Source organism: Vulpes lagopus, chromosome 8, assembly GCF_018345385.1.
Source record: "Vulpes lagopus strain Blue_001 chromosome 8, ASM1834538v1, whole genome shotgun sequence".
Lineage (NCBI taxonomy): Eukaryota > Metazoa > Chordata > Mammalia > Carnivora > Canidae > Vulpes > Vulpes lagopus.
In genome coordinates, this window is record NC_054831.1 from 62,120,102 (window position 1) to 62,696,817 (window position 576,716).

The 576,716-nt window shown below is 40.7% G+C and overlaps 2 protein-coding genes and 2 long non-coding RNA genes across 11 annotated transcripts; 1 reads left to right on the plus strand and 3 right to left on the minus strand.

Annotated features, from left to right (window-relative positions):
• Window positions 1-25,180: 25,180 nt before the first annotated feature.
• On the minus strand, window positions 25,181-369,584 carry NEBL (nebulette). 8 transcript variants are annotated; one of them, XM_041764975.1, is made up of 28 exons: window positions 132,992-133,216; window positions 132,829-132,900; window positions 125,925-126,029; window positions 124,179-124,289; window positions 118,226-118,336; window positions 109,058-109,159; window positions 107,994-108,095; window positions 96,808-96,921; window positions 95,101-95,202; window positions 91,015-91,119; window positions 89,215-89,322; window positions 83,900-84,010; window positions 81,061-81,171; window positions 78,838-78,948; window positions 74,659-74,769; window positions 74,382-74,492; window positions 70,478-70,582; window positions 68,488-68,580; window positions 65,460-65,552; window positions 62,554-62,646; window positions 60,627-60,719; window positions 59,197-59,289; window positions 57,850-57,954; window positions 56,781-56,952; window positions 54,371-54,463; window positions 52,921-53,070; window positions 32,196-32,302; window positions 25,181-30,556 (listed from the first exon to the last, which is right to left on the minus strand). In XM_041764975.1, the coding sequence occupies exons 1-28, from the start codon at window positions 133,070-133,072 to the stop codon at window positions 30,380-30,382; spliced, it is 3,042 nt and encodes a 1,013-aa protein (XP_041620909.1). In that variant the 5' UTR covers window positions 133,073-133,216; the 3' UTR covers window positions 25,181-30,379. The 8 variants fall into 8 exon arrangements, with proteins under 8 accessions (XP_041620909.1, XP_041620911.1, XP_041620912.1 ...); XM_041764977.1 differs by lacking the exon at window positions 95,101-95,202; XM_041764978.1 differs by lacking the exon at window positions 78,838-78,948.
• On the minus strand, window positions 135,145-185,486 carry LOC121496571. The gene is made up of 4 exons (XR_005989270.1): window positions 183,719-185,486; window positions 179,141-179,292; window positions 151,488-151,676; window positions 135,145-135,271 (listed from the first exon to the last, which is right to left on the minus strand). It is a non-coding gene; the product is annotated as an uncharacterized LOC121496571 (long non-coding RNA).
• Window positions 341,402-343,006, minus strand: LOC121496572. Its single transcript, XR_005989271.1, has 3 exons — window positions 342,581-343,006; window positions 342,031-342,108; window positions 341,402-341,439 (listed from the first exon to the last, which is right to left on the minus strand). It is a non-coding gene; the product is annotated as an uncharacterized LOC121496572 (long non-coding RNA).
• A 146,375-nt stretch (window positions 369,585-515,959) lies between the features above and the next one.
• Window positions 515,960-516,483, plus strand: LOC121498056 (60S ribosomal protein L21-like). The gene has a single exon (XM_041768002.1). The coding sequence runs from the start codon at window positions 515,979-515,981 to the stop codon at window positions 516,459-516,461; it is 483 nt and encodes a 160-aa protein (XP_041623936.1). The 5' UTR covers window positions 515,960-515,978; the 3' UTR covers window positions 516,462-516,483.
• The last annotated feature ends 60,233 nt before the right edge of the window (window positions 516,484-576,716 follow it).

The window sequence follows — 576,716 nt, forward strand, 5'->3', positions numbered from 1 at the left end:
CCTCCCCACTTACCGTGCATGACTGTCTTGTGATAAGATAGAATCAGGCAGGCAGCCTGGGTGGCTCAGGGGTTTAGAGCTGCCTTCGACCCAGAGCGTAACCCTGGAGACCCGGGATCGAATCCCACGTTGGGCTCCCTGCGTGGGGCCTACTTCTCCCTCTGCCTGTGTCTCTGCCTCTCTCTCTCTGTGTGTCTCTCATGAATAAATAAATAAAATCTTTAAAAAAAAAAAAAAAAAAGGATAGAATCAGGCTAGATGTACGTGTTGCAGCCTTATTCAGAGTCCTCACACAGTTGCTAAAAGGTGTGGTTTCTCTCTTTTCCTTGCCCACAACGCTACCATAGGGTTTGGGTTTTGATGTTACTGAGGTTCAGTTACATTTCTTATTTCTCTCACTCAGACACCTACGATGCCACCAGAATATTTAAAACATGGGCTTCTATTATCACCACCCCTTATCATCAAGCCACAATCAGGCACCAGTCTTGGGCTGGTTCTTCAAGCTTTCCTCCTCCCGACAGCCACCAAACTGCTTGCAGCCACGATCACATCAAAGCTGAAAAGAATGAAGACGAGTTTTTCTGGAGTCGGAACCTCTACAGGGAAGATCCCGGCTGTGTGGAGTACGCATTTCTTAGACATCAAGTCATACTGAAGGAAACATTCCTTATGAATCACGGGTAGAGAATTACTACAAAATGTACTTCCATATTATGTTGCTTTTTGGAAAAATCAAATGTGACAGCCTAATTGAAATGCAATATTTAATAACAGTAATATTAAGCTCCATAGGGTAACTTTTATCCATTGATTTTAGAGATTTCTTTCCCTCACCAACCACCCCCACATGAGACGTCTCCACTGCATCTGATAATGAGATTCACATAAAAGATTCTAATCGGAGGATATGAGGATGTGGCATTGTTTCTCATGCCTCAGCAGTAAACCTCAGTGTAAACATCAACCCTCCAGTAATTCTTGCTCCCTGAAAAACATGAAGCTGGCAATAAATCTATAGGCAAAGGCCAGATCTACATTAGCAAACTGAAGCAGAGAATTAGAGCAATTATTTAAATAATTTATCATGAGCCTGGGGTAGGTAGCTGAATTGCTTAAATGAATATTTCAGGGGGAAAATGCATTTTTGGTAAAAGAACTTTGAAGACTCTCTTGGCTCATTGCACATAGAACAGGAAAATCATTATAATGATGAAGCCTATGTGTATATGGAAGGTAACCCCTGCTGGAGCTTTGCTTTGAAAATGCAAAACTATTCAAATATGTGACTTAGAATTTTTGGCATTGGGCTCAAAACAAAACAAAACCTAAAAAAACAAAACGGAGGGGGACCAAACAATGATTTGGTTACTTGGGATTCGGTCCTTTCCATCATTTTTTCTTGGATTCCACAATGTACTGGCTCAAAGAAACTTTCCTTATAATTTCCTTCCCTGCACTCATCTCTAGGTGAACCCAAGGTCAACACTTATCCCGACTTCAGGAGAGAGAGGGAATTTGAAAGATTCCCAAGATGGCATGATCCTCTGCATTCTTCAGGGCTAACAGATCTCAGAAGGAAGGTTTTCACTGATCTAACTTTGTCTAACTCTATTCCTATATCCCTGTCACACAGGAGCCTTGGTGTCATGCCCTCTAAGCTGGCCAGGAGGGTGCGGTGGGGAAACAAGCTCCCTTTCCCAGCCAGGGGCACTTCAGAGCCTTGCAATGAAATCTGTGGCTCAAGAACCAGCAGCATTGGCATCAGCCTGGAGACTGCTAGAAACACTGAGTCCTAGGCCCCACCCAGATGTGCTGATTCAGAATCTGAACCAGCTCCCCAGAGGATTACCGTTTGGTAAGCATTGATGACACAGTGGGCCCAGGGGGACATGGGCGGACAATCTGAGGACACTGACAAAGGTAGAAGAAAGAGGAGAATGATGAGAGAGGGCTGCAAAGTGCAGAGCCCAGAGGCCTGAGAAAAAGCAAAAGCGATGTGAACAAACTAAGTCATCGAGTCATGAACCAGGGCCTCGGGCTCGATCTGAGGATCCCAGCTCGTCAGCCCCCGGGGGCCGCAGGTGTTACGGCCACAGAGTGCTCAGGGCCCTGGCTGCCAGTCCTCACCTTCAGAGGAAGCCCTGCAGCCCTCTTGATGGCTTCCCTCCCCTAAGGCAGGCGCTGCATGGCGAGGACACCAGTCCCCTGGAATCCACCAGGAACTGGGGTGGTGGCCAAGGGCATGGTGAGGGTGAGATGAGCATGCTCCACTAGAAATGTGCTCACCTGAGTCACGCGGGACAGAAACGTGCTATTTCCGCAGCACATATTGGGTTAGCTTTTATTTGAACATGTTCTGGCTACCAGTAATTTAATTATTTTATTGACTGATTTTTGCAGAGCTTGCATCCTGAGGCTCCTTTTTTTTTCTTTTAAAGAGAACGCTCCCTTCAGAATAAATGTATAGATTCCACATGTGGCTGAAACCAATTTCCTCTTGGTTTGTCCTCAGAAAAGATGGAAAGCAGCTGGCCGGCTTCCTCCACGCGTCCTTAAAGAGCATGACTGAGTCACAGGAATGCCCTCATGCCCAAGCGGAAGAACTCCAAGCCCACCCTGCCCTCGCAGCACCCTCAACAGTGGCCCTTTACTGAGCGCCAGCTACGCAGGAAGCACCGTGCCATTGGCTCTGGATCCCACAATAGATCCAAGTCCCCACGGGGTTCTGGTCGCACCTCCAAACAGCCCTTCATTCAACTTCTCTTTTTCCTCAGTTTGACCCACTCTTTAAAAAGGTGACAAGACTACTGGACACAATAGTTACGTTAAGGATCAAACGAGAGCACCCTCATGGGAGAGATCCACTGATGTAAGGGGGCGTTATTGCTGTGGAGATTTTGTTTTCATCTAGAACCTCTTCAGGCCCTCTACAGAAACTCCCATGCAGGTGCCAGAAGTAGGGCTGGTACCTGTGTTGAAAAGTAGGGGGTCTGGGATCCCTGGTGGCGCAGCGGTTTGGCGCCTGCCTTTGGCCCAGGGCGCGATCCTGGAGACCCAGGATCGAATCCCATGTCAGGCTCCCGGTACATGGAGCCTGCTTCTCCCTCTGCCTGTGTCTCTGCCTCTCTCTCTCTCTCTCTCTCTCTCTGTGTGTGTGTGTGACTATCATAAATAAATAAAAATTTAAAAAAAAAAAAAACCTATGGAGTCATTCCTTAAAAAAAAAAAAAAAGAAAAGAAAAGTAGGGGGTCTGACTTGGGAGCTCTTCCGGTGGCTACATCTGGCCAACAGAGCTACAACAGGTGCTGCTACCAAACCCCACTTCTCCCGGCTTGTCTACACAGAACCAGCTCTCCCACGTGGGGCTTTCCCTCCCTACATGAACTACACCCTCTTGCTCATTACTAAACTTGTCAAACTTCATAGATAATTCCAGTTCTGTCCTTCACACTGTCAGCCATGCACCCTCCAATTGGAGCTGTCAGCAAGTCATCCCCAGAGCCACCCCCAGAGCCAACTCTGTCGGTCACTCCCTTTAGCCACCCAGAGCAAGACTTCAATTTATTTGAACATCAAACGTCTTGGTGGAGTCTGACTACACTTTAATATAACTAATCAATAAGTCATATGCTCCAGGATAAAATTCTAGATTCCAGACAACCAATCTGGTGACCCAGATTCAACATAATGTCTCTGAAACAGCACCTTCCTCTCCATGGGGTCTTTGCCTGGTCTTTCCCCTACAATATGATTTAGTCCTGACAGCCGCTTTGTTAAGATAAATATTAATAACCCAATTCCATATTTAAGGAAACAGGGGGTCCCAAGCTGAATGGCTTGTCCCTAGTCACAGAGTTTCTTGGAAAAACTGAAGTTCCAATACAGGATTCCCACTTGCAAATCCAGTTGGCTTCCCACAATGTCACAGTTACCATCAGAAAAGACGTGGAAGAAATGTTTGCAGTGCTCTTCATGGAAAGCCTTGCCTCTATCATATCCAGGAGCTTTGTAAAAGCATCTTGAGAGGCTTCAAGAGGAATGTCATTTGCTTGATTTAGCCAAATATCTATTTTCCTGTCACTACTTACTTCATGAGGGTGCAAAACACAGGAAGTCCTGACTGGAGAGCTTTAGAATGTTCATTTAAAATGACTAAGTGTTATTTCATGTTTGGCAGGGACTAGTACATTTTGTCAGCCCGAAAGAATTTTTGGCCAATAGGTTTTATTCGGATCCACAGTTGTTAACTATTAGAGATGTCTGAAAAAAACATTTAGGTCAGGCCAGTTGAAATGTGTCACCGATGGCTGGGGTCAATCGAAACTGAGACTCTCCAGTTCTACAATGCCACCAGTGTCCAAAAGTAAAGGAGCATTTAATTCTCTCTGACCCCTCAGGACACAGATTTTTGATTGTGAGTTAAACTTTTCTGTTCTAAAGATGAGCTGTGTGGACCATACCATTCTGGTTTAGATTCTCCATCCTGTTGAAGGATTTATCATTTGCAAGAGAAAGCCAAATATAAATTTCATTCAACTATTGGCAACAAAGACCAGAAATAACAGTGAGTTTTTCATTTCTTCTTCACATAAAGAAATCTGGAGGCAGGCAATTTAGGGTTCATGTGGCAGTTTTCCCACGTCATGACAACCCAAGATCCTTCTATCTTTCTACCAACCTTCACCCATGGCTTCCATTATTAATATGGTTTCTTGGTCCTTTGTGGCTGCTGAGGCCTCAGTCAGTATTTCCACATTCTGAGGAAGCAGGGAGAAGGAAGAAAAAGGACCAAACAGCTGTTTGTAGCTTCCCTAAGAAGCCTTCTCAGAAGTTCCATATAAAGCTTCCTTGCTTCAAGAGAAGCCAACGTTCTATCTTCTAGTTCCCAGCCTGTAAAGACTGGAGTTTCTTACTGCAGAAGAAAGAATGGATGGATACTGAGTAGTGAACGAAAAGTCTCTACCAGTTGCCAAGAGATAAAAGGCTCACTGTCCTTCTGGAACCTTCTTTGTGTGTACTACAATCATGGATTCATAAAGTTTTAGAAAGATCAACTAGTCCAACATCTGCATTTTAATGAAGGGCCAGACAAGCCCTTAGATTTGGCTAAGACAGTGGAGGTAGTGGGGTTTAGAGCCTGGATTAGAAATTCAGGCATTCCAAACTGAAGTGGGTTTGACCCCACCATACTTCCTTACCAGGCTGGGCCTTACAACTCTCTGAGTTGTTTCAAGTGTCTACACATAGTGTTCCTTTCTCCCCTTCCTATTGATAAACAAGGCAGCGAAGTCAAGCAGAGAGAGATCAAATACTGGCTTTATTATTGATAAGGTGGTCAGGCATTGGTGTTACAGGGCTATCAACTAAAAGAGCTTTCTTTTGTTTTTCCATCAGCCATGCTCGCCCACCATGTTCATCTGCTCTCACACAACACCACATACTGGGTGGCTCAAACAACCAACATTTATATCTTACAGTTCTGGATGTTGGTAGTCAGAGATCAGGGTGCCAGCATGGTTCAGGTTCTTGATGAGGACTGTCTTCCTGGTTTTGTCTTTTATGGTCTTCCCTTGGTGTGAGCACACAGAGAGAAATCTCGTGTTTCTTCCTCTTTTTATAAGGGCCTTCATCCCATCATGGAGGCTACATCCCCCTATCTTACTTAACACTAATCATCTCTCAAAGGCCCCCACCTCCAAATTCCATCACAATGGGGATTAAAGTTTCAACATATGAATACATACATATACGTTCACAAACACACACAAATGTTCAGTCCAGAGCACCCATAGCACCCATCAGCTAACGAGTAACACCGACTGTCTCAGACTTCTATCACAAGGCAGCCTCTCAGGTGAGGACAGGGTGAGCATATGGAAGGTGCCAGAACTCATGGCCCCTGCGGGAAAACTGATTCTGACAAGAAAGGCCTGAGCCAAGCACTCCCTGTTCCTTCTCCCAGTGAAAGAAATCTCCCCTTTGCCCCTGCAGAGTCCAAGAGAGGGTGGAAGGAAATCTCAGAAGTGGTCCTCCAATACATTCCTCCAAATGGAACTTCCTTCACCTGAGACCAGAGATAAAGGATGTACCCCACAATACCTGTAATCTCCTTCACGTTTCCTCCCAGAAGATTCTACACAACTCCATGAGTGTGGCCTCACTGACTTCTTAAGACACTGCCTCTGAGGTTGGGTACAAAGGAATCTAGAAAGAAAGGCACAAAAGGTTAAGGGACTTGTTCAGAGTCACACAGCAAGTTGGGACAAAGCTGAGGCCTTGGTCCACATATCCAGCCCCACCTTCTGGAAACTTCTATCTTCTTGGCTACCTGTCCATAGAAACTCTTGGTCTGTGAAAACAACTGTACACTCCCCAGACCATCTGAAGCATTCAGAACAGCTCCTGGAGCTTTTGCTGCATGTAGATCAGTGCACCTAGCACTGAGCCAAAATCTCTGAGGGTAAGGGATAGTCAAGTTTTATGAAACCAGTCCACGGCCTGGAGAATGGACCCAACCATTCAAGAAACATTTTTAATCACCTTCTAGGTGCCTGCCTATTACTGGAATAAAGTGATAGAAAACATCCTAGCTAAAAGTCTAGTGGGGAAGCAGACAAGAAGGCAGACAAAAGCCTCCAGTGTGACAAGTGCAATGACAGACGTTTGCAAGGGTGCTAGCTAGGGGAGGGACAGATTTTCAGAGCAGAAAGCGTGCAGGGGTGGAAGAGCACGGCTCCCTCTGGTAACTGCAAGTCACTGAGGAGGGCTGAAGCACAAGATACGAGAGTGCAGTGGGAGGGATGGAAGGAAAAGAACTTTCTTAAGGACACAAGGCCGGTGGACAACACATCTATTTAAGCTAAGTATGAAGGGTCCCTCAGGGTGATGAGGACACCACAGGAGTCCCCAGGGGCATTGGTCACTTGAATAAGAATAACCCTAGAAGCCATCCATTGGTTTCAAAAATCATCCTTTTGAATATCCTTCCAGCAGTTCCAGCTCCTGTGGTAAAGCATTGCTGCCAACACCAACACATGCCCACTGATAGGACTTATTCCCGACCACGCAGTGGCCTTTTATGTGGACGGAGATATGCACTGAGGAATATAGCTGACGCCTACCTTCGGAGGGACTCTTCTATTTGTGCTTTCAATGTCTTCACTTACACTTTGTAGCTCTGACTCCCTTCTGAAGTTCACCAGGTTGAAGTTGGAAGTAAGTTCAAACAGACTTGGCACTCCCCAGAGCAGGCAACTCAGCAGCTGGAACTGGAAACAGTGGCACCTCCTTCCTAGTCTCCTCTCCAGATTTCAAGTCCTCTAAAGGACTTTCTATAGTTCAAAAACTTGAAGCCACTAACCCTTTGTTTTCAAAGCTGTATTTCCCAGGACCTCTGAGAAGAAGCAAGACACCTGTCATCCTGTGGCACGCAGCCCTTCCTCTCCCCTGACCCTCCGCCCTCGTCAGCAGCATCCCTCATGCACCCTGCCTCAAGACACCTTCACAGACCCAGGGACTCCCTGGGAGTCAGAGGAAACCACCACCCATCTCTGCGCTGGTTGGCGAGCCCTTCCAGTGTGCAGCTCCCCAGCTCTCTCCTGAGCCCCTGGAGTTCCTGGCTAAGTGCCAGCCCTGGCTCCTCAGGAGGGCCCCACAGCAGGGCCCCACAGCAGAGCCTTAGGTAATCCAGCTGCAATCCCTGCACAAGAGATGGAACCACAGGATCCCCCTCACCAAAGCCTCCCAAGCCCTAGTCAGAGGCACACTTCATCTAAAAATAGCAAATGCAGCACAATTAATCATTCCCCCCATAATGTGTGTTTCAGGTCCTCTTGCTCCCTTGAGTGTTTTCTCCTGGACGTTTCCCAGTTTGCCAATCTAAGAAAATCTAAAATTGAAGAATATAATATAATTATCTATTACTAGAGGACAGAATTATAAGGGCTTTTCTCTCTCTCTCTCTCTCTCTCTCTCTCTCTCTCTCTTTATTTCTTTCTTCTTTCTTGTTGCTTAGGTTTGGCTTTTGGTTTTTGGGTTTTTTTTTGGAGGGGGTGGTTGGTAGGAGAGACATGGAAGACAGAACATTTAGTGATGGTTTACAATGTCCTGTGCATTTCATGTCTATTACATCTTCTAATCTTTATGTAGCAAGTAAGAGGGAGGCCAGAGGGCCAGTAAGAGAGAATGTTGATTTCTCTCTTGCAGAAAAAGTAACAAAGGACACAATAGAAAAGCAATATTCAGGCCTGGGGGCCGGGGGGGGGGGGGGGGGGGGGGGGGGGGGGGGGGGTCTCCTTGGGCTTCTTAGGATGGACCGCCTTCCAGCTCAGGGTTCTGCTGTCCCTAGTGGGTCGCCCTTACTCTGTGATTGGAGAGAGCATTCCTTCCAGGTAGCAGTATGGAGGAAGAAAAGAAAATAGAGAAAGGCCAAAGAGAAAGTGCCAATGGTCAGAATGTTGTCACATAACCAAGTCTAACTGGGAAATTTATTCTTCTGTTTGATGGCCAACATTTATTTCATTTTTCATTCTGTGAGGCAGGGAGAATAGGTATTTAAGGGCCACCAGCAATGTCTACTACACCTTACAACAGCTCCATTATCAAACTCATTGAACAAATGGGGAAACTGAGGCTTGAAATGTTTAAGTACCTTGCCTAAGATCACACATCTAGAAAGTGCTGTCGCCACTACCTAAGTTGGAAAATTTTATACCAAAGACTATTTTTTCTATATGTTCTAATAAGAAAGGAATGACATTTATATCAAAAGTTGTCAGATTTTCCAATAGTTGCATCCCTTGATTTTCAGTATGCTGGTGAGCTAAAGTATGTCACCTTTCTCTCACGTTTCTCTTGCTACTGCCACAAGCTTAATTCAAACCATGTCACGTGATTATTGCCACAGCCTGCTGATTAGATTCTCTACTGTTGTCCCTTTCCAATTTATTCTCCACACAGCAGGAAAGGCAAGCTTTTAAAAACTCAAGTTTAGGGATCCCTGGGTGGCGCAGCGGTTTGGCTCCTGCCTTTGGCCCAGGGCGTGATCCTGGAGACCCGGGATCGAATCCCACATCGGGCTCCCGGTGCATGGAGCCTGCTTCTCCCTCTGCCTGTGTCTCTGCCTCTCTTTCTCTCTCTGTGACCATCATAAATTAAAAAAAAAAAAAAAAAAAAAAAATTTCTAAAAACTCAAGTTTAATAAGTCTTTTAAAACTTCTCACTGCTCTTTGGATAAAGACCAACACTATTAATGAGGCTCCCAGACCTTGGATGGTCTCCCCACCTACCTCGCCAGCTTCCTTTCTAGTGGTTCTCCTTCCTTCTAGGTACTACTCTGGACTCTTGTGGACACTCTGATTCCTCTTACTTTGAGGACTTAAATCATGCTCTTCCCCCTGTCTTGAGTCTCTTCCCCTTTATCTCTGTTTCCTTAGCATTTTAGCTCTCAACTCAGGGAAGCCCTCCTTCATACCCCACTCTAGATCTGGCCCTTCTAGTGTATGCTCTCAAAGCATCCTGTGATTATCTTTCTGGACTTTCAACATGGTTTGTAACTACATATTTTTAAATGTAATTTATGTATTTATGTATATACATTTTTATGTTATTTATTACTATTTTTTCTGTTAGTCTGTAAGATTTCAAGAAATAGATATTCCCTCACCATGGCATCTCTAGCGTCTAGCAAAAAAAAAAAGTTTGTTGAAGGGAAAAATGTTCAATTTATAACTTCCAATTTTAATAGTTAATTTTAAGTGAAATGGGAACACCACATTGCCTATTCATTTGTTCAAAATATTTAATGAGCATCCACTATGCTCTAAGCATTTTTCTAAGCTTTAAGAATAACTCAATGAACAAGACAAACTATGTTCCTGCCTTCACAGAGATTACATTCTTTTGGAACACTTCCCAATTCATTTTATGAAGTGAGTATTATCCTGATACCAAGACCAGAAAAAGCACAGTAAAAGAAAACTATAGACTGTAGACTATGAATATAAAGGCAAATTTAAAAAAATACATTAGCAGATAGAATATTTGTACATGACAACTAAGTCTGATTTATAGGAAACCAGCTCAATACACATCAATAGGTATAGAAAAAGCATGACAAAATTCAACACCCTTTCATAATTTAAAACACTCAGAAAAATAAGCATAAAGGGGAATGTGTTCAACCTGAGAAAAAGCATCTATAAAAAAACTAAAGTTAACATTATACTTAATGGGAAAAGACCAAATGCTTCTCTATAAGATCAGATTCTAATTCAACATAGTGATGGAAGTTCTGGTTGATGTAAAAAAGGCAAGAAAAGGAAACAAGCCAAACAGATTGGGAAAAATGACATAGACCTCTACCTATAGCCAGCATTTAAAAAAGAAAAATTGGAAGAAAAAATTGGAGAAAATCCTCAAGATCTAAGAACTAACTTAAATTTGACATCCAAAGCATGATCCACAAAATTAAAAATTTGATAAGTTGAACTTTATCAAAGTTAAAAACTCTTTTTTCTATGAAAGATCTTTTAAGAGAATTAAAAGATAAGCTACTGACTTGGATAAAATATATGCAAACCACATATCTCACAAAAAGCTAGAGTTTGGGTTTGTGTTAATTCTCAAAACACAGGGATCCCTGAGTGGCGCAGCGGTTTGGCGCCTGCCTTTGGCCCAGGGCGTGATCCTGGAGACCCGGGATCGAATCCCACATCGGGCTCCCAGTGCATGGAGCCTGCTTCTCCCTCTGCCTGTGCCTCTGCCTCTCTCTCTCTCTCTCTCTCTGTGACTATCATAAATAAATAAAAAATTTAAAAAAAAAAAAAAAGGAAAAAAAATTCTCAAAACACAGCAGGGAAAAAAATCTAAAAAAAGAGCAAAATCATACACAGACATTTCACAAAAGAAAAAAACCAGTGACAAATAAACACATGAAATCATGTTCAACACCATAAATCCTTAGAAAAATGCAAATTTAAACTATGATGAGATATCGCTATACATCTATTCAACACCATAAATCCTTAGAAAAATGCAAACTTAAACTATGATGAGATATCGCTATACATCTATCAAAATGTCTAAAATTAAAAAAAAAAAGCAACACCACCAAATTGTGGTAAGGATGGAAAGAAACTAGATCCTGGTGGGAATGTGATATGGTACTGCCATTCTGGAAAAGTTTTGATAATGTCTTAAAGACAAACCTGCAAGGATCCTATGACTCAGCAGTTGCAGTTTTGGAGATTTATTCCAGAGAAATGAAATATTACATTGACAGAAAAACCTATATATAATTCTCGTAGTAGCTGTATTTATGACAGCCACAACCTGAAAACAACCCACAAGTCCTTCAATGGGGGGAATGGATTTTCAAATGTACCCCCCTGCAAAGGTGAGTGGCTGGCAGGGTTTACAGATGGAGACCACAGGGCTGTGAGGCAACACATGAGGACTCCCTGGGGTATGGAAATGGTCCATATCTTGATTTTTATCAATGTCAGTATCCTAGCTAGGATCTCTGACTATAATAGTTATAATAGTTGAGGAAAACTGAGTAAGGCAAACATAGCCTCTCTCTGTACTATTTCTTAGAAATGAATTTAAATCTCAAATGACCTCAAAATTAAATGCGTACTGAAAAATGATTTTAAAAAAAGTTTACATCCCTGGTGCACCTGGGTGACTCAGTCAGTGAAGCATCTGACTCTTGATTTCAGCTCAGGTCATGATCTCAGAGTCGTGTGATTGAGCCCTTGTGTAGGGCTCTGTGCTCAAGCTTGGGGCCTGCTTAAGATTCTCTCTCTCTCCCTCTCCCTCTACCCTGTACCCCCTTCCCTCTCTAAAATTAAAAAAAAAAAAATTTTATCCAAGTCAATAGCTCTTTTTCTGTTTCATGTTTCTCTGTGTGTTTTCCCATTGTACTAGGCCTAGCAATCCTTCCTTATTCCAACATTACCAAATATTCACTATATTTTCTTCCTTTTAATAGTTAAAATGTTTACATTTTTATTCTGACATTTATTTGGTATGTGATACAAAAAAGCTCTAACTTGATTTTTTCAACACAATTTTTTGTTAATGACTCCATCCATTTTTCACTGGTTATTGTGTTTCCATTATCAGGCACGAACTTCCAGCATACGCTGGGAACAGTTTTCTTAACCATTCTTACTGTTTACTCTTCCTGGATGCACATAGTGTCTTTTTGTCGAGTCCAAAAAAGAAACTCTTCATTATTTTTTTAGGATCTATTAAACTTATAATTAATTATGGAAGAATTAACATATTTACAGTGTTTAGTCTTCCCATTCAGGAATGGGGTTCTCCATTTATTCATATTCTTTTATATCGCTCAGTGAAGTTCTATATTTTTCTTAAGTCCATTTATTTCTTGCTAGAATTGTTCCTAGGTTTTGATGCTCTTGCAACAAGAGTCTGTTCCCGTGCAGCTGCTGTAGGTGTTCAGTCTTCTAGTTTTATAGGATCCATGTTTCTAAGGCAGAGACTAAACAGAGGAGAAAAGAAGGAGTTTTTCCACTTACATGTAGGCAATTAGTCATAGATTAGTAATTGCCTTTTTCATCAGCCTTGAATTTAGTAAAAACTCTTCTTGATATTATTACTAATGTGGTAGGCAGTCCTCACTCCTTTTTTCTCATCTCATATGCATTCATAGGTACTCTAGTAAGAATTTGTGAAAAGACAACATTAGCACTCAATAAATGTCATTGTGTACTGAATTTTTTGGTCTTCCCTTCTAAGCACAGAGTTTTCAAACAGGTCCTGGCCATCCAAAGTACTTTCATACTAGGTGTATTTTGCCCTATTTTCTCTAGTGAGAAACATTTGCCAAATGTTGTCCTAAAACCAGGGAACACTAGATCTATGTCATTCTCTGATCTCATAGCTCAGTAAAATGCTTTCACAAAAGGAGATGAAATGAGTTTGGCATGATTTGTCCCCGGTGACTCCATGTCTTCTAGCCGTCAACACATTCCTTTCAAAGTGCTCATAAGACAGCTGCTTAAACTGCATTCTAGAATTTGACCAAACATTGACCAAAGTTATTAGTCTGTAGTTTCTGTGGCCCATCCCTCTTCAAAATTTGTGACATTTACATGTCATCAATTTTCTGGCTCCTCTTTTGTCGTACATGATTTTTTAAAGATTACCAGAGGTGACTCCCTGATTACATATTTGAATTCCTCCAGCACCCTGGGAGCACAGGAGTTGGCTGTACCTGAAGGCATGAACTCATGACATGAATTAAGGCTTGCCCTCCATATCTGCTCATTTTGAGCTGCATTTCCTTTATACATAGATGGTTCTATGCTGTTAGAATTCTGTAACTCAAAAGAAACAGCAGCTGTGGGATGTTCTTGTCCTTGCCGGGAATATTGTTTTAAACCAGCACAGAAAACAAAGCGCTTCCTGACTTGTAAGCAACAACGAATTCCAGATTCATGGTGGCACGCTTTACTCTCTGATCTGGATGCTTTTCCTGGTTTTTCCATTTCAGGGCCATGTCACCTGTCTGTTTCCTCTCACTGAAAACCCCCATGCACTGTGCCCAATATGAATATCCAAGCTGACACGTCTGGACTTAGATCTTGTCCCTAATGCTTGAATTGGAATTGGCATTGAGACTTTAGGACGGACACCCCTGCTGTGCTGTTTCTGGATGAACCAGGCTACAGCCAGTTCTTGAGTCTTTACACCAGTCCACCTTGAGGCCTGCCCTGCTCTTGCTGCCCATGTAGGTTCCACTGTGTTTCTCATCATGAAGTCCCATACACTGTGCACCAGTGTCTTGAGCATCTTCTCCCCAGCTCCATTGGTATCATGTGCTGCAGCACAAACTACCGACCTCGTGGGCAGACACCTGATCTCAGAGGACATACTGTGTCTCATGAGGTGCTTAAACCATTCCCAGCCCCCACCTCCTCCCTGATCAATTCAATTCTTGTCAGAAGCCGCTATATAGCTTCTTTGCACCCACCGTGAACTGGATCTTGCCATATATAGATAATTAATAAATTTTTATTGAAATGATGTATCTACATTCACTTTAGAGATGGCTCTGTAAGTTTTGTAGCTACCCATTTTCACTAAGCAGATGTGTCCTCCCAACCACAATGTCATCTTTGTAGAAGCCCAGGAGATTCATTACAGCTCCATTCCTGTCCCCCACACAACCACACAAGCTCCATTCCTGTTCCCACAGCTCTTTCTGTCCCCCACACAACCACACAAGTCCCTTAGACTAGATGTAATGCAGGCCTGGAGCATTAGGCATTCTCGGGATCTCTTGGCTCAGGATAACGTGTCCTAGTGTCAGGATCTGCTTGACTCCCAGGATGGAATCCACTCGGAGAAACCAAACCAGTGCTCTGGCAGGAGACCCTAGATATTCCAAAATATTTACCTACTGCCAGTCCAAAGGATGACAACCATAGGTGCCAGAATTAAACCATAATTCCAGGATCTATGTGAAAAGATAGTAGCTAAGCCATTTCTTTCCTTCTCCACACGATTACTAAGCTCTGATGCACAGGACACAGGTTTCATCCCAACATCTATGCTTCCATAGGGACCAGAACATTCCTGAGTAATGAGTATCTCTATTCATTCTCCCCCCTCACCCTCAGATCAGTACGTGATTCTTAAGACATCACCATCACTGTAGGAACTATAGCTCATTAGTAGCATGTTAATTAAATTATTACTTGTCAACTTCTATTTGCCAGTAAGAATTTAAGTGGTATAAAAAATTAACTTGTTTCTAAATAAATAATTTTATTACTTCTATATAATAAGAGGTTTATGAAAGACAATTTCCTATCATACTGATTATTCATATAGTCAATTTTAGCCTAATACATTGTAGCAAAAGGTATTCAGAAACAGTGCACAGCTGCCCTCTTGTGTCACTTTCATATAATTAAATCTATTAATGCTTAACTACCAATGACTCCATCAGCCATGCATTTTTAAAGATCACCAGGTACCACTACTCTTCTACTTCTGATATTAATATCAGAAATTATAATTTACAAAACATAATATATAAAAATATGCCAGATCTATGAAATTAATTAAAAGTTATTGGCATAACTATCTAAATATTTTAAAAGTTAATGTAATTTATTCTCTCCAGGTCCTTTCCTATCTTACATACCCAGAAGTCTTTTTTTTCATACCCAGAAGTCTTAACATGCTTTTGTATCATCTCCTTATACTCAATTAGTGCTCATTTAATACTGTTCTTACTGAGTGCATGGATTTGCACTAATTCTTTACTACCAGCTACTCAACAGCCCCAAATAAGATGAAATGGAAGTGAGTCCTCTTTTATAGCAGGATGGGCGCCCTTCACAGAGGGCCATCTGGGGTCTCTGTTGCCATTTATTAAGCACTGACCATGAGAATATGCTTTAAAGGAAGACTTAGCTCCATTGCACAAAGAAACACGAGCACAGAAGTTTGGTAATGCCTACCAAAAATTCAAAGGTGGGCCCATTCTTCAGACTATAACTCTGTCGACCAAGACAATTGCTCTTTTCCTTGGCGTCCTTCCATCAGAATAAACCATCTCCACAAGTTCATGGTCAGCCAGCTGTTCAGCATCCTGGAAACAATCTGATTAAAGTGAGAGGAAGCTCGGACAAGGAAGACAAGGTTATCATCAGTGTTGATACAAATGGTTGCTCTGTGGTCTTTATTAAGTTGTTTTTTTCTTATTAAGTACTATATGGTTCTAGCTCTGTATGAAATTTTGCTATATTAGGAAAGGATGGGTAAAAAAAATTGTAAGCAAGACATAATGTTCTGGGGAAATTAGAAACAATACTTCAGCGCTGGTCAACACTGATTTGGTGACTGCACAAATACTCATGCAGAGAGAGGACCCAGTAATGAATGATGCAACCAGTTGTGCAACCTCAGTCCCCCACCTCCTGGTAGCTCCCACCATCTGGAGCTCCAAGAAGAAATTACAACAAATAGAGAGGAAGAAGATGTGGTGAAGAAAATGTAAGCTGTGGTGCAACAGCCTGTGACCAGAATAAGGTGTACATGAAGGTAAAGAGGGGAGGCTGGGGAGGGGGCTGTGAAGGTGGGGAAAGGATGAAGAATGTAGGACAGGGAGACTGCACCTCCATGTTGGGTTAATATATTAACCAGACTCCTCTGGTACAGCAGATGGTGGAAAATGAAACTGATCCCACTGCATTGATGCCAACCTGATAGAGAGGAGGAGAGATACCTTTAGGTGCGATGTCTGGAAACCATCCCTCTATAGCGTGTAATTCAACAGTGGTGAGGGGCACCTGGGTGGCTCAATGGTTGAGCATCTGCCTTTGGTTCAGGTTGTGATCTTGGCGTCCTGGGGCCCTGTGGTCCTGGGATCAAGTCCCACTTCAGGCTCCCCTCAGGGAGCTGCTTCTCTCTCTCTCTATGTCTCTGCCTCTCTCTGTGTCTCTAATGAATAAATAAATAAAGCCTTTAAAAAAAATTAACAGCCATGGTTCAGGGTGTGTAGCCATAGATTGCTTGGCTCAAGATCACTGCCAAGGGTTAGAGTCAGAGGGGAGACCCAGCGCACAGCCTCACTGCAGAGCCCGGCCACCTGACACAGTGTGGCCTGACAAGACAACCACAAGAGCTAAAATCACAGGCTGCTGTCTCAACTCCACAACTAACTCACTGTGTGACTTCTGGCCAAGCACCTTACACTTGTGGTTCCTGGTTTCTTCATCTTTCTAATGCCTTCAGTAAGCACTCAAGACAGTCCTTCCTTTACTAAAGCTGTCTAAGCCCAATCCCTTCCAAGCTACACCTGATTATGTCTGGCTGCCCCCAGTAAAATTTTCATTTCATTTCATTCATGTTAGACTGCTCGGGGTCCCCCCAAAATCCATTATGTCATAGTTCTAATTCCCAGAACCTCAGATTGTGACTGTGTTGGAGCTGGGGAAGAAGTAATTAGGTTATAAAATGAGAAAATAAGGATGGGCCCTAATCTCGAACAACTGGTATCCTTATAAGAAAAGGAAATTGAGATGTACCTCAGTGGCTCAGTGGTTGAGAATCTGCCTTTGACTCAAGGTGTGATCCCAGGATCCGGGATCGAGTCTCACATCGGGCTCCTCTGTTTATGTCTCTGCCTCTCTCTGTGTGTCTCTCATGAAGAAATAAAATCTAAGAGAGAGAGAGAGAGAGGAAACTGGGACACAGACAGGTACAGAGGGAAGACCTTGTGAAGACCCAGAGAGAGGGTCATTGGTAAGCCAAGAAGAGAAGCCTCAGAACAAACCAATCTGCTTACATCAGGATATTGGACTTCTAGGCTCCAGAACCATGAGAAAACTAATCGCTATTGCATAAGCCTCAAGTCTGTGGTATTTTGTTGTGGCCAGGCCGACCAAACTGACACAATTCCATACTCGTGGTCCACCTCCTTTTACACATGGACCTGTCTCTGCACTTTCCTTTCTGTATATACTTCCTCTGACTTAGCAATCTCAGATACATATGGATACTTTCTCCAGTCACCCTGCCCCCTTCTCTCCTATAAAATTCCTTCTCCCTCTCTCTCTTTCTCTTCTCTCTGTCTCTGGCCTGTGTCCTCTTGGCAAGGTTTTTAAAGGGTACTCAAAAAATTAAGACAAACAATAGCATCCTCTGTCAGAAAGGGCTTGTTGAAACAGACAAACAGACTGTTGTTCGGAATATAAATTACCAGAAACTTTCTGGGGAATAACACCAAAAGTTAAAACAAACAAAAAAACAACAACAACAAAAAAAAAAACCCCACCCAATTCTGAATATCCCAGGCAGTGAAATAGAAGGCCAGCAGTTAAGAAAATGTGCTATCTTACTCACAGTCACAGACACGATAAGATATAAAAGACAACAGTCTATTAATGGTAGGTAACTAAACTGGTAAACCTTGCTGCCTGACAAATAAGCAATATTTATTAAAAGCCTTAAAATTACAGGTTCCTTCTGTGCCAGCCATTTCATTTTGAGCAATTTCACTAAAGGAAATAACAACATGAAAATATTCTCTGTGTCATTTTAAAAGGGAAATAACCTCAATGTCCAGTAAGAAGGTTAAATAAATAACAATTCTTCCATTTGATAGAATAGTTTCAAACACGTATTTAATGATAAAAAAAAATTCATTATACAATATTAAATAGGGGAGAATACATAAAACTGTCTATAAGACTACTATTGTTAAAAATTTATGCATATGCATAAATAAATACTTTACAAGGATATGCATGAACACCAGTAATTTTGGAGCATGAGTCTGCAGGTCACTTTTTGTTCTCTGTACTCTTCTGAGTGGTTTCCAGTTGGGATGAATTTACTCTTTTAGTAGAGAACCAATACATTCTTTAGAAAACAGGAGACAGAAGGGATGGGATAGAAAGGAAAGAAAAGGAAGGAGTAAACAAGAGTGCACACAACTAGTAAGGGGGGGATATGTCACAATGAACCCCAAGTTCATCTTACTGGGGTAGGTCTGAACCCCATGGTCATCTCAAGGGGCACACACATTAGGTATTTTTAAAAATGTTGAAATGGCATTTAAAAACCAACTGGGGGATGCCTGGGTGGCTCAGCAGTTGGGTGCCTGCCTTTGGCTCAGGTCGTGATCCTGGGATTCGGGATCAAGTCCTGCATTGGGCTTCCTGCATGGAGCCTGCTTCTTTCTCTGCCTGTGTCTCTGCCTCTCTCCCTCTCAGTCTGTGTCTCTCATGAATAAATAAATAAATCTTAAAATAAATAAATAAATAAATAAATAAAATAAAAACCAACTGGGTAGGGACGCCTGGATGGCTCAGTGGTTGAACGTCTGCCTTTTGCTCAGGGCGTGATCTTGGAGTCCCGGGATTGAGTCCCACATGGGGCTCCCTGCATGGAGCCTGCTTTTCCCTCTGCCTATATCTTTGCCTCTCTCTTTGTGACTCTCATGAATAAATAAATAAAAATCATTTTTAAAAATTTAAAAATAATTATAAATAATAAAAAAACTAAAAACCCAACTGGGTAGAAATCCTCAGACAGTCTACCCCAACTGTAAGAGGCTTGCGTGTAGACCAGATGGCAGCTGCATTGGCCCTAGTCCTAGAGAGCAGGGAAGGCGGGCAGTGGAACAGAGAGCACACACCAGGACTCTGAAGACCCTGTTCCCCTTTTATCTTCCTTGGCAGCTGCAGAGTCTTCAAGGAAATGAGATACTGACTCCCCAGTCCGTGACATAGGAATCTGGACCCCATCAACACTTCCGCTACTCCAAGTGTCCTCGCCATAGGTTAGGGTGATCAAAGTCGGCCCCTGCCTGGGAGCAAGCTCCTCAAGGCTCACAGCTGGGCCCCAGAGCCCTTACTGGGACATTAAAGAAGCATGAAGGACAACTGCAGATATGCCTTCATTCCCCTGCTCCCCATTTTGAAGAGATGGCGAGTACCTCAAGAAAAGCAGTGTGTGATGGGAGGGGCCCGGGGACAGAAGACAGAGGTGCTGCCTTTTCATCCGCTCTCCAAACCACCTGCCATTTGGTTTTGATGGTCATCGATTTTCTCAGGGCCTGGTCTTCCAGTCTTCAAGATACAATAGTCATGCTGTGTCTTCCTAATGGTTGCGGGTCTGACTAAAAGTCTCTGCTCCCCTGAAAAATCCATGAGTCTCAGAGGACTTTGCATAGAAGGTGAAACACTCTGGTCAGAATCAACCACTTCAGGAATATGAGGCTACTCAAGTTCAATAGAGCGCAGATCTACTTGCTCCCCTCAGGGTGAACACAACTTTCTTAAGACTAAAACAAAAACAAAACAAACAAAAAACCCCAACCTGTAAAAGCTGGGGCATCACACAATCCTAAATTCAAAGAATGGATCCCAACCTGTGCTCATGTGAAGTCAATTTGCAGTATCTTCCAGATGCGTTCTTTCCGAAAAGAAGGGTAAGCCACACAACTGAGTGCAGCATTATTTTGTGGAGATCACAGCAAAGGCATGAATAGGTAAATAAAGCCAGCACAGGGAGATTCTACTTCCTGTCACTGAAATAATTTTGAAAGATCCAACTTCAGTTGAAGCTAAAACTTTGAGCTTTTTCATCCAACTGAGACCATTGGGAGCTTCATGTCTGCTTGTCCCTCACCAATTTCCATCCTTCCCTTTCTGCCAGTGATGTTCCTTACTGCTCCGCAAGTTCTCACTCACCTGACACGGTCATCGTTGTCACTAGGACTTCTTTCTGCTGACAAGTCCATCCACCCTAATCAATCATAATCTAGATCTTTGATCTGTGTGTAAATGTAATAAAAATGAATCTGTCAAATCCTTAAGGGTTATTTTATATTATTAAACTGCTATTTTACAGTCTCGATCATAATCAAGTGACTTATCTCAAGACCAGAATCCCGATTCCAAGTTCTGAAAATATTTCAATGCCCTTCAAACATGAAACTTTTCAATGATACTAAGAGGCTGGCACAACATAATTATTGTTCTCATACCATAAACCTTTTTTTATTTGCCTGCTTTGAAAATAAAATCATCATTGGAACCATCCTCTCCCCCACTTTCCAGGATATAAATCACAGAAAATGGAAAAATTTCCCTGTGCCTGTCCCTTGTTCCTTAGTGAGAGGATGGCTGCAGGCAGATAGGAGCCACACATCGCCAGATCCACTGGAGCTGGTGCTCAGCCACAGCCAGAAGGAGCCTTCGCAGGTGGGTCACATGGAACAAGTCTGTCCCATTGGGTTTTCAGGCACCTCTTCTCCCAAACCCACTAAATTAATGTAGACCAGTAGGAATATGACTTGTAAACAAAAGAAACCATGTCTCATTACAATACAAATATGACACTGTAGTTGGCTCATCTGAACTCCTATTTTGGTGGGGAAGAAAAGGCAATATAACCAAAGGATGTAGAGATCCAGAAATCACTTGGCGGCACTGCCTTGAAAGTCAAAACGTGAAAGATGTACATGAAGCCAGGAGGTATTTGTGTATATCAAGGGGTGTTCCCACAACAAGCATTTTATTAGGCATGGATTAAGGGGACCAAATACATCCAAAACATTAGCAATCGTTCATTTAAATGGGTCAAAGGTCCCCAAGATAAAGTGTGCAAACACACTGTCAGACTTTTAAAGGAGGCAGATGTTCGACATTCTTGCTACAATTCCATACGCACAGCTATGATTTACCTCAGAGCAAGGACTTATTATAAATGATTACCAACAACTTTCTTGCATTGCCAGTGATTTTTCCCTGTATTGCCTGGTTAATGTAGCAAATCTAACTCCCATCACATATTAGATGGAAATGACAACTCCCAAATCTGTGAAATCTAAAATGGGAGAGAAAAAAAGCCCAGCATTTTAATCAATGTCTGTGGCAGACTGTATGAAAATAAACTCCAGTAAACACACGCTTTCCAAAAATATTCAAGGAGGAAGTAAAGACACAGGAAAGCCTATGTAAAAACCAGTTATCCAAAAAAAGGAAGTGAAGTATTCCACATCTGTAAAACTCTGTGTATATAATTAACTCTTTGCAACTGGCTGAATTTTTTTTTAATTGGAGGAAAAAAATCTTAATTCAAATAACTAAAGGGCAGCCCCATGTGCATAAATTCAGGCACAGTGCATATTGAATTTTGTCCATACAACACTTAACTTTGTTAAAATTACAAAAACCCGCCATTGCTACTTAAAATTCGGCAGGCAGAGGGCTGTAACATTTCTAGTGCTAGCTGCTGGTGATGAACTATTCCCAGGTGTCTAACGCTTGGATGGACAGAGACTATTGTCAGTGAAGCTTCTAGAGTCCAATTGACACCCTGGCTCCTTGGAAAGCCTCCTGCCTCCTCCTGGCATGTCCACCCCTCACCCCTGCCCTGCTGCAGGAACTGGGGGCCACTCCCCTTTCACAGCATCCCTCACCCTGCAATTGGGCAACTAATTACTAAGTATACACAAGGATATGCAAGTGTATAAATGTGTAACCTTAGCTGCCTAATGCCAATCTCTTGGACCAGTATGTAAACTTTATGAGGAAAGTTCTATGTCCTCTTCCTTGAATCCCATAAACACTAAATAACTAGATGTTAAATACACAAATCATCTGACACAAGAGCTCTCAGTGGGTACAGCCGGCAGAAGTAGGTATTTCTGTTAGGTGAACGTGATAACTACTATACTACGAAAACCCACCGTGAATAGGGTATTTCTGAAAGTTCTGTAAAACCAATTTCCCTTTCCTCCTTGGAACACCAGTGCCAATGTCGCTCTCTGAGGTGGCCCCAGCCACTCCGGACTTTGCTAAACAGAGAAATCAATGCGAATATTCCTCTAAACCTCCAATCCCTTCTTTGTTCATGCACATTGGCTGCAGTTAAATGTGTTTGATGATTATGGGTACCCTTCATAGGGTAACAACTTCCAACTAAAGGGATTTTTCACTAGGATATCTAGAGGATAATATATCATAAAAGAAAACGAAGGAAAATTACTTAAGACATCCTAGGAACGTCTGAGCTGTAATAATGTAATTGGCATTTCAGTTACTTCTGCCATTTAGTGTTTCACTGGGAGGACATCATACGAATCTTTTTGTCATTTATGAAATTCATTCCTTGTCAAAATAAGAGGAGACGGTCTCACAGGGGCTGCAGGACCAAGCCTCCAGCATCTGACGTGGTGTGTGGACACCTCTTCAGCAGCAAGGGTTGGGCTCCTGAATGGTAGGTGCCATCCATGAACAAGAATCAAGTTTCTTTCTTCCCATCTCTTCATGGCTCTACCATATGACATATGCCACTACTGACCAACTATCTTTTTATTCCTTCTACTCTGAATATCTTTCCCCCATTTTGTGGCTTTTCATACTCATGATATCTGCTTACCCAAAGCTTGGGCTTACTCTCTTGACTTCCTTCTCTGTGTCTTTGAGCTTTGAATAATACAGCCAATGAACCGGCTTGCTCTATATCATGACCTCAGGTACTTCAGAGAGATGAGGACAGCATAGTCACACCATCCCTGTTGGGTCAAGTTCTTGCATAGCCCCCCATCCAGGCCTCCCAGGCAGCCTGTTAATCTGTCACCTAGAACTAGTCAGCTATGACCACAGTGGGGAGACCACGCAAGATCATAAAAACTAATTTGAGCCAGTGTGGTCTTGGATGTCAGCCCTCTGAAAAGTAGCAGTAAAGGGGCTAGCCCAGTCTAAGAACCAGAAACTAGTTCATTTAAAAAGTAATCTAATAACTGAATTTGGATGCAAGAAAATTCCTAATGCTGTTAAGTGGAATAACAAGAGTTCCAATTTTGCATTTCTATACTATTCTCTTTCATGTTTGCTACACACACACACACACACACAAAAGCAGGTGGGTGGCACAGTCTGTCAAGTGACCAATCGTGGTTTTAGCTCGTATGGTGATTTCAGGGTCATGTGATTGAGTCCTGCCTTGGGCTCTGAGCTCAGTAGAGAGTCGGCTTGAGATTCTCTTTACCTCTGTGCACCCCCCTCCCCCAGTGTCTCTCAAATAAATAAATCTTTTTTTAAGAAAGTAGAAAGGTGGCAAGGATCAAATGCCATGGTATATTTTTTTTTAATTTTTATTCATTTATGATAGTCAGAGAGACAGAGAGAGAGGCAGAGACACAGGCAGAGGGAGAAGCAGGCTCCATGCACCGGGAGCCCGACGTGGGATTCGATCCCGGGTCTCCAGGATCGCGCCCTGAGCCAAAGGCAAGCGCCAAACCACTGCGCCACCCAGGGATCCCAAATGCCATGGTATAAATACAAAAACAGTAACTGGGTCCTTTGTTCTAATATTGACTTTGTCCCCTTTAACTCTATTTTCTCATTCTGTTTTTCATAACTCTGCTGCTCCCAAATACAAATATAATAGACAAAGCCCTGAGACTTTTGCTTAGAAGGCAGAAAGTAGCTGAAGTTCACACTTGGCTGTATCCAGTTTTTTGCCACCACAAAACTCTTGTTCAGTCTCCCTGTGTAGGATAAGCAGATTACATAAAGGAAGAAACAAAACTTTCCTTCTATCTACTTTTTAATTTATTATGTAGGAGTATTTTTATAAAAAGTTATTTTGGTAGACTTCAGGTGGTCATGGGGGTCTCAATTACTTATAACAGAGACCTCACAATTTTTAAGTTAACAAAATTATAAACATGATATATTCTAAATCCAAATTATTTTAGTTCAGGGAAAAAAAAAATCCTGCAAAGTTATTCATTACTGTGTGGCTTGGGTTCCGAGGAGGAAGTTTATTATGATGGAGGGAAAAAAAATCTTGGAGAGACAAAAAGAGAGCAACTTCTTCAAATAAATAAATAAATAAATAAATAAATAAATAAATAAATAAGCAAGCTGTTTTGTAATTTGAGATATCATCAGTATATTGATGATGAATATCATGCAAATACTCATTTTGTACTTTTAGAATACGAAAAACAGAAAGATTCAGATCAGGAAGATATGTTTATTCTCTAAGTGTTCTAAATGTGTCATCCATATTGTTTATCAGTTTATAATTGGGTGGATTTCTGCACCATCAAAAGAGGCTCTTTTACAGAATAATATACTAAGGCTAAGATCCTAGTCTCAACAGATTTATAGTAGGGTCAAAATAGGGACTTACTTTTTCCAACTATAGGAAAATAGGAGGAAAAAGGCAATTATGTTATATGATAAATGAGCTGTTCTTAGCTGCAAAATCAGAGCATCTCCCCATTTCATGTACTCAATTTCTGCATTTTCTATTCTTTGCTCCAAGCTGTTTCTTTCTTACTAATACAAGAAAATTAAAATTCTATTGAGAATATATGAGGAATTTAATATTGAAAGAAGTGAATTACAATGCTGTGTTATTATAGTACTTTGATATAAAATCAGAAAGATACTGAGCTTGAAAAAGCATAATATTGTTATCATTTAAAAACTAAGTTTATCGTGGGGACGAAGACACATTTTGGATGACTCACTAATGGAAGTGCACTGAAGCCAGCATGTGCCTACAATGTTGACTTAATATAAGTTGTCATGATAAACCTCATGCCCGGCATGATCAATGACCCAAGCTCCAAGAAACCAAGGTGAGAACCAAGAAGTAGAACCATTTTGTTATATCCTGCATTTATTTAAGCAAACCAAATGTGTAGAGATAGGAAAATTAGAGCGTTATAATGTTTTACAAATACAGAAAGAAGACACAGAATAATAATACCCTGAAGAGAGTGCATCTGAACACAGTTCTATCATAGGAAAACACTTGCAGTGACCACATTGAAGCCACAGCCGACACATCCACCTGTCATTCTTGTTCCAACATCGTTCAAGTAGATTTAATAGATAAATCAGCGATTTGTTTTTAAACAAATAATAATAATACTAATGATTATAGTAGCCTTGAAGGGTCTGTGAGTGACTATACTATACATACATGATGCTAGGCTTAATGTTTATTTCAATGCCGCTGTACATTATGCAGGGGGAAATAATGTCTTATTACACAATTACTGTGACATCCACTAAAATGTGAACTAGTTTGCATAGGTTAGTCCTTTGGGCAGCACGATGTTGCTCTAGTCCACCAAGGCTTAAAGATTCACAGTGTAGAGGAAAAAAAACATGAATTAAAGCATTTCTACTAAAATATATTTTAATAGCTGGTGTTAATTTGCATAACAAAAGCCAAATTATATTAATAACCTGTATCATTCTATAAGCCCCTTCATCTTAAAAACATTAAGTATTTCCATTATAACTATACGCTCTCAAAGTTAGTACAATCTTGGAAATTGATCATCAACCACAATTCGACATTTTTGAAGCAAACAGAAGCCAAGCTGTGCAATGATCCAGTTTTGTATTTTTATCACAGGTCAGAGGCCAACATTGCCACACCACACCTGTGACACACTTGGTGCTGCTTCTAAATGCTCAGCCATTCATTGTGTGGACACTGAAGAATGGCACTAGGATGCAATTTTCTCTTTTTCCTTCAAAGTCAATCATTCTTAACAGCAACTGGATTACAAAGAAGCAGATACTATGCCAACTGGATGCCATGTATCAAATGCAAAAGCATATGGAATTTCATGAATATACAGAAGTAATATGGACAACTGGGGAAAAATCTGCCCTAGGGATCCTTCCAGGCTGGTGGAGTCCAGTAGCCTAAGCATCATGAAATGATGGCCATAGAAACATCATAAAATATCTTTATATATATTTTTTTATCATCAATAGTTGACAGTCAGTTGCCTGGAAAGAACCCTAGTGGGCATGGAATACTTCAAAAAGAGACTTTCCTTTTAGCATTCTTAACTTACTTTACATAGCTTCTTACTTAGCTAAAGCTTTCCCGCCTCCGTGTCTCATTACCCAAAACACCCATGCTCCAGCCACTTTCAGATTATCAGAAGTGAATAGCTAAGGTATAATGAAAACTTATGAAGTGAATTTTATCTTGTGTAATGAATTCAGCCTCATAATATAATTCTTCTATCTTACAATAGGTATTTTAAGTCTCAAACCTAAAGTTCATGTTTATCCATCCTGACTATATATAAATCCACAAAGAACTTTCTAGAAATGGATGGGAAAGGTCAGTATTTTCTATAGTTCTCAACCTTTGGAGGTAAAATACAATCAGCTACCACTTCTCGTATCCATCAGGAGCATCTCAATTCCCCCGCCACAAAAATACTAATCATGTACAATAAAATATTACTATAGAATACACAAGAAGCTTGCTGGCTCGGTTTTCCTTCCAAGACCATAAAGGATAAACAAGGGTAATCAAAAGGCACCTTTCTTTTTAATATATCTATATTATAATTTTGGTATAAACTATATCCACTTTATATAAGGATGTGTTATTAAAGGATCACACACATTTTATCATTTCATTAAAAACATTTCACTGGAGGTGGACAACACCTGAAAAACAGATGCACCTCTTGAACTTCACTGTTTTAGAAAAGTCTGTTTCCCCACCTCCCAGACTGTTGTCAAGCTCAACAGGCGAGAGGACAAGGAAAGAAAGACTGTGGCCAACCTGCCAAAACTGCATCCTCATCACCTTGAGGCAGTGAACCTAATAGTGAGAGAGAGGCTCGTCCAATCTCATCCATGTTCATACTAGATGCCCCTAGAAACTGCGCTTGCAAATTCCTGTGTGGTCTCTGGTGGTGGGAAAGCCTGAGAAGAGGTTGGGGCTGCATGGGGATCTGACAACCTGATAACTATTTCAAACTGAGCTATGCTGTGGATGTATGGACAAGAACAAGAAGACGTGAAGAGTTCATTTTGCCACAGGTTAGAAATAGAAAGCTTTCCTAGAGAACGAGAATTAGTAAAAACAGTTGACTACAAAAACTTACAACAAAAGTCATATATCTATTCTGTTTCTCTGCTATTCTCAAGAGAGAGATGATCCATGTACAGTTTTGGTTTCGGAATCTTGTAAAAGCATATCAAACTGTTCCTTGTGCTTTTATCAGTCTGGAGAATGCATCACATTCAGAAAATCACGTGCATGTTGTCTGTGCTTGGACATTTCACAGTCTTTAACTTGATTTTTAAAAGACATGTTTTTAAACTCTTCTTTAGCCATCAATGTTATGTATGAGATACCTGTCGCCAAATTGGGGGGGGGGTGCAAAGTGGGAAAATTGTTCAAGAACGTCGTTTTGAAAAATGACACTGTAAAAATAGCACTTTGGTATTATACATATATGTTTCCTATATTTCTGCTGAGATGCTAGAATACCCTGACAAGCTTTAGTGGCAACGCTACCCAGTTGTGGTGGGTGTCAGGAGCACACGACATCTTATTCTCCTGCAGTCTTTACCGTAAAATAATTACTCTCTAGTTAAATTCTAAGCAGACCTGAATTCCTAGAGGCTGGAAGCAGAATCATCTCACTATGCAAACATTATGTGAAGCTTAACATTTTAGGATTATTCCCCCAATAATTATTGACTTCTACATTCCAGGAATCTGATTTTGAAATTAGTGGATAAGAAAGACAAGGGAGCAACAAGCTGCTACTTTATGGTACTTTTCCCGATTAAAAACATCATTTCAAATCTGTTTCCTCTGGGCCTCCCATAAATGTGCTATTTCTCAAAAAATTGTACCTGTCCTACATTTAGTCTGCAAATTTAATCAACAACTACAGCTTTTCATAGTCACAAGAAGGGGTCTGAGTGAAACATAAATATTTACTTAGAGATATAATAAAATTGAGCAAGTTTATTGCCCCCACTTTTAATGCACAGAAGGTTTTTTTTTGCAAGAAGGTCATAAATTCATCTTGTCTTTGTTGGTTTGTGTACAAGACATCAAAACAGATATGGGGTTAATTTAATCCTGACTGGCCATTTCGCTATGAGAAAATCAGTCCAGCTGGGTATGTAGGGATCTGTCAAATCCCCTCAGAAAACTCTCTAGTTTTTTACCTGAATTTTCTCTTCTCTTTTTATGTGAGTGTCCTGTAGATGCAGCTTGAGTATAATAAAGCTTATTTGCTCTTTTAGACAGATAAAATGAAACTCCAGATTTTCAAAAGTATGTGCTAACTTTTCATAAGTGTAAATGAATGAGCATTTGTTTTTGAACTCCTGAACACTTCCATAAAAGGTATTTTACAAGATGTTTTGTTCATTTCTTTGCATATATTATATAAGGGATATATCCCCAAGGTCTATACATTTTATCACATTTTTGTAACTTTGCTTTTACAGCTTCATCACTCTAGAGTCAGGCCCTACATGAATACTACCAGAATACTGGTAGCAGGTCCAAATACATCAGAAAAACACAGAGTCACTTCGATGATGGATGTTAATTCTCCAGTGATCCTGACTATGGACTACAGGCCAGTCTTCACCACCCGTCAGCAAGGGCTGCAGCATGGCTGTAAATCCAGGCAGAGCCTGCAAGGTCTCGTATTTGAAATTCAAGATAGGACAACAACTTCTTTTTGCGTGAACAACCTCTTGGGCCTAGACTTAAAATCTCTGCTGGCATCTTCATCTTCCCCCACCCTGCATATGGTTTAGAAAGTAAGAACCAGAAGAAAGGAAAAGAAGTCTTTTCGTTAACTAGTTTCAGTGGCTAGATTTCCATTCCTGGATGTGAATAACATTTTCTTAAATAAAAAACCCAATCGTCTCCATGTGGAGTGGGTGACATTTTGTTCACTGGTTGTCTCTCCTACACTTTGTAGTCACTGGCTCCTAGTAAGTTTTCTTTACTTTTGAGTCAACAGCGGCATTAAGGTAATGAAAGCTGCTCAGTAAACACCTAAGTCACTTAATTGCTAGAGTAGACGTCTATTTCCTAAAGGTGTGAATCCTTCGAAACTAGAGTGCAAGGCAGCAGGAGAATCTCAAGCAACTTTTCAAAATATGGTTTTCTGATGAGCTGGCGACTAGAGCTCTGAAAGGGTTGTTAGGTTATCAGCCGCACTTTTTGCTCTATTAACAGAGATGGATGGGCAGTGCAGCTGCCTATGTTACAGAAGCTTGAACCTACGTGACATGCAACAGGGTAAAAGCTCTTAGGGAAATAATAGAGATGACCTGAAACTTTGCCCTTTGCCATGTAGCTGTGACGTTATTTGGTCCTGACATTCTATGGAGTCAAGCGTAGACTTGGGCCCACAGAATATAAATGGAGAAGAGGATACGCCTTGGTACAAATGAGAAATAAATAGACCCAAGTCAGTCTAGGGAACAAGGAAATGTCTTTGTTCGGGAGAAGTTTCTAGGTCCTGAAGGCCAGCAGGCAATATGATTTTAACCAAACTGTCATTCTGCCACTCTTGACGTTTATTACATTAGGGCAATTTTCACTTGAATTGGAAATTCCCTAATGACTCAAAAGCTAAATGGTTTTTAAAGTATTGGCTGTGTTACTGAATTAAGAGAACTGGCTTCTGGTGATTCCAAAGTGACAGCTAAGAAGTTTCACAGACTTGTTACATTTAAGGGACGATCAACATCTCTATGAAAGGCTACAAAAATACATTTCCCAGAAGTGTGCCATAGCCAATCCAAGGAAACCATTAACCCGTTTAGCAGCACCGGGCCCCGGACCTAAGGATTTTGTTTACAGGAACTCCTGAAAATGCTGCTGTGCTGAGCCCAGAAGCCATTCTTTCTTCCTGCTGTGTGTGTCTCATTGTCAAAGGAAAGATAGATTATTGTAAAATAACTGCCAAGTTGTCTTAAAAGTATCTTCTATCTTTTAAAAAGGTTGGGTTTAGTATACATTAGAATAAAGCTCAAAGACAAGGAGAAAGACTTAATTAACAAACTCAATGTAATTCGCCGGGAGCATCCCTGTTTTGCCAGTTCTCTGCACTGTGCCGTACATCCAGCCGTCGTCGATAGGCTGCACGTTGACAATGTAGTCGCCGTCCCGGAAGGAGACCTCGTCTTCGTCCTGGGCGCTGTAATCGTACATGGCTCGGTAGGTCCTCTGAAAAGGAAAGGGGGGGAGAGTCACACAGTGGATACAAAATATTTTACAACCACAAACGCCCATCATGACAAACCAGCTCACAGATGACAAACTAACTGTGAGGAATGTTCCCCAGTGGACTTATTTCTGGAGATCTGCAAACCAGAACTGACCATCTATGCCAGCAGCGTCCTCTTAAGACTAGCAAAAAGGCTAGTGTTTGGGGGCCCAGGATAAGGATCTAGGAAGCCTCTAGATACAATGACTAGCCCATCAAAAAGTAAACTCTGAAGCAGTAAAACCAATTTCCTTCAGCTTCTGATAACCCCAGAGACCTTAGATTATGTAGATTCTCCCCTTATTCCACACTCCTCAGAGAACAAAAACTGCCCTAGGGGCAGAAAGAGCCAAGTCAGTGTCAGGTCACTACCCCAGGCCCCAGGCAGAGGAAATGAATTTTCCCTAAATAGTACAAAGAATTTTTGCTTCCTCTTAAAAATATATCTTAAAAAAAGAAAACTAGCAAATAGACTTATTTTGCAGGTTTCTGAATCACAGGGACAGACATTTAGTATGTAAATGTTCTGAATATTGAGGTATACATAACGAAATCCTTGTTATAATAAGGAAATTATTCACTTCCTGACTTCAAACTATGTTACAAGCTTTAGTAATCAAAACACTATGGTATTGACATAAAAACATAGATCAATGAAAACAGAACAGAGACCTCAGCAATAAACCCATGCAGATTTGGTCAATTAGTATATGAGGAAGGAGCCAAGAATACAGAGTGGGGAAAGGACAGTCCCTTCAATAAGTGGTGCTGGGAAAAGTGGACAGCCACATGCAAAAGAATGAAACTGGACCACTTTCTTACACCACATACAAAAATTAACCCAAAATACATTAAAGACTTGAATGTTAGATCTAAAAAAATAAAACTTCTAGAAAAAACAAAAACCATCGGCAGTAAGCTCCTTGACACTGGTCTTGGAAACGATCACTTGGATTTGACACCAAAAGCAAAAATAACCACATCAAACTGAAAAGTTTCTGTGCAGCAAAGGAAACCATTAACAAAATGAACCTGCCAAATGGAAGGAGGTATTTGCACATCACATGTCAGACAAAGTGTTTATAGACAGGATGTAAATTGAGTTTTACCATACTTGTCTTTATTAAAGACCAAGAATTTTGCTAATATTAACATCAGACAATCTCAAAATTAAGTGAATTCATGGGCTGAGGAAACTAGATGAGGCAAAAAGAACTTTAGAGAGCTTAAAGATAACTTCCAACTGCTTAGAAGGACTGCTCATTTCTCAGTGCTCAGGCTAACGTATTTGTCCTTTATAGACTTGAAGGAAGATCACAGTTGGCTAAGACCAATCATGAAATAACAACAAGGATATTGTTCTGGGAGAGTCTTTGTATGTTTTACTGTTTACATGTTTCCACAGCGTGCCTTCATTTCTCAGTGGTTTACCTCCATAAACTTTTCGTTTTCTTTGAAAGGATACAAAGATCCACGTTGTCATTTATCCTTCATGTGAAAATGGACACTATTCAATGCAACTGTATTCCACTTGGATTTCTCTTCTGGAGATAAAATGGGAAGAGCAGGGAAGAAGAAACACTTCAAATTGATACTTACTAGATTTGGTGAGTGCTGCATTGACCTCATGGATGAGAGGCTGGTCTGGTGCATGTACCCATAGCCTTGGGAATGGCTTTGCTGGTAGGCTCCGGGAAGGACAGGGGCTGCACATGAGCATAGACACACAAAGATTCCTCAAAACGAGCCTCAAAATAGCCCTCCTGAGCCCTCAAAGGACTTCATGCTCTGCTACCCTCTTCTGAAACAAAATGCCATGTTCAGTGTCATGTGAAACTTAGATAGTGATGTTATAAGTGGTCTCTTGGTTAGTATAAATTTCAGCATTTAATGACATATATAGGCAATCAGTTTAACATGCAGTTAAAATATATTAGAAATATTTGTATTACTCTACTGCAGAGGCTCTGTTCAAATGACACAAGTACAAAACAAAAATTTCCCATAACCTTTTAACAAAATCACACTTCTACTTGGCTATGTAATCCCCTTAGACATTTTCCAAAATGAAAGCAAGAAATTTTTTAAAAATTTAATTGGATTGTCAAACCAATGACAAAGTATACATGTTTTTACCAAATACTTATATAACAGATGCTCTCAATATTTCAAGACATCCAGCTGAATAATACCTTTACAAAAATGACAAATATAGCATATGGTTAACACCATATGTTTGTTTAGCAGTTAATAATGAGTCTATACCCTTAAAAGAAGATTTTATTTAGAATATATAAATTGCCAATTTTATCTTGGTTGTTAAGTCAAGACTAAGTCATCTGAATATGTTACAAAAGCCTAGCAAACCAAACCACATAATTTCATAAATGTCTTTCTACATAAAAAAAAGAAATAAAATTGTATCGTAATAGCATTCACTCACTTTTTTGCTGTTCTCACCATTAATTAGGACATTCAAATGACAAAGTTCCTGTTTTGAAGAACACTGAATTCTAGAGAAACCAACATAGAAACTAGATAAAAAAAAAAAAAAAAAAAACCCTACAAAATCAGTAGATGTATGCTTGAGTGAGTGTTTCTCCCTATGTATATTTAAGTACTTATAACCAGAAGCATGGGGCTGGCTATGAATGAGAGGATTTTAGTAATATGCCCTTCATTGTGTTTTGAATAGTCATATAATAATTAGTAAAACGTATATGATATAATTGCTAAAAAAAAATCCATAATAGGTTGCCAGTTTTGTTCAATCAGATTGAGTATGTAATTAATCTAGGTTTCATTTATTTAGGACAGTTTTTATAATAAAAGAATAAAGCATATATAATTCTTGGGTACTGTGAATAATTAGTATTTTATAAGTGGTATGCTCGTTCTAATGATATATGAGAACACCAAGTTTTAAAGACGTTTAATCATCAGAAAACTACAAATCATAAATGTGTTCTTCAAGTAATAATGATATTCGGTTGAGTGAGAATTTTTTAAAAGTTCTTGAATTAATTCATATTTCAATGTTGTTACAGTCGTGTTTATTTAATGTCTTAGATTCAGCATCAAAGAGAAATAGACAAGACTTTTACTTGGATTGTAGTACATTTTAAAGTTATCAAAGCATTAAATATCAAATACTTCAGAAAATAGCACTTTTTAACATTATCAACCCAATTTAAATATTTAATGTCAAGAGACGTCAGGAATATTGTCAAAATTCACTCATGAAGAAAAAATAATGAAATCCCTAAAAATATCTAAGCTCACTTAATTAGCTGAGGAAAAGAGCCTTTTCTGTGTGTTGGGAGCATGGACCATTCACTTCTCCCCCCCTCCATTCTCATCAAATATTGACTGAGTGAGTTAATGTGTGCACAGGCCTTACTACATTGCCTGTCGCTTAGTAAGGCTCCATAAATTTTAACAACTATCACTGTCCACTATGCTCAAGGCATGCCAGGGATCAAAGAAGAGGGGTGACAAAAACAATTGCCCTCCTCGAGCAATAATGGCCCTGGACATCTGCCCTTTACCCAGCTGAAGAAATGGCTCTGAATACTTAGGGCATTTCCAGTTAAATATGTAAGTCAAGGACATCAATTGCGCACCCCAGACTGGCAGCCCTGAACTGGTTTTCTTCAGCCATGTACACAACTCATTGCTTCATTAACTATTATTTTATTTGTAAACAATTCATTTCTTCATTAATTATTATTTTAATCTATTTGTAAATTCTAATGTTAAATTTAAAGACCCCACACATGGGCACCTGGGTGGCTCAGTGGTTGAGCATCTGCCTTTGGCTCAGGTCATGATCCCAGGGTCCTGGGATCAAGTCCCACATCGGGCTTCTCGCAGGGAGCCTGCTTTTCCCTCTACCAATGTCTCTGCCTCTCTGTGTCTCTCATGAAAAAATAATTTAAAAATCTTAAAAAAAAAAAAAAGCCTACACACCTACCTAAAATTAAAAAAAAAAATTGAATCCTTTGTTACACCAACAAACCGTGACCTTCACATTTTGATATACAGTTAAGCATGGCTGTCTTAAAATATTTTGTTGAAAAACTACCAGGAAAAGACAATGAAAACTATTTTTAGACATGCTCTCTCATATGCTGTGATGCATTTACATGTACATAGTCTGTAGGTCATAATCCCAGGACTGACAATTCGAGAATGTTGTTGAACAGCATTCTCTAACTGTGGCCTTCAGAAACCAAGTATATTCACACCTGTTTAAGTGCTCAAATCTGACCTTCAAAGAGAACTTGTAGCTATTGTCAAATACAGCAGGAAAAAAAAAAGTGATGTATTTGCCCTAAATCAGTGTAGGTTGGAGAGAGAGCAGGGGAGAGTTTAGAAGGAGGAACCTTGGGATAAATATAATCTATCTTGTTCTTATGGTTTCTTTTCATGCCTTTATTGATTATTTCCATTTCTCTCTCCAGCTGCATTACCTAATGCAAGTTCCTTCAGGGCTATCAAACCTTGTTATCTACCTTATACCTGATATAATAAAAGAGTTTTTAGGAAGCTCTTATTAGAGCTATGAAAAACATAACTGAGAGCCCAGAGGACTCATCTTACTAAAAGCAAATGCCAATTTGAAAAAGAGGCACAGACATTGCTTTTTTATTATTGTTCTGCTACATGATTTCTTTGTTAAGGTAAAATAAGCATAGGAAATTTAAAACAATGGCTTTGGAAATTGGGTTTATTAAGAATTTGGGAGAAAGATTGTTATTCCATGTGAGTATGACATTTCTTCCACAAAAATAGAGAACTCAGAAGGCTTTGCAAAAGGAAGACGTTAAGCTAATTTTGCAACAAACAAGGACTTCTTATCAGAGAAAAACACAGTGTCCCTCTTCCTTGAACCAGTGGTCAGATTCTACCAGCACTGATACAGATGGATGATGGTTCCAAGATGGTCTTCCAATACAAGAGTCTTGAGATTGAGAGTTTTTTATTGCAATAGCATAAAAGTCATAAAACAATAGCTTTCAGGGCACCTGAGTGGCTCAGTTAGTTAAGCTCAGGTTTCAGCTCACGTCATGATCTCGTGGTCATGAGATAGAACCCCATGCCGAGGCTCCATCCTGAGCTTGGAGCCTATTTGAGATTCTTCTCGCTTTCCTCTCCCTTGGTGCTCCTGATACCTGTTTGCACATGCTCGCTCACTTTCTTTCCAAAAAAAGTTTTAAAAATTGAAAAAAAAAAATAGCTTTCATTACCCTAAGGCAACAATAAAACACACAAGTGTGACTCAATTTTCATTTCACATTGGTAAGCTATATTGACCAGAGATGTGGAAACTCACTAAAGCCCTGAGGATTTCAGGCTCTCCCATTGTATTTACAAAACCAAAGTCTCTCTTTTAGTGCATCATAAAGTTTTCCCACGAACAGTCAATACTGATATTTTCTATGTAATGCTCTCCTTTCAATGGAAGGAGATAAAACCAAGACAGAGAAGTATGTAGACATGAAGATCATAAAACAGAAGGTGAAAATGGAAGAAGAAACATTTTTTGGAGGCTTCATAAATCTGAAACTGGAAAAATAAGGAAATATGTGTACACTTGCATGGTAGAGGTTATGAACTAAAGTTATGCACCCCCAATAATAAAAGGAGAAAAATAATCAAAAAGAAGCCAGCCCACCATGGGAGGTGCCCTTTTATGTAAAAGAGGAGGAGGATTATGGAAGTGTCTTTGGTATGCATGGCGCTTTCCATGTTGCCAGGTAGTTGTCAGAAAAACTCTCTAAAATAGGTATCAATCCCACATTAGAGAAGAAAATATAGAGGCTGGAAGGTTAAGCAGGAAGGCAGCAGAACAATGGCCTCTGCATAGTAACACCACGATAAAGATCTGATAGCCTGAAAGATGAGGTGGAGGCTTTGAAACTCTTGCAATGAGAATAACATAATAGTAAATAGCCAAGTGCAAAAATAAAAATAAAAGTTGTCTTATTGATGTCTTAGCCCATTAGGGTTGGTATAAAAAAATACCATAGACTGGGTGGCTTAAACAACAAATTATTTCTTGCTCTTCTGGAGACTAGGAAGTCCAAGGTCAAGATGCTGGCAGATTCAGTGTCTGATAAGGATCCCTTTCCTGGTTCATTGATACACTGCTTCCTTTTCCTGAGTCCTTAAATGGCAGCCAGGGATGAGGGAGCTCTCTAGGATGTCTCTTATAAGGGCACTAAATCCACCCTCTTGACCCTCACCTCACAAAGGCCACACAATCCCAATACCATTACACTGGGGGTTAGGAATTTGACATGTGAATTTGAGAGGGACACAAGCATTCAGTCTGTAACAATTGGCTAACTATAAATGCAATACAGAGAAAATAATTTGGGAGTTTCTCTCATAGGCTTACTTAAAAAAAAAATTACCCTTCAGAAGCTTTCCAATAAAGAATATACGATGCAATGACATTACTGTCATATTTTCTTAAGAGTTGACTACAGTTTTATCAGCTAATGTGTGTCAAAGAACTTAATGAGTTGTGGGGTTCTTTTGTTTTTTGTTTTTTTAGGACAAAAAAAATATCAATTTGGACAATCACAGGTGAATTGCTAAAAATGAATGAAGATATGACTATAATTGAGAAAGTATGAAGAGACACCAGTTTTGAGGTAAATATTAAATAACAAGCCAAACCCTTAATCTCATCTAGGCCACGAGCAAGGTGGTTGAACTCATCGGTCATAAAATAGGTCCATGATGTGGACCATTTTTGTTCAAATAATGGGGTGCCACCAAGGGTTCCAGTTCAGAGCCTCAAGTCCTCGTGGCACATATTCTCTCTCCACAAGCCCCAAGTGAGTGCTAAATCCACACTTATGCTGAATCTAGCAGCAAGAGGATTTTTTTTTAATCTGATAGAATTCTGAGCACTACAGAAAATTCTCCTTCTCCGCAGCAGACAGAAACAAGCCAGATTGCCTCCAGGTTTTAGTTTGTTGGTTTTTAATTATAAGCTGTGAAGAGACAAGTGCCTAAGAAACTGGCTTGCTGCATAATAAACTATGAATAAACAGACTTTAACATAAAAATGAGATAATCTACAGTTGAGTTGAAACCACCAAGTTTTAAAGACATGCATAATCATCACTGCGATATAAAACAAGGGTTCAAACTTTGGAAATCATATGTAAAAATAAAAGCAATAATTACTACTTCATGTGTTAAATTTCCAGCTCTGGCAGGGGCCAGAATGTAGGGGAAGGAAATGGGAAATGAGACAGAGGGAGAGTCAGTTACTTGGTGAGTTTTCACTGTGGTTGCATATGGAACTCGCCTGGGATCTTTTAAAACCATGTCATGTCCAGGTGCCCCAGATCAATTAAATCAGAATCTCCAGGGTGGCAGCAGAAGGCACTGAACATTGGTGTCTTATTAGTTAAGGCTTCCAAGTGATTTAAATGGGCCTCCACGGTGAAGAACCACTGAGCTACAACCATCAGCTTCCATCTTCCCAACCCAACACAAATTTAGAGGTTCATGTGACCCTATGCATATGCCATTCCCAAATTCCCTCTCTCCCCCTGAAAAGGATTGAATATTTGTGTTCCCCGCCTCTAAAATCCATATGCTGAAATCCAAACCCCCAGGCTGATGTATTGGGAGGTGTGGCCTTGGGAGGTGATTAGGTCATGAGAGTGGAGCTTTATGAATGGAATTAGTGCCCTCCTGGTAGCTAGCTAGGTCTCTTTCCATCATGTGGGGACACAAGAGAGCGTTCTGCAACCTGGGAAGAGGACCCTCACCAGACGGTGCTGGCATCCTGATCTCCAACTTCCAGCTTCCAGAACTGTGAGAAACAAATTTCTGTTGTTTGTAAGCTATCCAGTCTATGGTATTGTTACAGCTGCAGGAATGAGCTAAAACACCTATCTCCCCCATGACTTGTTGTAGTTGTGGAGGTAAAGGTTTAAGCCCAGCCTCAAGAAGCACCCAGGGATTGTGGGAGGAAATCTGAGCAATAAGAAGCTGACAGAGAGTAATTCAACTGCTAACATGCAGCACTTATGGTAAGGGAGGCACCAGGAGGAACCCCCAGGAATGGCAAACCAGGGAGCCCAACCCCACTTCCTGGGGGCTGACCAGAACAGGACTGGGTTACCTTCTCAGAGGGAAGGGAGGTGGGGCATGCAGCCAAAATAAATGTCTTTACAGATTCAAAAATTATCCCTCAAGCCAAGGCTAGGTCCCTACCAATTTTTTCCTTCTAGACTCCAGTGCCATCTTTGTTTTAATTTTCTATTCTTAGATAAGTGTTATCACTCAAAGGTATTACAAACCTCCTTTTGGAAAATTCAATACGTGTGAAAATCTTTAATTACCTGGGTATGTTTCCCTGTGAAACTTGATGGGGGGGAAGATGTTATCATAGGGCTCTGCTTCCCAAGGAATATAAAAATATGCATATAATAAAATTTGAATAAATGAAATGCTTACAAGTAAGAAGACTGCTTCGGTTTGCTCAGGACTCCCTCAGTTGCAGCAGAGAAAGTTCTCCCCAGGAACCTCCTTGGTCTCAGGCCAATCGGCATGGCTCGTCCCCCTACTTACAACGTGCCAGTCCTGTGCGTGTGCATGTCACATGCATCAGCTGGTGAAATCGTCACCACTTTACAGATGGCAAAGTGCCCATTTTACAGATGGAGAATCTGAGGGTTATAGAGATTCAGTAACTTGGTACAGAATATCAGAGGCATGTGGAGTTCGTATTTAAATGCCAACGGTTTGACTCTAGAACCCAAATGCTTGACTATATGACACCAAAATGATATGGAAGAAATGACAAGACAGCATAAGATCAATTTGCAAATAAACACTGTGAAATCAGAAATGTGAAAGAGGGTTCTGTGGTCTGGAGAGCAGAGTAGCTTCTAGCACTGAGGGCTTAATGTAAAGCTGGAAGACCTGCAGTTGACCGTGCACCTGCGACGGGCAAATGGGAGTGAGAGGAAGGGAAAGGCCAGAGAAAAAGAGGTTTAATGCATGGAGAGATGTGTGGATCAGTTTTTTTCTGCTCACAGGGGTGACTCGTGCTCTCACTGACTTCTCTGTAGTACCCTTCTGTGGGGTCTAAATGCCACAAGAAGTTCAGGTGAATTGTGGCTGATGAAGTGTGCTAGGACATCTCTGGAAGAAATTACAATGAGAATAATTATAATTATTGAGAATGAAGAGAATCATTCACTTTTGGAAAAGCCAGCTCAAATCATAGAGAATAGCATTGTTTCTGAAGTAATGGCTTTCACATTTCTTTTAAGGGTCATTTTGGCATCTGGTAAGTCTCTGGACTATGTGTGTGTGTGTGTGTGTATGTGTGATCTTTGTTTCTTCTTTTCTTTGTCACTAGTAACCTATTTTACCCAGGGCAATTGTCACTCAGTCACCTTATCCTGTATGAATAGTTTCAAGTCCGTGTTCAAGCCACATTTCCTAATAAGACGTCAACCACTCTCCAACTGAGCAAGGGAGACCCCCATCATGAAGCCACCTGATGATCTGCAAAATCCTTCTGTAGGACACTGCTTGCAAAATGTGACTTCCCCAAGTCAGCATCAGAAGAGTGACAAGCTCTACAGACATGCTAAGAATATAGTTGCAAATATAATTAAGTCCAGAACAGTGTTTAACCATTTCCTCTCTAAATTTAAATAATAGATTTATAGGGATCCCTGGGTGGTGCAGCGGTTTAGCGCCTGCCTTTGGCCCAGGGCGCGATCCTGGAGACCCGGGATCGAATCCCACGTCGGGCTCCTGGTGCATGGAGCCTGCTTCTCCCTCTGCCTGTGTCTCTGCCTCTCTTTCTCTCTCTGTGTGACTATCATAAATAAATAAAAATTAAAAAAAATAGATTTATAATGTTGCTTTATTCAAATATAAATTGGAAATTTAAAGATTCGTAATTACCTATTAACTGTAAAAGGAAACGTCTACATTATGTACTTTTTAAAATTATGCATATATAAAATTAAACTGACCATTTCATTTACATATTTGGCTTAGTTGCCCCAAGTAAGAATTTCTAAAATACTGTTTTGGGGCTCTGCTGTTCCTAAGTATTGAAAAAAAGAAGACAAAATTCGTTATTTTTTAAAGTATCAGCCAGTTAAACTTAGTCTTATGAGCCCAGAGAAGTAGTATGTTTTGATTTCAAAGTTAACTGGTTTTCATCTAGAAAAAATAAGTCCGTGAATGTTCTCTGGCAGAACTGAACCAAGACATACTGTGGTTTGAACAGAACTAGAGAGATTTAGAGTTAAGAATATCTACTATTTTGCCTCAGAATAATCTAGCCAATTTACTCTTACACTGAGATTTAAATATCAACTTGTATATTATTTTTCTCAGATTTGTTTCTCATTTTTAGCTACCTGATCCAGAATAAACTCCTCAACTTGGAACTGTAACACAAAACCACAGATATAAGCAGGATTGTCACTGAAGAAAAAGGAAATAATTTTCTCCCCAAATTACAGAGTCTTTAATAATGTTCTCATGGCACAAAATCCATGAGGTGTATATCTGTATCTACCTATGCACATGCATGCCATATCTAAAATAAAGCAAAAAAATGAAAATAATGGGGGGAAGCCCCCATGGCTCAGAGGTTTAGCGCCGCCTTCGGCCCAGGGCATGATCCTGGAGACCTGGGATCAAGTCCTGCGTCGGGCTCCCTGCGTGGAGCCTGCTTCTCCCTCTGCCTGTGTCTCTGCCTCTCTCTCTGTGTCTCATGAATAAATAAAATCTTTTAAAAAAATGAAAATAAAGGAATGCACAGTTTGGAGATGTGTATGTGTGTGTGTGTGTCATTTTTGGACAAGAAATATGTAATGTGAGGCAGTTCTTTGATAAGATGAAAGCAATAAAGAACCTAAGGGGAACAGGGACATGAGGATGCTGTTTCCACTTAGGTAAACCATAGCACTGAATCTAGCTTTTGGACACAAATTATGCCATGACTTAAAAGTTAGTTCATAGCAAATCCCAATTTTCCTCAGTGAACATTCCCACCAATATTGTGTAAGTCAATCCCATGCAGAAAGATTCATTATTCAAGTACAATGAAAGACTCATTATGCTATCATAGAGGATATTTTAGAAATACTTATTGGATAAATATACATAACATTTTTTGTCATGTAGGGAGATGAACAGGTCATTGGTTAAAGACTCATAGACAGGATCTAGGTAAGAGTCTGACAGACTAGTAAATCAGTTCAGTACACATGCATCGGGGAAATCTTACGATAAAGATCAAAAACCAGAATGTCTGAAAAAAATGTGGCATGGGCAGATCAGAAATATGTTTGGAACAAGATTAGGTCCTAGGGATCTGGGCCACAATATCTGGCCACAAGAGGAGAATCACACAACAAAGAGCTCCGGAAACAGAAGATAATGACCAAACAAAATGCAGAAACTCAATACATCCCCCAGCTGCATCAGCCTGTGGAAATTTTAAGTAGTTCCTATAAAAATCAGGATCCAATCCCCATGACCTACTAGCCTGAGGCTTGGGGCAGGAGGATGTGGGGCACCTGGATGAAATAGGAAGTTGGGGAGAGCAAGGAAATTCATGACTACAAAGGTAACATTATGATGTTTTATATCTAAGACAGACATGTAAATATGTATGTATACTTGGTCTATTATCCAATTTGGACATAAAATCTGATCCATAAATACCAAAACTGACTGTTTCCATTTTCATTACTAATGTTCAACAAGATGGAAAATCTACTCTCTCCCTCTCCATGTGCATCACTTTACCTTACAAAGCTCTTTCAAAGTTTTCCCCCTCAACGCATATGCCACATCTATCTCCTTCCCACTGATCAAATCTTCTCTTTTCCCCAATCAACTCTGCTTCGCAGGAAATATATTTTTAATGTTTTATTGTTTGCTACTCGAAGTGTCAGATGTTTCTCCTTCATACACATATGGAACCCTTTGATTTAATTTTGGCATATCAATGAAAGACACATGTGCATCTTGGAACAAATGCTAGTCATTAGTATTTGATCCTTTTCCCAACTTCACACTCAGAAAAGGAAACTTGCGACGTTTCTTTCATTCTCAGTCTAATGATATCAGGAATATGAGTTTCTCTAAGGACTTCAAGTTCAATCAGAATCCTGAACCTTTCCCTTGGGAGTGCAACAGACCTAACTAAAGGTTTCTAACAGTGTGTGCTTTTTTTAACAGGTGAAGAGTACTAGCTAGATGGCCAAAGATGATCATGTAATCCCCAACACTAAAATTTTACATTATAAAGAACTCGTTTATTTTCCTATAGTCTAGTTTCATCACAGAAATTTATCTGGGAAATTTATCACAGAATTGTCTCAACATCAATTCTTTAAATCTTACTACACTTAAGAGCAGGCACTAAAACATCATTTTTTGATGAATATTGTACGTTCTCAAATTCAGATTGGAAACAACACTCAAATACAGCAGGAAAATAATACAACTGAAAGTTTCTTGTTGTAGGTATTTTCTTTGCAGAAGTTGGCCTGTAAAGGAGGTCAATTTTTTTCAGAGGGTTGCAATTGCCAATCAGTAATCAGAAAACAGAAGTAGTGACTCCAATAGAAATACTGGCACATTTATATTAAATGAAGGTGAAGAGTTCAAAATCAGGAATGTATTTTCTTGTTGGTTGTCCCGATTATCTAATTTTAAAACTATGCTCACCATTAAAACCAGTAATGCTGAATTTGGATCAGAATGCCATCTGTAAATCATAAAACATAAATCCTCCACGGGCAAAGAGAATTAACAGAAAAAATAATGCAAAGGATTACTGAGCAAAGAATTGTGATTCTATGGACACTATTCATATTAAAGATTTCAAAACACTGCTGTTGGATGCATATCCATCACTTTCAAAATATATTAATAGTTTATTATTGTGCCTGCATTTGATATTTCTGTTCTCAATTTAATGGCAAATTGAAATTTTAATGATGGCTGTCATCCCTTGGAACTGAGGGCACATTCTGTGGTCTTCACTATGTCTAGGAATGTGATGACTTGTCCTTGCACTTTGTCTCCTTCCATTCACCATTTCTTTGTGGAGCATTTGTGACAACATGGATGAACCTAGAGGACTAAGTAAAATAAGCCAATGATAGAAGGACAAATACTGCATGATTCTACTAATACGAGGTATCTCAAATAGTCAGACTCACAGAGCAGAGAACAGAATGGCAGTTGCCAAGGACAGGAGAAGAAAATGGGAAATTGTTGCTCAGTGGGTATAAAGCTTCAATTTGCATAATTGAATGAGTTCTAAGAGATCTGCTGTACAACATAGTACCTATAGATAACAATGCAGTACTATGTACTGTAAAATATGTTAAGAGAATAGCTCTCCTGGTAAGTGTTCTTAATACACACACACACACACACACACACACACAAAAGGAAAGTTTTAAAGGTGGTAGATATGTTTTGTACCTTGCCTGTAGTGATGGTATCATGGGTATATACATATGTCCAAACTCATCAAAACTTAGACATTAACTAGTACATATTTTGCATATCAACTATACTTCAATAAAGCTTTAAAAAGAGTTATAGAGGAAAATAGGCAGGATAAGGAGATAGAGAGTTATGGGTGTATGTGGGCTGGAGCTTTCTAGGTAGAGTGGTCAAGGAAAGCATTTCTGATTAGTTGAGATTTAATCAGAGACCTGAAGAAAGAGAGGCAAGCCACAAAGCACTGGGGAGTATTCCAGGCAAAGGGATCCGTGATTGCAAGGAGCCCACGGTGAGAGAATACCTAATGTGCTAAAACAGCCTGGAGGTCCATGTGGCTGCAGCAGACAGTCTGATAGAAGATAAAACTGGAGATATGCCCAAGCACCAGACCATGTAACACCTGTAGTCCGTGGATCTTGGTTTTTAATCAGAATGTGAGTGGAACCATTAGAGAATTCTGAGTAAGCAAGTAATGAGATCTGAAGCAAGTTTTTAAAGGATCACTGACAGCTTGTCAGAGGCCAGATGAAGGGGGCAAGAGTGGGATGACAAAGACCAGGAGCCCATTTCTGAGATCTCGAAGAGATGGGATGGGATTTTCTCAAGGTTCACTGGAACTGGTGAGGAGTGGCTGGACTTAGGACAGATCTGCAGTGAATGGGGCCAACAGGCTTACTGATGGATTGAAAGTGAGGAATGAGAGGAAAAAAGGTGATAAGGATGTCACCGGTTTTGTTGGCATTTGTTCTGAATGATTGTGTCACCAACTGAGATAATGAACAAAGACAAGAACAGATGTTTGTTTGGGAAGACAGGAGAAAAAGACACTGGTTCCAAACGTGAGATTTGAGATGCCTATTAAACATCCAGCGGTGGGCTATTCCGCCTGGAGTCTGGAAGTCGTGAGAATAGGAAGGTGCGGGATCCCTGGGTGGCGCAGCGGTTTGGCGCCTGCCTTTGGCCCAGGGCGCGATCCTGGAGACCCGGGATCGAATCCCACGTCGGGCTCCCGGTGCATGGAGCCCGCTTCTCCCTCTGCCTGTGTCTCTGCCTCTCTCTCTCTCTCTGTGACTATCATAAATAAATTAAAAAAAAAAAAAAAAAAGAATAGGAAGGTGCTATGATTTTGGTGTTTCTGCTCTTCTATATCAGTGATGAATGTCAACAATAAGAGACATCGTGATGTTTGAAATAAAAATCCATAATGCTGTCTCTACAGCATGAACCCCTCTACAAGACTGTGCAGAAGTGATGCCCATGGCATCAGTTCTCTTGGCAGAATGTAAATCATCCAATGCAGGCTAGATCCTTAGACAAGCTCCCAGAGTGGATTAAACTTCCAAGTCAGAGACTCAATTACCTCCTAGTCTGGGGAATTGGCCCTCTACCTAGCCTCTAAATCTCCTGCAGGACAGAACCCAAGCAGAGGGCCCAGAAATGATACTTAGTTTTACCCTGTGGCTGAAGTGACTGCGGCTCGGCCCTCCCCACACTTGGGTCTGGTCTTTAGCCCATCTCCGGGACACACGGCCCCTGTGCTGAAGATGTGCCAGAGGACACCAAGTTTCCAATGTGCTCTGTTCTCTCATATGCTACTTTTCTACCGAAAACACTCCTTTCCCATTTCCCCACCTGGCTGATTCTAACTCTGGGTGTCACTCCATCACAAAGCCTCCTTGAGCGCAATGGGTTCATTCATCTGCCTCTCACACCAGAGTATGAGTTCTTCAAGGACAATAACTATATCTTTATTTTCTTTATTTCTAGCATCTCGCACATATAGGAGATGAATGCTTGGTGAATGAACAGATGGAGTTACAGCTGCCTTTAAAGCACCCTTAGGTTTTGAATGAATGGCTGGAGTCATGGGTGCCTTTAAAACACCCATAGCGGGAGGCCTGGGTGGCTCAGCAGTTTAGCACCTGCCTTCAGCCCAGGTGTGATCCTGGAGTCCCAGGATCGAGTCCCACATCAGGCTCCTGGCATGGAGCCTGCTTCTCCCTCTGCCTGTGTCTCTGCCTCTCTCTCTCTCTCTCTCTCTCTCTCTCTCTCTCTCTCATGAATAAATAAATAAAATATTTTTAAAAATAAAAAAATAAAACACCCATAGGTTTAGGGCAATTGGCTCCCTAACTGGTGCACTGCCCTCTTGGTACACCTAAAGACAATCTACTAAGAGTTCCAGGAGGTACTGAAGCATCTCTTGCAACCTAACCCTCAACAGCAGGGAAATAACCCAATAGTAAATGGCCTCTCTCTGGGACTTAGCACATTTCTCCATATAAAATCCTAATCTAGTGATCCCTGGTTGGCGCAGCGGTTTGGCGCCTGCCTTTGGCCCAGGGCGCGATCCTGGAGACCCGGGATCGAATCCACGTCGGGCTCCAGGTGCATGGAGCCTGCTTCTCCCTCTGCCTGTGTCTCTGCCTCTCTCTTTCTCTCTCTCTCTCTCTCTCTCTCTCTGTGTGTGTGTGTGACTATCATAAATAATAAATAAAAAAAATTAAAATCCTAATCTAAATCTTTAAAAAAAATCAACAAAATTTGGAGGGAAAAAAATGACATTTCTAAAGGACAGGAGCTGCAATGCTATCAGCATAGGTCCTGCTTGGGCTGTCACAGAATTCAGAAACTTGTTTTCCACCAGTTAAGGCAGGACTAGGTCATTCCAGTATGATTCTTTCACAACAAAATGGAAACGTTCACAACGTTGGAAAACCTAAAGTGTCTATTTTTTAAAAGTGCATCTGCTTTTCCTTCCCCATTACACTCTCAAACCCTCCTATGCTCCAGAAGGATGCAGAAACACAAAATACCTGAAGCCGAATGGAATGCAAGTTCACATTAAGAAGAGTAAATGCTGGCTAAGATTGCAAACACACAGAAATACTAGAGACACAGGCTACTGTGAGTTAGGGGAAACCAAAGAAATACAAAGTCATATCAGAAAGCAAAGAGATGTTGCAGCCAAGTGAACTGAAGACAAAACACAAAGATCAAAGAAAACCTCGCAGTGAAATAAGCAGAAACCATAAGGAGTATTGCCACTCAAGGAACTGTGTGTCAAATGAAAAGAAGTTAACCTAATCTGATACCAAAAGGCAATAATGATAATTTCAAATAATACTATTCAAGAATCAAAACAAAATTAGATCAAGTTTAAATAAAAGCCTCCTTTATTGAATCAAAGTAACACAGTAGAGATGTAAAATGAAAATCCTTTGGTAACTTAATACCTAGGAAAGTAGACTGAAAAGTAAGAAAGCCCAAAATAATCACATAAGAAAACGAAAATATTCAGCAATCAAAGCAAGATGGGAAAATATCCTGAGAAACACATAACGAAAACAATGATAAAAAAACTGAAAGGAGAGGGCCTCTATGCTAATGTTCATGAAAACCAAATGTGAATGATGAAAACAGGATACTTTTACCTCAAGGAAACAGCCAATTGTTTAACCCTTTGTCCCAAGAATCAGAATTTCCCCTGACTCATAAGAAGGACTCCAAAATTATGACTCTCCTAACTGTCCAGCCACTTAATTCACAAAGTAGAATGGATCACATTTAGAGTAGAAACAGAGTCTCATACCTAGAGAAGGGGGGGGGGGGGGGGTTATATACCTTTATAGCACTTAGCTTAGGAAATGTAAAATATCTTAGAAAGCTTTTTGTTCTAGATCCTTCTTGTTACAGATGAGGACATTTTGCCTAATAATATTAGATGACCTCCAGGGAATGCATACCATGTGACAGAGAGCTAGGGTGAAGTCCAAAGTCTTGTCCTGTGGCACAACACTGTGTCAACTGCCATGCAGCTTGGCCACACAAACCCCCTAGACAGCAGGGAGATAACCCAATACTAAAGGGTGTCTCTCTGGGACTTAGCACATTTCATCATATAAAATCCTAATCTAGATCTTTAAAAAAAAAATCAACAAAATCTGAAGGAAAAAATGGCATTTTTAAATACTTACATTCTCTTTTTTCTTCATCTTACCACTAACCAGGATTGTTTTAGAATTCTTTTCAATTTCTAGAATGGTATTTAAACTAATACATATGATTTACTAAAGACACTAAAGGTTTTCATCAAATAGTCATCAAGACCATAAAAGTTTCTAACTTCTATGGAGTCAATCAGCACCTCCTTACCAGGGCCCAGCATAGTACACATTTCAAAGGGGACCCTAAATTTCAAAGCACTGGGAAGTCATGGATACTACTCCTAACCTTGTCCGTCAGGAAAACAAAACAAAGCAAAACACTGGGAATGTTTCCATTTTAGGTCTTTTCTTTTCTTTTTTTTTTTTCAGCTATGCTTTAATGTCCCTGAAACATATCGAAACACCATCAAAACAAAAATGGAAGAATTTCCTTGAAAACCTTCCACGAAAGACTTTCATTTAAAAAAATAATTATACTATACATTTTTATATATATGCAGCTCTAGTTTTTAAGATATTAGTTTGTTGTACATCTGAAACTCATACCATGTTATATGTCAATCATACTTCAATTTTTTTAAAATGAGCAGAAAAAAGTATTTATTTGGCCATTTCGTGCATTCACCAAATATTTGCTGGAGCATTTATTCTAAGGGTTGGAGATAGAGTGGTGAATAAAAGAGCCAATATCTCTGCTCTTGTAGGGCTTCTATTCCAGCGAGGCAGGGATAGACGAACAAATAAACAAATAGATGTATAGTATCTCAGGTGATGTCAAGTGCTAATGGAGGAAAAAAAGGAGGGTAAAGGATCAGACAGTAAAGGAAAGAAAGGGTGCTCCTTTATCTCTGGTCATTTGAGAGGGTCTCTGATAAAATGATACCTGAGCAGAATCATGAAGAAAAGTGGGACTAGGCAAAAGCAAATACAGGGACGAGAAGGAATGTTCTCGGTTGGGAGGCAGTGAAGTACAAAGGCCCAGAGGGGGAGCTTGCTTGGAAGGTCTGAGTAAAGCAGGGAATCTGGACAAAGAACAGGAGGAAACGAGCTTCGGGTAGCAGCCAAGGCCCAGAGCAGTTGAGGGCTTGGTAGGCAATGGTGAGGATTTGGGTTATATTCAGAATAAAATGGTAGCAGAAGAATGCCATGATCCAACTCATGTTTCAGAAAGATCCTTCTGGCTGCCAGGTGAAGAGTAGAGCAGGGCAGAGGGTCGGCGGTGTGGGGTGGCAAGAGCAGAAGCAGGAAACCAGTCTTACTTCTACTGGAGGCTACTGTGATGACCCAGGGCAGAGGGACAACCAAGTGATCAGATTCTGGATACATTTTTCCTGGTAGAGCTAACAAGATTTGCTAATGGGCTAGAGGTGGGTGTGAGTGGAGGACAGGAGCTGAGGATAACCCCACAGAATTGGACCTTACCCCCTGTACAGCTGCAGGTGCCACTTAGCAAACTGGGAACCTGAGAAAGAATGGTTTGTTTTGGAGGGGGGTGAGCATATTGTTTTGCACATATTAGGTTTGGTATGTCACTCGTCATCTGAATGCAGACATAAGGTGCCAAATGATAGAATGTACCTTGCTTCCCTTAAAATAAATAGAATTAGGAGCATATTGCCATACATTCCAAAATGTTTTCAAATCAATGCAGATATCCTGTGAGTACACCATCTCTTCGATGTACATTATATCACCTACTGACATATCTTTACTTTTGCTTTATATCTATTTTCCAAAATAGGGAATGTCACTAAAAGCAGAGCATCTTGGCCCTATGACAGGGGGCTGAAGATGGCAAGGCATTTTTTAAAGATTTTATTTATTTATTTATTTGAGAGGTATGGGGAGAGAAAGAGAGGGCACCAGAGCTAAGGGAGAGAGAAGCAGACTCCCCATCTAGCAGGGAGCCTGACATGAGGCTCCATCCCAGGAAGCCAGGATTATGACCTGAGCCAAAGGCAGAAACCAACTGAGCCACTCAGGTGCCCTATGACAAGGCATTTTTAAAAGCATTTTATAAGACATTATTTAAGCTACTGAGACACCCCTTCCTGCCAGAAATCTTCCCACCCCCACCCTGCCACCTTCCATGGAGTCTGAAAAAATGTAATTATTCCTTCCCAACTATGTGTTATCCTTACTCATGTTCTGGCATAATGTAAGAATATTTATGTATACCATCTTTCAATGGAGATGTTTTTTCATTCAGTTTGGCATAGCATAGTGTCCTTTTGTTAGAAATAATTAGAAAAATGAAGGAGTGGCTTGGGAAGAGAAGAAAGAAACTGACACAGTGGGTTTTCTCAGTGCAGTCCTGGCCATGGAGAATGGAGACAGTGGGCAGGTGCAGGGGAACTAGACACATCTGGGGGAGCGGGTCTGGATTCTCCTTCTCTTCTACGCAGGTTCACCCCGGACCTCATCAATGCCTCCCACAGCAGTCTCCTGTGTAGCCTTCCCTCTGAACTCAGATTGCCTACTGGACACTGACACACTATCTCACTGCTCTAGAACAGAGATATTCTTCTCCCAAAGCCTCCTTGGCCTAATTAACATCTTTTAGCATTGGCATTTCAGCTCAAATCTTCCTTCCCTGGGAAGGCTTCTCTGACATCAAGGCCAGATGGAGTTCCTCTGTTATACATATCTTGTAGCCCTCATGCTCTCCCGTCATAGCATGTACTCTGTTCTTAATTATATATTAGTTGGGTCAGTATCTGTTTAATGTCAAGGTCCCCCACCAAACTCAGCCCCTTAGAGCAGATGTACATCTCTTTCACTCACTGCTCTATGCATTGCCAGATCCCGGCTCTTTGGCTGGTGTACAAAGAACACTCAATAAACATTTGGTGAGTAAATGAATGAATGCTGTGTTGGGTGTACAGACACAAAGTAGAAGGGTCATTGCTGAAGCAAATCTCTAATGTACACTGCGTCAAATCCAAAATGCTGGACTGAGTAAAGTTGATGAAGATGGATTGAAATGTAGTCTTGTATTTGCTTTGGGTTTTGTTCATCTCATCAAGCACTGACATTCTTCTGTACCTCCAGGACCACAGAGGACGCTGAAGGGAGAAATCAATAACCCCAAATCCAAAATCAAAATTCAAGTCACTGAACCCTTTGTTAGAGAATCAGACACAGGAAGGGGAGATTGTCCATGTCCAGAGAAAGGAGATCTTTAAAAACTTTCTAGTAAGGTGGGATCTTAAAAAGAAAAAAAAAAAGTAAACTCATTGTAACAATATAAAAGTGGCTGGCAGGGGCTGGGTGGAGGAGGGTGGGAGGTTAGAAAGCAGTACAAACTGAGCTATAAGATGAATAAGCTCTGGGGCACCTGTGTGGCTCAGTTAGTTAAGTGTCTGCCTTCCGCTCAGGTCATGATCCCCGGGTCCTGGGATGGAGCCCTGCATTGGGCTTCTGCTCAACACAAAGTCAGCTTCTCCCTCTCCCTCTCCTTTTGCCCCCTACTTGTGCTTGTATGCTCTCTCACGCTCTCTCGTGCTCTCTCTCTTTCTCTCATGCTCTATCAAACAAAATCTTTAACAAAAAAAAAAAAAAAGATCAATAAGCTCTGAAGATCTAACGTACAACGTGGTGACGATGGTTGATAGCACTGTATTGCCTAGTTGAAATTTGCTAGTAGAACTTTAATGTTCTCTCACATGCAAATAAAAGATAACCATGTGAGGTGATGGATGTGCTAATTAACTAGATGGGGGGAGTCCCTTCACAACTACCCCTATATCAGATCATCCCTACAAACACTTCAGATAGCTTACGGTTTTTATATGTCAATTGTACCTCAGTAAAGCTGAAATGTAAAAGAAAAAAAACAAAAACCTTTCTATGAAGCAAAGGCCAGCCTAAATGTATAATTTAAGATATACAGAATGTAACTGATTTTTAACCTCATAAGTGCTTCATTCAAACAAATGAAAAAAACAATCACACAAATGCAAGAGCTTTCGTGGTGTCATCTGGTCTTCTTCAATCACTTTACTTTCTCCCCAGCCACCCCAACCCCACCCCCCTTGTTAGGTTGCTCAACAACAAAATTTCCTGCCTTAGGGATTTATTTCAGCAATATGACCTCTGTAGTTGAAAAGCAAATTCAGGACTCTATCAGTTCTTTGAGCTTCCGGCCCTTCACCCCACTGCCCATGGCACTAAAATGCAGCCATATCGGTAGTCTTAAAATTTAATAACATCTTTAGCAGTAAGAGTAGTTTAACATCCAAAACAATTTCAACTAGAAGGTCTAGACCTCATCCACCAGCGTAGATGCAGAAACAGAAGAAAGGATGACTACATAAAATATAGGGAAGATTATTAACAAGCAACAGTATTTTCCATATTTTTTAAAGTCTATATTATCAAGTATTACATCCAATTTCTTTTAGGCAAGATCTATCTCTTTCTGCAAACGTATATCAATATTGAAATGCACATAAATTCAGAGCAACCCCTCTAATCCACTTAAATATAACTCTAAGATTGGTTTTCCTTAATGGAAATCAGACACAAACTCCATAGAACTCAAATGTCCACTCTGGCTGTGTCCATCACAAGCAACTGTAAAACACACTAACGTAGCTGAGGTCCCAAGACCCTTTTGTCATTAAAGAGCCACTGGCGGTGAAAACAGTGAAATAAGACAGAAAAAACAAACATGCAGGAATGCAAATTAGTAGTTGAAAAGAACTCAACTTTCTAAACTTAACTTAAAATTTCCAAATACACCCAGGTTATGTGTTTGTGCAAAGGTGAAGAATGTTAGATGCACTTATGACACATTTACAAAAATGAATTATTGTTCTTGGAGACTGGTTAATGTTCACTACCTCCTTCATCCGACGGTCTGGTTACCTCACTGCAGCATGAAAAGCTAGGGTACATCTCAGATATTTCTGATTTGTCATCTCCCAGACCTGTACCAAAAGTACTGCTTGAGTGAGATCGAGAACGGTGTCTCCTATAGTGACTCGCCTTTTCTATATTGGAGGGAAAATATTCAGATTTGTGATTAAGTGACTTGAAGAACAAAAAAAAAGAAAGAAAGAAAGAAAGAAAAATTGCTGAAAAGCTTAACAAGGAAGAAAAACAGTTTCTTACTAAATAAAAATCCCAAAGCTCAACTATTTTAAGTTCTAGTCGCCTACGACCAAACTTCAGCATACATTGAATCAACTATATAAATGTTGAACGATCATTTATTCTCATTTCAAGTCTAGATTTTAAAGGAGAAATAGGGGATGGGAAATTGACAAGAACTAAGAAAACACCAGCAAACTAAAATATTTCTATTAAACATAACTTCTGGTTAGACATAATTGTTTTCCAGAATCCCCAAGCATACAGCCATTTGCCGCCTTTTCTTTGTCTTCAGAAAATTTAATGACAACTTGGCTGATTATGTGGATCAAACTGACTACAAAAGTATTACAGTCCCTACTTTGCCTTGGGCTTTCGATTTCATTAATGTCAGTAATTAAATGTAGAGTATAAATCAGGGGCTAGAGTCAGACCCAAAGGATATGATACATCTATTTATATTGTTTAAAATAATTTCATAACCGTCAAAGCTTCAGTTTGTTAAACACTATCTGAAAGTCTGAAATGTCAAACCATGCTATCACTGTACCCAAATACCCAAACCATTCAGGTTTTGCTTTTAATTAGAAACGTGTGGTCTAAATTAAAAGTCAAATAACCTTGCTCTATACACTATAAATTTTGCATTATACAAACACTCAGAGATAAATTTTAAGGGTGCCTAAAAGTCTATCTTATTTTAACAGGCTCATGATGCTATATAAAAAACCTCCCCACTGTTTTATATATAATTCTTAACTTCTACCTTTAAAATGTTGGAACAGTGTTTTCCATGAAACAAATCTTCTTAATGTCTCAGCATTTTAGTGCAGTCCAAATAACTGCATTTGAAAGCCCAGAAAACCTATAAAGTCACATTTATTAATGCAAAGCAGACATCAGAAAGCTCTGGACACCTTTCTAAGTGAATCTAGAACAAACAAATTTAGGATATATTAAAAAGCCCTTTTGCAAGGTTTGTTTTCATAAGCGATTAATAGTATTTTAAAGCTATGTTGCTTTAACAGAGCCTTTTTTGTTGTTGTTGGGTTTTTGTTGTTGTTGTTGTTGTTGTTTTCAAATCTTCAACTTCAAAATTTACATTACACATTTGGTGCCATGAGCCTCTACCGCTCAGACTAGCTTCACTTTCAGGACAAAACCATGTAAATGAAGAGTAACTCAAAATGTAAGCAGTACCAGAGAGCATATGGAGACTTCTAGACTGAATATTGTCTTCCAGGGGATCAAGGTCGAAGACAGAACCAGGGTCTGTACGCCAAACTTTGAGGTCTTTTACCAGAAGGAAGAAATCAAGAAATCAAGAATGAATTTTAAAAAGTCAGCATCAAGGTCAAGCGCAAGTCTGGAAAAAGATGCATGTAATAAGCAAACACGTAATAGGTAAACCCATCCCACTGCAGACTTCAGAGGAGAACAAGGGACAGTCACATTCATGAGGATTTGGTAAGAAAACTTTGTGAGCAAACTTAAACTACCTGGTTTATTCTTCATTGACCTTCCATCTAGAGCCTGTGACTCATCACCCAACACACCAGGCAACTCCCTGCATCCCCGAACCCCCAAAACATGTGCTCGCCACAGGCTGAAAGAGGTGACATGTTTGCTTTAAATTCCTGATCAAAGACACGTGAGTAAATCATAGGAAGTGACCTAGAGGGCTTTGCCTGAGGAAACAAAGAACAAAAACTTCTCTCCCCAAAATAAGTGTTTGAAATGTAGATAGGTGGCAAGCCTCACTTTCACTGGGAGCCCATGAGCGCAAGCTAACCTACACAAGACAAGTTTATTGGAAAAGTGCAATAAAGCACGGCACTGAGCAAGAACGGTGAGGAATGGAAAGCCGAGCAAAGAGCAGTTTCCTGCACTCAAAAGGGACCAGAGAGGAGTTCACTAGGATACTTAGCGATCAGACCAAGCAAACGAATTCACATCCCTGCTTTAGTTGGAGGCAAAATCCAAATACGAAAACTTGCAGGTTTACCTGTGCCTCCAGCTAACGGTGCTCAGGTCCTAAAAATGATTGGCATGGTGCTGTATTCACAAGAGGAGAATGAAAAGTCTAGCTATGGACAGAAATGGAGTTTGAGTAAAAACAATGAATTAATGGACTGGAAGTGGAGCTCTGGCACGTCTATAATTAGTAGATTAGTTGTATGCAGAGCTCACCGGGTGCCGGGCACTACTGTCCATCACAACATGAACTCACTTGTGCTTTGTGCCACTTTTAAAGTAGGTACTATTACTATCCTCGTTTCATAAGTGGAGAAACTAAGGCATAGAGAGACCAAGTTAGTCTGGCCAAGGTTACACAACTAGTAAATAGCATAGCCTCCAGTAAAAATAGAAGCAGCACAGATCGGCCTAGTCTCCATTACTCAAAAAATCTCCAACCCTGCATTTCCCTGCCTGGCTCAGAAGTTTGTTGAATGTACTTCATTTAAGAAGAGATAAACTGATTTCCAGATTACACAATAAGGGAATAATTCAGGAACATATATGTTGAGTTTTTAAAAAAATAATAATTTCTATCCCAAAGGTGATGAGTACTGAATTCTGAGAGCTTCAAAGTCCAGCCAATCTCCCAGTTTCTGGCAAGAATTTTACCATCATTTCTGGCCCCAATAAGGTATAGTGTATAATGTATGTGGAATCCCTCTGTGGCAAAGATTTTCAGATTCGCTTAGTCATGATTCGAGTAACTTAGAGCCCTGACTTCATTACCGTTGTTTAACATGAAGACCCTGTCAGATACACACTTCCCTCATCCAGCTCACCTCTAAATGGCCTTTTGCTAGTCCCCCCCCACAAAAAAAATCAGCTCTTCCCTGTGAAGACGAAGCTAACCTAACACTGAGACTATCCATGAGTACATGGAATGATTCCCAAAAATATTATTTGGGCTTTAGAATCAGACTAGCTACAAAAATTTAAACAATAGACATTTGGAAGTATGGGTCATTGATATGTATTGAAAAGTCAGTAACTGTCTTTCTAGCCCTGCCATGGACTCTGGGGGGATCACTGCTATCTCAGCCACCATTCCACAAAAGTTTCCTTTCTTTCCGATGTATGGCACTTATAGACAGCTCCCAATCATCCCCATTCGGAGATAATATTCAAAAAAATATAAGATATTAATATTATGGAATGCCATCAGAATCTCTCTGGCACTTCTATTTCTGGTAAAAGGGCTGAAATGTGATTATTTCTATTATTGTCATCGATGTCTCCAGTATGATGCATTGATCAAATCCATAAGCTAAAGGAAAACAACATAATCATTCAACATTTGTTATCACTCATGTCGGATATTATGGCTGCTTCTCTGCTTAACAAATAAGAACATTCTCAAGACCAGAAAGTTATTATAGGCAGAGAAGGTCCAATAATAGAAAGGATTTGCAAGTGCCAGGAATCCCATTCAACATGGTGTAAACAGGAGCACTTAGCCTGTGGTTTGTTTTCAATTGGGCACCACATCAAATAGTTGCAGAGCAGTCCAATGAACAAGGAGGCCAATTCTAAAGTGAGGCCAAGGACAATCTTTTGGACTGTGTGGACCTTCCGAGAAGGACCATCAGCTTACCCACAATGATTCCAGGTCTCCTGTCCATCTCCACGATGTGAGGATGGACACCTTTGTAGGCCGCATCGCTGACTACCTGGGTGTTCTTCCTCACTCGCTCTGTCACAGGATCATCAACAACAGGAGTAAAGCCCCTTCCCTTTGTCTTTTCAAAATCTTCATGATATTTTACCTGAAAAGAAGAAAAACAACAGTAACTCAAACTGGAATTTCCTGGCTGTTACATAGTTCACAAACTTTTGATATGGCGGCTGTTATAGAATCAATTTCATCTAGATTATTTTCCACATTTATGTATCTTTTCCAATTACTCCAGAAATAGTGTCTGAAATGTCAGCTTCCTAGATCAGAAACCAAGTGCTGATATTTTCATTGTGTTTTTCGTCATTATGGTTATCAGCTCTTTTCTATTATAAATAAACCAGTATATCCATGAGAAGGTTAGAGAGATGTATTTTTTCAATCTTGATAATTTCCTAAAATGTACTAACTTAGGTACAAATTAATTTTTTATCTTTGAACCTTTAATAGGTATTAGAATGATATGCTCTTTCCACACAATTGTCCAAAAACATACACTTTTTTCATGTTCTGAAATTGGATTAGGGTGATACTCAACTCTATAAATTTTACTGCAAACCACTGAATTGTACACTTTAAATAAGCAAACCTTATGGCATAGAAATGATGGCTCGTGAAACTGCTTTAAAAGACATACTTTTTTTTTATATTCTCTGCAACATGTAAACACACCAAACTCAGTCTTAAAACTAACTGAAAAGAAGTCCAAGCAAACATTTTTTTTGTAAAATGCATTTACAATAGTCATGTTAGAAATAAAAACACACTCAACATATCACTGAGAAAAATTACTTTATTAGACTATGCCCATTACATTTCAGTGTGATTAGAAAGTTCCCCTAAAAGGATGAGTCCATCCGCATTTTGCTTCGCATTTATGCTTTGTTAGTCATCTAGATTAATGGTGAACACGCCATCAGTACACTGGGTGGGTGGGTGCCATTCCTTAGTATGTTTTAGTCAGGAGAAGTTGCTGGTTGTGCCCTACCATTGAAATATGATTTTGTGCTTCTTTGACATATCTCAGACCAGGTGTATCTAAAATCAGACTTGGTCTACCTTTCATCTGTTTATGGTCCTGGGTATATTTTACCTGCAAAACGAATAGTAGAACATACTTAACAATAAGACAATGATAAAAAAATTTCGTGTAACTTTTCAAACTTTCCAAATGAGTGAAACATATACAACATATCCAAAATTATTTCCCAGGGAAGTTGTTCAGTGAATTACTTGTCATTCTAGGGGAACAATCTAAAATTTTATTCTTAAAGTTCACTTTAAAAGCTAAAGCGAAAACAACCTAACTCTATCAACCAAGAACAGATGTGTGAATGACCAATATCCACTAACAACATAGTCAGGAAAAATGGTTATCATACTTAACTTAAACAGGAAAAATCCAAACCAAATGAAACTTAAGTGTTTTTTTCCCCATTTTTACCATAACACTGTTGAAGAATGTACACCAAGCCCAAGCATCCCTCTATTTCCTTTTATTTTTCCCCACTGTAGAGGATAAGAAATAAGGAGTATTAAATCTAATTTTCTTCTAAGCAGCCACAGCTTAAAGGTAATTTATGTCAAATACAGTCAGCATCTCTGGACAGAAATGCCACCGGAGAGCTGTACACTCTAAGACCTAAATGCTGATTCCCAGGCACAGAAAAGCTCATCTTGACAGCTGCCCAGCAGAACACTGCTGTTTGTGAAGCTGGCTACGCATGACATTAGGATAGCAATTATTGAGGACCTGAGGACATATGTGCGATTCAGAACTGAAGCCCCGATATTTACTATGAACAATCGTACCATCCAAACAAGACAATGAGGTGCACAAGGGACTTTACTGAGTAACTGAATTCTATATTCAATGCATTGATAGATTTTTTTTTTCCCTCTAAGTCCTTACTCTGCAGTAATGAGTCATTTTTTATTTTGTTTTGCTGAGAGCCTTTAGCTATCCACATTCGGTGAAATACATCTGCAAAATGACACTTTGCTTATGCATCAAAGACTTTACCACTTTCAAAGACACTGGCTAAAATAACATGAATCATTGTTTAAATGAGCATGATATAGTTTAAAACTAAGCTTTGAATGTAACCATTGGTCACATCTGGAAATAGCAATGAAGGGTTGCAGGAGAATGTAAAGTTTTGTAATGGCAGCTTTTGGAAGTCATCTGAAATAACACATGCACTTACTGCATGTACCACAAATGTTGCTTGAAAATATATTTTATTCTCACAAGAAAAAAAAAAAAAACAGGACTGCAAGTAAATAATAACGGACGTATCCTTTGTAACAGACCAAAATGAATAAAACGACTTGCCGAACTAATATTTTCTTGATTCTTCTTCACTCTTTCCATTTCAGGAGTTACACTTAAAGCTGTACCTCTTCCCAGTTGACCTTTATAATAAACCTATTATTTCAGAGAATAAAAAATAAGAGTACTGTGAATCAATTCACCTAAATAAGAGTCTCACAGTAGCTATTTTAAAGAGCTAACCAAGAAAGGGAACTATGAAAAAAAGAAAATGCTATCATCAGAGGGCTAGCCATATTTAAAATGCTTGCAACTTAAATCAATCTATTTTCACTCATCCCATAGCCTGAATTGCTGGGAATGAAGTCACTGTGAATGTACTCAAATATACGGGTACACCATCAGTAAAGCTGTCAGGAGCAATGTATCACAAAGGAATATGAGAAGAAACATCTTCATAGATACTACTTAAAGGTACTCCTACCCATATATGGGTACTGTTAACCCTACTGTTATGGTTTGTCAGTAATTAACTGCAGCATAACTTTTGAAAAGATGCCTAAAATGGTGACCAATGTCATCCATAAGCAAATCGGCATGCTTTCCACTATTCCACTCTTCCTTCTGGATAACCACGTTCCTTTCTGAGAGCAATGGAGCTACGTCAACCGTGATTCTAAATATATCGGGAAACAATGAGCATCTACTTCAAAATACAGTTGGGAGGAAAAGTGCCAAACAATGGCCTGCCTTTGTTTTATAATCTGCTCGGAAGACTTTAAAGGTTGGAAGAATAAAAGATTTCTTTGAACCTAACAGATTTCCAGATTTCCTCTTCCAGAGAAGCCAATCTATATGTTAATGACTTCAGAAAATGATTCTCTGGGAACTAGACCCATGGATTACATAAACAGAAGGAGGGTAAGAATAGGCCAAGAGTTGGGGCCTGAGTAAAAACTGTCAGCCCCTTAATAAGTGCCCCAAAAATGGGCCCATCCCATGTGACCTATTCAGGCATGCACACTTTGCAATTTTCCCCAAGCCATCATTCAAAAACAAAGCAACAGTAGCTGGGAGTGGATAATGGGATTGGACAGGCTAATGAACGAGAACACATACTAGTAGGAAAGGCAGCAGGAAAGCTTATCTGAAGGGCCAAAATGCTAGAAGCCACCTCTGCATCCCTTTGGGGAATGACTACAAGTATAATAAGCATGCAGACAAGATAAGAGGGACACACAATAATCAATAGACAAAAATGGTACTGGAGGTTACTGGGAACTCTGGAGCACAGAATGCCTGGCTGTACCTACAACACCTAAGACCTTGCAACCTTTCAAGTAGACTGGCAGTCAACTGAGAGCAGAACTGTCAACTCAAGGTTGACACGTTGATAATACATTTGCTATCATAAGAAAAAAAGCTATAAGGTCCTTCACTGACACGTTGATAATACATTTGCTATCATAAGAAAAAAAGCTATAAGGTCCCACATCACTGATGTTCTTCTGGTTTTCTTTAGCTCTCTTCAGCTCCGGTGGATCAGAAATTGCAGTTGCCTGTTTAATTTCTCCTTTGTATTTTACCTGCAGAGGATAAATGAGAATTTTAATAGATAGCAGAATGGTCTCCCCACACACACTACCGAGGATGAACCTCAAAATTAACCCTATCTTTTCACACATTTTCCCCCATAGGAGATGTGCATCCACCTTTCAGTTCATATCTACACCTGGATCCCGATTCTTCTGACGTGGCAAGCACAAAATGCCAGTTGTGCTTCTTTAAAACAATTTTTCAATATATACTTTGCTGTTCATTGGCAAAGCTAACTGCAAATTCCATGACCAAAAGCAGTGGAAATATAAGGGAGAAACAAGGGAATGAAGGCATTGCAGGACAAGCATTGTGAAGTTGCCCAGCAGCCGAGGGAAGGCCATTTACACCCTCATTCTAACCTGAGGCTTCCGCTGTCAAAAGAAGCTAAAGATCCCTTGTGCACCCCAATGTTTATAGCAGCAATGTCCACAATAGCCAAACTGTGGAAGGAGCCTCGGTGTCCATCGAAAGATGAATGGATAAAGAAGATGTGGTTTATGTGTACAATGGAATATTACTCAGCCATTAGAAATGACAAGTACCCACCATTTGCTTCAACGTGGATGGAACTGGAGGGTATTATGCTGAGTGAAATAAGTCAATCGGAGGACAAACATTATATGGTCTCATTCATTTGGGGAATATAAAAAATAGTGAAAGGGAATAAAGGGGAAAGGAGAGAAAATGAGTGGGAAGTATCAGAAAGGGAGACAGAACATGAGAGACTCCTAACTCTGGGAAACGAACTCTAGGTGGTGGAAGGGGAGGTGGGCAGGGGGAGGGGGTGACTGGGTGACAGGCACTGAGGGGGGCACTTGATGGGATGAGCACTGGGTGTTATTCTATATGTTGGCAAATTGAACACCAATAAAAAATAAATTTATATATATAAAAAAAAGATCCCTTGTGTCTACCACATTCCAGGGACATTATAAGAAGAAAGCACTGTTCAGCCAGATTTTCTCCCCCACCTGGAAGAACCCACACTTGAATTTTAAAGTCTTTCAGAATTACCTGTTGGGGAAGAAGACTATGGTTTATTTTGGTGCAAGTGCCATAAAAGAGTCAAAAAAATTTTTAAAAGGAGGAAAAATCACTAGTAGGGGGCACCACTGAAAGGGATTTCTGAATTGAGGAAGGCCCGGGTTCTAACCCCAGCTCTGCTCTTCAAACTATGGGTCCCTGGCATGTCCTCTGACCTCCCCAAGACTCAGTTTTCCACACCTACAAATCAGAGAAATAAATTCAGCCAACCTCGTGGGATTCACACACAGCATTTGGCACAGGGGCCACATTACAGGTACCTCCTGGTCATTAACGCTTGTTGCTTTATTAGCAATAGATCACTGATGATTGACTAATGTTTTCCATTTTATTTATAGGTTTCCTGCCCTGACATTATATTTTAGAACCCCAGTCAAGCCAGGTCCTCTATTCTAACAGATAAATTTTCCCCCTCAGATTGACAACAGACCCACTTCTTTCTGTGTCCCTCCCCGAATGTAGAGATTTACATACTAAACTATGAGATCCTTGAGGATAGGAACAGTCTCTCACCCACCTTTGTGTACCAATATAATGCCTGGTGCATTGCAGTGATTAATGAAGATTTCTTCAATAAACAAATATGGCTAAATTATAGCATGACAGTCCCCAATTTCCTGGATCACATGAGAGAACCAAAACCAAAGTTCATGCCCTTGAGCATGCAACTGTGAAAAGAAGCACCCAACACGTGGAGGGCTCAAGCTTTTCAGAGAGCTCCGTGAAGAATAAAAACACGTAACGTTTGACAATACAGGAGAATACAGGGCCACTTGCCATACTCAGTTGCTCCTGGTTTCTCCTCACCCTCTCCATCTCTGGCGTGACGCTCACTGGCGTGGCTCTGTGGCACTGCTCCTTGTACTGGAGCTGCGAGACAAGGTACAAGACAGTGTGGAGTTAAGCAAAGGAAACATGCACCCATCCTCTGGAACAGATTAAAAGGAATGTCACATGGCTACAGAGCATTCATTAGTTAAAATTTGCGTTAGAGGGCACTTGGGTGGTCAGTGGGATGAGCGTCTGGTCATGATCCCAGGGTCCTGGGATCAGGTCGTGCATCGGGCTCCCTGTTCGGCAAGGAGTCTGTTTCTTCCTCAACCTCTACCTCGCCACTCTGCTCATGCTCGCTTGCTCTCTCTCCCAAATACATAAAATCTTTAAAAAAATAAAATACAATCCTCATTAGGATTTCAAAGTGAAACAGGTATTGCTAATAGACTTCTCCATCAAAATCATCCCAGACTCCAAGCTCTTTCTTGTGTATGTGTTCTGAATTCCACCTTTGGCGGTGCTTCTTCAAATCGTATTATTCATCCGTGGTCTGAGTTTGGTTGTTATCAGTAAAAATAAATCACCCCTTCTGTGAATTCATCTCTTCCTAGCACTAAAGCAACACTATCAAATTACCACTTTAGATTTAAAAATAAAAATTCTCCATTCTTCTCGTTAGCAAAGAAGTTTGCACCAACCTCATGCTTGACCTTAGTGACAGACTGGCAGTGCAGAGACACACCCTCCACCTCCAAGTTTCCTTTCCCTGCAAAGTTCCCACATGGGAAGGCCTGTGCTCTGACTAGCATTATGGAAATGTGTCTGATCTATTGCCTATGAGGTGCTCTTCCTTAGCTGGCAGGATCAGACCCCAACATTTGTGGTCAGTTTTCCAGCAATTCTCCAACACCCTGGGAAATAAATGAGCATCCAGCACAAAGAAACAGAACGGCATGTCCATCAAATGAATTTCTGACAGGCGAAAGTAAAATGAGAGCTTAAAATCCTATTATAAGGAACTCCACAGGGACAGTCTTAATGATTTTCTGGAGTTTAAATTTAGTGTAAGGGAATTTTTTTTTTTTTTTTTTTTTTTTTTTTTTGGTGAGACATCACAAGACCTACAGGGCCTGCAGATAAAATGGGTTTGAGCGCACACACTCAGCAGCAAATATGACAGAGAAGAGAAGCCTGATCAGCCGGGAAATAAATGACAAAGGGTCAGGATCCTTCCATGTGACTGCTTTCCTCAGTGGGTGGCTTTCTTTGTGTTGTGATACGTAGTTGAGAATTTAGGCAGATTCTGTGTCTGAGAGAATGGTCTCAGTTAAAGTGAGGAAAGGTCTAGTGTAATCTCTGCCAATGGCAGGATACAAGGGAAGATTACTCTGGGTAGAGCTCAGAGGAGAATAAATCTGCAAAATGGCATGACTGATGTGGAGAATTGTGCAGCCAATTTCCAGGGGATGTAAGTTTGGCAACATAAAGCCGATAATGGCAACTCTTCATGTCTTGTTTTCATCCATTCGCAAACACACTAAGGGTTCTCCAGGCAAGATCTCACTTCATACCCTGGTCTCTGTTTCATAGATGAGGGAGTTGAGGCTGGGAGAGGTTGGTGGTTTGTAAAGGCTATACAGCAAAATAAGGCTGGAACTGGGAACCAGCCAGCCAACCAGGATCTACATTCTTCACACAACTCCAGCACGCGCACACCGCTTGGCATATGGCGGGCCAGCTATTAACTGAGCTGTGATTTAGTCTCTCATTAAATTAACTCACTATTATTTTCAAATAAAGTTATTTTAAGGGAGTGTTACATTTCTCTGACACATTGAAAACTACTAACATTTCTTTTAGAAAAAGGGACACATTTAAACAATTTAATCCCTTAACCAAGGCCAGCTCGTGGGCGGAGCACCTATCACTTACCTATTAACCACACTTCGGGAAACACTGAGACGCCAGACCTACCTCCTCAGGGCCCGAATTAAAAGTTGTCTCTGTACCATCAGGTCTTTGCCACCCTTTACCCCACACACTCACCATATTAAACCTTCCTCTCCTTGACCAGGACTTGGACCATGAGCAGATTCAGCTTGCTCTGCCAAGGTGCTTTCTCATGGATGGATTTCTCAAATCCACCCCAACCTTTTTTTTCTTTTTTAGATTTATTATTTATTTATTTATTTATTTATTTATGATAGAGAGAGAGAGAGAGAGAGAGAGGTAGAGACACAGGCAGAGGGAGAAGCAAGCTCCATGCCAGGAGCCCGACACGGGACTCAATCCCGGGACTCCAGGATCGCACCCTGGACCAAAGGCAGGTGCCAAACCGCTGAGCCACCCAGGGATCCCCTCCACCCCAACTTTTATTAATTCTTCAAGATCTAACTCAAATGTCACTCTTCCTCAAGGGGCTTCCTCTCTCTCTTTCGCTTTCTCTCTCTCTCTCTCTCTCAGACATTTCCTTCCTTCTCTGCATTTCCACAGCACTTTGCAAAAGGAATAATTATTTTTCATTAAGTGAGACACTGAATGTAATGTGCTCCAAAAGTGTAATGAACAGTCAATATTAATTATTGTGAATGCACTTCATGTATAATGGGTATTTATTCCCATGTCTGTTTCTCCCAGAGACCTTGAGAAATCTCACTCATCTCTGAATTCCCCCCAGAGCAAGAACAGAGCAGGCATTCAGTAACATGTCCTTTGGTCAGTAAATGCACACACAAGGTGTCATGTTAGCCCAACATAAAGATGGGCAAAATCTTATCTCCACTTTTCAGGAACTGGCCCTCCTGCAACAGCGTGTGCAGCCCTGGGATTCACCTATACAAGTGCTGTGCCCTCATTGTCTCCTGCCCCCAATAAAATAGAAAACAGTATGCAAAGAAATATGATCACACATTGCTGATGTTCTTCTGGTTTTCTTTAGCTCTCTTCAGCTCTGGAGGATCGGAAATGGCCGTTGCCTGTTTCATCTCTTCTTTGTATTTTACCTGTGTTATGTATTTAAAAAATAATGTGGTAAAAATAAACAAACAAACAAACAGTGTGGTAAATTATTTAAAACAAAACAAAATTGTGGGTTTTGTTCAACACATGGTTTAAAAGATAGGTAAGAATCCTGCTTTTTAAACTCTTACACAGTTGAATTGTTTAAACTTCAACACTAACTTTCCTTCAGTGGGAACACAACTTGTATTTTATGTGATAGTGTTCTCAGGATTCCTTTAACCCAAAGTGCAAATAAACTCATATCTGTTCACCCAGCCATCACTATAGTAGTTATTTAATTAAAATAAGCAAATGTTGCTTATGAAAACAGATTTTTATCATTAGGCAAATACACAACCTTGGAAATTATCGTAATATAATAACTGATAAGTTTCTATCCAAAAAGCAGTTTCTACTCATTAGTGTGTGAATTTAAATGTAACATGTATTTAAAGGCAAAAGCTCAACTGGGCTAGCTCCAGAGTCTGGAAGACTGCTTATCTAAGTGGCAGTACATATATCATCCAGAATAAGGAAAAAAATAAAGTGGCCACAATAAAAGAAGGCAAAGAGTAACGTGGAGGGAAGTGTACAGAAAGCAGAGGCCATGGCCCCTGATCACTATCAAAGGGCCAATGGCATAAAATCAGGATGTGTCTTCTACCCACATAATCATGTTATACAAAACCAGCCTATATCGTGGCCCCTCACTTTATTCAAAAGCTCTCCCTTCAAATCTATTTAGAGGTGGCTCAGTCAGTTAAGTGTCTGCCTTTGGCTCAGGTCATGATCTCGGGGGTCCTAGGATCGAGTCCCACACTAAGCCCTAAATCAGGCTCCCTGCTCAGGGGTTGAGCCTGCTTCTCCCTATCCCTCTGTTCCTCCCTCCTGCTCATGCATGCTCTCTCTTCTGTCTCTCTGTCTCTCTCTCAAATAAATAAATAATCTTTTAAAATCTATTTAGAGGAAGATCAACCAGACAAAAATGATAATGGCAGCACACGGTTATGCATGAGACCAAAAACAGCTCTTTAAACTTATGAAATGATTACTAATGCCATCATATCAGGTGGTATTTTAATACATCTAAAATTCACAGAAATTAGATTCAAGAAAAAGGACATACATAAATATTTATATGTAGCAAATGCAGGCGAGACTTAAGAGGCACATGTTGAAGTTTAGCAACGACTTCAATTTATACAAATCCGGTTTTAGAAATCACTTGGTAGTGTTTCAATGATGAAGGCTGAAATCCACACTGATAGTCATAAAGAAATGGTAACCTACGTATATTAGACATTATCTACGTCCTAGTAGCCATAGATTTAATATGAGTAACACCAGTAACACGAGTCCAGATTTGAAACAGTTAAATTGAGAATACACTGAGAAAGACCACCTCTAAATAAGATTCAAAAACAGCTCTTAACAGGGAAAGCTAATAGCTAAAAGGCTTGTACGGTGGAGGTGGAAATGTCGAGATCTTTAAATGTTAGAGAATCATATCTTGGTTTGACAGATCTGGCTAATCTTGAAAGGGCAACTTTCCATTTGAATACTAAGCAGGAGTTTATGGTCCAACCTTAGAAAGATACAAAACGACGCATTTATTGTTTGCTAGAGGAGGCAGTGGAACGCTGGGAAGAGAAATGATATACCGCACTACTTTGCGTGATTTTCCTCGGGTGAGAAGCTAAACGTGATTAAAGATGAACATTTTTGTTTTTCATACGACTCTAAACTAATCAAAATGGCACAGTCATTTTACTGTAGGCAATAGAACTGCATCCTACAGAACATTTATAACATTGTATTTCAGTACACTGATGGGTACATTTCAAATATTATCATTTGGAAGTGAAAGAAACAAACATTTCTCCTTCTCTGCCAAACTAACTTCTCTACCAGACCCCAGCACTGCCTGACACAGGCTCTCACCATGGCAAATAAGAACACGTTTGTACACCCTCACCATTAGGTCCTTCTATGCTTTCTGCAGGACATAGCTTCATTCATGTCACAGAAATTTTATTGCACTAGTATACTGCAGATTTTTTGAAGTATGTTCTCCTATAGCATTACCTTGCCTTTCCTACTTTTTCTCCACAAAAGCCAGCGCACACTCATATTCTGGAATGCCATGTAACTATCCTGACAAGTAAGTCTAACCAGAGCTGTTCTGCTTGAATTACTTAAAGGCTCTGCCTCCAAGAGTGAAGGTGAGGAAAAAGGTCAAGGAGACGATTTCAGGAAAGAACCTCTGTGACTTCCTCAATAAGAAACTAAATATATGAAATATCCATGGAATAATGCCTGTAGGTAAGGACAGCAATTCTCCATAGAAAATGTCAAACACAGAATGGAAAAGTTTTTACCCCTAACAGTAAGCGCCTCCTCTACCCTTCCTCACTAACCTCAAAGGGAACTGGAGGGTAAGTTATTTTACAAATCATAGTGAAGATGCATGTTTTTGCTTTGCTGGCAGCTGGAAGAAGTAGAAGGCAAATGGGGCCTTTGAAGCCTTCTCTTAAGCCACCAAATAAACATACTAAGGGCCTTTAATCATTCTACAGGGTAAAATTTCTTTCCTCCAAGTTGTAGAGAGGTACTGAAATTTATCTTTTCCCTGAAAAATTTAATACAGTTAAAATTCTGTTCAAAAGATGAAAACTAATCCTAGATTTCATTACCGGACTATTAAAGTGATCTATCTCTTGTGTGCTATGATATATCAAGATGAAACACTGCTTTAGGTTCAAGGGGAACAAGGCTACAGTTTTCCTTCTCAAAGTGAGACCTTTGATATTTGATGAAATAGGATTTTAACAAAGTGAAGAATAAAAGAAAAGGCAGCCAGTTTAACAAAGAACTAAAAAACATTTATCTAGCTTGTGTTTGCTTTTGGAAGGATAATTAATGCTATACAGAACTTACTGAACTAATATTCTGCTGATTTTTCTTCACTCGTTCAGTCTCCGGAGTATCTTTTACTGCTGTGCCAGCTCCTACTTCTTTCTTATAAAATACCTTTATTATAAGAGAACGAAAGAATAGCTATAAGCTTATTAAAATTCAGGTCCTAGAACAGATTCTCATAAAAGAAAGATAATTTCTCAAATTCTCAAGTAATGTGAATACAGCTTCTATTTATGAGTACCCAAGTTATATCCATCAATCACGTAATCCACTAGGAGAAAAATACCCAATTTAGTTTTCACATTCCATAGCATCCCACACCCCTGATACCTGTTCTAGAGCATGCCTGGTACCAAAGCAGCTGCAGATTATTTGGTCTAAGAATGTAAGTTGGCAAACTTGAGTTTCCTTCTTCAAATATAAACACATATCACATGTGTTTGAGAAAAATCAAAGCACGTATTATAAAAGCTTATTAAGAGTGCTGTTCAAAAATGCCATGAAATTTTAAGCAAGTGCTGTTCTCCAAACACAAAGATGCCCTCATTCTCTTCAAAGAAAATACTGGCTCTATCGTCAACATCAAAACTTTATTCAGTCTATTTCCTTTCTCTTCTACTCATTTGTTCACCTTCCCATACATCTCTCAACTCCTACTAACAACCCAGCCTTTTCAAAGGCAAAGCAAAACAAAGAAACAAAATGTTCTACAGAAAAATAGAATAATTATAAGAAAGGCATATGAGGACAGAACTATTCCCTCTATTAAGATCTGGTCATTCAGTGGGCCCAAGTAGGGTTTGGGAGAGTGTGGCCTCAGAGATGTTTTCCTCTACACAATAAAAATCTAGAACACCATAAAATCACAGAAGATAAGAGTGGAAACCACTTTTTCCCCCCTCACTTTCCCTTCCAGCCAGACCTCTTCCATTTCTTGCACACCTATTTTGAAGGCCCCAGAGGTATCTGTTTAGTTTGCCAATTTATTATAAAGTAGAAAATATTCCAAAAGTCCTCAGACTTAATACAATGAATATTTTGATGAGACATTTACTTAACGACCAAGTGACTAATGAGCTAGTTCTACCTAAAAATATTGGCTGTATGGTCAGTTTTCATGATTTTAGAATTCAAGTATATAAATACATTAAAAATAGGCCCACCCCTTAATTAATGGTTGCTAATACGATTTCTATTCCTCAAAATGAAATATAAAAATCTAGGAATTAGTTACAAACTAGTATATCCCTAAGTACATTATCACTGCAAATCAGTGTACTTTCTTGGTACACTGAGAATAATCTAGGATTATTCCCATCTCTCACAAAATCTGTGTGGAAGATTAAGATCTCTTTCCTAAGTAAAATTTTAATTTTTAGCTAAAAGAAATCTCTTGCTAGTACCATAGAAGAAAATTTGAATTTGTAATTCCAAAACAATCATGATAAATTACATGTTGTAAGAACATTTGGTACTATTAAAGAGAAACAACAGGCCCAAAATGGAGTCACTTATGTTAAGCCCCATCAAGACTTAATACCTAACCTAATTGCAGTTTCAGCCTCTCCCAAGAGTGGAATTTTAAACCAATCAGTCTGGAATTTCCTGATCAGCACTAGAGAGGTAATCTGCATGATAGACCCCCACCTTTTTCCCTAAGGGAAGGTGACCTTGTCTGAAGCAATCTTGTCTTTTCTCTCTCTAATAACTTCCTTGTCCTGCCTCTCTCTGCCTATAAAAGCCTTACGTTTTGTACATCTCTACTGATCATTCTTTATTTGTTGGAGGGGATACTGCCTGACTCATGAATTATTGAATAAAGCCAATTAGATCTTTAAATTGACTTGATAGAATTTGGGTTCTTTAACAGTACTCTTATTACTTTAAAGAAGTAAAGATAATACATTTGACAGAAAACTCAAACAATGCAACAAACATTCAGACAATGAGGAAAAAGGCCCTCCTTACAGAAGCAAAATTTCAAGGTGACAACTGAAAAGCTACTCACTGCGCTAATGTTTTGTTGAGTTGTCTTGATTCTCTGAATTTCAGGAGTATCTGCCACAGAACTATAGTTAGAAAGCATCTTCTCTGCTTCGTCTTTATACTTTTTCTAAAAATAAAAATAGTTAATAAGAATCTGAAACTGTGAATGTGTGTATGTATATGTATGAGAGAGATGAAAATGATGCTTCTTCCAATTCCACTGTTCCACGTGGCTCATATCATCATACACTATATCTTATAATTCAAAGCAGTTGTTGATGTGACAGCAAAAATAAAGGGAGTAAGCAAACAGTCCAGAGACGCAGGCTTGCCCCTTCTGGGGCAAAGGTTCCCCTCCTAGTCCATTCGAAGGCCTCTGGAGGGCTTGGCCTGTGTGCCACTCCTAAATTGAGAAACTTGTGATATTGTGATTTATGATAAGGAATATACATATCCAGTCTTTGTCCCTATTTCTGCCACAGAGCTCCTAAAACCCTTGGAATGTCCTGTGATGAGAGTGATAAAAAATATCTTTTGTTATGTTAATGAAGTGTTTTGGGGACCACACTTAAGGATGGGACTGGTTGCCAAGGAAACCAAACATGTGATTAGAGGGTTGGCACTTTCATTCCAAACCCCCAACCTCTGGGGAGGGGAGAGGAGCTGGAGGCTGAATCAATCGCCAGTAGCCAATGAGCTGATCAATCACGCCTATGTAACAAAGCCTCCATAAAAACCCCAAAGGTGAGGGTTCAGAGAACTTTCCAGTTAGTGAACATAGGGAGATTTGGGGGAAATGGTGGATGCACCTGGAGAGGGGTTGAAAGTTCCATGCCCTCCCCTAAGACCTTGCCCTCTGCATTTCTTCCAACTGGCTGTTCCTGAGTTATAGCCTTTGATAATAAACTGCTGATCTAGTAAGTAAAATATTTCTGAGTTCTGTGAGCAACTCCAGCAAATGAATCAGACCAAGGAGGGGATCCTAGGAACCTCTGATCTATAGCATGTTAGCCAAAAGCACAGTGACAAACTGAGCTTGCAACTGACATCTTAAGAGGGGAGGGGGATCATCCCATAGAACCAAACCCTTAACCTGTAGCACCTGGTGCCATCTCCCGACAGACAGTGCCAGAATTGATTTGAATTCTGATTCCCTGCTGGTGGCCTAGAATTGCCTGTTGGTGTGGGGAAGCCTCCCCATGCACACGTTAGAACTGTGACCAGAACCCAGAAGAAACCTACTGTCTCATGAGCAGCCCCAGTCCCTAGTCAAAGTAGTCCTACAGCTCCTACAAGTCACCTGGCTCTCTACACCCACAATTGTTAACGCTTCTGGATTTATGCTTTGTTTCCTACTGCAGAGAAAGGTACAGGGGCACCTGGGTAGCTCAGCAGCTGGACTCAGGCCATGACCCTGGGGTCCTGGGATCGAGTCTTGCATCAGGCTCCCATGGGGAGCTGACTTCTCTCGCTGCCTATGTGTCTGCCTCTCATGAATAAATAAAGTCTTAAAGAAAAGAAAAAAGTACATTTGTATAATGGAAAGGTACTGACATTTCTGTAGGTGACATTAAAATCTATTATAATCTATACTAGGGACACCTGGGTGGCTCAGCAGTTGAGTGTCTGCCTTTGGCCCAGGGTGTGATCCTGGTCTCGGGATCAAGTCCCACATCAGGCTCCCTGCGAGGAGCCTGCTTCTTCCTCTGCATGTGTCACGGCCTCTCTCTCTCTCTCTCTGTGTCTCTCATGAATAAATAAATAAAATCTTTTAAAAATATATCTATACTAAATGTATTACTAGGAGTTCCAATACAATCTGGGCAATACCTTCTACTAATACCTCTATTTCCATAGTAGTAGATGATTCGAAATACACGTTAACTCATTGAATCAACCCCACAAGCAAATAGTGTTACTGTCCACTCTTACAGATGGGGAAACTGAGACAATAGCTAAGCAGTGTCAGAACTAGAATGTAACTAAGGCACTCTGGGTCCAAAGTCAGTGAAGTTAACTATTATGGCATGCTGCTGCTTATAGAGACTCAGCATAGCATCATTATAATCTCATAAGTATCCCATTGTTGCCTAAATAATTAAAATTCCTTGAAGTTAGATGTATCCTTCTGTCACATACACACTAAAAGCAACACTGTTAAGTTAAAGCAGGAATTCCATCAGTTCAGGCACCACTTCCTATGGGAAGCCTTTACCTTGTGGCATATATCATGGCTTATAATATTATACTTGCGTTGTTGTTTATTAGATTAGCTCCCCAAGGGAAGAACCCTTCTAATTTTGCATGTAAATGGGTGCTCAGAAAGTAATTGCTGAATGAATGAATGAGACTGACATTCTGGAGACAGTAACTTTTCTTCACTGACTCAAAAGGCCATTTGCCTGTTTTATGTATCTATCATTTTAGGCAGCTGAGATAGTTAGAGCCAAATTCTATAAGTTCAGATGCCACTATGAGATACTAAGGATAATATGTAGTTCAAGATCATCCAAATAGCTGAGTCAATTCCTTTGACATTTGACTCTGTCATCCAGATACCCCCTTTTGAACCAGTGATCTTTGGACTCTGGCTTATGTTTAAATTGGAATTTTAATAAATTTGGTCAGATTTTGTTGAAAATTATTTTCATCACAAATCCCATTAATCAAATGTAATTCCTTGGTCAGCTTTCTAAACCATTTTTTCATTCCATTTTACTATTTTTACTATTATTTTTTTTTCTACTGGGATCCATTCTTTTTCCTCACAAGCTTTATAGCAAAGACAATATCCACCAATGAATTTTTTGCCCAAGTCAGATTTTATCAGTAACTTCTTCCATTAAATATATTCTTTCATGGTCATATTCATATCCAGCTTTTCTCGAGGTTTTTCTAAAAATCTTTCTAGAGGACATGTGACAGGTACTTTTAGTAAATTAAATTTTACCAAGATGATAGCTCTTCTTTTAATTTTTAGTTAATATTCAATTTCACCTTCCACCTTGTGTAGTTTTATTCACTGTTAGTTGGAGCTGGTTATTTTAAGGATAATATTCATTATGAAATAGTAAAAAGACAAACTCATTTATATCTTTTTTCTGTAGTGTGAGCACTGGACTCAAACATGCAATAGAGTAAAAAAAAAAAAAAAAAAGAAAGAAAAAAAGACCAAGTGTCATTGGACTCAATCAAACTGGGGAGTTCAGACACTCCATAACATCCATTGAATTGAATTTACAGCAACTGTTCCTTTCATTAGTGAGATTAATCAAGTTTGACCAATATCTCCTATAATAGAGGGCACTGATTTTGAATACAATGCCCTCAAAAAAAAAAAAATATCAGTCAGAAACACACAAAACACATGGCAATTGGAGATCAGAATATAGTATTCAGCAATGTCCACAATAGCCAAACTATGGAAAGAGCCCAGATGTCCAGCGACAGATGAATGGCTAAAGAAGATGTGGTGTATGTATACAATGGAATACTACTCAGCCGTAAGAAAAAGGAATCTTGCCATTTGTAATGTCGTAGATGGAACTAGAGGTTATTATACTGAGTGAATTAAGTCAATCAGAAAAAGACAATTATCATATGATCTTACTTATACATGGAATTTAAGAAACAAAACAGAGAAGCATAGGGTAAGAGAGGGAAAAATAAAACAAGGCAAAATCAGAGAGGGAGACAAATCATAAGAGATTCTTAACCACAGTAAACAAACTGAGGGTCACTGGAAGAGGAGTGGATAACTGGATGATGGGCATTAAGGAGGACACATGATGTAATGAGCACTGGGAATCCTGTAAGCCTGCTGAATCATTGACCCTACCACTGAAACCAATAATACATTACATGTTAATTAATTAAATTTAAATTTTAAAAATACAGTATTCTGAGCATCTTCATTCTCTACCAACCTGGCTATAGATCTCAGATGCCCTCTTGGCTCGAAGTATGTCCGGGATGTCCATGCTCACTTGCATTCCTTTCCCCTTAATTTCATTTTCCAAGTCTTTCTTATATTCTTTCTAAAAGAACAGAAAATAATCTTCAGAGCTTTGCTCAACCTTCCATAGCAATGCAGATATTTATATGTTTGAATCTCAAAGCCACACATGTGAAAATGACATTTATAGTTTTTCTATAGGCAATTCATCGCGTCTGTTGTAAACTCTGTATGCCATCCATTCTCACCTGACTGGCCATTTCCGATGCCTTCTTGGCTCTCTGGATATCAGGAGTGTCTGTGCCCACCTGCATGCCCTTTCCTTTTATTTCAGTCTCCAGATCTCTCTTATACTCTTTCTGGAAAAAATAAAACATGTTATGAGGACTTCACAAGAATCTGAAAAGCCTGTCAAAAACTGTGATGTCATTTTGACGTCAGGATCATGCCTTTGGATTCTCATTTGTTTTATGTATACAAAACTAAGAAGAGTTTTAACTTGTGAGAGGAACATAACTTGGAGTGACTTATTCCCAGGTAATCTGAAGGCTTTTGTCTGCTAACCTGAATTAAGAAAGAAAACACAGTTAGCCAAGACAGAAGTTTTTCTATTTCAATACAAGAAAAAGGATCAAGGGGATCCCTGGGTGGCTCAGCGGTTTAGTGCCTGCCTTTGGCCCAGGGCGCGATTCTGGAGTCTCGGGATCGAGTCCCGCTTCGGGCTCCCGGCATGGAGCCTGCTTCTCCCTCCTCCTGTGTCTCTGCCTCTCTCTCTCTCTGTGTGTGTGTCTATCATAAATAAATAAATACACAAACAAACAAACAAATAAATATATAAATAAATAAGTAGAAAAACTTAAAAAAAAAGAAAATGGATCAATTATTGGTTAAGGTATACTTCATTTGACGAACAGCAGTAAAATGCGATTGCAGAACTGTCCCTTTTTGCTCTGTAGTGAATAATTATTGGGGTGCTTCCTTGGAATCCAACCACACTTACACCTACCCACCATTAGTCCTCTGATTGGTCACGGGGTAACTTGTCGCTCCCCCATGCTAGACCATTAAGCTTGGGTGAGACTGGCCCAAATCTGAGGGTCCAACTGGGCTTGCAGAAATCATTATACCCCATCCCTGGCCCTTCAGGATTGCTCCAGGGATGAGTGGGATTCTTTCCCCACACAAGATATCAAGAAGCTTTCCCTCTCCTTCTAAACAGGAATGGAGAAGCAAAGAGCCCCAGGAGCTGCTAAGAGCCTCTTTGCAAATAGGAGAAAGCCTGCCTGAGAATGGAAGATAGAAACTGAAACTTAGGGACACCTGGGTGGTTCAGCGGTTAAGCACCTGCCTTCAGCTCAAGGAGTGATCCTGGAGTCCTGGGATCGAGTTCCACATCGGGCTCCCTGCATGGAGCCTGCTTCTCCCTCTGCTTGTGTCTCGGCCTCTCTCTGTGTCTCTGTGTGTCTTTCATAAATAAATAAATAAAATCTTTAAAAAAAAAAAAAGGAAACTGAAACTCAATCACACTGTCTGAGCCCCAGAGCAAGCCAACCCTAAGGCTTTCTCTATTATTTGGTTCTAAGAACAATAAACTATCTGCTTGTTTTGAGCAGCTTGAATTGAATTATGTGTTACTTACAAAATAGTCATAATTACCCAGACACATGTCTCAGAGACTCATCACATTTTAAAACAGATTATAAAAGTTGAGCAAATTGTACACTTAAATGGTACTCTTTTTTGTGTGTGTTATGTATTCTTCAATGAAAAGTTTTATTACAAGAAAAAAAAAACTATTGGCTGTATCTAATTACATTTCTTTTAAAAAAGTTATTTCCTATCATGTTGACATACTCTAGATGTGACATAATCTAGATGTGTAGATTCCCCGAAATGAAGTAAATGTTAGCTTGCTTATCTGCAATATCCTAAATTTTAAAAGGTGTAAACAAAAACCTTAGTATCAGAGAAATACTATTATTCTTTCCAATCTTCTACTCATAACCTTATTTTCACTGACTTAGAGTCTGAGCTTCATTTTTCTGAATATGGTTTAAGTAATAGTATTTAACCTTCAAAATCATACTACTCCATAATTACTATGTCTATAAGAAGCCCCCCATTTTTAGTAAGTGTCTTTAAGGCTCCCAAACAAAGCATTTCATTGAAGGTCAATGTATGTGGAAAATGAGGCATTGATCACAGACAGCCACCAAGGCCCCAGGGGAAAATCATGTCATTTAATTTTGTAATATGAATGTTCAAATCTAAAAGTATTCTAAAGCACATAAATACACTACATAGCACACTGGTTACATCATTACATACAAAATGCACAATAAAACACCCTAAAACTTGGAAGGCCTAGTTAGAAATGCATGATGGCACCTCTATTCCAGGAAAGGAAGCCCCAATCAATGCACAGAGGTTCTGAGTCATGTTTGCTAATGTCCTATTGGCTAAGGAAAGTCACATGGTCAATTCGGTTGTTTCTGGAGTGTTTAACTATTGGGAGTCATGCATGTAACATTAATTTCTTTGAAAAGTTAGACCTTGAACTATAGCAAAATCCCATTTGGTTGAAATGGATGTGAGAGCCTATCAATTGGGCAAAATGGCACATGGGTAGGATTACATGCAAATGAGACCTTTGGCTTGCAAAGATAATAGCCTGGCCCTAATCCTGATGTACATGTAGCCACAGGACACCTGACTCACCTAGGCCTTTCTTTCTCCTAACTTCTCAATAACTAGTATACAGTCCGAAGTTATAGAAAGTAAAAGCAGCGTATCATGAATAAAACAAATCTATACCATTCTAAGGAAAGACATGATATTCCAACGTTTCATAAAAGGAGCAGGTCTTAGAAGTCTGTTCTTAGGTGAAAGTCTGAAATACAAAACTTCTATTCTTTCCAAGAATCTGGTCCAATCTGCAAATTTCCATTTCATTTCCATGTCATTTACATGTAAAGTGTAATAAAAGGTAAATGGTTTCCTATCCACATCCTTATTATGAAACACTTAATTTTTCTCTAAGAATGAGGTAAAGCTATACAAAGTAACATGGAAAGGTTCCATAATATTAAGTGAGAAAACCAAGCACAGAACAAAATACATGGTATTTAAGGACTTTTTATGTCTATGTGTGCATAAGTGTATGTTTATCTGTCTACACATAAAAATAGATCCAGCAGGATAAATTTGCAACAATGGCTATATTTCAGGAGGAGAATGGAAGGAGGGGTCCAGTGCCTATTCAGCATGCATCCCGCCCCCCCAAATCTGCCATTTCTAAGTAAAACCCCTCTTGGTCAAGACTCCTATGCCATCCCCAGATTCTTGGTCCAAACCAATTATGACCATCCCATTACCCTGACCAGTCCCTAACCTGGGGCTGTAAGCTGATCCCAACACAGCAGTGACTCACTGGGATCACTGGGCAGTTAATCAGCTATCTCTAGCTCTCCAGATTTCCTGGTGGTGGGAGGAGTCTATCCTGGGCCAGCTCTTCCTAAATGGAAGGGTCACATTATAGTTCTCAGAGGAATCCCTCTAAAACTCCCTGCAGCCAGCCCTGAGGTAAGCGAGCAGTACTCCTTAACCTGCATCCCAACATTTTCTTTTTAAATGTTTCTCAAAAAATCACCTCTTCCCAAATACTCTGTATTCCAATGACACTCCTATAATCTCGGAATTGCTGGAGGAGTTCAAGAGGTATGGAACTGGTTTTGGGGCATTTTCTTCAAAAAATGCACATATGGTCTGACTCCTACAACTTTGTTATCTGCTATCTATCATATCAGAGCATCTAAGCCAAAACTTCTAAATTAATATCCTGTCATTACATGCATTACACAAAGAGGAAAATATTAGATGAACGAACATGGTCATTCAGGATATAGAATACTTCAATCCAAAATGCTAACCCTGTAGGAATTTCAGGCATGGTGATGAGGTCAATGGGGTATTTTGAGAACATGCAACCAAATTATACAGAAATGGTTATCACTGTCATGTCAGAGTCTCAACACAGAATTTTCAAGTTCTGTTCAGAAAGTTGGAAACACAAATACACCAAACAGCACATGACCTATCCTTAAAGAAAACATAGTATGAGAACATTTATTATAGTCTAGATGAATGTGAAATTTGTTGTATTTGTTGTATTGTAAAGGGCCTGTGTGTGCGTGTGTGTGTTCTAGTAAAATGCTTTCCCCCTCGTTTCTTAGATATTTAAAGAAAATGAGTAAAGCAGAAACCATATATTTTCAAACAAGCATGATGATCTGGAATGGTTTCCATTCCAAACTCTTAAACTATTCATAAAATTCTGGGGAATTCCATGTACTAATCAGGCTGTTAATACGATTTGCAAAGTTCCAAAATAAAGGTTTTAAGGCATCTGCACCATTTACTCTACTAACCTGACTAGCTATCTCTGAAGCTTTTCTGGCATGTTGTATTTCAAGGGTGTTGGTGCCAACCTGCATTCCTTTCCCTTTAATTTTTGACTCCAGGTCTTTCTTGTATTCTTTCTGTAAAAGTAAATAAATAAATAAATAAATAAATAAATAAATAAAGCAACATTTTATAATATTTAGACACTCTGCAGACAGACATTCATCTGTAATCAAGGATACCAAAAAATGGCTGCACACATTAAAAAGAAAAAAAAAAAAAAGAAAACACGTTTTACATTGTACCATGAAATGATTACCTAGAACTAGGTTTCTGAACGGCTTAGAACTGTATCACTATTCTCACTGAAGAAGGGTATATGAAGCTCTGAAGATTTCTTCTATACATGGTGAGGGAGGTGGGTTTAAATGAGTTGATGCTGGAGAAAGAATGTGGATTTTGAGGCCAGAGCACTCAAACTGGGAATGCTTAACATCTATGGTTTACTCATCTGCAAAATGGGGGTAATATTTCCTCCATGCAGGAGCCCTCCAAGGATCAATGAGACTGCATATAACATAGTGCTCAGCACATAGTAGGTGTTCAATAACTGAAAACTTCTTTTGGTCTTTTACTCCTCTATTCATGTGCTAAGACTGATTCACTGCTGTTCAAGCCGCTGTCATGCCATTCAACTGTTTCTGGATGGACTCTGCACTTGAGAGTCTGAAGTGATATTTCCAAGTATTACTGACAAGTGATTACAAGATCGACCTCTTAATGTGAACTGCACATGTCACCATAACAGAAGAATTGGACAGAATTACTAATTTAGGAATATGTGCTGATAATATTAACCAAAGACGTGACAGTGGCTTTTAATGCTTTAATAAATTTAAAGAACACAGATGCAGCCAAAGATGGCTGTAATTTTTTAAAAAACATATAATAATTTTGAATCCTTCTTTAAAAAAGATGTTTTATTTATTTATTTGAGAGAGATAGCAAGAAAAAGCACAAGTAGGGGGTAGAGGGAAGGAGAAGCAGGGAGACTGAGTCGGGGCTCGAGCGCAGGACCCTGAGATCATGACCTGAGCTGAAAGCAAACCAACTGAGCTACCCAGGTGTCCCTTGAATCTTCTGTACTTACAATGCAATTAAACTACCAAAGAAGTTTACTGAACAAATGAATGACCATGAGAACCATACTAGATCATCAGCACATTACACTCCTCTGGACCCAGACACAATGATTAGGGCAGGTGTAGATTAGGGCAGGATAGAAGTTGATCCAATGAGATTCATTCCTAGGAACCTTAACTGTAACTATAAGAAACAGATGCTCACTTCCCATTGGGATTACTGGCACAGATGAGTTATCCCTTTGTTAGGAGGGGCCATCGCTTAAAGATAGCCTCCCAAGTTTGAAGCAATAGAGAAGATAACAGAACTGAGAGAGGAAGGAAGAGAGACATCATTCAAATTCCAACCTCAAAGAAAATAGACTTTGGACTTTCTCTATTCACAAGCCAAAACATTCCCTTTGTTGCATAACCCAGTGTAAGTTGGGTTCCTATCATTTGCAGCCTGACTAGTAGGGTTACCACCATCACCATTACAACAGTTTATGAGCCTGTGAGGACACAACTTTAAATTTCTCACCTCTCAATTCAGTCAGACTCTCCTCAAAGCTCAGTGCCATTACCTGATTCCAAAGTCATGACAGACGCCAAGGATGAAAGAACTAACAGCGCTTCAGAGGCATTTCATTCCTTCCCACAAATTCCACGTAAAGTGAGCAACGGCCACTTCCATTTCATAAAGAGGTTTATGGGGCGGGGGGTCACTGAGCAGCCGAGGAAAGGGCTGGGGGACACTGCTGGGTCGTGAACAGGAGAGCACGTGAACCGCACCACAGTTACTGACGGATCATGACAACACGGTTCCCAATTCTCTGCCTTTCACTTCTTTAAAAGATGAGGTTGAGTTTCATACAGTTATTCTAGTTTATTACATACATTTTTCTCTTCAAGCAGAGAGTGGTCATTTTTCTCATACCACATGGCAGGGAGATAGTAAACATTTTTTTTTTAATTCATTGACTAAGAAATGACTATTAGGACATAGTTACTTACCATCTTCTTGCACATAAAAATTATGGAATGTGTATAAATCTTTGAGAGAGACTGAGAGACAAGGAAATCAGCTAAAGATTCATACATTCTCAGTTGTTAAATAAATATACTCACATCACTAGCCATTTCAGATGCACGTTTTGTTCTTTGAATATCAAGAACATCTGAAGTAAGTTCCATTCCTTTGCCTTTTATTTCATTTTCCAAATCTTTTTTATATTCTTTCTATGATACAAGAACATTAGAGTCAAAATACCACCAAAATTGACCTCTTCCTTCTTAGATCCAAGAGACACTCAGATATCACCTTAATTGACCTCTCTTCAGTGTTGATACTGTTAATCGTGTCCTCCTTTTTGAAAAGGGCTTAACACTACCTCTTAACCTTCCTCCTCCTAAATTTCCTGGGACATCCTTGAACTGATACACCATGTCACATGTTTTCTAGAGACTCCAGAAAGGAGAAAATATCTCTAGAGAGGAAGGAGTCAGATTCCTGAGTATTTATGCTCCTAATTTTCTACAGAGATTCTATTTTCTCTTTCAGTCATGTTTAGAGTAGCTTCCAATATTATCAGTATTTTCCCTTTCATCCTATCTTCCAGTATATTTTGGTACCATATTGGTGCCATATTTTAAAAAGATGTCTTCCTTTTAAGTGGTGAGGAAGATCTTAGGAATGGATGCTTCTTATTAATTATTTGAAGTATTTCTTTGAAAGCTGTCTATAAAATATGAATCACCAAAAGATCACAGTTGAAAAAGAATTGGAAATTACAAAATCAAAAGGATTAACATAGCCAAAGTTTAAAAAAAATTCCACTTTATTCAGATTCATAAAACCGAATAATTTCCTACACATTGATAACACATAGTTTGAATGTTATTTATTTTAATATTATATTTTAAGCAGATCCAAATGTCTTCACTAATACTTATATGTAACTTGAGGTTTTTTTCCTGCTAGTGAATTTCCTTTTTTTTTCCTGCTAAACACATTATGAAAACAATGTATTTCTTGATTCAATTCAACTGAGTTGCACTTATGACTAACTTGCCAGATACAAGATGAGGCTTCCTTCCTTTAATAATAAGTCATGTTCCAGTAAATTCTAGGGTTCATTTGATGTTATTTTCTCTTCATCCAGTATAATTAAATTAGCTAGTCCTCTGCTTAACTAATAGCCTACAAGACATTGTAATGACCTGAATGTAATTTTGGAAAGAGTTCTGGAGTCAAATGACCTGGATGAAAGTCAGAGTTCTTTTACTTACTCGATCATATGACCTCAAGTAACCAAGCCTCAATTTCTACACGCACAGGCAAAATGAAAATAAAAATACTTATCCTACCAAGGTCAAAGGGCAATTGGAGGAATCAAATGAAACAAAAGTATAAAACAATACTCTGAACGTTCCGAAAGGCAATATAAATGTCAAAACTATAATAAAGTAAAAAATGCAAAGACAATTTAAAGCTAAATGCTTATATTTAGAAAGTAAAAGTCATAATTTCATTAAGTCACTGAGAGTTCCTTTTCAAAATCAGAAATCTCTATAACTGAATTAAAATATGTTTAATCAGTCTTCTGGGCCTTTTCCTATCCTGATACATACATTCTGAATCAATACATCTAAAATAAGATTCATTCAAAAAAGAGAAAGAAAAGAGAAAGTCAATGGCAAGTATATTAAAGTCATTTGTGGATCTTAAAATAGGTCTTACGTTGTCACTTATATGTAAATGATAGATTCTCCTTTAAAAGTTTATATAAACTGCACAAACTTTTTAAATGGAAGACAATTAATAGTAGGAAGTTGCCATTTGATAAGCCTTTGACTTCAAAAAATTTGAGAGGAATTAGGAGTGAGAGAAGGTAGGAAAACAGAAGCACACTTCCATGAATTATATGTCTATTTCAGCCCAGCAGACGTTACAACAGTGAAACACATTAAATTTCTAAAAGCAGTTAAATGGTAAAGGCCAGTTGGCATTCTGTTACTAGGGGAAGTTCATGTACAGAATGATACTCAAATTCATTTCACTGATTTAAGATATTGCTTTCAGGGATAGTTTCTTCAGTTCAAAATTCAGGGTGAAAAAAAAAAATAATAATAATTCAGGGTGATGTGGCCTTCTCTAATACTTCTCCTAAATTAAAGAGCATTTATTTAAACAGGGAATTGGAAGACCTCCGAGTTACTTTCCAGCCATTAAAAAAACAAAAACAAAACGAAACTTTTAAAGGGATGGATTATGAGCATGATATTTTTAATTGTTAGGTTTGAAGAACTATTAAGTTCTTACCAATGTAATACATAATAATACATATTACCAATGTAATACATTAATTGTGAGTCAAAGTGCACCAAGTTTGGAGTGGGAAGGAGCAGAATCCTGTTGAGAGTAAAATGAAAAATCAACATGAGTTCCTATCTTCTCTCTGCTAAATAATTTTCCCCCTTAGAACACAATCCACTCATAAATAATGTGCCGTTTATCCAAACCTTCACATTTGAGCCTCTCATTTCTGATATCAGATGTCATGAGAATGCTGCTGGGGAGCTGCAGAGAAAGCTGGTTCTAACATGTATTTTTAAATAACTAAATTTGAAAAGAATTAAATTTGCCTCACCCATATTCAAAAAAAAAAACTGCTATCAAACTATTAATAGAGCTTCTGAGATACAATCAAACACAAAATCAGAATTATTTTTCAGGTTTTTCCAGGAAATCTAGGTGATTTCTTCCCCCAGCCTTAAAAGGAAATGTCAACACACACTTTCCTGTTTTTAGTGAAAATGGAAAACTCTGTTAATAAAGGTCAGAGTGAGAGAAAGAGGAATGGATTAGCATCTCAACCAGTTAGTAGAGAATTGTTGGGTAAATATCTCCTGGGTTATTTCTTTAGTTTTCTTGCACAATATTTAATAATAAACTGCAAGACCATACCTCTTTCAGAAGGTTGGTGATGTACTTAACATGTAAAAATTCTGGAGTCTTGTCTAAATCCAGTGATGACCTTCCTTTAATCTCCTTCTCAAAATCTTCTCTGTAAACTTTCTGTTAAGTAAGACCACATAATTTGAAGTTTAGAAAACACAGGTCACTGTTGGAAAGGTATTAGAACAAGAGTTCCCAGAACAAAACTGAGGATTTCCTTATATAATTCTACTGCCTCAGAGTCCTCATAGCCACAAGAAAATGACTCCAACTTTACAGTAAATCTTAGAATCCTATCAAACAAAAGCAGAACCATTAAGTACCAACTGCCTCTGGGAAAGCGCTCAGAGTGAGGCTTCTTAACATCTTACTGGTCTGTCATTGTTTGATGCCAGCCTGATTGAGAGAGGAAAACCAGTAAAGCTGGGTATTTGAGAAGCACCAGAGTGGTTCATTCTAAAGAGAGTGAATCCATCCATTGGAAGAAAATCTGGCTGCATGGAAGGCCATTCAAAGCACAACAGCATTAATGCTGAGGTTCTCATCACCCCTTTCACTGTTTCCCTTTTGTGAATTTGGCAGAGGAGGCTGGAGCACATCTTCCTTTAATGATTTTGGCACTGAGAATATTTCTCTACCATCTATGAATTAAGTTACACGGTGAGGAGTCTTATCTTCAACTCATTAAATTGTTTTCTAGGTAGGAGTTCACAAAACAAGGAATGGAAAAAGGAATACAGACAGTGATTGTAGAGGACAGACATCCACACCCCCACCTCCCCTTTGACATTCTTCTGCCACTCTTTGGCTAAAATTTCCTCAATTCCTGATTGGAACTATGCATTTGAAAACCAGTGGCAACTTGTGCTTTAGGACTATAAAAACAGTCTCTCTAAATAACAAAGATGTCCATCCATGTAAAACATTTACCAAACAAAAGCTCATATTTCACTAGCTAAATATTTTATTCAAATTGCATCACAAAGATGGAAAAACTAACTTCTGTATGAGATTGTTATTAATGGAGAATGAAAGGCCATTTCTAAGTTCATAATATTCCTATTATAAAGATAGGAAATTATATAAAGAAATTCTCCCAAACCATGAGGGAGGATTAGAGAGGCCTGTTGTGGCCTCTCTTACATTTGTGTCACATACAGCTGTTTAACAAATGATCTATGTAGAGAGGAAAAAAAAAAAAAAAGCCCTAGTAGATGTCCTGGAAATACTAAAATTCAACAAGATGATTCAAAATTTGTATTGAGAACATTCTAAGTTAAAGGAACTATAGAAATTCCCAAAGAACAACGAGAAATCACCCTCTTCTTTATATGAAATTAACTGAAAGTATACGGTTATAAGACTGAATCTAGAGCATTTGCAGGACAAAAAAAAAATGTTTCTTTAAAAAAGCAAAAATAAAAATTCGGGTATATTTATTTATTTCAGATAATTCACTTCAAAAAGCCCTTCTTCTATGAAAAACTTATTTTACTGAAATAAGTCACTAAGGAAGGTTGGTTATGACTGGAACTGGCCAATACATGACTGGGCGGCAGGGGGGGAGAAAAACCAAAAAAAAAAAAAAAAAAAAAACCCTTTTGTATGCTTTTTGTGAAACAGAAGGCAAAGAACAAAGCCAGATTTAGAGATTTCTTCCAGAAAACACACTAATCAAACCTCTATCTGGCCTTCAAAGAAAAGTGAGAGAAGCATAATTATAGGCTAAACCAGAAACATTAGTGACCAACCCTGAGATCATAAACACTTAGCTTTACCCAGAAGAGGCTCAAGAAGCTCAGCGTCAAACTCGCCTCTTATGAATAAAAACCATCTCTAAGCCGGATGATTCTCTTTGTGTCTACTTCATTGGACCTATATTTAAAGATATCTTTCACATCAACCTTGGTCTAACTAAGATTTTGAGATTTTTACCTTTCTAGCCTTTAGAGTGTCAATTTAGTCTAAAGATAGTTTCTATTGAAAGATTTCTCTTTCCTCAAGCCCTGCTGAGCAGAAATATAACTGCTGAGCCTAAAAATCTAATAGCCAGTGGCTATAATTAAAAGGAAAACATGTCTCAGCTTCTGCAAAGGATAATTCCCCCCTAGCGAAATACCAGAAATCAGAATAGCAAAAATGGAAAGCCAGTATTAACAGATGCCCACGTAGCCCCTGATGTAAACGAATTCCATAGCATGTAATAAATGTATTACTACAGTTAAACCTTAAAGCTGTTTGCACCTGATGTCAAAATGGCCAACTGGAAGGAATTGATTAGTTCATTTGATTGATTTTGGTTTGTTTGTTTTTTTTTTAAGTCATCAACATTTTATTTTTCTTTTGTACTACGTAGCCTTGGCAATGCTAAAAGCAAAGTGCCAGTTATCAGACTTCCAAGATCTGCACAAGGAAACATGCCTACATAGAAACAGTAGCACTTTTTCAGTACCAAAGGTATCTTTAAAATCCCTGTCATCTGAATTTGTTATTGGGGAATCTTTCTTTTTTGGAGGTCCAACCTCAACAGAAAAAAAAAACCAACTGACATTTCATGAAAGAAAAACAATTTGGTCTACGTTGCCCATTGAAACTCTGAGAAGCAGATGATCCATATATTTTGGTTTTCTTTTTAATCCATCTGGTTTTTATGACTTTAAGTTAGAGGACTATTTGTATTCTTCCATGAGTTCATGTTTCCCAGGTGTGGTTGCTGGACCACTGACATGAGAAGCCTCTAGAATATCGTTAAATATGATGGCCATGCTCCTCTGCAAGATGCATGAAGGATGTCCTGGGCAGCAGCATGAGGATGTGCATTCCCAGCAGGTTTCCCTGAGACTTATCCACGGAGAGTTTGAGAACTACAGCATGGGAAAGAGATGAGGAGGGAAAGTGGGGTCTTCAGAATAGAAGGTACAGAGAGGATCAAAGTCAGGAAAACAGGGGAACATTTCCCTCTGCAAGTAAGACAAGGAGATGTAGCACCAACACTTCAATAATAATAGTCTGTGGTTGATGGGAAGAACGCAGAAAGCCTAGTATGAAGGTGCTAGATTTCTCCTTAAAGAAGGAGTCATGACGAAGAGTGAGAGCCAGAGAGCCAGGGGGACAGCTGGGTGAGAACCACATATACCATGGGCTCTGGAGGCTCCACCCAGAGGTTGCCTTCCAGCTCCCCAGCTGGTAACGGCGCAGCACTTGACAAGACTGGATGTCTGGATCATCCTAAAATTTATATGTGCAAAACCCCCTCAATATGATGGATGCATTTGGAGGTGGGGCCTTTGGAAAGTGATTGGGATGGACAAGACCATGACAGTGGGGCCCTCATGATGGGGTTAGCACCCTCTTACAAGTCACAAGAGAGCTTGCTTCCCCTCTCTGCTCTCTGCCACAGGAGGACACAGCAAGAAGGCAGAAAGCTGCCACCCAGAAGAGGGTCTCACAAGAACCCTGACCTGCTGGCACCCTGATCTCGGACTTCCAGCCTTCAGAACCGTAAGAAATAAATTTCTGCTGTTTGAGCCACCTAGTCTGGGATACTTGGTTAATAGAAGCCCAAACTAACACAAAGATAGTCCAGTAAGAGTTATCCCATTAAATGTGAGTTGTTGTAGGGCTTCTGAACCAAGACCAAATTTACCTGCTCTGCCAATTCAGTTAAAACAAACAGCTAAAGAAAATAAATAAATAAAAATAAAACAAACAGCTAATTTACTCAAAGTATTCACCTGACTAGTCTTGATCAAATACCTCTCTATTGGCTTAAGAAGCTATGAGATTTGAAAAATACAAGTAATGATCTTCTCCTTTCTTGCTTGAAGAAGGAATTAAACAACTTGGACAATTCAACAAGCCATAGTAATGTCTGAGTGCCCTTTCCCTGAGAAGTTGAATTATATAACATAGCAGCACAAATAGCAACAAATAGTATATTCATTGTTTTCAAAATTCCTATGAGAGTTTTATTGTCCAGAAGTTATCATTTCTCCTTGTTTTGGTGTTGTTATTGGAGAACAGAAAAGATCGTACCCACAGAGGACACCTCAAGTGGACCCCCTACTCCACCCCCACCCAGAGCAGTGGGGCTATACTGGGCTGATACTGCTGTTGGCTACTTCTGTCCCTTTGAAGTAGTAACTTGGTGTACCCACAGAATCTGGATGTTGGCTGCAGGGAAAACCTGTGTCTGGTGTCTGGTCCCAAAAAATGTAGGTTAAAAAAAAGGACAGAAGAAATCTCAGTAGGACAGAGCAAAACCATTTGGGGAATATATTGATGTGATTCAGTATCATTTTAAGTAGAACACAAAGTGCATATGTACAAAAAATTCTTAACTGCTCTCTTCTCTTGATATTTTAAAACTTCCATGTCACTGTTGGGGTGGGAGCAGATCAACTACATAAGCTAACAGAGAAAAGAGAATCACTCATGACCTGACCACTTCCTAAAACATTGGCATTTAATGGATATGTAATTTCAGATAAGATAACTAATTTCAGTAGATGACTATCCATCAAGGGATATACCCGCCTAGCATCAGTACCTTGAGGGGATTAAATGATTTGACATATATAAAGCTTTTAGCATAGTGCTTAGCACAGACTATTTAATAGATATTAGTTCTATAATCACTGAAAAATAAAAGGTAAATAGCTCTTCATTTTCTTTTCATTTTTTTCCTACTCTTCATAGTTTTACATGGATTCAACCTGAAAGTGTCAACCTTATCATCATGGAATGTGAAAGGGCAGTAATGAGCTCACTTGGCCTGATACTGTATTTGCCAAATGAGAAAAACTAAGAGCCATAGAATCCCAATGACCCAGACAAGATGCCAGATCTAGAATAGGGATTCCCTGGTCTTCTTGAGCAGTGTGCATTCCTCCAGACCCACTCAACATTCTTTTTTTTAAAAAAAATATTTTATTTATTTATTCATGACAGACACACAGAGAGAGGCAGAGACACAGGCAGAGGGAGAAGCAGGCTCCATGCAGGGAGCCCAATGTGGGGCTGGATCCTGGGTCTCCAGGATCACACCCTGAGGCAAAGGCAGGCGCCAAACCGTTGAGCCACCCAGGGATCCCCCCCCCCACAACATTCTAAATTACTTTGCTAGTTCCTTTTAAATGACAAAACATCAAATATGCATTAAATAGTTGATCATGGGTAGGGATACCTGGCTGCCTCAGTTGGGAGAGCATGTGTTTGAGTTTGAGAGCAAGTTCATGAGTTTGAGCCCCATGTTGAGTGCAGAGATTACTTAAAAAATAAACAAACTTGAAAAAAAAAGTTGATAACAAATCAGAGGGACTCACCTCACTCTGCATCTTCTGAGCTTCCTTGGAAGCTTGATAGGAGGGAGTCTCAACAAATTCAAGCATGGATTTCCCCTTATTTTTCTCATACTCTTCTTTATATTTAACCTTCATTGAAAAAAGGGATAAAAAGCATGTAAAGCTCACAAGTCCTTATACATATAGAGCAAAGTAAAATAAATATGTCCAAAATTAATCCTAGTTTATAAAATCATATTATTCTGGCCATTTGAGTTGGTCATTGGGTTCCCTGTGGTAAATGACATACAAAGAAAGTAGAGAGGTAATATATAAAAATATTTAAGGGATAAAAATAACTTAGAATTACTAAATCATGTAGTTCTAGGACTTGGATGAGGTATTTAAATAGCTGGGATATATAGATATAGCTCATCTATCAGGGTTTAACATGTATATGCTCATAGTATACACATATATACATAGAGACAGAGAAAGAGAAAGAAAGAGATCCCTGTGATGGTTTCGAATGTCTTCCAGTAAATCATGGGCAAGGAGGAAAACATAGGTGTGATTCTCTGTCTTTTGGCCAAAGGGAAGACCGTATTCGCTGGGACTGTTGACCTCTCCCACAGACACTGAGCAGCACACTCACACAGAGCTTTTATGGGATTGCTTTCAGTTTCACCCTGCATTATTCAATAATATCGTATCATGAATCATTTATTTCAATTACAACAAATCTCCATCTTATTTTAGTTTATAAAATGATCGATACTTTCTATCTCCTAATACAGAAACTAGAATTATATGTAAGCTGTCAGAGCGATTGGCTTTTTCTTAGCAATATACCTTTTTAAATTAAATTCACAGAAAAGTTTTCATCATGACTCATTATGTTCAGAAATGTATTTTCACAAAAATTCTTAGATATAAGCGATTTTTATGAAGTTGCTTCTTAAATTATATAATAATAGCAGTTTTAATGATGATTAAATCCCAAAGCAGTTTTTCAATACTTAGAACTTTGTGGTAAACAGGAAATGTAACAGGTTTTTAAACTCCTATTTGTAGGCCTATTTTTATTTCAGAGAAGTATGACAGATCAATGAAAGTGAAGTGTGGTAATATACTATGCTATGATAAAACTTTGGGGAAAATTATATTTAAAAAAATACAATGAGGAAAAAAATGTACATTTCCAAACCTTAATGGAGAGCCAATTGGTTTATTTTTAATGAAGGTGGGTATCAAATCATTAAGAAATTTATGTTCCACAGGGTACCCTTCATAGAGTGATGTAAAATTGTATCTTAATAGATGCTGGAATGACATCTTTTGCAATTACTGAAACTCAGAATAAAAAAAAAAATTATAGATACCACCTTTAAAGTATGCAGGCAAGATTTTTTTTAAATTTGTTTCAGGGAATATAGAGTTTAACAGTTGAAAGAAACATTAATGTAAGATAATTTTTAATAACTTTTCTAATTGATCTGAGAAATTTGAATAAACTTTGCACCTGAAAAATTAATTTTGCAGCTCAAGATGACTAATTAGTACACTATAAAAACCGAAATCATCATGAGATTCGCTCATCGTTTAATCAATTGATATATCTTACGTTTAAAACTGTGTGAAGTAACTTATTTTATGAAATGCTTTTACACCAAAACACGCTTCCAGCTTTCCAACCCCAGTAAAATAGACAGAGTAGTGTTTGAGATTTTCCAAAGCAACATTCACATTCACAGGATGTACATTCTGTTCAGCAGCTGCACCTTTTTGCTGTAGGTGCATGGTAGTGGGTGGTTAAAAGGTCCAGACAGAGAGGGCACAGACCTGACTCTGGAGCCTGGCATTGCCTTTATGGTGCAAATGTTCGGCAGCATCCGCGTCAAAATGATACATTCCTTTGTTTTCCTCAAAAAGCTTTCTATATTCTCGCTAAAATAGAGAACATGAACATAATTCAGAACAAAAGAGATCAATTAGAACAACCAATACTTAGGGATGCAAACTGAAAAATACAAGCCAATAAGAACTGCAAAGCTACCAAGTCCCATGTCAGTGGGCTGCTCTTGTAGGTTTCTGACACTGAGGAAAACCAGCAATGCAGGACAGACAGGCAGCTCTCAGTAGTCAACGTGAGACATCCTAGAGAAGCAGGAGACCATCAGCTGTCAACACAGCCTAAAAAGACACTGGGGAGTAGCAACGGAAAAGCCAGTGACAGGGCTCATGTGAACAAGCAAGGTGGACAAAAGAAAGGCAATTTGTCCCGCCCTTCTTCTAGAACAGAAATGTTTTGATAGCATCTACAAAAAGAGAAGGAAAGAAGAGAAGAAAGAACAGAGCAAAGGAAAGCTAGAGGCAGGAAGGGAAAGAAGTTGTGCACAAGGAAGACTGAAGGATCATAAGAAAAATAAGACAGTGAGAAATAATTCAACTCGTTTTCCTAAAAAGAGAGGGTAGGAGGAGCCTGGAAGAGAAACAGAGGAGTCTGGGGATAATCGGTTGAATTTTTAAGGTGAAGAAATTGAATGAAGACTACTATTTAGAGACACAGACAAAAAGGTAGATCTGGAAGAGATGCCAAATCTGGCAACCGTGAGACACCAAATACAACAGGCTGCGATGAACAGAAATTGCTTCATGATTTCTCTCACTGGAGATCAGACACTTAGTTATTTCACCCTCTTTGGAAAAGACCTCTAGAGATAAATGGTAACTCTCAAAGACTCAAGGCTATAGAGACTTCAGCTAATACTGGTTGCTTGTTCAGCAATGAGGATTTCAGGGAAAATGACAATGTTGTGTAGGATGCAGGGAGAGGTAAGTCACATTTGAAAGGGAGTGGGAAAGAGCTGTCCAGAGGAGAGCCGACATTCAGGTCTCAGCAGATGCTCCAGGGATCTGAGAGTGAACCAAGAAGAGGCACAGAGCCAGGTGTGGGAAGCATGGAAGGATGCACACAAGAATGGTCATTCCATGGGGACACAGTGACAGTCCCCAGAGGCACTCTAGACAATTAGAGCACTAAGATGTGTGTCCCCCAAAACTTTAGCCAGAATAAACTGAGGGAGGGCAGCCCCGATGGATGTCTCAGCGGTTTAGCGCAGCCTTCAGCCCAGGGTGTGATCCTGGAGTCCTGGGATCAAGTCCCACATCGGCCTCCCTGCATAGAGCCTGCTTCTCCCTCTGTCTGTGTCTCTGCCTCTCTCTCTCTCTCTGCATCTCTCATGAATAAATAAATAAAAATCTTTAAAAAAAAAAAAAAAGAATAAACTGAGGGAGTAAAAGACCCCAGGAAGCTCATGAAAATGATCCCATAGTACATCTTGACTGAAGAGAACAAGCTCTAAATGTTGGCTCCTCTGCTAATTAAAAAATGATAATAATAATCTCAAAGGATAACAGTATACTTAGACACTTTATAATTTACTTAAAAGTTTGTATATGATATATAAATAAAATAATGAATTGAATGTAACACTCTAGAATATATTCCAAATCAAGGTAAAATCCAGCAGAGCTTCGGATAGTATTTCTGTAATAATGGATATAGGCTATGGAAAGAACAATAGATACTGTCCCTAATGATCTTTTGGGGGGACAAAGAATTTCAGAAACTTCTATTTTTAAAAAATCTGTTTGAAGAAAGATCTGCAAAAGAATTTTCAAGACCTGCTGTTCCTTATGTAATAGTCTCTGTTGCCTCCTAGTGGGAATGACACAGAGTAACATGCAATACATATTTTTCATTTATGCAAAGTTATAAAAGAAATTGAAAGCTACTAGAGCTCTATTTTCCAGGGGGAAATGGTCTTTCAAAACTTTAATTAGTACAGCTGTTTAAACTCATAAGGACTAATTTTACTCTACATACTATGTGTTAAAGAAAAATGATGATTTATACCAAAGACATTTAAAGGTCTTTAAAAAAAGAGCCATCTATAACAAACTGACAACTAATTTTGGCAGAATGTCTGTTTGTTAAGCACTTTCTTATTCAATCTTTTGCTAAAATTAAGTTGCCTTTATAAATCAGCAAAATTCCAATTCTCCTCACATTAAAATTTAAAAGAGAGCAATTCTAATGTACAATAAATTTTAGCCAATGTATTATCATACAACTTTAATAAATAGATACCTCAGCGTAACATGCTTGAGTCTTAAACCTTCTCTCTCATGAAGTAATTATTCAGTCACAATTTTTCTATGGAGGAAAAAAATCTATAATCTAGGCAAAAGCACTACCTGAACCAAGATTTAAGCTTTAAAAATGGTATATACAATAAACGTTATATATGACTGTGCTGAGTTTCTCTGCTGAAGCAGTGATAGAAACAATTTATATTAAACTTTGATTTTTTCACCATTATTATAGAAGAGAGGACAATATTCTTGAAGAGGAATATTGCCTGGGAGTGGCACGTACTCTTCCAGCTACCAAGCTTTCAAATTACCACCATGATATTTTCATTGTCCTATTTGCACACAAATCCTCATGTCCTCAGGAAATTTAACTCAAGTATGGATGGAGAATTGTCAAGGGCAAACGCCACTCAACAATCAAGATGGGGTGGCAAAGAACATGAAGAAAGCAGCAGGCTCTGAGAATAGAAACGTACTGACTTTTAGAAACATCCCTATGAGTCATAGAGCAAAATGTGAATCTGAAAGAGCCACCAAGGAGTGGAGGAATGTGGGCAGAGGTGGAGGGATGAGCACTGAAATGGTAGGAAGGGTGACAAAGTATCCTGGACTAGAGTCTAATTCTGCACCTGATAGTTCTCTATGCTTCTTTGCCTGCCCAACAGACAGGAAGAATGACACGCTGCTTTTCCTCCCACAGCCCAGTGACAAAAGTCAATTAATTTTGAAATCTCTGAGTATGAATTATTTACACCTGTAATCCATTTCAAAAAGGATGACATTGGTGATGCTGGAGAAAGGAAGATTACAAAATAATGAGCAGAAGTTTCAACACATCAAAGCCAAACACAGACATTTTCGAACCTGAATTGAGGCTGTATCTCATTATTCTAAGTAGTTTGGGAACCAGGTCTGGACTACAGATTTTTTTGTTTTTGTAATCCAGGACTGTGAGCGCATCTCCTGAAGACAATTATTTTCACATTCCTTGCCCAACATAATCTTCCATCTGATTTGACCTGGCCCAAAGGAGATACTCAATACATCTGGATATTTTGAGCGAGGGAGTGAGCATGTGAGTAATTATTAAAATAGGCACAGAAACAACTTGAGGTCAAATTACAGTTCATCGTCACCATGGGCCTCTGAGAGGTAGGCAATGAGCCAGGGCCATCAGTTAGGATAACCAGTGAAGTCAGGGTCCACATGCATGAAGTGTCTGAAGCAGCACCTGAGAGGTGAGTTTCACTTGGCAGTGTGCACAAATATTTTCCTCAGGACACGAAAAAACCACTCTCTCCTCCTAATTGCTTTGAGGAAAACGTGGAGACCTTCACAAGTCTAAAGGTAGAGCATCAACATAATGTAGGGTTTCTTTTCAGAGAAAATATAAATGAGACTAAGACGATTTTGTATGCTACTGAGGCCTAATACCAGATACTCTACTCCAGCCTCCATAAAATGAAAGATCCCTGATTTAAGCCTGACTTTTCAGCAACTTAAGTCTAATTGGGAAGAAGAAAAGGGAAGAAGCCAGAAAAGCACACTTGCACATGCACCTTGAAACGACAAGCTAGCAAAGAACCCCCTTTGTAAAGCGACAGCTCCGGTGGGATTTCAGCAAGCAGGCCACTACTTTCCAATGAGTTAGTTATTCTGGAGGAGGCGCCCTGGCCCGCCTAAGGAAGCAGGTGTGCTCATGAGCTCCGCAGGCAAATACTGGCTCCGTGGAGACACAGGGCCTCTTTGGTGGCCATCCAACAAACTTACTCCGCTGAGCATTTTGCTGGTTTTCAAAGCATGGTCTAAATACAAGTTGGGGAGATCTGAGACTGGATCGTGCATGCTTTTAATGTCTTTCTTGTACTTCACCTATGAAAATAACATGGAACAAAATACCATCTAGGAGAAGAAAATATTATGCTTTCGCGTTACCGCCTTCATTGTCTCCAACACATCAAGTACCATTTAGTGAGAAATTAACAGGTAAATTTTAGCAAGTAGCCACTAGATGGTGCTCATTCACTATTGAATGAGTAAAAAAGTTCCTAGGGGACTTGAAAACATTTTGATAATTGTTTTTACTGTTTACATATTTTAAAAGGGTGATGTTCATAAAGTGGAGTAATTTTAATAGACATTCTGTTTTCAAAACAAAAAGAACAGCAACTTTATTCTTTAGAAGTTACTACCGTATTTTAATTATGCTTTGAAGCAATTTCATAGCTCTTGCTGTTTTTCATCCTATTGCCTTTTTTCTTTTTTTTACCAACTGTTTTGAAAACAGAGTAATATTAGTAATCATAATACTAAAATATTAATCAAAAATATTTGAACATTTAATGTGTGCCAAACACTTCTCTAATTACTTTACACATGATAAGTATTCAATCTCAACAGCCCTAGTGGAAGGTACTTCAAGGAGCTCCAGTTTACAGCTGAATAAACCGAGGTACAGGAAGCTAAGGTACAGTATTAAGAGGTAGAACAGGAATCAAATCCAAGCAATCTGGTTCTAAACCTTGTGCTTCCAACACTATGCTCTAGGTTCCTTTAAGTATATTCCAACTCTATTTGCTCTACATTTTTACACGCTTGCAAGATGAAAACCAATAAGGAAACCATTCAGATATTCCCAGTGATCCTAAAAGACCCATTTTAATTGTCCGTAACAAACACAAGTGAGTAAGGAGAACAAATAACAATACCTACTAAACAGTGAAAGTAAGATATGCAGAGTCCCACAGGAGTTGAAAGGTTTAAGTGATCTAACAAAGCAACAGTTTAACAATTCTTCCTTCATCTTAATGCTTATAAAGGCACTCCACACATGCTTCAACTATAGCAAAGTGGTCCTTTGTTTTCCATGTTTCTGTTTTTACACTAATGCCTAATTCTAATAAAAATTTAAGGCATCTTTTCTTGCAAACCGAAGCTTGGTTCTTTTTTAAATCATACCGCGAAACCAAATCTGTGAAGGAGTATTTTACAGCATTTACATAACGGATAGGAAAGAAGCTGTAAGCTGTTACAAATGCAATTTCTGAAAGTCTCTTTGTTATAAACTACCATGTACCAGGTTGTACTTTACAGAAGCTCAATTTCCTGGGCATAATTACATGTGTTAACTATTGTCATAACCACTAATTTAGGATACTACACACTACTTTTTCTGCAAAACTCTGTAATCTATTTCTACTCTTGATCAAGCATAATAGTTTTATTAGCAATACTATTCCTACTTATTAACTAATTAGCAATCAGTAACCATTAACAGTAACTTACAATAACACATTTTTCTCAAAAAGGTTTCAGGAAAATATGCTTCGGTGTTTTCAACCAAAATTACTTGGAAACTCCATAATCTTGATTAAGTGTAAGTAATTACAATACACTCAATTCTAAAAAGAAAAGAATCAAAAGATATCTATAATAATTTTCTATGAATCACAAGTCATGAGGCACAAAGTAACTTACATCGCTCACCAGGGCAGTGGCAAGCTGGATTTGCCTAAAAGAAGCACTTTCAAGAGGATTATAATGATGTTTCTTATCCTTCATTTCATTATCAAATTTTTCTTTGTATTTAATCTGCCATAAAAGAAAGAAACAAGATAAATTAAGTAGGACATTTATCTTTAAGCTTTCAGAATGGCACATTTGATTTTTAATTAGATCAGATAAAAACTACCTTAAAAACGAATAGTAGCAAAGTTTAAATCCCTGGTATTTTTCCCCTTGTAAAGCTTAATTAGGCATAAACATTTTTTTTTATGAAAAAACAACCTCTACGTGAACATTGATCATAAATGCAATTAGGCATGAACTCAAATCCTATTAACAAGAATTATACACTAAAATCTCAGGATTTTTAAATGTCAGTTTCCATTCCTGCACTCTTGTAATCTATGATCAATTAGAAATTGAGACCACAAGTGAAAGAAAGTCTACCGCATTTAAAAAATGGACCCTGAGCCCCAGAATTTGAACATGAATTTTCCTGAGGGAATTATTCCAAATACAGGCCACGGTTTGGACTAGGCTTTTTCTCATCATTTCCCACTCGTTCAAAAATTCATTTTTTAGGGATTACATTTTCTGAAATGTCCTGTGTCTATTTAATGTCAATTTTTATTCCTCTGCTTTAGCTGCACAGTGGTATTCAGCAGCAAACTATCTGTAATATGCATTCTGAATTATTTTTTCTCCTTTTTAAAGTAGTCTTAGGGCAACCCAAGAAAGGATTATCCGTTTATCCTACAGAACCATATATTTCTCTATCCATAGAGAAATATATGTGAATGTGGGTTGTGATAGGTATCGGAAATATAGATACAAGTTCTTTACCAAAAACAAAAACCAAAAGCCAGTTACTTGAATCTCATACCCGCTTTTGATGCCTGTATCCAAGGGGGGATGCACAGATCCCAAAAGCAAAATTGTCTTATTCTCTTATAATATTTTTACAATATTACAATTCTTACAGTATTTTGTGTTCTTACAACATTCTTATAAGACACCTTTATTCATACATCTTAAAGCCCAGCCTCGAAGTAATTCTTAGTAAGAAGCATTTTGGGAATGGCTCACATTATCTATTTTAATCGAATGTTTATTGGGTGATGTCTTTCCTCAAGGAGACACGGCTGGTACCTATGGGAGGGAGACAGCTAGTGAAAATCTTGGTGGGAATACATTTGGGAAAGATTCCAACATGGTTTATAGGAAATATTTTCTGCTGTGGCTCTAATTGCTAATCATAGCTTTCTGATACTCCTATTGCCTTACAAATCCAAGCAAAATCTCACTTCTTCTAATTAGTAAGGACACTATAAAACAAGAAAAAATTCTGATTTTTATAAAAACATACTCTATGTCTTGAAATCAGGGACAATATCACCAATGAAATATATTTAGATTTCATTCACTACTTTCCACAGTAGCTGGCTTTCCCTGCCTGGTCCTCCCCTAAATACACAATTCTTCCACTCTCTTTGCACTTTCTACAGCCATCTGCTAGGGCAGTCTTCACCATATTTTAACCTGTGCTTTTGTCTCTCTGGGTGTTTAGTGCCTAAAAGATATTTACTTGACAATGAGAGAAGACTCTCTTAACTGACTTCCACTTGAATGGCACTCCTGACTCTGCTACATTCACTAACACTCTCCACTTACTGAGTAAAACATTCTAACTGATGGCCTGGGTGCCCTGAACATTCTCAGCTGGTAGCTATTTAACCCATCAACTGATCCAGCCATGCAATCTTGGCTTACATCACGTCTTCCTTCAGCTATTCAAATTCTCCAACCCCAGCCACCATAAGCCTCTTAGTTACGTATTAGCTAAGTGGCAAAAAAATAGGTTATATCCTCTCTGAGAACAGAGAGCCTGTCCTACTGTCCACACACCACATGGAGGGGTTGAAATGTGGAAATTGACCCGGCACATCCTCACCTGCTATGAAACCTGGCATGTGTTCTTCCCAAGGGAAGGTGTATTTCTGAAAAGCAATAATCAATGCACATCGTGATGCATTCCTACCTCATGGTAGGTAGGAACTCAACACAGGCTCCATGTAATGAGTAGATGAAAAAGGAGTCATCACAATGTGGATTGATTTTTGCTTTTCAGAAATACACCTTCGCTTGGGAAGAACACATGCCAGGTTTCACAGCAGGTAAGAATGTGTCAGGTTAATTTCTGAGCTTCCTGCCCTCCCCGTGGCCTCTGCCCCTAGCATAACCATGCTGGTGTGCAGAATAGGATGGCTTCTCTATGCTAGGGATGGTATAACCTGTTTTTGTCACTTAGCTAACAGATAATTAGATGTCCATGGTGCCTGAGGTTGGAGAATACAAATAACTGAAGAAAAACTATGCAAGCCAGCATTGCATAGCTGGATTTTGATTAGATTTAAATAGTTCAATACAAGCAGAATCCTGAATTTTTTCAATTGATGTTTTAAGACAAAAATTTATAGTAATACTACACTGTTATTAAAGATGAGTTTTCCCTGGAAATACTAGATTAGACTATTTTCTAATTTGGGACATACTTTAGTTATCTGTTATCCTCCCATTAGGCAGTGAGCAAGGAACAGATTTTTACTCACGTTTTATCCCTACTGCCTTTTTTATTGGATTTGGCACTTACTATATGTTTATTAAAGAAATGCATAGGGGCAGCTGGGTGGCTCAGTGGTTGAGCATCTGTCTTTGGCTCAGGTCATGATCCCAGAGTCCTGGGATTGAGTCCCTCTGCCTATGTCTCTGTGTCTCTCATGAATAAATAAGTAAAATCTTTTTTTAAAAAAAGAAATACATAAATTAATGGTGAAAATGATAGGCAAAAACACTCTTTTAGGATTTAAAAAATGTATCAAGCCCTGAGACAGGTATTGGAACTCTAATATCTTCGATTCTCCAAGTCCATACACACACACACACACACACACACACACACACACACACACCACAGAGTCACTGTTAAATTGATTGGAACAATATCCCATTAGGAAGAAAAAGAATGTAAGATAAAATGAAAAATGATAGATTTAAAAATATTATATTGAACCTGTATTGTACTTTACAGTTCCTGCTGGACTTTTATTCATTCATTCATTCATTCATTCACTCAAGAAATATTTATGTGATGCACACTCTGTCAGTTTCTGGGCTCAAGAGTGCTCTACTGAAGAGACTGAGGAATTAGCTGGTAACTGTGTTCAAATATCTGAAAAAATTTAAAAACGGCATTTGTTCTAGTGCAGAAGGGAAAGTTAGTAAAGATGGGCCTAAGTTTCAGCCAACGAGATTTCTGTTGGTTATAATGAAAAGAAGTTACATTTCAGCTAATACCTGTAGGATATGCAGAAATTATTCCTATTAATATTAGGAACTTTTTTCTGAAAGCCCTGTCTCACTTCCCAAAGTAGAGCATGTACTGCTGATATATCTTTGAGACACCCCACATTTGCCCAGCCACACAGATCATGCCTGGCTTATAATTATCTGCAAAATCGTCTGTGCCATGCGTCTTCCTCCATTAGGCTATAAGCTCACAGAAGGCAGGGACGTATCTGTCCTGTTCACTCTTGAAAACCTAACCCCAGGGATCCCTGGGTGGCGCAGCGGTTTGGCGCCTGCCTTTGGCCCAGGGCGCGATCCTGGAGACCCGGGATCGAATCCCACGTCAGGCTCCCGGTGCATGGAGCCTGCTTCTCCCTCTGCCTATGTCTCTGCCTCTCTCTCTCTCTCTCTCTCTCTCTCTCTCTCTCTCTCTGTATGACTACATAAATAAAAAAAAAAAAAAAAAAATTAAAAAAAAAAAAAAAAAAGAAAACCTAACCCCAGACACAGTGTAATATCTGCTTCAGTAACAGTTTCGTTTGAACAAACACATGGATGGACAATGTTGAGAAAGGATTCTTTCACTGAAATGCAGGACCAAGTAATTTCCATGGGGTCTTCAGATCTTTCAGATCTTCGTATAGCCTTGTGATTGATTTTGATGAGAACTTTGTATTTTTTTCATTCCTTCAGCATATTTTACTTATAATGATTGTTTTTAAGTTTTCATAACCACCTCAAGATCATTCTAAGATGGGAAAATACCAGTTTTGAAGGATCATCTAAGCACATGACTCTACTTTCAGAAATTATTAGCATTCGATCTATTCAGCTAGTATTTCCTGAGGCATTCTGTGTATTAACTCTCTACTGGGCACTGGTTTTACCTCTTCCTGAGGATAGCAAACTCACATGTAAGTGATATAATCAGAAATTATCAAGTAGGCATTGCTGAATCCTGGAGATCACAGGATTTATGTTGTGCAGAAGAATAATAAAAACCTCAAATTCACATTCTTCCGAAATATGCGTTGGAATTTGGTCTGCCTCACATGTCACGAGCACTGGTCGCAGTTTAGGTCCTAATGAGGGTGGACTAAGGGCATAAATCACAATTCTGAGGAGTAATTGGGTACGTAAAATGAGCTCCTCAGCACTAAACACCATCCCAATGCAATATTCTTCTGAAAGTATTAAATAGAAGTCTGATATTTTAGAAATATAACAAATGATAATAAAGTACTCTGATGACATTACTAACCAAGCACAGACTAATGCAAATCATCCCCAAATTTGTGATTGTACTTCAGGCAAAATCATGGTTGTGTCTGCAGGGAGGTTTAAAATCCATTCACATCCCTTCCCCACCCCCCCCACACCCTTAATTCATGATTCAAGTATAGAAATGTATTACAAAGTGTCTCAATACCAAATCACCTCCCTCAGACTCCCTCATCTAACCTGCACACGGCTGCTTTCTGGAGAACTTTTATTTTTGAAGATTTCTACCACTAGTAGGCATTGGGCTATACATCCTAAAGCTTGAATTTTTAAATTCTATCTAGTTTTTCCAGGTTATTTCTGTAGTATGAAATTAGTTGTTTAAAATATATCTGTCCCTCTGATCCTTGTAATAAATGTAGTAAGAACCAAAGTATTGTTCAATTTATCTCTCCCTAAGCTTGAGTACTCCTTGTGATCAGATTCAAAGATGCCCAAGGAACAAAAATGCTAGAGTTTCTCTCATTAACTGCAAAGTTAAATAACTGCATTACACAAAAAAAACACTTAGCAGACACTGACGCCCAACTGTTTCTTATCTCTTGATGTAAGGTTTGCACTTAAATGAGACGAGAAAATAGCCAAATAGTTTAAACGGGTCCTTGCTCACCTTCTGACTGGTTCAATCGCTCACTACACATACACACCCAACATCCTATCCTATTTTCAACACACACTTCACCTACCTGACTGTCTATCTCTTCACTCACATCTCCAGAGGCAATGCTTTCCCTTCACCAACTGGTTTCTCAAGACCATTTGAGAAAGGGAGAAATAGGTGTTGGGTTGGGCAATTTTGCTATGGTTTTAAGATAAATGTTACCCCTTATACCTAAGTCAATCCCTGTGAAAATAAGTGAAAAGTCACTTATACTCCTGACTGATTTTATTTACATTATAAATATCATCAAATCTAATGGTCCTGATGTTTACCAACTTTTTTTTTAAATAGGAAAGGTATCATACTCCTAAAAGTTTATAAGGAATTTTAACAGATTTAGCAAGACTTTCAAGGGCCCACACTTAGAGGAAATACTGGAACTGTTAAACTACAATAATATCACTTAAATTCATTCCTCATAACTGAATCTGGAAAAGGCAATGTTTCAATGATCTGAAGCCTGACTTCTAAACCTAGTAGTTCAAAGCTTTGCCACGAGGGGTGCTGGGTTTCACAGCACCATCTATGACTTGGATTCACAGAGTCAGAAAAAGGCAGAAAAAAAGCAGACCCCAAATGTAAGCTTTCCATCACAGCCATAAAAACAACTGTTAGGAAAAAAAAAAAGGAAAATTCAATAAGCATACCTTATCAGCGAAAATGAAAAGTAAACAACATAATGCTACATACCTATACCTCCAATCTTAAGTGAAATTGAACTAAAAGCTGTCAAGGAAGATAGTATAACCAGATTCCTATGTAGAACTTGTCAGAAAATCAACAGTATTCTCAAGTCTGAATTTTACACAAAATCATATCCCTGTCCTTATTTGCATAATAAAATAACATCTTCCTGACTTGGCACCAACTGTGAACGATCTAGAGAAATTTGATTAGTTGGTTGATATGTATTTATTGAAGTCCAGTCTGTGTCATTCTATAATGATGAATTAAACATGTCAATCCTGCCTCCATAAAGCCCCCTGTGTGATAATAAAGGAGATATTTAAAACATACATGTATAGATAAGGGCACCTGGGTGGCTCAGTCAGTTAAGCATCAGCCTTCAGCTCAGGTTATGATTCCGGGGTCCTGGGATCAAGCCCCGTGTCCAGCTTCCTGCTCAAGAGGGAGTCTGCTTCTCCCTCTCCTTCTGCCCCTCCCCCTGTGGTATACTCCCTCCCTCTCTGCCTCTCTCTCAAATGAATAAATAAAATCTTTAAAAATAACATACATATAAGTATACATACATATACATATAAGTATACACATACATATAAGTATATGACTAATACAAATTGTGTTAAGAACAATAAAAAAAAAGAACTGAGAATAAATGAGAGAGAGAAATACAATTTAAATTGGCAACTCAAGGACATGACCTTGAAGCCAATACTTGGGTGTAAAGAGGTTGGTTGGGAGAGTGCTTGCCAGGAAGGGAAATGGGAGATTCTCCAAACCAATTAACATCCCCATTCAATTTGAGAACAATATTTATAATTAAATCTTAACAGCAATCTCAAATGTACTTTTTATGTTTCAAACCCATGCTTATCAATACATCACATGCAATTTTAGAACAAACACTAGTTATTATAAATACAAAAGTTTTCCTTGATGTTATAAAACTAAAAGAATTCCATTCATCACGTCGATAAATTTCCAGTAGTAAATGAAGACAATATACGAACATATTAACAAATTAACTGATCCTAGAAGAATTTTTTAAGATGATGGCTTTTTAACAGTTACTCTGCTGACATTTGAGATACTTGTAAATAAACCAATCTCATGATCTTGGCACAGAAGATTTCTTTTTTTTTCTTTACTAATTTTCTCTTAATTACATGACCTTAATTTTTTGTGCCTTCTAAATTTAAACAAAGAAACTTTACAACTAGGGAGGCAAAGCTATGGTGCAAGTCAGCAGGAAGGGTTTTGTGTTTCCATTACTTTTTCTGGCATTAATCCCACAGAGCAAAATTTACTGGTAAATTGGGAGAAATCTCTCCCTTGCTTTCTCGATCTTCACTCCTCATCAGGCAGGTCTTAACACTACAAATCTCAAGCACCGGCTTCTCTGTGCCTCCTCTCTTACACATTGCTCCTGGAATGATCTGCCTTCTTCCTGCATTCACCCCGCCCAGGGTCCCCTGGTTGTTGACATTCTTCAGTCACTTCCTTTCTCAATATTTCTTTGTCTTTGAGTGTTCCCCTATTCACAGTCTGTCATTAGGTTACGGACAAGAGAATATGTATGCGATCTTCAAAGTTGCCAATGAAAATAATAAACCATACTTTTTGCCCTTGTCTCTAGTTCATCCACCTGAAAATACAAATGGAATGCATCAAGTTCATTCCAGAAGCCCTATATATTCATGTGCCCACGTTTCCTTTCTTCTGATGAGTTGACACACTATGAGAGCAGCAAGAATGTCATGGAGAAAATAAAGATGACAGAGTGTAACTTGCAAATTACAACCTGCTTAGATATCTGATCCTTCAGTTGCTAAAGGATTCGGATTTTTTTTTTTTAATCTGCTTAGAAACTGAGGTTGGCTCAAATGGTAGGATTTCTGGTGAATGAATTTGAAATATCAAAATAAAAGCTCAAATCTGAAAATTTTCTGCTAAGAACTCTCAAATAAGATCATGAAGGAATGAATTTCAGACTGGAATCTCGGCGAGTGTGACTAATCCCCCTTCAATTTGTGTGTGAATTCCCATAAAAAGGCAGAGCGAAGCCATTCTGACTATTGGCAGTTAAATCATTCTTGTGAAGTTATATTGTATTTCTATGGGCCAGGCAGCATTTTAACACCAACAACAAGCCTAAAACATAACTATTGTGGTCATTTTCCCATTTTACAGATGAGGAAAACTGCAGATGGAGACACTGTCCGAAGTCACTCAACCAGCAAGAGGCAGAAACAGGAGTTTGGCTCAGGCAGTCCTGCTCCAGAGCCCATTTTCCTAACCTCTCAACCAAACCACACTGCTTTTCTAGAATCTGCTGCTTCTCCTAAACATAAAATCTATGGGAGGTCTCTGTCCCCAGAAAAGGCTAAAGAAGAGTTGCTAAGTGTGTGCTAAGATGCCCTGCCTCTCTACCAAGTGTTATTTAGAATGAGAAGAGCCCCTGGAGCCACCAGCCACCTCCACCCTTGGATGAGAACATGTCCCAGGCTCTTAGCGCATCCATAGCCTCCTGAGTCATAAAGTTGTTCGGTAAGTGGAAGTGCCTTAGAAATAATAAAATAATTAATATGACACTAAATAATTAATATGTCAGTGCACTGACATTCGGGCATCTCTCGTTTACCCCACGAGCAGCAAGTTGCCCCAGGTTGTGAGCACCCCATGTGTGGACCAAGATGGTACCATTCTAGCTGGCCTCCAGGACGCCTGGTCTGCACAGCGCTCCTATGCTAACCTTCCTTACATATAGCACTTTCTTCACGATGCTTCTCTGCTCCAAATTTTCGGCCACAATTCATTTCCTACCTGAAAGTGGAGGGTACTTAAGAGACGATAGCTAAAATGGTGACAATTACTGGTGACTCCTCAACAGTACAAGGCTCCCTATTATTGCACTTGAAATCACTTTTTTCCCTTTTTGCCTTTTATAGAACACATAATTCCTATTCTGCTCCATAAATATGGCCTGTGGTCCAAATGAATACAACACTGACCCATTTACCATCATTACAGCACTGAAACTCTTCCCAAATTTCCATGTGTACTCATGATGCCCCTCTCCTTGCTGGGAGCCTCTGTGTCTGTCAGACCCTTCTTCACTGTCCTGCCTGTCCCCAAACTTTATTTGGGGGTCTTCTCTTGAGCAGACATTTCTCTCTCTCTCTCAGTCCATGTTAGCTCAAACTACCTGTTACACCAAACCCTTTCAACTACACAGTCCGCACTGGTGTCCTTCTCCACACTCACAGGACATGACAGATATAAATGCCTGACTGGCCTTTCTCTTTCTTCTAATAAATTTGAGCATCTTTTAAAATGTTTGTGTTATTACGTTGCCCTTCTATAACTGTTAATTAATCTCCTCTACTCATTTTTCTACAGGGCTGTTAGTCTTTTTCTTTTCACTCTTAAAAAACTTTTTTATATTCTAGATATTAAAATGTTCTGATCATTTACATTGCAAGTGCTTTTCCAAATATTTGAAGACCACTGCTCTTCTTTCTACATTTAAAAAGCCTTCCTCAGACCCTTCCTTCTCCATAGACAATCCAACTTAATTTATTCAAGTATTTGATTTGATTCAAAAGGTTTAAAAAGTCTGTTTGGATTCTAGCTGGAATTGCATGGAATCTTTTTTTTAGGAAAAAATTTTAAATTTTATTTATTTTTGTAAGTAAACTCCCTCCAACATGGGGCTCAAACTCATGACCTCAAGATCAACAGTTGCATGCTCTACTCACTGAGCCAGCCAGGTGCCTTTTGCATGGAATTTTTAAAATTAATTTTTGTAAGAAATAGCATTTCTATGATATTGAGTATTGAGACTCCTGAGCTAGACCACAGTCTTCTCATTGATTCAGATGTCATTTCATACTCTTCAGTCTGATTTTATAGTTTCCTCATTTAAGTTTCCACTCCATTTTGAAATGTAATCCAAGAAATTGAGGAATGCGTATATTCAAAGTCAAAAACACCATAACTGTATAAAAGTTGCTTTTGATACTATTAAGTTGGCAAATATTATTATTTTTCCACTGAAAAAGTTTAATTCTATAGTCAGGTACATCTAACTATCCTTTTATAGCTTCTGGATCTCTGGTCTTTTTAAGACCAACTCTGTCATCCTTATGTGGTATATATACTCTCCTGGGCTTTCTTTTAAGATTTTAAAATTATTTTATTGTTTATATTCACATATCTAATCCATCTGGAATTCATTTTATATATATAGGTTAAGATTCAGGTCCAATTTTATTTTTACTCTGATGGATGGACAGTTATGTCAGCACCATTTATGAACTAATATAACTTTTTTCCCACTGACTTGAACCAACACTTTCATCATATATTAAATTCTTATACATATTGGAATCTATTTCAGGATTCCCTATTCTCTCCTACTGATTATTTTATCTCTTACTGTACTAATCCCATATTGATTTAATTTCAGTGGTTTTATATTATGTTATGGTAACCCATAACTTAAGTTCTCCTTCACTGGTCTTCATTTTCATACTTTTAAAGGCTCTTCTCAGGCATTTCCTTTCTATTCAAACTCTAAGATCATTTATCCATATACTTAAAAAAAATCTATTGGCTTGTAATTGAAATTGCATGACATCTATATATTAATTTGGGGAGACTTGCAATTTTTATCTAGTGAGATTTTCAGCCAAAAACATGACATGTCTTTATACTTTTCAGATCCTGTTTGATGTTCTTCAATAAGATTTCAAAGTTTTCTTCATTTGTATCACCTCTTTCTTATCTCGTGATTAAAGCATATGAAAATCGGTATTTTATTACCTAGTTAAAAATTGTGTGTGTTTAAATCGATAGCAATCTAATTATTGATCTAATCTAATCTAAACGATCTCATGATTATTGAATTCTAGAAATCCTAGAAAATGTGACAATATGCTAATCTCATTGAGAAAAGGTTAGAACTGGAGCCAGGATAAAAGAAAACTTTTGTTTTATACTTAAAATTGAACTTATTTTTATCCCTTACTGAAATTTGTAATTATTGCAATCCTATCTGAAATGGTTTCGGAAACATTATCTTTGCATATTCTTACAGTTAAAGATATTATCTAAAATGAAATATTTTCCTGTGCCACTAGAAACAAAATCTCTGAATAAAATCATTGTGGAATTATCACTAGAGTCTTACTTGACTAGAAAGTTTAGAAGCTTCCACAGCATGTTCAAAATCTGGTCTTCCAATTACAGCAGGCTCTTTGTTCATTACTCCTTGCCCTTTCTTGTATTCTGCCTAAAATGAATAAATAAGAGAATGTTAATATTTCTACTTTCCAATGAAGAATTACATTAACATTAGCTAAAATAAAATATAATAGACCTCAGTCCACAAAACATTCCTTATCATTCACCAAATACTAAAATGCTGACTGGTAAAGTAGAAATTGAGTTAGTATTTAAATAAACTCAACTTTTTTGGTAGTAAAATAATTATTAAATTTGAGTCTATGTATCCTGTCATCATCATTGTGTTTATGTAAAACACTGAAAAAATTAGGAGAAATTTCTGGATAATTGAGACCCTGCTTTCTGCAATCAGATAGCTTGCATGGGCTCTTTAGTCTTAGGAACTGATCTAATCCCATTTGGTTAACATCCCATTAAATTTTGTATATAGTTATTGATTTTTAAGGTGAGCATAGTCAGTGTTATCCAAATACTTGATTTGTTTTTTAAGTCATTATTTTTAACCAAGGTGCAAGGTATGTTTAAGTAAAATGGTAATAATCAAGAAGGACATCTAGAGAAGGTAAGAAAACAGCCAAAATGTGTAGAAAATGCACAAGGATAAATGCTGGCAAAAAAGAATTTGCACAATTAACAGTAACATAATGGAAACAAGGCCAAGTGAAGTTCTTTGGGACAGGGTAAGGTGAGAAATAATACGGAACCAGATGACTGACAAAGTTAACTTCTAGGCTGAGATATCTAAATGCTACCTAATGCCAACAGAGCACTTACTTCTCTAAGAGGATGTCTGCATTAGCCAGAGTCAAGGCAACTTTGGGCAGTTTCTGCATATAGTTGAATAACTTACATTGCCAAATGGATAATTCAGATAAAAAAAAACTTGAGATGTTATTGAGATTGATTAATTTCACTAATTAAATTAACCATTTAAAACTACCAACGCCATGTGTTGTCTCTTGCAAAAATAAGAAATCATTTCTGCTCAAGATAAGAGAGGGAGATTACATTGCTTATGATCTTGGAGATCTGTGTTGCCATCTTGATGTCTGGTCTGTTGAGATCCGCACTATACATGTGAGTGTCCTGCACATCTTTCCTATAAGAAATCTGATCAAAGAGAGTTGTGATCGAAAGAAAGAGAAAGAAAAAATTAGTAATTCTATATAACTACCAGTCTTCATTTATCCTGGCCATAGTCATCTTAGAGAACCCACCGACCATAAATTGTATTTTTACTTTTTTATGCACAACATTTATATAAGATACATTACTTTTTCTACCATACCCAAGTCTCACTAGCATTATTGCATATGACCCGGATTCATACGACCTAAAAAATGTGAGCCCAAGACTTTAGCACAAAACCAATTTTATGGCATTTTACATATACCACCCTGAAAAGCATATCATCTCATATAAGCATGTATGTACATATTCACATACAGAATGCCCTGAGCAAGTGTTTTATTTTGCCCATCACACAGTGCCAACTCCCTGTGGATGCCAGCGGGGAGCGTCTGCCTTTGGTTTAGGTCATGATCCCGGGGTCCTGGGATCGAGTCTCACGTAGGGCTCCCTGCAGGGAGCCTGCTTCTCCCTATGTCTCTGACTCTCTCTCTGTGTCTCTCATGAATAAATGAATAAAATCTTAAAGAATGCCCATGACCAGCAAGTCTAGTCAAGTGTACTGATAATTTTATTACCTTGCAAATATCATCGCAATGACTTGAACCTCAAAAAAACAAAAGCAAAGACACTAAGGAATATTCATTCTCTGAATGCACATGAGATATAATCAAGCTGAAGTGTGGAAAACAGCCATTTAAAGAGAAAAATACAGGTAAATTTAACCAAACATACTTTAGACAATGGTGGCTATTTAGATTAACTCGACAAACGAGAGGAGAGACCAGATGAGAACTGGTATAATGTCCTACCATCAATACCTCACCAATCTGTCCACTTCTCTGCTTCCTGAGGTCAGTCATGAGCTGAAGGAGTATTATCTATTTTCCAGATATAATTCTATTTGACAATATCATCAGGGACTGGCTGGCTTGTCCATTACATTAGCTCTATTAAAGATCTAATGTAAAGAGTGCAGCCCTGGTCATTTTTAAGACCCACCTTCATTTTCTCAAGGCATAGAAAGGTAGAACACAGAAACATAAAACTGAACATCTATACAAAATGCACAATTGTTTATATTTGTATGAAACAAATATTTTTTTAAAAAAGATTTTATTTATTTATTTGATAGAGGAAGTGAGTGCACAAGCAAGGGGAGCAGCAGGCAGAGGGAGAGGGAGAATCAGACTCCCTTTTGAGCAGGGAGCCCGGTGAGCTCATTTCCAGGACCCTGGGATCACGATCCGAGCCAAAAGCAGACGCTTAACTAACTGAGCCACTCAGGGACCCCAAAACACATATTTCTAATGTTGTCTGCAAACGTTCTACAGTTGCATCATGTAAGGCACTTATTCAAACACCAGATTCCTCAGGTCCAACCCTAAGTTTGGACATTCCCAGAAAATGAGGCTCAAGTCTACATTTTAATGAATTTCACCATTGATCAATATGAGTCAGTATTCTAGATACTATCAATGTATCTTGTTATTTTTCCTTTCAGTCTTGTATGGTGAAAAAAATTGTACTTTCTTCTTTCAAAAATAATATCAGGTATGAGAAATGAAAATGCTTTAACACTTTGATAGGCTTCCTATGCATTATATTATTTTATTTCAGTGAAATATTTGCATATATCTTTATTTACTCTTTTAAGGGCTTACATTTGCCTCATCACCAAGACTACCATTTAAACTATGTTTATAATCATAAATCTGTCTAACAAGTGAGCGTGACTTCAATAGAATTAACATAATTTCAGCAAGAACACCTGTTTTCACGGGCTTTCTCTTAACAAGTAATCAGGTAGGTTTTGTGCACACAGGTATCAAAAGAAACATGAAAATGGGCTGAAAGCTGAGTTATACTGTTGGGTGAACTTTAAATCTTTAGGGATTTAAAATGAAGCCAGTTTCATTGGCTTCAAATAACACCACCGCTCATGCACCAATGATGGCCAATCGACCTCCGCTTGCACTCAGTTAAACACAAGCTGTGTAAACAAAAACTGACTCTCAGGTGAAAACAAACCAAAATTACTACCCACCTACGACACTAACTGTTTCTAAGTCACCGCATTCATACGAGAACCACAGGGGGGTAATGTCTTTTTGTTTAGAAAAGAATGAAGACAAAAATGGAAACCCTTACTTTTTGAAAAGAGCTGCAACCTTCCAGAAATCTAAGCTTCGCTTGGGTTATGTAATTATATGCTGCTCAGCCTAATGACTGCGTGAAGAGAGGAGAGAGGCACAAAGGCAGCAGGAGCAGGACTCTGAATAGGGCCCCATCATCCATGTAAATTGCAAATTAGAGGCCGGCATATGTGACTCAAAACAAATATTAAGATTGACAAGAGCTGCAAATTCAAACAAGCGGACACCACAGAGCCACCCAGGAGAACAGCACGGAAGCTCTGTCACTAGTCAGATCTTCCAGAATAGCCCTGCAGAACAGGGCTTTCCGAGGGGAGGCCCAGGGCCCCAGACTCCTGGTCGTGGCTCTCGGCAAGGATACCCGACCTTGGGGACCCTGGGGACAGGGCGACGGCCGACCCAGTGCTGTGCTCCTCTTCTTCCTCCTGACCCGCTGTGGGGGCTGAGAGACGCTCTCCTGGTTATCTCTCAGGGGCCTGCAGGACATCTCTGCCCTGTTCTGCAGTCTGTCCGCACCCAGGAAGATTAAAAACAGTGCATGGCATAAGAGAGGTTTGGCAGTGGGCGGCCAAAGAATAGATGTGCTTTTTTCTATTTCCAAAATAAATGCAAACCCTACACCTCACTGTATTGGGACAACTGACTGGCCTCCACTCTTCAGGCTGTCTTCTCATGACAAGATGGGGTTCTGTGCAATACTGTTGAGTAAGAAGAGAAAAAGGGACTCCTGAAAATCATTGGCTCAGGATGGGTGCAAGCTCAAGGGTCAATGCTTGACTTTACCTCAAGGATCAATGATTGAGTTTGCCTCATTTTATTTCATGTTTTGTTCCCTCCTGCATCCTCAGAGCATAGAAGGGGAAAGCAGGACTAGAGAAATGGGAAGAGGGAGGACAAGGGGAAGGAAGAAGAGGAGAAAGAGGAAGAGGAGAAATAATAACACCACTCATCAACTCCATTTTCGGCCATTTGTTATGGACCAGGTAGCATATTAAAGACCTAACATTCACTGCCTCACTCAGACATTTCTTAAACATATGACTATAGGGATTTACACCTGTTCCACCACACTCTGTCTGCTGTTCTTCTGTTTCAAAATTTTTCTTAATATTAACTATTTATTCTCATTAATGACCATTAGAATAATTCTAGTAAGTTCCACAGAGGAAACAAATGGAACTTTATTTAGTGGGCATTGCACCCAACTATAAAGTGACTTAAGGAAAAATCTCTCAATACTATTTCAGTCTGTTCCTGAGAGAATAAGGTATATTTCCTCATTTCTTTACATCTTTTATTATACATTTCAATGAAGTTTCATCATTTCCTTCCAGAGGTCCCACATGAGACAACAAAGTAATTATCATATGATGATCATTTCCTTATACATTGATCTTATATCCAAGACAAGCTGCTTCTTCTTTTTAATAATATATGTCAATATACAGTCTTCTCTGCAAAGACTGATGGTGGTTTCTTCCTCAAGAACACCTGAAATTATTACCATACATTCTTGATCTCTTCCTCCTTTTTTTCCCCACTAAATATTTCCTTGGACTTTTCCACATACCTGGGTCATTTTCCTAAATTATGCCTCTGTGAATAGACAAATATAATTTTTGTATCTGCCTGGGGTTTTTTACTTGGAAACTGCCCCTCCCTCCAACCATGTGATTTGGTGGGGCTGTCCAATGCAGCCTACCTTCATGGTGACCAGAGGGGCCACATGACCAGCAGTCCAATCAGACATCTCATCCCTTTGGAAACCATGCTCAATAAGAGAGCAGACATATACCCCAAGGAGGGCCAGAGTCACTGATGCATCTGAGGCTGGGGGAGAAAGAGCTGCTGTCCTTCCCTCTGGGATCAGCTGCTGTGGGGATGATTGAATTTTGGAAAGACCAGCAGTCATCTTGAGACCACCTAGACAGAGTCTGTCTGAAAGCAAAGCCATGAGGTGGGTAGAGAGGAAGAGTCCCGAAGACTCTGTGAGCCTCTGGATCCAGTTATACTTGAAGGTTGCTTGAATTTCCAATTATGTAAACCAATAAAATCTCGTGTTTTACTTAGCTAACTTGAGATGGAGTTCTGTTGCTAAATCTGGAAATGCCTGACTAACAGAGTCCCCTTTCACGATTTTCCTGCAGGGTCAAATCTGTTCTTCATTGCCTCCAATGAAGATATAATTCTATCAAAATTTGTTTCTGAATTTCTTCCTTGTATCACCATGTCCACTTTGTCCTTCAGTTTGTACTTTTATCATTTTATTGTCTTTTAATCTCGGCTTTTGCAATTTTTTTACATTTGTGCAGAGGGTTCAATGTGCCAGGCATCGTTCTGAACACTTTATATGCACGAACACATTAAATCATCATCCCACCCTTGTTATGCTGCATTGTCTGTATTCAACCAGACTTCATTAGCATTCCCTCCCAAGACTGGAATGAGGTATCCAGAATCCCCTTCCTTGTATTGTTCTGAGTTAGGCTTGGCCAATAAGAGATTCAGATTTAGGTACTTGGAGATGCCAAGATAGAGAGGTGAGGGGACAACGAGGATGGCAAACACCTGTCAAGGAGTTAGGGCTGGTGAGCAGACTTAAGGAGATCACACCCAACTGGTCCAGAACCATCATACCCTTTGCTACTCTGATGAAGGTTAACATGATTCCTGGTGAGAAGAGACTAGAAAGGTTATATATTTTAAGTTTGTGGAACAGAAGGGAGTAGTGTGGCCTATATTTAGTTATAATCTTGAAGCACTAGTGCAGTCATTCCCAAGAAATACTTTTATCATAAACTCTTACATTAGAGAAGCCCCCAGGAATCATCAGGCTCATGGACTGGAAATTCTGTCTTAGGCTGGGCATGCTATACGCAAAAAAAAAAAAAAACAAAAAAAAACTAGCAAAGCATTAAATTGTAAACATTATTTTTATGAGAGAATGTAAACTTTTATATATAAATAAGTGCAGGATCTGATATCCATCAGAAGGCAGAAAAGTTTTCAGTCTCCTAAAAGGTGCAGTAAAACACAGAGCTGTATCTTTCTCATTATTATTATTGTCATTGTTGATTTTTTAAAAAATCATTTAGAGCTGATAGAAGTTTTACTCTTCTTGAGTTAATTTTACCACCACCACAATCTTATGAAGAAGGCAGAATGGGTATTACCAACTATTCAGTCTTGGAGATGGACAAAACACTAACATATCTATTTTAATACTAACTCCCAAAGTGCTGTTATCATAAGTCACATCAGAGAACCACAAAGAACCATGACTGCTTTTCCAGTATCGTTTTACTGATTTATCGCTAAGCTTTTTCACTTTCCGATGGAAAAGAAATTTCATCTCCTGATAAGTTTTTATTACCATTAAGAAAGTATATATATCATTCTTGAATATTAAGTCTCTTGTTTCCCTTGGTGAATATTTCCTTCTAATACACATTGAATTGATTACCAATATGGTGTTTTGGAAGAGTTTACCACTCCAATTTCATAACAAGTCTATATGGACCACATTACTTACAAAACCCAAGATGGCAGTTCAAAATTTGTTTGACTTCTTTCAGAACTATTGAGTTTCATGTCTCTGATAAGATTGATGAGAACTAATAATGTTACTGGGGTTTTTGTTTCAAGCCCATCTTTAGGGGAAAGTAACGGGATAGATTATCTCCAGTTTCTCTAATTTCATTAGAAGAATTTGGCAGGGGTACATCCCTTAAAATACAAAAGGATTTAGATTGGCTGTTTTTAATCACTTCTTGATTAGAGTATCAGCAAGATAGGTAGTTCTATGGGTTCAGGAACATTTTGAACATGCCCTTCTGACCTAAATACTTCTTAATATAAATTTCATATGGAATTGGCCCTTTTCTAAAGCTAGCTCTGTTAATATTTCAAATTGGCCATGAAATCATCCTAACCTCTCAAATCACCCTTTAAAATTGGAGGAGGACCAAAGAAAACTCATGTTTTATGGAGCTGCTCTTCTACAAAGCCCTTGACATATACCATCTCATTTAATACTCATGAGAGCCCAGTGAGGTAGACATCACTGCGCCACTTTACAGATGGGAACACTGAGATAGAGATATGAGTGACGTGTCCAAGATCATCCAGGGAATATGTAGTCTGACTCCAAATTCCTTTCCTACTATATGCTACAGTGGAGGGTATTCAGATAAATGATTTTCCCCTGTTCCTTGCTCCCTGAATTTGGCACAGGGCATGGGATGGCAGCGACAGAAGAGACGAGTGCCCCTAGAATAGTCTTCCTCTCAAAATCCTCAGTTATGCAGAGGTGAGAATTCCGTTGGCCCACACAGAAGTCCTCTCCAAAACCTCTTCTGCTTATTCATGCCTCCAAAGACACAGGGAGAGAATGATTCTGACAGAAAAATCCTGCCCTTTGGCCCATTGATAAATGTTCTAATAAAAGTTTGAGCTGAAAGAAGGTAGAAATTAAAAGGTTTAAATTGCAGTTGCCCCAGTTCCTTGGTTCTCTCACAGATATTGGAAAGCCGCTCTTGGTAGAAACATAAAAAGGTAAGCCAAGATGCTGACATGCACTTTCTGGGTAAATCAGATGTACATGTGGCAACATATTTTATTTTCAGTAAAATCAGGTCATTTATAGGTATCACATAGAGGGACACCCCACATTATGAAAGGGTAACTCTACCAGCGGATTCTTTGCAAAGGAGTTGCACCGGACTGAAGTTTTGTGGGAGCCAGAGTTTCATCTTTTGTGGACACACACTAGCCTCACCTATGAACCAGGAGAGGTACTTGCCTTTCTGTGGCTTCCAAGACCTGTGTTTAAATTTCATATTGTAGGGACAACAAATGTATTATTCTAAGTGCCGTGACTCTAGGGGAATATCAACTCCTTCGCAGGTAGAATACAAATATCATTCCCACTTTAAATCTGAGTAAATAGTCTTAAACACTTTCTAAATCCTATTATATGGACAAACTTTGCATGTGAAGGCTGAGCCAAGTAGGCAGAGGAGTGTAAGTAAATACATTCTTCTCCCATAAGTACACAGTATTGAATGGAAGAGAAAAGGCCTTTATCCTCTATTCCCTCAATCCCTCAATCAAAGACCTTTTAAAAGAAAAGGCAGAGTTAAAATAATCACCCCAGTTCTATGATAAGGAACTTTCGTATTTGAATTTCATTGAATTATAGAGTTGGAGAGGGCCTCCCGAGGGTCCGTGTAATGCGCTCCCGCCCCTCCCAGACCACCACGGCCGCTTTCTTTCCTGCAGTGCCTTGAATCTCTTGATCTAAATTCTGATGATCACCTCTTTTGCCCCACATTTTTAAAATTTCACTTAAGGGACGCCTGGGTGGCTCAGTGTTGAGTATCTGCCTTCGACTCAGGTCATGATCCCTGGGTCCTGGGATCAAGTCCCACATCAGGCTCCCCGTAGGGAGTCTGCTTCTCCCTCTGCCTGTGTCTCTGCCTCCCTCTGTGTGTCTCTTGTGAATAAATAAATAAACAAAAACTTTTTAAAAATTTCATTTAAACTCTTGACCAACAACCAATGACTTTTAAGAGGGAGGTAGCAGGGCATAACAGAAAGGAGTTTGACTCTGTCTCCTTTTCTTCATCTACAGGATAGGACTTGGTACAGGGACTTTGTGAGAGTTGGAAATGATCAGAGTCTGGGCACAATTCCTGCTGCGCAGCCCTGCTAGCTAAGTGGTAGTTATTATGATTATGACCGTCATTCTGTAAGCAAACCGTTCCTCCGAAGCATCCCCTTAAAATGGCCTTGCTGTAATTACAGACGTGTAGCTTTCTCATCTCTCATCAAGGTTAAACCATCTTGGGAAATTGTCTTGGTACTGGCATATGTTTACACATTGGAGTTAAAATGTAAAATGTTGTTCCGTTTTTACTTAAGCATCAATCTATTGCAATTTAATATCAGATAACTATCGCCATCCTGGGAAGAGACACTGCAGAGCAGGGGCTCTGGGGACACGGAGTCAGCAAAGCACCATTTGGTGAGAAAACTAAATGGTGGACCAGAGTCCCTGCAAGATGACAAAGGTGTTTCAGGTACTCTCCAAAGAAAGGGAGTTTCTTGGCCCAACAAAAGCATACAGCTTTATCCCAACTGATGGTAGCCCATAAAGAATCTAACCAACAGTTCCCTACATTCCTCCTGGACAGCAAAGGACTCATAATGGGGAGACAAATAAGTTCCCACTGAAATTTCAAGGAAGAAATTATTCTTCTAGGCCACCAGGATAGTGGTGGTCATTGCGCAAGCACATGAAAGTTTTGATGCACCTGCTAACTTACAGCTTTATAATCTGCTAACTTGTAACTTATAAAAGAATTCATTTTCTATGGGCTTGTTTCCTTTCCCATGGCTTCTGCTGCTAAGCCAGCCTATAGGCATCAACTGCTTTCGTGTTCTCCAGGGGTCTTGAGTTTGTTTGCTCTCCATATGCATTCCAAAAGAGACACTAGTGGAATACTATCTCACTGGCATTTGTGAGTGACCCTTCCTTGGGGACAGTGATTTCTGGGTGCCCTTTCGCCCAGTTCTTCTACAGTTCTAGACTGGAAACTACAGGAGCTTCACCGTCAAGTCAAGGGCACTCTAAGAAATGCCAATAACCCAAAAGGTCCAAAACAGAATTTCCAGTATCTGCAGGGATGTGACATTTTAAAGGCATTCTGCAAGGTTTCAGTGACTTTTGATAGAATAATTCAGATGAACTTATGACAATGTTGATTTTTTAAAAAGAAATTTTAAAGTCCTTTTTGAATAGGAGTGTTGTAATATTTAAATTTCAACAAGGTATCCATTAGCCCTGATGTGGACAAATACAATTTCCCAGCATGAGAGATGGCTTCCTTACATTACTCTGGTGTTTATTGACCTCCATGGCATGTTTGATGTCAGGTGGCTCCTTCATATGGGCATAATCTGAGAATCCTTTGGCAGCATCGTGTTTCTGCTTATAGGCAACCTTTAAAAACACAAATCATCGTTAGTTTCTTCAAGGGTATAATAAATTCTTACCTGTTAAATTTCAGTGTTTTGCTAGGAGTTTGTGTATTTGAATCCCATCACTGGTGGTCATAATTGCCTAAGCCTCTACAAGAGAATATACTCTATGCTTTAAGATTAGTGCTTCAGGTTAGACTACTAATTCTGGCTCTTTACCATTTATTTCAAAAGTCCTTGACCATATACACGCTGAAATCCCCACTCCTATTCAACTAGCTTAAATCTCGGCTACAGTTTTAGGAAACCTTCCAAATCTCTAGCTTTTAGGGTCATAAATGTCCAAGGTTTAAATCTCAGGAAAGCAACTGACAAATTGGGGGAAATGACCAGACATTTAAAGGTGAATTTTTCATTTTTTAATTAATCGTTATGACTTTCTGTAGGCGCAGCTATAATATAACATAAACCTCATTAAACACCCTAACCTTTGGGAGAAAATAAAACATGCTGGCAGATTTCTGAGATATGTCAAGGCCTGTACTCTGTGAGGGAAATAAGCATTATGCCAATGTCATCCATTGCCACCACTTCAATTTGTTCCCTCCTGGGATGGAAAGAAGGTACAAGAATAATTACTTCAAAAGTAGAAATAACCAAACTCAACAACGGAGATGCTCAGAACCCAAAATAGTGCTGGCACAAAGGTAAAGGTCAATAAATATTTGCTCAATGAATGAATGAAAAAAAAATTAAACAGGAATGAATAAATAAATAATTTTAAAAGTAATTTTAAACATACAAGTTTTATAATAAAAAGATATTAAACAGAATAACTTGACACAAGCAAATCAAGGCAATTTAAAGAGAAAAATTAGAAGAGTATTCACAAAAACAAAATAAGATCAATTTTTAATGGAAAGGAATAACAGCTGAACTTAAGGAAAAACTTTTTACCAATACTAGCTCTTTGAGAGCTACGCCTATATCTTCTTACACATCTTTTAATATCCTGTGCCTATCATAGTGAATGACAGAGAGTAGAAATGCAATAAATGTTTAGTGAATGAATGAATAAATGAGTTTATTAAATATTTTCATGAACTTAAACCCCTCATGGGTTTTAATAAACAGTATTAACCATTCATTTAACTTAGATAATATACTTGCCTAGAGGATTAAAGGGATATTTACAAAACTAATTTTTAAAAATAAAATAATCAAATCTTACCATAAAGAAAGAAAGGCATCTCTTACAACTATCAATATTTAAATCCCCTCTCTGGCTCCCCCACCAAGTTCTTCTTGAAAATGTTTGCTGAAACTGCGAGGAACTCACATTGGGGGGTCATAGTCTCTAAATTGTGAAAGCTGTGACACAAAGCTCACCCCTTAATGAAGCCCCAATCTGGCCCAGGTGGCCAGGTAGGAAGAGTCTATCTAGTTCACCAGATGGAAATTCAGACGTGGGAGCACAGCTGTCAATGACTCCCATTCCTCCAGACAGTAAGGTCCTGAACCCCTGTACCCCTAAATGCCCCCCTCTGCACAATTTCCAATTAATCTTCACTCTTTCTTAAGATGTCCAGAATGTTCCAGATATGGTCTGACCTCTCCTAATTAGAACTGTCCAATTTAGTCTGGGTTATGATCTCTCATGTGCTATATGCTATTAGTCATGCATCCACAGATCATAGTGTTTTCCTTTTGATAGCTATGTTGAGATTTCTATCACCTAGTGCCCTTAAGCCTTGTTCAGTTCTGCTCAGCTCTGTTCTCACACCCAATCCTGCATGTCTAGTTGGTTATAAGGACTGACATGCAGTACCCCCACGTTATTCCAGGATCACTTATCTTGTTAGTCTGTCCATTGATTTATCCATCAGGATATCTAATTCTCATGAACATATCTTTACATTTTCACCAATTAGTTATGTTAAACAGGAAACCCATTAAGGACCTCCATTTAAGTCGGCAAAAATCATTATGTCAGTTCCATTAGATTCTATATTATAATTTTGGGGAAAAGGAGGAGGAGTTTAATGAGTGACTAGGTCTATTAAGCCAAGAAGAGACCTTTATCAGATTTGTTCCTTCTTTTAAATAAAAGGAAATAGCATATACCTAGCTCCTTTTTACTGGGTGCCTGGGTTCTTTTGTATGACTTGTGACTTCATAAACATAACCAATGCAGCTGATCATTTATTGGGCTATCATAGAAATGGTGAGTCATCAAGCACAATTAAAAAAGCACTCTTTCTTTAAAAGGCTATGTAATTTTCTACTTGCAGCATTAAAAGTCATTTCATTTATAGCTGCAACGAAGCACCACTTTAGAATTAAGATTACATCAAATTGGAGGCAGCTGAACTTTAATTTATCATATTAATTTTCATCCTTAAAATAGCTAATGGAAAATTGTGTCAAGCTAATAAATTTTCTGATAAATTTGATTTCTTAGGATTTGTCATTATTTTGTAGCATTTGCCTGTATTAACACTGTTTTCTTCATACCTTGAGAATCAAGGTCACTTTGGTACTGGACACCTAACTAGTGATGGACACTTGCAATAGTCTTATATACTTACATATAAATGTGTATGAAAGTAATAAATATATTCATCTTGTATATTTGATAGCAAAGTATATTTTTATGTCATATATATGCATAAGATCTATATATACATTTCTAACTTCAGGATATTTTATAACTACTGTATAGACACATATATAACCACAGATATTTTATAACTACTATATAAACACATATATATATAACCAGAGCATAGACACCTCTGGAGCTCCTGAAGCAGGACCCTGGAGCCACTACGGATAAAAACCTAAGCTGTCAAACATCTCCTGAATTCAGACGCTTAAGTAGCCGGTATTACTTCTGTGATAAGAGAATATTTAGCCTCTGCCTGAAATAGCCCTGGTAAGAAGGATCTCATCATTTCATGGCATGGTCCAACCATTTTCAGAAATTTTCTTTGTGGTCTTTATTTATAAAAATTTTAATGGGGATATCTCACACAATGGCATCCTAAAATCTCCATATTGTTCTCTTTTTTTAAAATGACTTCCCTTCAGTCATTTTCTTCAAGGAGCATTAATCTAGCTCACTTTGCATTATCATTCTAGTTTGGATATAAGCATCTGAGAATGTTTACAAACTGACTTTAACATAGCATTTTGATCCAATGTCCTCAGTTTAGGAGACTTTTCAGGGGATCCCTGGGTGGCGCAGCGGTTTGGCGCCTGCCTTTGGCCCAGGGCGCGATCCTGGAGACCCTGGATCGAATCCCACATCGGGCTCCCGGTGCATGGAGCCTGCTTCTCCCTCTGCCTGTGTCTCTGCCTCTCTCTCTCTCTGTGACTATCATAAATAAATTTAAAAAAAAAAAAAAAAAAAGGAGACTTTTCAGTAGAACCCAGAACACCATGAAATTCCACAATTTGTATACTACTCTAATTTAGATTACCACAAATCTGATACTATTTGGACAGAGTAAAAGGTTAGTTGTTTAATTTTCTCAGACACTGTCAAATACTTTTACTTTCTTGCTAGTATTATTACCAGGTAAGCTCTGAGAACTGCAATTTAGCCACAATAAAACTGATTTACACAAACCTCAAGAAATGTTATTACACTGCATTGAAATGTTATTATATTATTCTATTGAAATAGATACTTTATTCAGGATGCAGGTGTTTCCTTACTAACAAGTTCAGTGACTAATTAGGACAGTGGGCAGTGTGGGGAGCACACACCTGTCTTCCCCACAGGGCATAATCTACTGTAGCATAACACATGTTAACAACATAAGTGACAACTTATTCTGGGGGGAAAAAGATAGATTTCACAACATACAGTGTGGATTATCTTTCACACTAAGACCTGCGCTGCACATGTTTGTGTACTACAGTTCTGTTTCTACCATAAAAAGGTAAGAAAACATGTGCATTTTCACAGCAAAGAGGATGTAGATACCTGACAATGTTACCTTTCCAAGCATAAAAATAAGAAGAGACTATTCTTTCTTTCTTGCACAATTGTTTGTCACATATCAAGTGTTGTGTTGTACATATTTGCTTTATAAAGTAGTCCATATATTATCAGCAAGTGGCTAGGGACTAGATGTTGGGAGGAAAAACATGGGGGGGGGGACATATTAGTCATGGTCAGCCATGCAAAATCCTGATATTATGTATTTTTAGCCTCATGTTGCACAGCTGAGATTAGCTTACTGCCAAGTTGAGTACACAGCAGATGTTTACATTTGTAATAATAAAGTACTTAAAGATGTTCTGCTAAGGAAAACGACACTCAGTCTTTTTCAAGAGCACTTTATTTTCAGACAATTTTAAAATTACCTAGGTATCCTCTACTTAAAATTGAAGAGTCTGAAGGAAGAGGTAAACTTGTTTAATAAGAAAAAGAGTGGTGGAAATGATAAGAAAGAGGTAATACAATGTGTGATCAAGAACCCACACTCTGAAGCCAGACTATACGTGTTCATGTGGGGGATCTGCCATGTTATCGGCTGTGTGATCCCAGGCAAGTTACTTAACTCCTCTGTGCTTCAGTTTCCACATCTCCAAAATGGGGCTATATCACAGAGTAGTTAAGGGGATTAAATGATATAAATGTATATGAAGTGCATAGAATAGCACCTGACACACAGTAAACATTTCTATGTGTTCACTATTATTTTTAACCTAAAATGTAGCATGAGGGATACAAACTATGTAAAGGAAACATTTCTTTTTTTTTTTTTTTTTTTTTTTTTTTTTTTTAAGGAAACATTTCTTTATAAAGGGAATCAACAAATACAACAAAATCTATTTTACAAGTATTTACCCTGTGTGCTGAGGATTGTACTAAGCTCGGGGGGTGAGGGGTGAGCAAAGAACAAGACATAGGAGGTCCCTGCTCTGAGGGGGTCAAGTAACAGATTCATAAAGTTAGAAAAAAGCCAGGACGCCTGGGTGGCTCAGTGGTTGAGTGTCTGCCTCCCGCCCAGGGTGTGATCCCAGAGTCCCAGGATGGAGCCCCACCTTGGGATCCCTGAGGGGAGCCTGCTTCTCTCTCTGTGTGTCTCTCATGAATACATAAATAAAATCTTAAAAAAAAAAGAAAGAAAAAGAAAAACTGCTATGAAGAAAACAAAACAATGAGTGAGAAAGAGGTAAAATAGCCTACTTTGAAATTCTGTTTTAAGAAATCCAACAAATTAAATGTACTAAGTATTTTTCTGCCTAGTGTACAAAAGGGGGAAATTACTCTTCTGGATTCAAAATGAGTTTAGAGGATGACACTTCTTAAATTCGCCTGCAACTTGCAATCACTAAAATGGCCACTTCACCTGAGATACTGGAAATGAAAACCATAATCCACAGAAAAAGAAATTCAGGAACCCCTTGCCTCACTAAGAAAGCACAGACCTGCAGGTCCGGAATTTAACTATTAACTCCTTATGGGACTTTGGAGAAGCTACTGGAACATTCACCACTTAGAGATCACATGCTATTTCAGAGACGGGTTTACTATCTTCTGTCAGATTTTAACCTAAGTCTTAGTAAGATTCAAATTTGTTCTATCAATAGTTGTGAATGGGATTAGGAAAAACAGCATCACGTGACTAGCAAATTTACCTCTCCTTTTCATTTTCTGGGATCCACCAGTGACTATCAAGAGCACATGAATCAGCTGCTTCCAATTTTCATTCAATATGTAATACCCAAGGTAAACAACCTTTTCACTATGTTTAAATATATTTTTATATATTAATATATTTTAAGATGCTAATTATATTAAGTCATATTTATATATATAATTATATAATAATTTAGGAAACCCACACCTCACTCTGAAGCTGCATAACTTCTCTTGCGAAGACACTATCAATTGTAGCTGGCATCTGCTTATAAAGAGAATTGGAGAGGTTCGCCTTAATGGTGCCTTTGTATTTTGCCTGGGGGGGGGGGAAGGAAAAAAATTAATAAGCATTACTTTTTTTTTTACTATAAATATTGAAAGAGAATAAAAGAAAACTTTCTTCAGAAACAGAATTAATTTAAAAACCTGAAGACCATTTTAACCTTAGATACTGGACTGAAGAACATATTCTGAAGAGAGATAAATCCAATTTATTACATAAAAAGCTTTAAATGAGACACTCAAGAAAATAATGACTACTCTTCTATAACCTATGCACATTTTTAAAAGAAAATCTGTTTGTATATATTGAGAGTTTTGGCTGTTTGATCAGCAAAGAAAAATCTGAGAAAAACGAGACATTTGAGTTGTTCCAGAAAATACAAGTTGTTAGAATGTACTGCCTAGAACCTGAATGCAAGGACAGCGCTCCTGTATTCAAATCTTTTTAACCTCCTTCTACCACGACTGACTGCAGCGGTTGTGGGGTCGCGCAGGGGGCGAGGGTATCTTTTTGCTCTTTTTGTGCCTTCTCACCTCCAATCTGCACTGTCTCGAAGTGATCCCCAAAATTCATTACTAATAAAGAGAAACGCTCTTTCACCATTTCTCTTAGGGATATTAGGTTCAAAGTAACACAATAGATTGTGTTACTTTTTTCTTCCTTTCTTTGCTCTGCAGTTAACTCCTTCAGGAAAAAGAATCAATTAGGAATGAAGAACATCAAAAAAGTCTTTGCACAGGAGCAATAAAAGCTAACACAAACCAACCAAAGTACATTTATCCATACTCTAATATTACTCCCACTCCCAACTAGATTTGAGTGCGGATTTATCGAGCGTAGACCCTGTGTGAACCTTGTGTTCTCACAACTCTTTAGATGTGGGTACTCAGTAAGAGAAAATTTGCCAGTTTCCCTCGAAATGTTTTCATGTCTGGAAGTAATCCTGAGAATATCATGTTGATCTTTTTCCAACGTAACTTATGCAACACTAGAGGTCAGTCACTTACAATACTGTTTCACTCATCCGTTTTTTTTTTTTTTCAAATTTATCTTATCTACGTGATCTAGCCACAGACTATAGAAATACCTCCTCACAGAAAGCGCTGTTAACATGATGCTTTACAATGCAGCATAATCTTCAGTTTCAAATGCTCTTAGATGGAGACTATAAGATTTTTCAGCTAGAAAATGAATGGAGTGCATTTCTCTGTGGTTTCATAATAAGTGTCTCTGTTGAACTGATCCTACTCAAAAGTAGTTTAAATTGATTTAAAATTACTTACCAAAGATATCACATTTTATAGAATCAGCTGGTAAATTTTACTTATTTTCAAAATGATATTCAACAATTTATGTCTAATATACTTATTAGGAAGTAAAATAATGGAACTTCTAAAACTATTTTTCCAGTACATTCTACTTATCAAATAAAATATATCTTTTCAAGAGTAATCCTATAGAAATATGGAAGACTTGGAGTCAAAATATAGACATATGTAATAAAATATATCAACCATACAGTTGACATTGCGCACATAATTACATAATTGTGTAGATAGTACCAATACTCAGTGGCACTCTCAAAAATATTATTCTGTAATTTTAATGCACAGGAAATGAAAATAGGAAATGAAAATGCAAACCATTTGGCATGTTTTGATGTCTTACCTCAGAAATAAAAGCACCAATATGTTTTACATGGTTTAGCATGGGAGTGTCGGTCACAAATGTACACTTGTCCTTAGACTTTTTATACTCTTCTTTATAATGAATCTAAAAGAGAGAATAATTTACATAAGATGAGAAAGAAGAAAAACAATTTTAATGCTCCCTTTTTGAGCAGAAGTGTTACTCAAAGTCTTGTTTTCTGAAGTAAATACTCAAGCGAGGTACAATGCTCAGTAGCAGCCAAATTAAATAAATGGATATTTAGCACAAAACCACAAAGGTGATGAGACACACACACACACAAGACTGTTCTTCAGATAAGAGTCCTGTTATCATCAAGGATCATGTGTGGTGGATGCACATTGACTATAAGTCCTGTCTGCCCAGCTTGCTCAGCGTAATTATTAAACACTTTCATTTCACTTGACAAGTGTCCTAGTGTGTTGTTATTTCAAGCCACTGACTCAATAGGTAAGCCTACAATCAAACAGAAACATAGCTGCCTACCTCTAGGTTTAAGACAAGTAGTCATCAGGACAGATGGAACCAACTAAGAAGTAGAAGCAGAAATCAAACAGGTAGCGATGACTGTTAGCAACACTACCTATTAATGATGGATTAGAGGAAGGGGCTCAAACTGTACCCACGATGAGCTTCCTTTACTAATTAATTCTGCTCAAGTCAAACGTACCCAATTTATGAGCACCTCCCCAGAGGCCTCCCCATCTGCCTCCCCTCCCCCAACAAGGGCAAACTCTGTCTCAGAAACTTGCCATGTGGTGGAGAAGATCATTCCAGAATGCAATGGGTGGGCAGATGCACAAGAGAAGTCCAGAGAACCCTAGCTGAGCATGTTCATTTCTTCTCTCAAACTCAGGAGTAAAAGGAGTCACTCCTTTCCCCTTGAGGAGAGGCCAGAACTGTTACTCTGGGGGAGACCCTGCATGAACACATTGAGCTGCAGTCAGGAACCATGGACAAAGCCCTAAAATATAATCCCACTCACATGAAATTGCCACCCAATCTGAAAACTGGTGAGGCAAAATTTATGACTAGTTGGGAGGATGAAGGTAATTTGCTAAAAGTTATATGACCCTGTAATAAAGTCATGTTTATGTACCCAACACTGTAAATACTTATGCTGAAAAAAATGTCCCAGTTCAGATGATAAATTACATGGTCTCCCTAATTATAACCTAAAAGTGAAGTTTAGTTGACTATGTACCTGATTCTTAAAGGACACGACTAACATCGATGTTGCATACTAACATTACATAGAGATTTTACTACATGTAAACCTGATTTGAGGGGCATAATTCAACCTGAGGTATAACCAGATATGAACATAACTAAGCAAAGTTACTGCAAAATACTGTATCTCACTGCTGTGACTCTTAGGTATTAGACGCCTACCACATTAAACATTTGCTTTATTCATGAAATCAACATTGGAACATATTTATCTTATCTGAGCACTAAATTACTTTTTTTTCTTCTCGGAGATTAGCCATAATTTTAGGGCTCTGCAAATCACCCTCCTCAGTCACTAGTAATTAAACCGTTAATGGCAGTATGATAAATAGTAGGCTATTTTGATCATAAGGAGAAAAAAAGTATCCCCGTTATATAATTAAGTGTGAGAGAAAATAACCTATCATTAGGCTTAAGTTTGGCTCATTATTTTTATCTTTTGCCACTATCTTCTTCCCCTGGCAGTCACATTCTTGACTGCAGTGGTATGTGCTTGGCCACAGAGCCCCCGATAAGCTCTGACCTGAGCAGAATGTTCAGGACGAGAGCACAGGATAAGGGTGAAGTATTTACTTCCTTCACTGTGCAGGCAAATAATTCAGTCGTAAGTGGCATCTCCAGTCATTTCTTCGGTCTTTATTTAAAAGATACACACACACACACATATTATTTGCTTATTGTCACTCCTATTATATTTCCAATGGATATTACAACATGAGTGGCAATAAGCAAATGATCTTAAATTTTTGTATAAAGAATGCCACATCTTGTTAGCCTTCCTATACCAGGATAATAGAAAAGGATAGATGGCTAGAAATTACATGGATGAAGGACACAAAATCCTAGGTGAAATAAAATCACTAAATAAGCCACTTGCTAACACAGCCACGGTCATATTTCTTGGATAGACTGCCTATGCCATCTGCTTCTTTCCTAAGAACAGAACCTGAATGTTATTTATGAGAGTAGCCAGGCCCCTGCCCCAACCCCAGAGGATGAATTGCTCTAAGTCAGGTATGGTGTTCTCCTTCCCCTTGGCCAACCATTGGCCTCCTCTGGTGCCCAGCTCTGGCCACAGGACATTTGCAGAAGTCTTCCCAGCAGTGTTCCTGGTTTCTGGTATGAAGGGGAGAACCCTGCTGGCAGAGCCTTGTATACTTTGCCCTTTCACCTTTTTCTATTCTGCAGTCACAGGGATACAGCTGCAGTGAGGTCATCTCAAGGCTGTAAGTCACCATACTAATGATGACAAAACAGAAGGAAAGAAACCTGACGGAGAACATGCACTGCATCAAAACTGGATCCCTTACCTCCATGTTTCATGATGTGAAAACAAAAAATCCCACCTATATATTAAGCCTCTATGCTAGGTTTTTCCTGTCACTTGTGGCCATCTGAACTCATTACTGAGATACTATCCATGTCACTTTCTAATTGGAAAAAAAGGGGGGGGGGTAGGCACAGTTGATGACTTAATAATCAGTAAGATATCCCAAATATTTACCTTCTGCTCTGACCACACTTGTTTTTTTTAAAGTTTTTTTTTAATTTTTTTTTAATTTTTATTTATTTATGATAGTCAGAGAGAGAGAGAGAGAGAGAGAGAGAGGCAGAGACATAGGCAGAGGGAGAAGCAGGCTCCATGCACCGGGAGCCTGATGTGGGATTCGATCCCGGGTCTCCAGGATCGCGCCCTGGGCCAAAGGCAAGCGCCAAACCGCTGCGCCACCCAGGGATCCCTCTGACCACACTTGTTAATCCCAACTATGCCTTAACTACAATTAGAGTCAAATCAGTTTAGAGGTGCTTCCTCTCATAGTAATCTCTCTCTTTCATTGATATTAACTAATGGCTGAACTTAGATGACAGATATAGAAATGTCTGAGGATATTTCCTTTTACAGGCACTCTTTATTTTTTGAAATATTTTATTTACTTGAGTGGGGAGGGGCAGAAGGAGAGGGAGAGAAACCAGCAGACTTCCCACTGAGGGGAGAGCCTGACGCAGAGCTTGACCCCAGGACACTGAGATCATGACCAGAGCCAAAGTCAGACACTTAACTGAGACTCCCAGGGGCCCCTCCTTTTACAGGCACTCTTAACCAAAAGTATCAAAAGTTTTTTTCTCAAATGGAGCCATATTGGCTCAATGCATTGAACCCTGGAAGAAAGAACTGCAGCCCCATCACCATGTGCTAACAGGGCAGGGGGCACTCATAGCCAAGGCTGCTGACCCAGGTTCTCTTAACACAATCAGAGCTCTCTCTGGAGGGATAGCCATGGAATCTAATGCTTTTAGCACCAGAAGGATTTACCCACCACAAACAATGTTCATTTGCCTGAAAAGCGTTCTTCCTGCTGCCATGTGAGTGAACACCCTCAAAAGGTTTGAACTAAAACACCACGTCACAGACCTCATGCAGATGTGGCCAAACTCACTCTGCAGAAACTCTTGATGCCTAATTTACAAGAAACATACAAAAATATCCCCCTTAACCTAATACTTTTTATAACCACCTGACAAGAGGCCACTAGATCCACGATACTGATGGCTCGATATAGTTGATGGGTTTGACTTATTCAAGGAATTTATTAGGTAGTTGACCAAGAAGCCCAGTGAGAGAGACAGAGAGAGAATATCTGGGGAAATAAAAGGCATTACGTGGTTAACAGAAAAATAAAAGAGGCGGTCCTAGAGGACCAGGTGTCTTTTAATTTTGGGAAGTGAGTTATGCAGAGGGAAACCCCACAATACAGGCAAGGCCAAGTGAAAGGCAGAAATCAGGTGGAACGAAAAATACCTCACACTGATTTCCCAAAGTGAAGCCACCTGACCTGAAAAAACATATGTTTTTTTTCTACGGAGAACTCTAAGTCCCTGGACTCATCTCTAGACCATTCCCATGTAAGTTTGTACAGTACAGTCATATACATGGGGTGCCTGGCACACGGCAGGAGAGGAACCACATGATGATGGCCAGGGAGTCAGGCAGATGTTGTTTCAAACCCCAGGTGTGTGGCTCACCAGCTGTGTGGTTCAGTGAACAGAATACAAGGCCGCTTCTCAGGGCTTCAAGGTGCAGACAGGCAAACGATGCACCACATTCACTTGGGGACATGGGCTAAAACACATTGCCACCCAACAGACAGAAAGGCTCAGGTAAACGCACAGATGCTCCTCTGGAATACAAGGGATTGGAAAACAAAACAAACAGACTTGACGGTTTGTCTTTAAGTCTGAGACCAGGGCAAGGGCCCCTGGGCTAAATGAAATGTGGGCACTGACCAAGGGGCACTGTCAGTAGCAGGAGAGGACCTCAACTGGAACTCCCAAACTAACTCTTTGTGACCACTTGTCCATTTTCGTATCTGTTTTAGCTCCGTGACCAATGCAACTCCAATACACATCTTAGACAACCATCGGCAATGCAGACAACATAACAGCCACGAGAACTTCAACTGTTAAATTCATGGGCTCCATATAAAAAAACTGATGACACTGACAGTGAATAAAGCAGTTAGTACTTAATAAATACCTTCCTTTTCAACCAAACTTCTAAAAACTAAAACTTCCATTTGGTCCACTACATAAAATCCTTCCAGAAAGTGTAAATTAAAATTTGTTTTTAAAATGACTGTACAAACTCCTCTTTTCAGTTTTGTTTTAGAAACAAAAGAATTACTTGTTCAGCCTCTTCACTGGTAAATATACAAACTTCAAAAATTAAACCAGTATCTTAAAAAGTATGGAATTCTATTTTGAAACAAAATGTGAACATGTACACAGATATAAATCAGGCCACAGTCTGCGATCTAAATATTTAAGTAGTACAGACATTCCATGCAGCAGAAATCTATAAAAAACAGAAATTACTCCCACATATTTGATTTTTCCTACATGGAAGAGAAATAACACGGCTTTGGCTTTTGCAAATGGTAAAGGCCACGCCTCTCACCATGAGGTTGGTTTTACCAACTGCACTGCAAAATAACCTTTTAAGTCACTGCAAAATAATCTTATCCAAAACAACTCCAACAAAATCATCTACTCACTGAAGTTGCCACTTTGGTTCCAATGGTTTATATAATTTAGCTCATCCACAATTACCCTTTAATAAAAAACATAACAGCACTGGAAGAGGTACTATCTCTGGAGTTATGAAACTTCAGGTTTTAAATGGTAGCATTCCTATTACCAATATTAGTGTAATCGACAATAGTAAGGCTAAGATAAACTTTGCAGGGAAATCTACGATAAGAGCAAACACAGCAGAATGGATAAGGCTGAGAGAGAGCTTTGTGTTCAATCCTCCCCACTGCTTAACGTGTGACCCAGGCAAGATACTTACCAAACCTTTCGGATACATTTCCATTACTTAATGATACTGTAATAGAGGAACCAAGGCCAGTCCTGTTATATAACTTGCCCCAACGTTACTGTTAAATCAACGCAGGTAGGTTGACTTCAGGGAACATGCCAACACACTATCCCACTTTCCCGATTGACCTCCTTTGAGAAACAAACATTGGCAAAGTTTTCTGATGCTTTGCTCATTAACTACAACAGAAATGGCCAGTGTTGTGTTCCCTTCTTTCCAGACCCAGGCCTGATTCACTTTTCAGGAGTCATCTCTCCTCTGCACCAGCAATTCTCTCACAATTGTTTTAATGAGGAGTATCTAAAACTTTCTAGAATTCTAGTTTACATATTTACTGGTTTATCAGTACATAATTACTAATATATATACATATATATATAAATACACACACACACACATAATTCCACAATTCTAGGATTCCTTGGAGATATGATATAAACTGATCCCAGTTAATGAAAAGAAAGAGGAGAAAAATGCTCTTTTTTGCTAATAATATCATCATCTAGTTCAGGGTTCATACTATGTAGTTCAGTAACTAATGAATCCAAAATTGTCAATACATGTTATGTATATGTGTGTGTGTGTATATACATATTTACATATACATATATATACATATTTTTTTTTCCTGGTTTCAAAAACTACTGCATTCATCAGAGTCCTCAAAAAAAAAACCCAAAATGTTTTTTTTATTTTTTTTATTTTTTTTAAATTTTTTATTTATTTATGATAGTCACAGAGAGAGACAGAGAGAGAGGCAGAGACATAGGCAGAGGGAGAAGCAGGCTCCATGCACCGGGAGCCCGATGTGGGATTCGATCCCGGGTCTCCAGGATCACGCCCTGGGCCAAAGGCAGGCACCAAACCACTGCGCCACCCAGGGATCCCCCAAAATGTTTTTTTTAAAAAAACCATTGGTTTAGACAGAGATCCTCCTGTAACAAATTACACCACCAAACAAATTTTAAAAGGCTTTGCAGTTCACACATGGAATGCACTCTGAAATTTCAATGTTTTACGATTTTACGCTAGAGTGAAATTCATAAGGGATAGCACTCTGGATTAAGAATTTGGAGACCTCTTCCTACAGAAATTCTCTGATTGGTGACCTTGAGGAAATCCATGAAAGTGTCTGGACTTAGTTCCATGATCTGGAAAATAATTGTGTTTTAACAGATGACTGCAGGGTTTTCTCCCCAACTAGATGATTCTATGACATGATAGTGCCACATACACAGTGCACAAATCAGACAAAAATTACTTAAGCCCACTTACATCACTAATGAGTCTGGTGCATTTTCTGGCCAATTCCATCCTTAGGTCTTCAATAACAGGCTTAAAGAATATCTGTCCAGAAAAGAAAGGAAAGGAAACATTTTTTCCAGTGATCAACTTAGAGGAACAAATACCCTTCTTCAGCTGGCCCATTCCCACTTACCATGTCTTCTTCATCTTCTTCTTCCTCTGTTTTTCCCTCTTCAGTTTCATCTTTTACATCCTCAAACACAGGGACCCTCATTTTTACTCTTTATGGAGAGGGTTTTTTTCTTTTCTTTTTCTTTCTTTTTTTTTCTTAATTTCACGAGTACAGTACCTTTCTCTGTACTATAGCACCCTTGAGATCTTGGAGCCTCTGGTGTTCTGGCAGAAATGACCTTGCCCAGGCCTCGTCTCTATTTAGCTCACACTTCACCCTCTTATCACAACTATGTGTGAGTGGATGGACAGGATTGCAGAGGTCAGCCAGGGCTAGCCTCCAAGTGGAAATACCACTCTCACAGGCAAAATTCGATTTTGTGACCTTTTAAAGTCAACATTCTCTAAACTGGGTAAGAAATCCAAAAGAGACCATGTATTTATATTTCACTAATTTAATTCATTCATAACACAGTTTAAAGGAGACTTAAAGATGGTGGGAAAATGACTCCGCTACAACACTCAAGATAGCATAGTCCAAAGCCTGTTATCTCAAAGATTTCTCAACTCCGTCTAAATAAAGTTTGTGCTGGAACATCAGACATATCTCTGATTTTATATAGTGAATCCAGATCATTCAAGCTCATTTCGTTAACCTAAGTTAAATTTTTTATGAGAAAAACACATACTTCTCACATTCTAAAAAGTACTAACTTTAAATTAGCTGATTAAAGGCTAGTAATTTACTATGAAAAGTCCTTTGAACCACTTTAAAGAATCAATTCTGAGTTAATTATGACCATTAACCTTATATTGCTATTGTATTATTTTAATTGTAAATATCATTAAACATAAGAAGTTGCAGTTAACATAGGTTGATATATCATTTAAGAATTCTAGAAACATCATTGTTTCAAAAAATAATAATAATCATGCTCTTCCAGTTCTGCCCATTGTGTCCATTTTTACACAAGTTTTCTGGGTTTTATACTATAAAATATTTACTCTTCATATATTCCTCAATGTGTACTACATGCTTGGAAAAATAAATTATAACAATACTGATAATGTAGTATGTGTCATCAGTTATATAATTAAAAATACATTTCTCAAAAAAATCCTTAATTGTCAATTTAGGCAATAATAAGGCTCTATAAAATTCACAATTTACCAGTTTGGTTACTCCAACCTAGGGTAAATTAATTTTCACAAAATCATAACATCGGTGTGAGACATAAAAAAACACCCCATGGTAAACAATGAAACTAATTATAAAATACAACTTTATTCCAAATACATTATTCTAAGTAGCCAAGAATAGTGCAACTTTCTCTTGATATCATATCTAGTTTTAAATTTTCTTCCTAATTGTTTCAGCCTTGCCTAAACTAAAAATCTGACCAAAAAATATTCTAAACAATCATTATGTATAGATTTTTTTTTCATTATGTATAGATTATTCCTCAAATTGTTTTCCATGAGGCTACAGTTCCACAGAATACTCTAGAGAGGAAAGGGGGTTTCTTAAGCAAAATGTATTTGGAAAAGCCTGTATGTTCATCTCAACTCCTATCACTTAGAGATCCACACCACCTAATGACAAATCAGAAGCTCCAAGAAGACTCACAACCAAGAAAACTATTTAGGTTTTCTTAATCCAACATTTCTGAAACATGAAATCCTATTCACCTAATCTGATCTAATCTACCTATTTACCTTCCTACCATTTTTTAATGATATCTAATGCTCCAGAAAATTAACATTCTTCTGTGAATTATTACTTAGGGAAACATTATCCTACTCTGAAAAACTGTTGTATTCTAAAACAGTTGTCGGTCTTTTCATGAAATGATTCAGGCTAACTTAATGGCATCCCATACTCTGCTTACTAGCAAAATGCCAAAAAGAATTTATTTACTTTTAAAATAACAACTATGTTATTTTAAACATAGCTGTGTAGAGAACTCTACAAGAAAATTCTCTGTACGTTATATTTGTTCCATAAAGGAGCAGAATGTGTGAATTCTGTTTCCCTCAACTCTTTTGCCAAAAGACTGTTCTAATATTCTATAGAAGATCTATTATATTATCTTCATTTGGAAGAAGGGAAGAGGAATTTCTATAAGGTTTTCTAGCAAACTTCTAGAAGCGTGGGGAGAAAAATCTCACCAAAGCTACTTAAGATGACTTGTGTCGCTCACGGTGACATCTATTCCCCTGGTGAATTGTCTTCAGTGGACTTCAATGGTCGCTTTTTCTCATTTCCCATTATGCAATAAGTTCTTATTGACTTTCCACTGTGCTGGAAGAAAATAACCTGTTGAGATTATGCACAGAAGTTCTGAAAGCAAAATCAAACACCATATGTAACGTAAACACAAATTTTTCATTTGTGGATATTACAGTCAGAATTTTAAAGCCAGAGGGAGCCTTAAGAAATCAATCTTACTAAAAGCCCTCTCTTACAGAGGACAAAATTGAAGACAAAATTAAGATCAAGAGAAATTAATTATTTGTCTCATTCACAAAGTTACTCAATGGAATACCGAGACCAAAACTTAACCAGAGCTTTATGTTCATTCATTCAAATAAGTGTTGCTTTGTCAGGCACTAAGCTTGGTGCTGGGAGGTAATGGTGAGTAAAGCATACTCTGTGCTAAGACAAGAAATAAATTAAAAAAAAAAAACATTCAAGATGTGCTGGATGGACTCGTTAATGGATTGTTTGGCAAACTGCATACATTATATTTCTTTTGATTGAATGTATCTTTTTTCCCTCTCACTTATAAGTATAATATAAAATTCACGTAAAGTTTTCTTTAAAACACTTTAAGCCTTGTACATTATCACAGCAAAGCTCTCTTGTCTGTAGCTCCTAAATGCAACTTGGGGAATAAGACAAAAGTTTTTCGTGGATACCTATCATGTTTCAAAATTTCCTACCACCTTCTTTTTCTTCCTTTAAACCTAAGGTTAAATGTTGTATTTTAATATATATTTTCACTTTGGGGCACCCCAATAAGGGAGTATCTTAATACTTACAGACTCTTACTTATTGTGTACCTCACGTATGTTGTCTACCTCATATGTTAGCACTCTACCCATGCCCTCATATGGAATGGGACCAATGTGGGGATCCCATTACTTATGGCAAGACCCTCTACTTCCAGCTACGGCTCTCCCACATCCTCTAAGGCAAATTTTAAATCTCTCTCCACCCTTATTCTCCATAGTTAAAGAGAAAAACCAAATTGCCATAAGTTATTAAAAGCAAAGCATTTAAAAAATAGCAAAGCTTAGAAACACAAGATTTTACAACTATCCAACAAAGGTAGACAGTTCCAGGAAAAGCACTTGATATGAAATGGCCTTCTCATTTGAAAGGGTAAGACACTATACCATCAATATGTTTTTAAATATGTCTCATACCACCTAACAGCCTAAAGATAAGGGCTAACTTGCTTATTACAATACAGAAGTTTTATTTTCTTAAGATTTTATTTGTTTGAGAGCAAGCGTGGGTGCACCGAGTTGGGGGTAGCAGAGGGAGAGGGAGAAGCAGACTCCCCACTGAGCAGGAAGCCCATTTCGGGGCTCAAACCCCGGTATCATGATTTGAGCCAAAGGCAGACGCTTAACAGGCTAAGCCACCTGCCCTTCTTCCTCTTTTCTTGATAGTGATAGAACATGTGCTTTTTGCCAACATGGAGATGAGAGACTTGCAAATGAAAATCCATAATAATCAAAATAGATGGAGATTCAGTTCTGAGTTGAGGAAAGCTTCCAGAGATAAAGTGAATTTTTCCACTTTAAAAGTTAATTCAACAGTTCTTATTACAAAATATTCCCCCAGAATGGTTAGGTGAGAGAGGAATTAGTTCATCCGACTTGTTTGCCTGTCTTGGCAGTCTTTCAGTTATACTCATTTTCAGTTGCCTGGGGTTTTGGGGTTTTTTTTGGTTTGTTTTTGTTGTTGTTGTTGTTTTATGACTATCTCCCAGAAGGTTCTCGTTTCTCAGTTGAACCCCTGGCCATTTTACTTTTGCCTCACATAGTTCCTCATTATTTGGCAACTGTCCAAAAGAGAACTTTACTAGTAGATGAGGGGATGAAATAGTTTCTTCAAACCAGAAATGTAAGCTCTCTTGGGCAATTTGTCTTCTTTATAAAAGACAAGAGCTCTGCTTAATATTAGCCCAATCTATTTTTACAATTTACATTCATTAAGCCCATCTTCTCCTTTTTAATGGCCATTTCATTACTGTTTGTTAATTAGAAATCAAAAGAATACAAAGCAACCTGAATTATTGTCACTATTACTAATTATGCCATTAAAATAAGATTTAAAAGAATGGTTTTTCTGTATTCATATTCCTGTTTTCACAAATAGAGATCCTATTCACAAGTGGGAGCTATATGACTAAACTGGTATTGGAGGAGAGGAACAAGAAACTGCAAATTATTTTTTGGCACAATTTCTGAGTTGGGTGTGGTTGGGATGCCAAAACCAAAAGTACTCTTCCAGATGTACTGACTGGGGCGGGGCAAGGACAGTTCTCATTGAGAATCTACAGTAACATAAGCATCCAGTGAACTGAAGGACCTTGGTTTAATTCACTGCTTACTTGAGACCTCAAAAGATAAAGTTCAGCAGAACAATGAAGCTAATAGTCACTTCCACAAGCCTTCCCCCAGGGAGAAGCCCAAGGTCTGGCCTTTGTAAGCCTTGTAACCAGAACCAAAGGGCCAGGCACAAACAGCTTAGCTATCCCTAAAAGTATCCCTTTCCTAGAATTTTGTGTGAGATGTCTCAGGAAAAATTGCGGAAGACTTTGAAACTGGAAAAAAAATTACCTCCTGTGTTATCTAGTGTTACCTTCTGGCTAATTTGGCCTCTTGCTGTCTTTGAACTGCTTCACAAGACCATAAAATGCTAAAAACTGATAACAATGCTAATGACGCTTTATCCATACAAATGCAAATTAATTGTATCCTGGGGAAAAGTAATTGATTACTGTCTTGTCAATAGAGCTTTTTGCCTTTATTTCTAAATTCATTTCAGCAATTTATTACTCATTTCTGCGTGTTCTCCAAATTCACCTTTGAACCAGTCTTAACATCTTACTGGTGCCCTCATTCATTAATGAGTTAAAATCTTTTAAATGTGTTCATTTTCTGTTTTATGAGAATCGTGATCTCACCATTTTTTTAATACCCCTTAACAGATGCAAATGATTTAATTATCCTCATTGCTTTCCTTCAACATTTGGCAAAAACAGAAAGGGAGAAGATATCACTGGACAAAGCCCTCGGCTCTCAACTGTGAAATATAACTATAAAAATTTGTTTATAATGTAAAAAAAAAAATTTGGTGTTTATTGAAATTAGCTTTTTGTTTTATTTTGTTCTCAGGTCTGATCATGCTTGACTACTGGCAAATGCCACCTGTGTGCTTGAATATATGTACATTCACACACAAACACACACACACACACACACAACATACACATGCACTGGAGCAGAGTTAATTCACCACAGCTGCCAGTTCCCTCTTGAAAAGTATACAAGGCCTCAATAAATGCAAAGACTTAATTACTTCTCACATCTGGAAAAACTTGAATATGAGAGTGGATTTATTGAAGAAGCTCTTTGCTTGGCTGTCAACACCATATCAAGAGCCAGAGAGAGTGCAGGCTTGATCACTGTTGGCAATTCTTTAACTCTTCAGAGATAGATGTTCTACCAATTAATTCATAACATGTCCTAAGCAGGGACAAGATTTATGAATTTTATGAAAACACAGTGAAGTAAATGATTTCCTAGTGCTGTTTTTGGCATGTTTCGGGGGGGGGGGGATCATATATTAAAATGTGGAAATGATAAGGAAATCCTTAAATTCTAGGAAAAGAAGGGAAGCCTTTGGGGTTGCAGAGCACATTAAAACAAACAGCCATTAGAACAATAATTTACATAAACACATACAAAACTAGACAATTTTATCTCCTTTTTGGAGATAGAGTAATAATGTTCCTAAAAGGGAAGTAGGGGAGTTACATGAGCTCATAACAAGAAGATTTAGTGGAAACCAAGGATTGGGCAGATCCCCCCCAGAGAGGATATTTAAGCCAGAATTAGGCAAAGTGATGGGGTTTAGGGAATGCATCCAAAGAGCATTTGCAAAGACCCAGAGACAAGAGTTGGAAAACTTCAATGTCACTGGAGAATACAATGTACAATGGAGAGAGAAGAGGGCAGCAGAGCAGCAAGGAGACCAGCAAAGAGGGATCTCAGGGGAGAGGCTGATGAAGTAAATGGATGGAAATCACTTATCCTAACACAAAAAGGCTTAAACCAGTTTGAACCATGAATCCTTTACAAACAACACAGTTCCTGGTCAATTAACTGCGGAAACAGCACCTTTACACCTACCCTATTCCCTTCATATGCCTTGAATTTAATTTCTATCTCTTTATCTTACCATTAGCCAATTGAAATATGCTGTGTATCTGGAATCTATGAAAATTCACAGGGAAGGGACGCCTGGGTGGCTCCACGGTTAAGCGGCTGCCTTTGGCCCAGGGCCTGATCCTGGAGTCCCAGGATCTAGTCCCGCATGGGCTCCCTGCATGGAGCCTGCTTCTCCCTCTACCTGTGTCTCTGCCTCTCTGTCTCTGTGTCTCTCATGAGAAAATAAATAAAATCTTTAAAAAAAAAATTCACAGTGAAGAAATCACTCCCAGATTTATTAATTTAATGAAGAAAAATATTCAAGGAAAATGTCTGTTATACATATACACCCCGATGTGTGTTATTTATATATTCTCCCCTCAAATTGGAATGTATGTTAAATGTGTTTATAATGTAAATTTCACACTGTCATATTTCTACAATTACAAGTTTATTATTGGAATCCACCTATTTTTTTTCCTACTCTTTCCTAAATAAGTGATAGCAATGTTTCTACTGAAATCTTAAAGCATTTAAATTACTATACCTATGTTCACTAAGGATTTGTTTTATCCTGAAATCATGATTTCATTATAGTTGTAAGTCAGGGAAAACAACGCAACTGATCCTCACAAGTTCAGAACTTTTGAAGCACTAATTTCTCCATCTTCCTTCAATTGTTTCCATGGAGTTTCTTCATGTATAACTCAAGATATAACATAAAATCAAAATAGGATCATAGTTAAAGTCAACGTATAATTAAAACAGCTATAGAGTAATGTGTTAAAACAATTGGCACCCCTTGAATAGTGAAAACTAGTTGAACATATATTGAGGGTAGTTTCTGAGTACTTGAGTTGAAATGGGAGAGAGAGGTAGGGATGTTTTTTCAGTTTTGTTCATTGATTATCTGAGGAGATTAAAATAGTGCCTGGCCCACAGAATGCACACAAAAATATTTGTGCTTGGTGAAATAAATGGAAACAGACACATACACATAGTAAATAATAATAAAGATAATTCACTAGCATATTCAGTGAAAAATATTAATTTCCTTAGACTATGATGAAATTTATCGGACTTATAAAACCTATATTTCAAGAAAGTAGCAGTATGTTTGAAAAAACTTCTATCAACATTCAAATAGTTTTGTACATAACGATTTTCTATCCTATTTTATACTCTATATCTATAGATGGTTTTCTCAATCCTCCTTTTTTTTCTCAAATTGTGTGTAGGATATTTTCCTCCATAAACCCAATATGTTTGGCATATTTTTGATTTGCTAATAAAGTGGCATCCCTTAAGCAATGTCCATCTATGTTTTAACTATTTCGGAATTCATTCTCTGGACCAGCTCTGTCTAGTAGAAATATATTGTGACCTACATATGTAATCTTAAATATTTTAGTTTCTACATTAAAAAAAAAGAACGTATTACATTGATTTTAATGACATATTTGATTCAACTTAATGTATCCAAAATATTATCATTTGGACATGTAATCAATATAAAAAGTACTGGGATATTTTACACTTTTTTATACTAGGTCTTCGAAATTCAGTGTATTTTAATCTTACGTTTGCAGTACATCTCAATTCAGATGAGCTCTTATTGGATAGTGGCTATTACTGCACAGTATAGTTGTACGTAATAAAACTGTAAATCATTAGCTCTTTTTCATTTTGATTGTATATAAATGTGGAAAGGACACATTTAATATTAAACTTCTTAAGATGAGAATTTCAGAATCCTAATAAGCAAGCAATAAAATTGCAATCTAATTTAGTTTCCAGATCTATTTAAATCAGAGTCCTTTGTATGGGAATGTATTTTATTAAAGGTTTAAATTGTTCTTATAAATAATGAATTAACTCTTTATATGTTTTAATTAACTTCACCAAAGGTGTATTTTCAAAATGCTATCTTGTTTCATTAATGAGAATGACATATTTAAAGTCCCAATAGTTTCCAGGATAAATATTCATTAATTATCTATCTAATAAATAGATAATTAAATGAGTAAACAATAGATATTCTTTATTTCTCCACCCAAATACAAAAAAGTCCAAATAGTGAAATATCCTCCATAGGTCCTCCCTTTTTTTACTCATATAATCCAATTTAAAACACACCAGCAAATGCTTATCAGTTTGGCTACATCAATTCTTTTTAAACCATGTCATAAAGCAAGATTACAGTGATGCTTTACTAAAGAGACTGATGGATCATTTTAAAAAGTGTTTTAACTGAAATGAATTTTTTTCTATTAAAAACTTTAAAATTTCAAATTCTCAACAGAAAAGCCTTTGGGCAGTGAAGGGAAACACAGTATCGCTTATTTCTGTTCTTTTCTCAAGGGAACCAGCAAAAAATGGATATTTTTTTTCACTACTAGAATTCTTCAATAATATCCAAATGCAATGAAGTGCTTTGAATTAAAAATACTGTTACATAAAGCGATATCCAAGGACTTAAATTGTATTTGTGCTATCCCTCACCCAAGCTCTGCTGAAAATTCTGGAGAAAGTTAAACTCTATACAAAAATGGAGGGCAATCAAGAACTCTTAGAAACTTCCTGCCTGGTACTAGGAGAGGGCACAAAAGGGTGATCACTGTATGCCAAGCACTCTGACTATGGACTTTATATATATAAAAATCCCATTTAATCCTCACAACCTCCATTTCACAGATGAGACACTTGGACCAGGAGTGGATAACTTGCTCAAGTTCTCACACTAAGAGATTCCAAACCGAATCTGTACTGCTTCCATCTGTGTAAGAACTATGGAATCATAGAACAACAGAACATTCACTGGCCTTTATTTCTTTCTGGTAGTGATATTATTATTATTTTCTATCATCGTTTTCAATTTCCACCTTCCAAGGAATTGTCATTACTGACAGTGATTTAAAGGAAGAGTGCTTGTGGTATGGGGACAATTGGGTTCCTATGATTGGTAAAAACAAGAATTGCCCAGGAGTCAGAAGCAACAGAAAGCAGGTAATAATGAAAGCATTAGGAGCATCCTGACTTGTCAGAAACTTTTGAGAAGCTTTCCTGATTTTTATTCATTAATGGTAAGCAGTAGTAAGCTAAAAGATATTTAACAACCATCTCTCCCAGGGAAAGAAGGAAGAAGGATGGACGGAAGGAAGGAAGGAAGGAAAGAAGGAAGGAAGGAAGGAAGGAAGAAAGGAAGAAAGGATGGATGGATGAGCACATTTGGCTCAGAGGAGCTGACATGAGCCAGCAGCATGAAGCACTATAAGTAACAATAATAAAAGCCTACATCTCATAGTATATGGGCCAAAGGCTGCCAGTCAACCTCAGAAACTAACTTTCCAAATTTTAAAATAAGCATTTCAAGGTATGCCCCTAGTGCCTTTCTGTTCTGTATCTGTATGTTGATGAAATCATGCTAACGAATAAGATTTCAAATTTATTTGAAAACACTTTTTCTCTACTGATCACCATATCCTGAGATCATAAAGTCTGTGTTTGTGGTACTCTTATTTAAAGATGATTCAAACACATTAAAGATATTGCACACAAAAATGAAGGAAATGAAATGGAAAATAATTTAAGAGGCGGATTTTATGACATTTAAATAGAGCCTATCCTACCCTTTCTACAGAGCTGCCTTGATACCCAAAAAAGATTTGGGAGTTTTCTTTCTTTTTTTTTTTTTGATTTGGGAGTTTTCTTTTAAAATGAGTCAATTTAAAAAAAGAATCAATAAGTAACAGTTTAAACAGTACAGAGTTTCCTCAAAAAAATAAAAATAGAAATACCATATGATCCAGCAATTCCATCTCTGAGTATTTATCTAAAAAATATAAGAAACACTAACTCAAAAAGATCTGCACCCCCATGTTCATTATTTACAAAAGTCACGATATGGAAACTACCTAAGTGTCCACTGACAGATGAATGGATAAGGAAAATATGGTGTATGTATACACACACACACACACACACACATACACACACATATACACACACACATGCACACACACACACACAAGAATTTTATTCAGCCATAAAAAAGGAAGGAATTCTTGCCATCTATGACAACATGGATGGATCTTGAGAGTATTATGCTAAATGAAATAAATACTAGAGAAAAAAATAGCATACAATCTCATTTATATATGGAATATAAAAAACAAAACAAAACCAAAAAAACCACCAAACCAAGCTCCTAGGCACAGAGAACAGATTATTGGCGGTTGCCAGAGGCAGGTGGGGGTGGGGTGGGGGGGTGGGTAGGTGAAATGAGTGAAAGGGATCAAAAAGTATAAATTTCCAGCTATAAAATATATGTCACAGGGATATAATATACACCATGGTGGCTACAGTTAATAATACTGTATTGCATATTTGAAATTTGCTAAGAGAGTAAATCTTAGAAGTTTTCATCACAAGAAAAAAATTTTTTGTAACTATGTATGGTGATGGATGTTAATTAGACTTATTGTGATCATTTCACAGTGTGTATACCAATAGTGAATCAGCATGTACTATACCTGAAACTAATATAATGTAATATGTCAATCATGCTTCAATAAAAATTTTTAAAGCACTGAAAAATTCAGAATATTTAAGTATTCACTGAAAATAGCGTGATATTAGTGACTTTTAGAGTATACATTCCCTGATTTACATAAAACCCGTAAAAATAATTTGCCGAAAAACCAATTCTAGATTTATACTAGAATATTAGGAAAAAAATTCATCTCAAAATAAAATGACAATGATAATTGTAGTAAAGAAATGCTGGCCTTACACGCACGCTGAGCTGAAAATTAAAAGTTCGTTTAACAAGATCGTTTATTTTTTAAATGTATGTGTTCTGGCCATTTCTTGTAAATCGAACCTTTTGTAAAGCACAGAATAGCTACTTTCAAGGTTTTCTATGACAACCTGTCCAATAAAAGTGAACTCTTAAAGAGTAATCTCACTATGAGAGTCTCTTTTGTGTCAAAATTTTTACTTTAAAGTTTGCTTTAAAGGAGGTATTTTTGCTGACATACATTAATGAAGTGGCAAGGACATCTTTTTTCAAGATTTTAAGCTTGATACCAGACAACTACTTTAACCCTATGAAGTAATTTTTCTGCAGAAATAGCACATGTGCATCTGATCAAAGCTGTACTTAGTTTCTTATTTTAAGATTTAAAAATCACTATACATGTATTTCCTTTGATTATTCTTTATGATGTTTACTTTCTCTTGTATAAATAGTCATGAGTTAGGGAAACCTCAGATTTTAATTTAATCAGAATAAATAGCTAAATTGTATTATCATATATTAAAACATTTGTATATATGGGTTCTTAAAAACTTATTACAATAGCTTTAGATTTGCTTATTAACAAACTTAACAAGATTTTTTTTAAAGATGTCATCTTGATTGCTGATTAAGTGTGGACAACTCAAAATACAAAAGTTCCTGTAAAGGGGTAAATTATCTATACGATAAAATCTAATCTTCTGGGATACAGTTGCAGAAGACTTTATATAAATAAAATTACACACAGTTTTATGCTTTAATTAGTGCTTTATTTATCTTTTTATTATACCTTACATTCAGTATTGTACTAATTCTTTTTTTACTTTTCTAAAAACACAGCAGTAGTGAATGTTCTTTTTAAACAAATTTATATTTGATTAAATATTCAAAAATTTAAAGGCTTATGAAATAAGGACTAACTAATTTGCAAAACCATCAAAAATGTATCTGTATCTTTTACAGTACATTCCAGGCTTTTATGATGTTTCTATTTCAGAGACAGGATCAGGGATTGAATGTGAAGCGATGATTTGACAAAGATGATAACTGACTCATGAGCTATGTTACAATGAGGCTTCTGCTCAAGTTCTTTATATTCTACTAAAAAAAGGACACATGCCTGAGATTGTGTTCCACACTGAATTGACAATAGCACCTGATACTGTTCTCTCGTCCGACAAAAACACTCTGGCTGACCAGGCAAGAATGACCAAGCACAGAAGAGATTAGGAGCCCACTAGCTCCTCACTGAATGAACCTTAATCACAGAACAGCATTGGGGGAAAAAAGTGAGGCTGGAAGCCCCACATCCTGTATGTGGAGTGCAAAGAGCAGTGGCCACAGGAGGAGGAGCCCCACCATCTTAGTTTGAAACCCCCTCTGCTATTGACCTGCCCTGTGGTGGCAAGTGTTTCATTTGAAGTCTTTGGTTCTTTTGTTTTCCCATCTGTAAAGAATTATATCCGTCTTCTGCAATTGGGTTCTGCAATTGTATGATCGCCAACTTTATCTAATCGCTGTGGTACAAAGAGTTCAAAGATAAAAACACCACCAATCAACAAATTCTTTTATCAAATCACTTTTGTTTTTTGGGGCACCTGGGTGACTCAGTGGTTGAGCATCTGCCTTTGGCTCACGGTATGATCCCGGGGTCCTGGGATCAAGTCCCACATCAGCTTTCCTGCAGGGAGTCTGCTTCTCCCTCTGCCTATGTCTCTGCCTCTCTCTCTCTCTGTGTCTCTCATGAATAAATAAATAAATTTTAAAAGAAAAACACCTCACTTTTGCTTTTGGTAGAAGTGGAACTGAAGTGACCTGTATTGAATAGTAGACACTGTGCTAAGTCCCTTATGTATCTTATGTCACGGCATATTCATAAACTCTCTAGAAAGTAAATACTGCCAGGATCCCTAACTGAAGTTCAAAAATGGTAGAGTAATTTGCTTAAAAGTAACATCAACAGGACTGGAACCAATATTTTCTGTATGTTTATGCATCCCCTCACCACATAAACCCATTGTGAGTATTTGACACTATGATGGAACCTACTTTAAAAACGTCCCTTGCATTTTGACTACAGGTCAGAGACCAACCAGGTATGGCCGAATGGCTAATAAAGCATAGGATATTTATAAAACCTATTCCCACAAAAACATATTGTTTTTAACTGTTACAAAGGCACAGCCTTTAAACAACCACAAGGACATTTTCATAGCCTAGTCTAAAAGCTAGAGTATTAACTCAAGGTATCCATATATATAAAAGTATAAGTGGGTTCCATGTGCACATAAAGTAGGGATGTATTCCCAAGGCATGGGAAATCATCAGTGATATAGCTATGCTGAGTATATTCGTGGGTATGTGTTCCAAAATCTATATAAACATAATCAGTGGGAAATTAAATTCTGATAGAGCCAAGAGTATGGCTTTGAAAAGCTTTTAAGCATTTATCTCCACAGTGATCTCATGGGGAGTTCAAGCTTGCTTTTCAAGCAATGACACTGTCCAAAGCTCTAAAAAGCAGATATTTATCATACCATTCAATCTGCTGCAAGAGTTTCTTGGCAGTTTGATTCAATATGAGAAAATAAAGTTTTCATGTCATCACGAATGGGGCAAGAAATTGTTATCTTAAGCATTTGTCCCTTTCTTTGTCCCTCAATTTAATTAACATTCTCTCTCAAGGTTATAACACTAAGTTTTATTATTCTCCACCCCAATAATATTTTAGTTCTGTAAATATGAATGTGAACATGAAAAAACAAAAATCACTTTTTCAAAATAAACTACATGACCAATGCAATTTTATTTTATAATAGTTCTGTTTAATATTTGCAGTTCTATTACCACCTCCCAAAGGAATACTTGGAGACTGTGGCTTACAAGCAGAGTCGATCAATGACATTGTTACATTTGAAATACAAATGTATATTGCCCGTCTATATAGTATTTTCAAATAATTCAGTATTTAAATCAAAATATCCATATTTGAACTACTACGTATAAATGACCATGTTAGGCATTGCAAGAAATAAAACTGAATGAAATCTAGCCTTTCACAGGGATGAGGCAATTAAAGAGTATACTAAAGCCATTAGAGAATTACAGAGAGCTGTGAGGTTTAGAAGATGGAAGAAATCAGAAATTTCAAGGAGACTCTAATCAAGGAACCCTGCCTTTGATCTTCACGTTATGAAGATGAGTCAATATTTCAAGTGAGAAAGGAAGCATGGAGGACAGAGCATAAGCGAAGATAGCAGAAGAGCCATATGATGGTCTCCATGAGAAGTAAGTTCATCGTGCGTAGAGGAGATTCAGGAGGAACGAATACATAAAAGGCAGAGCAGGACTGCTGCAAATGTCAAGCCAACCATTTTATATATAATTCCAACAGAAATGTTGCATCTTAAAGTTTGAAGCAGAGGCATGACATGCAAATCCCCTATAGAAAGATTAATCTAGTTGCAACGACAGGAAAAGGGGACAGAATATCAGAAGATTTCTGCAAAAACAACAGCCCACACCAAAAATAAAGACCAAGACCGGGGTCATGAAGTTGACAAAGGTAAATATTTGAGAGACACTATAAAGACGTAGGCAGAGCAAGACAAGATGTGAAGAACGAAAGGCCATTCTAAGGTATTTTGAGTTGTTTGAAGAGAAAGGGATGTGGGCTCAGGCACGGCACGTGGAGTACAAGGTGGAGTTGTTCAGGTGGAGGAAAGCCATCAGTTAGGTGTGTACGGTGGTCAGAGTAGGGCACTGGCTCAACTCAGGGACAGGGGTCCGAGTTCAGGGAGCCACAGGCAAGTAGTGGAGAAAGCAAAGTGGACAAGTTTCAAAGGCATCTCTTAAAAAATGGCAAATTTCCTCCAAAGACACTGATGATGGTTCACGCTGGACATAAGAAAAAATGATGCTGTACATTCCTAAAACAAGGTCTCCTGTGAGACAAGAAAAAAATTTTTCTCTTTTCTGTTTTCTTACCAATTCTCAAAGGCTAGACTACTTTGTTTTAATGGAATACTTCATTAAAAATATTTATTGAGACACCATTATATGAGGTAGGAAGTTAGAATACAAACAAATTTATTATCTTCCCAAAGGTGCTTTTAAAACCATTTACATATTCTTGTCTGGTGATAAAAATGACAGATGTTCACAGTTTATTGGAAATAGCACAAAGCATAAAAACCAAGTGTTTGAAATACTGTATCGGGAATTGTCAAATTTTATCAAATTCTTTTTCAGCATTAGATGTAGCTTTTCTTACTTGACTTTTTGACTAATATCAGCAGCATATTAATGTTATGATACTGATATATTTCCTAATATCTAACCAACCTTGCATTCTTGGGTAAAATATTACTTGCTCTTGGTAGATTATTCTTTAAATGCATATGATTTCAGGAGCCCTGGGTAGCTCAGTCAGTTAATTGTCTGACTCTTGATTTCAGCTCAGGTCATGATCTCAAGGTTGTGAGATCAAGTCCCACATTGAACCAAGCATGGAGCCTATTTAAGATTCTCTTTCCCTCTTCCTTTGCCCCTCTCCCTGCCCCTCCTTTTAAAAAAAGATGAGTATGATTTCATAGCATTTGTTTATATAACAATATGTATATAATAATGCACATTTATGTTCATGACTAGAGCCTTTTAGGTTCCTGAACTAGAATTTTCTTTGGAAGCTATTACCTTTTTTGAGTTCTAAGCCAATTTACATACCTTTGGAATTTTATGTACCTACTTCCCTGAAAATAGGATAGACTCAATGATAAAGCTACATTAGACATGTCAATAAATTTACCTGTGTGAACAATGTTCAGGTTAGTGGCTCTTATAAGCAAACTGCAAATCACATGACCTAACTACCCAGCCATAGCTCATTAGACCAGGAGCAGACACTACGCTTGGGGAAAGGAAATGCACTGGCCATCCAGTGACTAATGAGTGTGTTTGTGAGTTTGAACGAGGAGACATTTAGGTATAGACAATCAAATGGTGGTGAATACTAGGGCTATCAGGCTAGGCAGGTATAAGGCCAGGCAGACAGGTGGCTGTTTATCAATGAGATGCTAAGAAGTAGTCTAAGAAACCCTGTATTCAGAAAAAAGCAGAGACAAAGAACCGTACAAAACAAACCCTACAAGAATTTAACCCTCCTTGTTGGAACTGTTTTCTATATTATCCCATATCCTTCCTATGTATCCTTTTTTCCTTTAGCCATTCCTTGGAATGAAACATCCCTAAGATAATTTTAGGGACAGGAGCCTTTTAAAAAGCTAATTATTTCATAATATTTTTCAGTGTTTTCCTTGGTTATTGCTTTGCTCAGCTTTTCTAACTCCTCCAGTGTCTATTTTGGAAGTCTACATATTTCTTTCAAAAGTTCATTTCCTTTTAATTTTCAAGATTTATTAACATAATGTCCTCTTGTGGGTTTTGAATTTAATGATAATCTAATCAGATTCTGAGCTAGAATAGGTAACCTACTCACCCAGAAAGATGTTCAAAACTTGAAAGAAATGTATGAGAGAGTAAAAATAATGGAAATGGCAATTTTCAAATTATGAAGACAATTTTAATAATAAATTTAATATAAACTGATGATTCTAGCTCTCAAGATTTACTTTTTATAGATTTTTATAATAAAAGTTCTTTATATTACAGAGCAGGGATCTAATAAATGGAAATACATGAACCTATCATTATAATAATATTTCACAAAAAAATACTTTTAAGACAGTTACATATACAAAGCACTAAGCTTTGAAAATTTTAAGGTTGATGTTTTAAATCTTATCTGCAAGCTAACAGAACATATTTATATTCAATGAGATGCTAAGAAGTAGTCTAAGAAACCCTGTATAGTAAATGAACATTCTATTAAAAACATAATAACTAAAACTCATTTCCAAATGTTATTATAACCTTATCACTTAGTTATATAGCATAGTAAGACATAAAAGACTGTCTGTGATAAATCCTGATTAACTAAGTCATCCCTTATTTTAGAAATAGCTAGCTAGCCTTTTATTTCCTAGGTGAGAAGTGAAACAAAATGAATCATAAGGTGATTAACCAGTCATCTAGTTCGACAAGATGTTTGATGAGAACAGATTACTAAATGTCAGAATTTGAAAATGACAGGCAAGAACTGTTGCTTAAGGGGTTCCCAGCTTCTTAGTCTATACAACTCTGAAACGTAACAATACTGGAACAGCCGCAAAGGAGGAATGGAAATAGAAGGAAAATCAAATTTAAACATAGAAAATTTAAAATGTAGGAATACCTAGAGTCTTATGAAATCTTTCTTAGGCAGCTCTGAAGAAAACAATTTAATTTTCCAAATACTCCCTAAAAGCTTCCTTGTTTAGGGATAAAATGTGTTCCCAACTGAAGCTCCTTAAGACAACAGACTGTTTTTCTTCTCCGCCACTAGACAGACAAAGGAATGATATTTGAAACAGTATATGCATCTCACACTGCAATGATCTTCAGGAAGAATTATTAGAATGCCAACTATTATTTTTTTTAGTCTTAAAATTTAAGAAAGAAAACTTAGTAATTTGTGGATCTACAGAAGCACATGTATGTAATTTATAAATAAATATAAAATATACTGGGGAATGAGTTCAGGCTTTTACTTACTGATAGGAATGGCATGGTGAAAAGGATGAATTCAGTGCACTAAATTATAAACCTCCTGATGACAGGAACTACCCTGGTTTACCTTAATACTCCAAAGTACACCTTAAGCAGAGCATTAACTTTTTACAAAATTAAAAATCAGCTTGTCAATCCAAAGTCTACTATTTGTGGTCTCCCAGCCCACAGACACATGCAAAATTGCACTTCAAATGCTGCCAGCAGAACACTGTCCTCTATAATGGTCACTAATGTAATTTCACACTGGCCCTCATACATTTAATTCATTTCTCTCTTCAAAATGTCCTCTTCGCCATTTCTCCAAGGAAACAAATGTAAAGTGGCTATAAAGTTTTCATCTTCTTACTGATATGTCTATTCATGTCACAACTAAGGTAAACACTGGAATGTATATTGCTGAGCTGGTTTGCAGTATGAGACAGTTTAGGAAATGGCTACTTTTTTACTTCTGATTGCACATCAAGCTTCAAACTATTAACAACTTCAGCCACACATCACTATGTATAGCATATCTCATCTCTAATTCGGAATTTGGAACAATCTGGATCCAGCAAAGGCTGGAAAAAAAATCAAGGTAGTTATGCAAATTTTGATATAAACAAACCTGCAGGGAGGATGTTAAGACAACATAGGAAAAGAAACTCCCTCTGGACATCATGTAAAATGCCTGAGCAGCAAACATATCTATAAAATGGTTATGTTTTTCTTTCTCACACTGGCCTTCTCCAGAATTATTCCACTTTATTTTTCAAGACCCATATTTGTGTAGATGCATCGATCTTGTGATTAATATCTGAAGGAAAAAAAAAAACAAGAAAAATATTTTTAACTTCCCTCCTCCTCTTACAGCCTGGTATAAACAATTTCATTGTGTTAAAGAAAGGTGATATTATAAACGGAATTTAATATGCTCACTGAAACAAAGACAATCATTTCTGCTAATGTATTAATAAAATAATAGAATCCAAAATGATCAACACAGGATAGAATGAAAACAGTGGTTATGATATAGGTACCAGGGTTAAACACCAAGTTAGAATCCAAGCTCTATCATTTACCTGCTCTCTTTGTGAGGTTGGTCAAATTATTTAACTTCTGAGAGCCAAGCATTCCTTATCAGCAATACTAAAATAATAAAGATTGCATCCCTAGTTGGGTTTTGTGACAATTAAAGAAAGTCATGTAGTTAAAGCACTTTGATCAGTGCACTTAAATAAATCCTTAATATTATTTTCATTTTCTTCAAACTGTTTCCACTTAACATGATCATAATAAAGCAAAAGGCCATGCATTTAAAAATTGTGGAAATAATTAAATAAAATACACACTTCTGGGGGTCAATATCTGGGTTCTCCAAATGTTCTAAAATGCATATATTATCACTAAAAATAAACTAAATCATGTATTATTTTAAATATTCAAAACTAAGAAAACGTTTTGTGGCAAGAGAAAACATCCAACTTGGACCTAGATCCATGCTAAGAGACTGATCACCCATAAATTCTGAGGAAAATCATATCTTCATGAGAAAATCATGTGCTGGTTGAAAACATGGGTTCCAGTCCCACTGTTGACCCTCTGGTGATGCTGGATGAGTCTGTATAACCTCCGTAAGCCCTGCTTCCCTTCTTTGCAAAAAAAATAATAAATGTAGCCCACGCATGGTTTATCTTTAAAAATGCTTCCATTTCACACTTTATGTTTTTATAAACACAGAAATCATGTCACCATGACTTTTGTTTTAAAAAGATATTTTTAACACTTATTATAAATCCTCTATTATTAGAACTGTGTGCTGGAGCATTCAGACATAGCATGGAATCAACGGTCCAGAGACAGACCCAAGTGCATATAATAAAGGGCATTCCAGTCAGTGGGGAAAAGACAGATGCCTTAATAAGCAATGTTAAAACAACTTGGGAAACAAATATCATTAGTTCCACTCCTCAAGCTTCACACCAAGATAAATTCTAAATGAGATCTAAATGTAAAATATGGGGGCACCTGGGTGGCTCAGTGGTTGAGCATCTGCCTTTGCCTCAGGTCATGATCCCGGGGTCCTGGGATCGAGTCCTGCATCAGGCTCCCTATCGGGAGCCTGCTTCTTCCCTGCCTATATCCGTGCCTCTTTCTGTCTCTCATGAATAAATAAATAAAATATTTTAAAAATAAATAAATGTAAAATGTGAAACTGTGTAAGATCACAGGGAGGGATTACTTTATAACTGGGCTGAGGGAATCATTCCTAACTCAAATCCAGAACCAATGGGGAAAAGAATGGCCAAATAAAAATAAACTTGACTACATAAAAATAAACATAAATAATAATCTAAAATTTGCACATAAAAATAAAACACTATAAGCAAAATAAACATAGTTGGAGGGTAGTAATTGCAACAGATAGTGAAGGAAAAACAGCCCCAATAAAAGGAACTTTTAAAAATTCAGAAGGAAAGATCAACAACTCCATATGGACAAAAGCTGAATGTACAGTTCATGGAAAAAGAAATACAAAGGATCTTCAGCATTAGAAAAGATGCTCAACTTTGCTAATGATAAGAGAAATACAAATTCAAACATGAGGCCCCATTTTTTTACCTTTCAAATTACTAAAAACTCCAAAAGTCTACAAATTGATAGTGATACTGTGGAGAAATTGGCCCTCTTGTATATTATTGTTGGGAACACAAAATTATTCAACTCTGATGGCAATAAACTTTGCAATATCTACAAAATTTAAATTTTGACCCATCAGTTCCTCTTATAAAAATCGACTCCCAAAAAGTACTGGCAAAAAGTAGGAGATGATATATATATAAGACTATTCATTACAAGACTAATAACAGCAAAATATCCATCAACTAGGGACTGGCTAAATAAACTATAGCATAGCCACAAAAAGGAACTACCAATCCATAAGGCAGATCTCCATACACTTACTGCTCTGGAGTGCTCTCCAGGATAGAAAGGAAAAAAGCACAGTACAGAAAAGTGTATACTGAATTTTAGTTTCCAACTGAATTGGAAAGAGAATATATGCTATATAAATACAGCTGCTTACATATTTTTAAATAAAAGATAAACCAAAACTCATAAAAAGGAGAAAACAGAATAATGTTTATGAAAGAAAAGTACAGAACAAGAAGGAAGAAGTGGAGTTAAAAGTGAGATCTCTTCCAATATATTTCACTTCATATTTTAATTTTGGAAAATCATGTAAACATTTTATATAGTTCATATTTATAAATAACTCAAGACAAAAATAATGCAACCTATAAAATTCAAAATCAAACTGAAATAAATGGGCCTAACTATACATTAGTTTAAGTAGCATAACCACACAGAAAAGAATTCTTTTTTGTATTTTGCCATGCTGCATTCACTATATTTGATACCAACAAGGTTGTCATTTTGTAAATGGCATATTTTTGTCTTTCTAAAAAAAAAATGTGTTTGACTGGCTCTGTCCACTGAAGATGTCTAGAAGTAATGACAACCCAGTAAAAACTGGTAATCAAAAGATTTTTTAAAAATTATTTTCAGGGCAGCCCGGGTGGCTTAGTGGCTTAGTGCCGCCTTCAGCCCAGAGCAGGATCCTGGAGACCCGGGATCCAGTCCCACGTTGGGCTCCCTGCATGGAGCCTACTTCTCCCTCTGCCTGTGTCTCTGGCTCTCTCTCTCTCTCTCTCTCTCTCTCTCTCTCTCTCTCTCAGTGTCTCTCATGAATATATAAACAAAATCTTTTATTTTTTTTTTTAATATATATTTTTTTTATTATTTATTTTTGATAGTCATACAGAGAGAGAGAGAGAGAGGCAGAGACACAGGCAGAGGGAGAAGCAGGCTCCATGCAGCGGGAGCCTGACGTGGGATTCGATCCCGGGTCTCCAGGATCGCGCCCTGGGCCAAAGGCAGGCGCCAAACCGCTGCGCCACCCAGGGATCCCCTAAACAAAATCTTTTAAAAATTATTTTCAATCTATCTTCATGAACAATCTGAGATAATCACTGAGAAGTGAATTTGTTCCTTATTTTAATTCTGGAAACAAACGTTAAGATTTTATCTAAACTGATAAGAGAATACATAGTACTGCTAATCCATGGCAAAGTTTTCAGGTCTAAGGTTAAATTAGAAAAATAAACCCATCTTGAGTATGTGATGCCCGCCACTAAAAGATGCCCCCCCAGATTTCAAGCTATATTACAAAGCTGTAGTAATCAAAACAGTATGGTACTGCCACAAAAATAGACACAAAGATCAATGGAACAGAATAGAGAGCCCAGAAATAAATCTGTGCTTCTTCAGTCAATTAATCTATGACAAAGGAGGCAAGAAGATCCAATTGGGAAAACATAGTCTCTTCAACAAACGGTGCTAGGATAATCAAACAGCTACATGCAAAAGAATGAAACTGGGCCACTTTCTTACATCACACACAAAAATAAACTCAAAGTGAATCAAAGACCTAAATGTGAGGTCTGAAACAATAAAACTCCTTAAAGAAAATAGGCAGGAATCTCTTGGACATTGGCCTTCATGACATTTTCCTAAGATGTCTCCTTAGGCAAAGAAAATAAAAGTAAAAATAAATTATTGGGAATACATCAAAATAAAAAGCTTTTGCACAAGGAAGGAAACCATCAACAAAACAAAAAGACAGCTGAGAGAAGATATTTACAAATGATATATCCACTAAGGAGTTAACATCCAAAACTTAGAAAGAACTAATACAACCCAACACTAAAGAAACAAATAATCCAATTAAAAAATGGGCAGAGGACCTGAATAGACATTTTCCAAAGAAATACAGAGGATCATGAGAAGATATTCAACATCACTCATCATCAGGGAAATGCAAATCAAAACTGCAATGAGATATCACCTTATACCTGTCAGAATGGCCAGTATCAAAAACACAAAAAATAACAAATGTTGGCAAGATTGTGGAGAAAAGGGAGTCCATGTGCACTATTGGTAAGGAGTGTAAATTTGTGCAACCACTATGGGAAACAGAATGGAGGTTCTCCAAAAACTTAAAAATACAAATACCATACAAGCCAGTAATTCCACTACTAGGTATTTACCCAAAGAAGATGAAAACACTTATTTGAAGATATATGCACCCCTATGTACATTGCAGCATTACTTATAATAGCCAAGATATGGAAGCAATCTAAGTGCCCACTGACAGATAAATAGAAAAGATGTGGTATGTACGTATATTATATTATTATAATTATATACTTTGCATATAATTTACATATACAATTGTATATGTATTTATAGATTTTATATATATATGTAATGGAATATTACTCAGCAATAAAAAGAAAGAGATCTTGCCATTTGCAACAACATGGATGGACCTAGAGGGTATGATGCTCAGTGAAATATGACAGAGAAAGACACATACCATATGGTATCATTTATACATGGAATCCAATGAACAAAACAAATAGACTATTACATACAGAGAACAAACTATTTGCCAGAGGAGATGGTGGTGGAGGGATGGACAAAATGGTGAAGGGGAGTGGAAGGTATAACCTTCCATTTACGGAATGAATAAATCATAAGTCATGGGAATGAAAGGTCCGGTGTAGGGAATATAATCAATGGTATTTTAATACAATGGTCTGGTGACAGACGGTAGCTAGACTTATGGGGAACACAGCCTAACATTTAGGTCATTGAATCACTATGCTGCATATCTGAAATTAATGAAATATTGTGTACCAACCTTGCTTCAATTTTAAGGAAAGAACAAATTCACACACACACACACACACACACACACACACACATACACACACACACCTGGTTAGTCTCCATTTGCCTCCAACTCAGCCCCTCCACACTCTGCTGTGTCCCATAAGGAGAGCCCTGAGCACTGCATCTCCATGGCATCCTTGCAGGCACTAGTCTGAGTCTGGCCAGCAGAAAGTAGGGACAAGAGATCAGAGGGAAGAGAAGGGAAAGGAAGGGGTATTCTTCCCCTCACCCATTCTCCTGGAGTGCCCTCCTCTGGTGGGAGCTTTGTCCTCACAACTACAACACCATTCCAAATTCTCCATGTGCTTCAGCATGACCCCCTGGCTCTCTGGACACCTCACAGTCTTTTGCCTGCCTTTTCCCTTAACCATCCCCAAACCTCAGTAAAGTCTCTTTATTTGTTGTCACATGGGTTGACTTTGTTTTCTGCTGAACTCTGACCAATTCAGGAACAGGCACACTGCTATACTTATACATCCCCATATATACATACATATCCCTGCCCTCCTATATTTGTACACACACACACAAACTCACACACATATACTTATAAAAATAGAGTAGGCAAAGGTCCTAAATAGGGTCCCCCAATTTTTTTAAAAAAAATTTTGGTTCCCTATCAATTGTCTTTATGTCCAAAAGACAGAGCAAGACTCACAACCCAAAGAAGCACGAGGGTCAAGGGAAAAGAGCGTGATGAACCCTGAAAGCTGACAGTGGGAACAGCCTCCCCACCCTGAGTCTGGGCCAGTTACTGAACATCTGTGTGCCTTGCTGATTCCTCTGCGCCACAGGGACCCAGAGAAGGGCCCCATCTACCTCACAGATTTGTGCGCGAGCTTCCAAATGAGCCAAGTGCTTCCAAAAGATTAAAAGCATGAGAAATATATAATTTATTCTATTTTACCAGAATGCGTACAGTGATGCATCAATAAATTCAGAGAGCGTCTCCTTACATCCCTCCCTCCCCCACTAAAAAGCAAACTTCTCCATTTAAGAGCACTCAAGACTGAAACGAACCTTGACAGGAAAATCTAGCCCTATTCCTTCTAATCAGCAGGACTGCATCAAAACCATTCTGGACAGATGGGTATTTAGTTCTATTTTTAAAGACCTCCAGGGAAGGAGATTCTACAAACTGCCTTGGCAGCTGATGCGCCAATGCATTGGAGGATAACTTATAAATATAAGAACCGTTAAAGAGGGTCTCCAGAATGCAGCCCAGCATGTGTGTGCACTCATGGAGCACTGACACACAGCTAAGAATTATTCTGAGAATTCCAGCCATCTTTGATTGCTGTTCCTCTTGCTTTTAATTATAATTGGTCTTTCCAAAAGGGAGTAAATTAAGTGGAAGGGGAAAAAAGAAGACTTTTTACTAATAAGGAAGATTCTGAATAATATCAAATAAAGTGATCATACCAAGAGCTCAGAAATAGAACACTTCATTCAGCAATAAGGCCAGGTGGGGGAGCATTTTCCTCCTGGCACACGATAGATGCTCAATAAACATTTGTTCAGTGAATGATCCTGAGAAGTATCCATTTAATGAGGAAGCATTTTCCTGATATGCTATTTGGAAGTGACGATAGCACAGCTGATTTAACTCAGAAGCCAGCCTCGTCTGTCATACCATCCTATCGTTTGATGCAGGTACTGGCTCCCAGAACCTGTTGTTTCCCAATTCAGGTAGACTTCCAGACTTGGTTCTAGGCCCTAGGAACTCCTCCTATTCAAAAACCCAGCAGGAATGATAGGAGGGGGCAAATGGAGGATGAAATCTGTCTATACTTCCTTCCTTGGTCCTTTTCTAATTATGTGCCCCCAGGGAGGGGGCACCATTTCTAATTCCCCACAAAACCACAATGTAAGCTTTCAGAAAGCCTTGCTTTGGTCCCACCCCTTGGTCTCTAAGATTTGAAGACTTGTCTCTCAATATAGGACTATTCTTGGAGACTGAACAGCAAATCCAAAAATCACCCAGGGCACATGGGTGGCTCAGTGGTTGAGTGTCTGCCTTTGGCTCAGGCCGTGAGCCTGGGGTCCTGGGATCAAGTCCCACATCAGGCTTCCTGCAGGGAGCCTGCCTCTCCCTCTACCTATGTCTCTGCCTCTGTCTCTGCCTCAGAAATAAATAAATAAATAAATAAATAAATAAATAAATAAATAAATAAATAAAATCTTTTTTAAAAAATCACTCCAAATCAGTGATGGTCAGCTAGGGTGATCTTGCCCCCAAGGGTCATTTGGCAATATCCACAGATGTTTCTGAATGTTCCAACTGGGAGTCCACAATGATATTTAGTGCGGAGGGGCCAGGGACACTGCTAAACCTCCGACAAGGCACAATACAGTGACCAATAGCAAAGAAGGATCAGGACCAAGATGTCAACAGTACCAACATTGAGAATCCTGGTCCTACACTAAAATCCTAGCTACAATGTCTCTTAGGCCAAAAAACTTTTATCTATAACAGTTAACAGTGACCAATCCACTTAAACATCTACTCTCACCCTAACTTATGATCCAACAAATAGTTCCTGAATGCCTAGAACTCTCTACTAGGCATGGAAACAAATAAAAGGCACTACCCTTCCTTAGAAAAATTATAAGCTAGTTGGAAAAGAAACTGCAAACTGGACTGTATCTTGCTGGAACAAATGAAAACCCAAAAGGTATGTAGACATGTAACGGCATGTAGTGCTTCTATCACTTCTGATGAGATGAGTAGTGGGATGTGGACAGGCACTCTTGGAATAAATCTGAAGTCCTTTTTTTTTTTTTTACTGGGAAGGTAATAGACATAATAAGAGAGGATAGGTGGAAACAATTTAGTTTAGTATGCTCTCTGGAACACTGTAGAGTTTTCTCCACAGAAAGAGATTATAAATAGTAGTTCAGTTCCAGGTCAGCCCAGAAAAGCTTATTTAACCATAATCCAGCTGAGGTAATAAAACTAGAGGAGTCCTGGCGTACAAGAGCCCTGAGCTTTGTGACTCTGAGGAAAGGACAAAGAGAGTATGTGCCTCCTCCCCACTGCTCCTTCCCCCGGCCCTCTGCTTCCCCACGCCCCCTCCTTCCCCATCACACATCAACTTTCCTAAGGGTAAGAATAAATCTAGAAAACTTTCAACTCATTCTTTTTTAAAACTTGGAAGTACTGTAGGTAAAAAGTCAAACTCTACCCCCCAAATTGCAAACAAAGACTCTACCTCAGACCCAGGTCCCCAGGCTCCTTTCCCAGAGGCAGGTAAGTTACCACTTATTACATTTCATCCAGGAATACTCTCTGCATATATTCGCATGAACAAACGCATGCATATATGCATATTAAGCCTTCAAAATTATATGCAGAAATGGGAGCATTCTGTACAGTCTGTATTGCACTTTCTTTTTAACCATAAATCCACCTTGCTTCTTTAATGGCTGCAGAATATTCCATCTTTGGATGCACCACTGGTATCAATATAGGATGACTCCTAGAAACATTCTGAAAAAACGAAAGTTTATCTTTCCTCTCTTACAACTCAGTACCCCAAGCCCCAAAGGCTTCCTTTTTCTAGGGCAGAGATGCTCCAAACCCTTCACATTCTCCTTTTTGCTGGTTCTGCTCTGGCTCCTTTCCCAAAGTGTCCTCTCCAAAAGCGTGGGAGTCCTCTTTCCACCAAACACACTTAGCTTCTCTTCTAGCTTCTCTCCTCTTCTTGACCTCACTGACCTTATTTTGTAGAAAGCAGTCTAGTTCACACATATATGAATTACTGACACATCCTTAGCCTTCACTTTTAGAAAAGGAGATTTTCATTAACTAAGTTGAACCCAATTATTGGAATCCCAGGGAGGACAACAAAATTTTAAAAACAAAATCAAAAGCACACCATATGGAATTGGGGGCTACCATATTGACTATTCATGTCAGAGAATCTAGGAGGAGAGAGCTTTCTCTAATTGATGGTACTTTGGGCAGTTTCTACTTTTCATCTAGCTAAAAATCCATTCATTCTTCAAAAGTTCTGAGACTTTTCACAATATTTTTATTCAATAGGAGGGTTGGGAGGCAGCTGTCTGTAGATATGAGTCATTTGTAAATGTGTATTTGTAACATAGGGACCCACCATTCCAAAACTTGTCACCAGTAAATTGAGAATGAGCAGAAAAGAACGTTTTAACTAAACTTTCCATTATACCTCTTATGAAATCCTATACGCCATATAAAAATACCAATATCTCTTCATCAGATGCCCCAAAAAATGGCCTGAGTAGCTACTGGTATCTTGTTGCTATGTTGTAGACAGAAATAACTATTCCCTTTTCACCAGGGGCAGGATGGTGGTACACTCAATTCTGAAATTATACCCTGTTTGGAGTGAGACCCAAGGTAAATGCTGAAGTAATGGTAACACAGAGCTGTAGGCGTGACTTACATTAACAGGATTCTTATGCTATCCTTACAAAACTTGACTAATTTTTCAAAGAAGACTTAAACAAATTTGGGATTTGATTATATGAAATTCTGCTTCTTTTATAGCCCCCTTTTACTTTTTCTTTTCTTTTCTTTTCTTTTTAATTTCCTATTGCAAGCTTTGTCTCATAAACAATGAGCCAAATGCTCTGCCTATACATACACCTATATGGAAATTACCCACAGTTTTTTCCCAAGGTTATTGAGTATAAGATATCATATTCTAGGGATTTCCAGCCAATTCTATTCCCCAGGGACATATTACTATATGACTTAGACTCCAAGAAAGAAATCTGTCCCTCATTAACTGGAATGGCCAGGGAGAGATTTTCGTTGGATCTGTGTGAGCCAAGCCAGTTCGTGGGTACAGCATACAATCTTGCATTCTGCAGCACTGCTCCTGACCGTACACCCAGCTCAAGAGTCATGCTGGATAAGCTTTACTAACAGAATTCAGGAATAAGGGAAGATAGATGCGCGTGAAGAGAGAAACACAATCTATGAATATTCCAATCAGTAGCACAAGCTCTCCACTCAGGCGCCAGGACTCAAAGATGAGAGATAAAGGCCTCTCTTCTGAAAGAGATCACAGATGAATTGGAGCAAGAAAAGAAATTAGAGGGGTTGCTGGGTGGCTCAGTTGGTTAAGCATCTGCCTTTGGCTCAGATCATGGTCTCTGGGTCCTGGGATTGAGCTCCTCATTGGGCTCCCTACCCAGCAGGGAGTCTGCTTCTCCCTTTCCCTCAGCCCACCTCCCCTCCCTGGCTTATGTTCACTCTGTCTCTCTCAAATAAATAAAATCTTTAAAAAAAAAAAAAAAAGGAGGAGGAGGAGGGAGAGAAAAAAGAGGAGGAGGAGGAGGAGGAGGAAGAGGAGGAGGAGGAGGAAGAGGAGGAGGAGGAGGAGGAGGAGAAAGAGGAGAAGGAGGAGAAGGAGGAGAAGGAAGAGAAGGAGAAGAAGAAGAAAAGTTAGAGATGTTGAAGTTCTAGCCAGGCAGGAGCAATGGGTGGGAAGAAGGTAATGTGAGGCTGGAGGGGGCTTGAACATAATGGATGCTGCTTGCAGGGGCTGACGAAAGAGCAAAAGTTGGAAATGGTGGAGGTTTCTGACCAGGGACTGGATGCGTGGCAATGATACCAAAATCAGATAAGGAATAAAGAAGAGTAAGAGGAATGGATAATGAGCTCAGTTTGGGATGTACTGACCTTCAGATGCCCACAGAACACTGTGGTAGATCACAAACGCTAGTTTAACTGTGCAAAATTTATAGTAACTTTAAATTATTCCTTTAAAAAATAAATAAATCTTTTCTTCACAGGGACTCTTAATGAAAGATGAACAGTCGCAAGACGAAAGGAGTGTGTCACCAAATATGGAATAATGGACTAAGTGCATGCCAGTATTTGGTGATAGGAGATCCAGTGCACAGAGCAAACGGGGGTCATCATTCGTAGTAAATAAGAGTTGATGGTTGGTTTTTGAATTCAAGGACAGAGAGAGGCCTAACTATAAACTGTGTATCCTCCATTAAATCAAAGCAAAGTCAGTAACAGTACATTAAAACCATATCCTGAGAATCATAATTTCAATGGCTTGAGTTAAGAACCAAATTCTGTCCTGTACGTGTCCATGTAAATATCCTTCGCTAGGGTAAACACAGAATAACCCGAGAGCAAGAATGCACAAAATGACTTCCATGTGGCATACGGTCCAGGGCGCAGCCTGTAGGCGCCCAGAAAGCCAGGCTTAAGTCCCAGTTTTGCACCAACTCTGAGAGGTCATGTTTCCTAAACAGTCACTGCTCCTCATGGTGAGATACGGTTGACTCCTATGTAGTCAGGACCAAGTGTATACCTAAAATATGAGCTTTTCTTAAAGGCACAGCCCATAAAACCAAATAGAAATGTCATGTAAGCTACCTATTAACTTTAACTTTGCTAGCAGTTACTTTTAAAAAAGAAAATTTTTTAAATCAAGTGAAATGAATGATATACTTTAACTCAAATTATCCAAATTATTGTCATTTCAACATGCACACAGTTAATATAAAGCTATCCACGAGAGTTTACATATTTTTTAGTTAAGTCTTTGAAATCAGGTACAATTTATACTCACAGTCCAGATGCTAAATTTTATCGAAGATACTCGGCATAGATTCAGGTATCTATACTGTCCCAAGCATAGTAAAAGTTTGCTAATAGCTGAATCAAGTATCAGTTTTAAAGTTAAATTAAATGAAATTAAATGTTCAATTCTTCTGTGACACTAGCCACATTTCAAGCACTCTGCAGCCACACACGGCCAGGTGGCTACCATCCTGGGAAGCTGGTCCTTCAGGTAAAATAATTACTCAGACTCATTCTGAGCCTGGCCACATCTTTACTCCCAAGTGCTCACAGAAGGACTTGGACATATACAGGTGGTGTCTAAGCTGAGGCTGACTTGTGCAGAGCCAGCGCTGGAGCACCAAGAAACAGGAATTCAGAAGGAGGCAGTGGAGTGGTACAGCGAGGAGAGGCCATGGGGTACAGATCCAGAAAAAGTGGGAGCAACCCAGTGTGACTCCCTCACCCTCTACGACGAACCACAAGCCTGCCTATACCTACACACACCTTCTCACCTTCTGCTTTCCCTCTTGGAACAGTGGAAGAAACATCCCTGGATCCTAGAATTCCCATCCTCCTCCTCTCCCTTTCCCTCCCCCCTTCTCCTCTCTCTCTCTCTCTCTCTCTCTCTCTCTCTCTCTCTCTCTCTCTCCCTCGCATCACCGGCTTCTCTACTGGATCGATTCCATCGTTAATTCAAACATGCTTTAGTAGCTCTCCTGTGAAAACCAAACAACAGCAAAAAGATAAATATGACCAAAATATCATGACCATAAATTACCTCCACCTTCAGCCCTTTCACAGAAAGACTCATTGAACAGGTTACCGCTATTCACTATTTCCAATTTGTCATCTCCCACTCCACCCTGACCCTCCTCCCCACAATGCCACTGATGCAACTCTTGCCAAGGTCAGCAACTCCCTTGATGGCACCAGATTTAATGAGCTTCTCAGGGTCCTCCCTTTATCTGACCCCTCAGCAGAATTTGCCAGTTGACCGCTGTCCTTTTTAAAAATGCTTTCCTCCCTTGGTTTCTGTTTCCTAATTTGCCCTACTTCTCTGTCAGCTCACTAGACCCACCTTGTCTCCTTCTTCCCTTTCTGCCAGACCTCTCAAAGGGGAAGTGTTTAGGGCTTGGTCCTGGCTCCCTTTCTCATCTCCACACTTTCTCTCCAGGGGCCCTCAGCTACTTCCAGGGTTTGAAACACCATCTAGTTGCTGACGACTCACCCCAGTTTATACCTCCTTGCCCCTCTCTCCCAGGAGTTCCATGCTATGGGGAGAAGAGCATACTGGTCACCTCTATTTGGATGTTCAGATCACATCGAGTGGAGTTTCTACATTCCGCTACCTGTTCCTCCCCTGGTCTTCCTCGTCTAAGTGAAATGGCCACAGCATTCACCATTTGCTGGAACCAAAATTCCAGGAGGCAGCTTTGTTTTCTCTGCTCCCTCATTCTCCATATTTTTCTCTTCAGCATGAAGCTGAAGAAGCTCCATCTCCAAAATAAACATAAAATTGCCCTTTTTTCTCCATTTCTACCACTAACGTAGTCCAAACCACCATATCTTACCTTTCCCCCGTAATCCTTCCCTGTGTTTATTCTTGGCCCCATGGAATCCATTTTTTCGCCCACAAATCAGCCAAGTAATCCTTTTGAAAATGTAAATCCAACTGCGTCACACCCCTACCTGAAAACTTTCAATGGCTTCCACTGAAAGTTATAGTAAAACACCAACTCTTTTATCATGGCCCTGCCTTCTCTGTCCTCTACATCCTATACCACTTTCTCCTTTGATCACTCTAACCTTACCTCCACACCACAACATATAGAACTCCTTCCTACTGGTAAATTTCTACACTTGAGGTCCTTTCTGCTTTGAGCCTACATGGATGGCTTCTGCTTAGAGGTGGACCAAGTAAATACCAACAAGAAAGACAAAAATCCTTGCAAATGGCTCTGAGCCTCCTCCAAGTCACAGAAACATATGTAATCGAGGCCTAGTCTCTATACCATAGGGCTTGCCTAGAATGATATAACTGGAAGACATCCAAAGCAGGCAACACTCTCTGCCCATTAGAGATCAAGAACATTTTAACCAGCCACCTCTGGCACATGGACAATGATAGCTTTGCCCTCCACATGTGACACACAGAAACAAAAACTTGCACCCCCTTCAGTAGATCATGGAAAACAAATACTAATCGGGCTTTGAGAAAGGACAGTGTAACTGAGCAAGCAATTCCTTTCAAATTCACACCTAAGCCATTCATATTTTTCTCAGCCTTTCATTTCCCATAAGAAAAAGAAAAAAAAAAAAAACCTGATCCCCTGACATTTCAGCCTAAAACCAGCTAACCAAAATTTTACTGGGAAGATGTTACTCACACATGACAATTCTCAATCCCTTCCAAACAGCTGGTAGATTGCAAATTCCTCAGCAAAGAAATGCAAAAGAGAGAGAGAGAGAGAGAGAGAGAGAGAGAGAGAGAAAAGGAAGAAAGAAAAAGAAGAAAGAAAGAAAGAAAGAAAGAAAGAAAGAAAGAAAGAAAGAAAGAAAGAAAGAGAAAGAAAGAAAGAAAGAAAGAAAAGAAAGAAAGAAAGAAAGAAAGAAAGAAAGAAAGAAAGAAAGAAAGAAGAAAGAAAAAAAAGAATAATTTTCAACACATCTTTAAACTGCGAAACTGACTTTCAGAATCAACTCTGTTTTCTTTTGGCCTACCATAAAATGAAAACATAGGGGTCTGGAAATTTACCAACAAATAAGTTTATAAATTAAAAGAAACATTTTGCCAGCTGAACCTAATGAATAGACAAAGCAGAATCGGAAGTATGAAGAGATCAAGGAGCGATTTTCCTCTAGAATAACAAAAATATGGGGTAGAGGTCAGTAGATCACCAAGCAGTGAGGACTGTCAATCCCTAAACTCCAAAGCAGTATCATGGAATGTCCTGGCCTCCTACGGGAGGTTCTTTGGCTTGCCTAAGGAGGCTGGACCCCAGAGACTGAGGTTTCCAGCCTGGGGAAGATCCCAGAACCAGAATCCCCTGATATGTCATGGACAAGCATATCAACAGTGATCCTGAGAACTTGAAATTAGAACTACCTCCCACCCCTTTTTTGTCATCTTTTACATTCTTATACACAACCTACAATCAGCCAAAAAACTCCTGCACTGATTGTGCTGATTATTTCTAGAGGTCAGATTTGAACTAAAATAAGAAAAGAAAGAAAATATTTCTGATAAAATTTATTTCATTACTAGCAGCATGTTTTTTGTATTGGCAATATATTAGAATAAATGCCCTTTGTAATAACTGCCACATATCCTAAAATACTGTTTTCTACAAATTGCATTGCTGATTAAAGAAGCTTCAATAGACTTGTCATTTGCATCTATTAAATACACTTAAATAAAACTATTTCATTTGTCAATATTAGTGCCAGTGCTATTTTTCTACATGCCTTTTCTAGTCAAAGAAATTTTGTCAAAAGGACAAAAGTTGAAAACTGTAACCTCAGCAATCACTAACTTTGGGGACTTATCCCCTGGTACAAATGTTCATGCATATGCATATTTTTATCACATACTCAGACAGATGCCCTTGCATTGATTTGAATACTTGCATAAATATTAATGTGTACAAATGCTTGCATGCAGAAAGCCCATTTATGAAATATCCAATTGCATAAATTAGGAACATTAGATACTAACTGCATTAACACTTCATAAAATACATGCACAAGTTTGCATGACAAAAAAAAAAAAAAGGCACAATCCATTGGAAGAGGCCAGATTCTCGCAGTGTGTTTGCCATTTTGGAGTCACAAACTGGGAATCTCCACAAACTATTTGAAGCCTTCAGATTATTCAAAATTTTTACATTTTGATGTCTCTCTCCTGAGCTTTTCTAGAATAAATTTATGAATTGCTAGAATAAATTTATGAATTCTTACATATGACCCCAAAAAGAAATGCCAAAATTTTTAAGTCACTCAGTGGCCTCAGAAACTAGCTTTTTCACAAATATGGCTCAAAAGTAATTTTCACAATATAGCACCCTGAAAACTTAACTTGTATACCATTATATTATATGTTTGATTAATTCACAGTCACGGCAGGTAAATGTAAACTTTTTAAAAATTACAAAAGAAAATACACCAAGAATAGATGGATGGTTACTAGAGGCAGCTGGTAGAACACAAGCAAAATGGGTGAAAAGGGTCAAAAGGTACAAAATTCCCTGTCTAAAATAAATAAGTCCTGGGGAAGTAATGTACAGAATAATAGTTACAGTTAACAATACTGCAGAGAAAAAAATAAAAAATAAAAAAAAAACAATACCGCAGAGTATATTTCAAAGTTGCTAAGAGAGTAGATCTTAAAAGTTCTTATCACAAGAGGGGCACCTAGGTGGCTCAGTCAGCTGGGCATGTGACTTGATTTCTCCTCAGGTCATGATCTCAGGGTTGTGGGATGGAGCCCCAATTTGGGCTCTGTGTTAGGTGTAGAGTCTGCTTGAGATTCCCTCTCTCTCTCCCTGTCCGAGCCCCTTCCCTCTGCTCGTGTGATGTGTGTGTGTGCACACACATGCACACACATGCACTCTCTCTCTCTCTCTCTCTAAAATAAATATTTTAAAAAGTTCTTGTCACAAGAAAAAAACTGTAACTGTGTGGTGATGGATGGTAACTAGACCTACTGTGAGGATCATTTCATGATATATACAAATATCAAATCACTATGTTGTACACTTGAAACTAATATGTTACATATCAACTATATCTCAGTTTAAGAAAAAGAAAATACAATAAAGCCCCATAGTTTAGTAAAGTTGGACGCAACAGAATTGTCCATTGGCAGTTGGCTCCTGTCCTCCAGCAAGCTCCAATTTTCAAACGGGGACAGGCTTCTTACCTGGGGAAACAGGTACTGAGGAGATAATTTCCTAGAGACTATGTGAGTCTTCTCAGTTCAGTATATGGTCAACTAGGCATGATATGAGTTTCATTTTCTTTACTTTTGTACTTTTTGCAACAGTACAAATTAATTCAAAAAAATTTTTTCATTAACTTTGAAAAAAAAAGTCAAGTTTGCATTTCACACTTGAACTTTTGTCCCTTCTTCATCATATTATTATAATGTCTCACTGCCCACTTTAGACTCGGCACCCAGTGTCACCTGTGACTGAACTGGGCTTGACAGGTCTACAGACCAAAGAAAAAAGAGTTCTCAACTCAAGTATTGCTTCTACTACAGACAGTGCCTATTTCTCCCTGAGGCTCAAATCCAGCTCTTATAAGAACATGGCGAGCATTTAATTTTTTTTTTTTTACAGATTTTATTTATTTATTCATGAGACATACAGAGAGAGAGAGACAGAGACACAGGCAGAAGGAGAAGCCGGCTCCCTGTGGGGAGCCTGATGCAGGACTCGATCCCAGGACCCTGGAATCACGACCTGAGCCAAAGGCAGACACTCAACCACTGAGCCACCCAGGTGCCCCATGGTGAGCATTTTAAAGGCTGAATGGACACACAAGGCATGTGGTACCGTGTAACCTCCTCCCCCCCCCCCCACCAACTATAAATTCGCTTTGAACAGCATCAATGGTGTTGGTCACTCACTTCACCTCCTTGTGCAGGCATTTTGTCATTCCACATTACCACAAGAAGAAGGGTGAGCATAGTACAATAGGTATTTTGAGAGAAAGAGAGACCACATTCACTTAACTTTCATTACAGTATACTGTTATAACTGTTCTCTTTTATTATTAGCTGTTATTTTGTTGTTAGTCTCTTACTATGTCTGCTTTATAAATCAAATTCTATCATGGGTATGTATGCATAGAAAAAAACATTATATATATATATATATATATATATATATATATGTATATGGTTCAGTACTATCAGTGGTTTTGGGTATCCTTGGGGGTCTTGGAATGTATCCCCTGCAGATAAGGGAGGATTACTCTATCTCCGCTTAATCTAGAAGGACAGAGTACCAATAAGAGGTTTGTGACGGGGACTGCTAATGACCACCAATTCTCACTTTTTTTCTTCCTCCTCGGCCCCCTGTAGCCAAGCAAGTCCACACAATTAAATTCCCTCCTGTGGAATGTGGATGGATGTGGGATATGCAACCTCCAGACCCAGTCCCTATAGCCTCTCATGACCCACCATGGTTCCTCTCTCTGACTGCATGCTAGATGTAGCTCATCCACTGGAGAATTCTCAGGCCCAGGGGACACGAGAGACCCACATCACTGAATGACTGCAGGAAGCAGGGCCCCTAAACCACCCTGTCTGCTGCCAACCCGCACTGGCTGGCGACATGAGAGAGAAATAAACCCCTGTTGTGCTCAGATCTGAGGACCATTTATGTCAGCAATTAACCTATTCTGACTTATGGACGTCAGAGCATACAACGTACCTCGTATTTCCTTAACAGACTAATCTCTGAGGCATCGCAACGCATCTCTGCTAGGAGGCAAATGGAAGGAGAAGAGAGCGAGGAGTATGGCAAAATAGGTCAGGGCCTCATTAAGAGTTTTGAGTGGAAATGAATCTGGAAATAAACTTACGTGCTGTGCAGCAGTGAGGCAAAATGCCATGCAATTTTATTTATTCATTAAAAACATTTATTGGATGCTAATACATGCCAGGCACTATGTCTGGTGCTGAGGTTAAAAATACGACTGGCCACATTCCCTGAGCTCAGGGAACCACAGTCTACCTGGCTGGAGAGAAGGAAAATTAAATCCATCCTTTGCCACAGGGCGGTAAGGGCCATAAAAGTCACCCTGCGGAAGCATCTACAATCCTCACTCAGATGTGGATTCTGCGTAATACAACATGGTTATCCGTAACAAAGGTCACCAAAAAACTCATTTCTGGATGAAAAAGAACAGAAATTCTGGATCTGCCAAAACTGTGCTAAACATGATGAATGGCCACCATGAGCACACAAGTAACACAAATATTAACTAACGCTGTAGATGATTATCAGCTTTTCTTTATCAAAGTCACTGAGCATTGCCCAGAAGAACACAGATTACAGGCCTGGGGACGCCCCCAGTGAGCAAGCCCCACTGCAGTGATGATGTGCCTTAAAATATCTATATCGCCTGAAAATTGCCATGGACAACTGACAGATCTCCTCCTTCAGATCAAAAACTGAATCTGGAATCTGTGCCCTTTAATGAAGCAGAAGCGGAATTTAAATGTTAGCTTCTACCCTTTTAAGTTAAAATACAGAATTGCGACAGAAATATAGGTTCTCCTCCATCTTCCATCCGTCTCCTTCACCCTATTTAAAGGCTGACATTTAAATACCTTGATGTTAATCCTAATGCTTGTGAGGAAGCAAGGCATCATTAAGAATTTCTCTGAAAATCACTGGGTACTGAGCCTAAATTGGGAAACAATTCATTTGCGAACTTGTAATAATATGTGTTGTACCAAGCTGCATTAATGAGAATTTTTTTCACCTTGAATACATGAGAATCATTAAGTCGGTATGCTTATTCTCATTAAAAGAATCAACTTCTATGCTTTTTGGTGAAAATCTTATAAAGGATATTAGCTCCCAGGAAAAGTTTGCAACCTGTTTAATGATGACATTTTATACAAAACTGTGACTGGCAGTAATCAAAATAATGTTAATTCAAGGAAGTCCAAATAAAATAAAATATATTGTTATAAATGGCAATCAATTTGAAGGCTGAAAATACTATTCCTATTTCTCCAAAGACAAAAGGAAGTAACTTCTTAAAACATTTTTGTGCCAAGATCGTGTCTCGATTCCAATTTATTTTGTAGCAATAACAAGACTATCAGTTCTTAAGCACCATGCCAAGTGTTTTAACTACAAATAAGAGCGAATATGCAATTCTTATAATAATCCTACAAGGTATGGATTTTTTATTTATTTGTAGATGTGGAAATTTAGATATGAGGAGATGAATGAGGCACCTATTACTCTGATGCTATTTTTTGAACCTCTAAAATTTTCTATTTTTCTGCCTCTAAAATCAGCTCATAAGGCCCAAAGGTCCGAGGACAGAGAGCAGAGAGCCTAAACAGCAGGTAGGAATGATGAAATTGGCATAAGTGGAATCCAAGCTCAGGTCTACCTGTCGCAACGGTCAACGTCTCTGCTGGCTCAAGTCACATCGTTGACCGTGTGTATTCATTCCTTCACCTCACTAGACGGTTAGATCTGGCCTAAGAGCAAGAATTAAGTGAGGGCTTAAATCTGATTGACAGCTTCTCCTCTAGTCTACAAACATTTCAAAGAGCAGAAAGCCAGCTGCCTCTCCCTTGGCAAGTTCCCATTGAATCCAAATAAATAATGCAGTGTTTTCTGTGTTTTAATTTTCTTTAGGATTACTGTTCATTGTGGTTTAATTTCTGCCTGTTCTAATTATTGCACATCCTGTCCTTCAAAATAACCTTGTAATCCAACGTTGTCCAAACTTCGACATTCTCCCACCTTATGAATGAGGTTAGGGTGACTCCTTTTCGGGACCGCAAATATCGGTGCATCTCAAACCATTCTTTTTAAAAGAACAAAACCCTAAGGAAGACAAAAACTGGATCTTTCATAAAGCATGGCACATTTTGCCTGGTATTAATTCCCATTTCAAAAGATAACATTTTGGGAGCCTCAGGAGTAATTACCACCACTTGGCTTTCAATGTGTGATCTGGAGGGATTTGGGAGGATCTGCCAAGTACAGAGCAGCCAGTGACAACGCCCGCTCTTCCCTCCCCTACACCAGGGCACACGCAGTTCCCTGACTCTCCCAAGCCAGACTAAACTGCTTTCCCCGTGTTTCTTAATCACATTTTCATAAAATTATAAAAGGCCAAAAAGGAAAGCCAATCACCCTTCTGTGTACCCATCTTTGTGGGGAGAGCTCAATCCCCTATTTTTGCATAACGGTAACTTTCTTCTACGTCACACAAAGAGCTTTTCCATCAGGCTTTCACTGATCCTCTCAACTTAAAATAAGCATCAAATGTGATCATTCCCATTTGAGAAACAGGCGAAAAGAGGCATAATGATTGAGATACAACGCTCTGCTAAAATAGGTCATTTTAAAAGTCGAAAGAGCCTTAAGACTTTCTTATGTAATCCATATATTGTAAGAAGTTATTTCTTGTTTCTTACTCACATAGCTTGCTACAATTCAAAATTCATTTCCTTTGCTTTTGACTAGGATCTAGTCCTCAATTCCTTACACACATAAAACTAAGTCATTCAAAACTATTCAACTACTAGGATTTTGTTTCTGTGCATTCTAACGTTAGGACTCAAACGCATCCTCCTTGAATGGTCTCAAACAGGCATCCTCATAAACTACCAGAAATATTTCTTCCAGACTGTGTCCTGAGGATAACAGGGAGTCCGGAGGTCACCTCTTCGACCATATGCCTGCCCTATATAGTGATCTGTGCTGGTCAATGTCTGTCACCTCTGGCCTGTTCAATGAGAAAAAGGCAGTTACATTTTTGAGTTAAAATTAGCTGCATTCTGGTGTGTCATCTAACTTTTGGAAACGCTGCCAACAAAGCAACAAGGTTTAGGCTTAGCCTTTATTAAAACATAATAATAAGTTTACGAGAACACCCCCACCACAGACATTTTAGTGAACTGAGATTTTTCTCTCCATATTTGTATGGAACTAATGTAGCATTTGCATGCAATGCTAAAGGCATACATATTTATATGGGTTTACACTCTCAGACCTGCCAACCTGACATTGTGTCTGAGACTAGCCATCCCAGGCTTGTATCACAGTTGGGGCGTGAACACACCACTGCCCTATTTACATACCATACAGACACCTGTGTTCAACGTTTGTCATTCAATTCTAAAGCCACGCAATAAAACTGCTTAAGTTTTTTTTTTGTTATTATTATTGGCATAGCATAAAAATAGAGATACCAGAACTCATTATTTTCTTCTTTTATTCTTCAAAAGCAGACCCTGGCAAATGCTAGCGCTATAACTATCCCAGGCCCGACAGCCAGATATAAGATCCCATGGAGACAATTACAGTGAAATCTTACCTAGAGAAGGGCCAAGATGACAGCAAGCCTACATACACCACTCCCAACATTTATACAAACAGTGACCCTAAAATCTAAAATCTGGTGTCATTCCCTTACTTAAAAAAAAAAAAAAAAAAACCTTTCAGGTACTCCTCAGCATCTTCAGGATAAAAACATCACTCAGAGTTCCTAAAACGTATCAAGTACTTCCATTCTCAACTCCTTATCTACAAGTCCCCCATGCCGGATGTTTTTGCCACCCACCATTCACCATCACTTCTTTCTCACTTGCTGCTATCTCTATCCATTCTTAGAAACTCATCTCATGCCACCTTCTTGTGTAGGCCATTTGTGACTATCACCAAACCCCAGCAAGGGTTAGGTGCCTGACTCTGTGCTGCCCAGACCCTGAAACCACACCTCTCTCTTAATACCCTTACAAGAGCTGTGTTAGGTGTTCTGGGCTAAGGATATACCTAGGCTTCAATCTTCTATCCTCAGCTCCTGCAAGAGTCCCAAGCACAGATCAGGCCCCCTCGGACGAAGAAGGGAGGACAAGAAAGGTATATATATCCCAAAGGGGAAGCGCATTAAATCTTAACATCAAGTACCAAAGGAATAACTCCCATGCTCACCCTGCTGGGGGCAACGCAAAGCTTTTCTGGATGCCAACACATAAAGAACATTTGAATGGGAGGTTCTACTCATAAAGTTCTGTATTTGGTATTAAGAAATTTGACACTTCTAAATTTGGTCCTACTATCACTGTGTGACCTTCAAAATGCCATTTAAGGATAAGTCAACTTCTACATTAACAACAACGACAATAATAAATCCTATCTTTTGCATTTGCTCTACGGCACAAGGGCTCCTGATATCACATATAAGCAATGATCTTAAAATTCTGGTATGGAGGAAGAATCTTGCATTTTGAAATTAGGGGGAAAAAAAAACCTGCACTCAAATCCCAGCTCTGTTCTTTATTGGCTGTATGTGTTAAGGCAACTTGTCTGTTCTCTCTGAGCTTTGTTTCATCTGTGCCATGAAAGTAGTGACAATTATTTCTAGGGATTGTCCAGAAAAACAAATGAAATAAATGTGAAAGACTGTGCCCAACACAGAGTGGCCTTCCATATGTTTGTTCCCATCCTTGTCCACTATTCAGAGAGTTAGGTGTCATGTGAGCACAGACAGGGGTGCACAGTGACACAGAGATTGTCATGCTCCTACTTGAGTCCTGAGCTGCTAAATGAGCATAAGCCCTTACAAACTGTGTGCTTTAATGGTACAAGAGGCCAATCGGATTTTCTCCAAGATCCGTGAATTGCCTCCATGTATGGCAACTAGATTTTCATACTGTCTTTTCATCATTTCACTATGAAAATCTGTGTTTTCAAGATGCTGTGACTCTTGTGTTGCTGGTAGTTCTCAGGGGAATGAATTATAAACCTAAGGGAAACACAAGGGCTTTCAGAATCTTCTAAAATTGTCTATTTCTTAAGCTGGGTGGTGGGTAAATGGATGCCCACTTTATTACTATTCTTTAAATTCTCCATAAGGTTCTCTGTGGACGGTTTTGTATGTGTGATATATTTCACAACTTAAAAGGGGGAATGCAGTCTTAATATTGAAAAATCCCAGGCATGGACATTACCCTGGCATTTACTAAGGATAATACCACTTGAACTGATTAATTTTTTGAGCCACTGATAATATTTTAGAGGATTTATGGTTTAATACTTAAAAGTTCCTTTTTTTTGATGCACCTTGAAAGCCAAATTCTGAAGGCCTGCAAATTTCATGCCACCATGCCACCAATGTGACTCAAAGAGTCAAGCATCCAAAAGGAAAGGCAAGCCAGATTACCCAAAAGAAGACCCCAGTTCTAACCCCAATTCTTTACTGACAGTGAAGCTGCAAGCAAACTTCCAAAGTATTCAGAAAGCAAGTTGAGATACTACTTTGCCTAACACCCTCATTTGGGATAACTGCAAGTCAGAGGCTATTTTATGAAGACACGCTAAGTGCTGCCAAACTGAGACTGCTTTCTTCTTCTCATGCCTTCTAGCTGTACATTTTTTACCTCCAGTGTTTGGTGCATTTATGCCAAGTTAAAAAATAATTTAATCATTTAACTTTGAGGATATTAATAGTAATAATCAGTAATAACCCAAGGAGGGATCTACAAAAGTAAATTCAGTGCTGATAAGGTGAACAGTATTACAACTGTGTCATGCTCTGCCATTAACAAATCAGTCACAGACATTTGCACTGAGAAATCACACACACACACACACACACACACACACACACACGAGGTGTCAGGAGACGAGCGGGTAACTGTGTAGGCAGCAGATGGGAGGACTGCTTCATAAGCACATGAGCACATGCTTCGTACCAAAGCGAGGTAAGGGCCCCTCAAAATACAAAAGAGTTCGGTGAACTTATCCAGAAGCCAACAATCAGAAAATCTAACAACCATCCATTTTCAGGTTAGGTGTGTATACTATGCTTTAGAATTTAGCATTATTGGTATTGGCTTTTATTTATTTCATTTAAGGGGAAGCCCCATAATCTCTGTGGAAATCAGAAGCCTCAAAGGTTATAATCTAATCCTAGAAGCATAAACAGTAATGGAATGGAGGATGAAGCAATGTAAATAATTTTGGCCAGGGTACCTGGGTGGCTCAGTTGGTTAAGCATCTGCCTTTGGCTTATGTCAGGATCCTCAGGTCCTGGAATGAAGGCCTGCAGTGGACTCTCTGCTCAGCGGGGAGCCTGCTTTTCCCTTTCCCTCTGCTCCTCCCCTCTGCGTATGCTCTCTCATGAATAAACAAAAGCTTTAATAAATACATAATTTTGGCCATTCTGTCCTTCCAGACTTTTGTTAAGTATTCCACAATTTTTCAACCAATAACGTAAAACCTATGATCAAAATGCAATATGCTAATCAGTTTACTCTAAATAAGCCAGTGATGAGGTTCATTCAATTATATAAGTAACATTAAATTCATCGTATAATTTCAGAAAAATGGTTTCCCTCCTTAAATAATGATGAACAATACTTAATCATTTTAACATGTCAAATGCCTTATTCTGGCAAAACAAAGATGTGAAATAAAGTTATGGAAATGTTTACGGTATATGCCCAGGAATGGGCTGGAGCAACTTTTGGGGAAAATGAGGGAACTAAGTGGTTAACTGCCAGCACACACACTCATGCTAGAGGACACAAAAAGGTTCACAGCAGTTGTTAAATTCATTTAGGGAAACTCACTTTATTTTTCCAGCAGAGCTCTCACCAGCTAATCTGTATTACAACCTGCAGGAGTCTTAATATTCTCAGCAGGATCAAGATTCAGGCCACACTGATTCAGCTATTTAATCTTGCAAGAGAACAATATTTGGCAGGAAAAGCCCCCACAGCACTGAGGGGACGTCCCAGAGGTTCGCTGTTGGCACCAATTGGGCCAAGAACACCAAAGGTGGAAACCAAACAGAGCAAACCAATGTTTACCACTAGCTTTCAGTAAGTAGCTCTCTGCTCAAATGTGCACGTGCATTCGACATACGTATGCAAAACATACATATCACAGGCATCTATGACTCCTTCAGATACATGTATATTTTTAATAGACAAAATGTTTTCTCCATATTTTGGATCTAGTCCAGAAAGATTTTAATTGAAAACTATCGCTATAGAGGATGGGAGTATGAAAGAGATGAAGAAAAATGATCAGAGTTTTACTTTGAAAACTTTTTTTTAATTTTATTTATTAGAGAGAGAGAATGAGAACGAGCAGTGGAGAGGGACAGAGGGAGAAGCAGGCTCCCCGCTGAGCAGGGAGCCTAATGCAGGACTCAATCCCAGGACCAAGGCATCCCAGGATTGGGATCATGACCTGAGCCAGGGACAAATGCTTACCTGACTGAACTACCCAGGCGCCCCTACTTTCAAAACTTTTCAACTTCTTAAGTACTGAAAACCAAAATGCAGGGAACATGTGTCTGAACTTTTAAATGTATGTACATATTTATTGATCTTCTTCACCACCCTGAAATTAATAAGCTGATCGATACTCTTCTATAAATGTGCATTTTTTACATTTTATATGTAATCTGTGGCTTGATTAATTTTTGAATGACACACATACTGACAGGCAAACAGGGAAGAGAGAAAGCAGACAGAGGGAGAGTGGCAAACTTAAAAAGCAAAATTGACAACTATTATACAAACGAACAGCATGAATCACTATTCAAAAAATGACTCAGTAAAATTCTTCAAAAACTATTTGAAAGTAACGTTGGCAAGGTTTCAGTTCCTTTACTTCCCAAAGCTGGCTAGTCAGTTATCCCTCTGATAATAGCACAGTGCTTCCCTCTATCAAGCACTTATCATCCTCTGTGGCAATTATCTCCTTGCCCATTAGAGGGTAAACCCAAGCTCTGTGGGGTCAGGGGTCACATCTATCTACTTTATTTCTCATTATGTCCCCTGATTCCCAGCAAAGTGCCTGGTGTGTGTGGTAAACTCTCAAAACTGTTTGTTAAGTCAGTAATTGTTTTCAAAAGTGGTTTCTTTTAGCGATTTTTTTTTTGTTTTATAGATACCAAAAAATATGCATATTCGAAAATAAGATACCACTCTTTCACCGATCTTGCCTCAATCTACATCATTTCAGTAATGGTGTCCCCCTCAACACTGACAAGTAGATGCGAGGTGCTCCGAACCTTCTCCTATGCCTTCCTTCCTTTGCTCATCTCAACACCATTTCTCCCTCGACCTCACCTAAGATTACTCTGCTCCAGTGAAAACCTTCCCCAGCCACTTCAGGTATCATAGCAAGAGCATAAACACATGCAAAATGTGATTCCTCGTTTTTTCTGCCACCAAGGGGGCCGGATACAATCTTATGTCCACAGTAAATGTCCAAAGAACAAACAAACAAGCCCTTATGTAAGGATACTGTGAGGGCCACTTCCACTTCTATCCTATTCACTGTAGTTCAAGCACCATGTTCTGGAAGATTCAAACACGAGCAGGAAATGCTGCTTGCCCTCAATGTTCTCATCATAATTACACAACAAAAATAAATGTTTAAATCACTTGGTTTGGGGGAGGTCAACTCCCACTATCAAAAATAACAAGTGTTAAGAACCGAATGATTTTTTTAAGGTTTTTCTTCTTTAATTCTTTTTTCCACATCTCTACTTTATTTCCTAGTTTCCTAAACAAACTCTGCCACTTTCATTGTTCTCAGAATGCCATGATACAAAAGCTCAATTCAAATAAATCAAAAGTTGACTCTGTTATAGTTAATACAGCTGCAAGAGGAAAAATTAATCCTAAATATGAGCAAACAAACAAAAAAATGATCATCATTTCTTGCTTCTTGCCCTTAGAACCAAGCCTGGGGGTACTGCATAAAAGCAGTAGGCCCCTCAAACAGAAATTTAGACATATCCTTTTACAAACAGCATTGCATATGATTCTGTACAGAAGACAAAAACGGCTATAGAGCAGCCCTGACAACAGTGAAAGAAAAGGAAGCTACAGTAGAAAATATGAGCAAAAAATAAAGAAAAGCAATTTTCATGACATAATTCTTCTAGGAAAATGGAATGCAAATTAGAGGACATATCTGCATATGCTTACAAAAAGAAAGGCATTCTTGCTTCTAACTTCCAATGGTGCAATTTTCTTTAATTGTATAAACTTGGCTTAGGCTACCAATGGGTTTTAATTAAATCTCTTTATAATGTCTCCTTTGATTCATGACCTCTTAATAAGTTAAAATGACACGCGACCATTATACTTATTAACTGGAAAAACAACAGGCTTTAAAACCTACCTGCAAAAATCCACTGAAATTATAATGATGTGGCATAATTTTTAATGACAGTTGCATCTGGGGACTCCAGAAATATATATATATAAGATTCCAATTCTTCTTTACCATTCAGTATATGCTATTGAAGGTATTCCCAAAGAGTATCATAAAATCTGGAAGAAAATTCAGAGACTTTATAAGTTTTTAATTTGTATAATGCACTGGAAATTTCATCACTGTTTAAAAAGCTAATCTTTATTCGACTTTCCCTGTGGCATAGGAATATTTCTTTTCTGTTGTCACACCTCTGCCCTCCTTTGCCCTCATGTCTGTCCAGGCCAAGCTGCTAGCACAGGACATGTGAAATCTATATTCTGAGCTCCATAATTCTACTGACACCTGGAAAACTTAAAAACATAATTACTACTGTATGCTATCTTTGTTTCTATAAATGACTATGGTTCAAAACCACAAATAAAAAGAGGCTCACAAGGGCCAATTAAGGACTGGAAATAGGACCTGGAGGGATTTTTTTTTTTTTTTTTTAGTTAAAATTGCTCAATTTGAAAATAGAAAAAATTTAAAAACCAGATGTAGGAGTTTTCCTGGGATGGCAACAGGTGGTATAATCTACCTCCACTAAAGAAACTGACTGAGGGGGGCACCTGAGTGGCTCAGTGGTTGAGTGTCTGCCTTCTGCTTAGGTCATGATCCTGGGGTCCAATCCCAGGGTCCTGGGATCAGGTCCCTCATTAGGTTCCCCACACGGAGCCTGCTTCTCCCTCTGCCTACGTCTCTGCCTCTATGTGTCTCTCATGAATAAATTTTTTTAAAAAAACTCGCTGATGATAGTAGCCTATGATTACAAAATGTTTGTTAGTTAATCATCTCCAAACTACCTATGATGTATGCAGACCATTTCTCATTTACACCCTGTTATGGACTGAATAGTGTCCCCCCAAAACTTGTATCATGAAGTCCTAAGCCCTAAGGTGACTGTAGTTGGAGATGGGGCCCATAAGAAGGTAATTAAGGTTAAATGAGTTCAAAGGCTGGAGCTCTGATTCAATTCAACTGGTGTCCTTAGAAGAAGAAGAGAACCCAGAGATCTCTTTCTCTCAGGCACATACATGGAGCAAGGGCCATGTGAGGACATAGCAAGATAGTGCTCTGTAAGCCTAGAAGAGAGATGTCACCAGAAATCAACCCCGTTGGACCTTGATCTTGGACTTTCAGCCTCTGGAACTGTGAGAAAATACATTTCTGTGGTTTAAGCCCCACAGCTCATGGTATTTGGTTATGGCGACCTGAGCAGACTAATGCAAGTCCTATGTTTTTCAGGTACTTAGACACCAAAAAAATTCTCCAGCTATGACATTTTACAAAGGGGGCAGTCCTTGGATTTCTAGAACAGTGAAATTGTTAGATGTCACATTAGAAAGCAAATATTCCCACTTTGCCAAGAGAACACTGCTATAAACTTTTGATAGAACTATAGAAATCACTGAATGCTTAAGAGGAGAAGAGGCAATACTGTAGTAGACAAGAATTATCTAGAGACTTATTCCTGCAACCCAAGCAAGAGGCAGGTAGGGCCTAAATTAAGGATGTGACAAGAAAGATAAAGTACAAAGCACCATGATAGGCATATGTAAAGATGCAAAAAATAAATTGAAAAAGATGTGGATGATCTTCATCTTCATGAAGCTAGAGCGATAAAATACGTAACAAGTGAAATGCTTATCAAAACCAAACTGTGGATGGTGATGTGTGGTGATGAGCAGTACAGCTAATGGTGCCATCGAACAAAGAACTCTCGTGGTTCAGAGAGGAGAAAGATCGCTGTGGCTGGGGTCTGAGTGTGTGAGTTCAGGGTCATTTACAGACACCGTGGAAATTGTTCCAAACAAGAGGGGTGACTCATGCAAAAGCCCAGAATGGAGTAAGTTGTTCAGTCCTAAAAGAAATGGAAGGACAGTGTTGACAGCCAGCCAAAGAGAAGGTGAAAGATAATTTAGAAGCAGATCACAGAGGGTCCTTAGAGCCAGAAGGAAGGAGCTTTGGAGATGAGACTTGGTCCAATGCAGAGTGGAGCTCCAAGGGAAGCTCCTGGTGAATCCTAAGTAGGGTCTTCATGAAAGAAATATTTTAGACAGACTCATCTGGTGACTGTGTTTAAGATACAATGAAAAAGGGATCCCTGGGTGGCGCAGCGGTTTGGCGCCTGCCTTTGGCCCAGGGCGCGATCCTGGAGACCCGGGATCGAATCCCACGTCGGGCTCCTGGTGCATGGAGCCTGCTTCTCCCTCTGCCTGTGTCTCTGCCTCTCTCTCTATCTCTCTGTGACTATCATAAATAAATAAAAAAAAATTAAAAAAAAAAGATACAATGAAAAAGCAGCAGAAGGAGCCTAGAAGGAGAGAAGACCAATCAGGAGCTCTCTGCAGTAACCCAGGCAGGATAAGGGGCTGAACGCAGGGGAAGCAAAAAGAAGGAAACATGGGGAAACAGATTTCACAAAAGAAGAATCTTTAGAAATGGTGTGCTGGATCCTTAACCTCTGTTTCCAAGAAGAAGAAGAAAAAAGTCATGTGTGTTAATTCTTTTATTATGGGGACCCCTTCCCACCTCCCCTTCAGACAATCCCATTTTACAGCCACAACTCTCGTACTTGCCATGCACAAGTAATTACTGGTCTGGGACGTATTTGTTTCTTTAAGTGACTGTGGCTCAACAACAGAGGATAAAAAGAAGAGATCAACCTTTGAAGTTCTGCCCTAGGTGGAAAAATAAAGCAAAACCAGGTGTCAGGGAAACCACGGATTTGGACACGAGAAAGGACCAAGAGGTGATTTTCCGTACACTGTTCTCATGAAAGTCTAGGTATTCCTTATAGAAATACCTTCCCCGAGGAGAGGTTGTCCAGAGGATCTAATTAGGCTGGGTACGTCAAAGTGTTTTGAAACAAATAAAGCATTCATGCATGTGTTCGGTATTATAAGGAAATAACGTGTTGTTGTCCTATCAGTTTCTTTGATGTATTCTATCTTTGCTTTAAAGATAATGTTACTGACCCACTGTTATTTTGGAAAACATTGGAGTCACTAAGGAAAGATAAGTTGGAGATAAGGTACAGTCCACTAAAGTGACACGTAAGTTCATACTCTGTGAAAATAGCAGGCCTTGAGGGCTGAAATCTAAATCACTGAGCTAGTAACTATCTGTTAGCTCACCTATGTTAATCAACCCAGTTATGAATTATTTTTTAAAAGACTTTATTTATTCATTCATGAGAGAAACGGAGAGAGAGGCAGAGACATAGGCAGAGGGAGAAGCAGTTTAGCCTGATGCAAGAATCGATCCCAGGACCCTGAGATCACACCCTGAGCCGAAGGAGATGCCCAACAGCTGAGCCACCCAGGCATCCCAACCAAATTATGAATTATATTAAAAATACTACACTATTCTCCTTTCAAAGTAGACTGGAGTACTCAACATCGGAAGCTTTCATACACACATTTTGCATTGCTCATAAAACAGTTGTGCTTCTTGTGTAAGCAACAAAATTAACAAATGTTCTAGGTCAACACTGAATGTCTCTCATATTTACCTTCCTTGCCTTTTAACAAAAACCTTCTTATATTTGCTGAATGGAAGAAGAATGAAAAATCCTTCTGTATCAGTTGTTCGGGCTCATATAAGACCTAATTGCCTCATACACTGTAATTTTGCCACCAGTTTACAATTAGCATGCATTTCTCATGCATGAGTTGACCCAATTACATAACAAATTTTGCCTTTGGGGATTTCTCTTGACTGCTTGTCTTCTGTCCACCATACAACTCAATTTCACACCGTCAGCAGCCTAAACATGGCCCCAGTCAGTCTCTGTCAAAATGATTTATTTAAATTACAAACAGAGACCAGATCCCTAGATAATCATCCCTACCCTCATGCTCACCCTTACATTCAACCTAACTTTGAATCAAATCTTTTAATAGACCATAGACACTGCTATTCAATTATTAGACCATCTTTACCTTCAATAATCTAATATTTTTGAAGCTAACTCACAAGATTTCAGGGAACTAAATCATCAGTATCCATGTGAGCTTATTAATGGGCACATAATTTATTTTGCATTCTAAGAAGTCAATGAAAAAATATGTAGCTCTATCAAAAAAACTAAAAATAATTACATTTCAATATCAAATTACAGAGAGATTCTTTTCTCTATAATGCTTTTTAAAAAGGCTTCAATCCTAGCTTTTACTGTGAAGCAAGTGAGCGTTTTATGAATGCTTCTGTTAAATTGAAAATGATAGTAAAAAAGGATATTTGGGAAATAGAAAAGATAACCAAAATTATACATACTGATAGGGTAAAGGAAAGAAACAGAGCAGGTGAAAATACTATTGTGTGTGGGCCAGTGATCTAAGGAAAGGGAGTTCTCAAGATTCCCACTGAAGCTAAAACACTCAGGCACATTGCACGCACACACACACGCGCACACACACACACACACACACACACAATTATTGCCTCTGTGAGTCAAGGACAGAAACAAATCTTGACAAATCACACAATGGTACACTTAACTGTTTCAGTCGGTCTATAAAATACAGGATTTTGTCATTTGGGGTTTTCCCCCCTTCTCCTCCATGTATTTCTCCATTACCTAAAATAAATTAGAAAATAAACATCTAGATTTTATCTACAGCACAGAGATTGTAAAAGTCTCTTGGGGTTGGACTTTACCATCTTATTTCACAATTTATCTATAGACTGCCTCGGCTAATTAAAAGTGCAGCTTAAATTAGTGTGTAAACAGGGAGAATGAAACACATCAATAATCTTCTCAAGGTTGGGGACTGAGTCTCTTAGATGCCAGCAATGATTCTGTCCTGCTATCAGGCTGCAGGTACCCTGAATGCATGCTTATAAACTTGAAGGTGGTAACCACCTGAATTAGAAACAGCCTTTACAATTACCCACATGAGCTAGAGCTATGAGGACAACAGGGGAAAGGATTTTCAAAATGTCCAAAGGCACAGTATTCTTCAATACATGTCTGCATGTCGTCCTTTAAGAACATTTCCCTAAAACATCAATAAGCCAAGAAGATGTGGAGCTTGACTAGGTCATTTCTGACATTTCTGAGTTTCTGCCCTAGAATTTGGCAGAGTGTGGGAATACACAATTATTTTCTAGAATTGTGTGGAGATTTGTTTTGTTTTGTTTTGTTTTGGAAACCAGTTCTGCTTATTTCCAACCATTCAGTAAATTCTGAAACCCTGACTCTTTTCTTATTCTTTCTGCAGCTATGACCAAGTGAGTAATGTAACAGAAGAATTTTAAATTGCAGCATTTAATAAATCTCCCAGATTCAATATGCTGTCATTACAGACCTCAAAAGAAAGAAGTCAAGGCTAAACCCATGCTCACACCTTTCATTACACACAATTTCAAATTTATGGTTGTGTTCTAATCCCACATCTCAGTAACAGATGCAGGCTGAGTAGGTATTTCCAAATGATTTCAAATCCTGCAAAATGAATATGAGAGTGGCAGAGAACATTTCATAACACTGACACAGACACAAGCAATCAAAAATGCCCATTCATCCACAACACATTACCCAAAACACCTAGGAGGTGTCATTAAATCCAGTTTTATGTCTTTGTGCTTTCTTTAGTCCAAAAGGGATTAAAGTCCGTTTAGAAAGATCCATATGATATTTAAACATAACATAAACAAAACAAGTAAGCAAAAGTTGAAATAAGAAAATGAAGCAACAGAAAAGTAAAGATTGCAAAGACCCTGACTTACTTAACCCACCTACATCAACCTGTATTAAGCTTGTCACTCATATGTCATATGCCTTATCATTTTCAGAATGAGCTTGCTCATCCCAGCTCCTTCAAGTGGGAATATTCTGGAGACCAGTCTGAACATTTTTTCACCCCCTTTCCTCTCAAAACAGACACAGTCCAGGCCACTGTCAAAAATATCTGTATGGAATTGGCCCATATGTTTCAGTATTTGGGTTTATCTGAAAGTAATGTGGAAAATTGGACCAAACCAAAGTACCACCTTTCAGATTAATCCAAGTTTCTCATACAAGAAAAAAAAAATCTTTGAGTAATATGGAAAACCCTGTGAGGTCACGGAAAATGTTCATGAAGTTGCAGCCTTATAAATGAATAGTAAATTCACTAGACCTCAGAATATTTAACAGTTTCCTTTCAAGACTGAATCCCTAATGGTAATATTATGAAATCTGTATCCTTTACTGCTATCCAAACATTAATATGCCTCATCTTGGCTAAAAGAACCAGTTAGAAGGCTGCTATGGGTGCTAACATAAGACAATTCCAACAATAAAAAAAAATTCTTAAAGATGTTATCTAAATTATGTGCTTTTAAAAACCTGTGTTGTCTAAATAACAGGCTTAATCCAAATGGCATTTTGTACATACTACTATGTATATGATACATACAGATTTATACGTACCTGTGTTATAAGGGTTTTTTGCATAATTAAGAACGGATCTGCAAACAGCTTCTGGTATTGAATAAAATGTATATTCCTGCTAATGATAAAGGTTGGTGAAATGATCAGTTCTTTTCTTATTAAATATGAATATTGACTTAATTTGAATATAAATGAAAGGGCTTACCTTTGAATTGGTTGCAATCCTTAGGTTAGAGGTCCCGTGGATGTCTTAAGCAGAAATGCTTGTTCTTTTTGAAATAAATTTCTGTGATAGTTTACAATTGATGATATAACTTTTTTGTGTGCAGAATTATTTGTTTTTTTTTTAAGTTCTCCAAAAATAATCCAAAGAAAGAAACATTACTCTATGTAACTGTGGTGGAATACATCTCTAACTCACATTTTGAAAAGCAAAAATAGTTTTTTTAATTTAAAAAAAAACAATGAATAGGAAAAAAGGTGAGGGGAGTAACGCATGACTGGTGTGTTGTTGGGATGAGGGAGAAAAACGAGGGGACAAAAGACATGAATCCTTAAAATTCAACCTTCTCTCTTCAAAGGAAAAAAAAAAGTCCTTACCAAAATAAAACATCTATTTCAGGAGCAAACAATGAATAAACCTTAGGGACTATGGCAAAATGAAGTGTTTACTCTGCCTCCTCCAACTCCCTAAATAAGTTTTTTAAACATCACATCATTCTGTTTTGGAACTTTTCCCCAGTAAAATTATTTCTCAAATTATATACTACAATTCTATCTCCAAATTGTGATTATATACAATGATGATGGCCCAATATCAGTGAGTTTACATCATCTGCTAATTAAATACTTCCTGGAAATTAAGGCGACATCATTTATAACATTGAGATACACAAAGTTCAGTGACTGTACAAGAGACACACAAGATACACTTCTTATGAAAAATAGCATGAATCTCACATATTTGCACATATTTTTACATCATGGACACAGTTGCTGATTTTCATTCATCTGTCCTCTTGGCTACCTAACACAGAACTGATTTTTTTTCTGAAAAAAAGAATACATTTTGACAAACTTCTGATAAAACTTCAGAAGAAACATAATTATAAGTGTGAATTCCTAAAACTGAAGACAAGCCATTTATCCACCTCTAAGCAGTACAGAATTAACACTTTTTCAGTCGCTAACAGGCTTTGAACTTCTGCTACTCTCAATTTTCTTTTTCAAGAAAAATATATTACTTAACAAGATGCAGCTTTGAAATCCAAAGCAACTTCACGTGTAAAGGTTTATTTCTGAAATTAGATGTAATGCATCATTTCAACAAATATTTGGTTTAACATATGCAACCTTACATACACATAATTAGCAAATATATGATTTTGCAAAATACTTAGCCTTATGCGTATATATTTTGTATGACTACCCCCCAGCAAAATAAATAAATAAATAAATAAATAAATAAATAAATAAGACCTGTCAGGTTTTTTAATTTAACTATAAAAGTCCCATTTTGGAAAAATTCAAAAGTTGAAAACCATTAAAAATGGAAATAAGATGCTAAATTGCAACAACTCTTATTAATAGCAATGACTGTATGTCTAAATAGACATTTAGCTTATTTAATTAAATTGATTTCTTTAGGAGATTTATTTCATCAGTCACTGTAATTAATTAAATTGAATATACATACAGAAATACAGTCATTGCTATTAAAGTGTCAGGCTCCAGGTAACTGTGACGAAATCAAAGAGAAGGAACCTATCAGGTGAACCCGGCATACTTCATGAGCATGCTGAGCACTGCTTGCACGCAGTAGCAACAGAACATTCCCAAGTCCCAATCTCATTTTCTCATCCAGACACACAAGTCAGGGCAATCGCATCACTGAACAGTCACCTACGTTACTGATCTGCTCCTGAGTCCTCTTGAGCCTCTGTAGTTCGGGGGTGTCTGTAACGATGCTGAAGCCCCTGCCTTTGCTTTCTTCAAAATCTCTCTTGTACTTGACCTAACAGAAGGGAGGAGAACAAAAGAAAGAAAGAAAAAGAAGTCAACAGAGAAAAAACAAATCCCACTCAAGACAGGCCAGGGCCAAGGAAGTGGTTAAAATTGGAAGCAATGCCTCCAGACCCCAACTCCATCAGCAGGTGACAGAAGGAAAGGCCACGGAGCAGAGCCCAACTGTGTGGATTGCATCCCGGCAATGCCATGGACTGTGTGACCTTAGGCAAGTCATTTAACCACTCTGTGCTTCGGTGGTCTCATCTGTCAAACTGGCGATAGATATTTAAATAATGGTGGGACGCCTGGGTGGCTCAACGGTTGAGCGCCTGCCTTCAGCTCAGGGCCTGATCCTAGAATCCAGGATTGAGTCCCACACATCAGGCTCCCTGCGTGGAACCTGCTTCTCCCTCTGCCTATGTCTCTGCCTCTCACTCTCTCTGTGTCTCTCATGAATAAATAAATCTTCAAAAAGAATTTAAAAATGCTATTTATTAAGCCATGGGGATAGGGTCAAATGTCCTAAGATACATATCTAACCGTGAGCAAGCAAGCAAGTGCTCCATAAGAGTTTTTATTACCACCATTAATAGTTGTACCACTGCTCAAGAAAACAGCATGGGAAAAGACAGCCAACACTGCCCCCGTGCCCATCCTGTCAGGAAAAAACATCATTTGAGCCTGCACTGCACTATGGGAGAAGAAGACACACAAAATCATCAACAGCTAGCCCTGTCCTTGCAAAATGTTCGTTCTCTTTCGTAAGGCAAAACATATGGATATGATTCTACAATGCTATCTTGCCAAATGTCAAGTATGTAAATGCTTACGGAAATATTTATAAAATAAGCCACACCTAGAGATTAAAAGGCTTCTAGCACATGCCCCTGGCACACTGTGTGCTGAGGTACCTAAGATTTTTTTTTCTGTATTTAAATACACTTCTTTTCTAATTATAACCCAGTGAAGCTGAATTTTACAGTTTCCTCAAGGGACTAGAATGGCTAATGCTTAATCTTACTAGAGCCCCATCTCCTATTATTAGCATAATAACAACAACTGTCACACCGGTTAAATATTCTGCTTGTTAATGACTGACACGCTACATCACTTTGTTGTTATTTCTTTAAAATCTAAATATTAAGTAATATAGAAACATATTTTTGATCACCCACATAATCCCCATTTTACATTCATAATTATTAGGCTCAATTAACACTTAATAGTTAACATTTAGAGTGGCTAATAAAAATACGATTCTGTAAGCGCAACTTTCTGTATAAATCTGAAAGTTCACTTAGTTGAGTATAGAATGACTGGTTTTGTTGAGTCATGTCTGTGTGTTTAAGCATTCAGTTCTCTCACATATTATTGTCCTTTGGAGGTTACCAAAAAATTTCCTTTTACCAGAAAAGCTTGAAAGAAAAATAATAACCCTCCCAGATGGCAACAAACAGAAAGGTCTAGATACTCTCTCATAACTTGTACTTAAGAATATCTTACTTTTGCTCCATATTTTCATATACATTTATAAAAGTACTAAAATCTTTACTCTTTCTATTTCCATAAATAAAAGGTCAAATAACCTGCATAGTTTTTCTTTCACAGAAAATGCTAAATGAGCTTAGCTTTGTAAACCCCAAACCCCCAGCATGAGTGAAGATACACACACACCCGCACAGTCTCAGGGTTTTATGCCTAACTAAGCAGGGAAGCCATTTAGCCTCGCTTGACATAAGCAGAGCACAGAGTCATAAAATAATAAAAGTAGCAAAGACGACAAGGTTATAACAGCGACAGGCATGAAGAAATGAGAAAAATCCATAAACCAGGTTCTGACACTCATAATACCAGTTACAGGGAGGGCACAATCACATATTCTTTTTTGGGATTAATTTAAAGGTCTTTTTTTTTTTTAAGTGGTAATTCCCAAAACAAGAACTGAAAGGAAAACCCATCAAGTCCCAGAGCCATAGGTTTGGACATCTAACTTGGGTTTGTCTCATTAAGGGTCTAGTTTTGAAGAGTATACAATCACCTCCGTAAGCAGTCTGCAGAGTTTTAGACACGTAATCCTTTTTTATGGTAGGATCCACAACCAGGCCTCATATACTCTCCGTTCCTTAATCCACCTTTACCACATACAGGGAGCTTGGAACCATAGTCACCTCCTCTCTTGTCTCCTGCTCACTTACATCCCCTCTAGGTCTAATTTTAAATGTTATATCTGATGACATGATCAGAATCATGCCAGTCATGATTCTGAGAGACAAGTGGATACAAAAAGATATCAGAGGACAAAGGGAGGAGGACTCAGTCATGTGTCCCCTTTGCCCTCATGACATGACCCCATTCTGCCAATGAAAACACTGCACCCTTGAGACAGGAGATTGATCCATACTGGACCCGTAATCCAGCATAATGTCTGTAAGCCCCAGATCTGGCACTTTGGTAGGAACCCTTGAGAAAGGGGTGCCCTTTCTCCAGGTCTGGCTCATTCAGTAAGCTGTGAAACTGAAGCTGCTGATTGCCATCCAGTCACCCTTCAATAATGACGAAGCCATCGCGGTGGCAAGCAAAGCAAGAGATCTAGAGGAAGTCTTGATCAGCCACCAGGTTTATCAGTTAAGTGAGCTAATCTATCTCCTCTTTATAATCAGAAGAATTCTGATTAATACAACCTACTCTTGCCATGCCTAAAATGTTTACACATGTACAAGCTTCCCAGTAAATATTAACATTGAATTTCTCCACTAATTCATCCTATTGTGATACGAAATTTAGTAGTTTACAAAAACAGTGAATTCTATCTTGGAAAAAGCACCACTTTGGTGGACAAGAGCCTAGAATTCTCATCCCATCTCTGTCACTTGCCAGCTACCTCAGCTCTGTCAGCCAGTTTCCTCCTCTCTAATTAGATGTTCTAGTAACTTCCTAACTAACAGATCTGTAGAGACTGAATGAGAGGAAACACAGGAAAAAACTTAAGAAAGGGATGCCTGGATGGCTCAGTGGTTGAGCATCTGCCTTTGGCTCAGGACATGATCCTGGTCTGTGGATCGAGTCCCCTATCAGGCTCCCTGCATGAAACCTGCTTCTCCCTCTGCCTGTGTCTCTGCCTCTCTCTGTGTCTCTCATGAATAAATAAACAAAATCTGGGAAAAAAAGATCTTTCGAAAGAATAAGGTACTGCGCAAATTCCCAGTGTTGCCACCATTATATTGGTTTTGCTTGGTGTGAAAGGATTATCCGTCATGAGATATTAAAGAGAATGATTCTACAATAAGAAAGATCATTGCTACCAAAGCAAAATATATTGAGAATTAGCTATTAGCTTACATTTACAAATTTTACTCAAGCTATTCCAGAACAGAAACTGATTTTTTTTGTTGTTGGATTTATGCCAACAATCAGACCCCCACATAGCACCTCAGATATGTCATCTGGTGATCACACAGGTGGAGATAAATTCTGAACCCCATCTGTGCAGGTGCTGGGCGACAATCTATCTTTGCCAAGAGTCATACCACACGCTGTGCAAATCTGTAAGAACTGGATGAAGAGTATTCTCGTAAGACTATTGGGGGTTCCCTGTCACTGACAAAATGTTCCCTCTTCCTCCCTACCCTGAGCCCATGGGAAGCATAATCCATTTATTCATCAAAGCTCAGTGCCAGTGATGCTCCTCTGTGAGCTGGACCGGCCTCCTCCCGGTCTGGGGCTCCATAGCTTTACACCTGCCTATTAGAGCAGTTATCACTCTGAACTGCGTTTGCAATGGGGTCACAGCCCCGGGCTCTAGAACACATGGAACTCAGGAACAAGGGCAAGGTTTCTCTATCTTTCCAATCCCAGGATGTAGCATAAACACCTGGCCCATGGGAGGTGATGAACAAATGATTAAGAAAAAGATGGGAAGGAAAAGAGGAAGAGAAAGAGAAAGAAGAGGGGTGAAAGCAGAGGGGCCAATTCCAGAGGTAAGAGAGGAACCACATATTCTGAGACCGGAACATGGCAGCTCCATTTGGCAGGAGCATCTGGTGGGGGAGGGGTGGGCAGGCAGGAGAAGACCAGGATATTAAGCTACGAAACAAATCTAGATCAGCTTTGGAAAGAAATTGCTAGCCATAGTGCTCGTCCATTTGGGCTTTTATGACAAAAGTGCCATAGACTGGGTGGCTTATAAACCATAGGATATTTCTCATGGTTCTGGAGGCAGGGAAGTTCAAGATGAAGGCCCAGGCAGAGTCAGAGTCAGTAGCTGGTAAGAGCCTGTGTCCTGGTTCACAGATGGCCATCTTCTCACTACGTCCTCAATGGAGGCAGAGTTGGCAAGCTCTCTGGGTCTCTTCTACAAGAGACCCCATGATCTAATTGTCTCCCAAAGGCCTCACCTCCAAATGCCTTCACATTGGGGATTAGGTTTCAGTATGTGGATTTGGGGCAACACAAACATGCAGTGCTCTCCTATATTAACTTTCTCAACATTAGCTCCAGTATTCATTGAACCTTATATAAGCTGCCCTTCAAAATTCCAGCTCATTCCCCAGTAAAAATGCCTTTCTTCCCTTATACTTCAACACTGGATATAAAATTATCATCTCTGGTCTCTTGCCTACTCTCCTATTAAAACGTATTTCATGATAATTTCATGAATAACAATGGCAGTATATCTTAGGAATGTCATTCTTTGGAATCCCCTCAAATGTTCACCCATTCAATCCTTTGTTCATTCAAATATTTGTTCATTCAATCCTTTGTTCATTCAAATATCCTTTGTTCATTCAGATATTTATTGAGCACCTACTATGTTCCCGATGTGGGAACAATGCAGAAAGACAGCAGTCATGATCTCTGCCCTCTTAGAGCTTACATTTCGATGGGAGAGACAGAAAAGACACAAGACCTATGGAAGCTGAACAAATGGTACGTTAGTGGTAGTGCTAAGATAAAAACAAAGCAAAAAGATGAGACGAGAAGGGTCAGGAAATCTGCCCTTTTAGCTAGCGTGGTCAGAGAAGGCCCCAGCGAGAAGGTGGCATCTCAACAGGACCTGAAGGGGGTAAGGGCTGTAAGCAGAGCAGGAACACGCTGGACTTCTAGTTTGACAGGTACTCACTGGCCATTGCACTAACCCACCGGAGGGGGGCAGGAGGAAAGCAGACCAGGTAGAGAGCAATTTGGCTCCTCCTCCCCCAGCTGTCTACTATTAGAGAGCCATCCCAGGACCCAGAAGACAGAGAGAATTCCTGGGCTCAGCCTCAGACCCAGGCCTTCCCAGCAGACCCATCTGGGGAGCTGTGTATTCCTGTCAGCACAGCTCAGGAAAGACACAGGAAGAGGGAGGACAGAATTATGATGCACCATGAGTTTTGAAAAAGAATGGAAAAAAAAAAAAAAAAAAGAATGGGCCACAGCTGACAAGTAATGCAGTCTTGGTTTCCTCTAGGCTTCTCTCTCCAAGACTGAACAAAGGCACTTTGCAAATGCATTCTTAAAGGCAAAGGTAAGAAACACACACACAATAGGTATTTGATTTGACACATTTTTCTTCTGAAGGAACTTAAAAATATATTTCAAATGCTGAATGCTACATAATACTGACATGTCATATGTACATGTTTGTATACGTGTCCACACACTAACACATATCCAACTACCTATACTACAGATGAGAACCCGATATTAAGAATCAAAAGACCTGGATTTAAACCTTAATTCTCAGGATGCCTGGGTGGCTCAGCAGTTGAGCGTTGGTCTTCAGCTCAGGGCATGAGTCCGGTCCTGAGATCAAGTCCCATATCGGGCTTCCTGCATGGAGCCTGCTTCTCCCTCTGTCTACATCTCTGCCTCTCTCTGTGTGTCTCTCATGAATAAATAAATAAATAAAATCTTAAAAAAAAAAAAAAACTTAATTCTGTCCTGTGATCTTTATTTGTTCAATTTCTCTAACACTCCTGATCCTCAGCTATAAAACGGAAAAAGAAAAGAGAAAAAGAGCAATATGCTACAGAATGTTTGGGAGGTTAAAGTTAACATTATGAAAGCATCAAGCAAGGCCATGCCTTCAGTAGGTCACTAGTAAATATTAGCTTTGTCCTTCCCACTAAATTTCAAAAATGAGCTTTGTTGCTTAATACAATCATTTCTGCCAATCTGCATGTATGTGCTCAGTGATATTTTGTTTGGATTCATCAGCTAGTAGCACTCACAAGTTCACACAGCCTGGAAACCAAGGTAGTTCTGGCCTAGCTTATGAAAAAGGCTCCAGATGATTGAAAAGGAAGACTTTTCAAAAGCAAAATGATAAACAGAGCTGTAAATCGAATTATTTGCTAATTCTGAGATATAAATTTTCTTCCCCAAATGCTCTAAGGACCATAATTACTAATATAATAGTGTAAATAAATTTTTAAAAATGAAAATCACAAAACAGTAAAGTCAGAGAGCCACACTGGATGAAGAAGCAACATGCATGGGACACCAGGGTGGCTCAGCAGTTGAACATCTGGCTTCGGCTCATGTTGTCATCCTGTGGCCCAGGGATCAAGTCCTACATCAGGCTCCCTAAAGGGAGGGAAATAAAATCTTATTTTAAAAAAAGAAGCCAAGTGCAACAAGAGACTGATAAATTGTCGGACAAGGAGCTAAAAGGAGAGTAAGTCAGAAGCAGAAGCAAAGTGCTATAGCCCAGCAGCTCCATACTCAGATATTCTCATCTCCATAGAAACCCTTGCCCATGAGCATCCAGGGACATAGATCAGCATGTTCAAAATAACAATGTATTATCAAGACAACTGCGGGACTCCTGGGTGGCTCAGCAGTTGAGTGTCTGCCTTTGGCTCAGGGTGTGATCCCGGGGTCCTAGGATTGAGCCCCACATTGGGCTCCCTGCATGGAGCCTCATTTTCCCTCTGCCTATGTTTCTGCCTCTCTCTGTGTGTCTCTCATGAATGAATAAACAAACAAACAAATAAATAAATAAGAAAATTGGGGGCACCTAGGTGCTGCTATCAGTTAACCATCTGCTTCTTGATTTCAGCTCAGGTCATAATCTCAGGGTTGTGAGATTGAACCCCATGTCCCACTCCATGCTGGGCATGGAGCCTGCTTAAGACTCTCTCTCTCCTAACTGCCCACCCCTCCCACCTCCACAGCTCACACACACAGTCTCTAAAAAAAAAGAAAAGAAAGAAAATTAGAAACAACCCAAGTATCCATCTACAGGAGAATGAATGAATTATATTATATTCATATAACATAATATTATCCAGGAGTAAAAATAAATGAACTACAGCTACATGGAATCATACGTACAAATCTCAGGAGTATTTTGTTGAAGGAGAAAGAAGCAAAGAATACCCACATAAGTGGTAAATAAAGGGGGAAAAGAAACTTGATAAAGGCAACATCCAGGGTTGCTGTGAGATCTGCTTATGGAAGGATGTGAGGGGAGCTTCACTGGTCCTGATGTCCACATGCTGAAGCTGGAAGGTAGATTCACATACGATCCTTTGGTTATCATGCTGCAAAACTTACATGGTTATTCCCCATGTGCTTTTATATGGATCCAATATTTTACAATAAAGCATTTTCAAAGAAAGCAGAAACAGAGTTTTAAAACTCCAAATGGGGAGGTGGGGGGACAGTCCGGGTGGCTCAGGGGTTTAGTGCCGCCTTCAGGGCGGGGCGTGATCCTGGAGACCCGGGATCGAGTCCCACATTGGGATCCCTGCGTGGAGCCTGCTCCTCCCTCTGCCTGTATCTCTGCCCCTCTCTCTCTCTGTCTCTCATAAATAAATAAAATCTTATTAAAAAAAAAACTCCAAAAGGGAAAGCTGATGTACCCAGACTTGGGTTTTCCATAAATGGCTAGTGACCTGGCCAGTGGGCATCCATATGCAAAAAGTTAAGTTAGCCATTCATTTCCTCATCTTAATGAGGCTGTTTCACTCTAGTGGCAAACAGAGAGTTGATGCAAAAAGATACGAAAAATAGAAATCGAGAGAGGGAGAAAGGGTGTTGCAGAATGGATTGCAAACATGGATTAACAAGGAACACTAGCAGAACAAGGGGGTCCTGGGCCTATCACGATAGACCAGATGGCTGAGAATCCAGGGGCGGGAGGGTAAGCAAAAGGAGAACATTATTTAGCCTTAAAGCAGCTTACCTTGTCAGAATATGTTTAACGGAAGCCTAAAATCTACAGGCATGTTTATTACTGATTCATGTTATCCTGCTCTTTATTTCACACATTTAAAAGTGTCCATCTGATACAATGAAATCAATGGCCAATTTTATTATCTTTTATGACATGATGGATACTTTATATTTCTTCAAGGAGGAGGGGATTGTGAGGGTGGCATCATTTTTAAACTACATGCAAAATTCCTAGTGTGATCCACAAAATTTAGCAATTATGTACCATTGCGTATAATTCTGTAGATTTTAAAGTACTAGAGAATGTGGACCATATGCTCTTTCTATCTCATCGCATTTGGCTTGGTGTTAAGCATATATTAAGAACTTAATAACTATTTCATGATTGATTACTATCTGGTTTTGTATTTTACCATCTAAAATGCAGAAAATTGGCTAATCTCACAATGCTAGATGGGAATTAAACAACTACAAAGGAAAATCTGATTAAGGGCTTTCTTTAAGATGAAGTTAATTTTACCAAATGTTAAGTCAAATGAGCTCAAAAGAGAATTTGTTTTTTTAAATTAATCTCATAATTTGTAAATTTATGGTTAATTAAATAAAATTAAATTTTTAATTACCTTTTAAAACATGATTAAAAAGCATTAAAATAATTTTCATAGATTTCTAGGCTCCAAATTAGCCTTCCACTGCATTCACGGGCATACTTATTGATATTTACAGATTTGTTAGTATTTTATGTATATTCACAATCCATCTTCAATGTATTTAGAGTTCCTTCATTTAAAAAAACTTCAAAATCTAGATTTTATTCTAAACAAATACTCTTAATACATAAAGCAAATCTTTTTTTTTAAGATTTATTTATTTATTTACTCATGAGAGACACACAAAGACACAGGCAGAGGGAGAGGCAGGCTCCCTGCAAGAAGCCCAATGTGGGACTCGACACCAGGACCCTGGGATCATGGCCTGAGCCAAATGCAGATGCTCAACCACTGAGCCACCCAGGTGCCCCCATAAAGCACATCTTAACTGATTTCTCAATAAAACGAAGATCACTAAAAATCACCCCTAAAACCTTAACAGCTCAGACTCAGGATTTTGACAAATTTGTCTTGAGTCCTGACCCCAGCTCTTAATAGTCATGTAACTTAGGCTACTTACTCAATCTCTCTGAGCCTCAGTTTTCTAGTGTACAAAATAAGCACAATGGTAATACAATACCGATAGCAACTTTGTGAGAATCAATGAGATGATAGTGATAACACTTGACCTCTTTGAGCTCTCAGTGTTTCAGGCCCTGTGCTGAGAGTTTTCTGTATCATGTAAGCAGAGCCAGGATGGGAAGGCCGGCCGCAATGTGGAAGGAGTCCTCAGCACTCAACTCCCACAGACCTGTGTTGACTTAGTAACAGTAGCCACATAGCTAGAGAACCCATCTCAGCACAGAGGCCAGGCACTGTGCCACCTGCTGGGGGGCTCCTTCAGTCTTTTAGGATCAAAATAGAATATAAATAAATAAATTTAAAAAAAAACTATTAAAAAGTGCTTTCCCTGTATCATCTTCAGATAAATCCAAGCAGGTACACATTTAAATGCCCATTTTCATTGATGAAGCAAGGGAGTATGAGGCAGTGACGCCTTCCCAGACATTATCCTTCAATTCCTCTGACAATGAAAAACCACCAAATGAAAACCATCAAACTGAACACATGCAAGATATAGAAAATGTCCTGTAAATAAGCAGAGAGGAAAGTGTAATGAACTGAATATTTTAGTAGAGGATACCAGATGATTGGCTAATACCAAGATTGCTAAAATCATCTGGCTAATACCAATTCACCATCCACAATGGAGCTCAGTGCCATTAAAGGGACAAAAATTATCACACTTTTCATTCAAAATGTGTTTGGGGATATTTCTTTTGATAGAAACAATTGTTTACATCTTCTACTAGTAAGGATCAGGCCAGGGGGAGAGAATGCCATTGCCCACTCTGGTATTGATAGAAATATTGGTTGAAACCAGAAAATCATATCTGCAATTTTGATGAAGAAAATGGGAGCCTCGGGGCTCAGTGGTTGAGCATCTGCCGTTGGCTCAGGTAGTGATCTTGGAGTCCTGGGATCGAGTCCTACACATAAGGCTCCTGTGAGGAGCCTGCTTCTCCCTCTGCCTATGTCTCTGCCTCTCTCTCTGTCTCTCATGAATAAACAAAATCTTAAAAAAAAAAAAAAAAGAAAAGAAAATAAGAGTCTAAATTACATACACATAATGCATATTTTCACCAGGAATTTTACAGAAGGGAAAAATAACTAATCCACCAAATTCTGCCTATGAGTTATAAATTACTCAGAGGACTGAACGAAGTATTTGGTGATGATTAACTTTCTCAGGAAACTAAAGTATCATCCAATTAACTATTCAGATACTAAAGGAGCAAAAAACAATTAATATTCTAATACCTAATGTCCTACTGAAGAGTAATTGACTAGCAGAGCCTGACCACTGCTGTTTCATGTTGCCATGTTACTTTTTAAATAATATTTAATAATTCAGACCATTCATGAATTTTGATTTCTGGACACGTGTTCTCTTAACTCTTAATCCTTTAGAAAGAGCCAGTCTCACCCTATTATATGATTATGATTTTTAAATATAAACATCCTAATTCACAGATAGATTAGAATACTATTGAAATTATTTTGAACCAGAAAGTATCATGCAAGGTTAAATTAAGGAGAGAATAGTAAGTTAAAAGAAGGAACATTCCTACGTGCATGTTTTGAATTATAAAGTATCAGGAAATGGGTAATTTCCTTATAGTCAAAAAAAAAACTAATTAGGAAATTGGTAATTCAGAAAAGCAAACTATATCTAAACTACAGAGAAGAAAAGAAATAAGGATAAAAATCAAGGATCTAGCAAATGTAAACAGCTGAACAAACAGAACAGTCATGAAAGTGAAAATAACCTGTCCTTAATCTCAAAGAGTCACAGCTGATGAAAGTGACAGATGATTCTTCCCTTTTCTTACATATGCCTACTCCTTAACAGATTGATAATGTCATTAAAATTGGTCCAAACAACCCTCCTACACCTGCAATGGCATTATCCTTCGGGCAACACCGACTGCTTTCCTGTAAGAAAACATGCTTTTTCCACTTCTTCAAAACTGAAAAACAGGAAAATAAAAACTGTAACACAGCAAAAACAAACAAACAAAAAAGAAGGCAGAGGAAGAATAAATCTAAATGTGTTATATTTAATATGCACACAAATGATTCTGAGAATAGCTTCCATGACAGATAGCTTTTACCAGCCAGAAAACCCCACGGAGCTCAGCAAGGTATTTTAATCAAAAAAATTTAGGATACTAAATTTGTTTTTAAAGACTTATTTATTTTAGAGAGAGAGAGAGTGCAGGGGGAGGGGCAAAGGGAGAGGAAAGAGAATCCTCAAGCAGACTCCCAGCTGAGTGCAGGTCCCCACGTGGGGCTCGATCCCGGACCCTGAGCCCTAAGATCAGGACTGGAGCAAAGACCAAGAGTCAGATGCTTAACTGACTGAGCCACCTAGGCACCCCTGAAATTAAATTCTTAATATAGCATTTTATTTAAAACATAAATCGCCTAGAAATTTTTATAGGTTATTAACATATCTATGTTATAGAAAGTCAGTAGTAACTCAGGTCTTCCACAGGGGAAACATGATTAGAAATAAATACATAAGCAGTGTTGAAGAATGAAGTGAAAAATTATGGTTTCTTAGGCTTCTTAGTTAAGGGTAAGAGTTTCACATTGGTTACAGGTGTCGGTGTTAAGAATGCTGGTTTGTTGCCCCCCCTGCTCTGTAATAGCAGTTATGATTTATTAAAGAGCTATAAGGTACCAGACTAACATTACACGAGGCATTTGACAGACTCTCTTGCTTAATCTTCAAAATTACACCACAAAAGAGATGTCTATTTTGCCATTTTTCACATGTGAGAAATGTAGTGGAAACCCACTGTGTGGTCCACCCAAAACCTCCTTCCTTCAAGTAATGGTCTCATGTCTCCTTCCAGCCATTTACATTTTCTCAAGAGGGTGCCATATATTCCTACATGACCCACTTCCTCAACTACCATGAGTGGGCCCAAACATAGTCACTCATCTGGCCTAAACTAATCCAAGTCAGCACATTTGGGGGAATTGGGAATTGGGACCCAAATTGTACAGAGAGTCTCAGCCTCTGGCAACTAAAACTCTAAGACAAAAAACTTTGGAACTGTCTACAGCCATGTTTGCCACCACCAGAATCCAGAGCGACAGATGCAGCTCACCTGCCAGAAAGAGATCCTGACCTGGTGGCATTTGATTTCCGATTCCTACTGTTCCTGAGGCCTAAATGGGCACATTCCTTCCCTTAAGTTTTAGGGCTCTAATATTCTCAAAAGAAATTATCATTTTGTTCAATGAAGGTTGGGTTCCCTACCCCTTGTAGCCAAGAATCCTAACCAATATAGGAAACTGTAGTTTAGTGATTAAGACACAACCTAACACCAGCATCTGGTGAGCAGGAGAATCAGGATTCAAACCCAGATCTGCCCCAAAGCTTTGCTCCTTCTAGATGGTAATTCAAATATTTTGTAGACTTCAACCTTTCACTTATACTGAAATGCAACTTTAATGAAAATATGCCATTATTTCTTTTAAAAGACCAGATTTTAAACAATAGTATAAACAAGATCTTAAATTATAGATTGTCTTACACGTTACATACATTAGTCAGTATTGGATCTTTAATGGTTGTAGACTCAAACAACTAAATGCTTGGTAGGTGTTCATCAAATCAGTGGTAAATAAGGTAACTCTAGTACTTCAAAACGAATGCTGCTGGGGTGCCTAGTAGCATAGTCAGCTAAGCATCCAACTCTTGGTTTCAGCTCAGGTCATAATCTCAGGCGGTGATCTCAAGGTCGTGAGATCAAGCCCTGCATCAGCTCCTTGCTCAGTGCAGAGTTCGTTTAAATTTCTCTCCCTCCACCCTGCTCACTGTCTCTCTCACTCAAATAAATGTTTTTTTTTTTTTTTAATGACTACTGTCTTTTTTTTTTCTTTTAGAGAGAGAGTGAGCACAGGGTTGGGGGGTGGCTTGCAGAGGGAAAGGGAGAGACAATCTTAGGCAGACTCCACACCCAGTGCAGAGCCCCAGGCAGGGCCCAATCTTACCACCCTGAGTTCATGACCTGAGCAGAAATCAAGAGTCAGACACTTAACCAGCTGAACCACCAGGTGCTCCTAAAGTGATTGCTTGCTGTCTTACAGCCCCAACTTAGAAAATTTTATAGATTATTCAATACTTTTACTTTCAAATTAACTCTGATTTCCAACATGAAAAATCAGACGCTGAAATATTTTAAGAAATTTCCAAAATTTAACATTATATGTAGAAAAACTACTGTACAAGTCTGCACACTGATTAATATCTTATCTTGGTTGTATTTTTGTGAAGTTTCAAGTTTCACGTTTCAATGTAGTATCATGGTGTTACAGGTGCAATTTTATTGTCCCCTTGTTGACCTAAGAGAGTCACCCCCTCCATTGGGTCTGAAACACTAACAGGATCTGGGTGAGCCTGTTTCCCAAAAGGACAAAAAGTCTTTCTTTTCCCTCCAGAATAAATATCTCAAAAAGCAATATTATTTTTTTCTTTTGCCATGTGGAAATAAATACCTGGGTTTTATAGTTACAAAGAGTAAGAAGGAAAAAATGGGGCTCTAAAAGTAGTGGAAGTGGAAGAAAGGAGCCAGTTTCAGTTGATAAGGATAAGTGTTTTAATACCTCTTAATAATTCGGATTCTGGAATGTCTTTCTGCCTGAGCCCATGAATGTCTCACTTATACATTTCACAGTCCATGAGAGTATAGCTATTTGAAAACAGGGATAAGCTGGCATTGCCAAAGAGCCAGGTGGTTCCACTGTTTGGAAACCATCTGGTCTGAGTTTTCTCTTTGTCAGCACCATCAATACTCCAGTAGCAACAGCTATTATAGTGATTGTGTGTGTTTCATTTCTTTAAATAAACTCAAACAAAACTATCCCGAATATAAATTCATTATTTCTTTGAATTATGCTTGTAGAGTATAATGAAATCCTTGCTAAGATGAGTTACACTGAATACCTACATTCATTTCACAACTTCAGAAAAACCAAGTGGCAAAATAGTATGCCCACAACTCCAGCAGGACCTCTTGGTCATGTTAAGCTTTAGTGAGGTATCTGCTGCCTAAACTCCCACTACCAAAATGGAAAATGTTCTGCTGAGGCAGATGTCACAGCAAAGCTATAAATACGTGTGTGTGTGTGTGTGTGTGTGTGTGTGTGTGTGTGTATTCAATGTAAACTGAAAAGAGATGTAGATATCATGAAAGCTCAGAGGTACCTGTGATTTAATCAGCCAAGAGGGAAAAAAAAAAAAGCTGAAGGGGTCTAAGAAACTTAAACCAAACTTAACTTAAACTTAAATTCATTGTCTCAACTGCTTCCTCATTCAACAGTCAATATGACAAGCCAATGAACAATTCTCATGGAATCACTGTCTGGACTGCAGAACACAGGGCAACGACATGTGCTGCAAAGCACTGGGCCTTTACACCACCTAAAAGGAAGGTGCCTAAAGCTTACTAAAAATTCTAGGCTCCCTCAAAAATAAATTATTATTTATTAATAAATTAATAAACTATGTCTAAATAAAAAGCTTTTGCACAATGTAAGAAACCATCAACAAAATGAAAAGGCAACCTACTGAACAGGAGAAGATATCTGCAAACAAAATATTCAACAAGGGGTTAATACCCAAAATATATAAAGAACTCATACAACTTAGCACCAAAAAAAGAAAAACCTGATTAAAAAATGGGCAGAAGACCTGAATAGATATTTTTCTAAAGAAAACATTCAGATGGCCAACAGACACATGAAAAGATGTTCAACATCACTCCTCATCAAGGAAATGCAAATCAAAATTCCCATGAGACAGCACCTGGGTGGCTCAATCAGTGAAGTGCCTGACACTCGATCTCAATTCAGGTCTTGATATCAGGATCATGAGTTCAAACTACGCTGAGCTCCATGCTGGATGTGGAGCCTGCTTTAAAAAAATTGAAAAACAGAAATACCATATGATCTGATATTTCTACTACTGAGCATTTACCCAAAGAAAACAAAAACACTGATTAAAAAAGATATGTGCCCCCTATGTTCACTGCAGCATAATTTCCAATAACCAAAATATAGAAGCAATCTGAGTGACCATCAATATGTGAATGGATAAAGAAGTGTTATATAATATAGGTAGTGGAATATTACATAGCCATAACAATGGATGAGATCTTGCCACATGTGACAACTTGGATGGACCTATAGGGTATGATGCTAAGTGGAATAAGATGAGTATAAGTACCAATGATCTCACTCATGATTACCATGAATGAAATACCATGATTTCCCTCATATATGGAATCTAAAAGACAAAACAAGTTAATAAACAAACAAACAAAAAGCAGAATCAGGTCTGTAAATATAGAGAACACACTGATGGTTGCTAGAGGGAAGGAGGTAGGGGATGGCCAAGCTGGGCGAAGGAGAGTGGGAGGCTCAGGCTTCCAGCCTAGGGAATATAGTCAAGGATATTACACCAGCATCGTATGGTGACAGATGGTAGGTAATGCTCACCATAAGCGCAGCTACGATAGAGAGAAGCTGAATCACTATTTTGTACACTTGAAACTAATGTAACATTGTGTGTCAACTCTACTCACTAAGAAATTTTTTTAAATACTAGGCTCTCTATGATGCACATATATAATGGACATTGGCATTAATAAATGTTGTCTTCTAAGACCTTAATCTTAGCTTCAGTCAAAGATAAAAGTTCCCAGACCCAGATGTTTTTATCAGAATATCCGAAGCCAAAGCTCCCTAAATGCCAGCATCTACCTTCCAAAGGCAGGCCTCTGTTTGCCTGCCCTTTAGAGAGAGGCCGGAAGTCACCATGTCACATTCACTTCAGAAGGGACAAATTAAAGAGGTTCAAGTAAAGTTAAAAGGGAAAGAAAGTGAGGCTGTAAGAGATTCTCCTTTCTTCTGTTGGCAGGTCATCCATGTCCCTCCTCTTTGCACCAATGTTTGACTTGTCAAAATTGCTTTGCTGCATCTACACTTGACATCTAAATCATTTGACAGGCACATAACCTTATCAAATTTCTAGTTAGAGTACAAATAGAAGTAACAAACCATAGCAGCTGAAATTGATAACAGCTCACACAAAGAGCCAGCAGGCTGATGGCAGGAGAGGAGAGAGCCAGGGCCGGCACCGGGCCCCCTGCTGGGAGAGGACGAGGAAGAAGGAGAAAGAGGGGGCTGAGCCAGGTAAAGCCTGATTCCACCAAACCCCACTGATGTGCAATTCCTCTGCCTGCAACTGAAACAACCAAAAGGCCCCTCACCGGAGCTGGGTAACTTGTGGTATCACTGGTGTTTGCCTCCTCCAACCAGCATTCATGCTTAACAGGCAAATGGAGCAAAGAATCCGAATGCTACCCTTGAAAGTGTCCTGCCAACTGCTATTTGCTGTAATACATTGTCTATGAACCTCGTACGGGTTATGAAGGACCATTTCTATTTTTTTAAAGATTTTATTTATTTATTCATGAGAGACACAGAGAGAGAAGCAGAGACACAGGCAGAGGAAGAAGCAGGCTCCCTAAGGGGAGCCCGATGCGGGACTCAATCCTGAGACCCAGGATCATGGCCTGAGCCGAAGGCAGACGCTCAATCGCTGAGCCACCCAGTGCCCCTGAAGGACCATTTCTTAATTTGGCAGCGCAATGGAAGGAATAATCATTACATTTCTTATTTTATCTGGACCTCCAGCCAAATTTCCCTGCTTATCCCTCATATTTGTTCAAGAATAACAGGGAAAATCGTATTTCCCCCCACATAATAAAATAATTCAGTATATTCATTATATTTAAAAGTCACATTTAAATCACCATATGAAACATAAAACCTTCTAAAAATATATTTTCTAAACATAAATAATCCAGGCCCCCAACGCTTCTGGAAACACTACAAAAAAAGAAATTAAGCTACTAAATATGAAAAACATATCAATCAGTTAGGCAATCCCCCACCTAAAGGACAGACTCAAAATTAGATACCAATTCATCCAACCATAAATTCCCCAGCTTCCCAAATGCTCCCCTTTGAAAGGTTTGAGACCTTTCAATCCCAGTCCCAGCCACTACCATGTTCCAGCCACTGCCATCACTCACTCGGACCACTGCAATACCTTCCCACTAACCCCCCTGCCCTGCCTCTGTAACATGCATCCAAAGGGAGCTCTTGAAACTTCAAAGCTGGGGTCTGCATTCCTTAGTTTAAAACTCATCAATGTGGGGGCTCCTGCGTGACTCAGTGGTTGAGCATCTGCCTTTATCTCAGGTGGTGATCCTGGGGTCCTGGGATTGAGTTTTGCATCAGGCTCTCCATAGGGAGCCTGCTCCTCCCTCTGTTCATGTCTCTGCCTCTCTCTGTGTGTGTCTCTCATGAATAAATAAATAAAATCTTTAAAATAAAAAACAATTCATCAATGTGTCCACACTGCCCTCGGGTAAAATCCAGACACCGCAGCTTTGATAAAGGGTCCCTGGTGTTCCTCTCTGGCCACATCCCTCTCTGGTCTCCATCCTATAGTCATGCTCCCCAGAGCCTTGCCTTCCCTCAACCCAAGAACACTCAGCAGAGTGGAGATGACCATCTCCACTACAACTACAAGGATGTAGTTGTCCTTACAGGTAAATTGGCAAACCGTCATCAGGGGTCACTGAAACAGAGAGACACTCTCGTAGTATGACAGCACTAGACCACCACCCTGAGCTCTAGAAAAGGCGCTGGTTAGAAGCTTAGCAGAGTGATCTCTGATCCAGCACCTGCACCTTCTTGATGCTTTTGTTAGCAATAGTTAGAGTTATTTTCTACATAAGTATCGATACTTTTTAAAATCATCTTAGAAACCAAGCATATGGGTAGCCTGGGTGGCTCAGCAGTTTAGTGTCCAGTTTTGGCCCAGGTCATGATTCTGGAGACCCGGGATCGGGTCCCATGTCAGGCTCCCTGCATGGAGCCTGCTTCTCCCTCTGCCTGTGTCTCTGCCTCTCTCTCTCAATCTCTCTCTCTCTCTGTGTCTCTCATGAATAAATAAATAAAATCTTAAAAAAAAAAAAAAGAAATGAAGCATATCTTAAATTTCGTATTTCTCCCTTCTAACAGGAAAGAATTTAATGCTTTCCGAAGTCTGATCAGAACTGTGCTCAAAACATTCCACTGAAGGATCCCTGGGTGGCGCAGCGGTTTGGCGCCTGCCTTTGGCCCAGGGCGCGATCCTGGAGACCCGGGATCGAATCCCACATCAGGCTCCCAGTGCATGGGGCCTGCTTCTCCCTCTGCCTGTGTCTCTGCCTCTCTCTCTCTCTCTGTATGACTATCATAAATAAATAATAAAAAAAAAAAATTTAAAAAAAAAAAAAAACATTCCACTGAAGCCTGAGAGTCATCATATACTCATTCACAGCTCCCTCACTAAAATCCTGAGGGTCTCCCCAACTTGGACACAGAAGTGATTTCATTCACTGCCTTACACATGGGCACAAGCTCAAACCCTGGGCCAGAGTAACACAGGCCAGATCGAGAACACATAAAGTTCAAATATAGACACGGGTTCCAGGATAAGCCCTGCCGGAGGCACCGTCCACCCCAAGCGCTTTAAACACTAACACAGGCCAAAAAAAAAAAAAAAAGTCATTTTAATGTTGGATTCACAAACACAGGAAAATAGTCCTGCTCCTTCCCATTATTACGAAATAAAGGATTCTATCGCATTTCACAATAAATGCAGAATTGCGAAATGATTATTTTCAAAAGGTGGAAAATATAAAATATGATCCATACTGTGGTCTGCATTTGTTATTCTTTGACCACCCACCGTCCATCGCTCCTCCTTTTGGTACAAAGCACCCCTGCATTCTTTTGAAAACTCGGCTCTCTCCGAAGGTGGCTAATATGACAGGGAATTGGCAGGACTCCTGCATTCCTGTATCTCAGTGATTCGTTCAGTCGCGGACACACATTCAGTTGGGGCCAGAGGGAGATGGTGACCTCACCGGTCGGGGGGCCTCTCTTCTCCTGGACTGGCATCCTTAAGGATGTAGGCTGATGGTGTGGCAGGTCATTGTGCAGCCAGGTGAGGTAAGCCAGCCCGAAAATGGAATTGTCACAGGAGCCACAGAATTGGTGGATGGAGAGAAAGCAGGTCTCGGACAATGTCCTCTGAGCACCCACAGGCAGCCCTGCCCTAAAGCCACTTTCTCCCTTGGATTCCCCGGCACCCAAGCCAACAATTCTAATCCCTGATAGGGTTGAGTTTTCTGGCACTTGCAACAAAAGGTCCCAACTGAAACACTCGCATATATTTTGTTAGCACAGAAAATACCAAAATGGGTTTTAGAGCCTTCCAGATTACTTTCCTGTCTGTATCATACTTTTCATCTGTCAGGCTAAGCCTTAACACAGCTGTTTGGGATCAAAGCTCAATTACACACACTAACAGAGAAGCAGTTCAGATCACTCTAAACAGTGGACACTTGAAAATCATTTGCATATGGTTTGGGAATCTGTCATGAACTTATTAAAGAAACAAAACATAATCGCAAAACATCACCTAAATATTTTTTAACAGCTGTTCAGAAGGGAGTCCCTTTCCCCAAATCACTGTGGGTATGTATAGAACAGCTAACACTTGAGCAAGAATTCTGTTTTCCAGAATTTTCTGGGATGTCATGATTTGAGTTGGTGACAGCCACACCTAATTGAGCAAAATACACAACAATTAAATGAAAATGTCATTTAAAACAATTCTCAGAAAAGGGGAAAATTCCAGAAAATGATTGAAAACAAGGTAACTGTGACTTATATACCCACTGTTTCTGTTAAAAGGTGTTTTCTACGTTACACAAAATTCCTAAAAACCTAAGAACAGGAACTGGCAACCATCCCATTTGTACCCTTTTGAATACTTTCTCATCACTTAGCTCATAACATGTACTCAAAAGTTCTTACTATCCTCTCCCCCCACAAATCTTTCCTATCTTTTGTTTTTTTTCTAGTCATTCTGATATTTTATTTTTCAAACACAGTTATGTTTAGAAATTAGAAATGGCTGAATAAAGAAATAAGAAGTAAATTCTCATATCCAGAAAATCATGTCTTCAGTAAGATGGATTTAGGGATATATACCCTAAATTTAAAATGTACTGCAGTAATACCTCAGAACGTTTCACAAGAATGTTTTACTTGTAAGCTAATTTCAATGAAGAATAAAGAAAGTGCTAAGGCTGGAAGCTGATATGCTGTGTGGCTAGAGGCCCCACTCTCTGGGAACAGGGTTGAGGGGAGTAGGTCAGGCCGGTAAAGGAATCTGGATTCTAAACTTGGAGCTGGGGGGATCCCTGGGTGGCTCAGCGGTTTGGCGCCTGTCTTCAGCCCAGGGTGTGATCCTGGAGAGCCAGGATCGAGTCCCACATCGGGCTCCCTGAATGGGGCCTGCTTCTCCCCCTTCCTGTGTCTCTGCTGCTCTCTCTTTGTGTTTCTCATGAATAAATAAATAAAATATTTAAAAAAATAAATAAACTTGGAGCTGAATCTAACACACTGTGTGACCTTCCGAGGCTCCCTGAGAATCATATTTCTTTATGTGTAAGGTGAGAAAATTAAACTAGATGATCTTCACAGGTCTCCTAGAATGCTAAACATTCATGACTCAGTCTGGGAGATCATCTAGAGAATTAACCATAAAAGATGGCGAGAACAATCATCATGAGACCACTTACAATAAGCACCGAATGAAAACAAAATGAGTATCCTTCTATTTCAGTGCCAAGGTGTGCACTAAACTTCAACCATGGCTTAGTTTCAAGGTGTTCTGAAATGATTTCCTAAAACCATCAGGGAAGTTAAGGCAGTTTTCTGGTTAACCTTTGGCTAACTGTAACACTGAGATTAGGGGAAACCTCTCTCCATAATCATTCCCATTCTCTATAGCAATAAACATACCAGTTGTTCTCAAATTGCAGAGTTGTGCCCAAAATATCTGTTCCTACATGTTCACAGGAATTCAGTGATAACTGGTCCAGCCTAACACATAGGAGGCAGAGAGAAATTAGTAATTGGCTTGTCCAGGGACAGAACCCAAACTTTGGCATCATTAATAAATTATCTGCGCCAACTGGGCAGCCCAGCCCCAAACCAATGAGACATATGCCGTGAGAGGTTCCAGAAAAATGCTATAAATGATACACACAGAAAGGGAAAATGCCTAAACATATCAGATACTAAGAAATACTGGTTTCTTATGGTTGACTGTAAGTTACACTTTAGTTAATCAAGTCCTATTTTAAATGCCTTAGGGAGCTGGTATTAAAGTCCTTTTTATAGTAATTACTTTCTTAAAGAGAAAGTAATTTACCCTAATTTATCTATTTTGTAAATCCTTGTCGATTATCAAAAGGTAAAAATATTAAACAGCTTACCCAATAATTAATCTTTAGTTGAAATCTATAAAGAGGGGGAAAATAAAAAAATAAAAAAGAGGGGGGAAATACTTTCTAATATTGAAGGATTCCAAGCAAACATTAAAAAATCCAACGAAAAGTTTAGTTTATAATCCCACAACCTTAAAAAGTGAAAATTATATTAAAAGCAGGCACATTAAGAACATATAGTAAAAATCCAATATCACACTCATGTAAGCTACATTGCTTTCCACCACCATTTTAAATCAAGCCATCATGATGTTATCATGATGTTATTTCAACTTAATAACAAAATTATTTGTTTTGAAGTTATCTGAACAATGTAGTTGTCAGTTTATTTGACAAGGTCCAAGGGACAAAATGAATAATCTAGTGAATAGAAAGTTATTTATATTTCTCATATAAAACAAAATATTGAACTAAAACTATTACTTCTAGAGAGAAAGAACTAAAAAAAAATTTTAACCTGACACAATAACATCTTCATCCATCAGGTTTTGACCATGAACAATTTTTACCCTACAGAACTTTAATTCAACTTTTTTTTAACCTAGAAGAAAAGAGAATTAGGGGCATTGTATAAATCAGGGTCATTCCTTTCCTTCTTTCTTTTTTTTAAGATTTTATTTATTTATTTGTGAGAGACACAGAGAGAGAACCAGAGACATAGGCAGAGAGAGAAGCAGGCTCCCCACAGGGAGCCCAATGTGGGATTCCATCCCAGGATCCCAGGATCACACCCTGAGCTGAAAGCAGACACTCAATCACTGAGCCACCCAGGTGTCCCAAAGTCACTTCTTTTATTCTAGGGTTTACAAGGGGTCCTGGAAAATCTCCTCCCGTGCATTCCTGAGCACCTGTCCATTGCACTACCTCCTTACCCATATACAAGTTAGTTTTATGCTCTAAAGAAAATGTACCACATTTCTCTAACACCTCAATTCCATCCTCCTGGGCAAAGTACCAAGGAAAAAGGATGCCTTCACCCACAGAAAACTGTGTTCAAAAAATATTTTTTTAATCAAGCTCTGTGACATTCTAACAAGATTATCCTCGCCTAAATACCAGAACGTGGATAAACTTTATTACCATGAAATCTCAATATAAACTGCTAATTAAGTATTAGGCTAACTTCAGCAAAATTTCTCCTTGAATCCTGCTACTCACTTCAGTTAGGCAAAAATGTAAACAAAACTCTTACACACACACACACACACACACACACACAAAATCTCCCAAATACATTCTACAATTACAATCACTCATGTATGCTGTACATATAATATTCAGGTAGGGGAACGATGCTGAATAAAAAAATATGTTAGCGGGATCCCTGGGTGGCACAGCGGTTTGGCGCCTGCCTTTGGCCCAGGGCGCGATCCTGGAGACCCGGGATCGAGTCCCACATCGGGCTCCCAGTGCATGGAGCCTGCTTCTCCCTCTGCCTGTGTCTCTGCCTCTCTCCTCTCTCTCTCTCTGTAACTATCATAAATTTAAAAAAAAATACGTTAGCTATGACCAAAAATATTGTTTTAAAAAAGCGTGCGCCTATATATAAAAGGACTGAAAAACATAAATAAAATGGTTGATCTACTAGATTCTTAGAAAATGGGCCTCTGGGTGATTTTAGATTTTTTTTTCCATTATCACTATTACAAAAGTATTTGTGCAGTAAGTAAAAAGTGTAAATACACATCCCTTCAGGTTAAGGGTATTGGCATATTCTGGACCAAGTGGCATAACAAGTGTGGAGAATAGATGCTGCTCTATAAGGGCAAATGGAGTAAGCAAAGTGTTAGATGGAGGATACCCATCAGAGGCAATCATACATAGTTCACTGCCCTCCTGCCAAGTTCTAATATATGTGCAGCTGTGTATATGTGCTTTTCCCAAATAAATAAAATATAATCACACAATATATACCATATATATAATTCATGAAAAGCAATCCAAATATATAATTATGAGTCACATATAATTCAATAATCTATGTACAATATAATATATACTAATCCATATACAATATATACAATAATGCAACGCAATAAAATCATTCAAAAGTTTGGTTCAGCTGTTGTAATAACCAGATTAGGCTACAAAAAAAAAAAAAAACAAATGCAAACTCTTAAATAGGGCTAATAGTAATGGAAAGGTCACATATATCATTGACCTAAGCAAAATAATTAGCTGAGAGTAATTCAATAACTCTTCTCTTCCTTTCAAAATTTCCCAAGTACATTCAGGTTAGAACCTAACAGAGGCAATTCGACATTAGTATTATCATCAGCCCAGTCAGTCATCGTTCAAAAGTGTGCTGGATTTCAATGGTTTTAATCAGCCTAAATGACAGCTTAAGGAAGATTAAACTAAATGATATCTAAAATCTTCAAAAATAAATTCTGTGGTTCTCTAGCTATCTTAATATATGAACACACAGATATAGATGCACAGGATTTAGAAGTTCTTGAAACAAATTGACATCAAATCATAACAAACAAGTCAGTTTCACAATCTCATTTCCTATGTTTAGATAAATGACCTAGAACCTTTTTATCGTAAATACTATTTTTCTATAATATCTCTTAGCCATAAATAAATGAAAATTTTAAAATTAAACAAATGAGATTGAACAAGTGGAAAAACTACTTTTTCTAAACACCAAAATGAAGAAGCAAAATAATAAATCCTTTTTTAAAATTTTAATTCCAGTACAATTAATGTACAGTGTTATATTAGTTTCAGGTATACAATATAATGATTCAGCAATTCTATACATTACTCAGTGCTCATCACAACAAATGCACTCCTAATCTCCATCACCTATTTCACCCCTCTTCCTCCATCTTGTAACCATCCATTTGTTCTCTATGCTTACGAGCTGTTTTGTTTCTTAAATTCTATATATGAGTGAAATCTTATTGTATTTGTCTTTCTCTGACTGACTTATTTCATTCAGCATTATGTTCTCTAGATGCATCCATGTTGTTGCAAATGGCAAGATTTCATTCTTTTTTATGGCTAATATTCTACTCTGTGTGTGTGTGTATCTAAATATATACCTCATCTCCTTTATCCATCTGTTGAAGGATATTTGGGCTACTTCCATAATTTGGCTATTGTAGATAATGCTGCTATAAACATAGGAGTGTTTATATCCTTTCAAATTAATGTTTTCCTATTCTTTGGATAAATACCCAGTAGTGGAATTAACGGATCATAGGGTAATTCTATTTTTAATTTTTTGAGGAACTTCCACAATGGCTGCAGCAGTTTACATTCTCACCCACAGTGCAAAAGGGTTACTTTTTCCCAATCCTCATCAACACTTGTTGTTACCTGTGTTTTTTATTCTAGCCATTCCAACAGATGCAAGGTGATATCTCACTGTGGTTTTGATTTGCATTTCCCTGATCATAAGCAATGTTGAGCATATTTTCATTGACCATCTGGATGTCTGCTTTGGAGAAATTTCTATTCTCACCTTCCAGCCTTTGTTAATTGGATTAATTCAGTTTTTGGTGTTGAGTTATAGAAGTTCTTTATATATTTTGTATACTAACCCTTTATCAGATATCACATTTGTGAACATCTTCTCTCAGTGGGCTGTCTTTTTGTTCTGTTGATTGTTTCCTTTGCTGTGCAGAAGCTTTTTATTTTGATGTAATCCCAGTAGTTTATTTTTACTTTTGTTTCCCTTGCCTCAGAAGACGTCTAGAAAAACACTGCCATGGCCAATGTCAAAGAAATTACTGCTTGTGCTCTCTTCTAGGATTTTTATGGTTTCAGGTCTCACATTAAGGTCCTTAATCCATTTTAAGTTTCTTTCTGTGTTTGGTCTAAGAAAGTCATCCAGTTTCATTCTTTGCATGTAGGTGGTTCAGTTTTCCCAACACCATTTGTTTCAAGTTTCTTTTTAAAGATTTTATTTATTTATTCATAAGAATCACAGAGACAGAGGCAGAGACATAAGCAGAGGGAGAAGCAGGCTCCCTGTGGGGAACCTGATGCAGGACTCAATCCCAGGACCCCAGGATCACACCTTGAGCCAAAGGCAGACCCTCAACCACTGAGCCACCAGGCATCGTGTCAACACTATTTGTTAAAGAAACTTTTGCCCATTGCATAATCTCACCTCCTTAGACAAAGATTAACTATATATTTGTGAGTTTGTTTCTGAGCTTTCTATTCTGTTTTATTGATCTATATGTCTACTTTTGTGCCAGTACCATACTGTTTTGATTATTATAGCTTTTTACTATATCTTGAAATCTGAGATTGTGATATCTCATTTTGTTCTTTTTAAAAAAAAAATTATTTATTTGAGTGGGTGGGTGGGTGAAGAGGGGCAGCAGGAGAAGGAGAGAGAGTCCTAAGTGGACTCTGAGCTGACCATGGAGCCCAAGGTGGGGGGCTCAATCTCACATCCCTGAGATCACAACCTAAGCTGAAACCAAGAGTCAGATGCTTAACTGACTGTGCCACCCAGGCACCCCTTGTTCTTCTTTTTCAAGATTGCTTTGGCTATTCAGGGTTTTTTGTGGTTCCATACACATTTTAGGATTATTGTTCTAGTTCTGTGAAAAACGCTGTTGGTATTTTGATACAGATTATACTGAATCTATAGACTGCTTTGAGTAGTATGGACATTTTAAGAAAATTGTTCCTCCAATCCATGAGCATGGAAAATCTTTCCATTTGCATTATTTTCAATTTCTTTCATCAATGTTTTATAGTTTTCAGAATACAAGTCTTTCACCTCCTGGGTTAAACTTATTCCTAAGTATTTTATTATTTTTGGTGCAACTTTATATGGTATTTTTTTCTTACTTTCTCTTTCAGCTGCTTCATTATTACTGTATAGAAGTGTCACAGATTTCTATATATTGATTTTGCATCCTGGGATCTTACTGAATTCATTCATCAGTTCTAGTAGTTTTTTAGTGGAAACTTAAGGATTGTCATAGTATCATGTCATCTGCAAATAGTTAAAATTTTACTTCTTTATTACCAATTTAGATGCCTTTTATTTCTTTTTCTTGTCTGATTGCTGTGGCTACAACTTCCAGGAACCATTGTTGAATAAAATTGGTGGGAGTGGTCTTCTTCCTGACCTTAGGGTAAAAGCTCTCAGTTTTTCACCACTGAATATGGTGTTAGCTGTGGGTATTTCATAAATGGTGGGATTTCATAAATGGCCTATATTATGTTGAGGTATTTTCCTTCTACAGCTACTTTGTGGAGGGCTTTTTCTCATGAATGGATGTATTTTGTCAAATGCTTTGATGATCATATTTTTTTAATCTTTTCTATTGTTGATACAATCTATCACAGATTGATCTCTGAATATTGAACCCTTGCATCCCACTTGATTGTGGTGAATGATTTTTCAAATTTTTTGTTGGATTCAGTTTTCTAGTGTTTTGTTGAGGATTTTTGCACCAAAGAGATTAGCCTATAGCTCTCTTTGTAGTGTCTTTATCTGGTTTTGATATCATGGTAATGCTGGCCTCATGGTATAAATCTGAAAGCTTTCCTTCCTCTTCTATATATTGGAACAGTTTGAAAAGAATAGATCTTAACTCTTCTTTAAATGTTGCGTAGAATTCACCAGTGAAGCCATCTGGCCCTGGACTTTCACTTGTCAGGAGTTTTTTTATTACTGAGTCAATGTCATTTCTGATAATTGATCTGTTCAAATTTTCTATTTCTTTCTGTTTCAGTTTTGAAAGATTATATGTTTCTAGAAATTTATCCATTTCTTTCAGGTTGTCCAATTTGTTGGCACATAATTTTTCATAATATTCTCTTATAATCCTTTGTATTTCTGTGGTATTGGTTGCTATTTCTCCTCTTTCATTTATGATTTTATTTGAATCTCTCGCTTTCTCTCTCTCTCTCTCTGTCTCCCCCCTCTCCCTCTCCCTCTCTCTTTCTTTTCTTTTTTTTTTTTTCCTTAGGAGTCTGTCTAAATATTTATCAATTTTGTTGATCTTTTCAAAGAACCAGCTCCTGGTTTCACTGATCTGTTCTGTTCTATTCTGTTTTTAGTTTCTATTTGATTTATTTTTGCTCTAATCTTTATTATTTCCTTCCCTCTACTGGTTTTGGGTTTGGGTTGTTCTTTTTCTAATTCCTTTATACATAAACTAGGTTGTTTACTGGAGGTTTTTCTTGCTTCTTGAGGTAGGCCTCTAAAGCTACAAACTTCCCTCTTAGAACAGTTTTTGCTCCCAAGGATCTTGGCCCACTGTGCTTTCATTTTCATTTTTCTCCATGTTTTTTTAATCTCCTTGTTTGATATTTTGGTTGACCCATTCATTGTTTAGTAGCATGTTATTTACCCTCCATGCATTTGTGTTCTTTCCAGATTTTTTCTTATGGCTGATTTCTAGTTTCATTGATCTATTCTGAGGAACATCCCATGTGCACTTGAAAAACATGTGTCTTCTGCTGTTTTAGGATGGAATGTTCTGACTATATCTGTTAGATCCATCTGGTCCAATGTGTCATTCAAAGCCACAGTTTCTTTATTGATTTTCTGTTTGGATGATCTATCCATTGATGTAATTGGGCTATTAAAGTCCCCTACTATTATTGTATTACTATCGATTATCCTTTATGCTTGTTATTAGCTGCTTTATGTATTTGGGTATTCCCATGTTTGGTGCATAAATATTTATAATTGTTATAGCTTCTTGTTGGATTGTCCCCTTTATGATTATATAGTGTCCTTCTTTGTCTCCTGTTACAGTCTGTTTTAAAGTCTATTTTGTGAGATATAAGTATTACTAGCCTGGCTTTCTTTTCACTCCCATTTGCATGATAAATGCTTTTCCATCCCTTCACTTTCAATCTGCTTGTCTGCATGTCTTTTGTAGGCAGCATATAAATGGAACTTGCTTTTTTATCCATTCCGTCCCCCTATGTCTTTTGATTGGTGCATTTAGTCCATTTACATTCAAAGTAATTATTGATAGCTATGTACTTATTGCCATTTTGTTACTTGTTTCATGGTTGTTTTTGTAGTTCTTCTCTATTCCTTTCTTCTCTTGCTCTCTTCTCTCATAGTTTTCTTTAGTGATCTACTTAGATGCCTTTCTCCTACCTTTTGCACATCTATTACTGTTTTTTTATTTGTGGTTACCATTAGGCTTGTATAAAACATCTTCTGCATATAGCAGGCTATATTAAGTTGATGGTCACTTAAGTTTGAGCCCATTCTTTACTCCTCTGGCCCCCCCTCCTACATTTTAGGTATACTGTGTCATACTTTATCTCCTTTTATTTTGTGAATCCCTTGACTGATTCTTATTAGACATATTCATTTTTTATGTAGCCTCTTCTCTACATTCAGCTGTGGAGAATTTGTTCTGCCAGTTTTTTGGTCACTTTCTGGGTTATTTACACTGATGTGGGTGTTCTCTAGTTGTACCCATGGGACAAGGTGAGCTTAGGGTCCTCCTACTCTGCCATCATCCCCAGAAGTCCCCAGGCAATGACTTTATATTTACAAGAACCTCTATTTATCTCATCCTACTAGGGGAAATTTTTAGTCCCCCAACTCTAAACTATTTTTGGAGTCCCCCATCAGCCTTATCTACTGTTTCTTCTGTGTCACTGTCCATGACTTCATTCCCTCCATGTGGAAACTTAGACTCTACATCCATCATTATGATCACTTCCCAGCAACCGCCCTCAAATACCATTCCCCTCTTTCACTATCTTGGATTCGCTAGCAAAACCAAGCCCTGGTAAAAACCCAACACTCTGCTACTCTGTGTTGTATCCAAAAGGTGTAATTTGGTAGAAAAAAACACACAGCTATACTATCTGAGCTCAATTAAACTTATGATTATTGCAACCATGCCCTCGGCTCTAGCTAGCAACCTCATGACCCCATCACTTTCTTCCCAGTCAGGAAAGCTATTTCCATACTTTTCTGTCTCCCCAGTACTCTACACCCACTCCTCAACTGGGAATCTTCTGTGTCATTCCATTGATTAATGTATCTGCCTCTGTGACAGTTATTTTCAGTTGATAACTTTAAAGTTTATTTCCCTATAGAAACAGAACTATTCAGAAGAATCTCCACTGTTTACCTACCAAAAAATTTACCAAACTTTCCATATCTGTACCCATGTGACCCTGCCTTTTCTCTGATTCAGCCGGACTAACAGTGCTGCTCCAAGACAGGCTAGCACTAGGTCCTATCACCTCTTGCTCAGTCAAGGACTTTGCTCCAAAAATTAGCCCTTCTCCTCTCCATTATCAAATTTCCTCTCTGGTGGACCACTGCCATTAGCATATAACCATACCATATCACTTAGAATTCTTTCTCTGTTCTTTTTTATAGCAGCAACTCCTCAAATAGTGGTATAAACTCACAGCTCATATTTCTCTTCTCTTACTCAGTCATGATTACATTCCAAGCAGACTTTTGTCCCACCAAAACTACTCTTGACAAAGCCACCTATAAATTCCATATTGCTAAAATCTAGTGGACAATTCTCAGTCATTAATTTTTTGGACATAATTTGACAGAGATGACCCAACTGAATCACCTCCTTCACTTGCTATATCTCCAGCACCTACAGAAGCTTCTGGCATACATTAGGTAATTAATATGAGATATATGAAGGAATGAATTCATCCACTCAAATGTGGATTGCTCAGCTGTTTCAAGCTAAATATTCCCTGTACAAGATTACAGTAAATTCAAGGACATGATTGTTTTAAGAATTTCAGCTGTCAGAATTATTTTATCACATATTTAAATATATGGTCAATTTTCTAAAGTGGCATTCTTAATACAAATAAACAGAAGACTTATGACAGGCATGCACATAAAAAGTACAGTATTTGTTTCTTGAGACAACCAAAATCTTCTCAAAACAACTATTTTCCCAAGTTACCTAGTTTAAAAACATATATTTAATCACCTTTACCTCCTTCTTTTTTGTAGGAAATAATTTAAAAAGTTGACTATTCAAAACATGTCTTAGGGTTAATTAACAGTATGTGAAAACCCAAATAGATGAGATGTACCCTTCTTATGGCCTGGGAAGCTCAATAAATCTGTCAATTCTTCTTCAGATTGATACATGGATTCAATGTAATTCCAATCAAAATTCCAACAGATTACTGTTTAGATTTTGACCATTATATGGAAGAACAAAGAAGCAAAAGAAGCCACACACTCCTAAAATATGAGAAGATGGGAAGAAAGGGATTGCTTGCTCTCCATGGATGGCATACAAAAAGTTAAAAACTGCTATGGACTAAACGTTTGTGTCTCTCCCAATTAAAATTCATATTTTGAAGCTTAATTCCCAACATGACAGTATTCAGAGGTAGGCCGTTTTGGGAGGACACAGGGGTAGAACCCTCATGAATGGGATTAGCGTTCTCTCCAGAGGAGCCTAGAACGCTAGTTCTCCTTCCACCATGTGAGGACCCGTCAAAAAATAGCCCTCTGTAAATCAGGAATCAGGCACTCACCAGACACCGGATCTGCACTGATCGTGGACTTTCCAGCCTCCAGAATTGCAAGAAATAAATTTTGTTGTTTAAGCCACCCAGTCTGTGGTGTCATTATAGCAGCCCAAACTGACTAAGATATTGATCTTTGGGCTAAATAAATCTTACAGTACTGACACGATGTAGATAGAGAATTTATGCGAGTTAAAATTCTTCACCAAATCCAGCTTAGCCAGCCTCGCAAAATAATAGTTTTCTTTCTGTCTCACCCCTAATGTAACTTGCTTACTAATCTCTGGCCAGAGATACTACTTGCCACTTTTTCACTACATCAGTCCATAATCCCTCTGTTGCAGGTTGCTCAGCTCCTCTCTGGTTTTCTGATTACAAATCCAACTGCTCCATTTTCTCCAGATTCTGCTGGACCTAGCAGCTCTCTCTTCTGCTCCCTGACACATGTCTGGGATTCCAGTAGGCACATCCCAACCACACTGCTCACCAGCTATGCTCTGCGCAATACAACAAATTAGCATCCCTGACACAAACTCTTCCATTTGACAGCTTTTCTCTACAGGGACACAGGGGCTGTAATTTAACATCCAAGACATATAGAGGGGTGTGGGATATTTCCTCACAGGCTCATTTAACAATTTTCTCTGCAGCAAATGAAATGTTCTAGATGCTATTCCTTTTACTAAATGGGGAATTGAGTCTCTGACTTAATAAAGAGTTTATACAGAAGGTTTTTAAAGGTGGATTTATGACTGCCAAACCCTAAAGGAAATTGAATCATGCTACCAGCTTGATGAAAAAGAAGAAACGTTGAATTAAAGTAGAATTGTATATAAATAGATGGTTCTAAAGTTCGAGAGGTTTTTTTTAACTTAATGCTAAACACTACCTTATGCTGAAACTGATAAATCAATTTAATCAAATTTATTAACATAAATTTTGAGAAAATGAAATCTAAATCAATGAGATCTTGATGTAAAAGAAACATTTTCGCTGATATTTGTCTTCTTGGGTATTGCAAGGAAAGTACACATTTGAAAATATTCGTCTATAAGGTCAGAGGTTCTGTTGGATTTTTTATTTGTTTTATACTAACATTCATTTTTTTGAAAAGAAGCAATTGGATAAATCACCTTAAATTTTCACTTTTTAAAAATTACTATAGTGGGATCCCTGGGTGGCGCAGTGGTTTGGCGCTTGCCTTTGGCCCAGGGCACGATCCTAGAGACCCGGGATCGAATCCCACATCAGGCTCCCGGTGCATGGAGCCTGCTTCTCCCTCTGCCTATGTCTCTGCCTCTCTCTCTCTCTCTCTCTGTGTGACTATCATAAATAAATAAAAATTTAAAAAAATAATAAAATAAAAATTACTATAGTAATTAATAGTAATTAAAGGCTGGTTTTGAAATAGATATTATGGATTTATATGGACATTTTTCATGTTTTATGAATACTGAGAATCTTTTAAACAACCTTTCTAAATTTTAGTGACTTTTCACATTTTAAGTCTTGCTTACCCAGGGATTCACTTTCTCACCTTGTTCACAGCTGTAAGACAGGCATGTGACCTCAGCCCTACTAATTAGATAAGAGCCTTTAATTCAGAGGGGAACATGAGGGAGTAGAATCTTCTCTTTGCTTAGGGTGATGACAAAGGTTCCTGCACTTGGGGTGGCAGGGACACTAGTGGCAGACGGCCAAGGTCCACTAGCCCATTAGGGCAGCAAGAGCCATGAACTCCTACTAGCAGATTTAAGAGGATCCTTACTGGCACATAGTACAGTCTGAGAGTACTGTCCTTGGCAGCACAGCTCTAGCCCTATCTCTCCTGCTCTCACTCTGAAGTGACTTTCCTGAGCTGCTTAATATCCTCTACTAAACTTATTTTCTCCCTAAACTGCAATGAAATTAACTATAAACTCTTTTACATGATTTTTCAAAGTTACTTAAATGTCATTTAAATTTTCTTTATGAAACCATCAAAAAAGCCTACATAAAGTTTCAAAATATGTAAAATTCCCCAAATAAGTGATTAGGTAGGGGCGTCTAATTATATTAATATTTAAAAGGATATATTCATGTAACTTCTGGTCATGAAATCTTGCCAACAAAAGACATCACTGCGTTGCAGCTAAATACCACTAAGTTATGAGCGATATAACACTGATTCCTTGACAGGGTAAAAACAAGGATCTGAATGTAAAAGGAGCCTTTTCACTGAAATAAAATCCTTACAAAAGCAGGGATTTTTTTTTTTTTACTATACACATCTATTGGCTAGTTCCACAATTATGCTGCATAGCAAAACCCAAAAGTCAGTGACTTACAATTATAAGCATTTATTTTTCTTGTTCACAGGTCTGCAAGTCAGTTGTCACAGTCTGCTTGGCTTTCAGAAAGTCCAGCTTTCAAGTTGGGCTCACTTCTGCTCCCCGTGTCTCTATATTCTCCTTAGACCAGTAACTACCCAGAATATGTTCCTTGTATAGTGGATGGCAGGAGCACCAGAGGCCAAGCCAAAGCACAGAAGCACACCTAAGATTTCTAGGGCATTATGTTTGCTAAAAGTCCATTGACAGGCATGAATCACACGGCCACACCCAACATCAACTGGGCATTAGTACCTCCTCTAATGGAAGGCCTACAAAATCACAAGGCAAAGGCATAGGCATACATTTCTAAAAGGAAGAGGTGAAGAATGGAGAGGAAACACTACAATTAACCATAGAAGGTGCCCTCTTCCTACTCTAGGGCACTGCCACCTGAATTAACTCTCTAAAGAGCAAAATGCATTGGCTTATCATGGTTTAACAGGTTTCAGCCACATATCACCCTCCCTCACCTTAGCCAATGCCACTGTATATTATGCATAAAGACTGGACCTTCACATTGTCGAATTAAAGAATACCCACATAAACAACCACAACCTTCTCACACACAATCATTTCACGGCAAACACAATAAATATTACATATCTTCAATTACCAAACCTCAGAATGGAAAGTGATTCTCTCCATCCAGTAATTTCAACTGTCTTTCAGTCCAGCCAGCTAAATCACGTTTTCTCACATTTTGAATTGCACTGACCTAAAATAGAATATACCTTGCCACTGAGTCATTTATTTGATGTCATACATAATTGCTCTCTTTAGTTCCTCCATGTGTAGTCAATTTATCAGACAAAACGTATTTGAACTTGAAACTGACTCCCCAGAAGAGAAGCTACAGGCAAAGTACAGCTAATGCATCTTTAGAGGGATCTTTCAATGAATTTAATCTATGGGATCCAAAAAGAGTAATTGTATCTACAGTATACATTACTCCAAGCTCCCCCCCCCCCCCCCCCCCCCCCAGTAATTGACAGATACAAAGATGATTCAAATGTAATTAATTCCAGGTCTTTTTGCCTTCCCCATTCAGACTGAAAGATAAAAAAGAGTCTCACTGGCCACAATCAAGACGCCAACAGTTACACTCTTATACCAAGTCACCTCATAAAGGTAATTAGCAGGTGGCACTGCACTTACAAACACCTCCCCTGGTAGCCAACCACTGATGCCCATCTTGGGCTGGAGAAAACGTTGAGGGCACCGGGAAACCCCCACTTTTGAAGCAAAGGGAAATGCAAAAGGAAAGCGTTCTTGAAAAGAAATAGTTATTCCCCCTCTGAAAAAAATGCACAGCACCCCCCTCCCCCCAGGAGCTCAGAGCTAACAGAGCCTGCAGCTCAGACATCAGAAGAAATGATGTTTCTAGTCCCCGGGGGTGGGGACAGCAAGCACTGCCTTCTTGGGAAGGAAGCAGGCTAGCAGTTCCATCAGATGTGAAGGTGGCTGCTTGACCAGCCCGCCGGTGAGACAAAAGGAGCGGGACAGTGGCTGTCGTTTTTGTGCCACACAAAAGAAAAAAGGGGGCCCTGGGCTTGAGCGAGGCCGAAAAAGTAGAAATTCTCTGGTTCAGTGCAATTATGAAGGGATTCACAGCAACGCCGCGTGCCGAGGAATACCAATGAGCAGCGCTATGGTAACCGAGGAGACAAATATATCAGGAAGATAAATAGGAAGACACCGCGGGAACGAAATGAACTCCCAACTTGACTGCTCTGTATTTTTGTAAACTGTTGCTAATAACCCCTGCGCATCAAAATATCCTTGAATTTTTTTTTTTTGTTTTAAATTTCCAAACCCTACTTTACGGTTTATTCTCGAGCAGTTTTCACACGTGCTAAAGCTGACACAGCTGTCTGGGAGCTATCTCTGCGAACGCTGCTCAGTTTGAAAATAATTCTTTCTGAGTGGCTAAGGCTGGCTACGAGCGAGATGCTGTGAGCAGCAATTCTCAGCGCCGTCTCAACCCACGCACTCTTTGGGGAAAGAATCCTTTCTTCTTTACTGTGGATCCAAAAAAAAAAAAAGAATAGAAAAAAAAACCTGCACCTTCATTTTTAAAAAGGAAGCGTGTCCCCTTCCACGGACAGCTTCCTTTACCCAACTGATCTCTGCCTACAGGTCTGCAGAACAGCTCGCAGGGGCTCCTAACTCCACCAATACTTGGCCATCACACTCATCATGAGCCTTGAGAGGGCTGATGCTTTTAGATGCCTTTCATGCAGAGCCACGCAGAAGCAGTGACATCCCATGGCCACGTGCCACGTCATCATGGCCTAGAGCTTTAGGAATATGAGGAAATGTCCAAGCTTTTTGAGGTATTTCCTTACCGGTGTGATCTATTTTACATAAAATATACCAAAACTGTGTTATCTCACAAAACTGAGATCTGCCATCTAGAATGCCTTTTAGCATGAATATCCTTTTTGTCTAGTTTCGTTCATCAAAATAGCATGATTTTAAAACTTTGCTCTTGGCTTAAGCCATTGAATACACAGGACAAGCTCGCGTATCTCAACCAACCTCATAAAGCCTTCTGAGTTGTTAAGGGTTCCTACAGATTTAAAAAATAGCTTTGTCTTTAGTTTATTTCTCTTACTGCCTCCTTAAAATTCCACTGATTCAACAACTAACCAAAAAGTAGGCAGACAGCGCTTCACTGGAAGGGACCATGCAGGTCATGAGAAGTAACTGATTGGTTTGCCTTTACTCTGTTAATGTTTCCCAAGACTCCATTAGGAGTGTCTAAACTCTCAAATTATCACTGTGCCTTGGGTATTTCCCCTAACAAGTTAATAGGTTATTTAAACAAGCATGATAAGTTATTTAATAAGTAATTTCACTATTTTTATAACTCGAAATTTCATTACACCTTAAAAAGATCAACCAGTAAGATCTTTTTTACCCAAATTATTTTCCCTTTGAACTTTGGAAGTAACAGGCCCAGGAACATCTGAATATGCCCTGTGAGGTCCCTATAATCTAGCTCTCACCTCCCATTTTCCATTCAAGCCTCTCCCCGGGCTCCATTGTGTGCCTTCAGACACACATCATCCATGTGATCCTCACAACATCTGTGTTTGTTGGCATCACAATCACATTTTGCAGAAATGGACTCAAAAGTCAAGTTACTTCCCAAAGCCACGTAACCAGCAAGAGACAGCAGTGGGTATTTCCACATGCTCTTTTACTGGATCTTGGAAATTCTGCCTACCAAGTCCCAGGACTGTGCTTTTCCCTAGCAGGTAAGGCCAGCTAGCAAAGATCAGGGATATTATTCCCCAAATGCTTTCTTGGTCACAATCCCCAAACCACTTCCAAAGATAAGAACAACAGCCATCACTCTAAGGACAGTGAGGTGAAAACATGGGATCCTGGGGAAAACTGAGCGCGTTACCATCTGCCGGGTGCCTCCCTGGGGTAAAATGTATGTGGGCCCTGCTGGCTCAATACATTATCACTGACCTCCATAACCATGGAAGAGGGAGTACAGCCCAGGTGGCTCAGCGGTTTAGTGCCTGCCTTTGGCCCAGGGCCTGATCTTGGGAACCTGGGATCGAGTCCCATGTCGGGCTTCCTGCATGGAGCCTGCTTCTCCCTTTGCCTGTGTTTCTGCCTCTCTCTCTCTCTCTCTCTCTGTCTCCCATGAATAAATAAATATAATTTTAAAAAAATCCATGGAAGAGGGAGAGAAAAATCACCATCTTAAAATGAAGAATATGAGAGTTTACAAAACTTGTCCAAGAACATATAGTGTTAGTCTGTAGAGACAAATTGAAACCCACATTTACCCTCCCCCTCCTTCTCTTTCCACTGGCTCTCAGGGGGGTGGATTACATGAAGGCCAGTTTCACCAGCCAAGCTGTTAAACTGTAGAAGGTACCTTCTTAAAGTGTCATACTAAAACCAAAAGTTTTACAGGGGTATTTTTGACATCCCTCTACGCTGAGGTGAATAGGAAAGCTAAACAAATTTAAAGAACAGCCCAACCCCTAATACTACTTTTGTGCTAAGACTTTGCTCTACTCCCTTTCTTTCTCTGTGAACCCCAGATCAAATTTTGAAATGTGTATACAATCAATCCCTGCCTCAGCTATTTTGAAAAACAAATGTTCAAACAGGACAACAATTGAGTGTGTATAATCTATAACATTTGTGTAAGTTAACCACACACCGTAAATGTTTTACTTTCAGAACTCAATCTTTCTATTGCAATCGAACATGGTTTTAGAAAGCTTTAGTTGCTAATAAGTGGCTTTCTCCCCTGACTGTCACTGTCTATCCATAGGTACGGTATCTCCCCTTAAATAATCACCAGATTCTTCAAATCAATGCTAAACCTGAACTCACTCCCTTACTCTCAATCCTTGATTCACTCAAGCATTTGAGTGATGGGATGAAGAGACACTGGGCTCCTGATCAATCTATCTCTGACCACACACATGACAACAGAGCCAGCTTCTCAGGCCTACACCCTAATGGCCTTGGCCACCCTGGACTTCATCTTGCCCCGGAGCATTGCCAAAGGGGTCTGAGGTGGGGAGAGAAGCGGCCACAGTTTTCATTAGGCAATAGTGGAGCTTCACCACCATAAACCACACCAAATCTACACACAATCTCAGTAAAAGCAGTCAGTTTATGAGCATCAAAACACACTGCCTACGGGCCCCTCTCTTTTTCCAGTTGGTTTGCCAATTAGAAGCTCCTTCAACAGAAATTCTAGAGCACTCACCACCTTTTCCCCTCACATACATTCATTCTTCATAAAGTGCCTCCTTCATAGTTCTCTATCCCTTTCCATTCCCTGAATTATCTACTTAATTATCATGCACTTTCATTACAGCAAACATTTCCTAACTTGACTCTCTACTTCATATTTCTCCCCATCCAATCCATTTTGCTGCCTGATTAATCTTGCTGTAACATCATTTTCAGCAAATCGCCCTCCTGCTCAAGTACATATAGATCCCCATGCCTAGTGAGAAAGCCTCCTTAGCATGCCATTCAGGTCTTCTACAACCAGTCTTATCTCTTCTGGGATTTCTATGGGGTCACTGGACCACTGATGGTCAATCAATACATCCACCACATTTCAAGCACCACCCACAAATATCCTGGGCGCTGCAATCTCTTCTCCAACCTGTCAAAGCCCTGGCTCTTCCATTACAGCAGGACAGTGAAAGGCTTTGCTTTCTTTCTCATTATACTCATAAATATCCCCTAAGTGTTTTCCATTGAGAGTGCTCTTAAATCCTCTTTGGTACCAGCAGAGCCGGGGAGAAAGATCACATAATCGTGCAGGCATGCACACATATGGAAACCCCTGGCGAGCCCTGCTGAATCCACGACAAGTGAGCTTGCCCTTCCTTCTCAGAACACAGCTACTGCTCCCTTCAGGCACCAGCTGGGTTCACTGCTCTCCTACAAAACTCTGCTGAGCAAAGTCAGAAACCACAACAGGCACTGCTTTGATGCTTCAGAGCACCCAGAAGGAGCACTGTGGCAGTCCTGGAGTAAATGAGTGCTCTGGCTACTGAGTTGTCTCACAAGAGAAAGACAAAATATGTGATGAGATGGAAACATCTCTGGTAATAAAAGTTAGTGCCCAAAGAATTTATGATTAGCAACCAGTTCTCCAACACCTATGGATTAAAATGTTTAACCTAACCATTCTCTTGACAAATAAAATATAGCTCCACTAAAAACCAAATTTCTAATATAACAGTGTTTTCTATGATCAGACCTTTAGAAATGTTTTTAAAATGTGAATAATTTATCCCTCTCTCACTAGTTTTATAGTAAGTTAAATGGCAATACTCTGGTTGGTGGTAGTTGTATAGAAATAAAAAGTTTTAAAATTAGATGTGTAAGATATAAGCCTATATGGAATTAGAATCAAAAAATCAGTAAGTTCAGAAATCATGAGGACACTTATTTCAATACAAATTTAAATGGATAGAGTAAACAAAATAGTAGAGCTATTAAAATAATAACTGAATTGACTAAAATAATTGATATGCAAACAAAAAGTTACTGTGCAAACAAAAGTATTAGAAACCTTGAGGAATAATAAAAATCTAAGCCGAGGGCCAAAATAACTCCAAGAGAATAAATAAAATAATAGGACATTTCCCAGAAATTACAATTTTTTAAAATGCAAATACAAAAATTTTACCTCCTGAAGAGAACTTGGAGAATTTTATTTTTTTAAAGACTTTATTTATTCAAGAGAGACACAGAGAGAGGCAGAGACAGAGGCAGAGGGAGAAGCAGGCTCCCTGCAGGGAGCCCGATGCAGGACTTGATCTCGGGACCCCAGGATCACGCCCTGAGCCAAAGGCAGATGCTCAACCACTGAGCCACCCAGCCACCCTGAGCTAGGAGAATTTTAAACCTGAAATGTCATGACACTGCTATGACATGGTATTGAAATCACAAAAATATCATTGGTAGCAATGGTTATACTGAGATAGGCCAGCTAAGGAAAATCTCAGGCTTTAGAGTCAGAAAGATGTGAGGCCAAATACTAGGAAGGGTCCTGACTAGCTGTGTGACCCTCAAGTAGTTTACACAACTTCTCTGAGCTGCAGCTTCTCCATCTACAAAATGAGATCATACTTATCTAAGAAAGTTATTGTGAGGATTTAATGAGATACTATACCAAAAGCCATCAGCACAATGACTGGCTTGTGGTAAACCTGCCCTAAACAATGTCCATTGTAGATAACGATCATTCACTTCTCCGTTCATCTAGAATCCATGGACAGAGCAGACCTATGGGGAAAAGTCTCCAACCTTGCTGGAGCTCTCCCAACACAGGCATTCAGAAACCATGGGGCCTGACCGCTAAGAGAACTTGTAGATGAAAGAGGGCAGTAGAAATGATAGAACAACAAAAATGTTCTATCTAGGTCTCATACTTGACATCCACATAAACAATTATATAACTTAGCAGATGGCTGGGAGGAAAAACAAAAGTATAATAAAGCACACGGCAATCATCCTATCCTCTGCATATTCAAGTGCTTAGGGGCGCACTCAAAGCTGTAGGCTCTGATACCCTATAAAAGCCACAGTTGAAGTCCACAGCCAGTCCCAACGATGTCACGGAATTCTAACACTTTGCTTCCCACTGAGTGACTCCTATCTGTCCGGTATACAGATGAGAAGGACAGTGGCAAGGGTGAGGCTTGCAGGATGGCCAGCACGGGCCCAGCAGCAGGTCACACTCACAACAGGGTCTGGAACCAGCCAACACGCTGCATATCCCGGTCCGGTGATGCCTAGGTCAGAGCCACATCAGTAGGCCCAAGCGAGCAGTCGTTCTCTTTCCCAGGCTTATGTTTTCCTCATTTATTGCCATCAACAATGCCAAAACTTTCCCAATCCTGAGACTTGCTTTTCCCCTGTGGGAACTACAGAGAAGCCCAAGTATGCAGGCAAGATAAAAGGGGGCTGAAGGTCCCCCTGAGTAAAGACTTTTCTAGTCTATTTCAGCAACCATTTATTGATTGCCTAATATGTGTCAGGGCCTGGAGATGAAAATAAGAATTCTCAGGGATGATGTATTTTCCTAACCCCACACGAAGTATGCACCAAACTGACATATACCAGGACTGGAAAAATCAGAGTGTTGCCGCTCTGCTCATCCTGAGACACAAGCAACAAGGGGCGACGTTCCCTCACAGGCTCTCCTTTAACTGCCTCTGAGGCCGTTAAGCTTTTCACATTTATTCAAACATAAACATGAGCATTTCCCCTTTAATGTCTTTTTCTCCCATAATAATCTGTACTCTAATTCAAAGAAATGCAATTTCATCGTTGGTTCACCAGGCTGATGTTTGAGAAAAGACCATGTGATGCAAACCATAATGACTAAGGAATATAATGAAGACTACACGGCAGATGATTTCAAGCAAGGCAGTCATTTACTCTAAAGAGCTTCCTCCTCTGATGAAAGGTTCTTAAAAATTAAGCTCTAACTGCAGCCGTGAACCTTTCTGTGTCGGATGCGCGCCTGGGGCGGTGTCACCATCCTCATCATCGGTGAATCTGTGGCTCAGAAAGGACTTTGGCCACTCGGCAGAGGGGAAGGGAAAGGTCAGGCTGAAGGAGCCGAAGAGCACTGTAGCCACCATGACACGTTTGTCTTTGCCGTGAAGTGTTGGTCTCGCCTTAACATGACCCACATGAACGGCCACACAGGAGGCCCTAAGCTACAGCTGAACGGGTGGTTTAGCTCAGCGCCCAATGCCACACTACGGGACGATTCTGGTTTCACTCATGTTCTCAGTCAAAAGAGACTTTCCCAGGCAGCCTGGGTGGCTCAGCGGTTTAGCTCCTGCCTTTGGCCCAGGGCATGAATCTGGAGACCCAGGATCGAGTCCCTCATCAGACTCCCTGCATGGAGCCTGCCTGTGTCTCTGCCTCTCTCTCTATCTCTCTGTCTCTCATAAATGAATAAATAAAATCTTTAAAAAAAAGAGAGAGAGAGAGAGAGACTTTTCCTGGCCTCAACAAAGCCTGTCACCTTCCCCATCTACAGAGGGTCGCAGGATGCTGGACCTCCCACAAACAACAGAAGTTTCTGCAGGAAGAGAAGCCATTCCTATATAGAGGAGTAAACAGGAACCCAGCACTTGCAAAGCAGAGAGTGAAATATCTGTATAAGAAAAAATAAAAATAAAAAAAAAAACAAAAAAAAACCAAAAAAAACAAAAGAAAAAAAAAAGAAAAAAAAAATCAAGTAGACTTCGAATCTGTTTCAATCTAGACTCTGAGGGCACCTGGGTGGCTCAGTCAATAAGCATCCAACTCTTGGTTTTGGCTCGGGTCATGATCTCAGGGTCCTGAGGTGGAGCCCTGCACTCAGCTCCGCACTCAGCAGGGAGTCTGCTGGAAGATTCTCTCGCCCTCTGGCCTCTCCCTCCATTCCTGCTTGCCCGCTCTCTTTCTCGCTCTCTCTCTCTGTCTCTCTGTCTCTCTCTCTCTCTCTAATAAATAAATCTATCTTCTTTTTTTTATTATTCTAAACACATTTGGAGATGGAAAGGTTAAATATAGATTGCAAACAGGAAGAAAGCCTGTGAAACAAGAAAGTTATAACCCGAAATGGATGTAAGTCAGCAAAAGCTCTGCACGGAGCAGAGGACACCAGATAACACACCTCTAGTCTTTCTGGGTGCTGTGCCATTTGGGAGACTAACAAAGATCTGGGATAAAGCTGATGTGTTAAAAGTACAACGAAAGCAGAGAAGGAAGGCAGGGGTCAGATGGTCATGACTGTCCATGTTGGGAACCAAGGGTAGAGGATGAGGACAGGAAGCACAGCGGAAACATGGGAGCCAACAAAGGATCCCCTGATTAGTTTCTCTAGAGCCCATGTTTCTCTCCAGAAAGAAGTAGGCAAGATGTCAGAGAGATGAAGGTTGCCAGGAAAAAGTCCGTCTACTCTCAGACTTGGACATGGGGTCCTTGCCCTCCCAGGCCGGTCAGCTGGCCCTGCCTGGCTGCCTCATTCCACAGGGAGCAAGGGGACTTGGTATGAGAGGTAGCCTGGCACAGAAGAAGTAGAGTGGGGCCCATGTCACGCAGACATGGAACTTACTGGGTTTTCGTAAAATGTAAGGTGGACATAATTTCATGTTCTACCAAAATAAATAAATGACATTATCACAGGTACTCCAGGGAAATAAAAACCCAGAAAAATAACAGGACTTCTGGTAAAGCCCCGGCATCAGTAATTAGGAGGTGACTTCGCACTCCACATGTGAGCAGACAGTAGAAGCTTTATGTTCTTTGGCAAGTCAACACTTTCCTTCAAAACGAAGTCTTTTTGTTTCTTTTTAAGAGTCATATGTTTTGTTTCCCAAGAGAAAATACAGACTGTCTCCCTTGCTCTGTTAGATAGCAATTTAATGTACCCATTCTCTACACCCACTACACCAACTATCCAAACGGGTTCTCTATTTTTCTAATATAACTATTTCTCATACAAGGATTGATCTAAAAAAACATACACAAGAAAAAATAAAGCCAGTGTTTTTTCTCTGTAGGTAGTAATCAGGTGATTTGTTTGGTTAGTGGGTTTTTCTGTGTTTCTTTTTTTCCTTTCCAAAGGAAAAAAAAAAAATAAAAACTGGCTCAGTGTAAATGCCAAACCCTAAAAAGAAATAGGTACTTTTTAGACAAGAGGAAAATATCTCTGATGTGGGAAAGAGGGAGGTTTTTTTTTAATGTGGATGAAACATTGTTCTTTTAAATGTTAATTAACAAGAGTCTCACTAATATGAGTCATAAAAAATTACTCACAAATTATTGTAGCAGAGTTTTGTGCCCCATGCAGGGGGAAAAAAATGTCTTCTAGGATTGCAGATAAACACCAGAAATTAGTCATCTACCACTTAAGTTCCCACCTACTGTGTGAAAGCCTAAACCGTAGAACATTCACCTTGTCAAAGATCTATTCAACGATCTTTGCATTTTATGATACAAATGAATTTCTAAAATCCTAAATCCACAGAAAATTAAAGATTGAAAAATTCAATTTATCAGGTTTGTTTCTCACCTGACTCTCCTGACTGATCCCCCACATGGTCCTGCTGGCACTTTTTGGATGGAACCAGCTCTGGATTGCGCTCACGCCTGCCTCATGTCTTGCTCCAATGCAATTGCCACTCTGCCAACTCCTGTCTCTGCTGTTCAGCACCTCCCTGCCCCCATGATCATTCCTTTCGTGTTGGTTTCCCTAGTATTTTTTGAAAGGGGCTTTTGTTACAGTACCTTGTCATAACATGCACATTTGAACTATTTTCTGAACTAGATTGTTCTTCAAAGACAGAAATTATGACTCTTCCTTCTGTGTCCCTCGTGGTGTCTAATATACAGCTCTGAGACCGACTCTACTCAATCGATGATTATTGATTGAGGGATGATGTCATGGGTTCCCTGCATTGACTTTGGGTGTATATATCCTGCTGTGGAGATAAAAGGTTCTCAGACAGGGCCTTTCTAATCCGAATAGTACTGCAGTTGTTGTCTACACAGGTACAATCACATGAGCAATGTAGAAAAACGGTCCGTTAGTTCTTATCACATGAACTAACCTTTCCTTCAATTATTTTGACATTTCAGATAAAAGGGTCGGGGAAGAAATGTGGAAAAGGGGATAAATCTTAGACATCTTTAAAAACATTTTCAGGTTTCATCTCTATTAGGAAAGTTTATAAATAAACCAAAAATTGCCCGAAGAATCAAGAATTCCCAAAGAACTTTGCATCATCTGTGCATTCTGATTTTACTTCTGTAGTTACAAACAACAAAATATGTAGTAATCTGAAATTTTCTCTTATGTGTATGTATAGACTCACTCTGTTACATTAAAAACACTTGAATTTGACTATAAGATTGTTGATTCTTCAAATCATTTTAGTCCCTTTCAGACCTACACTGATTTCCTTACAATCCGAATGAAACTGTGTGTGTTTGGTAGTATCAAGTTTTCTCTCAATAAAAATCTCTTATAAATAAAATGGGTGGCTCAGTGGTTGAGTGCCTGCCTTTGGCCCAGGGCGTAATCCTGGAGACCCAGGATCAAGTCCCATGTCGGGCTCCCTGCATGGAGCCTGCTTCTCCCTCTGACTGTGTCTCTGCCTCTCTCTCTCTCTCTCTCTCTCTCTCTCTCTCTCTCATGAATAAATAAAATCTTTAAAAAAGAAAAAAAGAATGACATGGGGCACTTAGTAACAGTGCAGATTTCTGGACTACCTCTAGGTGGATGTGGGGCCAGGCCACATATGAGCATCTTCAACATGCTCACCAGGTATCTGTGACACAAGAAACCACTATTTTGAGAAATACTGATACACAAGAAGCACCTCACACACGTCTTTTTCCTCCTACATCTTCTCAGTACTGTCCTCTCTCGAGGTCTTTGGGCATTTCTGAAGAAAAGATGGACAATTAGACAATAAGATATTCAATCAAGCAAAAGCAGGAAAATCAAGATCTTACTCCAAACAAATTCTTAGGTTCTTATCAACATAAAAGCAACACCTATGCTCTCCATTTATACCCACAACCAAATGAACAGAAACATAACAGACAAAAGGAAGCTCAAATGCAGCTGCAAACAGTTCCCAATTTGTACACACACATACACACATACACATATGCATATGCACACACATACACACACACATACATACACACACCTACAGACTTACAAATATGTATATACACATACACATACATACACACATATATACACATACTCACACACATGTACACACACTCACACACATAACACCTGCACATACATAGCTACACACCTACAGACAAGCACATGCACAGTTACACACACCAAAACACATGCACACGCACATACATATACACACACCTACACATACCCCTACATATATACACACCTAAACACATGCACATACACACATGCACATATGCGCACACAAACATGCATACACATACACACATATGTGTACACACACACAAATGGTTTAGTTCTCTGAGTACTTCCCAGCACAAAACCTAGTACACACATAAAATAGACATCCAACAAGCATTTGTTAAAAAGACCAACTAATTTTAGAACAGTAAGTCATAGGATATTCATCCAATAGCTCAACAGGAAGATCCCAGGCTGGCCAAATAAGCCAGCTAAGTCCCACCAAACTGAACTGAAAAGCTCCAGTGGCACTGATTGTGAAAGAAGTAAAAGATGGGACACCTGGGTGGCTCAGCGGTTGAGCATCTGCCTTTAGCTCAGGTTGTGATCCCGGGGGTCCTGGGATCAGGTCCCACATCAGGCTTCCTGCGAGGAGTCTGCTTCTCCCTCTGCCTATGTCTCTGCCTCTCTCTGTGTCTCTCATGAATAAATAAATAAAATTTAAAAAAAAAAAAAAAGAGAAGTAAAAGAAAGTAATGTCAAATGCCTATCAGCAAATATGCCTCTAAATCATTGTTGTATTTCTTTTTACTTCTACCCACGTGTGTGTGTGTGTGTGTGTGTATATATATATATGTATAAAATGTATGCGTATATACAGATATATACAATCTATCTGTAGATTATATATAGATTATAGATTTGTATAATCTATTATTGTACAGTATATTGCATATAGGTTATACAGGTATATACCTTTTTTCCTCTTTGTTTGGCTTACCATAGATAAGTCCCAGGAACCAGTGTTAACAGCTAGTATAAATTAGTCCATATTTTTCTCCCCGAACATATCATCTCAATCAGACATATGCAAATACAGACACAGATATGCATACACACGCACACAGGGAAAGTTTTAGAATTTATATCATTTTCTCTATCTGTATTTCTTATTGAACAATACCACATGGACATCCCTACAAGGCATCTGGTATGCCTTCATTTCACTCTTTCTAATGGTTGCATGATATTCTAGGATATGGATTATCATAATTTATTCTATTACCTTGTTGATGGGCTTTCACTATGCTTCCTGGTTTTTGCTACTACCAACAATGCTGTCCTAGAGATCCTTATACATATGCCTTATATACTGATGATTTTGTTCATACAGCAGAGATTTTCAAGAGTAGAACTACTGGGTTAAAAAAAAAAAAAAGAACTACTGGGTTAAAGAGTATATGCATTTTTAAGTTTTAACAGTTATTGCTAAATAGCTTTGTTTTTTAAGGCAGTATCATTTCACATTTCCCAAACGGCTACCGTTTTAATCAAGATAAAATAACATTATGCTTAGTAGGCAGGGAATCCATAATCTTTCTGGGGCAATCCTCTAGTCTCTGCTGAATCTCTAACTCAGCCAGTCCTCTTCTTCCCACTGGCCAATCTGGCCACTCCCCCTAAAGCTTGGGACTCCAATGGCCTTCACTCTCCCATGAACTCCCTGTAATTATATTCTAAAATTGGCATATTTTTGCCTTTGTACCTTTTTCAAAGGAGAAGTTCAATGGCTCATTAAATTTCCAAAGGGGCCTCCGACCCAAAAAGGGTTAGGTGCCACTCCTCTGGAGTCTGAAGGATAACAAGAGGGTTGGATATGGCTGATGACATAATTTAATTCTCTTGATGACAACCGAAAAAAAGTGGATTTTTTTAAAGATTTTATTTATTCATGAGAGAGAGAGAGAGAGAGAGGCAGAGACACAGGCAAAGGGAGAAACAGGCTCCATGCAGGGAGCCTGACGTGGGACTCGATCCTGGGTCTCCAGAATCAGGCCCTGGGCTAAAGGTGGCACTAAACCGCTGAGCCACCCGGCTGCCCAAAAGTGGATTTTATTAGAGAACGCTTCCAGTGTCCATGAGGCAATCAAAAACATTTTTCAACCACATCATTTTAAGAAGAAGCAAGCTCTACAAAAAGTTTAAGAAACAGTATGGGTGTTTTTTAAAAGGAGTGGGAGGTATATGGGTGCTGGGAAACAGAAAACAGAGACAACTATTTCCAAAACCAGATAAAAGGTCAATTTCTTCTCCAATATATTGTTTCTCAGGCCAGGTGGTATTTGATCCATGTAAGGGACAATCATTCTGGGCTTTCATTCAAAAAAGGAGTAAGCATTTCCATACAGTGAGAAGAGAAAGGTAAATGCTGCCCAGAAAAAAAATAAGAATTGACAGAAATTGGGAGAAGATCTTTTGAGGAGACCCAATAAACCCCCTAGGCCAAGAGTTGTGTCTTTTCCTATGTTACTTCTCTTCCCCCACTGAGGCTGCTTCTCTGCACATTCTCACCCTGAGGGCACGGTATTCCATAAGCAGAGATTCAACCAGTAAGTAACTGAAGCAGTTTCGTATGAAATTAAATTACGGGAAATATGGGTAAGTCCTTCAATGACATTTTTTTGCTAATAAAGTTTTGAAATCAAGAATATCACGATTTTTCTTACTTTGTGGTTAATGGCAAGAAAGAATTAGAAAGGCATCTGTCTACCTCTCAAGGAAGTGTCTAATTCTTCATTCTTTTTTTTAAAAAAGACTTATTTACTTTAGAGAAAGAGGGAAGGGGGAGCAGAGGGAGAGGAAGAATCTTAAGCAGACTCCACACTGAATGAGGAACCCAATTTGGTGCTCAATCTCATGACCCAGAGATCATGATCTGAGTGGAAACCAAGAGTCAGACACTGAACTGACAGGGCCACCTAGGCACCCCTAATTCTTCATTCTTATCAACTCCTAATTTTCATGAAATGACTTTGCATTGTTCCTACTTCATTTCATGCATTATCACTCTTATCAAATGGTATAATATAATCCTGACAATTGCTTAGCACAGTTATTAGATAATCACCACTAAATTAATAAATCTCTGGCTTCTAGTTTAAAATCTAAAACAAGTAACAAAGATGAAACAGGCATTAAAGGGCAGTCCAGGTGACTCAGCGGTTTAGTGCCACCTTCATCCCGGGGCCTGATCCTAGAGACCTGGGATCAAGTCCCACGTCAGGCTCCCTACATGGAGCCTGCTTCTTCCTCTGCCTGTGTCTCTGCTTCTCTCTGTGTCTCTCAGGAATAAATAAATTTTAAAAAATCTTTTTAAAAAAACAGGCATTGAAAAAAACATTAATTAATAAACTATTGATCAAAAAGGGTAAAGCTCTGTGTTTCTGCTTGTACACTGCAGGATGAGTGGTCTGTTCTCTGGAATAGGCCATATTTTGAAAAAAATCTCATTACCTCACTTTCAGAAATAATACTATCTCTGTTAGACTTTTTCATTTTTGCTCTTTCTGAAAACATATGGAATGACGAAAAGACACAGGAACCACAAAGCTAATTTACATGATGGGAACTCAGATTGTGATGGTGTGGCTCCTTCAGTGCCCGGCAGTGAATTAAATCAGACTTAGCCATTGATAACAAAGAAAAAACACTTCATGGGATCCCTGGGTGGCGCGGCGGTTTGGCGCCTGCCTTTGGCCCAGGGCGCGATCCTGGAGACCCGGGATCGAATCCCACGTCGGGCTCCCGGTGCATGGAGCCTGCTTCTCCCTCTGCCTGTGTCTCTGCCTCTCTCTCTATCTCTCTGTGACTATCATAAATAAATAAATAAATAAATATTTTAAAAAAAAAAAAAAAAAAGAAAAAACACTTCATGATTTCTCAGCCTTTCAGAATTTCAAAGAGGCTATTTTCTGAACATTGTCTTTCCAAGTTAGCTTTATTATATATGTGTGTGTGTGTATATATATATATGTATATATGTATAAGTATATATGCGTATTATATACATACATATATAAATTATATAAATACATGCATAATGTATATGCATGTGTACACAAACATAGATGCAATATACATTTTATATGTATTATATATAGTAATGTATATAGTATATACACAAATCCAAGACTTTGCGGAGTATCCCTATAGAGAGTAAAATATTCTCGAATAAAAGATTCAGAGCCTTGGCAATTATCTAATCCCAAGGAAATCTTGTTAAGTAAGTATATGTGCAATAGCAGAAAATAGTTAAGATTTATTTTAGTTTTAATTTTAATGATTTATAAGCATTATAGCTATTCCAGAGATAAAGAAAAAAGACTATAATGGCTCTAAGACTGGTTGTTTAAAAACAGGTTAGGATCCTTGGCTTCACAATCCTCCACTTCTTCAGTTTAAGTAAGAATGTGAAATTTGGTATATTTAGTTGTTTGGTGTCTAAAACTACTGTGTGCCTGGGAAGCTAAATCTGTAGCTGGAGATGCTTGTTAGATTTCCCTTAGTAGATATTTGCAGATTATAGATTCCCTTGAAGTAAAAACAATTCCACATAAATGGAAACTCGGTGTGTCTGTCAAAAAGAAGCCAGAGCTTCCCTTCCAGTCAGGATCAAATTTGTGTTAACTTAATTTCTGACTTACCATCATCTTGATCCTTGACTTCAGCAAAAATCAAGAGAAGGCAGGGAGGGGTGAAGAACAGAGGAAATTCTAATTGTTCTCTTCAGACATTTTGAGATGAGAAACACTCCATTAAGAGAGTACAATCAATATTCTTGGAAGCCCAAGTAGAGTTTTCATTTGAGAATACAACACAGTGATTATTCCAAATAGCAGCTTTTTAAAAGAATGAAGCCAACAGAGCCATCCTTCTGCACAGCATTTCCTAGGCCAGTTTCCATCTTTATTATCCCAGTGGGCAGTCCCTCTGAAGTCAATGGAAGCTATAAGCAAAGTTCTGAGACAAAGCGGAATGATAATTAAGCCAAATAATTTTTGCTAAAAGAAAATACAAGTACTTTATGAGAGTCAAAACATTAGTTGCGCTAATAAAGTCTACTGTGTGGCTGCTGGCTGCCGTCAAGGTGTTTTCTGAATACAATATTGCACAACTGATTTGGTTCTGTTGTCTGATTCCTTGATGAAGCAGTGATTTCAGAGACACGTCCTTCATTCAAAAATACATTATTAGGGAAAAGAAACAGTATGAATCAATTAAGAGTACTGAGAAATATTCAATTGCATGAAGTTACTAATTGAATAAAATGGACTGCTTTAGATGAGCTTCTCTGTACTGAGCAGCACCATCTTTTACCCTGGAGCCACTGCTTGAACCAACTCAAGGTTGTATGCCTCAGCAGAACAAACTGCTTCAAGAAAGGACAAGGGGAGGTAAAAAAAAAAAAAAAACAACACTGTAGTGAGAAAACACTAACTTTTAAAGTCCAAAAGCTATCACATAATCAAAGGCATTCAAGAAAACAATTTAAAACAAGAAAGTGTAAAGGAAGTGAGCTAAAATAATTAAAACACTTCTAGAAGTATACTAATATGTACAGTTATTCTAGTGGCTTCTACACAGGAAATTTGAGACGTAGACCCAAAGATGAGAGTAGCTGCTATCAATGGATGGATATTATGGCTGTGGCTATTTTTGTCCTCTGCTATTTTTGAACATGTTTAGTGCAAAAGCAGGCATATCTTCCAATGTGAAGCTGATTTGCCCATCAACTTCCTCAGACCTGCAGCCAATATCTGAGATTAGTCTGAAGAATAGGCTTTTAAAGGAATAGTTCAAATGAAAGGAAAGGTCTGACAATTATTATTTTGGCAGACAAAAAAAAAGAATAGCAATTCCTTTTCTTTAAAGTTCTTTTCATCTTTGCTAACCTGAGATGTTACCGCAAAACATTTTCGTACTACAGTGAGGAACATTATACCTGGAGAGAATTCTCAAAATCACCTGGTACAACCCGTTATTTTGTGTCCTAAAAAGATCAAAGGCCAATGGCACCCAAAGTCACAGAGGCAGGACTCGAACCCCAATCTCTCAAAGGGCAGCAACTTAAATGTCCATTTCCTGCAGCTGTTCTGCTATTCCTCACAAGTCCCCATCACACCTAAGTGAAAGGAACTAACTTTAGTCTCAGCCATTAAAGCAAATCCATTCAATGATTTAAACAAGTTGGGGATGGGACACCCAGGTGGCTCAGGAGTTTAGCGCCGCCTTCAGCCCAGGGTGTGATCCTGGAGTCCCAGGATTGAGTCCCACATCGGGCTCCCTGCATGGAGCCTGCTTCTCCCTCTGCCTGTGTCTCTGCCTCTCTCTCTGTCTCTGTCTCTCATGAATAAATAAATAGAATCTTTAAAAATAAATAAGTAAATAAAAGTTGGGTGTATTCAGATCTCCTCATGCTTCCTGTCTCGGCTCCAATATGGCACCTAAGTGTGTGTGAGCCGGGAGGGCTTCAGTGACTTCTGGATGAAGCAAGAGGGAAGTCTTGAATTCACGTTCACATTCACTCATTCTTTCCTCTAATCTGGCGTCAGTGGCATCTCCTTGTCTTGCTGATGACGAGCGTCTGCTGCCAGAGGCTGTGGCTGGTGGCCTCATGGTGTACTCTCCCCTTGGCTCAGAAAAAGCCTGCCAGTATCACCTGCCAAATCTGTCCTTCCTCGTGGAGGTCTTACAACCACTCCCCACCGGCAGAAGCCACCCTTGGCGACAGGGACGCATTGTTCCCCAGCAAGAACCCCAGCAAGGACCATTGGCACTCCTCTGCAAGGCATGCTGGGACTTCCATCACCTTCCACACCACATGAGAGACTGAGACACTAGGAAACAAAATTCAGCTTCTCTCCATGTCCACTACGTTGTGGAGGCCCCCTGTCCTGGTGGGAAGAAGTCAGAAGTGTGTCTTGTGGGGTGGACCCCTCTGCTTCTTCCTCTCCTCCACCATCTTCCCTCTCAGAGACTTCAGTCAGAAGAGAAAGGGAGGTCATGTTTCAGACTGATTTTTCTGCCTTCTTCCTACAATATCCACCATGGCCAAAAGAGAATAGACAGGCTCTACATGGGACCATAGTTTACCCTTCTCAAAGTGAGGTTTACACTTCATCTTTCTCTAGAGCCATAAATGTGAGGTGGTATTGGCAGAACAAAATTTATAGAAGAGAAAGATGAAAAGCACATTTACTGAATGGTGTAAAAATATTCTCTTCATCATAGCTGTTATAGTCATGATCCCAGAGCCACAAAATTGATAGGCAACATACTCAAATGCCTAATTAAAGGACCAGTAATCTGATTCCGGCCCACAGAATAAGAACAAATAACTTGTAGGCTGGCCACCCAAAGTACAGCACTCCCATCCTCCCCGTGAGCTGTGGGAGTGCTGGAAAGCGAGATGAGATGAGCCAGGAAGGCACCAAATAACCAGTATGCTGGGACTCCAAGACCAGATGGAAAGAATATGGGTCACTTCCGGAGGCTGAGGAGTAGGAGGCCAGGCCCCCATGATGAAAAGCTTTAAAACCCCATCATGACACAGCAAATCAAAACACCTTGGTTATTTCGCTGTCTGTCACAACTGACGTTTTTGTCCCTTACATCATTTTATCCAGAAGCAAAATAGAAAAACAATCTGACTTGTGGGGAATCGTGAGGGTTAGAGTTGACATCTGCACAGCATGCTATGTTCCCTGGAAGAAATGTGCCATATCAAGTGAATTAATATTTCTTCTTTGAAGTTCTTACTCACATTCATCCCTTCTTATATGTGAAACATAATCTCTCATCATTTTCACTGCCTCAAAACCCTGCTAAGAAACATGCCGATGCTTCTCTCTATGAACTTTTACCTTCACATGCACGAGAAAGTGCTTATTGCGGAAAGCAAAAAGCATCGCCATAAGATCAGAATGATGCAAAATCAGAAGATGGGAACTATATATAAAGCTGCCAAAATTGGGTTCAAAGAAAAGAGAAAATAATAAGGCACGTATGGAAGGCTTCTCACCCAAGATCAGCAGAATCTGAGAATTACCGTCAAAAACTATCTGGAGATAGTTTTAGAAGGCTGAGGTTGTTGGATCAGATAAGGAAGAGGACCCAGGGAAGAGCAAAGGAGAGTCAGCCAAGTTCAGGAAGTGGAAACCAAAAAATTGATAGGCATTTAGAAATGGGATACACAGCCAGGCTGGAAGCAGCAGGCCCGACCGAGATCCCATTATGTATTTGTCTGCAGAAAATAAGCTCCCTGAAACTCCCTGAAAAGGTTTTAAGACATAATTAAAATATACACAAGCCATCCCCACAGATCTTATCGCTGTTGCAATTTTACCTACTTTTATTAATTTTTTATTACCATCCTCTCCCCAACTAAACCACAAATCCCCAGAGAGTGGACTTACCTGGGGTTGTCTCACTACACTGTCCCCAGTGTGGCCTGAGATTGGCGCCCTGTGGCAAATGACATTTAGGTCAGATTTAAGGCTGGGTGGGGGCCCTCAGGATGGGATCTGAAGCACACAGAGGATGCTATCCAAGTATCTCCCCATCTGTCAACAATTCCCCAGTTCGACTTTCTTTGCTTTGAAGCAAGTCAGTCTTCAATGACCTGCTGTTAAAATGCAACTACCACCCGAGAGGGCTCTGCTTTAGGTAGGTAGTTAACACCTCACGGGATGGTTAGATGGCAGACAATGAGAGAAAACCCCTCGGGGAAAAGCAACCATAGAATGAGGAGGTAGAGAAAGGTGCCAGGGGCAAACGGAGAAAGAGAAAACATGCCACAGCACGACTTCCTTGAGCTTCCAGAGGCTTATATGAAACACGTGTCTTCATTTCCCCCACAAAGCCATCTAACTATTATGTTTCCTATTAAAAAAAACACGTTCCCTTCTCACCCTTCCTGCTATCATATATTGTATTCCCTCTGAGCCATGTGTTTTATGCTTCCACAGAGACACGGAAGATTAAAAAAGAATTGGCGCAGATTATGAAACGAAGACTCAAAGGTTGCAGGATGATTTGTATTCTCTCCATAATCATTTTCAATCTTTCATCTTATCAGCACTCATAAATTACACACACTCCATTTAAGAACACAGTGAGCCCCAAATCTCTATTATTTTCAGCATGATTGCAAACAGCTAAGCCAATCACATAAACAACTAAGTGGGGATGTAGTGCCTCGCAGGACTCTGCCCTCCAGAGGGCCAGGGTTTCCTAAGACACCCGCCCCCGGCCCTGGGAGCAGGGAGGCGAGAAGCAGGCGGGCAAGGTGACAACAGGGGTCTGGCTGGCCCTCGTATCCACCACTCTGGCCCCACTTAGTTCTCTTTCTACAGGGTGTTCCCCTCATGGTGCTATGCAGAACCTTTTCTAACAGCTTTAAGAAGTCTGCTTCTGGATAAAATAATGTAAGGGACAAAAACATCAAAACATCTGCCCCTTTCCTTCCAGAGAGAGTATGCTACACAGCCTGAAATAGGAAATGTTTGCTATGACATAATATTAAAGTAATACACAGAGAACATTTTTCTCCTAAGGGGCTTCTCATATCGCCCAAGTGTTTCAACTTTAGTGATTCCCAGGCTTACAAAGTGTTCGCGTTCCTGTTTAGTTTATAAAGCAGGGATTTGGAACTCCGGGCTCACTTTCCTACAGAAAGAGGATACTATGCCAGCCCCAAATTTGCAGCAGTGACAGCCTGATGCCCCACAGGTGAAGTCTAATGTTACTAAGACCGCTAGGAGTAGAGTTTTACTTTTGCTCCTTGTAGAGTGGGCTACTGTGGGCCAGTGGGGGCACCAAACCATTTATACCATTTCTATGAAGCAGTCACTCTTGTGATATGGGATGAAAGGAGAGTGACAACAGCAGTGCTTCTCCTTCTCACTCTCCCACTCCAGCTCAACTGCCCACTGCCAGGACAGTCCCTGTCCTCCACAGTCGGTGGCTGGCCAAGCGGGCATGCACCTGCTGTCTGCAAGCGCGAGAATGCCTGGGAACCACTGCCTACCACCAGCTCTAAAAAACTAACTCATGGTTTGCTTGTTTATTCTCCGATATTTCTCACCATTTTATTATGACAATCTGGTACCTAATACAAATCCCAAAAAAGCTTGAGAGGCTTTAACACTTAGGGGGAAAAAATGCTGGCAGTATTTACAACCCTCTCAAAAAGACAGGGAAAAAAGATAAAGGAAGAAAAAGGAGAACATTACAGTGCATATTTATAAATAACTTTTTATGTTGAAACAAATTTTAGTTTTTGTCTTTCCTTCATTTTGGCTCATTTGATAAGCTAATGAACTGAAAGAAAGGAACTAGTTTTAACCAAACTGCTAAAAGAGGATTTCAGAATCTCCAAATGTATGAGCAGATTTGACTCATTTAGTATGGCAAATTATTACAAACAACTAATTAAAATGTTAATAGTCAATTTTCCACCAAAACTTTTGGGCTGTTCAGATTTCTTGATGTCAAAACTCTAAGTTACTGCTCTGCCACAGAACCAAGTCCTTAATAGGTTAAAATTAAATCAATTGCCATGAATGAATATTACCATTTGGGTAGATACCTTTCTGTGCCTTTGCAAAAACAGAAATGCTCTTATAGAAGTGTTTTCATCTGTCACCCAAAAAATACTACTGCTAATAATGAGGAGGAGGAGGAGGTGGAAGAGGACTTCTTCCTATGAATGACTTTTGTACTTTATGCAAAATTCTACCTTTGCATATGCTGCACTCCCCTCCTGTACTACAACTATTTGCTTATGGATCTCCCTTTCCAGGTGCCTTCTGGGTGAAGGGACCAGAGCACAGGTTAAGAGTGTGGGTAATGGGGGTTGGCAGACATCACCATGGACTGGGTTCTATTCCAAGCCTAACTCCTTACTAAGTTTGCAAGGACAAGTAATCTAAAGTCCCTAAAGGTTGAGTGCTTCGTTTAAATAGGGATAATGGTGCCTGGGTGACTCAGTCGGTTAAGCATCTACCTACAGCTCAGGTCGTGATTGCAGGGTCCTGGGATAGAGCCCCGTGTCAGGCTTCCTGCCCAGTGGGGAATCTGCTCCTCCCTCTCTCCATCCCCCAACTTGTGTTCAGTCCCTCTCCCCCGGACAATAAATAAATAAAATCTTTAAAAAATAATGAGGAATAATAATCATAAATATGTGTCTCACAGGGCTGTTTGAGATTAAAAGAAACAATGCATGTAAAATCCTATGCCCAGAATATAGCAAGATAGATGATGATGACACCTTCATACCCCCAATGCCCTGCACAATTCACTGCAATAGTACATAGTCAATACATGTTTCTCGAATTGAGTTGAATTTCTCCATACTATTTATCTGAAGAAGTCCTACATTTCTTTCTAGAGATGACATTAGACCAAAATCTGAAGAAGCATCTACTGCCTTCACCTGACCACTGCTTGGAGACCCCAGAGCACTTTGTGTGGTCCTCCATCAGCTCTGACCCACCAGCCTATCTGAAGCTTGCAGGTTGCCCCATGACAGAGAATAAAATCAGCCTTTTGTAAAACAGTGAGTTCCTTCTCTTTGCATTTCCAGAGTCAGGCATGAGGTAGGAAAACAGTAAATGCTTGTTCCTGGGCCCAGCTCAAGGCACCTGTCACCACTAATTTGAACCCAAAGGGAGCAATGTGCCTTCCAAGGAAGGAGACAAGTGTTTAAATCCAATCTTATCTCAACCTTCAAGGCTCCACTCAAATCCACCTCTAGCAGGTACCACTGACCAGTCCAACCTACATTCATTCCTCCCCTTGGGAATCCTTATCATAAATTAAAGATAGCCATCAGGAAGCAGGGTGGGGGAGGTAAGATTATGTTAGTCCTGTTGCCTCACACATCCTGTGAGCTCTTTGAAGGGAAAATTAACTAATTATGAATTCTTTTGCACAGAACAAGGACATGTCATAGGCAGGAAACAAATATTTGATTGCTTGATTTAGTTCTGTTTTCCAATGTGCTCGAAGTACTTCTCCAGAATTATCTAATTAATCCTAACTTGATGAGAAGAAAGGCATATTGGATCTGCACAGACTGGAGCCAAGTCCTGGCACCCTCCACAGTGTGAATGAGCAGGGGTGTCTTGCCGGCTCTGCAACACTGCCTCTCTTTGGCCAGCACTCAATTTTTTGAACTAATGGCTTAGCACACAAGAATTAGCATTTTACAAAACCAAAAACTAACTGCCAACCAAGTCTTCGTGGTGTTGTTAACCGGCAGCAACCTCTATTTTGAGTTCTACTTGCTCCAACTAAATGGATTGAGAAGTGGCTCCGAGACCCCGAGAAAGGGTGGCAGGAACCACAACGTCCCCTGTGAACACATAACCTTGCAGAGACGTCATTAGATCCGCTACAGCTGACAGCTAACAGCCCTCATTTAGAATAGCCACAACTGGCATTTTCACAGCGTATTAGCCAGGTTCCTCTTTGCTTTGCAAATTCTGCAATACTCCTTTTCTCGTATCAAGGATTCTCAGGGGCCATACTAAAAATAAGAAGCCTTCACAGCCATATATCTGTTAACTTTCAAAATGCTTTCACAACTCACCACCTCTTTGATACCTGCCACCACCCAGGACAGGTAGACAAGACAGACGGTCTCACTTGATGTAAGCACAGAGAACCAGAGTGGCTGGCCCCAGGTGCCAGCCAATGAGCAGCAGAAGGACCACGACTCAGCCTACCCTCCCTGCTCCTTGACGTTGTTTTACTGCAAGGTTGACCAACAGGCTGCCATGTTGTTCACCATCTTCCCACAGTGGGGCAGGCAAGATAATGTCTCTGAAAGGGAGTGCCCTGTGTTTCTTCAGAGATGGGGTGTCCCTGCAGAAAATACTGCCACTTGAATCCCTCATCTTAACCAGTGTGTTTCACCATATTGAAGGCAGGTTTGCATCCAAAATGGTTGAGTGGGAGCCAATTGTGGTGTTCTAATCTTTGTTCATGCTGTCAGTGTGACATATGAAAGAAATATGAATAAAGTGACAGGATGAAAACAAAGCTAGTGGCTGGTGTGAGATACACAGACAGGGTGTTAGCCCCACACGCACTGCAACTGGGTCAAGTTAACACCTCTTCTTTCCCCTACATATGCGGTGTGGAAAAGCTATTTATAAAATGTTTTTAAATATTTAGGACCAAATAAATCAATATTGTTGGGAAACACTTACTCTGACCAGAACTCATTTAGTTGCCCTAGTCCCGTGTGAATAACAGAACCGGAAATATCAGGATGATCCAAAACCAGGAATTAAACAGATGTTCAGTGCTTTCACCGGGATGCCCTTCCGGGCCAGCCTTTCGTCCCCAAACCAGCCAGTGACCGGGTGTAAACAGAACAACGATGAAATCTCAGAAGAGTGGCCTTGTGACTACTAGTTAGTACCAATATAATAAAGATAGGCTTTTGCAAAGTTACCTGACTCTGCAATTCACTTTGCTGTTTCAGGCGAAGATTTTCAGGTGTGTCTGCCACCGTCGTGAAGGACTGCTTTGGGTAGTGTCTGTGGAGAAATTTTTTAAAAGAGCATAATTAAAACATCATGTTGCAAAGCAATGCTTTAATACCAATTGCTTTATCCTTCCCTCCCATCACAGTGCAGAGAGGTGTCTCTCCCCGTGGCTCAGGCCATCTCTGGATCATTATTCTGGGTCCCCTCTCCTCCTCCATTCTCATGACCCTCTACCACCAGTTACCCCACTCCCTCCCAAAATTTCAACCCTGTCTTCTCTATTCACTGCTTCCCATAAGCATCCAAGCAGGCTCAAGACTCTCCTGACTTTTCCCACCTCTCCCTCCAACCACACACTACTCTAGCCTGTGCAGCGAGACTCTTCTCTCCTTCAACAAGACCTAAACTTACTGTCCCCGCTCATCTCCTCTCCCACTATCTCCTCAACACCATGCATTCTGGATTCTAACTCCTGCTTCCAGATGTTTCTCTGGTCAAAGTTGTAATAACTTCCTCTGGATACATGCAATAGCCATCTTTTTGTCTTCCTCTTGCCTGACTGCTGCTCCATGTGGGAATGTCCTCTCTCTTGGATTCTATGTCACCACACACTCCCAGCCTAGCTTCTCCCTCTGTGACTGTCCCTTCTCTATCTCCAACAGGCTACAAACAGAGGAAACAGGATGGTTTCCTCTCTGCCCATCCCCTTTGGGGTTCTAACACGGGCTTCTTCTCAGTCTATGTCGGGGTGATCACAGGGGTGAATTCATTGATTCTCAGAGCTGTGGGTGACCTCTGCATATGTGCTGATTATCCCCAGATTTAGCCCAGCATGCTCTCCTATATCTCAGGGCCATTGGCATTTCCACTTGGGTATGGTCCACACCCACCATAAACTCAACCAGTGTGAAACGGAACTGTCCAATATCCTACCCCATCCCCAAGACAAGTTCCTCTCTCTTACTCACTCTTTCATTTATTAGTGCCCAATTGCCCCAGCCAGAAACCAAGGGATAATCTGGCCTCCTCACACATTCAGTCAATCAATCACCAAGTCTATTGATTCTGTCTCCTAAATGTGCCTCGGATATATTTACATTTCCATCTCCACTGCATTTTCATGATAGGCCACATTTTCCTTTTAGGTAACTATAACACTTCCAGTCTTGTCCTTCCAATTCAAACTGCCAAACAAATACTTGAAAATGTCAATCTGATTACATTACTCCTCTGAGTACAACTGTTCAACGTCTTCCCGTGATTTGAGAATAAAGTACAGTCTCCTATCTTCCAAGGCCCCACAATCACCCTCTACAGTCTTTCTGCTCACCCCCAGGCTCCATCCAGGGAGCTCAACTTTCCCGTTCCCACCTCTTCCCCCACACGCCACTCTCCCAGCCCAGAACACTCACACCCCGCTTCTCTGACTGACTCCCCTTCAGCACCTAGGTCTTGCCTTAGATGTCACTTTCTCCAGGAAGCACTCCTGGCCTTCCCAATGTGCCCTGGAATGTACTTTCCTTCCTGTTGTAATCCTTATACTCATCTGCATGCTCCTATTGACACATCTCTGTCTCACAGTACAAGGAATGTTCTGTGTCAGCGAAAACAGGCCGTCTTGTCTCTCGTCAGAACACACTCAGCACCTACCAGTGTGTGGCTCACAATATGACTTCAACAATATGTGTAAAGATTTATGTAAAGAAGAAAAGAAGGAAGAAAGGTAGGAGAGAGAGGGAGATAACCATGAGCCATGTATCCACAGCACACGGTCAAGTCACAGTAAAGCTTCACCACGTTAAGTAATAGATGGTCACACACATGCAAACACACAGGCCCTCCCAGTGGTGAAGTGAGGCCATCTGCCCCCTGTGTGAGGAAGGCTACAAACACTAATTCATGGCTGCCTCCTCCCTATGCTCAGCTGGCATGGAAGGTGTATCACTAGCTGCTTTGACTCTATCACCACAAATGCTGTGGCACTCAAGAGCTGTCCCTCAAAGAGCCCCCTCCCTGGCCCCTCTCATTGGTGATGTCCACCTTGTGTCTCTTGCTGTGGTTTCTCAAAAGTTCCCTCTGCCTCGCTCTCCTTGTAGAGGCTTCTTTGCAGCATCCTGTCCCTGGCTTCCCATGAGAAGGCTGATGGAGTCATCCCTTGTCAGTGCAAATAAGCTCTGTACATCCTACCAACAGTACAATAGCACTTCTGAAATCAGGATTAAAAATATTTTGTAGCCCTGTGGAATCATGGTAGGAACTGTCCATCATTGCCTCATTTTCCCAGCATTCTTCAGGAATTAAATGTCCTATATAAGGAAAGATTCCATTGAACTGAAGTGAAAACCCCACAACTACTGGTTGCATTTGAAATATTTTAATTAACATCCTTCAAAAACCTTTAGATAATTTTCCTGCCTTCCAAGAGCACATACAAATCTAATGTAAATTTTGTCAGAATAACTTAAGGTCAGCTTCATAGATATTAGCATATCACAATGTAAAGCAGTAGTGCTTTCAAAGTCTACTAAGGTTGGGATGACCTAGATCATAGGAAATCATGGTGTGTGCACGACTTAGGGAATGTAAGAGATCACTTATCCCACAGCACTCAGCCTGGCACATTCTTCTTCCCTTCTTGTTTCCACCTTCTAATTCAAACTCAGAAACTAGACAGTGAACTTTACTTAAAATGTTGGTCAAAACTAGAGTATTGATTCAAGGGAGGAGGCCACAGCCCACAAGGTTTCTCCCTCTCTGCATCCTGGAGTCACAGCCTCTGTGGTAGGCATATCCTTTGGGTGCTACCTCTGAACTGTGCTCCACACAAGGAAGCTGGACAGACAACTTCTCTGTGTTCTGGAATATTTACACGTCAGTATTGGACAGCTGAATTTCATTGGACTTCCAAATGTGGCAACTCTGCACTGCTATACTTTAAAGCTAAAATAACAGCATAGCACATGGGGTTTTTCTGAAATATATTCTGTGGAATAAAGTTTCACAGAGATTTTTTTCAGGGGTTCCATAATGTTTAATTCAAAAATGCTACATTTCTATTTTAACTTTGAAAACTGTAATTGAAATCTGCTCTCAAATGTGTTACAGGAAGTTTAGCCCATTGAGACTCTGTTGAACACCCAGTTAACTTTGTTTGGGGACAGACTTTGGAGGATAACCTGTTCCTGCCTATTTATGTTTAATTAAAAATTAAACAGAATTTTTTAAGTAAACATGATTTTAAAACTGAGGAGAATTTTAGATTGAGCAGGATCTTGAGGTGGAAAAGTGAATTTTGCTGAGGCAGGTGCAATTTGGAACTACTTCTCTATGGGTATGTGAATTTCCTCCACACGAGGCAGAAATCATTGCTATTTGGATACTAACAAAACTTCACCTGCCACCTATACCTCTCATTCTGAAGTATCACTTCCTGGAAGTAACCTATTCTCACCATCTGACTCAACAATGAGAGGAGATGACAGATCTGAACTCAGAAAGTACATGCATGTAAATAAAACACCACTTTTATAAATCTGATTCTGGCATGCCATACGGAGTTCCATTTGGCCAACAGGCACACTGGAAAACAAACAAACAAATTGAAAAACTTCTGCTGTTTTGGTTTTTTTAGAAGACATACTCTACTGACCGGGTGGCCAAAGCAGCAAACCTAACACGCCATGCAATTACACTGAGGACTATAAACAGATGGCAATACTTTGTATTTTTTTCCAATCCTAAAATGTAATGATTCTGTAATGGTGGGTTCATCTGTATATCCAGTGGCTTTATCTAAAGATGCATAACAAGGGGTGTCTGCGTGGCTCCATTGGTTAAGCATCCGACTCTTGATTTCAGCTCAGGCTATGATCTCAGGGTTGTGAGATGGAGCTCAAGATTCTCTCTCCCTTCAAACCATAAGAGGGTCTTTACCATAGGAAGCAAACTGAGGGTTGCTGGAGGGGAACGAAGTAGAGGCATGGGACAACTGGGTGATGGGCATTAAGGAGGGCACATGATGGAATGAGCACTGGGTACTACATAAGACTGAGTCACTGACCTCTACCTCTGAAACCAATAATACATTATATATTAATTAATTGAATTTAAATTTTAAAAAATGATACTCTCCCTTTACCCCCCTGCCACTCCTCCTCTAAAATAAGTAAATATAATTAAAAAAAAAAAAAGCAAATAAAGATGCGTAACAGGAAGAAATTATCTAAAATTTTGACCTAGGAGAAGTTCAATTTAGTATTAATAACCAAGATAATAAATGCTGGGAGAAAGAAGAAATTTATATCTGAAACTACAAGGGATCATGACTAATATAATGGATGTTTCAACACTGTGTCTATACAGTGACATCCGTCTACACTAATCCAACAATATTCTGCTCTGAAGTCATAGTCTCAACTCTTCCCCACCCACCACCACACCTACAGAAAAAAAAAAAAAAAGGAAACCAGATGCAGAGATAAACTGAGGGCCTAGTGGTCCCACATGGGATCCCTAGAACAGATAAGCAAATTAACTGCAAGTTAACTGATGTCCTATACAGTTCATTCTAGCTCTTTCCCAATACCGTATTTAAATGGTGGTAGAAAGTCTTCAGAAAATAAATGTTTTGAACAGAAATCATAATGAAAGTAGATTTCTTTACCAGGCCTACAGAAGGTGTATTTCCTCCTTGTCCATATTAGGGGTCAGAATGTAAGACAGAAAGCAAGAAGGCATGAGAAATGATGTTCAAAGAGAACCAGGAAAAAAAATACAAAAGAAGATGTGGATGAATTGATACATTAATAAATTTACTGGAAAATAAATGTAATTGTGGAATTATGGCATATCATACATTGGGAGCTGCTGGAAAGATCTAAAGAATACCGTGGAATGTTTAAGCATCATAAATAGAAGTCTCTTCGCTGAAGCACACAAGAATTAGATGAAGTGTATGTATCAAACTAGGCTGCCAGCTGCAACAAACCCAGATTTCCATGAAATGCTATAATCAAAATAAAAAGAGAAAGAATCAAGATAATAACAGAAGACAACATCTGAAACAGCAAAGTTAAGTTACAGAAAGAAGATTTCCAATTTTTTCTCTCTGTGAGATTTAGCTGATTTGAATAGAGGAAAAGTTATATGCAAACCACTGAGCTGGTCAGAGTGAGAAAAGCAGTGTAAGCAAACTGCAAGCTCCATGGACACAGTTATAAGAAAGAATACTCTGGAGAATGTGAGCATCCAGGACCTCACTTTTTATCCAGAACCCAGTGGCCATGAGAGCACTGAAGCCAAATTTCCCAGGTTTGAACCTGGATCTTCTACCTACTAGCTGTATGTCTTTGGGCAGGTTTCTTAACCTCTCTGGCCTCAATTTCCTCATCTGCAAAATCAGCATAAGGGTAGTATCTCTCAGGCTTATTCCAAAATTACCACCTGTAAAGCATTTCAAACAATGTTTGGCTCATAGTGAGCACTTAATAAAGTATCTATTACTAATGACAGTAATGTTATTATTACTGTTACTACTAGTAGTAGTACTTTGTTTGCTCTGCACTGCAAAGTGACATAACCTCAGTGCCTCCTTACTGTCATCTATATAATGAGGATAAAAGACTCCTGGTTCTCTCATGAGGTTGTTGCTAGAACCACACAAAAGATCTTGATAAATGGAAAAATACTGTAAATGAGAGATATTAAGTAAGCCATTAGACATATGAAGTTAAGGTCTTTATGAATTTATTTATTATAAATCATGTGTTAACATAGTGGTTCTTGCAGAGGACATTTGGTAATAGGCAAAGTCTGGAGACACTTTGGATTACCTGTGATTTAGGGCAGGTGGTGGGGTGGTGGGTACTCTTGACAGCTAGTGGGTAGGGGCGAGGGATGCTGCTAAACATCCTCCAATGCAGAGAACAGTCCCCCCACCCCAATTATCCTGTCCAAAATTGCCAACACTGCTAAGGTTAAGAAACCCCAAATAATAGACATAAACCTCTAATGTTATAGGAGTCCACTAATATTAAAACTGCCAGCTCTTTCTAACCAATCTCTAATCTTTATTTTCATTCTTGGCAAAGTCAAACAACCCCCCCACTTCCCCCAAATCCTTTGCCACACTGCAGTCAATTACTCCCAGCTGAGCCTTCTTCCTGGGGAGCACTTCATTCTTCCCTCTGTAGCTTTTTGTTTACTTGACCATGTTAAAGTTTCACTCAAACTAGAAAATGTGAGAACTCCGATGTCAAAAGAATTTGTTATTATATCATCATTTCCTTACAAGCCCTGTGCAAAAGAAAATTACTGTAGCAGGCCTGAGTGCTCTATTTGAAAGACCAGCTTACGAGGTTGGCCTTTGGCGAGTCTCTAAGAACTTGGATTCCGGGAGGGTTCCCACCACCATTAACCAATAAGACTGTGCCCAAACTGTTTGTACAAACAATAGGTTTATGCTGGACACTAGCTTTCTTTCTGGGAATCTGGAATTTGGGTAACTGCCAGGCAAGAGGTGCCTCTGTGAATAGCCCCCAGTGAAAACACTAGGACTGGAATCTCTTACACGTTTTGTTGGTTGGCAACACTTGACACATGTTGTCACAACTCATTGCTGGGGTAATTAAGTGTGTGTGTCTCTTCTGGGAGAGGACCCTGAAAGCTTGTGCCTGGTGTCCTCTGGACCCGGCACTACGCACCTTTTCCTTTTGCTGATTTTGCTTTGTATATTTTTGCTGTAATAAATCATAGCCATGAATATAACTCCATGCTGAGTCCTAAGAGACCTTCTAGAGAATCATCAAACCTGGGAGTGTTCTTGGGGATTCCTAACATAGGAATGTTTGTTTGTGTTTGTTCCTAACAACACATCATTCACAAAAGAAAAAGTGTATCAGCATTTTTAATATATTATCTACTTTAAAAAAAAGCAATTTCAACTCTTAAGAACATTTAAAAGGAAAAGGTTCTGAACTCACAATATTAATCTGGCTTTTCAGCCCTGATTTTCTGAATTAGGTCAGGGTTCAAGGACTTTGCTTTGGACCATCTTTTCATGCTCTGATCTTAACCAAAGAAGTAATCTTATCCAAGGGCCAGGATCATAACTGTATTGGATGGTGGGGAAATGATAGAAAGTTTAAACATAATTTTGAGTATTTCTCCCAGATCTGAACAACTCCATTGTTTCAGATCATTCAAAATTATCTTTAAGAATGAAAAAAAAAAAACATTTTAAAATAAATCTATGGGGGATCCCTGGGTGGCGCAGCGGTTTGGCGCCTGCCTTTGGCCTAGGGCGCGATCCTGGAGACCCGGGATCGAATCCCACGTCGGGCTCCCGGTGCATGGAGCCTCCTTCTCCCTCTGCCTATGTCTCTGCCTCTCTCTCTCTCTCTGTGACTATCATAAATAAAATAAAATAAAATAAAATAAATTTTAAAAAAATAAATAAATAAAATAAAATAAAATAAATCTATGATTACCACCAGAAGATCCTCTGAATTTACTTATAAGTACGCACTTCAGCAAGAGAGAAAATAACTCCAAAAGAACAAGCTAAAATGCAAAAAGCAATGGTAAGCAAATAAAATGGTTAGTGTGCTGGCATGCACACACATGCACAAACATTGTGTGGAATAATAACAATATTATCTGAAGGGTTTTTTAAAAGGAAAGCTAACATAATGGATAAGCAAATTGAGAAGGTAGTATGAAAATTATTCTAAGGTCTTCCTATTCTTCAAGAGAAAGGTTAGGCTCTTACTGAAATTTAGACTACTTAGGCAAATGTGATAATATTTTAAGGGTAATCACAAAGAATGGAAAATAGTACATGAAGTCAAGGCCTATCAAGGGGGAAAATCAAATTTTTAAAAATATCAAAATGCTAACTCAATAAAATAGCATAAAATAGCATAAACAAGACAAACAGAAATTTAACCATTGGGAGAAACAGTTCAATAATCACAAAAATATAAATGGGTTAAAACTGTCAGCTAAAAGACCAATAGAGTCATATTTTTTAACTCGAATATAAAATAGCAATATTTGTGTCAGACAAATACACTTTATAAAAAAAAAGGCATTGGGGAACCTGGGTGGCTCAGTCAGCTGGGCTTCTGGGTCTTGATTTCAGCTCAGGTCATGATCTCAGGGTTGTCCCACACAGGGCTCTGCCCTCAACACAGAGTCTGCTTGGTATCCTCTCCCTCTCCCTCTGCCTCTCCCACCTGCAAACTCTCTCTCTCTATCTCTATCTCTATCTCTCTAGCTCTCTCTCAAATAAGTATATAAAATAAATATTTTTAAATAAAGGCATTAAGAATAGAAACACTACACAGTGATAAAGTTTCAATAAACAACAAAAAAAAGTATCATCCTCAATATACATGTACCTGACATTAGTCTCAACCAATTGTTTAAAATATGTGTATGCATGCATATATTTAGAGAGATATACATGCATACAAAATCAAAGGGGAAAAATTGGCATACCCACCAACATGGTGAGAGATTTCAAACCCCCTCTCCCACTTATTTCCAGGTCATGCAAGGCAACATAAAATCAGTAAATATACCAAGTATGTGGACTATGGAATTCATTACAATAATATTGGTAATTTCTCAGGTACCTGGGTGGCTCAGTCGGTTAAGCCTCTAACTCTTGATTTTGGCTCAGGTCAGGATCTCATGATTGTAGGATCAAGCTCCGTGTCAAGCTCCATGCTAACAGGGAGTCTGCTGGAGAGTCTGTCTCTTCTCCTTCCCCCTCTGGTTCTCCCCTTCTGCCACCCTCCACCCCCACCCCCACCCACACACAAGTGCACTCTCGCTCTCTCTCTATCTCTAAAATAAATAAATCTTGAATATATATATATATATGTGTGTATATATATATATATATATATATATATATATATATATATATAATGTCTCCACACAGGGGTGTCAACCCACTTAACAACCAGAACATCCTAGACACTCATCAGTCCAAAAGGTCTCAGAGCATGCTTGACCATGAGTTACTGGGAGGACTCATTGGTGTACACTGATGACCGCCAGCCTGCCTCCAGGCACTCCCACATGCAGGAAAAGCAGGATGCCAACATGTGCCATACGGAATGAGAATGATAAGAGGAACGGAAAACTCTCTCTGTTGGGATATCAACTCTTTAGACACGGACTCCTCCTCCCTCTGATAGAGCTTCCCTGAGGATGCTTGCATTTGAGCCAAGATGTAGTGAGACAAGGTAACAGTGTGAAACTGGGAGCAGAGAGACAAAATGAAGAGGGAGAGAGGGAGAGAGAAAGACTGTAACCCCAACTAGGATCAACCGTCACAGGCTAAACAAGAGAAACAACCACTAAGGAAGAAAAAGTATTGGGCACGAGATGCCCGAAGAGCCTCGTGTTCTACTCAGAGAGATATCTAATGGCACAGCATCAACAGGAAGAAACTCATGAGGACACACAAGCCAGGCCCAGCTCTGAAGACTGAACCAAACCCTCTGACTCTTGAAGGAAGTGGGGACCCCAGGAATGGATGAGATGGAGCAGCTTCAGGCTGAAATATGAACTGGTGCATTTACATCTAAGTTGCTCTGTGTTCTCCCAAAAACTCAAATGTTAACAGATTTGTTTAAGGAAGACCTCCTCCAATGCCTAGAAAATCGGAACTGAAGCCAGCACCAGGCTGCCACAGCAAGAGTGGGAAACAACAGCGTACTTTCCTTTGTAAATGCTTTTGCAGCCTCAGCACACTTCGCCAGACACATCAGAGAGTCCCCCCAGTGCTATTTCCTGTCCCACTTGGAACCCAAATCTCAGAAGGCCTGAACAGCCAAAGGCCAAGAGCTGGCCCTCCTCACTCTGTCCTCCAAGGCAAACGATGTGCACGCTCACGTCCCTAGTCTTTGGTTAGATCTTATTCCCCAAGAGAATATCTTAACACTCAAAATCATTGGTTTAGAAAGATTTTGTGAGTTGGTTTAAGAGCCAACCTGGAAGTTTTTCCCTTGGATAAAAGTTCCTAGGAAATTTCACAACTATTAATAACACTCAAAAATAATCCTCCTTGGGTTTATCCTTACAGGTGTGTAAAACTGTATAAATACAAAAATTCTCAGGGCGCCTGGGTGTCTCAGTCGATTAAGCGTCCAGCAATTAAGAGTCTAGCTCTTGATTTCGGCTCAGGTCCTGATCTAGGTGTTCATGAGAGGGGGCCCCACGTGAGGCTCTGTGCTCAGTCCGAGTCTGCTTGGATATTCTCTCCCTCTGCTCCTTCCTCCACACATGCTCTTTCTTTCTCAAATAAATAAATAAATCTTAAAAAATATTCTCGCATTACATGGTTTAAGACTCAGATAACAACATGAGTAAATGAACAATTCTCCATTACTCCTACTGATATTTCAGATTGAGTACTGTCAGGGGAATCACCAGTTAACGGGTAGAGGCATTTTAAGGTATATTTTTACGTGTTGGGGTCCATTTGGACATTTTCTATCTACTAGAAGCCCTTAAGTAAAAATTTGCTAGTTTACCATTAGCACTATTCAACATCAGCCAAGACATGTTATATATATAATTCTATTCCTGACATTTTTCAGGATCTTTGGGTTTAAATGCATCTTTCACTATCTTGCTGTGTCATTGATGTGATGTCTATTCATGAATTTCCTTCCACTGCCATCATCTCGTTCTTAATTCCACCACTAATCTTCTTCCCTGTAGCACCTCCATAAACAACTCGCACATAATGCCGCTGGTTGCAAAACATCAATTTTATGATAAAAAAAAAAGACAGTGAATTAGAGCAAGTAAATGGGGAATGCTCTTCAGAAAGAAGGCTTATGAGCGCTGCTGGTAGATCACATAAAAGCGAAAAATGGATTATGATAATGCAGGCCTCTCACACATGAAATACAAGCCCCAGCTGAAAAGAGGTACAGAATACAAACCCCTGGCTCTCCAAAGGGCAGTCGATAACCTGTCTAACAATTTACCAAATTCTCTTTCTGGCTGGAAGGGTCAAAGAACTTGCCACCTTTTGATTTACTTCCCCACCAGGACTCCATTGTAACTTCTACCTCGTATTTACAAAAGAAGGCATTATCAAAGGGATTACACAGGACACCTGACCTACCACACTGTGAAATGCTTATCAGCTATTGGAACATGTCACCTAGATTTTGAAGAAGAGTACAAAAGGTGAGAAATTAATACACGCAGGCACACTCATGCACGCACGCACACACACGCACGCACACACGCTGAGATGTTGTTTAAGAAAAATATGAGCTGTCGGAGGACAGTCTATTCCCTAGGCTGTTGCTGATACTGACCACGGTAACGTCCCAACACGGAAGTACGTCTGTATGGCTGAGCAGCTCGTGATTTGTGCCCAGGAACCCAAACGCCACAGGTGACTATGGCCAAGAGGAACACATGCCGATTTGGGACTCAACTATCTAAGACAGTCCGACAGTCTGAAAAAATATTAAAAATAGAGTTTATACAAAAACAACATTAGAAACACAAAAAAGATCATATTAAATTCTTTTGCCAAAAATAATAAATATAGCACCTATTTAAGTGCTCACTATCAGGCTACATATTTTCTATAAAAATGGTATAGACTCCAGATAAATGTATGGCCCATAGTCAAATAAATTATGGGAAACTAATAATGAATAATTATTATAAGAGGAAGAACCACCAGCATTGGCATAATGGTCAATACCTAGCCCATGTGCTATCTCCCATACTCAAGACTGACATGACTAATCATACCACCGTGTCTAAGCAATCCAGAAAAGACCCAACTTCCTTCTCTACACAGCACTCCAAGCAACACTGCCAAACATCTTGGACCTCAGGCTAAGTATCCTTGCCACCAGTGGACTGTACTTCTTTGACAATTGGCAGATCAGTTGTTTCCTAATTTTTCAGGCTACAAAAGTATTATCAAAAAATTAAAATCTATTGAACCATCAGTCTCCACTATGCAATGAGAAAAATATTCTCATAGAGCAGGGGAACTCTTCAACACACTTTCATTTGTTCAGTTCCAAACTCTGTACACTAAATTCATTTAATATGGTTTCATAATGGGCAGACTGAGAAGAACAAATGAAATCGTACCAAAATTGGCATCTTTTACACCAGTATGTGTTAAAGAAAATGAACTCAATGTCAGATAAAACATTGACAACTACTGTATTACTGCCTGTCCCCTCTGCCTCTACCAAATCACTCCCTGAGCAAGTCACATTCATTTCCTGGATACCTCAAGGCACAACCTAACCACAAAATAGATCAACTCTTACTTTAAGCATACTTCTTTCTGAAAAATTAATTAATTAAAAATAAATGTACTTTTTTCTGGCTATTTGATTATATAATTGAACTAACACCAAACAGGTCATTGTACTTCTACTGTATTCAGTGCCAAGGATGAAGAGAAAGATCCCCCTTTTGACTCTGATGAAATGTTTTCATCACAGCTAAATGGCATGGGAAGAAAAGGAGGACTTTGTGAAAGGTCTGAAGTACATTTGACATTTTAAAGGAAACATAATCATTACCCTCAAAGTTGTACATATTAGCTTCCAAATGTTTGGCTTATATAACTTCAATAGTGTTGGCAGAAATGGCAAACCAAGCACCTCCCAGTCTATTGGGAGTATTTTATACACACACACACACACACACACACACACACACACATACAGACGTACAGAGAGAAAGAATGTTAAGTTTTGAAAAGAATAACAGTATTGACAAAGGGAAGATTAAAGACACCTTAGCTGTTAGTTCACAGACAGGGTCAGATTGATAGGAAAAGAGAGCTCTGGAAATGTCCCCAGGGTCACCAAGTGGTTGAGAACTACATTCAGACCAGCTTCTCAGCCCCTTCTCTTCTCCATTTATTCCCTGTACAGAGCATATTCCACTGGCTTCTCTGGAGAGGTATTTACCCCATGGAGACACCTAGGCCTGTCTGTGAAGAAAGTAAGAGATCAGCATCTGGACAAATCCTGTCTTAGGGTCTGTGATGAGAAGGACAGGCCATTGGGTGACCTGTGGACACCTACATCAGACATGGGGTAGAGGGAGGAGGGATATTCTAAAGCACCCAACCCACAGAGTACAGCCCTCTTTGCTCATGTTTTTGTTCTGTTTGTTCCAGGACCTTGAGTCTCCACCTTAGCTGGCCCCATCTGTGTACCTGGGAAGGTGTAGTGATAACCCTGGCCACTCACAGCACTGCAGAAGGCCATGGTCAGCATTCTCATTCCAGGGTAAGCCTTGCTGGGGACTCAGAACCTCCCAACTGCAATGGAGACCCTTTCTAGCTTCCCATAGTCCTCAGCCTCCTCTTCACTCATAAAAATGGACAGATAGCCAAAGACTCCCAATTGTGTAAGAAAACCCAAAAGCAAAAAAGAAATGGACTAAAATGGACCCCAAAAAATAGCAAGAAAGAAAATGCACACAAGAAAAAAAATAGCTAACCCTGGAGGAAACATAATTCATACATAAGAACTTGGAAAATCATTCAAGAGGATATTACATCAATTACATAGAATAATACAACATAATCAGGTTATATCAACATTGACTTCAACTTGCTACTGAAAAAAATGCAAACCAAAAGCACCCAACGAGTTACCAGAAGATTTAGAAGTAAAAATATACTTGAAATGAATGGCTCACATGGACTGGGGAAGTGGTGGGGTGGACATGGGAGCTGACTACCAAGGAACAACAGGAAAGAATTCTCTGGAATGTGGAAGTGTTCTGTTTTTTGATCACTAGTTAGGCATCTGACTCTTGACTTCAGCTCAAGTCATGATCTCAGGGACGTGAGATCAAGCCCCCACATCATGCTCCATGCTCAGCCCAGAGTCTGCTTGGGAATCTCTCTCTCTCCCTGTCTCCCTCTGCACCTCCTCCAGCCTGTGCACTCTCTCTTTCACTGTCTCTCAAAATAAATAAAATCTAAGAAAAAAAAAAAAGAGGTTCTCATACCCATTACTGCATCTCTCCATTGGCTATTTTATATCAATACCCATGTATTATTAAGCTCACTCTTAAAAGTTTAGATAGAGTACAGTTTATTCTTTTTGGAGTATGGTTCTATGACATATGGTTCTATGTTCATTAGTTCTGACATATGCATGTAGTTGACTGACCACCACCATGATCAAAATACATACAATTCTCCAGGGAAGACTATTTCCATAATCTATACTTTCGATGCCACTTTTCTAAGATTTAATTTTGTAGGATCAATCTATAAACAAAGCACAGACAACTTAACCATAATTACTGCATAAATATAAATATTATAAATATAAACCTTTTATTTTGCTTCAAAGGTAAATATCGATAGATAAAAACAAAGCTTTTCCTCAATAATTTGTAAGAGTCTAAAGGACTCCTGGAACCAAAAAATTGAGAACCACTGGTCCAAACCACTGTAACGTTTTCTTTTACTTTAAATCATAAACATTCCTAATCAACAGAATTGTGTACTAGACTGAAATCAAAGTACACATTAAAGAATCCTGATTTTAGACTGATATTTGCTTATTTGTGAGATCCAGAAAATTGACAAGGAAAAGAACTTGAATGTTTTGCTAAATTAAAGAAAAATACTTTAATGAATAAACAAATAAGATAAAACTTTAGTGACTTTTTTTTTTAGATTTTATTTATTTATTCATAGATAGAGAGAGAGGCAGAGACACAGGGAGAGGGAGAAGCAGGCTCCATGCAGGGAGCCCGACGTGGGACTTGAACCCGGGTGCCCAGGATCACACCCCAGGCTGCAGGCGGCGCCAAACCGCTGCACCACCAGGGCTGCCCTAGTGACTTTTTGTCTGAATCTTCAAATTCTAAATTGGTGAGATTTAATTTAATGAGGTGGTATTTATTAATTATTTGAAAAGATTGTAATGGTTAATATTAAATAACTTAGATTTTAATCACCTTACTGATAATTTAATTTTCAAGTAACTGATTTTCCCTCTTATCCCAAACCCCAAAATAGCTATTGCAGCTTTCATATTCAGATGTGTTTTCTGGAATCTGAATAACCTACCAGCTTCGTTCTAGAGCTACAGATGCTCCTTGCATTAAAGCTTACAAAGATTCAATACTATAATAGCACTGTGAAGACTGAATAAAGATGATGCCATCCTTGCCAATAAAACTGAGGGAAGATTCAAACTACAAGGAGGAAGCCATGGAGAACGAAAGAAGAGTTTTTTATTTAAAAGACAAATTGCTAAAAAAGAAAAAAAGAAAAAAAAAGAAAAATTGCTTTTACTAAAAAATAATGAAATGTAAAAGGGCATGCTAATTTAGTTTATGGTTCCTTATTGCCAACCTTCAGCCCATTCTTAAGTCCATTTAATTTAAAATAACTAGAAGGATACTTCTAGAGGGAGCCATACTGCATTCCCTCTACTATGAAAGATCCAACACTAATAATAACTTACATCTAGTGAGAGCTTTCACCATGATGTGAGGCACTACTCCAAGGACTTGTATTCAATATCTCAATTAATTCTCCCAAAGACCTTATGAGGTAGGTACTCTTATCACACAGCTAGTAAGTGTTGAATCCAGGAAGTAACACAAGTCTGCTCTATCAGGGGTATGTGTGCTAGAGCCAGTTCAGGCTGGCTTATGAGAGCAGATTGTTAAACTCTGGGGAATTGTGAGGGCAAATTGCTAAATATGGCATTTTAAAAACTTAAAGGGTGTAAACTTAAAAGACTTAAATAAATTACAATACATGCATAGTTAAATACTCCAATCTCATCACTTCCTAATTACTTGACTATATCTTTTATTTCTGTGCTTGTTGCTACTTACGCCTACTTGCATCAATAAAGGAATACTATATATTGTATGCCATTGTGTATCTCTTCCCAACCCTATGTTCTGTAATGTCAGGGGGCTGCCTTAAAATTAACCTTGGTGGTTGTATTTTCACCTCAAAAAAATGGCAGACGTTACCAATCAGACCTTCTGCTCTCCCCCAGAGCCGGGTGTTAAACATTTACACCCGGATTCCTCCTGCAGCCCACAAGCTTTTAAGGCAACAATGTTCTCTGTCATCTGATAAACATTATACATTAATTTTGATTAACAAAAACAAATGGCTTTCACAGGGAGGCTTTGCTCCCACTCAGAAAATTAAACCACATCAAAAGTAAAACTAGTTCACTCCATTGAACCATTTAATTAAGTTCTCATTGGAAGACTTTGCTTTCTGGTTCAAAAATAACATTTCGCAAGAAATAAAGGAGAGGTGGGAAAAATCTGCTCTGTAAACAAACAAAACTGGTGGAGTATGTTTCCACCAGTATCTTCCTGTAACCTACTAACCACATCTTCTAGGGAAGACTTACATCTGACAGAAGTAGTTCTCTTTCCCAAATATAGTAGATTTTGTATATATCTTAAAAAGGGTCTGAGATTATAGCTCAGCAATACTCTTTCCTCAGTACATACTATCCCCCTTTTCGTCCGATGCTTCACATCCAACAGATGGTAGAGCCATTTTTGATGCTTTTCTTCTTTCAATAAAATGGAGCAACACCAACCAGTTGTCAATCTACAAAAAGACAGCACTCGACATTGACTAATTTAGAAGCAGCCTTGTCAGAATTTTGAAAGCCTGCAATCATAAAAATCCAAGATCTTCAAGTGTGCTTTCTATGCACAATGAGAGAGATAATTAGCTCCTTTCCTTGAATACTTAACTTTCCCATATAAGAGAGACAGCTGCTAGATATCATTCTTCAAAATTTAATTTTCTCTAACAAAATAACATGCATGTGACTCATATCTGTGCGTACAGACACACATATATGATTAAGAGAATTATCTTATTAATTTATTTATAAACTAGATTTTCTTTTTACTCAAAAAAAATGTAGATGGGTATATCGTAAGCGGAAATATTTTACTATCAGCACCTTTCCTACGGAAAGGGTTGCAAATGTTGTAACTGTCACTTCTTCAAGTAAAATATCTGGGAAGTCAGAACACTGAGGTCTCTCAAACCTTCATTCTTTCAACAAGTAATTATTAGGTATCTAATAACAATATTGTTGTATTTATTCAACACAGATGTATCAGACTATGTAATCATACATACAGGATTATATCTGTTTTCTATCGCCACCAATCAAATATCATAAATAAAAATAGCTGCCCAAATTCAGATTCAGAGGAGAGAGTTGTCAAGGGACAATTCTAACCTACCAGCCTGTATCACCAAGTGCATATCACCATCTGAAGCTGCCTTCTTCAGAACGGTTTTGAATACAGATTTATTTATGATAGTCACAGAGAGAGAGAGAGAGAGAGAGAGGCAGAGACACAGGCTGAGGAAGAAGCAGGCTCCATGCACCGGGAGCCTGATGTGGGATTCGATCCCGGGTCATCAGGATCGCGCCCTGGGCCAAAGGCAGGCGCCAAACCGTTGCGCCACCCAGGGATCCCATTTCTTTATATTTTTTAAAGGCTTTATTTATTTATTCATGAGAGACACAGAGAGAGAGGCAGAGACATAGACAGAGGGAGAAGCAGGCTCCCTGCGGGAAGCCCGATGCGAGACTCAATCCCAGGACCCTGGGATTATGCCCTGAGCCAAAGGCAGATGCTCAACTACTGAGCCATCCAGGTGCCCCAGGATATTTCTTGAAACAGAAAGCTGACGTTGGATAATATGATTACAGGCCTATGTTTCCCTAAACAATGCTCCATGAAACATAAATTCCATGGAATGTTAAAAAAAAATGTTTAAAAAAAAGCGGGGATGGGGGGAGTAGTGCTCTGTCATCGAATGTATTTGCACAATAGTGGATGAACAAATGTAAACAGGGTCTTTACTACAGGACCCTCAGATTTGGCCCTCTCCTGCTAGGAATGTCTTACACAATTGCTGTTCCTCGGAACACATCCTGAAAAATGCTCATCTATCATCACATAGCCTGAGTATGTAGATTGGAAAGGAATGTGTAGATGAATGGAAAATAAGTTCACACGACTGTCCGCAGATGCTCTCCTCTGCACGGAGACTCCCAGCACGATGCAACTGCCCTTGCTTCCCCCCCACTCTGCCCTGATCGCTGAATAGCCACCACCTGTCTGCCCTTCTGGGTCCCGCTCAAATGCCCACAATCCCAAACTCTTCTCTGCATCTCCAGCCACAACCTCAAAGCAGCACTTGTGGGACTCACAAAAGACAACCCACTGTATCAGCGCTTGTGTCTCTAACTGCCCATATGCCCTGCCGGGAGGAGAGGAACTTGCAAAAACTACTGAATGAAGAGATGAGTGAAGAGCCCACTGGAAATCAGTGAAAATTAAAAATTAAACAGGCTCAAAATACAGACATTCTCAGAAGTTCATATTTTCATATAAAAATAAAGTTTTTCTGGGGCACCTGGGTGACTTAGCGGTTGAGCATCTGCTTTTGGCTCAGGGCGTGATCCCAGGTCCTGGGATCGAGTCCTGCATCAGGCTCCCCACAGGGAGCCTGCTTCTCCCTCTGCTTATGTCTCTGCCTCTCTCTCTGTCTCTCATGAATAAATAAATAAAATCTTTTAAAAAATAAAAAAGTTTTTCTCTACCAGTACATCCAGATTATCACAGCCTTCCATCAATTGTTAAAATTAAAACTGTATCTTTAAAATTCCTTAAAATCATTCCTTTGACTCTGAACCACTTGTTTAAAAGTCAGGAACCTTTTCATAGTTTCTAAATTGTAGGCAATAAGAGATTAAGAGAATTAAGATTAAGTAAATTAAGAATATATACCCAGAGATTAAATCTGACCACTCAAGTATGAAAAAACCATAAGTCGCTGAAAATTTTAATTTAAACGATGAAAGATACATATTTCTTTTCTTATAAGTGTCACAATCCTAGTCCTGCAGCACCCATTGCTGAAAAAACTGAAAACTCACCAAAAAATGCTACTGACCACAGTACTCACAAACTCAGAAGACACCAAAAAAACACTGTGAATGTCCGACTTCTTAAAAAACAAATCCTCCTTGGCCAAGAAATACAGACAGGTGACTTGTCATTTGCTTCCTACTTTTAAAAAATTTGATTCTGCAGTGCCACGTTATAAATCTAATTTTAATATTTTTATTATTTGCTGCTTCTTCTTAATAATTATAAGGGGAAATGTCCATTTTAGATGGAGAAAAAAGAAAAAGCATATGTACAATCTCTTATACTTTTATATTTTCCAGGAAGCATGATTTACAGCATAAAAATTTATGAATGTGCCTGCCAACCAGCCTTTTCAGATATACCAGCAGTTGGCTGCTAATGACGTTCCAATAATAAAGCCACAAAGTTAAGCCATGGAGAAAAGCAAATCATATATTGAGTCACTTTTATTCAATACTTTTGGAGTCTGTTTGTGGTTTGTTTTTTTTTTTAATGTCTTGCTGATTTACTCAGAAACAAATACAAGATTGTTGCAAGTTATATACATTGATTATGGTCATGAACCAAGTGATGATTGAGACGTCCCTTGTCAAAAATGCCAATCAATATTTGAACGAATCACCTCCTCTCTGGAAGACCTATTCCAAAGGACCATATCCAGGCAGGCACTTGACAAGGGGAATGGGACAGAATAAAAATATTTTATATGACTTTGCAATGCTTTAGTTATTTCAAAAAAAGAATCTGTCAATAATGCAACGCACATTTCTACTAAGCACATTCATAACAGATCTCTCTGTACTTAATGCCTTCCCACATGAAGCCACAAACAGAACTTATTTTTTAATATCTTCTACTTTGTCCCATAAACAAATTAAAGTAGAGATGAAGTAAGAATTGTCTAAGTTCATAGTAGGGACCAAATACTGTGCTGGAGTTTTATGGAAATCTAGGACCAAAGTAGCCTAAACAACTATTGTGTGAGGCAGAAGAGATGATTCTCTGTGACCCTGACGAAGTCACTTCATCTCAAGAGGCTCCCTTTCCTCATATTGTAAAGAGAGCACGTGATACCTTTCCCACATGCTTGAGTGATATTGTCAAACACCATCATCCACTGAGGTAAATCATGAAAGGGTATATAAATTTCAAGTATTACTCACTTTGCCAAGAGGGCCACTTCTATCCCACAGTGACATTGCCATATAGCTTTTAAGTTTCCCTCCTTTGTGGGGTGCACAAGTACCAGAGAACATTTATCCAACCGAAAAATCCAGAATCTACTCAGCAAAGGACTTCTGTGTGCCACGGGATCAACATATCTCAATGCAAAACAAGCACCTTTCCAAGACAAAAATTTCCACTGTGGCAGCTTTACCAAGAGGAACATCTTGCCCTGAATTCCTACAGGATCCATTGTCATTTGCCTGGACACGTTTAATGTTGTTCTTTTTCCCCACACACGGGGCTGAAAGAGTGGGTATACCAGCAGTCACTGTGACAGCCCCACGTTACAGATCAATGTAATTTGTTTATTGACTTCTGAATACCAAATTCCTCCAAGAAGAGTCACAGATGCACAACATGCTGGGGAAATATGGCTGGAAAACATGTAAATACAGACTCCCCCAGATATCTCTTGATGGCTGCCACTCAGAAAATCTCCCAGAGTGCACTTCTTCCTTCAAGGGACTTCCTACTCTTAAACATGACAAATTTCTTTTTAAAAAAAACAAAAACAAAAAAAACCCACAACTAGGTAACAGAAGGCCAACAATAGATTTAGTGTCACCTGAGTTTTAAAAGCACAAAAGGGGTACAGATATAAATCAGCCAGGGTCCTCCAGATAAATAAAACCAATAAACGACTGGTTATATACAAGAGATTGATAGAGACAGAGAGAAATATTTATTTTAAGGAATTGGCCAAGTCTGAAATCTGAAGACCAGCCCAGTAGGCTAGAGACCAGGGAAGAGTTAAATATTGCATCTGAAGTCGGAAGGCACAATTTCTCCTTCTCTGGGAGACATTGGTCTTTCTTTTAAGGTCTTCACCTGATTGGATAAGGCCCACCCACATTACGGAGGGTAATGTGCTTTACTCAAACTCTGCTGAGCTAAATGCTAATCTCACCTTAAAAATACCTTCAAAGTAACATCTAGACGTCTGACCAAAAACTGGGTGACTCACAAAATTAAGCATCATGGTTGTTTTCATATTGGGGGTGGTTTTTCAACATAGCAGTAGCTACTATCTGGCAGGCTCCCACCACGCAGGGTCTGAGATCCCCTACTTTATATTTTCAGAGAAGATATTTTACCAATTTATTAAGTATTTGAGTGAGAATCTGGCAAATTTCCTCATTCTAACCAAGCTCCTAAGAAGATTGATTACAAATCAGAAACAAATCTAATGATGTAGTATGAGATACCACACTCCTCCAGTGCCTGGGATGATGTCATCTGTGCAAAATTCATTGCTGTATTTAGACTTTCCCTTTCCCTTCCATTTACCTTTTGAATTCTTTTTACTCAAGTGTCGAATCAAATACCACAATCTCCAAAAGCCCTTCCCAGTCCACTCAACCAAATGAGGCCACCTGTCCACTCTGTCTTGTTACTCCCTCACTTCCTTCTGCTCTGCTGCTTGATAGCCATTCTCATGCTCCCCCCACACCCTTCCCTACTGCAGTGACATGATCTAGTTCTTTACTGCTCAAGGCTACATCTCTAGCCTCTAAAGTGGGTGATGAAGAAGGAGACCACTTCAAGGCAAAGTGAATTATGTATTACAGAAATCTCTGTATTTTTTTCCATTCTTAAGCATTAGTTCTTACTGGTGTAAAACTTCAACTGGCTAGAAAATATTGCCTCTCCAAAATGTCTCATCTCTGGAGAGTGAGTGGAGAGTGAGTGTGTCAGATCCCTAAGAACCAAAGCAAAAATCAAAGGTTATTGATAAAAAAAGCACAGGAATTAGATGACCCTGGATGGTCAAATAATGGGGGAGGAGGGCTAATTAATAGCTAGGGTCTCCAGCTCTAAGCTCTAGGTAATTCAACCTGATACACTTCTCCTATCTTCACATTATTCTTTCTCATTAATATTTGGGTTTTTCAGGGGTACCTGGGTGGCTCCATCCAGTTGCGAGTCTACCTTAGGCTCAGGTCATGATCCCAGGGTTCTGGGATCGAGCCCCACATTAGGCTTCCTGCTCAATGGACAGTCTGTTTCTGCTTCTCTCTCTCTCTCTCTCTCTCCCTCTCTCTGCCCCTCTCTCACCACTTGTGCTCTTTCTCTCTCTCAAATAAATAAATAAAATCTTTAAAAAATATTTGGGTTTACCAGATAGCTTCTCTTTTCACTGGACATGACTTGATAAATAATGATAAATTTTCACTCTTCAATTTTAATTTTTTCTGCATTTCCACAGGGACTTTTACCTTTTTTTAATTTTTTACCTTTTACATCATCATCATAACAAACACATTATATATATATTAACATCAATCTTCACAACCAATATGCAAGAGGTCTGTATCATTTCCCTCCTTTTACAGATGAGAAAATTCACAGACATGAAATATTCTGCTCAAAGTCATAGACCAAAACAAAAACAAAACAAAACAAAACAAAACAAACAAAAAAATCCATAAGGCCATCTGGCTTCAGGGCCTGTGCTTTCTCCAGGACACTACTTCTCAAGTTAACACTTTTAGAATTCCCAAGTCGATGTGCCAGCTTTCACTGACTTCATCTGAGGTTGGCTGCTTCCTGATGACATAGGAAAGCATCCTAATTCTCTCACCTTTTTCTTACCTCAGATCATGTGAGGAAACTGATTACTCAGGACGGTTTTGCTTCTAGGGTGACCAACCATCCTAGTTTGCCAGGTTTCCTAATAAGCAAGACTTTTAATATTAAAATCCAATAGTCCCAGGTAAACCATGATGGTTGGTCACCCATTTCCACAGGTGTCCAAGTCCAGCCACCATGTGGGTTCCTATCAGCTATGGTCACGTGGTATTTCAGGTCCCTAGCACTGATGACTTGTTCCTTTGCCTACTGACTCTGCTCCTGGATTTGGCTTCCTTCTACTGTGGAGACTCCAACCAACGGTGAACGAAATACAATGAGCATCCTTCTTTAAGAGAAATTATAAACCCCTAAAGCTGAGCCAGCATTAAAAGAAAAAGAAAGGATAAAACATTAGCCTTGGTGTCTAGTGATAGGAAAATACCTCAACCTCAACCTCAACGTGACTGCAATCCCTTCACTCTCCTCACATATCCAAGCCCTTCAAAGCAAGGCATGAGCTAGATTTGTGAAATTAGTTGCATGAGGGGATATGAAGCACCCAGAAGAACTCAACTGACCGCTGGTGTGCAAAAATCACACTTAGGTGACCTAAAAAGTAATTCTAAACAGCTAGAATAAATAAGATAGGAAAACCTAAAGTACTAAACACTGTATATAATAACTAAAGGCAGAGATATTAAGAAGCTATGGCAATGAAGTAGGGTTTTTTAAAAGTTTAAAAGACACTATAGAAATGCTGTAATCATTTACAGGAGAAGAGGGGGAGGAGGAGGAAGAGAGGAAAACCTCATTTAAAGATTTATTTAAAGAATGACTACAACCTTTAGGGTTTTGTATACAGAGATAACATTCTTTTTTAAATACTTAATTCAACTGAAAACTTCACATATCAGGTAAAGGCAAAAATGAGGCCACCAATGCAATCAGAAAGTGGTGTTTGTTTTCTTGAAAAGGAAGTATCAAGCTGCAGTGATCTGTCACTATCTGTAAGCAGTGGTTCTGAAGGCGTGAGGCTGGGTGCTGCATGGTGTCATTCCATGAACCAACACTAACAAGAAAGAGCACATGAATATAAAAGGCTCACAGAAAATGATGAGAGGTCAAGTCTGCACTTCACTGAGAGATAAGCTTCCCACCTCAATTCAACTACTTCCCAACCTGTCCATAGTAAGAATAATGGTGGCTAAAAATAAAGTAAGACCCAAGAAAATCTGACAACAAAAATATACCCAGAGACCAATCCAGTTTTGCAAAATCCACAAAGTAAGAGAACTCACCTTCCTTCCCTACATGGAGAAACTGAGTCACCAACTGACTGTCAACTGGTCATCTGCATAGAAGCTCTTCATACACAAGATAAAGTTGATGGAGATGCTAGAACCAAGATTAAATGGCATTTTCTTGAAAGCATATGGATAATCCAGGGACATCACCAGCCATCAGGAATAGAATTTTCTGGCCAGGCCTGTTTGGGATTTTACAACATGGGTCCTCTCAGCCCACTGTTGTGGAAATGCCACCTCCTCAAGTTCTGTGAGAGCAGGAGCCATTGCAAATATGGCAGTACTAGCATTAAATGCTGACAGGAAATGCTCAGAATGGGTCTTTCCTGGCCTAGCCTTCCCAATGACCCCACTGAAAATCTGGGGTTCAACTGAGAATTCACAATGTTCTTCAACCGCAGCCATCTTGACCATATACAATACAAGATTTGTAATCTGGAGAATGCTGAGGTAAAAAGAAGACAATGGGGTGTTAACCTGACTTCATGGTTATAATCTCATTTCCCACTTTTTTTTTTTTAATCATGGCTGCCCCTCCAGGTATTTTCTGTGTGTCCAGGAATACTCATACATATTCCTTTAAACTGTTTAAAACATTTGCAATTAGCATTAATACAAGGAAGATAGTAGAGCTGTTTTCATTTTTCAAATGTAAAAATAATCTGTTGGATTCTTTATAAACCTCATCCAATGGCCCCTCATTATAATAATTCCCAAGGAGGTATGCAAATGAATGTTTGGCATTTTTATTTTAAAGATTTTTAGTTATTTATTCATGAGAGACACAGAGAGAGAGGCAGAGACACAGGCAGAAGGACGAGCAGGCTCCCTGCGGGGAGGCCCAATGTGGGACTCCATCCTGGGTCTCCAGGATCAGGCCCTAGGCTGAAGGCGGATGCTCACCCACTGAGCCACCCAGGCGTCCTGGAATTTTATTTTTAAGGTTGTCCCCTACACCTGGACTGAACCAGTATGAAGTGTTGCGTGTGCGCATGACAAAGTGGGACTTAGCAAAGATGCCTAAACCCTCAGGAGGTCAGGGAAACACAGGGGGGAAAAAATGGAAAGTTTTGTGAAAATTACTTTTCCAAAAGAGCTTCTGGCCAACTTGTGCTAATACAGTGCTGTGACTAATTAGCTGGAAGTGGTATCAAGGTGGTTTCGGATCCACTGACATACTCTTTTTCTATTGCTGTTTGTTTTGTGTCTTTATCGTTGTTACTGTGACTGAGAAAAAAAAAAAAGGCTGGTTAGGCAAGCCAGGTCAGATACCCCAACGACTATTTTTCCAGGCTGGTTTCATAACGTGTGGGCGACTCGCTGGCATTGTCCTGGATACTCCAAGTCAACCATTTGCCTGGAGCGACGGCGTGTCACACCCCAGGCCCTGTGATGCAGTCAGCCAGCTGCGCTCCTTCTTTGACAGCACTCGCTGGCCAGGGCATTGTCTCTTCCCTGGCTCAAGAACAAGCTGCTTCTGTTTTCTTTGAAATGTGAGAGATTCAAAGAATCTCTGTTATCTTCTTTTCTTGCAAGTCCTTTTCGATTCACATTTTACATTTAAATTCTCTTGGACGTTCATGAAGGGAAGGACCATGGCACAAATGTATTTTTCCAAAATGTTCTTAAGAATTTTGAAAAAAATATGAAAATGCCAGGCTCTGACTGAGATCCCTATTGATTTCATTAAGATTGTATTTTATTGAAACTCAAGATTGAAAAAAAAAAAAGTATGACTTGGCATTTACTCCAAGGCATATAGTACAATTATAGTACCCCAAAAATGCCCAAATATTTCAATGTCGTGACACCTGGGAATTAATTTCCCAGGCACTGCAAGATAAGTGCTATATAAACATGAAGACAGATTTAGATGCCTTAATGTTAACCTCACAAAATAGAGTTGCTTTTAAAGAGTCCTTACTTCTGGCTGAAAATATAAACTAATGAAGTTACATTTCTTTTGAGAATGACATGAATTTCTACACTGAAAGCAGAAAATGTATCCGGTTAATTTCAAAATCAACACATTTCATTCTATCTGGAGGAGTCATTGATACTGAGAGTATTTTTTAAGTTTCTGCTATTGAAAAGCTTTACAACCATACGTTTTCTTAATTCTACCAGAAGCACCATAATGAGTTACAATTTTTTTTTAAGATTTTACTTATTTATTCATGAGAAACACAGAGAGAGAGGCAGAGACACCAGGCAGAGGGAGAAGCAGGCTCCCTGCAGGGAGCCCGATGTGGAACTCGATCCCAGGACCCCAAGATCACGACCTGAGCTAAAGGCAGACACTCAACCACTGAGCCACCCAGGTGCCCCACCAGTTACCATACTGAGCTAAGACTAAGAGATTGGAATAAAGCCCAAGCAAATCTTTTTAAATCCATAATTTTAGGAAAACTATTTACAACTCTGAGTATTAGTTTCTCTTAGACCTCAAGAGACATTATAAAGAGGGTGATATTCAGCTATCAATAATTTTTTAAACCTGTTCAATGGTGCACCTATAAGAAGCAGGACTAGGGTAAGGACCTTCTGGTGTCAAAACCATAGCTCTTTTAGCTTTGGTATCGATATTATATTGACACACAAAGGTTAGGGCATGAAAGGACCACAGGATATACACAGACATCCACTCACCTGCTTCACTAGCTCAAGGTAACTGATATACATGTAACTGCATCCTGGCTCCACCAGCCACCAGCTCTGTCACTTGGGCATGTTATTGAACCCATGTGTCTCAGTTTCCTGGTCTCTGAAGTGGCAATAATAGCAATATGTTATTGTGTTGAGGATGTTGGTATGAGGATGCTAGGAATTAACATCTGTGAAGTGCTCTGAACAGGTCTGGCACACAGTGAGTGGTAGGTATTAAATAAACTCCAATTTACACAACTTCTCCTGCTACTCAACTCTGTGACAAGTCCATAGTCCAGATGATCTAACTAAATTAGCCTCAGAAGTCACCACAATTCCTATGAGAGTTCACGAAGCCCCAGTGCAAGAATGAAAAGAAACTGTCCAAGAAGACTCGAAGGAGATGCACTATGGGGACACGCATGTTAAAATCAGCCAGAGTAGCTTGGCTATGGGCTGCCCTGAGGCTACACAGACAAATGCTTTGTTTGTCCTGAGGCTTTAGTTGTCTCTGGGTTATTCATCACAATGCAGACCAATGAACCATGTTCAAAACGTCCTGCATTAACACTGGAGCTGAGTTAGATGGGAAATACAGAGCAACTAGTATTAACTGAACTCTGACATGGGCTGGCTGCCATCTAAGATGTCTCCAAATCATGGCGTAGAGAGAAGATTATCTGTCCTGCACAGTAGAGAACATTTTGCCATTACGACACTATATACTTAGATTCTTGATTCCAGTTTGGACTTTCTCCTACACAGTTCTCCCTTCTGTTTATAAAAATGAATACAGGATATTTCAGAGAGGAAGAAGAAATTGACTCAACTCTTTAATCCATTATTTCTCAAATTTGTGCAAAGTTTGAGGCTAAAAACTAGAAATGCAAGATCTTTGGTCCTCCGAGCACTTTAAAAGCACTAGGGAAAGGTTTTGGAGCAACTAGAAAAAGCATATGCTTCTGGTGATAGAGCAAATCAGCACAACCACTTTGGAAAACAAACGGCATCACACCCAGAAACGTTAAAAATGCACACAGACCTGGTCATTTCACTCCAAGGTACTTTCAGACTTGGAACTCTTGCACATTTACACTCATATTGTCATATCAAAAAAAAAAAAACTGGATATATTCCACACTGGAATACTACACCACAGTGAAAATCACAGCAGTGATATAGAGCAACCTACCACAGCATGGATAAACTCCAAAAGTATAATGTTGAGTAAAGCAAGTCACAAGAGAATACACACAATTTTATTCCACTAATACCAAGTTCAAGAAGATACAAAGTCAAGAAACGTATTGTTTTTGGAATCGCCTACATGCAGATTAACTACAAAAGGAAATCATAAACAAAAAACTCAAGATGGCAGTTACTCCAGGAGGGAGAAGATGTGGTCAGGGAGGATGTTATGTTCTGAATGTTCTAATCCTCCCAAAATTCCCATGTTGAAATGCTACCCATCAAAGCGATGGCATTAGGAGGCAGGGCCTCTGGGAGGTAATTAGGTCATGAGGGTAGAGTCCTCAGGAAGGAGATTAGTGCCCTTACAAATGTGACCCCAGAGAGCTCCCTCACCCCTTCTACCAAGTGAAGACACAGGAAGAGGATGACTATCTATGAACTTGGAAACGGCCCCCACAAGACACTGAATTTGCCAGCATCTTGATCTTAGGCTTTCAAGCCTCCAGAACTCTGAGAAAGAAATGTCTGCTGTTGAAGCCACTCAAGCCAAATATGAAATTTTTGTGATAGCAGCCCCAGTGCACTAAGACAGAAGGCTCAATGCAGTATTGACTATCTCCCTTAAGCTTGGTGGCAGGTATGTGGGTGTTGATTTTCTGATTCTTTAAACTATGTGCTTCATTTAAAGTCGTTCACATATATAAAATATTTTATTAAATAAAGTATTTTATTTTTAAGATTTTATTTATTTGAAAAAGAGAGCGAGCATGAGTGGGGGAAGGGGCAGAGGAAGAGGGAGAAGCAGGCTCCCCACTGAGCAGGGAGCCCAACACAGAGACTGTGACCTGAGCCAAAGGCAGACACTTAACTGACTGAACCACTCAGGCACCCCTTAAATAAATTATTTCAAAACAAGTAAAAACAGGGTAGCTCAGCGGTTTAGCGCTGCCTTCCGTCCAGGGCGTGATCCTGGAGACCCGGAATCGAGTCCCATGTCGGGCTCCCTGCATGGAGCCTGCTTCTCCCTCTGCCTGTGTCTCTGCCTCTCTCTGTGTGTGTCTCTCATGAATAAATAAATAAAATCTTTAAAAAAATAAAAATAAATAAAACAAGTAAAAACAGTTAAACTGACTCTATTGCTAAAAGTAAAAAAAGACATACACACAAGCCACAGAATAAAAAGAAAGATGGAAGCAGACATTCCCTGAGAGTCTATGTGCCAGGTCAGCACTGGGGACTTTCACATAAGTAATTTCACAGAAAGAAGTACAAAGGCTATTTGGGGTTTCCAGAGGAAAGAGAGATGATGCCTGGTTGGGGGCAGGATTTCCTAGAAAGGGCTGCTGTTTGATTCCTGCCATAAGATTGGGTCATACATGTGAGCAGGTCATGGTGAGACCAGGCATTTGGCCAAGAAAGCAACATTTCAAAAGAGGGCGGCAGAGGGACCCTGGACAAGACCAAGAAACGTCCAACAGTCCAGTTTGTACCCTTGTGTTCATTCTACATGGCCAGGAATAAAGGCTACTGTGAACCAGTTCCCTATATGAGTTTTGTTAAGAGTCTGGGTGACCTTTAATGGCCTACGAAATCCCCAGGACTCTCTTAGAAATGCCTTTATTGTTAATTTATTCATGACCCAATATGACATAAAAAGGAATATTTAAAACGAGACTTTTTTTGCTTCCCCAAATTTCTTCAATCAGACAGTCTTGATCATCAGCTTACTCCACCATGGAGGAGAAAGCTCCCACTTGAAATCTATTTTTACTGGAAGATGCATCAATTAACTGAAAAACAGGCAAACTTGATGTCATTTTTACAGTCAACTGCAATCAGTTTTGTGCGTTTCACAGAAACATTACTAAGAACAGCTACTATCAGGATGCCTGGGTGGCTCAGCGGTTTGGCGCCTGCCTTTGGCCCAAGGCATGATCCTGGAGACCCGGGATTGAGTCCCACGTCAGGCTCCCTGCATAGAGCCTGCTTCTGCCTCTGCCTGTATCTCTGCCTCTCTCTGTGTGTCTCTCATGAATAAATAAATAACATCTTTAAAAAAAAAAAAAAAAAGAACATCTAGTGTCAAAATAAATAGCATTCATTCTGGAGGTTATGGGACCTGGCTACCAGTGACACAGCCCATTAGCCCTTCCCATTCTGGTCAAGAGCCAAGCTTAGTTCAAATAGACATGTTAGACATGTCTCCTTTCGTCCTGCCCGTGATCTTGATAGCAGCACATTCTCTCTGTCCCAGCAGAACACACACAGCATCCATTCTTGCTCATCTAGACTTTTGGAAGGTGCTTTAACCTAACTGGGCACTAAATTGTTCTGCTAGATAAGGTTTCACAGCAGGTTTAAAGCAATCAAACAGAAATAATTTCAAAACCATAAAAAACAGCTTCGATTGCTTATAAAGATAATGCTTTAAAATATGGGGAAAGAGAGAAAGAGGAAAAAAAAACCTACCTGCTGTCTGTCATAAATTTTCATATTTGAAAATTACAAACCAAGAACTCCTTTGGAAACAATGACAGTATGCATGAAGTTTTATAATGCATTTTTTAAATAACTCCTAAAAGAACCAACATTATTTTATGGCATGCTTATCAAACTCAGTGGTTAAACATGAAGTCATCTCAGTCATCCACCTCAAGCTAAACTTTCTTAAAACTTTGCAAAGCTATTATTATTTGAGAGCGGTGTCTAAAGATTTATAATTTCAAGGAAACTTAAAGACAGCTCAAACATCCTTTAAATGCGTGTCAAACTATCAGTTGTTCTAGAACATGAGTTGGTTCATTTCAGAACTAAAGATTTTCCTAACTATGGGTGTAAAACACTTGAACTATGTTCAACAGACTCATACCCTGGGTTTTAGGCTTGGCTCCTACACTTACCAACTGTGTGAAACTGGACAGGTCAAGCGTTCTAAGCCTTAATTTTCTCTTCTGGTCTTGCCTATATGTAGGGTGTTCGTGAGGATAAAATAGATGGATATGAGAGTAATTAAACACAAAATGTGAAATATTATAGTATAAGTTACTATAAAGTATTTAAAGATCATATATTGGAAAAGCTTCACTATCACTTCCCTTCAGTGACCATGCTGAGCACTGACCACCACGCCAGCCAGTCAGATAAGCCCTCTCACCTGGGCACCCAGAGCGCCAGAGCCTGTGTCTTTCATTGGTCTTATCACACTGGACATGTTGCAAATGCTATTTGCTAGAGTGTCAGCCCCATGAGACCCTGTGCCCCTCATGTTCTATGTCACCTGTGCTGGGCACTGAGACACCCATCTGTGGGATGTCGAATGAGTAATGCATACTTCAGGATAAAAATGTTAATATTCGACCAGCACAAACAGAATTAGCAAAATCTCAGAATTGTTGTAAATTTCCTTAAACACAATCAGAGAAGGGACGGCTGGGTGGCTCATGGTTCAGCATCTGCCTTTGGCTCAGGGTGTGGTCCCAGGGCCCCAGGATCAAGTCTGGCCTCAAGCTCTGCTTCTCCCTCTGCCTGTATCTCTACCTCTCTCTGTGTGTGTATCTCATGAATAAATAGATAAAATCTTTAAAACACACACACACAATCAGAAAAATTTGGGAAATAATTTTCTAGGACCAAAAGGTGATTCAAATCCTTTCTGACTACTTTGAAGGAGGGAGGAGGAAAAGCCCTCTTGAGAAGTGTAAACCTTAGAGAGTGGGGGAGATAGAGCCTCAATAATCAGATCTTCTACCAAATAACATATAGTAATATTCTCAAAGTCATTTCAACAACTAGTAAAGCAGAATTCTCTGTACTAGCCAGACATCTGTTCGTGGCAAGTTATTTTACGAAAACTGAAGTCAACTGCTACTTTGATTAAAACTCTTTCCATTGTCTCAACTTTTTTCAGTATTCTAACATTAGAAGAATTAAAGCCAACCTTAACCGACTCCGGATGGGAAATATGGAAACCGTATACTTCTTATTGGAAACCATCTTCGAATAAGAGGGACTCCAAGGAGCCATCACATTTGGTGGCCACACTAACCCACAGCTACAATTTATAATGAACAAAATAAAATCATACAATCATCAGGTAGATCATCAAAGCTGGAGACTTTTCTTTGGAAGGGTTTTCATAAAAACAGTAGGTCATATTTTAAGTAAACTCCATACACGAAAATTTGATATAATAGCATTTGGGAATCAGGACGTTAATTTGTTATACAGAGTTTCAGTCCTGCCAAATACAAATATTTCAAGTCCCCATGACACTCTTCACTCTGCTGGGGTCTGCTGCAGGGTCATCTAAAAATAGAGGCTGGAGAAGCAGCCAGATCTCCCAGGCAATGCTGAAGAGGCGCCTCTGAATGGCAGGAGGTACAGTTTAAAGAGACAGAACAGCTTTTAAAGCCCTCTGGGTAAAGCACAGAAGGAGGGCTGCCACTCCCTGTGGCACCAATCCCTGTATAACGCGGTGGTCAAATTCATCTTAACTCATTCTCTGTGCAACGTAGGCAATAATCATCCTTCTAAACAAACAAAGGATTTCAGATTTGGTGATGGGGTAATATCCATCACAAGACACAGAATTTCCGAGGGTTCTAGAGAGCATCTGGAGCAGGGATTCTCAATCTTGGGCATGTACCAGAATTGGCTGAAGGCTTGTGGAGAGCTTCGCCATAGCCATCAGATTCCACTGCCTACCCAAAGACATGGCTCTGGAAATTGTCGCCTGTTCCCTGTCACATTTCCCCCTCTAGTGGTTCACTCACATTGGTATATATAGACATGCTGCTATTTCTCCCACTGTGTTTTAAATTAAAAAAAATTTTTTTTAAATTCTTTGAATTCTGGTTTCTCCATGGCCACCATCTTATTTTTCCCTTCCCCTATATGAAAAACTCCTCAAAAAACTGTCTATACTTGCTTTCTCTAACTCCTTTGTTTTCCATCCTTTCTTGAACTTCAACCCAGTCCACGTCACTGAACCACTAAACTGAAATCACTCATCACTAGAACACCAGTGAGCTCCTACGTGGCTCGATCCTGTGGTCAATCTGTACTGGCCATCTTGTTTGCTCTGTCAGCAGCCTCTGACTCAGTTCATCCATCCTTGCTACCTAAAACATATTCTTCACTTAGCTTCTAGAACACCAGGCTGTCTTGCTTCTCACTGGCTCTTATGGGTTGAATTGTGTCCTTCAAAAAAGACATGTTGAATCCTAATTCCCAGTGCCTAAGAATGTGACCTTATTTGGAAATAAGGTCTTTACAGATTTAACCCGGTTAAAATGAGGTCATTAGGGTGGATCTTAATCCAAAATGACTAGTGTCCTTATAAAAGGGAAAATCTGGACACAGACGTGCACAGAGTGAAGACACACAAGAGAAGAAGGCCACATGACTAGACTAGAATACCTACAGGAATGCCAAGGCTGCAGGAAAAACACCAGAAACTAGAGGAAGCAGGAAGAACTGTCCCCAAGAGCCATCTTGGCCCTGTAGCATGGCCATTCTGACACCTTGATTTCAGACCTCTAGCTTCCAGAACTATGAGACAGTGAATTTCTGTTGTTTCAAATCACCCAATTTTTGTCCAGCAGCTGTAGGAAACTAATACACTGGCTCATCCTTCTTAGCATACATGGATAGTTTCCCGTCACCCTGGCCCTGGCCCTGGGATGGCTCAGGCCTTAGGCACTGCACCTCTATATTTCCTGTATATACTCACACCTGGTTGATCTCAACCAGTCTCATGGCTTTAAACACCTACTCTACGTTCAAAAAGCATGTGGTACCAAGCACTTGTATTTCTGTTTCTTTTGTTTCGTGGGAAGGAAGCCAAACACAGAGGAAGGCTCTGTGCACATCCCTGACGTCTCCCACCCAAACCTGAAGCCAGGGAGAAGGCTAACGGGGTTTACCTAGATTCCATAAATTTCCACTATGACTTAAATATTATCTCTCCAGAGCCATATTCTTTCATTCTCGAAATTCCCTCCTTTCCTAGGTGCCTCTAGGCTTCTGTGCTTCTTCCTCCTTGTTTTTTTAAATAAACTTTTGCTTCTGGTAATGAGAGGAAGGAGAGTGAGGAAGCAGTTTGAATTACCCTGTTCTTACACTTAACTACTTCCATAGGGTGCTAAAGTCAAACACATTTCTCCTTTTTGAGTAAAATAGGCCATATATAATTGTGAAGAATACCCCCCAACATCAACAAGGTACATTTAGGAGAGAAACATCTGAAAGACAGTGAAGTAGTATGGATTTTTTTTATTCTTGATTAAAAAAGAAAAAGAAAGTCTACGTTCGTGACTCCGGCCCATAATCATCCCCCATCTCCGGATTCACTATATTCTTGCCTTCTTGACACCTCATTCTCCATGCCTTATAGACATCTCAACCCTAACAGGTCCTGCACCAAACTCCTGACTCTCCTCAGACAACCTGTGCCTCCTCCAGTTCTTCCCATTTCAGTAAATTACTGCTCACTGACCTAATATTCAGACCAAAAAAAAAAAGAAAAGAAAGAAAGAAAGAAAGAAGAAAGAAAGAAAGAAAGAAAGAAAAAAAGAAAGAAAGAAAGAAAGAAAGGTGATATCTGACTCCTTGCATCCTTTATGCCCTACATCCCAAGGTACATCCAATGGCTCCACCTCCAAAATATATTTAGAACATGACCTCTTCCTATTTCTTCCATTATTACCAGCATGATGTGAACCCCATAGTTTCTCACCTGGATACCGTGATAGACTCCCTGTGCTCACCCTAGAGCCTACTCCCAACATAGAAACCAGGCATAATTTCTAAAACATACACCAGATAGCATCACTCAGAGTGCAAGCCAAGATTCTTAAAAGCCCTTAAGAGGCCCTAGATGATTCCTGCTTTAATCGAGCCCTGTCTCTGGTTTCATTTCCCCACCCCTTTGCCCTGTACGCTCTCCGTTCGTTGCCCCTCTGACTTTGTGTCCGACACATCAACGTGCTTCTACCTCCCCCCTTTATACTTGCTTTTCCGCAAACATCTTCACAGCTCACGCCCTCACTTCCATCAGGTCTCAGCTCAAATGTCACCTCATTAGACACCATCCCTGACATCCTGCATAAAATAGTAACACTGCCCTCAACCCAGCATTCTCTTTCCCTGCCTCACTGTTTCCATAGCATCCACCACCAGGTGACAGATGGGCTATTTACCTTCCTGTTTTAATCTGTCTCCCTTCACTAGAATGAAGTTCCATGAGAGCAAAGAAACTGCTATATCCCCAGCCCCTAAACTGGGCCTTGTACTTTGTAGGCATTTGATACTCATTTTTTTGAGTGAATGAATGAATGAACAGGTAGGAATTCCTAACATGAAGTGAAATTTGCTTTCTTATACAGGGAGAGTGTTTTCAGGTTTGTCTACCTAAACTTCTCCAAAGTTAGAGCAAGTATAGCCTATGTCAGCATTGCAAACACTGTGGCCATAAGAAAAAATTCAGAGATTCTGGAAGGAGGTAAGACTCTTCAGATTAAATAAAGAAAAGCAAAAAGGAGGGAAAAATTATGCCAATATCGTTCTTTGTTTAAACTGTTTTTGGCCCCTAGAGATGGCAGGGTCTTTATCAACCTCACAGTCACCAGGGACTAAGCCACCTAAATACAGTGACCCTTTGGTGTCAGATTCTCCCCTGCAGGGGCTATGCACCTCCAGCTTCCAAGACTGCTCTAGAGACAAAAGTCTGCAAATTGCCTCACTTCATGCTAACGTAAGCTACGGATGCAATCACATGGCCTGCAAGTCAAGCGCGTGCTTCTGCAAGATAAAACGACCATCATGAAATGTCTTTTCCCACTTCCTGACATGCAAAAGGCAAGCCCGATGAAAAAAGTAAAGATATAAAACAAGAATATCTAAGCAGGCAGGGAGGATGATTCTGGAAGTGCTCTATATCTGCATATGTGCACAGCAGCTGCATGGTTTGTGAGGTTTAATTTAATCAGACTGATTTCTACTTCTTGGGCCAAGTTTTTTGGTGAGGATTTCAGCAGGTACATTGTGACAAATCAATACAGCTAAATTCTTAGCTAAGAAAACATCACAACATATCAGGGTGAGAGACAGCAGACGTAGTAGGAGGGGAAACAAGGAAAAGGAAATAAAGAGAAGAAGATGAGATTTTCACAGGAATCTGTTGTGTACACCTAGGTGTGCTGTTGGGAATTTTGTTGCTCTGTTTCAATAGCTAAAGAATTTAGATATATGTCTTCTCTGGCCCACACCTAAGTCCCCAGCAGCCTATTACTACAACACAGTAAAATCCAGACTTGAAATGAGGTCTTTAGAAGGTACGAGTGCACATCCAAAAAGGCAAGAGAAACAAAAGCAAAAATGAATTATTGGGACTTCATCAAGATAAGAAGCTTTTACACAGCAAAAGAAACCATCAACAATACTAAAAGACAACCTACAGAATGGGAGAAGATATTTGCAAATGACATATCAGATAAAGGGCTAGTATCCAAGATCTATAAAGAACTTATTAAACTCAACAGCAAAGAAACAAACAATCCAATCATGAAATGGGCAAAAGACATGAACAGAAATCTCACAGAGGAAGACATAGACATGGCCAACACGCACATGAGAAAATGCTCCGCGTCACTTGCCATCAGGGAAATACAAATCAAAACCACAATGAGATACCACCTCCCACCAGTGAGAATGGGGAAAATTAACAAGGCAGGAAACCACAAATGTTGGAGAGGATGTGGAGAAAGGGGAACCCTCTTGCACTATTGGTGCAAATGTGAACTGGTGCAGCCACTCTGGAAAACTGTGTGGAGGTTCCTCAAAGAGTTAAAAATAGACCTGCCCTATGACCCAGCAATTGCACTGCTGGGGATTTACCCCAAAGATACAGATGCAGTGAAATGCCGGGACACCTGCACCCCGATGTTTCTAGCAGCAATGTCCACAATAGGCAAACTGTGGAAGGAGCCTCGGTGTCCTTCAACAGATGAATGGATAAAGAAGATGTGGTCTATGTATACAATGGAATATTACTCAGCCATTAGAAACGACAAATACCCACCATTTGCTTCGATGTGGAGGGACCTGGAGGGTATTGTGCTGAGTGAATCAGAAAAGGGCGAACATTATATGGTCTCATTCATTTGGAGAATATAAAAATTAGTGAAAGGAAATAAAGGGAAAGGAGAGAAAATGAGTGAAAATATCAGTGAGGGTGACAAAACATGAGAGACTCCTGACTCTGGGAAATGAACAAGGGGTAGTGGAAGAGGAGGTGGGCGGGGGGTTGGGGTGATGGGTGATAGGCACTGAGGGGGGCACTTGGCAGGATGAGCACTGGGTGTTATGCTATATGTTGGCAAATCGAACTCCAATTAAGAAATTTTTTTTTAAATGAAAGGAAAAAAAGAAGGTAAGAGTGCTGTGATGTCAATTCATATGCATGTTCTGAGCATTTGAGAAGAGTGTGCACATTAAGGAAACAGAGAAGGAAAGGGATGATCAAGCTGTGCTCAGGGATATGAATCTAGAACAGTGATTTTTGCTGCAGAAGAGAAATGAAGCTGGAAGCTGAATATGCAAATGATCAAGCAATAGAAATAAAGGTGGCCCCAGAGGCCCAGGTACAGGAGGGCCAGCATGATGTTAGCCGGGGGAAACCTGGGACATTGTGATCTATGCCCAGCTCTTCCGAGGACTGAAAGAGCACAGCAAAACCCCTGGCACTTACACAAGATGCTCACCCACACACACACACAGTCACACTCTAGCACCATCAGACCTCTTAGCCCTTATTTCTGACCTCAGACGCCCGCCCATGTGCATGTCGCATACATGGCGGTGCTCATACATCATTCTACAAGGGCCATCGAGGACTTAGGCTGTGCCTTCTGGTCTTTATGGTACTTAATGCTCTAAATTTGCAATTAATATTAAATCACTAACAGTCATTAGATACTTAATATTTTAGACTGGCATTAGAATATTATATTTAATCAAATTTAATAAGTAAGAAGTAATGAGTAACATGGAGCTGAAATGCCTCTTTAATGAAATCCATGGAAACATGACTGAGATCATCACAGTTTTCTATTCAAACCTAGAAAATCAATGTTAGTTATATTTTCCCTCTGATTCTCACTGCCAAACAGAATTGCTTTTCAATATCTCCGAGTTAAAGGTTTGTTGGTTTGTCTGTTTTTTTAACTTGGGGTTTTTTTAATGTGTTTTTGCTTTGTTGTTTAAAAACCATACTGATGATCAAGGCTTAAAATAGAAAACTAGCACATAATTAAATATATAGTAGAGGTCAAAAAACAATTTGAATTCAAATGAATTTTCTAAATATATACATATTTCCCTTCTGATTTCTATGGATTTGTTCACTCCTTGAAAACTTGCATGCTATTTTGGGATTTCACTGCAAAGCAAAGATAAGCCCTGATTTTTATCTGGTAAGGGTGTTTCCTTCTCAGAAGAACAATCCAGGCCAACCACCACAATAGTAGTAAACACAATAGCCAAGGCCATAGAAAAGAAAAATTCAAGATTTCACATTAAGTGTGTAGGGCTCTAACCCAATCTTAAGAAGAAATTAACAATACACACAGTTCTCTTCAGAAGTCTAGTTTTGTTAACCATTTAAAGCAATGAAAGTTTTGATTCGCTTTTCCTAATTAAATGTGTTCTGCTTCTTTATTAAGTGTTACTGGTATTTTAGAACTGGTAATTTTAGGAGATGGCATTTGTAATTCCTGTTTCTAAAAATATTGCGAACCATGTTTCTACCGTACCAAAATAAAGAATTACCTAAAAATGTCCATAACTGGAAATGCAACATAAATTCTGTTCTAACAGGGACACCTGGGTGGCTCAGTGGTCTTGAGTGTCTGCCTTTGGTTCAGGTCATGATCCTGGGGTTTTGGGATCGAGTCCTACATCGGGCTCCCTGCATGGAGCCTGCTTCTCCCTCTGCCTGTGTCTCTGCCTGTGTGTGTGTGTGTGTGTGTGTGTGTGTGTGTGTGTGTGTGTGTGTTTCATGAATAAATAAATAAAATCTAAAAAAAATAAAAAATAAATAAAAAGAGGGGAAAAGTACGAGGGGCAAAAAATTAGGTACACAGCCTCAACTCTATGAAAAACAAGTATTCCATGTTTGTTTTCCACACACAGTGCCTAAAATAAATTGAGTGCTTAGCAGGATCTCAAAAAATACTTGGTTACGAAAAAGAATGCCGATAAGGGAGGAAATTGTTTACTTCTGAACCGTAGGTAGAAACTGTTCTAAAACATGGTAATGTCTTAACCCACATTTCTTGCTGCAAAAGCTGCCCCATCCACCACTAGTGTCTTCACTCAAGCCCAGTGGCATTTATTGAGCACCTACTATGGCTGAGGATTGCCCATTTGGCGTCTGTCACTCAGTATTAGTCTTTAATCTGCAGCTGGAAAACCCCAGGGGCAGCGAGCAGATGGGACTAGTAATAGCGTATCACCCGACCCAGGAACGCTTGCACTCCATCTGGCACATTATTCCTGGAACAGTCACTGGAAAAGAAATTGCACCGGGTACAAACATTAACAAAGGCAGGGTGATGGGTTTCAGTAGGAATTGCATGTGACAAGTAGTTCTTCGGGTCTCACGGTCGGCAGCTGCACACTTCTATTACACGCGGCTACGTGCAAGCTCTCCTCTCCATCCTTCCACACCTTCACCCTCAATTCGTCCTCCTATTAGACTAATACTCCTGCCAACTCAGGGCCCGTCAATCTTTGCACATCAGCATTAAGCTCTGTATAAAAGGGGAGAGAGAATGCATGCAGTCTTCCTAGGATGTGGGTCACTCCCTTCCATCCCCATGGGCTTGGGCAACTCGGTTAAAGTCCACTTGGTCTTGTCTTCCCATCTCATAAGTGTCTTGACGATGCCAAATTTCCTCTTTCACATACTTTTACAGACCAAACATATTATACGTGAACTAGTTATTAGTGAACTTTCCATGAAACCAGTAAAAATCACCTAAATAAATGAAGACATTTGTTATTTCCTATAAAGATGACAGAAATTCATTGTTGATAAATTGTATTCATGCTACTGCCTGTACACAAAAAGAAAAGGATTACAACAAAATGTAGTGATTAAAGAGATCTGATTTTTTTTTTTAAGAGATCTGATTTAAAATAGAAAAATCACAGGACACCTGGATGGCTCAGTGGTTGAGCATCTGCCTTGGGTTCAGGGCATGATCCTGTGGTCCAGGACAGAGTCCCACATCAGGCTCCTTGTGGGGAGCCTGCTTCTCCCTCTGCCTGTGTATCTCTCTCTCTCTGTCTCTCATGAATAAATAAATAAAATCTTTAAAAGAAAAATAGGAAATGGAATGATCTACACCTTCTCTAGCAAATAATGTCTAAGGTATTTAGCTAAAGGAAAATGACACGGATCCAGAAACATAAATGGTTAATGCAAGATTACTAATAAAGATGTGAAATCTAAGCCTCTGAATTTCCTTCCAAAGGCCAAGATTTTTTTTAAAAGATTTTATTTATTTATTCATGAGAATACACAGAGAGGAGAGAGAGAGAGAGAGGCAGAGACACAGGCAGAGGGAGAAGCAGGCTCCATGCAGGGAGCCTGACGTGGGACTCGATCCCGGGTCTCCAGGATCACGCCCTGAGCTGCAGGCGATGCTAAACCGCTGAGCCACCGGGGCTGCCCATGAGCCACTGGGGCTGCCCCAAAGGCCAAGATTTTAATATTCTGTTTGGACTTACCGTGCTAAAAACATAGCAACACAGAAAGAACAATGCAACATCCTTTCTTAGGAGTTCATTTACTAGGTCAAGTGTGCATTAGATTCTAAATTCTGATCTACAGAGTCATTGTTCTCTTACAGTTTAGCTGAACATTTCTATTCATGGGTTACTTAAGGACACCCCCAGAATTATCTTCCTCATATCCCATTTGTTCTATCTTATAGAATACTTAGAACACACACACACACACAAAAAAAATTCGAACAGCCTGTTTCTGAACATCTGACATTACTTTGAAAATTGGGTAGGGGTGCCTGGGTGGCTCAGTCGGTTAAGCATCTGCCTGCAGCCCAGGTCATGATCCAGAGTCCTGGGAACGAGCCCTGAGTCAGGCTCCCTGCTCCACAGAGTCTGCTTCTCCCTCTGCCTCTGCTGCTCCCTCTGCTTGTGCTCTCTCTCTTGCTCTCTCTCTCTCTCTCTCTCTCTCTGTCAAATAAATAAAGTCTTTAAAAAGAAAGAAAGAAAACTGGGTACATAAATGTTTTGAGAGTGCTATTTTTAAATTTTATTTTTTTTATTTTATTTTCATGATAAACTCTTTACATTGAGCCCCAAATTATAATTATATAAAAGAACTTGAGAAACTTCTAAAAATGAATAACATGAACAACTCTCATGAAATTGAAGAGACAGACGTCCCTCCGATGATAAGCACCTATAAGCTTTCTTTATATTGTGAAAACTAAAGGGGAGGAGATGGAAACAAAGAAGAGAAAAAGGTATGTACACTAAGAGACAAAATTAAATTTGAAAGAGCTGAGAACTATGGCTTGGAAAGATTAAATTTACTCCATGTAACTCCAAAGCACAGAAAAGGGACCATCAGCACGCAGTTGAGGGGAACCATTAGCACAAAAACCATTAACAACCATTAGCATCAATTCATATAATGAAATACACTGCCTTATGGAGTAATGCACACAAAATATCCTTAGAGGAATTCATGTAGAAGCTAAAAGACTACTTGGCTTGGACACCAAAATTGTGAACTTCTCTCTCTACTCAGTGGGAAATGGAACTGGGAAGCCAGCTCCATATTTCTACATGAAAACCAGTGTAGGTCAGCACTGCCCAGTAAGGGCACCGTCATTTACAAGCCTGAGACAGACATTTGCACTTCGGGGTTGAGCATCCAACTCCTCCTCCTGGTAGCATCAGCTTGCTCTCTCTCCTTTTGGAATGCACCCAGTCCCTCTGGCCTGCGTGCGGCTCATCTCACCCCTGCCCCTTCCATGTGAGTCATCCTCCTGGCCACAGAGATGGGCACGTGACTGAAATCGGACCCAGCCAAATAATCTTGGAGCTTCCATTCAAACTGCTGGGGAAGGAAAGTTCTTTCTGCTGAGCTGGCTAGGATGCAAGCCTGGAGCTGAAAAGAAGCCATCTTGCCAGCACAAAGGAAAGAGGTTACCTGGAAAAGAGTTGAGGGAGGGTGAAAGGCTGACCCGTGACAACCCTGGGACCATCAGCCCAGCAAGCCAGTAGGTCCTCTACAGCAATATGAGTTTGTGTTGAGTTGCTGTGTTAGCAACCAAAAAGTCTTGGCTAATGTCAAAGAAGGACATCATGAGAAAGGGGCCTGCAGGTCTAGATACCAGTTAATGATCTAATTCACTGGAAGTTCCAACCTTTAAAGCTTGACATATTTAGGTTATCCCCTGGTAGCCTCTGAACTCTCTCATCTTTTTTTTGTCATGACTATTTTCCAGTTTGTATCAAACACATTTTTCTACCAGCCTTGGTTTCCCACAGTCCCTCAAGAAGTTCTCTCTGGGTTTACCCCAATCCTCCGAGAGGGAGGTGACATGGAGCCACCTGCAAGTGCCATGAGCAGTCCTGTTCAGGAAAAGCAACCAAGTCCTCCCTGTTTCATTGCATTCCTGCACATTAGCTGGAAATCACCCCTCCCTCTAAGGGAACAGAGACGGTTTCAAAAAAACAGGATTCCAGAAATAGCTTAACAAGCTGTCCAGCTTTACTATTATGAAACCACTGGCCAGACCAAAGGAATAAATCTCTCTGCTCCCCAAATCAGGATTTTCTCAGTGAACCTAGGCCTATTAACCTGCACATCCCGAATCTCATCATTCCACACTTAAATCTTCTGAATTTTGGAGCACTTTTAAGTCTTTAAAAGTAAGTTTTCTTAACAAACTAAGAAATGCTTCGTGTTACAGATTTTAATACAACCTGGCATGGGCCAGGGCAAGCAGAGAAATCTCACTGGTCATCGTAATCGTATCTAACCTACAGAATGAAAGGAGATACAAAGACATAAAAATGTACACACTGGTGTTCATAGCTGATGGTTATCTAATTTTATCTAACGGTATTAATCATAATATCATTTTTTACAAAAGATGAAAACACGTTCTCCAAAAGAATAAATCTTCTGCAATTTCCCCCTTATAATAGAAGTCATGTAAATATCCCCTACCACGTACTTATGGCAGCTTAGCCGAAATGCAGGCACTCGGAATAGAAATGAAGCATCGGATTTGCTGCTCACAGTGCCACCTCCACACAAAGCCTCACACTTTGGGACAGGAAGGGAAGAATAATACTGTAGCCACTGGTAGCTGCAGGGGGACTTTCGGGACGCAAAATGGCATTACTTGAGTTGGAATTTGGCCAGGACACTGGGGCTAAATACCCGGACTCTTATGAAAAGTACCCTGGGATTGTTAATGCCCTCGAGTCGTCAGGACCTCAGTTTTGTGTCTTCTATGAAAAGAAAAGCTGATTAGATCATTTAAGTAAATCTCTCGGTGGGCTTCTTTAGCTTCTGATTATCTAGATATGCTTTAATCACCGTCAGATTGCCCCGGTTAAAATTAATGACAGATTAATGGGAGACACTCCACGATATCAAAGCACCAAATATATACCTCCATAATATATCACATATATATTTTTCATTTATTCCCCAGGGGATTAATTTAGAGCCCCAGCAATTCCTACTTGGGACTAAATCATGCTGTTTTAAAGAGTACATAATATCCCAATTATCCTGTTGCCCTTATCTTTATGAGTCTCCAAAGGAGGGATAACCTAAGTGGGGTGATTAGATTTAATACCACATCCCTGAAACCCAGGTCCTGTTTCAACAGACACTCTTTATTTTTTTTTAAACAATTACTCTGAACATTAAATCTTCTGTGTTATTTACTAAAACACTTAGCATAATAAGACTTCAAACACAATTATTCACCTCCTTTGCCATACAGAATTGTAGACTCTATTCAGATTTCTTAAGGGAACAAAAATACCGAGAATCTTCACTTGTGGAGATAATAAAATTCATACATATTTTTAAATTGGCAGACATGCCCAGGAAGGAAATTATTTGTATTATGTGAACAAATGCTCTTTAAAAACAGGGTTGGGAGAGGTGACCAAAAAAGATTAGCAGACAAGTTCTTCCTAGGATCTACAAAACCCCAAAATAAAATAAATTCATTTATTTCTTTCCCCTACTTCCCTTTTTGTCTTACAAACACCCTCCTCTGCCCTCCTGCACCAAGTGGTTTTTCTCCTTCCCATGCTTCACAGAAGGATTTTTAAAGCTTTCTCCTGGCCAACAGGGCAGATCTGCTGAGTCTTGGTTCCCTCATCTGTAAAGTGAGGCAGCTGGGATTAATATCAGCTAGGATGCTTCAGCCCTTAACCTTGCCACCCCACCAGAGACCCTCCCTAAAAAGCATCCTACTCTTTCTAAAAGTTCTCCAGATGATTCCAATATGTAACCAGGGCTGAAAATGCCTGAACTAGGTGTCTCCAGGATTCTTCCCATCTTAGAGCTCTGCATGTCCTTGGATTCACTGAATAACCATTTAGCTAACGTGTCTGGCAAACTGGATCAACTGGTTTCCTACAGGGGTCATAACGAATCACCACAAACCTCATGGCTTAAGACACCAGAAATTTATTCTCTCATGGTTCTGGAAGCCCAAAGTTTGAAATCAAGATTCCAGCAGAACCGGTTCTTTCAGGAAGTTCTGAGGGAGGATTGGTTCCATGGGCCTCCTCCCAGAATCTTAGTCTCCAGATGTCCATCTCTTTTTCTGTCTCTCATAAGGACACTTATCATTGGATTTAGACCCTACTCAATCTAGGATGCTCTCATCCAGAGAACTGTACTTTCATTGTATCTGCCATCACCATTATTACAAATAGGGTCACACTCTGAGGTTCTAGGTAGATACGTTGTTTGGGGGTTACTATTCTACACTCTATGCTAGAGGTGCCACTTTTATGAGAAGCCAATGGCAAGTCAAAGGCATGTCACACAGAGGTCATGCAGGCCATGGGGCTTTGGCTTCCCAGAACAGGGAAGACAAGGGACAGAACGGCATGCCCAGGTGGCTCCAGCCAGCTCCCACAGACAGTTCAGCATCCAGCTGTCATGTCAACTCTACTCTAGTTACAACCAAAATGAGTCAAGAAAGAAGAGACTACTGCTCCACGAGTAGCAGTGGAGTAGTGGCCCACGAGCCTGGGCAGGTTCCACCAGGGCCGACTCTGTGCTGGGACAGAGGCTGGAATGAAGAGACCCATGCTGTGTGACCTCCACAAAGAGGGGCCAGAATTTGGAAGGGCCCACCATGACTTCTAGAAGTTATGTGTTCCCTAGCCCTGGACAAAGGCCTTTGTTCATTGTATTCAATAATTTTACTACTTTCTTTCCACTATTATCCCCACCCAAAGTCAAACAAATTCTCATACCTAATGGATTTTCGTGGATCTTGGTCTACATGAGATGAGAATGCTATTAAAGGCCCACTACAACTACAATTTTGTTTTTATGCCAATCCACCTTGTGCTCTTCTTTCAAAACTATGCTCAAAATCCTTGCTTTTTCATGGTTTCTCCCCACACCTAGGCCTAAGGACCACACAATTCACATTCTTTAGCATAAACATTTACAATTTTAACCATTCTTATAGATATGTACTTATAAAAATGTCTGCTCCATGCATGACTAAAAAAATCCCTCTTTTTAGATTTAGGCCCAATGAGGCTGACAGCTCATTGCAGGCAAAAACCCTGCCATTGGTTTCTATGAGATTCCTTCTAAAAACTGATATGATCCTCTGCACAGAGAATGTTGTTAACTGACTGATTATTTTATTAGTGCCTCTCTAGTAAAATGTTGCTTCTCATTTACTCTTTTAATTTTTTTTACAAATATAGCCCCCAAGAAAGAAGGAAATAGGATGAAAGAAATGTGCTTCTACTCTGAAATAAGAGTGGCATACCCACTGCCCACTGTCAAAATACAGTGATGACATTTTGAATGACAAATCCATGAAAGGACCTGGCAACAAATAGTCACATAAATGCCAAGGAGAAAAACACCTCTCAAACACCCACCAGCTTCCTCATCTTTTCAAAGTGGTTGGAGATTGATGGGGCTGTGTCACCAGCCAATAACAGGAGAGCTGTAATGGGGAGCTTGTTTTTCTTCTTCGGTCCCATGACGTAAAAAGACCTAAGCACAGCTCCACCATTACTTGGTTACCCAGGTCTCACACAGCTACATCTGCAATCTGTGATGTTACACGCGATGGCAATGACGTCACATAACCAACCTGTCATGCTCAGAAAAGGTGGTAGAAGTTGTTTCACCGTGGCAAACCCAATCCTACTAGAAACACAACATTGTTGCCCAAAAGCGAAAGCTTCTATCCCTGCTCTACAGCACAGACTGCCTGTCCATAGGGTGCCCTTCGTTTTCATCCAACCTTAGCTTCAGTGGCCCTTAAGTCACATTGCAGGATGGTGGATCCTCCCAGCCTAGAGCGTCATCCATTCAAATCATCAATTCCCTTAAATATAACTACCCTCAGAAAATAATTTGTAAATCATTTATCTGATAAGGGATTAATATCCAGAATATACAAAGAACTCCTATGACTCTACAACAAAATAACAAACAACCCAATTTAAAAATAAGCAAAGGGGGATCCCTGGGTGGCGCAGCGGTTTGGCGCCTGCCTTTGGCCCAGGGCGCGATCCGGGAGACCCTGGATCGAATCCCACGTCGGGCTCCCGGTGCATGGAGCCTGCTTCTCCCTCTGCCTGTGTCTCTGCCTCTCTCTCTGTCTCTCTGTAACTACCATAAAATAAAAAATTAAAAATTAAAAAATTAAAAAAAAAATAAGCAAAGGATTTGAACAGACGTGCCTCCAAAGACATTACAAATGGGCAAACGGCACATGAAAGAAGACTCAGCATCACCAATCATTAGAAAAATGCAAACCAAAACGATGACGAGATAACTTCACCCATATTAGGGTAGCTATTATAAGAAATAATAATAACAAGTGTTGGTAAGGATAAGGAGAAACTGGAACCCTTGTGCACTGTTGGTGGGAATGCAAAGTGAGGCAGCCACTATGCAAAAGAGTATGACAGCTTCTTAAAAAAGGAAACGTAGAATTGCCATATGATCTAGCATTTCCACTTCTGGGTAGCTAAAACTACTGAAAGCAGGGACTCCAACAGATACTTGTACAACCATCACACAGCAGCATTATTCACAATTGCCCAAAAGGTGGGAGCAACCCAAGTGTCTATCGACGGATGAATGCACAAACATAATGTGGTGTCCATATACAATGGCATATTACTTAGCCTTAAAAAGGAAGGAAATTCTGACACATGCTACAACATAGATGAATCTTGATGGCACCATGGGAAATGAATTAAGCCAGTCAGATAAGGACAAATTTTGTATGATTCCATGGATATGAGGTACCTAATGTGGTCAAATTCATAGAAACAGACAGCAGAATGGTGGTTGCCAGTGGCTAGGAAGAAGGGAGAATGGGGAGTTAGTTTTTAATAGGAAGAAAGAGTTTCACTTTAGAAAATGAAAAAGTTCTAGAGATGGATGGTGGTGATGTTTGCATAACAATGGGAGTTTAATGCCACAGAACTACACTTTTAAAAATGGTCAAAACGGTAACTTTTACATTGTATACATTTTACCAAAAAATGACATATTAAAACAATAGCCACCCCAGTTCAAAAATAATTTCATTATTTTAAAATTTTATATTTATTATTTATATAATTTTTATATTTTATAATTTTATAATTAAGTTTTAAATCTATCTTGTTTCTTGTTCTGAAGAGTACTAAGAAAGCATGCATCTACCTTTCTTTTAAAAAGTAGGAGATGGAGAAATAAAAGCTTTTCCCTTCACTGGTCCCCCTCATGTTTGCTGCCGAGTAAGTTAAGCCTTAAATTGCTTTTGACGGTAAAAATAAAACCACTGTCATCTTCATGGTTAGAATTCAGCTGATGATCTATTGGTTCCCTTTCACCTTTGTACCCCTTCTTCTTTTCTGTGCCTCACTTCCATCTCATTCATAAGTCTCCTAGCACTGGTCCCTCCCACCCACAAATCCTGAAAGGAGGAGGAAATCTCTCTCCTCTGGGCTTAATGTCTCTTAGTACAAACTGACTGATGGACCTCCTCGCAGCCCAAGCTATGGGCTTCCCAATATCATTAATGACCATAGGAAAGCGTGTTAGCTCTTAGAAAAGCAATATTACAAATAGCCAAAATATCAAGTAAAAAAAACACTGCAGAGTCAGTTTTCTTAAAAAGACACTGAGGTACTAGCTCTAGAAGGCTGGCTCTCAACACTGGTACTATTCTGAGAACCAGGTTTTATAGGGAGTGGAGGGGAAGGTGGTTGTAGGGAATGCATTCTATGGGAAAGAAAAAAAGAAAAGTTTTAAGGGGGAAAGCAATCAATCAAAACTAGAAGCTTATCTCACATTTCAGATCTAAAATTAGATGTAAAAATGAACACCTCAGCATACAGAGAAATATACTCCTGTCTCACTGAGAGAAGAATGGTCAAGAATAAAGTAGTTTTCTGTGTATCTTTAGAATCTTAACATTTTGTGTTACTTAGAAAGCATTTAATAGAGTAAAATGTATTGTTTTTAAAAACATCTCCTTATTATCACAATTTCACAATAAGAAAAACCAATTCTCTAAATAAAAAATGAAAAGATCACAGGCTGTAATAAGTATTCTCCTTTCCTAAAGATAGACATTTGTATTATCTGTAGTATTTCAAATTACCTATATCATCCCAGACCTTCATTCCTGGTCAGTGCACCTTAAGATACTTCTCAAATCCCAACACACACAGCCCCATACTTCTGTTTTTATAAATGGCCCGTACACACATTATGCAGAGGTATCGCTTCCATGACATGCTCAGTTGGGCAAAGCCTTCAGTGGTTTTGATGGCTTAATAAAAGAATCATCTGTCCAAACTTTGAAACATGCCAGATAAAGGTTCATTTCCCAGAACATTCTCACTATATCCATCAAAGGAAAATATACTTGATCATATTTTTAGAGAGAGGAAAAGACCCAGACACTTTGGGCAAAGCCCTGAAGAAGTGGCTTGTCAGTGTTTCCACATGCTGATTTGCCTGTTGCCACTTGGTGGCACTGTTGATTCCAGTTTGCTCCCTGATACCAGGGTGGGTCTATCAATTGATCCAACCATCAGAAGCACGTGTGGCTCTCACTCCAAGAGGAACTTCATTAAGCCTTGACAGCCTTAACAGAAACATCAGAATGTCTATATCCCTATCACCCCCAAATCTAAATGGTAAATTCATAGTAAATGCCCTCCACTTAGAACCTTCCCTTGGTTTTTCTCCAAATACAGAAATCCAACCTCTCCTTCAAGATGCCTATCTCAGCCTGCCTCTGTGAAGCCTTCCCTCTTAACTCCAGCCAGCCTCCCATTGGGCGTGGCAACCCTGGAAAGTCTCCTGTGTGCCACCCCAGGCCAAATGGGAAAGAAAATGAACTGGTGAATTGGAAGGAATGCCACTATCTTGAGATTTTTAAAAACACAATATAAAATGCTGGGTAGACAACACCTTGATAGACGTTCATTTACATCATTTATTTGGTGAGTGCTTTAGTTTAAACTGAACTTTCGACGCATCTGTGTGAGCATCCTTAAGAAATCTGCATCAGGACAGCCACACAGAATTTGTGGGTGGAGGACTGGAACCTCGTGCTCTTCTCCAAGCTCCAACACCACACTGCCTTGACCTGTCAGGGTCTATCAGACAGCTCCCAATATAAGTACATACAGAGGCCCAACAAGCTCTGATACAAATCTAAGGGCCAAAGTGGGGCAGCCTACCTCTCCAAGCCTATGACTCTTGTCCTTACTCGCCCGCTCCCCATCCACTGCACACATAAACACACATATTGGGCTACACATTCCTTCCTTTGTTCAATTTTATTTTCTTTCCTTAAGATTTACAAGGTTGTTAATTTTTAAAAGATTTCAGTTATACAAACATTTGAAGGAAGCAATATACACTGACATACACGATCATTGTTCTGTTCTGTATACCCCTCAGGGTAGCTCTGTTTCTGTTCTACGTTGATATTTCTCATTCTGTATAAAGAAGGACATGGCAAAAGCTCTGAACAATGACAATATAGAATCCTCTGGGGGGGGAGAGCAGAATATGAACATTTTATATCAATAATTGTTATGTTATTGCTTTGAACAACATGTATTATATTCTTTAGTAGTGAGAATAGCACTCTATGATGTCTCAGCTAGCTCTGATCATAAATCATCATCAGTGAAGTATAAAACACAGGGAGATATTTCTGGTGGCTGTGATCTTATTATCAGCATTTAGTTTATGATGCATATAAAATATAACTGACTATAAAGTAATGATGTGGATCTTTTAACAAACACCACAACTCATCTATACAATAAAAGAATGTCACCACCTTCTAAATAGACACTTTGGAATATTAGATACATATTCTTGAGACTGCATAAAACTCTGTGAAAATTCCTCTTTTGATACTGCATCCAATGCCTGAGACATATACTTTTGATTTTTTTCAATTGTGGTAAATATTCATCCTTTGAGGGTGGTTTTCATTTTGGGAAACAGCTGAGTCATTTGGAACTAAATCCGGCATATAAGCTGGAGAAAATGGTTTGAATCAAAAATAAGATTCATTCATTGAATTATGCAACAGATATGGCATTGGACACTATACAATATGGCATTAGCCTCAGCTCTTAAGAGGCTCACAGTCTAGAAGGGAAGAAAAGCATGTAAGCAACTAATTGTAATAAAAAACAATAAAATTTTCCCAGATATTTAAGCAGCTCTCATTGCTCTTATGCAGGACTATGACTGGGGGAGTAACAAAGCTGCATTTCTGGATCATCTCATAAGGCAGTTATAAAAGCAGTTCTAGAAGGACGTATTCCAAACCTACGTGAACAACAGCAACTCCAGTGGAATAAATGTGCAACCTCCCAACAGTGCTACTCCAAAAAAGGATGCTTGTCCAGATAGTTCCATCCTGGTATGTTAGTTTTACAATTTGATCTAGGTATTGCTTTATAGTTCCATCTACCAATCCCAACACAACTGCAGTCATGGGTTATGATACCAAATGAGAAGAAATCTTTCCATTATGTTTCCTAAGCTGGCCTAAAATCAGTGTAGCCACCTTTAAAGGGGGTGAAAAACTATTGTGGTTTGGCATATAAAAGCCTTCTATGGAAGGTAGAGGAAGGTGGCAGCCAGCAGCAGTGGCAGGGGGTGGTTGTTGGTTAGATAAATAAATGCATTGAAGACAACAGGAACCTGGTTTCTCACTGTCAGAGAAGGGAGTTACAAGTATGGAGAAGGAAAAAGAGAAATGAAGGTGTGAACTCATAAATATAGAAATGAATGATACTTAACACATATATAAACATATATTTCCTAGCTTTGACAACGGAGAGGTACCTAGAAGCACCAACACCCCAATTGCAATAAGCATATCTGATGCCCTAATGCTTCCCTTCCAACTACCATTCTTCACTAAAAGAACCAGGAACCCTTGGAGAAAAGGTTGATCCCAGGAATAGACAGGGAAAGTATCAGCTGAGCCTAGAACATTTAACATGCGTGAAAGTAAGGAGATACCCAAGGAATGACAGAATCATGTCAGAAGGACACAGAAATTTGTTTATAAGAGTTCACACTAAACAGGTGAGGGACAATTGAAGGATCAAAATAAATAACGAAAAAACAAAACAAAATAAACCATGATAGTGATGGATTATAACCCATGGAATGAAATAAATCATGAGTCCATACTGATAAAAATACATTAATTAAAAAATTAACAGTTTGATGAGGACAAAAATACAGATCTAGTCTCAAAGGACTCTCAACAAAATCTGTGTTAATTACAAAGAGAAACAAAGTGATTTTATAATGGAGATGCCTGACAGATACAATCTTAATCAAGTGATCAGGGTGAACAACATCAGTAATGGGACAAAATATGTGTCACCTGGTAGGGTGCAATGAAAAGAATATAGAACCATGTCCATGAAATCCCTAACCTGAATATACTCATGAAGGAACATCAGCCAAACTCAAATGGAGGAACATTAGCTGACTTTCAAAATGTCATGAAAGACCAAGGTACTAAGGACTTCTTCTCAAAGGAAGTAAGCTGAAGAAACATGACAAGTAATGCAACACGGGTTAACCTGGATGCTTCTGCTATAGAGGATGTTATTGGGACAACTGGCAAAACTTGAATGGGGTCTGGGGATTAGATGACAGTGACAAATCAATATTAGTCTCCATATCTTGATGGTTGTCCTGTGACTATGGGAGAATGCCCTTGTTTGTAAGAAATCCACATTAAAATATTTGGTGGTGATGAGGCATCAGGCTGGCAACTGACTCTGAAAAGAAATGTTCCTTATATTGTACCTTAAAATTTTGTAAGTTTGACATTCCCCCTGCCAAATATATATATGGCATGTATTATGCCATATATGGCATATATATATTTGGCATATGTGTATATATATATATATATATATATATATATATATATATATATGAGAGAGAGAGAGAGAGAGAAAAAATTGTGTTAAAAAGTAGAATAAATGGCTTAAGTCTGCAATAGGCCATTCTCTCACCCCACCCCAACCTGATCCTATATTGGTGAACTTGCACAAGAGGGAAAAATTACTGCACCAATCACTAAGGACTTGAAAAAATATTTATCTTAAAAGGGAAAATTATGGGAAATGCAAAAGGGATGTTTTCTTGTTGACTGCTTCATAGAACATGGGCCACAGTGATGAGAAGAAACATTTACTTACCAGAGGCCATCAAGCCCCTTCAAGTATAAAAGCTTTAAAGATTCTTTAGGGTAAAAGAATACAAAGTAAGGGGCACCTGGGTGGCTCAGTGGTTAAGCATTTGCCTTTGGCTCAGGTTGTGATCCCCAAGTCTTAGGATCGAGTCTTGCATCGGGCTCCCTACAGGGAGCCTGCTTTTCCCTCTGCCTATGTCCCTGGCTCTATCTGTCTCTTATGAATAAACAAATAAAATCTTTAAAAAAAAAAAAAAAAGTACAAAGTAAGTGAGGAGAGCCTATCAGGGCACTATAGCATGACCCCAGGATAAGCAATAATCTACTTAATTTGGGTTCACCAATGGGTCACCAAAAGGAACTGTGTGTTTACCCTGGAAGTTCCCCTGTCCCTTCTCTGGTAATGGATCCTGCCCCTCCCCACCAATACAGCACCTCACCCCTCACCCCACGGTAGTTTTAGGGGGTAGCTGAGACCCAAAAGAGCCAATCTGAATTCTTCCTGAAATATGCATGCAATGCTAGAAAAAAAAAAATGGTCTTTCTTTGCACGTTGTCACTTAGCTTTTCCCATCACTCCAACAAATTTGGTTCCCTTCCAGAGTCAGCATTCTCTTTCTTACTTTCGATGGAGTTTCTCTCACTTGGCCCCAAAGAGTGATGGCTAATACAACTACCATCTTATAAAAAGATAGTCTCAGGGGATCCCTGGGTGGCGCAGCGGTTTGGCGCCTGCCTTTGGCCCAGGGCGCGATCCTGGAGATCCGGGATCGAATCCCACGTCGGGCTCCCAGTGCATGGAGCCTGCTTCTCCCTCTGCCTGTGTCTCTGCCTCTCTCTCTCACTGTGTTCCTATCATAAATAAATAAAAATTAAAAAAAAAAAAAAAAGATAGTCTCAGATGTAAATTAGTAACATAAATTTCTGGCACCAAGTCCCTCATGTTTGGGTACCAAGTAGTGGTTTCCAGGCCCTCGCCAAGTGCTACATGGGTAAACCAGCCACTAAGGCCACAGATTGGTGAAGCTAGGAAATGAAATCCTGAAATCCAGAGACGCGGCCTCCTTAAATATTCTCTGCCCCTTTAATTTAACCACAAATGGCCAATTTTGTACAGTGCATGCATTTATGGTTTGAGTGCTGAATGTAGCTGTATACATCACTGCCTTATGTTTATACTGCTCATCTCCTCGATTACACTTTAAGATACACTGCTTTATGGACAAGACCTAGACTTCCTTTCTCTGCCACTGCAAACTGCTGAGTAGACAGTCCATAAATATGACGGCATGCTTATAACAAGTATAAAAAGATCACATTATAACTCATGGCTCTACGTGAAAAATGAGACTAAACAGAACAGAAGAGTCTCACTACAAAGTCACAGCGCCTCATTCGGGATAGACATCCAAGAAATATTGAATAAGTGAGTGAATGAATGAATGAATGAATAAAGCAAGCTTGCCTTGCCCTCCTGTGACATCGCCAGCAACATAGGAGCCAAAGCACAGGGGTCACACACACCAGCACAGAGCAGCCCTGCTTGCTGCCAAGCCTTGACGTGACTACCACCTGGTCTGGTCATGGTTCTTGGTCAACTCATTAGGAAGCCTGGTGGGGAGTTTATGCATGGCCTGCCCTGTTGCACATGAATGCTTTTTAGAAAAGAGACCGGTGGATTAGTGCAGAAAAATGTGAAAGGGTTATGCCGATCTGATCTCCCCTATCCTAAGGCGGTGTCACTGCTTATCACTTTCTCTGTGCCTAAACAGCTTCTTTCCAGCCATGAACCAATACCATGAACTCTTGGAAGACTCATGACCACAGACTGGAAAGAACTACCCTCTAAAAGTGCTTGGTTTTCATGGTAGGGCCCATTTTATGTTTTATGCTACATTGCAGGCTATTCTCGAAACCTTTTATTTCTTCCAAAGGTGGAATGTACTTCAAAGATATTATTAAGTCACATCGGCTTTCTTCTCATTGCTTCAGAAATGTCGAATTTGCACAATAGTGGATTTTCAGTTACTACATTTTAAATCAACAAACGTGTAAATGATTGTTTCTTTAATACATTAAAATGGCTTTTCTCCATAAACTAAAGACATTAAATAGTTTACATTTATTAAAGTAAGATTTTATTCTAATATGAATATATATATATTTCATCCTGGTGCCCTGAGGTTCATTTACATATATATTTATATGTATTTATAATATATTTATATGATATATAAATATAAGTTTATATAAATATATTACATATATATATAAATCAACCTCAGGGCAACTGGATGAAAGGAGGCAAAAATATTCTTCCTCATTGGCATGTTATTCTGTGGGGTAAAGTCACTCAGATATTCATGAATAAAAGTAAACACACTTTTGAAATACTGGGGGATTTTTAAAAGGAAATCTGCACTTTTTCATTTAGGATCTTCTAAAATGGGCTACATCTTTACTTTGCCTTACCCTCACAATATTTCTTCAATAGATTGTATCTTCAAAAAATGTTTTCACCCAGAATTTAGTATTCTGTTGGTGCACTGATACAGAAAGCAAACAAAAGAAACCTGACATTACTATTGGTTGTGCTCCATCATAATTTCCACAGGAATGTAAAGGTTCAACTCTGTGCTGTTTATCATTCAGGCCAATACAAAATAGAGCTCTTTTGTATTTGTCTTTAGAAATACTGCACAGTAAATGTTAGTTTATGCAAAACTGCACAATTTGTGCAAGGAGAAATCAATGATGTAATAGATTTCTAATTTTCTATTGATTGCATTAAGACTCCCTTAACTAAAACAGGATGATGCTCTTTCCATTATCAATATTCCTCATCTGCTTCCTCTCAAACATGAAGAAGTTATTCTTTAAGACTCTTAAGGCCAAAGAATGACCTAGAGAGTTTTGTCTCTGAAGGTGTGAATTAGCAATCAGACTTCTGGTGAAACTAAAAACCAAGAATAGATACCAGTTTGCTAGAGTTCAGTCACACCTTGTATATCTGCCATCACTAGGGACTATGGCAAGCCCCGCCTCACCAGCCAATCTCATCTCCCTCTAGAACCACATGCCCTTCCCTCACCACAAACATATCACATGCTTTCATGTATTGGTACTTTTCCTTGCTGTTTGTTCTCTGCTTGGAATGTCCTCTCTGGCCCATCCGCAGTATTGATCCCAGCCAACTGGTTGATCTGCTAAACTACCCACTGCAGACCCAGCAGAACCATTACTTCTCCAAGGGATCTTTCTTAAGGCACCACCCATTCTCCCTCAGCAAAAATTTGCCTGCCTCTTTCTTCCAGGCTTCCATAACACCTTGTATACACCGCCAGTAAAACATGACACGGTGCTACATATGTTTATTTTTCTATAAATGTGAACCCCTAGAGGACAGAGACAGTGAACATCTCTTTGTGTCCCCCAAGGACGAGCAATTTCTACTGTAATGAACAAGAGTCAAATGTTTGTTGACTGACAGAATGAATTAGTTTTTTGAAAACTAGAGCTGACTATGTTTTATCTCATTTTGTCCTTTCCATGGTTAACTTTGTAAGAGGACCCTGCCTTGTTAGGGTGTAACACATAGTTAAACTTTTTTCCTGATGACGGAGTTCATCCTCGTTTTATAAAATATCCTCACAGCCCTCCGGTTACTGATAGGTACAGAACTGCCTGCTACTATCCCAAAAGCTTCCCCGTGGCAGGGACTTAGGAATTCTTAAACTACTTCTTAAGTTTCTCTGTTTCTCCTCTTTTTTTTTCCAGACTTCCTCTTCCCCCAGTTTTTAGTATAACTGCTTCAAATAGCGCTCACAATCCACCTCTCTTAATTGGTAGTCTTTAATCTGCTAAGGGCAGAGGAATTTGAGAACTAAGCTTGTTAATCCTGTGCAACTAAAACTAAATAATCTTTGAATTGGTGCCTATAAAGTCATAATGTCTTGGGGCTCTGGCATTTGGGATGTGTGACAACTACATACTTGAATTGTTTGAGGTCTTAGAAATTTCCTCCTGGGTTCTCTGCCCTAGTTTGCAGTCCTGACCTCTACATAAGTGAGATTTTATAATAATTAAGCATCTTAGATATGATTTGCCCTAATCCCTCCTTGGAAGAAAAAGACTCACATGGAAATTTTACTCAGAAACTGGAAGCTTACAATGAATTAAATGGCCCTTGGTACATTTTGAAATAGGCTAATGAATTTCTGGACTGAGTCTGACCATTTGCAAAATAGGAAACATCATTTAACTAGTCACTGTACATAGATGTTGCATATCAATCAGGATAGGCTTAATGATGCTGTGGGAACAAACAACTCTAAACTATCAATGTCTTCCATTGACAGTGTTGGTTTTTTCCCTCACTCATGCTATCGTGAGTCACATTCTACAGTCTCACCCTGGAAACAAACTTTCAATCTCAATGTCGTCAGCCTCCTGGCAGAAGGAAAGAGATGTGGAGCACTACATACGGGCTCATAAAATTTCTGCCCAGAGGGGGCACACACATCACATCTTCCCCTGTTTTATTGGTTGAGGCAAGTCACATGGCCTCTCGTGAGTCTAGCCAGGTAGGAAGGAATTTCTGTCCACTGAGAACAATATGGTACTGAAGTTGTTTAAGAGCCACTGTCTCCACAGTGAATTGCTTCCCAAGCAGTATTACCCCCAGAATCTCTGCCTGGTAAAAGTGCAAACACAGGTTCTAGCTATAAACAAAGGTCTATCTTCTAAATCACAAGTACATATGCATTCCCACCTTTGCTTTTTCCCCTTAGTTACAAGCATATATTTTTAAAATGAACAAATTAGTCACACTTATTATTTTTATTTTAGTCCTTAACCAACTCACTGATCTGTGTTACACCAGGTCAACTGTGGCTAAATGCCAGCTTCTAGGAATTAGAAAGTTGAGCAGCCTCCCTGTCTCCACTCAGATTTGTCATTAGCCATTTCTTACCCGGCTCAGAATTAATACATAGCTCATGGCTTCTGGTCCCTACTGTTTGCCTCCTCTTTTTCACTCTAAATACATTTCCTTCCTATTACTTCAGATACACGTATCCACTGGCTAGTAAAGAGATCCACTTAGATGTCCTGCAGACACCTCAAACTCGACATAACCAAAACCAATTTTGTCACCTACTCCCACCCAAGAGAAACTATTTCCTTCCAGTGCCCCATCTCCACCCAACCAGTCATCCCAACTAGAACCTGGGCTTGAACCTCCCTCTCTTCCATACCCAAGATTACTTCCACTTCCTGAGTCTCTCTCAGATTTGTCCATTGATTTTCTTTCCTACCACTACTGCCTTGGTCTCAGGCTCCATTCTCTCCACGCTTAGTAAAACAGCTCCTGACCGGAAGCAAGAAAGTAAGATAGTACTTGACGATGAATGTCTCAGTTATAACATTTCCTGCTGGAACATTTGAATTTAGAACCTTATTTTCCTCAAAAAAATACTGACAGTGTTTAATGCAGCTATGATATTTCAATAAATGAAAGAAAGAATAAAGGATTAAGGATCCTAGCTAGATTGTACATTCCTTCTATGACAAAGAAATAGAGTATGGGGGGCATCTGTGTGGTTCAGTGGTTGAGCGTCTGTCTGCCTTTGGCTCAGGTTCTGATCCCAGGGTCCTGGGTTCAAGTCCCACATCGGGCTCCCTGTAAGCAAGCTGCTTCTCCCTCTGCCTATGTCTCTGCCTCTCTCTCTCTCTGTATCTCTCATGAATAAATAAATAAAATCTTTTTTAAAAAATAGAATATGGGGGGCAGCCCCAGTGGCCCAGCGGTTTAGCGCCACCTTCAGCCTGGGGTGTGATCCTGGAGACCCGGGATCAAGTCCCACGTCGGGCTCCCTGCATGGAGTCTGCTTCTCCCTCTGCCTGTGTTTCTGCCTCTCTCTCTCTCTCTCTCTCTCTCTCTCTGCGTCTGTCATGAATAAATAAATAAATTTTTAAAAAATAGAATATAGGGCAGCCCCGATGGCCCAGGGGTTTGACGCTGTCTTCAGCCCAGGGTATGATCCTGGAGACCCGGGATCAAGTCCCACGTCAAGCTCCCTGTGTGGAACCTGCTTCTTCCTCTGCCTGTGTCTCTGCCTCTCTCACTCTCTCTCTCTCTCTCTTTCATGAATAAATAAATAAAATCTTTTTTAAAAAATAGAATATGAGAGTAATGGGCAGCCTACAAAATACAACGTGTCAGGGCAAAACATAAACACTTCACATCCTTATCCAATTAGCTATCAGGTGTCTTCAAGTTTTCCTCTAAAATTTTTTCCAAATTCAATCATGTTCTCCATCTCTCCAAGTGAGATTCTTGGTATATCATGCTTAGCCTGCTACTATAGGGTAGTTTTTCTTCAACTTCTATTTACTACTCATATTTTATCCATAATTAATTTAATCCTATAACGTCATTTTTCCAATTTGTTATAGTCAGTTTTAATTCTTTCATATCTTACAGAGTATCGGCAACTCCATGAAATCTGCAAAGTTGATGTCATGTTCTCTAATTCTTAGTCAAGTTACCCACAGAAACAGTAAGCAGAAGTGGTCACTATGTGCTATCACGCCTAAATATCCCTTTGTTGACAGTGTGAACAACACTAAATGCTCTATGGATGTGACACGGACATATATGCCATTACTATAGTCAAGAGAAAGTACCAGCTTATTACAGTTAAGATGAACACAGTTATTATTCTTCCATTATTTACCTGTCCTTTCCTTCTATATATATGTAGAAGACAGATACACTTAATGCCATTTAGTTTATGCAAAACTCGGTTACTAGATTCATCTAAAAATAACAATAAATTATTTGATGATTTTTTTTTCTGGTATTTCTTCATTTAGTTGATATTAGTCTGACTTGTCTATAATTTCCATGGTCAATCTATTTTGGCTGTTTATTTTTAAGCTTATCACAATACTTAACATATTTTAATTCTTAGAGACTCTTCTTTATCTCCATAATTAAAAAATAATAGCAATAATGACTCACCACCATAGTGGCACCTGCTAGTTCTTTCAATACCCAGCATGCCTGACTAATACAAATAGTTCCAGTTCTTCAAAGCACTTTTTAACTCTTTTTCTATTTTGACTCTCTTTACTTTCATCAAAACTGGGAACTGTTCCAGGCTCCTTCACATCTGATACCTCTTATGAAGAGTGAATTGAATAAGACATTAAAAGCCTCTGCCTTTTCACCAGCTTCTGTTACCGGTTTTCCTGGCCTGTCTATCAGGGACCCACGCCAAGCAACTGGTGAAATTATATTACAACAAAGTCTTTCTGAAACTTGCAGTAACTAGCCCATATGGACAGGATCCAAAGTGGACTAACACTGTATTCTCTCTGATGTGGAAAAAGTTTATGAGAGGAGAATGAGAGAATATAGATTGCCCTTTTTCAATTTATTATATTTTTTTCTCTCAGCCTCTTGTGTACCTTCCAAAAGGAAGGAAAAACAGGGAACAATTTTTTAAGAGCATTTCTCTTTCTTTAAAATCAGGTCAGCCCATTTTTTCATTTTAACACAAGCAAATGAAGATTCTTCGAGATTTGATCTCTGTTCACCTGGCTGCATCTACCTAGATGACAATTTGGCAAAAGAGAAAGAAAAAAAAGAAAAGAAAAAGAGAGAGAGAGAGAATGAAAGTAAAGGAAAGAAAAAAATTTGCATGCTGGTACCAGAGTCTACTGGCCTAGTGTCCAAGGCATTTTATAAGAAGACCATGAGTTGGGCATGATTTTATAGATGAGAAAGAAAAGAAATTAGCAGGAAAAGATGGTTTCCATCACTCTGTTTCCTTCAGTGTCCTCCTCCTGTCAAATAGTGCTTCCAAAGAACCAAGTATCCAGAGCCAAGCTCATCAGCCCCTCTACCAGCAGTAAGAAAACCCCATCAGTGTTTAGCCAGTTCACCAAACCCATGAAAACTGAACAACATTTCCAAATTGCCACTCTTGCCCACAACCTGAAACAAGAGAAGAATGTACATCTATATGTGGTTAAAATGTTTTAAATGCTTCCTTCATGATTAAAGACAGTTGGTGGAATCAAGAATATGAAAAAAAATCCACAAATCTCCTATCCACAAATTTCTATCTTCATCAAATATATCTAAGTGCACATACTAAAAAAGGAGAAAAGTATTTTTTCCCGAAAAGCCTACTGCTTCATACACACAAATCACTACACTACTTGTAAAAATAAATATATTTTTAATGTTCTAGACTGGTTTCCTAAGCCTCTATTTCCATGTGTTATTCATATTCCATGAATCACACCAGAGTTCTCACTGACCTTCTTTTGCAGAGATAATATTTTTTTCCTCAGAACCAGGAAACATTTTTATCATTTTTGTGAGAGACTATTTTCCATTCCAAGCTTTCCACAGAAAATTCTATGTACTGGTGGTTTGATACTCTAAGTATTATTATTCAACTTAATTTGCTCTTATGAGTTCTTAAGAGTCCAAAGAAGGCCTACAGTCAGCTACTGTTTAAAATTTGTTCCTTCTCAAATGTTACTCTTTGGTGGCATGTGTTTTATCTCAAATCTCATGTCTTTGAAAGTGGATTTCCCTGAACCAGATTCACCAACTAGAAGATGATAGTACTGTATGGGAAACCAGAATTCTTCCCTGTTAACTATTCCTAAGGGTAGGTGAATAAAAAACCAGGGCCCACAGAGCCAGTGGCTAGAATAGCACAGAAAAAAAACCTCTTTATAATTAGGTAAAGGGATCCAAAGTGTTCCTGTGATTTATATTAGTGCACTCAAAATCAGACACCATTAAGCACTGGGATTCATGGACCACCTACATCAAAGTCAATGGGAGTGTTTAAAAATGAAGATTCCAAGGCCTCATCTTTGACCAACTATATTGGAATCTAAGAAGCGGGGTCCAAGAATCAGCTCCCAGGACTATTCTAAAAGCGCACTGAAGTTTCAGAATCTCTGCCCTGAAAGATGAGTAAAGAGCTATCCAGTGACCCAGGTATGGATTGGATTTGGCCAAGGTAAGGACTGGGCTGGGGGAGACATGAATTGAGTTGGGGAAAATCTAGCCTAAGGAAAGATAAAGGCAGAAGGAACAATACAGAAACCACAGTCAGAATAAAAGGTAAATTGATGAGGAGAGATAACCAAAACTACCTACAAATTCCCCTAGATCTAGAATTTCTTTTTAATTCTATATCAAAAAACTTCTGGAAAACATTGAATTAAGGGTGTTAAACCATGATAAGTCTACCTTTAGTTGTTTTATTTAATTTTTTTTTAATTTATTCATGAGAGACACAGAGAGAGGGGCAGAAACATAGGCAGAGGAAGAGACAGGCTCCCCACAGGGAGCCCACTCTGGGACTCAATTCCAGGACCCCAGGATCGCACCCTGAGCCAAAGCAGACGCTCAACCACTGAGCCACCGAGGTGCCCCATAATTTTACCTTTAAAAATCAAAGCACTAAACTGCTATTCAAATTGTTGCGCTTAAGGATTCTGAAGCAAACCAGATTATGTAGAGCATATGAAACATATAAACAGCAAAGTATGATGAAGTATGGGAAGTATGGTTCAAACCAGAATGGTGACTTTGCTCTTAAATCTCAAATATTTTCTATATTAATTTGCCTTGAGTTGAATTTAGAGCATTCTGTGCTCAAGGACTAAAGGGTACCCCAGTGGTGTTTGTCTCCTGGCCACTGGTTGGCTTCCTTCTCTCTCAGTCAGAAGTAGTCTATCAATGTTACCTTTCTGAGAAAGTGAGAGGGAAGAGGTTGATTTGGTTTTCTCCTGCCCCTTCCTCCACCAATCTTCATGAGACTGACTATGTAAGAGGCCAGAGCTGGAATATAAGAAAATCTGGATTCTGGTCTCTACTAGTCCATTAATAGACTAAATAAGTCATCTAACCTTGTAGGTTGCAGCTTCCTCACCTATACAATGATGGGTTAGACCAGATTATCTCTGGCTCCAAAACTCTATATGTCACATTACGCATACCTGTGATGCTGTGCTTTCTGCTTTAAAGACTAAAGAACCAGGGTGCCTGGGTGGCTCAGTCGGTTAAGCACCTGATTTTGGCTCAGGTCATGACCCCAGGGACCTGGGACTGTGCCCTGCATTGGGCTCCCCCACTCAGCAAGAAGTTTACTTGTTCCTCTCCCTCTGCCCCTCGACCCTTGACCCTGCTTATATTCTCTCTCAAATAAATAAATAAAAACTCGAAAGAGAGAAAGAAAGAAGAAAGAAAGAAAGAAAGAGAAAGAAAGAAAGAAAGAAAGAAAGAAAGAAAGAAAGAAAGGTAGGTAGATAGGTACAGAACCACAGGCGTCTCAATTTATTTTCTCCCCAAAGAGAAATATGTCAAAATGATCCTGTTGAAAATACTGTAACTTTGGGAAAACAGAAGATTCTGACTAAAAGAAAAATGAGATCTAATTTGGGCTTCAGATACCAGTGAAATTCTAAGGCCCTCTTCCTTACCTTCCCTCCACCCACCTTCCTTCAGGCTCTCTCTCCTCCCTGATCTCTCCCTCTACCAGCTAATTTCTCTTGTTCCTGTTGGGCATAACCTGATTTGCACATAAAACTGACTCCTCAAAAAAATTTAGCTGAAGGTAGTATCTTAGATTAGCCCAAAGAAGTCACTGAAACATCCTTAAAGGGTCTGTAAAGAACGTAATAAATATCACACGTTTTTGGAGCTATTAGGTTTTGAGTGTATATTTTTAACAGAACGTAGCCTGGTTTCGCCACATCCGTCTATCCTTCTTCAACTTGTCCTACTTCTCACCTACCACAGGCCCCTATATTTTATCCTACCTCCCCCACCTTCTACCTACCTCCTCTACCTTTTTGTCACAGCATCAATAACCCATGAGCTGTCCTTAAAACCAAAAAAGTAATTATCTCTCAGCTTATATTTCATTTAAATACACTTGTAGGAGTTTTGACTTCTCAGATACCACTACTTGGGAAACTTTTGCCCACACGCTGCCAATTCTTTACTGTTTCCAAACAAAACTTACAACAACTGTTGCCTCTTAGAAGAAGAAGAAGAAGAAGAAGAAGAAGAAGAAGAAGAAGAAGAAGAAGAAGAAGAAGAAGAAGAAGAAGAAGAAGAAGAAGAAGAAGAAGAAGAAGAGAAGAAGAAGGAGAAGGAGAAGGAGAAGGAGAAGGAGAAGGAGAAGGAGGAGAAGGAGAAGGAGGAGAAGAAGAAAAAGAAGAAGAAGAAGAAGAAGAAGAAGAAGAAGAAGAAGAAGAAGAAGAAGGAGAAGAAGAAGAGCCCAATAATAGAGTGCATCCCTTCTGTTCCCTATAGCAATAGGCTTGTCTCTATTTCAGCATTGCTTAGTCACTTCATGCAGTGTCAGGCTTTGGGACCTCTGTACTATTCTGGTTACATCATCACCAACAAAAGATTTACAAACAGGTTTCCATGGCAAGCAACAAGAACAAATGAAAAAGTCCAAGAGGACTGTAAACAGAAAAGATAAGGCTGAGTCTGTCTCTGATGAAACTGAAATGCAGCCCATCGGAAAGCAACTGCTCTAATTGCAACAATTGAAATTATCGGCATTTCCCTGAAACATGACAAGAACCACACAATAAATGAAGACACTGGACTTTTTATGGCTGTAATAGTCACACACAGTCGATGCAAAAGACTCTAATGACACAAGGGCAGTCACCTTCTGCATACAGAGTCTATTCCTTGTTTAATGGACTAGACAAGTGTTGCCATTTTAATTCATGGCCCTACATAAAATGAACATTATAATAATCTCCTTTTGAATCTTTATGTTTTCTGTAACCCTGGTAGCTAAGTGCTGATACCAACAATTGTCTCACCGTTAACAGTTGTTGGAAAGCGCAGAAATCTGTAACAACGGGTCAGCTGAAAAAAGTCAAGGCTGAGGTGTGGGTGTGGATTTATGGCAGTGACAAAACTCAAGCCGTAGGCACCTCTCAGGTAATAACAGAGCAGTACACACAGAGCCCGGATGTGAAAGGAGACATTTTCACTTGTTTATGCAGAAGACAAAGGCAGAACTATCACTTGTTCCTCTTTGTAGCCCTGGAACTCTTTCCTGGCACACAGGAGGCAGTCAATAAATGCTCACCAAATGAAAACATAACACCAAATTCAGAGTCAGGACCCCCACTGATGTTAATTGATTATTATGCAAATAAAATGGCATCCTTTCACACAAAGGTAATGTGGAGGGATTTTTTGCTCTTAGTAATGAGAAGCCACTCTGGATATCTTAATGTTAGATGTGGAATAATTTCTTATTTCTCAATTTCCTCTCTCTCTCTCAATAATCCCTCCTCTTCCAATCAATCCATGAAGACGAATTCAGGTCATCTGGGGCTCTAGGAATGGCCATTATTTGAAAGTACAGAGAAAAAACAAATTTTGATAGAGTCCCCCTCTGGCCCATTTCCTCCACGGCCTTGCCTAGGATGGTCTGAATCGTTGTTTCGTCTGCGGGCCACACAGTCTTTGCAAAGAAGTCAAAGTGAAACAAGTTGGGCCTTCTTTCGTAAACATACCATTGAAAAAGACCTATGACAAGACAGAAACGTACTGAGGAAATTCTTAAAGTACAGGTAAAGGGTATGGATTCAATAACACTGATTTCTTTCTGTAACCTCAGTCTTCACCGTCCGCCCCCCTGCACGGCGGCCCCCCTCAGCCTCCTGCTCCCTTCTCCCCTCGCCTCCTCCCTGAGCCTACTACTGCCTGCGCTCTGTCCCTTCACACCAGCCTGCCACTGCTATTCCCGCCATCTGGAGTCAGTTTTCAGTATCTCTTCTCATCAACTCTCCATCTATTTTAAAATATCATCTGAAAACATATGTTTCCCCCACACACACCCCTTTCAATTTCCTCTCTGCTTTTATTTATTTCATCCTCTGACTTCCTTCAGCTCTGAAAAACCCATCTGATTCACTTCAGAAAAGCACTCTACAAAGGGCCGTAACTGCATGTGATATGAAAAGATTGTAATCTCTCAGGTTTGAAATACCTCCTAGGAGTGGTCAGCACATGCTCCTCCATTTTATCTTTGGTAACTGATGGAAAGGGCGAGAAGGAACATGAGCCAGGAGATGGGGGCCTTTCTAACATTTAAGTTGCCTCGAATGCTGTGGATCACTTCCAAGTGTCCGGGGCTGCTCTGCCCTGTTGCCCAGGACCACAAATAAGCCAACCCAAGGTCATCACCCAAAGTCACCGGCCTGAACATCTTTCTAAACACTCAGGACTCAGTAAGAAGTTGCCTAACCCATTTTTAAGATTGCCAATAGAAGAGTTGGGGGGAAAAATAAAAAAGCCTCCCCTCCATCCTTTCTATTTCTCTTCAAAGACTTGCCCAACAATCTGGAGCCCCCCCCCAAAAAAAGGGAAGAAACTAAAACCCCAAAACAGAGAGAGCATAAACTTGCTCTAGTTTTGGTCAGAAACTTCCATTTTCAGACTGCCCAGCCACCTGGTCCTCTTGCCTCTTCACCTTCTCTAATTGACCTCTGCTGCTGTGATGACTCCCTCTTAATTCTCGGGCCAGCATTTACTAATCGCCGGTGAGATGCGTGGCGCTCCCCCCTTCCGAGCACTGGCCCGTGCTTTTCTGCACTGTGCCGTTGATTGAGATTCTTTCATCCTGTTTGCCTTTTCTTTCTTTATTCCCCCTACCACAGTGAAGAAGCTGAAAAATGAGGATCTCACTCTCCAACTCCGCTCTATTGTCAGTTCTGCGGGCGCCGCAGTTGTGAAGGCTAAAGAATCGCTGTTGCTAAGCAACACTTAGCACCCTGTGTAAAAGATAAAGAGCACCATGCACGGCTCTGAGGACCAGGCAGTCCAGCTCCCCGTGAACTCTGGGGGGCCGACCTCAGGACAATCAACAGAGAAATGTCTATTCTATTAATATGGGCCTGGGCGGGGAGGGGGGGGAAGTTCTTAATTTTTCTTTCTTTTTCTTTAGATCATTCCTCATTTTCTCCAAAAGGAGTATGACCTAATGGGCAGGGCAGTGGATGGCAAGTCCATAATTTGGGTTTCCAGGATTGATCGGTGCCACGAATTTCCTCGTTGAACAGAGACGAGACATTCCTTCATGCTTCAGTTTCTTCTGCTTGAAAAAGTGAAAATTAAAATCAACTGCTTCACGAAACTGCAAGAAATGAATTTGTTAAGCAGTATCATAACATCCTCAGGAATGACCAAAGCCACTGTCTAAGTTATTAAATGATGATAACACATTTCCTGCCAGTCTTCCTCAGGTGTCCCTTGCAGTGGTCTTTCTCATGGGAAGGTCCCATTCTTTCATACACACCTTCCACGGAAACATTTTGTGATTACTTTGGAGGAAATATTAACCACAAGGAAGTAACTCTAGAGGAAAGAGGGTCATCTCCTTCATTCACAGCCTGAAGTAACTCTAGAGGAAAGGGGGTCATCTTCATTCATTCAGCAGTGGGGGAGCCGGTGATAGGGTGGAAGACTGAGCCTGCCCTGCTCCAGCCACATCCCTCAGGCTTTCCACTCTGGGTCACTTCCTGGACTGATGCAAGAAGTGAAGTTCTGGGTGACATTACAAAACCATGACCCTCCTGAACTCTAGTCATCTGTAAGGCTACAACTCCTGTGATGCTCAGATCCTTCCCTGTGTCTACAACTGCTGGTCACACCCACGATATCTATTCTCTGCTCCTTCAAGATATGCCTTCATGCCCAGCTCACTGGCAGCTGGATATGGTCAAGTAGCAGCTCTGGCCCAAACAATCTGCACAGAAGTGATGGGCGAAACATTTACATTTCTCCTTCACCCACTCCTTCTTCTTGGAGGGAAAGTGAACATGGTAGGAGGTACCACAAAACATCAAGACAAAGACAAGTCTGAGGGATGATGGAAAAACAAGAATCAGCTGAGTCTCCGATGGCTTCACAGAGCAGAGCCACCGCATCAGCTCAGACTTAGGTAGTGGAGAAATACACTCCTATCTCGGTTAAGTTGCTATTATTTGGTTTCTCTGTCACTTGCAGAACTTAAATAATATGCACGCCAGTAATTTATGTTCTGCCTCTGAGGCTGTCCCAGACCTAAGAAGTGTCAAGCCTGCCTGTAAAACAACTCTATACCCAAATGAAACTCCAAAAAGTTTTATAAATGGAAACTGTAATAAGATCTACCATTTACCTAGTGCATCTTTCCACTAAACCAAGAATGTGAAGCAGTTCTCATCTATAATTCAGCTTAGGAAACATCATGCTTTCAACTAACCAGCATATGTTTACTAAGCACCACTATGTACAAAGCATTGTCTGAGACAGAGTAGAAGCCAAAAGATGGACAAAACATGCCCATCTTACTGGAACTAATGTTCTCATGGGAGAGTCATGAGATGTAACATTTTGATTAGGCTTAATTGAAGAATGTGTGATGATGAAGAGCATCTCTAAGGTCTCATCTGTTCTAAATATCTAAGCTTCTACCACAACTGTTAATATGCTACTTGAGCATCCCACCAGTGGCAGAAGTTAGGATTCTTTTTAGAGCTTTAATGAAGCATAATTGGCACACAATAGAAGACACATATTTTAAGTGCAATTAGTGGGTTTTGACCTACATATACCCATGAAACTATGACCACAATCAAGATAATAAAGATTTCCATCATCAATGGTTTCCTCGTCTCTTTGTATTCCATCCCCACTCCTTCCCCACTAACCCAAACCCAGGGAACCACCAACATGCATTCTGTTGCTTTTGACCAGTTTGCATCTTCTAGAATTGTACTGAAATGGAATTACACAGAGTGTCCATGTTACTGTTTCCTCTCACTTAGTATAATTATTTTGAGATTCATCCATGTTGTTGAGTGTATTGATATTTTGTTACTTTTCATTGTTGAGTAGTATTACATCATATGGGTATACCAAAATTTACCCATCATAGGTAAATTCACATCTATCCATTCACACTGGTAGACATTTGCGTAGTTTCCAGTTTGGGGTTATCAGAAATAAATCCACAGGGCTATGAATATTCATGTATAAGTCTTTATTCAGACATATTGAACACATATGTTTTATTTCTCTTGGATAAGAATAGAATCTTTGGAGAATATGGCATCCAGTGTTTTAGGGTACATTTATAAAAATTTGTACCATTTTATATACCCACCAGCAGCTTTGAGAGTACCTGTTTCTCCATATCTTTTTCAACTCTTGATATGGTCAGTCTTTTTAACGGCATGCATCATAAAAGGAATGCAGGGGTATATCTGTGGTTTTATTTTACATCCACTTAATGACTAATCACATGAAAAAAGATGCTTCTCCAACTTTTCTGCCTATTTGTAATGGTTTAATGAGGTTTTTGTCTTTCTTAATGTTGAGTCTTAAGAGTTCTTATAATGTCAACCATACATCAATAATAATGATAATAAATTAGAAAAAAGACTCTTCTGTATATTCTGGATACAAGTCCTTTGTGTGATACATATTTTGTAATATTTTCTTCCCAGTTTTAGCTTCCTATTTCACTTTCCTATTATACCTTCTGAGGGGGGAAAAAGGTTTAAATTTCCATGAAATACAATTTATCCATTTCTTCTTTTATTATTTCTGCTTTTTGTATCATTTTTTAAAAGATTTGTATTTATTTATTCATGAGAGACATACAGAGAGAGGCAGAGACATAGGCAGAGGGAGAGACAGGCTCCCTGTGGGGAGCCTATGTGGGACTTGATCCCAGGACCCCACGATCACAACCTGAGCCGAAGGCAGATGTTCAATCACTGAGCCACCCAGGTGCCCCTTTATCATATTTTTTAAATATATGCCTAACTCATGATCACTAACTTTCTTCCAGAAATTTAATTGTCTTACATTTATGTCTATGGTCCACTTCAGGTTAATTCTTGTGTATGGTTTGATGTAAGAGTTGAAACCTTTTTTTCATGCATATAGCTATACAATTGTTCCAGTACCATTTGTTAAGGAATTTTCCTTGCCAAATTGAGTTAACTTGGCATCTTTATGGAAAATCACTATGTTCCATATCTCCTACCACCATACAGTCTTGATTATTGTAACTTTATAAGTCTTGAAATCAGGCAATATACATGTTCCAATTTTCTACTTCTTTTTTTCAAGATTACATTTTTAAATCAGCAAATTCTGCACAAACACAAAGGCTACTGGGATTTCAATTGGGATAATAATGAATATATAGATCAACTTGGGAAGAAGTGACATAATAATATCGAGTCTCCCAATCCATAAGCATGGTATATCTATGCATTCATTTAGACCTTAATTAATTTTTCTCAGCAAAAATTTATAGTTTTCAATGTAGAGGTCTCACACAATTTTTGTCAAATTTATCTCAAAGCTTTTCATAATTTTTGATGTCATTATAAATGGTACTGCTTTTCAATTTCTAGTTCTAATTGCTAATTGCTCTTAGATAGAAATATAATCAATAAGTATTTTGATCTTATATCCTGCAATCCTGTAACCACTCACTTACCAGTTCTAGTAGCTGTTTTTTAGATTCTTTAAGATTATCTATATAGACAATCATACTGACTATAAATAAAGACAACTTATCCTTCTTTTCCAATCTATGTGCTTCTTATTTCTTTTTCTTGTCTTACTGCATTGACAAGAACCTCCAATACTATGTTGAATAAGAGTTGTAAAAGCAGATACCCTTGACTTGCTCCTCATCTTAGGAAAAAGTTTTCAATATTTCACTATTAAGATATTAGCTCTTTGTTTGTCAAAGATGCCCTGTATCAAGATGAAAAGCTCCCTTCTATTCTTAGTTCACTGAGTTTTCATCAGGCTAATATACACATATACTTTTTTTTTTTTTTTTTTGTCTACTGATACAACTAACATTGATATTTAAATTTTAAACTGAACCTGTATTCTTGGGATTAAACTCTTACTTGGCCATGATGTATTATCCTTCCTATATATTGTAGGATTTGATAGGCTAAAAATTGGTTAAGAAGTTTTATGTCTGTGTTTATAAAGGATATTGGTCTGTAATTTTCATTCCTTATAATTTTATAGTCTAGTTTCAGAATTGGGATACTACTGGCCTCATAATCTCTACCACTTTCTGAAAGAGTTTGTGTAGAATTAATATTTCTCCTTTAAATACTCTGTAGAATTCACCAGTAAAAGCAACTAGTCTGGAGTTATCTTTGTAGGAATGCCTATAAATACAAATTTAAGATTTTTTAATGAAAATATGATCACTCAATTCACCTGTTTCTTTTTAAGTGGGGGATAGGATATCTGTGTCATTTCTGGGTCTTTTCCTGTAGATTGTTTTTCTCCTCATTCTGGGTCATATTTTCCTGCATCTTTGAATGCCTAGTAATTTCTGATTGGATGCCAGACAATGTGAATTTTACTTTGTTTGGGCAAGAAGTTTTCTACTTCCTTTAAATATTTTTGGGCTTTGTGTTGAATTCAATAAAGTTACTTGGAAACAACTTGATCCTTTCATGGCTTGCCTTTAAGCTTTGTTAAGCAAGACCAGAACAGTCTTTAGTCTAAGGACTAATTTTGCCACACAACTGAGGCAATGGTCTTCTGAGAACTCTGATACCCTAGATGTCAGGAGGTCTTTTCACTCTGGGTGGTGGATTCCACCTGATTCTTTGCCATGTTTTTTCCTGGCTTCAGGCCGTCTTCTCATATGCATTCACTGAAAACTATGCAGATCTCTGGAGCTGTCTCTCTGTGTTATTCTCTCCTATCCAGGACCTTGTCACTCTGTGAATTCTAGTGGTAGTTGCCTCTTCAAACTGTCTCCTCACATGAGAGTGACAGCTAGGATCTGTTACATGTCTGAAAATATACTATATATACTCCAGGCAGTAGACTGGAGTAATCACATTTGTTTCCCTTCTCTGAAAGATTACTGTTTTGTGCTACTTGTCTAATGTATGAAAACTGTTGTTTCATATATTTTCCCTGGTTATTTTTAGTTTTGCATGTTGAGAAAGTAATTCTAGAACTTTTTCTCTATCATCCCCAAAAACATGTCTTACCTCTAAAAAATCTCCACATCTTAATCTGTTCTCTCCAATATCACCTTTAGAGAGTCAGCTGAGTGGTTAATGGGCCCTGGAGTCAAACAACATGGGTTCAAGTAGCAACTTTGCCACTACTCTCTGCATGACCTGACACAAGTTATTCAACCTCAGTCCATCTTGCTTATTTGAAAAAATAAGAATGGGGGGCACATGTGTGGCTCAGTGGTTGAGCATCTGCCCTTGGCTCAGGTCATGATTCCAGGTTCATGGGATCGAGCCTTGCATCAGGCTCACCATGGGGAGCCTGCTTCTCTTTCTGCCTATGTCTCTACCTCTCTCTGGGTCTTTCATGAATAAATAAATCAAATCTTCTTTTAAAAAAGAAGAGAAAATAAAATGTAAGAATGCTATATACATTTATATACATATATATATATACATACCTCACTCATAGGGATGTTGTGAGTTTAACCGAAAATACATAAAGCATCTAATGTCTCTCCTAGTACATAGTAATTACTCAATGATGTTGTTGTCTAAAATATTTATCAGATGATGAAGATCACAACCTTGCGTCACTCTGGCTAATCTGGCAACCTCACAGCTATTACCAATGACAGCTGTGCCCTCCATGGCTACACTGAACTATCTACGTTAGCTGAAGAATCCAGTTAAGTTGAAGAACTGCCAGGAATGTCTCTTCTAGCTAAAGGGTTAATTTGTTGCTCCCAATTCTTTCCTTGTCATCACTCTTTCTACACAGTTAGCTTGCAGGAAGGGTCAAACATCACCATCTAATAGCTATTCTGGCCTACCTCCCTCTGAAGGAGCAAAATGTTCATTTTCCATATTCATTCCAAGTCTTCTATATGCCTTGACTCAATTTTATATTTAGTATAACAATAAAATTCTAAAAGCATACTTAAAAACCTAAATTGAAATTATCACAAGATAACAACACAGCAAGCAACTCTTAGCTTTTCTCTACTTAATGTTCTATTGACTTATGTTAAATCTCTTGTTTGCTCTTTTTCCATCCCCTGGGGAAAGATTTTTTCATAAGCGCAACTGGTTAAATGAGCATAAAGAGTAAGTGAAGTTTGTTTCATTACTGAAAAAGCTAATATTTGTTATATGTATTTAGACACTGTTCTAGATATGCTAAAAGGCAGAACAGTGTTAATCTCCTCTAAACAGAGGCAGCTTTAGTTTTCTAAATTACATATGTTATACAATGAGTCTTAATAAAGCCACTGATTCAGTTTGTCCTCCTATGAATGCATATTCGTACACTGATAAAATACAACACTGGGTGTTATAATTCAGCACAAGTTACACCCTAAACATAAAGGAACTTGGAGACTTTATTTTCACAGTTTACAAAGCATTTCACATACATTATCTCATTAATTCTTATAACAATCCTGTGAGCTAAGGATTCACAACAAGAGAAAGTCAATATTGTGGAAACAAAAGAGAAACATTAAGATGTCCAACAGTAATCATATAGAGCAGTAATCATGCTCTAAAAATTCTGAATTCAAGACTATCTAAATCAAGCCCACTTAACAGTATGTGCTTGTGAATTTCTTTTTTTTTTTTTAAGATTTCATTGAGAGAGAAAGAGAGCGTGACCATATCCGTGCAAACAAGGGAAGGGGCAGAAAAAGAGAGAGAAAGAGAGAATCTCAAACAGACTCCATGCCAAGCATGGAGCCTGACAAGAGGCTGATCCCATGACCCTGAAATCATGACCTGAGCCAAAATCAACAGTCAGACGCTTAACTGACTTAGCCACCCAGGTGCCCCTGAACACTTATTTTCATTGGGCTATATCATCGAACTCTGCTTTATTCAACAGTAATAAAATGTTATTTTCTCATAAACGTGAGTTTAACAACTCAACATTTTTCTCCACTACCTCATCCTTAAAACAAAAGTTCTTTTCTTCCCAATGCTTTATGTTGAGAATTTCAAATCTCAGAAAGGTTTCAAAAACAGTGCAATGAATATGCCCTCCCCCTAGATACCAATTTTCAACATTTTGCCATATTTGCTTTATACGTGACACAAATGTATGTATGTATGTATAAGGCAAATATGCATAATAAATGTATGTGTGTATAAGCAAACCATAAATGGTATCCCACATAATATTTTTATATGACTCAATGAAAGTTAGTAGCAAGCATCATGACACTTAACTCCTATGTACTGCAATATGAGTTTCATAAGAACAAAGACATCCTTTACATATGCAAAATTATTTCACTTGGAAACAACATTTATAAATGTTACTACTTAATATATAGTCCATTTCAAATGTCTCCTGCAACCCGACATCACATACTGCATTTAGATGTCACGTCTCTTTGGTCTCTAACCAAAAAAACAGCTCCCCCAGCTCTTGGTCTACAATGACTGGCATTTCTTAAGAAAACAAGCCCTCATTTTTTTTATTTGTCTGGTTCTTTCCTCATGATTAGATTTGGGTGAAACATTTGGGGCAGGAATACTGCTTAAATGAAAGGCAGGGATCAATCAATAGCACACGATGTCAATTTGTTCCCCTTTTGGTGATGTTAAATTGCTTATATTCAATCGCATGTTTGCAGTATTCTCCACCGTAAAGGTTCCTGTTTTCCTTTGTAATTAAGTAGCCCAAAGTGTGGCACTTTGAGAATATTCTGTTCCAAACAATCTTTCACTGACTGATTTTAGCATCTACAGATCATTCTTGCCTTAATCAACTAATTACTATTAATTACTATGGTTTCCTCTTCCATCATTCTTCCTATACTGATTAATTAGCACTCTTCAAAGGTATTTCATGATAGCAGAAAACACCCAGGACCACCTAGCAGACAAAGTTAGTACAAGAATGACAATGCTCACTAGAGAGAGCTAATTTTCCAGAAGAAGCACACATCAGAGTGAAGTCTGGAGCAAGTGCTAGATACATACAAGTTTTGCATTTGCTGCTGTGAAGATTTCTCTCTACGGTCGATCTGGTTCAAAGGAATTCTTCCATTGAGTAAGCTGTGGATGTTTACCAGGTTCTTTGTTTTAAGATGATGATAGAATACTGGCAAAGGATCTAAAGGAAACACACTTTTTAAGCTTCATAGAATAACCTCAAGCTTCCTCTCTGAAGTAAAGGGAGAACCTCTTAAAGTATCAGACCGAGAAAATTAGACATGGCTGAAAAACCCAGGAGGTCATTTCTAAAGTATGCTTGACTCCAAAAACTTTTTTTACAGCGTAGATCAAGCACCCTTTTATCCCTTGTCTTGCATGGCTTCCTTTCAAAGAAGGAAAGGGTATTTCTATCCATTTCTACCTCTCCTACAGAGAGATACCCTGAGCCTTCATAACAATGCAACTTTATAAACTTGGTCAGGCTAATTGTCTACGGACCACCTTAATGCCATGATAATGCTACACCCAGTGCTTCCAAGATGCAGCCCCTACCACTGAACTCCACATGGACAAAATCAAAAGAATATTTTAATTTAATTCAACAATCACAGTGTAATACACGAACACTGCCAATGTACCACCCTTAGGTGTCATTTGTGTTTAACCTTATGCCCTCCAAAGTGTCAAGAGAACACCAAAATCAATGCATGCCTTTTGCCAGCATATTACATAATAGTAGAAATAAATGACTAAATAATCCTCTTATAAATCACTATAAAATAATAAAATCTTAATCTTAAAAGGAGTTATAGAGAGATAGTCCAATCTCCTACCCAATGCCAGACTCACGTCTTCAGTAGCAGAAATACTAGTGCCATCTCTGCTCAAATACTGCCAGGGAGAGATAGCCCACTGCACCTGCACCTGACAGCTCATTACACTAATCGAGAGCCACACACAAGACAACCTGGTGATCATGGAGCTGAGAATCAATGTATATCATGTGACAGCCTATCAGTATACTAGAAAATACAGTAATAGAAAAATGCATACTTAATAATAGGCTTCCTTTCAATACTAAGACTTTCCAGAACATTTAAGGCAAAATTCTATTTATCAAAATTTGATATACCAAGGTTAAGCAAGTTAACAGGTAATATACGTTCCGAGTCAAGGAATGTAGGTGTTTCTCTTGCCCTGAAACAGATCCTTCTCTGTACCATTAAGTCAAACCCCTACTATCTATATCTTTCATCAGAGTCTCAAGAACATCACTTTCTTCCCTCCTATCCACTGGCTCTGCATATTTGGGCTCACTTGAATAAAAAATATCTTCCTTCTATTCTCTTGATCTACTCACAATTCAGAATAGTGGCCATTGCAACTGATAAACACATAGAAATATGGATATACATAAACAGTCAATGATTTTCAGCTTAAGTGGTTAAAACAAGTGCTATGACAGAGAGGAAGGAAAAGGGACAACTTGATGGGGTTTAGTGATATGAAGTTTGAGGTAATGGGGAAAATCCAGAACAGATATCAACGTGTACCATCAGTAGAGACAGCAGTTGAAAATATGACACAGACCAATTTCCTAAGGAAAAGACAAATTAAGAAGACAGCAGTAGTGAAGACATCCACTAACAGCCCCCTCTGGTATTTCTGCCTTGTATATTGCCTTTTTTGATATTCTGATTTTTCCCCCAATGAATACTCTTATCTTCCCAATGTAACATAAGTTCTATAATATCAAAAATCCAGTATCACATACCTTGTATGTTACTACAGTCATAGAAGATATTTCAATCAAAAAATTTGGCCGGTTCTGCTAAAAACCCAAAAAGATTCATGAAAAACCTAGCAGTGGGACTTTACCAGTGCATAACAAGTTCCCTGGACAATGAAGCCCACTTCTAATGGATACTCTAGAGTGTCATTTACAATGCCTCTTTGAGGTCAAAACCACAGAATGTATTTATATTAAATTCATGTGTTTATTCAGTGAAAACTATAAAAATCCACCATGTGCAAGGTACCGCACTAAGACACAGCTTTTGGGAAACACAAAGCTAAATAAGACCTTTGTCTTATTTAGCTTTAAAAAAAAGCTAAAAAGCTAAAAAGATCAAAGCTACAAAGCTAAAAAGATCTTGTAGATCTTACAATATTATACTCCTCTTCTGCAAAGTCAAAGACAAATTTGTGCCTTGAATCATTTTAGAGTACTCCATTGTATTCACTAATACAAGTGCTTATGATTTTATAGTTTTCTTTGACTTGGCAAACAGTCTAAACTACTGAAATTAACAAGAATATGGTTTGAGTATAATTGCTACTTCATATCTGTAGATAAAACTTCACATTCTTACACTTCCCTATCCTCAGCTTCATTCATACACTGAAACTATCAGTAAAAAACTCACTAAATCTCTTGTGTACCTAAGCCCTCAGTTCAAATCGTCATGGCCTTCCCAGTGGCCCATCAGTCCTCACCACTTGGTCTTTCTCTCTCATCTTACCAGTCCCCAAAGCTCTACTCCTGCCCACTTCACCGCCCCTTACCCAAATCATCCAAATTATTCTTCCTTTTCATGTGGTATCTCCAGTTCATCTACCCTATAGTCTCCCCTCTCTGAATTCACATGATATATAGCTAGCCAGCCTTAACCCATTTAACAGTTAGGTTCAAGTTTCCTTATGTTATTCAATAAACATTTTATAAAGGTTCTTTTTTTTTTTCTCTTTCTCTTTACTAGAATATAACAATAAACTCTTTGAGGGAAATCCCAGTGTGTGTGTGTGTGTGTGTGTGTGTGTGTACATGCACATGTTCCTTAGCACCATTTTACGCAATTTTGCGCATACAGAAGATGGAAAATACATGCAAATGACTGAAATACTTCTTGGTATTTATAGAATTCCATTTAATAGCTTATACACTTGACCCTTTGATAACTGCTTTTAGATCATAAAATTGCTCACTAGGCCAACATAAATTCATCCTACTCATAAGCCGAATCTTTAGAAAAGGTTCTATTTTGATGAAGGATGAAAAGGGATGGGATGGGGGTAAATCTTGTAGCATACTGACATAACTATTATCATTACTGTCCTTTATAACTTAAGGCAACATCACCTACAAGGAAAAAGACCAACTAATTACAAGTTATCAATATAGGGATAAAAACAATTATACTACCAAAAGTACTGAAGTTCATAATATCTTGCTCTTAATTTGGTGACCTGTAATCATCAGACCAGGATCCTTTTTCCCTAGTAGTGGTGTTGAGTTCCCACAGAGTGGAAGGCTCTTCTTGCAAAGTCACAAGTCCCTTTTGCAATAAAACAACCACCTTGGGCTCATCAGGATCTCTCTTTAAGTTAAGCAGAACCATCATCAACCTATATATATCAGGATTCAAAGTATCAAACAGGATAAGGAATACAGAGTTTGGAAAAGAGTAACAAAAATAATCAGAAATAAATAGGCCAAAAGAAATAAAAACAGCATTACCTGAATCAGTCTACACTGATGTCCAAGTGTAGCAGAGAAGCCAGGGAAAGACAGAGCAAAGAAGCCACAAGGAAAACTTGCCCCAGAAACAAGCCAGTAGGCTGGCAGCCACTGTGGAAAACAGGCTGGAGGTTCCTTCAAAAGTTAAAAATAGAACTACCCTATGATCCAGTAATTCCACTACAGGGTATTTACCAAAAACTACCTCTATGTTTACTACAACATTATTTACAATAGCCAAATAAATGGTGGAAGCAGCCCAAGCGTCCAATAGATAATGGGATAAAGAAGATGTGGTATAGATACAAAGGAATATTATTTGGCCATTAAAAAAATGAAATCTCACCCTTTGCAATGACATGGACAGAGCTAAAGTATAAGTCAGTCAGAGAAAGACAAATGCCATGTAATTTCATTCATATGTGGAATTCAAATAACAAAACAAATAAGCAATGGAAGAGAAAGACAGACAAACCAAGAAACAGACTCTTCACTATAGAGAACGAACTGGGTCACCAGAGGGGAGGTAGGCAGGAATTGGGGTGAAATAGGCGATAGGGATTAAGGAGGACACTTGTCTTGAGCACTGGGTGTTGAATGGAACTGCTGAATCACTATAATGTACACCTGAAACTAATACAACACTGTATGCTAACTATACTGGAACTAAAATACTTTTTTAATGCCAGAAGGAACCGTCTTGTGTTAGTAAGATAGAGACAGAGTCACTGCAAATAACCTTGAAGTCCCTAATTTCTATAATTAATGAAATCTTGAGGTCTGTAGAAGCTTCCACACACACAGCCACTGTGCACATGCATCAGGCTGAAGCTGTATCCGTTCATCACCAAAGGGTCCCATCAGATTAAAATGAAACCAGGAGTTTCCTTTTAACATCCAACTCCCACTAACGGGGTGTTTCGTGGTTTTAAAGTCTTGCAAACAACTTTTAAATTCAGAAGGCACTTAGGGCAGGAAGCAAGGAGCAGCAGGAAAGGGGGACGATCAATGAATGGGGCTGTTTGAGGCTTCACTTGAAATGATCTCCTATCACCCTTGCCTTTTTCCTGAAAGATAATGCCCAAAGTAGGACGAACATACAGGCTAAAGAAGTGGAAACTGTCAGGGTAGAAAAACAGAAGTGGATCTGCTAAATGCAAATGAATTTAGAGGGAATGTACGTTTTTTTGTTCCTGGCCATCAAAAATAGTTTGGAGGATCTGTGCCAAAGTTAGAAATAAAAGCATGCGCTTTTCTCCCTGCACCCTACAGAGTCGCCTTTGAAGTCACATGTGCTCTACAGGGCACAGACAGAAACAAAACTCAGGCCCTTCTTCAATTTTATTATATACAGTTCAATATAAGACAGTGTCCTTCAAGTACTTACAAAAAGTCATTCTCCATTCCTTCTTCTTAGATATGATAAGCTTTTGTCGTATGCCCTGGAATTTAAATCCATGCTTCCCTCTGGTTATACCTTCTGGTCCCAGGGACAGCCTCGGGGACTTGGCCCAGTTGCCTGGATCTGGTTCAGGTGCTGCCTGGATGGATGGGCTCCAGCTCCTGGCTTGTAGGGACTGGGGCTGACTCTCTGCAGCCACCTGGCAAGCCTTGGCTAGCTTTGCAGCCTTCTGGACTTCCCTGCACAGCTCACTGGGGGGCCTCAGCCCTCCTTTTCCAGGGCTAAGGGATGAACAGCAGCTCTCCATTCTTCCTGCCTGATGCCCCAAAGAGAAAGTAAGAAAAAATACCATATTTGGAGTAATAATAGCTAAACGCTGGTAATGTTTCAAAACCAATCTATCTTCAAAATCATGGCCTTCCTTGGAACACCTCATTATAGCCTTAAGTATAGAAATGTTGATATTGTTTGTTTTGTTGTCTAGCTAGAAAGTGAACTTAGGTCTGGAAATGTCCTGAGCCAGTGTCACATAAATGGGAGTTAAAAGATCAAAGGGAGAGAAACAAAAACGTTTCATACTTTCCAAGGCATTAATCCACCCACTGCGTGCACTCTAAAGAGAAAAAAATGAAAACTGTATTTTCAGCATAAGAGATTTTAACATAGAATATTACAATACCGCCTCTTTTCTCTGGAAAGTAAGCTAGAACTAAAAGGAATCTTAAAGACCAACTAATCCAATTACTTAGAGAGGTAGAAACTCCTGCCCAGAAGCTAATGGCTCAGACTAATAGGGTAGGTGTCAAGAAGACATACAAGCCAATTAGAAGGAACCTCCACTGGCCAAAGATGGGACAATATGAGCAACAAAAGGAATGACAGCAACTGCTTCAAATACATCAAAACTACAAAGTTCATGGGTTGATAAACAGTTGATGAGATGTCCTTCCACCACCACCACCCCAAAATAGTAGAGAACAGTTTACTGGTGACCACCAGGAAAAGCTGCTAAAGTCTCAATTCATTATTCCAACAGTTGCTAAGCAAAAAGCAAAGATGAAGAATGTACCTTGCTTTTTCTGGTCAAACTACATTTCAGGGTAACCAAATAATTGATGGTGGAAAATCATCCATATTAAAGAATCCTGACTAATAGTACAGAAATAAGACAAAATTAGGAAATCTTCATTTTGCAACTCCTAGGTAAGTAATTTTTTGATTGGTCTGGCACACAGATAAATCTTCTGATCAATCTTAACAGGACTAAAACTGGGTTGGTGAAACATATGGTCCCTCCTAATGTGATGCAATAGGAAATACAAAGCACCACTTCTAAGATATCCTTAACAGAAAATAATAATAATAAACTAGAACTTAATTAGACCCCTTGATCTATGAGTTTACAAGAAATATGGGGATACAGGCACAAGTTAAATGATGCTACATGACAGCAATTAGTCAAATCAAAATTGTGGGATGTTCTCTAGGGCAAAGGATCTGGTTTGTCCAGTATATAAGGGAATAAAAAAGAGGTGAGAGGTGGAAGGGGACAATTGTAAATGTAAAGAATAGTTACTAGAAAAAACAGCCAAGTCAGTGAATGCAATGTGTTTGATTCCTAATTTGACCAACTGTTTAAAAAAAAACAACCTTGCTAAAGAGTGAAATGTTAGTATGGATTATATGTTAGAGGATATAAAGGAATTATAAATTTGGGGCAATATTTATGTTGTAGCTATACATAAAGTAAGGGTACTTGTTAGAGATGCACACTGAAATATTTTGGGATGAAATTTTTTCTAAAAAAGGAAGTTAATGACTCAGGACTGGAACCTGCTCTTATGATGCCCAGCACATGCTGGCTGCATTATAACGAAATTCAGAGGGTATACAAATAGTAAACTTTGTTTTAAGTTCCTGAAACAAAAACAGTGTCAACCATTCATTTGTGTCCTCTCTTCCCTTGGTTAATAAGAAACAATGTATGTTTGAACACCACAGATAAGCCACATTTTCTCCATCTGGAAACAAACAACAACAAAAAAAAACCATGTAAACAAGATTACTCAATAATCTCATAGATTTCCGCAGTTACTGTGGGGTTTCGTGCATTAAATTAGCTCACCTTTTGGGTGTGAAATGAGGGGGGAGAAGCTCCCTACACCAAAGATCCCATGAGATCCCAAGAGATGCTGACAGTGCTTTAAATTCCTAAACACATTTGCCATTTGGAAGAAATAATACACTGAGTCACATATACCTAGGCTGCTTTATCAGATAACATTTAATCTTGAAACCAGGTCCTAAGAGATGGAACATGGGACAGCTAAGAATCAATGAAAGTGAAGGGTAATAAAATAAGGGTAATTAATTACTAGAAACATAAAAGGAATGAGTATCTGGAAAAGAAAGTTCAGGATGGAAATAGGGCAGCAAAAAAGTGCGGAGGAGACAAAAGAACACCATCAACACCTTTTCCAAGTCTCAATTTAGCCCAAGATTGTTCAAAAAAATTTTTTTACGTGTGACAAAAGTGAGAATGTACAAGAAAAGTATGGAAGCATAACAGGGCAGAAAAAAAGAAGAGATGGTCCTCTTCGTTGCAGTATTATTTACAAAAGCCAAGATGTAGAAATAACCTAATCGTCCATCAATGGATGAATGGATAAAGAAAATGTGAATATATACACACACATACAATGGAATATTTCAGACATTTTAAAAAGATCCTTCCATTTGCAATGGCATGGATGGACCTTGGGGGCATAACATCAAGTGAAATAAATCAGAGAGAGAGAGAGGCTTACTTTCAGATGGAATTTGAAAAACCTGAACTCACAGATACAGAGTACAGACTGGTGGTTGCTGAAGATGGGGCTGGGGAGTGGGTGAAATAGGTAAAGGAGGTCAAAAGGTACAAACTTCCAGTCATAAGACAGATAAGTTCTGGGGATGTCGCATACAGCATGTAATATACATCAAATATACTGTATCATATATTTGAAAGTTACTGACTGTAAATTTTCAAAGTTCTCATCACAAGAAAGAAAGGTGAAAGTGTGTGTGATGATGGAAGGAAGTTTACTGAGGTGGTCATTTTTTGCAATCTATACAGATATGCAATCGTTATGTCATACATCTGAAGCTAAACCAATGCCCTAGGTTAACTATATCTCATTTAAAAAAAGAAGGAGCTGATCCTCAAAGTCCCACTTGACCTCCCACCATTAATGCACAGCACGAGAGAAGGACATTCTGGGATTAAGGAGTATGGTAACCAAGAGCCCACCATCAGATGAGCCTCAAGTATATTAACTAGAAACAATGACAGTGTATACTCTCCAGTCAGGTTTCAATAGGCTGTACTTTCCCACTATGAGGATTCTCTATGTCAAAATAAATACATAAGCAGAAGTAACAAAACTAAACAACAACAACAAAAACACCCAGCCAGAAAAAAGCACAGCCCAACACAAAATTAATAAAGGCAGTGTGGAAAGAGTCAACATTGCGAAATGTTGTTTTGTAATACATTTGGAACTTCTGGAGTGTTCCACAGGTCATGACGTGGAACACTGACCTCCAGATTGAAAGAGAAGGGCCATCTTTTTTTTCTTCCCCCTGAACGAGACAGTTCTTCTAACTGCTAAAGGTGAGAGAGGGGGTGAGGAGGAGAAAAACAGGGGGGAGAAGGAGGCTCATTTGGCAAGGATCTAGATCCCAGTTTCTCCTACCTCCAGTCCTCAAAATGAAGTTGGTAACATTTCCTGCCTTTTTTGCATTTTTTGAATGGTCAGTAGTAACTTTGTTTCCTGCTTTTCCAGAAGAGCAAGTACAGCTTTCTTTTTCTTTTGTATGTTTTTTAAATTTTTTTTAAGGTTTTATTTATTTATTCATGGAGATGCAGAGAGGGGAGGGGGGCAGAGACACAGGCAGAAGGAGAAGCAGGCTCCACGCAGGGAGCCCGACGTGGGACTCGATCCCAGGACTCCAGGATCACGCCCTGGGCTGCAGGCGGTGCTAAACCGCTGCGCCACCGGGGCTGCCCTGTATGTTTTTTTAGTATGTATCTTTGTTTATATATTGAGATAATTCTGATACCATAAAATTTGTCTTTTTATTTATTTTTTTTAATCTGTCTTTTTAATAAAAAGTATCCAAGCCAGTGCTTTTTAGTACATTTAGGTTTGTAAGACCATCATCAGTCTATAATTCCAGAATATCTTCATCACCCCAAATAGAAATAGAAATTCTGTAGCCATGAACCCTCACTCTCCATTCTGCCCTTCCCCCCACCCCATTCCCCACCCATAGAGCCTATGGTAAATACTAATCCGTCTTTATGGATTTGCCTGTCCTGGAGATTTCATATAAATGGAATCACACAGTGTATCACCTTTGGTGTCTGGTTTCTTTCACTTAGCATAATGTTTTCAAGGTTCATCACTGTCACATTATGTATCAGTACTTCCTTTTTCAGGTTGAATAATGTTCCATTGTATAGACATACCACATTTTGCTCATTCATCAGTTGAGGGACATTTCCACTTTTTAATGGGTTCCCTCTTTTTGACAGATTCCTTTTTTTTTTTTTTTTTTTGATGCACTGCTTCCGCTTTTGGGCTACTGTGAATAATGCTGCTATGGACATTCATGTACAAGTTTTTGTGTCGATGCAGGTTTTTAATTCTCTTGGATATATACCAACCAGAGAATTGTTAGATCATACGATAACTCTATTTTAAGTTTTTGAGGAACTGCTAGACTGTTTTCCAAAGCAGCTGCACCATTTTACACTACACTGCAATGTATGAGGGTTCTAATTTCTCTACATCCTCACCAACACTTGTGATTGTCCATCTTTTTGGCTATGTATATTCCTGTGAGTGTGCAGTGGTATCTCGTTGTCACTTCAACTTGTATTTCCTTAAAGATGAAGCCTCTTTTATATATCAGCTTTGGAGAAATGTCTGCTCAATCTTTTCATTTTTAATTGGGTTATCTTTTAATTATTGAATTGAAACTGTTCTTTATATACTCTGGATATGTGTTGTTGTTGTTTTTTTCAGATATATGATTTACAAATATTTTCTCACATCCTGAGAATTTTTTCACTTTCTTGAGAATGTCCCTTAAAGTACGAATTTTGATGAAATCCAATTTTTGCAGTATTGTTGTTGTTGCTTATGCTTTTAGAGACACAGATCAAGCTACCACCTAATCCAAGGTCACAAAGATTCATGCCTGTTTTCTTCTAACAGTCATATAAATTTAGCTCTTATATTTAAGTCTGATCTGTTTCGAGTTAATATCTTTATATGAGATGAGGCAGGAGTCCTTCATTCTTTCGGCAGCATTATATCTGTGACACTTCCAGTCTGCTTGAAAGGCTATAGCCTTCACATCACATCATTATCCCAGGACAAGTCACAGCTCCGAAGGAAGAGAAGCAGCTCCTGTTTTTAACAAAATGAAAGTTCTGGGCAGGCAAAACACAAGCCAGTGATGAACAGCACAAATTCTGAAGCCAGATTCTCCCATGATACTACTACTCACAAACTGTGGACTTTGAGTCAAATTATTCTCTTCTCTGTACTCAGATCCCCCTCATCTTTCAATGAGGACAGGAAAAAATAGAGCATGTACAGAGTTGTAAGAATTACGACTTAATACAGGCAAAATACTCAGTATAGTGTGCACAGCCCATTGTGAGTGTCAACACATGTAGCTGTTATTATCAGTAAAGATCCGATTATATTAATCGTAGGGCCACAGTTTCTAAAGAAATCTAGGTCTCAAGACAAGAGCAGAGTGGAGCTTGGATGGGTGTGGGGCTTCCATGACAAAATCCCTGATTCTCCAGGTGGTGTCCTTGAACCTCAGAGCCTCCAGCTAATGTTGATGGTCACCTTTGCCCTGTGTACAGTTTTGTTTTCCAAACATTTGCAAGTTTATCTAAAACAAATTCAAAACAGGCACCAAATTTTCCATACCTGACCCTCTCAAAAAAAATTTACTGAAGTAATGCTCTACTGTTAGAATCAAAGCTACTTTTTAAGGGCAAAGTACTCTTTCCCCATAGTGTTTTTGTTTCCAGGTCATTTTAGCAACAATATTAAAATACATTGTCACTCGGGCACCTGGGTAGCTCAGTGGTTGAGTGTCTGCCTTTGGTTCAGGTTGTGATCCCAGGGTCCTGGGATCGAGTTCCCACATCAGGCTCCCTCTGGGAAACCTGCTTCTCCCTCTGCCTATGTCTCTGCCTCTTTCTCTGTGTTTCTCATGAATAAATAAATAAAATAAAAATAAAGGTTTTAAAATTAAAAAAAAAATATGTTGTAACTTTAGAGTCAGAAGGCAGGGTTAATTCCCTCAATCTCAATTCTTTCAGGAATTTCCTCCACATCTCAGAAATAATAAGAGACACCAATCAATCCATGTAAACCCATGTCATAAACAACTGTAAGTATCTCTTCTAAGGGCTGTCTTTTTTCACCATCAATCCCTAATTATCCAGGTTTGGACAAGTTTCCATCCTAGGGTGATTCCCCGTCTAAGTCAAAGGCTTCTGGAACATTTTCCTTCCTCCCTTCTCCACTAGCCCATCAATTAGTGTGTGTTTAGCAATTGAAAATTACTTTTAATATTCATATTGCAAAATATAATTAAATAGGAAACCTTCTGGGATAAAATTATGTCCTGAGTTCTGACACTGTTATAACGAACATCGGGATGTGTTCATCCAGGAGAACATTGTTCCCTCATCATCTGTAAGACATGCTACTCTGATTCTACACTGTCACTTTGGCTTAAAACAGTTTTAAGAATTCCTTTCACTAAGGGGTCCCTGGGTAGCTCAGGCAGTTGAGCATCTGTCTTTGGCTCAGGTCATGATCTTGGGGTCCTGGGTTTGAGCCCCGCATTGGGACAGGGAGCAGGGAGCCTGCTTCTCCTTCTCCCTCTGCCTGCCAAGCCCCTGCTTGTGTTCACGCTTGCTTTCTCCTTCCTTTTCTCTGTCAAATAAATAAATAAAATCTTTAAAAAAAAATTCCTTTAACTCTGTTTGTCACCTATGTACACACACTTCAATATTTTATACCTTTTTTAAAAACCAAAAATGGGATCCATCAGCTTGTGCATTAACTCAGTCTACCCTCGAAGGAGGGCAACCCTTGTGCAGGTTCCAGTGCTCTCATTCATTTCCTCTATGGACACCCCTTGTGAGTCATTTGAGTTCAAACTGAGCTGTGTCTGTAGGCCTCATTTCATCCCAGATCCCAAGCTGAGAGCAAAGCAGCCTGAGCTCCACCCTCAGGACATTCCTTACTCAAGAAAACACACCTCCCTCATCCAAACTGAATTCAGAGGAGAACCACTGGGTGAGGTGAGGCCACAGGGCCTCTGCCAACAGGGCAGCCCATCCTCCCCCAACCTCCTGAAACCCTTTTCTCTGATATTTTCCCATCCTCCCAAAGGGTGGTTTTAAGATCTAAACTTTTCCAGTCACAGTAAACCCACACCCTAGTTACAGCCTCCGTGGAGAAGGAGAGAGAAGGGGAAAAAAAAAAAGGACCCTGGCAATGATCCTTTGCATAACAATATTTGGCAAAATAATGCATTGAGAAGTTAATTCTCAGGCCAGGTGAGGCTACCTGCATTCAGCCTCCTACAGCTATAGGAAATGAGCCTGAAAAACCAAGGCAACTATACCACAAAGGGCTTCTCCACTAAGGAAAAGGAACAATTCTGACATACAGATCATACCTGTTGGGCTATTCACCTGGCCTGAGACACTGTGGCACAACTCTTCTGCATGCAGAGTTACTGACAGGCGTACACAATGAGGGTTGCTGTGCAAGCAGGGTAGCCAAACACCCCTGTTTGCCTGGGATGGTCCTGGTTTCAGAACTGACAGTCCTGTGTCCTCAGTGGGCCACCCTATCACCATCAGCTCTCAGCAGCTGGCCTGTTCTTCTTTCCCAACATATTTAGCTTCTTACTTGTAAAACTGGAGATAATTATAAGACTTATTCTAGAAGGTTGTTAGAATTCAACGAAACAATTTTCTCAAAGTGTCTGGCATCTAGTACTTAACAAATAATTATTATTCACACTATAAGAGCAGGTAGATAGTAAATATTCATCCAAACAACTTTGCTGTTTTCAACTACACGAAACTATCCTTGTGTGCTTCGTCTTCGTGTTTAATTATTCATATAAGCTTGGTGTTCATTTACACCTCTAAAAAACTAGGGAAGAAACTAGTACAGTTTACCAAATGATCCTGTTCAGTGTCTAAATGCACCATGACTATTGCTAATTTCCTCCTGGCTTTTCAGCCCTAAAATCCATTCAACATCATGGTCCCAGAGGCTACTGCCTCATTGGCCATTTCCTAGAGGTGGAACCACCTAAGCAAAAGCACAACTGAGTATGTGGAGAGGAGCTGAGCATGGTGGGAACGATACAATGGGTACTGGGATTTCTAATGGTCAGTGGTCACCTCCTCTTTGCCAGGCCCCCTTCCTACAGGGTAATCATGACAATACCATAAAGGCAAGGTTGGAAGGAGCATCAAACTGGCTTCTTCAAACAGTAGAAGCTGAGACAGTCTTGCATCACTGGGACAACTGACGGCACTGTCCCAACTCACACTAAACTCCTATAATATGTATCTGTTTTCTGCTTAGAATTTCCAAAGACCAAGAAGAGAAGAACATATCCATGAAATGACCCTCGAAGGTAGAGTGAATTGATGGCCTTTGGGCTCCTAACAAGCTAAACATGTGGTGGCCCTCAAGGTAAAACTGAAGGGCTCCTCGAAGAGACAAAGAGAAGAAATCTTTAAAGTAAATGGGCCATCAACTATGCTTCTACCATGATTACAAGGTTTACCAAAAAAAAATAGTGAATATAAACAATGCATAGATTACAGAAAAATCAAAAGAGGGCTCAGGGTTCAACAGAATGTCAGAGGAGGAGATGAGGCAGACGAGAGGCAACAGGTGATGACAAAAACACAAGGATGACAAGTTAGAGAATCAGAAAAGGTAATAATGGGAGAGAATATTTCCCAAGAAAACAGTAACTACAATTACCCCAAACACTGTAAGTAAGCAAAATGAAATTAAATTACCAAAAATAAACAGCACATCATAATAAATAGTAGCCACTATCCATGACTTTATGATATTCTTTTTTTTTAAGATTTTATTTATTTATTCATGAGAGACAGGCAGAGACATAGGCGGAGGGAGAAGCAGACTCCACACAGGGAGCCCGATGTGGGACTCGATCCCAGGACTCCAGGATCACACCGGGGGCCGAAGGCGGCGCTAAACCGCTGAGCCACCCCGGCTGCCCTATGATATTCTTATACAGGATTTATTCCTACTTGAGTCTATATATTCGACTGCGATTAAACCTTTAAGTCTGTTCAAAAGCAATCCAAGCACAAAATTCAAAGGAGAATACACTTTGTCATCTCTAGTTACAATACATACACAAAGCTCTCAGATCTTAAGAGCAGTGGCTTGCATAGGAATTCTCATCATCAAGTTACATAGCATTAGTGGAACTCTTTCTGGGAATCTAAGCCAAGCTCTCAAGGCTATAATTCAAAGTAACATGGAGAAATTAGAGAAAGACATTTTCATTAACGTAAAGCTTTAGACTTGTGGCCAAAGATTTGAATAGAAATGCAAAATACAATCAGATGGAATAAAATGACTATTTAATGTTGCCAAGAGCTAAAGAAATACAGAATGTAATCAAGCAGTGGAGGAAATAGTTGCAACGTGGATGAGGATGCAGACATATGTCTACCTAAATCACAGGAAAGAAGGACATAAGGATACCAACCCAGGAGATCAAGGTTGAAATCCGTCACATCTGAAGGGCGTGGACTGCTCTCTGTTGTCATAGCAACTATAAAGGGCTTAGACTCCTGTTGTCATAGTGATTATAAAATGGACTTACTGGCAGCTCAAAAAGAACCTGGACATATGCCTTTGTACCCCAAATCTCTGCCAGATAAACAACTGTAGGGTGGCCCGGTCACCTCAACAGTTAGCATGGCAACCTCAACCTACCTCATACTTCTTTTTCCCACAGTGAGCATGTGTCGTGATAAGATTTGGAATAAAATATAGAGATGCTAAAGTTAATGAAAGCCAAAGTATTAACAGTCTTGTGTTAAGTACAAAATAATCTTTGTACATTAGGTATTAAACTGAATGGAATGCTTAAGAATCTGACATCTTTGAGAATGTGCCAGATTGTAATTGATTTTAAACTTGTCATTGACTAAAAGGTGAAAATATGGGTGCTTTCAAATGATATTAGAATGTTAAGGAGAATGAGAAATTCTCTGTATTTAGAAGTTTAACTTTAAAACTTATAAGAATCATTTAAGTAGTAAAGGTATTTTTTGCTAAGAACTTTAGATTTGTGTTGGTAGGCATCTGAAGTGATTAAAAAGAAGATCAGATATATTAATTCACAAATGCAAATTTAAATGTTGAAGGAAATGTGATTCACTCATAAACTAAATGAATTAATGGGAAGTTAGGCCATCCAACTTGAATTTATGTGCCATTATTTAAAGCAAACATCCAAAACCTGTTGGTCTTTATTTTATATATGACTTATGAGATTCATGTATATATAGAGAGACAGAGAATAACAAGTATTTTAAGTAAAATAAAAGCATAAAATAAAAACAAGTCTGTTTTTTTTTACTTTGGTAAATGAATATTAATTAAAATGAATATTAATTAAATTAAAATTAATTAAAGCAATGTTAATATTCATTTAAAACTAATGTTAATTTTGGTTCTGCCAAAAATGCATAAATGAATCTAATTAAGAGGAGATATGAAATGTAAAAAAGGGGCATTACTACAAAAAAAAGAAAGAAGAAAAGTGCTCAAAAATGTCACTTCCCTCCCCCTTCAAAGAAAGGGTGGGGGGGAGAAGTAGTATTCCAAATTAAAGAAGACCAAAGGGCCCCATCAGTTCAATAAAGTGCATTATCTGGGATTTTCTTTCACTAAAGATGACATTATTGTTTAAGCTGGGAAAATTGGAATTAGGTCTGCAGATTAGATAATACTATGGTATTAATGTTAACTTCCCAATTTTGAAAATGGGATGGTATTTACGTAAGAGAATTCCTTTGTTTTTAGGAAACACACAGTTAAGTATTTAGATACAAAGAGACATTGTATCTACACTTATCTCAGGGGCTCAGGGAGAAAAGAAAAAGAAAGAGATGAAACAAATGTATTAAAATGTCATTTGGAGAATCCTGGTGAAATATATACAGGATTTCTTTGCAAGACTCTTGCAACTATGCTATGCGTCCAGTATCATGTCAAAACGAAAGTTCAAGAAAACTAATAATAAAGGAACAGTTCAAAAAAATGCCACCTTCGAACATCAGAAATCACCCACTGACATAGAAGCACAAAAAGATAATTAAAAGCAGGAAAAATAAATCTGAGAGCAGAGGAAGACTGAGTAAAATGCACCAGGGGAAAACTTTAGGAAAAGTCTGAAAATCAGAGAAAAGATGACTTAAAGGATATCAAGCTTTCCTCTAACCTTGAACCCAAAGTCAGTTATATCCCTTCAGATGACGGCTCTGTCACCAAGAACGTGCAATACCCACTGCAAATGCCTGCCCCCACGATCTTACCAAGCAAAGTAGCTAACATTACTCCCCACCCCTTTCAGCATAGCCCATCCTCTGGAAAAGCTCTCTCTTGATTTAAAACCAAATACTTCTAGGTAGAAGGCAGTTCCCACCCCTGGTATCCACATCTCAACCTCAGCCAGGACCGGACTAAGGAGTTGTGAATCACTCTTTGTAACAGCACAAAAGATCTTATTCAGTAGAGAAACTTGTAGGAATAGCAATTCTCTTAGCTTTCTCCTTGGTAATATAATCCATCATTCCTGAGCACTCCCTATGGGTGGTGTTCCCAATAAACAGATACTTGACTTCAAATGTGCCCGGCCCGGTCCTGGGACCATAACCAGACAGACCAACCAAAATACAGCTTCACCCTGGGTTGCACCAGCCCCATGGGTTAGCATGACCTGAGCCACCCTGTGTTCTGTAACCCTGCAGACTTCTGCTGGCCTTGCTCTGAGGGCACTCTGCATGACGGCAGACTGCCTGACCTCTCACTCCAGGCAAACTACCTGGGTGTAACAGAGCACTCTACAGAAGAAGAGAAAACAGGAACCAACAGCAGCCTGTGAAACAGACATTTTCCAACAGGATCAGTTATCAAAAATCAAAATTGAACATGCAAGGAAGTTGTGGTATTCCCTTCTCTAAATTCTTGGAAGTCCCGGGAGAATTTTTTTACTCTGAATACTTCAAATATCCTCAAATCTGAAATCAGGAGACACACTATATAACCTTGAAGTGGTTATACATCTGTGAACGCGAGACTGAGGATGTGTGTGTATCTGTGTGTATGTTTGTGTGTGTGTGTGTATGACTGAAGCATAGAAATATAAAAGTTACCATAACCTTTCGTTAATTCAGTAAGTGTTGGCTAAGCACATGTTATATACATGATGGAAGCTGAGAAAGGAGGGGCTTTCAAAAACATGCAGATGTGTTAAGACTCAACTATGAAAAGTGCTTTCTTAAATACATAGGACAACAATTTGATGAGATAAATACAATCAGCCTCATTTTCTAGGTAATAAATCTGGGGTGGGGGGGGGGAAACTAGGCAAATCTCAGAAAGATGTTAAATGGTGCCACCAGAAGTCCTAATAAAATAGGAAAGTTCTCAATGAATGCCATCCTTAATCCGGAAGATTGGGTAATCATTTTTTTTAAGCTTTATTTATTTTTATTTGAGAGAGAGACAGAAAGAGCATGAGTGAGGGGTGGGGCAAAAAGAGAAGAGAGAGAAAAATCTCAAGCCGACTCACTGCTCAGTGCGGAGCCAATGAGGCGCTCGATCCCAGGACCTGAGATCATGACCTGAGCCGAAACCAAGAGTCAAGCACTTAACCAACTGAGCCACCCAGGCGCCCTGACTGAGTAATCTTTTAATCAAACCACCACATTTCCCAAAATCTTGGCTTCCCTACCTCTTTGAGATGTGAATTAAACCAGATGGCCCCTAAAGCTGCTTCCAGCCTTGAAAAAAAAAAATCTAGAATTTCCATCCTAAGATTTAGCCCTATTGAACATACATAACAAGCCACATCAGGATAAGAAGGAAAACAAAGCCTAAAACAGGGCCATTTCAGAAAAACTTTGTATCATAGTTTACTCTTTTACACAGAAAAAGGCAATGGTAATTATTCAATCAGAAAAAAAGTTACGATTATTCAAATGAGGTACTGTAGACAACTCAAATAAGAAGAGAATCTTTGTGTTGTTTCTCTTGTGATTATTAAGAACAGAAACATTCTCGGGGCACCTGAGCGGCTCAGTGGTTGAGCATCTGCCTTTGGCTCAGGGTATGATTCCTGGGATCCTGGGATCAAGTCCCACATCAGGCTCCCTGCAGGGAGCCTGCTTCTCCCTCTGCCTGTATCTCTGCCTCTCTCTGTGTGTCTTATGAATAAATAAATAAATAAAATCTTGAAGAAAAAAAAAAAAAGAAAAGTAACATTCTCTGGTCTTCACAGTACAGAGGCAGCTGAATCACTTGTGGCCTCACAGGGAGGGCAGACAGCACCCTGCAGAGGCTGTCCCTCTCCGAGCACTGCTTTGCCTTTGAACCCACTCCCTAAGGAAGAGCCAGGATCACCAGCCCTGAATCCTTCAGTTACCTTCCCTTTCTCCCAGGATTAGGTAGCTCCTGCAGGTTGGGCTGAAAGAGGCACAGGTATTTAGAGAAGCTTGCATTCCCTCCTGTCTCCCTTCTGTAACCCAATGCCCTCTCCCTCTCTTGCTGCTTCCAGCCATCCAACTGCCCCACTGAGATAACCCACCCTCCTTGGCCTGCTGAGCCTCCCAAATAACCCTTTGTGCTCAAATAAAATCAGACTGGACTAGGAGAAGCCTGGTTTCTAATCAAGTCCCAATGTTAACGAGTGACGGGTAACTAGTGATTTAACTTCATAGGTCTCTTACCTTCTCCATAATATACATAGTACTTAGCTTTGCACTTTTCATCTCAATGGAAAAGTAAGTAAAGTCAAATAGTTTTAAGTGTATAAAACACCCTTTCAAATGACTGAGAAAAAGACATATCTCCCAGTAGATAAAGAAGTAGCTAAAGAGGCTCATCACAGAAGAAACAAAAATGGCCAACAAAGATGAAAAGATGCTCCTTAATATTCTTTTTTTTTTTAATTTTTATTTATTTATGATAGTCACAGAGAGAGAGAGAGAGAGAGGCAGAGACACAGGCGGAGGGAGAAGCAGACTCCATGCACCGGGAGCCTGATGTGGGATTCGATCCTGGGTCTCCAGGATCGCGCCCTGGGCCAAAGGCAGGCGCCAAACCGCTGCGCCACCCAGGGATCCAAGATGCTCCTTAATAAATCAAGGAAATGAAAATAACACAATCATTAGATATTATTTTTCATCCAACGTATTGGTAAAATTTAAAAGACTGTATTAGCAAGGGTATGGGAGGATAGGTGTTATGGATATTCCAGGTGGGAAGGTTGTCATTGCCTTTTGGAGAGAATTTGGTAGTATCCAACAAAATATTAAGTATGCTACTTTTGATCTGGCAAGATCTCTGACGATACCCTCCTAGAGGAATATTCTCACATTTGCCAAAAATATATGTACAAAGATCTTCAGAGCAACACTGTTCACTTAATTGGAAGATGGTTAAATAAATTGTGAAACATCTAAACTATGGAATATTAGACATTTAAAAGAATTAAGCTGATCTATTCATTTCTTCTGACATGGAATATATTGTGAAACTAGGACAGTGCCTGGTACATAGGAGTCACTTGGTAAATGTTGAGTAAATGAATATATACACACATTTTCTGGCACTTTCCCTGTCTCATCTAATTCTTATGGCAACCCTACCACATAAGCCAAGCAGATATTACTGTACCCCGTATAAGGATGAGGAAACTAAAGTTCAAGGTGGTTATGACTTACCCAAGTTCATAAACCTAAGATATTATTGGTCAGCGCTCTTTGTTGGCTGTCATTCATTCTGCTTGCAGTGAGGACAACCTGCAAGCAAACCCCACAGGGCAGCGCCGAGTTTGTAGGCAGCTGGAGGGTCACTCAGCAATTGCTAGTTGACTGGGACAGACTGATTCTTCTTTTACCACAAAGCCTTCCATTAGGTGAGGCTTGGCTCTCTGGACCTCTATTGGGGCCCATTGGGCATCTAACAACAGGTCTAAAAAGAGGTCATTCAACAACAGGTCGTCATGGAAACCCTACCCTCCTCCCCTCACCCCTGGAACAGAATGGAGCGGGAAGGGAAAGAGGAACATTTGTGAAGTGCCTGCAATGAGCCAGCACGATGAATAGGGAAAAATTCATCTGAGCCTTCCTTTACAAATCACCAAGAGAAAAAGACACTGTGCGCTGTTAAACAAAGTGCAGAACATGCCTGCACTGCTGCTTAATCTAGGTCAGTCATAGCTGCAGAGGCAGCTGAGCTCACGTGGGGCTTACTCTGGTCATCCCTCCTTACCAGCGCACAGGTCATCCAGCCCCTGGAGGGTACCATGCGGCCGCCGCGGAGCCACCACCGTGCAGGAGCCCTGCCTCCAACAGGCATCACCTGTTCACATCAGGAATGCGCATGTCAGACACATGAGAAAAAATTACTAGCTGATTTGTAAAACACAAACTCTCTGTCCCAGATAAGCTAGAGGACAGCCAACACATTTCAGAAATGTCAGGCACGGTGCTCTCGCTAAAATAGTCTTCTTTCACTTTTATTCACCCTACGCTCGCCTTATCAGAAAATGCTGAAAATGGGGCTGTATTTGGGCAGAGTTACCTTGGAACTTTCATCTTAATTACAGACACTCTTAGTAACTGTTGCTTAGTAACAAACACAATTGAAACAGACTTGTTGACTTATTATGAGAAACTCTGAAAAGACCTTAGTGTGATGAAAAAACAGCAATGGCCTGGGAAAGTAAAAAAAAAAAAAAAAACTCTTTAACTGAGAAAGTGCTAGCAAACTTAAGGTATTCCCTGCTTCCAAAGATGCTACTGAATGTCTGAGGTAGTTTCATCATATTTTATTTCAAGATATTATATTATATTTATATATTACATTATATTTCACAATACTAAATCACCAATCTGTTATATTCAGACCCACGTGAGGTGCAGCTGATTACCAAAGCTCTGTGAGACAGGCCTTGGACTTCTAGTCAAAGCAGGATCCCACACAGGACAGCAATGGCTGTGCATTTCCACAGGTCTGAAATATCCTCCATGGCATAGTTTTGAGACTGCTTCTATTCAAGATTTCAGGAGGCGTCTAAGGCTTCTGGTGAGTTTTCAAGTCAGAAGGAAAAAGCAAGGGACGTTTTCCCTCAATCTTTCCAAGAATATTTCTTTAGCACCTGTTAATAAAATCTGTGATAAAAGTGGAAATGGAAACACATTTTAGCACTATGTCCTACACACATCTTCCCCAAAGCAAACCCGAACCTCTCCTCATTGAGCACTCTCCTCTGAGCGAATGCGTCCTCTGCCACCTGGCAAGACCTCGCCATGGGCTGGCCACTTCTATCTCAGAGGCTGCGCGTCTTCCCCCACTCTGCTCTGCTCTCGGGGTCTTAGAGGATGGGACCCTCACTGGCACATTCAACCCATACCCTTGCATCCTTCTGGCATCTTCCTCTGCCTCGGCTTCTGCCCCAGTGTCTTATCTTTCTATTTCAAAAAACCTCTCAGAAAAGGAATCTCCACTCACTGGTGTGCCTTTCTCACTTCCTACTCAGTCCTCAACCCACAGCAATCAGACCTGACCTCATGATCTCCTTTTCTAGGCGCCATTTCTGTTGCTTCTAGAAAGACATTGATGATGAGCCATTTAATTTTCAGAAATCTATTTTTCTGACACGCGTTTGTCTCTGTATTTGCCAAGATGCTCCAGACCGTTAACTATTGGTTCTACTACCACACTTCTCCCAGGGCCCCACCTCATTTAGCTCTAGGGTAGACTACAACGTTAGCCTCAGAACCTAGGAGTCTCATGATCTACTTGAAGACTTCCCACACTGCCAAAATTTTCTTCCTATACACTTCCTAATATGACAATCTCTCACCTCTGCTCGAAAACCTTCCCGGCACTCCATTGCCCTCTGGCAGCCTTCCTTCCTGGTTCTTCCTACTGTATAAGTCCCTGCCATAACCCATCTGCCTGAGAAGTCTTTCTAATTTGCCACCACACAAGCTTCAAAAGTCTACTTCACTCACTTACAATGCCGGCCCCCAAGGCATTTGAACTTGAGGCAGTAGGCCTAAATCTCTGTACCAGCCTTCCTGTAGCCACCCAAACTCAACTCCTATATGGGCTGCTTCACTGAGTAAATACTTAACTGTGTGTAAGGCAGTGGATGTAGGCAGAGATGACACCATAGTAACAAAATATAATGAAACTTTCCCTTACCTCATAGAGTTCATAAAATAAGGAATTATTCTAATAAATATACAGTTAGGGCTAAGAACTAATAAGGCTTATAAGAGTTTACAGTAGGAAGAACCAGCCAAGTCAGGAAAGGCATCCCTGTTGAGAGCTGAGGGCTACGTGAGGAAAAGTCACTGAGGAGGCAAAGTTTCATGGTGGGAGGTAAGGGCCAGGAAGATGTTACTCCAGGAAGAGGAATGACATGTTCAAAGATCCTGTTCCTTCTCAAATTCTTACCCCAGCATGCTCACCATTAGGGAGCCTCCCTACTAGGTTATGTTTTCTTTTGCAGCCTGTCATTATTGGCTTCTAAACTAAACAAAGACTCCCATTACAAAATCAGAGCAATCACTGTTTTTGAAAGACTGAGACTGTAATGAAAAAAAAGAAAAAAAGAAGGAAGGAAGGAAGGAAGGAGAAAGAAGAAAGAAAGAAAGAAAGAAGAAAGAAAGAAAGAAAGAAAGAAAGAAAGAAAGAAAGAAAGAAAGAAAGAAAGAAAGAAAGAAAAACATGCACCAGAGCGCTTAGGTTTTAAAACATATATTTACGGAACAGAATAGAGAATCCAGAAGTGGACACTGAAATGTACGGTCATCTAATATTCGATAAAGGAGGAAAGACTATCCATTGGAAGAAAGACAGTCTCTTCAATAAATGGTGCTGGGAAAATTGGACATCCACATGCAGAAGAATGAAACTGGACCACTCTCTTTCACCATACACAAAGATAAACTCAAAATGGATGAGAGATCTAAATGTGAGACAAGATTCCATCAAAATCCTAGAGGAGAACACAGGCAACACCCTTTTTGAACTTGGACACAGTAACTTCTTGCAAGATACATCCACAAAGGCAAAAGAAACAAAAGCAAAAATGAACTATTGGGACTTCATCAAGATAAGAAGCTTTTGCACAGCAAAGGATACAGTCAACAAAACTAAAAGACAACCTACAGAATGGGAGAAGATATTTGCAAATGACATATCAGATAAAGGGCTAGTTTCCAAGATCTATAAAGAACTTATTAAACTCAACACCAAAGAAACAAACAATCCAATCATGAAATGGGCAAAAGACATGAAGAGAAATCTCACAGAGGAAGACATGGACATGGCCAACAAGCACATGAGAAAATGCTCTGCATCACTTGCCATCAGGGAAATACAAACCAAAACCACAATGAGATCCCACCTCACACCAGTGAGAATGGGGAAAATTAACAAGGCAGGAAACAACAAATGTTGGAGAGGATGCGGAGAAAAGGGAACCCTCTTACACTGTTGGTGGGAATGTGAACTGGTGCAGCCACTCTGGAAAACTGTGTGGAGGTTCCTCAAAGAGTTAAAAATAGACCTGCCCTACGACCCAGCAATTGCACTGTTGGGGATTTACCCCAAAGATGCAGATGCAGTGAAACGCCGGGACACCTGCACCCCGATGTTTCTAGCAGCAATGTCCACAATAGCCAAACTGTGGAAGGAGCCTCGGTGTCCATCGAAAGATGAATGGATAAAGAAGATGTGGTTCATGTATACAATGGAATATTACTCAGCAATTAGAAACGACAAATACCCACCATTTGCTTCAACGTGGATGGAACTCGAGGGTATTATGCTGAGTGAAATAAGTCAATCGGAGAAGGACAAACAGTGTATGTTCTCATTCATTTGGGGAATATGAATAATAGTGAAAGGGAATATAAAGGAAGGGAAAAGAAATGTTGGGAAATATCAGGAAGGGAGACAGAACATAAAGACTCCTAACTCGGGGAAACGAACTAGGGGTGGTGGAAGGGGAGGAGGGCGGGTGTTGGAGGGGAATGGGTGACGGGCACTGAGGTGGACACTTAATGGGATGAGCACTGGGTGTTTTTCTGTATGTTGGTAAATTGAACACCAATAAAAATTAATTTAAAAAAAAACATATATTTACAAAGATATTTTTCTATATTTCCACACCCTCATTTATTTGCCACTTGTACCTTTTTTAAACTAAGGATTTATATCGGGGTATTGGAAGCATTCACTTCTCATCAACTTTGTGACAAATTCCACTCAGAACAGCTGCTGCCATAAAATTTAATTTGCCACTTCCCCCAAAAAGTCACTTCGATGTAAAATATCTTTGCCTTCCTGCTAATATTTCACAACTAATTAAAACTGAAGGGACAGGCTGAATCCCCCCAGGCTGGCTCCATCCTGCAGTTACAAGATGTGGGGGAAAAAAGATACCCAAGTCATGAGCGCTGGAGAACATACAACATGTCTCCAAACATTTGTACTGCCAAGAAGCAAAACTAGCAAGGATGTTTGGCAAACACAAAAGTGAGATGTGAAAACTTCCTAACAATTATCTGTGTAAATCAATTTCCTTATTCCGAAAGTTCAAAAGACAGAGCTGTTATCTCCTCTCAACTCACCTTTGTAGTAGCCACTATGGGTACACCTGTGCAAAAATCACTACCAAAGCCAAAAGACTGGCAAACTACCCTATGGCACGTATTATTAGCCCACAAAATGAAAACTTTCTTCACATGTTTTCCTAGGTGCCTTGATTGTACAAGAAAATTAATGGGAAGTGGAACCAGGCCAACCTCTCACTGCAGAACAAGGTTCTGTTGTCAAAACTCATTCACGCCGGGTTGGTGCTCTGGGCTCAGGAGAGGTGACGGGAATGTTTCTTCAGCCAAGCCAAGGAAAATTAATGACCACCCCTAAGAAATATACGGTCTGTTAGGGCAATGCCCTCAGCCCCGATCATCACGGAGGGGCGGGGAGGGGCGGAAGGGATCAGAGGGCATGAGGAAGAATGGGGTCGTCTGTTGGCAAATCCACAGGACTCAGTCATTCTATAGGATTTTTCCCAAGTTCCCTCTAAAGCCATCTAGGTGCAAATGACATCCAGGAAATAAAACCACACGCACCACGTGTCCACCCTGCTTAAGTCAAAAGTGGTACATAGTCCCTGAGGGTGGCGCAATGACCCTGCACCGCCTGCAGACCCTCGTGTCCTAGCAACACCTGGGGGATGAACCTCCATCAAGGACTGGGCCCCCCCCCCCAATAACTCGGGCTCAAATCTTATGATAAAATATACTCTTGTTTTACACTAAAGATGGTATCAGTACACCCTCCATATGACTGTCCCTTTGGCACACGTGCACACGTGCGCACACACACACAAAGCCTTTTTTTGGCTTACTAGTAGGTACATTATTTTCACAGCAGCCAGAGTGATCCTGTTAAAAAACCAAAGTCACCTGTCACGTCAGTTCTGTGCTCAACACTCGCCCCCTCCCGGTGGCGCCTGCTCACTCACAGCTACCCCAACTCCACAGTCCCTGTAATGGTCTACAATTGTGGTCCTTCAGGGCCACCCCCATCTCCACTCCCCCCTCCTCTCCACCCCCCTGCCCCCACTAGCTGGCTGCCTCTAGCTCCTCCATCCTCTTTTCCACCAACACTCCCCAAAGGCTCCCTGACTGGACTCCTCTCCTTCACCAAGTTCTCTCCGTCCTTACTATTGCCTTGGTCTGGGGCTCCACACCCCTCCTCCCTTGCCCTCACCTCCCCCAGGTTTTGTTCAAATGTAAGAACTCCATTTCTCTGACCAGCTTATTCTAAGTTTCAGGCCACCAGCTAACCCCTGCCGGACCCTCTCCCTTCCTTGCTTGATTTTTCTCTATAGTATGTATTACTTTCTAATATATTCCTTATGGTTTTGTTGTGTATATTGTCTGCCTCTTCCCTCTAAAATGAAAACCCCATAAGGGCAGGGATTTTCATCTGCTTTGCTCATACTGTATTCCCAAATACTTAGGACAGTGTCCAGTCATAGTAGATGTTCAATCAAAATTAATGAATGAATGAATTCCACCACCCAATGAATAAATGAGGAAGGGACTGAAATTCTATCATTCAAGGAATGGGACAGGGCACCTGAGGGGCTCGGTGGTTGAGCATCTGCCTTTGGCTCAGGGCGTGATTCCAGGATCCTGGGATCAAGTCCCACATCAGGTTCCCCACAGGGAGCCTGCTTCTCCTTCTGCCTCTGTCTCTGCCTCTCTGTGTGTCTCTCATGAATAAATAAATAAAAAGAAGAAGAAGGAATGAGATAGTAGAGGTGAGCTCTACTGGGTTTGACAGGAAAGCAGGCAGAGTCAAGCCCAATTTCACTTCCACTCCACTCAGCTTCCAAGGAGCCTGCGATTGCAAAATAGTGCAATCCAGGATAGACCTTCTTTCATGTTCTGCATCTGGCCACATCCTTGTTCCCAATGCCAAGCTTCTAGTTATAAACTAAGCTTCTGGTTATGACTGCAATGTAATATTTAAAATCCACTAATCCCATGAACTCCTTTGGCACCCAAAGAGCACTGACCTACCTCCATTCCCACAATGGCCACACAGTACCCCCGGGCCACACCTCACAACACAGGCTAGGACAGAGGGATCCATTTTCAACAAACATCCAACAATAATCCAGACCCGAAAAAGCCAAAAAAGAAAAAGAAAAGTATATCGTTCCATCCAAACACTTAACTAGCCCAGCCAAGTGTGGGTCAGGTACCATGCTGGGTTCCAAGCACAAACTCTGCTCTAAACTCATGAACCTCAGAACAGTAATTTAACTTCCTGTTTGGAGAAAATATAGATGCATCAAGTTCTAGTCCAGCATGCCAGTGACCACAAATCTTTTCCTATGTATTCGGCTAAAGTAAAAACATGACTTTGGGTGGGGGAGGGACTCATCTATCCATCTCCTTGTTTGTAGCAATATGAATAGTAGAATAACCCAGGGGAAAAGCAAGACCACCCTATGTACTTAGAACCAACTAAGACTATGTCTTAGTCTCCTTGGTTTCAATCTCTCTTTCCAGCCTTTGTGGATTTTCTCTGGCCTCAAATCCCAGATCTCCAGGCTGCTAGTCCCAAATTATTCACCCCACACCATGCATCTTCTGCCTTATAAATGTGCAGTCACAGTGGGTCAGGTACCGATATGCACTATCTCATGCGAACCTTTCAACAACTCCAGGGGGAGGTGTTATAACCATCCCCATTTTACCGATTAGGAAACGAAGGTTGGAGACATGAAGTGACTCTCCAATTGGAGTCCAGAGCGCAAGTTGAAATGTCTGACTTCAAAGCTTGGGCTCTTAATGACGACACCATACAACAAGGTTACAGAGTCTAGTGTATTACCAATTAACTTCTTAAGATAAGTATATACAGAAATATAATGTAAGTCTTTGCAGCATAAAAGATGCAGAGCTGCATTTATATCTGTTAAATGATGCATCGTGTAATAAGGTCACATAAAATGGAAGCAGGATAGGAAATTCATAATGAGCATACACCTGAATATGTTTTTCAGAAATGTTTCACCTTCTTCAGAGTTTTTTTTTTTTTAATTTTTTTTTTTAATTTATTTATGATAGTCACAGAGAGAGAGAGAGAGGCAGAGACACAGGCAGAGGGAGAAGCAGGCTCCATGCACCGGGAGCCCGACGTGGGATTCGATCCCGGGTCTCCAGGATCGCGCCCTGGGCCAAAGGCAGGCGCCGAACCGCTGCGCCACCCAGGGATCCCCTTCTTCAGAGTTTTTGAGAGATGTTTACTAAACATTGACTTAATGATGAAGAGAACAATCCCCCAGTTCAGAAGGCCTTATGTTATTAATACCACACAGAAAATAAATATTCTTTAAAGCAAGCACTAGAGTCAAACTTAGAGAGTGAGCCCTAATGTAAACGAGCCATAACACTAAATTTTCCTCTCTGTCTTCTGCACTCATGGGCTTCCACAGCACCTGTGTGTTTAGAAACTCATAATATAAAAGAATACGAAAGAAAAAGCACAACTCACAACGTTACTCAAAATGTTAAAGAAGAAGAATGTTATGTTCATTTTCCTCAACATCATAAAACAAATCTTCACAGCTAAGAGTCTCTACTATGTTCACCATGAGGAATTTTGAAAATGCATTCCAATGTGACAAATATACACAAGAACTTCTGAAATCTTGAGGACTGTGCCTGTAAAAATTTAACTGTTCGGCTTTAAAATTCACACCCACAAGGCAAGTAATCCCTGCATTGCTCAGGCTCAAACAATGGCTACATTTGGAAGGTAAACCAGAACAGCACTGCCCAGTTCTGGAGAGAAGAAAACGGACTAAGCACACCTTGGTAAGGTACCCCTGGGGGTCTTTCCTGCTCCCCCATCTAGAGGGCTGTGCCTTGCTCTTTATAAACACTCATTTTATCCTTTCCTCTCACACTGAATGTCTCTGCAGAGATTAAGCCCCACTGCATGATGCAGACAGAGATGGAGTGAGCCCAGCCACCAGCCTTTGCTGTCTCCCAAAAGTCAGATAAGTAATTGCGCTATAGTTTCAGGCAGAAATCCCAGAAATCCTATTTGAGAACAAAGATTTTTAGAAAAATTTAAAATGTCCATCATACCACAAGGCTGAATTTCTAGCTACTTCAGTGGTAAAAACAGAAAGGACCAGTAGATACTAGAGGGAAAATAAGATCCAGGGTCATTCATTTATTTGGGGGGAAGGGCAAGAGGGAGGTTAAAATAGTGTAAGTGGGGAGAAGTAGTTTTGTCCTTTTTTTCTTAAGGTCCAAAGAGATTCCCATCTGGCATCCTATCAATAGTGTTATAAGCACCGTGCCAAAAAGCAGTTATGTATGAGTGGACAAAGAGTTATCAAAAAATTAATTCAAGATGGAAACATCAATGGTACTTGGAGACATTCAAAGTTAAGCTCTGATTATGAGGAAGACAGAGGAGGCATGTGTTTGGGATTTGTTTTCAAAGTCGGGGGCGGGGCAGGAGTGCAAGGGTGGAGGAGAAACACTATTTTTCAAAGTATGCATGAACTCAATTGGTGGGTAAGATTTCTATCTGGTATTAAAGTTCACCCGAGAGAATAGCCTACCCAGAGAGTGTATACACTGAAAACAAACCAGGACCAAGATGAGCCTTATCACAGGATCCACCTGCAGAGTGAGTGTGTACCATTCCTTGAGGCAGCCCAACACTTCCATATAAATGCCAGTGCTGCAAAAGTTAAGTCTACTCAACTAATTCTTGAGACACAGATAAAATTCTCCCTTACTTTATAAAATAATAGAAGAAAGGAAAGCCATCTAAGTAAGTTTCATGATAAAATTAATAATTAAATTCTGAAATTGAAATATAAATCCTAAATCATGGAACTATTGCGATTATAAATCTCCATACCAGAATCTTTCAACTGTACTACAGCCTAGGTCACAGTCATGAGATTTTTTTTTCCCTTCTTTAAAATAAAGTGAGAGGAACTGTGTCATTTTCTATGAAGTTTGAAGCCATATTTCTTCTGGCATTTTCCATTTGAAAATGAAATTCATTTCCCTATAAATATTTTAATGCCATTCTCCTATGAGCAGGAATAATCCATCAGAGAACAATTCTATAATTGTTTCCAAAGCTCACGATGCATATAATGTCACAAAGTAAAGGTCCTGGTTGGGAGAACAGATTATTATTAAACCTTGAAAATAATAGTGAGGTCTTGAGAACATACTCATCAAATGAAGAAACAGACTCACGTAATTCAAATGCAGATTAAACGAAATGCCTGCAGGGGAGGGGGAAAGAGAACACACTCGCTATAAATTTCATTTATGAAAATTAACTGCATTGAGTGCCCTTCTAAAAATTCAAAGTTCACAATGTCTGTATCTCCCTTCTTCTATACTTTTGGAAAAATAAGGCTAATTTTGCTTTGCTTGACTTTTGTTAGCAAATCTGTTATGGGTTGGTTAATTGTGCCCCTCCTCCCCAACCCCCCCCCCAAAAAAAAAGGATATGGTGAAGGCCTAACCACTAGGGCCTCAGAATGTGGCCATATGTGGAGGCAGAATCAGGTTAAAATGAGGTCATGAGGGTGGGCTCTCATCCAATATGACTGCTGTCCTTATAAAAAGGGGAAGTCTGGACACACAGAGGGAAAATGATGTGAGAAGACACAGGAAGAAAGTAACCGCCTAGAAGCAAGAAGAGAGGCCTGAAACAGATCCATCCTCACAGCCCCCAGAAGAAACCAATCCGCAGACACCTTAATTTCAGACTTCTAGTCCCCAGAACTGTGAGAAGATCCATTTCTTTCTGTTAGGTAAGCCACCCAGTTTGTGGTCCTCTGCACAGCAGGCCTGGCAAACTAGTACAGAAGCTATGAGGACGTTTTATTTTGATCCTCACAAACCATCTCTGTACCTACCCATGGGAAAATTTTGCCAGGAACTAATGTCAAATTTATTAGGCTGTAATTTCTACAATCTGTCCCTTCTTCCACTTTCTAAAACTTGGGATATTTTCCCATCTCCAAAATGCCCAGCGCTCTCTTTTGCAGATAAGTTCTCAAAGAGAATGGGCAATAATGAATATAACAAATGCTCAAACACAGTATCAATCCTGAGTCAGTGAGCTACATGGATTATCTCATTTATCCTTAGAGTCGCCAGAAGAGGCAATATGCACTACTGCTCTCATCAACAGAGCACAGCCTCCTCCTTTTGCAGATGAAATAATTGACACATAATTATCAGTTTACAGACAAGGGAACCGAGGCACAGTGAAGTGAAGTAACTAAACCCCTTAGCCCCCTAACCCCCATCCCACCACCACATCCTCTCTGTGGTTCAGGGCCATGGCTCCCAGGCTTCAGTTCCAGGGTGTCCTCAGGTCCCTGAGGTGTCATTAATCTGGATCTAGAAATTCAAACATTTTTTAGTTTCACGTTGAAAGGCTTGGTGTCTTCTTACTATTGGTTCTCCTAAGATTCAAATTCTTTTTGATATTTGCAAATCCTGTCTAGGTTTTTTTTTTTAACTCAAGAGAGACATGGAAAAAGAGGCAGAAACATAGGCAGAGGGAGAAGCAGGCTCCCCATGGAGAGCCTCATGTGAGACTCAATCCCAGGACCCCAGGATCACAACCTGAACCAAAGGCAGACGCTCAACCACTGAGCCACCCAGGCATCCCAAACCTTTTGTAGTTTTAAATAGCTTCTTCTCAGTTAAAAGGATGAAAGCTAACTAGTAGCCGAATAACTGTACTTCCTTCTTTGTCATCTCTTATTATCACTCCATCTTTCCCAAGCCATGGTTCACCTTTTCTCTTGGAATATAAATGTGCTTATAACTTGTCTTTAGAGTGTTTTACAAGCCTTTGCACACATTACCCGTTAGCTTTAAAAAAAAAAAAAAAAAAGATTTATTTCTCTATTTGAGAGAGAGAGAGTACAAACAGGAGGGGCAGGAGAGAGGGAGAGAGAGAATCTTTTTTTTTTTCTTTTTTCTTTTTTTAAAGATTTTATTTATTTATTCATGAGAGTGACAGAGAGAGAGAGAGAGAGAGAGAGAGAGAGGCAGAGACACAGACAGAGGAGAAGCAGGCTCCATGCAGGGAGCCTGATGTGGGACTCGATCCCGGGACTCTAGGATCACACCCTAGGTGGAAGGCAGGCGCCAAACCGCTGAGCCACCCAGGGATCCCCGAGAGAGAGAGAATCTTAAGCAGGCTCAATGCCCAGCAAGGAGCCCAATACAGGGCTCGATCTCACAACCCTGAGATCACAACCTGAGCAGAAACCAAGAGTCAGACACTTGACTGTGTGTGCCAGCCAGGTACTCCAACCATTAGCTTTCTCAATCCCATTCTTATTTTTCGTGCATTCTGTAATGCTCAGTTTTTCGTCTTTTAAAAGACATGTAGTACTAATCAAAGCTCAGAAAGCCCCCAGGAGACGCCCTACATGGTTTTTTCTTTTTTTTTTTTAATATTTTACTTATTTATTCATGAGAGACAGAGAGAGATAGAGAGGCAGAGACACAGGCAGAGACAGAAGCAAGCTATATGCAGGGAGCCCGACGTGGGACTCGATCCGGAGTCTTCAGGATCAGGCCCTGGGCTGAAGGTGGCGCTAAACCTCTGAGCCACCCAGGGATCCCCCCCTACATGGCTTTTTTGGTTTGGGGTTTGGTTGTTTTAAGAGGCATTCCCCTTTCCTCATTCACGGAAATAACACATTTTCAATCAGAACTTTATTTTTCAGTCTTCTGCCAACTTTCTTTTTATTCCTTCTTTCCTTTCCCCAGTAAATCACATAAAGGCCAGCTGCAAGCCAAGGATCCTTGTGGTCACCGGGTATACTGGCTCCTGCCTCACAGAGTTTCTCAGAAGCTAAGGCTCCCCGCACATGCTCAGCCCCTCTGGCTTCGCACACAGTGGGTCACCAAGTTTTCCTAAAGTTGGCCGTGTGGAGTGACAAGCACTCCTCCTTTCACTCCAAGGCAACAGAGACCACTTGTTCCCAAGTCCTCACAACTGCTGCATCACCAACCAGTCCTTCCTTATTTTCCACATGAAGTCCAAAGCAGCTTGAAAACAGTGAAATTGTAAACAAAACCAAAGCAAAAAAAAAAAATCAACTGATACTCTCTTTTCAACTTTCAGCAGCTGTCTCATTAAAGCCTCCCTTCCCCGCTGCATCTTGCCTCTGTGCCAAAGTGTAAACACGTTGAGAAATCTTTGGTTGTATCCCCCCATCTGCCCGCAGAGGTGCCACTTCCACTTCTCCTTCATTTCATCTCAGCCCCCATGTTCTCCATCATTTTTCCACCTTCAAGGTTATTTCTTTCTATACATGGATCCACCTATTTGACATGTTTCTTTTTTAGCACAGCAAGCCTCCCCACTGCCAGAATTTCATTATCAGCCTCTCCCCCACACACACTGCTGACATTGCTGGATCTCAGGAACCTCCCTTAGCGTCTCTGCTTTGGCACAGACAGGTGAGGTCATCGGTGCTCCCCTGTCGGTCCCTTCTGAAGAAGACTTGATCCTTCCCCCATTTGGATACTTCTTTTATGTTACCACCTGTTTTCTCCTGCTAGGGAATTAATTTTTAAATCCTGAGTAGCAATCTCTCCTCACCCACCACTGAAGGATGCCAGTTAGGAGTCAAATGAAGGACTGCTCCCATTCACAATAAATGTGCTTTTAAAGCCAATCCACGCATGTTTATTCAGTGTCTGTTATACACTCATCACTGTATAAAGAAAAAACAATATGCTTTTCTTTCAACATCTGTCAAGCTGCCATTATAGAGGACACTTCCTGGGCAACAGCCCCCATGTACAAATTACAAGTGCTTGCACTGACCACTCACCCCTCAGGTACATATGACACAAGGGATGCACAAATAAACCAGCTTCCTGACTCCTGGCCAATTAAACCTGGCATTACATAACTGCCATTTAAAAAAAAAAAAAAAACCACAGAGGCAAGCCCTCTAAACAAGATTTTCCTTCTTTAGCAGCCTCTGAGGAAGAACAGTTCTAATATGGTGTTTCTATTCCTGACAGGAATAACCCTTAATTATTATGTGCCTTAAGCATCTAGAAATTTTTAAATAGAATTTCACTTAATGTTAGGAAAATCAGACAACTACGTCAGTGGCAACAGAAAAGACTTTAAACAGAGAGAGAGAGAAAGAGAGAGCTGGCATGGGGGAGAGAACGGGGGAAGCAACAGAGATCTTGATGAGTTGCTCTTGAAGTTCTGGAAATCTGGGAGAAAAGACAGAGCACTGGAGCAAGTCACCAAAGAAAATTAAATTCTTCCATAAGAGAATAGAAAGACTTGTTGCTGAGCGGGAATTAACGTATTAATCCCTGATTACATTTCATTTCAGTAAATAAATAAGTCATACTTATTTCCAGAGGGGAAAAAAAAAAGATGGAAATGCAAATGAATATGCACATGGTCTGATGTCTGAACACAGTGTTCACTTCTGAGACCCTGAAAAACAGAGTTGTCACAAAGTGATTTTTACAAAGTTCCTCTGTAGACATTACTCCCAACATCCTTTGTTCAGTACCATGTCAGTAGCCAATAATCCAGCAATCAATGTCGCTATTTCACCTAAACTCTCTAGTGGTAGCTGCTGTTCATGTATATTATGGGCCCAAGCATGGCCAGCTCCAGCTGGAACCACCAAAGGGATCCTCTTGGAAAGAAGTCCACCCCCTCTTGTGCAGTCGGCTCTGCCAGCTAGGGGTGCCTGCAGGTGAGCCGTACTGCTCAGACAGCCGTCAGGGCTCACCGCATTCCCAGCAGAGCTAGCTGGGAAGGCAACTTACTGAGCACACAGTAGGTGCTCGAGTATACCAAGGCAATCAGGACCATTCCTGCTCTCAAAAATGTAATCTGCTGTTGGAAAGACTTGCTTATTGATGAAAAGCAAATCTAGAGAGCTGTAGATCCTCCCACCTACCTCCTGCATGCAGTCAGCAAATGGTGTGCAAATCTTACCCAACTTCTATCCACTGACTAAACAGATATGGTGGGTTTTAGATCATCATTCTTGCCATAGTGGGACAGGAAGGTTCATGATGTGAAAGAGCAATACTGTGTCAACAGTTCAACCAGACTATCTGGAAAGGACACAGAGGAGCACACCTGTTGTATAATAAAGAATTTGACCAGCATTTGTCCCCACTTCCTGGGACATACTTTAAATAGTTGGAATTTCCCAAGTTGGTGGAAATATCTTTGTTATTCACTAGGCCCTTGATCCATACATGCATTATACTAACAAGATGACTGGCCACTCCAAAAATCATGTGATTAGAGGGTTGGGGCTTTCAGTCAGGCAGTATCAGTGGCCCTCCTCCAGAAAGGGGAGGAGGATTAGAGATTGAATAATCATCCTGGCCAATAAGTAAGTCATCAGTTCTGTGTAATGAAATGTCAATAAAAACTCTGGACGCCAAAGCTTGGTGGGGATTCTTAGCTGGTGAACACATCAACGCGCCCACAGGGAGACACATCCTGACTCCACAGGGCAAGGGCAAGAGAATTCCATGTCCAGGACCCTCTCTCACTTCACCCTATTATGTGTATGCTCATTTGGCTGGCCCAGGTTTGTATCCTTTAGGATAAAACAATCATCTTAAGTATTGCACTTTTCTGAGCTCTTTGAGTCATTCTAGCTAATTCGCTAATTGCGGGAACTCCCCAAATTTGTAGCCAGTTGGTCAGAAGCATGGGTAGCCTTGGGACTCCTGAACTTGTAGCTGGCATCTCTCTTGTTGAAGACTGCACCCTGAACTTGTGGAGCTGACACTAATTCCGGGTGGTTTGTGTCAGAGTTGCACTGCATCATTGCAACACCCATTCTCAATTCCTTAAACAGAGGCCAGAAATAATACCTTAAAGAAGTCAAGCTCTTGCAGCTGACCTGGCCTCCCCAACTCCCACACCACCTCCACCCCAGGCTGTGAACTTCTATGGTCCACTCTCAGCGGGAAACTGCCTCCAATGGGTAGCCACATACAGCCACAGTACAAGGTAGGCCTTCTGATAAGTGATATAACTGAGAGTCCAGTGATTGAGTGAGAGATTCAGGATGGCTTCACAAGGGCTGTCACAGCTGTGTACCTTAAAGATGAAAGTAACTTTAAAAGAGGGGAGGACAGGAAGGCATAAAAACAGCAAGAGTAAAGGGTCAGATCATGTGTCGAGTTTCATAACAATGGAAACTGTACCTTTTATTAACTCCTTGCTGTGTACCTGAAACTGTGCTAAACTTATTATTTGGATACTCCAATGAATCCTTCATCCTAGTCTATTATTATACCCATTTTACAGATGAGGACACTGAGACTTAGCTGAAGAAACTTGATGAAGGCACCAGGCAAGCAGCCCAGTGTGACCAGAGAGGAGGAGGGGAGACAGGGGTGAGCAGAGGAAGGTAGATGATGAAGAACTTCAAGGTATCTCTGTCAGAAACCCAATCTTTTTTTTCTGTGGGCAATGGGGAACCATCAGAGGTGTTAGTACAAGGGAGTAATGTCACCAGAGCCATGATTTCAAGAGGTAAGTATGATGGCAGGAAAAGCCTTCAAAAAGAGAAAGACTGGAACAGGACCAGTTAGGGGACACTGATCAGATCAATGGCCAAGTATGGTAAGAGAGCCTGGGCAGGGGCAAGGACTGAGGGAATGAATACAGGGCCAGGATGAGGGCGAGAGAGGGGTGGAGGACAACAGAGATGCTTAAGGCTCCGGCACATGTATGGTGGGAAGAGTAGCCAGGAGAGGATAATACAGACATCCAAACATAACATCAAAAACACATCTGTTCATCCAATGTGTCTTTCCGCACTGACATGTGTGCTTACTACATTGGTCTTAATGCTCCTGCACGTTGCCTGAGTTGGTGGAGGTCACGTTCTTGATCAATTAATGGATAATGAAGTCACATTTAAAGACCAAATTCAATGCTGGTGGGCATCTGTCTAAGTCCACACCCCAAACCTCTGGCCCTCAGCTGAGCACAGCTATCCCATTTCCCCACGCTCCCTGTGGCTGACCTGCTCCTGTCTTTGATGGATAATGAGCATCAGGGGATCTAATCAAGGATTTTTGTCGAAATGGCTTCTTAGACTGCTGAGCTGAAGCACAAGTATAGCAGACCACCAGTCTGCCTATCGATCTGACGCTATTCAAAAATACACACGTCGAACTAGTTTTCTTCTAGCTCCTCCTAGGATTCAATGGGAATGAGTCAACAGAGTGTGAAAAAATAAACAGAAGTTGAACACAAAGCAACTCCCTCAAGGACGTGGCAAAGAAAAATGCACAGATGACTACAGATAAAATTAATAATATGTTTCCAGTACTGGAACAATCCTCGCTGTTCAAACCCGGGCCTTCTCACAAGTTCCTGTTTTCTGGTTCTGTCCATGCCCCATACCTCAGTTCGACAAGAAAGGCTGCACAATGTTTTATTCACTAGCAGAACTTCAGAATCAGTAATAATGCTTTCACTACGCCTGTGAAATGTTCTGGGTACTCCGCTCATAAATATTACTCTAGACCCCACTTCTCACACTGCTACAAGCCTAGGGCTTTTAGTAACACTGAGTATAGAACAGAAACAGAAAGGAAAAGAAATTCAACGTTCTGTTCCTCTAAAGAAGGAGTTTGGAGGGGCCTCAGGCTCTGGAGAAGGAGAGTGTCCTGTGGGGGGATGTCTGCTTCTCTCTCACTCCTGACATCCCCAGGAACCACTCTTCCTTTGTAAAGCACTCCTCTGAAAACGTTTAAAGAAGACATACCAAAATGCACCTTTCCACAGGCCCCTGACACATAATCAATATCCCCTTAAGCACACACATCTATATCTTGCATTAACCTTGCATTTCACCGTGATTTAGGAGATATTTGCTGTGCTTCATCTCCAAATCTTTTCTCATCTGACATCATTCCATAATAAATACATCATCATAAAGAGACTACACACTGAAGGCACCTTTCACAAACACTTTTTTTTTCTTTTAGGATTTATTTATATCAGAGAGAGAGTAGGGTGGGGAGGGGCAGAGGGAGAGGGAGAGAGACTCTTAAGCAGACAGTCCCAAGGAGCCCAACCTGGGGCTCAACCTCACAACCCTGAGATCACAACCTGAGGAGAAACCAAGAGGTTGGACGCTTAACTGACTAAGCCACCCAGGAACCCTTTTCTTAAACATTTTTAAATGTAACAGAACTAAGTATGTAATGCGTAAATACAGTCTTCTACAATGATTTCTAAAGATAATAAAATTCATGAGATACCATCAATGGTTCAATTAGGTAACTGAGAAGCTGATCACTTTGTATATACACTGGAATCTTTTTGTTTGGTTCAAATAAAATGTCTCCACCCATCACATTCAATCGTCCAATTTTAACAAAAATGCAAACAACAACAACAACAACAACCCTATCATCCTCCCACGTCAGGTCTGTGTCAAGGAGCAAGAAGTTGAATTTTTTTCTATGTAGTATGTAACTAAAAAGTCAGGTAAGGCATATTATAATTGATGCTACCTAGAACTCCTGCAAACCACAATATCCTTCCATAGAAATTGTTACTTCTAACAATGTGGCACTTCCCCCTCTCCTTAAGGGGGAAATATGAGACCATTCTCAATTTATAATTAAGGGAAGGGACTCCATTTGCATACCTAATAGGTGTCATTTGATGTGCTAAGGCTTACAAATTATTCCCCCCCCCCCATTTAATTTCTATAGATCTCCTATTAGGTAGAAATTATTATCTTATTTCCCAGATCATAATTAAACCCAGAAGAAAATAAATGAACATCAATAAGGAATCTTTTAGGGGCACCTTGGTGGCTCAGTGGGTTAAGCGTCTGCCTTTGGCTCAGGTCATGATCCCAGGGTCGGGGATGGAGTCCCGCATCCACTGGGCTCCTTGCTCAGCAGGGAGCCTGCTTCTCCCTCTCCCTCTCCCTTCTGCTCCCTCTGCCTGTGTTCTCTCTGTGTCAAATAAATAAATAAAATCTTTTAAAAAAAAAATAAAGAATCTTTTAGAACAATACCAAGTTTTGAAACTGAGCCTGTAAGCAGTGAAGGGAAATCCTACCATGCTCATTATGGCTTGGCAATGGCGAGCCTCGGCGGGGAGACTTCAGCCCTTGGTACTCAGACTCTGTGAAACCTGACCACCACACCACCATTCGGGTTCCTCAGAGCCTACTCTCAAGCCAGCTTCTCACATTGCCCCCCTCTGCCTGCCTGCTCCAGAGAAAGTAGGCTGGGCTGCAGCCCTCTCTAGGGAGGCATGCAGGACTACACCGAGGCAGCATGACCTTCACACTCACTGATGCAGCTAATCTTTATTGAGTGCAAAGTGCCAGGCTCTGGGGATGCAGAGGGAGCAAGACAGATGCCCTCAGAGTCACCCCAAGCTCGAAGAGGGTACAGACAGATAAGCCCACGGTTCCTTCATGGGATGGTAATGGTGGCTCTGATGGCCGAGCTGATTCCTGATAGCGGTGAGGTATGGGAGAGGGTGTGGTTGGCACCCAGAGTGGGAAAGCCATGGCTATCTGAATTCATGAACTCTGTGCACACAGGGAAGTCCTCATCAGCAACTTTCAGTGCTCTCCGATGTGGGGGGGGGGGGCATTAAGAATATGGAACTAATCTAGTATTTCTCAAATTTTTTTGACCACCACTTCCAGGAAAAATATTTGTTTATGTCATGATCCAATACACTCTGTACACACACAACTGGGAAAAAATGTTTACCAAAACAATACATATTTCCCTAGTCAGATGCACTCTGATATGCTTGACCTCTCTCTCTCTCTCTCTCTCTAAGTTATGGCTATAACTCTCTAATGGGTAGCAATCCGCAGTGTGAAAAACATTGGTATAAACCTTGTAATAGGCACAACTATTATGTCTTTTATATACTTCCTCTTCTCCCTCTACCCTCTTTTTCCTCTTCATTTCTCAAAAAAGTAAGGGTGGGGGGCGCCTGGGTGGCTCAGTCCATTGAGCATCTGCCTTTGGCTCAGATCATGATCTCAGGGTCCTGAGATCAAGCCCCACATTAGGCTTCCTGCTCAGCAGGGAGTCTGCTTTTTCCTCTGCCTCTGCCACTCATGCTCTCTCTCAAATAAATAAGAATAATTTTTTTAAAAAAAGTACCACTGAGGAAATAAAAACTACTGTTTACTGCAGGTCTGCTACAGGCCAGAAACTGCTGGAACCTTGCCGTGCATGGTCTCCTTAGTCCCACACAGCCCTGTAAGGGTAAGCATCGCCATTCCCATTTTACAGATGAAGACACTGAAGCTAAGAGATCAAGGCACTTGCTCAGCAGAAGATGATGGAGCCAGGATTCAAATCCAGTTCTGTCTTGCTTCAAAGCTCCAATTACACCAGAGCGCCTTTCATGAAAAGTTCTTAATTAAAGCTAACTTAATAGCAAGAATTTCATAAGTCCCCTTGAGACAACTCAAGCCCTTGGAGGGTCATAGAACCGAGTTTGAGAGGTCCAAACGGAGATAAGGGAAATACATGGTGGAAAAACTCTCAGGTTTAAAGTCAATCTCCTCCCGTGTCCTCAGAGCACCTCTTCGCAAAAGACATTAGCCAGGACTGACCAGAAGAGAAATGGTAAGTGAGAGCTAGTGGTGCACTGGCCTAGATAATCACCCTCAAGACAGGCTGGCTGAGTGGCACTGGCCCTTCTGGGTGGCTCATAATGAGCAGCATCTAGCTCAGCATCTCCCCGGCTATAGATAGTCAATAAGTATTCACAAGACGAACGCTAACACAGGCAGAGCGAAAGTAAACACGGCGCACAGCTCCTACTGTTTTATTTTTAACATCGCCCAAAATCGTGTTAAGTGAAACTATTTGCTGAGAGGGAATCTTATTTGGAAAGATAGTTAAACATATTGAGCACAGATATTTGTGTTCTTTCAGCCCCATATTTAAAGATACATTTGACACAGACACAAGGTATATCAAATGTGGGCAGACGGGACAAATTCTCAGCCCCCAAGAGATTTCTGCACAAGTGATGACTTGGGGGAAATTATTGCCAAGGTCCTGCTTGCATCGGGGTATCCCTGGGTGGCTCAGCAGTTTAGCACCGCCTTCGGCCCAGGGCATGATCCTGGAGTCCCGAGATCGAGTCCCACATCGGGCTCCCTGCATGGAGCCTGCTTCTCCCTCCGCCTGTGTCTCTGCCTCTCTCCCTCTCTGTGTGTCTCTCATGAATAAATAAAGAAAATCTTCAAAAAAAAAAAAAAAACTACTGCATCATTAACAGGGCCCTCCCCTGACCTAAAAATAACTAGGCCTTTGGTGCCAGTACATTAACTGGCCAGTCATTGACATTGCTATTTCTAAGCTATAATATACCTCAGAAAATATGAAGAAATGACATGTTCTTTACAAACACGTAATAAATGCAATTTTGACTTTCATGCATGATAAGTTAAATAATTTATTTGTCAAATGGCCTTGGGGTTTATGTTCTTTGGGTGGCTTGTTGGGTAGTTTAACTTGGCATATAAATTCACATACAAATACGAGGTATGTGTGTTGTCTAATCATCTAGTGTTATTTTCTCAACATCTCTTAGCAAAAAAAAAAAAATATATATATATATATATATATATTGCCTAGTCCCCTTTTCTTTGCAAGTTCTATGATGAAAAAAAATCCTGAATGTGCTAAGGAATCCACGGCCTGCTTATGAAACATAAAGGCTATGAAAACATGGCATGTATTCAAGTAGGCTGGTTTGTTTTTAAATATTTTAACAGTGTGCACTATCACATTAGGAGCTAAATGTGTGTTATGCCCATCTTACATCTACTGTGTAATACACTTTGATCATTCTATCAAAAGATCAAAATTTAAATATTATGCAAATTATATTTTATACGTGTTCTCCTTTGCATGAAATCAAACAGAAAACTTGTTTCTTCTCTAAACACATGAGAATATAAACAAGCAACATATTTAAAGCGAAGAAAATACTCACTACTTCATCCCATTAAAAAAAATGCCCCCAGGTATCAATTAAAATAAAAAGCTTTTATGTTTTCTTAAAATAAACTTAAACACCTGTTTATCCTTTCAAATTTTTAAACATATTCTTAATATTTATTTTAAAGGTTCTTGTTAATTACGTTTTTTCATAAGAAATGCTATGTAATTCCTCTTCATGGAAACTCTGACAAATTATGTAAATCAACAGAAATGAAATTAAATATTGAATAACTCCAATAATCAAAAAAAGTTGTTTTCACAACAACTAAATGTAAAGCATGAACCTTAACTGGATCCTGGGTTAAAAAGAAAAAAGCAGGGATCCCTGGGTGGCGCAGCGGTTTGGCGCCTGTCTTTGGCCCAGGGCGCGATCCTAGAGACCTGGGATTGAATCCCACGTCGGGCTCCCGGTGCATGGAGCCTGCTTCTCCCTCTGCCTATGTCTCTGCCTCTCTCTCTCTCTCTCTCTGTGACTATCATAAATAAATGTTAAAAATTAAAAAAAAGAAAGAAAGAAAAAAGCAGCTATAAAAGACATTCTTAGGACAATGGGGGAAATGTGAAAATAGACAGGATTTTCAATATTTTGAAATTTTGGTTAACTTTCCTACACGTGACAATGGGTTTATGACTCTAAGAAAAATCCTTATTCTTAGTACAAGGATGATGCGCTTGTTTTCAGGGATGAAATATCCACATATGAAACTAACTTGATGCATGAAACTGATGAATGGTCTGACAATAATAAATATATTTGTATTAGAACTAAATAGAAATATGAAGCCAATGTGGCAAAATGTTAGTAACAGTGGGATTTCCGTGGAAGATATACCCAGGTCAATTGTATCATTCTTTCAACCACTTTGTGTATATGAAAATTTTCACAATATCAAGTTGCAAGGCGGAAGAATAGTTACTTTCATCTAAACTGTGGACATACACTGACTCCTGAGCCAAACTGGGTACAGATAAAATATTGTTCTACATGGACACAGAATGTTTCATTTTCGCCTAACAGTATGCTTCAGAGAATCAATTTTCCACCATTGACCCAGAGAAATTATGGCAACCCTTCTGGCCAGGACCACAGGGAGCAACTGAAAGACACACACCACCTGGATTAGAGCGGAGGCTTCAGAATCCCCAGAGGGTAATCCATGCTGCCCAGCGAGTTTACATGTGCCCTTGGAAAAATAAGGGTTGAGAATAGAGGCCTTCCAGCCTGGAACCTTCACAGCAGACAGAACCTGCAACTTTGCCAGGCTCTGTTTCTGGAGACAGCATATCAAGCTGTGACATGAACTTAAAGCTAAATTAAACAAATTGACACCATCAATTTGAATCATTCACCCACTAAAGCTAGATTTCTGTCTTTTCCCGGTTGCTCTGCTCAATAAAGTGAACCACCAGGTTTCATACGAAGCAAGAAAGCTGAGAGGGTGTCCCCAAAATTCCCCTTAAACCTAATATCAAAGTACTTGAATTCTACAAGAAAGTTTAGAGAGAAAATCTGTTAAGTATTTGATTTAGACATACCCAAAGTATTTAAAATAAGACTCGGACCTATGAAATAACACAGCAGGATGCTTCCCATCTACAATTAGAGGCCTTTAGGTTTGGGGTCCAAACTCAACAGTTCTGGGCACTAGTTCACTCTTAAGTCAGGGTGCAAGCCAGCCAGCCATGACTTGATGAAAAACCTGATATTCTTTTTTAATTGGGCTGAACTGAAACAGTAAGCACTGAATTTTCAAGTGGCCCCAAAAAACCGAACACTCTCTCCTTTGGTTGTACCTCTTTTTTTCTGTCCTTTTATTTTTGTCATTTCTTTTCACCCTAATTCAATTCTTTTTCCTATCTGTATATGTATACAGGTGCATGTATGTGTGTATATAAACACGTACATATAATTAGATATCTATATGTATCATGTCATATTAAACCTAACTGTTCTCTCCTCAATTTCTTTCTCTCCTATCTTTCCTCGTCTCCTCCCGATTCATTCCTCCAGGCCTCCAAGGGCCACCCAAAGGCATTATTACCACCAGGTTAAACTCCAAGAGGAGAATCTTGATGTGGCCCATAAAGCCTGATCAAATCAGACTACAGGCTGTAGTAGTTATGGGAAAATGGTTCACTTTCCTTTAAATTAAAGAGCAATTATCTCATTTATGGGTTGTAGGAGACTTTTTCCCATCTAGGTACTGCTGACTGCCTTTGATGGCTAGCCAGTCTCTCATGACACAGAAGCAAGAGACCCTGACACTGAAATCTCATTTTTGCTTCATGTTATACTGATAAAAGGTATAGGAGGGTTGAAAAACACTGATGAGTTCAGGCCATAACTAAGAACTTCACTTATCAAGAAAATCTTGAATTCTGTTCAGTGCCCCATTTGCTGATTTCTTGCAAAGTTCCTAGTCTATCTATAAGCACTAAGCTAGAACCAACAGATATACAAAGAGATTTAAAAAAAAAAAAAAAAAAGTTCTTCACCAGAGAGGTATGAGCACACCACTTTTGTTTGCCAAAAATTTACTATCTATGAAAACACAGTCCCATGAGTGAAGTGTCAATTAACCACAGGCCCTCCATCTCCAGAAGACCAGAACAAACCCACTTCAAAAACTCTAGAGAGGATGAGTCTCTGGCAATATTCCAGCCAAGAGGCTAGGGATCCCCTGCCACCTCCATGACCAATAGGCCTGGCCCCTACAGGGGAACCAGTAGAAGGTAGTTCAACAGTCGGGGCCAAGAGCACGTAGCTGAAAACACTCTGGGGTGGAAGGATGCTCAAGAAGTGGAGAGGCACATGCCCCAGGGCAGCAAGGTAGGGATTTGGAGCCAATGTTTACCCATCTCCAGATTCCAGGAATGATCTGAGCCCCTTCCTGAGTCTGTAAAGATTAAATGAGTCAGTATGCATAAAGTGCTTACTTAGAACAGGGCCTGGCACATGGTAAGCACCGAATAAACGCTAGCTAATTGCTAGTAGTATAGTCTAAAAGCACGCCTACAGAAAAGCCTGCCAAAAAAAGGTTACCTTCTTTAATCCCCACCACCAGACCTACTACTAACCAGCCAGAAATACCTATCTCTCAAGCCTTCAGTTTCCAGTGAAAGCTCTAGGATCTCTGGAGTGGTCTCGGCTAAGATTAAGTGAGACTCCTTTCCCTAGCAACTAGGTTCAGATATAAAATTGCAATATGGCAACATCATATGATTAAAATGGAAAGCTGACATGTACTTCAGAGCCCACACTTTCTCAGTGTGTAGTTCTGCAGCTTCTAACAAATGTTCCCAGCTCCGCAACACTGTGAACGTCAAAAAACCAACCCCGGCGAAGACATCCACAAATTACCCTACACGTTGAGAAAGACGTAAATGCAATGACCCTTCAACAACGTACGTGGCCCCAGAGTCTGTGGCATAAACAAGTCATTGGCCACGGCCACACCTGCACGACACCGTGAGTCAGTTCTTCAGAACAGGCAGATCCACTCACTTTCATGTTCTGCTGTGAAGCCACACCTGGCATTCTGTGTTGACAATACTTACGCATTACAATAGGGCTTCTTTTCATAGCCTTTGTAGTTGTTCATGTTGAGAGCCATCTTACAGACCTCACAATGGAAACATCCTTTATGCCAATACTGAAAAAAAAAAATAAATATTTAAAAGTTTAGTACAATGCCAGTGCTTCCCAGGGTGGGTACAGAAAGGAGTTTATTTTTGGTGCACCGCGCTCACCACCCTTATTTGAAAAACACTACAACGCAATGATTGTCGGTAACAGTGGATGTGTTTGCCTACTTTCCCTTAAGTACATAAGGCAGGCAGCTATTAAAATTGAGTCTTAAATGAATCCCCTCCACCAGTACAGACTCAGACGGGAGAGCTGCACGGCTCTATCCCTTCCGCACTTCGGGGAGCGGCTAGAATGGAGTCCTGCACTGGCTGATGGAGAGATGGAGCCTGTGTCGTGGCTTCACAAGGAAGACGAATCCAGGGCAAAGTGCCTACACACGGTGTCTGTAGCATCTCAATAAACACGCGGCCACCGAAGCCGGGCAACCCGACGGCGCAGGAGGCAGGAGGGCCCCTTGGCCCGCACCCTCCATCCCAGTCCAGGCTCTATAAATTGTGGGAAAGGAGGGCTCAGCCCGGGACGACCCGCGCGACGCCGGGGTGCTCTCCCGACGCGTCTGTACCACCACGCGCGGACCTCCGGGGCCGCCCGGCTGGTTGCGAGGATCGCTGTCCCGGGGTGCTGCAGGGGGCCGGGCTGCAGGGCCAGGGCTGTGGGGTGCGGGGCTGCGGGGCCAGGGCTGCGGGGGGCCGGGCTGCGGGGCCAGGGCTGCGGGGCCAGGGCTGCGGGGTGCGGGGCTGCGGGGCCAGAGCTGCGGGGGGCTGGGCTGCGGGGGGCCGGGCTGCGGGGTCCAGGCTTCAGGGGCAGGGCTGCGGGGGTCCGGGCTGCGGGGGTCCGGGCTGTGGGGGGCCGAGCTGCGGAGTCCGGGCTGCGGGGGGCCGGGCTGCGGGGTCCGGGCTGCAGGGGTCCGGGCTGCGGGGCAGGGCTGCGGGGCAGGGCTGCGGGGGTCCGGGGCTGCGGGGGTCCGGGCTGCGGGGTCCGGGCTGCGGGGGGCCGGGCTGCGGGCTGGCGGGGTCAGGGCCTGCGGGGGCTGCGGGGGCCGGGCTGCGGGGGCAGCCGGGGTCGGGCTGCGGGGCAGGGCTGCGGGGGCAGGGCTGCGGGGGTCCGGGCTGCGGGGGTCCGGGCTGCGGGGTCGGGCTGCGGGGCCAGGGCTGCGGGGGCCGGGCTGCGGGGTCTGGGCTGCGGGGTCCAGGCTTCAGGGGCAGGGCTGCGGGGCCAGGGCTGCGGGGGGGCCGGGCTGCGGGGTCCGGGCTGCGGGGCAGGGCTGCGGGGCCCGGGCTGCGGGGCCAGGGCTGCGGGGTCCGGGCTGCGGGGCAGGGCTGCGGGGGTCCGGGCTGCGGGGCAGGGCTGCGGGGGGCCGGGCCACAGCGCTTCCTCTGGAACTCCCCAGCCGGGCGCCTGAGCCCCGTGGACCCGGCGGCCGCGCGGATTATCCCCGGCAGTGCCGCAGCGGCCGCCCCGCGCCTAGTAATCACGATTCCCTCCGTCCTCACCGCCGTCGCGGGGGCGCCGGGGCGCGGGGTGGGGGTGCGGGCGGATCCTTGCGCTGCGGTGCGGGGCGGCGGGGCGGGGGGCGGGTGGATCCGGCCGCGGCGTCCCGGACCCGGGGCGTCCCCGCAGCAGCCCCGCCGCCGCCGCCCGAACCCCCCCGGGCGTGCTGCCCGATGCCCCCGCGCCCCCGCGCCCCGACCACGCTCGCGCCGAGCCCCACTCCTGTCCTCGCGTCCCGGATGCCGAAAGTTGCCGGAGCAGGTGCAGCCGGCGCCCGGAGGTCGGGGCTGGCCGGCGCCCCTCGCTCACCTTATCCAGGCAGTTGACTTTCTCGGTGGGGTACACGACTTTCCCGCAGCGGGCGCACTGGGGGTTCATGGTGGCGGCTCCCAGGGGCGGCGGCTGTGCGGCAGCGGCTGGGGGCTCCGAGGAGCCGCTGTGGCATCCCCCGGCGAGCCCCGCGGCGCCTCGGGGCGGGCGGCAGGGTGCGCGCGGCGGGCGGCGGGCGGCGGGCGGCGGGCGGGGGGCCGGGGCCGGGGCGGGGGCCGGGGCCGGGGCGGGGGCGGGGGTGGGGGTGGGCGCCGGACCCCAGCGAGCCGGGCGCGGGGGGCGGGGGCGGGGCGGGGGGCGGCCGCGCTCGCGGGCCCCGGCTCGGCTCGGCTCGGCTCGGCTCCGGCTCGGGCTCGGGCTCCGCGCCGCTCGCTCTGCGTCGCTCGCGCTCCAGGTACCGGTGACTCAGGCACTGGCTCCCGCCCCTCGCGCGCGCCCGCTCCCCCGCCTCGCCGCCGCCGCCGCCGCGCAGGCCAAACCCACCGGCGCGCCCGGCCCCAGTGGCAGGGGACGAGCACGGCGGGCACCGGCGGGGGGAGGCGGGGGCGACCCGGCGAGCGACGCAGGCCGCCGCGGGCTGCAGCCGGGAGGCCTGGGAGCCCGCCTGGGAGCCGGCCTGGGAGCCGCCTGCGCGGCAGCCGCAGCCGGGGGCGGCCAGGCGGGGGGCGGGGGGCGGCCAGGCGGGCGGCGGGGGCGGCGGGGGGCGGCGGGGGCGGGGGGCGGCAGGCGGCGGCGGGGCGGCGGGGGGCGGCCAGGCGGCGGCGGGGGGCGGCGCGCCCCGCCCCGCCCCGCCCGCGCCCCGCCCCGCCCGCGCCCCGCCGCGCCCCGCCGCGCAGGGCCGCCGCCCCCCTGGCCGAGCCTGTCCCGGCCGCGCGCAGCCACGCGCTGGGGCCCGGGAGCCGCGACCCCCGGAGGGACCCCGGGGCTCAGGTCCCCGCGGCGCCACGCGCTGTGTCGCGCCGCCGGCGGGGGCGACCTCGGGGGACAGCGGGCCCCGCGCGCCCGCCTGAGGTCAGACCCTGCTGTCTCCCGGCTCCCCGGCCCTGCACTTTTTCCATCTGCTCGTGGGGAGCGGGTGCTCGTTTTAGGGCCTGTCCAGCCTTTCTGGGTTAATGATCCATCAGCATCCATATTACTGTGCGTGCACACTGTATATTTTTACAATCAAACACCACCGAATCTACGAAAAGTTCTTCACTTGCATGAAGGGAGGCAATGACAGACTCGAGGTCCTAACCAGCAGGTGCAGAAAAATCAAGCTCAAGGTTGAGGGTAGGATGAAACCGAGCGGAGCAGGGATCAGGTTTGAGGTCTAATAAGATCTCAGGTTATTGGGCTCGCTTTATAAAAGGCAGCAAGCCGGAGCTACGCCGTCTGAGGTCATAGCCCAAGCCTGCCATTTACTAGTCCTGTGACTTTGGGCCAGTACTTAGCATCTCTACCCCTCAGTTTTCTAATCTACGAAATGGGGATAACTTGGCGCTACAGAAACAGCGCCTGCCCTCCTGTGAGCATTCAATGAGTCAGCAGTTCTGAAGTGCTTCAATCTGCCTGCCTCTTGGTAAACACTACAGAAGTGTCAACTAGGGTTATCATAGGTTGAGTATAACAAATAAGCAAACACATTCTCTCGCTAGCACACAGATTAAGACCCGGTAATGCCACATAGCAGCTACTGTGACAAATATTTCTGTCGTTTTTTTTTTTTTTTAAGTCATAACCGTAGCTGTGCATGAAAAAAGAGAACTATTGATTTCTGAGCCTCTTCGGCAGTCTGCGCTGATGAAATCTCATTTGTAATGATGCTGTGCTGTTTGACTTTTCAAGAGATAATTTCTTAAAAGAGATTCACCAATGCAAGAGTCTTTGAACTACCCATTGCCCTGCTCACAAATCCCCCTCAAAGGCAAATAAAACAGTAATTTGCTGTCAGAGAGGATAAGTTGTCATTTTAAAACACCTCAGAGCTTATTCGAGATGCCTGAGACCATGGATGAGCCTGGAGGATTTTATGCTAAGTGAAATAAGCCAGACAGAGAAAAGTTAAACACTGCATGGTATCACTTATATGTGGAATGAATGAATGAATGAATGAATGACAAACTCATAAAAATGGTAAAAAAAAAAAAAAAGTGGTTGCCAGGGGCTGGGCATTGGGGAGGGGAGATAGGCAATAGGGAGAGGTGGATAAAAGAATACAAACTTTGAGCTATAAGATGATTAAGCTCTGAAGATCTAACATAACATGATGACTACAGTTGACAACACCATATTCTATAAATCAAATTTGCTAAGAGAGTAGAACTGTTCTTTTTATTTTTTTAAAGATTTTATTTAGTTTTTCATGAGAGACACACAGAGAGAGGCAGAGACACAGGCACAGGGAGAAGAAGGCAGGCTCCATGCAAGGAGTCCAATGTGGGACTCCATCCCGGGACTCCGGGATCATGCCCTGAGCCAAAGGTAGAGGATCAACCACTGAACCACCTAGGTGCCCCTAAAAGAAGCTACTGAATCAAAATTGAAGGGTCAATGGGACAGGTATTGGAGGGAAGGCTGTTATTTCTTATCAAACACAAGGTAAATATGAGAGGTGACATATCTGTTAACTTAGTATGGGGAAAACCTTTCACAGATATATGTATATCAAATCATTACACTGTACACTTTAAATATCTTACAATTTTATTTGTCCATGATATGTCAGAAAAGCTGAGGGGAGAAGAAAGGACCATAGGTGGGATCCCTGGGTGGCTCAGCGGTTTAGCACCTGCCTTTAGTCCAGGGCATGATCTTGGAGTCCTGGGATCAAGTCCCACATCAGGCTTTCTGCATGGACCCTGCTTCTCTCTCTGCCTGTGTCTCTGCCTCTCTCTCTCTCTCTCTCTCTCTGTCTCTCTTGAATAAATAAATAAAATCTTTAAAAAAAAAAAAAAAAGGACCATAGGATATTTATTCTTTAAAAGAAAGAAAGAAAGAAAAAAAATGCCCAAGAAAGGTATATAGATCATCTAAAAGCATAAATTTTTTAGCATCTAGATTTTCATGACTATAAATCATAGAAATAAAATGTAAATAATCTGTATTTATATAAAATGTATATTTATTAAAAAATTAAAACCTTGTTCTCTTTTTTAAATGGTATGCAAAAAATTCTGAGGAAGATTGATGGTAATCATGACATTTATAGCTGATTTATCAGCTCTTTTAACTATAAATTATTTAATTTCTTAGCCAACCAGCACCTATCACAATGTCTGACACATAGTAGGTACTAATTAAACGTTTGTTGAAAGCACGAATAAAACAAATAAGTATATTAAAATTGGAATCACTATGACGTTCTATTCTCTCAAAAGTAAACAATGAATGCTTAGAGTTGTATTTTCCTCTCACATCTGTTTCTCTTACTATTTTCATTTTCTGCATTAAGCCAGCTTCTAAGTTTCCCAGTGTCATTTTACTGATGTAAGAAGAATTTTAATACCATCTGTCTTAAAAGGACTTCTTTATTTCAAAATTCAAAGTACTATAAACAAGAAAATTGGCAGAAACCTGTCATCTGGCCCAGCCTTCCTCCTTCCAGCAGATGAATGATTTAATTATCCACTAGGGAGACCTTTTACCCCTTTCATGTCTTTTTCACTTGACTGGTCAAGAAATCGTTCCTTATGGTAACTATACCCCAATATCTCTACTTTAATTAAATCCTTTTCTGCTGGCTTGGACATCCACAGATGTAAAGAATGACTGACCATCATGACCCTCAAGAAAACATTGATACTTATAAAATTAAATTTTTTCCTTAGCTAAAATTCCCAAATCTATTTCCTTTTACCCATGGGGCCTATGGATATAGAGCCAATTGAAGACCATACAACCGCCTTTGCTATTTAAATTAAATAAATTTAACTTCAAATAAAAGCTTTAACGAGCAGTTAATATTACAAAAAGCCAAAGGGCAGGCTTTGACAAGCATTACCCCGGGCACAGATGTGATAGATTGTATTAGTGGTTCACAACTTTTTGTCCCCGTGCATCCTGGAAATGTTTCCTGTAGGCATAGGGTATTTCTCCGCTGCAGTGACTCTGGACTTGACCATGTGACTTCTGTTAGCCAATGGAGCAGAAGCTTTAAGGTACTTGCATCGTTTACCTCCGTTCTCCCCATTCTTGTGCTCCGGTGCCCCGCCCTGAGAAGAGCATATCTCAAGGAGCGGCTGCTTCATTGACTTCATCCAAGAATGGAAAGACCTGTCTAGCTAGTAGAGCCCAACAGAGTTCTGTAAGCCCAGACATGGCCAGCAGAGTCACAGCCAGCCCACAGCCCTCCCATCATGGAAGTAAAAATTAACTGCTGAGCCCTTGAAATTTTGAGGATTGACTATTACTGCGGCAAAAGCTGACTAATACACCAATGATGAGAATTGAAGAGAAACACTTTCTACTTGGCCAACAACAAGGAATTAATGGGTTTACATACAAGATTCAGTATGTGTTTTGCTTTATTTTGTTTTGTCCACTTTCCTAAAAGGCATGCGGTTAAAAGTGTAGTGGCCAATACAGCATAGCTCTTATTATTAATTATTTAACCATTCCTTCTCTCATTATTCAAAGCTTTATTACGTGCCTTCAACCTGTCAGGCTTTATGTAAAATTGCATACCTTTTTGCCAATTGGCTCAAATTCATCATGGAGGCAAGTTTTCCCAGCCAACAACTTTGACAAATAAAACTAAAGAAACAGAATAAATTTGGGCTTCATTTGATTAGCTGTGCATGAGCCTTAGCCTAATGAAACATTTCTCAAAAGATCTTACACACTTTAGAGAAATTATCTCATTTACCATTATAGTATTCCTGCAAGTCAATGAGAAATATAAAATAAAAAACGTTAGGGAAATTCGAGATTCAGAAGCTGTTCTGGAAACAATTCCTTTCATTCATCCATTCCATATACGATTATTGGTAGGCAGGTATTAGACACAAAGGGGATGCAGTGGGGAATAGGGTATAATCTCTACCTATAGCAAAATCTAGTAGGACAGATAAGCAAGCAATGAATTACAATGTGATAAATGCTCTAAAATAAAGCTCTGCCCCAGACATCGTGGAAGAACAGAAGAGGAACTTCTAGTACGGCTAGGAAGTCAGGAAATGCTACTAGAGGAAGTGGTCACTATACTTTCTACAAGGACTAGGAACTAGCTGGCACCCCTCTTCCAAGAATACAAGGCCCCCCAAGGGGAGGGTTTAGGGTGATTGCCCATCTTTCTCCTATTTTAGAGGTTATTCTGCTCTTACACACATGCTGAAAGTATATTTACGTCACTTCAATGCCCATTCCCAACATAGCACAATAATGAACTTCAAATAATAATGAAACTTTTCTTACTAGATGACCTATCTTATTAAACAAGCCCCACATAACCCCCAATTTACCAAAAGTGTTTGTAGACATATCAACTCCTAACTGTAAGTTTGACCCAACACCTCAAGGACTTGCAAAGACAAGAAAGGCAGGAGGAGCAGCAGCACCTTGTTTTGGTCTTCATGAGACTGGGTACCCTAGGGTAATGGGCAAGACAGACCCTTGTGGTGAGCAAAACGTGGCCCTCCAAGAAATCCTCCTGCTCATACCCAGAACCTATGAATACATCACCTTACATGGCAAAAGGGGCTTTGCAGATGTGATTAAGTTAAGGATCTTGATATAGAGATTATCCCAGATTATCCCAGTGAGCCAATGTAATCACAAAGGTCCTTCATAAAAGGGAGGCAGGAGGGGCCAGATAGAGAGATTTGAAGACACTACCCTGCCAGCCCAGACAATGACAGAAGGGGCCACAAAGCGAAGAATGTAGGCAGTCTCTAGAAGCTGGAAAACCCAGGGAAACAAATTCTCTCCTAGAACCTCCAGAGGGAACACAGTCTCCTGCCAATATCTTGATTTTAGAACTTTTGACCTGCAGAACTGTACGATAATAAATTGCTATTGTTAAAAACACAACGGTAAGTTTGTGTTGTTACAACTGCAATAGGAAACTAATACACCATCTGTGTGTGTATTCTGTTTTGTCTTTAGGACCTCAGTGAGTTCCAGAAGCACTGGAAATTAAGATGGCCATGATTCTTCATCATCGTCTCTAAGGAAGAGACCCCAGAGCAAAGGGCTTAAAAGTGCAACATGCCTTCACTTTCTCTCCTAATAAAAGGACTTATTTTACCTGCAGTCTTTAGGTAATTGCCTCACTTCTCCACTTAATTTTTCGTATGTCCATGAAAATATTATAGGCAGTTCACAGAGTCATCATATTTCTCTCCAAATCCTCCTGAATCTTCCTCTCTTCCTCTATAGAACTACTTGATGAGTAATATCCTCATCTCTGCAGCCAGAACCTTAGAAATCAACCCAAACTCCTTCCTCTCTTCCTAACCAACCCTGTCCAGTTACCCAATCCCATTGATTTTATCTCCGAAAGAAATTATGAACTTGTCTCTATACCCACTGCCACTGCCTTAGCTTAACAATTTACCATGTCCTCCTTGGATTGTTCTGTGACAACCCTCTAAGAAGTCTTATGAGCAGACAAGGCAGGACTTCATGGAAGACATAAAGGACTTCACTCTCCCAGACAGGACTTGAAGACGTCATAGATAGGAAATCATCAGATCCCACACTACATTCTTTTACAAAGAAAAATTAATTCATATAAAACACGGAACACAATGTCTGGCATCTAGTAAAAACTTAGGAAAATATTTGCTTAATCATTGAGCAACTAGAAAAATGAGTAAATAAGATTGACCTCATTGCTGTATTTTAATACAAATCAGATAGGAGGTGACAAATATGTGATAGTTATTATTACCCTTTCATGTGTTTCAAGACTGCTTTCTGAATGAATCATCTGCCAAACTTGATAAATATCAAGCTATAAAAATAAAACTTGCATTATATAAAATTCACAAAATATCAAAAAAAAAAAATACTTTGGGGCATAGATGGTGAGCCGAGGTGGAAGCAGGCTGTGGAAGCAAGGACAACAGACAGAAATCTTTTTCAAAAAGATACTTTACTTAAAATAGTCACATGGAAAAAACAAAGTTATACTTTATTAAAATTATAATTTGCTTTTAATAACCTGCTATGAACTGAATCATGTAACTCCAAAATTCATATGTTGAAGCCCTAACCACCAAAGTGAGGGTTTTTGGAGATGGGCATTTGGAGGATAATTAGGTTTGGGTGAGGTTGTGAGGTTTGGATTAGTGCCCCTTATTAGAAGAGACATCAGAGAGCTTGTGTTGATTCATAACCTTGGGAGTTTCCAGGATCTCCTGAGTGGCTCTGTGGGTTAAGTGTCCAACTCTGGATATTAATTAGCTCAGGTCATGATCTCAGGGTCCTGGGGTTGAGCCCCATGTCAGGCACCACACTCAGTAGAGAGTCTGCTTGAGAATTCTCTCTCTCCCTCTCCCATTGCCACTACTCCCCCTCGCTTGCTTTCTCACTCTCACTCTCTTTCTCTCTCAAAATAAATAAATAAATTTTTAAAAAATAATAACACAACCTTGGGAGTTTTCAGGGTGAAGTTTGAAACTGGCCTTCCTATGTGGAAGGTAAAGAGAGATCAAAGAAAAAGCCAGACCATTCCAGACTGTCAATGGCAGTTTTATTAAGGGAATTTACATATGAGGTTGATCTTGGGCAGCTACAAGGTGAGTAGATCTTCACACCCTCCTGCTAGAATGTTAAGAGTTTACAAAGAGGCCTCAGTGGGGGTCAGCCATGGATACAGTCCAGAATGACACATCACTCTCTCAAAGCTACATCCTTGTGGCGGCTCCTAGTATAAGAAAGGTGTGGGAAATGTGCTTACAAAGAACAGGGGAGGGCCGAAGAAGCCTGCTATTGCCCTGGTCTAGCTCATGGGTCAATAGGCGGTCATGTCCTCTCAATGACCTCCTAACTACTTGCTCTCTTCCTCTCTCCCTCCCTTTTCTCTCTCTCTCTCTCTCTCTCTCTCTCTCTCTCTCTCTCTCTCTCTCTCCCTCTCTTCCCTTACCCATATGTGAGCACACAGCAAGACGGCAGCCATCAGCAAGCCAAGAGGACAATCTTCACCAGAACTCAACCATACTGGCACTCTAAGGTCAGACTCTCAGCCTCCAAAACCATGAGAAATAAATTTATATAGTTTAACTCACCCAGTCCAAGGTATGCTGGTGATAGCAGCCCAAGCTAACTAATATAACCACCTCAACATGGCTTACAGCCAATGAGAACAAGACCAAGAAAAATGTACTTCTTGCCCAATGACAATAGTAATAGAAATAAAGACACATGTTTTTTGTTCCTTGTAGTAAGTTCTTATGCTTTTTACACCAAAGCTCTGACTCATTCATTAGCATTAATTCTGAACTCCGAAGAAAGTAGATTTCTCACCTGCTTTGCAAGAATTGCAATTATATACAGTGATCCTCTTCTTCTTAATATACACAACAGCAAATAAAAATTTAATCATTTTTAAAAGTAATATTAAATTATATGGCTTAGGAGTAGTCAAAAAAGGGTTGTTTCAGGTATGGAAAAAGAACCAGGAGGGACGCCTGGGTGGCTCAGTGGTTGAGCGTCTGCCATCGGCCCGGGGCATGATCTCGGGATCCGGGATGAAATCCCACATCGGATTCCCTGCATGGAGCCTGCTTCTCCATCTGCTTGTGTCTCTGCCTCTTTCTCTCTCTGTGTCTCTCATGAATAAATAAATAAAATCTTTTAAAAAGAAAAAGAACTAGGGTTAGATTTTTTTTTGGTTCTTTTTTTTTATTTTTTATATAAATTTATTTTTTATTGGTGTTCAATTTTCCAGCATATAGAATAACACCCAGTGCTCATCCCATCAAGCGCCCCCCTCAGTGCCCGTCACCCAGTCACCCCCACCATCACCCCAGTACGTTTCCCAGAGTTACAAGTCTTCCATGTTCTGTCTCTCTTTCTGATATTTTCCACTCATTTTTTCTCCTTTCCCCTTTATTCCCTTTCACTATTTTTTATATTCCCCAAATGAATGAGAACATATAATGTTTGTCCTTCTCCGATTGACTTATTTCCCTCAGCATAATACCCTCCAGTTCCATCCACGTCGAAGCAAATGGTGGGTATTTGTCGTTTCTAATGGCTGAGTAATATTCCATTGTATATATAGACCACATCTTTATTCATTCATCTTTCAATGGACACCGAGGCTCCTTCCACAGTTTGGCTATTGTGGACATTGCTGCTATAAACATTGGGGTGCAGGTGTCCCGGCGTTTCATTACATCTGTACCTTTGGGGTAAATCCCCAGCAGTGCAATTGCTAGGTCATAGGGCAGATCTATTTTTAACTCTTTGAGGAACCTCCACACAGTATTCCAGAGTGGCTGCACTTTTCACATTCCCACCAACAGTGTAAGAGGGTTCCCCTTTCTCCGCATCCTCTCCAACATTTGTGGTTTCCTGCCTTGTTAATTTTCCCCATTCTCACTGGTGTGAGGTGGTATCTCATTGTGGTTTTGATTTGTATTTCCCTGATGGCAAGTGACGCGGAGCATTCTCTCATGCGCTTGTTGGCCATGTCTATGTCTTCCTCTGTGAGATTTCTGTTCATGTCTTTTGCCCATTTCATGACTGGATTGTTTGTTTCTTTGCTGTTGAGTTTAATAAGTTCTTTATAGATCTTGTATACTACCCCTTTATCTGATACGACATTTACAAATATCTTCTAGGGTTAGATTGTTGATTAAAATTCTGTGTTATAGGGGCAACCTGGGTGGCTCAGCGGTTTAGCGCCACCTTCAGCCCAGGGCATGATCCTGGAGACCCGGGATTGAGGCCCACGTCAGGCTCCCTGCATGGAACCTGCTTCTCCCTCTGCCTGTGTCTCTGCCTCTCTCTCTGTGTGTGTGTCTCTCATGAATGAATAATAAAATATTTAAAAAATAATAATAAAATAAAATAAAATTCTGTATATAATTCTGTAAAATTCCCACCTAACAGAAAGGTGAGAGATGGAAGTGCTATAATACACCTGAAAATCAAAAGCATTTTAGGGGGAAAAAGACATTAGCTCTAAACTTATCCAAAATGAAGGTATTGTTTCCTTTAGACCCTAGTTACAAGAAACAGAAAGCCATCTCATTCATTCAGTGAAAACAAACTGAGAGTAATGTTTCCTTTATACAGAAACTCAGGAAAAGTCAAAAAACCAGCTTCCAAAAAAAAAGAATCTTCGTGAAGCCACAAGAAAAAAAAAATCACATTTTTTTTTAAAGATTTTATTTATTTAGTCATGAGAGACACAGAGAGAGAGAGGCAGAGACATAGGCAGAGGGAGAAGCAGGCTTCTTGTGGGGAGGCTGACGTGAGACTGTATCCCAGGACCCTGAGATCACGACCTGAGCCAAAGGTGGATGCTCAACCACTGAGCTACCCAGGTGCCCCAAAAATCAGTTCTATAGTAGAATCAATTTAAGAAACTTTAGTGACCTGTTGCTATGGTCTGAATATTTATGTCTCCTCCCAAATTCTTTTATGGAATCTACAGCCCCAAGGTGATGGCATTAGAAGGTGAGGCCTTTGGGAGATGACTGGGCCATGAGGGTGGAGCCTTCACCAATGGGATTAGTGCCCTTGTAAGAAAGACTTCAGAGAGCTTCTCTGTGCTGCCCACCACCTAAAGACACAGCAAGAAGACTCCATCTGTGAGCTGGAAAGAGGGCCTTCACTAGACACTGAATCTACCAGTGCTTCCTTTTTAGACTGCCATCCTCCAGGATTGGAAGAAATAAATTTCTGTTGTTCATATGCTCTCTGATCTACCTGTCTCTGGTATTTCTTTCAGAGCAGCCTGAGTGCATGGACACCTGTGATGAGGGTAATTCAGCTGATCCTCACACATCTGCTTCTCTGTGTCACCACTTGCTTATTCTCACCCCCTCTGTCTATCTTCCATGCTCTTCCATAGATAGATTTCCCTATTCACAGATCCTGCTTACTTGTCATTTCTTCCTTATAAATTTGGCTGGGCATGACCACACATGGCCCCAAGTACTTCTTTTAGCACCTTTTCATCTTCATCTCCCATTAATAACAGTCTCATTCTTTTTCCCTATTTCCAGGTCAGAAAAACATGCCACTCAGCCCAGCTCATCTTTTCACATCTCTGGGTCATTGGTATACTTCTTCACTGTCCTGCCATCAGGTCTATCTAAGCAGCTCTGAAAGAAGTAGGGAGGGGACATAAAGGAACAGGGACCCACTTTCCCACAGAGACTATGGCCAGCCAGGCATCTGATGGCCTGACCCATCAAGAATATTAATGGAAGTCCAAGAACAAAAATGAGGGAAGGGCTAGGCTCACTTTTTTTTTTTTAAGATTTATTTATTTGAGAGAGAGAGGAAGCATTCCAGGTCATCAGGAAGAGGGGTAGAGGGAGAGAATCTTAAGCAGACTTCCCGCTGGCCCTCGAGTCCAGTGCAGGCTTAGATCTCTTGACTCTGAGATCATGACTCCCAGCCAAAATCAAGAGTTGGAGGCTCAACCAATTGTGCCACCCAAGCATCCTTGGGTCACTTTTTAAATCCAAATATCATTACAGACCAAAATCTGACCACAGATAAGAGGGAGCTGTGGGAGTTTTTTTTTTTTCTCTTTTAAAGTAAACTTAAATTAAAGCAGAAATGTACATATATTCTTGTCTTTAAGATATGCTATTCCTATTTCTAAGAAGCAAAGTGAGTAAGAATGAGGATGCAATTGGAAAACAGTACATTCCAAGCAACCATGAAAAGGTCTGGATATGTGCTAACAGAAATTTAGTGAGAGTCAGAAGCATGAACACGTGTATAATTTCACATTTTCTAGTATTTACATTTTTTTTATTTTTTAAAGACTTTATTTATTTATTCATGAGAGACAGAGAGAGAGAGAGAGAGAGAGAGAGAGAGGCACAGGCAGAGGGAGAAGCAGGCTCCTCGCAGGGAGCCTGATGTGGGACTTGATCCCAGGACTCCAGGATCATACCCTGGGCAGAAGGCAGGCTCTAAACTGATGAGCCACCAAGGCATCCCTAGTAGCTACATTTCAAAAAATAAGAGAGGAAGAAGTGGAAGATATTGAGTGATAAATTTTTCTTAACCTACTTATCCAAAATATTATGGTATTATTATAATTATACATATATAATTATATTTGTAATACAATTGTGCATATTTATAACTGGATATTAAAATTAATATAATTGTTAAATTATATAAAATCAATATTAAAATTGTAAATATGTATAATGATAATTATGATATTTTGGATAAATGCAGTACATAATATTGTGATAATAAATATCATATTTATAATGTTATTATTATATTATTATCCTAAACTGCCGATCCGCTCATCTCCAGTCAGATCAGCATGTGGGTGGCCTGGAAAAGGCAGTGAGGCAGGTGCAGATGAATGAGTCACCACAGAGGAAGGTGAGAAGAGGACAGAAGATGCGGAAGGAAGAATAAAGTGCAGAAGAAAAGGAGTGAAAGGAGAGTCATGGAAGAGGCGAGGATAGCAACCACAGGGCAAGAGGGAATTTGACCAGCAACAGATAGAGCCCTGCTGTGGGGCGGGTGGGGGAGAGGGGGCGGGCAGGTGTAGGAATCTCTGAACTTGTGCCCTAGGGAATTTAGCCCAGAACAAGAGCCAAGGACCCAGGAACCCCAGGTCAAAGTCAGCCAGGCCAACAAATCCAGTTCATAAAAATCAAGAGCTTAGGAAAACCAAGAGAGCAGCATCAAGGACAAACAGCATTTGCAGAGTGACAAAGTAGAATATGTTTTGCTTTATATCCACAAATTAATACAGTTGCTTCATCTAGTTGGGCTCCTGATAATGAGCTCCATGGGAGGGCCTCACTTAAGGCGAAAATAATTGCTGGACAGGTTTTGCATGAGTGAAGAAGACAAGGCCCACCCTCATGAAAACTGAGCCGGTCGTTCAAGTGACCAACAGTTCTGTTTTGTTTTTTCATTTTTCCTTGGCTATAGTTATCATTTCTTAGTGGGCCATGGGTCCAAGCTCATCAGAAGATGTTTCTCTGTTTTGTTTTGTTTTTCTTAAGATTTTTTTTTTGTATATTTTTTTATTGGAGTTCAATTTGCCAACATTTAGTATAACACCCAGTGCTCATCCTGTCAAATGCCCCCCTCAGTGCCTGTATTTATTTACTCTTGAGAGACAGAGAGAGAGGCCGAGACCCAGGCAGAGGGAGAAGCAGGCTCCTCACAGGGAGCCCAGGATCACGACCTGAATCAAAGGCAGAGGCTTAACCACTGAACTACACTGGTGCCCCTGTTTCCCTGTTTCGAATGCTGCCACAAAGAAGGTCTTGGGGCAAAACGGCCTCAGAGGCAACCCAGGTTAATGCACTGGCTCTGGGCTCCCGGAAGGGCTGAGAGACCAAGAAGGTGTTTTCCCTTCATTTACAATGACTCATCAGACAAGGAAGTGTGGCGACTGCTCTTCACCATTTTCCAAACACACATGGTACAAATTGTGCCGAATAGCAGTAGGTACCAGAGCAAGTAAGTGTTCTTCGGCATGAGTAATATAAATTAAATGAAATGAATGGAACCGACCACATGGAGATGGCTGGAGAAAAGAGCCTTCATTATGTAAAAGAGAAACCCCAGCCCCTGGTGCTGCTACAGCAACCTCATCCAATAAAAATACATATTAAAACTCAAATAAAATGAAACAGAGATGTAATGTTATAACCGAATACCTCTTAAAAATTAAAGTGAAAGGTAAAACATAATGTTAAAGAGCATTTAATGACATGAAAAGATGTTTCCGATGTTTTGCTAAGGGAAAAAAAGCAGGTTATAAAAACAAGTGTTCGCTATGATCTCATTTTTGTTAATTTTATGTAAGTAAATGTGCACAGAAAACGTTGGGCTGGCATACACTAACATGTCAACAGAGGTGGGATTCCAGGGGGTTTGTATTTTCTTTTCTATCCATCTTTTCCAAAATTTCCACAATAAACATCATTTTAACAAGAAAACTCTCCTGTAATGCATAAGGGTGCTCTGTTTTTGAGGTGGCTGCCGATACTCTCCCCACTTCACCTTGTCTACCGACCCCCACCCCACCTGCCTCAGCCACAGCCATTAAAAGTGGCAGCTCAACTGGTCACCCACATCGTCTCTCATTCGCTCCATGAGAGAGTGGGGTGGATCCAAGAGGAAGTAATGACCAGTTTGCAAGACCGATTTCAGGGTGTGGTTTTTTTGTTTTGCTTCCTTCACATTTTAAAGAATGTGCCTGGTAACACCCCACAGCACTGTTCCCACTGCTGACAAGAGCTGGAGGGCGAGGAGAGGCCCCTTCACAGACTGCTGAGACCTGCTGGGAGGCAACAGCGTGGTGTCCCCACCTCCAGCCTGCCACCTCTGCCCCCATCTCCTGGGACTCTCCTTGGTCTGGAATGAAGGAGGGTGGGGTTCCTCAAAGCTCCCCACCCTGCTCAGCACAGAGAACGCCTCCCTCTCTTCCTGCTCCCTTTCCCTCTGGCCCTCCACCACATATGTGGCCTTTGTAAAATTCCAGTTGTCTATGCAATCAATTCTGCTATCTGGAAAATTCTCATGTCTGACCTTTGTAGACCTTCCATTTTGTCTTTCTTTTACTTTTCAACATTTCAGCTGAAAATGGAAAATTCAATTAGATTCCTGCCACCTCTTGAATTCTTAGTGAGGCTCACTAAAAACATCAGAGATTTGGTCTCCATAGGCTTTCATTTCTGATAAGAGGACTCTTGTTCACTCCCATTTGCATCACTTGGACTTCCCATCATTTAAGAAAAAGCAAAGCAAAATTGACTTAGGGCACATAAGTGGCTCAGTGCCTTTGGCTCAGGTGGTGATCCCGGGGTCCTGGGATTGAGTCCTGCATTGGGCTCCCCACAGGAAGCCTGCATCTCCCTTTGCCTATGATTCTGCCTCTCTCTGTCTCTCATGAATAAATAAATAAAATCTTAAAAAAAAAAAAAACAACAAAGCAAAATGTGACAAACTATAAAGCTTCAGGTACAATTAAGGCACACTTTGAAAACTTAAGAATGCATCTATGCATAGAAAGAAGGTACAGAGGATCCCTGGGTGGCGCAGCGGTTTGGCGCCTGCCTTTGGCCCAGGGCACGATCCTGGAGACCCGGGATCGAATCCCACATCAGGCTCCCGGTGCATGGAGCCTACTTCTCCCTCTGCCTATGTCTCTGCCTCTCTCTCTCTCTCTCTCTCTCTCTCTCTCTCTCTCTGTGACTATCATAAATAAATTTAAAAAAAATAAAAAATAAAAATAAAAATAAAAGAAAGAAGGTACAGATATATTGACTATATAAACATGTAAGAGCAGACAAAATACAATATGCATGATGATCCCCTTTAAAAAAAAATCATGGTATATCTACATATTTTCAAAAGTCTGAAAAGATGTTTGTCAAGGTGTTGACAATGGTTTTTGCTGAACGGTAGGATTTTTTTCTTTCCCGTGTCTCTCTCTCTCTCACACACACACACTCATCCTTGATGTATTTTCCCGCCGCATATAGAGGAATATGTACATATTGTGTAGTATTTTTATTTAATAAAATAAACACAGTCCAGATTATCTTAGCACATCACCTATGCTATACCTAGCACATAGTAAGTACTTAATAAATATTTTAATAAACAATTAGTAAATAAAAGAAACACCTAATTCTGTTGGAAAATAATAGTAGACTGCATTTATTGAGAGCTTACTACATACCAGATGCTGTACTTAAAGTTTTATATATACATATATACATTATCTCATTTAAACCCCACAACAATATATTTTTTTAAGATTTTATTTATTTATTCATGAGAGACACAGAAAGAGAGGCAGAGACACAGACAGAGGGAAAGGCAACCTCCATGCAGGGAGCCAGATGTGGGAATCCGTCCCAGATCTCCAGGATCACGCCCTGAGCTGAAAGCAGATGCTCAACTGTAGAGCCACCCAGGACTCCCAAACCCACAACAATATTATTAGATTTGTACTATTATTCAACCCTTTTAAAAAGATGATTGAGACATAGAGCTGGTTTTTTTGTTTGTTTGTTTGCTTTTTTTTTTTTTTTAAGATCATATGTATTTATTTGGGATCCTTGGGTCACTCAGCCGTTTAGTGCCTGCCTTTGGCCCAGAGCGTGATCCTGGAGTCCTGGGATTGAGTCCTACATTGGCTCCCTGCATGGAGCCTGCTTCTCCCTCTGCCTGTGTCTCTGCCTCTCTGTCTCTCTGTATCTCTCATGAATAAATAAATAAAATCCTTTAAAAAAAAAAAAGATTGTATGTATTTATTTAAGAGAGAATGCACAAGTAGTGGGGAGGAGCAGAGGGAAAGAGAGAAGTAGATTCCCTGCTGAGCAGGGAGCCCAATGTGGGGCTTGATCCCAGGACCCCAAGATCATGACCTGAGCTGAAGGCGGATGCTTAATGAACTGAGCCACCCAGGCTCCCCAAGACAGAATTTAAAAAAGAGGGCAGCCCCGGTGGCGCAGCGGTTTAGCGCCACCTGCAGCCCAGGGCATGATCCTGGAGGTCTGGGATCGAGTCCCGCCGCATTGGGCTCCCTGCATGGAGCCTGCTTCTCCCTCTGCTTGTGTCTCTGCCTCTCAATCTCTCTCTCTCTCTCTCTCTCTCTCTGTATCTCTCATGAGTAAATAAAATAAAAATCTAAAAAAAAAAAAAAAAAAAAAGCAAGTTCCAGAACACATGTCAATCTGATTGTAGTAACCCTTAACTCTTCATTGTCCCACTAGGGAATGGTTTTGACTATAAAATCAAGTAAGATTTTTTATATAGTTAGATTAATACCTAACATATTTGTAATTGTTTTCTATTCATTGTCTTTGTTTTCAGTTCCTTTTTTTCTTTTTCTTTTTCTTTTTCTTTAAGTAGGCTCCACACTTAGTGTGTGGCTCAAACTCACAACCCTAAGATCAAGACCTGAGATCAAGAGTCAGATACTCCATCGACTGAGCCACCCAGGCTCCCCATCTTTTTTTTCTTCCACTCTTTTCTGCCTTCTCTTTTGAGCATTTTATAGGATTCCATTTTTTTCTCTTCTCTTAGCATATCAGTTACACTTCTTTTTCTAACTGTTTTTAGCGATTGCCTTAGGGTTTACAACATGTGTTTACAACTAATCCAACCCCTCTTTTAAATAATATTATAACACGTCACACAATGCAGAGTATTTCAGTTTGTCTCTCCTATCACTGCTATCATTCATTTTATTTATCTGTAAGCAATACTCACTGAATACATTGTTGCTATTTTTTTTGAACCAACTGTTTTCTGTTTAGATCGATTCAGAATAAGAAAAATAAATATTTTTACCTTCATTTTCCTTCTCTAACACTTTTTATATAGATCTGAGTTTCTGACATATATCATTTTCCATCTCTGTAAAAAAGTTTTGTAAGATTTATTTATTTATTTATTCATTTATGATAGACAGAGAGAGAGAGGCAGAGACACAGGCAGAAGGAGAAGCAGGGCCCATGCCGGGAGCCCGACACGGGACTCGATCCTGGGACTCCAGGATTGTGCCCTAGGCCAAAGGCAGGCCCCAAACCACCAAGCCACCCAGGAATCCCCTTCTCTGTTAAAAAAAAAAAAATTATTATTATTTTTTTTTTTAATTTAAATAATTCTTGCAAGGCAAGTCCCCAGGCAACAATTCCCTCCATTTCTGGTTGTCTGAGAAAGTTTTGATTTCTCCATTTTTGAAGGATAATTTCACTGGATACAGAATTCTAGATTGGTGATATTTTTTCTTTCAACTGTTTAAATATTTCACTCCACTCTCTTCTTTTGTGCAAGGTTTCTGAAGAGAAGTCCAATTCAATTCTTTTCTTTGCTCGTCTGTAAGGGGTTTCTTTTCTCTTGTTTCTTTCAGGATTTCTCATTGGGGAACCTGGGTGGTTCAGTCAGTTAAGCATCTGCCTTCAGCCCAGGTCATGATCCCAGGATCTTGGGACCAAGCCCTGAGTCAGGCTCTCTGCTCAACAGGGAATCTGTTTCTCTCTCTCCCTCTGCTGCTCCCCCTGCTTGTGCTCTCTCTGTCAAATAAATAAATTAAATCTAAAAAAAAAAAAAAGATTTATCTTTATCTTTGATATTCCGCAGTTTGAATAGGATATATCTGGGTTTATATATGGTTTGTGTGTGTGTGTGTGTGTGTGTGTGTGTGTGTGTGTGTGTGTATTTTATGAGCTCCTGGATTGGTGGTTTTATGAGTTTGGTATTTTATGAGCTCTCCGGATCTGTGGTTTGCTGTCTGGCATTAGTTTGCAGAAATTCTCAGTATTGGGTCAAATATCGATTCTGTTTCTTTCTTCTTCTCCAGCTGGTATTCCCATTAAATATATGTTACACCTTTTGTAGTTGTCCTATACTTCTTAGATGTTTTATCTTTTTCATTCTTTTTTTCTCTTTGAATTCAGTTTTAGAAGATTCTATTGACATTTCTTCAAGCTCATTGACTCTTTCATTAACCATGTCCAGTCTCTTGACCAGCGCATCAAAGACATTCTTCATTTCTGTTACAGTGGTTTTTGGTTTTAGCATTTCCTTTTGATTCAATCTTAGAATCATTTGTTTACATTACCTATTTGTTCTTGTGTGTCTTCTACTTTCTCCATTAAAGCCTTAGCATATTTAGAAGGGTTTTCTAAAGTGTCTAATTTTTCATTCTGCTCCTCTGCTCAGAGCTGTTGCCCTGACACAGCTCTCACCTACGGCTGATGCAAAATCACAACTGAATCAAGCCATATCCCCTACTAAAGTATAAACTCTTTGACCTATGGGATAGTATGGATAATTCGTCTTGCTAGCCCAGCACAAAGGTTGGCCAATTATAGGCACCCAATACTTGATTATCAATTGACTGAAAGGACAACAAAAGATCCTGGATCTGATATCCTCTCTGACTAATTAGTAAGAATTTGGAAGGCAGGATCATCCAAAGCTAATTTGAAATCCAGATGATCCATTTGTTGATTATTGGAAGTGGATTATATAATGTAACTAATTTCTTTTTTTTTTTTTTGTAACATTTCTAAATGCAATTTGGGTATCATAAATACTTAAAAGATCATTAAGAACAGAAGATTTAAGGGTCAAAACTGTTACTGATATTGAAGTACATTCATAGAACATAAAATAACTACTATGATGCTTATAGAATAAAAAATAAAATGCTAATGTAATCAGCAAGTAAGTAAAGCCGGGTAATAGAGGTGTCCTTTCTATTAACCAGCTATATTTTAGTGTTGAAGGGAAGTGAGGATACATGAATGCTTCTAAATTACCTCAGAATTCAACTTTCTCCTCTCTCTGAGGACTAAGAATAGGTACAGTTTCAGAAAAGATTTGAGAAAAAAAAAAAAAGATTTGAGCACTGCTCACTGATCAGTTTTTTCATTTGTAATTATTTCCTCCCTTATAGTTGATGACAACTTTAAGAATTTTCTATTGATGGAGAAAAACTTAAAGCTACTTAAAATAGAGAGTTGAAGGGGCACGTGTGTGGCTCAGTTGGGTAAGTGTCGGACTCTTAGCTTCTGCTCAGGTCATGATCCCGGGTAGAGCGACGGGCCTCATGTGGGCTCTACCCTCAGCACAGAGTCTGATTCAGATTCTCTCTCCCTGTCCCTCCCACTTACTCTTTCTCTCAAATAAATAAAAATTGTTTTAAAAAGAATAGAGAGATGAAACTTTAAGATTTTTATTTATTTATTTGAAGAGAGAAAGAGAGAGCACAAGCAGGAGGAGGGGCAGAGGGAGAAAGAACAAGAAACTCAAGCAGACTCCACACTGAGTGTGGAATCTAAGGCAGGACTTGATCCCAGGACACTGAGATCAAGATCTGAGCCAAAATCAAGAGCTGGTCACTTAACCAAGTAAGCCACCCAGGCACCACTAGAGAGATGCAGTTCTAAAGATATTCAGTGTTTAGTTCAATGCATCCACAAGGGTTCTTACTCAGCTTGCCAATTTCCTACAGCCCCACCCCAAACTCAGCATTCATTCCTAAATCTGGCCTAACATCAGCTAACACATCTCAGATGCCACGCACTTCACATATGCGGGCTAATGGACTCCTCACAAGAACACTAGTTATATTGTGATTAAATGCATTTCATTGATGAGAAAAATGAGGCACGTAGACAGTAAGTAACTTGTGTAAGAACTTGGACTTCAACCCAGGCCACCTGACTTTGGAGTTTTACCCACTGTTCAATATTGGAAAGAGCTGAAACTTCTGTATTGCAACTGGATACTAGGTTAGGAAGTCAGACCCCACACTGTCCCCAACAATGGAAGGTCTTATTGTGGACTGTCCTGTTCTATTGCCAGGACAACACCTGAGCTTTTTGATCAGAACTTTTGTTGTTGTCATTTTGCATATGTCAGAGAGGCCTGTTTGATGAGAAAAGTATGAACCCGGCATCTGCTACTGGCTTCTGGAATCCCATTATGTAATCATTTGGCCATATGCCCAAAGCCTTTGACAATAGGTACATTTTTAAAATATTATTATTTTTAGCTGAAGGCATTCTATACAGTGAGTCATTCTTATCAAAAAACAAATCCCATCAACCTCAAGATCATTTTCTCAGCCCCTCCCTTCATAGGACCGACATGCTTTCCCACAAAACATTTGATGATAGAAAGCTTCTCCAACTGGTAAAACTGGAAATTGCACAGGAGGCCTTAAAAGGAACACAGTAAAAGGTCTGTACAGCCAAGTCTTTAGAATTTCTTTTACAGGTTTCACAGGAACATTCTGCGGTAGAAGCCTATTGATTACTCTTCTCAAAGGGGTCTCCAGGATTTTTTCTTTTTCTTTTTCTTTTTTTTTTTTTTTGGATTTTTTTCTTTAATGACTTATGCAGTAGAGGGTGTCTTGTGAGTGACTCATCATTTCTGTGTTCTTAACAAAACTACATCTGAATAGGCTGAATAGGTGGATTCTTCTATGCAAAGAAGTTTCTAGGCACTTCGATGAGTCCTCCATTCAGTAAATGTGTATTTTTTTAAACACCAGTCATAGTGATAAGCACAGGAATAAAAAGTTATGGGATAAAATTCCTGACCTCCAGGTGCTCACAGTCCAAAAACAATAAAAGATACAATGTACAAACATCTTCAATCCCAATGGCATGCCATTAGAGCCCCCTAGAGGCACACCTTACTCCAGCGGTGGAAGATGGCCAAGACTGACTCAGAGCTGAGCGATTCAAGGACAAGAAGTTTGCTAGGCAGTCGAGAGGGGATGGGGTGTTCCAGACAGAGGGAAGAGCATGTCCAAATGCACTGAGGAGGTGCCCATGATCTCAAGTGGTGGCGAGCCAGTCACCAAGACAGGAGTAGAAGGGTGAACTGGGAAAGAGGAACCAGGCCTGAAATATGACAGCACCTGGAGACTTGGAACCTGCAGAAGCCTAGGAATTCAAGGAAGTCCAAGATCTGAACAAATGCAGCCAGTGGCCAGAAGTGGACAGAAAGCTGACTGTTGATGACTGCAAAGAATTCAGAGAGCCAGTGCCAAAAACCTGAGATGGTGAACAGACCAGCAAGGGTGTGTCCAGGGTGCATGGGGCAAGCTTCAGTACCCATCCCCACCATAAGCCTCCTGTGCACCCCCTACCCCCCAACATAAAATCCAAGTTTGAAGAAGGGATGAGATCGCTGTGCAAATTCTGTTCTAAACCAAGTCCACAGAACAACTTTTTCCGACTAGATTGCTTTCCAAAGCCCTTCTCTGTAGAAATTCTAGAGCAACCCTTGAGAACCAGAATGACAAAAGGAGAAGAGATGTGGATTCCATGACCTAAGTCTGGGTAATAGTTGATAATAATTATAGCTAATGTTGATCAAAGGCTTCTTTAAGCACAATATTATACATTCCCCCAGCATTATGCTCTTAAATCTCTATACGATTCTGTAAGGAACTCCGCATGGGCTGGCACTTACACTGTAGCACTGTTTATTTGTTGTCCTAGAGATTTCTTTAGTATTAAAATTAACTGCTGCTACAATTTAGCAGCTTCTAGCATGCATGTTACTTGTAAATGTTACAGATTCAAAGATAAAATGATATGCTATTCTATTTCTCCCCATTGAAGACTGTAGCTTCTCAAGATGAAAATATATTTTTAAATATTTAAATTATTCAAAGTTACATGAAATACTATCCAAGCCAGCAACCTATTTTTAGAGAAAATAAGTTATTGAAGCAAGTTAGCATTGATACCAAAAGCAGGACGTGTCACTATTTTACAACAAACTATCAAATCACACAAATTTCAATTTTCTAATTACCGATTTGCAAGTGATTATGAATTTTTATTATTTTGTAAGCAATCATTTAACTCGTGTAACTTTACAAAACTAATTTTGCAATCACTGTTCTTGTTAGAGAAATAAAGTATACTAACTAAAATGTTGCTTACTTAAGGGAAGAGCACCTTTTTCCAAGTCTCATAGAGCCGTTCTATGAGCTAACAGCCCTGGGAAAGGAGTCAAGAATGGAGAAGAAAGCAAGTGCTGTGCCCGTCTTTTGAGGCCACAGCAAGTCCCTCCAGAGGTCTACCCCGGCACGATTCAGTTATATGAGCCAATAAATTCCTTTTTTGCACCAGTTACTTCGGTTTGAGTTTTCAGTCATTGGCTACCAAAGGAATCATAACTGTTACAGGGCGTCATGCTCAGACCTGCAAGATTCGCTTGAGGAAAATCAGGTAGAAAGCTAATGACGCAGTCCAAGGAAAAGAATGGGGTGGCTCTGGCTAAGGCACACGGTGGGGATGGGCTCCACAAGTGGTCTCCAGCCACGTGGATAGTGGGACTAGCGGAGCATAAGGAAGGAAGGAAAGGGAGTCATCTAAACTGGCTGGCATTTCCAAGCGCCGTGTAGAAAATCACAAATTACTAACTGATAAAATTAGAAATCTCCAACATCTGGCTCATTCTCTGATCTCCTATCTGGATTATTGTCAGATCACTCCAGCCACCCTGGAGCGTGAGGCACATACAGCCATCTTCGTAAAAGGAAGATCTTCAAATTTTGGGAAGAGACATCACTCAGCAAGATTAAACCACAAGGAAGAAAAGCAGACGATAACAAATGAGGAAGTACACCTGGCTTGACTTGAGTGACAGCCATAAAATTAACTCTACTTAAGGGGTTTTCTAAAAACATAAATCTCCAAGTTGTCAGGGCGCTACTGGGCATAAAAATCACAACATATCCAAATATACAAGATAGTCTAGTAATTAAGTCAGCTGTCACCAGAAAGGACTTTTATTCCCTCTGATTACATTCCCTCTGTGAACCTGCCAGGCCACCTCATACATGAGACAGGTGCTTTCAGAACTAGCTAAACACTGCATGTCAGCCGTTTAATTGCAGAACTGTAGTTCAAGAGTTGAAAAACAAATTCATCTTCGCTGTTTTTATATCATGTAACATACCTCCCTCCCACACCCCTAGAGTTTGCAATATACATGCTATTAGTCTATTAGCTCTAAGTAAATCAACATTACCAAAATATGCTAAAATCAAATGGAAAATATTGGTGGTGTATGGTATCAATTATAACGATTCTGCAAAAACCTTTTTTAAATTGATTTCCTAAGGGCAGTATCCATACACAGCCAAAATTAAAGCCATCAGGTGAAGTTCTACCTACATAAAACCCTGCAAAGAGCTTTTTGATTGTTTCCTTGGCTTTAGCACTATTAATGCTGGCGATAGCTCTTTATTTTTGGATCTCTCTACTCCACTGGCTTCAAGGACACCGCTTGGCTTCTCTCCTGTACCAGGCCTCTTTTAACAACTGATTTGAGAACGATTTTTTTTCCTACACCACTCACTGGTGTCACTTTGACCCAGTCCCACAATTGAGCATTCTATGAGTAACATTATTGAGCGTAAAAAACTCCAGATCTTGTTCTAAATTTTTTCCTTATAGTCCTATCTTTTCTTTAAACGTGAGCTTTGCCGCTAAGGAAATGCACAGCAGCATTTTCCATGAAGTGCAATTTGCTAGGATGTTATTTCATTTTCTCACATTGCTAGTTAGCAGTTAGGATGGATCTCATACTTACAAACCAAAAGCATGACGAGGATACATTGGCATAGATTCCTCTAAAAATAATGACATATTTAATGTTGATCTTCAACTTGCGAAAAATGGTTATTTCTCTTCTGGTGAATTTTATCAAATGGTTTCCTACAGCCATGGCGCCCAGCCCTGGCTTTGCATCAGAATCCCTGTGAGGTTGTTTAAACATACAGATGCCCAAGGCCCTGGTGCCAGAAATTCTGAATCCGCAGCTAGCATTTGTATATTTAAAAGCTCCACAGGTAATTTTGATGGGCAGCCAGCATTGAGAACTGCTGTTCTACAATATGCCTAAAAGCTTTTCTTCTGAGAGAATGGGGGTATAAAGATGAATTTAATTCCTAAGTTTTGAAAGCAGCCATTCAATATTGACCCACGTTTTATGTATCGACTCCAATGGAGAAGGAGCAAGGTTAAGAGAGAACAAGGAATAATAACCTTGTTCCACCATAGAGTGTGACATCTGGCTGAGACACTCTTCACCAGCCTCCTCTGTGTTGCGCAGCTGTCTACTGCCTGGATGTCGCCAAGTCCTTCAGCCTGCTGGGGTCCCCTCATTTTCTGAAGTCTTGATAAAACTAACTTAGATCTCATTCTTTAACAGGGGTAAAGTTCAGAGACCTCTCTCCTATCTTTGGGATTGATTCGGAGGCGAAGTAGAAGTGAGAGAAACTTGCATTTCCCCCAGGCTCCTGGGTCCCTAAATCCGTTCAGGCTGCTACAACAAAAATACCAGAGATTGAGTGTGATAAACAACAAACGTTTATATCTCCTAGTTCTAGAGGTTGGGAAGTCCAAGATCAAGGCACGTGCAGATTCTGTGGCTGGGGAGAGCCCACTTGCGGTTTCATGGACAGCCACCTTTCACCGTGTCCTTAATTGCTGGAGGGGTAAGGGAGCCCTCTGGGGTCTCTTTTACAAGGACACTGACCCCATTCATGAGGGCTCCACCCTCATGACCCAATCACTTTCAAAAGGCCCACCTCCAAATACCACCACACTGGGGGAGCAGGCCTCAGGAAATGAATTTGGGAGGTGAACACACTCAGTCCACTGCAGTCTTCAAGTTCTCACTTCCTCTGAATTCCCTTCCCTGCTCTCCCAGTCTGCCTCTGTTCCTGCAGCCCCTTCCTGTGCCACCGCACCCACCAAATGCACTGATGACCCCCGCCCTCCCTACAGGACCACCATCACTAAGGGGCTGGTAGCGAACGCAGAGTGCAGGTTTAGAGCGACAGAGGTGAGTTATACAGAGCAGAGCTCAGCTACAAGTTCCAGTTTGAAGACCAGGAATCTGTTCTAAAGTCTCCTGGCTATTCGAACTCCAGAATGCCCTCTGCATTCCTCTGTGTAGAGCCCTGCCCACTGGCAGGCGGCTCCCCAGGCCTCCCATCCATTCCACTCCAGCTGCCAGCCCCCGTGCTACTACTTGCTCTGTGCAGAGCAGTTGAGCTCTCCCTCCGTCCCCACATCATCCAGAGCCTGCTGCATGACCAACCCTCCCCTGTTGTTCCCCACAAATCCATCCAGCTATTTGGTCATCCAGACCAATCATTCTCTTTCAGACACTTTACTGCTCTCTGTTGAATGTTTTCTGCCCATTAAACTTGTCCCCAAGCACCTAGCAGAGATCAGCCTGAATTAATAATTAAAATTTTAAAAACCTGTAAGCTTCTTTGAACTCTTGAAAGGTTTTATAAATACTAAGAAGTCCTTCCACAGATCCTTTGAAAACTCCTAACGCCCTTACTAATTAGAATCTTGCATTAGAATCTTCGATTCTCTCCCACCACCATGGTGTGTTGGGTACATTTTTTAACAACTGCGGGGGCGGGGGTCGGAGGATGGCTGACTTTGTAGCTTTCTGGGGTATCGAAACCCCTGCCAAGGCTGATTTCAAGCTACAACAGGGTGCTGCTGAGCAGGTGGGTGGGAAGGGACCACACAGGGAGCTCTCAGAAGAGTGGCTCTGGGGCACCCCTGGGGCGAGCCCACAGGTCAGAGCTGTTAATGCAGGTGAACAGAGGCCAGTGGAAGTGGCCGCAACATTCCCACTGCTGCCCAGCCCCGGTTCTGCATCCCTCACTGCTCTACAGGTGCTTCTCCCACGAGGGCTCCCCAGTCACCTCCCTGCTCAGACTCAGGGTCTCAGATCTGATTCCCAGGAAACGGACCGAAAACAACCGGCTATATTTATTGACAAGATGAGTCAAAATTGTGTGAAAGCATGATTTCATAACGGCCATGACTCCAGAGATATCTGGAGGATAGGATTCAAAATAGTTAATGCCTGGAAGGGCGCAGGCATCTGGGATCAGAACGCAGAGGCCGTGTGTGGTCAGCCAGCACACCCAGACCAACATAGGCAGGCTGACTGTCATCTGGATTTCAGTGACTGAGCTCATGGTCATGAAGATGGTATCAAAAGCAGGGAGGACACTAGCAGCTGGCCAGTTCTCTCCTGCAGAATTTTGTTTGCCATACCAAGGGGACGTATGCTAAGAGTGGTCACCAAGACACAGTGGCTATTACTTCAACTATCTGCCCAATCACAATAAAAGAATACAGCTCTGCTTCTTCTCAAAAAGGGTCCTGCTCTCCTAACTGTGTTGAGCTCTGTCTCCGAAAAAGGAAAAGAACATTGTTTCTTGGGTGCCTGTGTAGCTCAGTGGTTGTGCATCTGCCTTCCACTCAGGTCGTGATCCCAGGGTCCTGGGATCAAGTCCTGCATCAGGGTCCCCGCAGGGAGTTTACTTCTCTCTCTCTCTCTCTGTGTGTGTGTGTGTGTGTGTCTTGTGAATAAATAAATAAAATCATTAAAAAAAGAAAGAAAGAAAGTTGTTTTCTGACATGGTGACCAGATGAAGAGTGTCATCTTTATACTTTTAGAGGCTGAATTCTAAAGATCTCATCTGAAGACAGTCTCCCCTGGGTGCATCACACTCCGGGGCACCTGGTTGGCTCCATCGTTGGAACATGCAACTGTAGATCTCAGGGTTGTGAGTTTGAGCCCCACGTTAAGTATAAAGATTACTTAAAAAAAGAATTTACCGTGCAGTGTAACCAGCACATTTATCCTCAAGGATAGGAAGACCCAGGTTTTGTGGCTCCTGAAATGAATACAATTTTAGAGCACTTCTTCAAGAAAAAAAGAATACAAAATCCTAAATACTCAGGTAGATGTGAGCATATTTTCACTCAGTAAAGAAAAATTACAACATTACACATTTCAGAAGGTGACAAATGCCACGAACAGCATAAATTCTAGAAACTGTAATCGTAACCTTATTCATTAACTGTCCACCATGCCTCTCTAAGGCTTTTTCCCCACAATTTTTTTTTTTGGTTGCATCTTCTTGGATAGCATCGATTTTGTCATATTTCCCCAGAGATGATACAAAGAGAATTTAGTCTTTCCTCTAGCATTGTTGATCACAATGTGTGTTTCATTATCGATAGTTTAGAAGAGTTTCTTTCAGCTTCATAAATTATTAGTGGAAATGTCATGTAAATTTCTAGGACTGCTGTCAAACTTGAGAGAATGAGCTCTATCAGATCTTTTTTTTTTTTTCACGTAGATTTGAAAGAATACAGAGTTAGCTTGTGGCTTCATGTGCCAAACTTCTTCCTCTGTCTCATCGGTCCAGTACCCTGCACTGTCCTTCAATTTCCTGTCATGATTCTTCTACATCTATCCCTGCATCTTTTTTTATGACACCATGTAATCAATGCTGTTGGCAGTAAAAGAAGGTCTGGAAAGGTCACAAAGACCTGCCCCTTGCACCTCACGAAGTCACTTTGGTGGTTTTGGTGGGTTTTTTTCCCTTATTGTGAAGATGAAATGTGAATAGCACTTTATAAATGGCAGCTAATTTTACAGTGCTTACAAAAGTATCATACAAATGTAAGCGATTTTTTTTTAATGTAAGCGATTTTTATCATGATTATTGTTTTGGGTTTTTTTTTTAAGGTTAAAAGGATACCCTGAGAATTTCTGTTGCATTGTCTGTGATGTCTTCTCAACTCAACCTCATTCGAGAAAAACCCACCTCAAGGCAATGGCATAAGCTTGTAGAAAATAGAATTGATTCACCTGTATTAAAATAGTGAAAATGTTTTCTTTAATAAGTAATGGTATTGTTGGCAAATGTACACCTAGGGCAATTTTTCCAGCTTCTGGAGAATTTCTGTTCACACCACAGGAAACTCCCTACAGAAGAGGAATGACATATTTGAGTTAGTAGGTTTGGCAATGCACTTACTGGAAGCATATTTGCATATTCACTTTAAAAATTAGCACGGTGAGATTGGAAATAAAGTCCCTGTACTCTTGGTGTATCGTGAATCAATTCATTGCTGTAGGTACTTTTAAAACTCTGCATTGATTAATATCCTGCTTGTTCTCTTGCAGCAAGGATTCTCGACAAGGAAGAAAGACGGCACCGTGCTGTTCCCTTGCTGCCAATAAATCATCTTTCTCTCTCAAGACATTCTCTGTGCAGTCACCAACCAGGCCCAGATGGCCAAATGCTCCTACATCAGAACTTCAAAAATCCTGAGCTAAGTATTTTCCCTAGAGGATCCACAATCATCTCTAGAAGTTAGTGTAAAAAGAACTGAGAAATTGCTTTCCTAAAAAACTTCTCCAACTTGTGGCTGAAACCCCACGGGTGTTTATCTGGGGAGAAGAATTTCTCACTTCATTTCTCTTTTAGCTATGAGTGGCCAGTAGATAATTTTCTATTTTTGTGGAACTACAGCAAATGCCTTATTACTGCCTTTGTAATTGAAAGAGAAGAGTGGGGCTGAATGATACGGAGGCATAAAAGGAGAAAAATCTCAGGATTTTCTTTGCTAACAATGGCTTTTACACAGGTCTGGATACAACCTGTTCCCATAATGGGAAAATAGACTAACCCAGCAAAAATACACAGATGGCCCCTCCTAAAGGACATTTACTATTCTTTTTGACTGCAGGTGTTTGGACCTCCACCCTGAGTCTGAAGGCCTGAAACTGCACTGACTGTGTCAGATCCCCGCTTTTCCCGGCTCCCCTGCAGCCAGTGTGCTAGCAGGTAACCCAGAGGCTCTCACAGAGGCTGAGCTAGAACACAAGAAGCAGCAACGGTGCAGCATGCTCCTTCTCCAATTTCAGGGGCATTGTTTCAAGAACACATCCTTTGGCCCAAACTGTCAAGTTGGATGCCCCCCAGAAGCAGACCCTGAGACAAGGATTTGAAGACAAGTAGTTTATGTGGGCCGTGATCTCAGGAAGCACTGGTCAGGAATTGGGGAAGAGAAGAAACCAGGCAGGTGCCTCAGTGAACAGGGTAACCCCTGTGAGCCCAAGAGGTTCAGTCTGACTGGGGACCTCCAGGAGATGACGCAGAGCAAGTTCCAGTCTTATCCTTACTGAGATGTGAGAAGTCTGGAGTATTTATCCTGTCTACAGGCCGACTGTCTGCGTCCCCCACAAAATTCAAATGTTAAAAGCCCTAACCCCCAGGACGGCTCTATTTGGAGTAACAAGGTGATTAAAGTTCCAGGTCAAAAGAGTGAGGCCCTCATTCTTTGGGATTTGTGTCTTTTTGTTTTGTTTTTTAAAGATTTTATTTATTTATTCATGAGAGATACACAGAGAGAGAGAAGCAGAGAAGCAGGCTCCATGCAGGGAACCTGACCTGGGACTCGATCCCGGGACCCCAGGATTACGCCCTGGGCTGAAGGCAGGCGCTAAAACATTGAGCCACTCAGGGATCCCCGGATTCGTGTCTTTGTAAGAAGAGACACCAGAGAGCACCCCCCCCCCCGCCCCCTCTCTTTCCACACGCTCTCAGAGGAATGGCCATGTGAGCATAGCAGAAAGGTAGCGGTTTCAAGCCAAGAAGATAGCTCTCACCAGGAATCGAATCAGATTGACCCTTGATCTTGACCCCCTTAGCTCCCAAAACTGTGAGGGAATCATTTCTGTTAAGCCACCCGCTATACGGTACTCCGTTGTGACAGTCCACACAGACTAGCACATCCTTCTATTCTCATTTGTCCTGAGCTCATTCATGCTTTGCAACATCCAGCCCGCCCCACATGGGGAGGGCAGAGCATTGCCAGGTGCAGCCCGAGGTGGATGCCAAAGGGCTAGGGCTAGGTGGATGCTGGTAGCTAGGGCTACCAGCAAAGTCTGCTGCAGTACAGCCATGAAACTATGGCATTTCGTATTTTATGAAGACCAGCTCTGCTTCATCCTTTCTGTCACTTATTCATGCGGCTTAGCCTCACACCAGGGTCACACCAGGCTTGCATCTTGCCTTGCCAAGGATTCGTTGAGCTACCTTCTCATCAATTACTTTTCTGCTTAAATCAGTCTGTTCTGGGGGTGTCAGGGTGGTTCAGTGGTTGAGTGTCTGCCTTTGGCTCAGATTGTGCTCCCCGTGTCCCGGGATTACATCAGGCCCCCCACACAGAGCCTGCTTCTCCCTCTGCCTATGTCTCTGCCTCTCTCTGTGTGTCTCTCATGAATAAATAAATAAAAATCTTTTTTAAAAATCAGTCTCTTGGGATCCCTGGGTGGCGCAGTGGTTTGGCGCTTGCTTTTGGCCCAGGGCGCGATCCTGGAGACCCGGGATCGAATCCCACATCAGGCTCCCGGTGCATGGAGCCTGCTTCTCCCTCTGCCTGTGTCTCTGCCTCTCTCTCTCTCTCTCTGTGACTATCATAAAAAAAAAAAAAAAATTAAAAAATCAGTCTCTTCTGTTTCTGTCGCTTGCAACTAAGAATGCTCACCATATACTGCAAGTTAAACCTATACATAAAAACAAGAATTTATCATTGTCATCTGCATCTTACTATCCAAAGTTACAAAAGTAAAATGAACTCATGACTGAAATAAGGCAAATTACTAAATAACCCTGAAGGGATACTTCCTGCAAGATATGAGTACAATATCTACCCTAAGTATGTATCAAAAGCTTTAACATTTTGTTTCTATGTGGTCCAGAAATTCTATTTCTAGAACTTCCTATTGTCCAAAGGAAATAATTGGACCAGAGCACAAAGATGAATGCACAATAACATTTTTTCAAGGCCCTATATCTAAAAGCAAAAAGTTAGAAACAAATCAAATATCAAAATTAAGGGAATATTAAATTATACCTGTAGTAGGATAGTTTATAGCTATTGAGAGTGATTGCTGAAGTGTGTTATTGTCTTTTTTTTTTTTAGATTTCATTTATTTATTCATGAGAGACACAGAGAGGCAGAGACGCAGGCAGAGGGAGAAGCAGGCTTCCTTGCAGGACTCGATCTCAGGACCCTGGGATCACGACCTGAGCAGAAGGCGGAAGTTCAACCACTGAGTCACCCAGATGCCCCTAAAGTGTGTTTTTTAATATGAAAAAATATTCAAGATGTATGTTAAAAAAAAAAAACAAGTCAGAAACCCAGTGAGATAATATATAAATCTTGGAGAAAGTTCTGAAAGGATATAAACCTAATATAAAAATCAAAATTATATTTGGCTCTTAGAACAAAGATAATGTTTGTTTTCACCTTATATTTAGATATATTTATGACTGCCCGATAATGAGAATTACTGAATTTTTTTAAAGATTTTATTTATTCATGAGAGACGCAGAGAGAGAGAGGCAGAGACACAGGCAGAGGAAGAAGCAGGCTCCCTGCAGGGAGCCCGATGTGGGACTCGATTCCGGATCCCAGGATCACGCCCTGGGACAAAGGCAGACGCTCAACCACTGAGCCACCCAGGCATCCCACTTACTGAAATTTTATATAATGACAACACCTGCTCTGCCTAACTCATCAGGATAATATAGTGCAGGAAAGTATGACTGTCCCTAGAAATTTCATAAATGTGCAGTTAAGGAAAGCTTCCATAGGAGATGTATGAGAATCTTCAAGACAATTTAACATCTAAGTTAACAATGCATCACTAGGGCTGCTATGATTAATATCAGCAGGCACAAAAATAATGCTAAGATTATGCACAATTAGCCATCAACTGTGAATCAATATGGGAATTCATTCAGTACTAAAAGTACAAACCTAAGATTGTCTTCAGCATCAGCTGCAACAAGATGTCCTGGAATAAAACCAATTACAAGAGATCAAAAAGTCCCGGCCAATAAAACAGGCATTGGATTATATAAAAATATTAATAAAGCAGGGGATATTACTGATATTATAATTGCTCTTAGCAGGAACACTTTCCAAACCAAAGGAGATAGAATTAAACAAGTAACTCTGGCAGAAGAATTAAAGCAATGTGTAAATCGAACACCACTAAATTAAATTCTGTTGTCCTGGCAACTCTAATGCTTTGATAAATAAGTTATTCGACATCTTCCAGAACTTGGAATTTATCATGTGCGTGAAAATTCAAAAGCCGTTCCTTCTATGTACTTGTCCTATGGCCAAAAGATTTATATCTAAAAAAATTAGTTGTCACCATATATTAAGCCCCCAAGGCCTGAGATGAAACCAACCAGGTAAGCTACAAATCCCTTCCCCCTGCTCCTTACCCTCTTCCACCATCCTGTCGGAACCCGGACTTGGCTTGGGTGTGGCCTCCTCACACACACAGCCTGCACGGCGAGTTGCCTCCAGATCCACTTTCCTCCCTTCTCCACCTTGCTTTCTCCTGGGAGCTGGACTTGTATGCACCACATCATGGGCCCTCGTGACCTTTGGCTTCCAGTTGGGTTTGGTCAATGAGGAGCCCTGCAGGAGATCAGAAAGCAGGAAAATAAGACCAGGGTGACTGTTCCCTCTGGCTCTACCATGCAGGTTGGCTGCTTCCTTGAGCCGAAAGTCATGAGTCTGGACAATCTGTATCTCTGGCACATCTGTCCTGAGGTTCTGGCAACCAGTCGCCAACCCGCCCTTCCGGCCTAGGGGTGCTAAGGTGCTGCCATTCCTAGCTATAGGGTACTGCACTCTTTTTGTGAGTTCCCTACACCCCTCCATCTTTGTAAATAGGCATTTTATTAAACTCTTCCTCAGGGCAGCCCGGGTGGCTCAGTGGTTTAGTGCCACCTTCAGGTCAGGGTGTGATCTTGGAGACCTGGGATCGAGTCCTACGTCTGACTCCCTGCATGGAGCCTGCTTCTCCCTCTGCCTCTCTCTCTCTCCCATCTCTCCCATTCTGTGTGTGTGTGTGTGTGTGTGTGTGTGTGTGTGTGTGTGTCTCATGAATAAATAAATAAAATTTAAAAAAATAAAGAAATAAACTCTTCCTCAAATCGCTCTGTTTCCTGCTAGAACCCTGACTGACTGTGGGCCCCAGGGAAAGGCTGACCCCAGGCCCAGCTCCAGGGTGCACCATGATTTGTTTAAGCCAATAGGAACATTCCATTGCACTGATTAAGGGATGGGCAGATGTGTGATCCAATGAAAGTGAATCTCAGATTCGTGCCTGGAATTCTAGGCCTGAAGCACTCTCTCTTATGCCAGATGTCGTTGACATAGCTGACCCCAAAGAACCCAATGTCACAGGAGCTTAACCCAAGAACGTTGATTTCTTGTTCACGTTACAATACGATGACAGAGGCAGCATGAGTCATCACAGAGCAGGCTGCTTTCATCCAGTGTCTCCGCTCTTCCCTCGGGCTCCTTGTTCCTGCTGCAGACATGGGCACTGGTAGGAGCATGAGTCAGGCCTGGAAGTTTGGTACAGGACCTCCACTCACTTTCCATTCGCCAGAACTCAGTCATACAGCCTCACCTAACTGCAGGGGGCTGGGAAGTGTAGTCCAGCTGTGTAACAAGGAAGAAAACAAAGTAGCTTGATAAACCACTAGCCAGCCTCTCCCTCACTCTTCCTCAAGGGGTAGCTTGTGTCAAGGCAATTAGGATTGCATTTGGCAGCACGCAGCCAAAACTGAACTATAGTGACTGAACCAAGGCTTCATTTGTTTTTATATAATAAAGAATCTTGGGGTAGGCAACTCAGAGATGCTCAAGGAACCAGGCTTCTCCCCCTCATTTCTCTGCGATCCTTACAGGGGATAGTCTCTCGCTAAAAACAGTTCTGAATATTCTGTTCAAAGTCCAGGCAGGGTGAAGCAGGGAGGGCAGAGTGCAAAGGACCAAAAGATCGTGTCTGGTAAGTTTGGCCCCATTTTAAACGGTTTTTCCGGAAGCTCCATCTAGCAGACTGTCTCTTTCATGGTCACGCCACCTCCAAGGAAGGCTAAGGTACGGTTGCCAGATAAAATACAGGACGTTCGGTTAACCTTGAATTTCAGATAAACAAATAAATTTTGTGTAAGTATGTATGTCCCATGCTGAGCATCCTGTTTTTTGTTTTGTTTTTACTGTATCTGGAAAGTTTAACCTGGGATATGGGTTTTGGGGGTTTGGTTTGTTTTTTGTTTTTTTTTTTAAATAACCACACTGCCTCTCTTAACGACTGTGGAGGTTTGGGTGGTAAGTAAAAACAAAAAAATGGACGTTGGGTACGATCCAACACTTGCCAGTAGCACAGAAGTGGAGGTCAGTTGGGTGCGGCTTTCAAGAATGTTTTATCTTGCTCCTGATACAAGAGAACAGACCTGACTTTTTTCTAAATGGTAGACGTGAGTCTTACAGGCCCAGCAGCAGAAAGATAGAAAGAACATGGGTCCAGAGGGGTTGCTGCACTGATGTGCCAACCTGATGGGCTGTGTCAACCCACACATCTTATGACATGCAACAAACTGCCATCTCTGCAAGCCATTATCTGTTGCTATGTAGCTCATTCTTTGTTTCTTCCTTTCTCTCTCTCTCTCTCTCCCTGCCCCGTCTTCTTCCTCCCCCCACTTTTCTTTCCTTTTTTTTTCAATGGAACAGACGCCCAAATCGTACATCTCTCCTTGCTCCCCGTGATTAATAGATGTGCAGCCAGGAGCACTGCTGTACCTCTTTGGTGGGATGAGGGAAGCAGCCCAAGAATTAAATCAAGACCCAAATGAGGATACAGCCAGTGGAGTTTCCCCAAATGAAACCAGCCCCACCAGGCTAAGTGACCCTAGAGCCCACTATTCCTCTAGTTACATGAGCCAATAAATGTCCTTCTTGTTTAAGATCATTTGAGTTGGGCTCAAGGTTTTCCTTGTAGGGAAAACATCTTAACCAATAAAACCAGATTCTTCAGCACAGTACATATACTTCTAATGGATTTGACAACAGTTCTCATTATACCAAGACACAAAAATAAAATTAACATTAGGGGATAACAACATGGCAGGCATTTTTATGTAGGAATAGGTACATTTTTATAAACAAAAGTTCAAAGTGAAAATTGTACAATTAAATATCTTTGTCAAGCATGTTTTTTCCCTATTACTCTAGGTGTTTTGTAAGACCTGTAAATAGATTAAAATTGGGGGCATTAATTATTCCCACTGGTTCTGTAGTTCATGCACTGAAGTGCGGCATTTTTAAGTTTCAATAATTGGACTCCAGAGACTTACGGAGACGAAGAGCATACGTTAAGATGTCATATTCTATTCTCAACATGTGACCGTCATTATCTTCCAACTCAATAATACTTCTAAATGTACAAGCTATGTGTGAGCCAGTGTAAGTCTTTAAAATCCTGGAGTTTGACATTTATAGCTATCCCAGCCAGCAGGAGTTCATTTTAGCTGGGTTGCACTTATTGTTTCAAGCGTGCCCCTAGGTTCTTTGGGAACACTGTAAAATGTTGTGGCAAAAAAGAAAAAAAAAAAAAAAACAGTCCATACCCTCAGTCAGATTCTCTGTGACATGACCTGTGTGCCATAGAAGAAGAAGGAATAAAGGCCACAAGGGCAAATGAGTGATAGACTGTCTCAAGTCCATGACTGAACAAAGCGATTTGATCGTCCTTATCAATGCCATGTAAGGAGGGAAAGCCCTGGAGTCATAAAACCAGTCATAATAGTTACTTTATTGACTTGAACCAGTCTGACCTGAACCAGCCCCTTCAAAAGTCTTGCTCCCCCCATAAGGAAAGCAAACTAGCTGTGATCTCCACACACACAGGGATGCCAAACTCAGTTACGGCAACTTCAGAAACCTGAGTCCTTTCGTTCAAGCAAAATTTTGTGGTATCCAATGTTCGCTGTGTCAGCTAAGTTGGCCATTACCGACTCTCTTTTTGCTAGAGAAGGATCCTCAAATGAAGAGTTGTTCTGCTGATGGAAACTGACCTGTAGCAGTGGCTTCTTCATTCATTTCTCAGGGGTAGTTGGGGAAATGCCAAATTTCTCACTGATGGCTCAGGTCAGAAACCTTTCAGAAATGACCTGCCGAGCTACCATCAAGTGCAGTTGCTTTTATGTAAGATTAGCCATGCTAGTAAATATGTGTAGAGTTAAAAATCACACAATTCTCTTTCCCTGCCCCATATATTATGTATTATACGTATATTATGATGCATTATACATATAATACAATGATCTACATATAGTACATACACAGTGTTATCTCTGCACATCTGGAAGATAACACTGTATATGTACTATATATACTACCGTATATATTACACGTACAAGATAATAGAGAGTACAACATATGTTATTTATTATATATTATTTATGATATGCATATGTAACCACTTATAGCTTTACATATATCCATAGAACAAAAAAATTTTTTTAACATTTTTATTTGTTTATTTATGAGAGACACAGAGAGAGGCAGAGACACAGGCAGGGGGAGATGTAGGCTCCCTAGTAGGCACATCAATCCCACGACCCCAGGATCAAACCCTGAGCCAAAGGCAGATGCTCAACCACTGAGCCACCCAGGCATCCTAGAACAAAATTTTTTTTAACCTTTAAAAAAAATCATTGACAATTAAATTGCAGAATGAGTATTTCCCAATTAAACAACGGTTGCCCCAACTTTCCTTGCAAAGATTTCCCACTGCCAGCCTGCTCGTGGGCTGCCAGCACTAAAGAGCATGCTACCCAACCTCAGAGCCATCAGAGGAATGAATTAAAGGCAGACAATGACTGTAAAGGACAGAAGGATTAAACCATCCTCATCATTTCTCAAAAATTTGCGAAAACTTCCCACTTTCTTTTTTTTTTTTTTTTAATTTAGTAATCTCATTTTCTGCTAGAATCCAGCCTACTTTTTTTTTTTTAATCTTTATTTATTTATGATAGTCACAGAGAGAGAGAGGCAGAGACACAGGCAGAGGGAGAAGCAGGCTCCATGCACCGGGAGCCCGACGTGGGATTCGATCCCGGGTCTCCAGGATCATGCCCTGGGCCAAAGGCAGGCGCCAAACCGCTGCGCCACCCAGGGATCCCAACTTCCCACTTTCTACTTCCATTCCTTTGGCCTCAATTAAGGAGGCTTTGGTAAAAGGGGTAGGACCACGTGGCTCCTGGGCTTTGCTTTGCTTTGCTGGTCGGGTGATCTAGGGACATGCTCAGACTTCCACCTCACTGTCTGCCCCCTAAGCCAGATGGTTTGGCAAGTGCTTCCCGATGGCCCCGTGGCTACTTACCATCCACTGGCTTCTCATGTTTCTATCCTAGTTTTACTCTTGAAATGGTTGCCGTTTGTCATCATACCGAATAGCTGGCTTGACTACATTTCTCACTCTTTTAGCTGCTGTGTCAATACTTCAAAACATTCAGTCAGTTAACTCAATTCAGTCAAAAATTGTCACAATGTTTAGCATTGTGTTGACACAGCCCATGGCATTGGAGGAAAGACAGCTCATTAAGTTCTTAGTGATTCTTTATGGAGCAGAGCTACACACTGTCACAGGGCTACAAATGTAACTGGACCACCGTGACAAAAGGAAGAAAATGAATTTCTAGTGGAGTGCCAACCGCATGCCAGGCACTCTGTGACAATTTAGCCATGTTAGCCCATTTAATTGCAAAATAATCCAAGCCCCCCTTGTTGACCATCACCTGGAGTTGGACCGACAATGCTGGTTTAAAAACAAAGCAAATGAACAAACAAGCAAACAGTCTCTTACATACAGAGAACAAATTGGTGGCTGCCAGAGGGGAGGTGGGCGGGGGGGGGGGGATGGGTAAAACAGGTGAAGCGGATTCAGAGGTACAAATTTCCAGTTATAAAATAAATAAATCTCAGAGACGAAAAGTTACAGCGTCGCCAGTAATATGGTTACAGCGTTGTATGGTGACAGATGGCCACCACAGCAACCGTCACGAGCACCGAGAACTGTAAAATCACTGTGTTGGACACCTGAAACTAACCTGACATTGTGTTGGCAGGTATATTCCAACAGTAAATAAATAACTAAGAAAGAAAATGATAGTTTATTATGCAGCTCCTATTTACACGCTAATACTCAAAGAATGCAGGAAAAGATAGGCTTCGCAGTCAAGCTCCACGTAACGGTTTAACTGCCTTTAGCTTGTAGGTGTATTTGGTTTTGTTGCACACTGATGTGGCTCCTTCCAGAGAGCCAGGAACCTAGCGCCCAGGCCCAGGCTCAATACACCAGGCACCCAGAGAGAAGGGGCCTTGGAGGGGATTAGACACAGATGGAGAAGTGGGGCTGGCTGAGGGAAGGCAGTGGGGAGGGGACGATGGGGGGACTGGGGAGGCCTTGTGCTCCAACCTAAAGAACTTCATCTGTGCCCTGCGTATTGGAAACAACTCTGTCTGAATGCCTACTGTGCGCCCTTCCGGGGCTGCCCTGGAGACTTTAAGGAAACCAGTGGAGACACTAACAAGTAGCCAGGAAGTGTTAATGAGCCATTTAGCCGGGGCTCTAAGGACCTTGCAATGAGAATGTCCTGAGGCATGAAGCAAGGGCAGAAGAAGGCCTGGGGCAGCCTGAGCAGCAGAGAGTAAATAAAGAAAACCCTAGAAACAGTTCCGTGGCAGCTATTAACTGTAATATGAATTCAGCTCAGATTCTACATAGATTATTCCATTTTTACTCTAAATAATTTGGTCTATAGAAGAACTACAAGGGCACCTAGGTGGTTCAGTGGGTTAAGCATCTGCCTTCGGTTCAGGTCATGATCTTGGCGTCCTGGGATCGAGTCTCACATCAGGTTCCCTGCTCAGTGGGGAGTCTGCTTCTCCCTCTGCCCCTTACCACCACTCATGCTCTCTCTCTCTCTCTCTCTCTCTCTCTCTCTCTCATTTTCTTTTTCTTTCTCTCTCAAATAAATAAATAAAATCTTAAAATAATAATAACTACTGAAATTTCTATACATTTTATACCTGCCTGACACTTGCGTTCTGTGCCCAAAGGAAGTGCAAGCCCGGGCTGGCACCAGCCTGGCACATCATCATCATTGGTGAAGTAAAGGCAGACTGTGTCCTTTCGGCCACCAAGCCACCTCTCATGGACTTTCATAAAAATATCAACACTGGGAGGGAATATATTTTCCCCACAATTATAAAGCTCAGCAGTTTCGTGTCTTGCATGACAATACCATAGGCAGGTAATTAGATGCTAATTTCTGCATCCATGTTCTTCAGTTCTCAACAATTAATTGGTAATTTGCTCATGGACTTCCCCTTCACATACATCTCACATTCACACACGAAAGGAGAAGTCAAAGGCAAGTGCTTCCCATTTTATGTGTTCTCAAATTAAAAATCTGCTTCTTGCATACAGTTTTAAAAGGTATGACATAAGGCCTTCTTTGAAGTTCCCAGAGAGTTCTTAGGACACTAGTAAGCCTTTATACATTTATTTTTAGGAAATGAGAAAGGGAAAGAAAATGAGCTCCGCAGTAAAATCACATACACACACAGGTCGTGGGTGTGGTGGTGGAAGGGGTCTTCACATGTTTCTTTTTCCTATTGCTAACACATTCTATTTACAGAAAGATCAAAAGTATATAATATAAAAAAAAAGGAAAAAAATGATATTCACTTCTAATGTGATCTCTCAGAATTAACCACTGCTGATATTTTTAGGTTTGACCTTTAGCACTAGATTCTTTGAAGAGAACATCCTGTGTTGAAAGAAGAAAGAGAAGAAGGAAAGAAAGAGAAAGAAGAAAGAAAGAAAGAAAGAAAGAAAGAAAGAAAGAAAGAAAGAAAGAAAGAAAGAGAAAGAAAAGGAAGGAAAGGAAAGCATGGGAAGAAAGAAAGAAGAAAGAAGAAAGAAAGAAAGAAAGAAAGAAAGAAAGAAAGAAAGAAAGAGAAGAGAAAGAAAAGGAAGGAAAGGAAAGGAAAGCATGTGAAGAAAGAAAGAAGAAAGAAGAAAGAAAGAAAGAAAGAAAGAAAAGAAAGAAAGAAAGAAAGAAAGAAAGAAAGAAAGAAAGAAAGAAAAAGAAAGAAAAGGAAGGAAAGGAAAGGAAAGCATGGGAAGAAAGAAAGAAAAAGAAAGAAAGAAAGAAAGAAAGAAAGAAAGAAAGAAGAAAGAAAGAAAGAAAGAAAGAAAGAAAGAAAGAAAGAAAGAAAGAAAGAAAGAAAGAAAGAAAGAAAGAAAGAAAGAAAGAAAGAAAGAAAGAAAGAAAGAAAGAAAGAAAGAAAGGGAGAGAGAAAAATAACAGAGGGGAGCGGAGAAAGGGATGAACCTGAAGGAATAATCCACTAGCCCCTGGCCATTCCATCTGGTCAGATCTAGTTCCCTCACCCAGCCGTGAGTGGCAGGGAGGTTGGTCCCCACCCCCACCCCCACCCCCAAACTCCTGGGCCACTTAACCACATCCTATCCTGATACCTCCAAGCCCAGGAAGAGACACCTGCCACTTGGCCAAACTCCTAATCGCCATAACTTGACGATGAGACCTAACTAAATACTTACAGTGAAGTTTCAGTTTCTCTGTTCCTACCTCACATAAAATTTGGTTAGATCTGCACAGATTAAGAATGTATACAGAGGATTCCCAGGTAGCTCAGCAGTTTAGCACCTGCCTTCGGCCCAGGCCGTGATCCTGGAGTCCTGGGATCAAGTCCCACATCGGGCTCCCTGCATGGAGCCTGCTTCTCCCTCTGCCTGTGTCTCTGCCTCTTTCTCTGGGTCTCTCATGAATAAATAAGTAAAATCTTAAATAAAATCTTAAATAAATAAATAAATAAATAAATAAATATTGACCAGTACCACAAATGTCACAAAATCCAGGACAATGAAATAATCTGTTTATGAACAGGCTAATCTTTCACCACAATATTTTTCACAGATGAGCTGCAGGCTCTACTTCTCCACTCGTACCTCCCTGAAATGCCAGCACCATAGGACCGACTCCTCTCACAGCCCAGTCTCTGGCCTTCACCTTCATCTCACAATTCCAGACAAGCCCCCACAGTGGGCAGGAGGGTATTCCTGAAACCCATTTCCACACTGGACAGCCAGTAACAGCACGTCTATAGAGTGACCCTGAACCACATAACTAGGTCTCGCTAAACCCTGCTAAATGGATCCCCCACCTCAACTTCCATGAGCCAGACCCCAGAAATGGCTGTGGCCACTCCAACCTGAGGCGAGGTATGACAAGACATCAGCAGGGAAAGACACAACCGTCTTAACCACCTGCATCTGGAACATCTTTCTCTCGCTAGTTATACTAAAACGACTGCCATAGGAACACAGTGCCCCAGGAAGCAGTCGTGCACGTGGGGTCCTGATTAAGCCTCACTAGCTTCCCAGGTAATCCACTTCCGGCTCCATGGTGTACTCACAGTTGAGGAGCACTTTGTATGGCACCCAGAGAGGCTGGCATTCTACTCCCCCACCCCCCAAAAAGCTCAAAACCAGTGAGGGGATGGTCACCAAATTAGATGAAATAGGAAATTTACTTGAGAAGTCCTGGAATGAAGTTCTAGAAAGTTCTCCGAAATTGAGAGGTGACTGGCCAGCCACCGCTAGAGAGAGAAAACAAACCAAACCTGAGCCCCAGGGGAAAGCCACAGGGGACAACCTCCAAATTATAGGCATAGGTTTGCCAAGGAGCTGTTCCTCACAAGTAACTCTGTGTGGTGCGCTCTGGCGTGAGTAGAGGCTGTTTACTTATTGAAGGGGGCGAGCAGCTCTCCCAGATATTGCCAGGGGGGCAGCAAGTTCTGAGTGCCAACTGCCTTCCATTAACCTGAAACCCTGAAGCTTAATAGAATCCTGCTATTGGAAAAATGCAGGTTCAGAGCATCACACAAGGGAGGATTCGAATCCAGGCCCTGCTAGTTTCTGGCTGTATGACCCCAAATTAGGTACGTCGCTGCTCAGAAGCCCAGTTCTCACTGGTAAAATGAGCTTAATAACAGCTACCCTATGGGATTGAGGAGGGTTCATGATATTTGTGACAATTCTGCCACAAATGAGATTTTCAGCAAATAGCAGCCACCTGGGTGGCTCAGTCAGGTATGCATCTGCCTTTGGCTCAGGTTCTAATCTTGGGGTCCTGGGATTGAGCCCCAAGGCGGGATCCTTGCTCAGCAGGGACGGGGGCTGCTTCTCCCTCTCTCCTCTCTTTCTCTCTCTCTCTCTCAAATCTCTTTCTCTCTCTCTCCCAAATAAATAAATAAAATCTCTAAAAAGGGGGGGGACACCTGGGTGGCTCAGTGGTTGAGCATCTGCCTTTGGCCCACGGCATAATTCCCAGGGTCCTGGGATCGAGTCCTGCATCAGGCACCCCGCAGGGAACCTGCTTCTCCCTCTGCCTATGTCTCTGCCTCTCTCTGTGTGTCCCTCATAACTTAATAAAATATTTTTTTAAGATTTTATTTATTTATTCATGATAGACATAGAGAGAGAGAGAGGCAGAGACAGGCAGAGGGAGAAGTAGGCTCCATGCCGGGAGCCCGACACAGGATTCGATCCCGGGACTCCAGGACCACGCCCTGGGCCAAAGGCAGGCACTAAACCGCTGAGCCACCCAGGGATCCCCAAATTAATAAAATCTTTTAAAAAAAGAAAGAAAATAGAAATTAAAATCTCAACTGAAAATTGGGAGGTTAAAAAGTGATAATTTGCATCAGTATTTGGTTTGTTAAAAAAAGAAAACTTTCTATGGATGGACAATGTGGGTGTGTCTCTGGTGGGGGCAGGAATGCAGAGCAGAAAGTATTGATTACAAGTAATAAATAAAATTTATATTTTTTAAAACTTAGGACTGTATAAATTACAAAGTTTGTTGGGACGGATATAAAAACTGGAACTTCGGCTACTAAAATGTGTTTGTTAGGAGTTAAAAACTAGCAGGATCCAGGCGCGTTCAAGTATGTAAACTTATCTGTACTCCTAGATTTTGATCATTCCGTCTTTGTCTCTAATAGCCTCATTTCGGTATTTAAAAACAATAACTGCTATAAATGAGCTCCCCTGTAGTCCTGAGAACCAAGCGCCCCGCAGCCACAGCCTGCCAGCTCCGCTCTGGAACTTACCAGGGCTTTCTTCCCAAGCCCAGCCTAGTTTGCAGGGACAGCAGATGTGTGCTTTCTCTTTACTTTTTAAACAAAATTTCGGCAAGTTTTATCAGAGAATTGACTGTTTACATTTCAAAATACCATCAATTTCCCGGACTCTGTCCTCTCTTGCTGATCTTTGTACTGTCTGCCCACCTTGGTGTGTCAAGTCTGACCTTGGAACTCCCAGGGGCAGCTGACAGGTCGCTGGTGCAGATGAACCCCTGGGGAAGGAGGTGCTGCCCAGAGGCCCCCCGGGGAACCAGGGAGCCGGCCTGGGGTGCCCTGAGCTCTGCCCTGCTCACCCCTACAGGTTTTACACCAGTATCTTTTTTTTCTTTTCTTTTCTTTCCTTTTCTTTTATTTCTTTTCTTTTCTTTCCTTTTTTTTTCTTTAAGACCAGTATCTTATTTTCAAGTTTACATTTTCAAGTTGAGGAATATCCGACACTGAGAGGGGCTTTTGCAAAGTTTAACGATTCGGTTTAAGTGTCACTTCCACTGTTTTGAAATCTTAGAGAATAATTCATCCTCACTGCAGATTTTGCTTCCGTTTGTTTGCTTTATTTTGACTCTTCAAGTCTCATCTTCTCCTACGAAAACTAGGGGTTAGTTGCTGCCATTGGTTGATAGAACTTTTAAAAAATATATTTTTTGCCACTAATATCTTATTGCTGCGAAAGCTAAAGTTTCTAACCCAGCCAAATCTCTATTTTCTTGAAATATGCATTCCTCCCCCCTCCCCAAAGTATTACGAATCTCACAGATAACATTTCACCCAATTAAGCTCATAATACTTTTCCCTATAAGACAGGTGAAACCTCAAATCCCTAAGGGTTCTTTGCTGTTCTCTGGGTGTGTAGGTTTAAGTGTAACTTTTTTTTCTAATTGGAGGTGTTCTAATCTGTGAACTTAAAAACCTACTTATGGGACGGTTTCTTCATCCCAGTGTATCCTTCCTCTCCTAGAGACCTTTGCAGGACCTCCCCCCTACTTCCAGTCACCAAATTCCTTATTTCAGGCCATTGTCTGTCTATTGAAAGAACTCCGGGCTGCTCGGGTGGCTCAGTGGTTTAGCTCTGCCTTTGGCCCAGGGCATGATCCTGGGGTCCCAGGATCGAGTCCCACATCAGGCTCCCCGCATGGAGCCTGCTTCTCCCTCTACCTGTGTCTCTGCCTCTCTCTCTCTCTCTCTCTCTCTGTGTCTTTCATGAATAAATAAAATCTTTTAAAAAAAAAACAAAAAACTCCCAAACTTTCAGGAGTTTTAGCATTAGATCATTGCTTACTTATATATTATCCCCTTTAAAAAAAAAAAGCCACATGGCATATTTCAAATTTGGAGGTGATGAACAGGGCCCCTGGGTGGCCCGGTTGCTTATTCACCTGCCTTCAGCTCAGGTCAAGATCCCAGGATTGAGTCCCACATCGGGCTCCTGCTCAGCAGGGAATCTGCTTCTCCCTCTCCCTCTGCACCTCCCCCTGCTTGTGCTGTGTGTGTGTGTGTGTGTGTGTGTGTGTGTGTGTCAAATAAACGAATAAAATCTTACAAATAAATAAATAAAGGCTATGAACATTAATTTTGTATCGAAATGTTGATTCTCTTCATAATTATGGGAGTGGTCTCCAGACCCAAGGAAACCTTTCTCTTGAAGGTGTTTGGCTTTCCACCCTCTCTGGCTATAAACCATCTACCCCGGGTCAGAGAAAAGCTGTAGGATCTTCCAAAGTACATTTTACTTTGTCGAGAAACATTGCACGGTACTCAAGTATCACTAAGGTCATTCGGAAGAACTGGCTTTGGCAGGACACCTTGAGAGAGAGCATGATAAAAACTCACACGATCTTGGGATAGGCACTGATTTTTAAATTAGACATATATATTTTCTAAAAGTGGTTCTAGAATGTTCAGATTTTGAGAACAGGAGTTAAGAAAGCAGAGAATGATAGCACTCTTATCTTGAAAGAGTCTTCTGTTTTACTCTGCATACTTGAAGTTAGAACTAATAATCCAGGGGCGCCTGGGTGGCTCAGTCAATTGAATGTCTGCCTTTGGCTCAGGTCATGATCTTGGGGTCCCTGGATGGAGCCCCACGTCGATCTCCCTTCTCAGCAGAGAGTCAGCTTCTCCCCCTGCTCCTCACTCTGCTCATGCTCTCTCTCTCTCTCTCATTCTTTCTCTTTCAAATAAATAAATAAAATCTTAAAAAAAAAACCCTAATAATCCAAAGTCTTAAATGAATGTTCCTTTGAGTTGAAGAAAGACAATCAGACACCATCCTGCTGATTCTTGCACGTACCTTCCAAGTGGGTTCCTCTCTACAGACAGATATAGAGCTGGTACAGTTTTTAAAACTAGAGTTGAATGAGGGGATCCCTGGGTGGCTCAGCGGTTTAGCGCCTGCCTTTGGCCCAGAGCACGATCCTGGAGTCCCGGGATCGAGTCCCACGTCAGGCTCCCTGCATGGAGCCCGCTTGTGTCTCTGCCTCCCCCCCCCCCTCTATGTCTATCATGAATGAATAAATAAAATCTTTAAAAAAATAAAATAAAATTAGAATTGAAGGAAAAGGAAAATGATTTTTAAAAACCACTTCTAGGGATCCCTGGGTGGCGCAGCGGTTTGGCGCCTGCCTTTGGCCTATGGCGCGATCCTGGAGACCCGGGATCGAATCCCACGTCGGGCTCCCGGTACATGGAGCCTGCTTCTCCCTCTGCCTATGTCTCTGCCCCTCTCTCTCTCTCTCTCTCTCTCTCTGTGACTATCACAAATAAAATAAAAATTAAAAAAAAAACCCACTTCTAAATGATCAATGAAAAACAAAATAAGTTTTAAAAATTAAATATGGTCATCACACATTTAACCTGAATCTTATCCTATTTTCCATAAGTATAATTTCTGAAACATAATCATCCTAGATATTTTTATATTCAAGATACATAGTAGGGGCACCTAAGTGGTTCAGTGGTTGAGTATATGCCCTTGGCTCAGGTCATGATCCCGGGGTTCTGGGATCAAGTCCCGCATCGGACTCCCTGCAGGGAGCCTGCTTCTCCTTCTGCCTGTGTCTCTGCCTCTCTCTCTTGTCTCTCATTAATAAATAAAAAATGATACATAGTAATTTCACATGAAACTTTTCCTCTAGCCTCAGGCAGTGATTGGCTTGGCTCTTGGAATATTTCTAGCTGTCTGGACTTCCCACAGCCCTTGTGCCTGGTGGGACCCACTAGCTGGTAATGGCCCATGGAAGTGAAGTGTGAGACCCTCTAGAGCTCTCTTTTCCCTCTGTCACAGGCTGCTTCCCAGAGTGGAGTAAGAGACAGCATGAAGCAGAGCCCCCCACCAATGCAGGGAGACAACCTAAGCCTCACTTCAATTCAAGGAGAAAAAAACTGTTATTGCCTTTCTTTCTAAGATTTGGGACTGCTTGTTACCACAGTACAGTCTATCCTGACTTAGACTGCACCATATAATAAAGTTTTATCAATTTAGAATAATGTAAAATAATAATAATAATAAACCAAAATGAGTTAGTTCTTTCTCCGAATTACAGAACTTCTAAGAAAAAGATACTACTTTTGACTACTGTCTGCTGTGGAGTTAAACACACTTGATTTCACCATTTGGTAGAACTCTTTCGGCTCTCATAATGCCACTGAAGAGTAAGTGGTATTACCTTACATAGTTTTATTCCCAGTTGTTTCATTTCTATTCTTTGTCCCTCAGGTGAGTGGGAAGGGATCTCTCCAAATGGATAAGGTATAGACAGGAGCAGATGGACCTGGCTTTCAGGCACATCTCTGTAACACACCAGCTGGTAACCTTAAGCATGTCAGGTACCTTCATGTGTAAGATGGAGATAACACAAGCCAGCACAGAGCCCAGGGGGTGGTAAAGCTAACCGGTTCATGGTGAACCTCGTATGGTAGCCTGACATTATCAGAAATTGTTCAGAGCAGGAACCTTCCCCCTTCTCATCGAACCCACTTTACACAGCACAGTGTTCTGCCCAGGATGGCTTCTCTGCAAATGCAGTTGGCAGACAATGTTTTTCAAAATGAATCAACTCTTCTTTCTCCAGTTCATGGCTCATCAGCTAATTCCATCTCTTGGGTTAGAGATCCCTGCTGTGGCATTTTTCGATGCAAACATTCAATTTCATTTTTAAATTGGAATTTTGATAGCCCATAAAAATAATTCAGATATACCTATGAGAGTCTCACCCTAGTTTTCCCCACAGGAGGCAGTGTGAGGACACATAAAGAACACAGGTTTGGGAATGAGTCTGGCCACTCCCAAACCTGCTCTGCCTTTTACTGTGACCTATGGCAAGTACAAAATTCTCTAATTCTTGATCTCCTTATCTCAACAAGGAGTAATAATACCCATCCTAGAACACAGTCATAAAGATGAACTGAGCATTCATATTAAAGCATACTACCAGGGATACAGTAACTGCTCGCTTAAAAAAAAAAGAAAAGAAAGAAAAGAAAAGAAAAATATTGGTTTCTTTCCATGATGTGCTTCTGAGTTTTTGACATGGTTTATTAAAACTTAAATTATGGTGAAGAGAGTGATGATTTCAAGGCTGAATGTGTCAATGATCTCACTTTCTTAGATCCCCTTCTATTCCCTTTTGTACTGAGAGAAGCCACTTCAACTCCCATTAGAATTTTAAATTTAAGATTGTCTGCAAACTGGAAACCAACAGTCACTAGTGTTAAGAAACTAAGGCAACCTCCGTGCAAGCTGATTTCTTTTTAATCATGCAAACTGGAAGTATTAAAATTCGGCTTTATTTTATCTCTTCTGTCCAAATGAAGGAGGATCCATTGAACAAAAGGAAATCATCTGATCCACAATAACACATTGCTAAAGGTAGAAAGACACAGGTGCATTTATTCGTTCACTCGTTTTTTAGCTCTGCAGCTGCCACATCTTGGTGGATGGCAGTGATGAGCAAGAAAGACATAAGAGCTGCCTTCATAGAACTCACATTCTAGTGGAGAAGACCGGCACAGATATGAATAATAAAATATGTTACTTATTATAGAAGTATTTGCTGTAAAGTACAATAAAAGAGGATAAGAGGGGAGATGGGTGGGAGGATGTGGGAAACAGGCGATGAAGTTAAGGAGCACACTTGTCACAATGAGCACTGGGTGATGTATGAAAGTGTTGAATTGCTATATTGTAGATCTGAAACTAATATAAGACTATATGTTATGCTAACTGGAATTTAAAAATAAAAATAACAATAAAAGAGGTTAAGGAGATAGTGTGTGTGGTTGGAGTAGCGATGTTAGAGTCAGGACAGAACGTAGGCGCAGTGAGTTCCATGATGCAAAGGAGCAAGCTATTGAGGGTCTGGAGAAAGCTTTCTCTGAAGAGAGAGTAAAAGCCTTGAGGCAAAATGAATTTGCCAAGTTCAAGGAATGGAAAGCCAGACAGTGTGACCAGCAAGAGCAGACAAGAAGAATGGTAGGAAATGTGGTTCAGAGAGCAAAGTAGCAACCACACCATGTGGGTCCCTAGCCTGCACTAACACACGTGGATTTAACGTTGTGTTCTAGGAAGTCTTTAAAGGGTTCTGATTGATCAGGAGGTTGATTGGATCCTGACTCACAGTTTTAAACAACCACTGAAGTCTCTATACAAAGGGGAGATGACTACAGCTCAGATGGAATGATAGAGTAGAGGAAGGGAAAAGTGGCCACATTTGGGGTTTATTTTGACAACAGAGCCAACAGTACTCACTGAACAATAAAAATGGGATATGAAGAAGAACAGGAATGAAGAGCATCTAGAGCTTAAGCCTGAGCAACTTTGTGAACTCGGGTGCCATTTGCTGAGAAAGATAAAACCAGGGGACCAGCAGGTTTAGGTGACAAAGTCAATAATTCTATCTTATGCAAATTAAGTTTGAGATGCTTATTCATCATCCAAAAGATGTTGAGCAGGCAGTGGGATATTTAAATCTGGATTTCAAGGAAGGAGTCTGGATTGGAGAAAAATTTGAGATTCACCAGAATTTAGGAGTCGCTCCAGCACTGAGTCTAAAAGCGTCCTTCTAGAGAGAAGGTGTAGACCAAGACAAGAGAGGTCTGAGGAGTAAGAATCAACCATAAGAAGAGGAAGAGCTATTAAGGACAAATGGGCCCCTTGGTGTAGTAGGAGGGACCCCAGAAAGCACAGGGTCTCTGGAGCCTCCCTCCTCCCCCAGAAAAAAAGTGCTTGAAGACTTTGGTGTGCCAAGGAAAGCAGAAAATCTGATACAGAAGCTGAAATTTGATATGAGATAAAAGCGGGGTTGATGTCCTGTAGAGGAGCTAAAAGAATATGCAAGAAGTGGTTTCCCTAATGGGAAATCTAAGCTTGGCAGCCAGGAACGTGGGAACATTGTGGGGGCTGGGGATGATGGACAATTTAAAAGCAGTGGCTTCGGGGAGCTGGTAACGATTCAGAGCTCCCAGACTTGGAAGAAACAAGCAAAGTGCAGACTTGAAAAGTCACCTACTTCCAGCAACTCCACTTCTTGGTATATATCCAGAAGAACTGAAAGCAAAGTCTCAAAAAAATATTTGTGTACCCATGTTCATAGCAGCATTATCCACAGTAGCTAAAAGAAGGACGCCACCCAAGCTTTGATGGTTGAATGGATAGACAAACTGTGGCACATACATACAATGGGATAATGCCCAGCCTTAAAAAGGGAGGACGTTCTAGCACATGCTACGACATGGATGAAAATTAAGGACATTATGCTAAGTGTGATGAGCCAGTCCCAAACAGACCAATACATATTGCATGATTCTAGTCACTCGAGGTACCCATTGTAGTCAAATTCAGAGACAGAAAGGACAATGATGGGTACCAGGGTCCAGCGGAGGGGAAGTGGGGAGTTAATGTTTATTTTTTGGGGGGGGGAGTTAATGTTTAAAAGACACAGAGTTGCAGTTTTGCAAGATGAAAGAGTTCTAGAGTCACATGGTTGTACAACAGTATGACATATACTTAATGCCACTGAACTGTACACTGCAAAACGGTCAGGAGGGTAAATTTTATGTTCATTTTGCCACAATTTTAAAAACATGGAAGAAAGTAGTGTCGCCTACTCATCTATCTCCTAGATACTATACTACAATTATGGATGTCACCATTGGAGTAAACTGGATGAAAGCACGCAAAACTCCATATACGATATTTGCAACCTCACTTGAATCTATAATTATTTCAAAATTTTAAAAGTCACCTACTAAGGATGTCAATAAACACTCTTCCACCCAGATATCTCTGTGGTCCAGCTCACAGGAACCGCCCCTCTGAACTGCTGGGCTTCAGTGCTCTTTCCAGCAAGGAGAGCACCATTTCTTTCTATCATTCGTGCATGTCTAAACTTGCTCCAAACTCCTGACACACTGCTCAGAATTTTAAGACCTTTGACCTTTACTGCTTTTAATTGAAGAAGGACCCTTCCATCCTAACATCCATCCAGCATAAGCATATATTTGCAAAGAAGCTAAACAATTGGGAAAATATTCATTTTAGAGTTGGAAATACAAGGGAAGATCTAGTGATGAGGGTGAATGGATTTGACTTTCCAATGCCACAGTGGTTCGGATTCAGAGAAATCGAGCCATTCTCATTAATGGGGTTCAGGACACACTATTCCAATATATGGCACCCTAGTATATTGAACATTTTAAGCTAAAGGACTTTGAGAAATGGCAGATGCAGGAAGAACTCTCTGCCCTGAAGTGGGTCCTACGACCCTCACATAAGGAGTCCTTCCTCCGCCAGAGGAAGGGAGCATCTTATCTCCAACATGGAGGGATGACCACTATAATCCGAACATATAGGCCTTGCTAAGTTTCTCCAGTTTACGACACTTAGCTCTTCTCTGTCCTATCATGTTTTTCCACAACTTTCTACTCTTCATCAAACCTAGGATGAAAACACACACACTTAACTGTTCTTTGGGCCTTCATTTCCTTACAAAGGCTCCCATGTCGCATAAAAGTTACCTTAAGGGGATTTATATGCTTTTCTCTTGCTCATCTGTCTTTTATTAGAGAGACCCTGAGCATCTAGAGCATCTAGATGGGGAGAAGCTGAGCATCTAGAAGGGGAGAAGGAAAAAGATCCCCCCCCCTGCAATGAAGTATTGACACGCTCCTAAGTGACTTCTCTGTCCTCCAGCCCATCTCCTTCTCCAGCTCCAACACAACCTTAGTGAACATGGAGCACAAGTCTACCTGGCTTCCTTAAGGGAGACCAAATAGCTTTCGTGGCTCCAGAGAAGACAGCTGCCTCCACGGGAGCCACAGTGATCTGTCATTCACAATATCCTCCCTCAGTTTCAGAACACTTGAAAGCCATTGATTTGTCTGAAGGGAAGTGACATGGAGCAGCTGGCTTCCTCCGGAACAGGCCAAAACAGGCTGAGCCGTGAGATAGAACCTGCACCCGAGGCCTCCAGATTAGAGAGAAAGGAGTGGGCCAACCGAGATCAAAGAAAGGCCAGGGAGAGGTCACAAAAATACATCCAGAGGTCAGAAGAACCGGAAGCACGCATGTTCTTAGAACTCAACAATTGTTCTCCAAAAGGTGAATGTGATGTAGCAGAAGCAATTCCAGGCGAGAGAGGAACCAGCGTCTATGAACTGAGAGCAACGAATAAAAACATTTTGGGTCAATGAAGTTCTTATGGACTGCTCGCTGTTAAAAAAAAAAATATTTACCTTGTTCTCACCTATAATTAGGGATCAAGGCTGTGTCAAGGCAGAAAAAAGTGTTTTACTACATCATGTATTGATTTATGACATACCCATCTCATCTGAGATGTGGAAATCATTTATGCTTCCTGAAATATAGGTCATCAGTCAAATCTCCCAGAACATATTACAAAATGGAAAAGAAATGACTTGTTTTTTTAATGATATATTGCCCAGGCTTGTAGCCCCCTGTGGTAGAGAAGGGTTCAAGGCCACCGGCTTTGACATTCATAGTCCCCCACGGTTTTTATTTATATGAGAAAATAGAAGTTGTTCCTCTCTGAATCGATTTTCTCTCCACCTGTACAAGATTAGCATTCAGTAATTCTTTCTACAGGTGTTTTGTATCAAATTAATTCACAGTCTCAGTCACCAGAGGGGAAGTTAACATGCTTCGCACTTTGGGGCAATGGCTGGAAATATAACCAAAAAAAGACTACGCCACACGTTTAACGACTGAATTTTACAGTATTGTTGCTTCCTGGTGTTCTGCTGTTCTGGTGCTGTGAGTTCCCTACTTTCATTGAAAAAATTAAAAATTAAAAAAAAAAATCTCTGATGTCGACTCCCCCATGGCCTATCAAATTAAATAAAACTTAAATCTGATCTATTTGGGGCCACAAAATGAACCCAAAACTCTCTCTGGTCTCATAAGCACCACACCTTCTCTGACACCCCACTAACAACAAAAACAATAGCTAACATTTTTAAAGCACTTACTATAAAGTTGGGAGAGCTCCAAGAGTTCACACATTTTAAGTCATTTAATCACCTCAACTATCCCAATGAGGTACCACTGTTATCCCTCCCCTTTATAGAGGACTGACGCCCAGGGAGATTAATGACTTGCTCAAGGTCACACAGTAGAAGGTAGGGAGCCAGGCATTTACACCCAGGCAGTCTGGGAGCCTCCTAGCCCAGGAGCCTAAACACGCCACCGTTTATATCTTTGAACTCCCCCCTTCTGTGGGTCCTTCTTTACTTGGCTTTTTGAATGCCCTCCTCAAAAAAACACCATTCTAGAAATTCTGTCAAAGCCTGTTTCAAATACCACATCTTCCATGAAGGCTTCTTGGCTACTCACATCCAGTGAATGTCTCATCTACCTTGGAGCTCATGCAGCCTTTTCTTCATACCTTCCTATCTCCCTGATGACCCTAATTATATCCCACCTTGATTCATGGTTGTGTTTTTTGTCTTAGGCCGTCCAGTCATCCGTAAACGGTGAGCGTAGAGACAAAGGCGTATTCAGCCCCGTGTCCCAGGCAGGAGCCAGCAGAGTCCCTGAGCACTGGGGGCTCTGGATAAACATGTTCACTTAATGAACATTCTTCTTTATTTCGACCTGAATTTTCCCAAGATGCAACACAAAACCAGATTCTCAACTTTCACGTGGCCTGGCCTTGCATTATGTCAACATCAACAGCAGTTGGGAAAAAGCCATATACGTATTCCCACTTTTTTTTTTTTTTTCTAAAGTCCTCTCAGGGCAGAGGGCAAGTGTACAGATTGGCATTTGCCACGTAGCCCAGGCAAACGTCTTAAATAGTCGTGTTCTTTCCCTAAGAGCTTAAAGACATAGTCCAGCTTTGCCACCTCGTGAAAGCGACGATGGAGTGTTTTCTCTCCATACAGGCTCAACCAGAGAAGGTTGGAAGGCAGAGAAGATGAGGAGAAGCCGGGCCTGTGGCTACCCAAACCACAGAGAGCTGTCTCACTCAGTGGCAGGTGGCTGATTAGCTAGCGTGTGAGGTGTCTCGTTTGGTTTGGCAGGTTCAAGTTACCAAGAAAAAGGAGGCTCTGGTTACCTTGACAACACAGGAAACCCAGGGCTACACATGTTTGACTCTAAATTCCTTTTCAAAGCCCTCATAGATTTAGTGCCATTTTAGCAGAACTACTGGCCTGAGCCTCTTGTTTCTGTGATATATTAAAACTACACCAGAAATGGTCTTTCAGGTAAATATATCTTTTGTTTCATGGGTAAAGTTACACAGTTTTAATAATTCTGATACACCAAACCACCTTTCCTGAGTTGCCTGGGTTGGTCACCGCTAGTGCCCACAATTCCTGAATAATAGTCCCTATTTTGTTCCAGCTTGCCCTGGTGAGATGGCAGGGAGCAATTTACTTTTTTTTTTTTAAACAAGCACATTACAATTAGCTTTGGCCTAATGTTCAGATGCGGAATATCTTATTTTTCATAAGAAATAAAAATTCCCCGAGATAGCCAATGGAAGAGATCAAATTATTTCCTCAGGGATCTGGTTAGTTGTTGTACATACCAAGGGAAACAGAATCCCTGAGCCCCATCACCCCCATGCCGGCAGCCCCAGTCCAAACACCTCCCATGTCTGCCCCAGTCCTTTCCAGCCCTTTACAGGTCTTTGAGGGGGACTTATTTGCAAGAGCTCCAAACCTAGAATCTCTGGAGTGCCACTCCCCTAAAAACTCAAAGGGGGTGATGGGTTCACTCTTTGCGAACCGGGCCCTCCACCCCCAACTGCCAGAACCACTCTCCCATGACCTCCTAGAGGAACAGTGATCTTGGCCAGCCTAGTCAAAACTCAGGACAGACTTTCTCAGTTAGAAAATGGTGTAAGTGATAGTTAATACCTGTGTTCCTGTTGGTACCATGAAATATGAGCTAAATAGAATTTTATAGACTGGCCTAACCACCCATTCATGCCTGATAGTCTTTCTATCAGAAATACTTCTTTTTTTTTTTCACTTTTTTTTTTTTTTAATTTATTCAGAGAGAGAGGCAAAGACAAAGGCAGAGGGAGAAGCAGGCTCCATGCAAGGAGCCCGACGTGGGACTCGATCCCGGGTCTCCAGGATCACACCCCAGGCTGCAGGCAGCGCTAAACCGCTGTGCCACTGGGGCTGCCCCAGAAATATTTCTTAATGCAGGGCACCTGGGTGGCTCAGTGGTTGAGCATCTGCCTTTGGCTCAGGTCATGAACTCCAGGGTCCTGGGATCAAGTCCTGCATCAGGCTCCCTTTGGGGAGCCTACTTCTCCCTCTGCCTATGTCTCTGCCTGTCTCGTGTCTGTCATGAATAAGTAAATTAAAAATCGTTAAAAGAGAAAAGAGAAGAAATATTTATAAATTCAAGTCAGCTAAGCCACAAATTCTTGAAACCAAATATTAGGTTGGGTTCTGTTCATAACATTCTGTTGGGTTCATGTTCATAGTCTTTCAAGAGATTTTATGCGTTGGCTATCCCTTTATCAGTTTAGAATGATATACATACTCATTGCATATAAATTTAGCCTGATAAATATTAATCACTTGTTTTGCTAAAAAAAGAAAGTCATTATGTTTAATATATTAGATATAAAAGTAATATTTAACATCTTTATGAGTCATTATTGGACTTTGGTGTATTTTTAGAATTTATAATCAATGGAGTTACAAGCTCAGAATTTAAAATACCATCTCTTAGTTTTGGCTAGTTTATGATTAGTAAGAGAAATCTAAAAGTTAGAAGGAAATATATATAAGTTATATTTCCTGGTCTTAGTGTTTTCTATGATGCCCCCCGCCCCCCACCAAAATAAAATGGGAGGGCACTCATTTTTTCAGAAGCTGAACAGGGCAAGAAAAACAGTATCAGAACATCTCCCAAACTGTCTAAAACTTTTGGCATGTAGAACATTTTCTATTGGGCCCCATTTTCTGGGTTTTCACTCTCATATTTTCTGCTTCTTCTGTTGCTTTATTTTTATCAACTGCACAGATTTGTGAAAAGAGGATTTCTTCCCAGTTTGAAACATGTTTCTCTACCCTTTCACGTGTTTATTCCCGGGCATACGTTCAAGCTTATGTCCCAGTTTTATGTTAGTATCTCTCAAACATGGAATGAGCTCCTCCTTCATGGAGTCAAAAGCCAGAAAACCCTGATGCCAGCAAAAAAGGAAGCACAAGAGGCCCAACTGGACTGAGCTGGGCCACGAAGCCACCATCAGCTCCCAAGCTGGGTTCCAGCGGCACGACTGAGATTGCTGTGCTTCCTGTGGCATCTGGAAACATCTCTCCTACATCAAGCCCCGTGAATGATGGATGTTTTGCAAAGCAGTCAACATAGCACTAACACGATCCTGCCTGACACTTCTGCCTTTGTGCTAGAAAAATGTTCTTAGTGTATACTTTCTCCCAAATGTTCTGTGATTGATGCTTAATTGTCATGGTCATAAGAAGTCATTTGCTAGAGGCTGGAAAGAAAGCAGGGCATGTGGGATTTCTCTCCGCATCTGGAGAGCAAGACCCTGGGTGAGGAGATTCCTGTGCCTATGGGAAAATCAGGCCACAGGGGCAGTTGAGTCCAATATGGCCAGTGAAGTGGTGAAAACTCTAGCCAGCATTAAAGAATTCAGAGAGACTAGTCCTCTGTGAAAATCAGACCAGGACCTGGATCTCACATCTGGTCAGTACATCTTGATTCTTGAACTGACCCATATTTCATTTAAGAAATACTCTGTTGTCCGGGTGGAGGGGGCGGGGGTCTACAACCTCCCTGGGGAAATAGAGACAAGGAGGCATTTTACTAATAATGATTCTATAGGTAGTTTGTATTTACAAAGTATTTAGAACATTTCAACAAATCAAATGGCTAAAAGAATCGACTGTTGTCTTTCAAGCCAGGACTGAAGAAAGAGTTAGTTTGTCCATATAGCTCCATCCAAGAGAGTTGTAAACCAAGTCACAGACAAGTGACATATATCATGTTAATAAGGCCTAACAGGAGGAAGAACAGGAAGGAAAAAGAACAGTGGGGGCACCTGGGTGACTCAGTGGTTGAGCGTCTGCCTTTGGCTCAGGTCGTTAACCCCGGGGTCCTGGGATCAAGTCCCACATTGGGCTCCCCAATCAAGTACCGGAAGCAGGAGCCTGCTTCTCCCTCCACCTGTGTCTCTGACTCTCTGTCTCTCATGAATAAATAAATAAAATCTTAAAAAAAAAAAAAAAAGCAACAGTGAACTCTGAGTATATCGCTGCTTTGAGAAATCCAACAGGATCCTTTCTGTGGCAGAGTCTAAGGTTTACACGACAGCATTTCCAATCATCTGAGGCTCTCGAAATCCTTTGACCACTGCTTTCTTGTCCACGCACACCTGAAGGAATGAATGATCCAGGGACCTAATAAGAAGACTGATTGCCACCCTTAGTGAGCCTCCAGTTAGAATCAGTTACAGTAACTAATAGTGGGGATTAAAATCACTGTAGACATCCATTCAACATGTCCAGACCTATAACAAAAAAGAAATAACCAGTCTGTCAAACAGCAGGGTCAAGCATAACCTAGCCTCTTTGTAGACAGACTCTCTTGGGAGATTTATCATTACGTTAACTTCATGACTAACAACAGATATGGGATCTTTACAACATGCCAGGAACCATGTCAAGCACTTTACGTGCATTATGTCCTTAAATATTCGCAGCCACTGTATGAGGTAGGGGCCACGGCTCTAGTGTCATGCCGTAGAACATGTTTCAATGGCAACCTGGGCTCCTTTCTCCATCTTGCTCCCCATCTAGCAGCAATGAGCACTATTTTAGCAGCAATGAGCGCTATTTTAGCAGCAACAAACATTATTCTATGCTTACCCTCCACTTAGCGGAAAGGTGGTACAGCAGAAATGTGAAAGAAAAAGTTTATTCTCAGTTTCCAAGTATACTTTTGGAACTCAAAGAAACTAATTGGAGGGAAAAGCTGTATTTTTTTTTTGACCTGAAAGAATTGCAACAAAAATCAGTAATCCTCTGTGCACTCCTTCTCACTCTTCCCTAGCCTAAATCGTGAGTCACCACTTGCAACTCCTTAAGCTTATTCTTACGTTTGTTTTCTTATGATCAAACTATGTGTTTATACTGCTATATAATGACTTCTCACTAGTCAGTACTTTCCTATTGACTTCCTGTTATGGTAGATGAACAAGTAGATCTCCACGCCACCACCTCCACTTTCCCAACCCCCAACCTCCCAGAATAATTATAGGTTTTAGTTAAATCAGCATATCTTTATTGATACTCTTTTGATTTTAGGAATACTGTTTCACAGCATGGCCAAGTAGTGTACTATGATTAAATTTCCTTTCTCAAATAATTATTAGTCTTTATTAACTAAAAGTATGAGCTTCTTTTTGATCTAGTAGAATGCAGTCTCAAGAGAGCAATAAAAAAAAAAAAAGTTATTTTTGGTGGGCCTGAGTCTGTGGTCTGAAAGAGTATATTCCCTCTCCCTATTTCAGAGATTTAAACAAAAATTGAGGCTTAGGGAAAATACTTTGCCTACATTCACACAGCTGTTCAGCAGTAGATCTAGGATTAAAATTTAAGACTGCTGCCTTTAGGGCCTATCTTCTTAAACAGTTTTTCCATGTAGATAATGCCAACATCCAAGTTACAGTTTTCTAAGAGGCCAATTTTGTCGGGAGAAACCAGATACCTCTAACCTAGGCATTGTCACACATCAATATGCATAAGAATCACCTGGAGATCTTGCTAAACCTTCCCTGGGCCGTACTCCCAAATGAGCCAATCTAGCAGATTAGGATGAGGCCAGAGAATTTGCATTTCCTATCAGCTCACAGGTTAGGTGACACTGATGCAGGTTCTTTGAGAACCGCTTGCCTAATCAAACAGGAAGCCTTAGGAACTCCTAAGGAGGGTCAGGACCATGCCCACCCCAATGGCAGAAGAGCCCGGGCCACGTTGCTCTGCCCCACCTCTGACCGTGCACCTTTCTCCACAGGCCCTGACTCAGCCACGCAGTCACTCTGAAAGGAGGAAGAAGTGTTTTCTCCATCCTGTTCAGAGTTTAGTTTTTGCTTGAGAAGAGATTCCGAGGATCAGAAAAACCTGTTACCCAAAACTGAACAGCTCCATGAATACTCCAAAAAAGACTACAATTTTCCCCAGAAAAACTCTCGGTATAAACCACGTGTTGCTCAATAAGCCTCCAGAAGTCAGAAGATATCAAACAAAGGACCTGGTCTCTGGCTGGTGACCCTAAATTTACAACCAGCCATTTATAGCCACTGTTTATGATCAAAGCCCTCAGTTTACAAGGAGCAGATGAGATAAGAGAGGTGCCTGAGTTTCACCCTAGTGGTGAAAGGAGGCACCTCACCCGACCTCATCCAAGTAGGAAATCCTCTCCGATGAGAAAAAAGCCAGCATTAATAAAGGTCTGCATCCTGAAAGAAATCATTTGCGAAGAAAGAGATCATACCAACCCCAAGAAAGAAAAAAGCTTAAGCACAAGTGGATGCAGCTTATTTTGGCCCATGTTTCTGAGAATCATCTGAGAATTTAGCAATTTAGACAAGATACATGCTGAACTATGGTATGTTTTATTCTATTCTGAATATGCTACTGAATAGTTAATATGAGGTTAATGGTATTTATCAAATTAACTATTGACCACAAGCAGTTTGTCCTTGTAAGGAAGTAGTGGTTGATTCTTATATTTTCTCATGTCTACTAATCCTGAAATAAACTCTAAGCTGAGGATCAGTCCTCTCGTAACAGAGTCATTTTACCAGAAAAAGAGAACCAACTTTCCAAGTGACAAAGAACAAAAAAAAATTTTTTAAGTAATTCAGGGTTTGAACTCACGATCCTGAGATCAAGACCTGAGCTGAGATCAAGAGTCAGATGCCTAACCGACCAAGCTTCTAGACACCCCAAAACAGTTATTTCTGAAATTAATAGTATATAGTTTGTGCCCGCTACAAAATCATGGTTGGTATGTCATCACATGCAAGACAATTTTTTTTAAAAAGGCAACAATATGTGGCAATATTAATCATGGCTCAGTCCATTAAGCATCTGCCTCTTGATTTTGGCTCAGATCATGATCTCAGGGTTGTGAGATCAAGCCACATGGCTCTGCACTGGGCATGGACCTGCTTAAGATTCTCTCTGCCCCTCTGCCCACCATCTCCACTCGTGTTCTCTCTCTCTCTCCCTTTCTCAAAAAAAAGTCTATTCAAGTCCTTGTCTCATTTTGAGTTGGATTTGTTTGTTGTTGTTGAGTCAGGAGCTCTTTATATATTCTGGATATTAATATCCTGTCAGATATGTGACTTGCAAACATTTTCTCCCATTCCATGCATTAACTTTTTCCTCTGTTGATAGTGTCCTTTGCTGTACAAAAGCTTTTAATTTTGATGAAGTCCATTTGCCTGTTCTTTTGTTGTCAAGTGCTTTTGCTGTCACATCAAAAAAATTGTCAAAGATAGTATCATGAAGTTTTTGCCCTATGTTTTCTTCTAAAAGTTTTATAGTTTTAGATCTTACATTTAGATCTTTGATTTTTTTCTTTTCTTTTTTTTTTTTTTTATTTTTTGTCTCTGATCTATTTTGAGGCACTTTTTGTGTATGGTATAAGTAAGGGAAATATCTCACCTAAACATTCTGTTTAATTTTTATGTAGTATATTCATATACTACCACACTCAAAATAATTATTAAAATATTAAATTTATATTTTTTATTTATATATTTTTATATTTATATTTATATTAAATTTATATTTGAAAGCATTTACAATCTTTCCTAAGTTTATCTAAAACTTTGTATCTTGGGATCCCTGGGTGGCGCAGCGGTTTGGTGCCTGCCTTTGGCCCAGGGCGCGATCCTGGAGACCCGGGATCGAATCCCACATCAGGCTCCCGGTGCATGGAGCCTGCTTCTCCCTCTGCCTGTGTCTCTGCCTCTCTCTCTCTCTCTCTGTGACTATCATAAATAAAATAAAAAAAAATTAAAAAAAAAATAAATAAAACTTTGTATCTTAACATACTTCTCACAAACAATCTCATTGTGGAATTATTTGCAAAACAAATCTTACCCAAAGGTACCTCCATATATTCCTCTAGGCTCTGTCCAATAGAACCTTCTGTAATGATGGAAATTTCTCTGCAAGGTTTAAAACAGTAACCACTAGCCACATGCAGCCACTGAGTCTTCAAAATATGACTAGTGTAACAGAGGAATTTTTATTTCTGATTAATGTTAAGTAATTCAAATTTATTTATTTATTTATTTTTTAATTTATTTATGATAGTCACAGAGAGAGAGAGAGGCAGAGACATAGGCAGAGGGAGAAGCAGGCTCCATGCACCAGGAGCCCGATGTGGGATTTGATCCTGGGTCTCCAGGATCGCGCCCTGGGCCAAAGGCAGGCGCCAAACCGCCACCCAGGGATCCCAAGTAATTCAAATTTAAATTTAAGTAAACGTGTGTGGCTAGTGGCTACCATATGGGACAATGCAATGCCTAGATTCTCAAAGTATTTTTTCCCAGAGAGGACACCTGAGTGGCTCAGTGGTTGAGTGTCTGCCTTTGCTTCAGGTCATGATCCCCAGGGTCCTGGGATGGAGTCCTGCACTGGGCTCCCTGTGGGGAGCCTGCTTCTCTCTCTATGTCTCTGCCTCTGTGTGTGTGTCTCTCATGAATAAATACATAAAAATCTTTTTTTTTTTTAAGTTTGTTCACAGAGAGTCACATACTCTAAAGGTATTATTCTCACTTTTCACACAAAACCTTCAGAACTTCAAATTGATACTATACCCTTAGTTTAAAATAAGCTATATTAAGGGTAGATATAAGAAATGTCACGAGAAAAATGTCCTTGAATTTCCTGTAGCATTCCGATTTTAAAAATCATATTTCATGATAGTCTGTTCCCTCTGTAAATCCCCTTTATGACAGAGCCCTCTCAGATCTGGTATTTTGAAAATATTTTTTTAATCTTGTGGCATTATGGTATGCTTCCTTGTACCAAATAATAAGGTCCTGTAATCTTTCATCTTTCCTTTCTTTTCTTGGTTGCCAAGAAACTCAGAGCTAAGAAGCAGTACTTTTTGATGAATTGTAATTGTTCCTCTTAAACCTAGTTTTCTCATATAATCATTTTCTTCCCTTCCTTCCCCATTCTGTGCTCCCACAAACTGCACTATTTTCGCTTGTGATGGTCTACCTTGATTGCAATGATTTTGTAGGCTCTGTGTCTTTTATTTCCTTTTGGAGCAGTGGCTGGCTAGATATAGTGACATGGCAATTTTAACCTCAACGCTACTCAGATACAAAGAGCAGGACACCTGGGTGGCTCAGTGGTTGAGTTCTGCCTTTGGCTCAGGTTGTGATCCTGGGGTCCAGGACTGCATGGTTCTCCCTGCAGAAAGCCTGCTTCTCCCTCTGCCTATGTCTCTGCCTCTCTCTGTGTGTCTCTTATGAATAAATAAATAAAATCTAAAAGAAAAAGAGAAAAGAAAACATAACTTGTTTTCCATAACCACGTAACCTTCCTCACCAGCCCCCATCCCTTTGGATAGCGGCCAGGGTTGGGGAAGGCGTTTAAACTTGCCAGTTCATGGCATCTCAGCCTCATCAGGTGGAAATAGTCCCTTTCAGTGCACCTGGATGGCTCAGCCGGTTAAGTATCTGCCTTCCACTCAGGTCATGATCCCAGGGTCATGGGATAGAGCCCCATGTGGGGCTCCTGCTCAGCAGGGAGCCTGCTTCTCCCTCTCCCTCTGCCTGCCACTCCCCCTGTTTGTACTCTCTCTCATTCTCTCTGTCAAATAAATAAATAAAATCTTAAAAAAAAAAAAAAAGAGTCCCTTTTAGTTAGGTCAATCTCTATTGGGTGAATGTTCAGTGTTTTATTCTTCCTCTGCCTCTGTAGTAGGTCAAAACATATCCCCCCAAAATTCATGTTCACTTCAAACCTGTGAATATAATCTTATTTATTCTTCTTTTCCAAGAGACCAATAAATGGGGAATCGGGTGTAAGAAGTTGCCTCAGCTTTCAGCATCCCCCTCTCCCCAACTAGAACTAGCCCCGTCCCAGGATGCTGGCCCAAGGAGGGAAGTCAGGATTCAAGTGCCTGGTGCTGGCTTCCTCTACCTCTGCCTCTTCATTCCACATCTTCAACACTGAAGGCACCAGCTTCTCCTATTTCCCACATGCGTCACAGCCTTGGCTTATAGAAAAGCCTAACGTTCAAGTCTCCCAGCGTTTGATGCATTAAAAGGAGCTTAAGAAACTCAGAAAACACTTCCTCTATTTCAAAGTCTGGGTTGCTATCATCTTGCTGCAGACTGAAATACCCTATGCTGGATATCAAACACTTTGCATCGATTTGTCCTTTCTTTTTGCATATCTCTGTAATAATCTTAATCCTCCCCAAGGCAAGTAAATGCCCCCCACAGAATAAGTGGAAATTCACACAAGCACTAAAGGCAGACAAGAAAGGCCAAAATATGTTGGAAGATGGTCGGATAGATAGATACATTAGATAGATGATGATGGATGATGATAGATGATTAGATAGATAGATAGATAGATATTTTACATTAACCTCCTTACAGGGAGATATAAACTCCACTTCTTTTTTTTTTCTTTTTTTTTTTTTTATTTATGATAGTCACAGAGAGAGAGAGAGAGGCAGAGACACAGGCAGAGGGAGAAGCAGGCTCCATGCACTGGGAGCCCGACGTGGGATTCGATCCCGGGTCTCCAGGATCGCACCCTGGGCCAAAGGCAGGCGCCAAACCGCTGCGCCACCCAGGGATCCCTAAACTCCACTTCTTAATTTTAGGTGAATTGGTTTTGGATCTTGTAATTCTTGTTGAGAGTTTTGAGGGAACTGAATTACCCAGGAGTGTCCATGGATACTACACTTAAAGAACGTACAACCTCATTAGGAAGAAAAGACAGGACTGTACAGAACAGCAAGAGAGCCACACAAGTAGCATGCCCTGCCTAGCAAAGCAGGGCAGAAGCTGGACTGCTGGCTGTGGAGTTTCCAGAATCAGGGAGGGCATGAGTCTCAAACAGAGGCAGCTTCAGATCAGAGAGGCAGAGTAGAAGGGAGGGAGATAATCTGGGCACGACTGCCCAAATTTTTTCAAGTCACAGCACACACAGAAAGAAATATTGGCTTGGCATGCAGGGATAAACTAGAAGAGATTGAAGTAGGGTATCATTTATATAATACTTAGTGGGGAAAGATTATTACTTTTTTTTTTAAGATTTTATTTATTTATTCATGACAGACAGAGAGACAGACAGAGGGAGAAGCAGGCTCCCCATGAGAAGCCTGATGTTGAACTTGATCCCAGGACCCCGGATCATGACCTGAGCCAAAGGCAGACGCTCAACCGCTGAGGCACTGAAGCGTCCCCAAGATTATTACTTTTTAACCTGATATAATTATAATAAGAAAAATATCCAATAATTAGGGAATATATTAAATATGAATTTCCCTGAATTCCAAATAAATCTTTTTGAGGTTTTTATTTTATTTTTTTTTTAATTTTTTATTTATTTATGATAGTCACAGAGAGAGAGAGAGAGGCAGAGACACAGGCGGAGGGAGAAGCAGGCTCCATGCACCGGGAGCCTGATGTGGGATTCGATCCCGGGTCTCCAGGATCGCGCCCTGGGCCAAAGGCAGGCGCCAAACCGCTGCGCCACCCAGGGATCCCCTTTTTGAGGTTTTTAAATGAAAGTTTGAGCTTACTTGCAAGAATATAATTTGTTTATGCCAAGTTATGCCAACGATGGCCAAAATGCCAACTTTTTGAGGATGAGGTCTTCAAATTCTTAAGTCATCCTCAGTGAGGAACATTGCACAAATATGGGAGAGAACTTAAAAGCTATTTTTACAACTATCAAAATTATACAACAGTTGAAATTATACTTAAAGACTATTAGTGATTTATTTTCTTCATTGAGAAATGCAATGTTTAAATGTCTTATGATAAGATAGGTAGATTTTTAAATCAATCAGAACTTTTTCTAGAACTTCAGAGTAATAGTGGCATTCTTCATTAGCAGCATGTACATGGGTTGTTAAGGCAATTAACTGGCAGCTAGCTCAGACACGACTATAAAGACCTACCAGCCACAGATGGACAGAAGTATCTGAACTATGTGAGGAGGAAGATTTAGGACCACCCCTGGAGCTGCACCCACTAGGAGCCTCTGTACTCCCCACAGCATACCCCTTGACTGCCCACCCCGTGGGCCTACATCTTACTTCCTGGGCACCTGGACAGAGCAAAGCCAGTTGTCCACCAGAGGCAGGGTCCCACTCTATGGCTGGCTGCTGAAGCTGGAACCCTGACGGAGGAGTACGTCATCAGCCACACAGAGTGCTGTGATGGATCTTCAGAAAGCTGATGTCACTGGAGCCCTCTGCCTGGGGCCCATAAGACAGTTGTCAGAATTTGGTACCATGGCACCCTCTGAGGTGTGGCATCCCCACACAAATCAACCTGAGTCTTTTTTTTTTTAATTTTTTTTATTTATTTTTTTTTAAAGATTTTCTTTATTTATTCATGAGAGACACAGAGAGAGAGAGAGAGACAGAGTGTGGCAGAGGGAGAAGCAGGCTCCATGCAAGGAGCCCTATGTGGGACTCGATCCTGGGTCTCCAGGATCAGGCCCTGGGCTGAAGGCGGCGCTAAACCGCTGAGCCACCCGGGCTGCCCAACCAACCTGAGTCTTAAGGGGACTCGCCCAGGAGCTGCAGTGAGACTGAAAGAGAAGTAGCTCAGGGACACTTACTTATAACCCATGAGACACACATATGGGGACTAGAGGAAGAACATCACATCCTCCAAAGGCCAAATAGGAAAATCAGCTGAGTATATGTGTTAGGGATGGAAAAAGGGCCAGTGGAGCTGGGTACAGGAATCAAGTTGAGAGTAAAAAGCAATAAAAATAGACATGTTAAGACAGCCAGAATGAAGTGATGCAAGCTGAGGAGCCGGCATGGGATCTCATGATAAAGACCCACTAAAAGTTATTTAGCAAAGTGTAAACTGTGCTGTTCAGTGCAGTAGCCACTAACCATCTGCAACTATTCAAATTTACATTTAAATTCATTAGTCACATTTCAAGTGTTCAAAGAGCCAACATGTGGCTAGTGCCTACTGTATTGGACAGTGTTCAATTGGATAAGTAATAATAGGCAAGTTCCATGGGGCAGCGCTGCATCAAAACCATTCCTTCTTAACTACTATTTACTGAGTTTTTAGCTTCAGGGAGTAATCCAATAACGGCAAGTGATTCACCTCCTGCCTTCCGAGACAAATTTTGAAGATAAATTCATTAGTAAAATATATTTTAATTGCCCTTCCAAGCCATAGTCCACGGGGTAACTCATACAGGCCCCTGAGAGCTCTTCGATTTCCAGTGATTTTGCAAGCCAGTTGCTAAACACAACCATTACTAAAAATTAAATTATATGAATTTACAATTAAATAAATTACATTGAAACCAAAGGCAACAAATACTTAACCTTATTACTTCCTAGCTATGTTTCTGCACTTTCTTATTGTCTATTGGGGTTACTTCTGTCTATTGTACCTATAAGAAAGAATATAATATATACTGGTGTGTGACAGCGCATCTTTTCCTAACTCACCTCAACAGCTCAGTTTCGGCCATGATGGGGATACTGACATTACAGAAATTGACAACCACTAAAAACAAGCTTTTTTTTTTCCCAGAGTTGCCAATTGCTAAACATTTATCAGCATACCCCTACTGCTTTCTCACAATGCATTATTCATCAAGCATTTTATATTAAAAGTATATAATTTGGTTCCTGGAATAAAAACCACCAAGCAAAAAATAAAGTATTATTTTGGCTACAGTCCACCATCCAGTATAAGCTTTAATCTACTATATGCCACTGAGGGTCAAACATACCTAGATAAATATCCTCGCTCTTACCAGACTGAGTGTCTCTGGTAAACTCAGCAAACTTTCTGGTTATGTGTTCTCAGTGAGTCTGGTGAATTTAGCCTTTCTGAGCTGAGCCGAGGCCTCCTTGGCAACATGGAATAATAATAAGAGGCTCACGGAGTTCTTTTGAGAGTATATGAGAAAATGTATGTAAAGTGCCTGGTACACAATAGCTGTTAAGCACTGGTCTTCTCCATTGCTGTAGGGTTTGAAAAATACTAATGAAGTATAAGTCATGGTCTGTTTCCACAAGAGGTAACAATTTGGGTGAAATAAAAAAGGAAATTGGGGCACCTGGTTGGCTCAGTAAGTTAATACTCAGTTTCAGCTCAGGTCACGATCTCAGGGTCACGAGATCAGGCTTTGCACTCAGCACAGCGTCTGCTTGGGACTCTCTCCCTCTCCCTCTGCTCCTCCCCGCTCTGCATGCTCTCTCCCTTTCACTCTCTCTTTTAAATAAATAAATCTATTTAAAATGGGAAAATACATATGTGTGTACATATTATATATATATATATATATATATATATATATATATATATATATTCCTTTTTATTGCGAAATAATATTTCATTGTCTGGATAGACCACCGTTATGCATTCATCAGCTAATGGCCATTTGGGTGGTTTTGCTTTTTGGCTAATAAAAAGCATCTGTTGTTATCTGACTTTTTAATCACAGCTGCCCTAGTGGGCATGAAGTGGCACCTCTCTGTAGTTTTCACTTGGCCCCTCAGAGTTTAATTCCCCAAGGATTTTTGGGATCAAAAGCACAGTGATCCCAGTGTGCTCCAGAGGTGGGATGTTGTGGGCTTGGGTGCTTCACATAGAACTTGCCTCTCAGGCTGAGGCTGAAGTGAGAGGGGCCAAGGGGTATAGCAAGACGTAGTACTCTGATGCATCAAGGAAGTTCAGGCAAGAAAGGGATCATCCTGGGCTGGGAAAGCTCATGAGGGGAGCTGAGTCTGATCAGGGTCTTGCAAGATTGTGGAATTTGGATAGAGAAAGGAAGACATTCTATACAGAGAAAGAGTGTGGTCAAAGGCTGCAGAGTGGGCATGAGCATGGCAAAGGATAGTGAGCAGCAGAGCCAGCCTTGTCAGAGGGAGAGGTAGGAGACAGAGCTGGGTAGAGAGGGGCCAGGAGCCAAGCTGCCTTCATGACAGGCCAACTGTAACAGGGAGACCAAAAGTTACCCCATGCATGCCAGGAAACACTTTGACAGTGCCAGCCTCACAGTCCAACCTCTCTCTGCCCGGTTTTAGGGTCTCTTAAACCCCATCCCCTTCTAGACTTTTCTGACCCAAAACCTCAGAAACTGGAATGCACACTGGTGCTTCACCAGCATCCAACCCCGTCCCATGCTTCCCTCTTGCTTACATACCCAGATTTACCCTAAAGGGAAGTCCCATCTTCCCAGTGGCAAAGCCCTGTGTTTGGGATGGGACTGATAGCATTCCACCCCCCTTGCCACAGTGACGGCTGCAGGGATGGGCCATAATCCAGGCCTTTACCAATCAGCCCTGGCATCTCCATGGCCAGGCTGATTGCAAGTGGACACCAGGGGCCGCGGGGTGACCTAAGGCGGACTCACTCTCTCTAAACACAGATGAGTGAGCACATTGCCCTGAAGGCAGTTAGCCACCACCTCGCAACCAGGACAGAAGCCAGCCTTGGGGTAAATCTGATACCAGTGGAGGCAAAGCAGGAAGAGAGAAAGAAACCCCGTCCCTGGTGATAGCATTGAGCCACTGGATCCAACCAGCGCAGCCCTGCCTTACATCTGGGCTTTCTTATTAGGCAAATCAATGTTTCCTTATTGCTTGAACCAATTTAAATTGGGCTGTGCTAAAAAAGAAGGATTCCTTCATGATCCGAGTCCCCAGGAAGCCCTAAAACTAAACAATCCATCTGAGAATCCAGTCCAGACTTCTGCAGTCTCTGGCTCTTTGAGGACAACCCCAGATCAGAGTGGGTCATCCAACCCAATCTGCTTAAGAGCCACTTTCCCAAAGGCCCTGAAGATTCTGGAGAGAGCCCAGGGCCTAGCGTGTGCCAAACCTGCCGGCAGGGCCTGCTGGCTCCAGACACAGTCTGATGGGCTTCTTTATTCTATCTTTACGTGTTCCATTTTCTTATTTGCAATTAGAAACACTGCCTTTTAATTTAGATAATTTCCCTCTCTTTCTTTTGCCGGCCTTTAGAATATATCTGTACACTGCTTTATAAACTGCTCTTGATTTTTGTGTTCATGTGTCCAAGTATTTGGTATGTTTGCAGCCAAGAAGCCTTAGGCTCTGGATCATTATGTCCCTCAGTTTTTCCTTTTCAAGTACTCAGTTAAAACCCATGATGAAAGCAGACAGGCAGGGCTGTCAGGCATTCTTCCGAAGGCCCAGCCCATTCCCTTCTGCTCCCCAGTCCGCCTGCACTTGTACCTAGTGGCTCTGCAAGTGGAGAGAGTGTTGCCCTTCTGCGTGTCCTTATAGCAGTCCCGGCCACACACAAAACAGCAAATCGTTGGAATCAGAGAATTTTCCCGCAGAGATTTTTCTGAAAGCTCAACAGCAGCCACCAATAAAATCTTGCAGAACAACTTGCAAAATGCAGGGAGAGACAAGCCATCCGGGTCCTTAAAAATTCCACAAGGGGTGCAGAAGTCGCTGCTGGAGACCGAGCACCGCAGGCCCCTTCCAGTCACTGTAGGAAGGGGCGGTTGGTGGTGATGCGCGCTTTGATCCGCGGACCCCTTTAGCAGCTTGCTTTCCTCCGCTGTTTACTTGTGGCGATGGGCGTTCCTGTGAATCACTAACACCGTGTGCAGCGCCCCGGGGACTGGCGATGACAGGACACAGGACACAGGGCGCGGCGGGCGTCCACCGGGCTGCAGGCTGCGGGCTCGCGGCGGATGGAGGGTCGCCGGGGATGCTCCACAAAGAGCCCAGGAGCATCTGGCCTCCAGCCTCCCGCAGTGGCCGCGCGGCCGTTTGCGCCCCGACGCCCGCACCTCTGGCACACCGACGCCGACGCCGGGGTGTCAGCCCAGCACACGCCGCGTGCAAAGCAGGGAAGGCCCACGTGAGCCGGGGAGGCCGCGCCCCAGCCTGTTGCCATGGCTGCTCCGCGGCCGAGACGCGCGCCCGGCAACGCACCGCACGCTGCTGCAGCCCCAAGCAGCGCCGGGGATAATGAGCCCAGGCCCGAGGATTCTGAAAGCCAAAAGGCCCTCTCTTTTGTGAGGCTGCCCCCAGCTGAAGGCAGACAAAAAAGGCAAGGATGAAATAAAACAGACTTTGTCTTATTAACCTGGCACACACGCCTGGTGATCGTGGCTTAGCTGGCAAATTGCAAGGACCTCGATGGGAGATTCAAGACGCAACAAGTGGCCGTCGCTATGGAAACGGCTCAAATGAACCCCAAGAATGAAGGACCTCGGCCCTGGGGTGGGAGGGGGGGATGTCGGAAGAGGATGGATGTTGCCCGGAATCGGCCGTCATGTAAAGCTGAGCTGGGACGGAGGTTAAAGGGACTGAGCAAGTGCCTTTTGCGTCCTGGAGTCAAGGCAGGAAGCTTGCCCCCGGGTCGCGGGATTTAGAAATAGCGGTTCTCTCTCTCTCTCTCTCTCTCTCTCCTCCTCCTCCTCCTCCTCTCTCCCTCCCCCCTGGGCTGGGGACCCAGGCTGCGTCACTCTCGGGGGCTCCTGGCCTGTGCCCACGGGGCCTCTGAAGACCCTGATCCTTGCAAGGCCCTCGGCGCCAGGGCTGGAAAGCCGGAGGGGGGGCCGCAGGGGGGCCACGGGGGAAGCAAAATTCATCTGGGATAGGAAACCAAACGCAGGCTTTAACCGATGCGAAGCTGTGGGCAGTTAAGTATAGGGCTGGATGTTCTTTCTCTCAGGAAATGATCAGACTCAAGGTCACTTTTTTTTTTTTTAAAGAATTTCCCCAGAAATGCCCCATTTGTGAGCTAAGGCCAGGCCTGTGTCTGAGCCGGGGGCGGGGGGCTGAGGGCTGGACTTAATGACATCTGTCCTTCCTTCCAGCCTGTGATTCTGTGATAATTGCTGGCAAGTGTAGTGATTTCCAGTACACCATGATTACAAGACACTCTTTAAATGCACAGTGTAGACATTCTAAATAGCACGTTGGGAGACAATTACCCAGACAGAAGATTACACAAATGCACTAACATGGGAGTGGGGTCCCCTTCCAGTGTCAGGGGCAAGAGAGGCCATCTGAAAACAGTTCCCACACTCCCTTGGTGGGGGGCGAGGGTTTAAGGAGGCACAAATGTGTTCTGTGCTTTGGGTCTTTAGTGGATGCCCAAATTTCCTCCATCATTTGATGCTCTTATAATAAAAATAAAGCAAGAGTCATAAGCAACAACAATCGAACAGGTACTATGCTCTAGGCATTATTCTAATTACTTTTACCTATATCGGCCCATTTACTTCTCCTACTCACTGCTTGAGGTATTCCTATTTTCCAGAGAACGGCAGTTGAAGAAACTGTCCCCAGTCTTACACTAAGAAGCTTATACTCTGGGGGTGCCTGGGGGGCTCAGTCTGTTAAGCATCTGCCTTCGGCTCAGATCATGATCTCAGGATCCTGGGATTGAGTCCCACATCGGGCTCCCTGCCCAGCACAGAGCCTGCTTCTCCCTCTCCCTCTGCCTGTTGCTCCACCTGCTTATCCTCCCTCTCTGTCAAATAAATAAAATATTTTAAAAATATATTTATTTTTTTAATAAATTTATTTTTTAGTGGTGTTCAATTTGCCAATGTACAGAATAACACCCAGTGCTCATCCTGTCAAGTGCCCACCTCAGTGCCCGCCACCCAGTCACCCCCACCCCCCGCCCTCCTCCCCTTCCACCACCCCTAGTTCATTTCCCAGAGTTCAGAGTCTTCCATGTTCTGTCTCCCTTTCTGATATTTCCCACTTATTTTTTCTCCTTTCCCCTTTATTCCCTTTCACTACTTTTTATATTCCCCAAATGAATGAGACCATATAATGTTTTAAAAAAAGAAGCTTATACTCTGCTTGGGGTTTGAGGCGCATCCCCTTTACCCGGGCCTTAGCTGAGGTGACCCCATAGGGACACAGCCTGGGAGCAGAGGGGAAGGGGATAGAAAAGCATAGGTTGTACACCAGGGTCATCTCTCCTGGGCCCCCAGAATAGAGTGTGGGACAGGAATGTGCCCTTGTCAGGACCTTTCAGGCAGCATGTGGCTACCATGTGAGGAACTGGATCTCAGTCCCAGGAGTGGCCTGGGCCCCTGCACCCTGACAGGAGCAGAGGGCTGATGGGAGCGAGCTGACCCCCTTCTGCAGACATCGTCCTCAACTCTCTTTCCAGTTCACTCAAGGCCTTAGCCAGCTGAGTTCTCCAGAGACTTGAGGTATCCAAACTGTGCTCTCTGATGCAACCCCCTTTCTCAAACAGTCCTAGACCTCTAGGGAAAGCACTTAGGTTCGCATCTCCCAAACTCAACCAAAGAGAACATCCTGAGCTTGGTTTTCAACCTTTGGAGTTTGAAGTACCTTCAAACACCCAAGAGTGAGCATCTGGGCCCTTGGCTTAGAGCCCCCCGAGAGGGGAATGTGCATGAGTCCTCTGCACATGGAGACGCAGCAGCTCTAGGCCGGATGCCAGCCCCTACGGGGAGAAAAAAATCAGAAACAGAATGCTCTGGTCAGTTGCCACCCTGTCCCACACCACATCCAGTCACTGACCTGCTCTGTTCAGGATCGCTGGACCTGGGTCCTTAGCTTTACTGTCATGTCTCTTTCTTATCTCCATTCACAGTCACCTGAAGGGGGGGGTCTCCCGCAGGTCTAAGACTTTCTAGACTCTGAGAATTTTGATTCACAGCCTTCGAATGACAATCAGGTCTGCAGGCGGGCTTGCAGAGAACTAGGAGCATTAGCTGGTGTCCTTCAGCCCCACCTCCTTCAGACCTGCCCTCACCGGGGCAAGAAAAAGGAATGGGTGACTCTGCAACCTGTGTCCCGGCCACAGATGGCTAAACAGAGCTCAGGAGACAGGGGAGATCCAGGCTAGGCAATTTCTCCAGCTCAAAGGCAACCCGCATTAGGAGAACAGACACAGGGCAGCCCTGGTGGCACAGTGGTTTGGCGCCGCATGCAGCCTGGGGTGTGATCCTGGAGACCCCAGATCGAGTCCCACGTCGGGCTCCCTTCATGGAGCCTGCTTCTGCCTCTGCCTGTGTCTCTGCCTCTCTCTGTGTGTCTATGAATAAATAAATAAAATCTTTAAAAAAAAAAAAAAAGGAGAACAGAGGCAGGAACTTAATACTGTTCACAGAAAATAGAGCAAAAGATTATCCATTGCTTTTGAAACTGAGGGAATTTGCAATCCACTCAGAATATAATACAGCACAGTAATTAAGACATGGATTTTGGAGGCAGACAGACCTGGATTTGACTCCCACCCCAAACTGCAGAGGATGAGCTTCATGACCTTGGACAAGCTTGTAAAGTCTCTGAACCTGAGTGATCTCATCTGTAAGATAAGATCAATAAAGTAGATACAAGATAAATAAAGAATAAAACAGAGACAGGAGTATCTGTTAGGTTGCTTTCAGCTGCAAATAATGGAGAATCCTTATGGGCTTAACCAATAAGCAGATTTTTTTTTAATCTCACATGACAAAAAATAAAATAAAATAAATCCAAAATCAGGGCAGCCTCTAAGCCTAGCCCATCAGGATTCTGGTTCAGCTTCTCTGCACGTTGGCTTCATCTTCATGCTGCTAACACCATGGCTGCTGCAACTCCAGACACTTTATCTAGACAATGGCGACATCCAGAGAAAAGAATGGGGGGTTGTTTTTTCTGACATTGTCTTCTTTGAATTGGGGGGAAAAAGTTTCCTCAGAAGCTTCCAGCAGCCCTATTCTCCTATCTCATTGTCTGCAGGCTCAGGGCCTCAGAGTTGCTGGCCTACACCCCACCTTTATGCAAATTGGAGGAAGGGGACTCGTCCTCAAACAGGATGATGTGGCCTTGGGGGCACCCAGCTGTCTGCTCTTGGCAGTGACTTTACACACCCGCTCTCCTAAATGTGCTCTCAGCTGAGGGTACTGGTATGGATTTCTGCTCTAGAATTGCACTGTTCAGTATAGCACCCATTATAGCCAGCCAAGGCTTTTTAAATTTAATTTAAAACTAATTAAAGTTAAGGACAATTGGGACGCCTGGGTAGCTCAGCAGTTGAGCATCTGCCTTGAGCCCAGGGCGTGATCCCAGAGTCCAAGGATCGAATCCCACATCGGGCTCCCCGCAGGGAGCCTGCTTCTCCCTCTGCCTATGTCTCTGCCTCTCTGTCTCTCTGTGTCTCATGAATAAGTAAATAAAATCTTAAAAAAAAAAAAAAAAAAGTTAAGTGCAATTTAAAATTCAGTTCCTCAGTCACATCAACCATGTGTTAAGCATACAGTAGCTAATGGCTACTGGATTGGAAAGTGCAGCATTTGAAAGATCTGTGGGACAGAGCTGCCCTATAATTCAGTCAGAGGATCCAGAATCTTCATACTTGAACACTGTCATCAGTTAATATATGTCTATAATGGGAATAGTGCCCCTTTTGACCTCTGTGTGGTCCTCAAGCCAATGTGTGCATAGCACCCCTGACCACATGACCACATGCTCATTCCTGAGCCGTTCACTGGCAAGGGGGACAAAACCCCTAGGGTTGGCTTGCCCTTCAATCAACCACGAGAGCCCTGGTGTTTGAAATGTACCTCTAGTGCATGGCCACTCGGAAGAGAGCAGAAATTATAAAATCCAGGTTGTACCAGCAAGGCAGTGGGGTGGATTTGGGAGCTGCATACAACAACTAGGTCGTAGTAGAGTTAAATAAAATAATACATCCATAGCTTTGTATGGTGTCTGGAACTCACTAGTTGCTGCATTTTAGCCATCATAATCATAACTGATTAACAGTTATATCTTAATTGTGTTTTGGCCACTGCCAGAGCAGAGCTTCCCACAGGAATGCAAACAACAACAACAACAACAACAATGAAACCACCATAGGGTTTTCCCAGTTCCTGCTGGGAACCCCAGGGAAATAGAGGACACTTGTCACCTCTTGTCTCCAGCTGGCCCTCCATGAGGGCATTCCCAATAGCGTCTTAGGCGTCCGGGGTCCAGGTGCCTTGTGAGTCCTCTGAATGGGGCTGGCTGCCTGGAACAGCGAGATGACACAAAGCCCCGGGTTCTGGCATTAGGCAGGCTGGGCTCAGGCACACAGGCCCTCCTCCTGGCAGATGACAATGCAAATGAACATGCCTGTCACAGCCACCTCCGGAGACAGAGGCCTGGGTTCACGGAGATGGGATCTGCCAGATAAAACCTTGCCAGTGCTTTGGGTTTCTTGGGAAATAGTCTCAGTGAGCACAATAGTTGTAGCTGCTTTCATCTTCCTTGCCCCCTAAAGACTGGGTGTTTAATATTCCAAAGCAGGCCAATTTGTCAAACAAAATAATGAATGTTTGTGGTTAAAAATATCCAGCGACACCAGAACATTTTGACTTCAAAGGCTCTATTCTCTTTCATTATCAAATATTACAAAATATCAACACATTAGGATGGAGCCCACAGCTCATTAATGCTGAATATAATTGCATCAGGCTGTCCACACTGGTTTTTCCACTGGGCTGGATCCGTTGTTTATCAAGATCCGCTGTAGGGGAATCTATTTGCATATAGAGTGAGAGCAAATGCCTAATAGAGTAAAAAGTTTACCTAATAGAGTAAAAAGTGGTGACCTTCCCTCCCAGCCTTGGTCTCCAGAAATGACTCTCTGCTGCCTTCTATTAATCTCATGGTCACTTGACTTGCACAGAGCAAATACTAAAAGGTAGGGAGGCCCAGCTAGGAAAATGAGTCAAGGTACAGATCTACATACGAGAAACCTGACCAGTCCTTGGTGCGTTTTTAGACTCTCTATTGCTAATGTGCGCGAACTCCATGGAAAGTTTCGGTAAGAAAGCGATTGATGTCTGAAACAAGTTAAAATGACTTTCTAGCCATTATTTCAAACTTAACCACAACTGTACTTGTATCCCCAAAGCAAAACTCTCTAGAATTCTCCTGAATAGTGGCATCATCTGGTGGACATAAGTGATACTGCAACTCCCCTTCAAGTTTTTGTCCTTTTTCTGCGAAAAATATTAATTTTTTAATTGTGCCAGACCGCTCCAGAATTATTGTAAGCTATTGAGATAGCCTCTCTGAACGTCTTCAGTTAAGATGCCCATCTCCAAATTAGTACAGCTCTTACAGACCATGATACCTACTTACAGTCTGAGAGAGTCTGAGCCTGCTTCCCATGCTTTTTTTAGTGCGTTGGTGTATGGATTTGATCTTATTCCAGAAGGTCATGAACTCCTTAAGGGCAAGCCTTTTGACTTTTCTATACCTTATGCTTTCTGCTCTCTTACTAGGTTCTCCATAAAAACCTGCTAAGGACAGAGTAGTTGACAGACCACAGTCTGTCATATTGTGGAGAACAGAACTGTGCAGGGAATGGTGGGGAGACTTTGGAAGCAAAATAACGGGGCTCTTGTTCCAGATCTTCCATCAGATAGCTATGTGGCATTGGGTCTCTGAAAGGTGGTTTCTCCATCTGTAAATTGGGCACGTTAATAGCTCCATCACAGCATTATTGTGAAGCCTCAGTGAAGTCATCCAAGCCAAGGAGTGGAGTCAGTGGTTAAGTCATTGTTAGCTGCTTATTGCTGCCCTTTATATCCATCCTCCTTGGGCAGTTGAGCGTGCATTGTTGCTCTAAGTTGTTGTTATTGCATCCATTAGGGTCATCTTACTATAAAACTGAGAGATCGATTCTCCTGTGAAGCCCAGGATCACCCCAGCCTCCTTTCTCCTTAGGAGTACAAAATGAACAACTCTCCTTCTACTCCCCTCCCACCCAAACAAACAAAAAAATGCCCAGGTACCAGAGGCAGAAGGTTTGACTCAGCAGCTGCTCGCTGAAAGCAACCTGAGTCATTTATTGATTGGAGGTTTCAAGGGATGGAACGTGACAGCTGGCCTGAGGGGGTGGGGAGCCAAGGTGGGTTCTTGCACTTCGTAAATAGGTGGTTTGCAGGGTGATGGGGCTCCCTCCTTACCCTTCTAGCATGTGCTCTGAACAGACCACACGCAGGGCACACTATGCACCACGTAGAAAGCTTAACCAGGATGAAGAATCCAAGGAAGAGAGTTTCTCTCTCTGAGGGCTGGTCCTGGGAACAGAGGAATTGATTTTTCTCTGAAGGAGAATAAAGACGAAAAGGAGCTTCAGAGTGGTAGCTGTGTGATACTCCTGGAGGGAGTGAGAGGGAGGGAATTCCCAGCCCGAGGGTTCCCCCTCACTGAGCTGGGCAGAGGGTCAAGCATCACGGGGCTGGCACAACTCGTGAGATGCGGGAACTCCGTACCCTCTGCTGACAGTGAGGAGAAGACAATCCTTCTCTGTGCCCTACAGCCTCTGCCAAGTGTTGCTCTGTGGTCCCATGAGGACAGTTCTACAGGGAAATACAAGAAAGACCACCAGACAGGGAGAAGAGCTCCTCTCAGAATGCCAACTTGAGCCATACCCTTGGAGGCTGAGATCTAACCGCTAGGGTGCTGCCGAGAGCTGCTCTGCCCTACCAAGGGAGGGGCTCCCTGGGGTGCTTGGCATACCCACACAGTGATTCACTCCTTCCCCTGCCCCCTTCCTCACGCACCAGATGTGCTGGCTGGCTGGCTCTTCTCTCCACCAGAATGTACTTACCCTCCCCAGCAGATGTGCTCAGTATCCACATTCCGTCTGCCCACACTGGCTGTGGAAGGCAGCCTCTGGAACCGCTCCAGTCATCCCCCACCTTCTAATGCTTGTGGCCTTTATAATCTCCTCCCTTTGAGAAACTTGCTTCTAACCAACAGATTATGGCAAAGTAAGAAATGTTACTCCCATGATTAGGTTACAAAACATTCTAACTTCCATCTTGTTAGAAGATTCTCTCACTGGCTTTCAAAGCAAGCTGCCAGTTTGGAGAGGCTCACATGGCCGAAAGCTGGGCAGAACCCAGCCAGTAGGCAGCAAGGAGCCAACACTCTCAGTCCAATGGCCTCCATGGACACGAATCCTGCCCACAAGTATGTCAGTAGTTTAGAAATGGGTTCTTCCCCAGCCGAGCCTTCAGATGACACCCATACTCTGATCAACACTTTTAAGGCAGCCTCATGAGACACCATGAAGCAGAGGGTCTTCAAACTCAGCTGTGTCCATATTCTCAACTCATAGAACTAACGAGATCATAAATATGTGTTTTTCTAAACCAACTGTAAGCTTTTAATGAAGATACCGGCATCCTGTATCTCTCCACCTGAGGACACTCTCTGGCCTGGGAAGCATGCCTGCCCTTGACAGACAACACTCACGGAACAACCCTCAACCACTGGAGTCAGATCCATTTCCCTGGCTTCCTGGCCTTAAAGGGGATGATTCCAAACATGCAGTGCCTGTGTGTCACTAGCAGGCTGGGCTCCAGTTGCTCAGAGTTAACTTGCTCAGTAGCATTCCCTATACCAGTTTTCCTCCTTCCCCTTTCTCGTTCCCCGACTCCTACATTGGGCTTCCCGAGATTCCCTCTGACAGAACTACTTGCACCCACAGGTTTGTCTGCTTTAAGTTAGAATCTGAACTAACAAACCTCTTGGCTTACCATCTTCCTGGGTTTATAAAAACCTAGACTCAGAGGGGTGCCTGGGTGGCTCAGCTGTTGACTTTGGCTCAGGTCATGATCTCAGGATCCTGGGATCAAGCCCTGTAACAGGCTGTCTCTGCTCAGTGGGGCACCTGCTTCTCCCTCTCCCTTCCCTTTTGTCCCTCACTCTGCTCTCGTGCTCTCTCTCTCTCAAATGAATAAAATATTTTTTAAAAATGAAAAATAAACACAAAAACATAAAAACCTAGACTCTTTTTGCTACGAGTCAGAGCTCAGTTGTTATGAAGTTTACCCCCATCCCTGGCAAAAAAAAAAGTATTCATCCTACCACAAACACCCCAGGCCCCAGGCCCTAGCCTCCAGAGTGTCCGCGAGCAGCTTTCCAAGTTCTGACCACAAGACCTGCATCACTTTCTAGAAATCCTCCACCCTTTCCTCAGGGAAGCCTCTTCTCACCAAAACTGAGCTGCAAGGAGCATGGTGGTGTGTTGTCAAAATTTACTATACATGGCCTGCAGATACATGGCCTGGGGCCAATGTCCCTATTATTTCACACAAATCTTAGTTCAAAACCAATCTGTCTACACTAAGCAGAATAAGTCCCACCCTTTTCTAGTTTTGCTTCTAGTTCTGCTGATTCATTGATTAATTCAATTGGGCATGTGTTCCACAGGCATCATGAAGGACCTCAGCTCTAAGAACCCAGCAATGTTTCTAGGTGTTTCTTTATATCCCACAAGCTGCCTGCAGGCATCTCAAAGTCTGCAGGAGGAAGGAGGAGGAGGGGGTGGAAGCCATTGTCATCAACTCACATGTCTTAAGAACCATTATAATGTCAGACCCTGTCAGTCTCCCCCTCCTTGCCTCTCTGCAACAGCGTCTCCACGCTGATGAATCAGCCTCGGATACCTATTTGGGTGCTGACGAGTCCTTCCAGGCTCTCCTCAGAGCAAGACTCTCAAATACTCTCATTCTCTCCCTAGTTGGCCTTGTCACTAGGATCATCTTTTTCCCGCTGGCAGGTGGGAAGGCCTTCTGGTTGTCACCAAATGTCTCATTCTCAGCAGCCTCTCTCAAAGGCAGCCTTGCTGGATTGGCGCCTTTCTTCTGGGAAACTGAGACCCATCATCTCCATTCTGGGTTTAGCTCTAAAGGATGCCCCTCCACATTCCCATGGACTATGCAGGGTCTGTTTATTGTTCTGACTTCTCCAGGAAAGATCCCAAATGCAAATTAGTTGGACTTTTGTCTCTAAATATGGTGTGTACGTTATCAAAACCTCAACAGACAGAGCCCTATTGCAGGCTGGTAATCAGTGAGGCTAGGCAAATCTGAGCTGCCGTCCTCTGCTAGCTGTCTCCAAACCCCAAAACTCTCCTCCATGGGGCCTCTAGCAGGCCTGCCCCACTGCACCTCCCAAAACACAGTCCTTTGGTTTTGTTCTGGAACCTTCTTGGCCAAAACTCACAGTGGACCTATTTGGTATTGGGTGACCAAGGTTCTTCTGTGGACATTCCAGCCCCATTTGAGGTTGTGTTACTAGAATTCAGAGATTCAGGGTCTGTAGTTCCATGATTTGCAGGCAGGGTCGGGTAAATGCATCCCAACATTTCAGTTCTGTTGGCAGGGGTTTATGGTTCTCTACGTGCTCGTGGGACAACTGAGGAAGAAACTCTCCAATAACCAGTCTTGAACCTGGCCCCACCTGTGCAGAACCTCTCACCATGATGAGAGGGCACCAGGCCTCATTCCTGCTCAGCCATTTCCATAGTTTCCATGGGCAAAACCGTGGGCAAGTTACCTGACCCCTCTGAGCTTCATTTTCTTCATTGACCAAAGAGGACTGACTGCTTTGAGGGTGACATGAAATAGTGTAAGTTACACACAGAGCGAGCTTAGCCCAACAGAATTTGCCCCCTAATTGTGCAAGGCCTGTGTTGTCCAATACAGATGACATTTTAATTTCAATGAGTGACAACTCAGTTCTTCAGTTGGACCAGCCACATTTCAAGGACTTAGTAACTGAGGGCAAGTGGCTACAGTATTGGACGTTTCTATCACTGCAGATAGTTCTCCTGAAGGATCTTTAAGATTCCCAAGTCCAGGAAGCATTCCAGAGCCCTTAAATCTGAATTGCTCAGCGTGTGGACCCCCTGCCATGATTTCTTCTGGTTTTATTTGACTTATGAGCTCCTCCTGTGTTGCCAGTATGCACCTGAGGTGGGAACCACAGTCCTAGACAAACTCTCCACAACTGAACTTTGTATTCCCACATATTCCACCTGCACTCACTAACCTTTGGACTCCCCCACCCTGGAGAATGTGCCCCTCACAGACGTGCCCCCCTCTTAAACACTGTGGCATTTGCTTATTGTCTCTGATCCTCATTGGGCAATCAGACCTCGTCCTCCCTCATAGTGTTACTACATGTGGTTTTTTCATGGCTCTGCTAGGGTGGGAGCTCCTGTAAGGCAAGAATCAGACAGCACCATGCCTTCTCTCTGCACTTCCAGAGCACCGGCCTGAGTCCTGAGCACATCCCACACACAAGGCGTTTCTGGTCTCCTATGAGATGTTCGACACCTCCAGGGCAGGACCTACCTGTATCTTTATAGACGTCATGGTCCCTTGGTGATGAACCCCACCCCCACCCCGAGAAAAATCACAAGCTGAGTCCAGCCACCCCAGGGCAGATTGCACTATTACTTGGGAGGCAGGGGAAATACTTAAACTGAACTTGCTTCTGACAACATTGTCTACCAGTTGTCAAACTGGTTTTCAGAGAGCAGCTATGGGGGCACCTGGGTGGCTCAGTGGGTGAGCATCTGCTTTTGGCTCAGGGCATGATCCTGGGGTCCTGGGATCGAGTTCTGCATTGGGCTCCCCACATGGAGCCTGCTTCTCCCTCTGCCTATGTCTCTGCCTCTCTCTCTCTCTCTCTCTGTCTGTCTCTCATGAAGAAATAAATAAAATATTTTTTAAAAGAGAGAGAGAGAGAGCAGCTATAGAACACAAAGTCCCATTGTAGGTACAAAAAAAGAGTGAGGCAATTATGAGCAGGTGGGGCACAGGTGAATTTTCAGACATTATCTCACTTAAGGGCACAGTAATTTGTAAGGGAAGAATTGCTGCCTCTGTTTTATGGAAGAAGTAATTACACGAGTAGTCAAGGGTAGATGCAGAATTTAAACCCTGGTCCTTCAGATTAAAAAGCCTCTGCTTTCTCTATGGCCCTGCGTAGCCACTATCTGTCCCAGCACGGTGGGGCTGGTAGCATAGATGAAAAAGTAAGACACACACATGGAGAACAATCGAGGAACAGGAGGATATTATTGATAGAGGTTCAATAAAAGTGGATGCTACCTTGGCCATTAGGGCAAGTGAAAAGAGTTAGACCCTCTAAAGAAAGCAACCTTGAACTGAGTTTTTCAAAAACGACCTCCATAAAATCAGTGGACATGACCTCTGTGGTGGTCTGGGCAACCCGCGTTGCCGTGGAAAGGCTCTGAGCCCCGTATTCAGAGGGACAGTTCGCTGGGACGACAAGAGAAGGCGAGAGGCAGTGAGTGCATGATGGTCAGTGATAATCAAAGAAGGTAATGGCTATTGAGCACAGAGGATTGTCAGGCACTAACCACATGTCTTATCCCACTAATCCACACAGTATTATTGATCGTGTCATTATTCCCGTTGGACCAGTGAGGAACCTGAAGCTTGGCAAGGTTAAGTCTGTGCCCAAAGCCACACAGCAAGTGAGCTATAAATAAATCCTCACACCTGTTGATTCATAAGTAGCCTGAGAGTAGGGCGCCTGGCTGGCTCCATCAGAAGAGCAGGCAATGCTTGGTCTCTGGGTAGTGAGTTTGAGCCCCACCTTGGATGTAGAGAGTACCTCAATAAATAAAACTTTAAAAAAAATAGCCACAGAAGAACAAGGCCTCTATACTCCTAAAGGGCTGGGCTTTGGGCAGCCCGGGTAGCTCGGTGGTTTGGCGCCACCTTCAGCCCAGGGTGTGATCCTGGAGACCCGGGATCGAGTCCCATGTTGGGCTCCCTGTGTGGAGCCTGCTTCTCCCTCTGCCTCACTCTGTGTCTCTCATGAATAAATAAATAAAATCTTAAAAATAAAAAATAAATAAAGGGCTGGGCTTTGATGTCAGCCTGCCAGGGTTTATCCCCAACCTCTGCACCCTTAATAGTGCCATGCCCTTGAGCAAGACGCTTCTCTGGGACCGCCTGCTCATTTGCAACACGGGAGTCATTTCAATACCTACTCACTGGACAGGTCGTCAGCATCAAATGACAAAAGGCACAACATGGAGGGCTTAGTCTTGTCTGGTGAGTAGTAAGTGCTCAGTAATATCTAGCTGTTGTTATCATTAAGAGCATCTAGGCAGGTGATGGTAGATTCCCTAAGGGGAAGAACCTGCATTTCAGAAAATTCTGGTTGACTGACCAGACCTCGTGGTCTCGGAGTAGGTGGGACTGCTCTCTGCAAAGAACTAGTCTGTTGGAGCTGTGGGCTTAAGCTGCTGTCAGTGAGAGGACCTCAACTGGTAGGGCTGGGAGGACTTCCAAGTTCCCCTGTGCAGTCCTCCAGTGAGGACTCTTCCAGCACAGACCTTCCACTCTTAGCTGTTTCCTCCATCAGGGATCTATGTGAGGACACATTTAGGTAAAAGATTTTGCTAAGACACAGAAGGAGGCCAGGAGGGAGGGAGAAAGAAAGTTTGAGAATCACTGGGAGTACAACACCCCTCCCCCTTTTTACAGATTTGGGGATCTGAGGCCCAGAGCAGTTAGGCGATGGGCCTGAGGTCCACAGCCCTGGGGTTCTTGGCTGGCCTTGATCACTGTCAGGCGTCCTCAGAGGGCAAAGGGCCTTGCCACCACACCCGGACGCCCAGGATCCGGCTTCTCCAGGGGGTGCTATTCCCATTGTATTTTGTTTGAATGGCCCCTCCCTGGGGTCAGGCAACTCCAGGCCCTGACTATTGGAAAGGCCAAAGCCCCAGCTGCATTCAGAAAAATCAGGACAGTGGTAAGAATATCCTCTGTGTGGGCAGCCCGGGTGGCTCAGCGGTTTAGCGCCGCCTGCACCCCAGGGCATGATCCTGGAGACCCGGGATTGAGTCCCACGTTGGGCTCCCTGCATGGAGCCTGCTTTTCCCTCTGTGTCTCTTATGAATAAATAGACAAAAATCTAAAAAAAAAAAAAAAAAAAAAAGAATGTCCTCTGTGTGTACTGTGCCTGAGTGTTCATTTCAAAGGATGGCAAGCACTCTCCTTTCCAGCTGCACCAGCCATTCAGTCTCACATCTTCTCACCTCTACTGTGGTAGCAAAAAGCAGCCACAGACAAAAAGTAAAGGAATTGTCATGGCTATGTTCCAATAAAACTTTATTTATGGACACTGGAGTTTGAATTGTTTTATTTTAAGATTATATTTATTTATTCATGAGAGACACACAGAGAGAGGCAGAGACACAGGCAGAGGGAGAAGCAGGCTCTATGCAGGGAGCCTGATGTGGGAGTCGATTCTGGGACTCCAGGATCACCGTCTGGGCCGAAGGCAGGCACTAAACCACTGAGCCACCCAGGGATACCCCACAAAATGTTCTTTTTAATTTTTTTTCAATAGTTTAAAAAATGTAAAAACCATTCTTAGCTTGCAAGCTATACAACAGGCCAAATCTGCCCCCGGGTTATAATTTGTTGACCCCTGGTCCATAGGATTTGTTCATATTCTTGTCTTTCTTGAGTTTTGTAAGAGTTTATGAAGAGACGGGAGGGCACATCTAAAACCCGCTTTCTACAAACATATACAGAACAAAACTCAGAGAGGCTAATTTTATGCTCTAATGCCCAACCTCTAAAACACTCCTGCCTCTCTGGAGAAGCCAGAAAGTCCCCTAAAGACTCCAGAAGGAGCCAGTTTTGAAATAACCTTCTGCTTAAGGCTATCTAGTGCCCAAGCAGATCTTGCAAGTTGTGGTCACCAGGGTTTGTTCCAGACCAAGTATAAATCCCTGCAATTCCCCTTCAGCAAGTTGGAACCAGTCTGAGCTCCAGAACACATGGGCAGGAGGCACATAACTATCTCTTCCAGGTGTGCAGTTCTCGTTTCTACATATAGAATTGATCACCCACACATTCCCATAAATACCACACCAAAAAAGATCAGAGTCCAGTGTTGGATTTATAGCACGGCCCCAGGCACTAGAAGAACAAAATAAACCCAAGCCCATAAAGAAGTTGGATTTGAGATGGAGCTCGATGATTGGGGAAGAAGATTCTGGAATTTCCAGCCAGAGAGGTGCCTGAGACACACAGGATTGGGGTGGGGGAGGCGGTATCAGAACAAGCGAAAAAGACAGTTAGCAAGAAGGTATGGATGGCGAATCTGGGGACCCAGGTCAAGAAAAAGCCCAAATTTGAAAAGGAAAGAAATGATATGAAGAAAGCAGGCAAATGCATTTCAATCAAACAATATTGTATAGCATGGGAGAGAAAGAGGCCAAGATGTCCAGGAGAAACGCCTAATTCCAGAAATTGTTAGAATATTCCAGAAGTGACTGGAAGGGAGCCTGACCCACAGGGGTGGCCAAAGTCACGACAGAAGGCTGAGTCTAAATGCTGTTCCAAAGGAAGACCTGGGGCAACCCTGGTGGCGCAGCGGTTTAGCGCCGCCTGCAGCCGAGTGTGATCTTGGAGACCCGGGATCGAGTCCCACATCGGGCTTCCTGTATGGAACCTGCTTCTCCCTCAGCCTGTGTCTCTGCCCCTCTCTCCCTCTGTCTCTATGAATAAATAAGATCTTTTAAAAAATAAATAAAAGAGGAAAAAAGAAAAAGAAAAACAAAGGAAGACCTGGAACAGTCACCAGGGACTCCAGCAGATCCAGGCTGGGTGAGTGCATGGAGCAGAGTAGGAACAGACAATTTCTTCCTCTTATGAATAAGCAATTTGTCCACACTGGCTGTAATAAGTATAAATGTAGTAAGCTTCCAAAACAAAATCCAAGCATGAAAGCTGAGTACACGCCCTTTTTCTTTTTTTAATTAACAGACATTATTTTTTATTTATTTTTTATTTTTTAAAAATATTTTATTTATTTGACAGAGGCAGAGATAGCAAAAGAGAGCACAAGTGGGGAGGAGAGGGAGAAGCAGGATTCCCCCCTGAGCAAGGAGACCAATTCAGGGGCTCCATGCCAAAACCTTGGGATCATGACTGGAGCTGAAGGCAGAGATGCCCAACAAACTGAGCCACCCAGCAAAATCTAGGGGAAAGTATAGAATGTTCCCTAGACCCTCATCCCCATACACATACACCCTCCCCCACTATCAACATCCCCCACCAGAGTGGTTCATTCGTTACAATCTGTGCATCTACATCAACATGTCATTCTCACCCTACGTGCATGGTTGACATTAGGGTTCCCTCTTGGTGTCATACGTTCTATGGATTTGACAAATATATAATGACACATACCCCCCATTCATGGTACTAGCCATTATCACTCCACTGCTCTAAAAACCCTCTGTGCTCCGACCTCCCTGCAACCAGTACTAAGTACAGATCTTCTTATCATCTTCCTAGTTTTGCTGGTCCCAAAATGTTTTTACTTTTTGAAAAAGAAATGATCTTATCGGGAGACAGAACATGAGAGACTCCTAACTCTGGGAAACTAACAAGGGGTGGTGGAAAGGGAGGTGGGCGGGGGGTGGGGGTGACTGGGTGATGGGCACTGAGGGGAGCACTTGATGGGATGAGCACTAGGTGTTATGCTATATGTTGGCAAATTGAACTCCAATTTAAAAAAAAGAAATGATCTTATCTTTAAGGATTACTTGCAGAGGTACAACAATCAGAAGATAGGCTAAAAACAGCAAAATAAATAAATAAATAAAAAAGTCTCCCTCCTTCCACCAAAGTCTCTTCCTACCCATTCACACGTATGCAAAAGTGTGTATGACTTTTGAGGGGAGACTTGAAAATGAGGTGCTGGCAAGGCAATTAATTAGGTGAAGAGATCAGTAACCATCTGCAGCAATTGGAAAAAGGAATTCCAATGACAGGTCAGACCAGAATTTGTAGATTCAGGAGCCTCTGCCCAGGTGACAGCTGGGAATGGAGTTCTCCTGGAGAGAGTAGTGAGTACAAGATCAGAGATCCAACTCTCGGGGAATTCCTTCACTACAATTATTTCTCATATCCTACTTTGAGTGAGGCCCTATGAGGAGCAGAATCGGCCTAGGTAAAGGTGCAGACAAGATAGGTTTGATCAAGAGGCTGCAGGAAAGTATAAGTATTTGGGCCTCATGGAGTCAAGGAAAGAGCCAGTACTTCAGGGGATGCTGTGCCTTTGCCAGCAGATCTAGGAGAAGTAAGACAAAGAAAAAGCTAGAGAATCTGGCAAAAAGAGGCCTTGGTGGGGTTTATTTCAGCTGGAGCCTGTGGCACAAAACCAGATATTGAATTGCTAGGGAATACATAGTGAAGAAATGGAGGGTGGGGAAAAAACATTTTATGACAGGTCGTCATCCTTTATCCAAAACCTTTGAAGTCTGATGGATTTCAGAATTTTTTTTTAAAGATTCTATTTATTTATTCATGAGAGACACAGAGAGAGAGAGGCAGAGACACAGGCAGAGGGAGAAGCAGGCTCCATGCTGGGAGCCCGATGTGGGACTCCATCCCGGGACTCCAGGATCACTCCCCAGGCGGAAGGCAGGCACTAAACCACTGAGCCACCCAGGGATCCCAGATTTCAGAATTTTTAGAAAGGTAGTAACAGTGCATATACCATATTAGAGAAAATGTAACACACCCAGAAGTCTGGGATAAGACCCCCTAATCAAACATATTAATACTTTTTTAAAGATTTCATTTATTTATTCATGAGAGACAGAGAGAGGCAGAGACACAGACAGAGGGAGAAGCAGGCTCCCTGCAGGGAGCCTGATGTGGGACTCAACCCCAAGACCCCAGGATCACGCCCTGAGCCAAAGGCAGAGGCTCAACCACTGCACCACGCAGGTGTCCCAAACATATTAATACTTCTTCAGTGAATCCTACAAATGTTCACACCAAGTGAGGTAGATAAAGATCATAATGCTTCAGCTCCATTTTAAACATCTTTTCGGTTCTCAGAGCTTTTTGGTTTTCAGAGCAGTTGGAGCAGAATGGGCTCTATTTTTGTTCCTGGAATAGAATCATGCACTGACACAAATAGTGAAGGTCCCCCAATGGGTTTCACACATGCATTCTTTCTTTAAGCTGGACTAGATAAGTGGCTTGACAGCAGAATTCACATCTGATTGTGTTTGGGTCCTCAGCATAGGACCTCATGCCGCCACAGGGTGCATGCCCAGTGATTTTAGCTGCACTCACTTTTCACTACCTCTAATAATTCCTCTGTACAGGCCTCCTCACTGTCCCAACTTGACTCTGCCCACAGCCCAACCTCCAGCCCCTGTCAGCCCAAACTCCAGACTTACTCCTCTATTGATATGCAACTGGCACATCCTATTTCTCTTCTTAAATCCAAACTCAATAGCCATCTGTTTGTTCTGGTATTCCAGCACTAATTGCCATTCCTGATTTTGTTTGATATGTTTGACCTGGTATTTTAGAACTAACTCTTAATTGTGTTTTTATTTAATATGGATAGCACATATAAAGCAAGAGCATAAGGAGTGCTATATAAATGCAAATTTTATTGTATTTCACTCAGACCTCAGAGACTTGCCAAACTTGGTTCTGCTCTGAAGAAGTTTCCCCCTCAAGGGCTTAGGCTTAGGGAGGTTTCTTCCCTTTCTCTCTCCCTCTCTGTCACTCTTTCTCTATTTCCCTTACTGTCTCTCTCTCCCTTTCTCTCTCTCTCCTTCTATTTCTCTTTCTCTCTCTCCCTCCCTCTCTTTCTCTCTCTCTCTCTCATCTTCCTTGAAGCTAAGTAAATAAAAAGACTGAACACCGGGGCACCTGGGTGGCTTGGTGATTGAGCATCTGCCTTTGGCTCAGGTCATGAAACTGGGGTCCCAGGATAGAGTCCCTATTAGGCTCCCCATAGGAGCCTGCTTCTCTCTCTGCCTATGGCTCTCTCTCTCTCTCTCTCTCTCTCTCTCTCTCTCTGTATCTCTCATGAATAAATAAATAAAATCTTTAAAAAAATAAAAATTAAAAAAAGACTGAACACCCATCACATACAAGCCAACATCTCACCAACTGGTTCGCCAACACTAAGGCCTTTAAGATTCTACTGAGTTTGGCATGAAGTTAACAAATCTCACAGTAGGTTATGACATTTTTCTACCCCACTTTTGTGAACTGACACACATCCTGTATTAAGAAGTGCCATCCTAAATGGGTCACTATGACTGTATTTAAGTCTAAGTTTGCAGTGTGAAAAGGGCTATTTTAATTTTCTGCTTCTGAAGAGTAGATTCATTGTTATAAAAATGTGCATTAACCAATAGATAATTGGTACGGCTTGTACTTGGTTCCACTGAAATTTTTCCAGATAAGCTATTCCACTTCCAGGAATTGTCTAAAGTTATTATTTTAATGAGATTTCAGATGCTGTAAGAATTGAGGAGGGCATCAATTGGGCATAGCAAAGAGTAACTCCTGCGACTTGTGAATCATCCCATTCAGGGCACTATCGAGTCACCATGTTTGTTCTCTAAGCTCTAAGCAGCTAAGCTGGCCCCCGTGCCACAAAAGAGTTTAGTACTTCCACTGTCCAAGGTCTTAATTTTGAACCTCTCACCCTGACCCATTCCCTAGACCACATTCCATGCAGCTCTCATGCCTTCTGGCTTTTTACATCATGGCTTATTCTTTTATCTTTGGTTTCCATCCCCCTCCCGTCTTTAGACTTGGCCCTCAGATTATCTTCCTAGCAATGACCTTGGCTCTCTCAGCCTATGTACGACTGGGTGAATGAATGGGTTTTATTTTCTGTTCTCTCTTAGTCACTGATTCCATGATTCCATCCCATTGTGTTCTTGAAACAGTCCAATGGGTTATACATGTCTGCAATGTGAACAACATATTTGGTGTTCATCACTGGGAACAAAAACTACTTGCCATTTCAGGAATCTTTATATCTTCGATTTAAAGATTTATTTAACAACATTCTTTGTAACCCAGAGCCAGTCATGGAAAATTACTAACATTCTCCATCTGTGGGGCATGACCAGGCCAATGAAACGCTACCACTATTATTATGAAGTCTCCATTGATATAATATAGGAAGAGAATTGCCATATTAAGAAAGATATCGTATTATTTCATGTGCTCTTGCACGTGTCACCATGAGGCTGAATGTGCCGTTACTACAACTGGCCTTTAACAAACCAGATGTAGACCACAGCTATAAAGATTGTAGGAATTATATGGGAATTGAAAATTCTCTATCTTTGATCACACTGGGATGGAGGTAGCGGTAATGACAAGTATGAACAAGAAAGGGTGGTGGGGATACAGAAGGTAGGACTAGAGGAATACTGGACACAAACACCAGTAAAGGGTCAAGATCTGGGCAACCCGGGTGGCTCAGTGGTTTAGCACCTGCCTTCGGCCCAGGGTGTGATCCTGGAGACCCGGATTGAGTCCCATATCGGGCTCCCTGCATGGAGCCTGCTTCTCCCTCTGCCTGTGTCTCTGCTTCTTTCTCTCTCTGATCTCAAGAACAAATAAATAAAATCTTTTTTTTTTAATTTTTATTTATTTATGATAGTCACAGAGAGAGAGAGAGGCAGAGACACAGGCAGAGGGAGAAGCAGGCTCCATGCACCGGGAGCCTGACGTGGGATTCGATCCCGGGTCTCCAGGATCGCGCCCTGGGCCAAAGGCAGGCGCTAAACCACTGCGCCACCCAGGGATCCCCCAAATAAATAAAATCTTTAAAAAAATAAATAAAGGGTCAAGATCTGAGTAATTAAGGTGAAAATCTGAGCAGGATTCTATGATGAGATATTAAGACCTGGTAAGCATTCTAGAAGCTGCAGAGCCACAACCAGGAGGAACTGCAACAGACAAGCAAGCTCTGGCACCCAGAAGACATGAAGAAGACAAGGAAGTCAGTAGAAGGGTGTCAAGGTCAGGAATCCAGGAAGTCATGAGATCCGTTGGGAGAGATGGTAGCTAAGGGCCCTGCTTAAGAGTCAGTTAGAGCCTCTCTTCATATCTACATGCTACGGGATAATGCTGGGCAAGTAACTAATCTCTCTGAGCTCAGTTTTCTCACCTGGAAACAAGGAATTCTCACAGCAGCATGTGTCCCCAAAAGGTCGTGTGAATAAAATGGGGCTCGTGCATATAGAGTGCTCAGCCAAGTACCTGGCACCTAGAAACCACTAAATACATGGTGATCAATGTGACAGCAGTCCTCAAGAGGGTGAAGCAATAACAAGTCATAAAAATAATTGCCATCTGACTTCTTTGTATGTTTTATGATAGTGCGGGAATCAGACTCAAGCCCGACTGATCCCCAACCTGAAAGGATGAACAGGAAGGTAATTGTCCCTGGTTGAATGAGGGCCTTGTAGCTACAGGGGAATCCTGACACCTGCCCGAAGCTGGGTGTGAGAAGAACAAGTCGGTATTCATGGAGGACTGTCCGGAAGACAAGCACGCAGCCCATTCCTTCCGCTAAATGGTCTCCATTTTACATTGACTCAAGCCCAGACCACCCACAATCCAAATGAAGTGCCTTATATCCTCAAATTTGGTGTTTTTTTTTTTTTCTGAACTGTACTGTGGAATCATCATGCCCTTGGCTCACTTAAAGGGATGCTTAGCAGTGGCTCTCAGAAGCTAGCTGTTGAAAATGTGATGCCGCATATTGTCCCTTATACCACATAATGCATCTTTCTCGGGACCTTCAGGAGATTATCAAAGCTGCTATGCCAGAACTTCTACAGAGCAACGGGGTTGTATTAATCTCATTTAAACATAAGCCCAGTTTTCCTCTTTGCTTTCATCTTTAGGAAACTCATAACCAAATTTGGACCCCTCTGAGCAATGATGGGGGCCTTCCTGTTACACACTTCACTGTAATAGATTTTCACTAGCTTAATTTTAATATTCTGGGTCTAGCCCAGGGTCAGAAACCACAGCCCATGGCAGATCCAGCTTGTTGCCTGTTTATTGTTCCAAGGAACATGAAGGTCTATTTGTTTTCTATGGCTGCTTTGTGACACGGCAGGGAGAATTGATAGTCGAGACAGAAACTGTCAAAAAAGACAGAAAAGCCAAGTCTGTCCTATCCGGCCCTTTACAGAAAGAGTTTGTCACTCCTTGCTCTGGGTGTACTTCTTCCTAACCTTTTGCTCTCTTGATTTGTACCCTGTTGTGTGTTCGGGAAGGTGCCTCCAATCCATTCTAGAAGAAAGTGTGTTCTAAGCCCCCTGACATTAAAGAGAGGCCATCCAATTCACTGTAGTTCTCAGTACACACACACACACACACACACACACACACACACACACACACGAGACTGCAGGAAATTACAACCCTCCCTGGTGTTTGCAGGAATATTCTATCCTGGGATCCCTGGGTGGCGCAGCGGTTTGGCGCCTGCGTTTGGCCCAGGGCGCGATCCTGGAGACGCGGGATCGAATCCCACGTCGGGCTCCCGGTGCATGGAGCCTGCTTCTCCCTCTGCCTGTGTCTCTGCCTCTCTCTCTCTCTCTCTCTCTCTCTCTCTCTCTCTGTGACTATCATGAATTAAAAAAAAAAAAAAAAGGAATATTCTATCCTAATGCAAGCAGTTACAGTCCGAGCAAAAGGAATTATCCTACTTCCATATCCTAGATCTCCGTCCTGGGTCTTAAGGATTCCTCTCTCCTAGACCTCAAGAAAGTTGTTCTTCTCCTTAAGTGCTTTACGAAGTTCCTCCAAATACTCAGTTTTCAGGAGGTCCCACTGGAAGCTAAGAGAAGAAATTCCAGGCGAAGAGGAGGAAGGCCTGCCACGGAGGCGAAGTCGGGCTGGGAGAGCTGGAAGCCGCTTGTGATCCTTCCCACTCAGCGCCAGGCTTGACATGGAAATTGGATCATGATGATGACAATTATGAAAAATAAAAACCTTAATTTTTTTTCATAATTAAACCCACATGCAGATGATCATTGCCGCTCTGAGCTTAATGCCCAGACTTGTTTCTCTTCCAAAAAAAAGTGAAAAATCAGTCAGGCTAGAACTTAGTACTGCTCTTGAATCTCACTTAATAGAGAGCAAAACATCTGATTTTCAAGGTATTTGATGTTCGGTTCCCTCTAGCTGAAAGTGGTTTTATTTTCCTCTCCATGCAGGATATTTCTGGGGAGCCTTTCATCAAAAAACAACCAATTCCACAGTGTATGTTTATCCTGTCTAAGATTTACATGTTTTCCCAAATCAAGTTTTAATTAACAAAGCACGGCATGGTCTTATCTAGCAAAATCCCGAAAATGCACACTGGCCATTAAAGTGTAAACCAGCATCTTATTGAAATTGCACAACGATCTACTTATCCGTAGTCTCACACACTGCCTGCTGTCAATGCAAAAGACTGCATTTAGGAAGAAAATTTATGGGTAGGGGTAAAATAAACATCAGGCCTTTGAGAAATGGACTGAAATTTACTGAGAAAGTAACTTAGGGACTTCTCTTCAGGGAGAACTGTTCAAGCCTTAAGCAGCTGCAATGATACTTATAATCTTACAGCAAATACTGTATCTTTAAAAAAAAAAAATCCCAAGTGCCTGGTTTTTTGTTTTGTTTTGTTTTGTTTTGTTTTGTTTTTTAAAGGGACCTTTCCCTCCTATTTACCTAACAAGGGAATCAATGCTTTGCATCTTCTAGTGAAATCATAAGAAAAGCTACGAAGGTGTCCGTGTTGTGAAAGAAAAGCGCCTCGGCATCAAACATAAAACTGTACATTGGCAGCACGGGAGAGATCTATGGGTTCATTTCGTTTCTCCAGAACATAAGAGAATTCGAATCACTGGCATTCTTGGCCGTTTTTTCCACCCACGCAGGGAAACCAGGAGGAATGCAGGAATCAAAGAGCTGCATTCCCCCGTTGCCACAAAGTACTCACACTTGGCAATCGGGAAGGAGTTGGGTCATCATTTTTAAATGACTACCAAGCAGTGAGGAGCTGGGGCCGAGCGCAGAGAAATCTCCATGGTCCCTCCTAGCACTGCGGCCGCGGCCTCAACAGCAGAGCCTGTTGCAGGAAAAAAAAAAAAAAATCCAAATTTCTGTGTCCAGAGAGGAGGCATTCATTGCTCAGCAGCACCCGTTTTGACATCCTGTGTAAGACAGGAGCCGTGTGCTCGAGAAGGACTCTGACGTCCCTTCGCTGGTGTCTGCATCCAGGCCAGCAGAATGCGTGTGGAAGTGTATTTATTGCAACCACAAGGATGTGCAAATTTATTTATAGTATAAACGGTCCTTTCCACCCGTTCTAGCTGTCAACAACTTATTTTCCCTGAGCGCCTTAGGAGCCAAGAATGTTTTGTTTCTTAAGCTTGGTACCTGGAGAGCTAAAATAACAATCTTGTTAATGAGAAGACAATGGGAGTAACTGCTGTTTTGCAGCGTTTCCACAGGCCATACCTTTTAATTGCTGAGTGCTGGCAACTTAACAGACTCTAATGAGTACATTGTTCCTCTTTTTTTTCTTTTTTTTCTTTTTTTTTTTTTCACACAGCCCCTTAAGCCGTTAGAAAGCGAGTTTGTTTTGTGTACAGAGTAGAGAAGACTCTTATTAAAAGCTTGGCGGAAGCATTTGGAGTGAGGAGTTTATTTTGACTGGTGAGGTATGTCTTGATAGTTTGCATTCAGATGCAAGAGGAAAAAGAGATAAAGTGGATTAGCCTCAATCATCTGGGAGATGACATTTCTCTCCGTGTTTGAAGTATTTTATGAATTAGAGAATGGGACTGATTTTGAAGCCTAAATTAATTTAATCTGTTTGCTTTTGTTTGATGCAGCAGCTGCAGCGACACACCCTACTTCTTTGAAAATCTTCAGCTTCCAGGGTCTGGGCTTGGAAGAGTAGGTGCAGCAGGCAGGGAGGTTGGCGGTGCCTTCCCTGCGTAGGGAAGGGATCGGTTTTCAATTTCCCTTGGTGGACGTCTGGCATTCCCGGATGGGGGGCGGGTTTCGTCTCAGGACTCAAGCTAGATGCTCTCACGCTTGCCCATCATGCTTTTTATTAAAGGAGAAGTTGCCTGCTGAAGCCAACATGAGGGAAAGAAAGGAAATCATTATCCCAGCCCCATTCCTCCTAGCACATTTTCATTAGGGAAAAAAACCTTCAGGGTGAAGATAAAAGAGACAGAAAGGTCCCATTGGTCATGGCCCATTAACGGTGACTGACACCTAGTTGGCCACAAATTTGGCCCTTCCCATAGTGACTCCGAGGGTGTTTAGAATAGGGGCTTCTTTGGTGTTGTAGATGGGCCGGGACGTTGGAGGGCTCCATCACAGCCGGGCCTGTAGGCCTCATCATCCTCATTAACTCCACTTGGGAAGCTAAGGACTGTGCACCCCCCAGCAGGACAGAGAGAAATAGCTCTACAATAACAGTCTGAATGTCCACAGGCCAGTTTTTCAAAAACTCTCAGTTCGTGGAGAGGAGAGCAGGTCAACTTGGTTCATTTCAATATCAATCGACCACCAGATCCTGTTGGCTTTTCACAGACTGATCCACTGATGAGCATCAGACTATTTCGGAGTTGAGGGAGAGAAAAGTGAACTTGATCTATGATGGGGCTTTATTCAGGGTATCAAAAAACAGCATTCACCCCCTTCTGGAAGGAAAAGAGGCTAGCTGACTTTAGAAAAAGAAGTACTTGCAATAATCAAGAAGAGGCAAGAAGGATCCAAGGACCATCGCATCACTCTGGGTGGTTCCTGGTAGTAAAACATCATTGCAGGTCCACATGGCATTTGTGGGTTCACTGCTATGAGGACCTTCAACGCTGTGAGGGGGGAAAAGAAAACCTGACGAATTTCCTGATGATTAACCAATGTACCAGGGTATTTGCCTCGTAATGCAAGTGGAGCTGGGCTCCTGTCCTAACATCGCCACCTGAGGTAGACACGGGCATGAGTGCCCGTCCAGTTCCCACTTTCCCACCGAGGGCAGCTGGTATGCCTGGCAGCTCTGTCCCTTCCAACGGAGCCCACGGAAAAGCCAGGACTTTTTCTTTTTTTTTTTTTTTTAAAGATTTTATTTATTTATTCATGAGAGACACACAGAGAGAGGCAGAGACAGGCAGAGGAAGAAGCAGGCTCCACGCAGAGAGCCTGATGTGGGACTCGATCCTGGGTCTCCAGGATCACGCCCTGGGCCGAAGGCAGGTGCTCAACCCCTGAGCCACCCAGGGATCCCAAAACCAGGACTTTAAGGACTTAAGGTTACAGATGGGGCCCTCTCTTCGGAGCGGTTCACCTCTGCCTCAGAAGCAATGCCGATGGGAATAACACCCCATCAGCAGCCTTCCCCTGAAGCTCATCTCTCTGCATCGTGAAAGATTGTTTAACGATGCTTTTTTTTTAAAAAGTACTGTTTATGTCTTTGAAAAGAAATAATCATTTTCTAAAGCTGTTGCAAGGTTGTCTGGGTGGCTCAGTTGGTTAAGCATTGGACTCCTGGTTTCGGCTCAGGTCATGATCTCAGGGTTGTGGGATTGAGCCCCGCTTCGGGCTCCACGCTCAGCAAGGAGTCTGCTTGAGATTCTCTCTCCCCCTGCTCCCACGCCCCTGCTCAGGCACACACATTCTCTCTCTAAAATAACAAATCTTGGGCGCCGGTGTGGCTCAGTCAGTTAAGCGCCTGCCTTGGGCTCAGGTCATGATCCCAGGGTCCTAGAATCGAGTCCCCCATTGGGCTCCCTGCTCTGCGAGGAGTCTGCCTCTCCCTCACCTTTGCCTGCCACTCCCCCTGCTTATGTGCTCTCTCTCTCTCTCTGAAGTGGACACCATATCCAGACAGACTTTGTCACAATCTACCATAGAGAAGTCCCCCCTTATCAGCAGTTTAGGTCACCTGCCATCACCTGCGGGTCCACAAGGAGATGATAGTCACTAATAGCCTAACATCATGCTCCTTACTCATCTCATCACACAGTTATCATCTCACACCATTGCAAGAAGGGGGAGTGCAGTACCAATAAATATTTTGAGAGACCACATCCATATAACTTATTCCAGCATGTTGCTATAACTGCTCTATTTTATTGTTTGGGTTTTTTTTTTTAATTTTATATATTGGTTTTAAGTAATCTCTACACCCAACAGGCTTGAACTCACGACCCTAAGATCAAAAGTCACAACAATTTTATTTTTTGTTATTGTTGTTAACCTCTTCCTGTGTCTAATTTATAAATTAAATTTATCATAGGTAGGTGTGTATAGGAAAAAACACAGTAGATAGAGGATTTGGTATTGTTTAAAAATATTTTTCACCTGTGTAAATTTGAAGATCTAATTGACTTTATAAGCAAGTCATGAATCAGGGAACGCCCCAGCCAGCAAGTAGCAGGGGAGTTCCAAGGACTAGTACAAAGTAGGAGGAGGGTGGGGCAAGAAGTTAACAACTGAAAAGAAAAGATTGTTTCTGGCACGGTTCCCTTCCCTTAGGGGAAGGGCAAGAGGGCTTAACATGGAGATGACCTCATCTTCCTTGCAGAGGCAGGGGGGCCAGGGATGAAGAGGACCCTTGTGACAGATTACTTCATTGGTGCTGACCAGAAAATGCCAGATTGATTGGCTTACAATCTCACGCCTAGAGAGGCTGACATTGCAATTAAGTGTTGGTTTGCTGTTTCTGAGGGAAGTAACTCTACCTTGGGCCTGTGGTTTTCTTTTTAACAGTACCATCTGGGGGCCTTGCAAAGTATCCCCCGTGGATCAGAGGGGCTACTGTACCTCCCACCTGTTCTACGAGCCCATTCATCTTTCCTGAAAATCAGTCTCTCTCCCCTAAAAGACCCACATCTCCCCTTCCCTTACCCTTAGTTTAAGATGGTATTGAAACACCTGGGTGGCTCAGTCAGTTAAGCATCTGCCTTTGGCTCAGGTCATGATCCCAGAGTCCTGGTACCGATCCCTGTATCAGGCTCCGTTTGCAGTGGAGGAGCCTGCTTCTCCCTCTGCCTCTGCCTGCTGCTCCCCCAGCTTGTGCGCTCTCTCTCTCTCAAATAAATGAATAAAATCTTAAAACAAGAAGAAGAAAAAAAGATGCTATTGAAGCCTGAATTCTAAGCCACCTCAGATACTTACTCATCTTATGCCCCCCCACCCCCCCACCCCACATGAGATGTACATGTTAATAAACCCCTGGTTGTTGGGGGTTTTTTCCCTTGTTAATTTGTCTTTTATTGCAGGGATCTCAGCCAAAAACTCAAAAGGGCAGAGGGAAAATCATTTTTCTTTCCCTAGCATGGGACTTATAAAAGTCCGTATTTCCAAGATCAGATATTTCTTTAAGATTTTATCTATTGGTTTACCTTAAAGAGAGAGTGCTCATGCGTGCATGCTGGCATGCCTGCGTGTTCATGGGTGGGAGAGGGGCAGAAAGCTGGAGAGAATCTCAAGCAGACTCCCCACTGGGCATGGAACCCAAGCCAGGGACTCAGTCCCAGGACCCTGAGATCATGACCTGAGCTGAGATCATGATATGAAAAGAAATCAAGAGTCAGGACACTTAACTGACTGCATCACCCAGGAGCCCCCAAGGTCAGATATTTCTATGCAATGAGGGGGAAAGAGTAAAAACACAAGGATGGCAGAAGGAAGGAAAGACAGCTGGGTGTACCTAGGGCACCAAGATGCTAAAAATATCCAGGAAGCTGGTACAGGGGATGTTCCTGCCAGGCCCTTCCCTCCCTGCCTCCCCTCCTCTCCATCTTTCCCCTCCACCTCTTCCAAGGGACTGTTGGAGCAGGGTTTCACTTCAATTGGCAGCTGTGACCAGTAATCAGACAGAGTGAATGTCCTCAGTAGGCTCAACCCTAACATGAGGCCAAGCCAGGTGGCCTCACACCATGCCACCTGCGGGCCCTGACGTAGTGCCTTCTCACGGCCACTGGCCTAACTGCCACATGGCCACAGACTTCAAGCGCAGCTCCAGTGTGGTCCAAAGCAACCAGTTTTATTTTATTTTTTAAGATTTTATTTATTTATTCACGAGAGACACAGGCAGAGGGAGAAGCAGGCTCCCTGAGGGGATCCTGATGTGGGACTTGATCTGGGACCCCCGGGATCACCACCTGTGCCAAAGGCAGAAGCTCAACCACCGAGCCACCCAGGCATCCCCAAAAGCAATGGGTTTTAGAAGAGAGAGCACTGCAGCTTGCAGGTCTGTTTGCCAAGCTCTGGGACCGGAGCCACTTTCTCCGGGGTGCTGAGGGCAGGGTGAGCCTTGCTTCACCTTCTTGCAGAAGGCCCCTGGGTGAAATGGCTCTGTACTGGCTAAGCAATCACTCCATGGCCCAAGAACAATTCACCGGGTTTCCACAGTGGAGACTCCTGACATGATTCAGATTTGGAAAGTTGTTCGTGCCACGTAGACTTGGAAAGAGTCAGGGCCCCTGACTCTTTGCACAGGCACTTTGAGCCCAGAAAGCTTGAAAACAATTATAAATCTCCTTCAGCCAAGCGGCCTCCTCAGGAGATGGCAAAACAATCCCAAATCTGCAGAGAAGGCCCAGAGAGGTTAATGATCTTCCCCCAGCAATAGGGAAAACTCCCAAGGGAGCCCAGCAGGAATTCCAAGCTATTCTCTGGGCTCTGGCTCTGATTTTCATTTAAATCACACAGTCCCTCTGAACCTCTGTTTCCTCTTTGGAAAAATAGGAGAGATAATTCCTACATGACGTTAATTGCGAAGACACAGGAAAAGGATTACCTGAGAGCTTTGCGTTGTCAGTGTTGTGGTGTTAATATTACACCCCTCAACCTGTACCATGTCCTTCACACTGGGAATTCATTTTTGAGGTCACATCTTGTCTTTTTTGGTAAGAAAATTATTTGCAGGCAACTGAAAGACAGCCTCAGCCAACATAAAATGAGAAACAATTCTTCTGGGAATGCATATGGGGCCATCACTGGATTTTTAGAGCAATACTACACTAGGAAGTAAAACATTCCTAATTAGTACTTACCCGAGATTGTAGCCGCGGCCAAAATACAAATTTCTGTTCTTTTGTGTGTGTTTGTGTGTTAAGAATATCAAGTCCTCTAATTTTTTAGCACCTGATCCATATGAAATGCTTTACTAAATGTTGAGGGGGACACAGATAAATGTTAAGCAAAGATTATCTTTTTTAAAAAATGTTTTTATTTGTTTATTCATGAGAAAAACAGAGAGAGAGAGGCAGAGACACTGGCAGAGGGAGAAGCAGGCTTCATGCAGGGAGCCCGATGCGGGACTCGATCTAGGACCCCGTGATCACAACCCAAGCCAAAGACAGATGCTCAACCGCTGAGCCACCCGGGAGTCCCTGAAAAATGATCTTAATTAAAATAAATTTATGAACCCACTGTCCACATAATACGGTCCCTGTACGAGTCTGTCATGGGCAGGTGACAGGATCTCAGTTGAGACTGGCTTGAGAATGATGTATTAGCTGTGTGGCCCATGGAGTCATGGAGGAGTTAACTGAAGGAGAAAGGGTACCACATAGAAAGAAGAGAAACCAACCGTCAGTTCACCATACTCCCCAACTGATAACATCACCATCATCATTCATATAAATCACACCGAGAGTTCAATGAAAATAGCACACAAACAAGAAATTCTTTTTTAAATTGATAAAATGATATTTTTTTAATTTAAATTCAATTTGGCAACATATAGTATAACAACACCTAGTGCTCATCCCATCAAGTGCTCTCCTTAGTGCCTGTCACCCAGTCACCCCATCCCCCCACCCATCTCCCCTTCCACAACCCTTTGTTTCCCAGAGTTAGGAGTCTCTCACGGTTGGTCTCCCTCTCTAATTTTCCCCATTCAGTTCCCCTCCTTTCCCTTATAGTCCTTTTGACTATTTCTTATATTCCACAAATGAGTGAAATCTTATCATGAACCTGTCTTTCTCTGAATGACTTATTTCACTCAGCATAATACCCTCCAGTTCCATCCACATCAAAGCAAATAATAGATATTCATCCTTTCTGATGGCTGAGTAATATTCCATTGTATACATAGACCACATCTTCTTTATCCATTCATCTGTTGAAGGACACCGAGGCTCCTTCCACAGTTTGGCTGTTGTGGACATTGCTGCTAGAAACATTGGGGTGCAAGTGTCTCAGCTTTTCACTACATCTGTATCTTTGGGGTAAATCCCCAGCAGTGCCATTGCTGGGTCATAGGGCAGATCTATTTTTAACTCTTTGAGGAACCTCCACACAGTTTTCCAGAGTGGCTGCACCAGTTCACATTCCCACCAATAGTGCAGGAGGGCTCCCCTTTCTCCACATCCTCTCCAACATTTGTGGTTTCCTGCCTTGTTAATTTTCCCCATTCTCACTGATGGGAGGTGGTATCTCATTGTGGTTTTGATTTGTATTTCCCTGTTGGCAAGTGATGCAGAGCATTTTCTCATGTGCTTGTTGGCCATGTCTATGTCTTCCTCTGTGAGATTTCTGTTCATGTCTTTTGCCCATTTCATGATTGGATTGTTTGTTTCTTTGGTGTTGAGTTTAATAAGTTCTTTACAGATCTTGGAAACTAGCCCTTTATCTGATATGTCATTTGCAAATATCTTCTCCCATTCTGTAGGTTGTCTTTTAGTTTTGTTGACTGTATCCTTTGCTGTGCAAAAGCTTCTTATCTTGATGAAGTCCCAATAGTTCATTTTTGCTTTTGTTTCTCTTGCCTTCATGGATGTATCTTGCAAGAAGTTGCTGTGGCCAAGTTCAAAAAGGGTGTTGCCTGTGTTCTCCTCTAGGATTTTGATGGATTCTTGTCTCACATTTAGATCTTTTACCCATGTTGTTTTAATCTTTGTGTATGGTGTGAAAATGATGATATTTGAATCTACACAGAATTCAATCCAAACAGATAAGCCATTCATACTAAGTGGTCTTCCATAAGAAATAGTATCCCAATGCTTCCACTCAGCCTAATTCTAGAGACCTCGTATATTTGAACAGATGGACAGGTGGAAACACCAAAGATATGCTCCTTCTGCCCCCACAAGAATCCTTTGGAGCTGCCGGTTCTGCAGGTTTTTTCTCCTCCAGGTCCCTGCTTCAGGACCACGGCACCCCCTCCACTGGTACTTACTGTGCCATAGATTCGGTATCTTTTCCTTGTCTAGTTCTCCCTCCAAACATTATAAGCTCTTTGAGGAACACTGCCTGAGTTGGCCCTGCTCACCGCCTGTTGAGTGCTTACTCTGTGCCCAGTGGAGCCACAGAAGTGAGTGAACAAAGCCCTTTATTCCACGGAGTTTGCATTCCCCTGCACACAAACAGGCAAACACACATCAGATGTGAGAAGGTAAATAGGATATGCCACCTCAAAATATGCCACTTTGGCATAAGCAGTATTTTGGGGTTTTTTGTTTTTGTTTTGTTTTGTTTTGTTTTGTTTTGTTTTAATAAGCAGAATTTTGAGCTGAAGGCTTATGAGTTCCTGAAATCCCTTATCTGCCTAAAAGCACCACCTCCCAAAAGAACTCAATTGTCATAAATCCCTCTCCAGAGAGCAACTCTAATCTCTTCTCGGAGACCAAGCAAACTATAGCATCTCCCATCTATTCTATTCAGGTCCCATTTATCTTTCAAAACTCACTTATGCTCCCAGAAGCATCCCTTTAGCCCCCGCCTCATCCCCTGTTATGAAGGTACATTAAACCCCCAAATCTAACCACCACCCCAAATCACATTTCTTTGTGAACTCCCATGCCTAAGTAGGTAATTAAAACTTTTGTTCTCTTTCTGATCTCTTTTTTGTTGATTTAATTTGCAGGCCCCCAGGGCAGCCCCGGTGGTGCAGCAGTTTAGCTGCCTGCAGCCCAGGGCATGATCCTGGAGACTCAGGATGGAGTCCCACGTCGGGCTCCTTGCATGGAGCCTGCTTCTCCCTCTGCCTGTGTCTCTGCGCCACCCCCTCTGTCGCTCATAAATAAATAAATAAAATATTTTTAAAAAAATAATAATAATAATTTTCAGGCCCCCAAGCACTAAACTTAAGAGGATAGAGGGAAAAGTTCCTTTCTCCCTGACACTGCCTTCTCTTCAAAAGCCTTCTCTTCCACCACTGGCCCACTCACATTTAAGTTGAATATGAAAACACGTTTGTTTTCAGAATTTGTGAAATATGTTAAAGCATGTAAATCCCCACCTTAGAACAAATAGATAATAATGTTTAATTCTTCAAAAAATGTCTTGCGTATAGCATATTTTCTCAAATTTCTAAAGAGAGTTCTTTGAAGGGCTAACCTCAGAATTGTTGAATTTTACCCTCCCAAACTGCTCCTCTTTCCTTTTCTTTTCCAAGGTAGGGAACCTTGGTGGTTACAGTCATGAGGGAAGGGCAAAGGGATAGCCCAGAGATAAATGAACCAAGGCTGGTGGGCCAATGGAGTGGTCTAGGATGGATTTTTTTTTCTTAGAATGAAGATTCCTTAGTCCTGCATCAGCACATAATCACTGTCACATTCCACATCAGAAACAATCCTTGTGGGCTGCCTGGGTGGCTCAGCAGTTGAGCATCTGCCTTTAGCTCAGGGTGTGATCTTGGGGTCCTGGGATTGAGTCCTGCATCAGGCTTCCCGTGGGGAGCTTCTCCCTCTGCCTGTGTCTCTGCCTCTTTCTGTGTGTCTCTTACGAATGAGTAAATAAAATCTTTAAAAAGAAAAGAAAAAAGAAACAATCCTTGTAATAATGCTTACACTTTCTTAAGAGAATACTGAAGAGCTTTTCCAAAGACATGCTGCATTGTCTTAGTTGGGAAACCAGATGAAGCTCCAGAGGGTCAGATACCTCACTGAGATACCCAGAAGGTCAGCTACTGTCACAGAAATGGATCATAGAAGGCAATCCATTGAGTGTGGTTCCCATCAATCCCCGACATTTCCTCTCGGTCTAAGTTACTTTCTTAGTGTCTTTGTAACCTTGCCGAGTAAAACAGTACAGTCTCTTGGTCATACGCTATTTACCTACTGGGCCTTTTGATGTTTTAATTATATCTGACTTGCCTAGATTTAAAGTTCAGAGGCCAGAACCCACGTCCTGTCTCCCTATGTTCCAAAGAACTCAGAGAGAAGCACAAATGCCAGGAATGCAAAGTGTCCTGGGAGAAGGGCTTCCCCACCAACTCATAGATGGATGATTCCCCAGGGCATCGGGCAGACCAAGAAATAGGATCTTCCTCCACCCCACCCCACCATCACCCTTTGCTATAAACATCTTATTTCTTATACTTTAATTAAGTTTCTGACATCATCCTGGTAAAGGCTTTGTATTCATGCAGCCTTGCAGAAAATAGCCCAGAGCCCCACAATGGCCTGGGTAAACCCGAGAACTCAGTCACCCACCTGAGGCCCCCACCCTCTCCCCTGCCATTAAAATGTCAACATTATTAAAGGCAACAATCAGAGAATGCACCCTGTACCTGAAGTGAAGGCTTCTGGTTGTGTCTGTCTTGCCCCACTCCTGTCATTCTCCCACCCCCTAAAGGTTTGGTCCCTAGCTCTTCCCACGCTGGGGCAGCTGCTCCCTTTTTGCAGAAACAGCAGTTCTGTTGCCCCGACGGCCCAGCCCCAGGGATCACCACCTCTTAAGTGCAGTGCAAAACCCCCATGGAACAGCTGCTGGACCTGAGCCCCCCAACATGGACCCCAGCCAGAGCAGAAGGAGGGGTTCTGGAAGAACAGGCACTTGCAAGAAACAAACTGCATTTCAAGGCTCAGCAGTGAGTTATTGCAGGGAAATTATGGCCTTTTGAGTATCTCTGTCATTGGTAACTTGTTCTATTTCTGGCTCTCACTTACAGGAAAGAGACATTAGTCCAAAGAGCTCACAATGCTTTTCTACTCACTCAAGACGATACAGACCTCAATTTTTAGTAGAATCTATGAGAACGTCCTCAAGTTAGCCAGAGTGATTCGGCTCTTGAATCTGACCCATCACAATATCTTTCATTTTTTAATTTCCAAAGAACATTCTAGCTTACCAATGTTTCATGAACTTTCTTCGTCAGACCTTCAAAGCAGGTAAGGAAGATAGAGACATCATGGTTTTACCGGGGCTGCTAGTTGCCGGCACAACACCCTCCATACCACGGCACACTGCTGTAATGGGAGAGAACATTAAGGATTAGCCAAGTTTTCATTCTAACAAACTTGCACAAAATGCATAGCTACTTTTAGGACGTTGCACACTTCACTCAACAAATATTCCTCAAGCCCCTACAACACGCCAGCCTCTGGCTAGGCAGTAGAGGATACCATCCAGAAGAAAAGAACAAAAGCATGCCATGACATTAGATTACATTAATCTGTGATCACACAAAGTAAATGTAAAGTTGTAACTTCTAAAGATACAGGATGCTGACTTAGTCAAGGAGAACTTCCTGGAGGAAGTGACACCTCAGCTGAGAGATGGAGGACTAGGGCATCTGGAGAGGAGAGAAGGGAGGCACTCTGTAAAGGCCCTGTGATAGGCAGAAACTACCCCCTCACCCCACCTCCACCCCACCCTCCCCACCCCCGCCCCAGAAGGCCAGCGTGGGGGAGCACAGGGCATGGGGAGCATGGGGCCAGAGGATGGAGCTAGAGACGACAGGGGGCACCAATGTGCAGGGATGCATAGGGTGGTTCCCAGCTCAGTCCTTATCCTCAGGGTAAAAGGAAGCCATTGAAGGGAAGTATTGGGATGAGATGGTTATTTTAAATATCATGCTGTGAGATTGTGAGAAGGAATTTGAGTGGGGAAAGTAAACAAGTTCTGGTGTTATTGAAGCAATTCCCATGAAAGACCATGAAGCCAAGACTGGAGTGGTGGCCCAGAGAAGGAGCACAACGGGAGGAGCCCTGAAATAGGAAGTAAACCCTGGGCGCTAATGATAGATTGGGTGTGGGAAATGGGGAAGAGGGAGATGTCAAGGTGTCATTAAAAGATGTTCACGTAATGGGGCGTGTGGATGGCTCAGTCAGTTGTGCCTTTGGCTCAGGTCATGATCTCAGCAGCCTGGGAACAAGCCCCACACTGAGGTCCCTGCTTGGCCAGGGGTTTGCTCCTCCCTCTCCCTCTACCCCTCCCCCTACTTGTTCTTTTTATCTCTCTATCAAAGGAATAAATAAAATCTTCTAAAAAATAAAACTAATTAAAAATTTTAAAATGTAAAAAAAGATATTCACTTAAAATAGTTAAATATATATGTAACAGGTGTGTGGCCTCATGACTAATGTCCCCAAAAGCAAGTGTGGGCCATAGCACAGCTTCCAGAGTTGGAATCTATGACCTGTCCCACAGGTTCTGGCATCCTAGAAAGAACCTGGAAGGGGCTCCTGGGTGGCTCAGTCGGTTAAGCATCTGCCTTTGGCTCAGGTCACAATCCTGGGTCCTGGGACTGAACCCACATCTGGCTCCCTGCTCAGTGGGGAGTCTCCCTCTGCCCTTCCTCTGAGGAAGGGAGGAAGGAAAGAAGGAAGAAGAAGAAGAAGAAGAAGAAGAAGAAGAAGAAGAAGAAGAAGAAGAAGAAGAAGAAGAAGAAGAAAGAAGAAAGAAAGAAAGAAAGAAAGAAAGAAAGAAAGAAAGAAAGAAAGAAAAGAAAGAAAAGAAAGAAAGAAAGAAAGAAAGAAAGAAAGAAAGGGTGATGGTAATGGGTTTTCTTTCTTTTTCTTTTTCTTTCTACCATCACTGTCTTGCTTGTCTGAGGCACAACCGCACAGACCTGACTGTTCCTTAAGGCTCAGAGTGTTTAGGTAACTGACCCAAAGTGACAACGGAGCCGCGATCACCGCTGAAACTGAAACATCATGATTTAGGAGATGAGGGTGACGCTGTTCCCAGAGTCTGGGAGTTAGCATCTTATCTGTCTACAGAGGCGAAATGAAACAGCATCCAAACAAACATTGGCAGGAGTGCAGTGAATCGTTGCGGAAGGAGAAGGATGAGGTACATGAACCATCTCACCAGAAATATTTTTATGCTTTAAGGTGTTTAAAGCCTGAAGGCAAATCAACCCAACTGTAGACTGAGGGATAAACATTCCCCCAAAGTCAAACCAACACCATGCTCTTAATGCTTCTATTTCATTCAACAAACATCTCTTAAATTACTTAACACTTGAGGCCTCGGTTCCCACAATAGTAAAAAGTGGCTAATAATACTAATATCTGTTTTCTAGGACTGTTGTGAGGACCAGGTGAGTTAATTCGGGTGAAGCACCTCGTCTAGCACTGGGACCTGGCTGCCTCTTTGGCACGTTCATGGGCCACTCTCCCCCCAAGCAACCAATATCTAAACATACCCTTCTTTTGCTTTCTTCAGAGCCTCCTGACATGCATGTTCCTGCACAGAAACACTCCGTGCCTGGGAGCTTATGATCCTCCTTCACAAGTTGTCAGGCCGAGAATAGCAGAAAAAGATACAGGGGTCAAAGTTGACCCCGCGCACACACACACACACACAGAGCAGGTGAGCAGGTTTGTGCGTGCATATGCACACGTACACACACGTACACATATGGTCCAGGTCAGCAGACTGTGCTATTAGGAATAGAGGCAGCATCTACACGAAATCAGTGCTCCAAGAGGAATAACACAAGACCCCAGGATAGGAAGAAACCATTTCCCCCTGTCGGCAGTTGGCCTTCATAAGAATATCTCATCCCTTGCTGGTTTCTGACATTTTGTCTTTTACACTTTGTTTTTATTCTTTTTTAAGATTTTATTTATTTGGGAGACAGGAAGAGAGGGAGAGAGCCCAGGAGCTGGGGAAGAGGCAGAGGGAGGGGGAGAGACAGACTCCCCACTGAGAGCTGGGAGCCTGACGCAGGACTTGATCCCAGAACTCCAGAATCATGACCTGAGCAGAAGGAAGATGCTTAGCCAGGCTCACACATACCGCCCCCCTTTTTCTCATTTTGTCTTTTTTTTTTAAGATTTTATTTATTCATGAGAGACACACAGAGAGAGGCAGAGACACGGGCTGAGGGAGAAGCAGTTTCCCTGTGAAGAGCCCAATGAGGGACTCGATCCCAGGACCCTGAGATCATGACCTGAGCCACCCAGGTGCCCCTCATTTTGTCTATTTTTTTTTATTAAATAGATTTTATTTATTTACTCATGAGAGAGACACACAGAGGCAGAGACACAGGCAGAGGGAGAAGCAGGCTCCATGCAGGGAGCCTGACGTGGGACTCGATCCTGGGTCTCCAGGATCACCCCCTGGGCCGAAGGCGGTGCTAAACCGCTGAGCCACCCGGGCTGCCCTCATTTTGTCTTTTTTAATGCAACTGTGAATGTACTGGGGAGACAGACTCCTTAGCCTCTATATAAAACGCTTTTAATTCTGTGGTCTCTTGCAAAGCAAAGCCCCCTGGGCAGGAGTCAGTCTCTTACTCTCACCTTGAGGCTAACCATATGCTAAGTAAGGAGTTTACTGGTATCCTCACTGCTCAGGCCCCAAGATCTCTGACTTCACATTAAACTTAATCTACCTCTTAATCTTCCTCTATGCTCCTCCTGCCCCTCCTCCCTCCCCCATCTGCCTCTCCCCACTTTTGATTCCCTTGAGCCACCAGATCCCCATGTACACTTGCCTCTTCCTACCACCCCCATCAGCAGTTTGCTCTGAAGTCCACAGAGCCAATTCCTCAGTTGCTTAAACATCTGCCCCGCTAGCTACCCTACAGGGCTTCACCCTCATCCACCCCGCAGCTACACCCCTGGGACCTCAATCTCATACCTAAGGGCACCAGCGCCCCCTAACTACACCCAGTCCCCATACCAAGAAGGCAACATACCAGAGGCACCAGCGTGCTTAACGTAACAATTAGACTTTTCTCATCTTCATCTTTTCTTGCCTTTCTTAGAAAAGGGATCTTTCACGGTAACAAGCAGGGTTTACATTGCCTGTCTGTCCAAGAGAAGTGCCCACGAGACAACATGGGGACAAGACTTCATTAGGCAACAAATGTCAGGCACTGTTTTCATTGGGGCCCCCTGCTCCTGGGCCCTGGTCATGGGTGAGCCCCCTCGTCTCTGGACAGGCCGCTCCATCCCCAGGCACTGGCTGGCCCCGGGCCACCCCGCCGGTAGGCGAGGCCAGGCCGGTGGTCAGGTGAGCGGGCTGCCAGCACTGAGTACATCTGAAGATCCTTCTGTTGTTTTCCTTCAAATAACTTCCAAAAGGGAATATCTTAGAAAAATCTGAGAGCATTCAAAGAACAAAGATGTGAAAGTGGCTGGGAAATAGGACCCATGAGGAATGGGGGAAAGAAGGGAAGATTCTTAGTCTGAGGAAGAGAAGGCCCAGAGGCCATTTCACAATGGCGCGCCAGGTTTAAAGGGATATTCCTCAGAGGCTGGAGACCAGCTGTTCGCTGTCTCCGTGAGGACCGAACAAAAGGAAACGCGCTTGGGCTTCCACATGAGTGATTTCAGCGAGAAAACAATCTCTGGTGATGAAGGTTCGGACCTGGGATAACTTATGGAGGGCGAGCGGGGCCTCTCCTCCTCTGGAGTTCTTTGGAAGCCAGGGGGCCCATTCGCCTGGCCAGGTTGGGGCGCCCCCGCAGCAGGTGGAGGGAGGAGAGGCCCACGCAGGGTCTCACCGGCCCCATGGCCACACGGGTCCATGGCCTCCTCCCCCCGCGCCAAGACTCTGCTCTTTTGTCCTCACAGCATGTCCAGCTGCCTAACTGGGTTTTGGAATTTGGCCCTTGTACAGTTGAGTCAGAGGAGAGGTAAAGGAGAAGACATGCAAGGAAGGAGAATAAGGAAGAGAGATGGATTCATTGTCCAGGGGAGAGGGCAGGAGACACTGCAGATAACTAACCGCAGGGCCTTGGTAACTATCCTTTTCCAAAGGAAGAGTCTCTCACTTTTTCATATGAAAATCAGCTTCCATATAAATATACTAATTGGCCATTCTTCTCCTTTCTTTCCAGGTTTGGTGGCTGGCATCCCTTTGTAGGCTCCCTTTCCACCTTCAGTATTAGCCAATTTCATTTTCCCGCACAACAAAAGCCAAAGACAGATTCTTACTGTTGCGTTCGGCCCTTTACAAATCTAAAGCCGAAATCTTTTTTTTTTTTTTCAAAGCCAAAATCTTTGGTGTAACATTACCTGGCACCTAATTCCTAGATACTTGTCTTAGTTTTAGTTCCTTAAGACCTTCGAGGGTCTCTCCGGCCTTCAGCTTTCTTCGTTAAGTCCAAATCAAAGGGATGATCCTATGTCCCCAGAGCCAGTGTCTTTGGGTCAGGTGAGCATCCAGGGATAGCAACACCAGCCTGCTGCACTGACGTGTCCCCCCCACCCCCATGGACAGCAGGGCCACTAGAGAGCTGACCAGTGATAGTGGCACTTGTCATGTGGGAAAGTGGCCCTGTGTCTGTCCTGGGGTCTGCTCCCACTCTAAGCTGGCCCTGAGGGTGACTGAAAAGAAGGGACCTCTATGAGTTGCATCCAGTGTCCGATGGTCTCCCCCTGGAGTGGCCACCCTCAGAACCCCATAGAAATTTTAGGATTATTTATTTCAACTCTATGAAGAAAGTCCATGGTGTTTTGATAGGGATTGCATTGAATACGTAGATTTCTCTGGGTAGCATTGATATTTTCATGATATTGATTCTTCCAATCCATGAGCATGAAATGTTTTTCCATCTCTTTACATCTTCCTTGATTTCCTCAGGCAGCTGCACTCCCAGGTACCAGGCTGTAAACTCCACCAGAGCCGGGCCTTCTTTGTCTTGGTTATTGTGTGTGACCCTGGTGCCCAGAAACAGTACCTGGCACACAGTGGAAGAGCAGTCAGTACTCATAGTCCCAGAACAGACACCTGAGCAGAAGCAGGCCTTAGAGATCATCCATTCTTAGCCTTCATTCCAGGCAAAAAAAAAAAGGTCAATCCAAGGCCTTGCCCAAACTTGTCATGATCCTTGAAGACCTATCTGCAATGTCATATTTTCTCACCCTGGAAAGAAATACCTTTTTGGATGAATTAGTCCATACTGAAATATTACTGGGTACTAAAGGGATAATGCAAAAAAAAAAAGGAGGGGGGGGGATAATGTATGTGTTTTTCTCTCTCTCTCCCTTCTCTCTCTCTCTCTCTCTCTCTCTCTCTCTCTCTGTCTGTCTCTCTTTCTCCCTTTCTCTCTTTCTCTTTCTCTCTTTCTCCCCGCTTCCCCGCCATGGACTCCAGACTTGAGACTGACCTCCCCACCAGCCCCCTCTTGCACTAGCCCCTCCCTTGCTGGGCAGTGGGCACTCATCCCCAGATTCAGAGGAGAAACTCCACCATGCCTGAATTCTTGAGCTGATGCCAAGAAACAGCCAGCTGGAGCAGAACCGGTTGAGATTAGAGCTTCATGCATCTGCCAAGGATAGACTCTGCTGGCCGCCTCAAGATCTCATTGCCACAGAGCCCTACCCAAGTAGAGTGAACCCAGAGCTAGCCCTCACAAGACATAGGAAGCAAGAGAGAGATGCTCAGGGGCCCCAGGGAGCCCTGTCATCACCCCAACCTGGGACTGCGTGAGCCAGTAACCAAGGAGCCAGGCTCTGTTCCAGGAGTCTGTGCCGAGGTGAGAGCCAAGGCAAAAACAACCACCTGGTGGCACTTCCCCCAGTGGCGCTCCCAAAGTTGGCTGTGTGTGCCCTAAAACCACCCCAGAGCTTTCGCATATTAGACCTGTTGTGCTCTGGCCCAGATCTACCCGCTGTATCAGCATCTCAAAGGATGGACCCCAGAATCTGCATTTGTGATTCCGACAACTCCAAGTGATTCCAACAACAACGTTTGTGAATGGACCTCCTTTCTACAACTCTTTTCTGCCCACGAGTAGGGAATTTGGATCATCAAGTTTACCCCAGTTGACTGTCAGTGGCACTAAGCCTTATCTGTCATTTCCAGGATGAGCCTAAGTCTATACTCCTGAGTCATAGGTGAGTGGACACCCCAAAGCAGAATCCCTGCTAAGATGAATTTGACTCTTCCTCTGTTATGAAGTAGGAGATGAAAAGCAATTGCAAAATTTCATTTATTCAAGAAATCCTAACAGCCTCTCTATCTTGGAGAAGGATAGCAAAGGTGTGCAAGCCACATTCTTAATGTCAGGAGCTGGGCATCATGGTAGGAAACTGGACACGTAGAGGGCTGAGCAAGAAGAGGATGCTAGGGGAAGCCACCATTCCTGGGGGAAGCAATCTCTACTGGGACTGTGCTCTGGGGGGATTATGCTCCATCAGAACCTACAAAGTCTCTCTCTCTTTTTTTTAAAGATTTGTTTATTTACTTGAGAGAGAGAGAAAGAGAGAGAGAACCCATGCAAATGGGGAAAGAATCTCAAGCAGACTCCCCACTGCAGGTGGAGCCCATCACAGGACTTGATCTCACACTCAGTGAGATCATGACCTGAGCAGAAACCAGGAGTCAGATGCTTAATTGACTGAGCCACCCAGGAGCCTCTTTATTTATCTACTTACTTTAAGATTTATCTATTGAAAAGTAAGGTTCTTCATGCTGTACCTGCAGGCCTGGTCCCACGCATGTTCCAGGTGAGGAGGCATTTAAAGATTCCTGGGGTTGGCTTTCTGTTTCACCGCTTGGCTGGCTCCAGCCCTCTGCAGTACCTTTCACCCAAACCTGGGCTCTTGGCTGATTCCATGGGATGGAGCTCTTGTTGTTTTACCTCCGATCTAAAGATCTGATCTCTTTCAGTGGCCAAGGTGTTTGAACACCTGCCCCTGACTCCAGTTCCTTCTTTAGCTTCTCTTGCCCCCTCTCCTGACCCTGAGTCCTCGTCCTTGTGCCCCACAGTCTCTGATCTACCGCTAGACTTCATCCACAGTCCACCACCAATTCCCTCTGTCCCTGTTCTCCCCTACTTGCCACAACCCCATCTTTTGCCTCTTGCTGGCTCTCCATGACCCTAGCCACCTGCTTACACAAATGTCCCTCTTCCCTGCAGTCCCCATCTCCTGATACCACCCTCTCTGCCGGCCTCATTTCCCTCCCTCCTTCCCCCTTATTCTACCTCTAATGGAACCCTCTGATGACAAATCATAAATTGAAAGGGAACACTTAGATTTTATGTATAACTCTGTGTTTTCTTTTATTAATCGTTACTGCCATGCAATTAGTCGCCCTTTCAACCAATGATTTCTCCTAAAACAAGGCTCTTACTTAAAAAAAAAAAAAAAAAAAAAACCCAATGCTCTTTTAATGTTTTTATCTCTATAAGACTTCTGTTCCTTGATAATAACGGCCGTTGCTGCTCCTTTTTAGACTTAAGGGGTTAGAGGTGTTCATTTATAGCAATTCTCAACCTTCACCAGGCCTCATAATTACCTACGATGCTTTTAAAAAACACAATGCCTGGCCTCCACCTTCAGACATTTCAGTTCAATTGGTCTGAAGTTGGGTTCTGCATCAATATTTTAAACATAATTCCCAAGAGATGCTAATGCACAGTCAGGCTGGAGATTCACTGATTTATAAGAAAATCATTCATGATAAATGTATATTCAAACAGTCAATTCCTGGAAGTCTTGATTTAAAGCAGTGGCTCCCAACCACATCCTTTTGAGGCAAAGGGAAAGATCTTAAAGCCCGCCCTACCTCATCCCTTCTGAATTACCAGTAAAAGAGAGCTCTATAATAATTGAAAGGCAACAATCACATGATTTCACAGTGTAGCACACCACCTTACCTGAAAGGTAACCTAGAAATTTTTTTAATTTGCTAGTGTTTTATAAGTTATTTAAAGAACACAAATTGATTAATAGCATATCACCAGTGACCTATCCCCACACAAGTAAATGTTAGGAGAATTATATACTATCAACTTCAGTAGTAGACACGTGGACAAATAGCACCAGAGCAATAGCATATCCATGTGTGGATTAAAGATGAGTTACTGGAAAATAACAGGCCAAAAATAGTGTCGATGAAACTATGCACCATAAACACTCTTACCATCCCCAAACATCACTCAAACTAGCAGGAATTTATTACTTAAAAGCATGACCAGCAGCATTTGAAAGCACAACCACATGTACCAACGATGTAAGGCATCTTTTCCCCAGTTTCCAGGAATTCCTTGAGTATCACCTCAGTACTCGGTTCATAATGTTACTTACATGAAGCATGTAGCAGCCAACATCTTACGATATTGATGTGGTACCGTCAGTAAATGCTAATAATGAAATAAATTTGACATTAAACATAGCTATTCCTTCTAAGCTTTTATTTTAATTCCAGTTAGTTAGCAGTGTTCTATTAGTTTCAGGCGTACAATAAAGTGATTCAACACTTCCATACAACACCTGGTGCTCATCACAAGTGTGTTCCTTAATCCCCATCACTTGTTTCACTCATCCCCCCTCCCTCTCCCCTTTGGTAACCATCAGTTTGTTCTCTGTAGGTAAGAATCTGCTTCTTGGTTTAATTCTCCTTTTTTCTCCCTTTGCTAGTTGGTTTTGTTTCTTGAATTCAACATATGAGTGAAACCATGTGGTATATGTCTTTCTCTGACTGACTTATTTCACTTAGCATAATACCTTCTAGATCCATCCATGTTGTTGCAGATGGTAAGATTTTATTCTTTTTGATGGCTGAGTAATAATTCATTGTGGATCTATCCCACATCTTCTTTATCCATTCATCAATTGATGGACACTTGGGCTGCTTCCATATCTTGGCTATTGTTAATAATACTGCTATAAACATAGGGGTGCATTTATCCCTTTGAATTAATGTTTTTATATTCTTGGGTGACTAATATAGTAGTAAAATTACTGGATCATAGGGTAGCTCTATCTTTAACCTTTTGAGGAACTTCTATACTGTTTTCCGCAGTCGCTGCACCAGTTTGTATTCCCACCAACAGTGCACGAGGGTTCCTCTTTCTCCATCCTCACCAAGACCAGTTGTTTCTTGTGTTGTTAATCTTAGCCATTCTGACAGGTATGAGGTGATATCTCATTGTGGTTCTGATTTGCATTTCCCTGATAGTAAGTGATGATGAACATCTTTTCATGTGTTTAGTGGCCATTTGTATATTTTGTTGGAGAAATGTTTATTCATGTCTTCTGCTCATTTTTTAATTGAGTTATTTGGTTTTGGGGTGTTGAGTTGTACAAAAACATAGCTATTCTGAATTACTCAGTAGGTTAGTGGTTAAGTAGCTCTAGAAATTAAACATAAAAATGAAAATTTACAAAATGCTGCTTCATTTGCCCAAAAGAATTCCCCCAAAACACATATATTTTTTCATCTGTGTTAGTCCATAAGAAGAACACACCTGATCAAGACCACAGTAGGAGATTCCTAGTCTTTTGAGGGATAAGATTATCTGCCTTTTGAGACAGGAAAATACTGTTTCTTCTTATACATATTCAGGTACAAATCTGACCTGCCTGGTTACAAATACCTCCAAAAGCAAACATATTTCATTCTAATGAATGTATTCATTTATTCACCTGATTTTTCAGACAAAAAAAAATCAGATCTTAACTGAGAAGATATACATACAAAATGAGAGGAAAAAATAATTTTTAATAGGAAGTTTTGCAAAGGCGAACTTGGCATAGCCCGAATGACTTACCTACATCTTTGATAGAAAACAGCCTTTCCCCAAAATGGTAATTTCTTAACATTGAGAAATAGAAAACAATTAGCCTATCAAAAATAGGATCAGTATAAAGTCAAATATCCAGACCAAACAGGACCAGTCAGATCTGAATATAAGAAAATCCAGGGGTGCCTGGGTGGCTCGGTTGCTTAAGTGTCTGCCTTTGGCGCAGGTCATGATCCCACAGTCCTGGGATCAAAACCCATGTCGGGCTCCCTGCTCAGTGGGGAGTCTGCTTCTCTTCTGCCCCTCCCTGCCCCTTCCTGCCACTTGTGCTCTTTCTCTCAAGTAAGTAATATCTTGAAAAACAGGATATCCAGAAAACCTTACAAAATCTAGAGTCTTTGAGTCCCTTTGCAAAGACACTTGAATTTTTGAGGCTTAGCCGAAATGGAAAAATAAAGGCTTAATTTTTTTTTCATTCTCATTCTCTCAATTTCCAAAAACAAAATAGCTGCCAGTTCCTGGAACTTTAGAAGCTTGCAATTTGCACATAATTACTTTAATAAGTATAAAATGCACCCTATAAATATAACATAATGTAAGATTATTCTAATTCTGCAAGTTTAAAGCTAAGATGAGAATGGCTATTTTTAAGTTTCTAGAGAGCAGGAAGTTCATGCAGTTTCTATCTCAGGATTGTCCGGTACCTGGCCCAATACTTTCTCTAATGCAGAAATTACCGAGTATATGGCTTCAACTAACTGATGTGCTTTGATGCTAGTAAAGCAGGCAAGACCCCTATGCATCTTCCAGAAGTCACTACGAGCCCAACAGCTTGGCAGCAACCCCATCCCTTTCCTTAAGTAAGAAACATTTGCAGTCAGTTACCAGCATTTAATAGAGCTTTGCCTTGACTTGCTCTAAGCAGGGAGCCTGATGTGGGACTCGATCCTGAGACAGTATTCATCCTTCTGTGACTGGCTTATTTCATTAGCACATACCTTCAATTTTCATCCATTTTATGGCATGTGTTGGAACTTCCTTCTTCTTTAAGGCTGAATAATATTCCATTGTATCCACATTTTGTTTATCCACATTTTGTTTATCCATTTATCCATTGATGGATACTTGACTATTATGAATAATGCTGCTATGAACATGAATGTGCACATAGCCATTCAAGACCCTGCTTTCAGTTCTTTTGGGGGTACATATGGTAGGTCAATGTTTAATTTTTGAGGAACCGCCAAACTATTTTCCACAGCAGCTGTGCTATTTTGTATTCCTTCCAGCAGTGCAGAAGGGTTCCAATTTCTCCACATCCTCATCAACTTTGTGATTTTCTGGTGGTGATGGTGTTTTTTAATAGTCATCCTAATGTGTGTGACGTGATATCTCATTATGGTTTTGATTTGTACTTCCCTAGTTATTAATGAAGAGTCTTTCTTTTAGGGAACAAAAGGGGAAAAAAAGGAAAAATATAGTTCCAAAGATTTAGGCTGGAAGATGGTCCCAGGAAATGGAAGCAAACATACAGAACCACAATAGAAGAGAGAATGATGCAAGAATGCAGATCCACAAATGTTAATCTCTCAAACACTTTCCAAAAATAAATATATTGTTATCTTAAACAAAACAAAATCAGGAAGTTATCACTGCCCCCAAGGTATAGAAAGAAACTGAATTGCCATGAAAAAGATTACAATGCACACAAGCTATATGCAGGCAAAAATCAAGAAGTAACTACGGCAACCGGTTCTCTCTCTCTCTCTCTCTCTCTCTCTCTCTCTCACACACACACACACACACACACACACACACACAGAAGGATCAATTTATTCATTTACTACTTTAAAAATTCAGAGGAAATTCAATCTACCATGAGATCACTTTCACAGTGATGAATCAAATTGATAAAAACCTTCTTGCAGCTTGCTAGAAGATAGGAACAAAAATTTTTTGTGTCACTTTAAAAATCTAAACCTTGTTCTGTGTCAGCCAACATTCTTTGCCCAGAAGATTTACAGGTTTGAGGTTAAGCAAGACTCCTTAGGAGAGGGATCGGGATAAGGGATTAGCAGTAGGAAACTTGGCATCAGGTGAGGGAATGTTTCAGAAAAATGCCAGTGTCTAACTTCCCCATGTACACAGAGAGGAGTGTACATCCATAATACAGAGGCTTTAAGAAGGTGGACTAGTTTAACCTAACAGATAGGTAAACACAATTAGAAGCAGCATTTTAAAACTCATTTCTACTACTTCTGTACAAAATACAACATAAAAAATGTTGCTCCGGTCACTGTATATACACAAACTCACCATTACCTTTTTGTTGTTTCTTTTACTTCTAAGGTGCAGCCACCTTGCAGGATACCACATTATTTGACCAGAAATTTAACTCTTGTGTTTCTTGCTCCCTTCTCAAATCACACTATTGTCTGAAGAGGTCAAAAGTAAAGCCTTAAGAATGTTCTGGGGTTTGCATTTCCTGGCAAATTAAGAGACAGATGTTCCATAGGAATCGCCATTAGTGATGCCACTCGGTTGCAATCTGTTGTTAAATCAAAATTCTCCTGTTCAAAAAGGCTGTTGCAGGGGTGCAGGGATCACACACCTGCGGTGACTCCAGTGAGCACTGGGACCCTGAGTGTGTTCTCACGGTGGCTGCACTGACACAATGGTCTTTGTCTGTAAAATGAACCTCAGCCCTTGAATGCTGGGCCAGGGGATAATTTTTTTTAATAATAAATTTATTTTTTATTGGTGTTCAATTTGCCAACATACAGAATAACACCCAGTGCTCATCCCGTCAAGTGTCTCCCTCAGTGCCCGCCACCCAGTCACCCCCACACCCCGCCCTCCTCCCCTTCCACCACCCCTAGTTCATTTCCCAGAATTAGGAGTCTTCCATGTTCTGTCTCCCTTTCTGATATTTCCTACCCATTTCTTCCCCCTTCCCCTCTATTCCCTTTCACTATTATTTATATTCCCCAAATGAATGAGACCATATAATGTTTGTCCTTCTCCGATTGACTTATTTCACTCAGCATAATACCTTCCAGTTCCATCCACATTGAAGCAAATGGTGGGTATTTGCCATTTCTAATGGCTGAATAACATTCCATTGTATACATAGACCACATCTTCTTTATCCAGTCATCTGTCGATGGACACTGAGGCTTCTTCCACAGTTTGGCTATTGTGGACATTGCTGGGGATAATTATGCAGAGAAGAGATACTAGGAGGTTAGGACCCTCCCAGCAGTCAAAGAGCTGGGTGAATGTGAAACATCAAGGAGAACCTGAGAACCATCCTACTGAAGAAGAAATGGTCTCTGCTTTCTAGGCAAGCATTAGAATCCATTTACCCACCTCAAAACCAGCTCTGCTCCTGTTGAGTATTCCCTCCTTCCACAACCAAGATTTCTTTTGCGATAAACTTTCTCCAGCCAATGAATAATGGTTTTACCAGAGCTCTTTGAAAAGTGCTTTCCTAGGGTACCTGGGTGGCTCATTGGGCTGTGTGTGGGATTCTTGATTTTGGCTCAGGTCATGATCTCAGGGTCCTAAGATTAAGCCCCATGTCAGCCGGCTCAACAAGGAATCTGCTTAAGAGTCTCCCTCTTGCCCCTCCCCCCATTCGCCCTCACTCACTCTTTCTCTCTAAAAACAAATATATATATTTTTAAAGCGCTTTCTTTGTACATGCCTCCAATGGTCACCATTAAAAGATAAACTGAAGCATACCAAAAATTTTAAGAAGTTATTGAGCATGAATCACTTGGAATCAGGTGGCACAAAACCAGAAGTGGTTAGGAGCACCCCTCTGACAGGAGCCAAGGGAAAGATTTTTATAGAGAAAAGACAGAAGCAAAGAAAGGAAGTTATTTGATTGGCTGCAACTTAAAGCCTAGTTGGCTGTTTATGATTGGCTGTCCTGATATTTCAATTTCACACCCTTCAGGTGTTTACAGGCTCAGATTTTGGTTTGCTCAGGTAGGCCACCATGGCATTAGAGCAGCCTCAGCCAACTGGTCTCCTTGTGTAACTAACGTAACATCCTTGATATCAAGCAGTCGGAAAACAAAATAAATAACAGCCTTGTGTGTAGTACTATTTGAAATGCTAATCATTTAAGAGCCTATGCCTTTATTATAAGAATCAGCTAATAAGCTATTTTGACTGAGGGTGATTACCAGACAAAAAGTAGCTTGGTTAGAACAGAATTCAAGAAAAGGCTACATGCTCAATTTTGCTTACTCTGCGCAGAAGAGTCATTGCTGTATTCATTAGGTAGGATTATCCCATTTGAGAATCCTTTTTTTTTTTTTTTAAGATTTCATTTATTTTTTTGAGCGAGAGCGAGCACGAGCCAGGGAAAGGGGCAGAGGAGAAGCAAAGTCCTTGCTGAGCAGGGAGCCCAGTGTGGGGCTTGATCCCAAACCAGGAGATCATGACCTGAGCCAAATGAAGATGGTTTACAGACTGAGTCACCCAGGTACCCTGAGAATCTATTTATTTTTAAACAGTAGTCATTAGGGTTTTTAACCTAAGACCCAAAGAACAGAGCAAAAGTATCGTTGGCACCAAGAATTCCATAAACACCAACTCATAGTAATAGGCACAGTTACCTCCAAAACAATAATCCTCAAACTTTTTGCATGTTAGACTCAAGTGGTATATTGATTTAGAATTCAGATTGCCAAGTCTTGTCCCTGGAGACCCAGACTCAGACCATCTGTGGGGATGAGACCCAGGAATCTGCACGTGCATTCAGCACCCCCACCACACACACATGATCCTGATGCAAGTATTCAGAAGCTTACCCTTTGAGAAACACTGCTCTGAAAAGATGGGATGATTCCCAGACAAGCCTGACCTAACCTGGCAGTCAGTATTCATAAGACTATGGTGAGCCATAGGATCTCTTTTCAGAGAGTAGAATGTCAGAGGCAAACATTGGCAGCAGCCCCTCAGCCTGGGCCAAGGGAAAGAGAGCCATGATCTCACCTTACAACTCTCCCTTTCTGGGCAGGATGACAAGTATCTCCCATTGTGGAGATGGACTCATCAGATCATCGTAGCCTGGCACCATTAAACATCTGAATAACGGAACCCCCCTCTTTCCAATTTCTGCAGTCGCTAAGCTATTTCCTCTATAGAATGTGACTTTCCATGTAACCTGCCTTTGCTATTGGCCATAGGTTGCTGGTATTTGGCCCAGCTTGGCCCTTTTAGTAATAATAAACTGGCAGTCAGTTTGCTTTCTCCATCCTTCTCTGAGTTTGGTTCATGTGACTTCATCCTTGAGGAACGTTCTACTCTCCACAACTCGTGGATTGATGAATGAGGCTTCCGGTTTTTTTTTGTTGTTGTTGTTGTTTTTAGGATTTTATTTATTTACCCATGAGAGAGAGAGAGGCAGACATAGGCAGGGGGAGAAGCAGGCTCCCTGCAGGGAGCCTAATGCGGGACTCAATCCCAGGACTCCGGGATCACGACCTGAGCCGAAGGCAGATGCTCAACCACTGAGCCACCCAGGTGCCCCTGATGAATGAAGTTTCTGCACTTCCAAGGCTTAGAAGCATACTCTCAACTATAAACCATTTTCCAATAAAATGACAACCTCTCAGGCCTCCTGGGAACATGCCTGGCCACACCTGATCTCACCGATGACCATTCCCTTCCTTCTGAAACCTCCTCACCAAGAAGCTAATAAAAGTGATCAAATCCATTTGTGAGGAAGGGACTCTGTGCCATTTAGTGTAAACTATAACCAAGGGCCAAACTAGGTCCTGACATTAGTCCCCAGTCGCCTCTCTGCAGAGCCAGGATAAGGAGCAAGCCAGACAGGCAGGTGAGAAAGGACAAATGTCAAGTTCTGGCATCAGCTCTGCTTCTCATTCAGGAACAGATGGAACCTGGGTCAGTGTGGCCAAGGGAAAGGGCTGTTGCAGTCACCACTGTCCCCTGCCCCCCGACCCGTGCTTATGTCTTCCAGGGCTGGTTGCCACCCACCCCTTAAGTACAGTATCATGGGGTAGGCTGGAAAGGGTAAGTGTATATGGAAAAGTTGAAGCAAGTTGTCATTTACTGAAAGCACCGATGACTCAGGGGTGCATGTTGGAGTCCTTCTCTCCTACATAACGCCCACATTCCAGCCAGGTGCCCTCAGGGTGACTCCCCAGTAGTCACAAGCATGCCCTCCTCCTTTGACTGATCCAGCAAGAGACTGAGATCTTCCCAGTGGATATGGATGCTTTTGCCTTTTCTTCACCTCCACCTCTTGGAGGTGGGAGATACAGGATGTGGGGTGGAGGGTGCAGGGCAGGGAGATTTGCTCCCTGACTTCTGCCTATTGTCCTGCCAACTGTCTACAGCTTCTGCCTTGTGTGTCCATGTTGGCCCCAAGGCGCTCTCAGAGGTTGGCTCTTCACTTCAGCCTCCCGTTTGCGGCCTCCCCTGGTCCCTACTTTCCTTCTCATTCTCCAGTCCACAGATACCTTTGCTAAGAGTCATAGTAGCCAAAGTGCACTGAGTGCAGACTACACGTCTGGCACTCTTTAAATGCTTGACATGCATTAACTCATTGAACCCTCATAGCCCCTTGAGGACATTTACTATCATTTCTCCATATTAAAGCTAAAGAAACTAAAACACAGATGTGCTAAGGCTCTTGCCTGAAGCTACACAGCCCCCTGTTCTCCACAAGACAGCAGAAGAGCTTCCTCGTTCAAACGAACTCTGAGTTGATCACAGAAAGGAAAGACCTATCTACTGCCTTGTAATGGTTCTAGTCTACTACTCTGAGGGTTGACCACTGTTAGAATAAGTCCTTTGAATTTTTGCTGGAAGGCAGGTAGAGGAAAGTGTGCATGGGCTCTGAAGTTGAAATCGTGGTTAAGCCACTTGCCAGCAATGTGAACGTTTTGGTTTTTTTTTTTAAGATTTTATTCATTCATGAGAGACACAGAGAGAGGCAGAGACATAGGCAGAGGGAGAAGCAGCCTCCCTGCAGGGATCCCAATGTGGGACTTGATCCTGGGACTCCAGGATCACGCCCTAAGCGGAAGGCACATGCTCAACTGCTGAGCCACCCAGGCACCCTAGCAATGTGAACTTTGAGCATCCATCTTCTGATCTATAGAATGGGAACAATATGATAATACTTATGTCACTGAGGTATTTGTGACTTCAAAAGATACCGTACGTAAGGCACCCAGTGCAATGACTGGCACCTAGAAGATACTCAGTCACTATAAGAGGGATTTTTTCCATATATGCACACCAAAAAAACGACCCTTGTTTAATCACTTTGCCCTCTTTTTTTTAAGATTTTATTTATTTATTTGAGAGACAGAGAGAGAAAGAGAGAGAGAGAGCGAGAGAGCATGAGCAGGGAGAGGGGCAGAGGGAGAAGCAGAATCCCTGCTGAGCAGGGAGCCCAAGGTGGAACTCAGGATCATGACCTGAGCCAAAGGCAGACGCCCAACCAATTGAGCCACACCCCACCCCTGCTCTTTTAAATAGCATAGCACATTGTGCCTCTCTCTCAAATGGTACTAATCATATACTCTAGATTTCAACTATTCATGCTCCTGATTGATCCGCCCCCTGCCATACTCCCAGAGGCAAGAATTATGTTTACTCATCTCTGATTTTTCAAGGCTATCCAAAATATATTATTGAATAAAAACTGCAAAGAGCAAGGTAGAAAAAATAGATAAATAACATTTATTTGTATTTTTAAATAATATACATATATATATATATATATATAGACATGTGTTTATGCATTCAAGATTTTTGGAAGGATAAACAAGAGACAATTATCAGAATTCACCTCTGGGGATAAATGGGGAAGAAGAAACGGAGACTCACCTTTTATATTTTCTGTTTTATTTTTTACCATGTCATGCATTAATTTTATAATTAAAAAGAAAGTCATATACATGATAATATATAAATATTATATATATTATATTATACATTATTATATATTATATCATAAATTTATATCATAAATTTATATTAAATTAAATGTATATTATAATAATATAAATAATAAGAATATAATACAAATAAATAATATATAATATAAATTATATAATATATGATATATAATATAAATAATAAAATAATATAAAATATATAAATGTTAAGTTCACTCATCTGAAAATATAGCTCAAGAGAGAAAATTTGAGAACCTCCAAATCTAATTGAACTGACTAGGGCATAGGGAGCATGGTGGGGTATGACTCGAGCTTAGAACCCTCTGTGATGAGAATGTTTAGCAGAACAAGGGTACTCAGCGTGGAGGCTGCTAAGATCAGAGCCTCATAGAGCAAGAATTGTCCGTACTCATCTAGTACTTTCCAGGTAGAGAGCCACTAGCTTTGAGAACATAAATATACTGGTTTCTGGAAAGCTGACCCCATGATGAAGGAGCGCTCCATCAGATTTACCACCATCTGGATGCAACATTCTCTAGGACAACCCAAATCCCTTCACTCTAATTTCATGCCTGCCAAGTGTATTGCTTAGTGTAAGTTATGCTGTGTAATGGATAACTCTGAAATTGTATTAGTTAAAAGCAATAATGTTTATGTCTCTGTCAGGTCACATTCCAATGATGGTTGACTGGGGGGGCACAGGTAGGGTCTGCTCCACAGCCATTCAGAGACCATTTAATATCGTGACCTCCCCTAAGTCCTTAGAGTGCTGTCCATCGAGGAGGGGAGAGGAGGGAAGCTGGGGAAGGAGAGGATGGAGAAAGTACACCCACTCTTAAGACTCGTGGCCTGAAGATAATTCCTCACTTTTGCTCACATGACCCAAGAACTCCTCACATGACCCCAGGCCAAAAAAGGGAAGCGGGGAGACATGGGTGCAAATGATTATCAACAGTTACTCTCCCAGCAAGCAATTTCCCAATGAATAATTTAGCTTGTCTAATACTCTAAATCTAGAAAGGAAGAGTCTTGAACAATTTAAAGGAGCCTTTCCATCTCTAGGGAGCTATGTCTCCTCTCTTAAACTACACGTCATCTTTATAGTTTATAATTCTCTGTAATTCATCCCTTAAGAATGTATTCAACTCAGAGCACCTGGGTGGCTCAGTGGTTGAGTGTTTGCCTTTGGCTCAGGTCATGATCCCGGGGTCCTGGGATCGAGTCCCACATCAGGCTCCCCGCAGGGAGCCTGCTTCTCCCTCTGCCTGTGTCTCAACCTCACTCTGTCTCTCTCATGAATAAATAAATAAAATCTTTAAAAAAAAGAATGTAATAAACTCTCTACACACTAATAAGATAAATGTTTCTGGATCTATAAACCTGAGGACATAACTTTGAGCCATGGTGGTCTCACCAGGACACTGCAAACCTGTGAGGTCCCTTCTAGCTGGCCAGATGACCAACTCTGTAATCTCTCTGCCACTTCTTTCTAAAGCCTCAGCCATTCCAAGAACTGTCAGCTTCTGCCTGTGGAAAAGTATGATTTGGGGTTTACCTGAACAGGGAAATAATCTTTCTGATTTAAATTCTTTGCAAGTGATAAAAGGGCAGGCAAAGGGTGAAGTCTTCACATAGGCCAGGTGTATTGGTCTCCTTGGGTGCTGTAGCAAATAACAAAAACTGCTTATTACAACAGAAATTTATCCTCTCACTACTCTGAAGGCCAGAAGCCTGACATCAAGAGGCCAGCGGGGCTGCACACCCTCCAAAGGCTCTAGAGGAGAATCCCTCCTTGCCTGTGTCAGCTTCTACTGGCTCAAGGCATTCTTTGGCTCCTGGTGACATTGCTCCAGTCTCTGCCTCTGTCTTCCCACAGCCTTCTCCCTGGTGTCTCTCTGTGTTCCCCTTTTCTGTCTCATTTAAGGAGACTCATTTGATTTAGAGCCCACCTAAAGCAGAGTGATTTCTTCTCTAAGTTCTTACCTTAATTCCATCTGCAAGGGCTCCTATTCCAAGTGGGGCCATACATACCCTGAGGTTTCATAGATGCATCTTTTGGAAGGACACCATGTAACTCACTATATGAAATAAAAAGCTTTCTTGCCCACCATGATGTTCCATGCAAATAGGCCCTTAGCAAACACTGATTGAGTACCCCAGGATTCTTGCTTAACTGATGCCATATTGCATCTGGTGCTTGGAGGGTAGCTAGGGTTTGCAAACAGTCCTGCCTGGACACAGGGCAAACTTCAAATCACAAGTGCTTTCCCTTCAGTTCTAAATATTGAAATTGTTTTTCAGTCTCCCATACTTAAAAGATTGTCCTGCACTTTGCTACAGTATCAAATCCCAATAGAGGACCCAGCAACCAGCAGTTTTGTAACTATGAGCTTCCACATTCACTTAAGACAGGAGATGCCAAGCAAAGGCCTTGAGTGAAGTAAGGGAGGAAATCCTGCATTGGACCACGCTTGGGAATTGGGGGTTGTAAAGAGAACGTGGCAGGTGGCAAAGAGGCCAACAGGGCAGCATCCATAGACTAGATAGCAATCTTCTTTGTTTTTTAAGATTTTATTTTTGAGACAGAAGGAGAGAGCATGAGCACGAGAAGGGGGAAGTGCAGAGGGAGAAGCAGACTCTCCATTGAACAGGGAGCCCACTGAGGGACTCCATCCCAGGATCCCAGGATCATGACCTGAGCTGAAGGCAGATGCTTAACCGACTGAGCCACTCAGGTGCCCTGGATAGCAATCCAGAACTCAAGATTTTGGGCTTTGTCAATGGAAGCTGAGAGGTCACCTGTCATCTATTCAGATATCATATTGTCACCGCATGCAATACAGTTTCCCATGCCAAATGTACTCTTCCTCCTGTTTTGGTGTTATCACACCATCAGGAGTAAAGAAACCACTAGATCTGTACTGATACTCATGGTTATTGGAAATAGTAATGAGAAAGACAAACAGAATAAGCTTAACATGATGTGACACTTCTAATTGAATTGTATTGCTTCTTCACACCCCTCCTTTACCATTTAGATCCAGGAACCCTGATATATATGCAGACAGGAGGAGAATATCAATCTCCACATCCAGTGAATTCATGCCTTCTCCCATGTGTCACGAAACTTTTGTATCTCTAAATTCAATGTATGGCCACCAGCCCAAGAAAAGTTTGTCCGACCATGCTTTCTTTCCAAGAACCTTAATTCTTACCTCATGGAGCATGTAATTTCATTCTCATGGCATCCTAAAGATGCAACAGATTTCTGTGATCCTTAGTTTTCAAACAGAAAAATGAAGACATGCAGCGGGGCGGGGTAGGAGTGTAACAGAAGCAACTTACCCAAAGTCACATGATCAGCAGCAGAACCAGAACTCAAGGTTGTTCTCTTGGCCAAACTAAAATGTCTGCTAAAAGATCTAATACAGAATAAGTTAAATGATGCCACAACAAAGAAATCTGACAAATCCAGGGTGTACTTATTAGATAAGACAAATGACCTAGTTTAACCAACAAATCAATGAAAGTAGGGAATAGGAGATAAGCACCAATATAGGAGAAAAAAATCAAATACAATGTGAGGACTTTGGACTGTAATTTGAAAAAACCAACTGTAATACATTTAAGGAGGGACCTCTGGGTTGCTCAGGGGTTTAGCACCTGCCTTCAGCCCAGGGCATGATCCTGGAGTCCCAGGGACAAGTCCCACATCAGGCTCCCTGCATGAAGCCTGCTTCTCCCTCTGTCTGTGTCTCTGCTTCTCTCTCTTTCTCTCTCTCTCTCTGTCTCTCATGAATAAATAAATAAAATCTTTAAAAAAAAATACATTTAAGGAAAAACCAGAAAATCTAATACAGACTGGCTACCAGATAATATTAAGGAATTCTTATTAATTTTAATAATAGTTTAATAGATGTGACAATGGTATTGTGGTTCTTTAAGAAAATGTATTTAATTCATTTATTTTTATTTAAATACAATTATCCAACATAAAGTACATAGTTAGTTTCAGATGTAGTGTGCAATGATTTATCAGTTGCTTATAATACACATTCTGGCTGGTGTAAGGTGGTATCTTATTGTGGTTTTGAACTTTATTTTTTTAATATTATTTATTTATTTATTCATGAGAGACACAGAGCATGAGAGAGAGAGGCAGAGATACAGGCAGAGGGAGAAGCAGGCTCCCCATAAGGAGCCTGATGTGGGACTCGATCCTGGGTCTGCAGGATCACAACCCAGGCTGAAGGCGGCACTACACCGCTGAGCCACCGGGCTGCCCTTATTGTGGTTTTGATTTGTATTTCCCTGATGCCAAGTGATGTGGAGCATTTTTTAATGTGTCTGTTGGCCATCTGTATGTCTAAACAAATAATTCAGCCAAGAAATGGGTAGAAGACATGAACAGACAATTCTCCAAATGTATTTAATTTTGAGAATAAAATTAAATAGTGTCAGGGCTTTTCTTTAAAATTCACTTCTTCTTACCTAGAAAAGCTTCAGTGAAGGAGCACTTTCCAAGCTAGAGAAGAGAATGCCATGGTCCTCAGCTTGGAAGTGACTGTATCAGGTTGTCATTTATCAGCTGTCAAGCAGATGGTGGCTTTGAAGAGAAAAGTGCCAAGGAGATGGTGCCCAATAGGAGCTCAAGACACACATCTGGATAAAAAGTAGGTCAGTCTCAACCTCAAGCAGTGGTGTTAGAGAAAAATACTAAAAGACAAGAAATTTGGGGGGAAAATGGGGGGACTCAACGACTGATTGTCTGTAAGTCTTGTTCATCTAAGAGTCCATCTGGAATGGGTGATGGCATTCTTCCACACATGGCCTCCAAGGTTGTCTGAGGTGTAGCCAAGCCAGACTGCAAGAAAAATGGAAAAGAGCAGAGTTCAGGGCCAGAGATTTCCTCCTAAGCAAGTGAATGGGAAATTGTTACCAACATTTCTGGATATATTCCATTGCTGAGAGCTGAGTCACATGGTCACACTTTGCTGCAAAGTTGAGGGGAGCTGGGACATGCAATCCCTGGAAATGCACCAAGATCCCACCATGATCCCACTATGAAGAATGAGACACAGTGGAGTTTGGAGGACAGCGAATAGTTTCTCTTCACTTCGTGGATGCCTTTATGGGTAATGCCTGATTCCCTTTTGGCAAAACAAAGTACCCAGCTTATTATTAGACCAGATTAGTATGTATTCCAAATTGGCATTAAGAATTGATTAAATACAGGATCTGTGGGTGGCTCAGTGGTTTAGTGCCTGCCTTAGGCCCAGGGCATGATCCTGGAGTCCCAGGATCGAGTCCCACATTGGGCTCCCTGCATGGAGCCTACTTCTCCCACTGCCTGTGTCTCTGCCTCTCAATCTCTCTCTCTCTCTCTCTCTCTCTCTCTCTCATAAAAAAAAAAGAATTGATTAAATACTAAAAAGAAAAAAAAAAAGAATTGATTAAATACTTACCCTAGCTGATGAAAATTACCATTATTCTGTTAGCATATAATCTGTTTTCTGAATTAATTGATACTACATTAATACTGAAATAAATAGACAGGAATCCCTGGGTGGCTCAGCGGTTGAGCATCTGCATTTGGCTCAGGGCCTGATCCTGGAGATCCAGGATCGAGTCCCACATCAGGCTCCCTATGTGAAGCCTGCTTCTCCCTCTGCCTGTGTCTCTGCCTCTCTCTCTTTGTGTGTCTCTCATGAATAAATGAATAAAATCTTTTTTAAAAAATGAAATAGACATTAAGAGGCAGTGCACATACTTGATAAACCTTTGTCTTTCTTCTGCTTTGGGGTAGAACTTAATTCTTAAAGTGTGTATGTGAATGTAGGAAGCAAAATAGTAGTAAGCTAGCACAATGCCATATAAGAAAGAGAAATACAGGAAAAGATTGTATTTCATCTACTATAGTCCTACCAACTATTTTCATAGTGGTAGCACGCATAAAACAACTTTTTTAATTATGAAAAACACCCTGATAATGACTCACTTAATTACACTGTAGATTTTTTTCTCTGTGGCAATTATGATGTTTTACATTTTATTGCAGTAATTCTGTGTAATTCCCTTTTCCTTATATTTTTCCTTTATATTTTTCTAATGTGTTCTAAAATTATTTTTGAGTGTAAGATTGCTTTGTAAAGATACCTACATAGTGAGTGAAGATAACCATTATCTTTTTTCTCCACTATCTTCTCATCAAATAAAAGCAAGCCAACAGTGATGGAACAGTTGCCAAAGAAACAAAAGACATCTTGGGTATTTCTGTGCCGGGATGGCTCACAGCTTGCTGTTGCTAAAAGCAAATAAGATACGGCCAAGAAGCTGTGCTGTCTTTGCTTAGCTGGGAGGAAAGTTCATGTATAAAGTTCAAGATAACCTTGAAGGGAAGCACAGTGTAAGCATCCTGCCCTGTCCCACGTACAGGAATAGAGCGTGCAATGAAAGAATCCATCTTCCCCAAACCATGAGAGACTCCTAACTCTGGGAAACAAAGGGTTGCGGAAGAGGTGGGTGGAGGATGGGGTAACTGGGTGACAGGCACTAAGGAAGGCACTGGATGTTATACTATACGTTAGCAAATTGAATTTAAATTAAAAAATTAATTTAAAAAAAAAGAATCCATCTTCTTGAGTAAAATGTGCCACCCCTGTCATAAACAGAAATAATACTATAGGAAATATTGCTCCAACCCAGCTAATTGATTGAGCTTCTGGAAACAGAGGATGTTTTAGAACCGTTATGATGAGAAGCGATATTTGTAATTTACAGGTCAATGAAGCAAGTATCATGCGCGCTCGGATGTGACCAGGCCTCTGTCACACACACGCTGGCAAGTTAACCTGGCTGCGTCTTATCCTGTGAAGCAGCTAAGAATGCCCCAAGCACCCCTCAAGGCTGGGAGGCTCCAGAGCTGACCCCTGGGAGAAAGTTTGAGAGCAGATATGGGAGACGTGCCCTAACCCGCAACGTTATCATTGCAGGTTGTTAACAAGATATAGTAAATATCTCTCTACATGCACCTCTCCATGAACCTACTGCACAGCTTATTGAATTAATTCCCTGACACACTGTGCAGGGTGCCCGAGATCCCATCATGAACAAGGCCCAGTTCAGCAGGGGCCTTCTACAGCCGGATGATGGCAGTGCCTGTGGAAGAGTCTAGGCCAGATGCCAGAGGAGGAGCCTGAACTTCCTGAAGATACCTGCCTGAAGACCAGGAGAGGCTCCTGGCCACCGACCCTGGAGCCGAGGCAGACAGGAAGCAAGGCAATTCCTCTAGCATGCATGGAACCCCACAAACGACGAACAATTGGCATGTGACTTGCTGGATAACCCTCATTTTTTTACAACTTCATTGAGAAAGGTGAAGAGTGATAAACAATGGCTACCATTCATCAAGCCAGGCCCTGTGCCTAGCATACGTATGTACATATACATACATATGTATTTGTCTGCTTGGGTGGCCATAACAAAATACCACAGACTGGGTGGGCCTCAACCAAGATTCCATTTCTGGAGGCTGCAAGTCCAAGATTAAAGTGCCATTGGGGTTTGTCAGAGGCTGCCCTCTCGCTATCCCTCTGTGCACACGTGGCCTTGAGGTCTCTGTGTCTTAACCTCTTCTAGGGACACCAGTCGCATTGGATTAGGGCCATCCTACCAGCCTCACTTTAACTCACTTCTTTAAAAGCCCCATCTCGGGGTAGCCCAGGTGGCTCAGCGGCTTAGCACCACCTTCAGTCCAGGGTGTGATCCTAGAGACCTGGGATCGAGTCCTGCCTTGGGCTCCTTGCATGGAGCCTGCTTCTCCCTCTGCCTGTGTCTCTGCCTCTCTCTCTCTGTCTCTGCATCTCGTAAATAAATAAATAAAATCTTAAAAGAAAAATAAAGGCTCCATCTCCAAATACGGTCACATTCCGAAGGAATGAGCATTAGAGCTTGAGCATATGAATTTTGGAGAAACACAATTCTGTTTAGAACAAATATAGAAGTATGTATGTATTTCAATGTATAGTTTAATCTCCAACAACCCTGGAATGATCTGTTTGATAGATGAGGAACTGAAGCTTAGATAGGTTTCACAATTCATTCACCCTATGTCATACGGTTGTATCAGAACTGTACACCCAGGGGCACCTGGGTGGCTCAACTGGTTAAGCGTCAACCTTCAGTTCAGGTCATGATCTCAGAGTCTTGGGATCGAGCTCTATCTACATCAAGCTCCCTGTTCAGTGGGGTGTCTGCTTCTCCCTCTCCCTCTCCCTCTACACTCTTTCTCTCTCTCTCAAATAAATACAAAAAAAAAAAAACTAAAAAAAAAAAAAAAAACTGTGTACCTGGGACTGTCTGTTATGTACACTGTAAACAGAAGATTTTAATGATTTGAATCTAAAGGATATGGAATTATGTGGCTACTTTCTTTAAGTTTTGGTGTCCCTGACAAAGCAATTAGGCTAGGGTCAGGGTCCTACCATGTTGCAGACATGAATTACGTTACATTTCCACCCCCCCAAAAAATTATCTTGGGAAGGCAACCCCTAATCACGACTATTCTTTAGTGGGTAAGCATATTTAACCTCAGGAGGATTTAGAATTACGTACAGAAATGTTTGAGAAAATGAAACTTGTACTACTAATATCTTGATATTAACGAATATGTAGATATTAGTAGTGCAGTACTCAGAATACTTAAAAGAATTTGGCCTTTTAATTATTTGTCAACCTTATAACTCCTATTAACTCATATAACTGCATTAATTTAAACTTAACCGTTTTTTAAATAGTGTTATATTTCTTAGGGTGTTTTTAAAGTTTACTTATTTATTTAAATAACCTCCACATCAGCTTGAACTCACAACCCTGAGGTTGAGTCTCATGCTCTTCCGACTAAGCCAGCCAGGCACCCCTAGACTTACAATTTGAAACTAAAATTTTATGAAGTTGGTACTTAGAATTAAGGCCAGCTATATTTATGCTTATATATTAGGCTTATAGGAACTAACATTTAAGAAGGTTTAACAGGGATCCCTGGGTGGCGCAGCGGTTTGGCACCTGCCCAGGGCGCGATCCTGGAGACCCAGGATTGAATCCCACGTCGGGCTCCCGGTGCATGGAGCCTGCTTCTCCCTCTGCCTGTGTCTCTGCCTCTCTCTCTCTCTCTGTGTGTGACTATCATAAATAAATAAAAAAAAAATTTAAAAAAATAAAAGTGAAATAAAAAAAAAAGAAGGTTTAACAGACATCTGAAGTACTCTAGAAGGGAATCCACCTATTTATTGGTCATAATTGCAGTTTCAAATATATAATAGTTCAGAGCTGTCTATGGGACAAAATATTTTTTTTAAGAAACTTTTTTTTTTTTTTTATGATAGTCACAGAGAGATGCAGAGACACAGGCAGAGGGAGAAGCAGGCTCCATGCACCAGGAGCCCGATGTGGGATTCGATCCCGGGTCTCCAGGATCGCGCCCTGGGCCAAAGGCAGGCGCCAAACCGCTGCGCCACCCAGGGATCCCTATGGGACAAAATATTAATCAAACCTAAATGAATGAATGGACACAGGTACAAAAGAGGTCAAAGAGGTAGACAGAGGCCAGATCACAAAGGGACCCTGTTTTAACCTGTAGACACCCATGAGACATTGAAGAATTTTCATTGACTTGATCTGATGTGCCATCAAGGAGCTCATGCTGGGGAAGCTAACATGAACCATGACCAAAGACAGGGAAACAACTGAAGTCCAAGTAAGAGATTTTAGAGAGTGAGGGGCACCTGGGTGACTCAGTGGTTGGGCATCTGCCTTCGGCTCAGGTCATGATCTTGGGGTCCTGGGATCGAGTCCTGCATCAGTCTCCCCACAGGGAGCATGCTTCTCCCTCTGCCTATGTCTCTGCCCCTGTCTCTCTCTCTCTCATGAATAAATACATAAAATCTTTTTTTTTATTTTTTTAAATAACAAATAGGGTATAAATGAGATTTTCCAAAGACAGCATGTCCAAGGTAGGGGAAGAGAATAGGGCGAAGGATAAAATCAGGAGGAAAGACAACAGTGAAAGTAGAAGGAGAAGAAAAAGAATCAAGTCCAGAAAGTGTAGCCCGCGGAGTAGGAGGGAATCCAGGCAGTGAGGTGTGAAGCTCTCAGCCCAGGGAGGCTTTCCGAAGGTGCAAGAGAATGAGCCCAGGTGTCAGAGAGGATGAGAAGAGGCACGGTGCAGACCTGCTCAGCCAGGTATGGGAAGAGCATCCCACTCTCCCCTTTGTATCACTTCTGATAAAATAATGCAGGGCAAGGGGTTTTCTCTGCCTTTCAATTGCCCTGGGTTCTGCTTGCAGGCCCAAGGGCTGGTGACTCCCTGACCACCACACAGTGGTGACCCCACTGGGATCACCTCTGCCTTGAAAAAACTCTGCCCTTTCTGGACTTCTGTGATTTGGCCCTTTTGCATTTATTCCTCTCCTCTCCCCCACTCTTCTCTTCTTCTCTCTCTCCCTCCTCACTGCCGGCCTCTCTCCAGGCTCAGAGCTCAACCTTCCGCCGGCCTTGTTCTCTGCTCCCAGAATAATTCTGCTGGCCTGATTTAATTTCCTTCTTCAGTTATAATTTTTCAGCTGATGTTTCCTAGAAATTACAAAATGTTGCTATCGTAGTTGCTCAATACATCATTGCAGGGAAAGAACTGCTGGGTGTATGTGTCCCACATTCAGCATCGCAGATACAAAGTGCTACACACACCTCATCCATTATTCTCCTATTCTCCTTTTTCTATTATTTTCAAGTAGCTGTAGGCAGCTTGGTACTCCCAAGCCTCTGGGACCATTGGCAGGAATAATAATGACTTATCCAACTGCAGCAGCAAATCCAACTGCACAACCTCTATTTCTGCGAGGGAGTGGAAAATTGTGTACAGCCCTGCCTGCTTGAGCTCACCCCAAGAAAATACTCGAGCTGCTGAGAGGTCACATGGTCAGCACAGCCCAGGCAGTGGGTTACACATCATTAGCTGCTTATTTCGATAAGAGATAGTTCTACAATTTTATCATATTTCATCGATTCTAAGACTTACATACTTTTCAGGTCATAACATCCCAGAAATTGAGGTGTGAGGGCACCTGGGGGGCTCAGTGGTTGAGCATCTGCCTTCGCCTCAGGTCGTGATCCTGGGGTCTTGGGATCGAGTCCTGCATTGGGTTCCCTGCAGGGAGCCTGCTTCTCCCTCTGCCTGTGTCTCTGCCTCTTTCTGTGTGTCTCTCATGAATAAATAAATAAAATCCTAAAAAAAAAAAAAAAGAAAAAGAAATTGAGATGGATCTTACAGGTACACTTAGCAACACATTTCTGTGTTATTGGAACAGGAAATAATAAGTCTTCCAATCTATGGTACCCTAGATTTAATGGAGTTCGGGTATTTTGAAAATAAGATGCAAGAGTAAATTCATCTCAGTCTGGAAGACAGTAAAGGGCTGGGTTGAAACATCAGCTCTGCCACTTGCTAGTTCCAATAACCTGGAAAACTTTCTTAGTCTCTCTGAGCTTCCAATTCCTAATGTGAAAAATTGGGTTAAGCTCTATCTGCTGCATAAGGTTTTGTGAGATTTGTGTGGTGAGCTCTCAGAACGACAGCTACATACTAGTCCTCTGGCTTTTTCAAAAGAAAAAGCTGTAAGAAGTGGAGGAACTGTATTGGATTCTTATTTTGGGATTTTGTTGTTATTGTTGCTTTTTAAAGATTTTATTTATTTATTCATGAAAGACACAGAGAGAGAGAGAGAGAGAGAGAGAGAGAGGCAGAGACATAGCCAGAGGGAGAAGCAGGCTCCTTGCAGGGAGCCCGATGCGGGACTCAATCCCAGGACCCTGGAATCACAACCTGAGCCAAAGGCAGATGCTCATCTGCTGAGCCACCCAGGCATCCCCAGATTCTCGTTTTGGGTGAACTAGGCAAACAAATTTTTCATCACCATATGCAAAGAGCGAGAATAAATAAATAGCCTGCAATACAGAGCTGAATAGAGTCCTGTAACAGGCTGAGGGAATTCTCATGCTGGTAAATCAAAAGCAAAGTTTCCACAGGCAGTAAGTAGGTCAGGGCTGCTCCTTCCTACCTCATGCCATGAACACACACACAGAGTTGTGTGTTAGGCCGGGATTCACCAGTAGGAGATCCACCTGCCCTCTGAGAGAGCCCCATCTGGTTTCTACTAAGATACTCTAGTCAGGCAAACTGAGGTGTTTACCAAAATACTTGGGCTTCTGGGTTTTGTTTTGTTTTGTTTTCAGTTGGCTGGTTAGGTTTTGTTTTGTTTTTTCTTCCTTTCTTCCTTCCTTTCTTCTTTTTTAATTATGTATTTATTTATTTACTTTTTTGTTGTTTTTTCCTTTAAGGAAGAAATTATAAAACTATACAATATAGCCTGATTTTAGTAAATATGCATAAATTCATAGAAAAGGAACTGAAAGGATATATGCCAAGTTGCTAACTGGATAGTAGGTGTGAGACTTTCCGATTGTCTTCTTTTCATTCCATTTCTTAATTTGTCAATAATTGAAATGAACTGCTTTTGTACAAAAAAAAATGTTTTTAATCTTTTTATTGTATAAAAGGAGAAAAGGTGGCTGGTTTTCAACAGTGTTTCGGAGAGATTCTCTTCAGCCAGTGTTCCCCAGAGGTTATTTTTATGGATTTGAACACACTTAGGAGACATTAATTCTGTGTTTCTCATGAAGGCTAATAAGTAGTCCTACGGGTGATGGCAGGACAGGCACAGAGTGGTGGTATGTTCAGACTAATGAAAAGTTTACTCTAGCAACTCAGAGCAAAATAGAACTTTGTAGGCAGGCACTAAGTGAGCCCAATGTAGAAGAGATGAAATAATCGGCTTACACAGATACAACTTGAGAAAACTATTTTCCTTTGGTGTACATAGAAGAATTGTCTTTCAAAAATTGCCTAGCAGTGCAAAACAATATGAATCTGCCTTCCAACATATCTAACCAAATAGTAAATAGTAGTAGTTGAAAACGAGAAATGACTCCTTTCCTAATCTTGTACGTGTATCAGTTCCTGTATAAGATACGCAGCTATAACAACAGGAACCCAGAATAAGGACTCAGACGATAACAGCTAATTCCCCTTTCCTGTGGTTCCCAAGGTAAGCAGGTAGTTCAGGGTACTGGGTTCAAGGCAGCCATCTATCTCATCACTCTGCCATCTGGGAGGGTGGCATCTGTGTGGTCAGATTAGCTCACCATCACATCTGCATCCCTTCCCAGAGGAAGGGAAAGGAGAGGAAGTAAAAGGCAACAGTTTCTCAGAATATGATGGAAGTTGGGGCACCTGCCTGGGTGGCTCAGACAGTTAAGCATCTGCCTTCGGCTCAGGTCATGATCCCGGGGTCCTTGGATCAAGCCCCCACATCAGGCACTCTGCTCAGCAGGAAGTCTGCCTCTCCCTCTGCCCCTCCCTCCACTCATGCTCTTTCTCTCCCACTCTCTCTGTCTGAAGTAAATAAATAAAATCTTTAAAAAAGAAAGAAAAAGAAAACGGTGGAAGTTGGCCACATCACTTCACTTACAACCTGGTAGTGAGAGCTCAGTCATATACTTTCACTGGCATCAAAAGAACCTGGACACGGGATCCCTGGGTGGCGCAGCGGTTTGGCGCCTGCCTTTGGCCCAGGGCGCGATCCTGGAGACCCGGGATCGAATCCCACATCAGGCTCCCGGTGCATGGAGCCTGCTTCTCCCTCCGCCTGTGTCTCTGCCTCTCTCTCTCTCTCTCTGTGACTATCATAAATAAATAAAAAATTAAAAAAAAAAAAAAGAACCTGGACACTATATGGTTTCTACCTGGGCACCATCATCTCTACCTGGGCTGAAACTCAGGAGAAGGGTGTACACAAGGAAAGATAGGGCAGCTAGTAGGCAGTTGGAAAGACTTGGGAGCTAGTAGACAGTTGCAGTCTCTGCTACAAAGAGCAGTTTTTTAAAAAATATTGATTGATTGATTGAGAAAGAGAGAGAGTACATGAATGCAGGAGAGGGAGAGGGAGAGAATCCCAAGCAGACTCTTTATTGATCATTGAACCTCACCTGGGGCTCAATCTCACAACCCTGAGATCATGGCCTGAGCCAAAACCAAGAGTCAGGTGTTTGACCAACAGAGCCACCCAGGAACCCCACGGTGGTATATTTCTATGTTGAAACTTTGCATTCTTTTCTGTCCACCCACTTTCTTTTTTTTTTTTTTTTTTTTTTTTTTAATTTAAGTTTTTTAAATTGATCCATACCCTTTTTATTATGACTTGCTCAGACATAAGAGAAATACATGATATTTAGCTTATTCTTTTTTTTTTTTTTTTTTAATTTTTATTTATCTATGATAGTCATCAGAGAGAGAGAGAGAGAGAGGCAGAGACACAGGCAGAGGGAGAAGCAGGCTCCATGCACCGGGAGCCCGACGTGGGATTCGATCCCGGGTCTCCAGGATCACGCCCTGGGCCAAAGGCAGGCGCCAAACCGCTGCGCCACCCAGGGATCCCTGTCCACCCACTTTCAAAATTGCAGCAGGTAAGCAGTGCCAGCAACCACCAGAAACCAGAAAAGGCAAGGAACAGATTCTCCCCGCAGCCTCTGGAGGGAGCAAAGTCCTGGCCAACAACTTGGTTTCAACCCAGTGACACTGATTTCTGACTCCTGGCCTCCAGAACTGGGAGAGAATAAATTTCTGTTGTTTTAAGCCATCCAGTTGTGGTAATCTTTATAGCAGCCGCAGGAAATGAATACAATGCCAATGCCTTTGACTTTAGTATCAGAAGTTTTTCATGGCCGTAACCCTTGGCCAAAGTGTTCTGATTCTAATATTGTCTATAAATTGGAGTTAGCGATTTGATTTAGCTGAGCATTTACCTAAGAAAAATAAATCTCTAAATCTCTCTAGGCCAAAGGAGAGGGTTATAACCAGTATTCAGAGTTTCCTAAAACCAGTATAAACAAGGGTGACTTATTTGGGGAATTTGGGGTTGGAAAGAAGGCCACAGTTCATTTTCACTCATTAACTCATTCAGTAAATAGTCACTGGACACCTGCCATGGGCCAGGCACTGTGCTCGGGATTGGGGAAACAATGATGTATAAGATAAAGGTCCCCTCAGGGAGTTTGTCTGGCTCAGCTTTCAGTGACAGAGAAAAAGAAAGAAGACCTCAGATGGAATAAATAAATTTGAGAAGCCCATTTTATAAAAAGATGCAGGAAAAAAAAAAAAAAACAGGTGAAATACTTTGTATTCTCCAAACATTTTAATACTGCCTAGGAACAAAACAAATGTCTTAGGAGAAAAGGAAGCCTTCCAGAGAGTGGAAATCAAGCCAGAAGAGGGCCAGCATATCACCTGACCCAGAACAAGCCCCCAGGGCACACACAGACACAAAACTTCCCAAAACACAAGATATTATGAGGGGGGAAAAAATGAAGGCAGAGCAGATGCATTTGCTTCCTTTTACCTTGTGCTTTGCAAGGGATCTCAAAATCATATAAAAGACCAAAACAGATATAGAGTTTCTTAATTTCTAAAGCCAAACTCTCACTAGCAGCTGAGCCAAAGGAATTAAAAACTAAATTACCCTTTTCATCAAGGTAGATAAAACAATTTTCCTCTATTTAATGACTACCATAATCCAAATTCTTCTATAGGTTTAAAAAGTCTGAAGCTGACACAATTATCTTCACATATAGAGGGGAGGGAGGTCAGAATAATCTAGGGGGCAAAGCCAAATTGCCCACGGGAGCTGACTACATAATCAAATTATCCAGCTGGAAGGGCAAGTTGGATAATTCAAGACCATAACAGAAAAGAAAAGCCCTCCTGTATTGCTCAGTAAGTTTCCGTGGCTTAATATTTTTGTGTGAAATTGCCTTGATTCTTCATTTCATTTTGCATTTTTAGACACAATCAGTGGGAATTTCTCCATTGGAGAGTGGCAAAGTGACAAGCATTCTTGCTAAAGAAATCTAATATCACACATCCTGACAAATCTCTTTGGACTTTCCTCACTTCATTCAAAGATTCAGAAGTGTCTGACAGACTGGTGGGCAGGCCAGCAGGAACCTTATTTGCCTGAATAGCTTCCTGGGAAATTCTACCCCCAAGGGAAGCTCGGAAAGGTCAGGCATAAGCTTGGCCCAGTAACAATGCCTCCCCGGTCCCAGAGGAAGGGTGATTCTGAGAGCAGCCTGGTCTGTGAATTAGATTTGTCCACCAGCCCAGCCCCCACAGTCTCAGGTCAGAATCCTAGAGAGAGACATTTAAAAAAAATTTTTTTAAAGACTACAGCATTTTTTACTAAAATTTGCTGATCAATGGTAACATCACTGAAAAGGGACAGCCGGCCATTATGTGTCTCTTAATGAGCTGTGTTAGGAAGTACTTAGCACGAGCTACAGAGTGTTCTTGCCCTCCCCCTACCCCCCAGTCATAACAATAACTGAAGCAAAATCTCATCAAGCCCCTAGACCTCATTGTCACCAATTTCCAGGAAACACGGGGAGCAGAGGAGCATTATGAGCCCCACAATGATGACATAATCAGCCAAATACAGAATGTGAACAATCCCATGGCATGCATGACCAGCTTCCTCGAATCCATACTTTTTAAAAGGAGTAATGGGATTTATTACAGATAGCTTAGGAGAGACTTGGGAGGTACAACCAAGTGGACCTTCTTTAGATACCGATTCAAGCCAACCATCTGTACAAAGGAGACAATTGGAGAAAAGTGAACATGATGGAGAATACGATAATATATTAAGAAACTATTACTATTCTCTTAAGGTATGATAATCTTCTTGTGCTTGCACTAGGGAAATAAGTCCTTACTTCTTAAAGATCATAATGAAATACTTAAGGGCAAGATGAGATGTCTGGGATTTGCTTTAAAATATTCTGGTGGGGGTGGGAGGAAGACGATGAAGAGTAAAGTAGGTAGAGAAAACAAGAATGCTAAAATACTGATTATTGTTGCAGCTGGCTAATGTCTGCAGCTGACTCACTATACTATTCTCTCTGTGTTTGAATAAGTCTGAAGCCTCCATAACAGAATTTTCAAGAAATACACGAAGCGCCATTTTACGTTTCCACTCTTAGCTCCCACTACCCTGCAACAGAAGCCTCCACCCTCAATATCCTTGCTGTATAAGGATTATCCTTCATCCTATAGAGATCTTTGCCTAAATAACTTTGTAGACACACAAGTCTACACCCACTGCATGGCTCTACAGTCATACAACGCTCTCTTAAAATTCTCTCCAACACTTTTCTGGACTGTCCTTCAATACCTGGCTCAAATCCTTGCCTCCTCCTCAAAGGTTCCCCCCTGAATACCCCCAAATATCATGGGCGTGGTCTCCCTTTTCTGGACTCTCAGAGCACTTCAAGTCAGTTGGTATCTGTCATAGTTTGTTTAAATGTCTCGGTTATTTTTAGTATTTTGCATACCTGATTGGGTGTGAGGCTCTCTTACGGCAGGGCACATGTTTGTTTTTTATTCTCTTGGCTCAACAAATTTACACCAGAATCTGCCCTAAATAATCTCAATTTATTAGGAAATCATGAGGATGTCTCTGAAAAGCCCTGACCTAAAGAGCAACATATTGAAAAACACAAAAAACAGTAACACACGGAGCTAGAGTTTGGAAACCTGAGTTAGTCTGTGCATTAGTCAGGATTTCAAGTGACAGAAAATTGGAATGTATTCATTCAAATAACTGGAAAGTTGAGGTATAGATTCAGTGACCTAATGATCTTTTCAGACCCGTCCCCGCAGCCATTTTGCCGTGAAGTTTGCCCTTGTCTTTAAGCTTTGCTAATTGTGAGACCAGCTCTTATCAGCCTAGCTTAAAAATACTGAAAGAGGGGCGCCTGGGGGGCACAGTGGGTTAAGCCTCTGACTCTTGGTTTCAGCTGAGATCATGATCTGAGGGTCCTGGAATAGAATCCCAGGTAGGGCTCTCTGTTCAGCATGGAGTCAGCTTGAGATTCTCTCTCCCTCTCCCTCTGCCTCTCCCACTCATTCTCTCTCTCTCTCTAAAATAACTAAGTAAGCTTTAGAAGAAAAAAAAAAGGGGATCCCTGGGTGGCGCAGCGGTTTGGCGCCTGCCTTTGGACCAGGGCGGGATCCTGGAGACCCGGGATCGAATCCCACATCGGGCTCCCGGTGCATGGAGCCCGCTTCTCCCTCTGCCTGTGTCTCTGCCTCTCTCTCTCTCTCTCTCTCTGTGACTATCATAAATAAATAAAAATTTAAAAAAAAAAAAGAAGAAAAAAAAAAAAAAACACGAAAGAAAGACAATGTAGGGCAGCCCTGGTGGCTCAGTGGTTTAGCGCCGCCTTCAGGCCGGGGTGTGATCCTGGAGACCCGGGATGGAGTCCCACATCAGGCTCCCTGCGTAGAGCCTGCTTCTCCCTCTGCCTGTATCTCTGCTTCTCTCTGTCTCTCATAAATAAATAAATAAAATCTTTAAAAAAAAAAAAAAAAGGAAAAGAAAAGAGAAAAGAAAAGACAATGTAATTTTTTTTTTCCTCCAAAGCACATCCACACAAACCTCAATGAAAGACTCTGATTGGTTTGGATTGCAACTCAGTGCCCATCCCTTAGCCAGTCACTGTGGTCAAGGGCACAGGGCACTATGATTCACCAGATCTGGCTCACTCACTCTGTGGCCAGTGCTTAGGCAGACCAGTGAGATGTGCATGAAGCAGGGGAGTGACAGCTCCCCAGGGGGAAGGGAGGTACAGTTACCAAAAAGATGGAGAAAGGAATGCTGGGAAGAACCCATTTCTACCTCTCCAAAGAAGACCTTCCCCACAACCCCATTTCTCCCCAAATGTTCCTGAGCCAGCTATTTAACAACATAATAATTGTCACACTTTGTTGCACTCTTACTCCATATCAGATAATACACCAGTGTTTGTAATGTAATTATAATTACATTTATAAAATAATATAATGTATATATATTATCTCCAGTTCTCTGAACAACCCAATAAGGTAGGTGTTATTAGACCCATTTTATAGATGAAAAAACTAAAACTTAAGTAGCCCAAAGGATCCGTGTCTTGGTTTGGACAGCCATAACAACGGACCATAGACCGAATAACTTAGAAACAACAGAAATGTATTTCTCCCAGTTCTGAAGGCTAGAGGTCCAAGATCAAGGTGACAGCATGATTGAGTTCTGGGAAGAGACCTCCTCTGGTCTGGCTTGCAGAATGACAATTTTCTGTTGTATCTTCACATGGCAGGAAGTGAGAAAGAGAGCAAATTCCCTCATGACTCTTATCAAATCCCTAATCCCAGGGCACCTGGTTGGCTCAGTGGTTAGGCATCTGCCTTCAGCTCAGGGTGTGATCCCAGGATCCCGGGATGAAGTCCCACATCAGGCTCCCTGTAGGGAGCCTGCTTCTCCCTCTGCCTATGCCTCTTGCCTCTGTCTGTGTCTCTTATGAATAAATAACTAAGATATTTTTTTAAAAAGGCCCTAATCCCCTTCTGAAGACTCTACCCACATGACCTCATACTCCACTCTCAAGGCCCACCTCCTAACACCATCACACTAGGAGGTAGGGTTTCAATATGTGAATTTTAGGAAGATACATTCAGTCCCTAAAAACCTGTTCAAGGCCATCTATGCTTTTTCCCACAACTATATCTTTGTGCTTCAATTTCTCTCTCTGTAGGGATTCCCGATATCTCTCAACCTCACAGAAATGTTTTAAACATGAAGGAAAAAGAACTATAGCAAGGTTTTAAGACTTACTCGTTTCTCCCAGCAGGCCCAGCCTTCCATCTTTTCACGTGTTGCCTTCTATGACTTCAAGGCGATGCTCTCCTGACCCTTCTGCTGATACCAGCCCTATCTCCTTGCTCTGGAGTCCCTGGCAGTGTATGCACAGCACTCTCTGGGCACCTACCATTTTTTCTTCATTATCATAGACATGGATGTTAGCTCCTCCACTAAACTGCAGGCTATTGAGAAAGGGGACTGGTACTGATTCAATTTTTTATATAGTGTGTGTTTAGTCCATATATAATAGATTTTAGGTAAACATATTTTAATTAATACATTTGCAGTGACTGGGTGGCTCAGTGGTTGAGGGTCTGCCTTTGTCTCAGGGCATGATCCCAGGGTCCTGGGATCGAGTCCCATATCTGGCTCCCTTCAGGGAGCTTCTTCTACCTCTGCCTATATCTCTGCCTCTCTCTGTGTGTCTCTCATGAATAAACAAATCTTTTTTTAAAATTAATTAATATATTTGCTTAATTAATTGATGTGTGGGTGAGAAGCTCCCCTGTAAATTCAAGGCACAGCTAATTGGACTTCAAATAAAAACATAGAACATTGGAACCGTAAGAGGTCACTGAAATCAAGGCTCAGTTTGTAACCTATTTGTTACAGATCCACAGCAAAATGGGTCAAGAAATTGAGATTAGCATTTAGCAACTTTTGTAGCAATTTGGCCAATTCGATTTATGTGTTGGATTAATAATAAAGAAAAAGTTAGACTTGTCTCTTACTGTATGCCTTTGCTTTTTAAGTTTATCTTTCTAAAAATTTATTTCCACTCTATTTTACCAAGTATCAATCCAAAATGGATTGGAAGTGAAAAAAATGAATTATTTGCCAGAGATCACTGGAGCAACACAGATCTCATCTAAACTCCCACTTGGAGCTGGAGTTTTTTCTCTATTTCTGGCCAACTAGCCCCTTTTTAACACTTTGCAGTGGAACATTCACACTATTAATTCCCACTTGCTGATTGTTCCATAACTTAACTATTTCTGACCTGACCTTGGAAGGTTCTCTGTCAGAGAAGGAAACAGACTTCTTTAGCTGATAGTGGAGTTGGGGGGATGACATGCTTCAGCAAGAAGTACAAATGTCACTGACCTGATTTCTCAAGCTCAATTTTCTCATCTGCAAAATAAGAACTTCCCATTTCTGAGATTTTATGATCCCACTATTCCTTCATGCACTTTTCTATATCTCTGAGATGTGAGGCAAGTTCCTGCCTCTGAAGAATAGTCCACTGTAGCCCTGTCTTTTAAAAAAACCTCTGTCTTTGACATTTAGTGACATGATCATACAACTAAGGCACACCCAATGTATCATTTACATGGGATAAATAATATATTATTCAAAATCCAAATAAAATAGGCTTTCTGTAGGAAGCAGATCTCTCCCTTCCTATATATTGTAAATTTAGTAGCAATAATAATAATATGGCTAACAATTATTGAGCATCTATTATATGCAGGGACACTGCCTTACATAAATTATCTCATTTATTTACCAAAAAAATAATTAAGAAGCTATACTACTACACCCATTGCACAGACAAGAAAACTGAGGTATGGGGTGGGTTAAGAAGCTTGCTCAAGATGTGTGATTGAAGAGTGAGTGGACCAAGATTAGAATCCCACTGATGTGAACCCAGAGCCTACATTCTTAATCACTGTAATATTAGAAGGAGGAAAATGAAAGACATAAACAAATAAAAAATTAAATCAGCATGCTGATTTTCCAAATCAGTGTCATATTTCTTACATGGTAGCTTGGGATCCCAAAGGCACAAAAACTGAAGATCACTCCTGGTCTTCTTAAGACATGGGCCTAGAATTGGCAGAGCACTGATTCCACCACATTTCACTAACTAAAATGAGTCACAGGGCTACCCCTAATGAAATGAGTCCACAGGGGAGTTATGGTTCACTGGGGTCATCTTTGGAAATGAGCTACTTTGTCAATAAACCAATAGAGAAGAGAAGATAGAATGCTTAAAAAATATCCCATTAAGCCAGAGAAAGCAGGAGAGGGAGGAAAAATAATAACAGAATAGATAGAACTAAAAAAATGGCAAGATAGTAGATTCAAACTTAAGTATATCAATAGTTACTTTAAATATAAATGGAACACACACCCTAATTGTAAGACAGAGATTGTCAGACAAGATTTTTTCTAAAAAGCAAAGCGCTACTTCCATAATCCACAAGAAACCCACTTTCTATTATGACATAGATTTGTTAAAAATAAAACAATCAGAAAAAGAAATTACAAGCACTAGTCACAAAAAAAGGAGGAATGGCCATATTAATACCAACCAAAGCAGCTTTAGGTTATCAGAAATAAAGAGAGACAATTCACATTGACAAAAGGTCAATTCATCACAATGACAAAGAGATTCTACATGTATACGCATTTATAAATAGGGCTTTCAAATACATGAAGCAAAAACTGACAGAACCAAAGAGATAGAAAAACCCACATTTGCCAAACAAGATCTCAACACTCCTTATTCAGTAACTGACAGAACAAGGATCAGAAAATCAGCAAGGATATACAAAACCTCACTAACAAAATCAATCAAAATTGCTCAGCTGACATTTATGGAAGCTACATCTAACAACTATAGAATACGGTTTTTTAAAGTGACATGGAACATTCATCAGTGATGATCATATGTGAGGATATAAGATACATATCAATAAATTCAGAATAATTGAAACCATAAAAAGTACATTTTCCAACTATAACGGAATTCAGCTAGAAATTGATAACAAGGGACGCCTGGGTGGCTCAGCAGTTGAGTGTCTGCCTTTGGCTCAGGGAGTGATCCCAGGATCCGGGGTCAAGTCTCACATCGGGCTCCCTGCATGGAGCCTGCTTCTCCCTCTGCCTGTGTCTCTGCCTCTCTCTCTGTGTCTCTCATGAATAAATAAATCTTAAAAAAAAAAGAAATTGATAACAAAAAGAAACATGGGCAACATCCAATTATTTTAATACTAATAAACATACTATACAATAATGTATGGCTCAAAAAAAGAAACTAAAAGCCTTTCGGCCAGAACCGCCATCTTCCAGTAATTCGCCAAAATGACCAAGACAAAGGGAAAGAGGAGAGGTACCCGCTATATGTTCCCTAGGCCTTTTAGAAAGCATGGAGTTGTTCCTTTGGCCACATACATGCGAATTTATAAGAAGGGTGATATTGTGGACATCAAGGGAATGGGCACTGTTCAAAAAGGAATGCCCCACAAATGTTACCATGGCAAAACTGGAAGAGTCTACAATGTTACTCAGCATGCTATTGGCATTGTAGTAAACAAACAAGTTAAGGGCAAGATTCTTGCCAAGAGAATTAATGTCCACATTGAGCATATTAAACACTCAAAGAGCCAAGATAGCTTCCTGAAGCATGTGAAGGAAAATGATCAGAAAAAGAAGGAAGCCAAAGAGAAAGGTACTTGGGTCCAACTGAAGCACCAACCTGCCCCACCCAGAGAAGCACACTTTGTGAGAACCAATGGAAAGGAGCCTGAACTGCTGGAACCCATTCCCTATGAATTCATGGCATGATAACTGTAAAGAAAATAAAAGACCTCAGGATTGTAAAGAAAAAAAAAAAAGAAAGAAACTAAAAGAAAGATTTTTAAATATTTTGAATAGAGTGACATTGAAAGCACAGCATATCAAAAGTTGTGGAATGCAATTGTGCAACTTCAAACTAACATAACACTGCAGGTTAATTATACTGGAATTTTTTAAAATTCTAAATAGTTTAAAAACTAAAATTTTTAAAAAGTTAATATGAAAAGCAAATTCTCTTGCTTAAAATATCAATAGATGTTTTACATTAACTGTTAAGTTAGCATCAGTTTTGGAGGGATAATGTCCATATGCTTTTATTTGCTTTGGATCATAAGACCAAGAATATGGCATTAAAATTACAAAAACAGGGGATTCCCTGGGTGGCTTAGTGGTTTAAACCTGCCTTTGGCCCACACCTGCTTCTCCCTCTGCCTGTGTCTCTGCCTCTCTCTCAGTGTCTTTCATGAATAAATAAATAAAATCTTTAAAAATAAAATGAAATTACAGAAACAAAAACAAAAAAACAAAACACTTTGCAAGACACAAACTAGAGCAATGTTTAGAAAATTTAATAGTTTAAATGTTTATATTAGAAAAGAAGTTTAAAATCAGTGATTTATGCTTCCACGTTAAGAAGCTAGGAAAAGAAAAACACATAAAAGTGATAACAGGAAAAAATTAACATGAGAACAGAAATCAGTGAACTAGATATAGGCAAAGAACTAAATAAAATCAAAACTTGGGTTCTGGACAAGATAAATAAAATTGATAAACCTCTAGGTAGACTGAACACAGATAAAAGAAGACAAAACACAAATTATCAATATCAGGAATAAAAGAGTAAACAACACTATGAATCCTACAGCTATAAAAAGGAAAGTAAGGGAATATTATGAAAACATTTATTCCGGGGTGCCTGGGTGGCTCAGTGGTTAAGCATCTGCTTTCAGCTTAGGTCATGATCCCAGGGTCCTGGGGTTGAGCCCTGCATTGAGCTCTTTGGACAGAAGGGAGCCTGCTTCTCCCTCCTTCTGCCCCTCCCCCCCTCTTATGCTCTCTGTCTCTCTCACAAACAAAAATCTTTAAAAAGAAAAGATTTATGCCAATGAATATGACAACTAGATAAAGTGGAAAATTTTCCTGAAAGACATAAATTACCAAAACAAACACAAAATAAATAATCCAAATAATTTTGCATCTATTAAAGCACTTGAATTTGTAATTAAAAATTTTCTCATGAGAAAATTCCAAGACTTTACTTGTGAATTCTATCAAACATTTACAGAAGAAATACTACCACTTTTATACAAACTCTTTCCGAAACTAGAAAAGGAGGGAATATATCCTGCCTCATTTTATGAGGCCAGTATTACACTAACATCAAAACTAGGCAAAGACATTGTAAGATAAAGAAACTACACATTAATATCCCTCATAGATACATAGGGATCATAGATACAAAAATCTTCAAAGGTTGGCACATTGAATATTAAATATTAAGGTATATATTAAAAGAGTGATATATCATAACCAAGTGAAGTTTATCTCAACAAAGTAAGATTGTTTCCGTATTTAAAATTCAGTTAGCTGGCTCATTTAGCGTGGGATTCTTGATTTTAGGATTGTAATTCAAGCTCCAATTTAGGGGTAGAGATTACTTAAAAATAAAACCTCAGGGGTGCCCGGGTGGTAGAATCAGTTAGGCAACCAACTCCTTGCTTTTCATGAGATCAAGCCCCACGTGGGCCTCTGTGCTCTGCGGGGAGTGGGAGTGCCTCTGTGGGGAGTCTGCTTGAGATTCTCTCTCCCTCTCCATCTGGGCCTTCTGCTCATGCACTCTCTCGCTCTCTCTCTCTCTCAAATAAATACATCTTAAAAAAAAAAGTAAAAATAAAATCTTTAAAAAATAAAATAAAATAAAATTCAATCTATGCAATTCCCCACAGTAACAGAATAAAGGAGAAAAATCATATGGTTATTTCAACAGATGCAGCAAAAGAATTTAACAAAATTCAACAACAATGTATGATAAAAAATGCACAAGAAAAGAGGTCAGAGAATATCTATGAAAAAACTTGCAGGTGGGGTGTCTGGGTGGCTCAGTCAGTTAAACATCAGACTCTTGATTTTGGTACAGGTCATGATCTCAGTGTCATGGGATCTAGCCCTGCCTAATGCTGCTCACTGGGCCAGGAGTCAGCTTAATTGTCTTAATTTTCTTAAGCTTAATTCTCTCTTCCTCTCCCTCTGTACCCCCTCCCCCCCGCAACTCTCTCTCTAAAAAAATAAAAAATAAAAAGAACTTTCAGTTAAGATCATATTTAACGGCAAAATGCTGAATGTTTTGTCCACTCTCACCAGTTCTATTCAACATTTTATTACAGTTCTTAGTTGTTGAAATAAAACAAGGAAATAAATAAAACAGATTGGAAAGGGAAGATCTGCATTCATAGGCGAAATAATTATTAATATAGAAATTGTGAAGAATCCATAAAATTCTCTTAGTTCAGTGTTCCTTGGTTTTAAGTAAGTGGAGTTTGAAGTGTTGGGAAGGTATCTGCATGGATAAACTTAAATTTGTCAGGCATTCTCATCTGGAAATCCTATTCTGCAGTGCAAGCCAATTGACCATATAAATATTTTTATCCCAGTTATCTTTACCCAGTCACCTGTATAGATTTAACTAACTTACAAGTGAGTAAATTATAATATAGTATATATATATATAAATTTTGAGAAATTCCATGCAAAAAATGAGAAAAAATATCAAAGAAATCTGAATTTAGGAAACAAAATTCAAAGATTCCAGAGCTTTCCTAAGTAATATGCCCAAATAAAACGGATGGTATCAGGTAAATCATGACTGAGCAGCAGCCTGGATCCTGTCTTGAGTTGTGACTCTGAATTTAAAAAAAGAAAGAAATTCGGAGAATAGAGTAGATTCTATAGTTGGAAAATTAATTAAACTCTTTTTTTAAAAATTTTTATTTATTATTTATGATAGTCACACAGAGAGAGAGAGAGAGGCAGAGACACAGGCAGAGGGAAAAGCAGGCTCCATGCACCGGGAGCCCGACGCGGGACAGGATCCAGGGTCTCCAGGATCGCGCCCTGGGCCAAAGGCAGGCGCCAAACCGCTGCGCCACCCAGGGATCCCTAAACTCTTTCTTATAAGAGTTGAACTATTTCTTAAAACTTGAAGTTAGACATTTTAATACTTAAGTGTTTAAGAAATGTATGAAATAATTTAATTAATGATGCCATAGGCTTTACCACAATTAAAACTTTAAATGCAGAAAATGTATTTTCAAAAAAATATATAAATGCAGATTCAAGAGCCTACCTTTTGACCTAATACTTCTATTCCTGGGATTTTAGCTTATAGAAATACAAAATGTATAAATTGTTTATGTACAAAAATGTTCTTTAGAACATTTTTTTTAAAGATTTTATTTATTCATGAGAGACACAGAGAGAGAGAGAGAGAGAGAGAGAATGAGGCAGAGACACAGGCAGAGGGAGAAGCAGGCTCCATGCAGGGAGCCTCAAGTGGGACTCTATCCCGGGTCTGTCTCCAGGACCAGGCCCTAGGTTGAAAGTGGCGCTAAACCGCAGAGCCACCTGGGCTGCCCTAGAATATTTTTTAATAAACAAATGGATTCTGCCTAGACATCCAACCAAAGTAAACCAGAGTTCAACTATGGGGCAGACTATTACATAGATGTATGATATATGGAAAGATTTGATAATATGGAGAAAATAATCATTAATAACATTTACCAAGCATTTTCTCAAAGCCAAGAATGGTGTTAAAAGCTTCACACATAGGGATCCCTGGGTGGCGCAGCGGTTTGGCGCCTGCCTTTGGCCCAGGGCGCGATCCTGGAGACCCGGGATCGAGTCCCACGTCAGGCTCCCGGTGCATGGAGCCTGCTTCTCCCTCTGCCTGTGTCTCTGCCTCTCTCTCTCTCTCTCTCTCTCTCTCTCTCTCTGTGACTATCATAAATAAATAAAAAAAAATTTAAAAAAAAAAAAAAAGCTTCACACATATTAGCTCATACCATCTTCCTATTAGAAAACTTCATTGTCTTCTTCTTAAAAATGAGAAAGTTGGGGTGCATGGGTGGTGCAGTCAGTTGGGTATCTGACTCTTGGCTTCAGCTCAGGTTATGATCTAATGGTCTGTGATCTCACCGGCATGGGATCTAGCCTCGCAACTGGCTCCACGCTGAGTGTCTGAGGGTCTGCATGAGATTCTCTTTCTCTCCCTCTGTTCCTCCCATTCATGATCTCTCCCTCTCTAAACTAAATAAAGAAATCTTAAAAAAAAAAAAAAAAAGAACGAAAGAACGAAAGAAAGAAAAGAAAGAAGAAAGAGGGATCCCTGGGTGGCGCAGCGGTTTGGCGCCTGCCTTTGGCCCAGGGCGCGATCCTGGAGATCCGGGATCGAATCCCACGTCAGGCTCCCGGTGCATGGAGCCTGCTTCTCCCTCTGCCTGTGTCTCTGCCTCTCTCTCTCACTGTGTTCCTATCATAAATAAATTAAAAAAAAAAAAAAAGAAGAAAGAAAGAAAGAGAAAGAGTAGAAAGGTTACTAACTTGACCAAAGCCACACAGATACTAAGAAGGAAGCTGGCATTTGAACCCAGGCAGTATGACTCTAGAGCCTGAACTCAACCACTGTAATAAGTAGAAAATATAGGATGCAAAATTATAGAAAAAACATAATCTCTCCTACATCTTCAAAAGAGGAGAAGGGTACAGAGGGGGAAAATGCAGTAGAAGATTAACGATGGTGTTCTCTAGATAGGATATCACAGGGTTTTTTTCCTTTTTCCTTTTTGCATATTCCAGTTTTTCAATAATATAGACATCTATTGGAATCCCTGGGTGGCTCAGCAGTTTAGTGCCTGCCTTTTTCCCAGGGCGCGATCCTGGAGTCCCAGGATCGAGTCCCAGGTCCAGCTCCCAGCATGGAGCCTGCTTCTCCCTCCTCCTGTGTCTCTGCCTCTCTCTCTCTCTCTCTCTCTCTCTCTCTGTCTCTCATAAATAAATAAATAAATCTTAAAAATAAATAAAATAAAATCTTTAAAAATATATATATAGACATCTATCAAAGACATTCATTTTTTTTTTTTAAGATTTTATTTACTTATTCATGATAGAGAGAGAGGCAGAGACACAGGCAGAGGGAGAAGCAGGCTCCATGCACCGGGAGCCTGAAATGGGATTCGATCCCGGGTCTCCAGGATTGCACCCTAGGCCAAAGGCAGGCACCAAACCGCTGCGCCACCCAGGGATCCCAAAGACATTCATTTTAATCTCCCTTCTAGTCCTTTCTTATGCCTGGTCTTTTAAGTTAAAAAGAAGATTGCCCTCTTCCAAGTCTGCCCTCCAAACCCACATCTGGGAGGGTTGGCTTGTCACCTCACACTACCAGGGAAAATTTAGAGAGACAATGTTAGAATGTAGTCCTCAAAGCTGAAGATTCATCCAGTTTGCCTGCACAAAGCCCTTCCCTCTAGCCTCACTCTCTGTGACCTTCTCCATCATCCCCCATTCCATTCCCTTCCTCAACTTAAGAATCCCTTTGAGGAAAACCACATAATGTAATTCACCTTTCTAGCCCTCTTCAAGCCTAGACCAGGGTTTCACATATAATATAATTCCCAAATAATTTAATAAATAAAAACTTGAAAACCAAGATGTTATGATCAGAAGAGAGAATTTCTTAGAATAAAGGATGTGACGGATAGACCTCAAAAGAGAGGAGGGTTTCTCTGACCGGTTGCATCAGATTCAGCTCCAGGAAGCCATGAGAGTAAAGCCCTAGCCCAACAGAGCCCATTGTGGTACTCATCCAGGTCCCCTCTGGGGGGTGGGGGGGGGGCATGGGAGGGCAGGAGAGCACAAGCATAACTCCTCCAGCTGCTGGGAGTGTTGGCTTCTAAAAGCTAAATCTGTGTTCCCTTCCCAGCGGAAGGACACGTGCAATGACTGGTCAGTGTACAGAGTTGCAGCCCCTCATGTCTCAATTTGGGATAACTCCAAAAGTCCATCCCAGCTTCTGAAGTCTCTTGGGATTGGCTGAGGCCTTTGTTGTTACTGCATTGTAGCTCAAATGCCCTCCCTGCTCAACTTGCTTCTTTCACTTCTCCGAGCTCTCCATACCAAGAGTACTGCTCATAGAACCTCTGCATACAAATCTCTGTCTGTTTCTCAGAAACCTGACCTGAGAGAGCCTCCAGAAAACAGCAGGTCCCACCACAGCCTGGTTGTTAATAAGATAAAGATGTCTGGGTGAAGATGAGACCAGGAATTCAGCCAAGTGACAGCTTTCCAAGTCTTAGGAAAGACTTAGAAAGCAAGGAACATGTTGAGGAGGGTGAGGGGTGGGGAGTGCTGGGGTACAAGTGCAAGGAGGAATGAGCAAGCGCTGAGAGATATAGGCAGATAAGGTAAGGTGGCTGAAGAATGAGCAAGCCAGTTTTAAGTCACCCTAGCAAGGTGATTGGTTAACCATGATCTCAAGACGAAAACAGATTTTATAGTGCCTGTTAGAAATCCACAACAGTGGTCCCACAAGGTCAAAAGCTTCAAGACAAAATTTGCCTCTATTTGAGGCAAACAGAGAAACGTTGGGATTGCCATTCAGAATAATCCCATAAAGATTGATTACAGTGAGCATTCAACAGAAGATAATATATTTTTCCCATTAAATCCAAGTGCCAGCCATAATCTCTGATAATCCCTGAAATTACTATTGACACCTACCTACCTAGCCCATCATCATTTCACACCACTCTAACAACACGTATGTGATGCACCAGTGATAGCACTCCATGGCTATGTCATGAAACCACAGCCATTTAGCTAATTGTACCCCTGAAGTTTTCCAAACCCAGTATCCAAAGCATGTGATTATTTATATCTTCTGCCCCCAACTCAGGTGTTCCACACACTCACAGGCTGGTTCAGCAACACCCCAGGAATTGCATGATTGAAATTTGCTTGTCCAGTTGGGACTATGGCCCTTCAGAGTGAGCCCCGGGCAGCCAGAAGTTTCCAAGGTAGACAAAAGGCAGAACCCTGAAAGACTGTGGAAAAGCAGGAAATGTAGTAGGTATACAGGCAAAGCTATCAGATTCTGTCAATTAACTTAAAATCAACCCAACAGCAACCAAAAACATTAAAATTGGGGTGCCTAGGTGGCTCAGTCAGTTGAGTGTCTGCCTTGGGCTCAGGTCATGACCTTGGGGTCCTGGGATGGAGCCCCATATCAGGTTCCCTGCTCTGCAGGGAGCCTACTTCTCCCTCTCCCTTTCCCTCTGTCGGCCGCTCCCCCTACTTGTGCTCACACTCTCTCTGTCAAATAAATAAATAAAATCTTTAAAAAAATATTAAAATCAAATACCCTTTGACCCCCACTTTCAGAAATTTAACACAGAGTTACTTGTGCATATATGCCCAAGAAGATTAAGCAAGGATAGTGGTTTTTTGTGTCACCAGGATGTCAGCTAGAATTATCCAGCATGTTGGGATCCATGTAAATCAGATGAAATCCCCACAGAGGACCAAAGCACCCCTATATCCATCCCTCAAGATTCCTTCAAATTCCCAGTACATCTTATATTCTTCTGGCCATTTCTAGTTTCAATTTCCTACCTCTGTATTTGGCTGTTTCTTTATCTCTGCTCCGAAAACAACATAATGTGAGCCACAACCCCTTATACTGAGATTCCCTCTGAATCAACCACTGGTAAAATAAGCAAACCGTTGCTAAAGTTTTGTGAGTCATAAACAAGGACCACAACACTCAGAGCAAACAGCTTAGCTCACCTTTTATTCATTCTTGTTCTTAAGTCACCCTATCTGGGGAAAATACACTAAATTTTCCTCTATTCTCACATTTACAATATTTCTGGTGCCAGATGTGTGGGTTTTTTCCCACATCAACCAATTCTCTGACTCTGGCTAGGTGTTCTGATACTCTACTAGGAGTTAGCATCAGATCCGACAAATTAAGATTCTCACAAAACTGCCCTCATTTCAGATGCCGGTCTTAAGTACCATGCTGTTACCAACACTCTGACCAACCAGTTATAAATCAGGGTTCCCATGACTCCCTCCTCAGGTTCAATGATTCGCCAGGATGTCTCACAGAACCCAGGGAAATACTTACTTATAATTATTGGTTTATTATATAACAAAGGATATGATAAAGGATACAGAGGAACAACCAGATGAAGAGGTACATGAAGTGAGATCCAGAAGAGTCTCACACATGGGAACTTCTGTACTTCTGGATTTGAAGTGGGCTACCCTCTTAGCACATAGATGTGTTCACCTACCCAGATGCAATTTCCAGCTCCACCTCCCTTCTCAAGAAGTTTCAATTTTCTAATCATAACTTAGTCTTTCTGGTGAGTGACATCAATCCAGAAGTGCACCAAGAGTCACCTCATTAGAACAAAAGATGCTCCTATGATCCAGGAAATTCCAAAGGATTTAGGAGCTCTGTGTCAGACACTCAGGAGATTACAAACGTAGGAGTTCTGTGTCAGGAACTGGAGCCCAAGACCAAATATGAGCAGGAACCAGTGGCAGAGACAAATATTTATTATTTCACATACCCCATGGCAGGTTTCTCACTGGTTGCCTCATTTCATGCAACACCCAGTCCTTAATTTCGCCTGGTTCAGTGAATGTGCCAAATCCCATGCTAAATACTTTATATATATTAGCTCGTTTTGTCCTCACAGAAATGCTATGAAAAGAAAATCATTTTTACTATAAAGACACACCCAAGGCTTAGGGGTGTCTGGATGGCTCAATCGCTTAAGCATCTGCCTTCAGCTCAGGCCATGATCCTGAGGTTCTGGGATTGAGCCCCATCCAGCTCTCTGCTCAGCAGAGAGCCCCTCCCCCTTGCTTGTGCGCATGCTCTCTCTCTCTCTCTCTCTCTCAAATAAATGAAACCTTTAAATAAATAAAAATAAATTTTAAAAAAAGAAACCAAGTCTTAGCAAAATTATGTAATTTATCCAAGGCCACATAATGTATTAGTTAAGGGACTGGTTAAGCTGCTAAAACAAAAAGACCTAAATATACACTGGTTTTGAAAAGATGGAAATTTGTTTCTCTGTCACACAACAATCTGGGGATGAGAGGTGGGTCTGTTTTCCTCACCATGTAGCTTCCAAATGGGCTCCAATTATTGCCACTACCCAACCAGTGGAAAGGATGAGAGAGAGTTAGAGTCAAGTGTCACTAAGAAGATAAATCAGAAGTTGTACACATCAGATCTGCCCACATCCCACGAATCTGAATTTAGTCACATGTCCAAAGCTAGCTGTAGCCTGTAGCTGAAAAACTATACCACCAGTAACACCTCCAGAAAATGCTTTTACTGAAAGGAAGAAGAGGAAGTGGATCCTGGGGAAAGTTAACAGTCTCAGAAGACCAATTAGTAAGTCGAGAACTATAACTGAAACCCTGGTCTGTTTGGATCCAGAGACTTCCTTTTTAATCACATCAAAGTGCCTCTAAACATTTGAAAAACTTTCTTTCCTTGGTATCTGTACTTTGTCTCTGACTGTTCCTGCTGAGGCTTTAGGGTCCCCTTAGATTTGAGAGTGGGGGTTCCAGTCCCTCACCCTCTATTCTCTCCCACCTCTCCCCTCCCCGTGACTATTACTAGCTCCTCGAGGGCAAAATTATCCTGTGGTTTTCCTATACCCTGCTCACACCTTTGTAAATAGTCCTTCTGACAAACTATCTGCAAAGTCCTCACTCTGAGTGCACCATCTGTTTCCTGCCAGAACCTTGACTGATTCTCCTCATTCACAGTCCACCCCGCAGGGCAGTGTCAGACAAGGCTTTCAGGCTCATCAGAGTGACATGTCTACAAAACTCAGAAACGTCCCCTGCTAACATTGACCTGCCTTCCTCAATAGAAGCTCCAAGGGGGCTGTGCCCTCTCTTTCATTATTCTCAGAACCCGGTACAATGTCTAGCACATAGTAGGCTCACTAAATATTAGGTATGAATAAATACTGTGTCCCACATATAGTAGTTTCACAAAAAATGTGTGTCTGATGATTAACTGAATGGACCCAATCTTACTCAGAAAGCTTTAAACAGTTCCTTATGAAGCCATGGAGATTTTTTTTTTTTTTTAGAGAAAATGCTGTGCAATCCGTACTTTATTTAGCTATGATGGTCCTATAATCTCAAGTCCTCTTGCACCTTTATAGGTTTTAATACTTCCTGTCATTGCAACATGTTCACCAGATTTTTCAGTCCCCCTTTGTAATGCTTTGAAGTAGAGTGTGATTGAAAATCTGCAGTTTGAACTTGAACAAAGTTCGTAGTAAACAGATTGCAGACAATTTCCTTTAAATGTGCTCTTGGAAGCTAAGAATACATTAAGCACATCAGAACAAGAAATTTACCAAGAAAAAGACATGAGATTCAAATTTTCAATCTGAAGCAAATACTACCATATTTCATTACAGCTAAGATGCCATTAATCTACAGATATCCCACTGTGTACCACTAAAAGAGAGAAAATGATACCAGTTAAACCCTGACACAAAGCTCTTATCACTTAGAATTATTGTTTACATATGGAAAAAGGTCTTTCAGACTTATTTGAAAGAAGTCATAGATTTTCATTCTATATCACAATGCTCTTTCCATGCATTTTGGCAATTACAATAACTTTTTGTTTCAATGCCAAATCATACTGAGATTATTTTGAAGACATTGTAAATGGCAATTAAATGCATATAACTCAATTAAAGTGACAGCAATATGAATAGCTATGACCAGATTCCTGCAACCACATCACAACTACAACCTGAATACCATCAATTGTAAAATGTATCCTGATTTCAGAGATATTTAAAATGGGAGGGCAGGGATAGTAGGTGTTGGAATCAACAAAATAGGGAGACTTAGCTCAGAAGCAAGATTCAAGGGCTAAGTTCTATATTTCATTGATTGAATCATTTGTGAATCTGTGTTAGAGAGGGACAGAGGAGGGGTGCAGGGAGGGGGGTTGAGGAACAGGATTGAGTCAGGGAGACAATGATTAGAAAATGCAAATATTCTCAAATTTCAAATTCATCTTCAGCAGGTCAGTTTACAAAGTACTTTTTTTTAATCACTCACTAAATATTACATGTTAAATATTTGCTAGTTAATGATTGCTTAAGTTGAGGTTGAAAACTGAAGAATGATCCAATGAATTAATCAATAGAGAGATGAGCCTAGATCACAGGGAATGCTCCAAAATACCCAGTAGGAAATACTTCATATATTCAAATGCCAGCCTAGGTGTTTACAGAATTAACCCTCAAAAAGATGAAAAAATTATATATTTGAGTCCTTATGAAGTCTTTCCATATTACTTTATTTTGAACTACAAAGTATTATAATTTTCTGCTTCTCACAGAAGACTCAGTTTTCTTAAGTAATCAGTGACCCAATAAAGACACAGGAAATTATTTTGGCAGGACACAAAATCTTCCTTTCTAGGTAGATTACTTAAAATGTAAAGGGAAAAACTTTTACAATCTCTTATCAAGAGACCAATAGTTCAAGAAAACTGTACCCTTTTAACATAGAGAAAACCAAATTCCAATTTTGCACCAGTTTACTTGTGATATTAAAATCCAATTAACTTAATTAAATTCACTCTAATATTGGCTATCTTGACTACACATCAGAATTTCTTCCCACAGATCCTTTTCCACAAACCTGCAACATTCTTTTTTACATTCAGATTCTGTCCTATGTGTTTCCTCTTTTCTCTTCTGAAATAACCAGCCTCACTTTAGGACAAAATTACTTTGTTTTCCCTCAACAGAAATGCATTCCTTTTTCTCATACCTTCTTTTAACAAAAACACATGTCCTACTTTCCTTGCATACAGAGATATTTCCCTTATTATTTTTAGAAGTTTTAATTACATATATTAGAATTTATAACCTTTAGAAAGCTCTAATGCCCAGTGAAAACTGAGAAGTAAACAATTATAAACTGTCTTTTACATTAGCATTCTGTAGCTTGGCAAATTTATACATATTTTATAATATCTAGATACATATGCTCTCTCATAGTAAATTTTTCATTTTTTTAATGTGTGGCACAGAACAGGTTGTACTAATATACCCAAACATCTTTAGTTTCTCTGTATAAAGAAGCCAAAAGTAGATAAATCTATATTCAGTAATTAATCTTTCAGTATTTTATCTTATTAGAAATTATCTATATATTTAATGACCATCATTTAATTTAATTTAGCAAAACTTTAAGTTTTCAGGTTATCAAAAAGATTTGAAGAAACTATTTTAAAAATTCACTTAAAGAACTTTTATCCCACTTACATCTATTTGATTCACTCATTCTTAACAATTATGTTTAGTTTACTTATAAAAATTTTTATAAAATTTTACAAAATTACTTATAAAAATTCATAGCAAATTACTTTCTTCACTAAAAGGTTTTTATAACAGAGATTACATAAATTTGTTTGATTAGTAAACCCAAGTAGAATAAAAATTGGATGTCTACATTTTTAATGTTGATTATTCTAAAGACATGTCTATTTCAACTAGGCCAACAAACTGAAACTAAAATATTTACTAGAGATTATCTCAGATCATATGAACCCAAAAAGCATTTAGATAAGTTTTTGTTATATTTCTCAGAATCTTAGGAATCCTTAACATGTATAAGAGCTTAATTTTCTATAAGCCAATTAAATAGAGCTCTTTTATGAATTAATTTCAGTAATACTATCTGGAGGTAGAAAATACCACACATCTATAATAAATGATAATTATAGATAGATAGATAGATAGATAGATAGATAGATAGATAGATAATTGATAGATAAGCAGACACATATAAACAGACAGATGCAAACATGGATCTTACAGTTTTCATTCTGAAATTATTGCTATGAGATGGGTATAAAAATGTAAAAGCTCACTAGCTTATAAGATAACATTTGAAATAAGTGAAGTTTATTGGCTAAAATAGACAAATATTTTTATTAATATTTGTGAAGACACTTGAGATTTCTCATTTGCCCGAGTTCCAAAAATTGTTTTCCCCTTTTGTTTTTCTTCTGACAAGTATTACCTCCTGCAGTTTGTAGACCAAGTAGAATATTTACATCTCAAAGGTACAAGGAAAGAATGCAAGTTTCTCCAAGAAGGACTTTTGTTCCATAAGGCCAGAATTTTTACAATACCTACAAATAGATATTTGAGACAAATAGGTGAAGTTAATTCTTAGGAAGGATAAGTGGACTTTGAATTGTTTTAAAAGCTGCATTTCAGCTCTTACAAAGATTTGTAAGGTAAGGATAGATGCTTCTAAATCCTCAAAGACTTGAGGTAGCCTAAACAATATCAGAGGACTAACACACCCATCCACCCATGTTGGGATGTTTTTCTTTTCCTCTGGGTAAGTTTAAATTAGGGGGAAAGGCCTAAAAAAATGCCTATCAGGCTCTGAATATCAGCTTCGAATTTGGTCGAATTTCTAACCATAGAGTCATTAAATCCTTTCAAAAACCTTGCCAGGATTCATCTGAGACAATCAGTAAGTATTTCTGGCAGTAAATATTTAAACAACCTTATGGACCCAGAAGGAGTCTCGAAGAGGGTTCAAATGCTATTTTCCTCTCTTTACCAGGTACTAAGACAGATCTGAGAGAGCTGTGTCTGGTAAGTGTTAGGTTTTTTCCAAAATGGATGGCGGAGAAATTAAAAAAACAAAAACCAAAAAACAGCAGAGCCAGGCAATGGGTTCGAGAGTGCTTTCAATGGGGAGCGCTCCGGGCGAGGTTCCGTGACTCGGAGAGGTGGCCCAAGTCAGGGAAGTCGCGCAGGGTTGGGGAGTGTGGGGGTTTTTAAGCCTTATTGGTTGCGGGTCTGGATCCAGGTGGGTCCCTTGCATAATTAGGCAAGGGAACACCGTGTCCCTAGGTGATTGGCTGGGGGTGGGGATAGTACAGACGATGGGGGGAGTCCCTGGCTGGAAAGTCCTGGATGGAAAGTTTCAGTTTCCCATTTAGTCTTCGATTTACTGGAGATGACGTGGTGGTCATGGCTGCTTTGGCAGGAAGAATGGTGTCAGCCATTTTGCCCCAATTTGAGACGTCTGCCATTTTGGGTGCCCCTGTCTCTCAGCCAGCCCAACAGTAAGAATTCTCATCCTTCATCAAATCTGCTAGTTTTTCCAGTATCCTATTTGTAGGCTCTAGGTGATCTAAAGTATAGAGGGTAGCTCCAGTATCTACCAGAATTTATCAAAGTTTTTCATTAATTTTCATTTTAGTTTCCCTTTGCTATGAAAGGGAATTACTGGTAGTGGTTACCCAGAGGACCCTGGGAACCCAACCTCAGGGAAGGGCCCTATGAGAGCCCCTTTTCAAGATATGAGAGTGTCTGTAGGGCCACTAACTTAGCAGACTTGTGGTAACAGTCATACAGTCTCTTCAGAATGGAAAGACAATTTAGACAGAGGATTACTAAAATGAGTATTCACAAAAAGAAGGATAGGAGGGAGCAACGAGAGTTACATTAGTTTTACAGCCCTTTGTTTTAGGCACCTCTTGTGTCTTTAATTTTTCATTACCTTTTACAACAAATCTTTCAATAAGCTATTTTAGAATTTTGAAGATTTTTGGAGGCTTCTGCATGACAACTGAAATAGGTATCCCATTCTATTTGTTTGATTTGGGAGCCCTTGCTTTCAAGTACACTTCTTAAATGATCGTATCTAATTGAAACATTTCTCATAATGGCCATTGTAATTCTCAGTTGTTTTCAGTGAGATTTTTACCATTTTTTGTAGATATTTATAGCTTCTGGAACTATAGTTCTTAAACAAAAAAATAAGCAGGTGTGCCAGAAGGCAGCATGTTCAACTTTTTGGAGTACAGAGATCTCATTTATTCTTACTTCTGAGATTCCCATGAACAATAACCTTACCTACACAAAACAGAACAAACAAGCATGTGCACATTAACACACCAGCAGTAACCAGAGACATGTTACTGAAGACTGGCTTTCAAGGGCCCACAGGTACCAGTGATGATTCCCCCCATGGACCTGGGAATTGGGGAAAGGATTGAACCAGCAGAAGAGGGATTGAGGACTGTTTCCAAAAAAAACGAGGAACTTGAGCTGCCACCAGCAATTCTTAACAGGAAGTTGGGACTCCAATCAAATGGAGAACTGGGTAGAGAGCCAATTAGATCAGAAGCTTGAGGTAAAGAGAGCAGAGCTCAGAACCAAGAACTTAGCCACAGTCCTCAGATATGGTGAGCAAGACAGAGAACTCAAAAGAGTTAACAGGAACTATATCTATGTTTCTTGTTCCTGAAGCTATCAGAATTTCACTTCAGAGCCTGCTGTTGCCACCAAATCCATTAAAAAAATGAAACTCAGGGGCACCTGGATGGCCCAGTTGGTTAAGCATCTGTCTTCAGCTCAGGTCTTGAACCCAGTGCCCTGGGATAGAGCCCCACACTGATTTCCCTGCTCAGCGGGGAGTCTGCCATTCTCTCTCACCCTTGTTTATGCTCTCTCTCTCTCTCTCTCTCTCTCACTATCTCCCTCTTTCTCAAAAAAACAAAAACAAAACAAATGAAATTCAATTGAATAAACTGAAGATCTAATTGGCTTTATTCTTTAATCATGAATGGGGCAGCAAACAGAAAGGAGCTCTGAGGAGCTGTACAAAATGGATGGCTTTCATAGGCAGGAAAGGGGAAGGAGCAGAGGATGAGGAAAAAGCAGATTATTTCAGGCAAGATCACCTATTAGGGACAAAAAGATTTTATTGGGCATATTACCTCATTAGATACTGACCAGGTAATTCCAGATTGACTAATTGAAGGTTACATTCCTAGGAAAGTTTGAAATTGCAATTAGGTATGAAGTCTTGGTTTGCCAACATGGAGCTTAGCACAAGTGACTCCATTTGGGGCCTGCTGTCTCTTTTTTAACACTTTAAATATTACATTTGAAATATGTAATTAAATTAATAATTAAATATTATGAGTAGACATTGGGCTATTTCCTCTATATTCCTAAAACTTTATATATTCAAGTTGATGAAAACAAAGCTTCTATTGTAAAAAATGGAAACATTACATTCAATGCCTTATATTTAAACACATGATTTTTGTCCTGAATTAGCTGGATAATTTTCCATATCCTTTCTTTCACAGGTCTGGTTAAATGTCCCTCTCCCTTGAATAATAATAGTAAAGACTATAAAGATAATGGGCATGAAATGATTAAACAGGAAAACTCTTAAGTGACTGTAGTTAAAGCCACATCGATTTATTATAGAATCCAATTTATCATAGCGCAGAGCTTCCCTAATGGGAAATGGTTTCAGGTCTAACTCAGGTCAGAAGTTTCTCTTCCCACCAAAATAAGCAAGTACATTGCCTTCTCCCTATGCCCCAGTGTGGAAGAGACTCATTCAATAACTATTGATCAAATGCCCTCTGTGGGCAAGATGCTGGTCTAGATGCTGCAGATACAAGAATGAACAGGAGAGACTTGCCTTTGCCCTCCTGGCACATTTGTATAAGAGACACATGTCAGGCACATCAGCCACATAATAAATTATTTGATTACAATACAGGCTGAACCAGGAAGGCATTTTTGTAGGGTGGGTCAGAGCTCATGAGAACATGAACAACCGGAAAACAATATCAAGAGGTGAGAGAACACATCTGCCTAGAACTTAGAGCTCTAGCATTATTTCTAAAAGTAAAAAGTTACTGAGAAAGACCCTTCCAAGCCTAGACAACAGACAGTCACACACAGTGATGCATGCCTAATGCCCTTTGCTCAGCTAATAAGGGCTATGTTATTTGAGCTCTAAACTGAGCATTTTTGCAGTATGAGAGTTCAATTAGTAGTAGAAAAAGAAAAGGCCCCTGATAGATTGAAGCAACCATTCTAGTGCAAACTGGTACAGGATAAGAGTGGCATGGGATATTCTGAAAAGGTCAGCAGACAAAACACAGAACCTGGCTAACAAAAGAGGAGAATAGGCACACAGCAGAAACCCTTCTCTTAGGCACATAGCTAAAGGTTTCACCAAGTCCCCAGCAGCGAAGGATTATAAATTAATAGCAGAACCACACTGTAAGGTATTTGTCGTTGTTATATATAAAATGATGCTTATATTTAGTGACGAGTAAGTAGGAGCTAGGTCTCCTTCCACATGTGGGTTTTTGTGTTCTTAATTAATGCCTTTATTAACTATAAAATTCCAAACTAATGAACCCTCCAGGGACTGTTACAGCCATAATCAGGGAAAAACCCTGACAATGATGGCCTAGATTCTGGTGCCTTGAAGGAGTAGGCTAGGTAAGCATCGTCCCTTACCCTACACAACGCTCCCCTAATAAGCTGAGTGAGCAGCATGTAACAATTACTTAGAAATACTTTTTCAACTAGTACTCTAGAAGAAAAAGAAGATGGATTAATCAAAGGTTTTCAGTGCTACCAACTGTTCAGGAGAAATCTGTCACTTTCTAGATCTAAAAAAAAAGATATCGTAGACTTAAAATTATTTTGGTCTTCTCTTTGTCCTCCCTCTGTTTCTGATTAACATGATATTTCTAACACACCCCAGTGGCCTTCAGAGTACATACAAATTTGCCTGACATCACTCAGCTCTCCAATCCTCTGTTCTCCTGCAAATTTACTTTATAAGTTTGCTTTATAAGTTTTTTTTTTCTTTCTTGTTCCACTCCTATTTTTCAACATAAAAAGAACAAACACCCCCCACCCCACCCCATCCTTGTTGATCTGGACTCCCAAATTCCATTTCTGGCTCTACCAATGCTTTCTTTTCAAGGAAAGACTTTTACCTCAGTAAAATAGTGATGCCTCTCAAATGATAGGAACAATTATGAAGAAACAGGGCCAAATCTCTCCAACACAAAATAAATTATCTGGTGAATTTAGAAAATTCAGGGCAAAGGATAGCAAGAGAATCATTCATTTATTATGCATATATTTATTGATTAGCTACTTTACACCCTGTCGGAAATTGTTGGAGAAAGTGATCAAGAAGAGATTGACCACAAGTTGACCAGCATGCTGGACCTAGCCAAGTGAAGGTTCCCACCCACTCCCTCATCCTTGCAATGTGTGTTCTACTGGCCTTCCCCACTCCTAGATGCTGCTCCAAGGATACAGCCTTGAGATAGAAACATGGTATTGTGTTGAGACTGTCTGGACTGGTATATGACTAAATCTAGTTAAGGCCTCCTGCCTGCATGACTGAACCCCATTAAGTCTTTATATAAACTATATACAAACTTTTAAGATTCTGGAAGGCAAGTGTGGAAATTGACTTGTCTTAAGGCTGTCCAAGACAAGCCTCATAAGCAAGCCCCTGCTTATTAAATCTGCCACCTACCAATCTAGAGTGGTCTCCCTCTTTCTTTAATCTGTCCCTGCCCTCCACATATGGGGGCTGATTTCAGATTATATGCTCAAAGAGGTTGTGAACTAAAAGAAAGACACATAAGTAGATAGTACTTATCCTCAAGAAATGTAAGATCTAGTAGAGGAGATAAAATAAAAACATTTTTAAAGTATGAGTACTTAAAGTGCCAAAGAAGTTCAGAGGAGGGAAAAGAATGAAAACTTTCTGGCTGGCTCAGGCGGTAGAGCATGTGGCTCAGGGTTGTGAACTCAGGGTTGTGAGTTCAAGCCCCATGTTGAGTGTAGAGATTACTTAAAAACAAATACACTTTCTTGTAGTTGCTTTTCTCATTCTTTTTGATTGGCTGCATAACAGGCTATAGCAGAATATAATAGGAGTTCAGGACACAATATGCCAAAATATGCCACATCGGTATATTGATTATTTTGAGTTGCAAGCGCATGAAAAACAGCAAATGCAGGAAAGGCTTTCCCTGAATTCTCTTTATCGGCTTAAAAAGAGATCCTCCAAAAAAAAAAAAAAAAAGAGAGAGATCCTCCAAAAGGACCTCAGTTGTCAATGATCCCCTGCCAGGCAATTTCATCAACCTACAAAGATTGATTTTTATCACAGGAGAGAAGACTAGACAAGCTTTGTCACAAAGTTTGTGACATATCTCCAATGTATTCTTCTAAGGCCCCATTCATCTTTCCTAAAATTATTTACCCTCCCCTAAGAGACCTGCATCTCCTCTCCTCTTTCCCTATTAAGATTGTACTTAAGTTTGAATTCTTAGCCACCTTGGGGAATTACTTATCTTTCCCTGGGTTTCTCCCACATATACATGAGGTATACATGTTAATAAACTTCTGTTTCTTTTTCCCTTGTTAATCTGTCTTTTATTAGAGGGGTCTCTGCCAAGAACTCAGAAGGGTAAAGGGAAAATTATTTTTCCTCCCCTAAGGCCCAAATGTGCCGAATTTAATCCAAACTAATTCAATAGTCATCAAAGTCATTAAATACAAAAAGTTTGCTGTGAAGGCTATAAACATCATGATGAACAATAGTAGCCAGCGCCAACATTTAATGAACACTTGTTATGTGCCTAATACCATGCTACACACTTTATATACATTATCTACTTTAATTGTCACAACAATCCTAAGAAGTAGGAAAAGTTGCTATCCCCATTTTACAGATGAAGTAAAAGGAAGTTCAGACAGGTTGAGTAATTTAATTAAGCTAGATGGCAATGCAAGAATTCCAAAATACTCAGCCCTGTCTCTCCAAATCTTTACCACTACATATACTGCTTATTCTTTTACCAGGAAGAAATTTACATTGAGAAGAAAAAAAAAAAGACTTTTTCTCTATCTTTGTGACTGGGGGCCTGCAAATTAAGCTGACAAAAAGCAAATTAAGAGGGATCCCTGGGTGGCGCAGCGGTTTGGCGCCTGCCTTTGGCCCAGGGCCCGATCCTGGAGACCCGGGATCGAATCCCACATCAGGCTCCCGGTGCATGGAGCCTGCTTCTCCCTCCGCCTGTGTCTCTGCCTCTCTCTCTCTCTCTCTCTCTGTGACTATCATAAATAAAAAAATAAAAAAAAAAAAAGCAAATTAAGATAAAAGAGTGAAATTTGTATTTATATATGTACACAGGAATTCTCACATACACACACACACACACACAGACACACACACACAAAGACTCAAGGAGGTGATTAGAATGGGGATGGAAAAGACTAGAAGAGAGAATAAATTACTTTTTAGAAGGGGAGCAGAAAAGGCACTTATGAAAATATAAATGAATTTTTTAAAAGACAAATAAGATATTAAAAGAATAGATGGGAAATATGATAATTTGAATACGATGCCAACTTCTAGATCTCTGTCTCCAAAAAGAGAAGAATAGAGTTGCTCTAGGGGATTAAGACAATTGAGTCATTTTAGGAGTTTCTGTTTTCAAGCAGATAAGGGATTTCAGGAACTCAGTCTTCAGCTCAGAATAATTCTTAGGCCAAAATGGCATACTTTTGGATAGCATTTGGTTATCCATGTAAATTATAGTCTATTGAAACTTAAACACAAATGCCAATAATACAAAAGATGACACGTTAAATGCCATAAAAGAATGCAGTGAAGTTGAAGAGAAGAGAGAAATCACTATACTAATTAGATCAAGAGAGACTGAACCAAAGCACAGGCAAGAGAGATGCACCTTTTCAAGCAGAGATAAGAATTGCATTCTAGTAGGCTGAAACAACATTTTTTCCAATAAGCATAGTGGTAAGGGTATGGATCTATCAAGAGTACATTGCATAATCTAGTCTGGCTGAAAAGCATAAAATATTTCAAAAGTTGGCATGTCACACTTTCAACTCCTCTACTTGAAACTTTAATATAAAGACTGATCAACAAACATATTATTATTATCAAATCAAGATGAGGAGCACTTGGGTGGCTCAGTGGTTGAGCATCTGTCTTTGGCTCAGGTTGTGATCCCAGAGTCCTGGGATCAAGTCCCGCATCAGGGTCCCCATTAGGAGATTGCTTCTCCTTCTGCCTATGTCTCTACCAGTCTCTCAATAAATAACATATTTTTAAAAAATTAAAAATAAAATAAGTCAAGAATGAGTCTTCACCAAGACTAGAATTATTTTTACCTTTAGAAACAAAGAACAGGTTATCCCTTAATAGCAAATGATTTCCTGTGAAATAACAACAACAACAACAAAAAATCCATTCAATCATAATTGATTGATCCAATTGCACTGGACTTTTGGCAGCAAAAAGTCCTTAATGGAAAAGTCCTGACACGTGGGGTACTGGCATCGGTTGTGAGATACCTCACAAGGAGTTAGTCTTTAGCACCTTTTTCCAAATATTTCTTTTTTACAAAAATAAATGAGAGGAGGGGGAAATTCTGGAAAGATGGTGGAGTAGGAAGCACAGGGACTCTCTCACCTAGACAAAAATTGCACTTGCCAGAATCTGTCTGATGTAACCATTTTTGGAACTCTGGAGTCTGTTGAAGGCTTGCAAATTTCAGGGGAAGTTTGGCTAGTAACCTGTAGCTAATTTCACCTCTTAGCACAGTAACAGGTTTCCATCTCTCTCTCTCTAAAATAACTAAAATAAATAAATAATTTTTTTAAAAAACTGCACATATGGGTTTACTTTACACCTCAAGCTAATCTTCAGCACAGAGACAACTTACAACAATCAAACGATCAAAAATAATAACAAAAACAGCCATCCCTGGAGAAGGAGGAGAATCTGATCTCCAGCATTACCACATTATTAGACTCACGTGTTCAATTTTTAACTCAAAATATCACAAGTCACCCAAAGTAACAGGAAAATATGGCCCCTTTAAAGGAAAAAAATAAGGGCACCTGGGTGGCTCAGTCAGTTGAGCATCTGCCTTTGACTCAGGTCATGATCTTGGGGGTCCTGAGATCAAGCCCCATGTCAGGCTCCCTGCTCAGTGGGGAGTCTGCTTATCCCTTTCCCTCAGGCCCCACCCCATTCATGCTCTCTCTCTCCTATGTTTTCTCTATATCTCAAATAAATAATCTCTTAAAAAAATAAAGGAAAAAATAAATCAACAAAACCTATCCCTGAAAAAGTATGGCAGACATACTAAATACTTTAAAATAAATATATTAAAAATAAATAAATTAATTAATTAATTAAAGATGCTCTGAGAACTAAAGAAAGATGCAGAAACAATCAATACAATGATGTATGAACAAAATGGAAATATCAATAAAGACAAAACCTAAAAAGAAACCAAAACTGGAGTTGAAAGTACAATAGTTGAAATGAAAATTTCCCTAGAAGGATTCAAGAGTAGATTTGAGCAGGCAAAAGAATCAGTGAACTGGAGGTTGGAGGACGGAAATAATTTAATCTAAAAAAGAGAAAGAAAAAAAAAATTGAAGGAAAGTTAATAGAGCCTAAGAGACATATGGGACATAATCAAATGGATCAACATATGCTTGTGGGAATCCCCAAGGGAGAAGGGGAAGAGAATGGGACAGAGAATATTTGAAGAAATAACTGAAAAATTACAAATTTGATGGAAGCCATGGATAGAAACATCAAAGCCCAGCAAATTCCAACCAAAACTAACTCAAACAGATTCACATCAAGACACATTATAATCAAACTGCTGAAAAACAAAGAGAGAATCTTGAAATTAAAGAGAAGTGACTTATCACAAAGGGATCCTCAATAAATTATCAGCAGATTTCTCATCAGAAATTTTGGAAGCCAGAAGGCCCATATATTCAAAGTGATAAGAGAAAAAATAAATGTTAACTAAGAATATTGTACCCAGCAAAACTGTCCTTCAAGAATGAGGGAGAAATTAAGACATTCCCAAATAAACAATAGCTAAAAGAGTTCATTACCACTAGACCTGCCCTTTAAGATATGATCAAGGTAGTTTTGATCAAGAGTGAAATTAAATGACACTAGACACTAATTTGAAGCCCTATGAAGAAATAGAGATCTCAATAAAGGTAACTATATGGGCAATAATAAAAGCTAGTATTATTGTACCAATGGTGTGTAACTCCATGTTTTGTTTTGAACAAGATTTAAAAGTCTAATATATGTTTTGAGGAATAATTATTTGTCTAGTTTTATTACTATTAAACTTTATTAGTATTTAAACTTCAGTTTGGGGGTACTTGGGTAGCTCGGATAGTTGAGTGGTTGCCTTCAGCTTAACTCATGATTTCAGGGTCCTGGAATCCAGCCCTGCATTGGGCTTCTTACACAGCAGGGAACCTGCTTCTCCCTTTGTCCCTCCCCCAGCTTGTGCACTCTTTCACTTGCTCTCTTTCAAATAAATAAATAAAATCTTTAAAAAAAAAAAAATTATATTAAACTTTGCTTTGTAACTTCATATGCATTTTCAACATAATTTAAGGGACTAACATATTTAAAAGAATAGTTTAAAAAAGAGTAGTTTAAATTTTGGGGAACACAATGAATAAAGATGCAATTTTGTGGCATTAGCAATCAAAAGGGGTGGGGACAGAGCTGTAAAAGAGCAAAAATTTTGTATCTTATTGAAGCTAAGTTGGCATAAATTCAAATTCAAGTATTATAAATTTAGAATGTTAAGTGTAATCCCCATGGCAACTATAAAGAAAATAGCTATAGAATACACACAAAAGGAAATTAGAAAGAAATTTAAATATTTCACTATAAAACATTAAGTAAATAAAAGCGGACAATAAAGCAGAAAATGAGGGGGAAACGCTGTAAGGCATAAAGAGAACAAACAGCAAAATGGCAGAGGTAAGTCCCTCTTTTTTTTTAAGATTTTTTTTTCAGAGACAGAGAGAGAGTGAGAGAGTGTAAGCAAGGGTAGGGGCAGAGGCAGAGGGAGAAGCAGACTCCCCACTGAGCAGGGCTCAGTCTGAAACAGGGCTCAATCCCAGGACTCTGGGATCACGATCTGAACCAAAGGCAGATACTTAACTGCCTGAGCCACCCAGACACCCCAAGTAACTCCCTTTTTATTGGTAATTACTTTAAGTGTAAAAAGATTAATCTCTCCAATCAAAAGACAGGGATTAACAGAATGACTAAAAACACATGACCTGAATATATATACATATATATATATGAGATTTACTTTAGATCTAAAGACAAAAAGATTGAAAGTGAAAGGATGGAAAAAGATATTCTGTGCAAATAGTAACCAATAGAGAGCAGGAGTGGCTCTGCAAATATCAGACAAATAGACTTTAAATCAAAAAAGTTTATGAAAGAAAGAAAGATATTATAATTTAATTTAATAATTTATATTCAACAAATTTAACAAAAATTTCAATACAGTAAAAAGTTATAACAATTATAAATATTTAAGCACCTTAATGAAATACCACCAAAATATATGAAGTAGGGCAGCCCTGGTGGCTCAGCGGTTTAGTGCCACCTTTGGCCCAGGGCATGATCCTGGAGATACGGGATCGAGTCCCACGTCAGGCTCCTTGCATGGAGCCTGCTTCCCTCTGCTTGTGTCTCTGCCTCTGTGTGTGTGTGTGTGTGTGTGTGTGTGTGTGTGTGTGTCTCATGAATAAATAAATAAAATCTTTTAAAAATATATGTATATATATGAGGCAAAACATAACTGAAGATAGAAAAAGACAGTTCTACAATAATAGTTGGAGTTCTTAATACCTCACTTTCAATAATGAATAGAAAAATCATACAGAAGATATAAGTAAAGAAATAAAGAACAGAACACAACAAATCAACTACATTTAACAGACATACATATAACACTCTACCCAATTACCACAGCATACAAATTATTAACCAAAGAGTTGAAAGACTTATGCAATGAAAACCACAAACATTGCTGAAAGAAATTCAAAAAGACATAAATAAATGAAAATGTATCCCATGTTCATGGATTGGAAGACTTCCCAGGTTTATTGAATAGAAGTTTTAATACTGTTAGGATGGCAATAATACCCAAAGCAATCTACAGATTCAATACAATTCCTATCAAAATCAGAAGGATTTTTTTTTCAGAAAAAGAAAAACCTATCTTAAAACTCATGTGTAATTTCAAGAAACCCAAAGAAGCCAAAACAATCTTGAAATAAAACAATGCTAGAAGACTCATATCTCCTAATTTCAAAACTTACTAGAAAGCTACAGTAATCAAAACAGTGTGGTACTGGCATAAAGACATAAAGACTAATGGAAGAGGATAGAAAGCCCAAAAATAAACTTTCAAATATATGGTGTCAAATGATATTCTACAAGAGGCTAAGATAATTCAATGGGGGAAAGGACAGTCTTCAATAAATGGTACCAGGGAAACTGGATATGCACGTGTGAAAAAATGAAGCTGAACTCTTACCTAAACTATATACAAAAATTATCTCAAAATGGATCAAAGACCTAAATATAAGTCCTAAAACTATAAAATTCAGGAAAAAACATGAATCAAAATCTTCACATTGGATTTGTCACTGATTTCTTGGCTCTGACACTAAAAGCACAGACAATAAAGATAATATCAACCCAGAGAATGAGAGGAAATATTCGTAAACCACATATCTAATAAGGGATTAACAACCAGACTATATAAAGAACTCCTACCACTCAACCACAAAAAACGAAGAAGCCAATTCAAAAATGGGCCAAGGACTTGAATAGACATTTTTCCAGAGAAAACAGACAATTGGCCAAAAAGCACATGAAAAGATGCTTAACGTTACTATTCATTGGGGCAATGCAAATAAAAACCATAATGAGATACCACCTCACACCCATTAGGATGGCTACTATCAAAATAGACAGATGATAGATGCCTGAGAGATGATGACGGTTAGATAGATGATAGAAATAAGTGTTGATGAGGATGTGGAGAAATCATAATCCTCATACACTCTTGGAAGGACCATAAGATGGTACACCTGCTCTGGAAAACAGTATTGCAGTTCCTCAAAAAATTAAAAACCAAACTATCTTCTGATTCAGCAATCCCTCTTCTAGATATATACTGCAAAGAAACTGAAAGCATGGTCTCAAACAGCTATCTGTACATCCATGTTCATTGCAACATTATTCACGATAGCTACAATATAAGAGCAACCCAAATGTCTATCAAGAGATGAATGGATAAGCAAAATGTGGTCTAGCCATAAAACAGAATATTATCAGATTTAAGAGTAAAGGAAATTCTGGGGGCACCCGAGTGGCTTAGTCAGTTAAGTATCTGTCTTTTGCTCAGGTCTTGATCGCAGAGTCCCAAGATCGAGCCCTGAGTCAGGCTCCCTGCTCAGCAAGAAGTCTGCTTCTCCCTCTCCCTCTGCTCCTCTGCCCCTCCAGCTTGTGCTCTCTTGCTCTCTCAGATAAATAAATCTTTTTAAAAAGAGTAAGAGTAGGGCAGCCCCAGTGGTTCAGTGGTTTAGCCCTGCCTTCAGCCCAGGGTATGATCCTGGAGACTGGGGATCAAGTCCCACATCAGGCTCCCTGCATGGAGCCGGCTTCTCCCTCTGCCTGTGTCTCTGCCTCTCTCTCTCTGTGTGTCTCTCGTGAATAAATAAATAAAATCTTTAAAAAAAGAGAGAGAGAAAGAGTAAAGGAAATTCTGGCACATGCTAGGACATGGACAAAACTTGAGGTCATTATGCAAAGTGAAATAAACCCTTTACAAAAAGTCAAATACCATATGATTCCACTTATATGAAGCACTTAGAGTAATTAAGATCATAGAGACACAAAGAATGGTGGTTGCCAGTGGCTGGGAACAGGGAGAGGGGGGAGTTAGTGTTTAACAGGTACAGAGTTTCCATTTCACAAGATGAAAAGAGTTATAGAGATGGATAGGAGTCATGGTTATACAACAATAGGAATGTATTTAATACTACTGAATTATACACTTAAAAATGGTTAAGAGTAAATTTTATGCTATGTGTATTTCTTCCCCTAATAAAAAATTAGAGAGGGGACACCTGGGTGGCTCAGTGATTGAGTATCTGCCTTCGGCTCAGGGCATGGTCCCGGGATCTGGGATCGAGTCCTACATCAGGCTCCTTGTGGGGACCCTGCTTCTCCCTCTGCCTGTATCTCTGCCTCTCTCTGTCTCTGTCTCTCTCTCTCTCATGAATGAATAAATACGATTTTTAAAAAGATTTTTAAAAAATTAGAGGAAGACAAAAATGAACCATTTTAAAAATTTGAGGGGGAATGAGAGAAGAGTCAACAGTAGCCCAACTAATTCTACTCTCACCTCATCTATTTGTGCTTCCACAAGCTTTCGTTGGTGTATGAGAATAGCAGGTAATTGCACGGATGGCAAAGAAGCACACACAGGGGCTCATCTTCCATCAGTATCAGTAACATCGTTCTCATGTGTCACCACTACGAAATGTTTGGGGACCTCTGATGCTTTAACCTCTATGCAAAATAAGAGCTTTTCATTCCCAACCACAGAGCAGATATAAAGGAAGTTCTTTAAGCTATTATAAGAGAAAGGCACAACACAATTGTTAAGGTGTCAGTACTGATGATCTCATCTCTAAGTGACTTTTTACAAGCACGTGCATAGTATCCTAATCTTCCAGGAACATGTGAGGGAAGCATCTTCCTGAGTGGTTGAGGGGTGATGTGTGTATGTGTCTAATTTCATCTCTACTGCATGGATTCACACTACCTAAAACACTGGCATGAAAAGACCCCAATGGCTGGTATAGACACCACACCTGCTACCTGCTGCATGATCTTGGGCTTGAATGCCTGAAACGGGTAAATAATTCACAAAAACACCCAGGCAGTGTTGCACCACATATCTCTGCCTCAGCCCCTCCTGGTGTTGGGGATGTGCCTAGAAACAAAGTGATCTCTTCACCTATTTTCACCTGGTCCTCACTTATGAAGAAGGCTCCTTAGTTGCATACATTAATTTACTTAGTGAATCACTCCAAGGACTAATCAAGATGTAGGAATGACAGTGGTACAAAATGTGCCAGTTTAGGAACAGGGGTTTGTTTTGGGTTGGGGGAGTTGGTAGCATAAGAATATTCCTGGCTAAGTCAAAGGGTAGCAGTAACTACTGTCATAAATCACACTGACTTTTCCCAGGTTGTTAAGGCAGGATGGAAATTTCAGCCAGTCCAAGCACCAGCCTGGCTCTTTATTCCACACCTCATAAAATGAGTACAAGGTACCTTTGCAAGAAAGCAACCAGGACCGTACAATGCCAGAGTCACTGGGGAAGAGAGAAAATGTGAAAAGCAAACTATAGGCTTTAAAAAAATGCAAATCCAGCTTATGTTTGGATTCAGCTATTTTAAAATACGATCTCTCAGCCCACTAGCTACCCCACTTAGAAGGAAACTCTTAATTTATTTCTAAGGAGTAGCAGAACTCATTAGAATCACAGTCTCCTCATCCAGCCTTATGGTTTAAGAAATTGCCTTTGGGAACTTGCCTAAAATAACTTTTTGGAGTCTGTACTTCAATAAAGAGTCTTTTGCTGAGACTTGGATCAGATGTTCATTTATTACCCTCACCTTTTAATCAATTAAAAAATATATCATAAAGGCACATTCCTTATAAGAGGAAAAACATAGGAGTAATTCTCCTTGCTGTGCTCACAGCACAATTTTTCTAGAATGAAAGGAAGCTGCACATGTGTACGGAGTGTAAAAAGTGTGTCTGCATCATGGGGCAGTTACATGAAATATTATTATATTATCAGAATCAGACAGAAACTCACGGGTAGTAGGTAATAACTTCCCCTTGCAAGTGTCAGCTCCAAAAGGGGGTGGGCATGGCAGTGTTTAAGGGACGGGGAAACGACTAGAAAAGCGTACCTTTATTCAATTTTTAAAACTGAACATATTCTAAGTAAAATGAATCTCACTTTATCTGTCTTAGAATTGGGATGATCACGAAAGGACTTACGGTGAGAGTTTATTCCTACATCCGCCTTCTTGGACAAAAAAAAAAAAGTACTTATTTTAAAGCTCAAAGACTGGGAGCCCCTCACCATCTTTACACTCTTTTTATAAAAGGCTTTATTTGTTTGTTTGTTTGTTTGTTTGTTTGTTTGTTTGAGAGAGAGAGCGAGAGCATGAGGGGCAAGGGGTGGAGGGAGAGGGAAAAGCTTCTCAATGAGCAGGGAGCCCAACATGGGGCTTGATCCCAGGACCCTGGGATCATGACCTGAGCTGAAGGCAGATGCTTAACCCTCTGAGCCACCCAGGAGCCCCTCCATTCTTCTTGACACAGCTCCTGTGCACTCAGCTGCCTCCTGCAGTCATCGAGACATGTGACATCACAGTCTAGGGTGCACGTTCTTCTCCCCCCCACACACACACTCACATACACGCATACACTCATGAAGAGAGGAAACAGGGGCAGCCCAGGTGGCTTGGCAGTTTAGTGAGGCCTTCAGTCCCGGGCGCGATCCTGGAGATCCAGGATTGAGTCCCACGTTGGGCTCCCTGCTTGGAGCCTGCTTCTCCCTCTGACTGTGTCTCTGCCTCTCTCTCTCTCTCTCTGTGTCTCTCAGGAATAAATAAATAAAATCTAGGGATCCCTGGGTGGCGCAACGGTTTGGCGCCTGCCTTTGGCCCAGGGCGCGATCCTGGAGACCCGGGATCGAATCCCACATCAGGCTCCTGGTGCATGGAGCCTGCTTCTTCCTCAGCCTGTGTCTCTGCCTCTCTCTCTCTCTGTGACTATCATAAAAAAAAAAAAAAAAAAAAAAGAATGTTTAAAAAAATAAATAAAATCTATAAAAAGAAAATAAAGTTAAAAAAATATATAAAACCTGGGACACTTGGTTTAAAAAAAAACAAAGTGGAAACAGCTCTTAAAATTATGTGGCTGCATCCCCCAGGGAAGAAAGAAACAGAAAATCTAGACCGTAGAGAGAAAAAAAGGTGTATCACACAGGGGTTATTACCCTGATGAGAATTTTCTGCTTTGGGGCAGAAAATTGGCAGACCCCTGAGGCCCCCAGGAGGCAGGCCAGACTTCCCACGGGGGGCAGTAGGAGGCCATGGCAGGGCCTAAGCAAAGGATCCCCCAATTCCTCATCAGCTTCCTTCCTACCTGCTGAAAACTCACACCGACAGATAATGTAATACCAAATTTTCTCTCTCTCTTTCAGATAAATAAAATATTTATTTAAAAAAAAAGACTTTTCTGCTCTACAATCAATGAGAGTTGGCCGCTAAACAAATGAAAACAAACAAAATCAAAATAAACCAAGAGCTCTTGACTGTGGTTTGAAACCCTCTTGAAAGAGGTCCTTTTGAAGCGCTGGATCTCGGTCCATTTAAAACAGCCACATGTGACGTGTTAGACTTAGCTTGACTTTGTCCCTCAGCTGGGAATCGGCCATCAGGAAACACATCATTCTGAGTGATCCGTATGTGCTCATGCTGCAACCGGGATTGGGACTGGATGCCAGGGAAGGGGAGAAGTCTACTCATAGGAAGGCTGTGGTCTAGTCCGGAAGCGGTAAGTCACGTGAAATAGTTCCATGTATCATAAGGTGTGGACGTGTGTGACCATCGTAGGTGTTATGAATTCCACTGGGTGTGCTGCAGGTTGGGGTCCTCAGGAGGCGGACTCTGAGGTAGCCGTTAGGGTGCTGGAGGCTCTGAGGGAATGTTCTCAGGGCCCACCTCCAGAGGGGAAAGAAAAGGCTCAGGCCTAGGCCCACAGGGAAGTTGAGCTGTGGTGCTGGCCCTCTGTGGGAAGCTCTGAGGCGAAAATGTCCTCTCACAGCTGCTCACACTGACCTTCAGGCAGCCACTCACATTCCCACCAGTCCCTGGGTGCAGGATGCCCGGGTGCAGACCGAGATCTCGAGCAAAGTGGCTGCTGGCGCAGAGGCCATTCCCAGGTGCCCTGCAGCAGGTGGCTCCCTGTTGGGCCTACAGCTCTCCCAGCAGCTGGAAAATAAATTCTTCAGCCCCAAAGGGGGAATGTGGGCAGCACCGCGTCCAAGGAGATTGGCTCCAGGTCACGACAATTTCCCCTGCCCTGGGAGAGGTCCCCACTCACAAGGGAAGGCCCTAGCTTCCTCACCACAACCACTGGACTGGATGATCTAAGTCACCGGACTCACGCTTAAACATTCCAGTTTTTTTCTGGGACTTGAAACTTGGCTTCTATGCAGGAAGGAGTAGTTATTGAAGCTGAGGCTGTGGCTTCAAAGTCTAAACATTTCTGCCATTGAGACCCCTGGAGGGACTCTGCCCACCAGCTGGAAGCCAGGGTTTCAGTTCTCCCTTTGGTTCTTTTTTTCTTTTTTTTAAGATTTATTTATTTATTTATGATAGACATAGAGAGAGAGAGAGAGAGAGAGAGAGGCAGAGACACAGGCAGAGGGAGAAGCAGGCTCCATGCCGGGAGCCTGGCGTGGGAACTCCAGGAACTCCAGGATCGCGCCCGGAACTCCAGGATCGCGCCCTGGGCCAAAGACAGGCGCTAAACCGCTGAGCCACCCAGGGATCCACTCACCCTTTGGTTCTATGTGGTACCTCAGGACCTTCCCCCAAAATATCCACATGTGGGCCTGTATTCCAGAACTGAGTTTTGTTGGTTCCCCCCACCACCAAAAAAAAAAATCAAACAAAAAACCTACCCTGATTAATAAAGAGGGATTATAAAGAGTTCTGAAAGAATCTATCATTGTGTGATTTTTTACATATGTACAATGCCTAAATTCTCAGCCCCATGAAGGCAGGCAACCAGTCTGCCTTATTTGTTGTGGGATTTCCATGCAGGCATGATGACTGGTATGACACGAGCATCTAACAAACACTTGTTCAGTGAATGAATGAATGAATGAATGAACTTGGAGGACTTCGATGTAGGCTGGAATCCTCAAAAGGCTTCATGAAAGAGGTGGAACTTTCTCCAGGGTTACATGAAAGGAGTCAGCTGAGCAGAGAAAAGGATCCTGCCAGGAAGAAAAGAGCCATGCATAAACAGGCTAAGGAGGCCAGCTGCAGAGGGTATAGGTGACAGGACTTGGGTGGATGTGCAGACCTCTGAGGCCCCCCAGGGAGCAGGCCAGACTTCCCATGGGGGGCAGTAGGAGGACATAGCAGGCCCAAGCAAAGGATCCCTGTATTCCTCATCAGCTTCCTTCCTACCTGCTGAAAACTCACCAACAGTTAATGTAATGTCAAAGCATGTCAAAAATGTCCCCCCACGGTTAGTGCCCATGGAGCCAGGCTGAGAAAAATCTAACCAGAACCAGACTGAAAGAAGCACTGAGATATGTTATACCTCCCTCAGAGTCTACTTCTCGTCTCAGAGACTATCTGTGGCTACCAAAAAACTGAGTAATGAGCTGTGAGACAGAGCAAGCTCCCCGATGCACCCTGGGTCTCTGCAGAAAACTCAGGGCAAGAAAGAAGAATGATAGCAGCGGTGCTTTGCATCCTAGGCAACATAACCCCACAAGAAACATTCTGTAAGCTGTGTCAGATAAGAATCTGGGTGGCAGTCTATGGGGATTGCCATCTCTCCCGGAAGGTGTGGTCCACCCTCAGAAGTACAGTTGTTCTCGTGCTCCAGTGGTTTACAGAATCAAAGGACAGGACTGGGGGGTTACAAAGGCCTCACACCTGAGTACCTCAAGAGCCTCACTAGATGCATCGCTTTGGGGGCGCGGGGTATCAGGCTGCCCCCCCCCCGCAGGCCCTAGATCTGAGGAGGGGAAGCACCCCGTGCACAGAGCTGAGGGCATTTAATATCAGTTACAGATCTAGCAATCTGGTGAAGCTCACAGAAAAGGGAGCGCGGAGGGGGTGGTACACAAAACTCAAGGTCTGTGCAATCACACTCAGGCAAAGGAAAAAAGGAAAAAGTGCCCAGAAAGCTGACTGAACATTCCAGCCTGCAACTGAAAATGATCCTACACAGGATCCTGAAAAGAAATTAGAAAATAGTTTGACATCCTTTGCACAACAAAGGCAAGAAGATGCGTGGTGATGGTTCACTTAAGTAATAAATGCCAGCAACAGAAAATAGGCTGAACTGAAGGCTATTAATACCCTTTCCTTAAAAAAAGAAAAGGAAAGGAAAGGAGAAAGAAAGAAAGAAAAGGAAAGAAAGAAAGAAAGAAAGAAAGAAAGAAAGAAAGAAAGAAAGAAGAAGAAAGAAAGAAGAAAGAAAGAAAGAAAGAAAGAAAGAAAGAAGAAAGAAAGAAAGAAAGAAAGAAAGAAAGAAAGAAAGAAAGAAAGAAAGAAAGAAAAGTAAGAGTGAAAGCAAAAAAGAAGGGGTTCATTGCCAGAGCAGGTGATTTGCAGGGAGGGAGGGGAGCCTTCGGGAGGAGGTGGGGGTGGGGCTCTGGGACTCCGTGGGAAGACAGCAGTGCGTGTCCTCCCGAGTTCCTGGCCCGGCCCCCTCGCCAACAATGGGCACAATCAGCATCCATCACCTCCATCACAGTGATAGGAGAAAAGGTACTATCTCATTTTAATATGCGTTTCCTCGATTATTAGAGAAACTGGGCATGGTTTCACGTTTTTCAGTATTTTCATTCAGCCTGTGAGCCGGGGCTACTGTGAGCAATGATAGACGGGGCCAGGAGAGATGTTGAAATCAAATGGAGGCTGCTGTGCTACTCTACTTTTGTAAAAAAAAAAAATGAATAGAGGTTTATATTGAAAACATATTTCAAACAAATTCTGAAGTTCATCAGGTTTCTATTAAAGAACAGCAAATGTGTGTGTATACAAAGGCCATTAGAAGTGATGGAACTGCCACCAGGGAAATAAGCACTTAATGGTTAGATATGATAAAGACCTGTCATTTAGCTCTAAAACAAACCCAAAAAAGAAGGGACAAGGAAAGAGAAACTGGTAAACCTGAGAGAAAATTCATGTAACAGGTCATCTTTTCCAGACTGTCTTTGTTTGGGTGGGGGGATGGGGGGCAGACTCTTTTTTCTGCAGTGAAAGAATGTAGATGTTCACTTAGCTCTAATTATAAGGTATTTTCCTCAAGTGTTACCCCAACAAAATAAAAATATTAAAAATTACCTGCAGGACACCTGGGTGGCTCAGTGGTTGAGCATCTGCCTTCAGCTCAGGGCACGATCCCAGCATCCTGGGATCGGGTCCCGCATTGGGCTCCTCACAGGAAGCCTGCTTCTTCCCTCTGCCTGTGTCTCTGCCTCTCTCTGTGTGTCTCTTAAGAATAAATAAACAAAATCTTTAGAAAAAAAAATAAGAATTACCTGCACCTGTTTTTAGGGTTCAATTTTCCCAGAGATCAACACAAAAAGAAAAGGGACAAATGCCTTTGCAGGATGAGCATTTCAATGGCATGATGAAGAATAAAGTGCTCACTTTTTTATTCTTTCTGCTAAACGATACCCCTCTTACTAGAGAGATGACATGATGCTACATGTATCTCCAAAGGAGATATGCTTCCAGTTAGGCATTGTGTTGAGGGTATTCTTTTATGTATCTTTTTCCCCAAATGAGACTATGTCTTCCCTATAAAAAGAGCACACTACATGTGATTGACCCCGAATATAAGGGAGAGGGAGATTGTTTCCCGGTAAGGACGTCCCAGGGTCCAAGCAGTTCCACTGGGCCCCCAGCACCTGGTGGGAAAGGCTAATTCCAACTGGACAAAAGGGTTTATCTTGACGGAGTAAGTCAAAGGCCATTAGCATTTCCAAATACTCTGCCAAATGGTTCATTATAATCAGAAAGAAACGTTCTTTACTACTTAACGACGGATTGAGCACCCTGCCTCCCACTGAGGGGTCTGTACATATGCAAACGAACACCCAACCAAACATCCACAAACACTAAAGTCGACTTTGTTTTCTTTTTTTTTTTTATGCAGCTTCATTTTCTCACTCTCTACCCCAGAGGTATATAAAAAGCCAATGGCACTTTATATGTTTCCACCTAGTTCCTCACAGAATCACTTATTTGGTCCACACGAGACTCTCCAAAGCATACAAAACTCCAATCTACAGGAAAAAAAAAAAAAAAACCCACAAGCTATTTCCTGACCAGAGATAACAGAAACGGGAATCTTATTCTAGTTCCCAGATATCTTTTTTATAAAAACATATTTTAATGTCACCCGTAGAACAAGAAAGAAAGCCAAGTGGAATTCTTACATTTCTTCCTCCCAACCTGGGAAGTTATTTTCCTGCCTTTTCCCTGTTAACGATTGGTCTCTGATTTAGGAGGCCCTAGATGTATAAACTCACGAAGCCAAGTATCCAAAAGCAAGACTCCACATCAAACACATCTAGAACTGCGCCCGTGCACTTTTCCGACTCTCAGAGTGGGAATACCCTAGGCATCTGTACAACATTTAAAGGCAAAGTGCCCGCTAAAGGGGAGAGGTAAGAATGAGCAAGCCATGTTCCACAGCTGAAAATCTTCCTGTTTTAAAAACTTGAAACAGTCGGAAATTCAACTGGCCAGAAAGATCTGAATTTATACTTACTTCAAAGCAACTCAGCGAGCCCTGGCATTGTTTCCTGGGCACACACACACACACACACACACACACACACACAGACACTTTTCTGCAGCTCCTCTGTTGGAGTAAAAACTTCTCAGGGGTCCAGGGACCAGTGTTTGAAATGACCCTTCTGAAAAGAAGAAAAAGATGGTGCTCAGGCCCAAGATGATTTGCCTCCTCCGCAAAGCACCCCTCCCTCACTCACGCTGACCACATGTTAGGATGTGATTATCTGCTCACATCTGTTTGCTCCTTGTGGAAGGGAGAGTGTCCTGGATTCCTTTTCCCCTCACGCATTCCCCAGCGCCTAGTGGCAAAGACCCTCTCCTTTGCCAAGCTCCAGACAGGATCCTCCAAGCTCTTTCTCAAGTAGGCCTCAACCCCGGGCATCAGGAACCCTTGCACCTTGGGCCTGCACTTCCAGTGGTAGCAAGAATCTTGCTAAGGCAGTTGGCAGAGAATCCCCCACCCTCAGTATCTGATTCCACATCTCCCGGAGCCTCTCCCGGACAATGTCTGACCACGAGGTCTGCCCTCAGCAGTAATCCTGCTCTGTTTGGTGTGAAGGTAACCCCTCTTGACTCCTGGTGTTTCCTTGTGGTCATTTCCATCCCCAGCCCCCCACCCTGCTCCGTGGCTAGAAATCCCCACTTTTCCTCGCTGTATCCAGTATCCAGGCCAGTTCTTTCCTGAAGTATCTTTTTCCCCCCACCATCACCAGAGTTCCTGAATAAAATGTGTTTTTACAGCTGTAAACACAATCTGGCCCCGGTTTCCTCTGATAATAGCACAGCACCTGGAATGGAGTCTTCACTCAAAAACTGTGTTGGTTGAATCATGGATGAGATACCTAAGGGCAGGGATGGGCAACAGAAAGCACGAGTGAAACTTCACCCCAGCCAGCAGTCAGAGGGCAGGGGGAAGCCACACGGATGAAATGACAGTGGGGGGGGGGGGGGGCATCTCTCCCTGCTGAGCACTAACTAGCAAGGAATGGTAATCTCTGTCTGCATAAATCTGGCAGCCTGCAGGGGAGGAGGAAGGGAAGAGGAAAAAAGTCTCTTCCTCTACTCACCTTAGGGTCCCTGGCAGGAGCCCATGCATATTAGCCTGACAAAAGACAGATTAATAACAGGAAAATCTACAACTTCATTTACTAGAAGTTTTGTGTGACCTAGGAGCCTTCATAAGGAAATGAAGACCCCAAGAAGCAGTCAAACTGAGCTTTATCATCCTAGGCTTGATAAAGAGCAGAAAGTCGTGGGAAAGAAGTGATAGAACAAAAGAGTATGAGCTAAAGGTAGGAAACTGGGGAAACTTACAGTAAGTGAACCTGCCTAGGTTCACTTGGTTCCTCCTGGCGTCCCTCCATCTGCTGAGATAGGATGCTCCTTTCCTCTAAATATAGGGATGGCACCTGTGGCAGGAAGGCTATGACCTGCTTCTGGCAGCAGGGACCTTCAGAATCCTTCCTGCACCTGCATCTCCCAAACTCCTTCAACTCAAATATTCAATATGCCAAGGTACCATATTTTGGGGTAGCCTGCCCTGAACCCTATCAGCCTTAACTTCAAATAGCAAGGAGATGTGGCCTATGGTGTGAAGAAGTATCTGAGCTAAGGGTCTCATGTGGTAAGAAGAAAAGCCGGGGGTCGGGGGGCAGGGAGTACAGCAGAATCGACACCTCCCAGAGGTGGCCCTTTGTATACTTAAGAGTATACGTGTGATTTTTTTAAAGATTTTATTTACTTATTCATGAGAGACACACAGAGAGAGAGAGAGAGAGAGGCAGAGACATAGGCAGAGGGAGAAGCAGGCTCCCCATGGGGAGCCCCATATGGGATCCCCAGATCACGCCCTGAACCAAAGGCAAAGGCTCAAACACTGAGCCACCCAGGTGCCCCGAGTACACATGTGATTAAAGGTTTGAGCTGAGTCCTTGTGTGCACGTGTGTCCCTGTAAACATTTGCCTCCCCCCAGATGATGTTTAATCTGTACCCAAGATGGGGGTAAGTTTCCCAAATGGTATCCTGATCTCAAAAATGTTGGCCCAGAAATGAGACAGATTGAAACAATCTCTAAAAAGAATAAGAAACAGAAAGGAAATTGAGTCAGAAGAGGGAAAAGGCCAACATCTTATTGAAGAGGCACAAATGCCAAAAATTGAAAATACACGTTTACCACAAGTTATTACTACTTGCTGAGCTGCTGTGAAATTTAAAAATTATCAACACCAAAAAATAAAAAAATAAAATAAAATAAAAATTATCAATGCCATAGCAGGGTTTAAAACGGTATTTACCAACCCCGAGTGGGTTTAGACATTCAAAGTTTCTAATTTATAGACATACTTTGTGATGTTTTCATTAACCTGAGCTGTTATAGTATGGTGCATTACCTTGTAGAAAGAAGCAAAATCCTAGGGAAATGCTTATCATTTTATTATTCCTTGTTAATAGGAAGAAGTCAATTCCTCAGTCAATTTTCTGAGGAAAAGTCTGGAAAACCTTTCATTGTGATTGACTTTACAAATATAAAAATAAAGAAATATGATGTGATGTTTTAAACCTTATAGTTTAGCATAAAATGTTACAGTGAAGTGGAAGAGGGTATGACTGATCCCCTGGAAGCTGTTTTCTTGTCTTGTCTTTTTTTAAGATTTTATTTATTTGAGAGAGAGAGAGAGAGAGTGAGAGAGCACAAGCAGGGGGAAGGGCAAAGGAAGAAGCAGACTCCCCACTGAGTAGGAAGCCCCACAAAGGATTCAATCCTAGGTCCCTGGGATCATGACCTGAGCCTAAGGAAGACACCTAACCAACTGAGCCACCCAGGTGCCCCTGGAACCTCTTTTCTTGAAGATTTGGGTATTTTGCAAATCTCCTGCATTTGTGTCATGGTTTACCCCTTTCTCAAAGTGCTTTCACACTGCTGATCCTTGTTGATCCCATAACAACTTTGTACAGTGTGTGAGTGTTAAGTGTGAGGAACATGAGCTACAGAAAAAGTTGTGTGGCTGCCTCGAGGTATCATAGTCAGTGAGATCCCCACTCAAGTAATACCTGTTTTCCTCCCACCAGGCATTAGTGCCACCCCAAAAAACAAAGTATCTGCATATACATTCCAAGAGCCATGGAGACATCCATTGTATTGTGTGTGAGTGAGATTGTAAGTGGGACCATTCTGCCTGGGGATGAGGATGCCAGTGTGGCCACCCTGGCTGTGTGAGTTCATTCTGACCAACTGGTGTCCCAGCCATCATAAACATCATCAGTGATTACATGTGTAGAGGAAAAGACCCTGATAGGGGTCAGGAAAGTTGAATTATAGTCCTTGTTCTAGTCCTTGTTCATAGTAAGCACTCTTATTATGAATACGGCATCTTGCTAAGTGTGCCACGTGGAGAATCTCTCAAATCTCGCTGCCACCCTAGGCAGTATATAATCCTAGTGTCTGCTTTCCCCTAAGAAAACAGAGACCCAGAGAAATGAAATTGGTTTCGGTTGCCCAAAGGTATATAGCTAATAGGGTGAGAAGCCAGGGCTTGAACTTGGCAGTCAAATGCCAGAACTCAGGCTTCTGATTGTTGTAATAACCTGCCATTCACTGGTTGACTGATTTAAGCAATCTCTTTGTTTTTCTGGGTTCAGTGATTACTTAGTAAAAAGGGTTTCACTAAGCTCCTTTATATATATATATATATATATATATATATATATATATATATGAATTAGAGAAGAAATACAGACATACACTTCTCCTTCATTAGTCAGGATGTAAAAGGTGCTCTGAATCCAATGGGGGCTTCATGATCCCACTCACATTGTAAACTTTATGTATCATATGAGTTTATTTTACTTTGACTTTAGATATGTTCCCAGTATGTTAACAAGAATGGATTTTAAAATCCAAATGCTGGGACACCTGGGTGGCTCAGTGGTTGAGTGTCTGCCTTTGGCTCAGGGCGTGATCTCTCAGGGTCCTGGGATCAAGTCCCCAATCAGGCTCCCTGCAGGGAGCCTGCTTCTCCTTCTTCCTATGACTCTGCTTCTCCCTGTGTCTCTCATGAATGAATAAATACAATCTTAAAAATAAAATAAAATCTAAATGCCATGTTAAATTTATTAGATGATAAATCGTTTAAAAAATTCTACTGTGAATCTTTTTGTGTATGTTGCTCTCAAATTTTCTTCTCTTTAAATCACTTTATTGAGATGTGATTGGCATAAAAAAGCTGTACATGGTTTTTTGAAGATTTTATTCATTCATTTGACACAGAAAGAGAGAGAGAGGGCACAGCAGGGGGAGGAGCAGAGGGAAAAGGAGGAAGGAAGCCAAACTGAGCAGGAAGCCCAACACAGGGTTCAATCCCAGGACCCTGGGATCATGCCCTGAGCCAAAGGCAGACAACTTAACCAACTGAGCCATCTGGACACCCTTAAAAAATTGTGCATATTTAATATGTACAACTTGCTGAGTTTGGAGGTAAGCACACATTCACAAGGACATCACCACAATCTATGTCATAAACTTACCTATCATCTTGAAAAATTTCCTTCCAGCTTATTTATTATTATTATTATCATTACTATTACTATTACTAGTGATAATAACAAACATATGATCTACCCCCTTAGCAAATTTTAAGTATGTAATACGGTGTCATTAACTATATTGTAAATCATTTACAAAATGAAGAGTTATCCCTTTAAATTTCTTTTGTAAAACTCAGGTTTTTGGGGCACCTGGGTGGTTCAGTCAGTTAAACATCTGCCTTTGGCTCAGGTCATGATCCCAGGGTCCTGGGATAGAGCCCCATCTCAGGCTCCCTGCTCAGCGGGTGGGCGTCTGCTTCTCCATCTCTCTCTGCCCCTCCCCCTGCTCATGCTCTCTCTCTTGCTCTCTCTCAAAGAAACAAATAAAATCTTAAAAAAGAAACCACACACACACACACACACACACACATAACTCAGGTTTTCATTATGGAGTGGTGACTGAGAAGTGCTCCTGTAATTCAATATCTCATTTCCACAGCTTTGTGCTTTTGCTCTGCAATCCCAAAAATGGTTCCAAAGAGGTAGTTCAATCTGATATTAGGACAAGCCTTTTTTTTTTTTTTAAGATTTTATTTATTTATTCATGAGAGACAGAGACAGAGAGAGAGAGAGGCAGAGACACAGGCAGAGGGAGAAGCAGGCTCCATGCAGGGAGCCCGGTGTGGGATTCGATCTCAGGACTCCAGGATCATGCCCTGGGGTGAAGGCAGGCACTAAACCGCTGAGCCACCCAGGGATCCCCTCTTCTTAAAGACGTTCTCCATGGCCCTAATTCTAAGCAGGGAAGACTTCTGATGGTTTTCATTAGCACATCAACAATTATTTTACTTCAGTGCCATATTTGGTGGTGATAGTTCATCAATAGATTAAGGAAACATTGCAATCTAACACATTCCAGTAAATAATCAGGACAAGATTAATGGTTATATTTAATGAAAGCCATCTGTTTGTTAAAACAGCTTGCACGCTTTCTTCATTTCATTTCAGATTCCAATAAATTGTAAATTCCTTGAAGCACACTTGAGCCAGGCTGAGTAAATGTAATTCTTTAGGAGTGATATTCACCTCTTGGAAATCACTAACCAATTTCCACATGGTCTAGGGCTGGAAGCGGGAAAGTAGAGTCAACTACTGACAGGCTATTTTGTTGACTTGATGGCCACCAAAACGTCTGGTTCTTTATGTCTCCTTGACTTAAAAGAACTGACAAGTGATCAAGTGTCTTATTGGTGTGCAGGCATCATCACAGAATGATGGATCCCAGACAGCTAAATTCGCTGGTCTCACAGATCATATTTTACCCTTGTCCCCAAAGCATGATGAGTCAACCAGCATAAAAATTACCTAGTCGTCTAAAGAGAAATAGTTCCTGTCTTGGTGAACTTTTAACCTAATAATTTTGTTAAAATACAAGTTGGAGGCAGAAGAAAGTTTGCATTCCAAGTGAGTATATGCACTCAAAAAGTCTAGAGGGATATATGAAAAAACGTTAACAATGGCTATCACTGGAAGTGAGATTAAATGACTTTTATTTCCTTTTAAAATTGTTCATTATTTATATTTTCAAACTGTTCTTCATAATCTTTTATTACCATCTCAATAATAAAGGGAAAAAATTTATTATTAGCTGCAATTATGTCATTCCCTGACAAACATTTCTGTGGCAAATTTATAAGTATGACAGTAAATAAGAGACTAGAATTCATATTATTTTTACTTAAAGATTTATATCTTTACTCCCGGGCTGAAACAGGGGCATCCAGGGCTTATCTTGACGAAGCTTTTTTGTACACAATCATTTTATTGATGAAATCTCATTTAATTAATCTCTCCATTGTAAAATCCCCCCCCCCCAAAAAAAACCCGCAAGAAATTCTGCTTTTAAAATTTTTACATGTTTTTTCATATATGGAATTGCTGAATCACTATGTTGTATGAAACTAACATCACTCTATGTTAACTCACTACAATTAAAATAAAATTTAAAAGAACAAGAAACGGGATCTCTGGGTGGCTCAGCGGTTTAGCGCCTGCCTTCGGCCCAGGGCGCGATCCTAGAGTCCCAGGATCTAGTCCCACATCGGGCTCTCTCCCTCTGGTCTCTCATGAATAAATAAATAAATAAAATTTTTTAAAGATTTTATTTATTTATTCATGATAGAAAGAGAGAGAGAGGCAGAGGGAGAAGCAGGCTCCACGCCGGCAGCCCAATGTGGGACTAGATCCCGGGACTCTAGGATCGCGCCCTGGGCCGAAGGCAGGCGCTAAACCGCTGATCCACTCAGGGATCCACAATAAAATCTTCAAAAAAGTAAAAATAAAAATAAATAAAAGAACAAAAAACAGGGGCGCCTGGGTAGCTCAGTCAGTTAAGCGGCTGCCTTCCTCTCAGGTCATGATCCCAGGGTCCTGGGTTTGAGCTCTGTGTTGGGCTCCCTACTCTGGTCTGCAAGGAGCCCACTTCTCCCTCTCCCTCTGCCTACCACTCCCACTGCTTGCACTGTCTCTCTCTCTCTCTCTCTCTGTCAAATAAATAAATAAAATCTTTTTTTAAAAAAAATAAAAGAACAAAAGACAAAATAGGTGCTTCTTACATAGAAAACAATTTATTTGGAGGTCATCACATAGCAAGCAACCTTAACTAACCAGCATAGTGCCAAGTATCCTGACAATACAAAAAGGTCTTTGATCAGTCTAAAAAATAGAAGACAAAATATCTTGCTCAAAAACGAACCACTGGGATCCCTGGGTGGCGCAGCGGTTTGGCGCCTGCCTTTGGCCCAGGGCGCGATCCTGGAAACCCAGGATCGAGTCCCACATCAGGCTCCCGGTGCATGGAGCTGGCTTCTCCCTCTGCCTGCCTCTCTCTCTCTGTGTCTCTCATGAATTAATAAAATCTTTAAAACAAAAACAAAACGAACCACTCAGGCCTTACTACCAATCAATTTTTTCTTGCTTTAGATAAATGGAATAGAGTCCCAGTGGACAGAGAGAAAACTGGGTCCATTTCTAATGGACTAATTCACCTGTGTCAGGAAGGGTATTTTGGGGTAACCACTATGGTCCTACACATTCCTATGGGTCTTTTGAGATCTACCAGCAGCTGTTGGAGTAAGACCCATCAGCTACAGGGGAGTAGGAATGCTGTTAGCACTCCAGGGAGAGGAAAATCATGCATAGGCTCTGATGAGAATGAGGGTTGGATGACAGCATATGGCACTCCCTCTAAAAAGTGCCAGCACAGGCCCCGGGTGGCTCAGTGGTTGAGCGTCTGCCTTTGGCTCAGGTCATGATCCCAGGGTCCTGGGATTGAGACCGGTATTGGGCTCCCTGCAGGGAACCTGCTTTTCCCTCTGCCTATGTCTCTGATTCCCTCTCTGTGTCTCTCATGAATAGATAAATAAAATCTTTTAAAAAGAGAGGGAGAGAGAGAGATGGAGTAGTAGATTCTACTCTTTTTTTTTTTAAGATTTTATTCATTTATTTATTGAGAAAGAGAGAGAGCATACTCGTGAGCGGAGGGAGGGGCAGAAAGGGAGGAAGAGGGAGAGAATCTCAAGCAGACTTTGCATTGAGTGCAGAGCCCAGTGTGGGGCTCAATCCCATGAGCCTAATATGAGGACCTGAGCCAAAACCAAGAGTCAGACACTTAACCGACTGAGCCACTCAGGCATTCCTAGACTCTACTCTTGATGAAGGGAGTAGCAGAGTGACATTGCATAGGGACCGTGGACACAGGAGGCATGGCTCACTGAGGTCATCATTGTAATAGCCACACCATCTTGGTGGCACTCTTTACTGGCCTTGGGGTTAGTCTGACAGGTCCAATGGAGCATACATTCCTAGGACAGCCACAGCCATGTCTCAGACCTCCCAGTACCTTCGGAATGGGTGGACCACCACATCAGCCACATGCAAGGCAAGAGCCCATGGCCTGATGAATAAAGAAGGAAGTTTGGATGGTAATTGAAAAATTCTTTGCTTTTTCTAGCTCAATGTGGGGGATTTGAATCAAGTTGGGGTTCCTACAGTTAGGCAGGTGAGGATGGAGACATCAAAACTGTATCACTATTAGATTGCTTTTAATTTTTTGTTTGTTTGTTATATAACCTATTTTGATAATCTTATATTTTCCCCTTGGCTTGTGACCTGGGAAGTACATATCATTCTAATAAGCTTGATTCCCTGGCTTTCTAACCCAGAAGGAGCAAATAAAAGGGAAACAAAAGAACTACTGGTTCTCAGTTCCCTGACAAAAGCAAAAATGACCATAGGAGGCCTGGCAGAAAGGGAGAGTTCAGAAAAGCTATAAAAAGCAAATTCAATTATTCAACAAAACTTAACAGTCTGGGGTCATGTACTGTAGAGACAGAACTGTATCATATCCCAACTGTATTCATAACCAAGACCTCAGAAATTTTTAATTATTTTCAGTATATACAAGTAAAGAACACAGAAGATCATGTATGATAAAACCTCACAATAATGCAAAGTTGCAAATTTGACTATAACTTAATTGGTAATTGGCCCAAGGGGTGGTAGGAGGGGAATAAAGTGACCTCATGATCCTTTGGGAGATTTTCACTTAGTGAATGTGTGGTCAGTTGTGTATAGTATAATTTTCTTATGTTGACATTTCTAGGGCTTAGCCAACCCAGAAAATTCACTTTTATGAATCCCCCAATGATGCCAAACACACAAAGTGTTACTTACCTGTTTTCTGCCTAATTGGCATTCATTTTCAAAAGAACTGAAATCTACTTTTCTTAAATTGTAGTGTACATTTCTGCAAAGTGCTTTTTATTCACAGATATTATTTGATCACTGTAAATTTCTTAAAGGGGCAAGCATCTTTTTTTAATTTTTTTTTTTTTGACAAGCACCTTTTAAAGATGAGACTATAAATATCCAAGAAAAGCAAAGTAACTTGACACAGATACATAGCTGACTGGAACTCACATATTTTGACACTAATTGAGCTATCACCCCTATCAGGGAGCATGTTTAGAGGATCTCTAGCATGTGTACTTGGTCCTAATGTATGGGGTAGGAGGATTCCACTGCACCGACAAGGAATCCTTGGACACCAACTAGGTGTTCTACAATTCAACTCAATTCTGACACTGTCAACAAGAAATAGAGTTAGACTCCACAGGTTAAGGGTTCAGTCCTGCAAGACCAGCCCTCTCCCTCCCCTACCTGAGACACCGATCATAAGCCCAGTTTGTTACCTGTGCTTCTTACCGACTGACTATAAATAACATGTTCCCATGACCTCCTCCATCTTGGGATTTGATTAATTTGCTAGAGCAGGTCATGGAATTCACACAAGCGTATTCCTTACTAGATTACCAGTGTATTATAAAAGAATATAGCATAGGAACAGCCAGATGAAAGAGGTGCATAGGGTAAGGTATGGGGAAGGGGTGGGGAGTTACATGCTCTTTCCTTTTTTTAAAAAAAAAAATTTTATTTATTTATTCATGAGAGACACACACACAGAGAGAGAGAGAGAGAGAGACAGGCAGAGAGAAGCAGGCTCCATGCAGGGAGCCCAGTATGGGAATCCCGGGTCTCCAGGATCAGGCCCTGGGCTGAAGGCAGGCGCTAAACCGCTGAGCCACCCAGGGATCCCTTACATGCTCTTTCCATGCGTTCCACTCTCCTCCAACTCTCCATGTGTTTACCAACCCAGAAGCTCTCCAAACCCTGTCCTTTTGGTTTTCTATGGAGACTTTATGACACAGCTGTGATTGATTAAATTATTGGCCATTGGAGAATGATTCTACCTCCAGCCCATCTCGCCTTCCCAGAGGCCAAGGGTAGTACTGAAGGTTCTAACCCTCTAGTCACATGGTTGGTTCCCCTGGTAACCAGACCCCATCATTAGGTGTCCTCCAAAGTCATCACATTAACATAACAAAAGATACTAAATTCTTATTGCTTAGGAAATTCCAAGGGTTTTAGGAGCTCTGTGCCAGAAATGGAGACATAGACTAAGCATATATTTCTTATTATAAGCAATTTTAAGATTTTATTCATTTATTTGACAGAGAGAGAGCACAAGCAGGAGGAGCAGCAGGCAGGGGGAGAGGGAGAAGCTGGCTCCCCACTGAGCAGGAGCCCAATGCAGGGCTTGATCCTGGGACCCCAAGATCATGACCTGAGCCAAAGGCCAATGGTTAACCAACTGAGCCACTCAGATGTCCCTATACTTCTTATTTTAAATCACAATATGTTTTTAATATTTTATTTATTCATTTATGAGAGACAGACACAGAGAGAGAGAGAGAGGCAGAGACACAGGCAAAGGGAGAAGCAGGCTCCCCATGGGGAGCCCAATGCGGGACCCAATCCTGGGACTCCAGAACCACACCCCGAGCCGAAGGCAGATGCCCAACCACTGAGCCACCCAGGTGTCCCTATAAATCACAATATCATAACCTTACCAAAAGCCAATTGAGGAGGCTCCCAGAGGCAGTTTGGGGGCTTTCAAAAGATGTCCTCTCTGCAATAGGACTGTGTCCACATCTTTTTTTTGTGTGTGTGTGTCTACATCTATTGATAGAGATCCATAGTGCTGCATCCTCTCTGCCTCTTCTATACATATGACTTTGGTTTAATTAATCCATGGAATCTGATTATAACACTTTCCTTACACAGAATGATGTCTGGACCCCCAACCCAGTTCTTGTTTCTCATCATAGACTGGAGATTAACATTCAGTCCATTATGCTTCTATACCCAACCTCATATCACTCCTGTTCTGGACCTCATTTAATTTCCAGTCTTGGCAAGGGCAACTTGCAGAAACTTTATCCTATTTCAAAGCCTATATAGAATATCTATATTCTCGTATACACATTAGCCATGATCCATTAGTATTTTTTTTAAGATTTTATTTTTAAGTAATCTCTACACCCAATGTGGGGCTCAAACTCACAGCAGCAAGATCAAGAGTCACACACTCTACCGACTGTGTCAGCCAGGCACCCTCCACTAAAAGTATTTTTACTACTAATTCTTCAATGGATACTTTGTGGTGGTTTGGTCAAGTTGGTGGACTAAGTAGGTAGTCCAAACACTAAGACTAGAGTTTGAGACTCATTACTTGTGTTTCTTCCACTGCTTGAAATTGAAGAAGAGAAAAATAGCTATACAAATTATATATTCATTTGACCAACATTAGATGACTTCTATAGCCAACCATGGTGCCAGCTCACTTACAGATGCTTATGCAGTGCTACCTGACCAAGAAGCTTGGGGTTGGGGCAGCCCCAGTGGCTTAGCGGTTTAACGCCACCATCAGCTCTGGGCGTGATACTGGAGACCCGGGATCGAGTCCCACATCAGGCTCCCTACATGGAGCCTGCTTCTCCCTCTGCCTGTGTCTCTGCCTCTCTTTCTCTCTGTGTCTCTCACAAATAAATAAACAAAATCTTTAAAAAAAAAAAAAAAGAAGCTTAGGGTTGAATTAAATTCAATATATGCGAGCTTGTAATCAGTACTATCAAAGAGATAAAACATAAATGCTATCAGATTATATGACAAAGAAAAGAAATATTGCCAGTTGTGGGATCACATGTCAAAAAAGGTGTAACCTTCGAGCTGCTCCTTAACTGATCAGTTGGGTTTTCATATGCAGAAATGGAGGAAACGAGAAAGAACATGTCTAAGAGAAAACTTCACAACTTGGAACCCAGCTGCAAGGATCCTGGTTAACCGCTGCCAGGGAGGGTAGAAAGGAGGGCCGCAAGACTCCAAATAAGTTTGTGCATTTGGGTAGGACCACATTTGAGGAAGGAAAAAGCTTCTGGAGCCTAGAGAATATCACCCAGGATGCAATACTTGATAGTCCAAACACCTATCAATAGAGAAAATGGGGTGATCTAGGCAAGTGGCCAGTGTAAGTGGCCAGTGTTGGAAAAGTCCAGCATAGGTTAATGGGGAGACTCACAGACAGGTCAAATGTGAGGACAGGAATCTAAGACCAGGTACCTTAAGAGGCCCTGGAAAGCAAAGCATAAATCAGGCAGCAGGTGCCTCCCGGATAGGTCTGTTCATAGTCCACAAAGTATGACATGTCAAGAGCCTGAGCTTACAAAACAGACTGATGAGAGCTTCTTCCTACACCAGCTGTGTGACCTTGGGCAAGTCACTTAACCCCTCTGAGACTCAGATTCTTTTTCTGTTGAATGAGACTGGTAATACCGTGGTGTGCCTCTGTCGTTTTGGTCTGAGCAGCATCCATTCCTTTGGAGATTCCCATCTTTCCCAAGCCATGCATTTATTCATGGTAATCACTCAGGAAATGATCATTTTTATTGATTAGTAGCCATATAGGACATACCAATGTGACTGAAAAGGAAAGAAAATCTGCAAAATCATGATAAATACAGGCACAGACACATAGTCTCATAAAACACTCTCTGCTCCCCATCCTGTAGATCCTGACCAGGAAGGACTGTAGGGGCGAGGGGGGGGGGGGGCGAGGGGTGGAACACCCTTCACATGGCCACGCAGTGCTTCCAGAGGCCCTGCAGCAAGCCAACTCTGATTGCTCTTCCTATGCATCAAAGTGTTCTTTTTGTCCTTTGTTTTCATCAGGTTTTCAGTAAGCACCTTGGAGCTCTCTCTAACTAGTAGCCCCTGTTGTGAGAGTGATCGTATCACACTTAATGGCACGTCTGGCCTGGGAGATTATGGGGATAATGTGGGTGGTGGTCACAGTTTAGCCAAAGTCTATATAAATTTCAATTACTACCTGCAGCTCTACCCTGCACACACCCCTGTCCTGAGCTAGACTCCACTACTTTCCTTTGCCATAAACGGTGTGGGCATACCCTATAATCTTCCTCCATCTTCCTCTCTCCTTGTTTTTATTTTCTTCTCTCTCTGCAGCTGCAATATTCACAATTCAGATGCTGGCCACTGAAGCCGATGACATTAACTATGTGTGAGGACATCTCTTATCTTATATCAACAAAATTGGTTCTTCCTCTTCCTACTCAGGCAAAAGTCCCAGTGTTGAAAAGACAGGCGTGGAGTGCATACCTGAATTGTTCTTAGCCGTCTACACCTATGAGTCAGGTATTTTTAAATATCACTAATATTTCTTCTTCTTATTCCTCTTTTTTTTTTTCTTTTTTTGCAAAAGAGCACTTGCTGCTTCTTTTATGTGAGAAGAGCTTTGTTAACTATGGGCCCATCCACACATGCACTGGACAGAACACCTCAGAATGAGCAGAAGAGCTCATTTATAGGTTGTTTCTACTTTCCCCAAATAGATTTCAGTTTCCAACAGTCTCATCCACTGTCGTCTTACTCGAAAGCAGCTGATTTCTGTAATCATTTCTGTTGCCATGGGGAAAAAATAGTGTTAAAATGTTTGTAACCGAAGCCCTACGTTTAGGGGAGCCAGCTGGTGTCGAGTTCTCCAGTTCTAGCCAACCCCTCCCCTTCGCCCAGAAGTCCCTTTGGGCGGCACAAGAGCACTGAGTTTACCTGGCACTCATTAGTGTGTGACAAAGGACATATTTGCCACCTGGGAGAAATCAAATCACAAGTGCTAGGGATGAAAAATTTGAACACCATTATCCAACAAATTTCCAGAAACTACACACACAGGAGATGGGCTGCAGGTGCGTTTTGACTTTTTAAATGTACAATAATTTTTTTCAAGATTTTGTTATTTATTTATTTAGAGAGAAAACATGTGCGAGTGGGGGAAGGGGGAGAGGGAGGGAGAGAGAGAATCTCAAGCAGACTTAGCAGTAAGCACAGAGCTGGACGTGGAGCTCAATCCCATGACCTTGAGATCATGCTCTAAGCTGAAATCAAGAGTCGGACACTTAACCAACCAGCTGTGCACCAGATGCCCCCCAAATGTAAAATAGATTATATCCATAAAGCATTGAATAAAAAGCTCCTGGGTGAAAACAGCCATGGCTTTGTGCATTCCAAAAATAATTATTTTTCTATGGGCCAGGTTTTTAAAAGTAAAGAATCTTGTCTCTGGGCAGGATAAAAATCCTGGCTTGCCAATTTTCCAGGCATGGGACATTAGCCAAGTTGCATAAAAGTTCTGTACCTCAGTTTCCACATTTGTAAAAAAGCAATATTAACAGTAGCTAACTCATAAACTTCTGGGGTCATAGAAGGGAGATAAACACAGTACCCCATCCATAGCAGCAAGATTGCTAAGCCATAGTCATCATTGAGTAGCAGTCAGCCACAGTGAGTGTTGGCTGTTATTTTTATTCCTAACATTATCATGCTCATTTTGTGTGTTCCAGAGCTCCCTTTACCAAGTGGAGTCAGAATCCATAATTTCATTTCCTGTTTTGTCTTTTTTATGCTTTTGAATTTTCCTTTATTGAAAGCACAGTAACAATCTTTTCAGCAGAGTTAACTGCCAGAACTCTAAATATCATTTTAAACTGTTTTTTATGGAGATACCTGGGTGGCTCAGTGGTTGAGCACCTGCCTTTGGCATTGGGTGTAATCCGATGTCCTGGGATCGAGTCCCACATTGGGCTTCCTGCAGGGAGCCTGCTTCTCCCTCTGCCTGTGTCTCTGCCTCTTTCTCTGTGTCTCTCATGAATAAATAAATAAAATCTTTAAAAAATAAATTTTGTTATAAAAGATTACAAACAGAATAATACAGCAAACTCTCCTTCCCAAATTCAGGTGTGGCCATTTTGCCATTCTTGCTTCTCTGCTCCTCTTCTGCATTCTTCTCCTTTATGTTTGTGCAGTGATGTTTTAATATTGTCAAGAAAATGTCATACGTTGTCTCTATGCACCTATAAAAAAATGAGGACATTTCTGTATATAACCACAATATTATTAGCTCTGCTAATAGAACTAATGTCATCCAATATCCGCTCCAGAATGAAATATTTTGATTTGGCTCAAAAAATGACATTTTATGGTTGGTTTGCTTAAACCAGGGTTCATACAAGGTCTACATGTTCTATCTAATTGCTGTGTTTCTTAAGGCAGGCGCCAAACCGCTGCACCACCCAAGGATCCCTGTTTTTATTATTATTAAGCATTAAGAATGAATTTTGGGGGGGGCACTGGGGTGGCTCAGCGGTTGAGCATCTGCCTTCTGCCCAGGGCGTGATCCTGGAGTCCTGGGATTGAGTCCCACATCGGGCTCCCTGCATGTAGCCTGCTTCTCCCTCTGCCTGTGTCTCTGCCTCTCTCTCTCTCTCTCTCATGAATAAATAAATAAAATCTTAAAAATAAAAAGAACGAGTTTTTTTTTTCCTTTTTTTAAAAGTAAGCTCTATTCCCAATGTGAGGTTTGAATTCACAACCCTGGCATCAAGAGCTGCATGCTCTACTGACTGAGCCAGCCAGGCATCCCAAGAATGAATCCTTAGTTGGATTATACTCTTCAAGTAAAAAAAAAAAAAAAAAGAGAGAGAGAGAGAGAGAAGGGGAAAAAGAGAGGAGGCAAGAGAAAGAAAAGAAAGCCAGAAGGACATTTCCTCTCTTCTGTTTTCTCTTTATTGTTTTTTGCTTGTAGCTATTCATTCTTCAATGGTTATCTTCCGTTATTACTTCCCCCTGGACACTTTGCTATCCCACTTTCCATGTTCGTGTTAGGAGTGATCAAACAACATAAACCCAGATTATCAAGGATAAAATTTTAAACCCTAACAATACAAAGAACAAGCTGATCGTTGCCAGAGCAAAGAGGGGGGTCGGGTGAGCAAAGCATGTGAAGGGGGAGTAGGAGGTTCAGACTTCCAGTTATGGGATAAATACGTCGTCACAGGGATGAAAGGTGAAACACAGGGAATATAGTCAATGGTACTGTAATTGCGTTGTGTGGTGACAGGTGGTAACCATGCTGGTGATGAGCATAGCATTACATACAGAGTTGTCGAATCACCATGTTGTACGCCTGAAACTAATGCAACATTGTGTATCAACTATACTTCAATTTTTTTAAGTCCAATAAAAAATTTTAGACCTAGTCACCCATTTAAATAAGAAATAATGAATCACTTTAATAGATCGCCTTTATCTTACTTCCTAAGGAGTTAGTGGAGAACGTTGTCATCTACCCTGAAGTTCCTCAGTGCCATCCTAGATCATAGTGGAGGGCAGGAGGAAAGATACAGAAAACAAAATACTCTGTTCTGGGTAAACATAGAAGATTGGGCCTGTGTGTTTACTTCCACTCTCTCCTAAAATCATGCTAAAATAACAGTAAAGGGATTTTTTTTAATCCAATAAAAATAGTGCTTTATTGTATAAATTGGCAAAATATAAACATTCGTGTTTTAAATCTGCTTTAAAATGAAATTTGAGGGGATCCCTGGGTGGCGCAGCAGTTTAGCGCCTGTCTTTGGCCCAGGGCGCGATCCTGGAGACCCGGGATTGAATCCCACATCGGGCTCCCGGTGCATGGAGGCTGCTCTCCCTCTGCCTGTGTCTCTGCCTCTCTCTCTCTCTCTCTGTGTGACTATCATAAATAAATAAAAATTAAAAAAAATTAAAAAAAAAATAAATAAAATAAAAAAAATAAAATGAAATTTGAGGAGCTCCTGGGGGTCTCAGTTGGTTAAGCATCTACCTTTGTTCAGGTTATGATTCCAGGATCCCAGGATCGAGCTCCACATTGGGCTCCCTGCTCAGTGGGGAGTCTCCTTCTCCCTCTCCCTCTGCCTGCCACTCTAACTGCTTGTGTTCTCTCTCTATCTTTCTCTCTTTGTCAAGTAAATAAATTAGTTTTAAAAATAAAAACTAAATATAAATAAATAAATGAAATGAAATCTGAGGCACCCAAATGGCTCAGTCAGTTAAGCGTCCAACCCTTGGTTTCTGCTCAGGTCATGATCTCAGGGTGGTGGGTTTGAGCCCCTCAACAGGCTCCATGCTCACTGGGAAGTCTACTTGAGATTCTCTACCTCTCCCTCTCTCTTGGCCCCTCCCCCACTTACATGTGCACATGTGCTCTCCTCTCTCAAATAAATAAATGAATCCTTTTTTAAAAATGAAACCTGAGGCACTTACAGACTTCCAAAACATCTCTATACACCCTGGTTGAAAACTTTGGGCTGAGCAGACTTCTTTCTTATCTCCAGGAACATAGTGGACATAGTAGCAAGAGCTGGTGGCCCAGGAAACACCGGATCTGGCTCCAGTCCCAGCCCCTGCCCCTGGCCAGCTGCACGATAGCACACTTGTCTCTTCCCATCTTGACATCTCAATTTCACCGTGTGGGAAAAAAGAGGGCAGATCCCATATATGACCTCCCACACCCCTTCCAGTTTTTAAAGGGTTTGCTTCTGGTCCCAGTAATAAAAATGTTAAGCCAAATTAAGTGAAATCCTAAACTCAGCTCTTGCTGAACCCAACAGAAGTGACCCTGTTCACTCAAAGGGTTTCAACTGAAAAAAATCAAGCTCATAAACAGAGAGAAACAAAGTAACAAAATTTGTTAGAAGGACTCACAGAATTTACAAAGAAGTTGTTAGACTCACAGTTATGGTTTACTATAGCTAAAGGATACAGATTAAAATCAGCCAAGGGAGGAAGTGCACAGGACAGAGGCTAAACACAGAGCTTTCCATTCCTCCTCTCCCTGTGGTGTCATGGAGACACATTAACTCCTCCTAGCGACAACGTGTGGCAACATGCGCAGAGTATTGCCAACCAAAGAAGCTCACCCTGAGTCCAGAGTTTTTATTGAGGCTCCATCTTACAAGAATAGCCTACTGTCTACATGGCTAATCTCCGTCTCCAGCCCCTCAGGAGGTCAAGATAGCTTGGCATGACCAAATGCACCCACCCTAAGTCATGTCATTGGTCATGTCAAAGCCCCCAGGAAACAAAAACATTCCTATTGCCATGATATTGAGCTTTGAAATTACCTCCCAGAATTCTCTCTCTGGGCGAGACCAGATTCTTTACTATATGAGCCACTGCTTGGTTTTTGGCCAAAACCAAGCTTTCTTACAACAAAACAGTGAGTCCTTAGCATTCTCATGGTAACGTACTCACACAAACCCTTTCCATTTTATTATTAAATACTTCTGGGAACTTATCCCCCCAATAGAATATTTCTTCAACATCACCCAAGACATTTTGGATATTTCAGGTTTCAAGATTATTTTATGTTCTTCATTCATAGAGGCAATTTCAATTAACATTAGTAATCTCTCAAATGGGAATCTTACGGTCTCAAATTCCAGTGGTCACTGCTGGGTGGTGCTCACTGGCTTTTACCTTAAGCCTCAATCTGCACTCCACATAGGGTTACCATATAGAGAATTTGTCTGTGCCACCATTCCAGGTTCTAACAGGGAATTAAAGAAATAATGCTTTGTCCACCAGGTATTCTATATTGTTTCAAATTAACACCCTATGTGTGCTAAGGTAATCTTACAGGTTTTCATTGAGCATGTCAAGTCAATGTTGGCTGAAGGGCAGATTCAGATGCCTTCTGTTTTACAATACTAGCTGGAATTGTTCCTCTGTCAGACACAATATCCATCCCCCTATTACATTCAGGTAAAGGAGACACAATACTTTACATAAATATTGTTCAGTCATTCTAATTTTTATCCCAATTTTCATCTTGATCCTATCAAACACTGCATTTCCATATCCTGCCAATGCAAGTGTAACCCTCTTAGGATTTTACCAACAGATTTGGAACCACAATATGTTGGGCCTCCATGTCAAGGAATCCCAGGAAATTCTCTTCTTCATCCTCTCACCATGTTACCTACTCAAGTGCATTTGACCTTGAATCTTCAGACAGGGATTAAGCCAAGGGACCTAGGCCCTTTTGTCAATCTCTATCTTTTTTTTTTTTTTAAGATTTTATTTATTTATCCATGAGAGACACAGAGAAAGAGAGAGGTGGAGACACAGGCAGAGGGAGAAGCAGGCTCCATGCAGAGAGCCCCATGTGGGACTTGATCCCAGGACTCCAGGATCACGCCCTGGGCCAAAGGCAGGAACAAAACCGCTGAGCCACCCAGGGATTCCCCCTGTCAATCTCTATCTTAATTAGATTGTAGAACTGTCTCTCTGAGGGGTTGGAGATCAGACTTCTGTTTGTTGTCTTTGTCTTCTGGCCTTTTAAATTTTTCAAGATTAGGATAAATAGAGCAGACTTGTTTAGAACCCTTCAGGGTTAGGGGACCAGCAGAACCTATTAGTCCATCCAGATTCCAAGAGTGCTGCATAAAGACCTTTGTTTTGACTCTATGATGTCTACTTTGTTCATCCCGTTTCTTTTTTTTTTTTCAAGATTTTATTTATTTATTCATAAGAGACATAGAAAGAGAGAGGCAGAGACACAGGCAGAGGGAGAAGCAGGCTTCATGCAGGGAGCCCAATGTGGGACTCAATCCCGGGTCTCCAGGATCAGGCCCTGGGCTGAAGGTGGCACTAAACTGCTGAGCCACCCGGGCTGCCCCATCCCGTTTCTTATTTACCATTCAAAGAGTCCTCCCCTGCTGGGATGAGTTCTTTAACTCTCTCCTTTCTCTTTCCCATTCTCTTAAGAGTCACTCTAATCTTCTCCACTATCTGTTATTTCAACATAACTTCTCTTTGGTAAATTCCCACAGGCTAGCTGCTGTAGCTCAGAATCTAAGCTTGGCCCACTTACAAACCAGATTCAGATTATAAATCAGAATCCAAGATTGGCCCAGTGTCAGGACATCCTCCTTTACTTTCATTTTGGCTGATTCAGATAGCAATAACCAAGGAATTGTATATTTAGCTTGTTTCTTGTTATTTTGCATTTCTGTATGCATCTAGCGAGCCAGATACTTAGAACTGGATTCATCATTTCTAAATTCCATTGTTAACTTTTACCTCCAGTAAGTGATGGCAGCAGAACTGCAGTTCTATACTGTGGTTGACCCTGCAGTCATCCAGGAATCAAAGGTTCATCATTCCACAACCTCTCATGCTTCCTCTTCCCAAAACACAGCTTTCATGAGTTCTGTGAATCCTTTCCAGGAATTGTTAAACCTAAGGAGGTCTTGGAAACCCCTGAAATTGCAGTTGGTTTCATACATGAGTGTGGTCTTGTGCACTATTTCCTCTAACTTCAGAAACCCCAAAACAACAAATGGAAAATAGCAAGTTGGAAGAATACAAAGTAGAAAGAAGGAAGTTTTTGTGTTGTTGTTGTTGTTTTTTTTTAATTTTATTTATTTGTTCATGAGAGACACAGAAAGAGAGAGGCAAAGACACAGGCAGAGGGAGAAGCAGGCTCCATGTAGGGAGCCCGATGTGGGACTCGATCCCAGGTCCCCTGGATCATGCCCTGAGCCAAAGACAGACACTCAACTGCTGAGCCACCCAGGCATCCCGAGGAGGAAGTTTAAAAAGAAAACTCGAAGAGATAAGATATTGCACCACAAAACAAGAATAGGACATTCTAAAAAGATGAGGTATCAGGGAAAAGAAAATTTTTAGAAATTACAAATATGTTAACAGAAACTAAAAACTCAAGAGAAGAATTGAAAACACTGAAGGCATTTCTCAGAAAGAAGAGCAAAAGATAAAGAAAGGTGCTAAAGAGTTGGATTTCCAAAAAACTGTACAGTCCCGAAAAGTGTGTTAAAGAAAATATTTTATGATAAACATTTGCCTGAGCATTTTAAAGGAGAACTTTAGGAAAACAAATGTAACCCACAAATAGAAAAAAGGAATGAGGTGCCTGGGTGGCTTAGTTGGTTAAGCATCTGCCTTTGGCTCAGGTCATTATCTCAAGGTTCTGGGATCAAGCCCTGCATCCAGCTCCCTGCTCAGCAGGGAGTCTGCTTCTCCTTCTCCCTCTGCCTACTTGTGCTCAGTCTGTCTCCATCAAATAGATAAATAAAATCTTAAAAAAAAAAAAAAGTAAAAAATAAAATAAAAATAAAAATAAATTTTTAAAAAAATTTTAAAAAAGGAAAAGGAACAAATAGGGGGGAGTCTAATAACAGAAGGACTGGTTAAATCTTGAAGTATCCTGTAACTATTAAAATTTAATGACAGGGACACCTGTGTGGCTCAGCGGTTGAGCATCTACCTTCAGCCCAGGGCATGATCCCAGAGTTCCAGGATTGAGTCCCACATCAGGCTCCCTTGCATGGAGCCTGCTTCTCCCTCTGCCTGTGTCTCTGCCTCTCTCTGTGTGTCTCTCACGAATAAATAAATAAAATCTTTAAAAAAAAAAAACTTAATGACAAGAAGATATATGAAAGTGTATTGACTTAAAATTCACGTAACAAAAAAAGGCATTCAGATTCCAAGATAGTATGTTTAATGCGATCTTATTGTACAATATATTTTATCTATGGCTATGTACATTTAGTCATTTTTTAAAGAAAAAAGATACAAAGAACTAAATGTTTACCTTCAGGTGGTAGGAATGTGAGTGTTCTTTGTTTTTCTGTATTTTCCAAATTTCCTCAATAAACAATTACTTTTGTAAATAGGAGGGGAAAGTGTTCCTTTAAAAGATATGGTGCATGGGAGACATCGCCCTTTCCTTTCTTCTTATGGTTGTCTCCTGAAGTAAATGATCCACATTATGGTTTTCAACCCCACTGCCTCTGCAATCCTCTAACCACCCTTCTCACACCTCCTAATTCTGCATCCTGTCAGCACTAATCTCATCTCCTTCCTCATCAAATTTTCCTCCTTTCATCCCATATATAAACAAGTAAAAACCCTCTAAAGCGACCCTGGTGTAATTCTTTTGTATTTCACTCAGTATGTCAAATAACAAGCATGAAATGAACACTTATTGAAGAAATAAATCAATGTTTGAGAAGAGGGAGACCTAATAGTGGGAGGGCTGGAGAGATGCAGAAAGCCTTCATGGGGGTGGTAAGATATGAACTGGGCCTTGAAGAATGGCTAGAATTTGGGCAGCTCCCAGGAAGAGCGAGCAGGCCTGCCAGGAAGAGTCAAGAGCATGAAAGAAGAGATGGACCCAGCCATGTAGCTTCAGGAAACATACAGTAAACTTGCCTGGTTGGAGTGCAAGTTGAAGGTTGGAAAATCGTAAAGAGTATGTTTGGGGAGGTTGAGGCTACATGAAGAAGTATAATGGTCAGGCTGAGCTTTTACTCAATGGTAGTGGCTCTGAAATTTCAGCAGGACATTTGTTAAAACAGCTTGCCCCACCACCACCCCATCCCAGAGTTTCTGTCTTAGTACATCTGGGGTTGGGCCCAAGATTTTGTAGTTCTAGTTTGTTCCCAGGTACGGCTGGATGCACATGAGAACCATCTAAAGAGCTTTTTTAAAAAGCCAGAGCCAGGGGCTGCTGGGTAGCTTACTCAGTTGGTGATTGACTCTTGATTTCAGCTCAGGTCATGATTTCAGAATGCTGAGATAGATGTCTGCATGTGAGCTCCATGTTCAGGAAGGAGTCTACTGGAGATTCTCTCTCTCTTCCTCTGCCCCTCCCCCTGCTCACACTTTCTCTCTCTGAAAAAAACAAATAAATCTTTAAAAACAAAACAAAGCCAGGGTCCTACCCCACAGAGATTTTCATTTCACTGATCTGAAGTAGGACCTGAGGAGCATCTGAGTGACTCAGTCATGACCCCAAGGTCCTGGGATCAAGCTCCACATCGGGCTCTCTGCTCAGTGAGGAGCCTGTTTCTCACTCTCCCTCTGCCTGTCACTCTGCCTTCTTGTGCTCTCTTTTTCTGTCAAATAAATAAATATTTTTTAAATAAAATTAAAAATTGGAAAGGGGATGTTAACATATTATTTATTAATTACACAAATAATGCATCAATGTCAAAAAATGAGAAATTACAAAGAAAAAATCCACTTTATGTATATAAAATATATGTTTACAAAAATGGGATCATATTTACTAATATTTTTTCCACTTCCTAAAACACTATAAACAACTTCCACAACAATAAATGTAAGTAGAAAAAATAAATAAATAAATAAATGTAAGTAGAATTCGGGACGCCTGGGTGGCTCAGCGGCTGAGTGTCTGCCTTTGGCTCAGGGCATGATTCTGGAGTCCCAGGATTGATGTGGAGTCCCACATCGGGCTCCCTGCCTGGAACCTGCTTCTCCCTCTGCCTCTCTCTCTGTGTCTCTCATGAATAAATAAATAAAATCTTTTTTAAATGTAAGTGTAATTCATAATTTGTGATAGCTGCATACTACTCTATCTTAAGAATGTGCTATGATTTGTTTAAGCAATAATAGAAAATATTTTAAGATTGTAGAGGGTGGGGATCCCTGGGTGGCTCAGCGGTTTAGCACCTCCTTTGGCTCAGGGCGTGATCCTGGAGTCTCGGGATCAAGTCCTGCATCAGGCTCCCTGCATGGAGCCTGCTTCTCGCTCTGCCTGTGTCTCTGCCTCTGTGTGTGTGTGTGTGTGTGTGTGTCTCTCATGAATAAATAAATAAAATCTTAAAAAAAAAAAAAAAGATTTTAGAGGGTGACCATACCATATGGGATCAAAGGCAAAGCACAGGACTTTGGTTCTATTCTTGCCTTGCCACTTGCTGAGTGAACTTGGACAAATCAAAATTTATGCATGAAATTACAAACTCCTCAACTAGGGTATTTACAGTTAGAAACACAATATGAACAAAGAAATCATAGGACTTGTTGACTGGTTAAGCATGGGAACTACAAATATAAATTGAGGGCACCTTGGTGGCTCAGTGGTTGAGCGTCTGCCTTCGGCTCAGGTCGTGGTCCCGGGGTCCCGGGATCGAGTCCCACATCGGGCTCCCTGCAGGAGCCTGCTTCTCTCTCTGCCTGTGTCTCTGCCTCTCTCTATCTCCGTCTCTCATGAATAAATAAATAAACTTTAAAAAAATAAAATAAAATATAAATTGCTAGTAAACAAAGAAACAACTTTGACTTTTTTTCTTTCTCTCTTCGAAAAGCCCAAGATCAAAATTAACGTACTTTGAAAAGCAGAGAAGATCATGATAGGGATATATATTCTTTCCTTCTCTGAAGTATAATGATACTTTTTTTTTTTAAAGATTTATTTATGATAGACAGAGAGAGAGAAGCAGGCTCCATGCAGGGAGCCCGACATGGGACTCGATCCCAGGTCTCTAGGATCACACCCTGGGCTGAAGGTGGCTCTAAACCACTGAGCCAAAAAAATAAATAAATAAATAAATAAAATAAAATAAACCGCTGAGCCATCCGGGCTGCCCTTAATGACAC

Bases quoted from the DNA above. Each gene is read 5' to 3' on its own strand.
- NEBL (XM_041764975.1), bottom strand. From the start codon at position 133,072: ATGAGGGTCCCTGTGTTTGAGGATGTAAAAGATGAAACTGAAGAGGGA. The intron at 57,955-59,196 runs GCAAGTCGTTTT...TTCGTTTTGCAG, and splicing joins ATCAAGAAAATATTAGTTCG to GTAAAATATACCCAGGACCA. The intron at 30,557-32,195 runs GTAAGTATCAAT...TTTCCTTTTCAG, and splicing joins TGCAGCACTCACCAAATCTA to AGGACCTACCGAGCCATGTA.
- LOC121498056 (XM_041768002.1), top strand. From the start codon at position 515,979: ATGACCAAGACAAAGGGAAAGAGGAGAGGTACCCGCTATATGTTCCCT.